Source organism: Pezoporus occidentalis, unplaced genomic scaffold, assembly GCF_034315485.1.
Source record: "Pezoporus occidentalis ecotype Australia unplaced genomic scaffold, CSIRO_AGI_Poc_V1 ctg10, whole genome shotgun sequence".
NCBI lineage: Eukaryota > Metazoa > Chordata > Aves > Psittaciformes > Psittacidae > Pezoporus > Pezoporus occidentalis.
The window spans coordinates 5,368,808-5,809,979 of record NW_026912779.1 but is presented as its reverse complement, the minus strand read 5'-3'; the positions used below and the strand labels follow the sequence as shown (position 1 = coordinate 5,809,979).

The 441,172-nt window shown below is 42.4% G+C and overlaps 1 protein-coding gene across 4 annotated transcripts; it reads right to left on the bottom strand.

Annotated features, from left to right (window-relative positions):
- Nucleotides 1–11,430: 11,430 nt before the first annotated feature.
- On the bottom strand, nt 11,431–414,055 carry PLCB1 (phospholipase C beta 1). Of its 4 annotated transcripts, XM_062610314.1 has the most exons (33): nt 413,600–414,054; nt 403,265–403,342; nt 304,311–304,379; nt 170,032–170,172; nt 162,634–162,713; nt 159,220–159,273; nt 157,798–157,873; nt 151,630–151,730; nt 150,078–150,244; nt 129,995–130,141; nt 121,836–121,993; nt 117,598–117,680; nt 110,509–110,593; nt 109,833–110,010; nt 103,399–103,469; nt 102,690–102,786; nt 99,004–99,088; nt 97,803–97,927; nt 96,683–96,837; nt 95,016–95,180; nt 93,064–93,163; nt 90,267–90,371; nt 89,437–89,546; nt 84,385–84,517; nt 83,334–83,387; nt 81,612–81,831; nt 77,740–77,920; nt 75,253–75,329; nt 75,076–75,165; nt 72,789–72,846; nt 71,877–71,963; nt 34,336–34,400; nt 14,573–14,713 (listed from the first exon to the last, which is right to left on the bottom strand). In XM_062610314.1, the coding sequence occupies exons 1-32, from the start codon at nt 413,696–413,698 to the stop codon at nt 34,362–34,364; spliced, it is 3,468 nt and encodes a 1,155-aa protein (XP_062466298.1). In that variant the 5' UTR covers nt 413,699–414,054; the 3' UTR covers nt 14,573–14,713; nt 34,336–34,361. The 4 variants fall into 4 exon arrangements, with proteins under 4 accessions (XP_062466286.1, XP_062466304.1, XP_062466298.1 ...); XM_062610302.1 differs by lacking the exon at nt 34,336–34,400 and having other exon boundaries at nt 11,431–14,713; XM_062610308.1 differs by lacking the exons at nt 14,573–14,713; nt 34,336–34,400 and adding an exon at nt 49,305–49,956 and having other exon boundaries at nt 413,600–414,055.
- Nucleotides 414,056–441,172: the final 27,117 nt, after the last annotated feature.

The following is a 441,172-nucleotide window of genomic DNA, read 5'->3' as shown; positions in this document are numbered from 1 at the left end:
GCTCCTTCTGGTGCTTTGACACCCAGGTATTCCCATTCACACTTGTCCTAGTGCTTCTACTGCCACTTCTGCAGGTGTGCACCAGGCCTGCAGCACCACCAGCAATTTCATCCCATGGAGGGCTATGCTTTGGCGTGGATCTGCTGCTTCTTTAGGTTATCCTGTGCTATTGCATGTTAGTCAGATGCTCAAATGTAGCATGTTGATGAGGTGGGTGTATGTCTCTTAGGCAGAAGTTATGATTTTGCTGCTAAAGCAGGCCTAATAAAGAATGAGGCTCTGTGCCCACTTTTGACTATCGAACCCACATTGCACAGCTGGAGAAGCCATACAGATAGCTTCTGCTATGCTTAAGCACTACATCTGTAGTGACATTATCATTTCACTTCTAACAACACACTTCCAAGTGCTGATGCCACCTCAGCTGATGGCACTGTCACCACGTTGAAGTGCCTTCAGTGTTTTAGAGTGCCATAAAGTGGCACTTGTGGTCTCAAAGTTTCATTTTTCATGTGTACCTGCTGGTAAACCCTGATTCCTTCCTTCCCAAACTTGCTTTCCTTGGAGCCCTACAGGAAGCTACAGTTTTGCTAAGGAGCACTATCAGCCTCTGTACTCCTCACAGGACAGCTCAGGTCTGTGGGCTCCTGTGGGCTCCTGTTAGGGTAGGTCTGACTATGCCTCATGGGGAGTAGTGGCCTGTCCTAGGGATTGGTTTTTTGAGTACCTGTGAGGAAAGTACTTGTATCCAAGCCCCACAGAGGATTGCAAACACACTTTCTGTCCGTCAGGAAGGTGATATAATCTTGCTTGTAGAGGATGGTACCACTAACTACTTTGCTAAACTGAGGCAGTTATCCTTGCACATTGGTCTGGACTATACGAAGAGAAACTGCTTGTGTTGAAGTGCAGCAGTTCTGCTCAGCCCAGACGTGCATTGGGAATCACAGCAACTCAAGGACATTTTTAGCTCTCTGCTCTGTCTGCACCACCTTGGTGCAGTTTGCCAAGGATGGAGAGAAAGGCTCGGAGTCCCACAGGAACAGAGCTCTTTCCTCTTCCTTGCCTTGTTTGTCCACATATTTTTAAGGCAGCACTTAGTCCTCTGGGGCCACAGGCTTAGTCAGGGCTTTGTGGGAGGCTTGTTGTACAATATGAATATAGTAAAAGCTACAAATAAGGCTGTTTGCTTTCTCCCTTCCCCCTTTCCTGTGTCCTGTGTCCTCTGCATGGGTATGGAAGCATTGTTTTGAATGTTTTTACAGCACCTCTTGCATCTGGGAATGGTTAGAGGGAAAATCAAGGTGGGACAGGTGTTTTATCAGTGAAACACCACAGAGAGTTGCGTTTGTCATGAGCTGGAGTAATTAAAAGTACTTTGTGCATGTTTTGGATGAGGGATGCTGACTTCAGTCAGGGCATGAGCTGTGCAAAGTGCTTATTTTTATAGTTTTGACGTAAATCCTGGAATGTTTTCATTCTTAATTTGGAACACTTGCCCCAAAATGTTCCAAGTCTCTGTAGATAAGTCCAGGGTTTTCTTCTTCCCGATGTACATCCATACACGTTAAAGTCCCAGACTTGATTGCCCAAGTCATTTAGGCAGACTGAACACAGGACCAAGGCATCTTTTAAAAGCAGTAACTTCCAGGTGCTTTGACAGACCACTGATCCCAGGTGAGATGCACAGTTTGGCTATCTAAAATCTATCTCCTTCTATGCTGAAGTGACATGGGTCATGTGCTTAACAAAACAAACCCAACCTCCTGCCAACCCAGCACATACACAAAAATAATTTCCTTGGTTATATTTTCCCCTAGGGAGGTTTAAACTGTCAGCTTTGCTGAGCTACATTCACCCCTCTCATTCTTTCTCATGGGGGATGTCCTGCCACGAGGGACTCATTGCAAACTCATGTTTTGAAATTTTCCAGAGGATTTAATATTAATTCACATACAAGAGACTTGCAAGATCTTTCTTTTGAATTGGTCATACGCTACCAATAGCTCCCAGAGCTGGTTTTGTTCAGCTTTGACAACTAGAGCAAAATATAGTCAATGCAAACACTCCTGATCTCAGGATAACATGGACTTTCATTTTTCAGGTCAATTGCTGTCTCAGGATATGAGAACGTGATTGTAGGCTCACCAGCAATGAGACCCATTTCAAATCAAACCACCTTATTCGTATCACTTAGTGTTGAATGAGTTGATCTCTGCATTTCCAGTTGTATCCTCTCTTGTTCATGGAAAGTCCATTTTGGCAACCCACAATAAATTCTTGACAACAGCAGCACACATCTCAAAACTCTAGAAGTGAACACAGGAAAAGTAGAAGCTTTTTGTTCTAATCTAAGACATTGGCTAGCATCAGTTATTGTAATGGATAGCAACATAGATCTGTGAACCCACAGGGCCTGTCTCATGATACACAATTAAGAAAAGGGTTTCTCACTTGTGCAGTCTCAGCTGTCAATCTGTCAATCTCTGCAGCCACCCACAGTCAGAAATAACGGTGTGAGATCACTGCCAACACCCTCATGTTGAAACTTGGGGTTAGTAGTTGATATCCATGACAATCCGTCTGTTAAAATCCACTGGAATCCAACTCTCAAAACACTGTAAATGATTAATAATTAAAAGCTGTCTATATAGGAACCTAATGTGCCAAAACATCGGGTAGAACAAGCAACTTCACACAACAATTTGCATTATAGCCTTTTCATCAGTTACAGTAAAGAGGATGGTGCAATCACAATTTCATTCTTACATTAATATGCTTTTGGGTCTTTTCACTAACACGTGGCAGAAGTATCTCTGTGGCAATAGAAGGGGTCTTGGCATACCTGTGCCTAAATGGTGTGTCAATGCCTGCTCTTCTTGCCTTACAAGTCTCCCGTAGGGAAAGCAGAGATTTAGCCTGGATCCAGCTGCTGTAATGGTGAGCGCCTGGCTGTCAGCATGCCTGAATAGGCTCCATCTGCAGTCAAAGCCTCAGTGTGCTTCCCATGGAAAGCTGCCTGGTAAATTGATGTGATTTATTGTAAGGCAAGTCCCGCTCCTGCTGTAACTGGTGGCAGATCCCAATTTTGCCGGGGAAAGCAGGATGAGACACTGTTGGCTAATGCCTGTATCTCTGATGTGCTAGCCAAACAAATAGTCCAGGATAGACAGTTGTATAGTAATATCCTCCGTCCCTTTCCCCCCCATTTATATAAATAACTCATGTTTTTAATCGATCATCTGTCTTCTACAGCTCCCTGTGTTAGTGGTTTTGTGGCCTTCACTGATCCAGAGTTGCTAACTTTGATTTTACTACAGGGGTTACAATGTTTACTGGGTTTTTTTTGGAAGCATCATCTCCTAGAGCCGTGTGAAAACAGTTTCCTCTCACAGCTCAGGAAAGGTCCCACCTCTGCTGCTTGCCAAGGGAGGTGCAAGGAATGTCCCAGTTGGGTTTTGAGTGGGGGTTAGTACTGAGGAATAAACCGGCTCCTGCCCTACTTCACACCACTGGTCCGTCACCCCACAGCGTACATACTACACTGATTTACACCATGCTGACAGGCTTACATCCTTACAAACCTGGCCCCAGTTCTCAGGACTGTTACAAGAAATCAGTTTGAGTGGCTGATACTGACTGCTGATGCTCCAGCACTTGCATTTCTCCAGGCATTCATACCATCTGCATCCACAATGCTGCTGGGTTGCTGAAAGACAGCATGGTTTGGACGACATCCTCCTCTTGGCTCAGGGCAAGCACAGTCTTATTTTCATTCCCCTATGTGAAGAAAGCAGATCTGGTGGCAATTTAAGGATCATACATTATCATAGGCTACAGAAAGAATAATTTATGCCCTTGAGCCCTTCTCAGATCTTTCAGCACAATCAGGCATCTAAAGGAAAATCTAAGTTCTTTGGAGAGCCTCAGGGATGAGTAATGTACCCGAGAGAACTTGGGGTCCAGACATGAAGGGATTAGCATGATCCACCAGCATGGTTTTGTCATCTGAGACAGACTCAGGCACATACTTCATGTCTCCTTGTTTCATAATAGCCATCTGGACATGAAAATGGGGGAATATGGGAGCAAGTTTCATGGCTGTGGTTTGTCTTCTCATGGGCAATACATCACCTTTGGCTTTTGCAGAGGACTGAGGGATGCGTTTTTTGCTGTAAGCTTACACCACTCCTGTTTCTTTCCAATACCCATTACCTGTAGCTCTGGAAGAGGGGGAATACTCCAGTAACACTTAACCCAATATGATCACAATCATCCAAAATGCAAAATGCTTTTATGCAGGGTGGAGCTTGCTGCTCTGTTGGGTACCGAGTACCGAGTACTCCCCCGGGATTTTGTTGTATTCATACAAGGAGTCACTAAGGCAGCTTTGCCTCTGTTGGCATTTGCCTTCTGCCTAATGTTGATATCCCTCCACCCTTAAAAAAGGCACCCCAAAAGCAGTCTGTTAATTGCTCCAACTGGAACAGTTCTCTACAGTTCCTGAACGTGTGGCAGTGGGCAATCACTGTGAAACAGTTGACTTAATGCAAATCTAAGAGGATCCAGGGATTAAAAACCTAAATAAATACCCTCTTCCCCTCCCACAAGAACAATACCACCCTGAATCCATGTGAATGCAGAGTTTCCAGCCCAGCTCCCTCCCTGAACATCTGACAGTTCATTTTAAAAGAAAAAGGAAAAAGCAGAGCAGAGGGTTCCCTGGTGAGCTGTAAGACCTCCAAAGGACTTTTGGCAGCATCTGGAGATATTATTAAGTTTTCAGACTAGGTATGCGTAGCACAATAATTAGTTTCCCTGAAGAGACCCCAGTAATTGATGGAATTTTCGGATGTCTATTAGGAAAGTACAGAATGGCTCTTCATAAAAACCAGCATTGGATTTTTCATTCTGTATTCCAGGTAGGCTAAAAATAGATATTAATACCTGGCTAATAAATTCCTATGCTTAAGGAAGTTTGTAGCATAAAGAGCTCGCAACACTGCACACTGATTGCTGTGGAGTGAAAGAGGGGAGTGCACAGTGCAGAGGTGATGCTGTGGTGACGCTCCTTAGGTACTGCTACCAATTGCCAATGCACCAGCACAGAAGCCAAGGTTTCCTCATTCCTCACACCAACCCACTATAAATAAGGCAGAGCCACAGGAGCCTCTCTGCCTGACCAGAGGGGAGTCTGTGGGTGACTAAGGTTCTGCTGAGGGGGAAGCATCAGGCATGACGCACAGAAGCAAAACCCAACAGGGAAGAAGGGTGGGTGTTTCGTGCGCTTTGAAATGGTCTGAATGCCCCTCGATCTGTAAGTTGGATTAGGCAGGCTGATCAAGAAATACCTTCTAGATATCTTTAAGAAATATTGAAGGAATTGCCTTCTAGAATGAAAAGTTGCAAACACCATTTTGTAGAGCTGGTTCTTTACTTCTGGTGGTGCTCCAGAAGTGAAGATGGAGCGAATGGGGAAGAGCTAGGATGCGCACTGCGCACTGGGATTGCAGATAGGTTAGATCAAACACTCTATGGTTTTCATGCATTTTTGGATTGGGGCTGCAAACTAGTGAGTTGGGCAGAGTGCAAATGTGATTTGAGGTCAGTGTCTGTCTGGTCCTGCCTGAAGGCTGTCCTGTGCCAAGGACTTAAAGGTTTCCCCTCAATTCCTCCAGCCTGGGTTTCTGCTGAGGCTGCTGCAGTGTCAGCTCGTGCCACACATGGGAGAGGTTTGAAAATGCAGCCCAGAAGGGCAGGAACCTGCCAGAAAAAAACAGCTCCTCCTTTCACATGTAGGTCCTGTGCTGGTTTTCATACAATTACTTTAAAGGTAGAGCTATATAGCTTAACTATATAGTTAAACAGTACTTTGCTGCAGCTATCTCAGTGCTTGTGATTGGAATACCTATAAGAAAAATACTTAGCTGTATTAACTCCTTGAGCAAGTTAATCATGTCAAACCCTCACCCTTAGTGAAGCGGGTCCAAAAACCCCAACATTTTCACCACTGTGTGTAACATCAGCAAATGCCTGTCCCTGTGCCCCATCCAGCACCACTGGCACCCCGAGTCCGAAGCCATCACATGGCATGCCACAGTATTGGTTTGCAGGCAGGGACCTGCAGCATCCCTCAAGGAGTTGAGAACAGCAGCAGTTCCATAGAGAGCCTGGTAATTTCCTTCTCATTAGTTACTTTGACACAAGAAAGTTATCACAGCTCCCCAGTCTGTCACTGGGCTGAAGGAATGGGGATTTGTAAAGCCAGATACAGGTTTTAAATTATGGCAATAGAAAATAGTTGCTTTTTATGTAAAGCTGCAGTGCAGACCCAAAGCTGAATTTCCTCAGGGAAAGCAGAGCAATTATTTTGTTGCTGTCAAGGCAATACCAAGGTGTTTTATTCCTATTCTTAGTACCTTAGTATAATAAAAGGAGCTAAATGCTTTAAAGCACTGGTCTAAACTGGGTCCCGTGCAAGAGGCAGCGCAGGGTTTCTCAGCAGAGAGTGGAGACTCTGTGCTGCTTCGGGTCCCCACACTGCCCAGGTCCTGTGGCACTTCATCCCATCACTCCATGTGTAGGATAAGCCCAGGTGACACAGGACAGCATGTGTCATTCACACCAGCTCTGCAGCACCCCCAGCCCTGCCGAGGGGGGTACCAGCCCCATTGCCCACTCAGCACCTCCTGAAGAGTGGGGAAGGACATTTCCCCCTTCCTTCCCTCTCCAGCTGATCGTGGCAGCTGCCTGCAGTTCCTGAGCAAGGCACAGAAGGCAGCAGTGGCATGAAGAAGCCTCTGTGGGCTCCGCCAGCCCATAAATCATGGCAGCTAATAGCCTTCCTGACGATCGGCCTGCCATCTTGGGCTTAACGATCAGAGGGAGCATCTTGCAGCAGCAAAGTGAAAGCAGGGCATAACACTTATTTACTGAAGGGAAACTGGCTGTTTCCTACTTCTGGAATTCCTTAGGGGAGAGGCTTCTCCCTTAAATAGAGAGGGAAGCTGAGCTTTCCACTGAGCTCATTGCACCCTTGGATGCCACTGCCTCCTTCTCCTCCTCACTGGGGCTCGTCTCCAGTCGTATCCCTGGGGCTGACAGGCAGTACTCCATGAGTCACGGATGTGTCTTACCGCAGACTTTACAGTTTGGGGTAGCTTCCAGCCAGGGAGTTCATCTGCTCCACTCAGCTGGTGGCGAGCTGCTTGGGTTGGGTTTATTTATTGCCGAGGGCTCCTGGGATGCTACACTTCCACTGATTTACACTCTTCGAGAGAGGCGGCTCATTTTCTGGGAGACAGCCCGTGGGGTTGAACTGCAGACAACACGCTCGGGGCTACTTTACTGGCCCTGGCAATTAAGAGGACATTACAAAGCCTTTCCAGAGGGAATCACAACCTTTTGAATGAAAAAAGTGCCCTCCTGAGGGGGGGGAAAAACTGCTCCAAGAGAAGAACATTGTGATAAGATTCACAGACCTTAAGGCCAGGAGACACTGTGAGATCCTGTAGTCTGGCTTGTCCATCACATTCCTCCCTGCTGCATCCACAGACTGCACGAAATGAGTAACATGATGTGGCACCATCCTGTGCAGTGCAGCATCCACTTGTTTCCTGTTGTTACTTACAGTTAATCATCTCTGGTGGGCTTGCACAAAAAGGAAGAAAATAAAGAAGGCTGTGCTGCGTCTCTAACTCGCTTGCCTCCAGCTTCCATCTGTCAGCTGGAGTTATGCCTTTCCACGAGCTCCTGGTGTGTTTCCTGTGAAGCCAAACTCTCAGCCACGGGTCTATAGCTTATGGGGTGTACAGAGCTGGCTTTTCTCTGCACCTTCCTGAAAATGCTGGTATGAAACCTGAACAGAGCATTTCACACCTGTAACCTCTTTCCCAGCGGAAGCAAGTCACTTGCCTTGCTTGCAGCTCCTGCCATCAGTAGATTAGCTCAGTGCAACAACATTTACCAGTTAAGCTTCACCTTACCCAAGAGCAGAACAAGGTTCAATTTGCACCCTCTCCCCCCGCCTTTTTTCTTTCTAAGTTATTTGGGCCCCATTACACAGCCTGTAATCACATTGAGCAGGCCAATTATCCCACCACAGCTCTGTAACACTAATTGCATTGCAGTTCTCAGCTGTGGCAGTCACCAAGCTCTCCTGCTCATTAGCCAGGCTTCCTCCATTGATACAGCAGCAGGTTTTACATCGCTTCTCTTCACATTCATCAAGTTGGCTTTGATTTGTTACTAATTAGAACTTGGCTCCTCCAGTGCTGCTTAAAGCCCTTTTACCTGCTCCAGTACGCATGCAGCCAAAGTGATTAGCACCCCTCACCATGGCCTTCTCACCAGGTTCTGAAGCCAAACATTCCAGCCATTTAAAATCATATACAGTAGTTAATGTGTTACTTCCAGCATCTTCTTCTTTATTGTCTGTAAGCTGGACACTTGGATTTTTCATTTCTTCAGGTTTTTTTCCCCTTAGATTCTCCTTTCTGTCATGCTACCCTCATGGTAATGATTCTGGCCTAAACCCACCTGCTTAGAAAAAGTCAAAGGAAACTATGGAAAGGAGAGTGGGAAAGCCCCTAGCCTTTCCTCCTGCCAACTGTCCTACCAGCGCCTCTCTTTAAAGGACCCATTTTAATCCCACAATGTGTTTCTGCAGTCGGCTTCCTTAACTTCACCAGTGACTATCAGCTGCTGCTTTTTGCATGTGGTTTCATTTCCTGTATTGGCCCTTTTGCTAAGTAGCTCTTTCTTCATTGTAACAGACCCTCCTTCTCTTTCTGAGCCCTTAAAGAAGAATAAGGGAAGGACCATCACTTAGAGGATAAGGAACTAGGTTTGATGATGGCCAAGCAACTCCTGCTGTGCTTATTTAGGGAAGCTCCGTGTCTGGGCAGTTGGGAAGGGAGGTCAGCATTAACTGTTCCCACTCTGTGAGAAATGGCCTTTATTCCCTGTTTTCACTTGGCATTCAGTTGTCTTCAGTGTATGATTAGCCTAAATCCAGGGGAAGATTTAGCTGTTTTCATATTAGGTAACACTACCATAGCCAGAAAGCATATGGCTCCTTGATGCTTGACATCAGAAGTGAAATTCAGATTCAGAGTCAGGTTCTTGTACTCCCTGAATAGGTACATGAGCTTTACATGTCTTTAAACAAGGACTCAAACAAGCCACATGTAGTTGTTGAAGCCAGTGTGTCCATAAGAAATGCTGACCTGAATTTTGCAGCTGAAACTTGATGGCTTCAGGACCTTGGGTGCTTCAGCCAGGGCTGGCAGGTTTGACTTCCAGCTCCTGCACTCACAGCTCTCCCAGAATCCAAGGCTTTATGGGTTTAACCCCCCATTCATGTCTTACAAGGTACAGCTGCTACCTCGAAATTATTTCTTAGGGTTCGAGTGCATGCCCAGGTTTTAGGAGGCCTTGTTGTACAGCCCTTCAGCCTGCTCACCCACTCCAAACTCTTCTTGCCATACTTGGCAATGTTCCCCAGTGCCCACCCCAACATCTCAGTTGGATCTGGATGCCCTCTAGCCCTCTCCTGGAAGCTGCATCACCATGGAGGAAATGGTCACCTTCCCCAGCTGGTAGTAGCAGACTTGTGCTGCTGTGGTGGGATGGGTTTTCTCGTGGCCATCACCAGGAGCATTTGCAGAATCCACATGAAGCTTCAGCAGCCCAACGGACTTGCTTCACATAGCAGCTCTGGTCCCACTGCCTGGCCTCTGTGACAACATCTTCCCCTTGGATCAGCCTCCAAACAGCGCTTCCACACATCCCAGCCTGTCGTACTCTCCCATGTCATCCCAGTCAGTCTCCCATGGCCCGAGTGCAACAAGCACTGAGGTCTTCTGCTTGGCTGGCTGTGAGAATCCTGCCTTGCTGAGCCCCATAGGAGCTGAAGTTGTGCCCAGTCCTTCCCATTGCCTCCTGGCTTTTCCCTCTGTGCTGTCTGTCACCATCTCCCTCTTGCCCTCCCAAAATTCTCCCCACCACACTGCCTCCCCCCCATCTGCTTCCCCTTGTCCATGTTGCTGCATGACAGGCAGCTCCCTAATGGGGCCTCAGCAAACCCCACTCTTAATTTCACCCTGCACTGCTCTTCCTTTGGGCAGGAAACACCTATTTTTCTTTTCTTTCACCTCATTTCTGTCCCGCTCTTACTCCCCTCTGTCAAATTCACAGGCTCAACTTTCAGCTGTTCCTCCTTTCCTTGCCTGCTTTTACCTTCTGCCGTGTCCATCCCCCTCATCAGAACCCATCTCCCCACACCTCTTCTAGTGAGCAATTTGACTGTAACTGCCTTGGAGACTATTTATTTTAATAGGTATATCCCTTAATACACTGGATTAATATACCTGCTTATCTCTTCTCCCAGAGATCATTTTTCACATTGTAAATTAAATAGGAAAATGCAAGTCAAAAGCCAAAGGAATAGATTTATTTTCCAGTGCTCTCAGTGGAAGGCCCCTGCAAAGGTACATTTCATAGCACATATATAATTGCATATATGATTAGTGAAACAGTTGGGGCATTGGAAGGGAAGTGAGGCCGAGGCAGTGTATCAGTCTGGCTGAAACCCCCTCAACAGCCGTTCAACAAAGCCTGGCCTGTAAGTCACTAAGTTTTCTTACCAGTTCATGGGCTGCAGGACACTGGTTGTTCAGAGCACCAGCAGATGCAGGTTTTGCTTTTGCTGGGAGGGGCAGGGATGGATGCTGTGAATGCTCCATCCCTGGCAGTGTTCAAGGCCAGGTTGGACGAGGCCTTGGGTGATATGATTTAGCATAAGGTGTCCCTGCCCACTGCAGGGGGGCTGGAACTGGATGATCTTAAGGTCCTTTCCAACCCGAACGATTCTATGATTCTATGATTCTATGCCTAGGCACATGCATGAAGAAGAGAAGCTGCGTGGAGACCTCATAGCAGCCTTCCGGTATCTGAAGAGGGACTATAGGGATGCTGGGGAGGGACTCTTCATTAGAGACTATAGTGACAGGACAAGGGGTAATGGGTTAAAACTTAAACAGGGGAAGTTTAGATTGGATATAAGAAGGAAGTTCTTTACTGTAAGGGTGGTGAGGCACTGGAATGGGTTGCCCAGGGAGGCTGTGAATGCTCCATCCCTGGCAGTGTTCAAGGCCAGGTTGGACAGAACTTTGGATGACATGGTCTAGTGTGAGGTGTCCCTGCCCATGGCAGGGGGTTGAAACTGGATGATCTTAAGGTCCTTTCCAACCCTAACTATTCTATGATTCTATGAACTCCTTGTTCTCCTCATTGTGAACACAAAAGCCTGCAGGGAAACATCATTGGCTGCTGGTGGCTTTGCCCTTCCTGGGAACAAAGGTCTTGGAGGTCAGGAAGGTCTCCTGAGTCAACTGAGGCTCTTGAGTCAATGAACAGAGAAAACAACTGTCTTGTGTTAAGAAATTTTATTTGTCCTTTGGATCTGTAATGTAAGCACATAAAATTACAAGTGGAAGAAACATCATGCCACAAAATTGCATAGAATTTTTACAAAAATGTGAATTATGCCTCTGAAACAATCCATAGATTGAGGAACCGAAAAAATATGTACATGTTAACTGAAATACTTCATCCTACTTGGAAAGCAAATCATCAAGGCCTAATCAATCACAGACACTAGTAATACAATGTACAAGAGCAACACTGATTTCAAAGAAAGGCAAGCAGTGATGTCCCTTTAGTTATCTTTCAGTGACTGTTTAGCTAATACATGAGCATTAATGAACGTAATTATGAACATGTTAAATCTAAAACGTCTGGCCTTCAGTAGGACTTTTAAAATTCAGTTGATACTGCCAAAACCAAGCTATTTTCAGTAGTGTAAAGATATCTGAAGTACACAACCTAGTTTAATATAGACAGCTCTATTCTATACAGCAGAAAGTCCACGATACAGCATTTCCACACATTCAACACGGAACAAGGCAAAATACATAAAAGGCACAAGACTTGCACATCATAAAGACCCCTTTTTTTTTGTTTTCATTATCTTACTCTAGTTCAAGTAATATCAATATTAAATGATATCAGTTTCACTGAAATAGATTGAACAATGCAAGATGTACAGCGTTACACACTACCTTACACCCGCAGAAAGTGGCACTGTACAGATATAAAAAAACGTGAGTACAGGAAATGGTCAGATACAAACGTACTGTAAAATGACTACAGCTGAGAGTATAATTCATCCAACAGGTATATTTATGTACTCTGAAATATAAATAAAAGGTAAGTGGGATTTGCCCGAGTTTGAAGACTGTGGTGAAGTCCTGGCTCCGCTGCAATTCAAAGGAGCTAAGATTTGACCGGGAAGCCTGCGCTGTACAACGGTTTCTGTAATGCAATAGTCCTCAGTTGTATTGTGAACACTGCTATCAGTTCATTCTTCTAATAGCTGAGACAATATGTCCTTTTGACTTTATAAAATGCAGCATTACATCTCGACTCTCTACCTTTTCAATGAGTGATTGAGTTCAAAGTGCAAAACAAGGAGTTAACAGAGGATTCACCTTTCCTAGCATTAAGATGAAAGTCAGATTGTTGAATTTCATGTTCACTAATCTCCTCATCGTAAACCAGAATAGTTTCATCCGAAATACAACCTCCAAACAATGTGCAATTTTTCTTTCTTTCTACTCTTTAAGTTTAAAAAAGAAACATCAAAATACTGTTTGTTTTCCAAGATTTGAACTTATATATATACACACACCATTATTTAACTGGAAACTTAAGCTTGATTTGTATTTTATTGCTTAAATTTAAATAAAATAAGTTACTTTAAAGCACTAAAATCCTGAGGGAATGGAAGTAAAGTAACTTAACTGTTACGATGTATTAAAATGCCTCCCTATGTCACAGACTGCTTTATCCAAGGGCTTTCCTGATCTTGCAAACATTAATGTGACTGTCACTCCCCACATGAGCTGTGCTGAGCCCAGTTTGCAGGATCAAGCCCCTCAGTGCAGATCTGCATCTTTGGACCTAGTTTCTCCTTTGCCCTAAAACGCCTCTTTGCACAGCTGAGGGAAAGAAAGGCCTTTACCATCATGCATTGGCTTGGGTACAGATAAGAATCTGTCCCTAATGTTTCCCAATTCCTATTTCTGTTAGTCTGGGAATGCAGAGAATTTCGTCACCTTTTCAAATCTCTTGACTCGCACAAAGTGCCTCTGTCGTCTGATAGAAATGTCTCAAAATGTGCTGTTACTTCTCTCATGCATATCATACAGTACACTAACTTTGATTGTTCTTACTTTAAGTAGTCAGTTAAATGGATTAATATACATTTTTAAATAACAGTGATCAGGTTTTTTATAGTTTGCTTTTAAATTTCAGACCTTCGTAAAACTGAACCTCAGTCTTAAAAATAATGGAAGATTCTGTTAAATTTCAAATACTGTAGTCCTAAACATTTTATAATCCTATCAAATTCAGTAAGCTTAAAATATGATACTTAAAATCAATACTTCTGAGTCTGCAAAATATATATCAAATTTATATTCTAAAACTACTTTGATTTACAACACTAACACCACAAAAAAAAAAAGAATTTCATGATTCAGTGACTATTTTCTAGCAGTATATCCCAGATGTTAGCTTTCAGAAAGATTCTCTCTACCCACGTATCCCTGAAGCATTTCCTTTGGCCAAGAGACCACGCTTACTTCAAAATAGAAACATGCTGCGTGTGTACTGACTGATATGTGTGCACATATAGCTATATATATATATATATATACACAAACATATATGCACTCACACAGTCTAAGGAACACAGATGTACACAGACACCAGCAATCCCCAGGCAGAGTTCTTCTCCTTGTTTTCCTCTCGTCCCCACAGTTCCAAGAATTTTCAGCAGCAAATAGATTTCTTTCCATGTGATAAACATCATCCCAAGACAGCAAGCCACCAGTGCTTGCAAAGCTAAAAAGGATTAAATGTTTCAGTGCAAATGTAAAATGATGGTACAGCTGTCAAGGTGCAGTTAGAAAGAAGGAAACAAATATGATTAAGTACTGTAACAATATTCTCTAGGATCTGTATTAGTTTGGAGCACTTTGCATTGGCACTTCCAAAAGAAATCTGCACACATTTGTCTCTGTACAATACACTGGTCTTCATTAAACATTCTTAGCAGTGAACATGGCCACAAAATTACCCATTGTAAATTGACCAAAAAAAAAAGGAGAAAAAAGAAGAGAGGATGGTTAACATATTAATTTTCCCATTACAACTGCACTAAGCTTTAGAATAATAATAAGGTGAAGAATGAGAATGAAGACCTTTGCACAATACTTGATATAAAATACTCCTTGTGGGAAATGTGCGCTTGAATGCAGATTTCTCCTGCCCCCCCAGATGCTGCAGCGGGAGCTCACATCAGGGTCACAGAGCTGGGCAGCGGCACGCCTCGGTGCACTGATTGTTTCCTGGGCAGTTAAAAAGTAGTATCAAACGCCTTTTCTGGGTTATCTTCTTCCAATTCCTCTTCACTTTGCAGAGGTTTATGATTTGATTTTCCACTGTCGGATGCCAGGGAAGAGGGGGCAGAACTGTGGTCTCCATCTTCACTGATTTTCCCTTTCATGGCTTCCTGTACAAACTCCAGAATTTCCAAAGGCAGTCTTTTGAATTTGTCTTGGTATTCCTGATCAAGTTCCACCTGCAACTACAACAAAAAAGACAAGCTGTCTTCAGGTGTATCCAATGCCACCAGTGCTACAGTATGGGACAGGTACCACACAAGGCAGGGGAGGTTAGTAATACATTTTTGCAGGATTAAACAATATATTCCTTTTTTTTTCACATTAGTGCCACACATCCAATACACCTGTGGATTTCCATGCAGTCATAGCAAAGCTGAAGGAACGTGCGGTCATTTGTTGATAAGGCTGGTTTTGGGTACCATCCGTGGGTACCCAAATCCATGGATTTAACTGTATTGGTGTCCATACTCCCACTGGTGTTCACAAGACCCGATTCAAGTGCAGTATGGACCACGGACAAGCCTTTCAAAGAGCAAGGCCTTTATTAAGCATCAAGTAGCTAATCACACATTAATCACAGCACAAACATTGCTCTGGGAACAATATCATAACTTTTGCCAGATTTCAAGGGTTGGAGAAACCATTAGGAAAAAGTCAGTTGTCAAAAGGGAGGCAAAGAGGGAGGGAAAAGAAGTTAAATCACATTTCTTAGGGCCAGATCATGGAAAGTTACATTATCTGATTAATGCAGTATGAGTCTTGGACATTATTGGGGAAAAAGTGTCATATCATCAACAGGATGCAAAAGGCATGCAGAAAGAAATCTGGCTATCAGTCTTCAGGAAGCTGTGGGTCCTTTCCCAGTATTTATTTGTAGAGCTTTTGTTTTTAGTGCCCATATTAGGATCTGTACGATCTGTTCTTTAAAACACATCAATGTGTATGAAGGTTTCAGCTGAAGACAAAGCCAATTTTTTCATCGTGACCAACATGAGCACGGCAGGAAGCAGAAGGGGTAAGTTCCAAAGCCAAACCCGCTCCATCCATCCAACCAACCATCCATACATCCACCCACCTTCTTAAAAAGAGGGAGTCAGGTTCTGCTAACTGTAGCTGCAGCAGTTTTGCAATAGTTTCTTGGGCAACTGTATTTTGAGCTGTATTTTTTTCCAGGATGCATGAAGGTGCTATGAATTCTGATCCTTCAGCTCTATGCTTGAGTCTGTCCTATCTGGTTTCAAGTCTCCTTCACCCCATTGCAATGGCTCTCAGCAGGTAATACAGATTTTCACTTGAACATTAGGACCTCTGCTAGTCTTACCATCCTTGACCTGTCCACAGCACATGAATTTACTGCTATCCCTCCCTCTGAGCCCCTCCCATCCCATTCCCCATGCTTCTGTCCTGGTTTTCATCCTCCATCTCTGACTTTATTTTTGTGAGGCCTCTTCTCCTTTCTCCACATATGCAAGTCAACGTCCTTAGCTCACCTGGTCTAGTTCTACATTCCTTAATTAGACAAATTTTGCAGCTTTTCTTCCTCAAGACCTAGGATCTAGCTTTTTCCTTTTGGCTCCCTGCCTTCTTTCTGGCAATTTGCCTGCTGTCCTGGCCTCAGTTTCCCAACTCAGTGTCATAGCACTGATAAACACTGAGTCTGAGGCACAAATAGTTCCATTAAATGCACCCTGACACATCAATGTCTGTATGAACAATCACTACCATAACATCCTTCTTCTATCTGGAACCTTTCTTTTTTTTTTCCCTGAACTTCGTTTTCTGGCTTTTTCTTTAGAGACAAATTTTTGAGGGATCCTCCTTTTGTCTCCATTTTGATAACACTTCCTGTATTGTCAGGGGAACAGATGCTGATCCTCTCTCACTGCCCAGCTCACCAGTGGAACCCTGCAGCCCCAAGACTACCCTGCTGCTGCCCAGGGAACTTCTAAGCCACTGAGTGGCCACATCCGCTGTGGTCCCTGCTTTAGAGTGATGGCAGCATGGCACTCACAAGGTCATTATCGCAAACCCAAAGATTATGTTGTAGGCTAAAGGTCTACCATCATAGTGCCATCATGCTTTTGGTTACAGTTCACTGCTAAGCACCCTCACTGCTTCAAAAAACAGGAGGGAGGGAAGGGAAGGTGAGTCCTGTTTATTTATGACAATTCCCCAAAGATGCTGTCACAGTCAGAGGGGGATTTGTACCAAACATGGGACAAAATATTCCTTAGGTTAATCAGAAAGAGCAGCAATGGCAGAGGTAGTGTTGGGTTCATGGTTGGACTCTGTGATCTTAAAGGTCTTTTCCAACCTATACAGTCTCATGATACTACACGTGCCAAGTGCCACAGTCTTTCCTTGTTCAGGAGTGCCTGCAGCTGGGCTCTGGGTTGCTGATGCAGGTACGCGGCAGTGTCTGAGCACCCCACAAAGCCAGATACAGTTCCTGCAGGGAGAGGCAGCTCTGCATACAGTATGTTTTATACATCTAGGAATTGTGGGAAAGGATCTGGAACACTGGAAATCAAAGCTTTATAAAAGGGCATGAGTTTATACAGAAGTGTCTGAGCCAGAGATGAGCTGCTGCATTTTCCCACCTCATTGTCATACATGGAATTACTGAACTTGTAAATGTTGGGCACCTCAGGCATCAGAGGAAAAACGTAAAATCAAAAGTCAGAGAAGATCTCTCAGCTCTCAACTTGCTTCAGAACCTTGATTTGCTTAATTAGGTTTAAGAGCAATGGAAATACTTGAAATCCCTCAGAAATTGAACATTATCTGAACCCAGTGCAACCATAAGCGTGTTGTTAGATAGCAACTGTGTCTAATATTCACATCCTAAAGCGCCTCCAGTGGATAATCCCTCCCTAAGTAAAGCGTTTAATAGAAATGACATGGATTTGGAGCTACCTCTCTCTCTTCGGTGTCTCCAGAGACAGTCTATATAGATATCTAATCATGAGAAGGTTGAAGTTAGTTGAGAAGGAGCAGACAGCAGACAAGGAGGGTTGATTAAAACTGCATCAGTGTGTAAAAATGAGTTTGCTTTTTGATTTCAAAGGCACTGTCAGTCCTTCCCTTTGCTTGGCCCCAGACAAGCACCTCGGAGCCCATTCCCTGACTCCCAAGCTATTACACGACACTCTGGCTGCAATAAAGAGCACAACGGGTGAGCCTGGGCACAACTGCCCAGTCCCACTGCCAGACCTGACCTTCCTCAGCAAGCCTGGGGCTTGCAAACCCATGGCAGTCTCACAGTGCATCAGTTATGATCTTCCTTAAACCACCAGCCCTAGCACAACACTGGCAACCAGCTGTGGGTCAAGGTTAAAGAAACAAGTTGCCCTGCTTAAACCAGCTGGCTCAAAAACCCCAGCTGTTTTTATTTTAAAAGCCTGAGTTTTTTATATTAGACAACATTAACCACATTCTGAGGCTTTACAGGGACATACAGCTCATCCGCTAATGGAAAGCTGCCCTCCTAGCAGTTCATCATGTGTATCTTTTACTTGGCTTGCTGACTGCATGACAAAGTACCATGTCAGTGAGTGTGTAAGTAAAATCCTCTTTGCACAACTAGCATCCCACCAGACTCCAGCCCAGCATGGCCTTATGGTTCTGTCTGCTGTCCCCCTTGGTTGCCTCCCATCACAAGTCCACCTACCCCCATTTCTCTGTTCTCTAGCTACTGAACAAAGTGACCTACACTTGCTTGTAGGATTTTGAAGCCAGACAAGAGGGGGAAATGAGATTGGTGAGTAGACGGGCAGATTGTTATCTAGATCACTGTTCCCATTAGCACGAAAACCTTTTTCCTTCTGTTATCTCACTGTCTGCCCTCTTATAGATCCTATGTCCTCTTTAACCCCCAACAAAAATGATTTATTAATACCACCTCCATGCAGCTTTAGTGTACCCCCCAAGGGGTTGGACGCTTGATTTCTTGTTCAGGTAAATCATGCTCTCATGTACTTTACTTTCAGGCAGTAAGTTAAAGACTAAATATTTGGAGCCATCATTAGGTGTTTTCAATGCGGTCACTGGGGATGTAAAATGAATGTGATGGCTGTGGCCAGAAGCTCTAAGTCTTGAATATATGCTTCTAGCTACCTGCCTTTTAGTCTATTTAACCAACAGGGCTAGTTAAAAACATCAGCAGATATTCACATCAGCTTTACAAAATGGGTAAGTATCAGTATGACCATCCCCGAGTTACGGAAGGAGAGAAACGGAAGGAGAGAAATTAAGTTTAGGTAGGGATCAGCTTGGGAGGTGCCATCCTAGTTGGGAAGAGTTCTCCTCCACCTTATTTATGTGATCACTTATCAAACCAGACATACACCAACACAGGCTTGTAACAGGCTGTGCACTACTGGGCTACTGAGTTGTCCCACTCAAAATAACAGCAGATATGGTGAGGCTTTGATTGCAACTGTCCTGCCTTTTCACTATACCCCACAAGGGTCTATTTCCATAGGGAAGCTGTGTCTGAGAGGCCCTTTGTCTGCAGGCAGCCATTAGGCAGTGTGGGTGACCAAGGGCTCACGCGCCTTTGTGTCCTGGATGAACACCACAGTGTCCTTTGAACCTACAGCCCCTTGCCATAGGGACAGAAATCGAGCAGGGCTTTACATTACTAAGCCCGTGCCTCAGAGCTCCTGGTGGCCAGCCAGCTGCCCAGCTGATCTGTTGACATTCCCTCTCAATTCCAAGGGTCATCATTCAGAGAAAGGCCTCAGCAACCCTTTCCTTGGAATGTGGGAGGGGAAAATTAATATGGTCATTCAGCTTAAAGCAAGGAAAATGCATTCAGAAAAGGAAGTGGGAAGTATTATTAAAACTATTTAAAGCGTTCATACCTAGCTGTTACTATTAACTACCAAAATAATATAGCATTAAAATAGCCACCACAGTAACTGTGATCAATGAAGAATTACAGAAGCAGAAGTGCTGGTTTGAGACCTTCCTGACCAAGTCCCTGTAGACTTTTGCATATTTTCAAGTGATCTAATGAACTTCCGTTTCTTTCAAGAACAAATTAAAACCATCACATGAGTGACACAGTGTTGCCAACACCAGTTACCAGGAGGACTTGAAAACAATGGGTGGATGCACAGCACTGCTTCCCTGTGACCTCCTCCCCCTTGCTTTGCCAGCCCAAGGGAAAGGGGGGCCGTGGAGGAAACATGTTTAACCCATCTCCCTTCCTGCCACAGCAACACCTTTGAAGCTGTTAACATGAGCCTTGCTGATCCTTCCCCTTGTACCTTAGAAGTAGCATTTCGGAAGTTAGTAATGAAAGTGTTTTCCAAACACTTTTCCACTCTCTTCCTTCCACACAGGGCTTGAGGAACCTCATGCTCGGTCTGCACAGCAGTGAGACCTCAGAGAATCATTGTCCTGATGTCACATCCCATGCTAGTGGCAGTTATCTGATGCAAACCCAACCCACTTCCACATGGACTGGGATTTGTTCCAGCTCACATGGTTTGTAGAATATACTTTCAACTCAGAAATAACAGAAGGGTCACTATTTCAAAAGCATCTGAAGAATTAATCTCTGAGCAAAGATGTTTGAAGAAAATCATGTCTGAAACACAACTTGTTACACATTTTGGTGAAAAACTCCAACCAAAATGCAATTTGATTGAATCAAAACCATTAATTGTGGCCATGCTTGTTTTGATGAAGTTCTTCCACTGCAAAAATTTGATATGACTCCAAGTAAACTATTTTAAGCCTCAGCTTTTCCATTCCGGTCACAATTTTAAGGCCAGTTTCTTGAGCTTTGTGTTTCTTTCATCTCTCTTCTGAAATCTTTCTTATTTTGCATTATTCATAAATACTTTGTTTCCCTGATCACACTGTTTCTTTCCATGAATGATGCAATGAATTATGAATGAAAAACAATCCAAACACCCTGGCTCAACAATCCAGGTAAATACACACTCTGAAGGCGAAACAGTTTGGTATCTCCACTGATCTCTGGCATTTCCAACAGCAAACTCTTTATGCTTAGGTTTTTAAAAGCTTTTCACACTTTTTGAGTTCTGATTGCAGTTTTACGTTGCATTTTTTCCCCTTGAGGCAGAGGGCAGCAAAATATCAAAACAAGGACTTTTTGGGGTGCATTTGGTTACTATATTCACTCACCAGTTGAAATACCATACTGATTTGCATCCATATTTTGCATCCATTCATGTGGCACTACCCACATGCAGTATAATATTTAATTCCACATACACAGTACCTGTTCTTTTTGCTTTTCTGATGAGAACCTCAGCTGCATTCATTTCATCTGTGCAATCTCAGCAGAATGTATTCTGACAAGAGGCAAGTGCTGGTCCCTGCACAGCTGCTAACAAAAGGGGGACTTCAACCTCTCCAAGCTATTTCTGTTGAGCAAAGCTCCCATTTTCCTTTTCAGATGTCATTGTGAATGTTTATTTTGTTAACACCACCAACACTCTTTTCCCTGGCCAGGGAACGCATATTGCGACAGCAATACTGGTCTGAGATTGTGGCCCCTTTCTCACTCCTCCCCTGTTGCTCTAAATCTGCTAAGGCTCCAAATACTTATTTTTCTTCCTGCAAATGTTTGACCCAAGTGCCTAAAGATAATTCTGAATAGAGGATTTGGGGCTTTTAATACTGCATCAGACAACAAATATGCATAATGTCAGCGACCTCAATTTAGCTTCCAAAATAGCACATGGAGGACTCCCAGATTAAGGGTACAGAGAACAAGCAAGCTGCTGTTCTGATGCTTTTAATTTTTAGAGCTTACTTAATTAGAAAGCCATTCTGGAGGGATACGGCATTAAAAGACATATGAGTAGCCGGAATTGTTAAAAGCAGATGGAGGCTCAGTAACAGGGAGAGTGAAATTGAGGAACAGAGCTCAGGGATCAAGTGATTTATAGGCAGCAATTTTTGTTTAATTGGAAACAGTAGGACTTCTTATTAAGGACCATGTTATTCTTTCCACTAAACAGATCTCTGCTGGTAAGGCAAAGGAGAAACCATGGCTTAGTTGTCCTCACACCTCATGGCTCCACCCTTTGAAGCACTCAGGGTGACTTCAGGTGAGGACAGTGGGTTTGAGCAGACCCAGGACTCCCCTGCAGGACCTTTCCATAACAGACATATCCGCCTCCTCCAGCGAGAAGAATGGCCCAAAGAAGGCAGCTGGGAAATGCAGTTTCTTGGGAAGATGTTTATCCAGGCCTGGGAAAGGGGTTAACAACTCCACATGTGCAGAGGACACTTAAATGCTATCTTTTTCTCCCAGTGACTGCAAGCAAGTGCATAAAGAGACATGCTACCATGCTGACATCTTAACATAGCTGCTCAAGGACAATATAGCTAAACAGGAAACAAAACCTTTCAGGTAGCTGAGGTTTTATCTCAAAAGGTGCTGAAGTATGGAATCATTAAAGAAAACTGAAGGGCACTCAGTATCACAGATGACACAAGGAACAGCACTGCACTAGGTGAATGACAGCTGGCCTGGGAATGTCTTTACACTGACAGGAAAGCTCCCATTAATGATTCCTGTCCCCAGACAAGGACATCTCAGTCTCATTACTTTTCAGACCATGAGAAACACAAGGGACACCAATTCCAGGACTTTCTCTCTGGCAGCCCCACACTCTTTTATCTCCCAAATGAAGCTCTCCTAGTCCTTTACACAAGGTCTAACACACCAACCCAATCTTCCCACCCTGCAAGGCCTCCATTCCAGAGACTGGTAATAGCTTGCTTGGGAATAGCTTGCTGAGGAGTAACTGTATTTTTCACTGATACACTAGTGCCACATTTGCCTTCCCATGTCAAGAGGTTGCTCAGTCCAGATACTGTCCTTCAGAACCTGTCCCAAGATGGGTGTGAAAAAACTCACTTTAACACCCGAAGCATGTCACAAACCAAGGTGTCTCGAAACTGTATGCTGTTTTATCTTCACGTATTCATATACTACCCCTTCAACTTCCCCTGTTATCTTCCATGTTTCATCTGGTGATTTGATGTGCCTCCCTAATGTACAAGTCCCCATGTAAATGAATTCTTTAATATCTGCTGTCTCAAGGCATCAGACTGTAACCTGAGGGCCTTCATCAGTCTGTGTTTCCACCTTTATTAACTGCAACCTCAATTAAACCAATGGGACCTGGGCTCCTAGGGGTTAACACTCTCATTAAGAAACTCGTATCTTCTTTCTGTATAGCAAACCAACATCTATTCCAAGAGCTAATTAAAACAACATCTGAGTGATGAGATGCCCATCAGTGTTGCCCAGGTTACACATGTATTATATATGCATATGCCTGTACTGTACCTCTGCTGAGAAGTTTCGAGTTAGAGAAGCTCCTTACAGCAAAAGCATCAACTGGTGATCATTCCTTACTGACAGTTGTATTACCAGTAGTAATTTCAGATCTCTTGCATCTTCTTTAAGGAGAGAGCTCTTACTGAATGCTGTGGGAGGATTTTCTTCACAATCACTTTTGTTTCCCACTTCTTCATCAGTACAGCAGTTTATTCTCATGCAAAACCCTGCACTGTGCCTTGTAAGCTGTATACTTGGAATCGCTCTTCTTTTCTGATGACTATTTTGTGTAATTGTTTCCTTTTGTGGATAAAATGCTTTCTTAGGCTGTCAAGTGTTTTTTTGTAGGCTCCATAAATACATGACCTATGCATCTCAGGATGCATATGAATAAAGATAATCTGAGCTAGTTTGAATGGGGAAGAAAAACCCTTTTTTATGAGCATGTATCACATTTTAAGGCTAATTCTGCTCTTTTTCATTATCACTGCACTAAGTTAGCTTCACTGCAAGTAAAAGAGAATCTGCTCAGTTCCAGTGCAATAAATCCACAGAAACTCCACTGAAGCCTCATCTATCATCAGAATCTTGGGGTGGATCCATGTTAAATGACTCTAGTGACACAGCTCAAATAGAGCTTCTTAACTGATCCTTTTATGAAGTACTGCCCATATTTTGGATACTGTCTTCAAAACAAACAACATAAAATACCACAAAGCATCCACTGCCTTCTAACAAGTTATTTTTTTTCCGCTTCCATGGAAAGGCCCCCTGTGAACAGGCAGCTGAGTGTCCAACAGCACAGACCTTGGAAGAGTAGCAGTGTTGTAATTCTCAGCTCAAGAGGTCATAACAGTCCCTTGGAAACTCCTTTTAAATGACATCTTGAGGTTATACAGCAACAGTATATTCCAGAAATGCTTCAAATCCCCTGTGGACCGGAGGACATGGGACTCTGAGAGCGGCACAGCACCACAGCAGTGAGCAGGATGTCTCCAGGGGGCCCTGGAATCTGTGGGGCCACTTTATGTATGATGTGCTTTGTCTAAAAGTGGTGCTGTCCCACAGAGTGAGAGATTCTGGCTATATTGTAAAGAGGGGAGAGACAGGAAAAGAAATCTTCAGGTGCTGAAGGCCTCCTGTGTGAGGGCTCAGGAGCTGATGAAGTACACGTAGAATCATAGAGTCATAGAACAGTTAGGGTTGGAAAGGACCTTAAGATCATCCAGTTCCAACCCCCCTGCCATGGGCAGGGACACCTCACACTAAACCATCTCACCCAAGGTTCTGTCCAACCTGGACTTGAACACTGCCAGGGATGGAGCATTCACAACTTCCCTGGGCAACCCATTCCAGTGCCTCACCACCCTTACAGTAAAGAATTTCTTCTTTATATCCAATCTAAACTTCCCGTTTAAGTTTTAACCCGTTACCCCCTGTCCTATCACTACAGTCCCTAATGAAGAGTCCCTCCCCAGCATCCCTATAGGCCCCCTTCAGATACTGGAAGGCTGCTATGAGGTCTCCACGCAGCTTCTCTTCTCCAGGCTGAACAGCCCCAACTTCCTCAGCCTATCTTCACATCTGAAAAACATGTGGTGAAACCACACCACAGCTTTTGGACCCTTGCCTAAGCTGAACTCTGAATACAGCTCAACAAAGTGCTTGTCAGTCTCTCACATCCACCTTGCTAATAGATAATTACAGCGTTACCTGTGCCTGACTCTCGGCAGGACACCTGTAACAGGTACCATCAGAAAATTCCTTCCAAGCACAGAGATTTTTCCTCAAACATGACAATGAAAAGGAAATAAATAATCTATTTCTCTTTCTTTAGTGGCATCACTGTGCTGCTCAGTGGAAAAGGAACACAGTCATCCTATGATTAAGTCTGGCACCTCCTTTACTGCGACACCCTGCTCTGCCTTTCTTACTCAGCCCAGCCTCTCAAGCCTGTTTTGAGTATTAAGAGCTCCTAACACACATTGAGGTCTGTGTATCTTGAGAGGGCTTGTTTCTTAAGGTGCATGCTCACTATAATTGCCATGTCATCGATAATTGTCAGAGAACTGCACGGAGGTTTAGAAGCCGTCATCAGTTCAAACAGCAATCACACTGATAAAGCCTTAATGCTGCACTTTGAAGTTTACCTTGCACTGACTATAGCTCTTCACATCAGAAAGCCTCTGTGGGACGGCTCCTTGCTGAAAAGTCTGCTTGGAAAATTACTGAGCAGTCAGCCCTTGTGTTAATATCCTGTTAAAAATGAATGTTTCTAGACTAGAAAGCAAGCACGCTCTGAATAAAGATCAAAGCCCTGGAAGTTTCTTTGAAAATCTTTTCAAGTAGTTGCAGTCCTGTAATCCCTTGTAACAACGAAGGCTATTCCAAAATATTTCCCAACTCATTAACAACAGGAGCCTGGCTTCCTCTTTACTATTAGCAGAGATGGGCACTGACTTTCCTCAAACACGAGCCAATGTAGTGACTGACCCATTATTTTCTAACATAACAAGCTAATGACAAAAATCAGAGCCTGGCAGAAGTTTAGCAGCAGAGATGGAGCTTCTGTCCCTCATTTTCCATCTTCCAGAAATGATTTTCCATTTCCCAGTGGCTTAGCCTGTGTACTTTCAAGTGTCAGAAAGTTTTGAGGCTGAGTTTAATACTGGCAAAAAGTTGGGACTCGATTCAAATTTATATATTGATGTATATTATGTAATGAAGACCAAATGGAGATGGATCATAGCTAACTAAGGATACACAGCTTAAAACTGTTTATGGCTGCTCTGTGTTTATATATTACTATTATATTCCCATCTCTCTATTTCCACTATGATTTCATCCATATATCCACCACTTCTCATTCCTTTATGTTTCACAACACTCTGGGGTTTTTTGGACTCGAGAAGCAAAATCAGTGTGGAATTCTAGCTACAACTCCTAAAAACTTTATAGTTCAATGTAAGAGCAGCACTGCCTAGAGGTTCAACCTCCTTAAAAACAGCCTCAGGGTTTTTACTTCCCAGTACTACAATGAACTTAAAAGGCAAAAATGCTCCTCTTCTTGCCTGTACAGCTATTACTGGATTAAGCAGTACTATGCAATGGGAGGTTAATGGAGCCATCCTCATGATTAAGTTCAAGGGATTAATATGTCAGTTCAGTTGGGTTTTATTTAAACATTTTTCCTAAGGTCATATTTAACACTGACTACTGCAAACTCGAGCAACTCTCTAATTGCCCATGAAGTGAAGAGAAAACTCCATTGCAGTCATGTTCAGCAAGCATCCTGCAATGCAAAAATTGACATATAAGGTAACTTCATAAAGCTGGATAAACAAGACAAAGCCCTTCCCACTGCTGTGCTTGAACTCATGCCCGTTAAAGGGCACACATGAAGTTCACTTAAGTCCACAAGAAGACGCTGATTGACTTTGATGGGTTTTGGATCTACTGGCAACCATGTAAGTGTAGGCACAGAACACTCAGGTCAAATGAAGGAGTCACTGGCACAAAACGGCATGAGGTGCATACTCCTTGCCCAACAGAGATGTGAAGGAAATCTGACTCACAAAGGAGAGGTGCAAAAGCTGCGTTTTAGAGGTCCCAACTGTCTTGTCTTAGCAATTTAAGGAAACTGCAAAGCATGAAAGTCTAGGAAGCAGGACCAGGCTGCTGCTTAAAATCCCAGCCTGCTTCAACAGACAGGTTGAGATTACAAATTCCGAGATGCCATTCTTGCATCCAGACCTGCCCACCTTTCTCTGTGTACAACCTGACCTCAGTTTCTTCTGAGCACCTGAGCTCCACGAAGAAGGGAAACCACTGAAGGTGTTTTGCCCTCTTACTGCTTATTGTAGGTGAAGGACTACCACCCTGATCATGCTGTAGCCTGACCAGCCAGCACAGGTTTGAGGTCAGCTCTTCTCAAGTCTAGTGGGATACATTCAGTGAGCTACAGTGACAGGAAATGTGTGTGTCATACTGCTTGCAACTATGGTATGCTTTTCATCTTGCTGTGTATTTGAACATCTTAAAATCCTATTTTAATGATATTGCTAAGAATACAGTCGAATTTTGTGGCCAGACTTTCCTGTTGCCAGGAAAAGGGATATACAAATTCCCTAGAAGCCAGCGAAGACAGGAACATAAGAGATACTACCACTTAAAACTACATAGAAAATCAGTTCCTTTGGTACCTCCCTTCTTCACTGATCTCAGTGGGGCCTCATCCAGTTCTCAAGCCTACCACAGGAAGACTGAACTTTTCTGTTGACATCAGTGTGTGCTGGATGTGGTCCTTGGCTTCTCTCCTTCTGAAGTCAATACAGTTCACCAAAGTCTAGTTCACCAGAGGGTCAAGCCTGAACAGAGATGAATCTCATGGAACTTCCCTAAATCCTTTGCTTTTCTTTCCACTGAGAGGCATGCCATCAGAATGTATAACATGATCTCCTTAGAGCTTCAGTTTGTTTTTAATCTGATTTCATTTCTGTGTATCACTATTGGTAGCCTCTATCTTGCAAAAGTTTTGTACCGTGCAAAACCTTATTTAAGGGGGGAAAACAATTGGCAGCAGAACAGAACCTCTTCTCCATGATAAGAACTTATCTTTTTAATGCTCTATCAGGGTTTATTATTACTTTGGTACTTGACATCTTCCAAAAGCATTAAAGAATTCTTGAGAGGTCTTACAACTTTACAGTGTGTTCTCTGATGCCAATTCTGATAAAAATCTAACTAAGATAAGTTTAATGAACACTAGAAAAATAAAGGCCTTTCATAAGTGATCAAGTTATTTGAGGAAGCAGAAGAATACTTACAAACATTGGTTGCTTGGTTTAAAGCTCTGTTTAAAGCACATGCTTGTTGAGGATAACAGAAATGTATCTTGAATTTTGGGACTATTCCAACTGATGGCAGACATGTATCAGAAGTGAATATAATTATTAATAAGATTATATGACTAGTAAGCTTATTGTGACTATAAAATGTCATCTGTTCCCCATCTTATGGAAATATATTTAGGACTATAGGAATACAAACAGGCATTACATTTCATGGTGGTAAGTCACCTTCTACTCTATATAACAGTAAAAGGATTATTCTGAGTTAGTTACAGAAGTTATTCCTAAGAATTTCTTACCACTCATGTTATTTAAACTCTCTTACACATCAATTAGTTTGAAATAATAAGTCTTTAGGCTATCCATTAATTGCAGCACTGTAGGCAGGATCTGTATTTAAAATTATGCAATGAAAATTAAGCCGAAGCACCAAGCTGCCTTGGCTAACAAGAAAGGTTTCCTCAGCCCTTCGGATAAAGGATGAGAGATAATGGGGGCACTGAATTCACAGGAGAACTCTTTCTCAGTTTACTATTCTGTCTTGTCACACGTTAACACAGACTACCAAAGCCACAAACCATTACCCACGTGTTTCATCTCCACTTTCAGTGCCTTCATTTTCTGATCAAACAGCATGAACAAAACTCCAGTGATTAATGCAAAGGGAAGGAGAGCAACATAGCTAACCTGAAGAACAGATCAAGAGACTCTGCAACAGCATCATTTACAAATACAATGTAAATGTGGATGGGAAACTGAAATAGTTTAGTTACTGTTTTAGAAGTTACAGGAGGCTGGTTGCAGAGGAACATCTGGTCTATACATCAGAAGAGCCCATTTTTAGTTTCTCCCTTCTGTTATAGCTCAAGGCTCTCAAAGAAGTCTTTAACCCACTCTTTTGAGTCTCACTGGGCAGAACAGACCTTAGGACAACTGAATTTCTCGTCTGATCATCTCTTGCGTCACTGAGACACTGCAACTACGATTTGGCATTTGTACCATTAGAGCTGGTTGATGGTGGCACCTTGTCAGAGGTGCGTGGCACAGGCTGTCACATCAGTCAGAGCTGCTGCTGCAGCCACTGTCCTCAGTGCAGCCATTAGTTCATAGGGTTTTTTCCCCAAACTCTCTATGCCTGCAGCACGAATAAGAAGTCAAAGATAACATTCAGCTGATTCAAACAGATCTCGGGAATGCTGCCCTTCTGCCACAGGAAATAGGAAAGAAAGCAACTGAAATATTGTGTGTTGAAATGGGTGCCTGACGGGGGTAATCATACCTGAGAGTGATGCTGCTTTAAAGTAGCTCTGTCAGTGTTCTCTGCGTGCTACACCAGCAGTTACAGAGCTGTTCCATCTTTGTGTCCTGTATCCTGTATCCTGTGCTTACTCATACTTTTAAATAAGAAAAGGCAGTCAGCTTTCTGTGTGATGCAGCTCGTTTTATCCTCAGACACTTGCAGTTTACACTTCTGTGCACAAAGATATCCCCTTGAACATTCAGCCTAGCCTATGAGATTTCCTAATGTCAGCATCCTGCTCTTATAAAAAAACACATTATTATATGCATGTTTATTTAAAAAGTGCTCTTCCTAGTATTAATGAATGGTTGTAAGAGGGAAGCGAGGCTAAATCCTGAGTAATCCTCTTGTGACAGGCCTGTGCCCTCATGGATGCAAACACAAAAAGGGGGAAAGGGGAAGGCACCTGGTTTTTAAGGAGATCAAAATAATGACTTCAATGGCATAAACAGAGATTTTGTATAAAAACTCATGTTCCCGTAATATTCATACAAAAGAGTTTGTTCAGGGAGGACAGGTACAAAGAAGGTCTCTGGTGAGATATTTATCAAAGATCTTCATTTTTTTTCTGATCTCCAGCATACTGCAGGAGAGAGGCCTGCTGAAAGCCTCTGGGCAATGACAGAATTGGATATGACAATGGATGTTGTCACGGTGGGCACCTACAACAGATGCTCACACCAGCAAGATGGGTTGGTGAAGTTACTTGAACAGAAAACTTTTAGATAGAGCAGAGCACTGGAGCTTTGTAGCAGGCAACGCTCCTATTTACAATATGTACTCTCTGCTTTACTGGTGATTGGATGGGAAAAGACACCCCTACTGCATATAAAAGGTCTGGACCTGTGGGCAGGCTTATTGCTTTTTCACACTATACTGCAGCAACCAACAGAGAGGATGTAAAATCCTCAAACATGGTTTATATCCCTCAACTAAATCTGCTTGCAAGGGAGTCACAACCATTAAAGTGCAGCTGATATTACAAGAAATAAACCCCAGTCTTAAAAAATCACTTAAAAAATAAAATAGCTGAGTAATAACTTAAAAATGGGATTAATTTCCAACCAATTGGCATTTTCAAGTGGGACCTGCAGTGGTGTCTGAATACAAATGGGGATGAAGGGTACTCTGGGCCAAGAGGAGTTGCTAACACTGACATGGAACTGGGGAGAAACTACTGCAGAATTTGTTCCATTATGTGCCATGCAGAGCATGAGCTCCTGCTCGGAATTACAACAATACCCTGAGGAAAAGGCTGACAGTGACTTATCGTTCCAAGGAGCTTCTACAATTTCCATGCTACTTAGCATTACAGGCTCATATAATCTATCACACCTTAACTTGAGCAGCACCCAAGCTATGTGGTAGAAGGTCTATTACTAAAAGAACAGGGAAGGATTTAATTGCCACCAAGGCCATCAATCCTACCACGAATCTCTGCTTTGAAAACTGAACCTGCAGAATTTTCAGCAGATGGGAGCATTTTAAGTGTGGAAATTCTACTCTGAGATCTCACTGACCTATATAACACCCCACAATAAAACTGATCCAGACAGACACTTCTAAATATACTAATATAAATAATCTCAAGACCACAGATAAGCTAATGCATACACTCATAGTTTCTAGACATACTAACCTTTAGCATCAGCAGGTTGTGAATTAATTTGCCCTGAGAGCTCCACCTTTTATGTTTTATTCAGGCATTAACACCTACTTTGTGAAAATAAAGCTGTCAGAATGTGAGCTACCACATGCAATATCATTCCCACAGGCCACTCAGTAATTAAACAAGGAGGCTGACATCGCACTGTGCAGAATTCTGGTTGTGGAGAACAGCTATCAAGAGTTACAACATTCCAGGCTTAGGTAAAACGCCAGCTTGATTCACACAGCACCTGTATATGGCTGAAGCCTCACTGAACAACTCCACCATGCACTTACGTGTTCCTTTGAGACACTGCTTCAAGGATAAGGAAAGTGCAGCAGCAGCTTTTAGGTCCTACTTTTTAGAGCTCTTATGAGCCACCCCTACCTAGCCAAAATGTCCTAGTGGGAAAGCCATTCTGCATGGAATAAAACTAGCTCCATGTTCAGAGCAGGCTTGTAAGTCTACATTCTCTTTTTTTGTCTCAAGAATTTTATGGCAGCTTTCTGCTGTTGACAAACAGAACAGTTAACTAAATGGAAGATTTAGATGATGACTAACAATCAGTCACCAGTGGATTCAGGCAGTTTCTGAATGAAGATTTAGGTAGTTTCTCTAGCTTTTTGCACAGCTCTTATCATGGCTTAGAAGGATTATATGCCTCTCCTGCACAGAAATGTTCTCTAAGGTCATTAGCTTTGTTCAGCCTAAAGCCAGGGTTTCTTACACAGGAGGGTGAGTTGAGATACTCCTTTTACACAGCCTGCTCTCCTCATATCTAGGTACTTCAGAGCACTCAAAGTGTCTTGTCCTGTGGATGCAGCAGTGAGAGCTTAGGGCAGAAAGGGAAGAAAAAGAAGTTGTCTCTCATCATTCTCCTGTTTTGGAGTGAGGTAAACCTCAGGGCAGTGGATTCCTTCACCCCAGTTTCGAGCTCCCTGCATACTCAGTGCTAATCCATTTTGTTTCCCAGGGAGGGCACACTGAATGGCCACCACCCATAGCTTCTCCTAATACCATTCACTTTACACAGCCTATTAGGGCAAAGTCCTGAGAGCAGGAGAAAGCAAGGGAAAGACTAACTCCAGTGGTGTCGTAAGTGGTTACATGATACCTGCCATGGGAGGCTCTTCTCTGAAGTCTGATTTCCTTCTATCAGTGCAGGAGCAATTGGATTTGCCCAGGTTTGCACCATTCTCCCAAGAAATCTTAATTTGCCCCAGGCAGGTGATATGACATTGGCTGCATACTGTTTGAAATGTAAGTGATGTATGATGAGAACAGCGTTAGAACAAGTACTTCTGATCTTTCAGATGTTCCCTGAGTTGTTTCAAGGCAGCTCAGCTCTAATCCTGCTTTTCAGGGAAGGAAGACAGAACATCTCTCAGGAAGAGAAATCAATATTCTCGTGGCACTTAAACAACAAAGAAATCCCAGTTCCCTAGCAAGCAATTGCCAGTTCAATTTTGCCATCTTCAGCAAGTCACTCTTTTGAATCCTGTCAAGGTGCCAACATATTTATCCTTTCTTTTGTCACACCTACTTTGCTCAGGAAATGTACACTTTTAGTTGCCTTGCCTGTGTTCAAGAGGAAAACAGCATTTATAAAATCAAGGCCTCCCCTAGCAGTTTTAATCTCTAACCTTACCACAATGAGAGAACTAAATAATATTAAGAACTGTGTTATTTTAACAAGTGTTTGAGTAAATGATCACTTAGTTTGGAACAATAAAAACATTTAAATAAACCATAAGCATGCAATGATATGTATAGATACATGAAGAATATGTTGGTGTCCATGTGGGCGGAAGACAGGTGATTCACAGTGAAAAAGCCTGACAAATCAAGTTATAGTCACACTTCATAGATCAAACTTACTTAGCATTTGCCTTTCAGTATAGAAGTCAATCTGTGTTGTGCAAGGCACAGGTAAACATACAGAGTTGGTTCCTTCTTTCTTGCCAGTATGTCCGTAGAAGTACACAAGAAGTATTGAACAACCAAACAGAAAACCTGATACAGGCTGATAAAACAACCCTGGGGAAAGCCCAAGGAACCAACCATGGTGATGCTGGCCAGAAAGCAGAACCGCACTCACAGCTAGCATGTGCCTTCACCACTGCTGAAGGTGCATTGCTGCTGACTGGAAGGGGAGTAGTCCTCAAAACTGAGCCTTGGCTGTCATTAGAATCATGGAATAGTTTGGGTTGGAAGGGACCTTCAAAGGCCATCTAGTCCAACCCCCACTGCAATAAGTAGGGACATATTCAAATCAGTTTTAGGAAGGCCTGTGTATTACAGAACAACTACTAAGACCTCGTGTGGAGTGGTGAAAAGCCACAGAAGGAAGTTCTGTAGCAAGGAGGAACTGCAGCTCTCTTGGGAAGGCTCCTTCTACTCCTGCACATGTGTGTGAGTTGAACCCGAGGACACTGAAAAGCAAACTCTGCCTGCCTGGCAGTTAATGAAAATCCTCTGCATCCAGGTAACTGCAGAAAGGCAGGATTTGTTACCAGATACCATCCTCACTGAGAAGCCATGGCGGTTCTCTCCTCAGAGACAAGCAAAGCATATCAAAGCATTCCGGAAGAAAGCAGAAGGTGAAATATTAAATTAAAACACAAAGCAAGCAGGATTCACTGATTCAGTGAGAAAGGTGTGTGGCTTATTGCTACCTCCTTGACAGTGAAAGCTCAAGACCTCCTGGCATGACTATATTTACAGGAGGTTCCAGGATGTTTGCTTATACATAATCACATCTCCTGATAGCAGAGATAACCTGTGAAATAATACTTCATTCTATCGGCATGTTCTAATCATCAGCCCTTCCATAAAGCAACAAAACCCCCTCTTTTATTTCAGTCTGCTTTCATCTTTCTTCCAGGCTTTGTCTGCCTTTCCCCAGTTCTTGTCTATTCCCTTCCTCCCTATAAACTTCACTCTCATACCTTTTCCCCTTTAGCCTTCACTAACCCTGTTTTACTGGGTTCACATTCATAAATTCTTTCTCTTTGTCCCCCAGTTTTTCCTCCCACTCTGGTGCCCTGGTTAAGCCTTTCTTTATCCCATACTCTGGTGTTCCAAATGACAAATCCTTATTTTATCTGCTTGCTCATCTTAATCTTCAGAGGTACCTGGAATTCCTACCTTCCCCACCTTTCCGCCTCTCATACCTCTACATTGAGATGCTCTCAACTCCTACCCCTGTATCCTCCCCCTGCATCAATCTTCTTTACCTCTTCAGAGAGACATTTCATAGTGCCTGGTTGTCTGATCTGGGAGTACTGCAGCTACTGTGAGCAGAGAACAGAGGATATTCTGATGACCCCAAGGGCTGTGGAAAGAAAGCTTTGTATAATCATGCTGTTACACACAGCCCCTGACCGCTGCACTGAGGTGGGGCAAAAGCAGCAATAAATAAAACAGGCAGGGAGACAATGGGGTGGGGTATGGTTTGAAGAAGCCACAAATTGCTTTTACGGTTATAAAAGGGATGTAATGGTCAGTGGCAGCATATGTTATGCAGCTAGCAGATAATAATCAGGGCTAGAATTGCTCCAAGATTTCAGAAGAACCACCAGGCAGTAAATTGTGGATGCTCCTGACTTAGTTTTGACATGTAAAATGAAAACAACATTAGCATTACTAGATAAAAAGGGGAACGTTTCACTCACTTTCACTATAGTCTCATATTCCATTTCTAGTTCTGTTTTTCCTCTACTTCTTGTTCTTCTATGCTCTTTAAAACAAAACCAAGGATCATTTCAATTTGATGTGATTAACAATTACTCTAAGCTGAAATGACATAATTCTGTGCATTACAGTAAAATAACATCTCTTTAATCTATGCACTCAATGAAAAACAAAAGATTACTTCATGCTTCTGTGTGCTGGCTCATTAATATTTGACTTGGTACACGTTAGGCAGAGAAACCAGGCTATTTATCACAACCTCTCACTCCATACTTAAAGAGGACAGTATTTGAGCTGTGGTACGTGGGAGATCCGGTTTAGTTGAAGTTGCAGCTTACACACGTCACAAGAAGTGTCAGTTTTTTCTGAGAGGGGGAAAGCAGCATGTCTCTGAAGGCAAAAATGAGCATCAGCCATGCCACCTGAAGTACATGCTTGAAGAAATACCTCTGGCCGTTGCAGCAGGAAGGTCTTAGACTGCAGTCATGCCTAGTCCCATGAACTCAGTGCAGTCTGGATGGAAAACCTTCAAGGACATCACCAGGTGCTTACAGGAGTGGTGCTGCTCCTTCACCATTCAGCCTATTCCCTTTGAGTCAGTGTTGCATGAGTGCCTGAGCAGGACAAGGCGTGGGACACGCTGCTCTTGGAGATGTCACTACTGTTCACTCGCCTTCATCCTCACATGGTGCTTATCTCTGGAGCTGAAACTTCCATTTGATGGTTCAAAAGAGCAGCAGGATGGTCACACTGTCCCATCTACCAAGCAGACCCTGGTGTGCTACAGGCAGCTACGTGCTTCTCGGGGCTGATTCCTGGGGTAGCTGTGCTTTGTCATGAACCACTCAGAGCACCCTCAAGTTAAACTCTCTTGACGAGGTCTAAGATCTGGATTGGAGAAGTCCTGAAGGTAATCCAGCAGCAACCAAAAGGGCCCAATTGTTTTAGTTTGTGCAGTTACTAGAAGATGGCAATGAAATTATAGCTGGGAGTTGAAATTAAATGGGTGACTTTTTGGTTCATGCCAAGTGAAGCCTTTAAATAACGTTGCCATGCCATTTTCAAGTGGCTGCAGCATGTTTCATTCTCTGTTGTGCTAAGTTATTGTGGTTACTCTTAAATAAGTGTTATTTCAGTATTAAGTGATTTACTGCTTCACATGCATAATTTATGCATGTGAAGTATGTGCTTTACTGCTTCACGTATTGATTGCATGAGTTTACAGCTGAACTTGGTTCTGTATGTACAAGTCAAATCACAGCTCTTTCATGGTCCAGTTGGTGCCACTAAAATCTTGACATTTCCCACATCATATACTTTATACTCTACCACGGATTCAAGACATTTGTATTTACACTGTCCAGGAGCCAGAGCTGTAATGGCATTCAAAGTAATATGGTGATACTAGGTGGGAGTCATGGAATAATTGCATGCAAGTTCACTGAGGTCAATTGGTTTTTATCTTAGTTGTCAGGTTTGTTACAAATGAAATTGAAAACTGAAACCTTTAAAAAGAAATAGAAACAGACAATAGCACAAAATAAAGTTTCTCATTTAATATTTAAAGATTAAAATAGCTTCAGAACTGAAGTAGTACTTTTACAATTTGTTACAAAACATTTCCTCTCAAAGCATACTCTTAAAGTGAATATAATGATTGAGTCACTTCCTTGGTAGTCGTTGAAGAGGCAGAACAATATGTTTGAGCACTGTGTCCTCATTTTACTTTCATGCAGATTCATAACTGCCTTCTAATTGAGTCACAATGGCAGGGACAAAGTACAATTAGCTAACAGCGTGGCTGGATTTGACTGAAATCCTGTGTAAGGGAACTCGTGCCACCTTCTTACATTGTGTTACAACAAATGAATGAAACCTTTTCCTTCATTTTCTCCTTGAACTCTTTCTCACTTTGGTAGCAGTGGGCTGTAAAGCTACTGCATTAACACTGACACACATGGTGTTGTAAGATACACATTGGGTGTACGATGGTCAGGAAATGGGTGCCAGTGATTGTGGTAGCTTGCACCATTTTGACATGCAAAATAAAGCTAAAATATTAGCTGAGGAAGCAGAAGGTGACAGTTTGTAGCAGAAAAAATGTAGCAGCAAGAAGGTGAAATGTAAAGTGAGTTAAGAAAGCTACTTTGTTTTGCATAGTGCCTTATGACTTCTGATGCACTTCATTTTTACATCCCTTTGATCTATAGACTCCACTGGTTTTGTGCTCCCACTGACAGACAAATCAGGTAAAGCATCTTCCTTAAAAACTGGTGATTTTAACAAAATTACATATATGTTTGCTGCACACAGTTTGTTACTGTGCATGTTGGCCTAGTTGCTTCAATGAGCCATGTAACTACTGAAGGCAAGTTAAGATTTGATTAGAAATTCCCTTAAAACCAGTCTTGCAAAATACTACAAAGCATCCTCTTGCTAAATTCCTTAATTTATGCAACGTTATTACTTTTCCTTACTTTTGGCACTGGTTTTAGCCAGCCTCCCAGTTAAAGACACATCTGGGTTTGTGCAAATGTGTGTCTACTTTGCATGCAGGTGACTGCAGGTATGTGTTGGCTTGTGCTCACACGCCAGGATTTGGGTGTGCAGAATAGGCACCCATTTGCCAGTAGGCAGATTTTACCTACCTGGAGGATGAACATCAGGCTCAAAACAAGTAAACATTAAAAGAGAAAGCAGCACCCAAAAATGGTAACAAAAAAATAAATAATCTACTTAATCCAAGTGAGGATTTTCCCTTTGGTTATTTATCAAAACACAGTCCACTGAAAGTAACAGAGATATCTGGATAGCATGAATTCCACAGTGATAGGAAATAATAAGGTTAGGAGACACAACTACTCAGCTGTAAGTAGGGCAACACCACTCAAACCCTGTATTGTTTATAAAGCTTTTAACAATATAGTCTGTGCACTTGCATCATTAGGATACTCTGATCCAAATGACACAAGTGTAGCAGACATATATTGTATGTTAAGCACACATATTTACCACAGGGGTGCTCACTAGTTTGGGAGCTCCAGGCACTGTCTTGCAGCATGAGAGAGAGAAACACAGGGATTAAAACAAACACCAAATTTCAAGCTCTTTTCTATCCTGTCACAATTACCTGGTCTTCAAAATCAGCTTCAAGCAACTTCTTGATTTAATGTGAGAAGTATCTTGTTGTATGTACAAACACTGCATTAAGCTCTTTGTGAAATCTCTAATGCATAGATAACACAACACAGAAAACATGTATAATTTCCCAAATCATAACTAAGCAGCCAAATACTGATTGCTTTTATTAGTGCTGAGACAACATGTTAGAGAAGACACACATGGGAACTAGACTGCAGAAGAACACTAATGACAGGGGGAAGTGTTAAAACACTATCTGCTGTTCAAAGTCACTGTCTACCTTGTGCTGGTTTCCCAGCGGTTTTCTGGACAGCCCAGAAATCAATCCAGTGCAAGTTTAAGCTTTTAAAATATTGAAGTTGAATATATTCTGGTTTATCTGAGGATCCTGAATGTGCCCTCACTTGTGCAAAGGGCAAACAAGGCTTCACTTTCTGTGTCTGGTTTCTAAGCTGTCATGAAAAACTCTGTTGTGTTCTCATTTATTGTGATGTTACTATGAAGAACGACTGCTGCAAACAGTCCAGATTTATATTCTTGCTAGTGCATAGATATGGGGCACAGAATCTTGTCATTCACTACAGTAAATTGTGTTGACCTCACACTTCTTATCAAATGTTCTTAATATAACTATTCTTTACAATTATCCTTTAGGAACCCTTAAAAATAGAATGAAGGAAAGTGTATTGTACTGGGGGAAAGAAAAAGGGAATACTGCTTATCCACAAGAGCTGCCTGCAGCACATCATTTAGTTCTTTTAATAATTCACATCTCTCCCAGTTATTTAGCAACTTACATGTGTTGCTGTTGGCTCTGCCTTTGGCACACACCGCACAAAATGACCATGTTAAAGAAAGAAGAAAAGATTTGAAAGAGCAGTTTGAGGAGAACTGGAAAAGTGTTAAGCAATGGTGCAACCTAAGTGACTTAAGATTTGTAGACATGAAACACTCATGCCTACCTCCTTCTCCTCTTTCTGTTCTATACTGCTCTTACCAAGGCTTCAGCTAGCTAAAGGATTCCTCTTCACTGGTGGAAACTGAGAGGACATATTTCTGCTGAAGTTTTGGCCAGCTAAAAGCAAGCAGTGCTCTCTGGCCACTAAACTGAGGCAAAACCCCAAGCCATCTAGAAAACAACATATACTGTCCATTATTTAATCAATAGAACAAGGAGAAGATTCTTGGCCTTTATGGAAGATGCTCTGGCCTAAATCACTAAGCCATAGCTCCTTTTTGGAATGTTTCCAGCTGTGTTGTGTGTTGTAGAGTTCACCTTCAAAATAACGTGCCGGATGAGTCTCACATAAGAGTGTTCTTTAAGGAGGTATCTACAAACAGAATTGTAAAACCAAGCACAAAAAGGAAAAGAAAGGATAGAGGCCATGCTTTCCCATGCGTGTCATCTACAGCAAGGTTGCACAGACAGACACTCAGGACAAAATCTAGCTCATGGCAACACAGAAACAGTACAGTAAACATTTAAGGTAGCACCCTGTTTTGAAATACTTTGAAAGGCGTGAAATGTTGTTATATTAACACCTTCCTTGGATCAGAAAAGATCCTCCACATCCCTGTCACAAAGACAATGCACATGTAGGCTTCCCTGTTGATTGAGCTCAGACTGTGAAGTGGACAGATGGAGGAAGAAATGCAGGAGGAAGAGAATGGTCCTGGCTTTGATCTCACTCAGCAAAACTGTAAAACCAATTCAGATTAATTGTGCTGCACACCAGAGAACATCAGTGCTTAACACCAACCCATTGCTATGCAATTCCACCTTTACACATACACAATCCAACTGCAGCAAGAATAGCCTTCCTATGCACTCCTATTTCTCATCCTAGGCAAGAACAGAGGAACTACTAACTTCTTTCTTACATGATCATGAAGCCTGTTTAGCCTTCCTGCAATGGTTCTGTTACTGCAAAGCTGGATTCTTGTCTGAGTACCAAGGCTCCTATACAGAAAACAGGCAAGTGTTCACTAAACCTGTTGTATCACAGGAGAGTCTAAAGCTGTCAAAGACTTTATGCAAGAACCTACATTGCTGAGGACACTTTTCCTCTCATAAAGTCTGTCTAGGTCACACGTGGAAATATTCTTTTGGTACAGATTAAGTACCTCAATATTTCATGTTAAGCAGTGCTGAATTCTCACTCATCCTGTAAAATCCAAGTTACAAAAATGTATATATACGTACACATGTAAGAACGTACAAGGACTGAGAAGGAACTCTGTTCTCTGAGGTGAACCATAAAATTAGAGAAAGCAGCTTAGCTCCATCTTAAAACCAGCTTTCTGTCCACACAATGCACAGTATTACAATAAGGTATATAGTACCCCAGTCTGGAACTACTTGTCTAATGCAAGTTAAGCATCAGCTAACCCAGTTATCTCTGTGAAAACACAGCCTGAAGCAGTATTCAGCAATGGCTCAGTCTTCCGTCTGTCCTTATAAACAGGTCAAAGTGAAGCCCAAAAGCTTTTCAGTGAAACAAAATTGTTGCTACAATTTAGCAAGTGTACTGCATTATTTGGTTGTTTTAAAGTGTAAAGTGTTAACACATGGATTTTGTAAGTAAATTATCTTCAGGGGATGTAAAGGACCAAATCCTCTGATCTTGATGGTGAGCCAGAAATTGCTTTTCCATAACTGATACTCAAATTTGCAAGATGATGGCAAATTAAAGAAAATCCTTCTCCTATCCCAAAATGTCATTCTAAATCACAGCAGTTCATGTTCAAAGTGATACCAGTAACATCTCTGAAATTATTACCAGCAAATGCCAGTGGAATTAAGATAAGCATCAGGCAAATGGATGTCTCATTGATTCAATGCCTCATACAAATAAAACACGTTAGTCATCTTATCTGACAAGACTGACTTCCTTTGCAACTTTCTGTAAGTCAGTTCATTGCTAAAGGTCTCAACTCTCCCATCTGCAAAATTGTGTGAAATCTGTTATTAGTTCAAATGTTAATACTATTAGAATTTGGAAGCAATAGCATAGCCTTGTCCTACAGAGCTAGCATAATAGCTTCGGCAATTTTAGGTCCTTCTCTGTTCAATATAGCAGATGGCACAGCTTTCCCTGCAGTATGAGAAGATTTATTTCCTAAGAATGTTTGAAAATCCAAATCCTTTTTCTAATCAAGTATCGGATAAAAGCATCTTTTACACAAACAGCACATCAAGAGAATGTCATTTCCCAAAATGTCATTAAACACTAAGTGACTGTGAAATAAACAAACAAAAATGTGCTTTTATTACAAATTGCTATTAGTTGCATTTATTTTGTACGATGCAGTCCATAAGCCAATTAGTTCTTCAAATGACTACATGGGGGAAGCCCCTTCAGCCCCAGTGCTCCATACTCTACGATAAGCTCATTTGTGTCTAAGAACAGATTTTTCAGCTTCATTCTTTTCTGAAGCCAAAGTTAGCCTCAGACGATAACGCAGCTACTGCTAATAAACTCAAGATGCCTTAATATCAATTTGCTCAATGGAAAATCCTGCTTATTTTGAGCTAATTTACTACAGCAGTACCTGCTTAAGATCAATTCACAGCAGACTATTTCCTATTTAATGCTAATTAAAATCATGGATTTCCTGTTCCGAACAGCATATAACCCTGAAAAATTAGCTATGAGCCCATGTGTTATTGACTCAGACAGTGGACTATGTCTAGACTTACCACCTAATTGTGAGGTTCATAGAAACAGCTACTGTAAGCAATGACAAAACGACCAACACGAGGTCAGGTGATGAGGGAAAAACAGGAGACACTGAGATTTGCCTTCTCAACATTACCAAGTGCAGAGTGGCTTCGCTGTGGGTTCCTCCAGCCTGAGGAACCAAAAGCACAGAAGGCTGGAACACTTTCTTGGCACACTGAATTTGAGGACCACCCAGCCTCTCTGTCTCAATTCCAGCACTTTCCGGCCTTGAAGAGAATAATACTCAAGTTGGGTGCCAAGGGGATATCTGCAGGTGGCATCTGGGTTTGCCCTTACCCACCCATAGTTCTTGTCAGGTCTATACAAAAATATTTTCAACTGACTGTGCTGGGTAGATACAGGGCAATTCTTCCATTCTGGAACACAGTGAAGTCAGGAAAGCACACAAGCATGGGAACGACTAAATAAAATGGATACTGGAGTGGCCCTGAATTAAGGAAGATTCCACCCAATGCTTTCAGTCCATTGCTTCTGAGAATTCGTGTTTGTGGGATCTGAGCCTCTAACTGGACTGAAGATACCAGGAAAGCAGTACCCACTGGGCTCCATCATCATACCAGGCTTCCAGAGATTAAGGAGAAGAACAGCACAATCCCTATCTCTTTTGGCATCATAAACTGAAAGAAGACACACTTACAGGAAGAGTATGCGCTACTTCTGCTTATTAGTGAATCAACTTTGTTTTCTTCTATAAAATCTTTGCCTCATTCCCACTGCAAAAGGCTAAAACCTGCTTAGGCACATCTCAGAGCAATCAAATCAATCACAGCAGCCTGGACTGCATTTCCAGCAAGAAACTGAACTGAGGATATGATATCAAAGGTGACGTACAAAGGTAAAAACCCTTGAGGAAGCAGGCCTGCAGACTGCAGAACAAGCCTGTTTTCAGAGCTTTGGCAACTCAGGTGCCAGCAAATGCATCTTTATTTGCACCAAATCCAGCACAACCCTGGGGAGATAGATGGATCTCCTTTAAAGCCTCCTCTACAGCTTTTATTTACGTGCCCAGATAAGCAGTTGCCTGAGCATCGTATATGGGGATAATTGTAAGGTTTAAATTCCAACCAGTAAACATTATGAAACAAGTATCACTTGGGAGGATTCTTAATTCTCAAAGCCACAGTGATGCTAACCTAGCACAGTAACAGCCAGAAACCAGTGTAAGAAAATCCAGACCCAAACTGTCCCAAATGTGCAGGTAAAACTCCCAAACCAGAAATAAGTGGAAGAACTCTTTAGTCATCAGGCTAAATAGACTGGGATGACTGATGCAAGGCAACCACTGTGTTTTAGAATGTTGCATTGAGTCTTGCAAGACTTAAAGGGCAAACAAAAAGAATCTCAATGCTTTATAAAGCCAGGCCTCAAAATCTGTAACTTCAGAAGAAAGTGGATTTGAAAAGTCTCCAACTTCGTTACTAGCATTTTCTTTGACACCCCCAAAATACTTACTTAAACAGCTACCCAAGTCTGTGTCTTCTTCATTTCTTGGATTATTTTTCTTTTAACAGTGCTTGGAGATATTAATCACATGCAAAAATATAATAGCTGTATAATTAATGTAATAATCATGTGGAATGTATATTCACTAGTTTTAATAAGAACGAAGTACTTCAAGTTGTCTTTCAGAATACAAGGATTTAATGCTTGCTCGAATATTTATACAGTTCATCTGTTCAGGAAGCAGCTGGGGCAGGGACTGTCTTTGTGTGAGAGGGCTGTGCAGAACTGACCATTTTAGGGTCTCTGTTCCTATACTGAACTACTGCAAATTCATGAACACTCAAGGAGATGGAGTCCTACTCTATGTGCAAAAATATAGAGAGGCTAAAGCACTCTCGTATTTCAAGTTTACTCAGGCTCTAGCTTCAGTTCAAATTTATGGATAACTTAAATTGGTGTAGCTTGAAGCACACAGTATCACTAGCAATTCTTCTTTTCTCTCCTAGAGATTATGCCATCCACGCAGGCATGGCTGGGCAAATTGTGTATCTGCTTGCTGCTGTAGCTCAAATTAATGAAGTGCAATAACGTAATCTGCTGCCAATTGGAATTAACAGAGAGGACCACAAATAAAGAAGAGAGTTGGGGGTTACTTATGTCACTCAGCCAAATGTGGGAAGGGTCGGGCAGAAAGCTGGGGCCTGTGTTGGATACAGCTGACTCAGCACACAGATGAAGTGATCAAAGAATGAGAGCCTATACGTTGCCTGTGAAGTCTGACCAAACAGCAACGTTTTGGTACCCTTCAGCATAGCTGAACATGCCCAGCAATCCAAAAAAGTGCTGATACTCTTATAAATACACAGTGGGTAATATCTGAGCTCTGCCAGGAGAAAGGCTGTCAGTGTTCCCAGAGCTCTGAGGAGCTGCCTCAGCTGAGGTCAGTTTTGAGGCTGCCCAACAGCACAAACCACTGATGAAATGCCCAAGTAATTAGGAACTGTAACAGCACTTATTTTATCTGCATTTCTTATTAAAAGAATGCAATCGAATTAATAATGATAATATGAATATAAATATGAATGCATGTGTTGATATGTCAGTGATGAAATGCGCTTTGTTGCTTAGAGGACTCAACAGTTCCTGTTCTTTGACAGCTCTGAACAGTCCTTCGTTTATCCTCATCTTGTTTTCTGACATAACTTATTTATTTACAGAATGTCAGGGGAGAAACCTCATTTTCAAGGACAGTTTCTAGTTAACTTTCTCAATTAAAAGAAAAAGTTAAGCTCAATTGGTTTGTAAATAGCATTATCTAAACCCACAGAATTCATAGATTCTGGGGACCGGTTGAGAATACACCCACACAAGTGGGATCAGAAATGTTCCCCATCTTCTGTCTCCAGGTGTTACAGATGTTGTCTGACATCCTGAACATCTGCTCATTTTTGCCTGGTTTGGAAACAATTTCATTTGCTCCAAAAGCCTCTAACATTATTAGGGAATTATTGTTCCCTTCGGTTTCTGTTAACAGTGCTATAAAGAAGTGCTTCTGTGGAAGTATGCACCTAAAACTATTGGCTTTGATGAGTTTTAAGTTCTGCTCTGAATATGAATCTGTAACAACAGCCTCTGCAGAGATCCAACTTCATGAATTAGTACTAGAATCCTGTAATACCGCTGCAGTGATTCAAACATCTGCCATTCAGCTGAGATCTGTAAGAATCAGAGCAGGACTTCATAGCTTCAGGAGGGACCATGCTTTCATCATGGGTGTTGTGGTTTCAGCCCAGCTGGTAACTCAGAACCACGCTCGCTCACTCCCACCCCCCTTTCTCCCCCCACTCCCAGAGGGATGGGGAGGAGAATCAAAAGAATGTAACTCCCTGGGCTGAGATAAGAAGAGTCCAGTAACTAAGGTATAACACAAATCACTACTGCTGCCACCAATAATAATAATGATAAGGGAAATCACAAGGGAAGAGAATACAACCGCCAACCGATACCCAGCCTGACCAAGCAGTGATCTCGCCCTTCAGGTAACTGCCCCGAGTTTTACCTCCTGGGCATGACGTGCTGTGGTATGGAATACCTCCTTGGCTAGTTTGGGTCAGGTGTCCTGTCTCTGCTTTTTACCAGATTCCCCTCCTCCCTGGCAGAGCATGAGATTCAGAAAGTCCTTGGTCAGACTAAACATTACTGAGCACCAAGTAAAAACATCGGTGTTATCAGCGTTGTTCTCAGGCTGAGAGTCAAAAACACAGCACTGCACCAGGTACTAAGAAAGAGAAAAATGACTGCTACTGCTGAACCCAGGACAGTGGGTCCAGTGAAATCCTGAATGAAGTTAGTGTAAGTCTTTCAAATTACATCTTTGAAATGAAATCAGACTCACGACTAGGAATCTGGAGGTCGCGTTGCTGTGTCTGACTTGGTGATCGATTAGAAACAGACTCATTCAACTGCATAGTTCTCAAGAACTGGAAAAAGTTTTAAGTCCAATAAATTAAAAAAAGATGATTGTGAACCACTGAAAAGCACTAAAATGACTTCTTTCCCTAGCGCATTTGTACCAAGTGAAAAACCACACTCTTTGTGGATGCAGGGATATTTCACATCTAAAAATAACTGCTGCTGTACACTGATCACAAAGCTGGATATACCCAAGGCAGCCTGAACTTGTAGGTCAATTTATAATACTTATGAAAATAAAAAAGAAAATCAGCTTAAAGCAGAATTAGATGTTTTACTTTTCACATATCCATTGTGGACACTTTCTCTGAGCCACTGTAATTTGATGAGTACGTTGCTAAACAGTTTCAGCACTAAACCAGACTTTTCCCTTATACTGAAAAAGTGATCTTCAATGAACAATAATAGTAATAAACCTAGATACTGAGATAATAACCTTAGATACTGAGAACATGTATTGTAATGCCAGTTGACTTTCAGCGAGACAAATTCTCATCCTCCAGCGCATGCAGGTGTGTCAACTGAAAGTAACAGCTTCTTACACCCTCATCTGATGTTGGCCTGAGACACTCTTTATTGTGGGCAGATATAAACAGAGGGGTAAGTCCTGCTCACAGCCTGACTATCCTCCAAAAGCTTCACCCAGCTTTTAAGCAGCAGTTTCCTTGCTTTAGTACTAGAGAAACAGAAAAAAGTGTGGTTTGATACGTGGACTGTGCAAGAACAGTTCCTGTGTTTCCATAAAACACTTGCAGAAATAATAATAATAAATTACTATTTGCATTATTATAATCATTATTATAGTATTCATTAGCATCTGGAAACTCCAAGAGAGCCTAGCCATAACTGGAGAAATCAAATAGCTCCAAAGTTTGAGGACCATTAGCTCACAGTCTGTGAACACACACTTTAAATTAGCGTGTTTGTGTGCAGACAACAGCATTGTATTCTCATTTTGTGGTGGTGATTTTAAGCCCATGAGTCATAATGTGGGGAAAGGCAGGCTGAGGAAACCTGAGGGTTTCCACACTTCACAGTGTTCCCTTTGTTTAAGAAGAAAAATGCTTCTTCTGTTCAGGACAATGTAAGAGTAAACTTCTCTGCTGAAGGTTTGGCATATGTTAAATCCATTCTGTAGATAGCACAGAACCTGGAAATCCATAAATCTGCCTTTCCTCCTTTTTTGTTTTCCATACAAGGGAAACTGACTTCATTGTGAATACAGTCAACCAGGAAATCTTGAGTAGACCACAAAACTCCTTTGTGGGATTAGTGGTTTCAAAGCAGAACTGGGAACCATCAGAACTGGATTCTAATTCTGTCATGCAGACTTGTCTCTCTGAGAGATGCTTAAGCCAAAGATTTCAAACATTGACACCTAAAGTAAGGCAGCAGAATGCAGAGTTAACTATGTGGTCCAGCAAAGCCTTTAACACATGAAAAATGTTGTAGTGTTTCGAGTTGGAAACAACACAGGGACATTTTATTACGCTCTCTTTCCCTTTTGGAATTTTCTACTCATTTCAGACTCACAGATTTAAAACACTCGTCCAAATCTGTCTTGACAGTGTCACTCCAACTGAGCTACAAGTATTTTCTATTTGCTGGGTCAAGCTCCAGACCTCTAAAAAACAGGTTCTTCAAAAGCTAAGTTTCCTCAAAAACACATCCTTGAATAATATCTGGAATCTCTTTTTAGCAACAATACACCATAATGAACTATTTTTGCTTTATTTGGGGGTTTCTGCCTCGTTTATACCTACTGTGAATTTCAGTGAATTCTCATTCACGAAAATGCAAGTTTACATGTACTGATTAAATTACCCCCTGATTTGAAATGAAATGTAGCTACCACTGACAGACAACAGCCTGCAAACTGGTAACACTTCCTAGACTCAGGAAGCCTTACTTTGGGATTTTCCCTTTAATAATCCTGTGATTGCAGGTAACTCTCCTGTAGTCTCTGCTCAGTGGACCAATCCTGTTACCAAGGTCACCTTTGCACAGTTCTATTTGCATCCAGCTGACGTTGATTCATGTTGCCAGATGGGCTAAGGACAAAGCCCAGTCGCTCAACACAACGTGCAACCTACTTCCCCGCCTAACAATCTGCTGTTTAGGACTTTGGAAATGCAGGGAGACTTTGAATACAAGTTTAATTTTGTTTCATAGCTAGCCCACATGTGGCATGTACGTTCTGCATACCAGATACATCTGTTCCAACAGGGCACTAGCACGATGCCTCTGACTCCTTTTTCAAACAGGGCATATGAATACGTAAGTGTCATTTCCTTCTTTCCTAAAGGCATTCTCAGAAGTAACTACAAGTTACTGGTTTACATATGGACAACTAATGAAGAGCCAAACACTCTCATGCTGGCGCCACATAAACAAGGAATGACGACAGTAATGTGTCAGCTCTAGAGAAGAATGAAGACATGATACACACAAAATTCATGTAGGGTTTCTAATCAAATATATGGAAAGTCATGGGGAAACCCTTTGTCTGTGCTCAGACTCTCATATATGTATTTACAGGGTAAGTGGGACAATATAATTTCTGCCTTAACTATAACATGGAAATATACAGGAACACTAGAAGTAACATTTGGTCATTGTAGGCCAGATTCCACAGATCATTCAGGGCTTTGGGAACATAATAATTGCCAGGCTGAATCAGACCCAAGGCTAAGACTTGACCTCTCCCCTTGGCTAGTACCAGATGCTGTACAAAGGTAAAAGAGCTCTAGAACAGATGTGGATAAAATGATTCCAGCCTTCAAGGAAGCTTTCCTGTCTTGATCTCTAGTAGTTAAAGAGTGAGCTGAGTCTTGGAGTTCAAGTTTTAGTAAAGATTTAGTTCCTTTCAAAGTACTGGTCAACAAGAATGTCAACTCTGAAAATATTTCTGAAGCAGTTTCCAATCCCATTTGGAATCTGCTGAACTTTGAAAGAATTTCAAGGGCTTAGTACCTATAAGTGAAGTTGAACTGTTTAAAGTCTCGAGCATTCAGCAGCTCCTCTTGTCAAAGTTCATGGCCAGGAACTCAGGAGAGCTTAGTGCGGTGTATGAAGCCAGGCACACAGAACTCAGTAACTCTCTTGAGTTAAAACAGAATGCTTTTTAAAATCCAAATCCTCCAGACTATGAGAAGGGAAAGCAGAAACCAAAAAGCCTGCAGAAAAGTGAGTCTAATGTGTTAGGTGACAGATGCTAGTTGGAAATCATCCCATCAGATATTAATATTATTTATTCGGGGGAAATGAGAAGGAAAAGCTAAACGTGGGGAGAAGCAGTTGTATCATCATCATGCAGGCGGTGCTAATGAGGTGATTATATGTAACAGAGTAAATGGAAATAATAGTTGGGACATTGACTAAAATAAAACTCTATCATTGAACCGAATATTCTATTATTGAATAAAGATGTGAAGAGTTACACTCAGGAGGTATCATCCCATTATTTGGCATTCTCAAGCTCTCCAGGTGAATACTGTCTAAAAGTAGACACTAAATCAGGCTGAAGTGTGCTAAATGCAGAAGGGACCACATTCCCTGACCAGTTTCTTTCCAACTTCCAGGTCCTGTGAGCTCAATTTTATCTGAAAACACAAGTTCTTCCCATCTCCCCCCAGCTCTGCAAGGTTGTCTCACTAGCAGAATCAAAGGAGGGTGCATGTAGGAACACTGTGACCCTGCTTTGCACCCTGTGTTTCCTTCACAGCCAGATGTGGTGTTATTTTTACCAAGAGGCTCCCTGCTTCTCTAAGACCTGAAGGCTGCCTAGAAAGGACATTCCAGTTGTAGGTGAGAGACAACAGAAATAGTTTACAAAGCAGAACAAGAAAAAGAGATGGTCCTGAGTTTGTATCTATTGTATTGTTTGTATCGATGAGTTTGTTTTCTCTACATTTAGGCTTTATAGAAAAGATTTAACCAGGAAAGCGTCGTGTCTTTAAGTTCTGCTTTGCAAGAAGGTAGGTTTTGAGAGAGAAAATAATCCAAAAGAAGTGGCAAAAAATTAGCATCTATGTAATTACTGAGGAAAGCACAATAGTTCTGGAAAAACTACCAAGCAGCCCTTTTAAAACTGAAAAATCAGAGAAATCCCTTCTTCCTTTTAAACCAAAGCCTGAATTTTAAGCCAAATCTTCATGTGTAATCTGGAACTTTAATTATACACAGAACAATACCTTGTTTAACAATAATTATTTGTGGGAAGTATAATATAATGATTACGATTACTTTATCATAAACCCCACAAGTATCTCTGTCCTGAGCAGTGCATCAGCCTCAGACTCTGGTAAAAGCTGATCCTCACGGCACAGATCTAGATCCTGTCAGGATGATGTCCATCTGCTGGACCTGATTCCACAGCTTCTGTTCTGCATGAACCTTTTACACAGGACATCTTCAATTACAGGCACCGCAGGCACAGCAGAAAGCCTGGTTTAGCCAGCGACCCTGTTACAAATGGAAGGTTACATACTGCCCTCAACCCACAGCAAAGCTCCCACAGCTTTGCCGAGTCACAGATCCGCCCAAAGAACCAGATGACCTGACCTTCACACAACACAGTGCTACTTACAGCCACATGTTATGATTTTTCTAGTTGCCAGACACCAAAGATGATAATACAGTGTGGGTAACTTCCAATGTGTTGTGTCCATTAGGGCTGTGAAGTGGAAACATAAGCACATCCTAGCCCTGACAGTCCTCGCATCAAAACAGGTCTCTCCCTGGGCTGCTTAGCAGAGAGCATCCTCCTCCTGTGCTGGTCTGATTATTTTGTGACTTAAAAGTCTGTGGAGAGGTCAAAGTGTCTGTTTAATTTGCTGTTGTGGGAAAGAGGCAAAGGTGCCTGTGACACTGCGCTGTGCTTGGAAATTGTTTGCTCTTGGCACAGCCTGCATCTTTTAAAGCAAGATGCCACAACCCCAAATATAATTGAAGGAAGGCTCCCTAAATGAGAACAAAGTAAACAGAGCTGCTTCGTTAGAAGTTACATCTCTAATCCTGCTTTTGCTGTCAAGTCGACTCATTTCTGTTCTCTTTGGCTCAACTTAAAATTAATTAGCTCTCATAGAAACCCCAAGTTGTTGTGCTTGGGTTAACAACACTTTGAAGGGTTCCTTTTGGCAAGTCTGTCTCCAAGAAAATAGATAAATTTAGTACAAATCATAATTGCTTGCTCTTTGGATCCCTCAAACAGTAGCATGCAACTGATTCTTGTGCAGTGTAGCTTAATGCTTATATATGGGCTATGCTGACACATGTACAGGGAACAGCAGTGGTTCTCTAACCAAGGACAGTAGAACAGCTCTTGAGGGGTCCTGCCGCCCGTTGACAAGATGTGGCAGTGAGGTGACTCAGGGCATGGGGGGAGATGTTGCAGGTGCCCAACACAATGAAAGAGAAAGCCTGTCATATATGAAGAACTGATGAGTAAAGCTCTTATCTTCCCTCACTCCAATTATCACTAGTGCACAAAACATCTGCCAGTGTGGTGCCTTGGCTGACAGAACGCAGAGGAGAAAGATAGCTCTGTCTATCACGTTTCCCCAGCAGATACACACACCTTATGTTCTTTCCAGTTGTGGCGTTATGGAATATTTAAATTCTGATCATGGAGAAGCCAAGAAAAGGAGGTTAAATACAAAATGACTGAAATTCCAGGAGCAGAATTCTTATTTTAAGAAATGTTTCAATTTTGTCCCAGCAATCTGTAGGAAATAATGGCAAAACCAAAGCAGAAAACCTGACTGATCTTTAACACAGCTGTGGGAGGCTGTTGCCTGTAGACAAGATGTGGACAAACCCTTTTATTCTTACAACCCCGCCTGCATTTAGGATTCACAGTTAGAGACCTGATGGTCTGTCTAAGCCATGTTCTGCTATGTTTGAGTTTAGAATAAAGATAGCAATGCTAACTTGAGGTTATTTGATGGGCATTAGACATTATACTTTAATCACACTCTCAGAGGCGCAGAGCACGTTAGAAAATATCATTAGTTTTAGCACTCAGCTGTGGTTTGAGACAGTCATTAAGCAATCACAAAACGAAGAAATGTCTTCAATAGCATGGAACTGGAGTAAACTAGGAACAGTAATACAGCTGAATGGGTTTGTTTGGGTTAGTGCTCTGGTTTGGGTTTTGGGGAGAGCAGGATGGCGCTTTATTTAAGGAACAGAGCAGACACCATAAAGTAGAAAGTATAAATATTTAGTTTTGTTAACAGTGTGTACAACCAATCTCTTATAGCTAAACTCCTTTTTCTAGGCAACAGATACAGAAGATGGTCTTGAAAGTGATCACTTAATACTGGGCAAAGGCCAAGAGAAACTGTTTCCATAATGGTGCACTAGAGAATTCTTCATTTTAAAGTGCTACAAGGAATGTCTAAATTAAGTCATAGGAGCACAAAAATTTATGGTATCCAAAACCTCTGCTTGGCCATGTGCTCCATGACATCACTGTTAACTGTGCTGGAGCTAAGCAGAGCTGTTCACCAGTGATTAACTCAAAGCATCAACTGCATCAAAGCTGTCAAGCCTGATGCCAGCTCTTTTCACAACTGCACTCCTGGCCGCAAGTTCAGTTGCGCTTTTAGGGTTATAATGAAGAGTAAGCTATAAGGAAAGTAAAAGTGCCCAGAGTCCCACAGCCAAGTAGCAGGAATTTCCAACAGCTCCCAGTTCGGAAATGGCTGAGAGTAGAACAAGAACACAGTAAAAACCGGACTCTGGAAGCATGTGCTTGCAGAAGAGTATAGTCCAGTGAGCCTACAAATACCCTTCAAAAACTAAAGGAGAGTAAAGGATGAAGGCCTAGTCCCTGACCATGGCAGGGGGGTGGAACTAGATGACCTTTAAGGTCCCTTCCAACCCAAACCATTCCATGCTTCTATGAAGGCAAGGGGGGAAGAGATCCGCACAGACTGGAAAGCACAGGTTTTCCCTCTCGAAGTGGTTACAGAGTGAATTCAGAATTAAAAACATGGTCTGTCTACCATGTATTTTCACCTAAGATTTTTAAGTCATAAGCACTACTTTCAGGTTCTTCTCATTTAGTCTCTCCCCTGTCTCTGAAGCTGTTCCTGGGGACTTGAAAGCACTGTGCCTGTGGCCCTAGAAGAGCGAGTGCCAGGCAGATTTCACCTTTATCACCCAGCAATAAAACACTTCCCTCCCCTCTCATACCTTGTCATTTACCATCAGCTGTGAGCTGGGGTGATGTGAAACTGTGAAGCTCTATTCAGGGAAGCAGTTAACATTTGTCTTCATAAGCAAAAGAGAATGACCTTCACTTGTGCGCTTGCATGGCCAGTGAGCAGAGTACAAGAGGCCCCTGCTCTGGGTCCCAGCACTACCCAATGTATTGTCAAGTCTGTGTGGCTCCTCGATGAGCATCTCTCTGCAGCTTTTCCCAGGCATGGCCCTATTCTGCTTGGAAACTGAATCTCCATTCTATACTTCTATACCCCAGCCTCTCCCTTTGCTCTGTCAGTAAAGCCATGCTGCCTAATTTTACATGGATGAGTAGCAATGGCAGTTGAAATTTCTGAGTTTCTGTTTTCTCAGTAAAAGCTTTTCCAAACAGTTTTGGAGGCTAAGCCAACACTGAGCAACAGGAATTCAACTTTTATTCTTACTGCCTTAAAAAGCAACCCAGGAAAGCACAACATGGATGGATACCTAGTTTTAAGTTGTTCTCACAAGCAAAAAGACAGATGAAATACATGTTTGGGGGTTGGAACTAGACGATCTTAAGGTCCTTTCCAACCCTAACTGTTCTATGATTCTATGGCTTCTAGACAAGAAAACCTACTCTTTCTTACTTAAACAGTCACTCTTCAAATTTCTTAGATTCAAAATGTTAGTTATGTTTGAAAGGTAAGGAGGTATTGGACTGATCAGAACACCTGGCTACTCCACACAAAAGGTATGCAACAGAAATGGCTTTCAGTAAAACTCAGACGTGAGCAGACAAAATGCACATCTGTAGCACAAGCCTCTGGCTGTCTGTCAGGACACACACACATCAATATATCGATGAGCCTTGTGTGCAAGTGGAATAATTCTTCCCTTAGTAGGTCTTAGAGAAGAAACTGATTTCAGCTGATGGCGTGCAATGTAAGATTCACTTCTAGTTTCTGTGATGAGTGGTTACTGGAACGCCAAATTCCAGTCCTTAGCAGGGTGACTTCAATTGAAGATCATGATTAAGGTCTCAATTCCTCTTTTAAAATTTTCCTTTTGCCAAACAACATTCCCAAATTAATGAACTGCAAATGTAAAACATTTCATCTGAACTTTTCTCATTCTCCCTTGTTTTTTGTTATTATGTTGTGTATAAATATGAATGAGGAATTCAAACACAGTGGTACTTCTTATTCCTTCTGATATGAAGGCATGCAATATAAGTATTAAATATTCTTTAACCTTGAATTTAAGATGCACCAGTATGTTTGGGGTAATTTAAGATGCTCTGGATTAGCCTAAAAGCCTCAGAGCGTATTGGCACTGCTTTGTATTGCCAGGCAACAAAGCAGCTAAATACACCTCCCAGATTTCATCTTCCTGCATCTCTAAGCATTCCTTTCCACAATACCACACCCTCATTGTCTGATACACTTCCTACTGTTTTCTTCCTTCTATTCTTGGGTTGAGAATATACAACCCTAATGATTCTATGATTCTTGATGTTTCATGTTCCCTGGAAGCTAAGGAATGCATTCTAATAGAACTCATCAATCTTTTTAAATGTTTGCCTGCCTTCATTTCTTATATATGATTAGAATCTCAGGCTGCCTGAGCAGAGATGCTGTTGTTTCATTTGCCTCTGCCCATCCATTTTGAAACAATGGAAATGACACACGTTGTGCCTCATTCACAGTCTGGGGTAGGTATAGGTGGCCACTGTGCAAGACTTCAGTGGGGTCTATGGAGAAGTTTGACACTACTGCAATCTAGTGTTAACTAAATTCATGTAGAGGTAAATGAATAGCTAAGATAATTCACTTTTTTGTTGTAAAGAACCATTTCAAAATGTCCTTAACAGATAATCTAAACCCCAAGAAATGTTCTAAAACAGACAAAAATCAGGTGCAGTATTTTGAGGACATCCCATATTTGCTTTCACGTGCAGTTTCACACCTGTCAGAGGAGTTAATCTCAACTCATCCTTTGCTTAAGCAATGTAATGCCTGTCCCCTTAATTAGAAAGGTTGGAGCTGGTTCTGCTGACACCATTTAAAACCCACACACTCGATATAATTCTTAATCAAAATATATGTCATAGGTCCCACTGGAACCTCTACAAGTTCTGTGTTCATCTTCTTGTACAGCAGGCATATAAAATGGGTTAGGTGAATTGCTTCCTAGCACCATTTGGTTCTCCCAAAGGACTTGAGGACTTGCACAGATACATAGTTTTCTTGTAGATATCTAAATTCAGGTGAATTTAGATATCTACAAGTTCTGCACCTATAGCTCTTGAAGTATCCTTCAGTTACATTAATCATGGACCCTTTAATTCATCAATATTTTTAACTTTAAGACATCATTAATTGATGATCTTAAAGGTCTTTTCCAACCTAGTTGAGTCTATGAGTCTGAAACAGTGCATGCAGGAATGTGCACTGATAAAAGTCTTGAAAACTGAGGAGATGCAATTAGAGCATCCCACATGGTCAGTTCTTGAATTGTTAGTCATTGCATCTGCACAAATCCCTGTAAAAAAAAGGAAAAGTAGGAAGGGATGAAATATTCCCAGCGTAACAGTGCTCTTCTGTACTGCTGGTTAGCAGCAGCATTAAACTTTATCATCTGCAGCACACACTACACTTCCATCTATGAGTAGAAACTGAGATGCCAAAAACCTTAAGGAGGTGAAATATTACCTTCATACTCAAAACTTAATCTAACAATATCATAATTTCCATTTTTAATAACATAATAAGTAACAGTGCAATTATGTTAAAGAAATGATGCTGAAAGAATCTCTGGTACAGAAAACCAAGCTAAGTAATACTAATTTTCTTCAAAGACACTGATGATGTCTACCAATGCCCTAGAAAAGAGCAAAGCCTGTGTGATTTCAGGCACTACATAAAACCTTTTGGAAATGCAGAATGGAATGATTACAGCCCATAGTTGTCTGCTGTTTATGGCACCAGCTGAATCTCAAACTATGAAAAGGGTGATGCTTCACTATCTGACAAGATATATGGGATAACTACATGTAGACATCTGCATGTCATTACAGGTAACATTTTCAAAAGGGCATAACTCACCAAAGTACTTCAGAGATGGCATTTGTGTGTGTAATTTTACCTTCCTCTATTTAGCAACTCTAAAGGTCTGTAGGCTATCATCAACCCATTAGGAAAATGAAGCACTACATGTAATCATATAACGCTCTATGTGGTGAGATGTACGCCATACTCTTAAGCATATCGTGTTAAGAAATCAAATCGTCAGTCTAAATAAGCCCAACTACCCAACTACTGTAAAACACCCAAACTCTTCATTATGTGTTGGATGCTTTTAAAACAGAGTAGCTCTTAAAACAGTAAATAGAAAAGTTCAATATATTAAAAAGACAGGATATCAGCTGGAAAGTTATTTTCTTAATCAGTTTTTTATGGTAAAGTAACAAAAGATTCCATCTCCAAAGAAATAACTGTAAAAAACAATCCACTATTCTATGTAAAATAGAAAACCCAGGCGAAAATGTTGCCTCTTAAGAGCTGCTTATCCAAGTCATCTCGTTCTAGCAGCTTTTCATTATTCACATACTTGTATACTCATATACTTGTCCTGGGGACACCTCATGTGTGTCTGAAATCCCTGTTATTTGAGAAACTGGGATTGCCTGTACAAATGTCTCCAGGTTGGCAAGAAGCACCATCTGCAACAGGCAAGAACACCCTGAAAACTATTTAATCTTTGCTGCTGCTAAATTGTGACAGAGGCAAAAGCAAACCCTTTAATAGGGCCTGTCTGCTGCACCAACAGAGAAGGACTATTCAACTGCACCTTGTGTTGCCAAGAGAGTTTGGCAACCGGGGAAGAACAAGTCAAAAGTGGAAACTGGGAAAGCCTGACTTCTGGCAGTGGAGAAGAGAAACTGCTTCATCTGATGGGCTAAGATCCAGGGAAAGCTCCAGCTGATTCAAGCCCTGCAAACAAGACTGAGGAATACAAAGAGCAACGCCGAGCTTCACTGCTGCTCTGTGACTGTCTGGTGCCCCTAACTCAATGTTCTGAGGGAGTGCTAGACATGGATGGAAAACTCTTGAGGAAAATGCATTGGGAAGAAACGTCTACAGAGCAGGTAATACAAAGACAAAGGGAACCACATTCTGTTCAGTGTATTCAGTTGGTAGTCCCCCCAGAAGGGTAACTTCCTAATCAGGCCCCATATTGATCCCAAATACTAACACGCAACATTTCTATGGATTAATGCCATAACTGAACAAACCTCTATAGAAATAATCCCAAATGTCACTTACAAGGAATTGAATCCTAGGCTTGTTATTGGTGTATAACAATAACAAAACCCAAAGCCCCAAACCACCACCGCCAACAGAAAGTAAGTGAGTTCAGAAGGATTAAGGAGTCACAGAGAGGACAAGGACAGCATTTTGGTGTATCTTCCACAAGAATTCTGCACTGAAGAAAGAGGGACGTGCAACACCACATGCAGAGAAAAAAAAAGAGGGGGGACACGACCAAATGGTGGGTTAGAAATCGGTTAACAGTGAAGACTGGCTAGAAATTTTCTTTACAAATTGACGTGTTCATGAGACAAAGAATGCCTCAAAAGCCTGTATGTAACTGGATATTTAACCCACCCATAACTAAAATGGTAACTGCCAAGTATTTAAAAGCTATTATGTGAAATGAGTAATACAGAAGATGGAACTGCTGCTGGATATTGCTTGCTTTCCTCCTCAGCTGTGATGAGGACCCTGACAAGAGCAATGTGCTGGGGTCTCAGGAGCCACACTCGTAGTAACTAATGATCCAGCACCGCAGCCTGAACATTCACTCTAAAATTATGTTAAGTTTTATGTATGAAGGACTCAAGTGTGAGTGACAGGCTGAAACAGGAAGAGCATTAAGAACTGCAAATAGGATTGAGAGGGCCAGCTAAAGAATATTGAGGACTCCTGCGTCTACTAATAGGAAACTCATAAGAGGAAAACCTGGAGTATTAAATAAGGGTAATTCATGCTTTATATGTCACAATAATAGCATATTGCACAGAATACAGCATAGTACAAATGATCCTACCAAGATACTTCCTCAGAGAAATGTAAAGCTAGTAAGGCAATAGATGAAGTGGGAGCAGTTAATGCTTTGAAGGCTGCTTTTCATATAAAAACTGAAGGCCAAGTTGTTATTATTCACATACCATGAATAATACACTTAGAGTCTTACACACTATATTATTAATATTGCATGTTGTCATAGGCTTATGCCTCAGACAATAACTCTGCACAGATATCTGAAGGAGAAACAGAAGCCTTGACCTGAAAAGCCATCATAAAACTTAACTAGAGAACATTGCTTTTAGTGGAAGCTGTGCAAAGCTATTTAGCACCAGGAAAACAGTCAGGAAGTCACCTCAGAAAGGACATTCGTAAGTGCCCTCAGCCTAGTGAGTAACTGCAGGGGAGGCAGACAATAAACTCAACAAACCAATACAAGATGATGGAGAAGTTGTTCACAATATGCTATCAGCTCTGAATGCAACCATTTTCTGTATTTCTGCCAGCTAGAAAGTAACATTATTTCTTACGACACAACAATTTACGAATGAATTTGATGGCAATGGGCTTGGGAAGTGGTTGACTAGAGGAGCCCTGACGAGAGCAGCACTGGCAGTCGAGGTGATCATCATGAAGCTTTTGTACTTTGTGTATAAAGAAGATCAAAATGTTCTGACACAGCCCTTCAGCAAACGACAAAAATCACATCAACATGCAGGAGTTCAAATCACTGAAGGGTCTCAATTAGCCTGTAAATGTACTTACACAGTTATGATGGGTACACAGTAAGTCCAGTATATCTTGTCTGCATGAGCAAACAATGACTATCAGAACGTAGCAGAGAAAAACTCAATGTTGAAACATGTTTAAGGACTGTAACTATCAGCATAATAATGTCAAGCCATGAAACTATCGTTAGTAACATGAACTTTGTTACAAGAACTCCGTGAAAGAGCTTTGCCTATCTCCCACACCAGATGTAGCAGGTAGGGAGGTCAAGGCATCCAGATAACCCCAGGAATCAGGAATGCCAGATCAGTAAACATGAAAGAAACTTAAAAATACTATTTCCAATTAGAGAAATGGGAAAGTCATTGGAAGAAAGAGAACACTTGTTTTCAAGCCATCAAACTAGGCCTTCACAATAAACAGGAGTGGAAAGATAAACAAGTGAGAAGCTTGTGTCAGGCAGTGTGGTTTATGTAGCTCTAGAGGTACAGATTCCATTAGAGGCGAGAGCCTGAGCATTAATTGGGAAGTCATGCACATAATAAATGCATGATGACATTTTGATGCTTTTGATATCTTCTCCCCTGCCAATCCATCTCTCCAGTTTGCATTCTGCCATTACTGACAATGTGTTAATCTTTGGGGTGAGGATATAAATACATTTCAGCTCTTTCCATATGAGAGCACTCAGAAATGGGTACTTGTTTAAGCACTGCAAAGACTCTCTCCTTGGAGTGAACAGTCACGGCAGTTCACACAGAGACTGCTGAAAAGAGCATTTATGTAGCAGCTAATTCTCAGTGAAACCCTCTTTTCATGACTTTCTCCTATATTTACACCCTAATTTGCATTTATATGCCCTTTGTTATCAAAACACCTCATAATCTCAAATGTGCTTAACCTAACAAATCCCTAATACAATTCAGGAGCATTAGGGAAGTTTTATAGAGATAAGCAGGGATGATGGTAATTTAGGTTGTCTAACTTGGGAACTGGAGCTAGGCAGTTAGTATTCTGTTTTCTACAGAGTGAAAGGAAGGAGATGGGTCCTCTGAATCCCTAATCAGCTACTTCCCTGGATGTGTTCAAGCACAAGCTGCTGCCTAAGCTGTGGAAAGCATGCACTGATGTTCCATGCTGTGTGTTGCCTTCTCCTGGGTGCTTCAGCCAGATCAGTGTGGTACACTTTTAACTCCCATCAACTCATTGCCCGAGGTCCTTTTCCTCATGCTGTTTTGCTGCATTTGCTGCCAAGGAAGGCTCCCACTGGGCGGAGAAAATTCCTTCCTCATTCGCTATCTTTCCAGAAGGGAACCAGAATATTAAAAAGGTGATTTTACAGGACAGGAAAAACCAACAGGGGTTGGATCAGGCTGTAATTAACAGAAAGGTGATCATGCCAGCTTTAAAGTCACTAACAGAATTTTATTATACTGAATTTTACACCCTGCAAGGCTGTGAATAACTGTGATTTAACAGATGCATCCAAAATGTATATCTCAAACTAATCTCCACCAACACAGCATATGCATGTTCTTAATTTATCCAGTGAGCATGCATGCATATGCATACATAATCCAATATTTACTATGAGATCTACACAAACACACACAGAAACATCAATATAAACAAATGGAGTATATGCACTCCACATAAAATGCCCTTTTAATTTCCCTTTGACTAAAATCTCTACCAGCCAGGCAGGGGTTAGTGAGGTTACAAGCAACAGCTTGACTCAGAAGCAAAGCTTCATTTATTAACCTTCAGAAGATGCAGGGTGCAGGCAATCTCGGCTTCCGTGTAGCAGACCATGGATCATTGTCTCAGATCACAAACCCATGGGCCCATTCGGTACCTCAGAACAGCGGGGCAGGCACACAGGCTGGCTCAACCAAAGCATCACTTGGGAAGGATTTACATAGGTTTAAATTATACATAGGCTACCAACAGTTATGGTAATGCCTCCTTGTTCCCAGGGCTTTGAAAATGTGAATCTCAGTGCATCTGGCTATTAAATGCATTGTAAAATATTACTGTTGTATTCTGCTATAGGGTATCTGTACATTACTACATGTGTTTTGCTTGTTCTATGATACGTGCCTGCAGAGCTTATTTTGCGAGAAAAGGAAGCATGTAATATCACTGCATCACAGAAATCAGCTTTCCTGGTTTTATCTCATCTTCACTGAGGGCTGTTTCTGTTGCCAAGCAAGGCTTAGTAGGTTGCCTTGATTTATAACTCAAGGGGGTTTGTTTCAGTAAAACCAGTGTATAATTGCTTCTCAGCAGTCACCTTTGCTTTAAGAAGGACTGAAAGGAACCAAAGGAAATGTAGGATATTATTGGAAACTCTGAAAAAATGAATAGGACTGTGTGAACAGCTGATCAGGTCCCAAAGAGGAAGAAAACCCCAAACATAAAGGGAAGGATTTTGATATAAAAATGTTCAGATTTATTCATGCTGAAAATATAAACTAAGAAGTTTTCATCTTGCATTCAAAGAAATTAGAATTATAGAATAGTTAGGGTTGGAAAGGACCTTAAGATCATCCAGTTCCAACCCCCAAATCCATCTTTAATCTCAAAACTTGGTGCCTGTTTGCCCTTTCAAACAAAAGCACAGCAACAGGGATGGTACGCAGGCTGTTCACAGGGAAATCCATGCTTAAGCCTTTAATCAATACTTCTGTGTTCAGGATATTTAGATCATGCTCTGCCTAACAAGATTCAATCCCCTTCTGTGCACTGGGAAAATAGCCCAACCACTCTGGCATGGCGCGATTTGGATTAGATAGCTCCGTGTCTCCGGATCTAGTACTGTTCCTATACAGTTGGAGTATTTAAGGACTCAAAGAGTGAGGGAAATGGTACAGGCATGGATGTAAGTTAATCACTTCCCTCTGGACCACATGATGCAATTTTGCAAATTCAACTTCTGGATGCATTCAACCTACATTCTGGAGGGAGGAACACAAGAGGGACGTGGATCTGCTTGAGTGAGTCCAGAGGAGGTCCATGAAGATGTTGGGAGGACTGGAGCAGCTCTGCTCTGGAGACGGGCTGAGACAGCTGGGCTGGTTCAGCCTCGAGAAGAGAAGGCTCCTGAAGGGGAGACCTTAGAGCAGCCCCAGTGCCTAAAGGAGCTACAAGAAACCTGGAGAAGGGCTTAGGACAAGGGCCTGTAGGGACAGGCCAAGGGGGAATGGCTTTAAACCAATTTAAATTTAGGGGATTTTTAGATTAGACATTAAGAAGTTCTTCCCTGTGAGGGTGCTGAGGCACTGGCACAGGGTGCCCAGAGAAGCTGTGGCTGCCCCATCCCTGGCAGTGTTCAAGGCCAGGTTGGATGGGGTTTGGAGCAACCTGCTCCAGTGGAAGGTGTCGCTGCCTTCATTACAACTATCTAATCTTTAAGGACCCTTCAAACCCAAGCCATTCTGTGATTCTGTAAATACTTTATTTACCAGAAAATCCATTTCTACACACTGCTGGACTGCACAGCCAAACAAAACACACCTGCACTTAGGCTCTCCTTCTAGGAAATACGTTTGTAGTTAACTGATAGTTTCCTCTGCATTTGCTCCAGCACTGGAAATGTCAAACAGTACGTGCACAACTTGACTGATTGGGTTGAACGCAACAGAGAATCCAGAACAATTGACAAATTACTGATCATTTCTCTTATTAGTTTGACATGCACAGCTCAGTGAGCTCGGTGCTGCCCAGCTCCCTGCCATCAATCCTGTGCTGCTCATGCCCCCTGCACGCTGCACTTCCAGCAGCCGTCTCCTCACACAAACCCGCCACTAATCTGCACGTCAGGGACAGCAATTATCACAATTGCTAAGCAACCCACATTTAATCCTCCATCAGTCCTTGGCCTCCAGCTCCAAACTAAGGCTATAATTGCCCGTTTCCTCATCATGTGATTGTAACTGTACCAGTGGAACATCATCAGTCTGATCTCAAGTAGGAGCACAATAAGGTGCAGCAGCGTATGGGTTGCATCAACGTACTGTTTGCACACTGTTGCATAAACTGGGCATCATTAAACTCCTTGGCAGAATAAAGCCCACTGGGTTTACAGCTCACAGATGTCCAAGCAGAGAATCAAGACTGACATCTGGATAGATCCTGTTCCATCATATTTTTTACTGTATTGGACTGTATATAAAATGACAATTGTAATAACTGAGAACGAGACAAGAATGTAGACTTCATTTCCCAGTAAAGATCCTTTCATCTGTATTTCTTGTTTTGTCCCTGAAGACTTCACTAGTTCTCAACCTTGAATTTAAACTCTTTAGGCTCACTGTCACATTGATTTTCTTCTAGCTCAGGTTGATTTGGTTTTGTCTTCCTTCACTTTAAATATGACTCTTCCTATTACACCTATTTTGGGGTGTTTATGAAAGATTATTTTTTCATTCATCTTTGGAACTTGCATGCATCTTACATCTAATGGAAGACTTTGGAACACATTCCACATACACAGTCAAGCTCACAGACATGCAGACCACGTCATGTCAGCTCCTGAACATCTCTTCCCTTCAGGCTTCCTCTTCAAACACATATTTTAATCTGAAGGAAACACTATTCCTGCAAGTACTTTGAGATACTCCTTGCAATTTAATAAGGAAGAGGGAGGAAAGAGTATAAGAAATACAAGTAAAGAAAGTCTATGGAAAGAGTATTAGAAAGAAATGACATACTATGAAAAGACTCTCAAAGGAAGACAGAAAAGGACAAGGAGAGCAGGTGAAATTGAGGAAGTGGGAAAGTGGAGAAATAGAAGGAAAAAGAGGCTGAGAAAACACCTCCTATCATTACTAGTACAGTACAGTATGGTATGGTATGCCTGATAACCATAGTCTCTTCAGTGCATTTCTTCATTTCTATAAACCAGAGGCCAACCTGGAGAGCTGCAAAGTGCACAGAATGAACCAAGACAGATTCCCTGAACCATACTTTACAGGTTTGAAAAGACAAACTTTCTGTCAGCTGAACATCACAACTCTGATTTTATTTTCATTTTATTAGGGGCAGAAAAATAATTAAAATTTGGGAACTGCCACCACCCTCATGATATTTGCCTACAAATGATCTCTGGACTCACTTGGAGAAGTCAGTGTTACAACACTTTAAAACTCTGCCTTGCCCATCCTTAAGCCGGGCTCCGCACCTAACCACGTCTGGATTAGGCTTCCCCTTCCTTGACACATCCACTTATTCCACACAAAGCTTACAAACCATTAGGACTCCACAGAAGAGCTCACTTACAGCTACACAGCTGTAGGTTATGTACTTAGTCACAGTCTTTTGGCAAGAACCTCCTTCCAAACAAGGTCTGAGTAACAGGAAGCTTCCTAGGTCACTGTAGTCAAACCTATATAGTACCTACATCCACTGCATTACACCACTACCACAAGAAAGTGCTGATTTGTTGGAAATGACTCACAGGAGAAATGTAATGAAAAGTAATCTTTCCAGGGAACGTCTCTCCCAGGTTTCTGTTGCTGACTAGGGAGGGCAGCCAGACCTTTGAAAGCTGCACCCACACAGCATGGGCAGTACGTGCTGACAAGCAGCTGGGATGCTGGTTTCCATGTCACCAGGGATGGGAGTGCAGCCTCTCTCCCTTCTGGTTGTGCAGGGTTCTCTTCCCTTAACGTGCTCAGTGCTCTTAAACTGCTGGGAAAGCTACTGCATCTAAACCCAACATTTTCTTGTTGCAGAAACATTTGTTGTTTCTAAAACCAATTCCTCCACACCAGAATTAGGGTTTTCTTCATGGCTATGAATATACTTTTTAATCCGGGGATAATTCTGAAAGTCACATTACTACTCCTGTTATTTGTTACCCTTTATACGAGTATGTTTATTGTCCTGAAGTATCTCACTGTAAATAAGATAACCTCTACCTCAGCATCCATTTGTCATACGTGCACTAGTGAAAGCAACCTGTATCTTTAGCATATGCTGCAGTGTGCACTGCTACCTCATTTACTGAAAAGCAGAATTACTTTCATTAGCAGCTATGCTTGGCAGCCTGATGCTGCACAAAGACTTAAGCACTGACTTAACAAATGACTTGCATAAGCAAAGCTCTTCAACTACAATCTTAGCAGGACCAGTGACATTAAGGAACGTATTTTTTCCTCATTTCATGCATTTAAAACCATCCCTCTAATGAGCTCACATACCAAGCATTAATATTTCTTTTAAATGTTTTTTTCCATTAGCTGTGTCAAACTGAATCTCTCGTCATTTGTCATGTGGCACTGAAGGTCTGATAATTAAGAGCTATGCTGCTGCTGTTGCTCAATGATGAATGCAGTTGCATAAGAGCATGTGGTTCTGCCTTTGCGGTGTTTCTGGTTCAATCTGACTCTGACTTAGAGGGATGAACGTGGGTACAAGATGCTACATATACATTATATTTGGAGCATCTGTACGCACCTACCATGCACTTCATGCATACTGTCTGTGCATAATTTAGCTTATGTTTTATAATGTGTTTTTATAGAGTACTACACTATCTCATGAAAAGAGGAAGGAGGGCAACAGCTCCTTGGTGCCCTGTTGCTCACTTACATTTAGCATGCGAAGCACTCATCTTTGCAGAATCACAGTTACTTTCCTAGCAGGGATTTCTCTCATCAGGTTTCAATACTGCATAGGCTAAGCTAAACATCCTGACACAAAACATTTGCAGTCACTGGCTTCTCAAACTGCTTCACACCACTTCTGGTTGGTTTTTGTCTGCACAGATATCAGTGTTAACACATCAGTTAGTCTGGTGCTCATTTGTCTCCTAGGCAGTCACTATCTGCAGCCTGCTGTCCAACTGTCCAAGCTTTGGGAGATCTTTGCTGCAGAAAGCAATAACTGCTGGACTCCAGTGACTCCAGGCTCCTGAGTGACAGCTGGCATTTGCTTTACCCTTAACAGATGTGCTCTACAGCTGAGCAGAGAATGGGATAGTGCAGATGAAAGTGCTTTGAGAGGCTATGGAGGACAAGGGGTCTTTTAATGTTACACTATTCACTCCAGGTGAATGAAGGTGCATCTTCTGCTACTTCTGAGCTCTGCTTTGGATTTTGTCTTTCTTCCATGTATCAGGAAGGTGATTTAAATAACTAACCACTACGGGCCATTAGCAATGTGCTTCTCTGAGAGGGGAACAAAAGGAACGGATTCTCTGGTGCAAATCAGAAAAACAGCAGGGAAGGTTCTGTTTTTTTTTCCACGAAGAATTCTCAAATTCATGCCTTTTGCTTTCCTTAATGAATTTTCTGCCAACCCTTTTGCCCACAGCTGGTAACTGGATTCTGAAACCACTTTTCTTTAACCCTGAACTCTCAAAGTTCTTATTTATTAGTGTGTTGTCCAGGAAAATTTCACTAACCTTCATAAATCCAACCTGTCTGCACCATGACCTCCATTACGGACCCTACTCCTGCCTTCACTAATACCAGTTTAATCACTTTGTTAACTTCATAATGTCCCGTTTGATTCACACTACTGCAAAGCTGAAAAATAGTCTGACCTTTCAAATAATTTACTCTCAATTATTTCACAGCTCAAACCCAAGATTTTCTGTGATTCCCAGTAAAATTTCAGTAAATGCGACAAAAACATCACCCTCTATCAATAAACTCCAATCTAAATTAAATTGATCTTATTTTCCCCGGTCCCATTCATTAAAATATTTCTTTGTGTTCACATTCTCCCTTTAAGGGGCTTGTGACACTCTTATTTAAAGGAAGTGATGTCAGAATTCATTATAATAAATTTATAAAGCATTTTGCATATTCACATGGGAAATCTGATGCTGCTGATTTGGAAGTCAGGGTTCCCAAGAACACTGGAAGACGTTTAAGTAACACAATAAATATCACCTCAAATTGTTCGATGTCTCTTTTGTGACCTGAGACCCATTTCTCTCTCACTGTTCTATTTATTCTGCTGGAAAAAAATAAACAATCATTAAAAATGTGGATTTGTAAAGAAAAAATATAAGCCAGGAAGCAAGGTCCTCATCAAAAATAATCCCCTGAGCATCCTGTTATTTGGACTGATGTGTTCTGATCTCAGGCCTAGTGATGAGCCAGTCAGTTCACAGAACTTAAGGGAGTTTTACTGGTATAAAATTGGCATAGGATAAAGGTCAGCCTGTTTCATTTGAATGAGAGAAGTGAGATTATTTACTGCTCAATTTACAGGCTGAAAGTGCATTCTGCACTGTTTATCCATTGGGAGAAATGGAAGAGACGAGACAAGCCTCGTCTCCCCCCAGAATACCTGGGAGCTGGAGACTGCTTAGCAATTGCACTCATAAAACACTTAAAGAAACATCAGGGCTTAATCTACTCAAAGTTCATTAGATAATTAGGCTGACTGTCACTGAGAGGTGCTGAGCAGAGTGCCAAGATCCTCAAATGAACAGTCCATGCAAACTGCATCCTTCAAATGCCAGCTCTGGTCCAGAAGTGGGAAGAAGCCAAATCAAAGTCACAGCGAGATCTGGAAATCTCAGTTTAGAATGATTGTGGTTCTTCAAATATTCCTGTTAAATATTTCTGTTCACGGAGGCTAAAAAAATTCCATTCATTTCTCCACGCTATTGCCCATTTAATGAGGTAAAGAAGCATTTTATTATTCCCCTCTGATGAATATACAAGCACCAACACCGAAAACTGAGCAGTGAAGCAAACAGTAAATTATTTCACCCCTCTTAACTCTCTGCTTTCTTGGCACATAGTGCCATAAGGAATCTCAGTTTAGCAGCCATAGATTCAGAAGAGGTTTCTCTTTCAACTTCACAAATGTTTGAATTAAATGACAAAAGAGTTAATTTTTACCTAAACAGGGAGAAAATAAAAGGAGAAATTTTCAAATATTACCCTATCAACTAATTTTTTTCATGCCTTTTTGTAATAAGGCTCAATATTACTGTAGGAAGGCAACTTTACCCCATTCAATCCCAATCCATTCAATGCAAAGTCCCATGAAAGTCAGTAAACTGAAATAACCTTTTCTTCCAAACTCTTTCCCCAGAATTCTTGAAGAGTTGCCTGTGGTTGAACTGGAATGCATTTGGAAGGGTTTGAATTAAGTGCAGCTAGCCCAAAAGGCAGCTTGGCTTCCAACAGAGGTGTAAAAGAGAAAAAAACCCAAGGATTGTGGTGGACAGTGCATTGTTACTGTGAATTATGCTGTGAGCTGAAAGGACACTGGAATAGTCATCAAAGTCCCAAGAGCTGCTCTCTCCAGATGAGCTAATAGAGTGGCTCTGAGCTCTGAGGTTAACTGAAATAAGATCTCAAAGGGCTGTGAAATACATTTGCTGTACTTGACCTCTTTGTGAAGTTAGGGCGGTGATACTGCTGACCTTGCTGTCAGTAGCAGCTCCACTTAACTCACTGACATCATCTCATGAAGATGACCACGCAGTTGCACATAAAGCACATATGACAAGTTGTAACCTTCGCAAAGATCAATGGGCTTCAGGTATTCTAACGAATCAGAAAGCATCGATCTGAAATCTATGAAATCATTCACTGGGTTTTCAAACATCCCCCTTTAAATAACACCCAGAAGGAAGGCATCGTTGTGCAGCGCTGTTCCATCAACAGGCTTACATGGTATGTGACTGTAAAAGCAGCCAGCCCTGAGAAGAAAGAACTTGGAGGCCCCTCCCCGCCCTGTGTAATAGAAAGATGACACTGGAGCTATAAGAGGCTTACTGCTATAAAGGATCAACACGTTGTTAATTTGTTCTATAACTTGACTATGTAGCATTTTATGTCCCCTTAAGTTTTTCAGGTACAGTGCTAATGTTAATTATTGATTGGATGTAGAAGTGTTGACTCCCACGGGGTGCAATTAATAACACGTCAAATTGGGAGATAATAAATGTACGTTCTTTGAAAGTGAGTTAGCATGCATCAGATGCTTGGATTTTCCATTATCAAGGACTGATTTATCATCTTTAAAAATGGTTTTCATTATATTTTCTGAAGAGAAAAAGGAATTTTATACCTTAGAACTGTATTCTCCTCATTTGTTTGAAAGAACACAGAGACGCAGCTCTTAGAAGAAAGTCTGCAAGGCTTATGGTGCCTCTGTGGATCTGCTGGGCATTTTCCCACAGGTAAAGCCTCACCCTGAACAGCACCATTTTCCACGTCTCTACAGGAGCCCACACCGTCTGTCAGAACTGGCTAAGCTGTGGCTGTGAACAGTAGAGTACGTGTGAGCAGAAACATGAACGTGGGCTACAACATGAGGAACCACATGAGTTACATCTTCCTTGACAGAATATGGTCCACTGAAGCCAAAAGAGTCAGGGTAACTGGGCTGGCAGCAGGAGCTGACGGCAGGAGCACAGGCGTCTCAGCTATTGTACTGAGATTTCAGTGTAACTCTGACCCATGAGTATGAATAACAAAAGTCTCATTGATTTCAATTAGAGGAGGCTTGGGTCTATTTACTGTAACTGAGTCGATTCTCAGAAAAATAATTAATTCTTTGTCATGTCTCATGTGTATTGATTTTTGTAATTACAATGAAATTGGAGGCAAGGGAGGGGAGGAGGAAATGCACTTGATTTATGTTTAATTCGATGCACAAGCTGTCAAGGACAGAGAAATTGAGATGCAATGACCAGGATCATCCTCGGTGCACTCCTCTGTGCTTAGAGAAGTGCCAGCCACCTGCTGTGGTGGAGAATCTGAAAACACACACTGTTCTAACATACAGAATTCAGCACGGTGGTGCAAAGATCTGTCTTTCTACAGCAGCCTCCCCAGCACGCAGAATAGATGCCCAAGGGAAGAAGATAAGGACTGGACAAGCTTAATGTGTATCAATGACTAAGAGGAGGAGACAAAGAATTAGAATGGGGGAGAAAGAAACATACAAGCTGTTGCTGGTAATAAAGCTGCCAGTAGATAATGTAAGGAAAAAAAAAGAGGAGAGAGAAGAAAATAGATATGGCCTGGCTTGGTAATGATGCTGTTGGGAAAGAGATAGCAGGAGAGCATCTGAGCTTTGTTTCCACTGTGCTTTCACTAAAATGGCAAGTTAGACATGTTTTGACCTAGAGTCAGTTGGTATTTGACTTGTTAGTTAGGTGATCATCGTGGGAGTGGCTGCCCTGTTTCCATACACACACACACAGAGTTGATGATACTGCTCAATTTCTCATTTCTACAGCATCAGAGATCAGCGTGTCATAAAGATATCCTCATTACTTACACGGATACAGTGTGACCTTTTGGGTTCATCAAAGCCAATGCCTACACTGACTTCAGCAGGACCACAAGAAGCTGAAGAAGTATTTCCATCCTTTTGCCTAAAAGTATCAATTCAGGAAGTCTCCAAGTGTTATATGAGAAAAAAAGTTTTTCCATATACAACAGCCCTGCAAATGAAAGATGCAAAAACCTCACATCCAAACACTAAGAAGACATTATAAACACGAGGGAGAAGCAGAGTTTAAGGTTTTAAATCAATCCTGAGTTAAATACTTTCATCTAAGCACATGACATTTTAAACAACAAGCAAGCCCTCTGCCTCCAGTGCAGGGAACTGATTTGCATCCAGTTTGTGCAGCTTCTAAAGCTGTCGTCTAAAATGTCAGCACTCTGAGGCAAGTTTTCTTCTGGTGACCCACACACACCACAACAGGGGAAGCTGCAAACTCAGACTTCAAAACCTAAGTAAGGCTCAGTGGTGTGGCAGCCTGTTGGCAGCACTTTGTGACACGATACTCTTCCTGGCTAGGACAGAGCTCTGTGCTCAAAGTCCTAACGCAACAAACTGTGAGTCACTAATACATAACTCAATGACAGTGATGGATGATGGCAAATCTGTCTCCAATGGAACTATTGGTAAAAACACTAAAAATTCTTTCCCTCTTAATATATTAAACGCTTTGTTTAGGGCTTGAGTTGCTACTGCCAGAAAACCCTTTTAACACAGCTAGCATCAATTTTAGTGCGCGTTTGAATACTGAAGCACGAGAGATCAGCCTAGAAATGCTGCAGTTTGCACAAAATCCATTGGTGGGTCTCAGCTGGGAAATCATTTGATCTATTTTATATCATATGCCCTGTCACTGAGGAAGCAAATAGGGATATGAAAAATGAACATGAGGCAAAACATAAAAAAAGACTTCATAAAATGAGTAATTAGGTTTTCCCTAAATCCTCTCATGCCAGCAAGAGGCAAATACCATCATAAATTCAGCAAAGTCTGCCCATTTCAGTTTGTGGGAAAGGAACATGGGGCAGCCAGGCTCTGTGAGGCACATTGCTGCAGAGGGTTTGCTCAGGAGAAATGGAGGGTGCTGACTGAGGAGCGCAGATTGCTGCAGCGCTTTAACTGATGGCCAGATGCAGGGGAAGACAAGGGATCTGGAGCAGCTCTGTTCCATGACCTAACGCTTGGCATGTGGACAGCTAATGGAGGAGTCTAAGCTACCAGTCCAGCATAATCTTTCAAATGCAAGCCAAATCCTTAGTGACAAATGTTCAGTGCTTTATGCTAATAAAATCAAGAAAAAATGAAGAAAGGACATGACACAAAGAAGTAACCAAGTGCCCAAGGATCTGTGAAAACCCACTGCTGGAAGTGCTAGCAGATTATTTGAACATTTAAATTCCAGTCTTTTTAGTTCACATGCCTGAGACACTCATGAACCTACAGCACCAAATATAAACCATAACATGATATATAGTCTTTACACCCATGACATTAACAGCTTCCAGCTTATTTATAAACAGGACTTACAAAGGATAAGTAGAAAATCAGAATCACTAACATTTCTTATTCTGCCAGAGCTATTAAAGCCTTACCCTAGTTTATTCTCTGGGTAGTTCACAGAAATGACATGACAACACCGATTAGCTCACACCCAATGCTAGAATTCAAGCTGTAATACAAGCATGGAAACATCTGGACTGCGGACACAGACAAGAAATGAAAAGTGAAGCCTAGAACACACATTGGAACAAGTGCAGAAAAAAAACCCAGACAGGACACAATGGACTGTGAAGAATCATACTTGGATATGAACTCTGCTGAAAAGAAGTCTCCCTCTGTGCAGAACTCTGATTATACAGTTACCAAGGTGTTCCTACAGGAAAATCAAGTACAAGTGGAGGACTCTGAACCTTCTGCACTGACTTCAATGGCAGATCAAAAACGGTACTTCAGAATACTGCATGCAGATGCAGTGCACAACATCAAACAGAGGAAATCCAGCAAGCAGTGTAGAATATTAAGCACTAGTATCATGAAAATGCTCATTGTTTTCCACAGAAGTACATCCTCATCAATTATCACAAATAGCTGCGGCAAGCATGCTAAAAAGATATCTCTTTTTCTTTTCAATGTAAACTGTGTTTTGGTTTTGTGCTGCTAAAGCACAATGAAGGGCACACTCTGCTGGTCAGAAGCACCATTTACACCGAAAGCTTTGTAAAGGTGAGTACTAAAAACCAAACCCCACTGTATGACATCTGGACTTGAAGTGGTGCTCCATACTAGGCTGCTACATGACTTTTTTCCATCCTGAATATTAGACAGTGGCTATGATGCTGTGAATGGACTTTCTCATGCGTAAACATCAGCCTACCTGCTGCGAGAACACTTTCTTTCCTGAAGGACATTTTTTAGCAGTACAACTTATGTGCAAAAACTCTTTACCTTAGGCTTTTCATCCAGTATTTGCTGACGGATCTCCTTGTGTTTTTCTACAAGTTTCTCCTGTCTTTTACTCTGAGCATCTTCTAGCTGTAAGAAAAGAGCAGGAAATCATTCAGAGACTGCACATCCTCACTTTCCCACCTCTTCCCCAACAAATATTTCATTCTATCCTCAAAACCAAATAATTCTTATATCACACACCATTGTCACAAGCAGCTGTGAGCACAACTGCGCTAATGGTTGCATGTGGACAATGTATCTCAGGTGTCACTCGTGGGATTCAGAATCAGAAAAGTCTCAAGGACTTACTGTAGACTTTCAATGCTACTAAAAGCAGAATGCATTTTAAACCTCCTAATATTTTGCTTCAGTTTTTATTGTAGAAGCTGGGTGAGATGGCCCCTCTTCCCAGAAGAAGAGGATTTGCATCCTAGAGTCCTCAATGAACATGCTGATAGATTTGGGGCCCCGTTTAACAAAGCGCTCAGACACATGTCTGCCTCCAGCAGGAATTAGGGATAGTTTATTTGCTAATTCTTTAGGCTGCTTCCTGAATCAAGGCCTCTGGTGAGCAAAAATGGGCCAGCTTTTGAACTGAACTCTCTCCGTACCGAAATAAAGACAAAATTCAATAGTGGCATATGTTTCATAGCGATTTCACACATCACAACACCGCAGGGCACACATTCAGCCAGGGTAAACCACCTACAGCTTCAGAAAAGCTAACACCTTTAATGAGGTTCTTTGACTTGTATTTACTCATAGAGCTCATAGAATGCTTTTTCCATTTCAGCAGCTGTATAAATTATTCTTTATGCTGAAGCTTAGAATCTGCAGTTTAAGATGACCTAAAATACAAAAGCTGGTATTTCAAATCCCAACATGAAAAGTAAGACATGTGGCCTCACGTACCCGTTTTATGTACTGCACCACCTCCTGGATATAGGATCGAATCATTTCAGTCTTCTCCCTGGGGAGAAGCAATCAAGTTATTGTCAAGAAGATCACACCAGTATATTTTAATCCCCCACAACTCCTCAGAAAATAAGTAAGGCTATGCTTTGTGCTTTGAATATAAGGATCTGCTTACTTAACTTTTACCCACTTTCTGAATGCGCCCTTTGTAACAGGCTGCATCCTTCTTGTATGAAGGGCTCAGATTCCCCATGACCACAACAAACCCCTGTTCTTTCACAAGAAGCTATTCCCATATGGTACTGCCACGTCTTCAAAGTGATGGTGGTGTTCCTTTTAAGGCCCAAACATCTCAGTGCGTGCCGTCATCAGCAGCTGCACACTGCCACACTGTGGTACATTATATAGTAGAGAAATAGTTATCAGTGAGCAGAGTCTGCTGGTGACATCTCAGAGACAATGCAAAGTTCCCCCAAAGAGCAGGGCAGACTTGAATTCAGTGCCCACCTTTGCTGTGTAAAGTATTTACTCCCAAGTTCAGCTTTATGTGGTTTAAGTATTTCTGTAAGATAGTTATTAGGTAACCACTGGTCAAAGGCTGAAGATGAGATCCCCCAAAGGGATAAAGGCACACATAAAATAAAAATCTGTGAATACCTGAGTTGATCAGATTGAGGACAGAACTCTCAAACCTCACTGCCTAACTCATGAACAGTGGATTGCTCTTCAGGTGGCATTAAAATCTGATGGGTTTAGGTAGCTACACAGTGAGAAAAATTAAGGAAGAACAATTACTGCAATGTCTTATTTCTTTCCTAGTATGTGCAAAAGCTCTAAACAACCAGCATCTGGGTGACTCAAATAGGATTCACCAGAAGGTCTTGCTACTCTCTCCTCTACTGCGAGAGTGAGGACAAACTATGTCACTGGGCAGAGGAAGGCGAGTTTCCCATGTAGTTCCCATCTCACCCAAGGGCTCTTGGAAAAGCCTGGCAAAGGAAAGCCCTTGGGAAAAATGAGAGCAAAATAAAAGGAAAACAAAGCGTTTCTACATGGCTGTTTCTGAGCCCTTCTCACCAGTGTCTCATGAACCTCTCGGCAAGTCATTTCCTACTGCAATTGATTTTTACTGCTATAACATTTTTGTAATGACTAACTACTTTTTTCCAATATGACTTCCATGCCTTCTGGCCAGCTCTAACCAGATTGTTTCTCCTTCTGTTTTCATAATCAGTTATTCGCCCTTTGTTATCTTTGTTCCTAGGATGCTTCTAAAAATTCTACAATATTGATTCTTAAACTATCTGATGCAGTTCGTTGTGTGCGCGTGAGCTTCTTTTAGTGTTACCACATACACAGATTCTATGTTGAGAGGGTCCAGAACCTGTATAAACCCTTTTACCTGCGGAAAACCAAACACAGTTGTGTCTTTGTTACTTACAAAACTCAGAAATTCCAGATTTTTCTGCTCTTCCTCCTGTATTTTAAACTGTCCTTAAATGGTATTAGAGTAAAGGCTGCTAACAAGAATATCCCAGTAAACAGTGCAAGATTAAAATGCTCCATTTTCTTTTTGAGTTGCTTGCCAAAGCAATGAAGGAGGGCAAACAAACCGAGATCCCGTGCCCTTGGGAAGAATACGATTAACTTGCACAACTACAGTTTGTATTTCCTGGTGGTGCATGAATGAAATGAATATTCCTGTCCCTGTTCACAGGAACAGCACCCTCAGAGCTCAGCTTTTCTCTCTCTCACACCCAAAGAGACTGCATACTGAGTAACACTGTCACTGGAGGAGAATCACAGCATCCAAGGGGAATTTATCACCAAAGAAGAGCAAACCTTCCAGTATGTTGCTGCTACTTCTTTTGGAGAGCAGCTTAACTGAGTTCAGAAGAAAATATAACCCACAAATAAAAACCTAAGTTAAAGTGAAATCAAACCCTGCAGGAACTGAAGCCACTAAGTCTATTTATACTCAGAGGTGCAGTTTCTGGATTAACAGCATCCAAGCGAATCACTCGGTCATGCCACTCGCAGGCATGTCCCCATAGCACTCACCAGCACCTTTGTGACCCCCCCAGACTCTCAGTGCTCACAGAACAGGAGATTACATTAGTCCCAGGAAATCAAATTAGTATCAGCACAAGTAAGGGCTCCACTGCTCTGGGGAGGTATTACACCTGCCTTGTATTTAGGATTGAGACCTTTCTTCGATTTTCCAGCTGTGAGAAACCTTGCCTCCTCCTAACATACAAGGGTATGGATCTAGGGATAGACTTACTCTTCCATCTGATTTTTGTCCTTGGACTTTGCTTCTGTGATCTTCTCCTGCCTCTTCTTGTCCATTTTTTTCTTCAATTCTTTCTTTTCTCTGAAGCGTAGAAAATAAGTAAGTTCAAAATGCATCCAAACAAAAAACAGGGAGTAGTAATCAATTGTAAGGGGAATAGCACCTTACTTTTCACATGTTTCTTTCAGTTTCTTTAGCTGGCTGTTCTGACACTCCTCTGCCACATCTGTCAACTTCTGAATAAGCTAAAAAATGAAAATCCCAAGAAATAAAAAGATGTATTTTCAGCTAAACATCAGGCATGCATCAAAGTTTCCTCAAAAGTCTGTAGCAGACATGAAAGTGTTACAGTGTTCCCTGAGTAATCAAATGCTCAAAAGCCAGTCTTACCAGTGTAAATGCTTTCTTAACTTATGGAGTTCAGCCTGACTTGTGTGTGTCCAGCTTACAAAGAAACTCCTATTTCTCTGGACACTGAGGTGATGCAGTTTCAGGATATTAGAAACATAGAATCACAGAATGGTTTGGGTTGGAAAGGACCTTAAGATCATCCAGTTCCAACCCCTTGCCATGAGCACGGACACCTCACACTAAACCATATCACCCAAGGGTCTGTCCAACCTGGCCTTGAACACCACCAGGGATGGAGCATTCACAGCTTCCCTGGGCAGCCTGTGCCAGTGCCTCACCACCCTTACAGTAAAGAACTTCTTCCTTATATCTAACCTGAACTTCCCCTGTTTTAAGTTTGAACCCATCGCCCCTTGTCCTAGCGCTACAGTCCCTGATGAAGAGTCCCTCTCCAGCACCCTTGTAGGCCTCCCTCAGATATTATAAGGCTAAAAACGAATACATTTTGCAGCTTTTACCTCTACTAGGAATTAAAATGTCTGTGTAATTCATACCCGGTCACAAACCGAATGTATGCAGTAGAAATTACAAACTGAATTCCTGTGTCACTGAGTATTCAAGGTTCTCTGCGAGTGCTGAAAACATTCCTCTTGCATTGAGCGTTATTACATGGAATAGCCTGGATATCAGGGTGGTCAGGTGGATATTGAAAACTCATGAGAGCTGAGAAAGTTAAGCATAGAGAAACATAGCCTATATTTTGATCACAGAATTGTGGATTCAATAGAATCCGAGTCACTGGTTTGAAATCTGCTGGGCCCAGTCCCATTCGTGCTGAAACCACTAATAAAAAGAGGGCTCTCATGGTGGTGATGCTGATGGAGAGGAGACATTGACAGGGTTTGTGCGCTAGTTCAATGAGTGGTAAATTAAAGTTGGAAATGGGACCAATTTGATTTGATCACCCCCTCTAATTTAAGTGTGATTCTGTCAAATAATCCTCTCAGGATGAGGATCCAGAGAACGTTACAATAACGCCTAGCAAGTCTGATCCAGCTTTTCAGTCCTTAGCTAAAAGAAGAAAGATACCAACAATAGGCTCTCCTCTAAAAGAAATACGTCACAAAGAATCTCTCAGCTGCAAGGCAGATTTTAATTGGAATATTAACTCCTGTACAGCTCAAAGGGAAAACTGTCTGAAAGTTCTGTGCCAAAAAATGCACTTATCCTGACACTACCTAACTGGATAACGCTGAAAATGTAACTTGGCTTTGACAAATACCATTTCCCATTCTGAAATGAGAAATGAGTTAGCTTTGAATGGAGGCTCAACTATGTGGGTCAAAAATGGGTCATTTTTATAATGACTAAAACCTCTGAGATGAAGACAAACTGTTACCTGAATGTGGACATACAACTGGTGATAGACAGGGCACCACTTGGGAACTGCAGCCCTGTGCTGTGATCCACAAGAGTGACTTTGTGAAGAGGCCTTGCTGGGAGAGATCCACTCGTATCACTCCTCTGACCTGCTCCGTTTGGATGGCAGGGCAGAGCAGACAAATCAATTCACCCAACACGTAATAAGGCAAAACATCATATAATAGGAAAAGAGCTGTGAGAGGATTGCCTGGACTTGAGGAACAGTTTGCACTCCTGTAACACCCTTTAAAAATGTTCTTTTCTGCCTGAGAGCATCCAGCAGCATCAGCTGCCATCTGCCCAAGCTCCTCCTTTTCAGCTCAGAGGGCCTCAGATCCTGCTGTAGTTGTCAGCCAAACTCCAGCTGTAAAAACAAGCTGGCTTGGACTGGTGAACACAAACTCTTTCTTTGCTATATACAGATTATATCCTGCATCCCCTTAAAGCCTTCGTCTGCAACAGGAACACTGCTTGGCACAACTCTATGCCCTGGGGGCATGTTTGAATCTATTTTCATGCTATTTCAACCTATTTTCCTGCCTCCTTGAGTGTTTTCTGTTTAAAAATGTGGCAGAACAAAACGGGAACGCCATCCAAAAGCTGCAGTAAACTGAGACTTGCGTAACTAGAGGTAAGGCCTCTGTGTTAGCAGTAGCAATAATCCTGTTGCCTTTCCCCCTTCTGTCCAAACCCTTCCAAGTTGTTCCAAGTGTTAGTGACAAAGTGACACAACAAGCCCTTGAACTTGCAGCAGACCACAGGGAAATCAAGCTCCGAGATGGACTCCCAGTAAGAGGAAGCCCCACTTAATTATATTGCCATGCTGCTTTCATTACTCGCCCTGAGACCGCTAAAGCAAAGCAGACAACATAACAAATGTACCAGCTTAATGTGCTCTCGTTTCTGGTACTTCTCACTGTAATATTGCTCCTGTCGGAGATTCAGCAGCTGCTGTTGTTGCTTCTCCTTCAGCTCAACTAGCTTCTGGGTCATTTCGGAGTCAAGTGCAGCTAATTCCTGTTCAATAGTTGAAGAACTGTGGTCTGGGCTGCCTGTTTCAGATCTGCAAAGACAAACAGATGCAGACAAGGTCTAAATCACCATATCCCATATCTTTGCGGCAGCTGGTTATATATAGTCCCATAAGTTTCTGAGCACCCCCTATAGGGCCAGAAGCTGATTTTAGCTCTAGTAAGTCCAATAATGTAACCTTTAAGGAAAAAACTGCTTTAAGAGTTTATTCATGGGATGGCTGTTGCTTTTAAACCTCATTTTACGAACCCATCATGGTGGTGTGAGCCAGAGTATAAATGAGCTATAAATGAAACTGCCAAGATTTCCCATAAACAGATGCCCATCAACTTGTTTATCCACTTCTAGACATGTAACTCCAACTTCAAAGCTGCACAGTCCTCAGCAGAGATGGTGACTGCTAAGTACTGTGAAAACAGAGTCATCCTTGCATGCACTTAGCAATAGATTTATGAGTGTAGCTTTATATATGCATTTATAAAACATCCCTTTCATCCCTTTCTTTAGTAAATTCTCCCCCCTTCAGGAAATGCCATGCATAGCACACAGAGAGGGAAGTGCTCTATGGGCTGCTGAGTTTAGGAGGGAATTTAACACCCCAGTGGGGAGTAAACCTCAGAAAGGAAGCACAGAGGAGCAAAGGAAAGATATAATGGGGTAGCCAAAACTGAGGGACAGTCTGGGTTGATTTTTGTTTTCTATTTATTCTGTCTTAAGAGAGAAGGAAGGAGAGAAGTGATTGGGAAAGGAGACATGATGACACTAAGCTGCTCAAGGGAAAAATAAGCAGCAGAAGCAGCCTCATTCTCAGGCCAGCACTGAGCCATACCCAAGACAAATATGGCCAAAAACCTCTTCACAGGCTGCGTCCCTGCTCCGCTGCTGTGTTTACTGCTGTGCTCAGGTGTTAAAGCAGTTGCCTGGGAAACCTCAGAACAGTGCCCGAGACAGCTAAAACAGCAAAACCTTGAACAATGAGGAAAATGAGGTTGCTCCTCAGATATATGCACAGCTCACAATGCAGAGAACTCGCCACACCGCTGCCTGTCTCCTGGGTTCAAGTTTGCTGCTGCTGTCAATTCCAGTTACTTCAACTGAAATAATGCGAGGCTGCTTTCGTCCATCTGAGGAAACAAACCCCAAGGTAGCCTCTTCTTATTTCTTCCATTTTGGTTGTATCTGAATATTCCACTAAGAGGTTAAGTGGTGTCAGTGGGATAGGTGAGGACAATTTAACTACAGGCAGCATTAATGAATATTAATGTCAGCATATATGCCATTACAATATACATTTCTCTTGTATCTTTGAGAAGAAGAAATAAGGCCTACTTCTAAATGCTGGCTAAAATAGCAAAACTGCCTTTTAAGGACACAATCATTAAAGAAACTGCAGAACATCACCAGCAAAACCCTTGTGCACGTGTATAAACAAAATACCTCAATGGCTTTACTGAATCTGGACCCAGTTTTAGGCAAGGGCATGAAACACGGATTGCATCTGACCACAGACTACCTTTTTGTGGCAATCTGATAGAGGGGCTCCTGATGAAGTAGTGTTTTACTCTTTGCAGTTAAAGCAAATAGTTCCAGAAATAACTGAAAATGATAAACATGGCAATTTTCCTTGGGATGCAGTATTCCATCAGAAGCCTGCTGATTGAGCCAGTATGTGCTTGCAAGTTTGAAAATCCCTACAAATATAGTCCTCGCCTTTTTAAAATTCAACCTCAGATTTTCCAACTTGCAGATTTCTCTGTATCTGCACATAAAACTTCACATCTCTGAAATCACTGTGACAGCTCCGTGGAATAGACTGCAGGTTTTTACAGCGTGATACTGATTTATTGTCAGATTTCTGTTACCCCCCCCCTCCCGCCCCAGCTTTTTCCTCAAAGATGAGTTGTTTTATTTATTCAGTTCGATTTTCTGCTCCCATTTGAATAGGAGAAAAGAAAGAAACATGACATTGCTTTGTCTGCCACTGTCACACACACTGATGATGGATAAAATATCACTGTGTGTGCAGTTGCCATCCAGCCATTAAGGGAGTTTGTTGAACTCAAGTGTAGAACCCAAAAGCCTGAAAACTGGCAACAGTTAAGGCCAGCTGAACATAGGTATATTATGAGTGTTAAGCTCTTATTAAACTCAATGACATTCTGTCATTAAGCAAGCATAAATGAATAAGCTCCTTCCTAGGGACAAGTTATGGCCTGAATCCCAGTCACTAACATTTAGAGGTATACAATTAACAAAGTTGGCAGCCAGAGCATGCTTGCAGCTTTTATCTCTGATGATCTCCTACCATAAAGTATCAGGTCATTTTAGTTAATGTTCATTCAATGTCCTCATATTTAAGAACTGCAGCCATATAAATTTTGTGTAAAGTTAAAGGAATTTTGTGCTTATCTAATTACTGTAAAAAATAAGTTATGTTAAAATGAGAATGCTGCACTAACGGGAGAAATAAAAGTTCAGTTCCAACAGTTTCAGACACTGCAATGTCTGACACACATGCATGTATACGTTTGCCATATACACAAGAATTGCTCTTTATTAAGATATAGAGCCTTGCCACATGAACAAGACAATAACTGTGGAAAGATTATCAAGTCATAACAGTCTTTGCATTTCAGACTGATAATGATAAATACAACTCTCCTTCCTTATTATTACCTCAACAAGTGATATAAAAATCATATCAGCATACACAGAGAGATAGGGAAATGCAAGACTTTGAGATAGACATAGCACAGAAGGAACGTGCATGCAGAGGCAAAGCCAAGCAATCATTAGGAGATCCCCAAGTGGTCTGATCAATCATAATTTAAACAGTAGGTAAATGTTAATAACTTTCAAGTGTTTCTTTCACCTAATTATGTATCTGATGCCTTCTAGTCTAGTGTGAGGTTTTTCAAGGGCTCTAACTTGGAGACAATGCTCTTCCATCTCCAAATTCAGAGTGTCTGTTTCACCCATAAATAGTATAAAAGAGGACTTAGTTTTGTTCCTAGTTTGACACTTGGGTCTCTTCCACCACCAGCAAACACACTGTGGTGGCCTAGAGTAAACAAATTGCTTAATATGGGCAGGATGACCATGTGTGATGGCTGCAAAACCTTCTCCTTGCTTGAAAAGGGAGCTATATTATAAAGGTATATTATTAAGTGTGGAGCAGAAGTTTCCGTGGAACCCCTCCTAAAGGAGGTCAGCATGGGAGTAGATGACGTGCTCTGATGAAACGTGCTGCAGTTGACCCAAGTAGGAAAGGAAAACCCTTTATCCAGATGGGTCTGAGTTCTTTTGTGCTGCAGTCTGGTTTCTCAACTGTTTGGTATGCAGTGAATGCCCCCTCTGATAGGCTGTGATTAAGCTCACTACCTAACCAGTGACTGCTGTTGGCAGCACAGCTGAGTTACCCACCCACACCAGTGGTCTAGGGCAAGTCCCAAATAAATATTGGATGCCCTCATTTACAGGGAAAGAGGTATGTAACATGGTGAACAACTTATGTGGCTTCCAGCAGGAGAGCAGCACGTCATGGAGACCGCTGTTCCTGAGGATTTCCATATCAAAGGCTCTGACTTCATTTTACTTGGGAATCTTGCTGCTTTTGATTTTTTCCTCTACTTTAATGTCACCTCCATATTAATTGTCTACTATAAAAGAAGACTTGAGTGAAGATCTGCTCTACCAAAACAGGAACGCTATGTCCAACATACTTTTTCTTACTGTCTCTTTTTGCTGTCTTTTCTAGAACGGATCTCCGTCGCAGGTAGTCATTTTGGATTTCATTGTACTTTGCAGTGTGCTCTTTGATAAGGTCGGTGGTTTTCTTGTGATGCCGCTTCACAAGGTCCTTCATTTCCTTGTAGTGTTTCTTCTGAAGCTTAACAAAAGACTTCTGTTGTTTTAGCTCCTCGATGGTCTGTGCTTCCACTTCTACAATGATAATAACAAAAGCCACTTCAATTTTCTAATAATGGATGATTTCAGTCAAAGAACCCAGGAACTGCCATTAGCAGGGACGAAACAAAGCATGCTGCTTTACTGCAGGTAAGTGAAATGTGCTAGCTTAAACTGAGTAGACTTACCTGGAAGTAAGCTAACCAGACTAATAATACTGTGACAATTCTAAGTGATAGAAGAGTAAGAAGTGAGATGAAAATTTAGAACACCAAGATGTGCAGCAAAATAAAACCCATGTATTTTCTTTCCTCAAGCCCTTTCAGATGCAAAAGATTCCCATCAGCTCAACATATAAAAACATGACCTTACACAGATCTGAGTACAGATCTTTTTTATACCCACTGTACCAACACTTCAAGTCTCCCTTTGCTCTGGATGGGCCACATTAACATGCCTAAACCCCCTTCATAAAGAGCACTTCAGCTGTCTGCTCTACTGCCTGGAGGCATCTGTCCTGGTATCATCCTGGCATCTTGGGAGAGACTTCACTTTTCTTCTTCTCGGAGATCCTGCATCAGAGGAGTCATGGCCATCTAACTACCAGTCCAGCGAAGGATTGGTAGCTAAGTTGGTAGCAGCCTAGTGCTGTCATCCAACCACAGCTATGAAGGATGTCCTGCTCTGTGAACCTAGATCACAGCTCGAGCTCAGTGTCTGCTCATCTGACCTGCACGGGCTCACCCTGAAACAGCAATTAAAAAAAAAACCCCAAAACCAAAGCCCAAAAAGATGACTTGCATGATCTGGGGTCACAGAAAAAACAGCCTGAAGAGTCCTTCCCAGAAAACAGACTGACTGTATGAGGCCAGCAGGTACTACCACAATCAAGGCCAGCCTCTTTGTACCGCACATGAAGGAGACTGAATAAGAGGTTCTCAACACACAGGATTTCACGGGTCTTATCTGTTTTCCACTCCTAAATATAGGCCTACATAAGATTTATTCTAACATAGGAGACTGGCTATAAAATAAATTGAGCTAGGAGGTTTGCAATCTAACATCAAGCTGGAGGACAGAACTCCCAGTTGAACAGCAGGGCACTATTTAACTGACAGCCCACTTTGCTTAATGTAATGTTCCTTTTCAGTTTTGTAGGAGCAATGGGAACACTGCAAGGGCAATGAAGATAAAATGGTTTCACTACTATTCACAATATTCAGAGCAAATTTAGCTTCTGTTCTCATAACGGTGCTGGTCTTTTGTCTGCATTAGATGGTAACGTTGTGCCTGTGAAACTACAATACTGGGATACTTAAAAAAAATTCCCTGTTGGCACCCAATACTGATCCTATGAGACATGCTCAAACATTTAATACCTTCAGAGCTGAGGAAGAAAACATGGTTTGCTCATTTTCTATGAGTTACTGCAGTCCCAACTGCTCATAGAAGTGTCTAAGCCAGATGGCCTATTTCATAAAAAGTGTATTTGACAAAGAAGTGCAGCATTCATGCAGTGTAAAGTGTATATTTATTACCTGTGAGGACACTCTGAATAAGATCTTCTGTCTTTGCAGGTGCTTTCACCGAACCTAGAGGTAAAACAGATGACTAATTCTAATTGTTTTAAGACAACAGCCATTATCGTGCTGCTTGGACTGCATATTAAAACATGGTAGGCGACACAGGATGCACACTGACGTGGGCATTTGTTAGTCATTTGAGAAAACCCAGAAGGGTAGCAACAGCAACACTGATCCTGTGAACCCAGGGAATCTGTGAATGCTCCATCCCTGGTGGTGTTCAAGGCCAGGTTTAACAGATCCTTGGGTGGCATGGTTTAGAGTGAGGTGTCCCTGCCCATGGCAAGGGGTTGGAACTGAATGATCTTAAGGTCCTTTCCAACCCAAACCATTCTATGGTTCTGTGAACCCACACAAAAAGGGAACCTTCCAACACCCACCTGAGCTTTGCTGTTTTCCTTCTGAGAAGGATGTTATTGAGCTCACTCATATGAGTCGTTTAAGTGGTATTAGGCTGTTGTTTAGTACAACTGCCCTATGTTATGCTGTCAGTGCAAAATTTCTGTGCACAAGACAAATCCAGCTGCTTGGAAGTCAGTTAGATCAAGCCTATGAAGACTGCAGTCATAAAACTGAAACAGTGGTTCAGCAAGCATTCGTTATAGAAGATGTTTCAATACCTATCAAAATATAGAAGTATCTAAGACTATTTTGTGTGTGGAATTAGAGGTAACTATAGGCATAAATCATGCAGATTTTCAAAATGATTTAAAGACATTCCTGCACTTGCAACAAACAGAAAAACAAACCCCAAGTTTTATTGCTTTTAATGAACTTCAGTTGCACCAGAAAAGCAACTCTTAAGTAGAAGATACTTGTGTATTTGAAGAAGAATGGCCCTAACAGCATACAATAATAGGAGGAAAATTTACACCTATTTTATGAAACCAAACCAACCAAATGCAATGCCCCAACTTTGTTCTTTAAATGCCAAGCACATGAAGAATTATTATCCAGCTTTATTTTGGAAAGATGGGACCTTTTTGGTTTTCCTTTCTTTTCTTACCTGGTGCTGGTTGGCTATGGACAACCTGAGTTGCTGGTTTCGGTGTAAGAGAGGCAGTGCAATTGACTCCATTTTCTGCTGGTGTTGGCCTAGGTTCACTGTTAGCTTCCGATGGTGCATCTCCATGGTCAATCTGGAAATACAGAATGATTTCCGTTATTCTTCCTAACTAACAGACCTCTATTATTTATCTGCAGGTCTAGTTTAGCCTCTTTTTTACATATGTAATGTTCTCTAAATGTTATATACAAATCATTCTAACAGCAAACAAACCAAAACGATATCCGTAAGAGCTCTGGTAATCCAGGTGGTTCATTTTGCAGGGTAAATTTCAAGAAGAAATAGAGTATGTATTGTTCTGAAAGAGTATTTTTCTTATAAGAGGCTATAACTCATGGGGGATGTCTCTCAGCACAGTCCATATTAGCTGCACCAGATGTGAAATCTGTCTTTTATTGAAAAGCATTGTTTTCTGCCATAAAACCTTTCTAGAAATAACACAGAAGCAGGCTTGAAAATGCTACTCAAATCCCTGCTGTGAACAAAACGCGTACACAAAATTACTTTCACATTCCATAGCTACACGCAGCACTGTTGTTATTCACCATTCTTACAGAACAGAGACATGCTTCTGATTCCCAAGATCTTACATTCTTGTAATTACACTGCAAGGATAATATGTAAACAGTACCTCCATCCTGCTGCATAAATACATCTGTGGTATCCAAATATTTAAGCATTTTCCACAAGCTGTTCTTTCACTCTGGTTTCCTAAAGGCTCAGGCTTACAGCGTGCGTTGTACTACGCATTAAACACCTTATTTCCCTTGGTTTTAAGCAAGCACCCAGCACTCAGCAAGAAGAAGGTCATTCAAAGCCATTCTTATTTTGAAATGGCCAAGCCCTGCTTCCTGCTATAATGGCCAAGCCTTGCTTCCTGCTGTCCCTGCAAGGGGCCAGTTGCCATGGTGTCTCAGGGTGGTTTTGGATTTGTTCCTTCAGCTGCTCCGTTGCATTCTTTGATGGCAATCACATTACACACAGAGGCAGGATACCGCAATTGTTGTTTTTTTCCCCTTGATTACTCCACACTTGCAAAGCATCAGCCTGCACTGCATCATCAGAGGCAAAATACATTTTGATCTAAGTGTTTTGTGCTGCTCCTGCTGCTGCTGCCTTCGTCTTGGCCCTGACAACATATTGCATATTGCAGAACTATTTCTGTCTCAGTAGCCTATTTCTACTAAAATTATAGGAGAGAGATACTGTAGTCAGAAACATGATGCAATTGAAAACCAATGCCAACAACATCATTTATCTCAAGCAGGAATGACTGCAGTAAAATAAGGAAAAACATGATCTAGCCAACATTCATGACAGAATGATGTAGCTGTGGCAAAACACATGGTCATCCCCTCAATTCTCCTTAAAACATACTCCTCACAAGATGCAACTCATTAGTTTAATAAAAACAATGTTTGCTATACAGATCATCAGCATTTAATACAAATGAAGCTAGAATTCCTAACTTCTGGCAAGTCTGTGCCCCAAAAGTCCCTGCATGTGAAAGTGGGTATTATCTTCATTTTGGGGGACTATGCTTCACTGCAGCTTGTTGAGGAACTATTAATACCCTGTCAGGGTTGGACACAAACCATCTGTTTTCAGAAGCTAAAGCAGAAATGTGAGACAGGATCAGGAAGTGAATAGAGAGTAATTTTCACTACATCAAGCAATCTAATCTCATTAAAAAGCACTTTCTCTTCTCGTAATTCATCACAGAGAATACCAAAGTAAACACGATTGTTCCTTGGTGGAGAATATTTTTGGCTGTTTTTAAAACATGATGTAATCCAGCCTTGTAATTTATAGTTTCAATATTCACTGAAATTGGTTTATATTCCACGTTACCATGTCTTTTGCAAGACAGTATACTTACTATGTAGAAAGATATGTACCCATACAGGTACGTATCTATATGGTCTATTTTTATATACACAGAGGAAAGGAGCTGTGATGTACTGGGGTTGGGAAATCTAACGCAAGTGTAAGCATGACCTCCCTAGAGAAAGCATCAAATGAACTGGATTTCCATTACTGCAACTTGGTGCGATCACTATGATTTGCAAAATTATGCCTGAATTTTCAGTTTAAAGAGTGGTATCGGCTATGCCGGATGCAGCTGCTCTCCTAGAGATGTTTCAGTTTACTTTCCCTATCAAAATCATCTGATTTAACAAAGGAGCCAACTGGCTTCATTTGAGTTATATCCAAGCACGCAAAACAATAGTTGCTACTTCAACACTGTTTTATGGGTAGGAACAACAGGTCAGACGCTCTGCTGCTTCCATGTCAGACACATTATTGAGCCAGCAAGGCCTCCTGACTCCCTGCCTCTGCAGTGGGTATTAACATACAGCCCCAGGGACATCACACCAGCAAAACAGCCAAAATGCATCCCACTCTGGCTAGTTTTGACCAAGCCCCTACACACTTCTGCTGCTGTGGCTGCTGGGGTGAAAATGTGCAAGGTAGTTACATCAACTTACTTCAGGCTGGGGTTAAGTCACACCAAGGAACATCCTGCAAATTGCTATGGCTTATTTCTCCTCTCTGTAAAGGGCACCAGCCAGGGGAAGAGAAGGGAACCCTCCTACCTGTATGCTCGTAAAGGTTTACTATGCATTCAGATACTTACAGTTAAAGATGGAAACCCCACGCTTAGAGGTATTACAATGCCTTCATTCTGAAAAAATACCTTTTCTAAGGCCAGGCTGACCAGGAAGCTAAGGGTAGGAATTCATATTATGGCAGGAACGTATGAAACACACAGAAAAGTTGCTGTAAATTTTGTCAGGTCTTCACCATTCTTTATTTATGTTATTACACTGATCATTAACAGGCAGTTTAACTTGAATCCTAAAGAAAGGCTAATTCATGTGTTCAAAACAATTCACTATCAGGGATCTGATTTGACTACTGGCTTGCAAGAAGCCTGTGGAGCTTCTGACAAAGATGCAGTTTGAACTTCTAAGTAGCAAAGAAAACCCCTCAGTTTTCCTGCGACGAGCTGCAAGAACCCAGCTCAGACAAGTAAATGTGTGTGAGGGGAGTGAAGGAGGTGTGGGGAGGCGGAATCTATGCTAGGACACAGCACAGCTTAGCCCACAGACATTTACAGAGTGTAAATGTGAAGCTGTACGTGGGAAAATCAAATCCAGGTGCACTTGTGTGTACATTCCTGGCAAACACACTTGGGTTTATTTAGCTGTGTTGCCAGTGAACTACTTGCAATTATTAACCGATGTGATTCTCCTGGGCCCATGTAAGTGATCAAAGCAGTCAGCCTGGCTGAGTGATGAAGAAAATGTTGTCATCTCCTAATATAATTCATTACCCAGGATGGACGTTTAGAAACAGAAGGCAACAACGGTGTTCAGATTGCACTTAAAGCAGCAGTTTTGTACCTGTCTCTTGCTATGGCACCTAACTGAACATTTATACATTTTTAACATCACTACAGTCATGGCAGTTTTCTCCTAAAAGGTATTTTTCTGCTACTCCAAAACAAGCTACTTTATCCTATGAGCATTCACAACAGATGGCAGCACTACCTGAGCGCTACAATTCATCTTTCCTTCTTCCCATTTGCTTTAGAACATACTCTGTGCCAGGGTTTTTCTAACTAACAAATAAGCCTGCACAGACCAGGAAAATCTGTACTATTTCAAAAGTAAAAATGACCTCCAAGGTATTTAAAGGATCATGGTAAAAAAAAAGACTTTGCTATTAAAATAGAATCTCATGTGTAGAGCGTCCTAGATAAATGTCTAAGATGCTATTGAGCATTTCACGGTGTCCTCATTCAGCCGAACTTGTGACACTGCACAAAGAGTAAATTGTTGGCCACTGAATTGTAATGACTTTCACTCATCTGGTCTGCTTTGGGAATGTATTCTTGGTTACAAAATCTAGTTCAATGATGTTCTGCGCATCTGAGAATTGAAGAAGACAGGTACCAGAGCTGAGGGCCATCCAAGATTATAAAGCATTTCTCCATCTTTACTAGAGACCTGTACCGAGCGCCTTTTGAGTCACAGGATGTGCCTAACATCTGACACAAGAGATCTGTGTAAGACAAGGTTGATATTTTCAAACACTGCTAAAAGGCGTCCCAGTGACAGTCTGCAACTGAGAGACTGAATGTTTGAATGCATGGAGTTTAACAGAAACCAAAGCTGAAGTGCCAGGACTCTCAGTTATGCTCAAAATAACATCTATGCTTTTGTATGCACCACACCAATTAGAAAGATAGGGCTTACAGGTTAGCCCACAGGTAATCCCATACACCCAAACCACACACCTAACTACTGCAAATGTGATGATCTCCTCTGTGATCTCCTCCCTCCTCATCTTTCTTCATAAGATCTATCAAGGGTTGGATCAGTTGACCTCCGGAGGCCCCTTCCCAACTAAATTACTGTGTGCTTATACTGGGTCTCTTTAGGACATGTTTGCTCATGTGGAATGTATAGAGACATTATAGTCTGAGATACATGAACATTTCTCAACAGAATAACATCTCCAGGAAAAGAGCCTGGAATTGTGGAAAATGTGATATTTTCAGGACAAGTTACTAACACAGAATTCTCTTTTTTATAAGGGGAACTTCAGCATCACACTGGGAAACAACAGACAATGACTTCTTAAGACTTCATATACTACATATACTACATAGCACATAACATGCTACATAACCAGCACATACATAACCTGGTTTTTCATTCAGCTTTTGGTATCTCTTTACCTCTGAACAGTAACTTGTTCCATATACAACATGCTGTTTGCGTGAAACCACACACACAGTGCAATGCTTCTCACTGTAAATACAGCTGAGTGTCATTCTGGGTGTATTTTATCTGAGATGTTTACAGGTGTTCAAGTAATCAACACATTCAATTCCCAAGGACTTTCAGTATTTGCCTTTCTAAGCAAAGTAGATGCTTTTAAATACTGTAACTTATTTTGCAGAGACTCTGAAACCTCCCTTACCTCTTTCTTTACTTCTTCTTCATCTTCCAGAGTCAGTGCAGCCAATTGCTTAGCTCTCTGCTCCATCAAGTTCACATATCTGATTGGATTGGATAAGGCCTCGATCACATCTAGAAATAATGCAAACACTTCAGTTTCAAAGCCCTTATGTCATGGTTCTTGTGCTTCTCAGGTTTTAAGAAAGCAACAGTGTTTTTCATACAGATCTGCTGCTGATAGCTACTCCTAGGTCCTAGAAACAGCGGAGGGGAGTGCACCATCATGCACAAATTCTCTAACAGGAACAGTCTTTGACTTTGAGCTTGGGTCTCAAGGATGTGCATTTTCTGCACAATGTTTTCTGATGGATTTTCAAAGCTTACAGCATCAGCCCGCCAGGATCCTGCTTCACATGATGCACTGAGGAACACTGGGTTTCTTAAAAATCAAACTAGCTATACAGAATACAGTGTGGTCTGTAAATCTACCCTTGTCTGGAGACAATTCCATAACGCAACGGTGGACATTAAGCATGGCACTTTGCGTAGGAAACAATTACATACTACTGCGTCATGTAAGCCAAGTTTCATTTGTGTTTCAATGGCAAATGTCTGGGGTATTTCCTCCTTTAGAGTCATATAAGGCCTGCTGAAAATAAGAGCTGGCCTAATCTTAAACCTCAGGCAGGTCGCTGTGAATCAGGCCCTCTTGTATGAGTGATGAGACATAATGATCCATCAGATGCAGAGGTTTGTACGTGGGTCTGTTATCTCATTGGGGCAAGTCATCTCCACCACATGCATTTTGCATTTCAATTAACCTTCCTCAGTACAAAAATGTCACAGATTTACCTGCATAAGTATCAGGTACGTAGTCCTTGACCTCTATGTACACAAAGAGAGCTGGCAGTGTCAAAGGTTGGTTCCTCTCATTCCTCAAACAGATGTAGTGATAGCCTGCAAAATAAGAAACAACCAGTTCAGAGCATAAACTCTTCCACAGGCATTTCTAATGTAACTGTGTTATCATTTGTTATTTATAGTGTGGCTCCAGCTGAGCAAGCAACCCCAGGGACTCCTGGTAGGAAAGATTTACCTGAAGGGTTCCAGGGGTAAGTATAAGACAAAGGACTGTTAGAAAGGCACAAGACACTGCAGCTTAAAATCATATATTTCCTTCATTTTTACATCTGTGAATAATGCTAAAAATTGTAATTTATACAATGATAATACTAAAAATGATAGTTTTGATGCATTCTACTTTATTACCTTTGACTGTTTTGGGGTTTTTTTTAGTTCTTCTTTAATTTTCAGAAGTGACCCTTGTAGTACTCAGGAATCTGAACAGCCAAGTAAAACAGAGATGTAATAACCCATCCACAACACAGCATCCCTTTTAAAAACCAGACAATGTGGCACTATATCTACAAAGTATGTGCGTATGAATCCTCTTATGTGACCAATCTTAGAAATATATCTAAAACCCAAAGTATTTTCAGGCTGTTTTGAAAGCTGGCTGTCTTGTAAGAGTGAGGGCATGCATTACAGAGCAGATTAGCTAAGTTCATGTCAAGGCACCACAGATGGAACAGTCTCAACCCCTTTCTCCCAGCCACCTACCATCATCCCCTGCTCTGTCTTGTTCCCTAACACTTTTCTGACTGTAGACAGGCAGCTGAGCAAGATAAAGTCTGGAAAAAGCAACCCTAAGAAATAGCAAAGAGTCTTCCATCAATTTAGCTCCTCAAAATGCCTCCCCATAAGGTCATAAGGCAGTGATGGAAGCACACAGGTTGGGATGGGAGGAAAGAATTTCCAGATCCAACAAACTCATACAGAATTGCAGTGCTGCAAAGCTCCATCCTCTGCCTTGCAAACTGGTGCCTCTCACGCCATGGCTGAAGCTGTTGTTCTAAGGCCTGGCCACAGACCCACATAAATGGGTAGCATCAGGATACAAGTCATGAGCAGGATGCACCTATCTGGAGGATCCTCACTTGGCTGATGTGAACAACTCCCTGTCCAAGTTAACAGCTCAATCCTTGCTTTGGGAATAATGGCAATTCTGTGTATTTGAATGACAGCATGATATACTTCTCAATAATGTCTCAAAAAAGAAACTATGTATTTCAAAGGTTTCTCTCAAGCTCCTTCAGCAGTTTGTGCACATTATCAGCATGAACACAAACTAAAATCAGCATGCTGTAGACTAATGATAACTGGAGTTGAAACAATAGAGATTAGGCCCATGGGTAAAAGCTATTGGAAGTCCTTGTCTGATTTAACACAGTGTCCTTTGTTCTCGAGAGCACAAGCTTAAAAGCAGCTGCATGATTCAGTGCTCTGCTGAATGGACTCCGTGCTGCGGGAAGGGCAAGCTCCATGAAAGGTGACCAGCCATGCTCACTTTCATGAGAAGAGGGAAATCCTTCACATCTCCCTTTGTCCTCTCCAATCACCTGTCTTCCTCTGCACTTTGAGGACAATTGCATCCATTAAGCCAGCAGAAAATGCAGCTGGAATAAAAAAGTTGAGAGTCTTCTGCTGCATTGATAAACCGAGCTGGCTCACGACAAAGCTGTGGACATTGGCAGAGCTGGCAGAGCCGAATGGGCAGGGATGTGTGGAGAAAAGCAGGGTAGAGAAAAGGGAAGGAAAAGGGAAAGAGGAGTGACAACTGGTGAGGAAACCCTGGAGCAGTGACATGACCAGCAGCCACCTCCCCTGGCCAGCCTGTCTGCGCTTCCAGTGAGGCCATGCGACCCACACCAGCTCAGGCAAAACCATTTGAGCTCTTAGAAGGGCCTACTTCAAGAGAAGGGATTGGTTTATACCTTACCTGAGACCAGGTCTTTAGGAATAATATGAACAACAGTTAGATATAGGGACACGTGAGTTTTGTGCTACTGCTGGGGCTGGAAGCATAAGGTAGAGGCTAGATACAGATATTCTTCCTTTTCCAGTGTGAGTGAAGCTGGGAGCATGTTTATGGCCCATATGCTTGCTCTAATTAATTTCCTCTCCTCACTGGAAGAGCTGGCACTGAAGTTGAATGCTTCTCTTGCTCAAAATTCCAGTGTCCCTGCATCTTTCTGAAATGTGACTTCTAACAAGTCTCTGGCCTGGAAAATAAGGGCTGTTTTAACACGTCAATTTTCATTTAAGTACCACTAATTATAATAGAAATAATCTGATTTAGAAGAGAGCAGCAATGATTTTTTTGGTTGGTTTGTTTTTGTTTCATCAATGAAGATGGAAGTAATTTTGGGTTGATTTAAAGCTATTACAAAGATACAACAGCTTGTATATAGGTCGGTCCTTACATGCATGTAAAAATTACATTAGAGGAGCATATCTTGCTTCCTTTCCCAGCCATCTCCCATTGTAACAAATATGATATCAAAATGGGCTGCTGCACTCTTTCCACTCAAAAGTGTGCACCTTTTAGCATAAATCTGTGAGCATGCAGTTTCATTTCAATTGAAATGACTGGTGAAACATGGTGTTTCCCTTTGCAAAGTTGAGATAGATTGTTTAAACCTCCAGTTGCTACAAATCTGCAGTTGCTGCTGATCTACAGCAGCTGAGATTCTGGTTTGCTGTTTCTTTTTCCTACACAACAACTGTCCAAACAGAGAACAAGGTTTACCTGGTCGAATTGCTGAGACTGGTAGTATCCGATGACCGATGAATTTCCCTCCTTCTTCATACACTGCTAGCCTCAAACATGCCAGGGAAGGCAAAACGACCTAGAAGGCAATATTGCTGTGTGATTAACTTTCTGCTCTGAATGAAACAGCTCCTTTCATAGGCAATATAGCAGAGAAAGTTCAGCCTAGCAGACAGTAACAACTACACATCCATAGGAAGGTCTTACCATAAAGGAGGTCAGGGTGGGTGCACCTGCATGTCAAGATAACCCTCACAGAAACATTTTTCAGTCATGAAACACTCATAGTATGTTGAACCCTGCAGTTTGACCCTCTGTTTTCAATGTGACACAAGGGATCACATCAGCTCAACTTCAAGCCCCCGTGAACACCGATTTCTGATCATTACTCACAGTCCTACATGGTTTTTTCCTTTGTGCCAATGGGATTACTTACTGACTAAGAAAAGCCACCGACAGGCAGATTAGTGTTTGAAAACTCAACAAGGAACTCAACCTGCTTTGCAGAGTATGAATGTATGAATGACATGAACCATGTCAACCCCAGTAGAATGTGCTGCAGCATACTCACTGGCTAGGCTAAAAGGATTTAATTGGGCAGGATGTTCACAAGCATTGGATGCTTCCATGGCACCACATAAGAAAGAAGTCCAAACAGTGAAAAAACACCCAAGAAACTGGAAAAGATGATTAAATTACTTTACTAATATAGGAATCTTTAATATTACTTTAAAAGACGTGTAGTATAATTAATCTAATTTTCTTACTTACTGCAGATATACATACAAATTGTATTTCTAACCTGGGCACAGATATGCGTTATTTCAGCACATATGCCAAAATTTATCTAGACCATGAAAGGAAAAAGGAAAAAGAAACAAGAAACAAAAAAGCACCAATCCAAACCTAAGAGCTTCTCTATTCAACATCACTAAAAATAGCACTCTATGCTGCTCTGAGCACAGAGGCAGTCAGGCATGATCGTTAACTAAATAGAGAAATGAAGTACACTAATTAGAAGTTCATTACAGAAGAAAAATGCCAGCGATGTTTCCAAACTTAAGCTTGGGCAGGCTGCCAAAGGAAAGTCATTCAGAAGGCCAAATATTCAGGGAAAAGGGCTGCACTCCCTGGAAAGCAGGGCTGGCAGTACTGATTGTGTAAACACCTCTGTGAGCTATCTTTGCTGAAGGAAATATAACATACATTGGTTTACAAACACCTGGAGTCAGGATCCACTCAACCACAGGGCCCAATAAGCAAAAGCCAGAGACCCTATTAAAAAACTGGCTGGGAGTGTATTGAGAAGCACAGCAAGAAATTCACACTGCACGACCCTCAAACATGCTCAGTATTTTCTTCTCCCTCAAAGAACTGAGTCTGGGTAATATTGTTCAAATTGCACGAGTAACTCAGGAGCCTACGTCTCACTTCAAGTGGATGGGATTTATGTTGTCTCATCTCATCTATAGCACAATGGAGCACTAAGGAGAGATAACAGATTGCTTTTGATGTGCTAGCTCGGACAGCCAGGCTGTTATTCACATCCTCCTGCTCACAGGATACCAGGAGGGCTGTTCAGGCAAGGCAAAACACCACGGTAATTCAGCTGAACTGCTGCTGGGAGCTGTGCTTGCTCATCGAGTGGCACTGCACTGTGCCATGCAGATGAGCCTATCGATGTCGCACTGATTCCAGCTGTGTCAGTGAAACAATCAAGATGACTTTAAACTCATTAACATCATTAGGAGCTGGCACAACTACATTAGCAAAATTACACCCTCCGTGGTTAACAATAAACAGTTTAAGAAATATCTACTCAAAATCTCTTCTTTCTAGCAAATGCAAAGTTTCAGCAAACCAGAACATTATGCTACCAGACAGTGATAAATCAAGCATGAGGCACTTTTGGGAGCAAGTGTTACACTGACCTTCTTAAACACTATGGTTTCTTCTTCCCAGACAGGATTAACTGCATTGCCTTGAGAGGTCTTGGTCTTCAATGCTTTTCTTCTTGTATCAACAGGTAGGCCAAACATATCCACTTCTACATAGGTACCCACTTTTTTATCAGAAAGAAACTGACCTGAAATGATCTAAAACCAAAACAAAGGAGGATCACTAGAGACCACTTGGAGGATTAGGAAATGAGTAGCTGAAATACAGGTGGAGAACTCTCATTAGTGATCAGATAGTATGCATTTAAGATAAAACCAAGACAAAGCCAAAACCACATGAAACAAACCCCACTACTGTTTAATATTGTAGACACAGAAAAACAAGTTATGAAGCCTGGTTTCCTGTGACCCTGTGGTCCTGAATTCCCCTATGAATGATAATGTGGCTGAGATCATGCTGCTGCCCTTCCCTCAGCAGGAATACTCATTTGGATCTCCTCCTCAATCCAGCTGCCCATTTCCACAACACAGTAGCTTCGAGAGCTCTGATTTCTATTCCAGTTTCAACAACAGGTTCAAAACCTGATGGAAGAAAAAAGGTACAAGCATGCTTTTGACAGCAAGGGAAAAAATAAGCTAAAAAGTTGGTATTCTAATCAGGTTTGCCTAAAGCAACCCTTAATCTGTTCTCAGCTGTACCTCGTGTGGGCACTGACATTGTAACCAACAGACTCAGCAAGTAGGTGACTTCTGAGAGCTGCTTCGTGACTCCTGGATGCTCCTTCCTGTTAAAAACGCTGTGCATCTCCCTAATAGCTCTTGAATGACTTCCACCTCCATTTACTAAAATTGCAGGAGAAAGTGCCTCTAAACCCCAGCAGGAACTGAAAGCTTCCATGATTACAGGTCACCGTTAAAGGTCATTCCCACACAGGCATCTTTTTTTAGCCACTCATTGGTAAAATCAGAGTATTACCTTATTTATATCCCTCCCAGCACTGCTCTGCTACACTTGTGTCTGCAGCCTGAGAGGAAATACTTGTTTTCTCTCAGTGAAAACAGGAGGATATTTTGCAGGTGGATTCTATAATACAGGTGCTGTTCTAAGGGAGAAGTCCATTAAAGGAACAACAGGATTTCGGAAAGTTTATGTTTTTAATACTAGAGCTATACCAAGTATAAATGAATGGTCCTGTCATAGCCAACGCAACCTCTCCCTCTAAACATTCAGACAAAGAGTTCTCGATCTGAGAGGTCCTTAAAAAGGAGCAAAGAAAAGCAGCTTGGCAATGAATTGCAGCTGGCATTTATGGTTCCACAGTTCTGCTGGAGAACTTAATAGGGAACCAGAAAGTGTATTTGTACTAAACAAGGTAGTGTTCTATTCCAGTCCAACCTACCGCTTTGTAACAGCAGGTTTTAAATTCAGCCCTTTGTTACTAAAACTACAGCCAAACTACTCTTAAATCCATTGACTTCCCAATTATGTCTATGGAGAAGAAGATATGCAATAAAAATACATTTATTTATCCTTCAATATGTAATGTGAGGCAGAGTTTAAAAAGGAAACGTCACTCCATGAAATGAAATGCATCTTATTCTCTTGACTTAGTACAGTTATGTGCTAGGGCATTGCACAACAGGAATATATGTATGCTCTGACGCTATAATGAGAGCATGTTCACCAGCTGCATACATACCTTGACAGACAAGGTGTTAGCTACTATTCCATCCACTATACTTTCAGTAAATGGATCAAAGTGTTTGTCTGGTCTTCTCATGAATTCTGGCTTTAACCTGTAGCCACTTTTCCCATTGTACTCATACATTCCCATGTTTATTTGCATAGACAAATCTAGGTGTTAAAAACATTGATAACAATTATGTTCTGAATAGATAATTTTAAAAAACAATGAGATAATAACAATTACTGTAATTTCAAACTGACTGGAATGTAAAGAGCTATATGTCTGTTGCTCTTCCATCCTCTTCCATTCTTTAGACACAAAAAAGGCATCTTTAAGATACCTTTTAGAGCCTACTCAATAGAAAACACTTTCACAATTTAAAAGAAGCCTTAACACTGAGGTGTTGAGTCCCTCAGTGTTGTACTGATTGCGCTGTTGTACCCAACCCGGCAGAGTAGTTATGCTTCAAACCCCTTCTAACATCAGACACCGGGTGCCTGATACTTGACTGAAACTGGCCCAAAAGGGTTTTTATCACTCTGCAGACTCCCAGCCTGTGTGGGGTTTTGCTTTCAAAGTTGTACATGGGCACAACTGGACAGGAAAAAGTGAATGATACCACGGTACCATGTGCAGCACATGGTGAGGATATGTCCTGGAATGCAGCAGGTGGAAATATTTTTATGTTTCAGAACAGACATAGCCTTGGACGACACCACATTCCATTTAGAAAAGGACTTGTGCACCTAGGGGACAAATGTCTCTGTTTCTTAAAAACTCACTCTTAAAGTGGAATTTTCTATTTAAGGCCCTTATGTCTTGAAGTAATGAGATTTTCAAGGGTCAGGAAAAAAATCCCGGCCAGATCTGAGATGCTGCTCAATGGTAACCACTTACAAATGATGACAACGTGGAGGGCATTATATATGCATATTATACTAATTACAACGTGGTAGTTATGAATATACCTAGTTAAAAAGAAAAAAATGGTGGTAAAGATGTGAATTAACAGCTCTGCACTATCCTTCAATAACCAAACATCTTTTGATGCATAAAGCCTTTCCTACCTACAAATCAGAAACTGTATCAGAGAAGTGGAAACGTACAAAATGCAGAGACCAGCATAACTTACCTACAGTTTGGAAGTTAAGAGCAACCATTTGGCAGCCAGCGTTCCAGAAGACTTGTGGCATGTAGTTGGAAGAATCTACACGTGTTCCCTTTGGGTAAATTCGGCTTAGCTGCATTTTGTTATATCTAAACGGTGAGTAGTTAAGATATAGTACATGTGACAGAAATCACTTTGCAGAGAGATGCAACTGCAATATTTAAATGCAGGTGTTCTGTACAGAATGGGGGGTCCTTATTGGATTTCAGAAACCATAATGCTTCCAGGGGTCCACAATTTGGCAGGAGGTATGATAAATATGGGGTAATTAAAGGTGCTGTTTGTTTCTGTATAGAGTACTCAAAATAAGCAAGGAAATAGCACAGGTATATCCATAAAAAAATCACATTCATGAAAGTCCGTTTATCATTATGGTTATTAATTTGGGATTTTCCTAAGCTTGCATTTATAGAGGCCAATGAGCTGTAAACAGTGCATCTTGCTCTGGACTGCTGAGAGATGCTCAGTTAACAAGTGCTCTTCTGGAATAAGCATTAGAATTGACCCCTACATACAGACAGAAACGATGAGTGTGCACTTCTTATAGCTGAGTCTATAAATCTCAGAGATGAGAACATGCTGCAGGTTATCTGTGGAAGTAGCTTTCCATTAATCTTCACTGAGGCACTATTTTATCTTGACCATTCATTCTTAACTGCAGCCATGATGAGAGATACTGAGAAACATGAGAAGGTCTGCGCAGGATGGTCTTTAGCTTTTCTTTAAGTTATTTAACCCCTCTCCCATTCCGAATCATGTAAAAAGGGAATTGTGTGGCAATAAAACAGCTCAGTGCTGTTAGAACTAGAGGCACGATGAGAAAGCAAGCTTTCTGATGTGACTTTGCAAGAAACCAAGTCAGCCACACTTGGACAATTTGCTCAGCATAAGTCATACTACCTCATATAGGATGATAAATTTAAATACGAGGTATCAGATCTCCAATATGCAGTTTATTCCCTCTAGTCCCAGCCCACAGCACGAGGACTCATGCCAGCTTTTAAATTAGCTCACCAGACCTCAGGCCAATTAATTCACCTTGGAACACAGTCACATGTACACATTTCATTTGGGTTCCCTATTTCCCCAGCTCCTGTCTCCAAATTTCAATAAAGCCCTGTAACAGATGTCAGATATAGGAAGCAGCTAAGAAAGTCAAGGATACTCCACAAATTCCACAGGAGACTTCGTCAGTTGCTCGAGCCCTTTCGTTTCCACAAAGGAAGACATTTCAAAGCTTTTGTTGCGTTCTGGAAGTTCACAGGGGAAACAAAACCAGTGACACATTAGAGCATGAAATCATCTGTCATCCACGAGCTGCAAACAGCTGGTTTAGCCTCGGTCCCTGTATCCCATCTACCGCTCACTAGCTCAGTTCACCTTGATCCCAAAGAATTTACATGCAGATTTGTTTGCTGGCAGCAGTAAGCTTACTCTGCACATACTCGGGAGCCCTATCTGAACTTGGATTAGCATTGCCCAAATTAAGGCCATTGGTACTGCCTGAGATTGCTGCTGTGCTAGCTGCAGGCAACCAAGTATCAGTGCACAGGCAGGGATCTCTCATATTTGCTTGCAAAATACCACGCTGATATAGTTGAGAGATAGACCCCAAAGCTCACACCTGCGATGCAGAGGTATTGTAGCAGCTTTTGTGGGGAACAGAGAGAGCCCTGCTGGATCTCTAGATTGTCTTTGCAAGCAGATGCAAGGGCTCTGAGCCAATTTGGAGCAATAATAACTAATGACTGTGTCAGATTAAACTAAGCAGTGCTCTATCTTACAGCCTACAGCAGTTCTCGTTATGTTCAGTATGTCAGGATAAGGTCACATCTGTCTCAAACAGTCATGGAATCACTGCTATCTAATGAAGCCTGAAGGTACACTCCTGTGTCCCAGCTGGTCTTCAGGCCCAGCCACAAATGAATATCTAACTTCTATGACCTTTTTAATTTGGTCAAACTTTCTGGCCTGACAGTGGTGAACTCTCCTCCTAAGTGTACAGCTCAGCAGGGCTAAACATTAATTTGTGTATCCTTTGTTCCACACAACTGATACACATGATGTCTGCACAGCCTGTCACTGCGCCCGTGCAATGTGCTATAGCAGACAGCCTGAGTCAAAACCCTCCTAGCTTCAGTATGTTTTCCTTTACACTTTCACACAGGAGGTAAGGATTCCTGTAAAATAATAGCTTAATCAGCTCTGTAGATTGCCTTCAATGAGCCAAAGCACCGGGAGGTCATATCCATTAGATAGCAGCACTGCTCTCTTTAAAAATAAGGGAAACAGCGCCTGCATTGAAACATGAACTCTCCAGCCTCACCACTTCATTGAAAGCAAACAATAAGGAAGAGAAAGGCTTGCCCTTATCCGGTTTTAAAAGTAATTGTGCTGCAGTATTCCCGTCCCAGCCAGGAGGACAGCCTGGCCAGCTCCCTGAAGTCAAACTGCGAAGCTGCAGGAGAGGGGTAAAAGTGAACAAAAGCACTTGTCTTGCAGAGAGAAACAGGACAGAAACAGGTGGGCACTGTCCTTACAGGAAGCCAAAAAGGAAGCAGTGGATCCAAAGAAATAAGGAGCAAGATTGCTTGGGCCAATGTGAGAGGAAAATGTGCTGGCAGCCTGTGAGCTACAAACTATTCTCAGTGTATGTTGAAGAGTCAGGGGATGACTCTGGTGTTCCAAAAGTGACTATCTCCCTCTAGGAGAGGTGGGACTCTGACTTTATTACAGTCCCTATTTCTAAACAGCAACCATTATGCTACTGCCATTATTCATAGCTGTTACCTCCTAATGGCAAAAGATTCCTGCCATTCCCTAGAGGCTGCACTCCTACCACTCCTCTTCCTTTCCAACACGCAATATCCTCTTTTTCTCCAGACTCGGTTCCAGGCAGCTCACCTCCATCTCTGCCCTTTATAAAGGCATTGAGATTGTTCTTATTCCATCCTTCCCCCTTACTAATGGAACAGCACTAGCAACACACATACAAAGTGGTTTTTTATATGGTGATGCTTGAATTTGTTGTAGTAATATCCTGTATCTCTCAGCCTTATCTTAAAGTAGAGCATCTGTAGGAAAACAGAGCTGGGAGCTGTTAAATGATTCAGTTACTAAATGTCCAGGGCTTAACCAAAGTCCTAATTAAAACAGGAACAATTATTTCCTTGTAGTACATGGAGAGGATTAAGAAACCTGCCCTTTGAAGAACAGACTGTGCAGGAGAGGCATTTCTCTCTCCTGATACATTACACTGTGCTGCCTTATCAGGAGGAAGTCACTATGGAGCGCATGAACATCTCATTGAAGAACTGTCTGAAATACTTGGAAAAATACAGTTACAGATATTTGTTGTGAGAGATAGAATGTATCTGGTGAGGGCAACCAGGGGACTGGTACAGACCCACTGCTATTCAATATTTTGGTCAACAAGTTGGATGCAAGGCCAGAAAATGCACCTTAATAATGTGTGAATGACAGAAGCAGTGAGGTTCCATTATCACAGTGGAGGCCAGGATCACCAAGAAAACCAAATTCTGAATTAGACAATAAAAATGCTGTAATATTGAACCCATGAAACACCCTTCTTTATTCAGCTCATCTTTGCTGAATTTAATGAAGATCCAGCAGTGAGGCCAGGCCAGGACTATGACCAGGAACCACCAGTCATGTTATCAACTGCACTGCCAGCAACATTTACCCATAGGACCCAAAGAACCAGCCATTTTTATCACATAATGATTTTTTGACATAAAATCCAGAAATATGAATTCCTGAACATTATGGGTTCACTGAAACAGTGAGCAAAGGTCACAGCAAGACTTAGGATAAAAACTGTGGACATCAGTTCTTTCATACAGACAAAACTCAGAAAGGCATGTGAGCAGAAGAAAGCTACACAAGACAATTTCCTAACAGCTGCATCAACTTGTCCTGCTAGGATTCACATGGCTTGCTTCCCAGAAGGAATATCTCCTTCCCACTGCATTCATGTAGCTCTCATTAGAACTAGAGGAGATTATAAACATCCAAAGGGACACTACTATAGGCATCGTCTCTGCATCGTCTCTGCATGACTTTGTGAATGCTTGTGTGTATGCCTGTATAAATACCCACATACAAATGAACATGTAGATAGCTTCTTATATGTTTTATTATTCATCAAGACCAAATGTGAAATCCTGTATACAGATAGGGACTGAGCACCAAATACCTGTCCTCTGCCAAGGCCTCCACAAATCCATATTAAAATGCTATACACTTCTTTAACTAAAAAGCACTAAGAGCATATTGAAACCTGTCAAAACAAAGTGAAAAAGGGCATGCAAACAGCAGGGGGTTCTGCACCAAGAAAAGAAAAGATGCTGCAGTGTTTACTGAGGATGCCACTGAGTGCATTCCTAGCAAGGCATCTTCGGTAAAAGCCAGCAGGGGGTGAAATGATGGCAGAGAGGCAGGAAAGAGTAAATCTGCACACGCGGAAGGGCAGACTCTGCTTATCCTTAATCCTCTGTAAGCAGAGGCAAAATAAGCAGCGGTTGCTTGATCTGCAGGAATATGTATGATCACTTTCTCTAACTGCTTAAGTCATGGACAACAATATAAGAGCACAGTTTAAAAGATGTCTTCGAAATGGCGGCATGTTTATACTGCTGAAGGTTGATATTTAGACTAATACAGGTTTCAAAATGAATATGGGTTTATTTGGCTGAATACCAGGGAAAATTTTGTGTCTGTGTGTCTGTATCTAACTCACAGGGAGCCAAGCAGCATTCCTTCAGAACCTTCTTCCGAAGACTTCCTAGGTAATTTTCAGTATAAGATGCTGCTCATGCTTAGCTTACTTACTTTTTGATACTTCAAATGACTCAAACTTCACAGGCTGAATGTAGTTCACCAGGTTAGACATCTCTTCAGTGGCCATAGCCTCGCTTCCAGCAGTACCCTAGGGCAGAGAAGGGAAAATGTTGCAGTTTTGATCACTTCACGGTGGCCAGAGACCACAAATACCAATGCCCAGTTTTCTATCAACCATGATACTCCTCATTCATCTCTGCTTAGTGAAGTCAATGCCTCACACAGGCAGCTTCACACAGTAAAGAAGAAAATTTGCTATAAAATAGAAATGTTTAATTAAACTGCTGTTATTTACATTCTTTTTATGTGGCTCCTAAGGAAGGGACTGAACTACCTTTACATTTGTGTAGAGCTGAGCACATCTATCAGTACTGTTGGATAAATAACAAACACAGCTCTAAGGTTTTGATGTCAAGATTTCCTTACAACAAATGCTAGGTACACCACGAGCAGGTGTCCAAAACAGCTCCGCTGTGGTGCTATTAATTCTTATTCATGATGAATAAGATGAACTATAAATAACCAAAGCAAAGATGTGCTTCCAAATCGATTAACAACCAACTTGAGAAAAGTTCGTGGTGTGTTTCCCTGTGCTCTGCCTCCCTTTCTCCACTAGATGGTAGTCCCACTCCTGGTAGCACAAGCCAACCCACGACTACTGGAACCGAGCCATCACTGTAATCCGTATCTACACCCTTACTTCATCCATCGACGACTTTTTACAATCATCATCATAGTCATCATCATCATCGCTCTCAATATCTGCTTCACCTGAAAAGTTTTAAGAGAAGAAAATTACTGGAAGCAATGGTTATAATTACCAAAAATAAACTGAAGAAAGATGTGCAAGTAGAACTGCTTAAAGGAGGGGACATTAAACATATGGTTTTTGACACACCACAGATTGAACACACTGTCTCAAGGGATCCATCCATCTTCAGCACTTATAAGTTCTTACTGCCCCACCAAAACTCTTCCTCTGCAGCTGCTGGATGCTCAGTGTTTGGAAATCATGGGGTAGGTATCAGCACTGAGAAGAGAGCATTGTGGGGCGTGCAGTGTATGGGTATGGTATCAGAAACTACTCTGAAGAGATGTTTCCGTGCTTGGAACACAGCCCTGGGGTTTGGGAGGTGCGACTTCAAACTCCCTCCCTGCTGCAGGATCCCTGCAGGACCTCCACAAATACCTCACCCGCTCCGGGAAGCCCACACAGCATGAATGGGGTGAAGAAATCACGCCTGGAAACTGATGAGATTCTCATGTGCTGTGGTGTCAAGGGCTGTGCAGCGGAACCCATCTGTTCTGAACACATCGCAAGCCATGGGCTGAGGTAGTGCAGCTGGGAGGATCTGGCACAGGAGCCCAACTGCAATAGCTCGACTTCAATTACCTCCACAGGCTGCCTCGGTGTGCCTTACGTTCAGGACCCCGATGGCATAGCTCAAATACACCGGCTGAGGGCAGTGCAAATCAAGTAATGTGAGGAAGATGCATGAGGTTCATCCTTTCCTTGAAAACGTACTGGTAGAGTAAACGGGACCAAATGAAACACCTTTTATACCTTGCTCCCCACTGCGGTGTTCTCATCCAATTATTACGGGCAAGACACAGATTCTTTATTGTTAATTAACAAATGCCTCCCGTGACCTCCAAAGTGTTTTCATTTGGTTCCACCAGCAATTAAACCATGAAGGAATACAGCAAGCTCATCCTTCGCTTTCATGACTCCTCCTGTGGGTCTGGCTGTCATAAAGTCTACACTGTGCATCCTAGGAAGAGTCTGGAAAAGAAGGTTTAACTTCCACTGCAGTCCCTTATCCACACCTGTAAGGTTGACAACTCTCCCTAAGGATCTTCCTCCACAAACCTTCCGGCTTTCTTCAGCAGTGCCACTTTTCTTTTGGCAGCACTAATCCCTGTGCAGCATTCCCAAACTCTCCAGAGACTGGTAATTCAGTCTCAGCTCCTCCTGTCAATTTAGAGTTTAATCCAAAGCCCACTGAGTCAATAAAGAAACTCCTCTTTGTTCCAGAAGGCCTTTGAATCATGCCCAGTAGGCCCCCTCTGAACACAGAGAGCACATATGAGTGTGCCTTTCACAACCAGATGATGACTACCCAGGCTCTGTTTCCTTCCAGATGCAGATGTTGAAATGTCAGCCTTTTATTCATGAACACATTTCTTCCTGAACATTTCATTGAAGAAAATAACATGATTGCTCAACAGGCTCAAGGGATGGCTCAGGGAATCTCAACACATTGCAAAAAGCCAGCTGAGCTCTCACAGGGTTTGCAGTGACAATCTTTGGATGGGAAGCTCTCAATTGATTTGACCAGGCTGGCAAAACAACGCTTTGCACAGTCCATGGAATGAGGGATGTGGGCAGATTTCAGCCAACTTGCACTGCTGAGGTACCAGGTAGATGATAGCTTGCTCTTGCAAGAAGCGCCCAGGGAGGGAAGTACATCACAGGAAAACTCCCAAGGAGATCAGATCTCATTTTCAAGTTCTGCATCAGACAGCAAAACCAGCACAAATAATACACAGGATTGCAAACAGAACAAGAACTAGTATGTGTTTTAGAAAGCATGACTACATCTGTGTTGCCTTTCCCCCAGCAGCATGGTCCTACCCTCGAACTGAACCGTCTTTTCCTGTTACACTGCTGGGACACAAAGTCAGAGCAAGTCTTGGCCAGACTGAGATACCTTGTACTGTGGATGCCTTCGTGCTCACCCCCCTACAGAGGTGGTGGGATCAGGCCCATGTCATCACTCCTGTCCCTTCCCAGGAGGGCACAGACACTGTGGATCATAAATGCACGTGCGCTGGCACATGCAGCTGTGCTGCAGGTCAGTTCCAGTATGATGTGTGAGCTTGTCCAAGGGGCAATTAGCTGTAATGGCATAATTACTATTTGCATGTAGATGGGACTACAAACCCAGGCCAGGCCAGGGCTTCTCCATGCTATGTGGCATACAAATACACTGAAAACAGACAGCCCTGCTCCAAGGGCTTGCCCTCCAAGTATGAGAAAAGAGCTTGCCCATAGACAAAGGCAGACAGAATAGTATCAAGATACAAAAAGATGTTGCTCCCTAGCCCAGTAGGTAAGTTAGATTCTGTCAACTGCTTATAGGCAGAAGAGCCCAGGAAACTTCTCAGTAGAGTAATAGGGCAGTTTCGAGGATGTTTTCAAGGCACTGCCCCTACTGAGTGGGGCAGCCTGGGGAAGGCAGAAAACTGCTCGTTGCGTAATGTAACAAGTGTACAAAGGAGGCTGAATCCCAACTGACAGGTAAAGAGATCCAAAACTGTAATACTGAATGGAAGATGATTAGCAGAGAGCTGGGAATGACAAGCCAAATCCCTATCACCAAGGGTTGAGGAAGCAGAGTGCTAAATATTATCCATTCTCACCATGCCTCAGCAGCGTGACACATATTGAGAGCCTAATAAAACGAAAGGTTACCCATTGCTTGAAATGCAGAGGAATCTCGTAATCTGCTTTCTCAGACCCCTTTAAAGCAACAGCCAGAATGGATTATAAATGTGGTACTTGCTGGTGCAGCTTGTTAGCTCGATAATGCTTAAGCAGCCACCAGCACCTTCTGGGGTTTTTCCTCACAGGCTATGCAGGAAAAATGAACTTTATTCAGTTTCCTTTTGCTTTGTACCAGTGGACCACAGCCTCTGCTGGCAGGCAGCAGCAATGTACCAATGCATTTGCATACATGGAGGCTCAAACCTTTAACCCAGTTTTCTGTTTAGTCATTGTGAAATGATGGAGCCAATTCTACCCCGTCTCTCTCATTGTCTCCCCATGACTCTTTCCTCGCAGCACCCACTGCTCTGAGGAAAACATCATTCTATGAGTGAGAAATGAACAATTTGCTCAAAAACTTAAATACTGTTCAGTTGATGAATTTTGGCTACTTGCTGTTTAGGCCTACAAATGTTAAATGCAGAACTGCCACCGTTCCTTTTGTACTGTGATGTGACTGTTTTGAAAACCTTGCTTATTGACTTCCATTCATTGTGCTAAAGCAGCCAGGTCCAAGATGCTTGTTTACCAAGGCTGCAGTCTGTCTCACAAATGTTATCTCAGAATGTCTTTTGCTGCTTTGCAAGCCTTGCTGTACCTTTAGGGAAAGCTTTTTCCACTGACAGGCATAATAGCCTCGTGAAGTTACTTCTTACATCGGTTTCATAGACATCCCTCAAGCCATTCTGCAAAGCTCATTTCAGAACTGGGTTTTTAATTATTGCTACTATATCTCCATCACCTAGCTTTCATATGGCATGTTTTATAAACATAACAAAAGACTGGGTTATTTGGCTTTACATCTAGCCTCGAGCAGTGTAAGACACATTGAAGCTTGCTATCAACTGAAGTAGAGATCTCCCTGTTTTTTGTACTGCTGTGATAAAACTCATTTGAAATCTCAAGAAGGCTTAATCAGCCCAACTTTCTCCTGGAGATCAGCAGTAACGCTGACAGGAGCTAGACAATAAAATACAGGTTTTTAAATTACATGTTCATCTTTCCAAAGGTAAAGATTATATTAAGGTTGGAGTATCGAAACATTTCATGTAAAGAAATGTGGAGAATTAGGTTTCCTCTAGTGAATCTTTAATTGCATTACTCCTGCCATGCTGCAGAAATAAAGTGGTACTGAGTATAATGCTTGCACTGCTCCAACAAGAAACTGGTACTGGGTATAAAGGAGCATAATCTTGCCCTGCTCCAGCATTACTGTTGCTGGTGTTGAGAAGCACATAAAGAATGAGGCAGTGAAATGAAGGGTGTCATGGTGACTGTTGAGCACTGCCAATGGAACCGCGCTCTTCACTAGGTCTTGCCACAGTGGTCTTATCAAATGGTGAACAATTCTATATATGCATTTTTAAATGCTCACAGACAGAAATGTGGAACCTGATTCGCAGACAAGCTGCGTGCTCAGAGCTGTAAAGCTGTAGCTGAAGTCTCTGGGTTGTGCTCTGAATACTTAAAGTACTCTTGAAAGCTCAGATCCTGGATGCTCCTTGTTGGTCACCCCTAAACTGTTCTTAAGCTCCCTCAGACTCTGCTGTCCTTAAATTAAATTGGTTGAATATTACTTCACTCCCCACAGTTATTGTTGAGATAAATTCACTGCTATTACTCAAGGTTCATATGCAGCCTGGATATCCCCATGGAAATTCACTGCAAGATGAGGATGCTGCATTTATCTAGGATCAAGCATTGAATGACAGAGAAAGAAAACATATTGACTAACTGCATTCTCCAAAAGAGGCATAGGTCCTGACGGAGAAACAATGGCCAAAGGAAGGATTACCAGTAATGCATTTTGGCAGTCACACACAAACCGAGGGACCACATCAATTTTGCAATCTCAGTTCTAGCCTTTTCTAATTTGTAAGTGTTCATCATAATCTACAGTTGACAGAGGTTGTTCTATAGATAATAGGGACATAATATTCACAGTTAATTTGCCACATTACAAATCCTACTATGGGACTGACCCCCCACCTTGCATTTCATCATCTAGATTCATAGACCAGGTCTTTTCCTAGGCATGCTCATAGAGATCCTGAAGAACAAAGCTGTCCGCTTCTCTGCAGAGCAGGCACTCAGAAAGCAAAGACATACACTTTGCCACTGGGTTCTCACTGTGTGCTGGTAACAGAAATGTAGAGTTAGGAACCCAGGGTTGATTTCAAGTGTTGGAAAGGAGTCAGTTGGCATCACACACATCTTTTTCTGTTGCTTGGGATTTGACTAAAGCAAATCAAAGAAACAGCATTAAATCACTGTTGACACCAGGATGAATCTTCCTTTGAAATGCAAGGCCTGCTCCAAAGCATGCCCTTTTCAAAGTTTCTTAACACAATAGCTGAAAACTCTCTCTTTGCTTCTAATAGGATAAACAATGTTATCCACAAATACAGCAGGATTTTTTTAGCTGTGATTCAGCTGGAGGCAAAGTGCCAGCACAAAACTTCCAGCTTAATTAATCAGAAAAAATTACAAACAATGGAAAAAAGGACTTTTTTTAATGGCAAATGGTAATGAACTTATATTCTAGTAGAGCTTCCAATTTGCTTTAGAAATATTCTCCGCTACTGGGGCATAAATGTGTATGCTTCCAGCAATCCAACGTTTTAGTCTTAATAGCAAGAAGAAATTCTAGGGCAGGGAACAGACCCTGGGCTATGCATCAGGATATACAGATTTTGCTGTCTGTCCAGCTGCTCATCTGCTCCTGTGGTTCAGAGCAAACCCTTTATCTTTTTTCTCTGCACTTCTCTTTGTCTCTTCTAGTTAGGTTTTAAGCTCTTCAGGACAAAGAGCATCTCTGACTAATTTTGGCATACCAACACTCACAATAGTTCCCTGCCGATCCCATAGGTGTTACCAGAACATATGCATTAAATTTCACTAACTTTTTTGTTTCATTTCTGATTTTAAAGATTTTGCTAATAATCTTAATGTAATAGCCTGCCTTCCACTGGCTCCATTCCCTACAATTCCTGATGGTAATAGTATTTATTTGCAGTATTATTTTTGCCTGTTTCCATCTCTGGAACAGAAGAACATCTTACTGCACTTTGCACAGAGATCTGTAACATCTTCCCAACTAATGCACGACAACAGCAGGTTGAGCCTTGCCTGCCTGAGGAACAGATATCTCATTCAGCTACCCTAAAGCTTAAGACACTGCAGAGCCACTACAGATCTCCTGAGCAAGGGGTTTAATCTGAAAGGGCACCAAATGGTAGGCATATCTCAGAGGTAACAGGAAAAAGAAAACATGCCTGTTTGGTATTGGGCTTGGGCATACAGAAAAGGCACCCAAGGGTGAAGGAGCTGGCAGCTTGCTCTACTTTCTAAGCAGCACAGACAAATGTTAGTACACATCACTGAGCTTCAGGCCACTCTGTAAGTTATTCCTCAGCCAAAAACCCTCACAGACTCCAGGGTCAATGACACTCAGCATTGTTTCCTACTGAGTGTGGCCCATGGTGGTGTACCTTTACCTTGCTAGAGCAATGTAAGTGGATGGAATTATATCTGTAATTGAGCGTTTGTGTTCTAGGGAGAAATACATGTGTGGGTCAAATTCATACCTGCTCCAGGGGAGGAAGGTTCAAACATACTGGATGTATCACTGCATGTGTTCGAAGCTTGCTCCGAGAGCTTCTTTTTTGCACTTCCATCTGCAGACTTGTGTGACTTCTTTTTATTCTTCACCAGAATTTTGTACATTAAATCCATTGGACTTGGAAGAGGAACCCCAGATTCAAGCTTGCAGAAGAAGGAAGAGAAATTGGTTACTACAACAACAACAACAAAAGAAAAGGGCTCATGGCAGTTTCTTAGGGCCCACATGGTACAAGATAATTTTGTGATCGCTATAAGCTCTGTTCAAACGAAATGTGTTTTGCACAAGAGGTAACCTCAACATTAAACGAAACAGGCTAACTGAGGGCACTCAAGAAGAGAAGACAAATGCTTTATGAAATGTCTGCGGTAATAACCGAAATAAGTATTAGTTCAAATCTGAAAGCCTACATTATAAACCAGCAGCTATGAGAATCAATTGCATTTAGAAGATTATAATTCACTGTATCAGAACAATCTCCGCATCAGAAATAATACTCTTTAAATCACCAACAGCTCATATTGTTTAACCCCCTCCTTTAGACTCTGGTTTGAAAGGCTGTCTATGAAGAACGATACAGGACTGAAACAAATAAAATTCAAGCAGGTATTTGTGAGCTGATAAATACCAAACCACATTACCGGGTATTTTTCCAATGGATCCATAAGCAATGCATCTCCAAATATTAATCTGCAGTACTCTGCCATTTTGGCCTGTTGTTTAGGGCTGAAGGAAGAAAAGAAATAGAGAAATGAGTCCTATTAGTGCTACAGAGTGAAAGCAGCAGTAATGGAATCACAGAATCACAGAATCCCAAGGGTTGGAAGGGACCTCAAAAGATCATCTAGTCATATCTCTAAACTAGATATAATTTACTGATCCAGTTGCTGTGAATTTTGTGGAGACCTACATATATCATGTAATAATTCTGATTTCTCTGATAGACCTTAGCAAAAGGATCATACATGAAGTAAAGGCACTAATCAATTGAGTCATAGTGAAACTGAACTTTTAACATTGAGGTCTATTTTCCCATGCAATTAGTAGAAAACTAAAAAAGAGGCTGAGCTGTTACCTTTAGGGAAATAACCATCAGATGAATTTGCTTCTTTCAGGCAATATTTTGATTTAAAGGAGAAACTTTTTTCTCCTTACTTTACTTTATACACATGGCTGGCATTCTTCACACACACACATGCAACCCCATTTGGGTTTTATTCTCTTTTTGTCATACCTGGCCTAAGGCATAATATCCAAAATGGTTACATAGAGAGCAGTCTCTGTTAAATTTGCCAAGCCAAGTGTATAGGCATCACCCTGTCTATAAGGCACAGCCATACAGAAGAAGGGGCAGAAGGCATTACTTGGGTCTCACAACCTGCAAAGCTGCATCAGTTACAGGCACTGGTACAGAAGCAGCCAGTTTCACTGCACATTTCTAAAGTGCAGTCAGTTTTCCTGCAGATTTTCTGCCAAAACACAGCATGTTTTCCCATGCTCTCTGTAAGCCTGTGCGAGGTGGGTGCTGAGCCTGTGCAGTGTGACAGCCCATCCAGCCACAGCCCTACCTGGAGCTGTGCCTCTGCACTGCGCTCCGTGACGAAGCACCCACTGCCCTCACCAGCTCGCTCACCCCGACATACCCTCACTGCAGAAGTCATAGCTGAGATGTAACTGTGCCTCTGCTAAGGTGTGTTATGTCATTTTGGACACAACTACATATTGTACGCATGTAATTACATACTGCACTCGTGCATGGAACTGGGAGGAACACGTCAGGACAGCCTTCTCAGTGGGGATCTAGATGCAAGAACAAGCTGCTCACTGACCATTTTAGCTGGTCTGGGGATGCGGTCAGATTCCTTCTTTAAAAACTTAAAATCTTTATTTCAAATCAGAGAGAGCATCAAATCTTACCACAGTAATTTACTGCACTGGTTTCTGTCACATCCTGTCAAAGTAAACTGAACCTCAGAAAACTCTATTTATAATCAGTTTTCCCCAAATGCAACCTAAGAATTAAATCATTCCTGCATATCAGTGATGGGAGTTTTAGGACTGAAGATAGGTTATACTGCTCAGAAATACTACTCAAATCATTTTAAAATGCAGCTTAGTGCTACAGTCACTTTCTCTACACATAAGCACAGCAAGGCCATGACACAAAGAAGGAAACTCAAATGCTGGTGTGAACTTTATCTGCAGTCACGGACTCTAATGGCACATTTGCTATGAGGGTGCTGAGGCGCTGGCACAGGGTGCTCAGAGAAGCTGTGGCTGCCCCATCCCAGGCAGTGTTCAAGGCCAGGTTGGACACAGGGGCTTGGAGCAACCTGCTCTAGCGGAAGGTGTCCCAGCCCGTGGCATGGGATTGGAACTAGATAAGCTTTAAGTTCCCTTCCAACCCAAATCATCCCTTGATTCCATGATTCTATGTGTAGTTTTGTTATATGTGCCCCTTTAAATTCTGCAATATCTGAGCTTAGCTGTCTTTAAAAGTTTCCCTTTTTGATACTCTTCTGAGGAGTCCCAATCAAAGGACAGGTTTCTATCGCTTAATATAACTTCCTCAACTGCTGTTAATGATGATCTGCATATCACTGAAGCTACACAAATGGTATAGGCAGTTTTGTTACCATGGAGCTCTTTTTCATGACAAACTAGAGTTGGGTGTATAGGAAAAAAGGAGTGCTCATTTCTCTTGCAAACTAGGAGTACAACAACTGCTGTGTCTAGTTTGTTGTTAGCTACCAAGTGAGCACCTGTACTGCAGCTCTTGCTGGGGTCAGCAAGGCTAAACCAGAGCTGACATAAAGGCTGGGTGGCATTTGAATCAGAAAATGTAATTTCCCCAAGATCAGCATTCTGGATGTCCCCTGAAGCAGGTCCGGGGTGAGCCAGTCGTTAGCTCAGTCACTGACAAAATGTATTGCAGGGAGGCTTTAAATTACTCCACAAAGCCTTGCAAGTGCTGCATGCAGTTTAAATCAGTGCAGCATTTCGTGAAGGCTTGCATTTGCATGCAGCCCATTCACCAAAAAAGCTAAAAGCCACTTTCAGTTGAGGATGGAAAATTAAGATGAAGACAAGCAAAGGAGTGGAACTAAGAACCCACAAGGGAGACGGCAATGGGAAGAATAAATCAGGTGTTAGCTATTTCTAACCACTAGCTACCAAGGAAAATAAAGGTACTTCACTCTAGCAAGCAACCAGACTGGGTATTTGTGATAGCTCAAGGGGTCATTATGGGGAATTTCAGTTCAGTTTTCTCCACCACTGTGTATTTGGAATAGGCCCATGCTCCTAGAACCCGGAAAGTTCAAAGGACATCTCTGAATCAAGAAAGCTCTACTACTGAAGTCGTAGTTATTAGATGTGACATCAGCATCTTTAAATGGGCACATTGACTCCAAAAGGAACTCTTGATAGGGATCTGAAGAAAATATGCAAGAGTTAAATCCAGTCATTTTCAAACTATCTCCGCAGCTAGAACAAATTCTTCTGCTCTCCTAGGTGTAATTACCTGCTTGCCTCCAGGAACACGGTGAGAACTTTCAGGTTTCCAAAAGAGAAAAATGTAATGCGACAGTATTTGGGGTTAGCACATAAATTCCCGTGTCACCGCATCCCGGGGGCGAAGGAGGAAATGGAAAATGATGTGAAAAACTAATGGGTTTTGATACAATAAAATGACTCTTACAGTAGTAGACAAGGCAAATGTAGGAAAGTCTTGACATTACAAAATTACTTATTGCTATGAGCTGGACTATATGCACAGGTATTTTTGACAGCTCCTAAGAGGGAATAAAACATATTTAGGTGTACCAGCATTTAACTGAGTGGTAGGTTTTTGTGTTCTTTCTCTCTTCCTAATATATGTATGTATTGTTATACAGCAGCCTTCCAGTATCTGAAGGGAGCCTATAGGGATGCTGAGCAGGGACTCTTCATTAGGGACTATAGTGACAGGACAAGGGGTAATGGGTTAAAACTTAAACAGGGCAAGTTTAGATTGGATATAAGGAGGAAATTCTTTACTGTAAGGGTGGTGAGGCACTGGAATGGGTTGCCCAGCGAGGTTGTGAATGCTCCATCCCTGGCGGTGTTCAAGGCCAGGTTGGACAGAGCCTTGGGTGACATGGTTTAGTGTGAGGTGTCCCTGCCCGTGGCAGGGGGGTTGGGACTGGATGATCTTAAGGTCCTTTCCAACCCTAACCATTCTATGATTCTATTCTATATATATGTCTTGTTTCAAGAGAAAGATCTTTAGTAATAGTATACATAAAGTATTACTATTATAGTATTAAAAAAATTGGAATATGTTTCCATTTATTTTCTTTCAAAATTATGACCCAGGGCAACAGATTGAAATAGCATCTTTTGTACACCAACATATTTCCCCATTTGTGTTATGAAACAAAAACCAGGTATTTCCTGGTCCACATCTACTATTATTGGAAATTCTCTCAGCATTCATGTATTGTAATGAAAACTGACTGCCTGAAAAGAGCTGACATTATCTGCTTTATGCTTTTTACTGTGCAGACACGGATGGGGAGCACACAGACTAATTATACGTGTCCCCCCAAATGTGCCAGGGTAAAGGAGACACTTGGAGGTCTGGAAATATAAGGAGTATTAAGAAATGTTTTCATTGCCATTAATGTATTGCTTGTACTTTGTTTTACTGTGTTTGCATTATGCCTACTATGAAGGTCAATCAGAGATGCTCTTTGGCACTACTGCTCCTAACACTATGTTACTGGCACTTCCACAGAGATACTTCTTCTGCCTAAGACAAAAACACAGATGCTTCCCAGAAGAGTCTAAAATAATTTTGAGTGGAGGAAGAAAGTGATAAAAACCCTGTTAATGTTTGAAATAACAATTCCAGCAAGAAACCAGCAATATGAATAACTGTAATTAAATTTAATCTTGGAAGCAATCTTAAATGGATACTGCTCAAGGATCTCTTAACCTTTTCGCTATATCATCAGTGCATCTGTAATTACAGAGTGTCTGCTTTCAGATTTGCAGATTGCTTATCTTCCTGCAAGCCCAATTTCAACGTCAAGGTCTTCTTGAGGTCTTTGTAAGATTTTCAGGGAACCTTCCTACTCTTTTTTATAGAGCCACAGCTTTTCTAAGTTCTTGCTTTTTGCAGTGTTCACGTTTTGATGTCAATATAAATGATGGCACACGTAAAGTTGGATCTAGTCTCAAAGTTACATGCTTTCCCCTTTTTCTAAACTTTTTAATGTATAAAACCAAGCAAGAATGAATATACTACATGGTGCAGTTACAGTAAAACAGAATTCTTCATACGCTACAAAGGTATTATAGAGGAGTCCTTCAAGGAAAAGCATTGAAAGAAAGAAAATAAGTTGATTAACACTGTGTGCTCATCAGTGATTTGCTGCCTATGTGGACAAAAAGAACCAGAAAGAAGAAAAACTGCATTTTAAGTCCAGTGGTGATTAACGCTGTCATATCTATGGTGGTGATCTAAAACTGACTTACCTCTGATAAACACAGCCTGTTTAAAAGCCATGAATACAGAACACAGGCTAAAACTGTCTTTTGTTTGGTTTAAACCAAAGCCAAAAGGACCAACATCTCACACATGAATACTGACTCGAGTAACTGGAAAACTGGAAGGAAAAATCGGTCACTCCAAAGCAGGAACTGCTACCATAAGATCTGTTAGACAGCGATTCTATAAAAGCAGTTGTGTTAATGCTTTGGGGAAAGTCCATCTTTAAGATCTAGGAGAAAAATAACATTCCAAGTAAATGAAAAGACAAAAGGAACATTCCATGAAATTAAGTGAAGGTTTCTGTGAGTGGCATGACTAATTGCAGATTTCTCTAGCAACCAGTGAAGAAATGAAGGGATAATTGTAGCAGTTGGTAAAATAACTAGAAATTATTCTCAGCCAAAGCACAATTAGAAATCACACACATTACATCTGATGATTTACTGCAGCAGCAAATAATAAATAGCAATAAAGCCTCAGAAAGAGAAAATACTTGATACTGGTTTTGCAAACTTGCTTTGCTAAAAAACTGTAATAGCCATGCATGGAAAAGGACATCAAATAATACACTTTGGGATAATTCAGCTGAAGGTGTCTTAATGACTTTGAAGGGGAAAAAAAGGTAACCATTATGGCTAAAATAAATTGCATGCTGCTTTTTCTCTGCCTTACCGTAACACAGTGAATGTATGTTTTAACAAATATGGAAGAATAAATACAAAATACAATGCACTGAAGAATGATGGTTAAGATCTTTAGTTCTAAAGACCAGAGGATGCATTTGGAAACTCTAAGAGCATTGTGTGTTAAACCCTACAGCAGTACATGATAATAAGCAAGTCCAAAGTGATAGAACTTACACCAAAAAGAAAGGAGTGGACTGATTAAAGAAAGAAATTCAATACATACAGTATCTGTATGGTCTTTCGGAGGAAGAAAGGACTAACTAAGCAGGATTTAACAGGCAGCTGTTTGAATCATAACCATATGGCCTTTGAATGCGTGCAGGGCAATCACAGATTTGCCCACAAAAGGTAAACATCTACTGTAAGGTATAGAATCACTTGGGTTGGAAAAGACCCTTAAGATCATCAAGTCCAACAATAAACCTAATACTGCCGAGTCCACCACTACATCACGTCCCTAAGCACCACATCTGTATATACAGGTAGTGTAGGCCAGCTCTCAGATTTGAACCTTTTCTACCAATATAATTTTTGATCAGTTTTGGCACATCTGTTCTTAGAAACGTTCCTTCATGGCTGCTTCTCCCAGTTCCTTCCCTTATGAGTACGTTCTTCCTAAACCAATGGAAAAGCGGTTAGCACTCGCCCTTTTCCTCTTCAAGAAACAGAACTGCCACCATCTTTTCTGATCTGTGCTAAATCAGAGCTGCCCCAAAGATTACTTTTTATTCCACATTAAAGTTTCTCAGTCCATACTGGCCCCAGAGTTGCTGATAATGTTTTCACAGCAGAAAACAAAAGGGGAAAAGGCAATTGAAATGAATCAGTGTCACCCCATTTTGAGCTACGTGGTCTCTGGAGTCAAAACCAAAGTTAATGTCAAACTTCTCAGAGAAATAAGAGCTAAAATAACAACAGTAACAAATAGATCAATGGGATAAATTTAGAAGTATTCTCACTTATTTTTTCTTTTCTTACAAAGAAAAATTGTCCTTTTTTCTTGTAAGAAGAAAAGGAAAACAGCTTAAGCAAAGGGGTATTTTCTGGCAGCAACAGGATGGTTCCTGGCTATCCACAGCACCTATTTTGGATTCCTAGTTGATCTATGGTTTTGGCCTCTACATCTAGCACCCAAGAAACAGATGAAATTGCGTTCACAGAATTTGCTTATAGCATAGAATAGGGTCATAAGGAGGTGAAATAGAGTTTCTTTTTCTCTGATGAAGTACTGGTAGAGCAGAACATACTGACGCTGTGAAGTTTACACAGTTTGTCTCACAATTATTCAAACTCTCTCTTTCCTATAAAAGGTTCTAATTCAGGAAGGTTTTTAACAGCATGCCCAATTCATTCTGATCATCTTGGTTACAAAGGCTGATAGAAGGTTTTCTGCACTAAGAGCTGTTGGTCATGTTATTCAATAAAACTGCCACAAGTGCATACGTTATTCTCTGTTCAGACCTTACAATGAATATAGCACCATAGAGGAAAACATGGTAATTACTTACGAATCCACGTGATTTTCAAAGGAAAGGAGGATTGGAAAGGGCGATGTCTTAAATGCACATTCAGCAATAGCTTCTATTACTTCCTAAAGAATCAAAATACATACAGTTACAAGTTCATGTCTTTAAAGAAACAGGATGTTGGTCCTTGAAGACAGAAAAGACCCCAAAAGGTCTGAAATCATACCCAGACTGCCCTAAATCAGCTCTTCTGTTCTAAACATCCCAGAAAGCCCTGGAATGTGCTTTGGCAGCAACCAAATTCTTCAACCTGAACTGTAATCAAATCTCCAAATTGTCTGATGAGCCTCAAGCACCGCATTTCTCAAGGAATGACTTATGTCTCCCTAAATCAATAGTTTAAACATGAAACAATCTTTGTGTGGAACCGTTCCACGCCTGAAGCTATGACTTTCATGAACTATTTTGCATAATAATAAGCATGCTCTGACAAATACATCTCTTCTAAACATCATCAGCATGAGCACGTATCCATAAACCCCTTTGTTAATCTCATAAGCTTTAGTTCCCTCTTTTTTGATGAGAGAAATCCCTTAAAGGCAAAAGACAGAAACAACATTACTTGGTTGAAAGAGTTGGCTGCACAGTAATTATCAAACAGAGGGCTCAGAAACTGAAACTTCTACATGAGTTTCCTTTCAGCGCTGATGGAACCCGACAACTGTAAACCTAGGAAAGAAATCCTCTGATAACACTAATTTTAGTGGGGTGCACAATACAGTAATGCACTTCCCAATACAAATGATTCAGTGTTTCCCTATTGAAACACCAATCTTTTCTCAGAAGAATTTAAGGAACACTGAAGACTTCCCATAGCCATTGCTGTCAAACGCTGGAGTTTGTAAGAACCCAGAAGCCTGTTCCCTCCCAAGTCATAAGCAGGGCCAAAACCTAAAAGATTAATTTCAAACAAGCCTCCTCTGGGGATTCCTTTTGGTCATTTTCTATACTTGTAAAGGTTTATGTGTAACAGCAGGAAATCCACTTCCTAACATGAAAGCTGAGCTTCTGGTACAGTCTTCTGATGCTGGGTTGCAGAATCCAAGGCTGGAAGGACAGCAAAAGCCATCTCAAGGTTTGCTGCTATGAGCTAGGATACAAACAAAAGTTAAAGTCTTCATGCAATTAAAACAAAACACAGCTCATGCACAACTTGTTGTAGTCTCTCTTGTAAGATGAGAAAGTAGCTCAGCACACACAGGTGGTGAATGACTACATTTAATAACTGAAATTATCAGATATTTAAATGCTTCACCTATAACTAATCATGCACTTCACCTAAGAGCACTCCTAGTCTTCAAAGAAAGGCAAAACAGTTATTGGAAGAATAGTAAATGATGCAGAAGGCTGGATGAAGGCAGGTAGGAAGCTGCAGCTTCACAGATGCAGTTCTATGGGAGAATGCACGATGGAATGATTCCTGCTGCACACTTTCTTTACAGCTCCAGTAAATCACCAAGAGCTTGTACCACTCTAACGCTGTCCAGAAGCAGTGGGATTGTCAAAAGCATCTCAGGCAATTTTGGCATTACAAGGGAACAGCAGGGCTGAGAATTGGGTTGCAAATATTGAGTCTTCCCATCCTGATGCTCTCCACCCAGATCATTAGTGCTGGCAGCCACCCCTTGGTTCTGGAGAATCATGCAGACTTAAGAACACATGAGGCTGGATATAATAAGTACTGCTGAAAAGCAGTCCTGATGCCTCTCTTGCTCCTACACACTGCTCAAGCTGTGGAGTAAAACCATACATTTATTTTCAACTGCCATCTCAACTCCAAAAAGAGATGGAATCCAGCATGCCTGGGGAAAATAACCTGGAAGAGTAAAATCAGGATTACACAGATGAAATCTAAGGATGAGAAGCTCACTCATTGGTTCAGTGGAGAAACAGGGGTGCTGGTGATTGAGCCTTGCACTGCATTCAAATGTAAATGCAAATGCTCTATGGTCAGAGAGGAACAACCTGGTAAGTTGCTCATTCTACTCCAGCTGCAGAACAACTCACCTGAACCATATCTCTCAGGTATTTATAAAGTGCACACACACACATTCCTGGTTATGGCATGGAAAATACTGTTGGTTCCCCATAATATCTCACCCTGGCAGCAGCTCAGCATCTGCAGCTGAGAAGAACCTTACTGCTTTCTGTATGCCATGAGGCAGGATAAAAACCAATCAAAAAAAAAGCCCACAACCCCCCCATCGACCTAAGGAAGGGGAGTATATATTGCTTCTGTCTCCATGCTTCGGAAAGCCTATCTGAGGCAGTGAAAACTGACAGACCAAACAGGAGCACTGTGTGCCGTGGTCACGCCGAAAGCGTGAGCTGATAAATGAATCAGCATTCAAGACCCAGTGATCACTCTGTATTGATTCACAAGCTTCTGACATTATTTCACTCTCATTCTGCTCCTCCTCAGCCAAGCAGCACACTTGGAGTGCTGAAAAGAAAGCAGCAGTCAATACGTTTTTCTGTGTGGAGGAAAAACCGCTTGCCCTGAAGTGACAGATGAAATATTCCTGTGTAGGTTCAAAATCCCTCCCAGTATCAATCCTGCAGACACAGCATCTAGGGTCACACATCCAAGTAACCAGGGATAATCCTCCTTCCTGCTCCTGATCCTTTTAAGAATCAGATTAACTTTGATTTAAATTCCTGCTCATGACCAAAGGAGTTGAGAGCTATCTTCCTGAATTAAGGGGCTTTCAGCAGCCAAATTCTGTGCCTACAAACACCACTAGCTTCACATAAACAGAACTGGAAAGTAAATAACAAATGTGCAAGAACGGTGGTTGATGCTTTCCTGTGATTAACTCCATCAGTGAAGAGTCAGAGAAAAACTGAAATAGAGAAAAAGAGTGTTCTGGTGTGAGTAAAACGTGGTGTTCTGTCTGTAGTGGCAGTGTTGTTTGCTTTTTTCCCTAAAGGAAGACAAAAGAAACCCCCCAACAACTCATGCTTCAAGTGTGGGAGACATGCTTCAAAGCTGTAGCTAGCAGAGAAGCCACTCTTAACACCTGTAACATTACCAAATTCAGCCATTATCATTTTTTTCCACATCATCTTGCACATAGGCAAGTCTAGAAATATAATTCCACAGTGAGTTAGTGTCTCAGACGAAGAACAATTTCTTCACACTTGAAAAATGACATCCTGATTATCATTATAAGCTGTGCTGAGTACCAATCTTACTATTATAGGAGAACACCTCCATCGTGCCCCTCTAACACTGGATCAAAAGCATCTTTAAGAATAACAGGAAGATAACAATTTAAAGTTATTGCTAAGGGTATAGTACCTACCTTTCATTACAGAGAAAGGAAATGGAAGATGGAATTCAGTAATACAGATGATATATTTAAGGTTTGAATGACACAAATATTCCCTTGCAATCTCCAAAGATACTAATTTTTTCCTTTTCATCCTTCAGTGCTTCACATCTGATCCCACCTATCAGGGATAAGGGTAACACTGCACACACTGCTACTCGTTTCTTAAATTGGGACTATAATGCTGAGTGTCTGGACCCTGTGGGTGGGACCTGCCCATCTGGTAGCCTCTTCTCTGCTCACAGGAACTTAAAGGCTTGCAAACTGAAGAGTTTTTCATGATAGCTGCCATTTCCTGCCTCAGTTCAGCACTTCTGTCCCCCATACCCACCTACCAGGCAGAGAAGAGAGAAAGAGTACACTGATGTATTGCTTACTGCTGCTCAAATGCTTGTGGCCTTCGTCCCAGCTCTCCTCCCTGCTGCATGCTATAGAGCTGTAACACCAACCAGTCCTTCCTCCTCATCCTCCAGATGCATCCACAGACCCATTTCACACTGTGTAAAACCAGTTGCGGTGGCAATACCTGCTCTTTCAGCCCTGGCTGTGCTCTACCCTGTTTATCTCCCTGTGAGATTGACTGAAGGGATGTGCACAGCAGTATGGACCTGGGCACTGAGCCCAGCCCCAGATGGCGCAGACTATCACACCATATAATCCTTTTTCCTCTGACTGCCAGAATGACCAAGAACCTCTTCCTGTGCAAGGTACAAATCCTGCAACTCTTCTCCTCCTGTGATTCTGCACATGCTCTGAAACCTCCTCTTAAAAGATCACATTTCTATTCCCTTCCACCTATGCAGTTATGGCCTTGCGATGTATTTATGATGCATTTCCCATGGAAGAAACCTCCCCAGCTGCACAGATCAGTGAGCTGCACAGCCGTACCTTGAAGGATATCTCAGTTGTCATAGTGAATCCGTGTGTAATGACCGGCTCTTCCTCAGCTGTTCGTCCTTTCCAGCAGTCCAGCTCCACACAGCGGCAGCCTGACAAAAGCACTTGCCGATACATCTCCACCGACGAGTTCCCGGCCAGCTGTCCAGCTACAACAGCACAAGGACATGGAAACAGGGAAGTAATTTGGGAATAAATACAAATGATCTAATAACAATCAGAGTTAACAGGATCTTTTACCTTCGGCTCAGGGGAATAACGCTCAAAGGCACACAGAAAGCGTAAAGACTGCAGTGGAAATAAGGCAGAGTCAATGTCATGGTTTGGATCCTGCCCTCAGTTAAAACGCTGTGAGTGAGGAGAAGTAACTGACTGAAACCAATTCAACAACTTCTGATGGACATCACTGAGTACAGAAAAGGAAAAGAAAGGGAAAGGGAAGAACTTTGTTCTAAAAGACTTTGTTACCCTTTGGCAAGCAATGTGAAATTCAGAGGTGACCCATGACAGCAAGATCACATTTTCTCATAACACGCAATGCATTCAGTAGAGATGGCACCATGAGGAGGTCTCAAATCTATATTTAATGCACTCGTCACCACACTGAGTTGGCCAGTTGAATTTCCTGAGGTGACACTGCATTATTAAGGGTTCAAAACCCATGTAGATGAGGCCCTCAGTGATACGATTGGCAGACCTGAGATTGGCTGGACTTGATGATCCTAAAGGTCTTTTCCAACCTACCCGATTCTATGATTCTATTACGTAGGGAGAAATTAACTGAACTACCAGTTTCCAACAATGACACAATAAAAGTCTAAACATAAACAAGGAAAATTCCGCTTTTCCCAAACTCAGGAAGTACAAAATAACCCCAAACCCCACAAATAAACCAACAAAGAAGTCCAGTTGTATTCAGGGAAGAATATCCAGTCAGGATGTCTTCATCTGCTGCGACAGGCTTGATTCCAGTCATATGGATACAAATGTCTGGCAGCAGGGAGGTAAAGGTAATGGAAAGGAAGGCTTTACATGTGAGGAAAATGGATGCCATTTCCTGCTTCCTAGCAGACTTCCTGAGAAGACATTCCTGCATTTCTAGAAGGGAATTGACTTGGCATTTTAAGGAGGCAGTGAGCTCATCTAAGCTAAAGATTCTTTGCTGAAGGGGGATATATAAATCATTTATTCAAATTAGTATATAATATAATGCAGAGGAGTCCTCATTTTACCTCCTCTGTGGTTAGGTTTTACATTGGGAATTACACATTTTGGGTTTTGCTTCACTAACTCGCATTGTCTGCTTTCTCTGCTCTTACCTTTCACTAACAACTGTAACAGAAAACCCTTTCTGTCTGAAAATCCCTGTTCACTGATTGGGTCTGACACAAGAGCCTGAGCAACCATAAATACTCCACAAGGCATTAACATTACTCCTATTGAAATCCAGAAAGATTCCTCAGACCCTAGTGGAAGCAATGGGAAATATATAACTGAATCATTTGGTCAGTTCTGGAAAGTTCTGAAAAACCAAATGCAGTCAGCAAAGTGACAACCTGCCTTCTCATTTCTACTTATCTTTTCCTGGTTTCCCCTTTGCTTATGACAGACGATCTCTACCCACACAAAAGCCACGTTGGTGCAGTTTCGCTATGCAGTGGCTCTTTGCAGGATACAAACAAGCATGAGCATGGATCAGGGTACGACAGCACAAGTTTCTGTGTATTCATCCCTAAGCATCTGCTCGTGAACACTTTGCTCTCATTATACGGATCTGCTAAACTCCGCTGCCTAAAAACTACATTCACTTTAAAACCTGTTTTCAGGTTGTTGTTCTTTTCCCTCACAGCATATTGAATTTGGATTAACAAACTGGTTTATGATTAACAAACTCTACTGCATTCCCTGAGAGACTGCTGGCCGTTATTATGGCTAAGCGTTTCAGACTACAAGATCCTTAACCTTCAAAAGTGCTTAAGTAAGTCATGGCACGCCTCACTTGCCATATGACACTTCTTCACACTACCTTATTAATAAGGCTCAGACGTTTTGGAAGGATTCCTGCTATGGGTAAGAGGATATTCAACCTCCAAACCGTTCAATCTTCAGAAAGGCTCCCAGTCACAGTGCAAAATGCTAACAAATGTTTTAATAGCCTCAAGAGTTTATTTGTTCTGAAATACAGACTATCAGGAATGTTCCCTCAAATGGTTTTCTGCATATATCATTTATCAGTTTCTGGTTTGAGTCTCTATTTCTATCTTTTCCAAACCAGCCCTTAAATAGATGCATTCTGAAATGGGCTAACACAGGCACCAAAGGGAATCCTTCCAGTATGGTAGTTTTCATATCCTGATTACAGATCAATTTTATAATACTAGAAATTGAAAGCATCCTGGCTTCCCTTCTGTAATACACACAGCATCTACTGTAATGCCATAGCTGTATCCCATCACCCCACACCGGAAAACCAGATCTTGGCAAAAACTTGCTTCAAATCATGTGATGAGGCACTGGAATGGGTTGCCCAGGGAGGTTGTGAATGCTCCATCCCTGGCGGTGTTCAAGGCCAGGTTGGACAGAGCCTTGGGTGACATGGTTTAGTGTGAGGTGTCCCTGCCCATGGCAGGGGGGCTGGAACTGGGTGACCTTAAGGTCCTTTCCAACCCAAACTATTCTGTGATTCTGTTCTATGATTCTACGCCTAAGCAAAATGAGCCTGTGCTGACTGAGAGAAGCTGAGGACATGACCCATGTTTCTCCATACGGATCAGTTTCACATCTCTATAACTTCAAGCTGTTCATTTCTCAGCAATTGCATCCTTGGGGGGGGTTTGTTCACCACTGTTTTTCCAAGTGAAAGTTACTTGCAATACATAGAATTGAAATTTAGTTACCATTTTAAGATAAACATCGTCCCAAATTTGGGGGATATTTGGACCAATATATGTGGGGTCACCTCACTCTTCACTACTCTAGAACACAGGCTGCTTCTGCTCCCTGGCCCACCCATGGCACCACCTTCACCCAGCAGGAAGGGCCAGCATGCTCCCTTTGCCATGCGTAAACACAAGGTGCTAAACCTCCTTTCTTCAGGAAAGTCCTGGAAATCCAATCAGTGCTCCGGATCATAGGCTGTAGTTTGCAATGTGCAAACTCAGAGCCCCGGGCTGCTGGGAGTCTGGCGCTTGACTCCAGCAGCACCAGAAGGTGCTGGCGGCTGAATTGGTTTTAGACACAGTACATTTATCTGAATTCCTTTTGCTTCCGAGCCACTTTGCCATGCACGGAACAAGAGAATTAGACCCCACACTGCGACACGTTCTGCTACTGCTTGTACCTATGTTGCACCCTATGCCTGCTATTTTTAACACTTCACACTGGACCAAAGCAGGACGTGCAGTCAGGCTCGCTCCAGCCAGCAGCAGGAACACACTTGCTGTCAGTATTGATTCGGGCCCACCCAAGCAGAAGATGCAACACCTGCGTATGCCAGGAGGGCAGGCACTGGCCAGCCTCTGGGTTTGCAATCCTGCTCAACACATAACAGAACTGCAGCAGCTCCAACGCTGCAGCTGGGCTGTGGGATGGACATTATCTGGCAAGGGGTGCATGGGGTAACCCTTGCCCCAGCTGTGAGACCCACTTGAGAAAGACACTGCATCACCAGCCCAATCTCTACCACTGCAGCGAGGGGCTGCAACCTGCAGGGACCTATTTACAGAGCCTGTCCCCTGCTGCTGGCTCTCTGCATCTTTGTCTTACGACTGCAGCCATTTGAACATCTTCAAATGCTACTATTGGAGTCAGAGGGGTTTCCTGATCCTCAACACAGTTCTACCCTCCTTTAAGAAGGAGGTTTAGAAAATAATGTATTCCTCATTTCAAGATGCTTCAAATAACATATCCCTCATCTCAATGTCCTTCAAGTTGTTGGCCTAAAGAGAAGGAACAGGGGATCTTGAAACCTCACTAAGCAGTAGAGAGTGACTGAAACGTGACTTAAAGGAAACAAACACTTTCATGATCTTGACTTTTCTTCTCCTTCTTGAAAGTCCAGTTATCTCCCATCACACCAAACAATGCATTTTAAAACTCTTTATGTTCACCTCTGCTGCTGCTGGATGCAAGCTGCCTCTAGAAATTTTGGTGTCAGTTGCTGATGTGTATTTGAGTAATAAATGTTGCCTTAAGGATGCAATATATACATTTGGGCTTTTTTCTTTCTCTCTTTTATGAGGTTTCCAGTCACTTTTAGAAGTGAAAATTCCCTCACCTATAATAGGGCTTAAGAAAGACAGAACTGGCATTGGTGAGGCTGGTAACGGAGGGCAGGTATCCCTTAGGACAACAAAAAGATAAACTGGGGTTTAACAGTATTAGTATGAACACTCAGATTTCAAAACTTTAGCAGTCATGTGAAAACATGAAAAGATCTACATGACCCAGCCGTGTGCACTTGCAGCCCGGAAAGCCAGTTGTATTCCTGGAGAAGAGAGGCTCCGGGGAGACCTTACAGCAGCCTTCCAATATGTAAAGGGGCTGAAGAGGGACTCTTTACAAGGGCCCGTAGTGACAGGACAAGGGGGAATGGCTTTAAACTGACAGAGGAGAGATTTAGATTAGATATTAGGAAGTTCTTCCCTGTGAGGGTGCTGAGGCGCTGGCACAGGATGCCCAGAGAAGCTGTGGCTGCCCCATCCCTGGAAGTGTTCAAGGCCAGGTTGGATGGGGCTTGGAGCAACTTTGAAGGTGTTGCTGCCCATGGGAGGGGGTTGGAAATGGATGAGCTTTAAGGTCCCTGCCAATTCAAACCACTCTGTAATTCTGTGAAGCTGTGAATAAACTGTTTTGGAGGCTTTGAAGGTGAAGAAGATTTCAAGGAAGCGCTGAGAGCAGCAATGGTTATAACTGAGGAATTGCTGAGACCAGAGAAGCTGGACGACAGTAAAGGAGAGGCCACAGCAGCAATAAAGAAGAGAACATGCCCCTCTAGAAACAACCGAAAGTACTGGACTGCTAGGAGGGAAGCAGATGCTGAAGGTGAATGGGACAGCCCCACATTGGCTATGCGCACTACACTGATAGCTCTGTAACCTACTGCTGCTATAGTTTATCCTTTTGGCCAACGACAAAACATATGTGAAAGGCTTGTGATTTTCGTATTTTGCATTTCACGTACACCACCACGTTCACAGACGTTCATAGCCACCAAAGTGTGCAGCTCTGATAACGATACATTATCATTTGTCTTTGACTTTGGGTGCTGCTGAGAGAAAAGCTGCAAAGTCACTCTCCGCTGTGACAAAAGCAGTAATCTGAGGTGAGACTGGGGAGAAACCAGAAAAAATGCAGGGTTGCACATTACGTGTTCAAAGCAGTAAATCAATGAATGTGACAGCAGTGAGAACAAAGATGAGAGACAGTAAAACGAAGTTTCCAAAAGATGACATTTCGCTCTAAATCACTTCCTCCTTCATGGAGTTTTACCTTCGCTCTTAAAAATCACATTTCCCTAAGAAAAAGAAAGCAGTAACACTTCTAAATAAATAATCAGGACTTGATGTACTGCCAAGGGTTTCTACCAAAGGCTAGGAAAATGATCAGCATAATTAAAAATACATTCAGTGTGCACATGTTTCGTTTTATGTTGTAATGCTTCTTGGTGCATGCTTTTTCGGGGTTTGAAAACTAACAAAGGCAGAGATAATTGGTAGGGCATTAAGCACAGTAATCATAAAGTATTGCTAGACTGAATGGATTTCTTATTGTCCTCATAATTATGACACGACTACATGCTATTTCACATGTGCAGAGAGGGCAGAGGTGCTACCGAAGCTTCCCTTCCAAAGCCATGAGCACTTGAGCTGCCCTACTGAAACCTTGGGAAAAAGAACAGTCTGCCACTATTCATTTTATTCATTTTGCTAAGTCCTTGCTGGAAGAAAGCAAACAGCAACGTGACTGCTGTATCTGGTCTAGCCTCAAAGCAAAAGCTAAGGGTGTCAGCTTTAGTAATACGCAGATCAAAATCAAATCATTAATCCCATTGTCGGCCAGCTGCCATGCAGTTACTGAACACTGCCACTAAAAGAGAAGGACATGTTTTGTGCCTGTAAATGTGAAAATATACACTCTGAAATGGAATTTGGAAGAGACTCCAACTTATTTTGCACTATTCCCCGAGTTTACTCTGGTTTACCCTCTCCAGCTTACTAACCCAGGAATGTTATGTTAAATCGAGACTGAAGATCATACTTCTACATGTAGCTTCTGAAATGAGTTACAAATGCAGGCAAAGAAAATTGCAGATGCAATCTGAGATGATTTGCAGACTTTCACATACAATTGAAAGTGAATTTGGATAGTTTCAAGGTAAGCTTGCTTTCTTCTGCAGTAATTCAATATGTCACTTGTGGTGCAGTTAAAAGACTTAGATTAGGTTGGATTAATTGTGAAGTCCCATCCTTAATTCATTGGGTTTTTTGGCTTCTGTGCTTCTAGACCTTTAGAACATGACTGTCCTGATCAACCCTGATCAAAAATCGGTGGTATGGTACTAGCTATAAATTCATGCTGATAGAGGGGAGAGCAGTTTTATCTCTTCAGACCAACTCTAAACTGCATCGTCTGTCCTCCCTGTGGGCCTATGCTTCCCACATTCAACAGCTTTACTGTTTTCTTCCAGAAAAGCTGCAGCGTTTGCCTTAAGTGGGCCCTAATCCTCCCTGACAGAACAAAGTCCATCCTGGAGGTAAGAGGCCTGCAAAATATCATTATTAAGCATTGTTTTTCCTTTGGACACGTCTGCACTCTTCCAACAAGTATAAATTTCTGCACATTGGAATCATAATTTCAAAGTGGCCACACTGATTTTCACTCCTTTTAATTTAGAGAAACAAAATAGCTGTCAAGCCAAATCCTTATATGACAAGTTTTTAGCACAAAACATATTTCACAGCCAAGATATAAACCTCTGAAAAATGGTGTCTAATGGAAACAATGACAGCCCATTCACTTATGAAAGCACTAGAAGGTGCTGTAGAACGTGCTATAACAAACACAGACCAGATGAAAGTAACTACCAAGTGGTCTGTTTAAGTTGGGCATCACCACTGCATGGTTTTGTTTAGGTTTTGCCATACTGGCATTCTAAAGACCTTGGGTCAGTTAAGGCAAGTTAATAACATTAAAAGCTCATGTTATCCATAAGCCACGGTTTTAGCACACGCTGTAGCCTTACTTCTTCTTTTTTATCATAATGCTAAATCATTAGCAAACATGGCAAGACAAGGCAAACACCAAATCAGATAGGGAAGAACTCCCTGTGCACGTCTGCTTCTCAAAAATGTTTGTTCCTACATAAACTAAACTAAAATAGTGAATTTACAATTATTTTCTCGCAAGGTGACAGCATCTTAGACTGAAAAATGAGTGCCTAAAGTTGCATTCCTCAACTGTCTTAGGTTTTTGGAATCTTAAGGCATTGCTGACTTTGCTGTGCAAACAATGCAGCTTAGACTCATTCATTCAAATTAATGGGAGCTTCTGGGTTCTCAGCCTTTTTAAACACATGACAGCACCTACAAATTTCAGCTCAGCCATTAGATAGTCAGAGACCAGATTTCCATTCCCTGCAGATACAAATGGACTGTCAGACAGCTATGTGCCATGTTGGGACCTCTCTTAATCTCTGAATCAAAGAGATTTCATGGAGCTCAACAAACTGTCAGATTTAATGTTTAGGGGCAAATTTATTAGCTACAGAGATGTTTCCCATATTCTGCTTCGCATAGTTGTTTGGCTTTCCTTAGTTGTCATAAAAAGTGCATTGTTCCCTCTCCTCCCAGAAAAGGACCATAATCTAGAACCCTATCTAAGTTGAGGGAAACTTCCCATGGACTTCACTGGGTTTCAGACCAGACCTTTACTTAACACAACTGCTACCCACCTATATAAAAAGTGTAATAAAAGTGCATTTAATGTATGTGTGTAGCAGCTAGAACAACAATCATGTGCTACCCTTGCTTCCCTGAAAACTAAGCTCCATCATTGTTCAATGCTGATGCTTTTAGTTCATTTTATGGTATCATTGCAAATATGCTATGAACTTTTCTAAGATAAGAATTCCGATCTCTCTAATACTGTACCTGTGAGGTAGGTGTTGTGTGAGGAATTGATGAAATAGTGTGACAGTGGTTGAGACATATCTTCATTTAAATCCAGTTTCTCAGGTGGAACAACGCCGTTTTCTTCTCCACTCAGGTATCGCATAAATCCATCCACTGATATCTGTCCTGAGAAAAACACAGATCCAGGGAAAGCACCAATTAACTTCAAGTAGGGATTTTGTAACTCACAGATATTATGTTCAACTCAGACAAGGGTGTGTGTGAAAGATCCTACCATCATCAGACTGGCCTTTATCCAGTTATTCCTATATTCTTTTATTACTCTTACCTCATTTTCAGCCTTATTTGTTGCACATCCCTTTACCTATACCAAAGATAATTAATTTCATAATCAGTGTCTACAGATAATCAAGGGCAGTGGGAAATAAGGCTTAGAGAGGGCTACAAGAACAGAGAAAATAAACCAAAGCCTATCAAGGAAAGGAGTCTTCCAGGGAAAAGAAAACCTGCTTTCCAGAGGAAACCCAGAAACTAGCAAACAGAGCACCGAGCAAAGGAACAGGTAACTTTGACCTCCTCTGAATGTGAGTCAATGGGTATATGAATGCAAGCAAAGCAAAGCTTTGAACCACCTTTGGAGTGGGAGCTAAGCTTTGACTGTAATTTTTATGTTTGTCTTTCAATTCATATCTCACTGGAGCGCCAATGTAAATGATCATTTCATATGCTGCTGGCAAATCATAAAGCTGAGTCCTATCCTCAGCTTAAATATCTCCGTTCATCTCAGTGGAGCTGTGCTTATTACTCAGGATGAATTTCCCTGTCAAGCCTCCTGCATAAAGTTGATTTTAGGGTGTCAACTGGTACATTTAGACTAAGAAAAGAAATAATCCAGTAGTCTGTGTTTGAGGAGTAATGCTTAACTGAAAGAATCTGAGGCATTTTCCTTCGCCTGGTATTTTTGTCTAGATTTCATCTGTAGATATTCTCAACCACACAGGTTTAGTTAACTCAGTTACTGCCTGCAGTAAAACAGATCTTCCAAATCTCTGAAGAATCTCGAAGCATCTGACTCTCAACAATGACAATTTCTTACCTCTCGTCCCCAGCCCAAACTATTCAGCATAGTATCTCTATAAAATGTCAACTGACTTTGGCATTGAATAATGGAAGAAATCAGATCTACTCCTAACTCTGCTCCTATCTCCTTTTAGGGTCAATCCATTTTAATCCTAAAATCACATAAACTTGCAGGTATTTTTCTAGTTTATGAAAAAGTAGCAGCATTTTTGTAAAGCTTGTAACCACAGGATGCAAATACAACATTTACTTAAATTCTGCGCTCGGACCCTAGGATTCAGCTCTTAATCAGAAAGGAAAAGATGTAACAGTCTTAAGTTCAGATCTCTCATTTTCATAACAACCCAAGATGGTGCCACTAAATGAACCTATTCATACCACAAGGAATGCAGTGACAATACAGAGCAATGCAATTATCATTCATTCTTATGACAACAATGGTACAATGGCTGGAAGGAAAACCATCAAGTCCATCCACTATTTTAAGACTGTAATCTGAGTGTAATCTTGTCAGGCTCCACAGCTGCTTTCTTATAGAGTAATAACTCAGCCACAGACAGAGGCCGACACACTTCCCTTTGCACAAGAAAAGATGTATGATGGAGGAAATCAAGAAGAAGCTCAACACTGAGGTTCTCCATGAAAGTAAAACTTTCTGAACAACCTACGTGCTGTGTGAACCTACGAGAGAGACATTATGTGTGCGAACAATATCAGGTACTATCAAAGAGTTACCTTGAGCTAAAATCCATTTAAGAGAAAGACTCTGCACCGAGTTCACTGGGCTATAGATACGGTCTGTGGTGTACATTCAAACCACACTAGCAACATCATACAGGAAAAAACGGGCAAGATCCAAATGGGATAGCTGCTACACAGGGAAGCAGCAAAGCTATGTCACGTTACAGTGATTTACAGCTTTTGATGTTTGAGACAGCTCATCCAGAGTCACCTTCGGATGAGAGTCGTATCTCTGTGTGGTCTTAAATGTGCCCCTTTCAGCCAGACTAGAAGTTTTAAAGTTGCATTGTCATTGCTGCTCCAGGCTGAAATGAAACAGCGGTTTTCAGAAACACAATTCCTCAAAAAAATGTGGCATCATAATCACGGTGTTTGGAAAGAAAGGCTTCCATTTTGTTATACACATACTGAGGTTGATCCATGTAGCATAGCATTCAAACACCTCAAAGCAATCTCTGGGTTTAACCATCAGAGTACACCTGAAAAACAAGGTCCTTGCAGTCCCTGTTTTTCAAATGAAGACCTGAAGCTAAGGATAAACTGACTGGGCAATACCCCATGGAAAACCTGTGGGATGAGCTGGGAGTTGAACTGTACAACCTCTTGAATCTTGTTTGGGTGAACTTCTTCACTATAAGGATGGTGAAGCACTGGCACAGGGTGCCCAGAGAAGCTGTGGCTGCCTCATCCCTGACAGTGTTCAAGGCCAAGTTGGACGGGGCATGGAATGACCTGCTATAGTGGAAGGTGTCCCTGCCCATGGCAGGGAGTGGGAACTGAATGAGCTTTGAGGTCCCTTCCAACCCAAACCATTCCACAATTCTACCCTGAACACCTTTTGGACAAAAAGAAGCAAGGCCTTGGCCAGCACTTCCTCCCTTCTATTTTGTGGTCTATTCTGCTTCTGCTCCTTTCCACATTGAAGTAAGACCACGTCTGCAGAGTGGTCCTTCTGCATATTGCACTGGTATTAACATACATTACAGCAAGTATTATTCACATGTATAATTCCATAGCTTCTGAGTGACAAAGTTACTGAGCTTGCGGCTGTAGAATGCTATTTTCCCCATCATAATTAAGCAGTCAGCATTTCAGAATGCAAAGCAATTTGCAAGTTCAATTACAGCTGATATTGCACCAGTGAGAGTTTGACTGTGGAATGGAGATGGCAGATGTCAAAGGGACTTTGTACCCTGGATATTAAAGAGTATATTGTTTGTGACCAACGTCAATGATATTCTGAGGCCAACTGCAGCGAGGCTGATCCTCGGTGGACAGTCACCCAAAATGAAGTAGCCTCGATTTATTGGTAAGAATGGTCTCTGTTTCCTTAAGCATATTACAGATTTACCACAGACATTGCCACGAAAAAAAGTAATTTGTGATCAGTTCTTTCCATTACAGCTGTCACCTTTTATCTTCGCACATATATTAAGAAGATTTAATGATATACCAAGCCAAGCTGTGTGGTTCTGTTGATACCCTGGAGGGAAGGAATGCCATCCAGAGGGATCTTGACATGCTTGTGAGGTGGGTTGATGCCAACCTCATGAAGTTTAACCATGACAAGTGCAAGGTCCTGCACCTGGGTCGGAGCAATCCCAGGCACAGCTACAGGTTGGGCAGAGAAGAGATTCAGAGCAGCCCAAGGAGAAGGACTTGGGGGTGTTGGTTGATGAGAAAATGAGCATGAGCCAGCTTCAGTGTGCGCTTGCAGCCCAGAAAGCAACCGCATCCTGGGCTGCATCAAAAGGAGCGTGACCAGCAGGTCGAAGGAGGTGATCCTGCCCCTCTGCTCTGCTCTTGTGAGACCTCACCTGGAGTATTGTGTGCAGTTCTGGTGTCCTCAACATAAAAAGGACATGGAACTGTTGGAACAAGTCCAGAGGAGGCCACGAGGATGATCAGGGGACTGGAGCACCTCCTGTATGAAGACAGGCTGAGGAAGTTGGGGCTGTTCAGCCTGGAGAAGAGAAGGCTGCGTGGAGACCTCATAGCAGCCTTCCAGTATCTGAAGGGGGCCCTATAGGGATGTTGGGGAGGGACTCTTCATTAGGGACTGTAGTGATAGGACAAGGGGTAACGGGTTCAAACTTAAACAGGGGAAGTTTAGATTGGATATAAGGAAGAAGTTCTTTACTGTAAGGGTGCTGTGGCACTGGAATGGGTTGCCCAAGGAAGCTGTGAATGCTCAATCCTTGGCAGTGTTCAAGGTCAGGTTGGATGAAGCCTTGGGTGAGATGGTTTAGTGTGAGGTGTCCCTGCCCATGGCAGAGGGGTTGGAACTAGATGATCTTAAGGTCCTTTCCAACCCTAATTATTCTATTTTATGATCTTTTCTATGATCTACTATCTACATGATTAGATATAAAAAGTTAGAGAGAAAAGAAACAGGCCAGGCAAAGACAAAGGGACAAGACAGATTCCCATTGTCTTGTACACAGTGCTTTAAAATCATCTGAACACCACGTGTGTGACAAAACTTGCCAAATAACCAGTGTGCTTCACAGCCTTAAAATTTGAGAATTAGCTTGTCCTTGTTACTCATCACTGCCACGCTAAACCAATCTGATGTCACTTACAGGGACAGAGGTAGACCCGAACGACGCTCACTAGTGTTTGTTGAAATGCTACCATCAACTTCAATAATGCCTGGTTCAAGACCTTACTAAGTAATTCGAAGCACAATGCAAAGAAAGACGAGACTCCAGATGACTCTCTTTTAGCTATGTTGGCAAAGCCAGACCGAGAAGAGCAAACACAGATGTAACCATAACAGAAGCTGTGTCAACAGCTACAGCACTCAGTGAAGATTCTTTCCTCTCTGGGGTCTGAAGTTTACAAGTGCAAGAACACATTTCCCTTACCCTCCAATACCTCACCTCTAATTTATTTGATTAATTAGAATTTCCCTATGAGGTCACTTTGTAGTGCTTTAGCAAAACACTTCAACAGCACAAACATTAAAATGCCTCCTTCTTCCTGTGGTGTCTGGTCTATTTAAATGTCCAACACTTAACTCCCACAGCAGTGGCACTCAAATGTGTTCTGGTAACAGGGCAATGGCTGGCCCCAGCCTATAGCCCCTTGGGGCTCACAAGGCCACTTCTCTTCCCCCTCCTCTCCTCTTTTCCCCTTTGGGCTCACAGGGCCACTCCTCACACTTGCTCCCTCACTCCTTGCTGCCAGCATCATTTTGCCCTTCTTTAAACCCACATCCCCTGAGGTGCTGCCACGGTGGCCGAGGGGCTGGGATGTGCCCTGTGGTCGGGTGGCAGCACCAGCCATGGCCTCTCCCCCCAGTGCCCGGGCGCTCACAGCCCAGAAAACAAGAGAGGTACAGCCTGAAAGGGAACATTACAGGGCTGTTCTAATCCATTGTTCCGTTTCCAACTGAATGCAAATCCACGCTGCTCCCAGGACGAGCCCTGTCCCAGTGCATCGCCGCAAAGAAGCAAACGTGCTGCAGCTGGATGACTTGCAAAGTCTGTCAAACCCACCCCGCTCCTACACTGAATGGAAGATGCTCGGATGTTGTTTCTGGTGATCAATGTGGGTATGTTTTCTCCTCTGGCCTCACTAAAGAAACCTGTGATGAACGTCAGCTGTGGGATATTTGATTGTCAGAGCACGCAGAAGCGGCTGAGTGAATTTTTGTGCGAGGCAAATAAATAACAGATCGATTTTAATGTTTTCATGGTGCAGTGGAGGTCTGTAAAATGTAAGAGCAAGTATTGAGGAAAAATACAAAAGCATCTCATGTATTCTTAATCACATGCATTCCCAGCAGTGTAGCTGAACACTTGTGTATAAATTATATAAACCTTTATGTGATCTAAAACCGAATCTGAATTAAAAACTTATAAAAGCTAGAGGCACTGGAGAGTCTGGAGATGCCATTATGTGCCTTCCTCCATATTTATATATCAACATACCTCCAAAATTCATTCTCCAAAGACATAGAATCATAGAATGGTTTGGGTTGGAAGGGACCTTATAGCTCATCCAGTTCCAACTCCCTACCACTGGCAGGGACACCTTCCACTAGAGCAGGTTGCTCCAAGCCCCTGTGTCCAACCTGGCCTTGAAATGGGAAAGAAGGTTCTGAAAGAAAGGGACCTCGACTTTTTCTTATCTTTTGAACAATTTACCCCTTACCTTCTAGGTATGAAGAAAGCATCCTCGTAGTCAGAAACCCCTGCTTGCCCATGCAAACTGTTGTTAACACGATGAAGTTCCCGTGGCATCGTTCCACAACACAAATCTAATCCAAACTCATACAGACCTACCCAAATCGAGTTCTAGCTTTACCCCTGCACTACTTTTCTGCAGTATGGATTCAAGCTCTGCTTGCACTCCACTTGCACATGCCAACGGTCCTTTTGTAGTGTGCACCCAATCCCCTTTCTCCCTCATACTTAATTTGGAAGCTCAACTTCATCTGCCAGTTGTCTGGCAGAGTTTGTCAGCGATTCTCCCACCTGCTGCCTCCAAACATCATCCTTTATTACAGAAAGATGAGGAAGCTCATCTAGGAGACTCCACAAATGGCCCCAGCATTCAGCCTTTCACCTGCAGCAAAGCTTGAAGCAGCTTCTTAGCAAGTGGTTCCCCAGGACATCTTGAATGGTTGTTCCATATGACCTGCAAGGTGGTGAAATTCATGCAGTCATCAAAGAACCACCACCAGATTGCCCATCAAGTGAAGTCAACCAAATCTGTTCTTTTTTTCACTAAAATTTGGTAGGAAGGAGAAGTGATTTCCTACTAGAAGGGTAATATATGTAAGAGGGATGCTGAGAGATTCTGTTGAATTTCCCAGGCTGTGATCAGCCTCATTTCATGAAACATTGGAAGTGTTTGTGCAGCAACTTGACCATTTTCTGCATCCCTGGCTCCACCTGATTGCTTAAAAGTAGTTACAAGCTCCTTATTAGCTACAGCTACAACATCCCATACCTTTCAAGATCTATTACACTGGATGAAAGGAATAAATGTTCCTGGATGGCAGTTTAAAGAAAAGCACATAGAAACGTAACTGCCACTTTGCCTTTAAGGAAGAGGTCTCCTTTGCAGTCAACATTTGCCAGCTCTAAAAGAAAACAGAAGTCATTCCCATCATCCCAAATCCTTTCTTGGAAGGTGTCTTCAGGCAGGTGGCATACTGCTGGCAAAGGACCTATTGAAAGATCACAACATCCATAGGAGGAAGGAAGTGAACCCTCTCTTCTGTGGTTCTTAGATATTGTCAATACTCATTAATCCAAACGTTTTCTTCTGCAGTTTGGTAGCTGGGATCTCCCCCTTCCTGGGAGATGGCGGTCATTAATTTGCCACACAACAGGAATACCAGGCAGTCAGTTGAACTGCTTGATAGGAAAGACTGTACTTTGTGAATATACTTCTCAGAGACTCCACTATTTGAAGACTTACTGGTTATCACAGGGCTCTTTCTAATCCTCTTTAACTAGATCCAGAGAACCTAAGCATATTTTTCCCATCAGGGTCTGTGACAGAACTTGTGCAGGACCAGGGCACTATGCACTTCCCTGTGCAAGCACCAACACAGATAATAGCCTCGTGTAAAACTGTTCTCGTGCAGTCCTTCCAGAGCTGCCAAAAGCATAGGCTGCTTTTGACACAACAATCCTTCTCCTGCTGCTTAATGAGACATAGGTAACTCGATAAGCTCCTGCTTTCCCAACCCTCCCAGTGTACCAGCATATTGTTCTGGATGTGGAAATGCTCCTGGGTCCCCGGGAGCTTGCCAGCTCATCAACTTGAGGATGTAAACAACCCCCTGCTCACTCAACACCCGCAGCACTGCGCCAAGCCCAAGATAAGAGACGTCAGGGTTCAAAGCAGGGCTGAGCTTCTAAAAGAAGCTTCTCCACCAGTTCAGTGCCCTCCGCAGAGGCCCAGGGTAAAGGTCAGAAGCCCTGCAGTGCAGTAGGCTGGAGGAAATATGAAAGAACAGCTTATCCTGCAAACTTCTCAACCCAATCCCTTGATCTGAACTTCATCGCTCCTGTTTCAGCAGATAAGCTATATGCATGTATTGATTGCTACTTCGTTTTCCCTGGCATCTGCCTAGCCTGTGCCCAGGAACCTTACAGTCCTCTGGGCAATGTGCTGGGACAGAGCAGGACAGAAAACATGAGAGGCAACAACTGACAGCAGAACAGACCACTTCATGTTTCAATTTGCACTTTAGTCTTGCAACTTGAACATCAGCTTATCTCTTAAACTACGTGGATGCTTTGTGTGACAATTACAATGCGTATTTGCTTGTAAGCAGTCAACAGGTTTGGCTGCAAAGATCTTAAACATTTCTTTCCATATATTTGCAAACTTCACAGAGCCTTCCATTTGTTAACACCCGTGCTGTTATCCATTCACTTGTAATGTAACTAGAAGGCACAATTGTGCCAAGAGACGTTATTAACGTGAAAAAGAAAACAAACACACACACACGCAAAGGGAAAGAGACAATTAATTGGCTCCTCGTATCTCCCACTTAGCGATGCAGAATTACATTAGTGTTTTGCCTGACAGTGAAATCAGGCCCATTCCAACGCAATCTGTAACATTAATCACATTCACTGTAATCCCATGCAACTGAGCAGTCCTTTCTACTCAAAGATTAAAATCTGCCAAGTAAAGCAGATACTTCATAATCCTGTGAGAGCTGTCCAATATGCCCCACTGGGACTTCTATTTCACAAACCAGCACTGCAATGTACAGCTCATTAGGTATTGAAATCTTCATGCACAGCCTAGAGTGGGATGCATGTACCCCCAGTGTGTCTCTAGACATTAGGCACACATTAGCTACTCTCTGCTTTCCAGCTTTGTGAGCCAGCAGAGAAGTTCACAAGGATGAATTTACATAAAATTCACACTGTGTGGGACATGATGTGCCAGAGCCACTCGCATGACACTTGCAGCATTTGCATCCAAGTGATCTTGGAAGCGATGCTGAAACCCATTTGGCTTTCCAGACACGTGTGCTATTAGTATATTGCTATGGTTCAGCTGGAATTTCTGCGTGCATTGAGTTTTGTGAATGGAGGCAGGACAGGCCTGTGCAGTCCAGGCAACATCCTCTTAATACACATCAGCGCTGCTCTATTAAAAAAACCAAAACACCGTGGACAGAAACAGCTTCTAGGCCTCGGGTCAGGATGTGCAGCTACTTCAAAATACCTACATACCAACCTTCATTTACACCCACGAGCAGGACTCATCAGTAACTCCTCCATTTTAGTAATCTCTCAATGAGCAGCAAGGGGAAAAATGAATAGCAGTCAGACAGTTTTACCAAGTTAATAGGTAAGTAGAGGAAGGGCAACACTGACCTGAATATTAGTGAAGCACTGAACAGAGCTTCTAAATCCAAAGTTTTCCTTAGTGGAAAAACGAATCTGCAGAAAGCACAGCTAGAAATAAACTGGGGTCAAGACTGCAAGATCAGAGTTTCTTTGAATTTGAAAGCTGAACTGCATGGAAGAAGTCCGGAGGCTGCCACACTGGTTTCATACAGTCTTTAATAATCTACACTAGAATCTACAACACGGGGTATAAAGAACAGACGGCTCTCTAGGAACTGTTATGAACCAGGTAAATGGGACGGAAATCAAATGAGAACACACAAATAATAATTCAAGGTAGGCAGCTAATCATTCAAGCAAAGAAACACCCCAAACACAGAGCTGAGTTGGAAAGAAGATGCCTAGAAATCCATCATCCCGAAAAGCAGACAAGATGCAGAGAACAACGATGCGTTTGTACGTAGCTGCATCACAAAAGATGGTTGGCAAAATGTAATTGCTTGGCAGGACATTTTACTATCAAGTCACTGATGAAAGAGGTAAATATGCCTGGCATCGAATATAGCAACACAATCTGTAACTAAACCAAGGCACACAGGCAGTCCTACAGGTTTAATGGACACAAGTTATGCTTAACTTACTTAGGTACTGACAACATCAAGGATCTTAACAGCATCAGTGACACTGCTCCCAGTCTCACAACTCGAGTTTTTGACTATGTATCATCAGAAATGTGTCTGTATATGGAAGATCACTTAGAAAAGTGTTATGAGTAATAACATGTCACAATACATGCTAAAACAAGGAAGATCAAACATGTGAAGCCTAAGTGGCAGTAATTATTGAAGTGTAAATACTAAGGATGAGGCAGAACAGTTACAGTGGCTAAAGGCAGGTAACAGAAAACAGTCCAACAGAAAACTTGGGGTGAGTGCCTGAAAAAGCTTGGCAGTGCTACAATTAACTGCACTAGGGAACAGTCCTGAAATGGATTTTATTGGTCATCGCATTGCTTAAATCCTTTAAATCAAACCTGCTGTGTTCCAGTCTCATTCAGATTTCTAAACTGAAAGGAAAACATAATGGATCCAATTCTGCCCTCGGTTATACTTGCTCAGCTACTTTCTGTAATTAGACAGTTACCTGGCCACAAACCAAACCACGCTTTCTTTGGCAACATGTTCTTGAAAAAGAAACAGAGAACTCAATGAGAAAGGAATAGAGCGAGATTCACTGCTCTACCCCTGGGTGGGTATGTTGTAATAGGACACAGGGAAATCTGAATATAACTCCTATGCAGTATCAGAAATAAATGCTTACTGAATGACAAGCAGTCAGAGAGGAAAACCCGGGAAGGTAAACATGCTGTGCTTAAGTAGCATACAGAAAGGAGCTCGCTCAGTATCAGTTAATCCATGCGGAAATACCACATACCTGAGGACACTGAGATCCAGAATATCTTGCAAAGGAAGGATCATCAACCAAATAAAGCAGAACTGAGTTCACTTGAATCAGAAATGCTTGTCATTCTAATGAAGCTATCATATCCATTTTATCATCTGTACAAGTGCACAGAGAAAACCAACATTGCCTTCGGTTTCTTCTCTTTGTTTCTCCCCAAGAAAATGTCTGCAAATGGAAAACCATTTTTCTGACTGGTTTTCAGAAGAGGTACTGCAGCTTGAGATGGTTCAGGAAGGAAATATTTCCTATAGGCTTCTAGGCAAGCCACGGTGAACAGCAAACCTCATGCTTTGATGACAAAGAGCATTTTCAATCAGAATGAAAAAGCTGGGAGCAATCCAAGGACGCTGCCATCTCAAAAGAGAAAAGAAGATGGAGTGTCACCAGAGAAGAGACAATAGTTGCCAAATCTCACTTGTGTCTGTTGGCATGAGCCATCCATTTCAACATGATCTTAAAGTCACTGGGCAATGTTGAGCATCCTATTTATTTCATCAGCAGTCACGGGGGTTTTTGGCCCTTTTCAAACACCCAAGAAGAAAGGGCTCTAACCCACAGGGGCTACAGCCTATGAAATCCATGTAATTTTCTCTAGTAGTGCTAGAAAACAGTAAAACATACACATAGGGAAGATTTTCAACACTCAACATTTTCTTTTCCTCAAAATTTGAATGTTCAGAACACATTTCTTTTAATGAATATTGATCACCTATATCTCAACAGCAGCCTTAAAAACATCTACTGTAACAGCATGGCCACAGATCAGAGGTTCTGGTAAGCTGAGGTGGTGTGTTAAGGAACATAAATCTTGGAATCTGTTACACTGAAAAACAGTGTCTTACACTAGTAAGTGTTGTGTATATGTGTATATATATATACATGTATAGCATATGCCTATGATGGCTTACAAACACAAGTGTCCAGCATCTTGAACCAAGCACATCTGTGTTACAGTTCACATTTAAACAGATCCCTATATGGAGTATCAAGCAGTTTCTTACTGGTTATCATCCTCTTCAGCCACAGATAGCTCTTTCTTTAAATTGAAAGTGTTTCTAAAACATTAAGCACATATATATATATGTGTGTACATATACCTATATATACACTGACACACATATACAAATCTGAATGCTTAGTGATTTTAAGCAGGGAGGGAAGCCCACTCTGGTGTAGGTAAGCAAGGAATCTTTCCTAAATCTCAAGACTGAAGCAGGGTGATCAGCATCATCTCCAAGTTGGACTGTGAAGTAATGCTACATCTAAAGTTAGCTAGAGAACCACATGGGACTGCAGCTTATTCCTTGGCAGGCATTTACTTGTCTGCTTTTTTCTTTTTAGTTCCCTATCCAAATTCAATTTTGCTCAAAAGTGCTGGCTTGCTTGGTGCAGTCTTTATAGTAGCAACTCTCAGCTACTGTTTTCCAGGTTCTTGTCCAAGAGTGGGGCCTTGACTGCTAGAACCCCCAATGAACCCCTGCATCTTCATGACATCAGCTGACACTGCAAGAGCAATTTCAGCTGAGGTCTGCAGCATGATCCTGGATAAGGAGGTCCTAGGGCAGGTCTCATTTACTCCATCAGGACCAATGAAGCAAAGGCAAAGACAGCCAACTAAACCTGAGTCTCCCAACAGTCATCTTAAGCTTGGTATTTCTGAATACTTTGAACCCAAACTGCACATACCCACAAAAACTACTGCGGACAGAAGTCTGTGGCATCGCAGGGTTTTACAGACATAAGCAGGATTTCTGGCTGCTCTTGACTTTGCTGCACAGATGTAGGAAGAAGTTGTTTCTGACAGGATAACCCTTACAGGAAACGAGATAACAGAGAGTTTAGATCCAATTAAATCTATAAAAACACTACAAAATCACCGCTCACACTAGCTCCTAGCTACCAGTGGAATGAGCACTTTACAACATGGCAGATTTCTAAGACAGGCAGACAGCTAGATAAGGGGAAAGATTTTAAATCAAACAGCTAAAATACCATTAGTCCCAATAATATTATAGTTATTTCTGACAGACCTGAAAGCGGGCCACTACTGGAATATGTCCCTGTCTTCTCAAACCGCTGAAAAACATGCTCTGTAGAATGCCTTGGAGTGATCTTGGGAGATACAATGATATTAAATGCTGGCTTACTTCCAATTGCCAAGTTTCATTAAAAGACATCTAAAAATACCTCCTCTTTTCCTCTTAAGTGATACTTCTCTTCGTAAGCTATTAATGCACTTGCCAAAAAGACTGTTCTGCAGTATAATGGGAAAGGATGAGCATGCTATGGCTGAAAAAAATCCTAGGAAAAGCCTTCACCATGACTAATATTTTCCTTTCACAAACTCCTCCAGTTGAAGAAGAGATTAATGTTGAAGAGAAGTGGAAAAGAATGAAGGCATGGCTCCGCAAAGACAGTTCCAGTAAACTAAAGAGAAGGGACCTGAGTCCCTTTTAAGGGACATTCTTGTCTGTTCTTTAAACTAGATTCTGCAGCAGCAGGCACTACATTCAATCCCTTTCATAAACAAATCGAGCTCTATTTTAATAATTGCTTTTTTCACCCTCTTTACAACCCCTTCATTTCTACCTTAAACTAATTCAAGGCCGCCTGACACCTCTGTGTTCTTCTGCCAACATTGCCCTTTAGCTTACCACTGCTTTCTGCCTCCCCAGTGTTTAACCCTGATGTATTTATAGGCAAGTCATAGTCCTAAAGGATATTGTTAGAGTAGATGATTACATATGACATTACAAGGGAAACTTCCTCATATGGTCGTTGTAGTAGCGCACGTACTCCATCTATGTTCACAGCCCTGTTGTGACAGATGCTATACATACCAAAGACTCACAGATCATTGCTAGCTTCTCAAGACAGAGTCCAACTGCCTATTTGGTCGATTTGCTCAAAGGATGAAGCAAACCCCAAAATGGCACATAATGTCAGTGACCTCATCTATGGCAGAGCCAGGAAAACCCTGCTCTTCTGCCACCAGCTCTAGATGTCACCCACTGGATCACAGCAGTCTTTGTCCTCATGGGCCCTTTTGCAGTGCAAAGCACTACCTTCATAGCAGTCATCATGAAGAGGCAAACCCCACAATGTTTATTCATAGTTTATATACATTTCTTTCCTTCAGCACTTGAGCCCATGCTGCTTTATGTTTTCAGAAGTAAACTTTATCTGATATTTATCTTCAAACAATAAATCCTGCTGCTAAAATTGAATACCTCCCTGTGTTCTGTAAAAGAGGCAGTAAAACAGCAACAACCCCAAAGAAACTGTTTTACTTTTAGAGGAAGTTTTCTATTTATGGGCTCTGATAGTTTGAGTCACACACAGTATAGGCAGGCAGCGGCAGCAAGATGTGTCTACATAACCGCTGAAGTGCAGGACTGATGCAAGATTGTCTTTACTAATCTTTGAGCAATAGCTCCAGCTGAAGGGAATGATGCAGCCCATACTCCAAAACCTCTACTCATGTTTGCTTTGTGGTCCTGTCACCCCAGGCTCTTTCATCCATTTCCAGTGTTAGGATACAGGGTTTGAGTCTGCCTGTAGGGTAGGAGGCTGGGGTCCAACCTATCTATCAGGTTTCTGGAATGGAAGAGTAGCAGCTCTGAAGATACAACTTCCACAATAGAATTATAGAATCATAGAATAGTTAGGGTCAGAAAGGACCTTAAGATCATCAAGTTCCAACCCCCTGCCATGTCCATTTTACATTCAGCACAGTTCCACTGCTATCAGTGGAGCTATTCCTGGTGCCAGATACCTGTCCCAAAACGCGTTACTGCAATGCTCATGCTTCTGTCAAAGTATCTGTATTATACACAAAGGATTAGGAAATGTGCCCTCCCTGGAATCCTAAACATATTTTTGATATTACATTAATTCCAGTGCCAACAGCATAAACGAACTCTGTGTAAAACCACATGGGTCTCAGATCCGAGCCAGCTCCTACGCTTTCAAAATGCAACCAAAAGATAAAAGGTAAAAACTTGTGCTTTTTCACTACTGTGTCTTTGTTCACGGTTGCAAAATCCATTAATACTGGTCCACATCACTCTTTCATTTTGTTATCAAGTTCGTACAGCTCAGTTAGAAAGATGAAGCACTTTACCTGCAAAGCAGATGAAAAAAAATCCTCAGATCTGAGGATTTTCCATCTAAAAGAATTTTACATTTAATCTTTAAGATGTAGCTTCCAAGCAACTGCAAGATCTGAAATGAATTTTACAGCTGAAACAGTAACAAAACCCCAAGCAACTAGAAAGAAAATACAGTGCATTACAGAAACGTATTTTCTAACTTCATTTTGACAAGCAGAGCTTTCATTAACTCATTATTCACTTACTGTGTCCCTGCCCTTGGCAGAGGGGTTGGAACTAGATGACCTTTAAGGTTCCTTCCAACCTAAACCATTCAATGAGCCTATGATTCCATGATTCCATGATTTATGGTACATCATTCACACTAATATTTGCTGCATATATGTATTTAGGCTTTCTGGCAAGATACCGAACTCTGCACTTGTTGCTGACCACATGGAATATGTGTGTGGCTTATAGATTTTAAAGAGTAATAAACTCAGAGTGGATCTGTTGTTCTGTTGTCACTTGATAAGGAGAAACAATGCTGAGAGCTTTTCTCTTGTACAACTGGAATGCTGGAAAGCACTGCAATCCCAAAGTTAATGGGCTTTTTGCTAAGTATTCTTGAATTCCAAAGCTGCAGTTAGGAGGCTTGAAAGATTTCAACTATTTTGTAGTACTACCTACAAATGTTTCAGTGCCAGAAAATGCCATCACTTGCCTGGTTTATGCATTAGAATTTATGCTTTAAATATATGAAGTATGGCTTAAAAGCATAGCCACAGTTCATGGTGCTTGGTTTTGCCACCAGAACCTGTTGCCTAGGAAGTCACTCGCTTCTGATATCCAGAAAGACTTCAGTGTGTAATTATTCTTAAGCAGTTACTGAAAGGTGAATTTAATGTGGTGGGATTAAAATGTTTAAAGTACATTGATGTTTAAGGGAGGAAAACCACATTTGTCCTGAAGTGAATACTGCTGAGTATTAAAGCTGCCATGGGAAAACCACATGTAATAAATGCTGTATAAAATTAAATATACCTTAACCTAATGTTAATTGCTTAATTTATTTTATTACCTAGGAAAAACCCAGCACAAGAACTACTTATAAATGCACACTAGCAAAGTAGAATTAATACTGGAATTCAAAGAGAGTCGTGGAACCAGCTCCCCTACAATCCTTCTAAATACAAGTGTAACTAAAACTGACGCATAGTATTCCCAAAAAGGTACAGTGGAGAAAATGTGGACAAAGAAATGCTGTAAAATGTAAGAGGAAAGCTTTTTTCTTCTTTGCAGCCCTAAAAATCTGGCCCTTTAACATTAAATAGGCAGAGATAGTGTTTAAATGAACACACACTTAAGAGAAAAAGAAGATTAAACTCTTTATGCCATTACTTATCTCAAAGATCCCTCCTAGGAAGTACAATCTGATGTCCAGATCCATTGGCCAAGAAAATCTCCAAAGCACTTCCAGACTCCGTTTCTTAAAGCTTATGCTACAGTCAAGACCGTGTCTGGCAATAAAAACCAATTTAAAGGTAATGGCTAGTAATAACCTACCCCTTGTCTTGCTCCTACCAATGCATATGGTGGGGAGCACATATTTTATTGCTATAGCATGAATCCAGCTTTTTCACGTCTCCTTTCCCCAGCAGGCATGGATTTGTGTTAATTGTTAGTCTGGTACATGGGTATAGCTCTTCTTGCTTAGAGTATTTAAAAGACACAGGATGCCCCTAGAGCCAGACTGTTACTCAGTGGTATTCAAAACACTGTTTTCAGAAGGAAAGGCTTACATAGAGACAATGGGATTTGAGCTCTCAAAGCTCCAGGGTCCTTTTGAACCTAGGAACTTTTAGAAATGCACTGCATCATTCAGTCAGGAAGAAGCAGCACATTTCTGCAGGATTTTCACCTGATTTATATGGTAGATTTCACAGCATTCTCAAAACCAGGACTGTCGCTGCCAGGAGCAAGAAGACACCCCTGAAACTCAGCATGAGTGTCCCTTCTCCCACCCCTAATCTAACAAGAACCTGAACAACCCACTTTCATACAAGCTTTCTTAAAAAATAAAAGCAAATAAGGCAATTCCCACTCAACCCCTTGGCAACTGATTTATGATATGCATCCCATTATCAACATGGCAACTTGAAAGGGAATGCATTCAGCAGTTGTGCCAGCCACCCAATGGCTTTACAACCTGAAAATACCAAACTACAAGGTGCTGCTTAACGAGGCCCAACAGCCCCCCAGTATGCTTTTGCTGACAGCAAGAGGCTGCTGAGCAGTACCAGGAACTTGTTCTGCTTCCACCTGATAAGGAACACGCTATACACAGCACATTCATCTCCTTCACTGTATGACACAAAACATTAATCACAACAACTTGCTTTAACCACTATAAAAATACTACTCCAGATGCTTAACCTATGCAGATGTCAAGCCCATGTACCTGCTGATGTTGCAAAAACTTCTTCACATCCCAGCAATACAATAGCTAAGGATACATTAATGACGAGCAGGAACACACGCAGCTCTTTACTCAAAAGGTTGCAACCTAAGGCCCTTAACCAGTAAGAACAGAGCCATGTTGTTAAAATTTATAATGTTATAGACTCTTTTTGCTTACTGTGTTCAAAATACTGCAGTTGAGCTGCAATGGGTACAAAAAAAGGGCTATAATGGTGAACAGAGAAATGGAGAATTATGAGCTGTCAAAAGCTGTGTGCTGTGAAAGTTGAGAGCCAGTAAAAGCAATCTTTAGAAACCCATTTAATTAGCTGTGAGAGAATAATTAAAAGAGAATATTATCATGCAGATAATGAATACAGTCAGATTAGATGGGAAATTAAATGAGTGAAGCTCTAGAACTGTCCTAACTGGGTAGTGGGAGTGAGGAGACAGGCTGCTGTACAAAGGCAGATAGCTCCTCTTTTCTGAATTTGGATTTTAAGTTTTTAAGGAAAAAATCCATAATTTTATTCAAAAGAACATTTCAATACATAAAATCTTACTTGCTAAGAAGCACATGCACTGAACTACCAGAAGTTACCCAGGCACCAGTGCTCTGGCCAGAACTGCCCAGGCATTTCATTTCAACAACCTTGGGTATTGTCCTTTCTGACAGCAGAAAGCCTGAGCGACAATCCCTTTTACAAGCCACCAAATTAAAAGGTTAAATCACTATCCTGAATGTGCGCTGTTATATTTTGGTGACATTTTAGACATGCAGCATATTCTTGCAATCATTCCACGAGTGCAGGATTGGGCACACACCTACACTTCTTTTAGTATACAGTGAATTGCATTCCCAGCTCAAAGCGGATGTACAGAAAATACTGTGTCCCCGTGTCATTCCTGATTAGTCTGTTCCTGTAATTTTAAGGTGGTAAGCTTGGGATTTGCACTGGAACGGGGAGCTCAGCTGCCAGACAGGATGCTAGACAAGAGGTGGTGTCTGCAGCACGGACGTGGGCCGCAGGTTGTGCCAACTCTGTCAAGAGTTTGCTGTACCTCAGTGCACAAGCTTAAAAAGAAGAAAATACAAACAAACCCAGGAAAGGAATTAACTCTCTATGACCTGCATTTCCCTTGTTAAAGTCAGCATTGTCTGTGAGGGCTCATTCTGCAAGAGCAATGGAAGTCCTACCCGGGAAAAGAGCACTGATGGAAAAGCAAGTGTTGCAGCAAATGTGTGCACCGACATAAACTAGGGTAAGCTGGAGGTGTCCCACAAATCCTACTTGGAAGGTAACAACAAATACCATTATAACACCTTTTTTTCTGTAGTTTGTTTCATGCTTCCTCCTGACTGCTAGTCAGAACGTGATTCCATTTTGACTGTGGTGTTCTGCTAGCACACCAGCATACCTCCTTCTAATAAATCCTTTATTTGGTTTATATGAAGTGCCAATATTTGGGTAATAAGAATGCTCTTTTATATCAGATTTTCCTGTCTCTGATGTAAAAGAAGGTAAGCAGAGAGAAGGATTCTAATATTTGCACGGATGAGAGGAGGTCACAATGTGTTTCCATCTACTCACGCTAGTATTCTCACTGACGTCAAAAGGCAGTTTGCGTAAGCATGACAAAGGAGCAGGATTTAACCCCTCCATCAAAACCTCTGGGCACGCTAAATTTGATTGGACTAGAAGAGACAGAGATTACAGGTGTTTTGCCTTAAGACAACGCTGATTGCAGCATTGAGAGCAACAGGTTTCCTTTGGGAAGACATCTAGGTCAGAAGGCTTTCAGGGAGAGGGGCAGGAGTGACTTCTGTTAACCTCTATGACTTTTGGATGAGGTCTCTTTGTGTTTCCTCTGGATGCAAAAATCTCTGGACCAAACCAGTTTTTTCATATTAGATGTTTTTCAGGATACTCCTATGCCCCTGAAACTTCTAAGGTATGAGCGCATTAAAAGCTGGGGTAATCATTAGGATACGTGGATTGGAATAAACCAGGATGCAGACACAAATTCAAAGCTATTTTAAGACTTGTGGTGGCAGCAAGAGTCTGCAGAGATCTGAGCACGAGATCTCTCGCTGGCTCTGGCGAAATGCCCAGTTAAGCCCTGACAACTCTTGAGATTTCAAAAGGGATTTTTCTGTGATTATAGCACCAAATACACTCGGCTGCTCTCACATCTTGCTTTGTACCACTTTATCAGAAAGTGGAGACTGCACTTATTCCTGCTATTAAATATCAGAATTATCTTCTTCTTAGCTTCACTGTCACTGATTTTTAATTTACATTTGAATGCTGGAGAGGGCCTCTTCATCAGGGACTGCTGTGGTAGGACAAGGGGTGATGGGTTCAAACTTGAACAGGGGAAGTTCAGGTTAGATATAAGGAAGAAGTTCTTTACTGTGAGGGTGGTGAGGCACTGGAACAGGCTGCCCAAAGAAGTGGTGAATGCTCCATCCCTGGCAGTGTTCAAGGCCAGGTTGGACAGAGCCTTGGGCAACATGGTCTAGTGTGAGGTGTCCCTGGCCATGGCAGGGGTTTGGAACTGGATGATTGATCTTAAGGCTCTTTCCAACACAGACCACTCTATGATTCTATGATTTCAGATGCAGGTAAATAGTCACTGTCATAGTAAGGTTTCTGCTGAAGTTTGCACACCAGAGCAACTGTCCTAAGCTATCAATTACACTTACCAAAATGCAAATACTGAAACCAGCCCCATCCTTCCTAAACTGATCCCAACCAAACACATTTAAAAACGCACAACACGATGTCTCACAGGCTTGTACAATCCAAAAGCAGATAGCTGGAAATGCAATTTGATTCTGAACCAAATTGTGCTTTAGCATGTGCTGCAGGATAATTGAGTCATTGTTTCAAATCAGAAACTGAGTACAGGGAGAATATAAAAACCACTGACCTTTCTTTGCCAGATTACTGTTGGGTTCGTACTTCTCAATCAGCTGTTGAACTTGTTCTTGTTTTAATGGTGGATAGAGGATTTCATTTAATCGTGGATCACGTTGCTTAAGATTGATAAACTCCATCATTTGATCAACAGTAAGGTATGGTTTGCTCTTGGCACCACTAGAGAAAAATTAAAGCAACAGCAAAGCCATTTAAATACATTCCCTTGAAATCTTGTTCAATGTAACTTCCCAGGGAAACAGCTAAGATTCAAACTACCCTTACAACAAAAACACTGTCCTGCTGTGCCTCTGGACTAATTTACTCTGCCAGCATGTAACAACAAACATCCTTCAACAAACATCCAGGAGTAAGACTTTTAAAAGCATTCAGCATTACCGACATCAATGGGAAGAGTCAGAGCAATGCTAAAAGCTTTTCATTCTTCTGAAGTCCTAGAACTATGTGATTTAAAAGAGTAAAAGAGAAAACGACATGGAATCCAATCCTCAGCTTGCCACAAACACTCTGCTGGCATTCCTGGCCCAACTATTTGGATTTGCTGCTGAATAACGACAGCCCTGATTTCAGTATTCTAATATTTGCTTGGAGTTTTTTCCCCTCTTTTTATCAACCTGTTAAAAAATGCCAGGCACTCTGTAAAGCAAACACAAAAGATGCCTCTTTAGAGAGTTAGTTAAAAGAGCAGTGTTTGGCTATAATTGGTACCCAGATGGAGATCCAGGAAGCCTCCAAGCCAGGTGACGTGCTTAGCGTTGTCTACAGCACTTGGGACTGGCCTATTTCTGCTCTATTGCGAGACAGCAATGCGAAGTCTACCTCCAGGTTCAGTGAGAGCAAACTAGGCCAAGGCTGTGTCCTTGTGAAACCTCAACCTTAGAGAAAATGAGTGCAAAAGGAGTACACGAGCACACTCGTGTTGCACAGGTAAGTTCACCAATTGCTTTGGTGGCCTTGGGATGCACTTTGGATATTACTTTGCCTTTATATTGCTTTCCATTCTGACTTCATTGACCAGGCTCTGCTGTAACTGGGACGTACGATGACTTGCTGCAAGGGGCAAAAAGATCACGAGTTACACAGCTTGTAAGCGAATGTATGAAATCAGTTGTAGCTGCCAACTTAATGTCACGGTGTGAATTCATGATGCATAAATCCTAAAAGTTACTGCAATTTTTGCAGCTCCTAATTGAGCTTTTGGGGGGTGATTATACATGTTCTCATGCCTCTTGCATGTTGCTATCGCTTATTACTCTTTTTACTGCCATGGAAGCCTACATAATCCTAATCCATACAGAAAAACAAGACCCTGCAGTTCTGCTCCTCTAGGAACACACTAGTTTAAAACTCCAGCCATTTGGAATGGAAACAAAAGCTTGGGAGAGAAAGAACCCTTGATCCAAGGTTAAATAACAGCCCTGCTTGACACTGAAATCGGTTCTTGGCAATCACTGCATGCTGCTGTAGTCTTCAGAACCCACTTTGCCATCCCCAGCCCAGAAAATCAGTGAAGGGGTAAATAAATAATGAGCATCTTTTCTTACAACTCCGAAAAGATGTGGTCGATCTCAGGCCGAGGGCAGAGGTTGTTCAAGAACACCCTGTACACGTCTGGTGTGAAGTCGTCTTGAGGGATCGAATCATTCTGTGAAACGGGGAAAAAAGTAGTGAAAGAATGACACAAACAGCTACTTGTTCTTTGTAAACAGGTCACTTGCTGCTGTGCTGCTTCTCATTTCCTTCCTGCAGCCTAGATGAGCCCAGATTTTGCAGAATAATAAATTCCCCTGGATAACAGAGAAGCTTAAAGAGCAGTCTTTACAACACATACAAATACATCTATCCTCTCAGTTTCCATAAGGCAAAGTTACCTCTTTCTCTGAGCACCTGTGAGGAAGAAAGAAAGGACATCTCCACATCTAACCCCCTTATCTACAGCATAAACAGGTATTTCAATCCGGATGAAGGCTCTGAGCTCCCTCCCACCAAGGTAGTTTGGCCAGCAAAGCTTGTGTGCTTCAGAGAGCAAAATCACTATGAAGCTGTGGCTGCCCCATCCCTGACAGTGTTCAAGGCCAGGCTGGACAGGGCTTGGAGCAACCTGCTCTAGTGGGAGGTGTCCCGGCCCATGGCAGGGGGTTGGAACTGGATGAGCTTTAAGGTTTCTTCCAACCCAAACCATTCTAGGATTCTCTGAAAGCAAAATGACACAGAAGCTTGTATCGTGTACAGAGAAACTTTATAAAGGAACAAGAAAAAGGAAACCCCAAAACCCATGAAATGCAAATACTGAAAATCTAGTTTCTGAGTTTCCTCCACACAAGCTACCTTTATCAAAAGCTATGACATGTAGTCTCTAGCAGCATCATGGGCCCATGTGGCACCCCTTTACAGCTCCAAAATAATACCCATATCTGATGACCTGGAGGAGGAAAGATCGTAACTTGGACACAAAGCCATGTGCTTTCAAACACCGCTGAACCTGGTCATCTCAAAAGCAAACTGCTGATAGGGAAATCGTTGCTTTCACTTATTCTGCCTGTTTAATGCTGTTGCTAAGGGAACCAGAAGCATTGAGTCAAGCTTCTGTTAGATGGAAAGAAACTTTTCTACGTTTTTCCTGCTTTAGGTTAAATTAAACTATGAACAAATGCCACAGGGATCACTTATCTCTTTGCTCATCTATGAAACCTTCAGAGGCCCAAGAAGATTTTGTACCTTGACCATTGCTTTGCAGGCACAAACCAAACCCGACTCCACTCATGCTCAGACTGATCTGGGCTACTTGCTGCCCACCTGGGTACATCTCCAGGCTCCAGCCATCTAAAGTCACCAACCATTAGCCCCTTGTGCCTTCCACCCATTTGGCAGATGATGTGAGTGGCTGCAGGGCGAGCTGGTTCTAAACTTACCCAGCCAAAACAACCCTGTGCACTTTACTGTGGGATCAGGTAACTTGCCAATAGCACAACTGCTAAATCCAGTGCAAGAGCAATGGAGAAGTTTGAAACCCAGAGCTGGAGGATGGAAATAGCTCCTTTCATCGAGAGCTGCCAGTGACACTGACCTGTGTGTGAAACTGCATCCACTACACTGCCATTAATTTGGTAACTGCTGCTTTTGGTTGAGAGTAGCACTGCTGGTACTTGTTTTCCTAAAGGCATTTGTGAAGCCTAAAGAATTCATACAGCTTGTGAGTATTCTTGTTAAAGTTGGCACCCCACTCTGTTGTCTCTACCTCTAATCCCAATTCAGCGGGGTACTGCTCAGCCAGTGCTTCTCCTAAGGACGTTTTAAACATTGATAGTGTCATTAGCACAGAATTATTCCTTTGCAGGGATTTGAAGGTGCTGAACAAACCAAAATACAGGTCTTTTCCAATCACCTGAGATCCAGGCTTTTAATTGCCACTCAGCATTAAGAAAATACACCTCAGTTCCCAAACACCCATCACCAAACACCTACCCACAAAGAGGATAACCAACACAAGCCTTGAAGCCTAACTACAGAACCTTTTAATTATTTCCACAGGTTCAAGCTAGACAATTGTTAAGGTTCCTTCTAACCCAATCCACTCTACGATTCTACTGTTCCCGACCAGTAATGCGATCAGTGGACTAAAAAACAGAGAGGAGAATGGGAGATGAAAGCCTGCCAAAAGGGATTAAAATACACTGCCCCATTCCTCAGCCTGGTCTGAGCCATCCACATTTCAGTGGAGCCACCTACAAACCTTAGGTTCTCATCTCTTTTGTGAGACCAATGAACAAATCATACAATCACAGAATCATAGAATAGTTAGGGTTGGAAAGGACCTTAAGATCATCCAGTTCCAACCCCCCTGCCATGGGCAGGGACACCTCACACTAAACCATATCACCCAAGGCTCTGTCCAACCTGGTCTTGAACACCACCAGGGATGGAGCATTCACAACCTCCCTGGGCAACCCATTCCAGTGCCTCACCACCCTCACAGGAAAGAATTTCTTCCTTATATCCAATCTAAACTTCCCCTGTTTAAGTTTTAACCCATTACCCCTTGTCCTGTCACTACAGTCCCTAATGAAGAGTCCCTCCCCAGCATCCCTATAGGCCCCCTTCAGATACTGGAAGGCTGCTATGAGGTCTCCACGCAGCCTTCTCTTCTCCAGGCTGAACAGCCCCAACTTCCTCAGCCTGTCTTCATACAGGAGGTGCTCCAGTCCCCTGATCATCCTTGTGGCCTCCTCTGGACTTGTTCCAACAGTTCCATGTCCTTTTTATGTTGAGGACACCAGAACTGCACACAATACTCCAGGTGAGGTCTCACAAGAGCAGAGTAGAGGGGCAGGATCACCTCCTTCTACCTGCTGGTCACGCTCCTTTTGATGCAGCCCAGGATACGGTTGGCTTTCTGGGGAGCAAGCGCACACTGAAGCCGGCTCATGTTCATTTTCTCATCAACCAACACCCCCAAGTCCTTCTCCACAGGGCTGCTCTGAATCTCTTCTCTGCCCAACCTGTAGCTGTGCCTGGGATTGCTGCGACCCAGATGTAGGACCTTGCACTTGGCATGGTTAAATCATAAACCTTCAGTACCACGCGAGAGCAAGCCTCATTTCCAGCTTTGCTGAACACTGGCATTCGAGTTTATTCCGTGGTTGAGGTTACTAATTTCAAGCATTGCTGATTTATGATCTGTCTGGTAACCTGCCTGCTTTTGTAACATCTGCATCCAGTCTCCTACATATATTTGGCAGCACAACAGCTAATTCAGGTTATCTGCAGACACGGGACTTGATAGCTGGTTGTTTTATTTATGTTAACAGTCAAACTCACTGGTGCTTCACTGTGAACCTGTATTAACTGGAAGGCAGAAAACAGTCTTGACAGCCAAACAGGGAGCTAAAATAAAGCTCTTCAAATTCTGTTTAAGGCACCTTTGACTAAAACCAAACCAAACAAAAAGCACCTCCCCTTCCCCCAGAGTAGCCGAGATTTATAGGAAGTCCCAGGGGAATCAGATGCCAGACTCCAAAACTCATTGGCAGATTTTAAAACTCAATTTAAACATTTACTTAAACATTTATTTAAACATTCCTCTGCTTTCAGATCTGCTGGATGACAAAGGCTGCTGAAAATCAGATCCAGCAGGGACTGGACTCTACCCTCGCCAGGTCCAACCCAGAAATACATAAGTAAATAAATCCATGCTTTGAAAACGTGCTTGATGTCCATGGGTCATCATCCCACTGCAGTCCTCCTCAGCTGAATCAGGGCCGGAGCACTCAGTGCTGCAGTGAATATATCCTTTAAGGGCCCTAAATATGAAATAAAGAATTCATTTTTGGCATTTTTGGGGAGCCTCTCTGATGCTCCTATTCTACAGCAGGATGAAGTCAATGAGACCTTTTCCTTCTCTCACACTAAATGAAGCTCCTACATGTTGTCCTATGAGGTTTCCTGATGAGCATACACACAAGGAACATGCTGAAGTGCAGGACAGAGGATGCAGTGACTACATATCCTGGCAGCATAGCTTAGGCTGCCCCATCCTCAGATCACTGCATAAGATAGATGAGGGACTGTCCCAGCCTTGAAGCTATGAGTCAGGAAGAGAGTGATAAATGCTGCCTTGGGATCCACTTATGACCACAAATTTCATTTTGTGTTTTAGGGTCATTCCCAGGTTCTGAGAGGTGCAGGAAAACACCATGGCAAATTCACGGCCCACGAGTGCTGTCTTCCTAAAGCAATGAGAGGTATGGAAACGTGGGGAGAAAATCCTTAGAGGGATCTTCGTAGTATCATAGAATAGTTAGGGTTGGAAAGGGCCTTAAGATCATCCAGTTCCAACCCCCCTGCCATGGGCAGGGACACCTCACACTAAACCATGTCACCCAAGGCTCTGTCCAACCTGGCCTTGAACACTGCCAGGGATGGAGCATTCACAACCTCCCTGGGCAACCCATTCCAGTGCCTCACCACCCTTACAGTAAAGAACTTCTTCCTTACATCCAATCTAAACTCATGAGGCATGAATACAAGAAACCAAGAAGCTTAAGCTGTTAATGTCCATGACTGACTTTCATGAAGTCTTGAAGTAACTTGGTGATTTTGCTGAGGACGATCCCCTGATACATATTCAGGTCTTGCACAGTGCTGGAATCCAGTGCTCGTCCAAGGCTTTACAGGAACACCATTTGTCCTGCAGTACAACGATGCAGAAAAGCTGGAAGTTGAAGCTAAGAATTTTACTTGTTCAAATAAACAGCAACACAATGGAAAAGAGCTGCAGCTGAAGTACTGGTTTTCTTCTGTTTTATAACCTCTGTGAGATTTAGAGTTTAATGCTTCTTAAGTACTTGGCTTCTGAAACATTTTTTTCTCAAAGCTGCTCAAAACAGCTTTTTGCTTGTTGCAAGAAGTGTGTTTCTTTTCTGTCCCAAGCACAGAAAGGATCTGCTTTATACTATGAATAATTTTGAAGATGGTATCCCAGCAACAAGTATCCAGCAGTATGTATGTAAAACTGGCTCTACTTAAATAAACAGCAGAAAAAGGTGCAGTTTCTTTCAAGGACTCCAGTGAAGTTTAGATTATGCTTTTTCCCAGAGACGGGTGGTAAACAGAAGTGAGAAATCAACTGATTTCAAAAGCAGCACTTCAGGGGTGTTTTGCACATCGTCTTGTTTGCTAACAATGAAAATTCATCCCTAAAATTATTCTTTCCAAGTTTCTAACCTCAAGATCTTGCTTTAGATAAGGTTATTATAATATTTTATACCTACTTTACAGATATTCCTTGGAATTTTATGGAATTAAGCTCCCAAACCTATGAAAGAAGGTCTCATTGGTAAGTGGTATCTGAGGTTTGGCTTGTGAAGATTTCTTTTCACTGCTCTTCTGGAGCTGTAGGAATTGGCTCTGTTAAACCACTGGGGAAGCAAACGCTGAACACACATCACAGAACAGTTTTCTACAAGAGCAAAAGATCAGGAGATGCAGGCTCTCCTCTGTCACACACCAGCTCTGCCCCACTTCTTGGCCCTCCAAATACAGGAATAATCCCATAAGAAGCTTCTTGGAGGAGAACCTCTACCTAGGAGGAAAGCTTAAGGACATCTCTCCAGTGTTAATCAGAATCACCTTCTTGAGCTCATTCCTCTTGAAAAAAAGCCTTCCTGAGGATGATGTACCATCCTGCCAATGCTCAGGGTTGAGGAGATACCCTGGATTAGCAGCATGCAATGGTTCCAAACTCACAGCAGTAACAGCTTTGATGCCAGAGCATTTCAACATTTACTCCATACACCTTTTAGATAAGCTACGGTGAGTTTAAATTGTCCCTTAAGCTATAGATTTTTTAGTGAGAAGGAAACAGATTGCCCCATTAGCTACACCTCGAGCTAACACTGAAAACATGCCTTGAAAATGTGCAACTGTCTCAGGTTCTTAAATATTCCCACAGGACTCTCCACACAACCCCCTGCCCCTGCATTTGATCTAGTCCCACTTCTTCCAAGCACTTCTGGTCCTCACACGGTTTCAAATCAAAGGTACTCACATTTGCAGACAGGTTATCAGGAACTTCTGCATGGGAAAGAAACCAGCTACCAAGGCCAGCACAGCACAACTGGCCTCAGACAAACTGTCCTCAACTCAATAGAGAGTAAACACCACTGAATATAAGCAACATGTTGTAAGGTCCAGGAATAAATTCAGATGCTTACCCTGGAAGACGGAAGATTACAAGCTTCTAATGCGGTCTCGACCCGTTTTCTGTCAGCGGAAAACAAGCGGTATATGCTGCAAAATGAAGGCAAAACAAAGGGAATTAGCTTCAAGACATGCCTTGATGGCCCATGGGGCTCAGTGACTGAATATTAGTTCCCAGTCTATCAGGTCTTTAGCTGTTTATTTCCATTTGCTGGCTGCTCAGTAACACAAGCGAGTTTAATGGTGCCCACAACGAGTTTAAGTCTACCCAACACAAGCTGCTATTAGAGCAGCTAGCTATTTGAGAAAGTCACCACTGATTTCTTCATATTCCCCCACCAATATGCATTTTGAATACATTTATCCTCACAGCATGTCTCTAAAGTAAAGAAAGTTTAACCATGCCAAGTGCAATGTCCTGCACCTGGGTCGCAGCAATCCCAGGCACTGCTACTGGTTGGGCAGAGAAGAGATTCAGAGCAGCCCTGAGGAGAAGGACTTGGGGGTGTTGGTTGATGAGAAAATGAACATGAGCCGGCTTCAGTGTGCGCTTGCAGCCCAGAAAGCAACCGTATCCTGGGCTGCATCAAAAGGAGCGTGACCAGCAGGTCGAAGGAGGTGATCCTGCCCCTCTACTCTGCTCTCATGAGACCTCACCTGGAGCATTGTGTGCAGTTCTGGTGTCCTCAACAATAAAAGGACATGGAACTGTTGGAACAAGTCCAGAGAAGGGCCACAAGGATGATCAGGGGACTGGAGCACCTCCTGTATGAAGACAGGCTGAGAAAGTTGGGGCTGTTCAGCCTGGAGAAGAGAAGGCTGCGTGGAGACCTCATAGCAGCCTTCCAGTATCTGAAGGGGGCCTATAGGGATGCTGAGGAGGGACTCTTCATTAGGAACTGTAGTTAAAGGACAAGGGGTAACGGGTTCAAACTTAAACAGGGGAAGTTTAGATTGGATATAAGGAGGAAATTCTTTCCTGTTAGGGTGGTGAGGCACTGGAATGGGTTGCCCAAGGAAGTTTGTGAATGCTCCATCCCTGGCAGTGTTCAAGACCAGGCTGGACGAGGCCTTGGGTAATATGGCTTAGTGTGAGGTGTCCCTGCCCATGGCAGGGGGGTTGGAACTGGATGATCTTAAGGTCCTTTCCAACCCTAATTATTCTATGATTCTCTGAAATTGTGTTTTTTTTTTCTTATACCCAAGTGGAACAAAGAAAGGCGGAGAAGCTAAGTCTTGCTCTAGATCACAAGGGCAATCTAGCCCGGAGGGTATTTGAACAGACATACCCTGATAGTCACAAGATACTCTCCTACAGTATCCGTTATAAACACATGATACAATTATTATTCTGGACACAAGGGTTATATATTAATCCCAAACAAATATTCACACTCAGAAGAGACTACATGGTAAGGAGGGGGAACAGAACTTACTTCTTCAGAGGTATGCGCCCTTCTGGAGTCACCTGCAGCTTAAGTTTTGTGTAACTGTGGAGAGAAAAGCATTCTGGTTTATTTGACAGCATTTTCAAGTACTTCTCTACCACCTTTATAGCTCAGTGCTAGTGCTCTGACCACATGGCAAGTCTGACTCAGTTTTTTTGCCAACAAGAAAACCTGTTGGAATATCATAAATTCCTTTTTCTTCAACAGTAATGCATGCGTAGTATCAAATACTGTCTGTCTTGCAACAAAACATGGCAAATGCAATTAATGCACAAATATATCCTCCTTCCAGGCTCCTTCTCCCCCAGGCTGCCTAGCAGTCTATCAGCAAACTAGACTGTGGCACACAGGTTATACAAGTTGACTGGAAATGCGGCTGTACTCCTCTTCCAGAGTCTGAAATTGTCCCTTGGTGTTGCACACCAACATCCTTCTCTCCCTAAGTCTTCCTCCAAACATAACTGTGAAGGCTTCTCCATTTGACCCTAAGTTTTATCACTCCTCAGCTGGAAGGCAGCCAAATTGCTGGCAACTGAAATATCTCTGCACTAGCAAGAGTGTCAGTAAATTTAGCAGCCCTGGGCAAGTCCAAGACATTTCCAGTATGAAGCAGTATAAAAATTACATGCTGAAACCATCTACAGGCAGGCAATTACTCAGCTTTTGAACTGAGTATTTAGAGATCTCAATATCTCAGGACCTGTGACTTCTTTCACATCCTCATTAAGGCAGCAGGATGAGGATGTCTCTATCCAAACCTTTCAAAATACTGATTCAAAGCCTACTGAAACAGGAGTCATCCAGTAAGTTTAATGAGAAGCAGTTGGGGGTACAGCTGTGATGTGATATCCCCCCCAGTACGTGAGGACTACTGGTTAACAGCCCAATGTCTACCAGCAGTAGCCTGGAAAAAGCACCACGTTCAGTGCTTCCTATCTTCCCCTTGAATATAACTAAAACATTTCCCCTTGAAATGAGTTCTGCAGAAATATAATCTGGTTAAAAATGTGGCAACACTTAAGTATTTAAGAGGATTTTACAAGCTTTTTCACTCTACTGACTGGCCAACCAAAAGCAAAAGGAACTGCATGGTTCTAATAAACTTTCCTTTTCTTCCCAACCAAAAATGCCATTAGCAACTGCTTCAAAAACACTGTATGTGCTAAGATCTCTGACTAGGAGAGGAACATTGCCACAGATCCTGGTCTTCTCAAATGCATCTTCTGGGAACTGAAATCTCTTGTGCTGCTGTGTCCCCAGACAAAATCATTCCCACCCCTGCCCCATCTCCCAGCACTGATCAAGAATAAAAAGGAAAAATCACAGCGGTTAGCAACAAAGGTTTGATTTATTTTCCCTTCTAGTTTTTTTAAGCTTTTGGGCACATTCTGGTCACATTTAGTGTTTTCCCCTACAGCCAAGAATGCCAGAAATAAAGGAAAATTATGGGAGGGGTTGGAAGGAGGAAGAATTTTGATCTTCAGTTAAAGCAAAGTCAAAATGTATCTGAAAAACAGTCAACCCCCACCAGTACTTGCTACCTTTTTTTCCTCCCAAATTCTTTGGGACACTATTTCTCCCCCTTGAAGCTTTATCCACCCATCTATGAAAACCAAGCAGTTATCCCTGTTAAAAAGCTTGCTAGGAGATACTCCCATCGGTAGCAGCTCAATGGACTCATTTCAGTGCTGACTCAAAGAGTGACAAATGCTGACCCCAGTCACCCTTTGCTCATTACTGCACCGGTCAGTATTGCAGTACTAATGTACTCTAGCATCCACTTTTGCACCCCAACACAACCCTACACTGCATGGCTACAAAAGAGGAACGAGCCCATTACAACAAAAATAGCAGTTTTTATTACCAGCCTTTCCTCCAAATTAACCCTATTTTTCTCATCTGACCAAACCACAGGAAAGCTGCTCAAGCTGTTTATTACTGCACTTCCAACACTGTGACTGTGTAATGCCACAAAGAAAAAGGCCTTCATCCTGCTCCGATGTAATTTGCTTTTCTATTTCAACAAAAGGGTTCTGATAGGACTGCACCCAACCCTTTGCTTAGTACAATAATTATAGTGGGGAAATACTTTTAATCTTCTAAATCAAAGATTCCTTAAGTGACTCTGATTTGGCACCTGTGCAGTGGCCCCTGGAAACCCTACAGTTCCCAAGGGATTCATTAATTAGTGGAAGAAGGGAAAAGCGACACAGGAATGCCACACTCGCCTCCTACTGAATCTGTGTGATGTGTCCAGTGACTACATCTTGAACTATTATTACTTGAACAACCACCAGAAAATGGCTCCAAATAAAAGTGGATTTACTACACTGTGTGATAACATGTTCCTCCTTTGAACCTGGTATGAAAACACCATTAGGTATAGCCATAATCCTCCCCATTACAGATCTGCAGCATAGTCTGATGGCTAGCCAGGTGTTTAAGGACATGGAAATAGTAGTAACAGGAAGTTGTCTCTGCTCTTCCTCTGACACCTGGTTAACACAGTGCTTTCTCCACTGTCAACATGGGGAGCCAATAGGAACTGTTAAATCTTCCCATCCATTTGGGAGTTGGTTTGCCTAATACATCACTGCTGTCCCAACACACCGTACCAGATTCAAAGCTGTAGTTCCTGCAATGTCCAGCCTTCAAAGATTCTACAAGAAATTCTGTTGACTTCAGCTGTACCTCAGACACTGAGGAATAAACACACTCCCTCACCTCCTTCCTCCCAGTAAGGCAAGCAAGTACCCCAGCTGATCGCCATCACTATCTTCTAGGCTTTGCCATATCATTCTCAGTGCTATCACTTATGTAAAACTCCATCAGCATGTGCTTATCATACACTTGAGAATTGCTAATCTCAGGTTTAGTTCTCTTTCCTTTCAGAGGTGGGTTTTTATACCCCAAACATTCTCATAAACAGCTTTTCTACTCGGAATCTGTGCCCTGGGCAAAGGCATCCAGATGAATGGCTTTAGATTCTCTCTGAATCACGTGAAATACAGAGAGGAAAATGGACTTGTACTTCTCATTTTTTGATCAATAACAGAACAGAAGGGAAAATAAACCTGAAGCAAGTCAGTCCAGACTATTCTTTTATTTTAAATGGAGAGCTTCAGATTACAAGTTATTCCTTTGGTATAGATGGGGAACGTGGCATTTACTCCTGTTTCCGTTTGCTATGACTTAGTAGCTTGCAAGAAGAACCCAAACAGGGGTTTTGTTTAAGTGATGTTTCAATAACAGCCTTCTTAAAACCGTAAGACAGGACGAGCCTGTGTTTACCAAAGTGACACCCCATCAAAGCAGAAACAATAGATGACAATGTGACTGAGAAGCAAAGAGGAAAATGACGCAAAGAGCAACACCCACAGCATTCAATCCATTGCGACTTACGCTTTTTCCAGAAACGCATCCCTTGACATGTTCTGTGCCAACAGATTTGTTGCCAAACTGAACACTTCATCAGACCATTCCTACAAAGAGAAAACGCCATTAAATAAGGCTTAGTTTCGATGTTTACTTACACAAGGCAAAACAGCTCTGACCATGATATTGTTAGTAAAAAGGGCCTAATTAAAGCCCGAACTTGATCTTTTCCAATCACAGCTTCCCTCCTCATCTGTGAGTCCTGATCTGCTCGTGCTGCGAGGAAATAAAGACTGATAGAAATTGTATTTTTAAAGGTATCTTATTCCGCTGAACTGAAAAAGAAATAAATCATATGGATAAATGCCCCATGCAAAACTCATTCCAGCTCCTGGAGGATGTGAAATAAATGTCCCAGAAAAATACATGTTCTTGTGTGTTGGACACTGCTCTGGCTGACAGGCTGAGGGTTAAAAAAAGAGCCTCTTTACCACCATTCTTATAAAAAGAAGCTGAAATGGGCTTAAATCCCTCCAAAGACAAACAGAACTGACAGGGTGGGATACAGACCATACCATAGCAGGTCTCTTGTGTCAGTATCCCCTCCTGTAGGAGTGCATTGTAAGAGCCTCTACACCACACTCTCTACAGGTCATGAAGTGATTCAGACAACAAATGTCACACCTGATATTTATGGTGGATACCAAATTAAGAACTGTAAGTACTGGCTTTACCTTAGCTCTTACAGCCAACATAAGTAACATGCTTAACCCCCCCCAACACAGCAGAAATATATAGGAATAAATCTAAATTACTCTGATATGCAAGGAAGAAGATGCAACTTCAAATAGAAAAGCTGTTTTGCTCCCTACTGCACACCCTTACATGTGGTCCTATCCCTCTCTAAATTGTTTCCCTCTTGCTACACTGACATAGGGAAGAAATGTCCTCCAGCTGCTGATGGAGGCTTCCTTGGCTCTCCCTTACTTTTCCTCTCTTATTTTTCTCACTTCTATTCACGCTGCTGAAGTCTTTCCCTTAAGTCTCAGACCTTCCTGGGTTCCCAGCAAGGCTGATCCAAGTTTAGACTCTCACTGCCTGCCCTGTCGCTCTCCTCCCTTGCAGGTCGCTCCTGCAGCTTTTCATTCACAACTTCAGGGCACTTTTCTCCTTGCTGGCTTTGTGCTTATTTATAGTCTTTAATTGCAATCCTTTCAAATCACAACTGCAGTTTAGCACTGGCTTTCTTTCACTCCTTCAAGAGAATGGCATGAAAATAAACATTGCCTTTTGCATTTGCAAAGAATGTGAGGTTTACTTTTTATAACCTGATGAAGTTTTCTAGGTGCCCTTTGAAACCAAAATTGAGTTTCCTTTCTTTCCAATCCAGATCCACAATCCCAATTGCCACACAGGCTCTCTTTGGGAGTAATTCATTCTCCCTAGCTCTTCCTTTCGAGATACAAAAACCGGATTATTTCATTCTGACAGGAACTGATCATGATGGAAAGCATCACTGACTTCTAATGAAACACATGTTGCTACATCACTTTGGAGCTTATGAGCTTGTTTTCCCTAAAAAGCCCCAGGATTCTACCTGAGTAGGTGATTGCTTTGAGACAGGTTCACAAGTTACAATGTTTTCTATTTTTTAACATGCTAAGGTTTTCTCCTTAAGGTTACCAGATCTTGATCCTGAAACTGGTGTCATGCAGCCACTCCCAACAAGGAGGAGATAAGCCCACCTATGCACCTCCTGTTACATGGGTCTCTGATAGCCTCCAGCTATCAGATCCTCAAGTCCACACCATTTACAACCTCACCCCTGAGCAGCTGTGATAACACATCTCCTCCTGACTGCTATTTCTGGCAGAGAAACCTTCCTCCCTCAGCCCCAGCCTCATTGTTCTGGAGGCAAACCACTGTGCTGAGCTGGCCCTTCCCTCCACCTCTCGTGACCACTTCCATTTTGCGGCTTAAATTGTTTTTCCTTCTCAGGTCTAATGTGAAAAGCCAGGGGTGTGAGAAAGAAGAGGAGTCGGGTTCATTAGTAACACAACTGCTTTGCTGTGACTCCTGGAACAGAAAGTGTATTAAGGGCAGCATCTGTTTTTCTTCTTGGCAACTCATTTTTCCAGGCTCGGAATAGGCTCATCTTGTAAACACTGCTTTGTTTCAGCACTAATAATAGCGGTTAAAACTTCTCCCTGTGACACTAACGGCTGCAGAGATTATTGGCAATATAAATGATGATTGAGACATTGAAAATATGTTGGCTTTTAACTGATCTTGATACGATTTGGTTTGATCTTACTGCTTCTGCTGGGTTTAAACTGAAGTATTTTGTAGAACATGGAATTGGGGCACCTCAGGAGTATCCCACACCCTGGCTCTTCCTTCTCTTTGTCCGAGTGCTTGTTGACAGGAATGCAAGAGGAACTCGATTATTATGTGCCTGTCACAAGCACTATTTGTATAAACAGTCTTGCCATGTTCCTTTGCTAGCTTTTCCTGGCTCTTCAAAGCCATCAAACGCTCTTGCCAAATATTCTAAGGGCTACCTACAGGCTGAGCCATTTCTGACAATGCAGGCGCCAAGTCAGCAATACTTGCTTGCTGCCTCTCCCATTTTAGGGCCTTAATTCCAGCCACCCCAGAGCCGCAGCCAAAAAATCAAGGTCAGAAAATAAGCCAAGGATCATATCATCTTTCCAGTCAGTGGTCTGAACCCACAGCAGGAGGGGGAACAACAGCCCTGAGCACAGACCTGAAGAAATAAAGGAGATGCGCTGGACTGACTTTGATGGGCTTGCATCAAGCTGTGAGCCAAGATGCGTCTTGCTGCTTCAGCTACCAAATGGCTCCGTTTCCTTGGGTTTGCTGCATGATACAGAGCAAAGCCCACACTCTAACCCCAAGCACAACGTACCCTGCAGCCATCTTTACCAGCAGCAGCAATTCCAGAAGGCAGCTCTCAGTGAGAGCGCTCCGCAGGGTAGAAAACTGTTATGTGCAGAAAGAAAACAGCCTGCTGTGGAAAGGTTCTAACAGCCTTCGAATCACTATAGTGATTCAGAGGCTGCAGACTCCTGTACAGACTCCTGTACAGACTCCTGTACAGGAGCAACACAATAGGAAAACGTAAATCTGGGTATTTTGAAATATGACCGTACTAGTGCCAACAAACTGCAGACTGGAAGGCTCTGATCCGGTTTGGTAGCAGAATTCAACTCCAACCAAGTCCCATCCATCATGATAAGAACTCTCTGAACTCAATCTCCTCTCGGCTACGTCCTGTTACACTAATTCATATCATTCCTGTGAACTTTACTAACAGATTATTTAACTGTTCTGTGCTTTGGCAGGTAGCGTATAAGCAGCAGTTCATTTGGAAATCTGCTGCTCAGTGAAGTAATTCCTCTATTACATGCATCAGGATATCTATGATAAGACATAACAGAAGAAATGAGACCTTTTTCATGAGAAAAGACAGCACACATTCTTGAAAACACTTCCTTCAAATCACACTACGTGTGAAGGCAGTGCTTCTTGCACATGTGTTTTTGGTGGGAGGTTAACAAAGCAAGCTGCTCAAATTCCACACTTCTGGCATCCTCATGAATTTTAGTTAAAAATGCATCAAATAGATGTGAATTTATACAGTTTGCTGTATCATTTTATTACACTGATCAAGCTCTTACCAGGGAAGTTGGACAAATAAAGAGGTATGCTGGAAAGCAAAGCATAGCCCAAGTTTTGAATCACCTTTGATGATATCATTTAATTTATAGAGGAATTTGTCAGCTCTTACTGATGGATCTTATCCAAAGCTCATCAAACCAAGGAGAAACAGATTTCCTTGGCCTCTAGATAAGGGCCAGTGTGGCCAGGATGGACTAGGGCGATGAGAGCAGAACTGGCATGAGAGGCACAAAACAGAGTGAGAGAAAAGAGAAGGGAAAGATGAAACATTCGCTTTTGAAGTTCATGGATTCGGGAAGGCAATAAAATCCTGTAGAGCACACACAGATGTTCACAGGTTGGATGACTTCATGTTGATAACAAAGGCAGAAAAAGAGCATCTGCTCAGAATAGGGTTTGACAATAAACTTCTTCCTTTATCCTGGTTGCTGCAGCACTATGTGTATGGACAGGCACAGGCACACCTGTCTGAAAATAAGCAAGCACTGTATCAGTGCTACTTCTCTCCATCATCAAGACATAGAATCATAGAATAGGTAGGGTTGGAAAGGACCTTTAGGTCATCCAGTTCCAACCCCCCTGCCATGGGCAGGGGCACCTCACACTAAACCATCTCACCCAAGGCTTCGTCCAACCTGGCCTTGAACACTACCAGGGATGGAGCATTCACAACTTCCCTGGGCAACCCATTCCAGTGCCTCACCACCCTAACAGGAAAGAATTTCCTCCTTATATCCAATCTAAACTTCCCCTGTTTAAGTTTGAACCCATTACCCCTTGTCCTGTCACTACAGTCCCTAATGAAGAGTCCCTCCCCAGCATCCCTATAGGCCCCCTTCAGATCTTCAGATACTGGAAGGCTGCTATGAGGTCTCCACACAGCAATCCACTTTTAGACCATTACCTAATGAATTTCAAGCTGCATTCTTTGAGCAAACCAGCTGCACAGTGCCCTTCAGCTCATCACTAATGCACTTTAGCTACTTTCTCCTGGAGGAATGCACATAGAACAATACAAGGTGCCTGTGTTGTCAGTTCTAGCTCTGTATTTGGTTTATTTAAAGCAAGTTGAACAGCCCACGTTTGTATTTTCATACTTTCCCCACAACTTGGCCAGTGGATGTCATGAACAGAGTTTGTAGCAGCATAGGAAGCCTCTTGCAAAGGAGGAAAACCCCATAATTGAGTAATTTTAGCTGCCTCACTAGGACCACTGGAGTTTTCTTTGCCTTTCTGCTCCAAGAAAGGATGGATTGATATTTGTTACACAACTTCAAAGATAAGGTATCGGAAATGAAGGGTTAATCCAAATAATATTCATGCACTGAAAAAGGAAAGGTGGGGGAGTTTTTCCCTGGAACGTCAGCGACAGGAAGGGTCAAAATTTGCATGTGTGATGTTGAAAACATTATGTATTTACAGGTCTTCTCCGAGCTCCCTGAAGAGATGATTTGTGCCTCATGTGCTTATTTATTACAACTGCTCTGACTCATTACATGGGTCCTGGAGATGAGGACAAGATTCTGTGGTCTGGCTCAAATAAAGCTGGAAAACGTTAAAAAAGGAAGACTTTTTTGATGCATTCAATAGTGATCAAAACTGAGTTTTCACTGAAACAATCAGGATACTTAATGTGATCTCAAAGCAAGCACAGCTAATCTGCAGTGCTTTGAAAATCCCATCCTCAGGCCACAGTGCTTGGCTGACAAAATAGTAATTTCTTTGGTCTACCGCATATACAAATAACAAGGAAGATTTAGGTTCTTAGTTACTCAGATTGTAGGAGTTACTCAGGATTTAAAGCAGCCAAGCTTTTCTAAAACATGATTTTATCTACTGTATTTTAAGGTTCCATTATCAAACACAAAATAGCCCTAAAATACCAATTTCTGCACTCTTTTGGCTAAATGATTATAGCTCACTGACTGTGGGCTAGACAGGAAAGCACAAAAGGACATAGGCTTCTGATTTGGGTGATTTGCCCATAGTAAGGGTAACCAGTTGTTGCTGGTGAAGCTTTAGCATAACTTTGCATTTTCCATCATAGGCTTAGATAGCTGGGTTTTTTCCTCCCTGAAGTGTCGGTTCGATTGCTTTTGCAGTGTTAAGATTTCTTAACCACCCTGTGGAGTATAGCTGTGTGTTTTCAAGTCTGAAGACAGCACTTCCCGCTCAGCAGTCCACAAACCACCACAAACGCAGTTTGTTTCTGTTCTTTCATACCAGTGAGATGGTGGAATTTGTGTTTTTGCCAAGCTGACCAGTTGGCTAATGAAGATTAGCGAAGACAGAAACCTGGCAAGCAAAAATATCTCTTCCTTGCTCTAGACTTTCATCCTATGACCATTTTTCACCTGGTCTGACCAACCTTGTTGCCTGTGAGGTGACAAAATAACTTAGTACTACTGTTAAATAACTGCAGCCTACAGAGAAACTATCATTTTAGTGCAATCTAGTGCACTTGAGGATGCAAACCATGTTGAAGTGTGTTCTGTGGGTGGTTATCTGGAGGCTGTCACCAGAGTCTACCTGTATGAACGGAAATGGAAAGAGGGGTAGCGTTTGAATGTCAATTGGAAGAGATAAAGCAAAGAGCTCCCACTTCAATAACCACAACTGAGTTGCATAGAAATTGGAAGAAGAAGGAAAAAAAACCCAAACAAATCAAAACCAAAAGATGTACTAACATCAAATGGAACTTGCTTGGCACAAACAACTATGTGGTATGCTGGACAGAAAGGAAGGGACTGTACACCTGCATGGAAAAACTACTTTGCTAAGGTAATGACATTGACTGTGCAATTCTTATCAAGGGCTATCAGTAGGCAAAATTCAATGCTCAAAACTGACCTTTGAATATGAACAGGAATATTTATGTGTGTGTTAAGGTGTGTGATTGCTGACTACTTGAGTGTACAATGTAGACTGTAGATTCCCACTGCTTTGATATAGGCCAACCTTAAAAAGTCAGCTGGTTCCAAACTTGGCTCTCACAGCTGATCTATAATTCACACACACTAAGAACAAGCGTAAAAGGGTGGTAACTACTGAAAAATCCTAAGATGTGTTTGGAAAGTCACAGCATACATCTCACAGCTGAGTAAAAATTCATGTGTACCATTATTTTCCCAGTGTGTGTCTGGGATTTACAGCAAAGTTCTGAAGATGAGCACAAATACGAGGAGCACAAACTTTGCTAAATAAACTCCTTGAAAAAGAATGACTGCATGTTTCCTCTTGGGTGCTGAGCAGCACAGCTCTGTAACAGAAGTGAGGTTCATTTCATAGCAATCTCCTGTTATCTCATTTATCCATATTTCAAACTAACACAGAATCATAGAATAGTTAGGGTTGGAAAGGACCTTAAGATCATCCAGTTCCAACCCCCTGCAATGGGCAGGGACACCTCACACTAAACCATGTCACCCAAGGTTCTGTCCAACCTGGCCTTGAACACCACCAGGGATGGAGCGTTCACAACCTCCCTGGGCAATCCATTCCAGTGCCTCACCACCCTAACAGGAAAGAATTTCTTCCTTATATCCAATCTAAACTTCCCCTGTTTAAGTTTTAACCCATTACCCCTTGTCCTGTCACTACAGTCCCTAATGAAGAGTCCAACCCCAGCATCCCTATAGCCCCCCTTCAGACACTGGAAGGCAGCTATGAGGTCTCCCCTTCATAAACATTAATTTTATATGACACAGATGAATGTCATATTACCTTTGCTATATCCTCCTGGAATGCCACCAAGTTCAAGTACGAGATATTGACCAGGTCTGGGCCATAGACAACAGTTATCATTCGATTCTCCAGGCGACCTCCTGCATTCCCAGCATCCAACAGCTCGCGCAGTTTGGGATCCTGCAAGTAAACACAATGCAAAAGAGTTAACAATCTTTTGCAAGTACTTATACTGAAAGAGGTGATTATTTTTGCAAGTAATATGCATTCAACTATTTAAAGTTATTAACACAGAATAAAGAGAAAAATCAGTACTGTAAATCCTTCAAAGCCTTTGAGCTCTGTATTGCAACAGTACAGGCTAAAAGCTGTCCAGTTGATGGCTGCACATTCCTATTTGCAGTTATTTTTGCCTCAGAATTTAAGCACACATAAACTGTTTTGCTTGTCAAAATAACACAATCTGTCCGAAGGCTACTGGCCTTGGCAGAGAGATTCTCTATGGTTTTAATGGATTTTAGATAAACCTTAACATGAGAACTCAGGTTTTCCTGAGGAATTAAGAAGACTGGTTGGAATTAACACTATGAAATGAATAACGGAATTTTGGTGATGCCCTCCCCTTTCATCTTCATGTTCAAACAGTCATGTATTATTTAAATACAGATATTCCATTTATATTTAATCTTTAGCTTTTTTTTTTTCAGGTCTATATTCAATATAGAATGACAGAATCGTTCAGGTTGGAAAAGACTTCTAAGATCATTGAGTCCAACCACTCCCCCAGCACTGCCAAGTCCACCACCAAACCATGTCACCAAGTGCCACGTCTACACGTCTTTTAAATACCTCCAGGGATGGTGACTCAACCACTTCCCTGGGCAGCCTGTTCCGATCCTTAATATAGCAATGACTACACAGCATTTCTGTGAAGGAAAGATATGTTCAATGATTTTTATCAGCTAATAATAGCCTGAACCTCAGCTTCATTGGTAGCATGCGAGGCAAATTTCAGGTTATTTTGTGACTCTACTGGTTGCTATTAGGCTGCAGCACTTCCAAGAAATGCACTCAGTGTTTCTCAGATCAAGAAGACTGCTTGGTGCTTGGCCTCAACATGAAGCTTATAAAGGCAAAAGACAGATGAAAAGGAGCCCTGCATGACTGACTTCAATCCTTTAGTTTGAAAGCTCAGGTTTCCTGAAAGGCAAGATTTGTCATTCTGCTACAAATACTGAGAAATGGCCAGCAAATAGCACCACTGTGGGATGATGAATTCTGTGTAGAGATCAAATGGTTTCCAAACTGACACAAACATATCCTGCAGTTCACATTTCACTCTCACTTCAACCTCCTTCCCCACTGTCTGCATATGTTTAGTGTTTATGATACTTCTTAATATTTAATAACTTTTCAATAACAATCTAAATCTCCACTGACTGCTTCAAATTCAGTTTGTTATAATGATAAGCATAAGATGATAAAAAGAGCTCTTTTTTCATAGATCCTGCAGGAAATCCTGTATGAAGAAGACATCAGTCTAAAGGGCATCTCCTGATTGGTATCATATCTGCTTGTAGGCAACGGCATTATCAATATGTTCAACAAATACATGACAAGGTTTAGGAAAGCATTTTGAAATATGATGTATTAACTGGAAAGAAAGTACAAGGCTGTCTATTGCATGATGCTGAGCCTCATTAAATACTGGGTGGGATGGCAAGCACTGCAGGAAAACAGAATAATCCTATTTGGGAGCTCTGTAAAGAACGAATATGATTGTGTGCTGAGACAAAGACAATTTCACTGGTAAACAAGTTAATGACAGGCTTTCACATAAGAGAAAACCAGAGGAGAGATGTAAAAATAGTAGCTGTGCTCCCGAGATGAGGATTTGAATGAGAAAGACAAAGTATAACTTACACCTAGGAGAAAAGCTAGAGAAATGCCCTGAAGACGCTAAGTTAGTGATGTGTATTACTAGATGGGTTACTTTCTCTTCTATTTATAGGCTGAATGTTACAAAGCTTTGTTTCATTTCTCTGGGAGATGATAACTCATCTGATTTTTACTGTCTACCGTTTCAAACCCAAAAATCAGACTGATAAATGCTTCTGCTCAAGGGCCTGTCTGGGAAGAGCATCATTCTTTCTGAACTCAAACGGAACAGGATTGTCTATCTGGTTTCATTCTTCCATATAATTGTCATTCCTTTCTTCCTTTCCCTAGCTGAACCTCTTGCTCACTCAGTGATGAACTGCATTCAATATCAACAAAAGAAGAAAGAAGAGAAACCTTCTGCTTTTGTATTTATAGTCAGCTACAGAATGTCTCTATGACGGATCGCACTTTAGTTAGTCTAAGATACGCATTAGCCATGCATCACAGAACAGAAAAGAAACATATCTGAAATGGGATGCCTCTTCCAAAGGGAATTCATCAAAAGAAAAGTTACCTGGGACTGGCTCAGGAAGGCTGTTAGAAGTACAGAGTAAGTGGCCAATCAGGCAATGTGAGTATGAATTTGCTTTTCCAAATCACAGGATTTGTCTCCGTGTTTTAAAAGCAAGGAATTAGATCATCCTCTTTGGGTAGCTGGGTTTGGATGAGTAAAATACTGAATTCTTCTCTTCTCTAAGACTTACCTAACAAAGTTTGAAGCACACAGTCCCTTACAGCAATGCATTCTCTGGCTGTGACCCAGCACTCATTAATAAAAGACATAAACATATCCTGAGCTACCTCAATGTAATCTGCCATGTGCTCCACAGACTTAAAATAGATACTTTTATTACAAGCTCAGTGAAAGAGAGTAATTTTGATGTTAACAGGATTCACATCCTTTTTGACCCCTGCCATGGGTGTTTCTGCCCTTTAAGGGTGACGGATGCATTTCCATTTGTCAGTGACAACTTAGCCCTTAGCTGATGATCTAGGTCATATTACTTGGTCCTCAGATCTGAAGTACTCAAATTTAGATACCAAAGCACACTGTCAGCTCTTCACATTCCTCATGAACAGCTCTGCTCCCTTATTACCACACTTAGCTGCAAACACTATTAAGAGGATGAGCAAAATATCCTTTATCAAAACCTTGAAGACTATTAAAGCTCTATGAATTAAAGCCCTTTTTAAAATGTCAGCAAGTTTTCCTGTGGAGATGATAGGAAAAGGACATGGAAAAAACCCAAGCAACAAGACTATATTTAGCTTCTTCTATGTAAATCGGATTATTTTGATTTTGATAATTCCATTTTGAGCAACGAGACTGAAAGTCTGCTGCTGTTTGGAGCTGCATTCGATATGCTGGCTCACAAGTGGACAGATAGGTTTTTGGCATAAGCTCTTTGCTAGACTGGGGCCGTATTATGAACAAATTGAGCTTCTTGAGAGACATTCAGAAGAATTAGATCTATTTACTATTGATTATAGTCCTTTTTTGAACACCTGAGCTATTGAAGCTCTATCATGTTAAGGAACACGCCCATGGGATCATCAGTGCCCATGTAGCTCATCAAAGTTCTCTCTGTAGCACAATGATTTAAGTCTGCTTTTATGTTTTCTGACAAAGGAGCATCCTTTCACCTCCTTTACTCACAATGTCTAGATGTCAGCTTGCTTTCTCCCTTCCAATAAAGTCTAGCAGGAGCTTCTGCTCAAAGACCTGAGATGCCTGAAGACCTGCCTTGAAACCAGGCCAGGAAAGCCAGTTTTCCTGATGGAACACTTCTGCTGTTAGAGGGCTGACACATTCCTGAAGGAGATGTAAACTGTGAGCAGAGAAATACAGAGAAGGTGGCAAGGATGCTGTTGGCAGCACAAACAGCTTTAGAATTCAGTATAAACCAGATTAACTATGTCAAATTGAGGCAAGAGTTGGCCAGGGGACTATCTGCTCACTTGGTTAAAAACCTTCCCTATTTGGCCCTGCTGTCTCGACAAATCTATTACAGAAAAAACACATCTTAAATCAATTCAAAACAAAACCAGAAAAGAGAAGAAAATTATCCATAAACATGAGAAATGTAACAAAAGGTTATGGCAGTCCTACACCTTTCATGAACAAATAAGGATGTTTTGTTAGAAACCAGGATCCTGGAGACAGATGGATAAAACCAGATTTCAATCAGCCTTCCAAAACTTTCTCCTGCTGCGTTTTCCTTTCACTGGAAATCATAAAAATAACATAAACTTCAAGAGGCTGCTCAGCCACATTAATGACAAGCTCCACAAAGACTGCTTTCAGCTGTGGCTGGTGTTATTAAAATGCACCTCTTACCACTGAAATCCTATTGCATTACAGTAAATGCTGCAACATCTTTTAATAAGTATCTCCAGCTCTTTAAACTTGTTTGCGAAACCTTGCAGCACTCCATCTGTCTGCAGAAAATTCCTGGTGTTTTAATACTTTGCCATATAGATATCTGTATATATGCATCTAAAAGGCTTCCATGCCTCCCGTATGAAGACAGGCTGAGGAAGTTGGGGCTGTTCAGCCTGGAGAAGAGAAGGCTGCGTGGAGACCTCAGAGCAGCCTTCCAGTATCTGAAGGGGGCCTATAGGGATGCTGGGGAAGGACTCTTCATTAGGGACTGTAGTGATAGGACAAGGGATAATGGGTTCAAACTTAAACAGGGGAAGTTTAGATTGGATATAAGGAGGAAATTCTTTCCTGTTAGGGTGGTGAGGCACTGGAATGGGTTGCCCAGGGAGGTTGTGAATGCTCCATCCCTGGCAGTGTTCAAGGCCAGGTTGGACAGAACCTTGGGTGACATGGTTTAGTGTGAGGTGTCCCTGCCCATGGCAGGGGGGTTGGAACTGGATGATCTTAAGGTCCTTTCCAACCCTAACTATTCTATGATTCTATGCAGTAGAACTCAAACTGCAATTTAAACACTCCATGGGGTCACCCAAGGTTTCACCTCAGGTGGAATGCGTCATCTTTTGTTACTCAAAGTTGCAGCACCATCTTGGAGAGCAGCTCTGTCTGATCCCACATTAAACAGTAGAAGAATCTGTCCAATGATAAAGATTTTCCTTGGGGCTTAATAGTTACAGGCAATGTGATGGCCAAACTGGGTGATAAGCAAAAGATTCAGCCAGAACTTCTGGGTTCCTAACACAGTCGTGCAATTAAAGTATAGGAATTTCTGGTGTTTGAAGACATTAATTTACTATACAAAAAATCTAAAGGAGTCATTATAGGCTACACTACACATATAGTCTACACATCATGAGTACTATATGTTACTTATACAACATTCACCCCTGTGGATGCAAAACATCAAACACTCCCTGCCTCTAACAGCTATCAGCTAAAACTACTTTCTCAGCCATCCTGAGCAGTAAAACATTGTCTTTATGATGCCAGTTAATACTCAAGTCCTACTGAAGCAATAGGCGTGAAAGGGCTCTCAAAGCCTCCAAAAAGTAGATGCCTGAAGAAAACCCCCAAACCAAACCACTACAAACCAAACTACCACCAAACCCTATGCATAAATTTAGCATTTATCAGCTATTTTCACTACTTCTGTCAATCTGATCTGCACATTCCAAATGGTTTCTCTTTCTAGTACTAAATAAATGCCACACTCCTTACTTTAAAATGTCCTGAAGGCAATGTTTCTTTCATTAAAGCAGGGTTGCACAGAGTTATGCATTTTTTAAACTATATTACATAGCTATCGGGGTACTTCAGAATTCCCTAGACTCTACCATAATCCCAAATGGTTATATTTGTGTCCTGATATTTCAGAAGCAATTTGAAACAAAAATGGCAACAGACTTTCATCTTAGTTTCATGCTCATCAGAATGAGATTTCCAAGCATTTAAAACTGCATTTATCTTTTTCTACCTCTTTATGTATCCCAGAAGTGAGATGGGGAGGAAAGAAGCATAATTAGATAGCTACATATGCAAAGAGTTTTCCAGGAAACACTCAGATTTGTGCTTAAATTAAACAAAGAACCTTGCTAAAATAGGAGCTTTCATTGTGACTCTGTCGAAGGCAAAACTCCCACAGATTTTCTTCGAATAGAACAACGTCTTATCTTCAGGAATGCTTTATCACAGATTGTTTATCCACAATAATGTATATACATACATATATATAGCATGGGTGTTTAATATACTTGACCCAGATTTCCATCAGATCTTAACCCTTTAAGCACCAGGTAAATTGGTATTACAGGGCAGTATAAATAAGAAGCATGAAGTTTCTGTTAAAACCAGAGCACCTACCCCTATGGCTCCCTAAGAACTCCAGCAGACTTCCCAAGCCCAGCTCCACTGAAGTGATCCAACCAAACTCCACAGTGCAAGCACGGATGGTCATGTATGAGTAGGAATTGCCTTCTAATAGTCCATTGAAATGATTTTACACTGCATGTGATAGGCAAAACACACAGCTATGGCCTGCAAGACTTCTTACATCCATGATGACACTTAAGAGTTGCTTCCTATCTTTGTCTTTAGAGGTTAAGTGTCTCACCTTGTCCAATCCTTCCATCTGCACCTACAGCCAAACAGTAAGTGAAGCACCTCTCTGGGTAGTTATTTCCTCACCTGTGTCAGAGAGGAGTAAATTACCCACCTGATGGTCTGTGTTCTGCCTAGTGAGGATACAAGGTGCAGGTGCAAGCCATTTACAGATGTCTAACTTCTGGAGGTGAGACAACCCCACCCCATACTTCTCCTTGCCAAGGGACCATCACTCTGCATGGCCTCTTGAGCAGCTCTGAACTGCTGCTGTGCCCCAGCCTGACCCTCAGAAACAAAATGCTCTCACTAATGGGCTTAAATTTACTGTTAGCAGTCCTGATATGGATTTCAAAGACCCCTCCTGGCACACATCACCTAGCAACAGTACAGTACAGGACTAAGAACTTCTCATCAAGTGGATTGACAGCTCATCCTTCACAGAAACGCACCTTTCTTCTCTCTCTCCTTCCTTTGTTGAGACCAAAGTCAAAACTATCGAGTTTATCTTTCAGCAATCCCTTTCACTGATTAAAGAGAATGTCCATACATGGGAATCACACCTACAAACTCAATGAGAGGATTTTGTCTGTCTTCCTTAATGACAGTCATGTGAAATGAATATACTCCAATTACTACATCAAAGATACTCAAAACAGTGTTCTCCAAACTCCCTCTTCTATTATTACACAGGATTCACAGGAAGTTTGATATTTAAATATGTTCATTTATATCAAGTCATTTTTACCAAATTCATTATCATTAAGCCAGAAACACCTTTAGTCCAACAATGATAAAAACTGCACTATGGTTTTGATACAAATATATCTTCATATATTTCACAACAGTGCAGCAGGATCTATGTATGACCAAAATATTTGCATATACTTCTTCTTTGAATTTTTTCTCATTTCTAGGGGTTCAGAATGGGTTCCAATTTCGCATGATATCACCATAGCTACCTATGCACAGAAATTGAGCCAGGATCTTGTTTAAACACCCAAGTCATCAAGACACCCCTTTGGTGCAGCTATGTGAGTGTGTACAAAACAAAAGGATGGTCCTTCAAAAATGACTCTCAGTAATCTAAATTGGTTTTAAACTGACCATCTGCTCAGGTAACACAGTGGAATTCCTACAGTAAAACACAGTATTGGGTGAACAACAATTCCTTTTTCCAAAGTAGCTTAACCCATTTCCGTGCTTGAAGTAAGAACTTCAATACATCAAGTTTACCAGGAATGGGTTATGAAGAACTGTAAAACTACTTCTTTTTCTATGATGTAAAACTTTTGAGGAAGAGAGAATATGTGCCTGCATAAAACATACTTTTCTTTCATAGAGAAACAGGAGGTAAGCAGGTCTATACCTGTACAAATGACATTTAACTATTTAACTTCGGAGTGGAGATGACTGTGTCAATACCCCTATCCAAATAGATCTCTAACTTTGAGGTCTGAAAATGCACCACCACGATGCAAGACGGGGGATATTTAAAAACATTAGATGCTATTAATCAGGGGTTTTATTACAATTTTCCACACCACCACAATTTCTGAACCAGCAGTGACACCGCTGTTACCAGAATTTGCTGGAGACAACGCTATAAACCAACTACTCAACACCAGCTTTGCTGAAGATGCTATTTCTCCTTAAAGTACAAAGCCAGACTGACTTCTGGGGGAAAGGGGGGGATATACCCAAATGATGTCACCTTCAACGCCGTATTTGGTGAAAACAGGATTTTATATAAAATACAAAGAGAATGAATGGTACGTGCTAAGGAAAAGCCCGGGGACAAAACCAGGGCCACCTCATTCCTCTTCTTCTGACCTCTCTCACAGTTCAAGTGATCTAAATCCAGCTTCCCTGCATCTCTCATGCTCTTACAACAGAACATTAAGCAAATATTCAGCCTGCATATTTATTTAGTTCTCCTCCATGCCTATGTTTCTCAGATTATTTTTTTAGGCTCATGGTATTTCTGTTTTAAATTGGTTGCAAGACTGCGTGTTCCAACCAAAACCAAGTGACAGCGTACACCATCCGAGTCAAATCAGACCAAATGTGGTATTTTTCAGTCCTCTTGGTTGTGATTAACACAAAAGTACTTCAGAGCTCAGAGTGTAAATCTTCATTTATATGGCAATTATAAAAAAGGGAAAAGACCTCGAAGCTACAACCATGCACCATCTTTCTCTAGATGTTTTCTAACTCAGGGACATTTTTATCAGGTTTTATTAGCTGCAGATGGTTCATTATTTAACAATGACCTTTAAGCACACACATTCCCTTTCACTACTTTTCCTTTCTCCAAATACACTGAGTTTTTCTTCAATATCATTTTAAAGGAAGAAATGAAGAGACAGAGAAGCAAAGAAACTTCTCTCGTTTCATGTTACTTCTATTAACTCATTTTCTTTGGTCTGTATGAAACTATTGATAAAAGTATTAAAGGTCTTAGAATGAAATGATTTCTACAGCAGGTTGCCCAGCATGTTAGGGCAGGAATAGCTGGAATAGCAGCTGAATTTTCACTTATCTCTAAATCTCATACGCATTGTTCTTCCTATTCTGAACGGCTGCGTAGAGTTATTTTAATAGGGTTCCTTCAGAGGTTGAGGTACAATCAGCTATTAATTTATACATCATTAGTAAAAATCTAGGATGACTGGAAGGAGCTGAATGACAGGGATTGCATCAATGCCCGCTATGCTTTCTGGAGTGCTCCATAAGGGCTGGCGGTTGATCACTTGCATTTTAATGCATTTTTTTTAGCTGGTGGAAGCATGTACATCCAGACGGTCCCTAATGCTGAAAGCTCCAACTACCCACCCCAAGTAAGCATAACAGATGAAACACAGAAAGCTGTAACTGAAAACATCTGACTAACGGGCTGTTTATTATTGCAACATTTCAGACATACTCATCAGGAGAAAAAAGGAGAGAAAAGATATCCTCTTTGGCCACACCAACATTGTTTTGTTCTATCTTACCTGCTTGTGAGCCGCATTTTGCTATCAAGTTTTCTCCCAATTACAAAGTCACGCGTGGGATGCTTACAGCTAAAGGTTTCAATTTACCTGATTTTAATTATTGCAAACACTCACTATTCCCATTACCTCTAAGTATTTAATTCTAGGAAACTCATTTGCACTGCAGCAAAGAAAAATAAACCATTTCAGTGATAATGCTGCAACAGTCATGATTTTTTCCTTCCTGGACTGTACCAGATACTCAGCTCCAGAATATCAGACCACGAGTTTATAACCTCTTAACAGCACATCTATTTAACTACTGATTGCCAGTGACAAGCTCTCGGGTACTGTCACTTGCCACAAACCTTCAATTCATCTTGTTATGTACCAGTAACAGCAATTCAGTAGCACAAATACATTTAGGCTCTTGACATTTGTAAATGGGTGCAAATTTAGCCAGCACAGATGATCTTATTTTCTGCAGATCTCAACAGTCGTCCCAGCTCATGGTAACTGCCCAGCTCAATGGAAACTGGACCCAGGGTACCACAAAAGCATAGAAGCATTCATCAGCTGAAAGATGCCTTGACTCTGAAAACAGAACTACAACCATAAACTCAGCTAAAAAGCCACATGGCAAAATCATGTAGCAGATGCCACTGCTTTGGATGGTGAAGTTAAGAGAGAGGAAGTAGTGCATAATCAAAATAAATTATTTCAGATTGCTTTCTAAAAGTTGGTCATCTTCAATTTACTCCATAGGGGATGATATTCTGCAAGCACATTTTAATCTTTATAGAAATATCTAGCAGTAAAAGACTAGAAACATATTTCTGTTTTAGAAGACAACTTGATTACTGGGAAAAAAGAAGTAAAATCTACAGAGAGTATGAGTAAGAACTACAAATATGTTTCTTTGGCTGAGGAGAGAAAACAGTGAATAAATGCAGAAACTGGATCTGAGTGGCTATATGACAGCCTAACTTTACTACCTGTGAAAGTACAGGAAACATGTTTGGTCATTGCTAGGAAAAGAACATCCAAACAATAGTGTCTTTGGCAAGCAGTTGCAGAGAGAAGGAATTCTTCGAGGGATGTCATGGACATTATTTTAGGCAGTTGCTTTTGTACTCCATGGTTTTGAGGAATAATCAATGAAGAGGACACAAAAAGGGTGGCTGGATGGATTTGGGAGCAGACTCGAAGAATCTAGCACATCAACTTGGAGAGACCTGATGGAACTGAGTACTACATACTTGTGAGCAGCCAAACAATGTGAGAATATCAAGATATGGATGGTGGAAAATCAGTGGAAGAAAAAAAAGTGAGGGAAATGATCCTGAAAGAAAATTGACTGTATGGCATGAGGTCCACATGGAGAAAAATCCAGATGCAGACACTGGTGCAGTGAGTGACTTAGTGCATCTGAATTATTGACGTGTTATAGAACCCAAATTCACTCATGAATACACATCGCTGCCTGTACATCTGCAGATACAGAGAAGACAGCTACACTTAGAAGCAGCATCAGCAGTAACACTCGACTTTGTTCTTCAAGCTTCTCCATTCCTATTAGTTTTTCCTTACGGTTCCTAGGAGAACCAAAAGGGACAATAATTGTTGCTCTTTAAAAAGCAGACAATACCCAGTGAACACCTCTTCAGTTAAAAACACAACTGCATCCTTGATAGCCATCAATGGCTCTTGCCCACAGCGGAAACAATTCAACCTCACATGACTTAGTGACCATTGAAACCCCTTGTCTAAGCACCAATACCAGCCAATGCACTGAAATGAAGACATAACTGGAATTCTGCATTAACTCACATCCTTAACAGCTCTCCTCAAAGAGGTTAACCTGGATTTACAGTAGTTGAGAAAGGGTAAAAATTGGCAGAGAAGGTTTAACAGTTATTATTTTAAAATGTGCCTTGTCCAAACTGTGGCAGCTCGCAAAGAATTCAATTTCTCACGTTTACAAGGTGGATCATCACTTCTCTTCTTAATATCACTTGCTAAATGCCAAAGAGACTTCTAGTTATCCAAGAATTTAATGAACTACATCCAACAATTTAAGGCTGTTTCACTTAGATAAGAGGCTTTCCAACTTGAAGGATGATAAAACAGCCTTCAAGGCAGTGGAAAATAAACCACATTTTGATGCATATAAACTACCCGAGCAGTTAGTTAATTCTAAAAATCACATTTTAGTTGGGGGAAGTCAAGTAAATCAGCTTGGCACACTGACTGCAGACCAGAACAGCGCATGGGAGGCCGCAAAGTCCATTGAAAACTCCAGGCCACACTTTGTGCTTCCCCATTTCCCTTATTTCCCAAGGATCCCCAGTGGAGTATTTGACTGAGCAAAACTATGCACTCCAGGGTTTGACCAGAATACTTCTGAAAGGTTATGTAGTGCAGTGCTTTTAGAAAAGGGAATTAAAAATATTCTGTGCACATAAGATTATGGCAGTGAGGGTACACTTTATCCAGTTGGATCCCTTCCCACACACCCTTGGAAGAACAAATAGTTACAATGCATGCAGTTTGGGAAGGAATATTCTGCAAGTATGAGAGTATCCTATATGGCACTCCCCCAATACAACATTTTGACTCTATGGGTTTTAAAGTACAGTTTGCATAAAGATGTATCTTAAGTGGATACAAACTACAAGACAGAATTTAATAGCTTCTCTAAAACATTTCTGGGTTTGGAGCTAGGTTTTCAGCTATTTTAAAAGACTAACCTGGTGCTTATGCAGTGATTTTAATGTGATTTTTTTTTCATTCAGACTTATCAAATGAACTAAATTGTGTAAAGTATTTGCCCACAGAAAAACATTAGTGAAACGCAAATGGTCCTTTCAACGTGACGAACCAGTGAGGTGCTGTATCAGACCACTCTCACGACTTGAATGCCAGTCTGCACATGATTTAATAGGATATTTAAATACACCAAATCTGTACAATTACCGAATGGTTTGGACTGGAAAGGACCCTAAGAGCATTCAGTTCCAATCCCCTGCCACAGGCAGGGACACCTTCCATTAGACCAGGTTGCTCAAGGTCCTGTCCAACCTGTCCTTGCTCTGGAAGACCTCTGCATTTCCAAAACACTGTTTTGTCTCTCCATTTTGTCTCTTTAAGGTGGAGAGCTGTTGTAGTCACAGTGCAAAGCCAATTTCAACAATGATCAACTACCAGCAAGAAGCAGGAGGTGGGAGGATCGGCTGAAAACGCAGCGGTTGTAGGAAGACTGATGAAGCCAGGGTTTAGTTGGAAGCTGTAAGGATTTAAGGGGGTTGGATCAGACCACAGGGAATGAGATGCACGGTTAAATCCCCGATGTTGCAACTTGCTAAAATCGGTTATGAAAAACCACACGATGTGCAACAGAATCAGGCGACAACAACTTGGCCCTGACCTCCAACAGCAATCGTGATTCAGCTCTACCACGTGGTTCTTACGTTTTACAGCATGTATTATAATGCACTAATATCTTCCATTTCTTGAGGGTTTTGTTTTGCTCCTTTTTCCCCTCTCCTTTAACAGGAAGTAAGGAAACAGACACAAACCCTGCACATCTCTTGAGATAACAGAGGTCAAAAATACTGAATTTCAGTGTCTTCATTTCCTCCCTCTGTTGTCGTGGTTTAAACCCAGTCAGGTAATTCGTAATACTAATATATGCTACTGCTGAACCCAGGACACTCTGTAAACTGAGTTTTTCTCTTTTTGCTTCTCTTGAAGCCTACTGAATTTCAGTTTTCTTATATTCCCATCAACAGCTCTTGCCTCACTGGAAGTATAAACACAGAAGAAGTCTTTTTTTCTTGAAATCATTTTTAGAAACGCTTCATACTTACACATTGAAGTAGGCTCTGAAGTGGTGAAGCATGTAACCTCACTGCATGAATACGAATAAAGACTTTCCCTTCCTTGCATGGTTCTGTAGCTGAGAACGCTACACTGAAAAGCCAGGAGAACCCATCCCCATATTAAGGTATATCTTGCACTAGAAAATGGCACAATGCCCTTTATGTATTTATACCTCCTGGATCTTAGTTTAGTTTAGTGTGAGGTGTCCCTGCCCATGGCAGGGGGGTTGGAACTAGATGATATGAAGGTCCCTTCCAACCCTAACTATTCTATGATTCTATCTTAAAAGCATCAGGATACATCTGGCTAATAATTCTGTCAGCATGGTGGTGCTTCCCACTGAGCACATCTGAGGCCCTCTTGTGAGGCCCTGCAGTTTGGGAAGGGATGCTGCAGTTTAGCCATCCCTCACCGAGAAGTTATGGCATATCTTATATGCGTGTATGTGTAGATATAACTAGATAATTCTTCAGTCCCTCCTCCTCCAACGCAGCCTTTCTGTATTATTTTTCTTCCTATATTTCAATGTATAATGCCTCCAAAGATGACAGAGTGGTGACATCTGTAGCCTTCTGCTATGACAAGGCCTAACATGTCTTAGGGCTGCTAAACATTTAAGTACCCTTTGAAGATTTATGAAGGTGACAATTTCAGTTCTGTGGAGACGAATGCAACTGCTGAACACGGTGTGTATAGAAAACCATGGGGGAAGTCCTCCACTGGTGTTGACTAACGGCATCTGTTTGCCCAGATCAGGGCTTCACATCACTTCAGTACTAAATTGCACACTTGGACAGCTCCGGTTTAGCCTTATTATTGTACATAAATAGATCTAAGAGCTAACACGGTGCACTGCATTTCTATTCTTTGCAATGTGTATGCAACACACAATAATCCTGTTATTTTACAGCGAATAAGTGAAACCTTAGTGGTTTGTTATATTTTTATGTATAACTACAGTCAGTCTATGGAAGCTTTCTGTAATTCTCTGCTACGTGAAACTTTTCAAAGGAGACTTATTATAGGAAACTGAATCCCAAATAGTGCCTTGAAAATGTCTTCTAAGCCTATGAAACCAGACCTTTAGAGCAGCCTGGCTAACAAGTCTACCTGGAACAACAGTGACCCAACCCCCAGGCAAACCAGGTGACTTTCTTCCCAAACCAAACCAACCCCTACAGATAAAAATCTTGGGTGTAATGGATTGATATTTTAAATAGAGAGATCAATAGTGCCTGGAGTCAGCCTGAATGCTTAAACTAGTGACTCCCCAAAATAGCGGTAACACAAGGCCACGTGGCACATGCTGGCACCTACCTGAGACTATAGAGCGTGAGAAACACAGGGTCAAAGTCATCCAGGGACCTATTTTTCCCTTTTCCATACCATTTAGATACCAAAACAGGTTAGTGTTTGTTTTAGTTGTTTGGTTGCCTTTTCGAAAAAAGAACCTAAATTCACATCTTTGGCAACCTGGAATCCTTTGAGAAAATTGTATATTATTTATATTTATATAAGAAAATACACACACATATACATTTATACAACAATATACTCTTCTATAATTCATATTTGCACCATGATCTGTTTTTAATCTCTATACACTGTAGCGGTGCTTATGGCGTCTGCCCCTTTCTGTGACTGTTTGAAAGCGGCTACTCACTGTGCAAGCACAAGTAACAACAGGGAGTAAATTCTCAGTAAGTTCCTAAATGCCTATTTTGAGTTTGGTTTTAATCTTGTCTCCTAACTAAGCTACTACAGAAAGGGAACAACAATATGCTGAGGAAGAGGACTAAACATAATGCCAGGAAACTTACTATTTGGGCAGGAAAAGAAGTACAGCTTTACACCTTCCCTTGGAAAAATACTGTGCCTGATAAAAGGAACGGTGAATGGAATCATGCCGGAGTGAAGTTCTGGGCAGAATTCCCAGAAGAAATTTATTTCTGGCTTATCAAGTTTCTAATCTGTTTTTTAAACCAGGCTACTGAATAGGTATAAATCTCCTGAATGGTATGAAACTCACAATAGAGACAGAAGCTTTTACACTGCAGTGGTGTCATCTACCCAGATATGTGACCTACTGAGTCCTTTCACTGCAATTCAAATGAGATGATACAGTAGCTTGTTCAAAATCAGAATAGTACTAACGTTTCAGATGGATTTTTAAGCTTAAAACCACCCACAACCAACCAACCAAAAAAAGAAAAACCCAACCACCACTGGTATTTTTAGTATTACTACAAAAGAGCAGAGGAATTTAAATGACAATGGAGAAAATTTAGGTTATAGAAAGTTAGGATGATTGACACAAATAAACTTACTACTGCCAACAAGCCAGTTTGCTATAGCCTACTATTCTGCTGGACCCTTTAGCAAACACATCTTAATGTCACAGATTTAGTTTCTATCATTTAGCACCATCGGGCAGGTTACAGCCTAATCTCATACAGTTTTTCCCTGCCAGCCCTAAATAAAATGGGACTTTCATGTTCTTCATTTTATCTGTGCTCAGCTTTCAAACTCTGACAACCTGATCTTTTTTGATACCAAGCCTGGCTTGTCGCTCTCTGAAAGCAAATGCAGTACAGAGAGGCTTTGCATGCAATGCCAGCATCACTCATCACAGCAACTGCAGGATCAACCCTCCCCACAACCCATAAAGCTGCCCTACTGCCTCATTGGTTTGACAGAATGAAGAGTGAAACACAGATTAAAAGCAATAGATCAGAATTAACAGTATTTTGGAATAGGTAAGAAAAAAAAATGGTTTGAATTTCAATGCATATATTTCCTTTTTTAAAAAAGACACTTGCAAATGGCAAGTCCACAGCAGTCCAAGATGACGTTTTTGAGAAGAGTATAGGGTCAGGTTATCCCTCAGTGCATGACTTTTCTGCTGCCCCTTTGCAAGCCATTTGAATGTTTGTTTGTGTCTTCTATCTGTAAAGCACATCTAATGATACCCATGGCTTCTGTTACGGATCTTGTGACCTACAAAACTGGAAGATGTTGTCTAAGCTCTTGATTCGTTTGGTATCTTCCACTGAAAAGCTCCACTCTTCTTGATAGATGTAAAGTGCGTAAGACCTAATAATATCCTCCTCCACCTTCCTGACATGCCTTTTCTCAAACCCACTGTTCATTTCTTTAGGTTTCGCTCTTGGATCTTACTCAGCCTTTATGAAGTTTGGTCTAACAAATCAATCTACATCATTCAAGAAGTTGAGGAAAAACACAGCCCATTTCTTAGCTGTTGTCCTACGCTTGCTCTAAGACTGTCAGGGGAATATTCATACAACCCATAATGGGTATGCAATCCCGGAAAGGTTACAGAGATGGTTTTCCCACATCAGTTGTTTAGTGTTATGTGTTATACCTGAATGCCCTCAATTCCCTGGACATCCCACTGGAGCCAGGAGGTTTGGCTTAGATCAGACCCTTTTGGTGCCCCACATGGAGACTGCACCTTCTTTAGAAACCTATAAATGTAACAGCAATTTTGTGCTCCAGTGAAAGGAATGAAATAAATGGATAAGGAAAGCACAGAGCACGGCAAACTTACTTGCTTTTTACTGCAGTCAGTACAACCTCCAAAGCACACAAACAAGCTGCTCCAGAAGGATGCCTGCTGACTTAATGAACTAGGAAGAGAAGCTATGGAACTGAACAGATCTCAACTAAATTTCTGATGAGAAAACTGACATCTTGCACCTTAAATAATAAGAAATGAAAAAGGCTTTCTTAGACACATTAACATGAGTTTTCTGTTGGTTCTCTTCAGACCTCCTCAGATATCATAGAATCACAGAATGGTTTGGGTTGGAAAGGATCATCTAGTTCCAACCTTTCAAGACAATTTCCTTTCCTGTTTCAAAGGAAAACAAATGTCTATTGAAAAACAAGTGCCTAAGTTCAGAGTAGCTCAACATGCTTTTTCCCCTCACATCAAGTGTCAGAAGCAGTTGAGCAAATACCTGACCATAGAGTATTTCAGTAGACCAACTGTCAGGCAAATTCTCTGTAGCCTTTAAAAACACCATGGCCACACACAAACAAGAGCAACTAAAGCAAATTAGGAAGGACTTTTCTGGGTGATTTCTATGAAGATTGCTTAAGAAAGCTTCCTGAATACAAATTAATGCCATTAACGGAAGAACAGTGCAAATGGTCTTAAAAGATGCTGAATGTAACATAGAAAAATAGCCTAGGGACTGCCTGTATGTTAGCAGTCCATGCTGTGAACCATATCCGTTTCCCTTCTGGTTCATCTCGCTGTGTCTGGACCAAAGTGGTATAACACTTTTACAAGGTAATAAAGCAAAAATCCAGAATAAAACGTGAATTTACAGCTTTGCTCAAAAAGTAGACATGGGATGCTGTCCTGGAAAGCAGACTGGCTTTAGGACATCAGTTCTAGCGACATCCAGGTGTTGTACATAGAGATGTGGTGCCAGAGAATGGGAAGGGCTGTGTTCAGGATTTCAGTGTAGCACTGATGGACTTTGAGAATAAAAGAGCGTTTGGGATGAACTCTGCTGGTACTCTTTCAGAAAGGAATCTGTACCCTGGGGAACAACCTGTATTAACACTTGCTTTTGTGAATAATCCCATTGATTTTAACATAAAAGCCTGAATGAGTAAGACCCACATTCACATGACAACAAAGAAAGGCAGATGCCCTCAGGATATAGGAAGAGGTAGGTGTGGTCTGCTTTAATGTGATGTGCTTAGAATATAATAGTCAAGGGGTGAAGTCTTCCCACCAATGCAATTAGGCAATAACGAACCAAACCAGGAAGAACTAAAATGCCTGCCCCTTCCTCCTCCTGCTTTAATGGTGCTGATTTCTCTCATAACCTTTACTGGGAGCTTTGCAGAGGATAAAGATGAGTGAAGCACAAGCGGAGAGAGAAGTATTACGAGTTGCAGCTCATCCTTAAATTTCTGGTCGAGCTCCTGGTGGGAGCTGTGCACTCACGCAGGCTGTAACAGGGATGCTCAGTGCAGCAGAACACTGCAGCAGATGCTTGAGTGCAGCACCTGAGCAGTCCTGTTAAATCAGTGTCCTGCAGGTTCACAAGATGCCCAGATTTACTTTGGGCTTGTTTTGGTTTTCCAAAGGACTTATACCTACATTTACTGTAAGAACTCTTTACATTTCCAGTGAGTGGGCTTTCACACAAAGAAAACAATTTCTTTCCCTCTTGTTTTAATGTACCCGTTTCTGATATATTTCTTTTTCCAAGGTGTGACATTTTAACATGGGCTGATGAAAAGAAGAAATGAAATTTAGAGAAGGGTACACATTTTTGTAAGTGCTCTGATTTGAAACGAGCTCCAAATAAGCCCTTAAAATCTCTGAAGAACTCTATTGCTCAGGAACTAAATGCAGAGAAAACTGATTATTTTTCAGTGAGTGGTTTTGATTTTCTAAGACAATGCCACTTGCTTTTCCCTTCACAAGCCTTTTCTTTTTAATACTGAAAGTAGCAAGAAGCCTCTTCATGTTCTCAGACCCAAAGAGTGAAGCATTTCATAAGAGAAACAGAAAGGTTTTCTGTTAACCCACATGCTGTCTGTGAAGAAAGCAGTGGAAAAGGGGATATAGGGATGATGGTTCACATGCCTGAGAGAGTTTTTTTCCCAATTAAGACATTTTTCAAGCATCTTTTTTTAATAGACTTTTAATCTGACTCAGATAAGCCCAAGACCCAGAGCTGCTCCCACCCAGGGTTTGTTCTTGGAATTAATACAGGCCATTTTCTAGATGAGAGAAACACTGCTTAAAAAAGCTTAATTCTTAGAGAAGAATTGATTTCTGCACTAAGATTTAAGCATCTGGCCAGCACACTTTCTGAATAGGGAAGAAATGCTATACAATAAGACTACTGCTAAAATAAGTGAGTATAAGGAATGCTCTCAGAAATATAAGGGTTGTAGGTCTGAACTCATGCCCCTAATTCACTCCATTATATATATCTATATACTCCACACATACATATACACAGATCTATGGATCACTCCACTCCATATATGTAGATATGTATGTCTCATTTAGGCTTTTGTATCGCTGATTTCATGCTTGTCTTTTTTAACCAATACTCTCCATATATACATTATTCCTGTAATAGGAAGATCCAGGCAAGCTGGCTCATATCAAATACCTGTGCATTTGAAAATGAAGAATTGCTATGCAATTGAGTGGAGACTTTTGCCACTAGCTCTGGCACTAGTTTATTTCCCAGTACAATCAGCATTTATATGCCCATGTACATGACTAGATATGCAATGACATATTTGCAATTTGAAAAGCCAACTTTGGCCAAAAGGTATCAATTTTGAAGTTCATTTTATGAGAGAAAACAATGGCATCTTAGATAACACCATCATCTATGATACCACAGACACAAACATCAGAAAGTCAGAACTTTCAGGGTGGTGTTTCTTTTTTGCCAAGAATTTCCTGCTCAATGCTGTATTAAAGTTGTTTTCCTTTTAAGGGCCATGACATACATTATACTGATTTGCCTGGATCATTGTTTCAGCCCATGTGGCTCTCAATGTATTCACTCTTCTGGGAATTTCAGCAGCTGACATCCTTGACTTTCTCTGGTTGAAAGGAAGATTAAATATACCCCATTTAATCAGCCTACATATGCTACAGTTTTCCTTCATGCTGTTAGGGTATAATAGCTTGACCTTTATTGGCTGTTAAGAGGTTTGTAATTGTTTTTGATGATAGAATAATACAGTGTTCATTCAGCTCTGCAGAACAAAATCACATAAAAATACAAGCTAAAGGAGTTGTAGAGCTATTAAGTAGCATCAAGAAGGGCTCAGCAGCTGAGTGCTTCTAGTCACCATCAGGTTCAATTAGTGTATTTACTGAAGTTCTAAAAGGAAACTATGAATTTTAAAGTACTTCATCAAAGTGAATGTTGTTAGAATGTCATTTACTATTATTTATCCCCTTGTTACCGCACCTCAGCCTTTGTTTAACACAACTGTAGCTCCATATTCACAACACTGTCAACCTCAAGTATTCAAAAGCCGTGACTCACCTCCCTTTCAAAGAAAGCAGCTACTTAAAATCCAAAAGATACATTATTATTGTTATTGCTGTTACTGAAAGAGCCGGGATGATTACCTTGGGCTCAATATTTAGCTGGTAGGTAGCTAAAATGATGGGAAATGAACTTAATTTCATGAAACCATATGGATAGCAACTGAGGTTCTCAAATGTTAATGACCTCAGGAACAGGAACTTTAAGACACAAAATAACTCTTGGCTCAGTAGGACTGCTTTGCAGATCAGAAATACGCACTTACTGAAAAGGCTGAATGGGAAAAAGGTAATAAATACTGGGAGGAAAACACAGTAATCATTTTTTTTGCAGCAATTTTACTGCTATTACTTGCTGTTTCTGGTTCTGTAGAGAGATGTTTGGGGCTCCATCCCAAAATTCTGCCCTTTTTGTGGTTACTTTTAACGTCTTACAGAAATGATACTTTTTGGATATGTGCAAAAGCAAACACATATTAAATAATAGAAGTGAGTAATTTAGTCTCTCAAAGGGAATTCAGAGGTCCCTCCAGCGTAAGAAACAGCACTAAAACTAAGCAGTGGAATTCCTCATTAGACAACCCGTTAGATAAGCACAAGAATAGAAAACTTTTCATTCAGTAAACCGTATGTCCCTAAAATATCTGCCCTTCCACCAAATTATACAAGGTGCAGTTCTGTTTTGTTCCACAGCACACCAATTATACCTCCATTGTGCTCTAATCTCGTATTTTTAGCAATGAATGCATCCATACAAAAAGCTGATTAACTTCTCATCAGCACCTGGCACAGCATAGGCTATTCTTCTACAGGTAGGCAAAAGCTGAGTTTGAGGGGTTTTGCCAGCAAAAATGATCCAGTGAGCAATACAGGAATATTTAGTCCGGATACAAGATTGTTCTCATGCTAGCATGCTGCCGTATCTTGAGGATCAAACTGTAAGAATACATTTAAACTACTGAATGGTGAAAAGGCTTTCTGCAGAGCCTGCCCGCTGCCTCCCTTCCCTTTGGCAGGATGCCTCTGCATTTGATTGCTGGGTTTTAAATACTAAAAAGTCTGTCCTGCTATTGCTAAACAAACATCTCAGTATTAAACTGAACATTTAAAATCTCCTTTCTGTTGGAAAATGGAAAGATGTTATGGCCTGAAAGCCTATGGAAACCTAATTGGGTTATTTTCTTCTGTTGTCATTGGGGTTTTTTAGCCCCCTCTGAAAATCTTAGCAACGATGATCCTCCTGAGCACCAAGGAATTCACAGCTCTCAAGTGTTTCCCACACAAAGCCCGTAGAACATCTCACCAATTCAAAAACTGTGGCCTTTGCCTCACCAAATCAGAAGGATGCAAATGCTTTTCCTAGCATCTAAAGGGTAACAGTGCTCTCTTTAAAAGGTTTCTGTACTAGTCATGGTAATTCCAACACATGGGTGCAGCTCCTCAAGCTGCTGCTCTATTTGCTTCTGCTCCCCTTCTGGGATTTCTGCAGATGCAGAACAGTACCCCAGCATGGTAAGTAACACTAAAATGCATACTGCTGCCTCTGCACTGGTAGCTCAGTGGTCTCCCTCTAATTCCCATTCAACTATTTCCATTTCTCTGTAGCACACTGCAACTTCACAATAAGAACTTCAACATTTTTCCATCTTTTTGGTTGATAACTCCTTGGCTTCCCTGTTATAGTGTTTAAACCTGCATTATTTCTATGTCCCTGATCTCTTTAGGCTCTCACGGCATTGAGCGTGAGCTCTCTGGCAGGTCTGACAGCACAGGTAAAACTGCTGCAGCTCACAGAGTCCCACCGGATGGAGCAGAATGCCGAGGTGAGGGTATGGGTCGTTACATCTGGCTCCTTCTCCCATCACTTCCCATCCCACAGGCTCAGCTTGTCAAAGGAAGGTTTGGGCGAAAGGGTTGCCTTTGTCAGTGCTGCTCTCTTAGCGATGTCTGGACATTCAACACACATTTCTAAACCGCTACAAGCTCAAGTAAAGAAATGATTTACATCTCCCCAAACAGAACTGCAGGAGAAGCAGCTAGTGTAAAGAAATAAAGCACAGCAGAGCCGCAGCCAGGGCGAAACCCAGAAAGATCAAGGAAATTCCATTAACTAAGGAAATTAAGACAGACTTTGCCACGTCTCTGGAATGTACTGTCCAACGCAGGCAGAAGCAGCTTTGGACAACGGAGTCCTTTTAAGTACCTGACAGTATTTACAATATAACTTGCTGAAGTAGTTCAGTTGATTACTTCATTTCCATGCCTATTGCTATTACTATTATTATTACTATTATTATTATAGTATTAGTGAATGTTGTAGATAGCCTTTGGGATATTTTGCCTTTATTTTCCAGGCAGTTCCACCTGCACTGTAAAAGATCATCCCACTGCTTAGGTTGTCTGGAGAGCTTTCAAATACCATCTTGTGACAGAGTTTTACTGGACAGTTTTCATACGCTGCCATGCTTTAAGAGCACAAAAAATAGTGCAAGGTCCTAAGCAAGGCTTCCTGTTGGATTCAGGCTGTAACAGGTACTTCTGCTTCCAAAAGGCTTCTCCTGGCTTTATGTTGACAGCAAGTTGTCTACTAAGCAGGCTATGCCCAACAACACCCAAAAAATCTCCATCGAAACTACCACCTTTTTGATCCATGGAGTCACAAATGCCCCAAATAGGTTTTTCCTCAACCTCCAGCTTACAAAACCCTTGCTATCAGAAGAAGCTGTCTTGCTGCCAGAAACAAATCCAAAAGAAACTCAATTTCCTGACAGAAATCACATTTTTTTTATGTTTCAGTAGTTCATGTGTTGGGAGATCACTTTCCCTGGCTTATTGCGGTCCCTCATACACACATAGAGCTAAAGGATGGTGACATTTCTGCCTCCAAAGATGTAATAAATATTTAGAAGTTATCATGCTGGTTTGGGCTGGGATAGAGTTAATTTTCTCCACAGTAGCTGGTACATGGCTGTGTTTGGGATTTGTGCTGGAAGCAGTGTTGGTAACACAGGGATGTTTTAGTTACTGCTGAGCAGCGCTTACACAGAGCCAAGGCCTTTTCTGCCTCTCACCCACCCCACCAGTGAGCAGGCTCAGGGTGCACAAGGAGCTGAGGGGGACCACAGCTGGGACTGCTGATACCAACTGATCCAAGGGGTATCCCAGACCATTCAGCATCATGATCAGCACATAGAGCTGGGGAAGGAGAAGGAAGAGGGAGGACATTGGTAGTGATGGTGTTTGTCTTCCCAAGTCACCGTTACTTGTGATGGAGCCCTGCTGTCCTGGGGATGGGTGAACACCTGCCTGCCCATTGGAAGTGGTGAATGAATTCCTTGCTTTGCTTTGCTGGTGTGTGCAGCTTTTCTTTACCTCTTAAACGGTCTTGATCTCAACCCATGAGTTTTCTCACTTTCCTCTTCTGATTCTCTCCCCCATCTCACTCAGGATAAGTGAGCTGGGTAGTGCTTAGCTGCTGCTGGGATTAAACCACAACAATTAGGAGCAGTGCAAATGCCACATAATGAAAAACATAACCCCTCAGGAGCAATGCTGAGATTACTAGCGTGGAAAACCAATGCCTGATGATCAAATCTGTGCGCTGTTTATATACAACTTGCCGTCCCTAATGTGCCCCTTTTGCCTGGAGTCAGTAAGCCATCCTTCCTGCCAAACACCCTAGTTCTGGCAATCCTGTTGCTCCCTGTGAGATAACCCAGAACTGAAGGCTGGTTGGCACCTTTCTGGAGACATGAAAAAACCCTAAACTTCTCTCTCTCCCCCCCCAATAAAGCATCTAAAAGCTTTTTATCTGAGTGGAAATTTGCAATATCCATTTTGGAAGGGTTTATTGTGAAAGTCTTTAGTGGTTTTGTTTATTGTAGAAAGTCATATGATAATGTATGATCACATCTTAATCCATGATTATATTAAGCACATTTAAAGTGGCAAGGATACCTATGATCAAAGAATCTCATCTTTTACATTCAGAATATCTCCTGAAACAACTTAACACCGATCTATACCAGACAGGGGTTTGGTGTTTGAACCAGAACAGATTCACTATTAGCCCAGAGCAACTCTCCTTCACTGTTAGTAATTTCAGTCCTTACCTATTAAATCACATGAATACATGAGGTAAATTCTCAGCAAGTGGCATCTATGAAGTATTCTGGTCTAACCCATATTCAATCTATCCAGGAATCCCAGAGATAAACTGCAACTCCCAACATACCACCTCTTGCACTGGATGATCATTTCACTATCCCACGATAGGTGAAATAACGCTTCTGCTCCTCCTAATAACCGATTCCTGAAAGTGATTTTAAGATCCATCTGGCATTCATGGCCATGCAGATCAGTGACAATCCTGACATCACTTGTGCTTCTGAGAGGAGTTTCTTTCATCCCTGCTTTTTCCAAGTTCACAAATCCACTTCCATTTCAACTTCGTGACTTAATTCACATTTGGGTAATCTCATGCTCATTTCACTTAAATGGCACACGCTGTAAAATGCAATAGAACGTATTGGCATTTCAACTGAGTGCAGAAATTGCCTCATGAGGGTTTTTATATCGCAGGCTTTGTCCCTGGATTTAGCAGTAGCATGATGTTCCCATGATACATGAAGCTCAGTGCTCCACGCATACTGCGCTTCACCAGATTTCCAAGCTGTTTTATGTTCTGCTGGGTTTAGCGATTGTGAGCCTGGGCAGCTCAGCCCAGGATATACAATCCAAGCTAATTAAAACTACCAAGGAAAAGGGGTGGTGGGATAATTTCTCAGTGTCTTGATCCTCAAGTGTGGCAAGCAGCAGTACAAGGGCTGCTCCGGGTGCAATTACAGTAGCTGATTGCACTAAAGTAATCCATTTAAATCCCAACTATGGTCTAACGAGGTGCATTATAAACAGCAAAGAGTCACAGAGAATGACCCCTACTTAAGAGGCTTTCCAGAAGATAAAAAAGTTCCTTAATAATCATGATGCTTCAGCATAAGAATCACAGAGGTTAAAGGCCAGATGCAAAAGATCTCCCCCACTGTGCCATCAACATTTTGTTCTTATATTCTACAGCAAATTCCTTCCAACACGCAGCATTAAGCAACTGTCCAGAGAAAATGACACATGGATTAAATGCAAACACATTTGCATATGAAGATAACACAGCCAGCAAACAGGTATTTGCACTGCAACTTGCACCCAATGCTGTTGCATCACTGCAAGTGTGTGAGGAGAGAGCTTAGAAACCATAGAGGCTTAAACGGTCTTTAAGAAACTTGTCAGATTCAGCTATTACAGTAACCAATACTAAGCATGAGTCAAGTTTCTCTACCTGTCATACAGAAAAGATGAACTTTACTGTAAAGACTTGGGCCTTCTGGGTAGGTCGTAGAAGGGAAGGTCTAGCTGAAGTAGGAACTCTGCAAAGGTAATGAGGGGAGAGTGGAGGATGGAGGAACAAAGGTGCCCAGCTTAATAGAAGGATTCAAGTATGCCTTTCCAGTGAGTCTGAGTAAGTGAAATGACAAGTAATGCAGAGGAACAACGACTGGACTTGATTCATGCAATACGTGACTGATCACTGGTCTTGAATCGCATCAAAACTCGCCTTTTCCCATTAGCTTGTCAGTTACTAGCAGAGATGCTCCAGCCTGATGCAGACCCACCGTGGAGCACCGAAAGCAGCCGGAACTACCAAGAAAAAGCTCTTTGTGCCTTCAGTGACTCCACAATTAAGTTGAGGTGAGAAAGGCAAAACAAGCCAACAACCCTCTGGGCGATATCACATTTACTTAAGAGCTCCCTAGAGTCCAAGTGCCTTTAATACCCAGGTCTGAGCTGATTTTTTCCTGCCATGGCTCTTACCAGTGGCTCCAGTCCCTGAGCACCCCTGTGCCCTGCAGTGTGGGATGGACCTGCCCACAGCCATGAAACCTTAAAGGCCAAGAGATAAGAATCGTGTGGGTTCTTTTTAGCGGGACAACATCCAAGGGAGGTTCTTCCCCCAAACCAACAGTATCCATTAAATAATAAAACCATTCTGCCTCAGAAACAAAGCTCACAGAAGGCAATAAAACTGTCCACTGGTCACAGATCAGGCACTTTAAAGCAATATAAACAGCAACAGAAGTGTCAGAATGGTATTTCGGAGAAGTCTGCAGCTAAACCAGGGTGACAGTTGTGCCTGAGCACACAGAGCAAGCACGGATTATATATATATATATATAAAGACTATTTTAAGCAGAAAACTATGATAGGATGAGGCAGGCAGTCCAAATGTGGTGTAACAGACCCCCAAGGTGTAACAGGAGTTGCAATGTGCCCTGTGAGGTAAGGAATATGCAGGAGCCAGCCCCCTGTCTAACCCAACACCCAAGCTCTACCCAGAGGGTCCAGCACCCACCACCCTGCTCCCCAGGATTACAGCTCACACAGCACAGGGACCTGTTCTCTAGAGCACAGATCTCCTGCACGTCTCAGAGCAGTCACAGGGATAACAGCACTCAGCACCGGGATCAGAAGCTGATACACATGATATAACAGCACACAAAAACACTGCAGAACAATCCCAAACCAAACATTTCCCTGCATATAAGAGAAGGCTGAGTGGAGACATCATAGCAGCCTTCCAGCATCTGAAGGGTGTCTACAAGAGGGACTCTTCATTAGGGACTGTAGTGATATCACAAGAGGTGATGGGTTCAAACTTAAAAAGGGGAGATTTAGGTTACATACAAAGAAGTTCTTCCCTGTGAGGGTGCTGAGGCGCCAGCACAGGGTGCCCAGAGAAGCTGTGGCTGCCCCATCCCTGGCAGTGTTCAAGGCCAGGTTGGATGGGGCTTGGAGCAACCTGCTCTAGTGGAAGGTGTCCCTGCCCACAGCAGGGAGTTGGAACTGGATGATCTTCAGGTCCTAAGGACAGTCTCGGCACTGGGCTGCAGAGATTAGGGCTCCACATCAGTGAGCTGAATGCAAGCAAACAGTTTCTAACCACGGTGGTTGCAAACAGTTTCTAATCACGGTGGTTCAAGGAAACCCTCCAAAGCAAGAGAGCATTTGTTCCTATAAATAAAGACTTTAATTTGCAAAGCACAAATGTCAGCAGGGACCAGACTTTTCCACGCAGCGGGGCTGATCCCACTGTCAAAACTCTGTCCAGGTTGTTGATGCTCCAAGCATTCAGCAGGCTCTCAAAGGCACTGCTGTGGGACTCGGCTTTCAGCAGAGCCAGCTAGGCAGCGAGCATGGCCATCTGGAAGACTCACTCAATAAGGACATTTTTCACAGGGACTTCTTTCCCACACAGAGAATAAGGTTTATTTGTCTTTGCAGTGGGTTAATGTTCTGTTCTGCTTTCCTTCCTTCCCAGTGAATAAATCCCGATTCAGATGCAGTTGTGCCCATGGTTACAAAACAGACTGTCAGCTCCCCAAGGAATGGCTGTTGAGTGCAAGGGCAGAATAGTTAAAAAAATAAAAAGGAAAATGTATAGAAATAAATCCAAGCAAGCAATATTCTCTCACATACTCGACTGGTACTGAAATTTAACAGCATTTTTGCATTGTTCTGGCATGTCAGAATTCACAGATACCAAAGAAATTGTGGAAAAGCTCTGCACGCAGGACTACTGAATGGATTCTTGACAGAGAAAATAGTGTCTAGTTAAAAGCATTAGTGCTTTGGAATCTTTTCACAGAGAGACAGCCTAACTTCTAACTATTAAAAGGGGCACTTGGCTTTGAAAATTTGCAGATCTTTAACCCTCTGAATTGTCTCTACAACATGTATTCTATTGTTATTTGGGAAAAAAGATCTGAAAATCAAGCCTATAACTGGGAACAGAAAATTCTTTAGATTAGAAGAGGAATCAAACAGACCTTAAGGAGAGATTGTCAAGATTAAACTGAGGCAGTAACAACCACAGGTATCAATGTCGGATGTCAGCAGAAGCAATGCAAAGCACAGCCACAGAGACCGGCTTTAGCAGCTCCTACAACCCGTGTGCTACAACCTTGTGTCACCAAAGTGAACTGCTCCTAGGGAAGGTTAGCAAAAAGTAGTAATGGCATTCAAAACTATTACAAAACAAACACACTTGTTTAGCAAGTGTCAAGAGCTTCGAAAGTCAGAAATGCAGAAGAGCTGCAGCGTGAAGAAAATAAATCATGGTCACATAGGATTGTTAGGGTTGGAAAGGACCTTAAGATCATCCAGTTCCAAACCCCTGCCACGGGCAGGGACATCTCACACTAGGACCATGTTGCCCAAGGCTCTGTCCAACCTGGCCTTCAACACTGCCAGGGATGGAGCATTTACCACGTCCCTGGGCAACCCATTCCAGTGTCTCACCACCCTTACAGTAAAGAACTTCTTCCCTGTATCCAACCTGAACTTCCCCTGTTTAAGTTTTAACCCATCACCCCTTGTCCTATCACTACAGTCCCTACTGAAGAGTCCCTCTCCAGCATCCTTGCAGGCCCCCTTCAGATATTGAAGAATGTCATTTATTTGTTTTCAGGGAAAAAAACGAGAAATCCAAGATTGTGGCACAGCAGAGAAGTACAAACAGGACTCAACAAACATCCCTAATGAGGCTGTCCTTGAGCCCTTAGAAATAAACACCTTACACCCAGGAAACAGTAGGAAGAATCTTACAAGTATCTGTTAGAGAAATTTAAACCCGTCCAGAACCAACTACTTAAACACTGCATGTCAGAAAGGTGAATTATGTGAACCTTCCAGATCAACCTCACTTTCAGATCTCACTGCTGTTACCTTCTTAATTACAGAGAAAGCTTAATAAAACCTAGCAGAAATATATCTCTTACAATGCGAGGACACGACCTCACTAACTTTATTCCAGTTCCATCCTGCATGAGTGCCTGAGACAGAAACAATAGCCTGTAACTTAAGAATCTTCTTTATTTTAATAATAGAAAGAAACAACCCCAGAAAGATACTGCACAAAGGGACTACAGATCTATGCTGCCATGATTAAAGTCAACAACAGCAACACAGCCTTCTAAAATCCTGTTCAGGCAAAACCCTCTAAGTAATAAAAGCAAACCAACTTCTCCTCCTGTGGGGCAGCACTGGGCTGGATTGCTGCAAATAACACCAGCAAACCCTGGGTTGCTGCACATGAGTCCTTGGATTTCCATTCTTTTCTTCCTTCTTATGTGCTCTGATTTCTTTTGCTTCAGCAATTCCCGAAGATAAATGCTTCGGAAGCAGTTGAATTCCAGACTGGACTTGGGCTAGCGCAAGTTCCATGCTCCAGCTTAAAATTCGGTGGTGTTTTTAGTCTTGGGCAATTTCCTTCTTTCATAGAGGTATAATGGATAATTAGATGGGATCGGCAGCAAAAAGCAAGCCTACCATCCTCTGTGAAGAGTCCTCAGGACTCAGTTTTTCACTGACATAGTTTCACAAGCGATCAATGCATAGCTGCAGCCATTTGGAATAACCTCCCATCTAAACCAACAGTGGCTCAAAAATATCTGGGGGGCTTAGAAGTGTCAGCCAAGTGGCAACGAGATGCAGCAACCATGATCTGGTTATGTTTCTCTCTGCAGCCTCAGGTTCATCTAATTGCTCCCCAAGATAATGTCAAAAGACCAAGCTAAATAAACTAGTATCCACGTGCTGAGAACAAGTGCTGTCCTCCAGAGCCAGCTAACCCTGGTCTCAGCTTTTGGCTTCAATCACCATTGAAAGTATGTCTTATCATTATGAGCCCCCAGGATATGCTGCATGAGTTGAAAAACCCATAAGATTGAGCAAAAGCATGCTCAGTCACAGTGTGTCAGGGATAAGATGAGAAAGAGAATTTATCACTGTATAACACCATTCAGAGGGCTGTGGTTGAAGCATGTTGTGAAGAAAATGCCACTGGATGAAGAGAGACATCATTTTGGTGGGGAGCAGAAGGACACATACACCATTTGGCCTCAAGCTGTACCAGAGGAGGTTTAGATGGCTATTAGGAACAATTCCTTCCCCAAAGGGTGCTCAGGCATTGGAACAGGCTGCCCAGGGCAGTGCTGGAGTCACCGTCCATGCAAGTGTTCACACACCGCGCAGATGAGGCCCTCAGTGCCATGGGTTAGTGGTGGCCTTGGCAGTGCTGGGGTAAAGGCTGGACTTGATGATCATGAAGGTCTTTTCTGACCTGGCTGATTCTGTGATTCTATGAAATGCCAGGGCTTGGGAAAAAACACCACAAGCTGCTGGCAACTCCAAGGAAAATAATTTGAACATAGTCATGTTTTCAGGTCTAAATTAATCCAGACTTTGGTGGAGTCCTGGGGAAACCAAAAGGTAGGTTTGGGATCAGTATCTTGTCACTCATCTGCTCAGAGTATCTCTAGCTATTAACAACATACCCAAACCACATGGATGTATTCATTTGCTGCTGCACATCAGACCCCCGTGCAGCAGCCAGCTGCACAAGATAAGCACAATAGTGACATTACAGCATCAAAAGAATCCAAAGGAAATTCAATAAACTCCAATTTAATAAATTCAATATCCTGAGCACCTACTTCCCAAGCCTGACAAAGCCTTAATATATGCAGTTGATCATAAATGCCTACAAAGTACACAACAGAAAAATGAGCTTTATTCAGTGATGTTTAAATTATGACCTTACTCACATTCTCCCTCCTTAAAAGAAGCAAACGTGCAGCTTTTCATATCCCAGCCCCAGTCCATCAGAACTGCGTCAGTGGCACATCTGCATGCACTCAACAGCGGTTCTCTAGCTGCTTCTTTTTCTCCCTGATGCTGACAACAACCATTCCGCTTCTAAACACCTGACACCAGGGAACCCATCAGTGCAGGGTGGTTTGATTTCCTCTGCATAAACACCACTGGACTCTTTTAAAATGGGTTAAAATATAACAGAGGAAGGCAATATACTATGCACTTATATAAACACAGGAAGAAAAATGATGGAGAGAGAGAAAGGAATAAGGAAAACGTAAGTTAAGAAGCTTGTGCGCAACAGCAGTTCTGCTACTGCAATATCCTGCTCCAAGGCTTCCCAAACCACCTCCTAGGATGAAGGCGTAAGCCACCTCCAGCAGTTATGAAATGATTTACTGGAAAGCATGCTCCTAACCTCCACAAATACATATTTATAGCCCACTTGATGCCTTCCTTGTTTTTGTAATCCTACACACCTACAGCCTGCAGGTCAGTGCTTTGAACCTCACATGCTTTTTAGACTCCTGTTTAGCTCACAATCTCTTTTAGTACCTCATTTTATTACTTTCAGCTTCATGTAAAGCGTGTACTGACCCGCAGCTGTCAGATCAGGTTTTTATTCACAGTAGCTTCACCCACAATAGTCTAATCCACCTCAGTAATCCAGCGAGGGTAAGTGATACCCTTTCTTACTGAAAGCCCAAGGGAAAGCTGGGGAAATCCAGTCATTGATCTGACAAGTAAATTGTTGCTTCACTTGACAAAGATTAATTAATATTGGAAGAGAAATGGGAGCAGGAATGATAAGCAGCAGAGATCCTCGGGGGAACTGATAAACCAGAGAGATGTGTTTCACAACTAACAGGCACATCAACAAGCCACTCAATTTCCAAGTCTCTAAACTCAGGCCTGTGCTTATGAAAGCAGCTCCAGCCCTGCAGTGGCAGATGCTGATGAGCTCCTCTGGAGGGATGCTGATTTCAAGGAAACCATCCTGAAGGCTGCAGGCACCCAGCTCTGGCACCCATGGACCTTTCTTCACACCTTGGGTGCCTAGGCAGCTGTGTGGCCAGGGGAGCAGGATACCAAGGATGGGACTGCAGTCAGGACTTCCCAGCATCACAGAGCAATGGGTGGCTCCCTCCCTGCACACACCCCTTGTTTTATTGTCAGCAAAAACCAGGATGTGAAGATGGAGCATCTCTGGAGAGCAGTGGTGTCCTCTTGACTCCCACAAGTTAGATGTGACTACATAAAGGGTTTTGCTTCTTGAGTCCACCCAGGAGTAAGGTTCAAAGAGCATCCAAGACACCCAATCTGTCAAATCTTTCCACTTCTTTCTCAAAACTTAAGTCTTACTTGGAATATAATTACATATAGAACTATTTAAAAGCATAATAATGTGCCTGTCATTATGAACAGCTACCACTCCATGCTGGCAGGTAGACTGGGGAGGGTGCTGTAAATCTACCAACTGGCATCCTGAAGAAAACACTTTTCTTTCATCCCTTAGAACAGCGTTCACAGGCACACCCAGAGCTTCTCACAGAAATCAGGATTCCAGCCTGACTACAAACAGGGGATGGTGCTGGACACGTCCATTCCTGGAAACAGCACCCTCCCCACCTTTTCTAGGAAAGGGAAGAGACAGCAGAAGGAGGCTGGCATCCAAGCTGCAACCTGGAGCAAGCATCTGAGCGAATGTGTTACTTAATTACAGGAATGAGTTTTCATACAATGAGATTAGAATTATTTACCTGGCTTCATCCCTGTAAATCAGTGACATCCCTGTAAATCAGCTCTGAAGCAGGCCAATGTAAATATCTGATGAAGTTCACAAGTATGCATAAACAACAATACAATAATGACTTGGAATTGTTTTGTAATATTTAAAATGAGCTTTTACTCTTAATGAACCTGCTGCATCCTTAAATTATTTTAAATGATTTGTTCTACCTACAATAGCTCTGGGATATGAGATTATATTAACAAGGAGTAATTCTGATGCATAGCAACATGCACTGATGTGTAAAATATCAGCTCAATATTTAGTCGTATTAAAAGCATAAATATTGAGCAAGCCTGAAGTCTGCAGTCAAGTAAAATCACACTGCAAATTGGAAATCAAACTCATGAAGAACCACTCCGAGGTTAGCAGCAACGCTTGAAGGTATCAATGGGAGGAAAATTCAGTCCCATTCAGTCTGTGCATCACTCCTCAGACACCACGAGATGTACAGAGCGATTAGCATGCTTTAAACAAGCTGAGGGAGAGTCAAGACCTTCCCTGCTAGTAGCAGCACTAAAATGTAAGCCTAAATTACATCAGGCGCTAAACTGAACTGCTGCCAGGGTTTGAGAGGCAGGAGATCCCGGAGCACCGACTGCAAGCTGTGCAACTTCAGTGCTCCCAAAGCTGAGAGAAGGGATCAAGACCTGAAAGTCTGGCTTCACTTAATAGTCAGGATTGGACATTCAGGGAACAGGAGGAGGTAGCTACTGTCTCCAGAAGAACAGAGTGGGAATTGCCCCATGGCAGGAAAAACACCATTTCATAGAATCATGGAATGGTTTGGGTTGGAAGGGACCTTGAAGATCATCTGGTTCCATCCAACCCCCTGCCACAGGTGGAGAAATCTTCCACTAGACCAGCATCAATGAGGCAGCCACAATAACATTTGACAGGATTTGTACTTTTCTGAAGGAAGTTGTGCCTGAAGCCGAAAGCAGATGCATAAGTAAGTGCAACACAAAAGCACTGTGAGGTTTTTCTCTTTTCCAAGATGATCTGTCTTCATGAGTTTGCTCTGGTACATCTCCAAACAGCAGTCACGTCCACCTCTGCTTTGGAAACATCTAGCCTCTCGGATGCTTTACTGTTGTGTTTCTCATTTGGGATACGGCGCTTCAGCTTAATCCTACCCAGCAACCATTTCCTGCACTGTGTACTTGATTTAAGAACACTAGTCAGTGTCATTAATTGGCTGCCTCAGTAATTAATTAATCTTGTTGGGAAAACATCTTCATTCTGTGTTAACATGCATTTGCATTTCCATGAGTTAATGAAAGTGGGATATCAATTAAGAGACAGAAAAAGAGCAACCTGAGGAAAATCAAACCAAAGCCCAAAGTAAAACCAACCAGAAGAACAAATCCCAGCTTTGTTTTCCCATCTTTTTATTAACCACTTTTATTTACTTCTTTTTGCTATTATTTTCTTCAATTATAGAATCATAGAATCATAGAATAGTTAGGGTTGGAAAGGACCTTAAGATCATCCAGTTCCAACCCCCCCTGCCATGGGCAGGGACACCTCACACTAAACCATCTCACCCAAGGCTCTGTCCACCCTGGCCTTGAACACCACCAGGGATGGAGCATTCACAGCTTCCCTGGGCAACCCATTCCAGTGCCTCACCACCCTAACAGGAAAGAACTTCTTCCTTATATCTAACCTGAACTTCCCCTGTTTCAGTTTCAACCCGTTGCCCCTTGTCCTATCACTACAGTCTCTAATGAAGGGTCCCTCCCCAGCATCCGTATAGCCCCCCTTCAGATACTGGAAGCTGCTCTGAGGTCTCCACGCAGCCTTCTCTTCTCCAGGCTGAACAGCCCCAACTTTCTCAGCCTGTCTTCATACAGGAGGTGCTTCAGCCCCTGATCATCCTTGTGGCCTCCTCTGGACTTGTTCCAACAGTTCCATGTCCTTTTTATGTTGAGGACACCAGAACTGCACACAATACTCCAGGTGAGGAATTCAGGCAGGTGCATGCACTAAAATTCAGATGATCAACCAGGTACAGGCTTCATATACACGTTTATTTCTAATTTATAGAATAAATAATAAACATTTTCTAAAGTGGCTTTTGGTCACTTTAAACAGATACATATCTGCCCACATGTGCCCACTGGGACTCTTGAAACTGTCTTCTCCCTTTACCACCTAAATACCTCTAGAGATCTGCTCTTCAACCTCTACACTGGGCAGAAGCTGGAAGGCAGTTTTCAGGCTCACATCTCCTCCATACATTCAGTGTGGTCCCTTTTACGTGGTTGCATTTAATTTTGGCACTGGGGCTTCTGACATTTTGGAAATCTGGAAGGCTCAGCTCATCTGCTTCAGATGCAACCCCAGACTGGCAGACACCTACGTCTGGGGGTGGCTGGATTCTCAACTCTGCTTCAACCTCCTCTCCCATTTTAGCATTGCATAACGCATCTATTTCAGTCTGCGCCATCAAACATTAACATTAAGAAAAGCCATGCTTCATAACTGAATATAAAGTAACTCCTTGATGCTCGTGTTCACAGCAATTCTTACCCGGGGACAGTTAACCATATCCACTCACCTACCACAGGAATATGTGCAAATGAGTGTAGCGAACCTGCCTTCACACACTTGCGCTTATTTGTATTGATTTCTACCCATAATCAATCAATCAGGATGCATCCAGACACCAAAGATGCCAGACACATTCACTGACTTGATCCTGGAACCTACACGCAGTGGACATGAACTTCACCTGCACCAGTCCTGCTAGCATCTCTTCCCACTCCTCCCAGCTTCAACTGGTGATTTTGACAGCAGTTTCTACCAGCAAAATAAAACCTACCACTATGTTCCAATGACAAGGTGGGAGCCAGTTAACAGCTTCAGTTCCCACCTTTCTTGTAATTACAGTTTCGAGAACAAGTACCTCATTTTTTTCCTATGCAAGGACAAGCATTTTTTTAAGTACAAACTGCAGATACACATTAATATTTAAATGTACAAACTCCAGAGAGTGTAAGATACGCCATTACTAAGACTTGCCTTATATGCCCATAGTACTTCTTAAACCTCAGGTTTTATATCTATTCTTTTACTCCCAAATGGCAATCTGGGAGTTTTCTGATCATAAAATACAATAAAAAAGCTTAACACTAAAATTTAAATGCTTAATAAAATAGCAACTGGAAACTCCATTAGAAAAGCAGTCCTTTCATATTTTATTCACAAGTTGGCTTTGAGCAGGGAAAGCTTGCCAATTACTTTTCTGGGTAACCTATTGTAATGGTGCTGATTTTGGAAGAAAAGGCATAATTTTACAGCACAGTTGCAAGCAGGGAAAAGCAGACAATCCCCACCAGCAAAGAGAAAATAAAGTGTTCTCTCCTCTGGCTCTTAACAGAGGTGAATGCTATTTGTTTTCATGAAGAATGGCTCATAGAAATGCTCTTTGGATCCGGTTGTTTGGAAAGACTTTTGTCACATAAAGTTTTAAAGTATTCTCAAATGTTTTACTATGCAGCCTACCCAATCCGTTGTCTAATATGGAATGAAAATGTCCAGATTCATCTGTAGAGTACAAAATACTTCTACAGTTAATGGTGTTTGATAAATGACACCTTCTTCTCCAGCTATCCTCAACTTGGTGTGGTGATCACACATCTGTCTCCCTTCCCAGTGTAATAGTCATTTCTGCTACCTCCAAGCCCTGAAAGCTCTCACCTGGCAGCTGATATTAAGCAGCAGCCTGAGAGCAGAGGAAACAAAATACAATGAATTGAAGAGTAACTGGAAATGTTCTTAGAGAAGGAAAGAATAGCATAAGAACGACTGCTGGTCATTAACGCTGTCCAAAACAGCAGCGTCGGTCCATTTTATTTCACCTCTGTCCACACTAGGAAAAAGTGCTCTGCTTGCAGAGCTCTGTTTTTATACTTAGTGAGGAAAGGGATTCAATGGGTTTCATGCTGCTTTAACACACGGTACCCTGGAGAATTTCATTATATAGTAAAGTGGTTCCAGCAAAAGAAAACTGGTGCTACACGCTGCCTGGAAAACCAGGCTGGACTTTTCCTAACGTCAAGCAGCAATGGCTGACACTGAATGCAGCTGGGAAAAGAGTCACCCATAGCACTGCAGTGAAAATACAGAACAATATCCAAACCTACACCCACGTGCAACTAGTTTGCAGGAGAGTAAGGCTGTTTGGTGAGATAAGATGCGCTCTCAGATCCTGTGTCCTTGTTGTCAGTACAAACATTTCTATCTACTTGCACAAATCAACTCCCAGAATCAAGTTGCAAAGAGCTCCAAGAGCTTGGGACATTCAGCCCGATTTATTCCTTTGGCAGGAAAACGATGCTGGGAATTGTGAATCCAAGAGACATTTTATCAACGAATTCAGACCAGGAACGCTAGCTTTATGGATCTCCTGAGTTCTCAGCTTTCCTCTGGGGTTTGCCATAAATTGTGGCTATGAGAATGATGCTGCATTCAGCTCCTAGGAGGGAATGGGTTGGGGCTCAGCTTCTTCAGATGTAGCCTCCTGGGGATCTGCTCATTCCCACATACAGCTATGCATGCAGCCCTGTCTGGAAAGATACAAGCTGCAGCTCCTCATCTGAGGCTGTGGAGCAGAGAGTGCTGTAGCACCCTACTCCTGTGGTGTGAGAGCCTGAGCATCATTCCCTTACATCTGCACTTACTCCTGATTTCATGTTTCCTCTGTTGTGAGTTACAGCTACAGCACACCTTCATTCAGTTGAACTAGAAACATTCAGTCTATGAAACCAGGCACACCTTCTTCTTGTGCCCTTGCAGATTCACCCCAAAAGATCTCCCGTTCTCCACGGTGCAACTTTCAGTACAGGGGCAATCTTGACCGCTGACTTCATCATAGCATTAGACCACCTGTGAGTGTTCAGAAAACTCCCATCACAAACTGGATGTGGAGAAGACACCAGATGCCTTCCTCTTATAAAGCAAAGAAGCCCAGGATCTTTCTAGGGAGCAGAGAACCCCTCAGTTTCTGTACTATAGCTGGTGCTCCGAGCATTTGCTCTGCACCAGCAGCTGTTGAACAATGCTGTTTCCTGAGCCCTAGCACTCCAAGGGAATGGTGCTGGCGGACATGTGTTCTGGTGTGATAAGGAGGCATAAAAGTTACTTGGTATCCCAATCAAATGAACCACTTCACTAGCACCATTCAAAACACAGGAAAAAGGCAATGGGTGGAGAATGAAACACAAAAGAGGAGAGGAAAGAACCTGTCTGAGACTTCAGTAATGTGCAAGGAACAACGTGGAGGCTCAGAAACCATTTCATAGGCAAGAACACAACGCGTGAGGCAGGCAGTGCCTCCCCTGCAGCTGGGTTGCTCTAAAGCCGGCCCAGACATCCCTCCTCGATGCAGGAAGGTGCAAAGGTCCCTCTGAGCAGCAGAGCACATGCACACACCACATGCCGGGATCACTGCAGCCCAGATGCTTTCCCAGCAGTACAGCACATCATGCAGGTTGGCAGCAAATTCTTCACATCAACACAGGGATTTTATCGCTGCCCTCTTTGTTTGACAAACTTTTGTTACAAATTTGCCTAATTGTCATAAAACATATGTAAGCATCTAAAAACACATCAGTCAAACAGCCAGTCAGCACACTCGGAAATACATATTCAGCAGGAGACGGGAAACTCAGCCTTCTGAAAAAGCCCAAGACAACCTTCCCCGTGGAAGGAAATTTAATGTTTTCTGAACATTTGCTATTAATTAAGTACTCAGTTAAGCATAAAAGCAGTAAATATCAAAACGATCGCTTAGACGAAGCGAAGCGTACATGGAATGTCAAGTAATTTTCCCCAAAGCTTAAGACATGTAAAACCCATTGGAAGAAATGCTACCGTGATGGGAGGACTCAGTAACCAAGGAAGCCGCAGAATGAGATTAAACTCCAAATCCTTTATGAATACCCTTTCCTGGTCAAAGTGAACTAATAATCTGCCCCATCCCTTCAAAGGGATTACTGAAGTGCGAAGTTATGCATGTACCTGAAAATATTTATGGGAATGGAAGTCTTTATGCAAATGGAAAATAAATTAATCAGTTCAGTGTTTCACATGGGCCTCTGGTGAAGGCAGAATACATGAGACTGTCCGAATAAAATATGAGGTCATTCCATAATCTCCATGAAAGTAATTCTTGATGAGGTTATGAATAATATCAGTTCTCATTATATCTCATTCTTGTTTGAAGTCATTCTACATCTCAATATGTGCAAGTCGAATATCGCTCCATCTGGAAATACATTCCTTAAAGGGAGCAATTTTGTTCATGTAGAAAGCCTAATCCTTATAAAGTCCCCAGGAAAAGATTCTGCTCACTTCAAAGCAGACCGTCCTTCATGCAAAATATGGTAACAGTTATCCAGCCCTTCTGCACATTAGAAATATCCATCTCATCAAGGTCATGCAATGAGATACACTTGAATGATTCTAACTGCTTGCTCATTTTAAAACCTGATTTCAATACATTGCTCCCCGAATCTGGGTTTAGTGTGAACACGAAGAGCACACAGTAGAACTCCCAGGTTGTTAGGTATGAAAACTGCACTTGAACCCATTAGACTTGCCTGGTTTTTAACATTAAACCACACTTTTCCCCCAGCAGCTAAAGTTAATTTGAAGCTCATGCATATAGGGAAATCCATTATCAATGATGCCAGAGAAAAAAATGAAATACAAAAATAATCAAGCATGTTTCTTAATTGCTATCTTATCTAGGGTCAAAGACATCAGTGTGTCTTCATCACACCTATAAAGCTAATGCTTCACATCCTGAGGCAGCACATTCAGAACTGCAATCCTGTATAACACTTTGGGCTTTAATAATTCTAAACTGTATCCTCAACAATGTCTGAACCTCGGTATGGGTTCTGGCCTGGGAGGTGGGTAATAAAACCAAGTTGTAAGTGGAAGACTTGGTGGAGCATTAGAGGACCTCTCATCCCACGCTAGGCAAGGAGGTCCCATTCCTCAGCGCTAAGGGTCACCAACCAGAGGTCTATACTGCACTGGGGAAGGCGAGAACACAGATGAGGCTGTACATATGCAACATCAGCAACTGCATGCATCCTATTTGAAAGAGATGCCAATTTCTTCATAATTTTATATGTCTGAGCCTTACTTTTCCAGTACATGGCATCTTCAAAGGCTTATTCGGTAGCGGAAATAAGCAGCTTACATATAGTGAAGTTAATGCCATTGCTACCATATAACTGCAAAAACAGTCAAATCACAATTGTGCTTGCTACATAACAATGGTCCTACGGGGGTTAAGAAGGTTCCTAGCAAGGTTTTTGTAGCTTTTCTAGCATGAAACCCTAAAAGATGAGATGCCCCTGACTAAATAGAAAGATAAGTGGATGCAATCAACATGCTCTTTAATTGTCTTTCCCATGGCTCCCTGCAGGAAAAAGCCCACACCTTTCTTCTGCAGATACTAATTTCAGAGCATTATTTTTAGGGAGGAAAAAAAAAAGTAAAGAAAAAAAAGCCATTTGACTGACACGTATTAATTAAAGCCTGCTGTGATGTTTATTAGTTTGGGAATAATTATTTAATCAAGAAATAGCTGCCAAGCTTTTGATTCAATGCTGATGAACAGATATGTTCAGAAAGATACCTGAAGCTCACTGAAGTAGGGAAAAATCCAGAATTTGGAAGCAGTGGATCACCATAAGCACACTGACCCAACATTTATTCAAGTTCTGAGACCTGTAGCTTCTTTCCTGACTAAACACCATTTTGATCTGCAAATATTTGTTGGCATAACTGAGCCAAACGTAGAAAAACCTACCTGAAGGAAACAGGATAAACAACTCGGCAGCTCCCTGACAACTTGTGATCCGTGTATCCATTCCTTCCACTGGTCCTACATAAACTTCTAGTAAGGAAAAAAACTTATGTCAAGTGCATGTCCACTTGCTTTTCCTTTAAAGCTGTGGATAAGCTTTGACTTCTTGACCAGCGTTAAAGCCAAGGGTGAAAAGTATTTCACAGCTCTCTGCTGTTGTTTTGGAAGAAAAGTCAGGTTTTCATTGCATAAATGGTATATTGGAGTCTCCTGCCCTGGCTGTATTCACTGTGCAAACTCAAGCAACAATCTGGTGGAGAAACTGTCAGCAAGAAGAGCTCTGAAATACCTTGTATATTAAAAGTAACTGACTGAAATAAAAATGCACATAATTCATTCAATTTTAGGTCTGCAATCAACATCACAATGCAATATCATGTATTACTGCTAATTACAGATAAAGCTACAGGTATGGTGACCCTTCTTGCGCAGCAAAGTATGCACGGCAAAGTATGCCCAAACCTAGAAAGTCTGCAATCTACTATCAGCATTCCTTCAAGAAATGGCTTCAGAAAGAGCTCTGCATAGTCAGATGCAAAATTAGAATTAAACATTCCAAATGAGAATTAAAACCTCATGTAATGAAAGAACAGGGAAATTCACAAAGGTCAGAAGGAGGAAGAACAGCCCTAGTATGAAGCTTAAATGATTTCTCTACAGTCAAGTGACTGTTATGGTGGATTAAATAAGTTAAAACTCACACACACACACATATACTTATGTGTGTGCATATATATACATAAGGCTCCGTGGAGACCTCAGAGCAGCCTTCCAGTATCTGAAGGGGGCCTATAGGGATGCTGGGGAGGGACTCTTCATTAGGGACTGTAGTGATAGGACAAGGGGTAACAGGTTCAAACTTAAACAGGGGAAGTTTAGATTGGATATAAGGAGGAAATTCTTTACTGTGAGGGTGCTGAGGCACTGGAATGGGTTGCCCAGGGAGGTTGTGAATGCTCCATCCCTGGCAGTGTTCAAGGCCAGCTTGGGCAGAGCCTTGGGTGAGATGGTTTAGTGTGAGGTGTCCCTGCCCATGGCAGGGGTGTTGGAACTGGATGATCTTAAGGTCCTTTCCAACCCTAACTATTCGATGATTCTATACATATGTATAATAAACCAAATACATGGCTTAGAAAACAAGACATCTGCTTGGGCAGACACGTTTCTAAGGGATTAGAATCAGGGAATTGGATGGAAATGAAAGATTTTCCTTTCTGCGCAAGTTTTTATCTGTCTTTCTGAAAGCAGAATAATAAACTGCAGACAGGGTTGTCAACTCAGCAATTCATTTGTGCTTCTCTAAAGATGCTAAAGCCTTCAGAGGATCGATCTTATGCCAGTAATGTGTGCTAAACCATCACTGATTTCCTCTGGAGTGGCAGGATGTACAGAAGGAACTGCACCTGAGCATGAAACCAGGGGCTTCACAGGGATCTTGCTGCTGACAGGGGCTGTTGGTGGTTTAACAACAGACTTTGTCTTTCCCCTATTGAGGTAAAAGTCTTTTAAATTTAGAAAGAGTGGGAGATTTTGTGAGCCTGAACTTCAACAGAGGTTTCTTCTGTCAGAACAAGGAGATGTAATGGGAACTAAGGTAGTAAAAAAGTGCTCCAAATCTCCTGAGAAGAATGATTTTCTCCTTTCCAAGAAAACCTGAACTCAAATTTACCAAATCAGGGACGCTCTTGAGAATATACCATTGGTGCCATCATTTCAAACTCACTCCATTTGTCAACCAGCACCTGGCATTTTAGTCTTGGTTTACGCTGTTGGGGCTCACCTTCATTTCATGAACATTCTTCCAGTGAAGGCAGAGCCTTTAGAGACATCAGTCTGCTCCTACTAACACGGGGTGAATAAATTCAGCAGTACTTTTTCTCAAGACTCCCTTTCCTTTAGCAAGTGAAAAAGCATCACACCAGCAGGGCAAGGGGCAGAGAACACATCAGATCATACATAGCCCATCTACTCCCTCTTCTTGTATGTGCCTGAGTATCACAGGTAACCTTAGTTCTTTCTTTAGCCTTTTCTACACTATTGACAAAGTAATTTTTGGATATTAAGAGTTTTCTTCCAAGACTCTTTCCTGTGTTTAACTTACCTAAGTGAAGTACTGAACTGAGTACCTCATTTACTCATTCCTAGAGTTAACCATGAACAACAGCAACCTGGAAGAAGTATTTTGTACTAAGAGTAGCACTCTTTACACACCTAACTCCTACATGGTAATTGATTTAGGATCAAAGTCTCATGAACATGAGGTTTCTGTTTTCACATTTCATCTCTTCCACGGTATAGGTCAGACAAGCTGTTTATTTTGTAATGGCAAATCCAATGGCTCTACAAACAGCCTGGTCTCCACTGAGATTTTACTTCATGCTGGTGATTTTACTTCATCATTTTTATGTGTCTAGACTAATCTTCACCCAAGTGTCATCTGTTTGGAAATACAGAAATAGGTTTGCAGTGTGTAAAAGTAACCCAGTGTGGGTAGGAGATACAAAGCCCAGATAACTTCACGCAAGAGTTTTAGGAAACTGATACAATAAAAGATCTGCAAAGCCTCAGAGGGGAACCAGAAAATTCACATTCACGACGAGTAATACCCTGTTCCATACAGTTAACATTTTTTAAAGGGCAACCCTCTCAGCAAGGGTTGTATGCACAAAGGCTCAGATCCTCTTTACTGCAACATCCTTTTTTACACAGGCATGCAAGTGTTTTACCCTTCCATGCACAAAAAGGCCTTGAGGCTAAACTGGGTTAGTGTGTTACTGTGATGGTAGTTTTTATGCTGAAGATGGGCACACATCATACACAGAAAAGAGACCAGGAGCACAACAGTAAAATTACATCTGGCTTTTCTCAGGCATAAGCTTGGAAGAAAGACAAGCAGAGGAAGATGCTTGGCTATTGCCTTTTGCATTATTCTGTGTTGCAGGTTCAACTGCTTTGTGTTATCGCTAATGGTTCCAGCTCAGAGCACATCATTACCCCCTTACTGAGAAGGAGGCTACAGGCCAACAGATCAAGACCGAGTTCCTATCCATCCCCTTACATCCTCTCTCCTCTGCCTCCCCCTTTCCCATTCCTCTCAAACTCTTTTCCCCCTGCAGGTCAGGACCATGACACATCTGATAGACACACAATTGTGAAGGCCAACCAGATTTATGGCTCTGGCTAGATTTTGCATTTCAATCTCTCGGATTCTCCATTTGCAATTTGAATGGCTATGGATTCAAGGGTGCATCTGAAGCAGGGTATGTCACAGGCATATACAGTGCTTGGTCCCGATCAACAGTAATCCTTCTGGCCAGAAAAATAATAAAGATTAACACATTTTTAAGGTGTAATGTTGCAATTGGATCAATTGCCTGACTGCAGAGACAGGACAGCACACATAGAAGAGCATTAAAAAGTCGAAAGGAGTACAAGAAAATAGATCTTTGGACCCTCTTAATGGCTTAGCAACTAAGGGGAAGGAAGCAGGAAGCATACTGTGACACAGCAGCATTCTGGTGTAAAATACAATGCACGGTTTATTAATTTTGATGAAGCTTCTTGCAGCAAGTTTTACATCTGTCCAATTTCAGAGAATAAAACCTATCTAATCCCAATCAGTCTTGCTGGGTTTGCAAGCTGAGCTCTCCACCATTTAGCTGAGCCATGCTTTTGTGTACAATGCATTCCTAAGGAAATGGCTGTGCCTTACTGGACTGAAAACTGCAAGCAGCTGTAGAACACACAGAGCAAAACCTGTCTTCTGAAGAAAGCTGAGCCCTCGGTCTTCTGCTGGTTCTGCTCTAGATGCATTACTGTTTCCTATTGCCAAATGAAGTCACATTAAACCCAGGTTATTCTTCAAAGCCTGCATCACCTCTCGTATTATATGTACCACTTCAAAAAATGTATCTCAGCACTGCTTTGATTCCTACCTAAGCTACACTTCAGGAACCCTCAGAAAACGTGTAACAACAACCAGACCAAACAAGCAGCATACGAGATCTACAGAATCCTGTTATCAGCAACAGGATTGTGGAAACAATCTGTGGGCAAGAGAACCAAAATAATCAAGGCGAAGAGATAGAACCATGCAAACTAATCAGGTCTGAACATTATCTCTGATAAGCCTTGAGATCTGTTAGTCTGCCTACAACTGGCTCAGTGAAAGCACTGGGCATGTCGAAGATTATTTTCCATTACCACTGGAAGAGCACCTACCTACCCCATAACATGGAGCTGTAGGCTTTCTCTTTCCGCATTTGCAGACCGATACAAAAGCCTCATGAGTGTTTTGTACAACAGAAGGGTTTACATTCATGATTTGAGATTGATCTGATGCTGAACCACACTTATCAGAGGATGTCACCTGGCTGGAGATGGGATTTCTTAAAACCAAATAATTATCCCTGCTTCCCAGCATCAGGCCATTCTGTGGCTCATCTGTGGCACTCGGAAACAAGGGAAAGTGCACTGTGCATTCAACATGAATATAAAACATATGATGTGACATCCTAGTGGCTAGCTCAGCAGGCACACGTAAAGACATGTAGATAAAACCTTATTAAAGATTTCCCTCTCACCGGCTGTGAGAAAAGAGTTTGATTCTGATGTTAGAAACTTGATGCTCTTAAGCAGAGTGGACAAAAGCAGTTCTGGGATCTACTACCTGCAGGACGGGCTCAGAATAGAAACAGGAGTCTGAAATTCATCTTGGCTCTACCTTACACATGAAAAGAGCTCTTGCAATGAATTAAAACTGAGCGTTATTTTATGGCAATAAATGGTGCTTCCTCTTCTGCTTCCTCTTCCTCTCCACATCCAAACTGTCTTAAACGTAAAATTTCATTTTCCCTAATACTTTATGAGTAGTTGGTACAGCTATAAGTTTCAGAAAGAGCTGAGTCTTGGGAAACAGGAGAAATTAAATTCTAATGTTGTATGAATATACTGCAGCTTCATCAGGAGTAACCAGCAATGATGAATCTTCACCTACCAAGAGCTGCTGTCTGTTGCTATGGTCTTATATCACTTGCTCCTATCATTATTATTCTCAACCCAAGACTCTCTCCAGTTTAAATAAGGAAGAGTGATGTGAGATGGAAAGCGTCCTGCATTACTAAGGTAGTAATATCATAGGAAACTGGGATTAAGAATCACAGAATCATAGAATCGTTAGGGTTGGAAAGGACCTTAAGATCATCCAGTTCCAACCCCCCTGCCATGGGCAGGGACACCTCACGCTAAACCATGTCACCCAAGGCTCTGCCCAAGCTGGCCTTGAGCACTGCCAGCGATGGAGCATTCACAACCTCCCTGGGCAACCCATTCCAGTGCCTCACCACCCTCACAGGAAAGAACTTCTTCCTTATATACAATCTAAACTTCCCCTGTTTCAGTTTTAACCCATTACCCTTTGTCCTGTCACTGCAGTCTCTAATGAAGAGTCCTTCCCCAGCATCCCTATAGGCCCCCTTCAGATACTGGAAGGCTGCTATGAGGTCTCCACGCAGCTTCTCTTCTCCAGGCTGAACAGCCCTAACTTTCTCAGCCTGTCTTCATATGGGAGGTGCTCCAGTCCCCTGATCATCCTCGTGGCCTCTTCTGGACTTGTTCCAACAGATTAGGGTTTGGATGCACCTCTACCAAAACAACATGTGTGCTCCGTTGTAACACAGATTTCTTGCAAATTCTGCTTTGATGATAACATTGTATTACTTGAGCAAACCCAATTTGCTACTGAATTCCCAAAGGGAAACCAAGACAGCCTCTATTACAGGGAATTAGGTAAAAAAAGGAAGAAAAACCCAGCCTTGTCCCCTTCCAGAATATGCAAGTTTTTTCCTTACGCTGCACCATGTCTCTGGAAGGCTATGGTCAGGACCAGCTAAGGACAAAGCAGCACCATCTCCCTGCGGCACAATTCTCTCCCAGCGCCCACTTGTCCTTGTTGTTAACATCATAAACCCAAGTGGCCTCTCCTAGAATTACCTTAAATCCAGTGAAGGTGGATGATGACCCAAGGCATATGGTCAGCATAGTAGCTGCTGGGATGTGTCAGAACATGCCCATAAGCCTCCATAACGAAGCAGACAATTCACTTTAGCAGGGGTTATCTCAGGCCTCGCCCTTCCCAGTTAAGTATTTTTATGCATGAGCAGGAGTTGAGCGAGGGCCAAAGCACAAAATCCTAACGTGAGTTAATCCCTGCAGCTCCAGCCTTGTGAAACACAGAGGAACCAGCCAAATATCCTCCTAGTAAAAGGAAACTCGCCTGATTTCAGCTTCATGTTTCTATTGCTGAGGGACTTGGCTCCGGTTTCCTGATTGGCATGCAGACCCATGAAAACCTTTATCTCTCTTTCCAAAACTGTTGTTTTAACCTTAGGAAGAATGGGATTCGTACATGAGGAAAGGCACAGACTGAGATACCTTGACGTTTCTAGACATGTTCCAGGCTTTTAAGGGGAATGGCAGGCAAAACCTTTGAATATCTATTGTGATGGTGGCCTTTCTCCAGCTCCAGGAAGGGAAAGCCCCAGGCAGTCTCTGGTGCACGGTCCACAGCCGTGACCATCCCCACGGGTGGCTGCAGAGATATGTAAGCAGCACATGCTTTGGAGCAGGACCTGGAGCCTACTGGCTAAACCCAGACTTTCCAAGTATTCACAGCCTCAAACCATTTTCTGATGGTAACACTGGGTGGAGAACTCAAGGCTTTACTTCTGCTTAGAACTGAACAAAACATACTCCTCAAGAGGGGACAGGGACGCAAGGGTATGTTAAAATCAGCGTCCCAGATAAAAGTGATTCAAGTTATCAAAGTTGCAGCATTTTAAAATAAGGCTGCTTCTTCTTCTTCCTTAATTCCTAATTATTTACTCTGTATTTCTCACAGATTTTGGCTTAGCTGATAAAGTATACTCAGCTGACATATACATATATATGGACATATAAAGTGCACATCTGACACTGCCTGGCCAACTAAAATGGAGGTAAATGGTTTCTTGAGGCAAAATCTCAGTCCTGCTTATGCCAACAAAATGCTGCTGTTGCCATCAGTGAGGCCCAGATCTCGCTTTCGATTCCCCACATACACAATTTCTCCTTATGAACAAGTGAAATGTAACAGAGGCAGGGTCATACCTTAGAATGTAAGAGTAATAAGAGTGAAAATAAGGGAAAAATAAGATCCCAAGAGAAAATAAGGAATATGATTATTGTAGTATATAACCCATTCTGAACAGCAGATTTCTCTTCTAAAGCAGTGAGTTACATCCTTTAATATCTACAGAGCACATATTATAACTTCATCAAAGTTTAGCAAACATAGTAATAGAGAGATGGAGAATGAGCACAAGCATTCAATGATGAATGCAAGCAACTGAGCTAGTTTAAACCAGCCTAACTCCGTATCTATCAGGGAAACCATCAAAATGCAGCCAGAAAGTCAAGCCTCTCTTTCTATGCTGTACCCAGACCAGAGACACAGAAGAAAACATGAATTCAGTTTAAGAAAGCATAAATCCAGTTTTAATGTGTGCTCATATTTCACTATAGTTGCTCCAGTTTAATCTCTCTGATGTGGACCAGAGTGAGGAAAGGGCAGGTTTTGTTACAACATTACATGCAGTGATGCATAAGAATTAGTTGCCTGCAGTATTTATAACTCAGGACACTGGTGAGTATTGCCAGAGTACATCACACTGACAGATGTATCCCCACTGCATAAGCAGCATGGCTTTTTATCCTTGAATTAGAATCTTGCCACCGCAAACTCTAGAGAGTAAATATGTGGTTTTAGTTAAAATTATATGAGTAGGATTTTAGCAAAACAATTTACTCAGACTGTTCCTGCTAGAGTAATAGCAATTGATTTTTCATCCCAATTTTATTGGTGCTGTTGGGGGAAATTAAACCAACTTTTCATGATCATTCCAAACAGGAAAGCTCAGTCCCTTAATTTTCTTCTCCCTTGGTAAAATATTCTCTCCTTTATAGAAGAACAATAAGATAGCCTTGGTTTTAGCATCACACTGTACACAAACAAGTTTCTCTCATCACCCATTATATCCTGGAAATACCACCTCATCAGTTCACTCAAAGGGCAGCCCATAAAGCCCAGAGGGATCCAGAGTTTCATTTTATAAGTCACACATACAAGCTGATGGAACAGCTTTGAAAGCTTTGGACAGTGTCAGAGCAGCATGTTTGTATTTTGTCCTCCTTTTTGCCTTTTCTTCAGCCTCTAGAAGATAAATTGACAGGTATGGACAGTGGGTTTATAGTTCTCAATAGCTCCTATTTCAGAGTAAGCAGGGTTTCCTTAGATGTAACTCAGGCAACATCCTTTCCCTCCACTAAAAGAAAAGCCACAAGGAAGCAATGCAACTACAACCATGACGTTCTTCCCCAAATTAGTGACCAGAAGAAGTCAGGCTGCTTCTTGCACAGCTCCCATTCCTATTATTCAAACACCAGCATTCCACTCACACAGGATGCCTGCACTCTCTGTTCTAGCAGAAACACATTCCCAAATTGAGAACTCCTCTAAGTGAGCCTCCTGTTAGGAATGTTGGCTAAACAACTTCAAGGAACTTCTAATTTAACTCTTGCTTCTTTTAAGTAAAGGGAAAGGTGTCTTTGGAAACCCAGACTTCTTTCCTCTCTGCTACCACTGTTCTCCCTTTAATATCTGCAGAACACATTTGCATCAGTCACGAACAAGTAGAGATAAAGGCTCTACAGTATCTTCTTTAAAAGTTAAATGATGTGAAAATAAAAATTACAGAGCTAAAAACAAGATCACATTTCATTTGATTGGTTTTAGGACCCTTTCTGTCAGCAGCACCGATCCAGCTGTAGTACTTCTGCACACGATTTCTCTGGTTCCAAGGAGAAAATGTAAATCCCCTCTACTTAGCGGGGAAACAGCATCTTGATTAAATTTATGGAGAGAGGAAAAAAGCATTTTCCTTACAGAAGAATATGGAAAACAGTTAAGGGAAAATTAGAACTCGTGGGGGCAAAATCATTCGCAAGCTGTGCAGGGGTTAGTTACATATAAAAGCACACTTGGAAACCAGCACTCGGCCAAGCAGGCTCCTAGCAACTAAATGCTCCACACGATGTGTTTTCAAATAGGAGAGAAACTGCAGTTGTGTTGTTGGTAAGTGGAACAAGAATTCCTGCCTCAAACATCATTTGGTGCCTGGTCTATGAAATGCCAGAGGGCTAAAAGGATGCTCCCATGACATCAAACTGAATAGCTAAACTCTCAGTTTCCTGCCCGTTTTGATAGGGGCTGTCCCTTCTCCGGAGCCAGAGAGATGTTTTCCTTTTCTTATGGGTTTTTGTCCATAAAGCACAAAAACACTTCAAGGAACTGACGTTACCAATCTGTGATGCTCAAGCGGCTGCAACGCTCCAAACCTCACACACATCACACACAGAGGAAGATGTCATTCAACATACACAGTGTTTCAGTGCTGTGTGGGAAAAATCCCTTCAAGTGTAAGCCAAGAACGTCTCCATAGTTAAACATTACCATGGTTATTCCATGCCACTGGAATAACTTCACAGCAGTGCCCACAACTTGGGGGAGCACAGCAGACACTTAGCAGGGCCTTTTCTTATTTTATAAAACATGATGTCCAGAAGAAGGATTCATGATTGAACCTGCAGTTAATCACTGGAGTTATGGACACTTCCTAGTTCTGTATATTGAATAGGCATAAAATGATATGCACAGTGAAAAACTAATGTAGAGCTTCATATATGGGTAACAGCTGGAATTAAGAGTTTACACCTACATTAAGAGATGTATAGCCATTGAACAGAATGCTATGATTCTACGATATAACCATTAAAATCCATACAAAAATGGAAATAAAATTAAAAAAATAAAGGAAATATTCTGTGGGAAAGGCTATTATGCATCTTTAATGTCAATTTGCATACAGTTGTTCCCATTCACATAGAGTTGTTCTAAAACAAAAGAGGACAAACTTACCAAATGTAAAAGACTGCCAGGAAATCCCAACAGAAACAAAGAGTTATATAAGAAATTCTTCTGATGTAGAAGATGGAGTTTAGCTCTCAGGGTAAATAAACTGTGGCAATTTAATAAATATAAAATGAAAATAAGTGTTTGAAATTGCCTAAAAATACAGCAGTGTCAGTCACGCTGAAAATGGAAAATATAACTGGGAAGGAAAGAAAATGCACCAACCCACCAAGTAAGATACCGGTCCAAAACAACATCTTGCAACTTAAGCTATCCAACAGCAGTGTATAAATACCACCTGTGAAGCCCTTCTTTCCCACTTTCATGTTATAAAAGCATATTTTATCAATTTCTCATATGATTTGATGAATATTTTGCCTAGCGTAACTGTTAAGGCTGTTGGGTTTGTTTGCAGATGGATTGATCCGATGCCGTCCATCCCAGGATCAGTGGGAGAGATCTGGAGAAGCCACTTAGCAAGTGGAGTGGTTTTAGCTCCAGCCTGCGCAGCTCTCCTGTAAAAACTGTATTTGAGTAGAAATGGAAGAGTAATCTTCATGCAGGTCACAGCACTGAAGCACATCCTCTGAACCCCATTCTGAAACCCCTGGTTTTGTGGCTGACTACTTAGAAAAGCCGAACATACCTTAGGCCACTTCACAGGAATATGCAGCAGCCTATGGAGGAAGCACATCAAGAATGGTTTTAAAAGCAGCCCAGGTCCTCTTTGAAAGTGCAAAGAAATCACTGAGTTTACAGGGAACCACTGCGAAAATCTGGCTATAAAGATGAAAATCAGAGTGGTCATTTTCTAAAAGAATGAGTTCTGGTTACACCAGCTTGACACTCACGAGGGCTGGTTTTTAGTGCTCAAATTTATTCATTTAAATGAGTGAAAAAATGTGCTTCTTCCGCATCAAAAGAAAAAAATATCCAAAAATGTAACTGCTACAGCACTTCTAACTCCATTTATCCCCTCTATGATTGAGGTTTCAAGCCATAATGACTATTACACCAATTAATTTTGTGTGTTCATGAGCACTGAGGATGCTTAACCTACCATTATCACACAGACAGATACACAGACGTTCACACTTAATGCTTGCTCACACCAATGACATTCTGTCTATGGAATATAACATTCCTCCTGGATAATGTTATTACATATTTTATTGACGTCAATAACCTTGTTTTTCGAGGACAGCAATATCTGTTGGCTATTTTTACCTACTAGCAGGAATTTGCAACTATTAATTGAGGTCTATGGTTCTTTAGTGTAATAGTTACCACATTATGCAGAAAGGAATATCACAATTTCTCCTCTAAATAATGTCAGGCAAAGAACAAACCTGAATTTAAGTTACTATTTCAGTTGCTTTTACCATGGTTTTTTACTCCATGAATTAGCAAAAGAAGAAGCTAGAATAAAACCATTCTTCTTCACCTTTTTTCATGTGATCAACCTTCTATGAGCTGGAAGAGCAGAAGTGTTTTGGAAAGTTCAGGAAAGCAAAAATGATTGACTGGTATCTTCTCATCTTTAAAACGCCGTGTTTGAAGGTAGCAAATTGGGTGAGCAAAGTGAACTTTCTTATTCTCTCCTCTCTGACCACCAGAGCTCAACTCAGCTCAACTCTGCTTTCATATCCTGACACTGACAGAGGGATGCAAAAAGCATAAACCCCTGTACTGTACTACCCACTGTACCAAGAGACAGGGTGTGCACTGCTCTTATGAAGCTGTTTTCCTGTTTCCATTATTCCATGTCCCCCAAAACTAAATGTATTTATTTGCATTTATTTCACTGTAGCCCTTCTAAAACATCTCAGACTGCTCTAAAACACCTTGTTTCACTCTTACTTCCCTCTACCACTTCATTCATCTTTTCCTATTGCTTCTGGACCATGACTACATGTTCTACTGATTCCCTTTTACAAGATTATCTCCCTCCCTCCCTCCCTCCCTCCCTCCCTCCCTCCCTCCCTCCCACCTCCTACAAGCCCCCACAATAGATTCTTCTCTCCTGTTCGTGGACACCTCCCAGTGAACTTCCTTTTCTCCTTGGTTTCTTTTCCTTCTTGCCATTCTCCTGACAGCGAAACCCATCGGAAGCTACAGAAACCTATTGCAGCAAAGGAAGCTACTGCCTAAGTTACATCAGACACAGCACCTCTTGGGGCTGGAGAAGCTGCTGAGGAACTGAGTCATTCATTCAGGTCCTACAAAATCAATGAAGGCCATTGAGTGGGAACAAAGCATAACCTATCTCCTCCTCCATCCCTAATGCCTTGCTTAAACTACTAGGTTATTTTCCCTCAGGGCTCCATTAAACTGCAGTGTTCTGCCACCAGCCTAACCACCTATATAAATGATGCACTTATAACATCTGAAACATAAGAGTGACCAATAGCTTTTTAATGAGCACACAAACAAGAACAGCAAAACCCCACCATATCACAGACGAAGAGCTCTTTTGTGCAGTGATAATCTGAGTTTTACTTGTCAACACATTTGTTCAGTTTGAAGTTCACCCAATGAGCTTAATGCATTTATAACTGAATCTTTGACTGCTTAGCTATGAATAAAGGATTAGATCTGATGCAAAAGGTCACAGTGACCTTGAGAGCTATCAAGTTACAAGACATTTTAGCAATGGAATAAAGTTTAAATATGCCTTGGGAAGTAAAAAAGGTCCCAAAGATGGAGCCAATCAGACAATCAAAGGATAATTTGTTCTACTAATAGAAAGTTTATCTTGTCTCTTACAGCTCTGTTAACATGGTGATTTCCATGCACTCTCCGACAACTCAGCAACTCAGCTACAGCTATTTCTTCCCAGCAATTTCTATCATGTAGAGTTGGCAAACTCAAAAATATGAATGCTCAGCAATGTACACAAAGAATACTCACCTCATTATTAAATGCCATCCCCTACAACAACCTTTGTGCGAATACCTTTTACTTCTGGGTCTTCTGTAAATTAAAAGGAAAATAAAAAGTCTGGAGTTTCATGGATATTTTTTTTTTGAGGGGAAAATAAGCCTCAAAGATATATCTCTAAGCTGATCCCAGTCAGAGAAGTGGGCCCTATACTTACCTATAGATTGTTTCATGATACGTTTCTGAATGGGGAAAGAATCCCAGCAGCAATGAGAAGGTCAGCTTCTGGGAAATTCTGTGAATGCTGCAAGTTACAAACCACCACAGCTCCACTCCTACTTAAAATCATGATTCCTTTTTTCCTTCATACTACTTTCTGGCAGCTGATCACAAAACCTGACTTTTTAATGGCCTGCATAAGCTCTGCTGACATTCACAATGGATATAACATCTGTGTAACACCTACCACTGATAAATGACAGTACCTTCCGAGTTATGATCACTGCTCCAATAATCCTGCATGCTCTGCACAACACCATCAAAATACATTTATTCATGAGTCTCAAATGCAGATTAACACTTATCCCAGTGAAGCTGAAAGATGGATGACGTCCTCTTCTTTATCATTATCAAGATAAACCAAAACAACAGATCACAACACCAAGTGCTGATCACAGCAACGCTCTTGCAGTAGGCTCCGTCCAACTTCAATGGATACTTAGGAAGTTCAACCTCAGAAGCCACATGGAATTACAACCTCACAAATCACAAGCAACTGACAGCCAAAATAAAAATACTGACCTGAAACCATTCTAGCCTGTCTAATCAAATGACTGGAAATGTTAACAGGGATGCCATCTGATAAAGACATTTAAGGAAGCTCTGCCAAAGTGTCCTGGGGCTCTGTTTGGCAAACGGCTCCTCTGTATCTGGCCCCGGGTGACTTGAGAAGCTTTGGATATGTCTACACAGCTACTGCAGGCTATTCTGATGGATTAAGAGCCAATCTTGGCATGGGCAGTAATGTCTCTTGGAATCAGGGCAGATTTATCGACCTCTCAATTTATTGAAGGAAAAGAGTATAATGGATCTCTTAAAAGAGAGAAACTAGGGAAAACTGTAATAGAACAACAGAACTGAGACCGGTGCTGTTGGTAGGTCTATAGTCTTTCAATTCCTGCCAGGGACTTTCTCAAAGGCACCCTATTTTTATTTTTTCACAAAGAAGAAAAGGAGACAGACATGTGAAACGATTTCACACATCCCTGGTGTGCTAATGGACATGGCAAAGGAGGAGGAGGGAACCGCTGCAAGCGGCATGTGTTTATCTGGAGGGCAAGGCAGCAAACAGTCAATATGAGGAAAATCTCATATTTAAACCAAAAGCAACAACTTTTACAAGGCATGAGATAGCAAAACGGAGTACATAAGCAGCTTGCACACAGTCACAGCGGCTGCCTTAGACTGGTAGCAATGGTTTTGCTCGAGCATCATTGGTAGCAGTGGGATTTATAAAGCCCTGAAACTGCAGATGTGCACACTTAGCTGTCTCGTGGTAGCTCTGATTTCTAAAATCTGGGAAAGAAACACATATCTGAACTTGTTTTCTACTTCCTTTACTTAATCTAACAAGAATACTGACATATACTTTAGGCCACATGACAAAGTTGGCCAAGCTGGTCATTTCTAAGAGTACTGAAGACCTGGTATCAAGCCCTGTTCTATTTACCTGCCTGAGTAATTCCATGCACCTCCACAGAACTAGTCTGCCATAAAAATCTAAATCCTACTGCTTCATGCTGTATATGATCAGGAAATTTGTTATCATTTTCTTCAATACTAGTACACTTAGCTGGAACCTGAATTATAAAAGCAATTTTCAATAATGTACTGGGTGCATGAACAAGCTTTTTCCATAATAACACCACTTATTTAAGAGGGGTGATACTTCACAGAACACAATCACATTTGAAGAGTTCTTATTACAGTAACTCCTCTATAAGTGGAGCATTAAAGAAGTTCTACTGTGTTATTAAAAAGTCTCAAAAACGCTCTTTGAAGTTACTTAAAGTTACATTATGGCTCTGTCACTTCTTTTAGAAGAAACGATACAGGGAATCAGGGAGACGAACACTGTGACAGATTCACTGCAGGCAACTGTGCCACTGCAAGCAAACACCACAAGCCCTGCATGTCTAACGCCCTTTCCCATGAAGTCACAGCAAACCTGGCTTGTCTCCTTCCTATGCAAACCTCTTTTGACCACGCAATACAAGACCCTTTGTGCACATTGATGCACTGCTTTCTGCTGCATCTTCTGCCTGTGAAGCGAAGGAGGGAGGCCAGGAGAAGAGGTTCCTGCCTAAAACTGGCTGATCTTTTCTTACTAACTACATTATTCATAGTGTGTTTGATATTGCTGAGGAGAGACTGATGACATTTTTGTCTTAAATCTTACTATCTGCTGAAATGTCATTCTGTGCATCACAGTTCAGACAAGCTGAAGACTGACCCAAACCTCTCCATTAAACATGTATCAGTCACAGAAACTTGACTTCTGCCCTTCAAACTGAAGTTCTTCAGAAAATCAGTCACATTAAGTATCATTCATAAAAGTACCTATGAGGAAGTGGCTAAACTGACTAAAGAAACTCTCTGTATTCTGCATCCCACCTTCTGCAAGCATTTACTTCACATGGAGTTAAAAGATAAAACAACAAAAAACCCACCCAAACTGAGGTAGAACACTACTATAGGTGACTCAAGGTTTAACAAAAATGCAGTTGGTGATATGTGCAGCACTGTTACGAAGACAGGCTCAAAAACAAAAGAAGCAGGAAGGTTATTTTCCACTGAAGAGCAATGAGAGGTGGCCAGATTACAGCACGCTAAGGGAGTTTTTTGGACTGCACACAGTACTTGCAATTTGTGTTCCTACTGACTGTGCAACTCCCCCATATGCTCTACACGGAGAACCTCTTAACGAATTGGCATAATTTTAAACCCTCAGGAGTGAAAGCCTGGTTTTAACAGTTGCGTAATTCTTCCCAATGGAACTTTCCAGCTTTGGTCTCTCTATACATCACCTAAAGACCATGAATCTGTGGTTTGAAACCCTGTGGCCCCATTAAGAAATCTCAGGCTTTGTTCAGAAAGTTGTGAACATGAAAATATGGGCGTGTAGAACCTTGGAAATTTAGACAATAGATATTTTATGTCCAGTTTTCATCTGGAGTGGGAAGTAGGACTTCTGCTTCACTGGCTAATGCTGGTAAGTTGTAGTCTCTGCTCTCAGTGCATAAATGAATCAATAACTTTATTTCAAACCTGCAAGCATGCCCTGGTTAAGTTTTTAAATCAAATTCTTTATGTCTGCCCTCCTAACAGTGGCAATGCACAACATGCCCCTCTATATGAGCAGACAGTGAAAATTCAAGAGCAGTTTTTGTCCCAGGATAGAGCAGACAAGGCACGAACTGCGATATTGAACTCTCTTGGTAAAGCTTCATGATTTCAGTGTTCGCAGATTTCATTCTGTGTAAGCTCACACCTCACTGCTTTGCAAGGTAACCGGTGTCAATTTTCCACTAAACACGATGATTAATTAACACAAAGAGCAACATTTACATCCTTTACATCCTAAATCCAGCCGATGATGGTCAGCCGGACTGACACACTTTGCAATTACAGCTGAAAAGCTCTAATACGTTAAATGTATCTTTACTCAAAACCGTAGCTAGCCAATTCCATAATACCTGCACATGAGATGCAAACGTACCTCATTTTAGTGTGTTTTTGATGTATAAGAGCGTTCAGTTTGATTTCCACATGGTCCAGGAACAATTTAACATATTTACTGGCTGCTTAGAAGCAGAGAAATTTAAAGTATAGATCAGAAGTGAAAGCATCACTACATAACCTGTCAAACTACGCTGTATATCCTGTTATTAAACAAAGGAAAGTTTTGCCAAGATCATTAGAATTATTACTAATGGAAAGCATCCCAACTGCCTTGACAGTTCTTATACTGTCAAATCAGCTAAATAAATAATCTACTTAGAGGAATGCATGAGATACACAAGGCCCTGTGCAAGTGGGAAAGTCAATGGGGGGACATAGTGCCAAAGGAGATGAGTATTTCTCTTGCCTCAATTTGCAGGCAGCGGGTTGCACCAGCAGTTAAGTGCAAGCGTGCTCTTGCTCCCCAGCTGCAGTTATCAGTATACAAACTAGTCATTAACTCTTCCATAATACATATCATGCCATAAAAATGAAAGCAATGTGTGCATGGGTTCACAGGAAACAAAGCAGATGGTGGTACCTTCTTGGGCGGAGGCAACTCTTTAAATAAGAGCTAATGTGGCAACAGCATATTGTGAATTCAGCTGGAAAATGGGCAATCACTCCTCCATACTGAGGTTTTATGCAGCACTAACCTTCCCAAGCTTAGCACTGCCAAAATAATTACTTTTCACTAGCCTTTTAGCATTTTAACAGCTCTGTTGTTGACAGTGTCAAGATAAATGGTGTGATGGACAAAGAAACAACCAGATGTTAATTTGAGTTACAAAGCTGTGTTCAAGGATAGCTGCTCACCTTCTCTCTCTCTCTCATCAATTTTATTTTGAAGTCTGAATCAGAGAAACAAAAACAGGGAAAAGGGAGTTCTGGAGCCAGCTTTTCCTGATCGTAAACACCCAGAGTCAAATAAATCTGCATTTCATCAACCATCTCAGCATCTCAACCAGAGGCCTGACTCTCAGACTACTTATCTCAAATGGTACCCATTTCACTCAGTGGGCTTTGTAAGAAGCCCCAAACACATAAATCCATCTGTATGGAAAACAGGGTTAGATCAGTGGGTTATTTTTTGCCTCAACAGCAGAAGCAACTCAGAATGAATCATTTTATGATGTTATCTGAGAGCACGCTGGTAACCTCTACCATCACTGAAACGATGGCTCCAGAAACACTGTTTTTTCCTAAGATATAATTTCATAACAAATTCAGTCAGAACAGTGTGATTCCTTTTAGCAGACCAAAATTCCACGTTCAGATCAGTCAACGGTGAAATAATCCACCTCATAAACTGAGACTGCCAAGACAAAGTAGTTCAACTTTCTAGATGGAAATTTAATATATATATATATTCTTACATGGAGAGATGGAAAAAGAATCAGATTTGCCTAACTCCACACAGAATAGCAATTCTGATCTTTGACTACCTTTTAAAACCCTAATCCAGTTTCCTCACAGTTCATTTGCCACAGGTACACCTACAGCAAACTGCTGTAAATAAAGAGATTTATTTCCTCAAAACATCACCCTAAACCAACACAGTTAATGACAGAGCTGCAGTGATCTCTTCTGAACAGGCTGCGTCACCTATTTGCTTTTACATTCTCAGATGTCCTCTTTCTTCAGAGGGATGCTTTGCAACTGCTGAACCACCATCTCCTAATGATGGGGATGGTGGAATACAGAGTATGTTTAGTTGATTTGCAGGTGCCATGAAGCCCGAAGGGATGGTGAGTGCCCTGAGGCATGCAGCAGACTCAAACCCTTCCTTAATCACTGGGAATATGGTCTAGAGTGATAGGTTGCTACTCATGGGGCACTGGAAATACATAAAGCTGTCACTGGCTGAAATGCTTCATCCAAAAGGTATTTAAATCAAAAATATCTTTTTATCCTTTTGGCATTTGTTTAGGGTTTTTTCCCCCCTCTCATACATAGTTTTTATTGAATTTTCTGTATTTAAACCCTCATTACAATCAACAGGCAAAACAAAGCATGTCTGGTTAAATGTTCATTTTCAAAACAGGGAAAATGTTTTGTAAGTATTTCCTAAGAAGCCAAATGTTTGTTTCACATTTCTTTTTGATCCTGATAAATCAAAGAAACTTGATAAATGCCCCAACTAAATATATCCATAAGCATTAGCGTGTTGGAGAGTGGGAGGCTGCACAGCCTGTAAGTAGCAGAAGAGATTGCTCCAAACCCTTGTGAGGGAAGGATCCCGTGCTGGAAGCTGGAGGAAGGATGGGATGCTGCCGTTGGCAGTGCAGGGGACTTGGCGCTGACAGCTGTGGCTGTGTGGGAGTTGAGATGCACACAGCATGACAAGTTCTATGGGCTGGGAGTGGGAAGAAGACACGGAGAGGAGGCAGCTCATGGGTGAACGTGTGGGAAGAAATGGAGAGACAAGAGGAGGCTCTTCTACAGGTGACTGCTGAGAGCCTCCGTCCTGCCTTTGAGTTGCAGAGGAGGTGAAAGCTTTCCTGGCTCTGAGTGTGCGGGCATGTATGCCCCAAATCCTTGTCTGGACACTTCTGAATGTAATAACAATGGCAGCAATATAATAATTTACACAAGACATAAAAATCATATCTATAAAAATCACACTGGTTTACATGAATGAAGAGAAAAAGTGAGGCAGCAAATAAAGACCACGGAGAAGGTGGAGGCTGTCGATGACAACCATAAGGAGTCCTCAGCCCTCTCAACTGCACTGAGCCCAAAACCCTCACACAAACTACAGCCCGATTGTGCCATGCCCTGGAAATAACACAGCTTTGAGATCAGCTACCTCAGATAGAACAATAGCTTTTGTGACTCACGACACAAGCCTTAATGCTAAAATCCCCTGCAGAACTATTGAGCGTGTCTTTGTGAACTAACTGCTTATTACCAGGGACTTGTCGTCCCAAGATCAACCATAACCTTGACATCTGCTTATTTTCTTTTAGGAAACTACCTTGCTTAGTTATTATATATTGAAAGCACTATGGTTGCCAGCAGTTAGAAAGGGTGCGAGCTACCAAGGAAGTGCCACAAAGTGGTAATATTGAACCTGCAGGATGCAATGATGCTGAAACAAAATAAATACTGTTAGTACAGAGACCTTTAGGGACTAGAAATTCGTCATCTGCCAAAGAAAAACATAAAGCAAGCCTTGCACAACTTCATTTCAACTAAATACATCCCTTTGCTTTTCATGTTGTCACTAGAGGAGGCTGGAAAGGGTATGGATGTCTGCCTGCTGCCAGAAGAAAGCGAGTGGCACAGTCTGGCTGGGTAAGGGTGACTTCTTTCCTCCTCATCAGCAAGCTCTGAAGGCTGCTAACAACCAGAAGAGCCTTGCTATGCAGACCCTCCATGAAATACCCTGCAGAGCTGCAGGCTGCCCAAGGTATTTCTAAAGCTTATGCTAATGATACCCATGTGGGTTCTTCCAAAAGTCTCTTTGTGCCGTATGTGCCACCGAACTGATCCCCAGGAACACAGCCATCAGCGTGTCTCTTCCCTGCAGCTAATGACCTCCTGCTGGAAGGTCATTAAAAACGTTTAGGGCAGAAGGAAGGAGCCTGCTGCAGATGTGTCAGCACAGCACGAGCATTTCCTCTCCCCATCCTTAACTGCACAGTGCGAAACTCCTACCAGGGAAGCAGTGGAGAAAATGAGGGCACACAAGCAAGAGTTCAGGCATGCTCCTGGTCCGGTTTGCTCAGCCTGGTGACTCTCTCCTTGGGTCTGCACATCTCAGTGGTGCATCTGGGATTCTTATGTACTTACGGGATGATTGTCATGGAAGGGCTTCAGCCTCTCCCAGGGACTAGTTTATAAATACATACATCTCAGCAGCTCTCTCTCTTCTCCTTCTCCCGGCCTGCATACCTGCAGGGGCTATGTAACACATCTCCAGGCTTTTTCTTCCTACAGTGAGGTGCTAGAATAGGTGCAGAAGTGGCGAAAGAAGTGGTGGCTGCTCCGTAATACCTTACGGTCATCAAGGAAAAAGTAGTTTAGTCAGCGACTTATGGCCAAATTCCCTAAGGAGAGGAGTACACTGGCTCTTTGTGTCCCAAAGGACACCGGAATTCCAGGCTCTGTGCAGCCTGGAAACCTGCTGGCATATTGGTGGGGAACAGAAAATACAGCACATGCTTCTCTGTGGATTTAGTAAGACCATATATGCCAAGCTGTGGAAACCTGAAGGTCACTGGACAATACTAAAGATGCTGATACTTTATAATACATAACAATAATGCATAATGCAATTACATGTTTGAACTGAGGGCCTTAGATGCTTTGCAGGATATACCTTATCAACTGTGAGATTACTTGTGGCATTCCATTCTGCTTTTTCTTTTAAAAGCACATTTTAGGGCTCATTCCAGGAGGATATGATATAGGACGATGTGCACAGTTTTCCAGATTTAAATGAATTCAGACATTTTAAAACACATGTAAATAAAGCAGTACTGGGAACATTCCTGACAATTACACTGGAGTCAGACACAAAATGTAGGAAGGCATAAAACCATTGAGGTTAGTATGAAAATCCAGGCTTTCTACATGCATCATTTCTATACATGGTATGCTCTGAGAGAATATTGCTATAGGCAAAAAGATGGTAAAGGCTCAGCTCTGAGATAGGAGAGACTCGCTGCAGTGGAAAGAGCAATGATTACAGACGGCAAAGGGAGAAAACACAGAGTTCAAGCTCCCTGCCTGTGCCTGTGCCATCTCACTGTGGGTATCTTTCTGGCAACAAACACTGAAAGGTGAAATCAGTTTTCCTTCCTCACGCTGTTACAAAAGCCTAGTTCCCATCCTTTTGGTTTCAGACGCTGTTTCTCTCCTGCAGCACATAGCAGGAGTTCCAGCAGTCCTATCCCCAGCCCCAGGGCTTCATCAGCGGAGTCTTTCTTGTAGTTACCCTTGCAGCCAGACTCAATGTCTTTTGCCTCTTCTCCGACATCCTTTCCAAAATCCCATCTGATCAACTGGCAAAAACAAGCTCTGGCCTGACTGCTAAACACCCCTGTGAGCTTTTCTCTTGCCTCGTCCTTCCCTTACTTAAAATGCTCTCAGCAAAACCATCTTAGTTGCCCCTATGCCATGGCAACCTGGTAATACTTTTGCTCCAAGGCCCTGAACTACTGCCCTAGCTCACAACTGCAGTCTTGTCTATTCCTGTAATCTCTTCTATATTCATTTCTTTCCTCTCTCCCTCCTCTCCGCCTGCAACTCTGATTTCCTGCTTTCTCTATGTGCCACTTCAAGTGCAGAACAGATCTGTCGTTCGCACGTTGAGGAATAGTGCTGCTGCAGAAAATGTGATTTATAAGGACTGGAAGGCTTTGTTGTGATTAGCATTTCTGGGGAGGTTTTGGTGTTGCTGGTTTTCCTTCTAACTAGATCTTTGAAAACTAACTTTAAAAGGCTGCAGAAGCCAAGCAGTTAACAAAAATTACTTAAAAAACCCCAAACTCTTTGGCAATACTTTTCATATATACTTGTGTGGCAAGGTCTGTTAGCCCTCCAAATGCAACTAACTAATGAGCAGTGCATGCATCCTTTAAGTGCTGTGTTGGGGTGGGATAATTCATCCTGCCTTGGCTTTAGGTACACAACTCAGGCTGCCTCCAGCTTATGTGCACTCTTGGAGAACCTACCCTTCCAGCATTACATATTCTGAATCACACCTTTGAGGATACATTATGTATTAAGTACAGTGTGTGACTGGAGTGTCTATTGAAATATAGAGCTCCCAAAGCATCCTCCACTGGCAGTGCTGAAAACAAGAGTGCTTGAGCCTCAAGCCCCAGTCTCCTTTCATGATAGCTGTTTTGAGCCTGCCTTCACTGTTTCAACAGTAAAAACATCTACATGGATAAGTTCCAGTCTTCTTTTTCAAGGTAGATACACAGAAAGCTGATGTTGCCAAAGATACCATCATTACAAGGTACTGTGCTGATGTTGCTGCCAACTGGCTGCACACTGCTATGGGCTGGATGGCAACTGCGGGAAATGCTTTGGCAGGGACCAAGGGGTGTTAGTTTTGTGTCCTGGAAGAGGGACTGTTCCCAGAGAAGAGTTTCTAAGACAACAGTCAGAGCAACACCGGGGCTCTCTTCTTTATTCGGGATTATCAAGCCAGTTATACATAGTGAGCAGGTCAGGTATCTGGCCCATGCATTAGTAGCAGAGGCTGACTTTGCTCTGATACCTGATCCTACATAATGTATAAAGCTTCTGTCTACTTTCCTTTGCCAACACAGTGCCTAGTAAGAAACTTGTGTCCTGTTTACACAACTGCAACAATAGAAATTCAAGTAAAACCAGGTTTTGCTGACAGATAATAAATAGAGAGCTTATTCGATTCAAATGTCTAGCAACTCGAAAACAGGCAGCAGCTACATTTGAATACCCACAAAGCATTAATAAGAATTTGGCATGTAGCCTCAAAACCACAGGGAAAGACCCGTCTCTGCTACAAACAGTAGTGTGTGAAAGGCTTTTCACCAGCCAGAAGGATGATCAGCTTCCCAGCCTACAGATCTGCCTTAGCATTGCTCCTCCATTGCCAGCACAGTGAAGAGTGGGCAACACTTCACCCTTCCCCTTGATTACCTAAATGGAAAGGGAATGCAGTGAAAAGAGGATAATGTTATGACAGTGTTGGGATATGACACTTTAATTAGAGGGACATGAATCCCTCAAAGCAGTGGGTCCTCCCCAAAATGTACCTTGTGTCAAACCCTGTCCCATCGATGGGGGGGTCATTCATTGTTTGTAGCAGCTTTTAAGGAGACTGGAAATAAAATGCACTTTTCTCTACCAGTTGTAAACCCTTTTTTACCTGGCAAAAATGCATTTATTTTCCTACCAATTTTACTTGTAAAAGTACTCTTCTGTTCAAATGTACAGGCTATACCCATTGTGTTTTTACTGGGGGGACTGTGGGAAGTCCAGAGCTCTCACCAACATTGTCATAACTTAAACTGAACCCTGAGAGGTCGGTGAGCTTGCAGGTAAATGCCTTCTCAGGATATTATTGCTACTGTTAAAACCAAAAGAAAACATTATTTGTTGTGTTTCTGAAGAAACAACAACAACGAGAATTTATGGAGCTGTAACATGGCATTGCATTAATAGTACGTGTACTGGGTATATTAGAAGCTCTTTAAAGAATTACCAAGCAAAGTAATTCTTTGGTTTGTTTCCATTTGAGTTTTTTTCTTGTATCATTTAATATGAAGATCATTTTTTGCATGGCTGGCAAGCATTTTGAAAGGAAAAGAACTGTCTCCCAAATTAATTAGGTGACTAATCACAAGAACAAACTTTATATTAATATACACACTGATTGTTGTGTTCTTCATTCCTGAGCATCAAAGCACTGCCTTACAAAAAGTGCTTTTATAAACCAAGATATTACCACTAATCAGATGGAATAAACAGCTTCATAAGAGAACGCTGCTTCATGCTCAAAACTCTGACTGCACTGGAATAAGAACATAAATGGGAAATCAAGAGTTTGATGAATAAAGTCAGTGAAATTCTTCTACTTGCCTCATACCAATTGACTATAATGGACTTCAAAGTCCATGTCGATAAAGCTCTGAAGAGCATGGTCAGCCATGAAGTCAGTAAGAAGTAGGACCTATTTCAACAGGAGCTGACCGCACTGAAACGGAATCAGTTTCAAGTCTCTCCTCCATGTGCAGTATGGGTCTGCATATCAAGCAAATCCCAGAAATAAAGGAGAAATAGGGAAAATTTTCAGTGCATGCAAAATTTCAAGAAATTTAAAAGACCCATCTACTATTTCAGAAATAATATTTCAAAACCAGACTTGGAGTATCAAAATAGTAAAAATCACAGCAATATTTTAACTTTTTAGGTAACTTTTTATATCATTTTAGGTAACTTCTGTGTTTTCTATGATTCATTGATAAGACAAAATAATACAACTATTTTATTTAGATGAGAAAAGAAAGTTGTGTGTGAAAGCAAAAGGCACTGCACTCTATTTCCCTTCTCTGGAAATGTGAATGGCAAAAGAAAGAGCTGTTCTCTAAAAGACTTATTTTCTTTCTTACTGGTGTGTGTGTGACTCAGAGCTAAAGGGAGCCTTCAAAACGCCTGCAACTGATGACCGAAAAGCAGCACATTCCAGATCCTAATTTAGGATTGAGCAGTTTCCAAAGTGGGATGCTACTCCTCTGAAAAATGTTCAGGGATCCATAAATGAAGGAAGCTGGAAATCAGTGTCAAACCAAAAAGCCACCCATTCACATGCTATCAAATGCACATTTTGGTTATTAAAGTAGTTAAGTTTCACAAAGTCCCCCCCATCCCTTTGCCTACTGGGGAGAGGCTTTTTGAAGCATTTAACTAAAGTGAGCAGCATGTTTTATTCATTCCTTTGAAAGCTCTCCATAGTTTTCGCTCCATGCTCTGAAAAACAATCAACACTTTTATGCCATGGGGCCAGGACTGAGCTAAAGCATAATAGTGCAGCAAACAATATTGATGGTGCTACACACACAGGAACAGCAGTCAATGATACAGTTTAGACAGGAGGAAAATAGCACGGAAGAATTGAAAATGCAGGTAGAATTTTAAGCAAGTTGAACGTAATTTCTGAAACCATTTTAATGTTTTTTCTATTAACGCAGCTCTTTAAAATAGTCTTTACGTTGCTTCGGTTTCAGGTGTACACAGTTACATTTAAACTCAATGTGTGTATGAAGCTGCTTTTGAAATACGTTACAGTCCTTTTACTACCATCCTTCTCAAAAGCTTGCGAAATAAACCAAGCTGAAGGTCTGCATGAAGAAGAAATATTTATGATAGATGATTTTCAAATACTACAATGTGAGCTTAGAACATTTGGCTAATTTACTGGGAGAAGAGATGAGATAAAGATGGCTTGGCAAAAAAAACCCAAAACCTTATTTTTGCACTTCATCCAAATATAGCGTCTCCAGCAACACTGCCCACAGCCCCATGATGACACGAGACTCATCTCTAAAGGTGAATCATGTAAGACAATCTCTGTTTTCTATTTGTATAGTTCAGGATTCAGCCTATGATGTGGGGCACACAAATCCATGATGGCTTCTAGAGCCTCTTTATATTTGCGGGGGGGGGGGGTGTGTGTGAGATCTTAGGGAACCAGCGAAATGGTTTATTTATATTGTCTGAAAGTTTAATATAATTATAGGTATGATGGATATGAGGGATGCAAGGTCTGCAGGGACAGTAAAATCTCTTATTAGAATAATTGAGATGGTTGGAAAAGATACAAATTTCTAATGCAGCACATTCTGCACTGTGCCATCTATATATCCCTTTAAAATGTGTCAAGATGATTACAGCTTTCCAACAAGAGGGAAATTGCTTCATTATCGGCAACATATTCGAAGTGATGATATACAGCATTGTCAAACGTGCGAAACTAAGAGGGGGTGAAGGAAAAAGAGCAGATTACAGATTGCAGCTAACAGATCTTGAGTTCAAACTTCTTTGGTTGAGTACTACAGATATAAACTTGCACTTCTTCAAAGCAATCACAAATGGCTATAAGAAAAAATAGACAAGACCATGGCTAAGCTGTATGTACATCAGGGGGCAAAACCACAGAATCATAGAATGGTTTAGATTAGAAGGGATCTTAAAGCTCATCCAATTCCAACCCCCTGCCACAGGCAGGGACACCTTCCACTAGAGCAGCTTGCTCCAAGCCCCTGTGTCCAACCTGGCCTTGAACACTGTCAGTGATGGGGCAGCCACAGCTTCTCTGGGCACCCTGTGCCAGCGCCTCAGCACTCTCACAGGGAAGAGCTTCTGCTGAATACCTCACCTCAGTCTCCCCTCTGGCAGGTTAAAGCCATTCCCCTTGGCCTGTCCCTGCAGGCCCTTGTAAAAAGTCCCTCTCCAGAGTTCTCCATAAATCCTACTGGAAGACATCTGAACTGGCAGACTTGCTGTTACACAGAGCAGCCCACAGTTACTGGGGCACTTCTGTGCAAGCACACAGAGATGCTCCTGCTGAAGTTCCTCGTGGTAGAACAGCAATCTGCTCTAGGAGAAACCACTTCTGCTGGTAGTGGGAGCCAGGAAAAAAACCTCCTTGCTGTTTTCTTCCTTCTCCCGCAACCCTGAGTATCATGATCCATGTAATTCATAAGAAACACAGTATAACAATGGCTCCGAGCAACAGCCTTCTTCCCTCCAGAAGAGTAAAGTATGAAGAAGACCTAAATCCAGCTCAACATCTTTGGTTGTTTGGCTCTAAAATAGAGAATAATTCACATATGTTCATTTTAATAATGCATAAATGCTACTTCCTACTTCCCATGAGTTATTTCTTCTTTCGAACAATTTCTCAAATTCCTAAGAAATGAGCTTAATTTCTTTCTGTACTAAAAGTGCAAAGATTCCCTCCTAACTACCTCTTATCTGTCAGAAGTGTTTTGAACCACCCAAGATTACTTGAAGCTCTCCAACTATGCAGCCACCAGAACTTCATTCACGATTACACACACAACTGAACCTTTGAGCCGTTTCAATCACGTAGCTTTTCACTGTTGTTTAGCAGCCCTGTAATGACTACAGATATTTTCCTGCATCCACACATCCCAGTTTTGCTGAAGTATTCACCGGTTCCCAATAGATTCAAAACCACGAGGGCCTGACCTTCAGCCAGAGTAACTCAACACAGCTCTATTGATGCCATGGCTGCTCATTTATCTGGCAAACTAAAACAGCAAGAGCATGCTGAATAACTCTTAATTCTGACTTCTCAGGAACACTGGGTCATAGAATCATAGAATAGTTAGGGTTGGAAAGGACCTTAAGATCATCCAGTTCCAGTCCCCCTGCCATGGGCAGGGACACCTCACACTAAACCATGTCACCCAAGGCTCTGCCCAACTTGACCTTGAACACTGCCAGGGATGGAGCATTCACAGCTTCCCTGGGCAGCCCATTCCAGTGCCTCACCAACCTTACATAAAGAACTTCTTCCTTATATCTAACCTGAACTTCCCCTGTTTAAGTTTTAACCCATTACCCTTTGTCCTGTCACTACAGTCCCTAATGAAGAGTCCCTCCCCAGCATCCCTATAGGCCCCCTTCAGATACTGAGTCATTCAATTTTCTATAAGCTTCAGAGTTTCAAATATTTCAGTACAAAGGGATTAAAAAAGCAGTTATTTTCACCTAACTTACTCGATCACACTGACAACTCACACCAAGTACAACTATATAACCTCTACCCACTCCTGAAGGTGAAAAATATAAGAGAATAAATGAAAAACTATTCTGTTTAGATATCTGCAATATTTTCAGTAGCAAAAAATGCTTGGAAATTTGATAGCAGTTTTAGTAACAAAGCATATATACGACATATAAGTAATGCTTTCTCGTATCTTCTGATATTAGTGGCTTCACTGGTATCACTGTTTAGGTTTAGGTTTCAAAACCAAAAATACACATCTTGCCCAGCTCCTTCTCAGCCTTTTGCATTGGTTTTAAGACTAAAAGTAAATAGCTCCAAGTGGAAGAAGAAAGCTCAAAGTACAGCATTATTGAGCTCTATGGGTAGTAATAAAGGTGAAAATTCAGATGGTAAATTTTAAAGGCAGCAAAAGCACCACCAACAGATGCTTCATCCAATCTTGTTGCTTACACAAACACAGAAGATGTTCTACAAGAGATGGCTCTATTTTTTGTAATCTTCAAATTAGAAACCTTGGTGCAAGAAGTGACTTCCAAACCAAATTCAAACCATCACATTTCATAGCATGCTTTTTCAAATGCTGCATCCTGTATATGGATTTAAACTATGGGGGGGGGGGTGGGGGTGGGGAAGGAAACAGATTGTTTGAGAGGTGCCTAAAATGGCAAGCTTGTACCTACTCAGAATTCAGACATCTGAAGTTTTGGATCAATGAATACAGGGACAGGAGAACCCTGCAGTAACGATCAGCAGATTTGGCATCCTACCCCACACAAGCATTAACAGACCCAGGAAAACCTCTTTTTTTGCCATGTAATTTGCCTGGAGGGTCTTGACTAGTTCATAGTTTGGTACTTACCTTTGCAAGGCCTACTTCTGGACTGCTCATAGAAGTGCTATCTGATTCCATAGGAGCATCAGTTTGCCAAAAACACAACCTTCAAAATTACACTTCACTGGGCTGAGAGAGCCCTGAGATTTATTTCCTTCACGTAGGAAATGAGGAGACATTTTCAAACTTTGGGGAGAACTTTAGGTTTTAAGCTTCAGTACTTCAGGCTAAGTCTTCTCCCCTTTATTGCAAGCAAGCCATTCTCCTTCCATTGCAGAACTGCCAACCGAGATTCATTTAATTCTTTCAGGGTTGCAGTTTCCATCATAATGGTTATGGAAACAGCCTGAAGGAGACATTTTGAAGAGACAAACGAGTTTTAAAAAGGGTAATTCCTATATTATTTGAACTATAGTAAATAGACAGGTAGACCAGGCAATTTTTAGTAGGAAGCATAAGGCATCATGAAGAACATAAACCAACTTCCCATGAGGGGGAAGTTACATCTTTATCTTCCTATACTGCACGTCCAAGATGAGCACTACTGCTGCCTATCAAGGCTGTCAGCTGTAAATTGATATACTTACAATGGCTCTATGTGGAAGGACCATTCTGAACAACAGATATATGTTACGTTCCAGAGACAGCTGAATCAGCAACCATATGGTGAAGGAAATGAAAAAAATACCCATTACCAATAAAACCTTGGAGGATCTACACCATATTTTGTGTCATTTTGTACCTTTAAAGAGAGTGCCTCGTATTTGCCCTTCTGCTATAGCACTGTATTCTGCCAAACTGTGAAATACATCTGTTGGCCACTACTACTATTTTGATATCCAAGAGGAGCCAGAACTGCAAAGTTAGTATTTAAAACACGTAACAAATGAAGAACAAACCTTTGCAATTACATGACTTCTCCCTGATTACTACATTGTCTCATTCTCTTCTCCAAATCTGCTTTGTTTTTTATCACTGCAAAACAAGAGTCCCAGCCCTAGCTTAAATCTTTAATTGTTCTTGGTAAAGAAACTTGTGTCAGAAGAAAATAAAGGCAGCAGGCAAAATGGCAATCAATGCAGCAAGTGTGAACTCTTGAACCTTTTCTACCAGATGTATTTGTTCATGTTAGCCTATGTTAAGAATGGCACTTCCCTATTAAGATAAACTCTCTCCACGGCAGTACTGGCTTTGTAATTATTCTGCCCTGAAGGACTGTTGCCTTTCTGTTGATGGATTTTAGGTTTTTAATCTCTAATATGATCTTTCTAAAGCTGACCAAAGACTTTCCCCTAAAAATGACAGCTTAAGCAAAACGGTGCATTAGAGTTCATCTATGTAAATACCTGCCCACACTGAGAAGGAACTAGCTATATGTAGGACCCATATCTAACCTCCTGGTCACACATCACAGGGAAGATGAAAACTTGCAGAGCTCCCACGGGGCCACAGGCACCACGTTTCACCTCTCATATTTTGTCCATTTTAAAGCTGTTATGATTACCTTTACAGAGTATGCTTTCCTTCAAATGTACATAAACCAATTTGAATAACCCTTGCAGCTAAGACAAAGCAAACCAAATTGAGAACATTTAAATAATTCTTTCCCTAATAGAAACATTATGTAGCCAAAAAATGCTAAGATAGTAATATGAGCTTACGCTCGTTGCGGTTTAAAGACAACCCTGTGGCTGACTGCCTATTTTATTGAAAAGTGCTTTTCTCCACTGAAGCATGAATTTGTTTGCTAGAGAAATACATGTTAATGTCATCAACTGCAGAACACCACAGAAATGCTTGAAGTCAGAAGATTTATGGTGGATGGAAGCAGTTGTAGGGCAATTTAAGTACCAAGAACATACGCTACTGTATCTTGACTTGGACAAAATATACCTACAACAAGCTACCTACAGTCTTTTCAATATGCACTGATTTCACTTAATGAATCATAGAATAGTGTTGGAAAGGACCTTAAGATCATCCAGTTCCAACCCCCATGCCATGGGCAGGGACACCTCACACTAAACCATCTCACCCAAGGCTCTGTCCAACCTGGACTTGAACACTGCCAGGGATGGAGCATTCACAAATTCTCTGGGCAACCCATTCCAGTGCCTCACCACCCTCACAGTAAAGAATTTCCTCCTTAGATCCAATCTAAACTTCCCCTGTTTAAGTTTGAACCCGTTACCCCTTGTCCTGTTCACTACAGTCCCTAAAGAAGAGTCCCTCCCCAGCATCCCTATAGGCCCCCTTCAGATGCTGGAAGGCTGCTATGAGGTTTCCACGCAGCCTTCTCTTCTCCAGGCTGAACAGCCCCAACTTCCTCAGCCTGTCTTCATACAGGAGGTGCTCCAGTCCCTGATCATCCTCATGGCCTCCTCTGGACTTGTTCCAACAGTTTCAAGTCCCTTTTATGTTGAGGACACCAGAACTGCACACACTACTCCGAGTGAGGTCTCACGAGAGCAGAGTAGAGGGGCAGGATCACCTCCTTTGACCTGCTGGTCAAAATCCACGTGTCTGCAAGAAAATCCCATGGAGGAAAAAAATAGCATTCTATTTGCTAGCTGAAAACCTTCCAGGTATTTCATTTGCTTCCGAATAACACATTCACGATGCTACAGTTGGGCGTTTTAGACACTGCTTAAGACAAGTGGATCCAGATCTCACACTCCTACACGTAACAATATAATGGTACTACAGCTACTGGTAGATGACTTGTCTCTGAGCTAAGCGCTTCCCTGCTGGCCGTGTACAGGAACAGACATCTCAGCACCGGCAGTTCCTAAGGGACACCAGATACGTCTCTCAATCAACAGACAGGATTCATTTAAAAGTACTCTATAACTAAAAAAGCTTAGCCTCTAGGTACCTTCTGTTCTGTTCACTAATTCATTGTACACTGGAGAGCACAAAAGCAGAGCTTCCAACAGAGGAGAGGAATGAGAAACCTAAAATGATAGTTACTACGGTAAATCCCTAAAGAAGGTAAGACTGATTTTTCTCTCTGAAACAGAAAAGGGAAAAATACATCTGTCTCTCATAAAAAGCACCCAAAGAAGATTTATGCCGAGAAAGTAGTTTTAAAAGAAAATTCAGTGTTTTATAATTTAAAGGAGAATTACTCTGAGAGGTTTGAGATACACAAGCACCCAGCTCCTCAAAGGATAAGAGCACTGTTCTAGTCAAGCCAGCTACCTCTACTCCCGGTTTTAGTGTCACCCCACTCCGTTTCCCTTTCTGCCATGCTCTCTGGTGTATGGCCTGGTTAAGAATATACCAGGCCAAAGATAAGGGAAATGACAATGTTTTCTAACTACAAACTGCAGGCTGGAATCCCTCAGATGGTATAAATGATAACATAAACCCTGAAGTGAAGGGGGATTCATTAACTTCATCAGAACCTGACTTTGCTTCTTCGCATTTAACTGATTTTACTTTTTTAATGCAAATTTTCAGAGCAACCTAAAACTTTCATGACATTAAATAGTAACAATTTTTCTTGGATTTAGCTGCTGCAATAACCAGCTCTTGCAGAATTACAGATACAACCAAACCACGAGGGACCGCATCAAATTCTCTCCAATCTGAGGAGGAACTTTGTGAATTAGAGGAATCTACTGCAGGTACTGATGATATCCATCAGTTGCAAAAATAGAGAGTAAAAAAACGGGATATATAATGCAATTTCTCATAGAAAGCAAGGAAATGTTCCTTAAGCTACATATATGTTTTACACTTTTTCTATGGAATTTCCGTGAGATTCAGTTAAATGATGAAGTGCTGAAAATAATCCCGCTTTTACTTTCTGGGAACATGTTAGCATCGTGGCTAAATGAGCAACATGAACCTAACAATTCCTAGTTTCCAAGTGTGTTTTGTGACCTACATAACATCTTAACTTTTCTGTTTGGTAACAAAATACAGAGATGATAAAGAATTAGGGATCAATGACTTGGGCAGTCAGCTTCCATTATAATTGCAGTGGAACTCAGCATATGAAATCCTCAGTTCTTCTGACAATCTTAGGCATTACTCTTTAAATCGGTTATCTCCATACGCAAAACCTGACAGTCCACAGAGGTGCCCTCTGCAGGTTAGCTATCAAAATATGGAACAGGAGAAACCCGGCTCTACGCTTTGGAGTAACAGCTGAAATCCAACCCACTCACAGCAGCTGCTTTCACACCTGCAGCTGCACTTGCTTCTGTCAGACTGGGAATGATTCCTGTAATCAAGACGTCCATGGATACATGGATCTAATTTGTTGTTTTAAATGAGTTCAGTTATTTGAAGGCCAGCTTTAACAATGCAATCTTGTTCAATTTCTATAAATCATTCAGAAAAGACGCTACCTGGGAAGGTTGGGGATCATTGTAAGGGATCTGGAGGGACTTAAATAACTGCAATGAAAGATGCTGTGAAATGATGGGGTAAAAGATAAGAATAAAATACTACAAATCTTCCATTTTTCAAAAGTACAAACATCACAAGCAGGCAAGAACAATGTAATTATTATTACACAGCTTAAATTTATTCAGTATTAGCTCTCTTTGTGTCACCTAAAAAGTCAGCAAGATTCTGTGGACTTGCAGAAATATAATTACCAAGATGAATTCAATGTGCCATGCCATTAACACGTTATTACAAAGAGGCCACAGTACGAAAGCATCTGGCAGACAGGACTGTATTTTGCAATTCATAGTGCAATTAGATCTAAGTCTGATTCAATGAATCCAGTCCTAAGTGGAATGCAAATTCTGGATGTCTTTGTCCTCAGGTATAAAGGGCAGTTGTGTAAGTCAAAATTAACTTCACTGGGCAATTAACAGGAGGAAGTGTTGTCAAGCACTGGAACAGGCTGCCCAGGGACATGGTGGAGTCACCATCCCTAGAGGTACTTAAGACAGGTAGACAAGGCCCTTAGTGACATGCTTTAGTGGTGGACTTGGCAGTGCTGAAGAATGGTTGGATTCAACGATGTTAAAGGTCTTTTCCAACCCAAACGATTCTACAATTCTATGAACGTGTGAAGACTTTTCTAGCAAGCAAAGCTGACACTAATAGCAACTATTGTTGAAATAAAACCCAACCCAACCCAAAAGACAAACCCTAATCCACTGATACTTACTAGGTTTACTAAAAATATTCCTTGACATTATCTCCCCCCTCTCTCTTTTTTTGCTTGCTTTTCTTTGCATGGTGACTCAGATTTATGCCAACAATGCAAAGATATAAAGCTGCATCAAAATTGTCTGCATCAGGGCTTAAGACTAAGAATCCTGAATTCCTGTGTTATATATTGTAACACTCAGAGATACATACCTGAATAATAAATAGGCATATTAAGGAATTAGGAAAAAGATAAAGTATCAGATAAAGTAAAAGATAAAGTACAGCCTTTAATTACTGCAGAAGTACTTATTATCCTAATTTTGACTGTATTTCAGCAACATATTTGACCATTTTCTTTATAGACAGTCCTAATGCACAGCAGCAGCACCAAATGTCACACACACAGCATTTATTGGAAGTGGTACCCATGTTCAGCCGTGTTTCATCCTCAAGTTCAACAGTTCTGGTTGCATTAAGAGGCCCACATGTGCTGCTCAACACTTTGTAGAGCCTCAATAATTAGTAGTTAATCAACAGTCAGTCCTCAAGCACTAATGAGAGAATGTCCCCAGTTCAGATCAGATAATGACGGGGCTTGGAGCAACCCGGTCCAGTGGAAGGTGTCCCTGCCCAGGGCAGGGGAATAGAACTGGATGAGCTTTAAGGTCCTTTCCAACCCAAACCATTCTGTGATTCTATGATATCTGTATCTGATGACCCTTAGCCACGTACACATTGAATGTATGAATGAAACTGAATTGTCTTGCTTTTTTTACCTTGTGAATGTCCCCTGCTAGATGGCACAGAGTGAGCTGGTCTACTGGTTTGTTCCCAAAACACCCACGGAATATTTGTAAGTACAGATCTACTATTACCAATCATCACCAGCCCAGATTTTATAGCACAATAAAACTACTGAAAAACACTGATTGCTTCATGATGCTCATTTTTTTGTCTTGTTTTTTACGGCAAAACACAAACCCACTGTATTAAATGAATCAAACCCTGAGTAAGAACTTCTGAGACAATGAAATGAAGCATTTGGATGTTTCCTTTGGATTCATATGAAATTCATTCAGTGATACTAGGATGAGGTATAATATACATTGCCACTTCTCTATCTTAGATGCAAGTAAAACACTGTCTCTAGTACATTTTCTCCTCAAAAGACCGTGTGCACTAAGCGTTCTCTGGTTAAACACAGCCTTTTGCTCCCATTCTGCACAAGCATCTGAAGCTAGAATATAACCTGACCCAAAAAATGAACTTCCATCTGAGTTCCATCTTCTAGCTGAAAACCCTTTTACCGGCGACACAAGATGTCTCTTCAATTCAGTGAGAAAAAAAGAAGACTGAAAATGGACACTGAATTTTATCTGACCTGAACAATTTTCAGCTTTTATCAGGTAAGAACGCTGTTTTCTGCAAATATTATAATGATGTTCTTAAGCAGCATTGGTGACTCGGTGGTAAGTCTCTGTATCGCCCTGTGGGAAGTTTGAATTTGAATCCTTCTTCCCCCTGGGTTGCCACTTTCAGATTCTTGTGCCAAAACAGAGCCCCGGGTTTTGCAGGGGAGGAATGTGTTGTGTAGCCCCAGGGTATCACGCTTGCTGGGGGAGGCTGCGCTGGCCCGGGGCTTGCCTGGAGGGGAGTTGTGCTGAACGCCACCCTGGCAGGATGGGGAGTACCATAGGGACCTTCAGGAGTAGCTTGGTGCAAGGAGTTTTTTGGCAGAGTTTCATTTCAGATTTAGCTCTTTTTCCTATTTATTTCTGTAATACGATGTGTTTACCAATTGCCAGCTACAAATGGGGGCATTGAGTCCAACCTGCCCACCCTCTTAAGCTGATGATATTCTATTCTCCAATAATTGCTTCTACTGAGCCTCCTGCCAAAGCAAAGGTATTCAACAGCTCCAGAGGTACAAGAGCTCGAGGATTAGCACCTGAAACAGCTTCACTGCCCACACTTGGCTTCCTCCTGCGTATTGCAGTCCTGCTCCTGCACCTTTCCTTTCCCAGAAACCTCATCATGGTGGGGGCTCGGTATTTTATTGTTCATAAATGTGTCATGAACTTGCAAAGATGACAGAAAACGTACCTGAACACGTACGCAGGACCACGGCCTCCACAAAGGAGGGGTTAACTCCTGACCTTTCTTGAGCACCAAGTAAATGAATCAAATCATTCAGTTGATACTATAAGCTCAGACATTACAAAATGGCAAGTACTGCAGTGTTACATGAGGCTTTGAGGACACAGACATCAAGACCCCACAGAAAACAGCTCCTGAGTCTGGTCTCAATGTGGTACCCCATGTAGGTGTGAAATGACTGACTGCCTGTGAGCCCAATGCACTGGGAGGGACAGACTAGACAGGGAGCACTACAAACCTCAATGTCCAGGCAAGGACAGTACCCATCCACAGCCACTAAGCTCCAGGCAGCACAGAAACTTTAAGTGATACCTCCAGAACCATAAGACATCCCAAGAAAATAAAGCAGGTCCTGTAAAATACATGCACATAAAGGCAGTTGTGAGAGCTCCAGCTCTTACCCACTTGATCCTGGGACTGCTATGCACATAACTGATAGAAATATTTAAGGAAATGAAATGCTAATCAAGCCTCACTGCTTAACTTTAACCTCAACATCACATTAGATGTCCCCACATCCAGTGAGGAGGTACATTTTCCCTTTGGGCAGGAGAAAGGGAGCAGTGCAAGAGGTAAATAACTAAATCATTTCAGCTCCACAGCTCAATGTTCAGGCCGTAAGTAGCTCAAAACCCCACCTCCATAGAAGCTTATATGCGAGTGTGCAAACAGCCTCATTCTTCTGGAGCCCATGCACATGCTATAAAACAAAGCCTGCCCATAAGTGGATAAAACCAGATTTGCTCGGTAGCTTGTAGGATTGAGCCATTAAAGCATAATCCACAAATAACAGTCTAGAAAGTAAGGCTAATTCAGTCTTACATATAATATGCACTACCATTTCTAAACCAGCATCCTTTTAAACATCTTTAATTTACAGTTTATGCCTATGCACTTCATTTTTACCTGTGTCCTTCTAAGCTGCACACAAAGACAATGCTGCTCTTAACTCACAGTCTTCTAGTCATCTTCCTGCCTTTAGCAAGGTAGTATGTAAGGGGCAGATCTATACAGGAATCTTCTCCAGAGAACAGTGAGAAGGGATGATCCTGTAGATGAGCAAGTTGGGCTGAACAGGTTCCATTTCTTGCTTGCCATTAGCCTAGCCTATGGATGGTACAGCAGAAGTGTTGTATCTATTTTAAAGTGGGCAGATTTTCCTTTTTGCTTTGCAGTCAAAAAAAGACCTCCAGGAATGACTTCTTTTCAGAGTGCTACAGCAGAAGTGGGCACTGTGGGAGGGGAAGAAGTGTTAAAGTGCTTCTCAATATATTTCGCTCAGGAGGTCAGGGGAAAAAATTGTTTGAAACAAAACAGATGAAAACCAGCTGAAGGAAGGCTTAGTTCATCATAGATGTTTCTGTGCAATACTTGTCGTTTCATACCCAATAGTCAGTGACAAAGACAGGCTCATTACCCTGCACTGAAATACAGCGACTGCATGTTTACGGGCTCTCTCCCTGATTAGGCTGAGGTTACAGCACTGAAAGCTGGACCTCCCACTGACTGCAAAGACTTCTGACCAGTAACTCAGCATCTGGAATAAAACCATTGATGAGAGCCTTTTCTCCTATAACCACCTCAAGAACAAAGGAAAATGAAGAGGCTCGAACAATAGAACAGAATGGAAAGCAGACTACATATTCTGTATTATGGGAAGCAAACTAGGTGAACCATTTGGTTCAATTAAGACAAGCCAATATGGGAGCAACTTCATTATCCAATCTGGATCCCAAACCACAGTTTTATTTGCTGATATTCTCATGCTCTTAGCTCCTGGGAACACTGAATTAATCTCTCAGGCCCATATTCAATAAAATGTCTATCCTGCTCTGCCAAGACTTTTTATTTCATTTATTTGATGAGCTTTTTGGTAGAGCTGAAGTGAAGCTGGGTATTTAACCGAATACCTCAGTATTCTTTCCCTGTGGACCACAGCCCCATTTGTGCTCAGCCTGGGGACATTGATCCCTGCCCCAGTGATGCTGTGGATGCCGATCTCCAGCCCAGTCAGGAGCTGACAACCCAGCCTGACCCTGGCCAAACCCCATGAAGGTACCCAGTGCCCCCAGGGTCCCAGCTTCTCCCCATCCCTCGCTGCACCCTGACCCTGCAAATTGTAATTTCTGAAGCATGCAGAGCTAGGAAGATCACAGCCAAACCCATCTGGTTTCCCCTCCATATCACATTCAAAACACAAATTTCACCGTTTCACTACTACAAAAAGAAAACATGAAATGTAACTCCAGATTTATGGAACTCCAGATTTATGGAAGAACAGTGACAGGTAAAGAAATATAAAGTACAGGGAAAACTCCAAAAAGCATAGAGCCTAATTCATTTTTGTACCCCAAAACTGTTCGCTGCGTGTGAATTAAAGATTTGCTTCTATGGAGCAGGGGAGACCGGAGCCAGACAAGGATTTTCCTGTCAAATTTTGCTTCTTGCTAAGTTTTCTTCTTTTCTTTACTTGTTTTGTTTTGTTTCAAAGTGAACAGAGAGAGAATGGCAGAGAGGAGTTAAAACTAAAACAATAGCTTGGTCACAAAAAGCTTGTGTCCACTATGACACACTACAAACCATTTACTCCCATAGGTGAAAACATGGCATGACAACAACCAGTTTAATTGAAACAAAAGAGAGGTGATAAGAAAAGGGGAGAAGAAGACGCCTGTTTATTTATTTTAAATCAGAAGCTGTGTTTCATCTGTACCAGCTGAGATTACAACAAAGCTTTAGTAATGCCTTCAGTATCATCACCGACCTGTGAGAATCATAACAAAGAAAGTAGGATTTTAGTTATGAAATGGAGTATTAACTGTCACAGATTACAACTAGGCAGCCAACAAGCCATTTGAAAGAGCCATTTAGAAGAATGCTGGTGAGGGACTCTTCATTAGGTACTGCAGTGACAGGACAAGGGGCGATGGGTTAAAACTTAAACAGGGGAAGTTTAGATTGGATATAAAGAAGAAGTTCTTTACTGTAAGGGTGGTGAGGCACTGGAATGGGTTGCCCAGGGAGGTTGTGAATGCTCCATCCCTGGCAGTGTTCAAGGTCAGGTTGGACTGAGCCTTGGGTGACATGGTTTAGTGTGAGGTGTCCCTGCCCATGGCAGGGGCATTGGAATTAGATGATCTTAAGGTCCTTTCCAGCACAAACCATTCTGTGATTTTAAGAAACCCTGAGGGCTTCTTAACGGTCAACACAAAAATATTGGCCCTATATGATGACAAAACAACCATCAGCTGCATGTGTCAAGATCAGCCAAGACAGCTGAGAACTGAAGGCCATCTACAAGAAGAACTGAGCGAAGCTGACTGACCACCTGGACAGAGATTTATTTACATGAAATACAAAATCAAGCTATTAAAAAAGCAAGTCCTGCATGCCCTGACTACTGAATCTGCAATAACCCTCTCTATAAATACCTACCCCTTGTCTCTGGAGCTCAGCTGGCACCCCGTTGTTCACACCTTCACTCCCCAGAGAGCCCACCAATGCTTAAGGTGACAGTGGGGCAGAGGGGACACAGTGGAGGACAAGCAGCTTATGAAAGACAGAGATACGGCACAGAGGGTATGAAGGGGCATGTTCTCCTGCTCCCCCTAGATCTCATCACCTCCTGTCAGGGCCTCTGATGAAATCTGCTTCTAAAAACCAAACCAAAGGTATATGAAATGCTTGTACACCTTTACAGTGAGCGCTGTATAATACACACAGAGAAGAACCCGGTCTATTTGTAGCCATTTCTTGCTGGGCCATGCCTAATTTGAGGCATCCTTGCCTTGGCTCACAGTCCAATCCCCATGTATGTCTGTGAAGCACTTTGACTATTTACGGCTCTTTGTAATTAGGTAATGGAAATGAAAGAGATCTTTTAGAGGAGCAGGCTGCTGTGACTGAGCAGTTTTTAAACACAGAGAAATACATGCAAAGAATTTGCTTGCAGCTATTCAACACTGTATTCAAACACAGCAAGTTTGGGAAATGCTGTTTAAATAGTGGAAGTGAATCACTTTTAGCCAGCTGCTGATGAATCAATAAAACATTAACTTTATATTAATACTATTAAAAAATAATGACCACTAGAGTGAGGAGCCATGAACAGACGATTACTGATGACTGCAAGAATGCTTCAGTGATGAACAGTAGATTAATAGAGGAAAAAGGTTAATAAGCACAAAGAAGGATAAAACTGCTGAGGAACAATAGCTCCCTTTCCAATAGAAAATATGATGTTGTGAGAAATATAGGCCACTTTGGCTAAATATTACACATATACATGATAATTGGGCTCTAGTCTCAAAGAGATACCCAGTCCTGACTGCTGTATCCTTTGCTTATACAGCCACTATGAACAGCTCCCAAGGTCAGCCCCTGTCTAAACCACGCTCTTCCTATGTAGGAAGGAAGAAGAGCAATTTTCTTCTGTCACCTTGGAGACTTCTCCATCCCTCTCTTAACCTGCAACAGCTCAGTTGTGTTTTCCTCCGCACTATGCCCAAGTGGGGCAAATAGAACAGAACCACCATGACATCTCTGCAGCTTTTTTGGTGTTCCTCCTGCCATGTTCAGCTGCTGTAAACCCCCACGTGAGCCTGCTAACATAATCTCCACATAGCTAAGAACCCAGCTTTCCTCATCACCTTCAGACAGCCTGCCCAAGGTGCCCGATGATCTTCCAGTGTGCCAACCACCATCATGACGGTACCATCAAATGGGAGTGCTATGCCCTTGGAAATTGAGGGCATTACCCCCCTCTGAAGACCTAGGTTCTTGGCTTCAGATGCTGACAATTGCAAAGAGACTGCAAATAAACAACTAAGCCTGGGGGGAAAAGTACCTAAGGATTTTGTTGCCAGTTTTACTAGAGGGAGTTGATTATAAAGGCATTAACTCAGAACAAAACAATTGCTGGGGAGAAAGTGGGAGGATAAACGTGAGACTCCAGCAACGCAAATGATAAACAAGGTAACTGGGCAGGCTTTAAAGACTTCAACTATGAAACTGAAGAGAGTAGCTTACCCAAGTAGAAAAAGGATGGAAGTAAAGCAGTGGAATAGTGGGAACAGGAGGCTTGGTGAGATGATCAAGGTAAGGCAACTATGGCTGCAGAATAGGTGGTACCTCAGTCAAGGAGGGAGCTAGGTTTTGTATGGCTGAAGGGCCAGAACTTCACATCCAAAGCTGATCCTGTCAAGTAAGCACTGATTTTCTGCACTTCTTTCTTACAGCTATATGTGCCCTTTGCCTGTGTCATTATTAATGCAAAATCAGAAAAATAAAACTGTGAAATCAGAAAGATTGACATGTATGAAACATTTACACACACACACATACACTGTTATTTGTCTTAGAATGCCAGCTTGATTTGGGCTGGAAGGGACCTTAAAGCTCATCCAGTTCCAACCCCTTCCACGGGCAGGAACACCTTCCACTAGAGCAGGTTGCTCCAAGCCCCTGTGTCCAACCTGGCCTTGAACACTGCCAGGGATGGGGCAGCCACAGCTTCTCTGGGCACCCTGTGTCAGTGCCTCAGCACCCTCACAAGGAAGAACTTCCTAATGTCTAACCTAAATCTCCCCTCTGTCAGTTTAAAGCCATCACCCCTTGTCCTGTCACTGCCTGCCCTTGTAAAAGGACCCTCTCCAGATTTCTTGTTAGAAAACATCTCAGAAATTCAAATCCAAATCTTCAGAAAGCATTTTATAATTCACAAAATGTAGACTCCCTTCCTCACATGAAATGCCTCAGGGCAGAAAATAACATGGGGAAAACAGCTTGAGGCTAATATTTTCAAAGCATGAAGCATGCTAAAACTGGGGAAATGTCTTAATCTCCAGTGGTGGGAATATCAAAGTGTTTCACTTGCTGTATTAACACAACCAATATGTTAATTAGGACATAGGACAATGTTTTTTAGGACAAAAAGAGTTCCCCACTAGTATATTAACACAAAATTATGCACTTTGAAATGGGAAGTGATTAAAAACATACAGAATAAAACCAAAGCATAGGAAAGCTTTTTTTTTTTGATGGTAAAATCAAATTAGGAGTAATTTTTATTGCACTTGCAGGGAAAACTGTATTAACATCCCTTAAAATCTATAGTAACCTGATTAGCAACGATTGCTGTAGTTTAAATATGCACTTCGAAGACTTCTGAAAAGTACATGTTAAAAATTAATCCAAACCACCCTCACAGAGCCTGGGCACTATGCCTTAGCAATGGGTGGATAGAGAGTTTCACACCTGCAGCCCGCTGGCATGGTTGCTGCTGCATAGAGGCTATGGTGGAGGAGGAAGTCACCCATCCATATGGATCCAGATTGCCTTATGTGACCTGGCTGTGATGCAGTACAGCGGAAATCCATGTATGTGTGTCGTGCCCTTTCACTGCAATAACTGAGCTCTTGTAGAATCCCTTAAATAAAAGGAAAAATGTGTGTCTGGCACAAGCCCCTTGCAGGCTGCAGCACTTTTTGTTACAGAAGGCGAGGGAGATTGTGGCACTGCTCTGGGTCAGCCCAGGAGCACGAGGCACAATATCCTAAGGCAGCCCAACTTCACTCAACCTGAGAGCACTGCAACCCAACCCCATCATGTTACGGAGGTAGCAAAGATATAGAATCATCGAATCACAGAACCAACCAGATCATCAAGTCCAACCTGCCAAGGATACTACTAAACCATGTCACTGAAGGCCTCATCCGCATGGATTTTGAACACTTCCAGGGATGGTAGAGTCTGGACTGGGCATCCTTGGGCAGCCTGTTCCAATGCTTGACCACCCTTTGGAGAAGAAATTTTTCCTAACATCCAGTCTAAACCTTCCCTGGCACAGCTGGAGGCTGCTTCCTCTTGTCCTGTCACTTGTTACATGTGGATATAAACTATACCATTGTGATACTGCATTTTTTACGGCTTCCTAATGTTTTATCATCATCCTAAACTGACCTAATAGTGGGTGTCTCCTTTAGTACATGACTTCCCCTGTGGCATGCTCAGCATCAGAGAGAACTGTGGAGATTTATGAATAAAGTCCAAACCTGGTTAATATTCTTTACTGATTAAACTAGCTAAGGAGAGAAATGGCTTAAACAAAGCAGGCACCTTGGGGTGCACAGGACTGCTAAGGCAGTCTATATATTGCTTATTATAAGCCTTGCACTGACCCACACTCTTTATCAAAATAACATCCTTCTGTTAAGGCAATCAGAGCTTTGCCCACAAGAAGTCCACTAAGATGGATCCTTCCCTATGGAAATTCTCATTTGTGTGAAGAACTAACACAGAACAATTTCCCAAGGTGCACTTAAGGGCAAAATTATACTCTTCCACGCAGCTGTAGGTGAACTTCACATGGAATGCCGCCTGTATACCTTCATCACATTGAAGCAGTTGCATCACACTGTTTAAATGCAGGTTATGGATCAATGCAGCTAAACAATATAAGACAGAAATTCTCTATGTCACAATTAATATTTAATCAATTTGTGGTGCCTTGTTCTCCAGCAGCCACTTAAAATGCAGGCAACAGGTACAGGCTTAAACTGCTGAAAGAATAATCACCCCTCTGACTGTGTCCTGAACGTAATGCCACTCCATGGTATTTCTGTGACAAACACATAGAGATTCAGTGACATTTTCTTTTATTAAAGACTCTGTGTGGGCAAGAAAAGAAATAATTTATGATACCATTTAATATCAATACTAAACCACAAATGGAGGCGTTTTAAGAGAAAGTTGCAATGTTTCTTCCAGTAAGTTCCCCTTTTGTGTTATCCGTAGGTCGTATTTTTCATATTCAAAGGCAAATGAAAGGAAAGGGGGAACTCAAAGCACTGCCAACGAAAGGTTCAGAAACAAAGATGCTGCATATTAAGAGATTAAATCATTAAAGACTAAAATTAAAAGACTCCCCACTACAATGAGAGGGAAAAGTCTGAGATAGGACACATGGAAGAGATGGCAGGTAAGTAAAGATCTGAAGACATGTACATGCTTTATCATATGCCAAAGAATACAAGAGACCAGCTAACAGTTTATCTACGCAACAAAAAATTCCCTATGTTATGGTAGCAGTCCATGAAGCAGCTATGCCTTGGTACTGCTGAACTTCCAGCCATTTTGTAAAGGTGTGACAAGGAAAGGTAAAAGGAAGGGGAGCAGGGACAATGGTCAAAAATAAGCTTTTCTGACTGGTGAGGTGGTCGCAGGCTGGGATTCTCCACATTGGAAGTGAAATGGCTGTTAGTGGTCAATAAAATCACCCAACAGCACAGAGAAGACAAGTAGGTGACAGTTATTCCCACAACAAAAGGTAGAGAGAAAACAACTCAAATGATCCTATATAGTGCAGCACATGCTTTGTAAGTCATGCTGTTGCAGTGAGCTGGGCTGGATCAACTTAGCACGTTGAGGTTTGCAACTGTATTCTGCACGAACCTGACTACCGACTGTGCTGCATGCAAATTCCTCCTTGTAGATCCTTTTACGACTCCTCGTCACTGCGATGGGAGATGGGGCATCGGTGGGAAATTGTAGGCTGAGTCCTTAAATCACAACAGCAGAGCTACATTTTGAGAGCATTTCCCCACTGCAGCAGACAAGACATAGACAGTATAGACAGTGTTTAAACGGCATGTTCTCTCCATACAGGCATATTTAGACACAACACCAAGACAAGGCGCAGATGCCTGGTTATACAATCTCACCTGCAGCTAGTTCTGTCTATGCAACCTTTCACAAGATGCAAAAATGTCATTTTAGATGCTGTAGAGACTCTTAGTTTTACATCAGGTAACACAGCTTTAAACTGACTTGGCACTAGAGCCCTAAGAGCAAGCATAGTATCGATACTGGATGCTCCCATATGAATTTGCTTTAGATTCTTGGGCTCCACACACTGTGGAAACTGTTAGGTAGTTATTTATTACTGTTTGCAATTGGTGTTGACCTGGGGACGAGTATTAATGTAAGAAGCAAAGGGTTCAGATATGTAGATACCAACCAAGGGATGAGAAGAACGGCATTAATTGCATTTTTTTATACTTGTATTTCAGTAAGTGCTAATCTTTAGAGAATCCATTTTCAATCACGTGCCACCAACTTGTCCTGGGCAGCTTTGAAGCTAAGAATATGATCATTTATACTGTTCATTAGATAAAAAAAACAGGGAGGAAAATTGTCTGGGTCACACGTATTGGGCAACTGACCTGTATACACATACACAGTATACACATACTGCAAAACTACCCATTTCTCTTTTGTACATACTGAATCCATGAATTAATAAGCCTACCTAGCCGATTTCTGAATGCATATACCTGAAAGGAAAGAAGAGACATGCTAGTAGATTGATGGGTATACTAATGCCTAAAGGTTTATTTGTTCAGCATCGATTGGAGAAAACCATATGCATTCTCTGGAAGAGAAAAAAAAAAAGCTCCGTTTTTGTTCCAGTACTTGGAATTTACCCTGTTCTCAGAACTATGTTGCCAAAGAACTGACTTTAACAGGATGCTGTAACACAAACAGCAGAGGAGCAGAAGAGATACGGGATGTGAAAGATGCAGTGCACTTTGCAAACGTCTTCTCCAGGGAATATGACATCATGTCTTGACTGCTCTCTTAGACATTCCCAAACGCTGGACAACTCAGACAAAGTGGATTGTATGTTGTCATTTGCCACTCAGAAGCTGCTGCTACTTTGCTGAATGACTGCTTGCTACCCATTAATGCTCTCCATCTGCCTCAAAGTTCTCCGCTTGCATCCTAATGGTGCCTATCAAAATAATACCAAGATGGGATTAACAGCTACAACTTAGACTTGCACTGATTCCATAATGACCCCAGTTCTAACCCACTTGCCTGACCACAAAGCTAATATTCGGGCTGTTGATGTAAGCTAGCATTGCATTTGAGGACAGGATCCAGACTTTATGGACTATTCTCTCCATTTCCTTTGCAGTCCAACCACAGTCAGATCATCAGCCCAGAAGACTTCTAAGCTTCAAAACAGCAAAGCCTTTAAGTAGCCTTTTTCCACCAGCAAATAAAATTGCTGAACACTGGAAATGGATTAAATAACCTCTTGCAGAAGACCGAGTCAGACACAAATCCTGGCCAGGGGAAGAAGGAAGGAAAAAGAGAGGACAAACACACAGTCTTTCCTACAGATTCTCTCCTCTCCTCACCTCAGAGTGGAGAGAGAGTTGTACAGTGTTTGTACAACTGCTTATACCTTGCCCTTAGCTTGTACAAAAGTGTGAACATTTAGAGTCATTCTATTTTGGTAAGTTCACCTTTTCCTTTACCTCTGTAATTAGTCTGGAGCTCATGTAGTCCTTTGGGCTACATACCTGCTACGGTGTATGCCTGATGGGCACATGTCAGAGCCAGAAAGGAAGGCTGTTTATGCCACATTTCTTTGGAACAGGGCTCTTCTGTTTCAAATTTCTTATAGTTTCTAGTAAGTCATAGGCTCTGTGGTTCACTGCGGGAATGACTTGTATGAACTACACTTTGAAACACATGTATAAAGTGAAGAAATCAACCCGGGGAGCTTCTAAAACAAAGAAACGTATTCCCACCTGCATCCTAAAGCTGAAGATGAACTGCATTAATACAAGAGGGCTCTGAGATAAGGTTTGCACAGTTCACCAGCTACTGCATGCTCTGACAGCCCAGGTGGTTATCTGCTAGGATGAAATACAGTTATTAAGTATGTCTGAATGAGTTGGAACAAACCGTAACAGAAAGCAACGCAATGCTCAGTTGTCACTGATCACCCTCAGAAGCAACAACAACTTCCTCTCTTATCTCAGCAGCGTGATTCCTAGTATTACTTCTACAGAGCTAATGAAGAGGAAGCACCAGCTTCTATGTATCATCCATATGGGAAGTGCAGCAATGAGATGCTTCCATTTGCTCTTGCTTTTTATTCTTTTGATGGAGGGATGGCATTCACTGCTGTGGTGGAAAGAACCCCTCAACTAAACAGAAACCCCACCAAACCCCAGCGAAACAACCCCAAAATTCAACTGTAATGAAACCAATGCATCTTTGCCCACCTGTAGAAACTCTTCAGTCTTCATGGGGCAATTGAAATACAATTTAGATGCCTCACAAAGAAGCAGTGAGCCTGTCAGCTCTAATGCATTATGCAAGAAGCCAGACTTCACCTAATGCAATAACAGCATCCTGCACGGTCCCAAATCTCCCTGTCTCCATCTCCCTCCTATCTCACTCTTCAGCTTTCCTACTTAAAATAGGCCTCTGTATTTTCCTTCTTTTTAAAGATGTTTGATACAACCATGCAATCCAGGTACTAAAGAAACACACGATTGTTTCATATTTCTATGGATTACAAATTAATACAGAGCTGGGGCATTTCTGGGAACCCCATTGCATAGTCTGTAGAGTATAAAACTTTAAGTATTTTCAGATCTAAAAAGCTAAATAAAGGTCAATCTCAGGAGTCTCTATTACTTTGAACATTAAAACTGAACTGCTCCCACTCCTTAAAGCTTCCTTGAACAAAGTTTAAGATAGGAAAGCAGCAGCACTAAACAAATGTTTCATCCTTCAAAGAATGAAAATAGGTGTTCCTTTTCCCTGTACAAAAAATAAGCATTACAGTTTGGTGTATGTGGTATGGAGTAGATTTGAACACATAAAGTTCTGCTGGTTTAGGGACAAGGAGCCATAGCACATACATATTAGTGTTAGCATGACAGGAGAGCAACCATGTAGGTACTAAGGACTTAAAACCCCAAGAAAATCAGAGATTAGACTGGACAAAAATCTGTGGCCAACAGCTTCCAGGTTGTATGACCAACCTCAGATTCATCGAAGACTTAAAATCCTGGATAAGACAGACTTGTTTGGCTCTTTTGGTCCACACAACCTCCTTACATCAAACCCAGTGGTGGCTTGCCCTTCTCACAGGACAGGCTTCTAAAGACAGGGATGCAAGTCGTACTTTCATACATTAATTTCTATGCTAAAATGATGAAAGATTAGGGGTACACTACAAAATTATCCCACCCAACAACATTTTGAAATGGAGAACATGTTTGCAGTCAGCTAAGTAAGCTGGTTCCAGGATGGATCTTGGAAAAAGGCTGGAGAAAACTACACTTACCCTGCCAAAACATGGAAGGGATGCTTCCCAACCAGAAAGATTTGGCAGGTATGAAGCATTTACATATCTCATAGCAAAATGCAGAACTATTTCCTAAAATATTTTAAGAAAGATAATGCATGTTTCAAAGACAATTTTACGAATGCGTGGTGCAGTTCAGGTTACACAACACTGCTTCTATTAAAAACAAAGCCTGGTCTCAAAGAAACCCCACACCCAACCACGTTCCTGGTGTTTTCAGATGACAAATAGATGCCCAGGAGCTTTTTCTTCATTAAGCAACAAACTGCTTCTCAGGGATGCGTATTTTAAGATAGAGCAGAAGTGGCCGATCCTCAGCTGGTGTAAATTAGCACTGTTGCAGGGAGCTCTATTTTTAACAGCTGAAGATTTGCCCCTAAGCATCTGTCAGTGAAGCGAGCCAAGGAACCATAGACATGTACATGGAAAGGCATTCATCCTAAAAAATGACAAGAGACTTTGGACAATTACAGGGACAGGGGGATATGCAACAGATGAGGAAAGTGACAGTAAGTAAAGAATCACAGAATAGTTGGGGTTGGAAGGGACCTTCAAAGCTCATTTGGTCCAACCCTCCTCCAATAAGCAGGGATATCTCCAACTAGATCAGGTTGTCCAGAACCACATCCAGCCTGGCCATGAATGTCTCCAGGGATGGGGCCTCCACCACCTCTGTGGGCAACCTGTGCCATTGTTTTACCACCCTCATTGGAAAGAATTTCATCCTCACACCCAGCCTGAATCTCCCCTCTTTTAGTTTAAAACCATCACTGCTCATCCTATAGCAACAGGGCCTGCTGAAAAGCCTTCCTCCATCTTTCTTATAGGCCCCTCTTAAGTACTGAAAGGCTGCAATGAGGTCTCCCCAGAGACTTCTCTTCTCCAGGCTGAACAACAGCAGGAAAGCAGAACAGCAATAATGATAACACTCTAGGTACAGCGATACAGCACTGAGCTCTGTGTTACAACCCTCCCTTCCAAACCCCAGACTGCAGATCCCCTATGTTAACTGTGCCCAGCATCTGGGCTGAGTCAGCCCCGTTGGTTCCTCCCTATAGCAGTCAGTGACAGCTGGTGAATGCACTGCTGAAATCAAAACAATGGTTATTCTCAACAGTGGGATAAAACATTTACAGGCACAGGTTTTAAGATAGTAATTTTCATTGCATCTTGGCTGCACACATCTAGCCAGCCTATCTGAAACTGTCTCCATGACGTCTGCAGAGCACATCCCCCTGCTCCATACGCTGTGCTTGACTGGCTGCTGCCTGCCTGGCACTGGGCGCTGTGCAATCTGGATAAGGGCTGGGAATCAGCCCATCCCTCTTAATAACAGGGCACTCTCCTGTAGATCTGGACTGGCTATCCTGAGCCATTGTCTGGTTTCTGCTTGTTTTTCCCATAACCTTTGTTGGTGTAACCCAATACAGCTGTGCGCTCGACAAGCCACGAAGCCCACATTTGATATGGTGTCAATCGACCGTAACAGAGCAGCTTCAAAGTCATCATACACGTAGGAAAGGGTACTTGAGAGATCAGCCAGCTCCAGTTTTAAACAAATACTTTTCCCAGTATCACATGTAGTGTTTCAGTAAATTCAGAAGATGAAGAGAGACAAGAAACAATGTTTCCTAATATCACCCACATAAGAAATGTCTTTTTGCATCCTGAAAGCTTACCTTTTCCAACACTGTCAAAAGATAAACCCTCCTGCTTGCTTCATGTACAGGAAAACAAGAGACTGGAGCTGTGGCACACTATTTACAGACAAGAACCACACCAAGCTAGCTCTGCAACACTGCCTTTTAAGACTATAAACTTTCATTGCTTGGGATATGCCTCTTGTTAGATACAAAAGCCATTAAAATCAGTAGCCCAACTACCGGTAAAGAATAACTTCTGGACATGACATAATCAGTAATTAGCATTTATCCAGAGACAAAGCCATGATTCACAGGTGATAATGACATGAGACTGAATGTACAGGAGCAGTTACTCACATCCCTGAGACACAAAGGATGTGCCAGCACTAAGTGACTTCACATTATGTCTGGGTACGCCTTTCTAAATGGTCACTCAAAAAGCAGTGACAGACAAAAAGCTGTGGAGGGAGGTAATTTGGACTTAAATTCTGCCAAGGGAACATTATGAAAATGATGGAAACTAGCAGAAAGAGATTATTAAATTTATACTGTGCTGGAATCACTGCCACCTCTCTTAACAACAGGCTTTATCCTTCATGTAACCAAATTTATGCTAATCTCTTGAAGACTTCCAGAAACCAAACCCAGAGAAACTCAGGATCTTCAGCATTTCAAAACTTACCTCACAATACCCTGCCTTAATATCTTCTTCTTTATTTTCATTTCTATTTTAACTTGAAAGCCCATTTTAGCCTACTCTAGTAAATACTGTAGGGTATTTACTCTGGATGTCAAAGCACTGGCGGTACTTCCATCTCATTGGAAAAGGCCAAGATAACAAATACAGATTTATTATTCAATGTCCCACCTTTCACACTATGCAAATTCACCCAGCCTGCAGCCTACTTTTGGCAGTCCTCTTTCCCAAGGGCCCTTTAGGAAGAGGCTATCAGCCAGATTAATTATTTTAACAATAGCAGCCTTTTCCTACTGCCATTTTTTCTGTCACCATTCTATGACATAAAGCAAGGGGGATGCAGAATGAATTTATCCAGCTTGTAATATATCTCAGTCTATAGCTTCCCAGAAGCACTAGATTCAGTGTGCAAGTACAAAGCCATCAGCCTCATGTGACTCATTACAGGGGACAAGAGAGAGCATCGCGTGTCCCTGCTTCTGGAAGGGGCCGTGTGGTCCATCTGGTTGGCAAGGTTGACCACCACAAGAGGACAGATAGGGACAGCTGTTAAAACCCCGGAATTAAAACAACCTTCTCCTGCCTGCCATCATTCCTTACAATACGTTAGCTTTCAAATGGAAAATGTGGCAACTCATAAATCCTTTGATGTCCAGTAACTTACGTACGGCTCATTTACCGGTCCTGCTCTCTTGACAGGTACTAGACAGGATCATAATTGCAGCAGCACATGATCTCTGCGTAGCACCAACCAAGGGACATGCACTGACCTTCCCATGTGTGGGAGCCCTGACCCACAGGAGCGAGGAATGTGCTGTGCAGCACTGCCTGCTATGGGTGTTCTGGGGGTGCCCACGCAGCCTGGGCACAGTGAGTCCACCCAGTAACTGGCCCAGTGCTTGTGGAGCTCGCTGTGTCACTGCCATTGTGTCTCAGGGCATGAAAAAGAATCCTATGGGATCCCTATCTACAGACATGCATGTAAACTGGATGTGTTTACTGGGAGAAAAAAAAAAGACAAGGGGGCATGGCTTTAAGCTGACAGAGGGAAGATTTAGTTCAGATATAGAATAGATAGGAAAAAATTCTTTCCTGTGAGGGTGCTGAGGTGCTGGCACAGGGTGCCCAGAGAAGCTGTGGCTGCCCCATCCCTGGCAGTGCTCAAGGCCAGGTTGGATGAGGCTTGAAGCAGCCTGCTCTAGTGGAAGGTGTCCCTGCCCATGGCAGCGGGTTGGAACTGGATGAGCTTGAAGGTTCCTTCCAACCCAAATCATTTCATAACTCTGTAAGTATGGGCAGTATTTATAAAGATGGAAAAATTAGGGATTTTCTTACTCTCAAACACCACCTGAAGTTAGCAGCCTGCACTGGGTAAGGCAAAACCAAGGCTTCCCTGACTCCTCTTTTTACATTTATTTTACAACTCAGAGTTCCAGATCTGCATGGAAAGAGAATGAATCATTCCTCTGCCAACCTGAGTCACTCCATGTGTCAGGACCTGTCATTCCCTTGGTTGACCACAGCTTCATGGCTCCTTAATCCAAATTCGGTCTTTTTGCAGATGCTGGTCCCAAAGATGCAAAACCAATGATGTGTGCCGGAGATCAGTTCCTGTGAAGGGGCTGTACTGTGTGTTTTATTTAACAGAAACCATACAGCAGTTGGCACTCTGCAGCCTACTCTGTAATGTTTGCAAATTGATAACAAGCCTAAGGAGACGCCAACAGGAACCTAGCACGAGTTAAAGAAATCACCTTCAAAGTGGCACTGACACAACGGTGTCAAAACACATTTCCTTTCCCACTGGAACAATCCTACTATTTCATACTGTCAAACAGAGGGGAGAAAAGTAGTTTTAATCCCACGGGAAAACAGCAAATCTACAGGGAGGCACGAGCAGCTGGTGAGCTCATAGAACTATTTGGGGTGAAGACGGCCTTCTTCAGGGAAGATCCAAAGGCAAGGGGTGTTCGACAGAGAAAAGACCACAGGATTATCCCAGAGAGTCTCACGCATGTTAAGTGCAAAAGAAGATATTTTCCCACTATTCCCAGACTGGCCAGTGTAGGCTTACATGGGTATCAATGCTTAGATGAGAAAGCCTGAAATGGCATCAGGCACTGAAGCGAGGAGGAACCCGAGTTAGTGCGCAATATTCTCTTCTTACAGAAAATCCAGTGAGGTTTTGCCCATCCTTTGCCAAATGTTGGGAATTTTTTGTGCTTTTATGATGACTATCAGCCACGTGCTTTGCAGCACTCAGTCTCTCCAAACTGAGGTATGATGCTTGTGTTACTTAAGAGTGCCACAGGAGAGAGGGCATCTATCAAACACGCAATAACAGATGTGGCTCCCCCTCAAGCTGGAAGAGAGAGGGTATTTAGAAGTAAGAGTGACCTCTGCCCAACCTGTAGCTGTGAATCACTTATTAAAGAAGCCCAGCACAGGATGTCTTAACTTAAAGCAGAAGGAAAAAAGCTTAAGATATTCCTGGCTATCTGTTCATTTAGAAGCAGTGAGAGTCCCAGGAGCAGATATGTTGCTCAGAGACCCCAATGGTGCTGAAAATCTGATGTGTGATTCTTCTGTATCTCACAGGCTAGGAGGAGATCTCCTTAGCACTGTAGATGAACACCCACTAACGGTGGGACCACATTAGGTATGCATCTGGAGGACATATGATTTATTTTCATCCCATTTGTTTATGCCAAGCCTGCTTTACAGCATGAAACAGGGGAGCTTTGCTTCAAAGCACACTGCTAAAGCACCAGTGTGCACAAATCTGTTGATATGAAAGGAGCTAGTGAAGCGTACCTGTGCTGGAAAGGCTGCCAGCTGCAGAAACAATGCAGGTGGACACGCAATGGGAGCACTCTGGAGAACAAGGGAGTGAGCAGTGAACCACGGTGTTGATAGAGAGATGAGCAGCATTCAACACTGAGAAGGTGCCTTAGCCAAGAATCAGCGACGCCTCACACCTGGAGTTACAAGTTCCTTTACCAGACATGAAAGAAATGTGTGCCAGGTACAAAACTAAAAGCCTCCTGCAAGTGCTCATGTCCAAGGGTGGTGTGGTAGCAGGAACTGATGTGAGCATATAGGCATAGCCACGTTGGTTTACATACATGAACAAATGCATGAATGCACAGGCAAAGTAGAAGACCCCCGTGAACAAGTGACAGTGATAGCTATGCATTCAGCTACATTTTAGTTGCACTCCACTAAAAGAGCTGAATAGAGAGAGAACAGCAAACAGAAACCGTAATCTGGCAGCTCATGCAGGTCACATTATTTTAGAGTGCTTAAAAACCTTTAAAAACCAGGACCTTATCTAAGGCAACTGCTAGTGGGGATAGTGAGGATGTGGAAGGGGAGGATGGGGTCAATAGCACCATCAACTCTTCATATTCCTAAGTGAAACATAAGTCTGGGAGCTGGAAACCCCAACATGGACACTTCTGGCATCCCAGCCAAAGCCTGGCTGACATGGGGATGCTGCGCACAGTAGGCTCTGGCATGGCTATTGGCTGCTAATAATGATCCTGTCCTTAATACACAATATTGATTTTCTCCTTCTGTTTGCTAGAACTTCTTACTCTTGTCTATCTCTGGTTTTATTGAGGGTTCCTAAGAGTTCCTGGAGCTGAACTGGCTGGTTGCCTAAGAAAGCCTTACATGGACTCGGACACCTTACTAGTCTCTAGAGGCTTTTCAGCTCAGCAATGAGGCTGCCACCTTGCACCCCTGGTTCCAAACAATGCATCTGCAGGCTTGCTCCGAGGCATTTAACCACACCCAAAGGGATTGCTTCCTCCCCAAAGCAAGATTTGTGATTTTCCTTGGAAATAAAAGAAGAGGTCTAATTAGCAACCATTAGTAGCACATCCTCCCCCCCACAAAAGGTTGAACATTAATGTTTCTAAAAAGGGTTTTCTGAGCCTTTTTTGCTTGGTAAAAATATCTGACAAGGTTAGGAAAAAAAGCCTTCAAAACATAAGCAGCATGAAGTCCATTTGCTGCATAATACGTTTCTTATTTTGGTAATAATGGAAGGAAAGTTGGGCGCTTTCTAAAGCAGTTTGTTCCAGATTGCTAGCTCTCACTGTACAAAAATAATGACCCCTTCCCCACCCCATCCAAACAGTAGCACGCAATCCCGGCGGCACAATATCCCATTGTGGAGCTCTGAATGCCGAACTGGCAGAGAAACTGGTGCGAAGGAGGGAGCACAATGGCCCCTTTGCCCTTCTCCTGCTGCCGGTGCCAGCGCAGGGTAACATGACTCACAGCCGCTGCCAATATGTTCATCTGGGGGAACGAAGGAAGAGGCCACACTAAGAGAGATGCATGGATGAATGCCAAGCTCCAGCCTCGCTCCTGTTAGCTACCTGGGAGAGGAAGTCTCTTCTGATGGATATGAACCACAGGCACACGCTGGGCAGGACAGTCCCCTTCAGCAGCACTGCCTCTGTTTAGAGGCACACCAGGGCTTGGCTGCTTTAGAGAACAAATCTCCTTATGAATCTGGAGTCTAAAACAGAATCTTACTTTTCACACATAGAAAAGCTCATGATTTTTAACCTTTACTTCAGCTCTCCCTTCTTTTTCTTTCTGCCTTCTATCATACCTTCCTTTCCTCTGCCCTCCTGCATTTATCAGATGAGTAGGTGGATGGGTTTAAGAGTCCCCCACAATCCACACTGATGCCATCCTAAAGAGGTTGAAGCCACCTTGTGAAAACAAAGCACACAGTACAGGAATGGAGGGACAGAGCAATCCAAAGCAAAATACATGCACCCAATCCCTCTGTTCCAGGAATAACACATCCTACCACACAGGATGTAATTAAAAAAAGCAACCTCTGTGCTCAGGTAAAGCAAATGAACCACCAAATAGCATTTGTACTTCTACATTCCTCAGCCACTTCCAAGGCTTCCCCCTAGGACAACATACCCACCAAGCCCATGATGTGGAATGCAGAATCCCATCGCAAGGAGAGTCTCACAGCATAACTTGTTGGGTGAAGGCAAGAGAAAACACACTTGGAGGTGGCCCACCATGCTCCCACATGGACTGCAGCCCCACAACTATCACAGCTGATCTTCCCCCAACTCCTACTTGCTGTCCTTGCATGCAAAGCCCAAACTGGTATTTCACCATCCTTCTTGTCTTTGCCATGACTCTCCTGATAGCACTTGCTTTTCCCACAAGCCAGCAATGGCGATGCTCTAAACCCATTGCTTCCTGCAGGACTCGGTTGACAGCTCTGTTTTGTTTATGGCTCCTTTCAGTTTGGCCACACAATTATGTCCATTTGCAGTGCAGAAACGAATTCCAAGAATCAAGTGACTCACATTCATTAAGGCTGTTTGTACAGAATTTGACAATGTTGTACTCCATCCAGAAAGGACTCTGTGTCCGTGTTTGCAGCAAGGCTGGAGGGACTAATGACAATGATGAGCTCAGTGTGCAAACTGAGACCTCCGCCTCCACCACACAACCAGGAGCACACGGAGGGCTAGTAAAGAGACACCACTGCCTTCCTCAGGTAACACAGGGAAACCTTTCATAGCCTGACACAGAATTAGAACCATAGCTAAAAAAGGGGTGGTGGGGCTTTTTATTTGTTTGTGGGTTCATTTATAAATTATGAGGATGTCCTGTTTTGCAGGACTCCCACAGATTGTATTGCCACATTCAGCAGGTTTTGTATGTGTCAAAAACCACGTTCCATTTTTTTCCTGGAATTATTTTTACAAATTATTGGAGCTTTTCACTCCCAAGAGCTATGACAATTTATTCCTATAGTCACAGGAACAGCACAATCTCAATTATTTAAGCTGGAGCTAGGACGACACAGTAGGTAGTTCTAAAGTTATCAATACGTACACCTCAACCATGCTTGTGGATCGGCAAAGCAGTGGTTACACATAACCACAGCAAGACCATGACACAAAGAAGGAAGCTCAAACGCTGGTGTGAACTTTATCTGCAGTCACAGACTCCAATTTGCTATGAGGATGCTGAGGCGCTGGCACAGGGTGCCCAGAGAAGCTGCGGCTGCCCCATCCCTGGCAGTGTTCAAGGCCAGGCTGGACACAGGGGCTTGGAGCAACCTGCTCTAGTGGGAAGTGTCTGTGGCAGGGGGTGGAACTGGATGAGCTTTAAGGTCCCTTCCAACCCAAACCAGTCTGTGACTCTATGATTCCCCTGAACCACAGGCTTCTGCTGGAACACCAATTAAAGAGCAAGTTTAGGGATGTGGAAGCCTCCAACTCATGCAGAGTGTGAAAGCCTTTCCATTTTTAAGTTAATAAGCTTATAACTTACCATCTCTTTATATTTCTTTCTGAATTCTTGCCCATTAAAAGCTACAGAGCTGGCCCTGAGGTACCTCATGGAGAAATTAATATTGTCCTTCACAACTTAGGTCAGAACCTGCTATTTTGATCTCTGTGCACTTCTGCTGAGCAGTATGAGCAAAAGTCAGTATAACCTGCGGCTTTCATGATAGGGTCAGCACCTCTTTACTTTAAAATATTCCAGCTGACCGCCAGAGGCTTCAAGCTGTTAGTGGATATCCCTTCTCTCATACAAACCCTCCCACTGACAGTAGTGCATATTTCCATCAGCAAAACCAACCATTCCTCAGTTTAAAATGATGTCCTTCTCACTGACAATCAGCAAGTGTCATCTCTGAGATGTATCTCATCCTCTGGCAAACACAGCAACTGTTTCTGTATTGAAGTCTCAAGTAAAAGCTGTATCTGGTGCTGGCTTCAGTGAGAAAAGTGTTTTGCTTCTTAAAAACATGAATTTGGTTTTCAAAATCACCCAAGTTAACACCAAAGCTGTGTCCTGCTGACTGTCAATAGCAACTAAATCTTTAGGAGATGACAGAACACTGAAACTGTTGAAGGAGCAGAAAGGAACAGCAAGATTTCACAGATTGAATGCGGCTATTTGCAATTTTCCATAACACATGGAAAAAGCAACAGTGGCTGCACAGAACTGTGCACAGAGCGTGTTCCAGAGAATCAAAACCTCAAGGGAACAGGCACATTGCTTTAGCTGCGTGAAATGAAAACCAGTTGCGCTGACCCAAGGTCTGGACCTGGTTCTATTTCAACTAATAGGTACTGCTAAAGGAGAGCTGACAGCTTTCCCTTCCCAAAACTGTTGGGACCACCAAGCTCATATATTCAGGTTAAATGGCTCTCACAAGGCCACACTGAAAATGTGGTTTTCCCTGTTCATTTTTCCATCTGCCAGAGAGCAGGAGATAGACAGCAAACTGGATTGCACCATCGATAACCACCTCACTTTCTCCGTTCCTCCCCCAAAAGACTAATAGTGTTTGGGCTTCCAAACTCGTGATTTATTACTTCCAGAAATCCAGATGGGAATTCATCGGGAGAAAATGCAAGAGCTGTCCAAACAGGAGCCTGACAAAAGAGCTACTGCTTGAAAAGCAAAGCTAGACTGAGAGCTGGAAAAGGTCACATCTCTCTATTTCTGCAGGCAATTAACCATCAGAGTGACTTACTCAGGGATTCGATCCATTCCTCAAGTAGAACGACCAAATAACTTTCTCAGTTGAATATTGATAGGTAATTTTGCCATTGAGTTAATGCAGCTTAAAACTAATTTTCAAATACTTACCCAGCTCAGCTGTGGATTTGGCTCAGGAATCACAGGGTGAACTTCCACCACTCCTCCTGGGCAGCACAGCACTGCTCAGGTTCCTCACCTGCATGTACACATGGCCAAGGTGCTCACAAGAGCTGAGCACCCCATCATGCCACAAAATCAGGGCTGACCTGGTGAACCAGAACCCATGTGCTCAACAGCCCTCTGCAGGTATAGTGCTCTCGTGGGGCAGTAAAGCAGGTATCAGGTCTGAACAGTATGGACCTCTGAGGTTATAAAGCTCAGTGGAGGGTAGAAATGCCAATAGCTTTTCTCTTCGCTCTATGCTTCTGTTTACAAAACTATTGGGAAATAATTAATGCATTTTTATGTCCTCTTCTCACTAAACCTATGGTGTATGACAGAGTGATACTACTAAACCCTTAGAAGAACCATATGAAGTAATACAGAGTCCTGAACAGCAGTGAGTCACAGAGCACTAGGATTTCTCAAATATCCCTTCCAGCAACATGATCATAAAAAATTAAAAACAAAAATAAATCAGTGTTTTCAACACCACTGACAGCAGCCACCAGTCTGAATTAAGTGTATTAAATTCAGTGTTGCTCCTATTAGATTGGAGGCAGCTATCAGAAAAGGCAGAGAGATGAGAGGAGAAAAGGGGCACACAGCTAAATGAGGCACATGCTTAGTGCTTGTGACAGTGACATTCCCAGCTCCAACCACTTCATGCAGTCAGATGACTTTGTGCTGTATAATTCTTCCCTGTGAGGGTGCTGAGGCGCTGGCACAGGGTGCCCAGAGAAGCTGTGGCTGCCCCATCCCTGGCAGTGTTCAAGGCCAGGTTGGACACAGGGGCTTGGAGCAACCTGCTCTAGTGGAAGGTGTCCCTGCCCGTGGCAGGGCGTTGGAACTGTATGAACTTTAAGGTCTTTTCCAACCGAAACCATTCCAGGATTCCATTAAATTGCACAAAGATAACTTAATGCTTGGAAATATGACAACTAAAAACTGATACCATGAACAAAGACAATTAAAATATACATTTATTCTAAAAGGAAAAGAAAGCCTCAATTGTTGTGTTTTCAGAAAACATCTTACTGAAATAGTACCATCAGCTTCACAAAAATGATGTGAAGCTAAACAGTTCTTTCGCATGCCATCAGGGAAACAGAGAAAAGATGGCTGGGGAGGGGGAATCATTTAGCAAGTGTTCAGCTCCACCAGAAAGCATTTCTGCTTTTAAGTTTTGAAAGAAAGCCAGCCAGTTCACTTAGTATTTTCTAGTAATAGGCATTTACCCACATCAGCTATGCTAGCCTTTTGTTTAGTACAGAATTATTGCCTGTATGTCTTGAAAATTGAGCCTGTCACACAGATATTTTCTTTTAAACAAAAGCCCATGCCCATTTAATAAATGTGAGCATCTCAGAGACAATCATAACCTCGCACGGAGCAATCAGACACGGGAACGTGGTCATTTTACAAAGCACTGAATCAAATGTGCACACATCCAGCTTCCTCCCTTCCTTCCCTCGACCAGCAGCACCCTGACATCGCTGAAACACACCCGGAGCAAAACGCAATCAGCTCAAATATGGGTATCAACATTTCACTCAGACACCAACAATTTCATACAGCATGGCAGTTTGAGAGTAGGGCTAAAGAACGTACGCAGCACACCCTCAGCCAGCTTAGAGCCATGAGGGGCATCCAAAGCTGCAGGGTAGTTTGACATCTGATCTTGAAACAGGAAAGATTACTTGAGCACAAAGGTCTAAAGACACTTGCTGTGATGTAGATGGATGATGACTTGAATACAGCCAGTCACATTAGGCATGTGGTGATACCTTTAAACACACACATGTATTCGCATGTTCTTTCTTGTGCATATGGAGATAAAGTTTTGGCTGGTGTACGAAGAGAACATAGAGATGGGCCTGCGACTGAGTTCACTTATTAATATTTTGGAGATCATTATCAAAGTACAAGCAAATACTTCTTGCTCTGAGAGGCCGATAAAAATCAGTGGAGAGCACTGACGGCACCTCTCAGTTATGCAGCCATTACCAGGCATGTTTTACTTATTATTAACTTCCCCTTCACAGGAGCTTTGGTACAGCACATTTTTTATGAAATGCTAAAAATAATCTTTTGCACCAAAATAACAAAAGGAACAATAATCAAAAAGAAACCCAGCACCAGCTAATGAGTTGTTCTCTGTGCTCTATATACCTAGAGTTTTCTGCCTGCTTCTTTGCGCAGATACATTATTCCTTAGGTTTATTAAGCATAGGGAAGAAAACATTTTCTTCTGCTGCTATTTTGTATTTAATCATTTATTTTCAAGCATTTCTTGAAGTTCTCAAGTGTCTCAAGCTAACAGAGTTCAGGCCCAGTAACATCTTAACTACGTGATGCTAAACGTTTTTGACAAGCTCTATTATAATTAAATTAAAATGTTTTGTTCTAATGCTTGTGTTTGCTCAAGTCTTTGATGGGAGATTAAATTACACTCACCCTGAAATCTTATAATAAATAAAAGAAAACAGAAATGTAGTGTCAATTTATGTCCAAATCTGCTTACAAAGAGAATTAGCTTAGGTCTTTGCGTAGCCAAGCGCTTAATCACAGGCATAATTTTTGTTATGCCAGTATTCCCACTGATGTCAATGAACAACTGAAGCTAGGATCATCAGGTGCATAGAAACATGGAATGGTTTGGGCTGGAAGAGACCTTAAAGCTCATCCAGCTCCAACCCCCTGCCATGGGCAGGGACACCTTCCACTAGAGAAGGTTGCTCCAAGCCCCTGTGTCCAACCTGGCCTTGAACACTGCCAGGGATGGGGCAGCCACAGCTTCTCTGGGCACCCTGTGCCAGCTTGAGCACTTCCCTGCATCAGGGCTTAAGAGAATTCAGGGGACATTGCAGGGACAGGACAGACAGTCCAGGGAAAGTCTCTCAGGACAGATGTCAGGAGAAAGCTCAGCACGCAGACTGACATAAGAAGCCCTGCATAATAAGACAGATGACAAACTTGAAATATATCTGCAAGATAAAAAACAGTGTTATGTTGGCCTGAGTCAATGAAGCACCATCCAAAATTCAGGCAATTAATTGATGATTAGATTAGTGCCAGTTAATTAAATAAAACCATGACAGATACAAAAACTGTGCTCTTTATTGCATGTCTGCATAACCAAATGTTACTTTACCATGTTTTCTAGTCCAGGGAAACACACTGATAACTCTAATTCCCAAAGTAACTTGTGCCTTTCTAGCACAGCCTCACTGCTTGGAGAAGAACTCGGATGAGCAGCACACGAAGGTGTCTGGGGCATCTCAAGTCAAGAGGCTAATTTGTGGAAAGGACTTTCAGGTCATTGGGCACTTGCCTGCACAAAAAAAATGTGGCTCCTGTCAAGTCCCTTGAAGTCTTCATGAGCTAATGAGAAACAGCTGTGTAAAATCCACCAGTGAGACTGCATCCTGAATGTGGAGCCAAGGGGACTGCCTGACCAATGTGGTGGCCTTCTGTGATGGGGCTACAGAACTGATGGACAGGGGTAGAGCAGTTGATGTCATCTACCTGGACTTGTGTAAAGCATTTGACGCTGTCCGACACGACATCCCTGTCTCTAAATTGGAGAGACATCAATTTGATGGATGGACCACTCGGTGGATAAAGAACTGGCTGGATGGCCACACGCAAAGAGTTGTGGTCAGTGGCTCAATGTCCGGCTGGAGACCAGTAACGAGTGGTGTCCCTCAGGGATCGGTGTTGGGACCGGTCTTCTTCAACATCTTGGTCGCTGCTATGGACAGTGGGATTGAGTGCGCCCTCAGCAAGTTTGCCGATGTCACCGAGCTGTGTGGTTTGGCTGATACGCTGGAGGGAAGGAATGCCATCCAGAGGGACCTCGACACGCTTGTGAGGTGGGCTGATGCCAACCTCATGAAGTTTAACCATGACAAGTGCAAGGTCCTACACCTGGGTCGCAGCAATCCCAGGCACAGCTACAGGTTGGGCAGAGGAGAGATTCAGAACAGCCCTGTGGAGAAGGACTTGGGGGTGTTGGTTGATGAGAAAATGAACATGAGCCGGCTTCAGTGTGCGCTTGCAGCCCAGAAAGCAACCGTATCCTGGGCTGCATCAAAAGGAGCGTGACCAGCAGGTCGAAGGAGGTGATCCTGCCCCTCTACTCTGCTCTTGTGAGACCTCACCTGGAGTATTGTGTGCAGTTCTGGTGTCCTCAACATAAAAAGGACATGGAACTGTTGGAACAAGTCCAGAGAAGGGCCACGAGGATGATCAGGGGACTGGAGCACCTCCCGTATGAAGACAGGCTGAGGAAGTTGGGTCTGTTCAGCCTGGAGAAGAGAAGCTGCGTGGAGACCTCATAGCAGCTTCCAGTATCTGAAGGGGGCCTATAGGGATGCTGGGGAGGGACTCTTCATTAGGGACTGTAGTGACAGGACAAGGGCTAATGGGTTCAAACTTAAACAGGGCAAGTTTAGATTGGATATAAGGAAGAAATTCTTTCCTGTTAGGGTGGTGAGTCACTGGAATGGGTTGCCCAGGGAGGTTGTGAATGCTCCATCCCTGGCAGTGCTCAAGACCAGGTTGGACAAGGCCTTGGGTGATATGATTTAGTGTAAGGTGTCCCTGCCCACGGCAGGGGGTTGGAACTAGATGATCTTAAGGTCCTTTCCAACCCTAACGATTCTATGATTCTATGACTTGGGGGACTTCTTTCATTAATGCTTTCAAGAAGAGCTTTCACCCTCACAGAGTTCTGGGTTTATGTAGCAGAGACTGAGAGCTCCTGCAAAGGAAAGACGTTTTTATTTGTGTTATGGAGTTGAAAGCAGCCAGAGAAGGGGATTTAATTATCGCTTCGCCAGCCATATTCTGTCCACAGCAAGTGCTGCCTACTTTGATGACTGTGGCTGCTGCCACTTCTCCCCAGCAAACAGGAGGGGAAGATAAAGTGTGTTTGGGTTCTTTTTGCTGGAGAGGATATTGTTTTTCTTCTGCTTGGTTTATAAACTCCAGCTCCTTACATCTCTCGGCTATTATTCAGCTAAGTGAAAAACAAGTATTTCCTGCTTTCTGTATACGCCAGCGCTTGCAGTGTTGTAATAATTTGTATTGTTCTTCACCAAATTGGCTTTCATTTGCAGTATGTAGTGTGTGTGTGTGTACATACACACGGTATATGTATTTATACGTTATATATGCCATATACATACACATATAATTTGCAATACTGTAGCCTCTAGGTTTTTCTCAGAACTGCAGCTCTCTGACATCCTTTTTAAACAACACATTTTAACAGTAAGTCATTATTACTAGCACACAGAAAATATTTAAGTTGTAATTCCAGAGACGTACTTAAACTCATCCTGGTACCACTAATTTCTTACACTGGCCAGTACCTAAACTTATACCTACATGAGAAATTGGTGGGTTTTCTCCAGGTTGAAGGATCTTGTCCTATGTTTAGCTGCTGCAGAACAAACACTGAAAGATTTGTGTAGCTATTTGCAAATGCCAATCCTTGCTTTGAAGATCAAGCATGAAAAATCTTCCGTTTGGTCCCCAACTTCATCCGTCTTGTACCATTATTCTCAGCTTGATGACAACAGCAGCTTCAAACCTTCGGGACATCAGCAGGATGATAACAAAGCCTTCCCAAACTTCATGCTTAATAAAATAAACCCCAAGCATCACAATACACAGCACAGTCCCTGCCGAACAAATGCTTTAGTCATTTCATGACAGCGATTGCTTCACCAAGCAATTGCAATGTGTATAGACACATTTCAGGAGATCCTTTTTTATTACTTTTCGGCTTGGTTTTCAGCTTTTTTTCCATTTCTTCATACACTTCATTAATAACAGTTAAGAAATATTCAGTATTTCCTGGTGAGGTTGAGCAATAAGGAGAATTAAATTTTTTCACAGGAGCCTGGTTTTGCACACATTACCCCCCCCCCCCGGTGAAAACTGGTGCATTTTTGATTCCATGGCTGCTTGAGCCCTCTTTCTGAACAGGCTGCTTACCTTTGAGCTTCAACTTTAATTCCTTTTAAATGATTAATCACCAGCTAGCCACACATCAAGCATCTCTATTAAAGTCCCAACCTTGTTTACAAAGCCCCATGAAGTAAAGATCTCGGTGCAGTCTGTCCAATGTTATTCCCCAGAGGACAACGGAACAGCTCTTCTGCTGAGGTTTAATCCTCCATCGGCTAATGACAAAAATAAGGCTTACAGAGATCAGAGGGTTTGAAGTTAGTCCGTAATAGTAACTCTTTCTCACTCTTCCATTAGCACCAGAGTGCAGAATGTAAACTTGTATGTCAAAGCAAAGCTGTTTGTATTAATTTTTACGTGGAACTTGCATAGCTGTTGACATTTTTCCTGATTAAGAAAGTCACATTTTGAGCTGTTACACAAAGATGGGATTCTTAAATTAACTTCATGAGGCCAATAGAGATCTGTAGCTAAATGGCTAAATATGCAAAATGCTGGAGAAACAGTAGTTCTCACTGATATCTTGTTCTGAACTCATAACATTAATCCTAGAATGATAGAACTGAGATTTAAAATGCCCATAATCTTTACATCCTGCTCAGTTCCAAAACTGTGAATTCCAGACAAGTAACTCTGATGCTTTCTAACCTCTCTCTTAAGTTCCTGAAATGGCATCTTCTAATTTGAAGCATCTAAATTTAAAAACTGAGACCATAACTGCATAATTCACACATATATTTAAGGACACAACATTTCATAGCGCTAAAAGAAAACAGTTTATGATTATCTGCTGTAGACCAGATGCCCCACACATTTGCCCTTTGCACCAAAGAGCCAGAAAAAGACTTCAAGGAGGTTTAAAGATGGTACATAAACACTTTCATAGTGAGCCTACAGAAGACATGCCTCCCAACTTACAAAATGCATGACCTTAAACCTTTCAGCTATGGGAGGAAAACTAATTATTTACGTGTTTAAATGTCAACTTCTTAACGTGTATACCAGTGTTGCCATTAGTGCTGCCTGGGACATCTGAAGACTAATAGGTCCTACCATGCTTTTAATGATTTTGGGGTGGTTTTAATGCCAAAGAGCCTGTATTAGATTACTGGAAACCAAAAAGAGAAATGATTCATCCTCCACTGTGCCTTCAAAGTAATAGCAAATAAGGAATCCAATGTGTTCTTCTCTTCATTTCATCAGAAAGTTGAAAGTTAAACATTCTCTAAGCCACAGAATAGCAATATTGGCCAGGGAGGTTGTGAATGCTCCGTCCCTGGCAGTGTTCAAAGGCAGGCTGGATGAAGCCCTGGGTGACATGGTTTAATGTGAGGTGTCCCTGCCCATGGCAGGGGGGTTGGAACTGGATGATCTTAAGGTCCTTTCCAACCCTAACTACTCCATGATTCTATGAACATAGAAAACACAAAATAAAATATAGGACAAGGTAAATCTCAAGTGTCCACGTATTGCCTAAACCTGATCAGAGGCTGATGTAACTGAAATTATATAGAACATAGCAATTTAAAAGCAAGTAAAAGCTTATTATTACTAACCACTTGTGCTGCTGCAAATGTCTTCATATTTGCAGGAAGCTTATGTAGTTGCATTTAAACGTTAGGCCAGATGAACATGAATTTGGCATTTTGGAACCATCTCAGTGGGATTTCTGGCACAAGACAATTGCTCAGTCAGCAAAGGAAGAGGAAGTACATGTCTGCTTTGCCAGTGCCATGATGCTCTATGTGGTAAAACCCATTCATTGCAAGATAGTACTTTCTATTGCTTGAATTCAAGGTTAAAGGACATTTCAAAGGGCACTCTGAAGAGACCACAGTACTGGAATAAGATTCTCTGCTCCATGGTACTGAACAAACTGAGCACTTGCTAACATCTTACGGACCTTGGCCAAAACTGTCAGAAACGAACTGAGTTACTCCCACTTTTCACATTCTACCATCTCAAATGTGCAAAACTACGAAAGGTAAAAGCCCTGTCTACAAATTTGATTTTGAAGAGTCCTACAAGGAAGGAACATCCAACCACCATTAAAAACAAAGGCCCAGAAAAAGCACAAAGTTCCTCCACAGAGCTCACTTTTGAGCATACAACCTCAAAAGAGAAGAGTAAAACATATACCAAACTGGCTTTCAAGGAGTTTTTACGTTTTCCAATGCATATCCAACTTCCAGCCTCCTTTGCTGGTTAACGAGGCTGGTGAAGAGGGCACTTCTTCAAACCAAGCCATGCGAGTTGCTTCTTGTGCAGTTTACAACTTACAGCATCACCCTTTGCTGGTGCCAGAAGTCGGGAGCAAACCAAACATGACCCAGAAGCTACAAAACATATAAAATACATAAAATACACTCATCCCTTCTCATTACTACACCAAGGTTTCCACTTGTTGTCTCTTCTCTCCAGACTCTGACACATTACTTAGGAAATGACAGGATGCTACAAATACTTTGTTTCCAGTTCTTGAATTGTCTTGCCCTCAGGCTAATTATATTAATAGACTTCCCTGGGTTTAATTAGTATTTTGTCTAACCCCAGCTGATTGTTAAAATTTCATTTAATCTGATCACTAAAGTACATATTTTAAGTCCAGTCCAGATGAAGGAATTGCAAGTGTACAATTACCACTGAGTGGATGAGCTACTAAATTTAACTAAGGCCAGGGCATTTTTCACTCCTAAATTGAATCTCAGTATCTCAACTCCATTAGTGTGGATTGCAGAGTCTTTCTCCTCATTTAACTGACAGCAACAATAAATCACAAGCTCTGATTTTGTGTATCGGAGACCCTAATTCTCAATTCCTGTCACTCGGTGGGTGCAGGTGGCTCTTCCCTACACAAGACTTAAATCTCAGCCTATCTTTGGGCCTCACTGGTAGGTGACAGACATCTGGGTGAGGACATAGTAATAAGTTATTTTGCCAATAAAACCATTTCACTGAAGTCAATAAACTTCCGCCAGTAAAAGAACTGCTTTGCTTCTATGGCTGTGTTTGCAGTAGGGCTTTTCCTACCAAAGTTTCTCTAGCAAAACCTCTAGAAGTGCATCAGTCCTAAAGGAGCTGAGCCTCCCACAGAGTTTCTGACAAGCCATGCTTTCAGGTGAGTTATTGGCCTGACAGCAACAGAGGCCCGAGGGGGAATTTTACAAGCCCAGAGCTCTCAGCAAACATAACTCCACAGCTCCTTTACCGTGGCCACAGGGACGTATTAACTCCTTTTTGGAGAAGTGTTATATGAAGACATGAGCACATACACCTCCTCGTTTATATGAAGTGCAGCTGCTTGTGGAGACTCACTGCAGAGTCATACATCCTGCAATTCCCAGCAGGTGGGAATAACAGTATGGCAAGAAGCAATATTACAGTTAAAACGAAGTCCTAAAAACGTGGCAAACGCTGATTAAACCAATTCTTTTGCAGGAAATGACAGCACAAGCACATACACACGTTCAGCCAAAACAGCAGCAAAAGCAAAGGCTAAAGTTTCTGTTTCTATCGAAACCAAAATCAAGCAACAAAACCAAGTGCATTGGCATTGTTTTATAACACAATCCTACACTTTGCACAGACCCTGATAAAGCCCTTGAAATGGGCTCACTACACAGAACTGAGAATAGTTCTGAAATTCAACTGCACAATTTCCACAGAGTTGTGGACAGACCTATATATAATGTACATTCATGTAAGAGCTTTTCTCCTTCCAGGAGCTCATACATACAAGGCTAGAAAGGAGCTAAGTATCAGAGATGCTTTGGGTTGACCATTTCCACTGGATGAATTTGGTTAAAAGAATCAGAATGGTTTGGATTGGAAAGGACCTTAAAACTCATTCAGTTCCAACCCCCTGCCACAGGTAGGGACACCTTACACTAGAGCAGCTTGCTCCAAGCCTCTGTGTCCAACCTGGCCTTGAGCGCTGCCAGGGATGGGGCAGCCACAGCTTCTCTGGGCAGCCTATTCCAGTGTTATAATGACAAAATCCAGCCACAGCTAATCCTGTCATGGGTTACACGCAGAGAACTGCATTAGGCTGAAGCACATCGCCTTCTTCAGACAAGCAGCTCCATTAGACTAAACCTTCATTTCAACAGGAATCCTTCAAAGTTAACAGCATTGTGGCTGCTCACAGCAACTGGTGTTGTATGCTGCCAGTACACATATGATTACCTTCCAGGTGTAAATGTGCACCTTTTACCTCCTGAAGGCAGGTAATTAAACCCATCATATTTCACTAAAGCCACTTCTAACAAGCTCTGGAGTGGAGGTCATAACAGGAGCTCCCTCTATCAAATATCTCTACCAAAAGCCAAGTTTGGCTCTTTAGCTACAAACACTGGTGATGCCTCTCCTCCAAGTACAGTACAATAACCTCTAGCTTTAACACTAAAGCGCCTGTTTCCCAATTTACCTATGTGCTGATTTAGCAGCAGCTCCTGTAGGACAAACTTCAAACCCTTAGACCTCTACTCCAATATGGAACCCAATAAATAACCTTGGTGACTGCTGTGTACAAGGCATTTACTGGAAAACTTCAAGTGTTCATGTTTGTTCCTTTGCATAAGACACTAAAAAACCAACCAAACAAAACTCCTTTCATATAACTGGCAGCTCTGTCTGATTTATAATGTTCTGTCTTGGTATGTTTAAGCCAGTTATTTTTCTGGTTGTGCCTATAGAGTACCTATAGTATTTTATTACGAAGCTCTTCCTTGAAAACCAGGCTTTTCCTTGGTTTCTTAATGAATTCTCATTCTGCCTAATGCGATTAGCCTGTAAGGACTCAGCTCCATGTGACTTGCCATCCCTGATAGAAAATTAAGGCAGTACAATTTTCCAGTGGAAATTTTTCTAACCTCCAAGTGAAAATGCTTCTTAGAGTTTAATGAAGGTTCTTCATTGCAGACACTGCTTCCAGCATTTTCTATTTAACTTCTGTTGTCAGGATTGTTCAGTAATTATTCTTGTGCGGTAGTGGTTGTCTATTTCTATGCTATTATCTGTTATCTCCACTTCAAAAGAAATCACAGTGCTGGATACAAAGTCTGACACTGGGTAACTTTCAGAACCATTACTTCTCTCCTTGCAACTGGCTTCCTTATAATGCACGAAATACAGCTGACATCTCTGTGATAAAAGGAATTTACCCGCAGAGTCCCTGCTGCTTGTGACTCTTAAGGGGCTGATTTTGCATGATGCTGAGTGCTCGTGTCTAGGTGCAGAATGAGTTCGACTCCCACTTCTGGATTTAGTTTGGATGCAGACCGATTTCAACTCCCAATTCCAGATTTAGTTTGGGTGGAAACTTTCTTCTGATGCTAGGTTAAATCCTGAATAAATCAGTGCAAGGTACTAAATCCTGTGTAACTCAGATGGTTACAAGGCCTGGTTCACATATATTTATGCTAGCAGTCTTTAGCTTAAATGGAGAACTTCCAACATCCAAATAATTGTTTGTATTTCCAGGAGCTTGATTTAATTGCACAATATGTTAATAATCAGCTTAAAGCCTGCCTGGTTTTGTTTATCTGGAAGAAAGCAGCTTGCAGGAGTAAGATAATTCAATTCAAAAAGAATACATTCCCTGTAGATGTCTCCAATATGTAGAATATTTTGGCCATTGATGGTCTCCAAAAAGACTGCTTCTTTCTACACTGAAGCCATAACACTATTCCATAGGGGAAAAGGTATTTGATGTATGAACAGCTTTGGATTTTATTCTTTTAAATATTTTCACTGCAGATCTGAATTCCTCTGGCCTTTTTTGTTTGCACAGATCTTTCCCACCAAGTCTTAGCCATCCTCTGATTTCTGTTAAATATTTCTGAGGAGCATAATGTTCATAGCTGGCATAGGAGCTGAGAAACAAAACGAAGCTGATCTGTAAGCATTCATGTTATCTGAAGTCTGTAGCTCAGCTGCTTATCTAAACTTCCATTATAAACTTACTTTGGCTTGCTTGCACATTTTAGGGAAGATCTTTTTCCTAAACCACCATTAAAATAAAACTTCAGTAAGGAAAAAACAGTGTTTTGAAATTATGTTTAGAGAAAAATAAGTTCTTATTAAACTTATAAGTACTTTAAGAACTAGATTTCTAGACACAGTTAAAGGCAATTAAACTCCAAGGCTCCAGAACTGCACTCCAATGCCAACAGACTATGCCTTAAGCAAATTCAGAGATGAAATCAGAGCCGATGTTTTACATGCTTTTTGCTTTTAGAACAGACAAATGCTAACTGCACTGCAAGAAATGATGCTGCTTGTGATTCAACAGCCTGTATGTGAGAGGGGACTCAAGCAGCTGCACCTTCCGTATTCTATATAATGGCTAATCAAAAGCAGAGAGCTGGTGTAGTCTCCAGAAGAAACCACTCTCTCTAGTAAATCAAATCTTCACGTGGAGTCCTTCAGACCCCTCCCACTTCTCAACAACTTAATCAGGTTTTCAGATGTGAGTAGCAGGCAGTTTTTACTCTTGCCAGGGAATACAACATTGCGACATGCCCTCTACGCAGCCTGCGCCACTGCCGTTATTTCCTGCCTCATTAGCATTTGGTTGTGCATCCTTTGATGAGTAGAGAGCCCCTGTTTAATTAATAGCATCCTCAGTCACAGATTACCCAGTCATACAAAAGGGAAATGCCTCCATGGACATTTGAAGAGAGAGAAGCACTTGCAGAACAATCTCTCTCTGTTTAAAACCACACCTGTATTTCTATACCCAGGGCAGGGTATATTTAGCCACTGTTTCACTCAAGAGTTTTTAAAACATCTCTTTGCCATTTACTTTCAGGTACAGCCTCATCATCTTGTTTTAGATATTACGGCTCCACTCAAATAGCTTATTAAAAAAGACATTATGATCTTCTGTGAAAAAGGAATACTGTCTTGACTGACAAGGCAGGGGACAAACACTTGAGTCGAGCTGCTCGAAGAAGCAACTTGCTCTATAACTGTACAGAGGCCTTCTTTGCAAAAACCTCCGCAAACGAAAAGAGGTTCAAGACAGCGGATCAAATAAGCTGAAGGTGGAGAGGAAAATGAATACAGCAGTGCCACATGCAGCACCTTTACAGGGTGAGGATGTCAAGAGGTTTTTGTTCTGCTGATAACTGATCTCCAGTCTGTGTCTCTCACTGAACTTTCTTTCTAAAATACACCTGTGAGCTCTGCCGCTTTTTATCCTTCTCTTTTTAAGCAGAAAACCCAGCATCTCACTGTTCATACCATTTCCCAAGAAGGAGTAAGTAACAGACACAGCACAATTAAGAAAGACAAGCTATCAGGGTATTTTAAGTTCTTGATAAAGTGACATATAAACTTTGCACGAAGTTCACTTCATCAGTGCTGTAACGTGAACTGCGGCATCATTTACTGATCCCCAGCTGCTGCAAACGCTCAGAGCCAGAGGATGGAACTAGAACAGTGTTAACTCCAGTGTCCCTGTGTCAGGCGTTGTCTTCGGAAGCTGCCTTTCTGCAGGTGCACTTTCCAAGGCGTCTTTATTTAATGTTAAACGATCAGGAACAGAAAGCCAAGGAATCATGCAAACAGCAGTAATTCAGTGGCAGCAGGTAGGACTCTATCTTCAATTACCAGGCACGCACACAGCAAAGAAGATTATTCAGAGTTGCAGCTATGCCTTCTGCATAGCTTTAGAAACCATCAGCTTCCCTGGTTTGTATCTCCTGGGCTTTGACAGCTAACAATCTCTCTTTCTCCAACAAAAAATATCTGATGATTCAGAGATGCACAATTAGGTTGAAATATTCCAGGTTAGGGAATTAAAACAAAATAGCGTGCGCATCAGATGTGATGAGATCGTCAGGATTTTCCTCCCAGATTTATGGAAACACGAGACGTTACATAAATTCCTCACTGGTAATTGAGGTTAAGCATTACTGTGGGTCATCAATTTAGATCATTTTACTAGTCCAACCTAAAAGATTTACTCATAGCTACAAGTACTTTCTTCTACAATTTAAGGCTGCTGGAGAAAAGAATAAATTAAAGCTTATTTGTGAAACTAAGAGTCATAAAATTGAAGAAATGTAAATGCGAAAAGGACTTGAAAGGTCATCAATGAAGTGTAATGGAGAAGAAATACTTCAGTAAAACAAACACGTATGCTGCTGCAAATGCTGCGCCTACCTCTCGATGCTTCACTCTCATTTTACAACAGCCACACCATCCCTACTTCACTGCAAACAAGCAAATATGGAGCGCACTGTCCCATTTAGTTACTACTGGAAAATTGCATTAGGCACAGATCCCAAAATAAGAACTATTCTGATCCTTGGCTTTTAAACAAAACACACACATTTGCGAACACTCTCTATGCCATGCCTGCTAGCCTGCAGGTTAGGATGAAGCACAGCAAAAGGACTACATTGATAGCACTGCAGATGACTTAAAGTGAAAGATCAAGATACGTTACCCCCCTCATTCCTGAAATAAACTCAATAGTTACACAGCTACAGAAGTAGAGACGGTTCAGCCTTTATCAATACCAAGAAAAACACGGAAATATTTCAAATTAGATTGTAATACTTTGTAGGGGAAAATGTGACTAGTAGGAGGTTGTGTGATTTATTTATAACCATCTTCCAGTGTAGCTGAGGCTCTAACTTGGGTAAGATGGGCTGAAGGAGGTTAATGGCTCATGAGTGGTCATTCCTGCTGTGAAAACTGGATACCAGGATGACACAAGGTTTTACATTAATAGAAACATGGGGGCCAGGTTTCTAGGATTAGACAAAGTAGGTTTCAGCTCTCAACCATGAAGTGCACCATCAAACAGAATTTCTTCTTTCAAGAAACGTGTCATAGGTAAGAGAAAGGAACTGTAAATAGATTATAAACTGTACTTAAACTGACTGTAGGTTGATGCATGAGCCTAACCAAAGACATGTAGTGGTGCTCATTCAGCTGAGCTCCTGTTTCAGAGTGATTTCACACGTGATTTTCAAGAGGCAAGACTAACTATAAAGAAACTTTCTAGAAGAAAGAGAGGAATGCATTGAAAGTACAACCACACTAAGCAGAAATACGTTGCTGGGTTTGGTGCACGGAAATAAACTGACATTGACACAAATCCATGATCAAAGATGCTTCCCGCAGCATTTCAAACCACTTCAAAGTAGTAACTGCTTTGTTTCTAGCTAGAAGTAAGCAAGTATAGGTGTAGAAAGAGTAAAGAAACAAAACCTGACACAATAAACTTGTACCAGCATTATTAATTGCTCCTTAGTGGACTTTTTCCTGGTTTAGCTGTTTCCCAGTAAAAACTGAGGAACTGCTAAGACTGCACTAGGTGTGCTTTGCCTCCACATCTTCCTCAGGCTTTGAGAGATGCTATTTGGAGAAGCCACTTCCCAAGCCCTGATCCCTATGGGCTTCACGGCGCTCCATGCCAACACACACACTCGCATGGCACTGACCCATTTGCAGTGACCCTAAGGGGGAAAAGTAGGCCTGGTTTTTAGCCCTGTGAGCTCCCTAATGCAGGGTATCCTTCGGTGTAGAAACACTTCTGATGCTGCAATTGAGTCCTGCATGGGGCTGAGAGTATGTGGCCAGAACAAGTGGGCTGAGGTGCTGCTTTCAGTGCTGGGGGGCTGGTGCCAACTTACAGCGTCTGGAAAGTGAGTTTAGCTCTCTGCCCCTCTTCTTGGAGTCTCCATAGCTACCTGGTGCTTGCAGAAGACTGTAGAATCATGGAATAGTTTGGATTGGAAGGGACCTTCAAAGCTCATCTGGTCCAAACGCCCTGCAATGAACAGGGATATCTCCAACTAGATCAGATTGCCTGAACCACATCCAGCCTGGCCATGAATGTCTCCAGGGATGGGGCATCCACCACCTCTCTGTGCCAGTGTTTTACCACTCTCATTGCAACAAATTTCTTCCTCACATCCATTCTGAATCTCCCCTCTTTAGTTTAAAACCATCAACCTCCCTGGAGTCTTCTCCTCTTCAGTCTAAACAACCCCAGCTCTCTCAGCCTTTCCTCACAGAAGAGGTGCTCCATCCTTCTGATCATTTTTGTGGCCCTCCTCTGGACCCTCACCAACAGGTCCATGTCTTTCCTGTACTGAGGACTCCAGAGCTGGATGCAGTACCCAAGTGGGGTCTCACCAGAGCATTTCAAGAGAGAAAAAGTACTATTTACTGAAAGGTTCATCCCAACAGTACAACGTGCCTTTCTATTTTAAAGGAATAGGGGGCTCCACCTTCCCCAGCATTTAGAGTTCACTCTTGGGGCTCCTTGACATGCAGTGCTCTGTGTCAGGCCCTGCTACCGCTGTCTGCACATGCTCCACATCCCCTGCCTCTAGTCATTAAAATGTAATGTCCTCTCATTGATCTTTGGCTGCCTCTCCACAGTAATTGCAGTCAGATGCTGACGCTTCATCCCCACCAGACAAGGCATGTGATGGCCACCCATCTCCTGTTCAGGAGGAAAAGTCACTTATAACAGAAGATAGGCACATTAAAAGAGTAAAATAAAAGCACATTTCCCATGCTTTTAAATGAGTATCTTTTAGACAGTACAGCTCATGCTTTGTAACAGCATTCCTACCCTTAGTACATATAAAAGCAAAGAATAGAAGCAGATTTTTTGAACTTTAAAATTCCATTTTCTTTTAATATAAAACTATCTCTAGTCTAGCAAAAAGCAATGATTTCCACTGATATCAACTACTTCAAAGGAGAAAATAAAGAGGAATATTTGCAACAGATTTAAATAAATGAGTTTAAACAGCTACTGCTTCTAAAGCCCAGATTTCTTCCTCCAAGTCTCCTCTGTAATGCTGTTTGCTAAAAAAACTCACCAGGGCTTTTTCCTTCACTTCATTCACTCCAGTCTCATGCTTTAGAAATTAAATTCATCTTATATTTGTTAAAATGCAACTTTTAATTAAGCTCCTGGTGTATATATGCAAAGAAATCCAAACAGAAGCAGTGAATTACGCTGAAAGCCAAATAAAGCCAGTTGAATGAACAAGACAAGCTGGGCACAGAGAGCCCAGGCAACGCTCTTCCTTCCCAGTCCAGGGTCTGAAAGAGAACTTAAACCCTCAGCTGCTACCCACATCACTTATCTCTGCATTACAAGCAAGCTTTTCAAGCACAGTAAGCCATCATATTTCATTCCCAGCCCCTGTTTCAAATATTAGCACTTTTGTTCTCAGTTTGTACACTGTTTTCTCTTAGATACCTCCAATGTGACAAATCAGGCCATTTCTTGTGCAATGGGATGTTTCTTTTTGTTGTAGCTGCTCATCAGTGACAGGAGCAACTTGGGAAAGGGCAGCCCTGGACATGCAGAGCCCACTGCAGTGAGCCTCTCTAGCTAGGGATTTATTATCTGAAGCAAAATTAAAAGGAAGCCAATCAGCTCCCTCTGGGTGATGGGAATTTTAAAGAACCCTGCCTCACATCGCAAGAATAAATAACACAGAAACCCTGCTTCTCCCCTTGCCCCCCCATTCTTCCCTTTGGTGAATTGCCTGTTGATTGCCTGTTCATTTCCTGGCGACATTTCTAAGCCCTTTACTTCCTAAACCCAAACAAAATCAATTCCCCCCCCCCCCCCCAAACTGCAATCATACACTGATGTGAGAGCAAAGAACTGAAGGCAGCTCACAGCCCCAGCAAGAAAAGCATTCCTTTCTTTATTTCATTTGCGGTGGTCGCATTCTGCCATCAAGGAAACTGGAAAACACGTGACATACTGATAAGCAGCCTATAAATAGATTTTGGCTTTACTCAAGAACTCTGATTTGCAGCAATTGATATAAATAAGCTCCAGCCTGAAAGCCTCTGACAAACAATGCTCTAAACCTACTTGGCTGTATTAACAACTGTCTCTGTGGTGCAAGGGAGAGCAAAATCGGCTCCTCCAAAACCAGGCACGTGGATGTCAGTGAGAGCTTTGGCCATGTGCCCTTTGCTGCTGCTGAAACCACAGAACCTATCTGAGCATACATACAGTGGCCCTTCACCCGCTGTGTTGCTATACTCAAGCATGATCCCATACAGAAAGGAACACAAAACCATGGATTTCTTAGTTTTCCTATTCCCAGCCCTCTTATTTTCAGCAGATAAAACACTCATCCGGCCAGACTGGACTATGTATTCATGCAATCAGATTCTGTCCTCCCAGGACCAATCAGCAACATGCACCCAAGGGGAGAAAGAAAAATACCCATCTGCATCTACAGCAGGGTCCACTGGTTTCATACAAATCAAAGGCTTTTCACCTTATCTTTTCCCCTGGTTTAAAAGCAGGTTGGAATGCTAAGTCTCTCGTATCTAACTGCAATTGGAATAACTTTATATCGAACAGTTTTATGTCGTGTTTGACATTATCTCTGAGAATGAAGGAAAATGCTATTTTTTTTTTCTTATACTCTAAATAATCCTGCAGATAGTTTTGAATTTATCACCAGGATAAACTGCATGACTAACAGGCGCAGCTACTGATCAGGGCAAAGCTTATGACATTCTCATCACTCATCTGAATTCTGGGCTACTTAATATAGAAGCCTCTTTAAACGGTGCTGTGTCTCCCAGTTCTCCAGCTCTGGGATCTCACCTTTCCTGGATGTGTAAAGCAAAGACTTGGGCATTACAGGTTTTCTTCCAACAAGACTTCTGAAGCATATGCTATGTGCTGGGATGAATCAGGCTGCGGAAGCAGATTGGATGGCAATACATTCCTTTGAATGGGATGCGCATGGCTCAGCCATGTAAACCCAGCTCAGACAATTCTGTATCTGGGCTTGTCGGCGCTCATCACAAAGTGAGTTCACAGTGGATACTGTTTGTAAGAGGAATCTTAAATAAGGGTAAAATGGATATAGGAGTGCTGGAAGTGCTCACTAAAGCCAGTGTTGAGGCGTCCCCAGGGCCAGCAGCAGGAAGCTGATCAGGGAACAGAGAAGCGGGATGCTCACAACCCCACCACCTACAACCACAACATCTCTTTTTGGTCCATGCGGAGAGACTGAGGCCTCTGGAGAACAACATCCTGGTTCCTCCATGAGGGTAGCAGAGCCCACGATGTGAGCTCCACCACCTCCACTGCACCTCCTCTTCTCTGGCAGCACTGCCAGCTGTAGGAGGCTTCTTATAAATGGCTATTTTCCATATTGCCAAGAATAGCATCGTTGTAAAGAGCATAAAACTGTTGGAGAGTAATTGGGTTGTGCCAGATGGCAGGGAGCTAATAGACAGTGTATAACATTTGTTTACAGCCTGATAAGTTTTACCTTGGCATTTGTAATTTGCCCAAAGAACTTTTCAATTAAAGCAGAAAACACGGTACCTCCTTTGCAAATACATGGGCATTTAAATGCTCGCAATCAAGCCAGTATCTGATACCTAAAAATAGTAAAGGGTTTCTTTTAATTACAGGATTTGCAAGTGTCAAGCAAAAAATTAACAATAACAAGTGATTCCAGAGAACAAATCACTTTAAATATAAACCAAAAGGGAAAGCCAAGCATCATCAAAATATGAGCAGACCTGCGGACAGCTTTCAAAGTCTCTCTTCTTCTTATGTAAGTAGCAGTTAAATAATCCCACTTCTCCTCCCACCATTTGCAACTCTCCTGACTCTAGAAGGATGGGAAAAAAAAGTTTCCCCAGTTGAAATGCTGCCACAAAGGTATCGGTGTCTTAAAAATGAGCTAGATCGTATTCAGTGTTGCTTAAAACGATTAGCAGCAGTAATAGTTCCTTTGAAACATGCAGAAGAACCACTTTGACTACAGTGGCAAACACAATACAACAATTAATGTGTCTGTTATGACAACTTTCAACCAAGGACAAATCGCACCCCTTTAACAAAATGAATGGTCACCATCTGCAAGGGCTTGATGTTCCCATAGGATCCAGGAGGAGTGAAAAACTTACTTTAAGTTATATTACGCTGGTGCAGACCAGCATAACTCTAACACCGGCATTTCTACAGCAAAAGCGTTTGGTTCATACTGCTGAAAAGCAAAATCTGTGCCTAGACGATGAGAAAAGCTGACCTGTAGCACTGACCAAAGCAGGAGAGAATTTCTACACCATGATCGGCCTCCACTCCCAAAGCAGTGCCCACCTTCACCCCAGCAGACCCCTCTGAAGGACAATATGAAAGCAGCTCCAAAATAAACTCTCTTCTTTCAGCTAAAACCCAACCTCTGCAGCAGTTCTGAAAATGTTGTTCATGCACTGACTTATAAAACACTCACCCCAAGACATAAACCAACTTCCTTCCATCCTTTCATCCTGCCACTCATCCACTGACAACTTGCACGCATTTACCCTGGTGGCAACAGTCCATGGCTGTGAAGAAAGCTTTTACCACTGTTAAAAATAAAGAGACAAGCCAACTCTCTCCTATGGAGCCAGGCTGAGAGAGCTGGGCTTCTTTAGCCTGGAGAAGACAAGGCTCCAGGAAGACATTAGAGCAGCTTCCAGTGCCTAAAGGGGCCGACAAGAAACCTGGAGAAGAGTTTTTGACAAGGGCCTGTAGTGACAGGACAAGGGGGAATGGCTTTAACCTGTCACATGGGAGACTGAGATGAGCTCTTAGGCAGAAGCTCTTCCCTGTGAGGGTGCTGAGGTGCTGGCACAGGGTGTCCAGAGAAGCTGTGGCTGCCCCATCCCTGGCAGTGTTCAAGGCCAGGTTGGACACAGGGGCTTGGAGCAAGCTGCTCTAGTGGAAGGTGTCCCTGCCCATGGCAGGGGGTTGGAACTGGGTGAGCTTTAAGGTTCCCTCCGACACAAACCATTGCATGATCCTATGATAAATATTTCTGGAGAAAAGGGTGACATTCTCTCCTACAAAAACAGAGTTGTCTGAGGTGCCTGTAAACACACAGAAAGGGATAAAGACTGCCAAGGCTGCAGCTTGGGACATACTCCTGGGTAAAACCATGAAGCCAGTTTTAGGGGGAAAGGCAGAAAGGGATCTTTGTCCTTATCGAGGCAAAACACAGCAGAACTGGACTAACCAGGTTACCTCTCCGCCTCCAGCTGCCAAATAACCATTTTTTATTTGGATTTTACCAAAAATACACTTCAGAAAACAAGTCTGTGTTGGGTTTGTTCTTCCCCATGATGAAGGGAGGCTGGCTCTTGGCAAAACAGCCCTGGGAGGGCTGGGATTTGATGCCATGGCTCCATCAGCTATCCCGACACATATGAGTTTACCCTATTTGTCTCACCACTCAGGTAACCATTCAAGGAGTCTGCTTTGCTTTACCTGAATTCAGTTTTGTGCTTTTCTTTCAACAACATGCAGATTGGTACCACTATTTCCAGGATGAATGCGATCACATCTTCCCTTTATGTTGTGACCCCACCTGGCATGACCATTCTGCTTCTGCCACTTCATTAGCAACCATCATTTTGAAGCCATTTACACTGAACATTCACCACTGCAGCGCACAGTTTCTCATATAGATCTTGTTAACTGCATTTCATTAATCTTGGAGGAAGGAGGTTAACTCAGAGTGGCAACAGCAACAAAAAGGATATTTGTGTCATTTCAGTTATGGCATTATCAATATTGGATGTGTTTCAGAACAGGAAAAACGTGCGTGAGATTCATTGCAAGTGAGACCCACAGTCAGTGATGTTCCCCTGAACTACTAGAACCTTCCATCACAAAACTGATACTAAAAATCACTGAGTTGGTAATGCTTTTCCTCTGTGTTTGGACACATCAGAAAGGTCACATTTCCTCTGACCTGTTCTTAGAACATATCCAACTATTTACCAGTTGTGACAAACTTCAATGTTCAATGCTGCGCTGGGAGCAGGCCTGGATATCATTCTTGCCAGAAAAGAACAGAATTCAGAATCCAAGCCCCTAGATGTGGCCCACTCTTGCCAGACTCTCAGCTTGCTGCAGACGACTGACCCCAGAGGCTCCCTTTTCTGTCTACACATCACATCTGCTCTTCAGCACACACACCAGCCACTGCAGTTACAGCAGGATTCAAACCACCTAGATTAGGATGTTAGTATTTGCAAGTTATACTCACACTTGTTTAAGGATTCCTCCTGGAAAGAATGAAGAAAAGACGTGTTCTTTTAATGGATGTTATGGTGATTAACCACCATTGGCAGTTTAGTATCTGGAAACCAGTCAGCTTGGATGGGAATGAGCGCAGAGGCAGAACACAACAGGGTGGAAAAGTATCAGCTGCCATCTAGGTCTGTTTCTAAATTACATGTTTGCAAGTTCAATCTAATTCCAAAAACCAACAAAAAAACTGGATACTGCAAAATAGCACAGCCTGGAACTCCCTAAGAACTCCTAGCCAAGGGCATTTCTTCAAGGTAATGTAGTTGGGTTTTTATCCAGATTGAACAATGTCACTCCGAAGCTCACAAACCCAAAGCACACGGAATCTGTCTGTAAAAGAGCAAACCTGTATTTTAACAGATTGCTGTAACTGACAGTTAAACACTCAGGTTTGTCCTGCATCGTCTGGCAACACAATCAGGCTTGTTCTGCTAACTAAAAATGGAGCTACACCGAACCTTAGTGTAAGATGAGTGTTGAATCTGCCCTTCTTACACACTCTCTTTCTAGGACATGCCACAGTCCCAGTGCACTGGTACAATGTATTTCAGCAAGACTGGAGCACCTCCTGTATGAAGACAGGCTGAGGAAGTTGGGGCTGTTCAGCCTGGAGAAGAGAAGCTGCTTGGAGACCTCACAGCAGCTTCCAGTACCTGAAGGGGGCCTATATGGATGCTGGGGAGGGACTCTTCATTAGGGACTGTAGTGATAGGACAAGGGGTAACGGGTTCAAACTTAAACAGGGGAAGTTTAGGTTGGATCTAAGGAGGAAATTCTTTCCTGTTAGGGTGGTGAGGCACTGGAATGGGTTGCCCACGGAGGTTGTGAATGCTCCATCCCTGGCAGTGTTCAAGACCAGGTTGGACGAGGCCTTGGGTGATACGGCTTGGTGTGAGGTGTCCCTGCCCACAGCAGGGGGGTTTGAACTTGATGATCTTGGGGTCCTTTCCAACCCTAACGATTCTATGATTCTATGAGGCTGGTGAATAATTCAGTCTACACTTCATGGGTATGAACTCAAAGTGGGTAAATGTTGGAAACATGTAGTTCACCTACTTTGTTACACACCCCCTAAAGTGATTTCTGTTCAACAGGAATGACACACAGGGCCCTGCATGGGATTTCTCAGCAGAGAGGAACGAGGACCTGATTTTTGTCATCCAAAGACAAAATATGAAGAATATTGGACACTTACAGTGCTAATAACCATATAAAAGAAGAGCTATATGAAGAAAACCCTTAATTCTGTCTATATGTCAGATCAGCCACATCGAGGAAGGGCTATAGCACTTCTGCTCATTCAACTGTGTAGTCGTAGAAATGCTTTTCCTTGGAAAGGATGCACCCAGGAAAACTTGCTAAATCAGGTATGGCTGTGTATCAATCTAAACACCCAGCGGTGTCACCAGGAATACACTGCACTTCATTCCAGTGAATCACCAAGAGTTGGAAAATGATGAAGCAAAGTTCTGGCCCTCAGAAAATGTTCTTTTCACACTGACAGGCAGATAACCACTTTGCTCCCGCGTGCACGTGCTTGGGTAGCAGCGTTGCCGTTCATCCTGCAGGAACATCTCTGCGGATGGCTCATTAACAGCCCAGGAGTGGAACAGAGTGTCTGAACTCCCCAGGGGCAACTACTGATCAGTTTGTTTATTAAACTAGGAGTAGGCTGGGAGGGGATGGAGCTGAGCAAACCAGAGACAGGCAGCTCATCCTCAATACCACTGTAAGGCTTTTGTTATTACCACACAAATACCAGGATATATTTAAAAGTGTTCATATGCCTTACTCAGTAGCAGAATCCTATTTATAATTCAATAGGAAGGGGGTGGGTTGCTTTCAGAAATACCCTACGTATTAAGTAAAACAACTATGAGCTATTTGGATGCACTTGCCTCTACCTTTCATATATTCACAGCAGACTAGAGTGAAAGAGAAGAGTCTCGTATCTACTTTGGTAACATGGATTCAACATGAATATATGAATACTGGAAATAGCCAAAGTTTCTTGCTGCTTTATAGGTCACACAGACCTTTGGCTATTTCCATTCACCACCTTATGTGTAGCTGACTCTTCTGAGTCCTACTTTCCCATTCCTAATAAGATATTTCCCTGCCATACTGGTAGAGGTCTCTGCAGGTCACCTGTGTCACCACAAGCAGCAGGGATCATGTCACTGGGGTGTCTAACCAGCACAGACATGCCTTGGGACACAAACAACAGACTGAAAAGCCAGAGAGATGAAAAAAGGATTATTTATGGCAGGGGCTGTCATTATTTTCCAACCAAAGTTCCAGCTCGAAAAGCCAAGTTTCTTCCCATTGTTTTTTCTTGGACATCTCTATTGGACAGCAGACAAGGAGGGATTAACAAACGTTAGGCAAATATGCAGGTGTGCATCCAAAAGTGCCTAGCTGTGACACAGGGAAAGTGCCAATGCAGTAGGGAAGATGAAGAACTCTGACACTGGAAGCTGTTCTAATGGAGTTTAAGCAAGCTTAAATGACTTCACTTTTAAAGAAAACTTTCTTTGTGACTCATCTAAATCTCAAAACCAAATCTCTTTGAGTTACAAGCTCTGACCAAAGACAGTTTATACTGAAACTCAATCACAAATTGCTCATCCCCTGCTAATTTGCCTGAGGGTTTCCAGGCAGGGTTTGACATTCACCACAGCACACAGGCAGCCACATCCAACACGGACAATGAATTCCCAATATGGATCACCCTCTGTTCCTCCTTGGCTATTCAGCACCCTGCCATCCCGTTGTCAGGAAAACCCTTTTCCCCGCAGATCAGCATAGGGCAGCACTTCCACCCTGAGAAGAAGAAACAGGCATCTCCATCAGCTACGGTTACTTGGGATCTACACCTAATCCTTTTGCTTCACAGTGGTCTTCTCCAAGCCTAAATGGCTTTGCTCAATTATATGGTGAGATAGTGAATGAGCCGTTTCTATGCAGATGATAATAAATATATCAAACCTTTGCAACTAATTAAAACCCAGCGGTTTTCTCCAACCAGTTATTTACAGGGTAAGGGATGCTGTGGAAAATCACCAAGCTGGACACGAATAAATGGGGGAGATTTAAATCATTTGTTCTAAGCAACTGCAGAATAATGTTTCTTCTTTGACATTTTTACTTGAGCATTTGAAGCTTGAGGGTACTGCACTACCAGAGAGCTCTCTCTGGATGCACAGCTCCAAACTACTGCTGAAATATATACTTTAAATATTTATGAAATATGTCTAGATGGAGATTACTGCTCAGAAGGAAAGCCTCGTGTGACTCGGTTATTAGGTACCTTTACATTTTCCAGTGAGAAACTCCAAAATTCATTCTAGACTGATTGCTCATCACAGAGGCTGAATGCAGCATTCCTTATCTTTATGGAAAGCAATATATTATTTATGTTGGGCATTGTATTAGTATTGCACTTAGGAGCCCTACTCATGAACCAGAACTTTGCTCAGATAGGTACTGAACCAACACTGGAAAAAAGGGCTTCACTTTGCCAAGTCTCAAGGATCTTAGGGCAAGTCAAAAGGTAATGGGTGGATATGAGGACACAGGGGGTGTGAAGTAACAAACAGATAACACTGGACATTGAAAGCCAGTATTAACATATTAGCATTGCTAAAACTGCTTCCAAAATAAGCTTACAATGTCCCCAAAATTATTACATGTTATGCCAGCCACTGTAAAAGTGCCATTTGTCAGACTGAAGTGAGCTTTATCACAACTGACAGCGTGTGTGGGGTTGTGACAACAGCAGCTGGACATGCTGCCCCAGCGGCATTCCCATCTCATCAGCGTTAGGAGTTGTGAAGGCAGGAATAAAACATCCATGTCCTGTGTTACTGACCAGCAACACAAATGTTGCCACATGGTTGCTGACAATGGATACGGCTTTGTCACAGAGCCAAGTGGGTGACAGCACACCACCATCGCACCACAAGGTTCACCAGAAGGGGTACCTACCAGCAGAGAGATGCCACTTTGCAACCCACCTCTCCTCCTGCAAGCCCTATCCAATGGCAGGGAAAAGCAAGAAGAGGAATTCAAACCCTCAACAGCCACAGAGGTATGACAACCAACACAGGAAATACCACCACAGCACTGAACTTCCTATCTGCAGGAAGAACATGCTCTGTTAAGTGGTAAATCCATACCCTCCGGTGCGCTACATAAACCCCCCACCGCTGTAAGCCTGAAAGCTCACAGGAGTGGCTTATGTATGGATTTAAAACAGTTCAGGAGTATTGTGTGAGGCTGGGAGCACACAAAGCTGTCTCTGTCAATCTCTCTTCAAAATGACACAAAAAGTCATACTAAAGGAGAAAAAGGGAAAAACAAAAACCAAGATGTATGCAGGGTTATCCAAAACCATCTCCAGCAGCAATATTTAAAGCACAGCTTTACTGATACTCTCTGGTGTTCTCAGCAACTGAAATACCACATAATTAATTGAGCAGTGTCTACCTTTTCAAATTTAAATGTCAAGTTTTAGAATCACATTTATAAAATGCCTTTCTGCTTCTTAAATACAGAATTTCTTCTTACATCCTTCGCACTGTGTATTCTGGCATGCAAGTCTGCAAACAGAGAGATGATGTATGTTTTAGAACTGTAACAAAGAAAAACAGAAAACCAAGAGCAAGAAAAAGAATGAATTCTTTCTGGCAATGATTCCTAGTGAAAGCCTTGGATGAAACCCCGTGCTTTCTGCATATCCTGAATGTTTGCAAGTAGGGAATGCAACGAACCTCCTAGATGGAGGTAAGTTATGCAGCATATGACAAGCTTCTGAAAAAGTCCCAGTTCCCCAAGGATTAGAGGGCTGTAAATACAATCACCTTCACCAGTTTGGGCCGTTCTGGTGGCACACATGGATGCAGATCATCTCAGAGGCAGCATCAGCCTATGGCATGAGCAGCCAAGTGAACTGCATCCCACGGCGGGTGAGGATCTCTGCAGGCTTCAGAGTGCAGGTGCGGAACGCTGGTGCACATCCACTCCACTAAGCAAGCTACCGTGACTGAGATGTGACTTGGAACCAGATGAAGCAGAACAAAAATGGCTGCTGTGCTGTTCTGAATGCCCCGGGCTTGGTTCACGCTTCCAGCAAGTTTTGCTTTGCTTCCAGAATAGCATGAATAATGTTTCTAGTGGTGACAGGTCTCCAGGTGATGGAGAACTGAAGATCTGCTCTCCGTGCTCCCTGGATAGCAGCACTGACAGCTTTATCTTTGGAGATGAGACTCTTCCCCAGAGAAGTTAACTTTCAACAGCTCTAAACCAAACAAAACCAAAACCATCCCAGCCATACAGAAACTTGCCCTAATTCCTGAATAAGCAGAGGGCTTTACGGTGGGCAGCGGAGAGACCTTTTCTGGTGGGGAAAATTTGGAAGTGCGAAAGACACCAGGTGCCATGAGGAGCCTGCTCAGCCCAGTGCAGAGAGGTGATGCCAAGCTGCAGGGAAGCACATTCCCCCACAAAGGAAGGCCCCAAGGCAAAATTCCCTCTCTCTCACAGTGACCACAGCTCCACATTCTTCGTGACATTTTAACTACTTGCTTTTCCCATCTTTACAACTGCGACCACATGAACACTGATCACAGAATAGTTCAGGTTGAAAGGGACCTTAAAGCTCACCCAGTTCCAACGCCCTGCCATGGGCAGGGACACCTTCCACTAGAGCAGCTTGCTCCAAGCGCCTGTGTCCAACCTGGCCTTGAACACTGCCAGGGATGGGGCAGCCACAGCTTCTCTGGGTACCCTGTGCCAGCGCCTCAGCACCCTCACAGGGAAGAACTTCCTCCTAATATCTAATCTGTAGCAGATTAAAGCCATTCCCCCTTGTTCTGTCACTACATGCTCTTATAAATAGCCCATCTCCAGCTTCCCATCAGCCCCTTTAGGCACTGGAAGCTGCTCTATGGTCTCCCTGAAGCCTCTCCAGGCTGAACAACCCCATCCTACAGCATCCAAATATTACCCAAAGAAACTAATCTGAACCTTCCTTAATACAGTAAACCTCAATCTAGAAACTTTCATGTAATTTAATCATTAAATAGAAGAACAAGCAAATCGAGGGGGAAGTTTGGGGATGTCACTGTTATCCCTAAGGTGAGTGGGAAGCAGGTGAGCTGCATGCACATTCCATTTTTATTCCTTTTTGGCAGAAATAGAACATTGCTCAGGCATAATTTACATTAGAGTTACTAATTTAGCATCAAGGTTGCTGAAGGGAAAGCAACATGCATTTATCAGCAGATAAAAATAACAGCAATAGCAGCATTTGAGACAGGCAGAGCGACAGGAGTCGGTGCAAAGGGCAGGCTTGTTGCTCTCCTGTGCGATCCATGTAGGCAGCTGCCTTTTCCAGGGAATTCACTGAGTGGACCAAAGAGGAAAAAGAAATAGAAATCTCTATGCCATTTCCCACGGGCTGTCTGATCAGGGTGGTTATTAAACACAGTATCATTGTCCCAGCACAGACATTATCATAAAGAAATGAATTAACCGCTTGTCTTTCAGATACTTCCGAAGTGACAGAGGCCTCTTTTGTTCTCCTGATAAAGAAAAGCAAACTATCTGACCATAAAACCCACTGGCTGCCAGGAAAAATCTAAGTTCAGACACCATAAGGAAATCAAGTGATTCAATTAGGTTTATTTTGACAGGCTCCTGTCATTGGACTCATAAATTAAAGGGTAACAGCCTTATTCGGAGGCAAATTAACCAAGTGTTACCTTTGATTTATTTATTAGTGTACGTGTGCTTTGAGTACGTTCCCAAAAATTTCTTCAACTTTTGTGAAGTCAGGCAACAAATGAAGAAAGAAGAAGGAAATGATAAACGATTTAACATCCTTTCTGCTTCTTTGCATGAATTTTACCAAACGTCAGTAAAACCCTCCTGACTGTAAGTCAGAAGGAGACACAGGAGACTTGATAGCTCTGACAATCCAAATAGACTTGCACATCCTCAGTGTTCAGCCTGGAGAAGAGAAGGCTGCGTAGAGACCTCATAGCCTCCAGTATCTGAAGGGGGCCTATAGGGATGCTGGGGAGGGACTCTTCATTAGGGACTGTAGTGATAGGGCAAGGGGTAACGGGTTCAAACTTAAACAGGGGAAGTTTAGATTGGATATAAGGAAGAAGTTCTTTACTGTGAGGGTGGCGAGGCACTGGAATGGGTTGCCCAAGGAAGTTGTGAATGCTCCATCCCTGGCAGTGTTCAAGGCCAGGTTGGACAGAGCCTTGGGTGACATGGTTTAGTGTGAGGTGTCCCTGCCCATGGCAGGGGGGTTGGAACTGGATGATCTTAAGGTCCTTTCCAACCCAAACCATTCTGTGATTCTATGATTTCCCTGAAACTCTCAGAGTTTCCGTTAAATAATTATTTAGACTTTCCTTGATAGTTTTCCTTTTTGGTTTTGAGTGTATGAAATCTTGTTTTTTCTCTACAGATGTGTTAGAACCCTTTGTGGTGAGGGAGAAGTGCATAGTTTTTAAATTACAGCTGAGATACTCCTCAAATCATCTCACTCTACTTGAGCGTTTCAAGTAAACCCACTGAATGCAGAGAGGCTGGTGATGATACTAATAGTAGTTGAGGTCTTGGCAGATTTCTACATTATTTTCTCTCTAGAGCTTCCTCGTTACAGTGAGAAAAATTGGGGCAGGGGAGCTGCGACTGTTTTTAAGATTGGGGACGATGCTCTATAAACATTTTGGCATTCGAGTGATTCCATCATTCATAATTTCATCTCCTACAGGTTCCATAGCATATGTCATTGAAAGAAATTCATTTCCTGCTGCACGCTGTATGGTATCTTTGAGGGAAAACAGACTGATCAAACGCATCAAGAGTTTTCAATATGAACATTCGCCAACATTTGCCGCGGGGTTATTTCCGTATCCCTGCCAACTCATCCTGATATTTCTTCTTGCCGCTAAAAACACTTCTACAGTTGCATTAAGATTTGAGTTTCCATAGAAACTGTTATTGGCTAAAGTAAATACAAGCTGGTAAGAAGTGTGACTTCCCTCGTCCTGTGAAGCTGCCCAATTTGCACCACCAAACCTTTCACTAGGGTTTACTGCTGTGTGACATTCTTAGCGAAGTCTCCCTTTAAAGAACACACTCTTGAGTGGCACTTCCACGCTTCACAGAAGGTGGGTGAACATTCAGAGCTATTTCTATGTCTCAGTGTACATCACTGTGTGTTTCTCTCCATTGCTCATTGTGTTATTCTATTTTGCAGACCTCTTCACTACACTTTACAAGGGAAGGGACGTCTCTTCCTTAGTCTGCCCATAAACAAAGCTTGTGAGAGTGCTACCAGGTAATGTGTGAGTAAAAGGAAATGAATAATTGCTCCATCACAACTAATGATTTTCACATCCCTTCAGCATCCCAAAATACAAACAAGGTGAGCTCTGAGCATCCAAGGCTGCACCCGTGCTGACACCAGCAGCAGCTCTGAGTACCTGTATGCTGTAAGGAAAGGCACAGCACGCTTTCAATGGGCTCCACTGAATTCATGGGCAGTCACGTCTGCTGAAGGGAGAAAAATGAACTGCATATTAATCTCCTGTTCCCAAAACTTCTCTTGCTCCCTTCCTAAATGATTCTAATGCTTACTAAAAAGGCGAAATGCTGATAATCATCTTATAATTCCCTCACTTGTGTATGAATTTCATTGTATTTTGAATTCAGGCACTTTTTCCTAACATACACAATTAATAAGTCTTTTCTTACTCTCTTCAGAACACTACTTTCATTTTTCTTCTCATTTAGAGAGCTGCTGCAGCACTCTGTGCTGCCTGAGATTTGCCCTTATTCCAAAGAATAAGCCTTTGCATGTGTGTTGCATTGAGATGGAAAATTCTGTTATCATTTCTGGAAATAGCAGCTGAAGACCTAAAGATTCATTCCTGACAATGTGGAAAAAGGTGATGCTGAAGATTCTCTGTAAAACAGGGGACGTCTGAGTATCCTGCTTACTGATTTGGGGTGGGAAGATGGTCTTCTCATCCCCCAAGCATCAAGTGTTTTAGTACCCAATAAAGATCTCCCTTTTACCTCACTAGAAATCTAAGATCTATGAGAGGCATAAAGGCTTATTTTCAGATCCCTAAACACCCTGACTGATTTAACCTTTAATCTTTGTGCCCTACTTGCTCTGCTCTAAAACCATTCTGACTCTCTGCTCAAGACTCAGAGTCTCCCTAACCCCCTGAATCTACAAAACTCCCTTTGGGTGCCTGAAGTAGGACAGAGACTTGCACGCACCTCCTGAATTTGTCTCTTCTTCCCAGCCTTAAGCACCATTTGGAATAATTGGTGGCCATTCCCATGGATGAAAGCAAGTTTTGAGTTTCCTAGAAGGATAAACACAGATAAACACCCAGGGGAGCTGAGGTAAGGCTTTAAGCTTCACACCACTCACATGGTAACCCCACTTCTCAGGGGCAGCCATAAGCTCATTTCAGTACCCTGAAGTGTGAGAATACAGATAATAATTACCATTAGATGATTAGACTATGGCTCTAGGATGGTACTCTAGTGCTGGGCTACTCTACACAGTTTCAGCCAGGTCTACTGAGAACTGCTCAGGAAAGTTTCTTTGCAGGCACCCTTCTGAGCTACTCCCATGCACTGCTGTTGTGGCCAGGAATAGCTCTGGTGCTTTGCTTTTCAGTCTGCAGGGAATGGGAAGAACAGGAAAGAGGTTTCAAGAGGCTCTCAACAATCATCTCAAACCAGAAGCTGGAGAAGAAGTGGTTTTGCAAGTGGCAAGCAGAGCTGACCATCTGCACAGCTTCAACCTGGTGCTGAATACTAACTTTGAGGAGATCTCAGTTCATTCCTTTAGCTACCTTAAAGTGAGGACTGGAGGATGGGAGCTGCACTTCTGTGCCTTCAAGGGAACTTTCGAGGCTAAACATAACAAAGACTGGAGAAAGGAACAGACCTCCTGGGTGAGAAACCCAGAAAGGAAAAGCTCTGAGCTTATGGCCCTGCCCATGGCAGGGGGTTTGGAACTAGATGATCTTAAGGTCCTTTCCAACTCTAACTATTCTATGATTCTATGAGAGGCATACAGCAGTGTAAGTGCATTTAGGTATCCCCTTTTACATGAGCATGCCTAATACTACCTTTCTCCTGAGGACAGACTATGCCCACTTAGCAAAAGCATTACAGAAAACAGTCAATAGCTTGGACTTAATTACTGGAGCAAATTTTTACATATTTTCAACAAATTTATGGACAATGTGGAATGGGATAACACAAAAAGAGTACGATGCCTTCTAAATAAAACCAGAGCATCTGGCTGTTTATCAATGACAACTTCTCCAGCATTAAAAAGCTTTATTTTTCCCCCTTCTTGTGATGACTAAAAGATGCATCAAACACACAAGAACAATCACAAAACAGGTATGTCTGCATTTATGGAATAATCTTGTAAAAATTGAATGTCAACCCGTAATGCTGAAAAGAGAAACTGTGTTTGTCTGTTTCAGGAACTGAGACTACTGATGGCTGTGCAGAAGGTACACTGAATGCAGCACGAGAACAGACTCTGTTTCTAGCCATCAAAAAGACCAAGAGCTTGGCAGATTAATTAAGCTCCCAAAGAAATGTCCCTGCTGGTGGATATGGCAGCATATGGGGAAGAAGTGTGTGCTCCAGATGGTGATGGGGAAGAAAGAGGGGTTTGGGAACTGATTGCTTACTGGCCCCTAAAATCACTACCTGCTGATGGTCTTCTGTAGCAGCACACTGAATAAGTTCTGGTAGCTTACTGTGAGTGTTGCTAATGACACTGGAATTGAGTTTGCTATAAAAATAAAAATCACATTTCTTTTATTTAATAGAAAATTCAGGACTGATTAAAGTGACACTTCTATCAAAAGGCAGCAGCAGACTTGAGATTTAAAGATTCCCATTAACTTCTGAAGTTTTTAATGACAACCCACTCTTAGAATTCTGAAAATAGATTGTAAAATGTGCAGAAACTGGCAGAAGTCCCTTAATACAGTATAAAAATTGGCCAAGACTATGGGCTTGGGGAGGGCTAACAGGGGAATGGATAGAAAATCACTTCAATCTCTTGTTTTACGCTCAAAGATGCATCAATGCGCAACAGCATTTTGTTCTTTCTGTCTGGCAAGGCTACTACAAGAAGGAAATTCCCAAATCAATGCTAATCCCACCAGATTACGAGAGATTAACTTCTGGGATGGCTGATAAACCTGTGTTAAGTGGTACTATGGCAGCAAGATGCATTTATTGCTGAGGCAGCTAAACTCCATTCCATTTCTGCAGCTCATACTGTAGGCTGTATTACACAGGGGGTAAGAAGCTCTGCAGGTACCAGTAAACCACACCAGATCCATTCTGCACAATATAATCACCATGTGCATCATGCTTTTACCATGCAACAAGCCATCTCTGCACCTACATAAGGGAAGCTTGCTTTCCCCTAACCACTGTGCATTATTTATGCTCATCTGAGAGCAAAGGTTGCTCCCACCTCGAAGAACTGTGCAAGAGCCTCTGAAAAGCTGGGAACTTTGGCAAGTACCATGCATGCATGGTGCTGCTCTCTTAAGCCAGCGTACCAGGGTTTTCACATGCAATCACAAGCTGCTACTGCTTGATTTAGAGCCAAGCTTTCCTGCTGCTGTATGAGCTTTAGATCTTCTGTGGATGTGACACAACCAGGGATGCTGTAAGGCTTGTTCACCTGCAGTCAACACTGCTCCGCTCAGCCCCACAACGCAGATCAAAGCAAAGCCAACAGGACTGGCCTAGAAAGGAGCGTTTTGTTTCACACTGTTTGCAAGATCCCATCAGCAGCCAACCCAGGTGCTGTTTCCATTCTGCCCACACACAGATCGATGACAAAAAGCAACTCATTCACACAGGTGGTGCATTTCACCACCCTAAAAGGCAGGATTTTCTCATACCCTTCATTTAATGCCACTGCTGTCAAATCCATAACATGTTGTTAACAAAAACAGCCTTTATGTACCCTAATAAATAAAAGTCACCCAGGCAATACCTATGCATAAATTTTAGCTAGAAACGTTTTGTTCAAAGAACATGAATGTCCTCTGTAAAGCGGGGAGCATTTTAAAGTAATGTTCTACACATTGTTAATACTTTATTGCTATTCATCACTGAACCATTAATCATGGTGAACTCACTTGGTATTAACGTGGATGTCATGAAGTACTTCTGTTGCATTTCAATTATAATTCAGCCTTTAAAATGCTGCCAGCACTACATGGAAAGCTTTGAAAACTGAATGCGAATAGTCCGTTCAGAGATAACTACAATCACACTCTGGCACAGAGAAACAACCTTTTCCATTCCTGATGCCTGCGCTTGAAGGGATGAGGAGCCCATGGGGTCAGGCTCCGACCCAGGGCTGGGTGCAGGTAAGAGGGGATCCCAGTGGAAAGCCATGGCCATTAAGACCCAGCATTTTCCTCATGCAGGATGAGGGTAGGAGAAGCATTACTTCGGGTTTTGATCCCACCAGGTCAACTGCAGCTAACCATTTCAGACCCATGAGGAGATACCCGATCTCCTATCACTCCTGTAATTCCCCAAGGCTATCTCGCTTCCAGAGCTGAGTGCTTTGGTATCTTCTCTGATATGTAGAGTATGTCCAAACAAAACCACCAGAGAACATGTATCTATAACCCCTGTCTTTAGAGACGGTGCAGGAGCATGCAGTACAGCAGAACAGACCGAAGGGAGCTGTATTCTGACCTCTCTGATAGACAGTTTAAAAGAAAACAAACCAAAGAAACCTCTTTGTGGCCTCAAGAGGCACTGAAAGAGGGAAATCAGCAGCCCAAAACACAACATGGACCTCAACTGACAGCTCCTTGCCATCAGGGGAGCCAAGAACTTGTGTAAGAAGTTTACCTTGACAAGCTAGGAGTTTTGTTCGCTCACCACCAGCAGCATTTTACACACAGAATCAAACGACAACAGCACAGCAATCCCAACACTTCTCATCAGAAACCACTATTAAATGGAGAAAAGACAATACTTCTTAGCTAAGGGAACTTCTTGCATACAACTCCCATTCTATTTTATCTAGGTCATCAACGTAACACATAAGCACACAGCAAGAATTCCTACCTTGGGAGCTCTGGCGTGTTTTCCGCATCTGGCATCTTTGACAAGGCTGATATCGAGCAGCTCGGTCTCCTAGAAGGAAAGATTGCAACACAGATGATGATTACGCCAGTCAGAAAGCCTCATTGTGCTAACAGTGCCCCACTTCCCACATCTGCCAGGGCTTTGCCTGTTTGTCATGATGCCTGTCCAAACTAAGAAGAGTTTCGAGGAGTGCCCTACTGCACTTCAACTATTGCAATAGCAATACTAAGACCTTAGACAAATTGGCTTCCTTAAAAATGTGCAGGTCTGTTATGATATATAGAATATACAGAAGCCATGCTTACTTACTGGATCACCAAATACCAGTGTTGTTGGGTTCTTTCCCTTTTTAATACAATTTTAGCATTTTGATGCTAGTCACAGTGTGAAAAAGGCAACGTTTCCAACAGAAAACCCTGCCTCTGCATTAGAAAAGCTATTTTATCATCACTGGAACATTGTGAAAAGTGCACATAAAAGCCAAGAAGTGCTGTATCTACAATCATAACGGGCTCCAACAGTTTTAGTGACTACCTCTCAGTCAGAACCATGTTCTTTTGACACACATTTCCTAGTCCAAGCGCTACTCGACTTGTTCCATACTTGCAACAAAACTGGCACATGATGGCAGCTTCTGTTAGGCAAATTCCTGTCCTCGCCTCCACATGTGTAACACAACTGATCTCCTTCCCCTGATAACCTCTTGGGTCTTTACCCTCCCTGCTGGTATCTGGCAGGACAAGGGCTGAGCTGAGCTCACAGTGCTCGGGATGCATGAGCCAGTGTCAGCCCAGGGGGTGTATCCAGCCCTCTGGAATCAGTATGGGACATTTACCTCTCCAAACACACAGCACAGCCTTCAGTTAACATCATTTCCCCTAATCTCATCCTGCGCCATGGCATTTTTGGACCTTGCCATGTTAGGTCTTTCTTGAATTCCTTAACCTTCATGGGAGCATTTGGAAGTAGGAAGGATGCAGGAGACCTGAGCCATGAGATTCCCAGCTGCTGGATCCCTTGCAAACACCCACACGGCATTACGAGTGCTTTGCCAGGAGCAACACCAACTGAACCACGAGACACAGTGAGAACATTTGATCTGATTTAGCATTGCTTGACAATCTTAAAGCACATCTCAATACTGTCCGCTTCATTTACACCAGCATTTGGACTAATAGCCCATGTTAGCACGACTCAATTACATACTAAATATAGTCTAGAAGTACTCAGCAGGAGTGGGACCATGCTGCAATTATAGCTACACCAGTTGAGTGCATTTCAGCCTTCCAGTAGTAATTGCAAATGATGTGCAGAGAATCTGAAATCTGTGTTGGACTAAGACACTACTCTAATTCAAAGGACAAAAGGGTTCTTTTTTTCTCATGGACATTATTTTGCCATTGCATCCTTATTTCATTTCCATTTTAATGGACCCACTCCTGCACAGCTCTCGTAGACATTTGCTGTCTACTAAGACATAAGCTCTACCACCAGATTTTCACATCACCATACATTCATCACATTACCAATTCCAATTCTAGCCTGCTCTAGTGCCTGCTGAACTTGCATGAGCATTTTTCCCCTCTTCACCTAACTTGAAAAGGGAAACCTGCCCTTTTGAGATCATTATTTTTTGTTCATACTGTCTAAAAGAGGACAAGGGTATCAAAACTTACAGGGATAAGAAGTACAGGCAGGGTCATAAAAGGTGGTATTTTGTAAACCTCCCCAGGAAATAACCCAACCTACACCAGTACAGGAGGCAAATGGATCTTTCCAACAGTGCTGCAGACCCTCACATGGACAGCTGATCCTAAGATCATCCAGTTCCAACCCCCCTGCCATGGGCAGGGACACCTCACACTAGACCACATCACTCAAGGCTCTGTCCAGCCTGGCCTTGAACACTGCCAGGGATGGAGCATTTACCACTTCTTTGGGCAGCCTGCTTGGGCAGTGCCTCATCACCTTTACAGTAAAGAATTTCCTCCTTATATCTAACCTGAACTTCCCCTGTTTCAGTTTGAACCCATTACCCCTTGTCCTATCACTACAGTCCCTAATGAAGAGTCCTGCTCCAGCACCCTTGTAGGACCCCTTCAGACACTGGAAGGCTGCTATGAGGTCTCCACGCAGCCTTCTCTTCTCCAGGCTGAACAGCCCCAACTTTCTCAGCCTATCTTACTGGAGGTGCTGCAGCCCCTGTTCATCCTCGTGACCTCCTCTGGACTTGTTCCAACAGTTCCATGTCTTTATGTTGAGGACACCAGAACTGCACACAGTAATGACTGCAGTGATGAAAAGGCAATGCTGATTTTTACCAGCACACATCTGTCCCTAGGGTTTATGGTAACTTTTCCACATTCATGTTTCCTCTCTCTTGAGTCCCAGTGATGTTGGAGTAGTGAAAACACATCTCTACGCATTTTACTTCTAACATCTAGTCCATGCCACATTTGCATCTCAAAATGCAGCATGATACTGCTACTCCTTGTGCAGCTGCTACAAATTATTTGTCCCTGAAACCAGACTTTGTTTCCCTTCCCTTTCCTACTAAAGAAATGGTGGGGAAGGGAAGGTCACTATTACTCTCTCAAGTTGCTCCTGTGAAACATGACAATGCCAATCACATCATGTAACCACCTGGGATATACCAGAAGTGGAAGGAAATCTTGCTGCTCAGCACAGGGAAAAAATATATATATATAATCAGAGTGAAAGGAGCACTCAGTATGTGCCCAGGTTTGCTGCTAACAGACAAGAACATGGCCTTTGGGGTGAGAGGCCAGAGGTCAGATTTACCTCAATAAATAATGCTCTCACCCCGAAGCAGTCTCTGGCCCCCTGTGAAATGCTCTACAGGAGCTACAGGCACATGCAGAGCATGTTGTAAAAATAAGATTCTGCTGACTGAAAGGGCTGACAAGCACTAAAAATATAGGCTTTAACAGCAAACACATGAGAGAAATCAAAAATGCTCAAGAAAAATGGGTCTTGAAGATGCTGAGCCACACACAGAGGGAATTTCAGAAGGTTTTTTATTAGACTGGTCTGGCATTTTAGCTTTCAAAACCAAAGAACAAACAGAATTAATCATTTATTCACTTACAGAAGTACAACTAGACCTCCCTTAACACACACATTAAAAGGCCCTTTTAAATGGATTAACACACATTAAATAGAGACACAGAGAAGGAAAAGGCTATGACCAGCACCCCCAAGGACAGTAGAAGGAACACGAACAATGCTGCTTAGGTCTGCATCCTCCTGGATGGAGGAAGACAAGGAGGTATAGGGTTGTTTTGCTGTTATGACTATTGCTTTCAAGCCACGTGCATGCCTCCAAGACACTTGCAGAAAATGTGACAGCCTGAGGACCCAAGACCGAGCAAGGACAGTCTCAGGAGAACAGGGGAAGAACAGAGCTTTGTGGGGCTACTTTAACAAAACCAGCTGGTACAACCATAGGAAAGGTTGACCCTCTGAACACTCATCTTACAGCCTTGCTGCAGGTATCTCTCTTATGCAGAAAGCAGGCTTTATATTCCTAACCCTATAATCCTTTATATCTCTGTTTGACAAGACTATTTAATGTGGGGGGACTCTCCCTTAGGCAATAATTACGGAAGCCACAGGAAAATAAAGCCCAAAGTCTCATCCACCATCAGGTAGCAGAAAGGAACAGTCCAACTGCCGTAAGTACATCTGATGTGTGTGTCCAGGTCTGCAGAAGCAATAGCCTGATAGCTGCTGTAGCCTATGCTCTACATTAAGCACAGGATATGGATCCATGTAAGTGCCTCTGTAGGCAGGATTCAGTGGGGCCCCGATAAATTAGAATTCATAATGTGCCATTTCTTAGAAGTTCTTTGGTTCAGAAATACCAAACCCCCTGGAATTCCCGGACCCCAGGGCACTTCCTTTCATCTTTCAAACAACTAATTAAGAGGACAGAGAGCAACTTCCTCCCAAATGGGGGAAAAGACAATTTCCTATTTCCCTATTGCCAAATGTGGGCAGGCTTTTGTAAAGGAAAAATACACTTAAGTACTGGACAGAAAAATGCCCCGTTTCCTGTGCAGCAAAACAGCCCAGGCCCTCCCCTCCTCTGCTTAAGTCTGAAGTTTTGATAGTAACTTCCTCCATGCAGGCTTGGAAGCTGCACTCTGTGCTGCACCAGGCACCAAAGCCATGGCAACTGGAAAAAGAAATAACAATAATAATAATAATAATATAATAATAATAATAATAATAAAAAACAACCTTCTGCAAGTCCAACTTTCCTCTGTTTGAAGACCCCCCAGTCATTGTTATTGGGACTTACTGATCTTGCAATAGAGTATCATCTCTTAATACAAGGGGTAGATGCATACAGTAATTTATAACACCAAAAATCTGGAGAAGGGAACTATTAATCCTACCACGTTTGTTTTCAATTAGCAGCTGAGAGAGGCATTCACAGAGGGATAGGTTGCGCAATCTCACTTTTATGGGTGAGCACACACCCATAAAAGCAATAGATTGCGCAACCCTCAGTGACTACTTGAGCGCTTACAATTAGGCCCCTCTGAATCTAATATAGTAACAGCAATTTATACCAGCTGAGGATCTGGCTTGCTCCTATTCTAAACTGCCCAAAACGATGCCAAGTGAATCACAGTGTCTTGGGAACTCACTCATGACATAACCCCAGCTACAAAGCAGATTCCTTATCGATCCCACTGGAGAGCCGATGCCAAATGGCCATGGGCTACACAGAGGGCTGAAAGCAGGCCCAAGTGTCCTACAGAACTTCACAGAAACTATGTCAAGGAGACATAGACAGGAAATAGCATTATAACACGTGCACCAGTTGGTCGGTCCACAGATGCAATTACTTTACTTATATCCCTAACAAAACTAATTCCGCTCTCCTCGGAGTACTACTCACTGTGGCCGAGTAGTTGGGTATTGCTCTGACCTACATTTGCTCAACCTCCATTTCCACGTCCCTTCTGATCAGATGTTTTCCATCCCCGTTCTATGAACTGTTGCTGCATGCTGCATGTGGAGCCCAGTTCTCATGGTCATGCTGCTGTAGCCACTGCCCTTTAGGGATATGGTTGAACCGATGCACAACTAATTAAACCCTGAAAACTCTTTTTCCACTTAGCTTTGAAATGCGTGGCTTCTAGTTTCGAAGCTGAAGAAAGAAACTGTGTGCCTGAAAGCTTATCTAAGTATGACCAGTCCATCTTACAGAAGTAAGGCCACTCTGCCTTCAAGGTCTGCAATAGTGCCAGCAAAATAAACTTTGACAAAGCAAGCCAGTTTTGTAAACAAGCACCATTTAGTGCTACTGGAAGGCAACATCTGGAGAAAGTTTTCCAAGGGAAAAGGCCATTTTACTGAAACAAACTTCAAACAGAGACTGAAGCAACATCTACTGGGAATAGGTAATCGTAAGGAAATGTTTTTTTAACACAGAAAGATGCCAATTTATTATCTTCTGAACCCAAAAGCATTGGATATTTCTTGAAGCAAAAACTATATGTAGTTATATGGGCTACTCTTATTTTCATTCTGCATTTAGAAAAAATATTTAAAACAAACCCATGAGTAACTAATTTCCTTACAACACATTAGAAAGAAAGCATTAAGATCGGTATTAAGATACTCCATCCCTGGCTGGAAGGGGCTTGGAGCAAGCTGCTCTAGTGGAAGGTGCCCCTGCCCATGGGAGGGGGTTGGAACTGGATGAGGCTTTGATCAGGAGCAATTACAGAAGATGCTAAAGTAGTGTCTGGCCCTACAGATTCTGAGTAACTATGTATTCAAAGTCAGCAATCTACAGCCAGCTATAGAATACATCTCATTCTGGTTCCAGAGATTTTGGCAATGTACTGATCCATCAGCCTCACTCAGATTAACTCCAGGCCTGAGACTGTCCACAGTGAGAGTGAACATTTAACGCTAATTTAGGAAGGCTGCTTTCAGAGCTAGGGGATGTCATACACAATCCCCTGTTAAAAATACATCTATTTTTCCACCTTAACATTATGAATAAATTGAATAAATCACAGTGATTTGTCTCCTTATCCCAAAGGAAAATTGTGGCGGGCTGGTGAGGTTGACTTAAGAGAAACCTGCATCAACCACTACAAGAAGGAACAGCAAAGCAGTCGCTGACAGTAATTGGAGCTGAGCTAAGGTAGTGCTGCATTTCCCTGAAAAGTCCCATTATCCAACTCATAAGCTGCATCCCAGGTAGCAAGCCAGTCCCTGAAGAAACTGCCTCCATGCTTCCTCCTGGCAGCGCACAATTCAATTATCAGGCATCAAAATCATGGGCTGTGTCAATAAGCTAGCAGCACTGCAGCACGTACACCCTGAAGTCAACAGTAAGACTCTCTTCCCGACAAAAGCAAAGTCTATTCCTGCACACAGCTGTTCTTTACAATGCAAATATTTTAATACATTTCCACTGAACTCAACAAGGCTTTGAAAATTATTACCTTCATGCTAAACTCAACAACCTGCCTGAAGCTGCCAGAGCTCTTCTATCTTCTTGCAGGTGATGCTCTCTTCACTTATGTATGAAGAAGCATTGCAAGGCATTCAAATAACAGAACAAATCATAGAATCATAGAATGGTTTGGGTTGGAAAGGACCTTAAGATCATCCAGTTTCAGCCCCTTGACATGGGCAGGGATGCCTTCCACTAGACCAGGTTGCTCAAGGTACTATCCAACCTGGCTCAGGTTATACTGCGTATTTCTAGATTAGTTATTAGCTTCCCAATGGGTTATTAAATTTGTGTGCGTGTTTAAACTTGGTTAAAGTGGCTCCTGAATTCTCTGCCTTCTAAACATCTATTACAAAACCCAAAGGCCTCAAAAACCCCATCACCCTGTCCACCAAGATGAAAAAAAACAGGTGAGAGGCATAGCTGACCCTGACTCAACATGAATTATCTGCAAGTTTGAACCTGAGCTAAGCTTTCTTGGGTGGTCATCAACTCAAACTCACTAAGGACCTCAGCACCTGCAAGAGCTAGCATTTATGATTTGACTGAAATGCTCTGGAAATGAGCTCCAAATACCCTGCAAGGTTTCTTTGCTTGCACATTCTCCTTGAAGTGCCAAGTGACATGACATCCTTACTTGAAAGGCCCTTAGAACAAGCACTCCTATAGAAGAATAAGCCACAAACTGAAAAGTTTTTGCTATCTTAATAACACTCAGTCTCTCAATGAATCCCTGGAGACATAAGAACAGCTACATTTTCTACTACAGGGAAAACTGTCTGTGGTTTATATGAAGCACTGGGCTATTAGGAAAAAAAATGAGAAGGAATTTTCATGCTAAGTACCCTTTTAATAATGAAAGTGAAACGATTCTTCTATATCTATGCATACAGTGCTTCGCTGTTTCATTAAGGAAAATCTCATTTACTTGGATTTACAGATGCTGTGGCTAAGCAGTCTAGAAACTGGTGTAGAGATTTTGCAGCACAAGTCATGGGGCAAAGAAATAGTCGGGAAGCAGAAGAACACACAGAAGTAAAGATGGGCTACCCTCCTTCACCACGGCAAACACATGAAGGACACACCAAGGAGTCAGTGTGTTATGATCAGCAGATACCTCAGATTATAAAAGTAATGCACTGGAAAAGAGAAAATTTCCATAATGACAGATAAGACTTCTGTCTGCTCCCTCTACAGTCACATCTGAAGTAACCCTTGTAGTCCAAGTCACCAGTGCTTGATCAGGTTTAATCTCAGCTCACTACCTCCCCTACTAGACTATCAGTATATACTCCACAAAACCAAACAACAATCCTAATCTGACCACCTAAATACACAAGACAAGCAGTGGATGAAACAAGAAACGGGTATGTGAATTAATCACCTAGCAGGACAGAGGGAAACAGTAACAAAGCTGGAGAAGTATTTCCATGTCAGCCCCACACCATCAGCGTGCAGTCTCCTTCCCACGCTCCTGCCTTTGCATCAGACCCTACCTACTGAGGACTACTCTACCTACCTGCCTTTCCAGGAAAGGCAGCGTGCCCAAGAGCGATGGAGTTGGATACAAGCTTGTTACACAAGAGTCGGGACCTTCACAGCAATAGGAACCTCATGTTCTCTAGAGAAATCTCTGCACAAACAAGTCTAGTTATAAGTGATGTGCCAGAAACCAAGTGAGAAATCCCTGACAGAGCTAGAAACAGGTCCTTGGTCATTTAGTTCCTCTTAGGGCATGCTGCCTCCTGTGGTCAGTCAGCTGTGGCTGAGCTGGAGGGCTCCTTTCTTGTTTTAAGCATTTCAAGGAGCTCACCCAAGACTCATTCAGAAGCTGCATCCCACTGCGCTACACTGTGATGCAATGGGAGCTCCCGCACTAATGGGAGCTTGTCTCTCAAGTTCAGAGCAACACAAGCATGCTACAGCTCAAAACTAGAAGTTTCTCATCCAAACAACTTTGCTTTCTTGCAGCCAGCAGTGGGAATTGCACGGACACCAGCAGTTCAAATGCATCACTTGGAATTGGTTTGGTTCTGCTAAAAGCACTCTCGCGCTGCTGCTTGTCCCACTCACACAACTGGCTAACACCAGGAGGAAAAGGAGAACTGATGAAGTGGGGCCATATTCAAAAAGAAAAGAGGTGAGGGAGGACCTGCTTCAAAGGGAAATATAAAGCATACTGTAGGCAGCCTTCAAAATGGCACTTGACTTATTTTTATTCACATGCCTGGTAATAACCTGGCAATTTTTAGCTTTAGAGTCGCAAGGAAAAGTACAGTGAATTCAAGTTTGAAGCAGCAGATTAAAAAGAAGGCAATATTTCTATTAAGAAGCTTCTCCTTTCAAATCAAAAGTCATAATTATGTGTGATTATGACGATTAAATGCCTTCGCAGAAAGGGCCCCATCGTATTTTGGGGCTGATGTTCCTGTGCGATTATTTTACATTGACAAGAAATCACAGACTACATGGACCATTATTATGGGTTTTCTTTTCAAGCAAGTGTATTATTTTCCTCAGAGTGCTCCAAATCGAGAACTGCTGGAGCACAGACTTTCATCTCAGGTGGAAGAGGCACTGTACAACTCCTGCCTACTGCCCACACCACTCTGCTACTACACCTGATGTTGCAGCTCCTCCTTGGGCGAATCTGTCCATCACCAGATTTTTCCAGGATTGAACAAGATCAAGTCTTTTGAACTTCAGTAGAAGTCCTTTTGCATTCCTGAGGCTTAAGCCTGATGCATCTGAAAGGATATCCACTTATTTATGGCTATGAATATATGGGTTTAGAAAAGACTTCAGCAGGTAAGGGTGGTTTTGGCAGTTCTGTTCCAGAATGGGTTCTCTGACTAGCTGTTTTTTGGAGAGGGCTGTGCAGACAGCATGTTTAACTCATTTCAGCAACCCAGAGCTTTTGGCTTCTTTATATTAAAACAATGAATGCTTTTTATCTATCTAAATTTAACAAAACTGAGAGATTAGGATCTTGGAGCTGCTCCCTACGTAACACAAGCAATACATGTCCTACTCAACATACCTTTGACCTCCATGGATAAATAAGTATCATCAGCTGAAAACTGTACAGAAGCAGAATGTATATTCCTGCCAATTTCTCAAGCTAAGGCCCTGGCAAGTGTTACTTAACTGGAAAATCCACAGTCCAGGCACACTTCCAACCGGAGACTCCAGCTATAACATGATCTTAAGCACCAACGACAATAGTTGAAAACTCACAAGTTGGACTTTGTAAATAAAGACACTTTCGCCTTTGGGGTCCAAGGTCTGGTTTCTGGGATGTATTTCGAGCTGAAACTGCTCTAAAAGGCATGGTGTCAAGATTTCTTTCCAAGACAAAGAAAATCCTTTGGGATCAGTTATTTCGCTAAATAAATCCTCCTGGCCTCTACATCTAACCCGCACCAGCCCTGGAGACTGAAGAAAACCTAAAACATCTATGTTTTTGTAAATGGAAAGGAGGGGAAACGACCCCAGCAGCTCCAGGTACATTAGTCTGATAGGAAAAGCTTTAGATCAGATGATCAAAGAACTATAATAATGTGAAGGTAAAACAACAACAAAAGAACAGGAGATGGCACAAGCTTGCCAGCCAGATCGTATCTGATCTGATAAATCTTCTTCTTGGCACAGGAAGCTTTGAAGATCTTCTCTGCCTGAATTCTGACTAATTATATGAGCCAGCATTGACACCACATCATCCAAAACTCTGGTCACCAGTACTCAGAGGTGAATTTAAATTGAAGGAGATATAGGGAGGGTTTCAAAAGCAACTGCAGAACTGGGAGTATGCTCTTATTAGAGAAGACTAAAACAGCTTGGCTTCCATAGAAGACCAAAAGGAAGGGTAAAAGGGCTATGATTATTGTGTATAAATATATGCTTTGTATAATCAGCTGAGAGGAAGAGGAGCTATTCAGTCTAAAAAGAAATAAGAACTGAGCTATATAGATTCTAATAAGTATGGGCAAAAATTAGGACTGGTTTTCTTTAGATACTGAAAGCAAAAATCACTTTTAAACTGGAGTTTGACATGTTTCTGAATATGAAAATAATACATGCACTAAATAATATCCAAAGACATAGAGCTAACACAGAAAATCTTTTTCTATAGTATAGTCCTAAAGGAATTGTACTGATTTATGGCTAAATCCTTGACTTCTCACCATTCCAACCACTTCATCTATGAAGATAACATGGGACAGGTAAGAGACTAATTCACTGAACACTAATTCCCAAGTCACCTGTTTTATAGCTCTTGATACTCCAACAATTTCAGTGTAGGTTTATCCCAGGTAAGATTTTTACTTCTGGGCTCTTCATGTGAACATCAGAAAAAAGCATCAGAGGTTGCATACACAGAAAGAAAAGCTTTTCCTGGCCAGGCCATAGAATCACAGAATGGTTTGGGTTGGAAAGGACCTTGAGATCATCCAATTCCAACCCCCCTGCCATGGGCAGGGACACCTCACACTAGACTGTGTCACCCAAGGGCTCTGTCCAACCTGGCCTTGAACACCGCCAGGGATGGAGCATTTACCACTTCTGTGGGCAACCCGTTTCAGTGCCTCACCACCCTCATAGTAAAGAAGTTCCTCTCTAGATCCTCGACAGTTTGCTCCTTTCCAGGAGAATGAAGCACACAACCAGTATTAACTGAAGATGTCCACGATTCTCCTTGCTGGAGAACGCTCACTCCCTCCTCCTGCAGCCCGTTTCCCTTCACCTGCTATTGGCATATTTTAATTTCCCTCAGTACCTCCACTTACTACTTACTTGTAAATATAAGTGAGTTTAGGACATAGTTATTTGTCCGGTATTTATTAGGGAATCAATCAGAGGGGAGGAAGAATTTTGTGCTCATTTCTTTTGTACAAGCTGGAATCATTATTAGTTTGCATGCTCCCAGGCTTTAGGGATAAATGCGTTTTAAAACTCAGAGCAAAAAAAAAGAGACTCCCCTGATCTGAACCACTGGGTGAACCTCTGAAGATTTCATTTACATTCACCTCCTATTACTCTGAATGCATAAGCCTTCATTATGATTTTATAAATACTTAGATAGAACCGGGAAATCATTTTTATTAGGTATTTGCATGCACATGCCTTGAATTCTCGTGGTCTTGGCAGCTCTACTTAAATTGGCGTTTACACTGACTGAGGAAATATGGGTCATTCTGCAAAGACAACAGAGATGAAGGCAACGGCAACTTGGTGGAAGACCCTGAACTCCTGCCAAGCCACGCTTCCCAAAATATTTTGCCCTATGCTACACTCAAGCCTCAATTATCAACTTCTCTTCCCTGCAAGAGCCAGCTGCTCCAAGCAGGAAAGGCACACACAGAGAACGTAAGCAAGGCCTCATTCAGCAGAAAACTTGGTGACACTTAGACAGATGTATCATGAGGTCGTCAATCAAAGTGAAGAACATACTCTTCTTAACAGGGACTCACTGCAGCCTACACCTCAAGTGCCAGCAGTTGGTTGTGTTCAGCATTACACCCAGTCATAGAGTCATAGAAGAGTTAGGGTTGGAAAGGACCTTAAGATCATTCAGGGACACCTCAGACTAAACCATGCCACCCAAGGCTCTGCCCAACCTGGCCTTGAACACTGCCAGGGATGGAGCATTCACAACCTCCCTGGGCAACCCATTCCAGTGCCTCACCACCCTAACAGCAAAGAATTTCTTCTTTATATCCAATCTAAACTTTCTCTGTTTAAGTTTGAACCCGTTACCCCTTGGCCTGTCACTACAGCCTCTGTAACACACTTGTAATCTTGCTTCATAGTCATAAATTTGTTTCAGAACCTCAATCTAACAGTTTGGGCGCTGTTATAAGGTGGGGTTTTTTCTGTCTGGGTCTTGCCTCTACTTGTTCACAGCACAGACACACAAAAAGACATTTTTCTCTATCAGGGTACTCTTTGCTCTTTCCTGTTTATATTTTGTCCAGGATGTGGAGTTAAACACAAAGCAGCAAACCCAAGGTTAGCCCTGCTGCCTAATGATGTTTCCTTATTTAGCAGTTAGTTTTACTGCAATCTTCTGGTCTCTCCCCCACAGATGTTCTCAGCTCTGCTCTCTGGAGCATAATTACTCTAAGTACCTTTCCCCCAGCAGCAGCATGCTAATACTTCTTGGCTTTTCAAAAGGTCTGTCTTCTTGAAGGTGACAGAAACACATCTGGAAGAAAGTATCAAAGGAACCAAGCCTCTAAGATGTGCAATAACCACAATCTCTGCATTTTTTCATGGAATAATAGATTGGTGTGGGTTCAAAGGGACCTTAAATCTCATCCAGTTCCAACCCCCTGCCATGGATAGGGGCACCTTCCACTAGAGCAGGTTGCTCCAGGCCCCATCCAACCTGGCCTTGAACACTGCCAGGGATGGGGCAGCCACAGCTTCTCTGGGAACCCTCTACCTCAGCACCCTCACAGGGAAGAACTTCCTTATATCCAACCTGAAGCTCCCCTCTGCTGGTTTGAAGCCATTCCCCCTTGTCCTGTCACTCCATGCAGTTTCCACAGGCACAACCAACCTGCAGCCCTGAACTGGGCTCACCCAGGCACACCAGTTTGAACCCATCTGGCTTCCATATTACCAGAAAACCTGTATCACTGCGTGCGCTTGTCCAGCACTCTCCATTATATGACCTGGATGTCAGCTTCACACTTCCTTTGCCAAACTTTAACCATTCAGCATGAAATTATCCTGCTCGATGATTGCCTGGGCTGGGTTGGTTGTTTTTAGCCTTGAAGTAGCACCCAGGGTGTTTTTACCCATTTCCTCAAACGTAGCTGCAATATATGAAAGAAGGCACATCTCTCCAAAGGAGATGAATGGGAGCCAAAATGGCTTGGAAAATATGTTTTATTCATGCTCTAAAATACCAACTTCCCACTTCTTATATGTGGGAAGATCTAATGCCTTCCTGCTTGGAGACATACCTCTGGAGTTTTAACAGTTTAATAAGTTGCCTCTTCCTAGCAGACCTGTGAAAATACAGCCAGGTTTGGACAAATGAGAAGACCAGAAATCCTCAATTTGAACATAAGGATTATAAAAAAAATAGTGGAGAATTGCAAACATAGAATCACAGCATGGTTTGTGTTGCAAAGGACCTTAAGATCATTCAGTTCCAACCCCTGCCATGGGCAGGGACACCTCACACTAAACAGTGTTGCACAAGGCTCTGCCCAACCTGCCCTTGAACACTGCCAAGGAGGGAGTGTTTGCAACTTCCCTGGGCAACCTATTCCAGTGCCTCACCACCCTCACAGGAAAGAACTTCCTCCTTACATCTAACCTAAATCTCCCCTGTTTCAGTTTGAACCCATCACCCCTTGTCCTATCACTAAGTTCCTGATGAAGAGCCCCTCTCCAGCATCCTTGCAGACCCCCTTCAGATACTGGAAGCTGTTCTGAGGTCTCCATACAGCTTCTCTTCTCCAGGCTGAACAGCCCCAACTTTCTCAGCCTGTCATGCATAAGGAAACTGAAATAAAAGCTATTCCACCATTTTGTAACTCCTAAGTAGTTGTGTTTGCAGCCTAAGTAATGTCTTAACAAGTGTCTCATTTCTTCCTCAATAAGATTCCACACACAATATTAAGAACCCAGTACAAGAATTAGCATGTCTTTCAAAGTAGGTGAGGCTGCCTCCAGAATAACACCAAAAAGCAGTAATGGGTAATGGGTAAAAGCATGGAGTTAGGAGAGAAAAAGCTTCACAGACTTATAAAACAGATGCTTTTTCAGGAATTATGTGGACTGAGAAACAGCTATTTTTGTCAACATCTTCAAAGAAACTTTTAAAGGTATGCAAAGTCAACAGAAGAAAATGAGCAAGCACAAGGGTGGGGGTTTTCTCCAGAAAAATGGTAAGTTGAAAACCAACAATCTGTTTGGGAGAAGCGAGAGAACACCATTTGGGTAGGGTCAGTGAAATCACCTATGGTGATTCTAAACTATGCACGCATCAGATCAGGTCTTCCACTGATGAAGTTTTCGTTGGAGCATAGTCACCCTTGAAAATCACAGAATCATAGAATGGCTTGGGTTGGAAAGGACCTTAAGATCATCCAGTTCCAAACCCCTGCCACAGGCAGGGACATCTCACACTAGGACCATGTTGCCCAAGGCTCTGTCCAACCTGGCCTTGAACACTGCCAGGGATGGAGCATTTAGTCCTTCTTTGGGCAACCCATTTCAGTGCCTCACCACGCTCACAGTAAAGAACTTCTTCCTCATACCTAACCTGAACTTCCCTGTTTTGGTTTGAACCCATCACCCCTTGTCCTACCGCTACAGTCCCTGATGAACAGTCCCTCTCCAGCATCCTTGTAGACAGACCACCTTCAGACACTAGAAGGCTGCTGTGAGGCTGCTATGAAGGCTGCCTCCCATAACACGGAGCTGTAAATCAGGACAGTGGGATGATGACACAAGAGACTCAAAATCAGAAACACTCTGACAGCTCAGCCCATTACAAGATGCACAGTGGGGGAGAGAGCAAGTAAACAGGAACTCGCTAAAAGGTCATATTTGTATGTTCTGTGGTCAACTCTTGCAGCCTTATGATGACAATTGTACTATTTAGGGTTCTACTTGTTAATTTTTATTATTGCTGGTTGTAAATCCAAGTCTCCTGTAGAAGAACTGCAGGATTAAACATGTAATGTGATGTGTAGAGGGATATGCAAGACTTTAGGCACGTATTTCCTGACCTTTATGTATATCCAACGCAAAATATCCAATTAAACCAGACTCTCAGATTCTCATGTTGTTTCCCAGGTACTGATGAGCCAACTCTAGCAAGGACAGGCTACATTTCACCACGTTCCCTTATTTGTTGCAGGGTGTTTTAAATGAAACCACTGGTGACAAATCCACAAAGCTTCTCACAGAAGGGTCAAGGGTGACTTAATAACAGGCGAACACTAAATGTACAGAAACTGGGGCGTGATCACTGGGTACGTGAAACAACTGCTTTCCAGTAACCCTGGTTTTGGCCTCACTGCTCCAGACATGGAAGTATTAGCCAATACAACTAAGGGAATCCAAGTCCATGCTGCCATGGAGGAGTTTTTCCCATTATGTATGAAGTGTTAGGTAATCTTTTTCACTGACTCAAGCCAAGGACTAATATTACAGGAGTTTGCACAACTCTTAAATCTCACTGCAGAGCTTTTGCAGAGCAATTGGCTAGCACAAAGCCAAACTTCAATCACACATTTTGGCTGTGACTCTTTGATGGCACCAACTGATATGCCTTAAGCCCAGCTTAAAAAACTTCCTAACATAAACACAGCTCTTGCTGCCTTTTGATATTGCTTCCATGTAAGAAGTGTTTTAAGAGCTTTGCTACAAATGCAGCAATTCTCTTAAACAAATAAAAACCACAGGGACTTGTAACCCCCTTTCTTCCACATCTTCTCCATTTATTCCTGTTAGGAAGCTTGCCTCTTCTATAACAAAGAAAATCCCCTATGCAGATACATGATGTTGTAAACCCTTATACTTCTTTTTTAGCTGGATTATAATCTTCCAGACCTAATTTTAAACACTAACCTGCACATCAACAGCTCCTGGACTGGGGGTATATGAACATGTCACAGCACGCCAGTTTCCTACAGCAAATACCATTTTCCATTCACTAAAATTTGCATAAACAGCTTGAATTTCTCTGAAAATCTGGCTTTATGTGGCAGTCCAGATCAGAATTTACCTTTTCCAAGGCAGAAAGGAGACTTAAATCTTAACGGTGTTCATATGTTCTTTACAATAAGGTTTTACTCAGGCTGATAGATTCTTAATCTCTCTCAGAAATCTCTGCCGTTCTAAGGGATTATTTACCACATTAGCTAAAGGTGAGCAGAAAAACGGGGCCAGTTCAGAAGATGAAGGAGTTGGGATTTTCTGTTCAACTTGAAGCAACCCTCAAACTACAACTGCAACTGTCCTTCTGGATAAACAAACCTTAGCCAATTACTGCTGCAGCAAGGCAAATACAGTATCAAACCAGATTAAACATGAGATTAATTTACTGAACACGATCAGAGAACTCTTCAGCAGTCTGTTTTACACAATCCACCACATCCCTGCCTAACAGCACTGAATCAGGGAATCCTACAATGGTTTGGGTTGGAAAGGACCTTAAGATCATCCAGTTCCAACCCCCCTGCCATGGGCAGGGACACCTCACACTAAACCATGTCACCCAAGGCTCTGTCCAACCTGACCTTGAACACTGGCAGGGATGGGGCATTTACCACTTCTTTGGGCAGCCTGTTGCAGTGCCTCACCACCCTCACTGTAAGAGGAATACAGATCATCAGGAGTTGTGAAAGCTCAAGTGTTTAAAACCACAGAGCAGTTTTAGCACCAATAGGAACAGTAGTTTAATATTTATTTTATTATTTTGTAGAGTTTTTTCTTATGAATTTAACAAACCAACTTGTGCTTCAGAAGGATCCCATCAATATTTGAGCAGCAAATCTAACTCTCACCAAATAAATCAACCATTCCAAATTTTTATTGCCCCGGATATAGTATCTACATCTGATTTCATAAATCAGTGCTCACCTCTGGTTCTCAGAAGATTTCGAATGAGCCATTATCAAGCAAAAGCCTAAGTAATGCAATTGTTATTCCATTGATGGTATACAGTCTCCCCTTCTCTGAGTTTCAGAGTAAAATAAAACTGCAGACTGAGCATATTGACTCCATTCACTGGAGAAATTCCTTTGTTTTTTCCATACTTGCCAAACAGGGGCAGGAATCTTTTCACACAGTCTTTTCTCCCAGCAATAAATCCCAAGGAAACACAAAAGCATTGTAGAGAGTATTTCTCAATATCCACTACTGCCGGGTCGATTTTGTTTCTGAACGATTTTCTTGCTCTGTCAGAATCCGAGGGAAACTGAATGCCAGGCAGTAGGAAGGTACAGGAAAACACTCGCTTCCTGAATGGATTTAGAAGGGAAACTTTGGCAATAGCCAGAGAATTATCATTTATTTTGGCTAAGCAAATCCTGCTAGAGTGTACCTGGAATACAGGAATCCTCCCCAGGACTGCCTGAGCAGGTTTCTGCACTTGGCAGCTGCTGCAAACAGGCTTTCAGCTCAGGACCAGATGCAGTGATTCCTCCTGGGGTATCCCACATTAAACATCAATGTGTGCCCTGTACATGAGATGCTGATGGATGGAGTGCACCTTGAAAGCTAGGACTGTTCTCAGTTCATCACTGCTGGGACTTCCCTCAGAGCCCCAAACCTTCGGGCAGCCTCAGAGGCTGTTAAAAGAATCATAGAATCATAGAATCGTTAGGGTTGGAAAGGACCTTAAGATCATCCAGTTCCAACCCCCCTGCCATGGGCAGAGACACCTCACACTAAACCACCTCACCCAAAGCCTTGTCCAACCTGGCCTTGAACACCACCAGGGATGGAGCATTCACATCTTCCATGGGCAACCCATTCCAGTGCCTCATCACCCTCACAGGAAAGAACTTCTTCCTTATATCCAATCTAAACTTCCCCTGTTTAAGTTTTAACCTGTTACCCCTTGTCCTGTCACTACAGTCCCTAATGAAGAGTCCCTCCCCAGCATCCCTATAGGCCCCCTTCAGATACTGGAAGGCTGCTATGAGGTCTCCACGCAGCTTTCTCTTCTCCTTCCTCTGCTTATGGGTCAAGGATCCAGTCATGCACTTGGTAGTAAAGTGTGTCCTATGGGCCTGCAGAGTCATCACTTCTCTTTTATACTTGCATGGAGCAACTCCTTGTTTCTCTTCTCTTCTAACCTCAGAATTAGATTGCTTCCAAAATGATAATGTTTATATAAATGGGAAAAATAAAGAAACCTTATTTCCTATACCTGGCAGGAAAATGGATTTATTTCTAAGAATTAGGGTGGTAACTGCCACTCAGCATAGGCACTCATACATCTGCATGTTCAGCTCCCTGAGCACAAGAAGATGGGGGGAAAAACCCGATTTGAATTTATTATGTCATTTCTATGGCTTTTATGGGAGACAATTTAACAACTGCCTACTGTGCATGCACATTAACATATGTCTCATGTATTAAGGAGTCAATATCCAACCCAATGTAAATCTCAAAGTTCAACATGCCCCAAATTAAATTCTGTAATGACTTCTAAAGACAACAGTACAATCTGTAATGTCAATACTGTGCTGTATTCCACGGTTATAATTCATTAGGTCAATAATTCACCACAGTCTCCTAAACCCAGTGCTAGCTTCCTCAAAAGCACGAAAATAAATGTTTAAAAGGTCCCCAATAGCATATTCAGACTTCTCTATAATTAGCTCTGCAGCATCACAGAAGTACATCACAGAAGTTACATATATAAACCAGACAATGATCTTCATTTTGCACTTACTCTTTGAGGACCTGCATAAACAATTGCAAAACCTCCTCTAGATCATGACAGCTTTAATCCATGGCGCAGTCTGCACTGCCAGGGAGGCTCCTTGATGTTTGCTCTCCTTTGGCTACATCAAAAATTTAAGCAGAGCTGAAAGCTGATTCCTATGTAAGCAATAACAGGATAGTTTCTCATTAGAAAACTTCCTGACTCCATCTTGCAATTCAGCCCCTGCAAGCAGCTGAGAGCAGCCAGGTCTTTGGGCTGCAGTTATCATGGAAAAGGACTGGCCATGGGACCATGTTGCATTAAAGGGATGCAAAGGGGAAAGCATCAGGGATTCAAGAGGTCCATCATGAAGACATGGTCTGTGGCAGGGGGTTGGAACTGGATGATCTTAAGGTCCTTTGCAACCCAAACCATTCTGTGATTCTATGGAGAGGTCCACTCCTTCCTGCAGCTGCTTGCTCTATCCAGATGTAGCCTTCTGGGCAGCACACAACCCTATTTAACAGCAGTCAGCAAAACTAAAGCACTGATAATCAGGAGAAGCATGAACAGCAAGTGTGAGCATGGTTGCCTGTGTTACCTCACACCATATTGTTAAAAATTAGTTCTTTATAAATACTAAATAACTTAACAAAATTAAATACAGGCATGCAGAAGTGCTGGCAGTGGTCTGCAGTGGTCGAATGCTTCCAAAAGCTTGTCTCTACCTCTGGGATAGATATGAGCTCCATGAAAATGAAAAAGAACAAAAGCCAGGCTGGTAAATGTTGATGTACGGCAGCTTAAGTTATCCTGCATGCTACTGGACTTCTCTTTTTCATCTATATGCCAGGAACAACTGACCTAAGGCAAGACTTCTATTGCACCTTTTGGCAGATCCAGTCACCATCCATTTTTTACAATTATACTTTCGTACTTGTGTGTGTTTCTGCTGCAGCATCTCTGTCTGATTGCCAACTCCAGGTAGGACTTCACAATGTAATTATTCAAAGTCCATTTAGTGAGTGATGAAGATGCAAGATACAGGGGAAAAATAATACCAAGCATTATAAAATTACATTCCTAGCAGCACTCTGCAACTCATCTCTCTAAACAGAAAGTACATGGCAAGCTAGCAATAAAAACCCTCCATGTGGGCTCCCAGACCCTTTTTCCATGTTTCCCTCCGTAATTCAACATCCCTTTTATTGTCCTATCTATCTCTGTTTTCTCTCTACAGCTGCCTGACAGGATGATGGAGCCAAGAAGGGGTTGGTCTCTGCTCCCAAGGAACAAGTGATGGCACAAGAGGAATCAGCCTCAAGCTGCGCCAGGGGAAGTTTAGATGGAGCTCAGGAACAATCCCTTCCCCAGAGGGTGCTCAGGCACTGGAACAGGCTGCCCAGGGCAGTGCTGGAGTCACCGTCCCTGCAAGTGTTCACACACCATGGAGACGAGGCCCTGGTGCCAGGGGTTAGTGGTGGCCTTGGCAGCGCTGGGGAACTGTTGCACTTGATGATCTTAAAGGTCTTTTCCAACCTGGTTGATTCTATGATCTACAGTAGCCTATCTACAGAACCAACATCACAAATCTTGCTTAAGGAAAAAACCCACATCATTGGTGTCCCCTACGCCCATGTTTTAAGCAGAGTGACTGCAAACAGCACATAAGACCTCATAAACAGGGATGGAGAAGCACATGGGAACCTTCCTCTTCCTTCTTGGTATATTTTCTCTGAGCAACTCACTGGCATGTTAGTGACAGGATGGTGCTGTGACAATATCACACAGAACTGCAGGAATGGTTTTGCCTCCAAAGGCAAAGCCACTGCTGGACTGGGAACCATCCTGGACTGGGGGACAAGCGAGGACCAGGAGGAAACAAAAGAGCTCAAAGAAGAGACAGGGGCAGAAGTGGTTGACAGTGCACACATTATTTTGTTACTTTCAGAATGTCTGGAGTCCAAAACAAATATCAGCAGGGAAAAAAACCTTAATTAACATTAATAATTTTTAAGGTATTATTTGCTTAAAAAAAATAAATTAAAAAAAATAAAATCAAAGGCTTTGGATGAAAGTAACAAAAAAAAAAAAAAATATTTACAAAAATGTTTTCCTTTTAAATTAAACCCACACATATACCTCCAGCCAACCCCCTCGTTCCTTCCCAGACCAAGAAGATGAAGCCTAGGAGCCTGCTGCCCAAGAGCAATATAATAATGACAAGGCAATGCAGAGGTACCTCAGCATCTGCTAGATTAAAAAGCCCCAGAAGGAAGAGCCTGTGCTATGCTCCTGGGTGACAGGGACAGTGGGGCTGGGGGCAGCAGCAGATGCCATCAGTGTAAGCATGGACTTGATGCCTCCAAAAGGCAGAGTTCAGAAGTCAAGCTCAGCTTCATTCAATTCAACTGAGCAGGAGGTTACGGAGCTGCAGCTGACAAGTGTTTGATATGACACCTCAGCACTTAAATAAGCTGATAGAGTTTGTCGTATGCCAAATCCATGTAATGACCACAGGTCCTGGCCTTTCCCTGTGGTTAGCTGAGGGCAGATCAGGCAGATAACAGTTTACTACCCAGCTACATCGATTCTTCTTTCTCCTGCTCCTAGGACAGCCAAAACTTTTGTTATGGAAAGGTGAAAAGGAGTGATGGGGAGAGCTAAAGTAGTTTTGATATCAAAGGCACAACATGAAATGCACTCCATCTGTAGTTGCTTTCAGGGCTCCTTGCAAGTAACAGCGTCCTTTCACTCAGATGTGCTCCTTTTTGCAAGCATCTTCTAGCTCATGGTAAGAGGGAGCTTCAGGCTGGAATCTGCAAATGCACTGAGTGTGGGAGTTGCTCAGCTCCCCATGGAATAAATAGTACAAGCACTAGCAGTGCTAATGGGAAGAAGGCGGCCAAGAATAATTCCTCTGAGACATGAGCTTGTATGAATTACCTATCCTGCTAGGACTCTTGGAGGACAGAGGAGCTTTGGCAAAGCTGCACTTTGAAGATCTCTTTCCAAGCCAACACAGCAATAAAATTAGCGTAAATGAATAATGGCAGACTAAAAAAAGCTTCAGTAATGTAATTTTGCTGTGTGCTAAATATAGCACAAATGCGTGCCTTCTGCTCTGAAATGTACCTCTAACAAAAAGCGAAAGGATAAGATTTAAACCCTTTAACACTTCTCTTTGCACATCCCTTCTAAAGGATCAGCTATTGCCCAGTTTTTGCAATCCTTGAGCAAACCATTGCAGGGTGACACTACATAATCAAGAGTGGCAGCAGAGTTCAGCACCTCAATACACATGAATACATGAAGGGATTACAGGAACCAAAACTGGAAGTAAAAGGTGCTCTTGGCAAGCATTGGGATGGACGGGTGCTGTGCTACAGCATCTTCAGCAAGCTCTGTGATAGTTCTGCTTCTGCTTAAACATGTGATGGAAGGCAATGCACTGGTGCTTCATTCACATGCGAGCAGCTCCTGAAACCGTGGCAGAACCAGGCTGATGCTGTTGCTAACACAGGCTGCAAGACACGCACTCCAGACAAGCAGGACAGCTCACGGGTTCTGCAGGGAAGAAGCCGCTGCACACCCACAGGCTGCCACTTACGCTCCAAAGCTCGGCTGCCAGCACCCACCAGCCCTTGTCCCTGCTCCCACAGGAGACAGAACCTGAGGATCTCAGCCCCACTCCAACAGGAGGAATAGAAGTTCACACAATCTGGAGAGGCAAAGCCTTTCAGCAGGCTCTTGTTGGCATGCTGAGCTGATAGAGCACATCGTTTCCCTACCTTTAGTTGTTTCTGTCTGTAGTTAAGAAGCCTCTGAATTTGATTTAAACGAAGGAAAAGGTAAAATGTTCCTAGCTTGCTGCAGATAAGCTGAAAGCTGAGGAAGTGCTATGGGTCAAAAAGGCTAAATTCCCTGTCCAGCTCCGGAAGCCGTGTCAGACCTGCCTCCAGGCCAACAGAATCCTGACCTAAGATGCTGCCTCTACTTCTGCAGGCAGGAACTGCTTGTCTCTCACTGCAACTCCTACTTGATTTACCCCCCTTCATCCCTCTCCTCTCATCCCTCCAGAAGACTTCTTTCTTGGCATCCCCTCCTCAGGCTTGCCATTTCCTAACCCTGCCAAGCCACTGCTTGTCTATTCCAAGTTTTTCCTGCGTTTACAAAAGTGACAGCGTGACCTCTCGTAAAAGTCACTTTTACAACACACCAAGCAGACAGCTAGAAGAGAAACATGCACTTCTCCTCCATACATGCTGCGTGCAGCAACAGCCTGACTCGCTGGCATGGGAAGCCAAAGGAGCTGGGCCTCTTCTTCCCTGAACTCACTGGTGTCCTGTCCCCATGCAGCACTAATTGGTGGATCCAGCTGCTGTCTGTCAGGGTTAAGAGAAGGTTGTGTGTAACTTACTGATGGCTTCTTTAAGCCAGAGGCCTGGAAGCTCAGCCACTTGAGTGCAGGTACAGACATCATTCAGGAGCCAACCTCACCAGTGCAAAGTGAAAAGCATCACTCACATGCAGTGACCAAGCAGCAGGTTTTTCAGTGTGGAAGAACAGCAATGGGAAGAGCACTAAGTCCCAGTACACTCCCTTGGGTTTGCATTTCCTAAGCTATTCAATCAACACATTCAACCACATGCTCAAACAGCAAGCTAGAAGTTATCACCATACCTAACTGCTGCAGCTAGCAGATGCCTTCCCCTCAGCACTCTGCTAACACAGCACAGGGCTCTCAGTGCACACAGGTAGGCAAGAAGGGAAGGGAATTTTAAGACACGATTTGTATTTCTGCTACTTCAGGTGTTTGCTAAAAAAGGCTCCGAAATCAGCAACAGAATAAGTGTTAATTTTAGAGCCATTCCCTTCTCAACACAAGAAATGTTCTAAGTCAGCACTAAACAAGAGCTTAACACTAAGCATGTATCTCCATAATTTAACGCTGGATGCTATGCCAACATTTGGGTCAGGTCTAAAAAACTTCCAAAGGTTACATGGGAATTTCAGGAACAGACATTTGACGCATGTAAGAGCCTGGTGCTCTGCAGAGTGCAATAGCTATGCTGAGGATGTGTGGGAGCGCACAACGTTACAGCCTGCAATCTGGAGTCCCTGCTTCCATCTATCTGCACCTTCCTTTCTGTGGTTTCCTCTCCCTCGTAGTATTCCCAGTTCTGGACTATGGAGTGCAATAGGTCAGGCTAGCAGCAGTTCTGCTCAGAGGGATAGAAACACTCCTGTCCCATAGGAGCAAAAAGGTCCCATTAAGGCTGAGCTGCAAGCCACAGCACATCTGTTCCATGCCATCAGCAGCTGCAGCCCACCTTCACTCCCATCCTCACCAGGTTACTTGGGCACTGTCCCTATTCCAGGAGCAATCCCTGAATGGGGCAGGAGACCTCTCTCATTCCCAGTGAACAGACCTTTCAACATCTGCTCTGCCTCTGCTGGCTCCGGGAAGCTTCGTAGCAGTAGCACTGTTGCGGTGAGGTGGTTTTGCTTTGTTGGGTTGCTTGCCTTTCAAAAGGAGACCCTTAAGCAGCTGTAGAGCCTCCATTTAGGTAGTGATGCTCCAAGCTTCAGTTTCACTTGAAAGTAGCTACAGCAGCCAAACAGATTTGCTGGCAACCACTTGTGTCACTCAATACACTGCAATAATGTTCTCTGCCAGCAGTTTCGGCTCCGCAGAGCCCATGCTGGATCCATGTGAGCAAGGTAGGATTTCACAAATGACCCTTCATGCAAATGAAATCTCTCTCCCTCCACAAAGCCAAAGGTACTGTTAGCTCAGGCTCAGGATGTTCACTCTGGCCATAGTGAAGTGCCTGAGGTTTATTTAGCATCTCATCACACACTAAGGTGTAGCAAGCCGAGCTTTAGGCTGACCACCACACGTGAGCAAGGGATGGGAAGACAAGGCTGATGAAAGCCAATGTCCTGTACCTGCCCTCCCCTGCAATTTCTACACACGTTGGGAAGGTCTGCAGCAAGAAGAAAATTCATTCCTTTACAACATTCACTTCGAAAAGAGGTCCAGCAAGGAAAAGCAGATTTCACTTTTCAATAAAGTCTTAAGGAGATATTCGCTTTTAATGCTGACTGGATGCCTTCTATGAGAAAAGAATTAACGCTGTTTTCTCCTTTCTCATTTCCTCCCAGTTGCTATGTTGCAGAACTGGTATGCATTCCCTCACAAATCTCTTGCCATCAGCATCTTAACTTGTCTTTAGTAACATACAGCAAATGACAGCATGTGGTTATACTTGAATTATGAATAAAAAGAAGCCACATTTGTCCTCCCATGACCAGAGAAGCCAAACTAATGCAGGGGTTAAATCTAAATTGCACAACATGTGTTTAAAAACATGCAGGAAAAAAAGACTTTGGGTTTGTTTGAACCACTCCTGCATGTCATGGACCATCGGCTTCAACTCCTCCCAGCCTTTGATAGCTTGATGTTTAGCCACAAGGGAGAAGAGGAAGTCATTCCTTTTCGTGGTGAAGAAGGCAAATAAACAGTCCCTTTCCACTCCTCCCAACCCGCTCCTACACACACACACACACACACACACACACACACACACACAGACCAGAAGACCCAAAACCAAACAAACAAAAGCCCCAGAGGAAATCAACATGAAAAAGGCCAAGCAAGCATGAAATTCCTTAAAATATAGCACCTTTGAAGGGAACATTTGGCAACCACTTCAAAATAATAAATGGGGACATGCAACCCGTATCGTAATCGCCTCCCTTTCCAGAAATAACTCAAGAAATCCTGTGACACTTAAGAGATCCACCAGGAAAAACCCAGCAGGGCTTATTTGAGCAGGCTCTTGCATGTGCGTGTGCTTGCAGAGACTGAGATCAGCAGATCTGTGCTGGTGGCCGATCGATCCTGCCACCTGCAAAGGCATTTACTCTTGTTTGAATCCTACTCAGTATTTACAGTTGGCAAGTGTTCTAGAACATCCGTCCAGTTAGCTGGGAAAAGTAACAGTGATTTGGGTATTCGCCATCACCATCAAAAAAGACATATGCAAGGCTCCACCTACACAACACTTTCTATCTTCTACAGGTGTCCAGCGATCCAGTAGAATCTTTACACAAGCTTGTGTATTACACAATTTGTAAACTGATGCATTTCAGCTTCTCTGTGATTTGCTCATGATTTTTCCTTACACTGTTTTAAAACTTTCTTTTTGCCTACAATGGCAAGAAAATTCTCAAAACAAGCAGAAATCTCTTAAAATTCTTATGGGCCTGCAAACATTAGGATTTTAAACAAAACACCATATAGGATGAGGCTTAGGGTATACTATATCTTCACAGTATCTATCAGCATCGAATCCTGTGTTCGGTTCTGGGCCGCCTACTACAAGAGAGACATTTTGGTGCTGGAGCAGGGCCAGGGAAGGGCAATGGAGCTGGTGCAGGGCCTGGAGCCCAAGTGTGATGGGGAACGGCTGAGGGACCTGGGGGGTTCAGTCTGGAGAAGAGAAGGCTCAGGGGGCACCTGATCGCTCCCTACAACTGCCTGACAGGAGGATGGAGCCAGGAGGGGGCTGGGCTCTGCTCCCAAGGAACAAGGGATGGGACAAGAGGAAGCGGCCTCAAGCTGCACCAGGGGAGATGTCCTGGGTTCAGCAGTAGCAGTCATTTTTTCTCCTTCTTAGTAGCTGGTGCAGTGCTGTGGTTTTGACTTTCGGCCTGACAGCAGCGCTGATAACACCGATGTTTTTAGTTACCACTCAAATGTTTTAGCCTGGCCAAGGACTTTCTGAGCCTCATGCTCTGCCAGGGAGGAGAGGAAGCCAGGAGGAAGCAGAGACAGGACACCTGACCCAAACTAGCCAAAGAGGTATTCCCTACCACAGCACGTCATGCCCAGGATGTAACTGAGAGCTACCCAGAAGGGCTAGTGCACTGTGGGGTTGGACGAGGTATCAGTCGGTGCTTGGTTGGGAGGGGGGGGCGAGTTATTTGTCGGCTGGTGGTGAGGTGATGTATTCTCTTCCCTTGTTATTTACTTTATCATTATTATTATTGGTGGTAGCAGTAGTGATTTGTGCTATACCTTAGTTACTAAACTGTTCTTATCTCACCCATGGGAGTTGCATTCTTTTTGATGCTCCTCTCCATCCCTCCGGGAGTACGGGGAGGGCAAGAAGGGGAGGAGAGAGTGAACGAGCTGTCTGGCTGAGTTTAAACTACAGCAGGAGGTTTGGACTGGATATTGGGAACAATTCCTTCCTCAAAGGGTGCTCAGGCATTGGAACAGGCTGCCCAGGGCAGTGCTGGAGTCACCATCCCTGGAACTGTTCACACACAGTGCAGACGAGGCCCTCAGTGCCATGAGTTAGTGATGGCCTTGGCAGTGCTGGAGAATAGAAGGACTTGATGATCTTAAAGCTCTTTTCCAGTGTACTTAATTCTGTGATTCTATTCTATGATTCTATCAGAAGGAACAGGTAAAACCCAAAGTAAAAACAACAGCACCTCTGCCATCAGTGGGAATTACACCACTGATTTCTATGGCACTAGGCATTGCCTGCCCAAACGTCAGTTCTCTTGTGTCAGTCGATTACGCCTTGGCATATTGCCCTCCCTGTTGGGAGCCACAGTTTGTAAATGAGTTTTCAAGGTTAAAAGAGAAGTGTAAGGAAATGAGATTTCCTACCACTGACCACAACATCACAGAGAACTACTGCAGGAGCTTTCCCAGAAGTGAGCATTGGTCACACTTCTGGAAAGGAACTGTTAAAACCCATCAGGTGACTCACGTGCCTTTTACCACAGCCCCCAGCAGCACAGCCCTCTGCCAGGGAGGTGCTCCAACCCACCAAACGATGGCTGCATTAGCATCTCACCATCTGCATTTGCACATGGGTGCTCCAGAGCAGCCACCCAGAAGATGTTTTCGCTGCATGAAATTAGCCTAAGCAGAATGCAGGTGTAAGGGGGAAAAAAATCAGGCAGCAAATAATCTTCCTCTAAACACGAGGTACATTTGTCTGCTCTACAGGATAATCATCATCATCATCATCATAGTATGTCTTGGAAGGAATCTGGAGTCATATCTTGCTGTCTGTTTTGCAAACAGAGTTAATGAGAATCATGCGGATAATGTTTTTCATTAAATTGAGGATATGAGCTTGATTCAACTGCACTGAAATCAATGGGAGTCTTTCCATTCATCTTAATGAGGCTCAATCAACTTTTGTAACACTCGAATGCAAAACCCTTCACTTATTCTGCCTCACAGAAGGTATCTGATATTTTAGGAAGACTCTAAAGACAATTTTACCACCCCAAAAAGAAGTCAAATCAGGTCAGGAGGAAAGAGCATACATCCATGAGGGCATTTCCATATGGAATTGCCTTATGTCAGAAGGAAATATCTACATATTATCCTTGCTCTACTTTTTTTGTCCAGGGTTATCTTCGAACTAAATAAATCACATAGTCTTAAACATGATCTGAGAAACCCCAGAAGATACCAACACACAAGTCTTGGAAGTATGTGGGATACGAGCAGAGAACTGATAAGTAGCACGGTCTTGTATTTTTATATAAAGCAGTGTTCTTGTTATGAATGTAAAGAAAATAAAATACAGTGTAAATATGTATATATATAGATATATAAAGCCAAAGAAACACCCTCATTTTCTCCAAACAGTAACAACCTGATTAGCATCAAGCACTCCTTTACATGAAGAAAGCAAGCAATGCTCTCCTCTACCTAAGTTCTGCAAATGATATACTTTAACAAGTACATAAACTAGTTTCAGGGAAGGTAAAACTGGAGTACAGACTCCAGCAAAGGGTTCCAGTGTTCTCTTGTTACCCTGGTTTAAGGGCAGCAAACACAGCTTCTCCATAGATAAATGTTTCCAAGTTTCTTTTATGGCTTTTTTTGTTTTTATACTAAACAGCAAGGTGATGGGCAGGAAGGGAGGGCTGCATCAGACCAAAAGTATGTCAGGAAAAGCTGCAGGGATGGACAGGATTGTTATTGTTTGTACCACAGCAGTGCCTGGAAACCCATGCCACGCTCAGTGCTGCCTTTGGCTGCGTCCAACACAAACATGCTGCAAGACAGACCCTACCTGCAAGAACTCAAATTACAGTGATGCTGATTTAATAGCTGCCAATTGGGTACAGATTTGGAATGAAAATAGTTTTTACTTAGCTGTTGACTTTTAGCTACTTCAATGGCAGCTCCACCATTGCTGCAAAAACATCTTGTCACCAACTTTGAGCAACTTCCTCCCTCCCTAGTTTTCCTCTTTGTTAGCAATATCTATATAGAATCATAGAATGGTTTAGGTTGGAAAGGACCTTAAGATCATCCAGTTCCAAACCCCTGCCAAGGGCAGGGACACCTCACACTAGACCACATCACCCAAGGCTCTGTCCAGCCTGGCCTTGAACACTGCCAGGGATGGAGCATTTACCACTTCTTTGGGCAACCTGTTTCAGTGCCTCACCACCCTCACAGGGAAGAACTTCTTCTTTAGATATAACCTGATCTTCCCCTAAATAGTTGTATATATTTTTGTGTATACATATGTATATATATTTTTACTCCTTCTTGTTCTCCTTGTAAACCACATGCATTACACTACAACCCCTCCCAGCCCTTTGGAAGCTCCACACTTCAAAAGGACAGAAACTCTTCCTGCGGCATATCTGCAACTCCTCTTACGTAGAAGATGCTTACCTTGCAGAAGCCCATTCAGGGAGGCTGCTCTAGCTCCTTACCCGTTTCCTGTATCACTTGGGGATGCAAGTCATCTTGGTCTAGTGCTTTATCAAATTTTCACAGTTCTAATTACCTCATTATTTGCTTCGCTGCTCCAGTCAAGCCTCTGTTTTCTACATCAACTTTCAGGGTCTTCTTGCTCATCCTAGGGAATCTTTTTTTCACCTTTTCTTCCAATGTGCAAAAAGCGGTGCAGAGAAACCAAGTGAACTTGCTCAGTGAGCTCCCCAGCTCCTGCCCTGCTGCACGCCTGAAGGCACATGCTAATTAAGCACATGTCAGATCCATCACATCTGATGCCTCCTGCATTGCTCTCTCCAGCTGATTGCCTTTTATCAGCACCTTCAATCACCCTCAGCTTCCTTTCTTTTTCAGGTCTTCATGTGCCTGTCACTTCCCAAGGAATTATTTTAATAAGGAGTATCTGGAGGGAGACAGGATGGAAACAGATCTAACAAAGTAGGAAACCGAATACAGAAAGAACTGCTGAGATGGTGACATCAGTCTCCCAATACTGTGTTTCCATAGTTAAGAGTAACTTACACATGCTACCATGAGTATGAAGAGGCTCTCTAGAAGGCAGAACATTAAGCATCCACCAAAAAGACAATCAGCTTCTGTTTGCAGTTTACTCCATTAAAGAGAATTACTTCCAGTGCATCTACGGAGTTATGTCTAACAAGGTGTTCAGATGTTCTCTACTTTGGGTTGAAATGAAATGGAGATGATTCTGCACCTTGTGAAAGTGGATTCTGGCCACCGGCTCTGGCAGTGAGCCCTCCTGCTTCTCTCAACCCTCATTTCTAACCCAGAAAACTGCTTTCTCATTTCTTCCCCCACTCCTTTTCTCCTGCACCTTTCCATCTCTCATTCAAACATGGTATTGTCAGTAAGATGGCAGGGTTCAGCTTTGTTCCTCCACAAGCTTTTCCTCCTGTGATGCTGATACTCTGGAGGCATTCAGTACACCACCAGGTGATTTACTCAGCTTTTGATTTATAAAGTATATGCAAAAAAGAGACACCTTGGCAAGCAAACAGAGCAACAGCTATTCCACCAAAGGCTATTAAACTCACAAGTGCAAGCCAACAATTTTCTATCCCTGAAGAAAAGAAGAAAGGGATTGAATCCAGGAAGACTAAAGCCAGCATTTAATCCACACACCTTTCAGGGAAGAAGAACAACCTGCTTTGATGGCCATGTACCATACTGAGCATACGTTGCTAGCTGTCAGCACAAGCATCTTTTTATTTCTGTTGACCAGGAAGCACCAAACCGAGAACAAAATATGTCAAAGAAAGAAAGAACAATATGAACAAAGAATGTCAAAATATTTCCAAGAAGCTTCACACAAAATCCTGGTACATAAACACACACTGCTCAGAATATCAAGCATATAAAGAACACTGGTTTCCATAAACATTACCTTATATTACATTATATCTTCTCTGTGACAAGATGCCCGTGAACCTACAACCTGCTCAGACCAGTCTTCAAGCGCATAAATTTAGCAAGATCCTGACCAGGTGCTTTTAGGTCCCATTTCAAGGTCCAAAAGCTCCCTCCCAGCAGGCTGAGGTCTTCTGAAAATGTTGATTTTGGTGCTGGTGTGACCCACTAACAGGCACAGCTTGTAAATCCCACCTTCTCTTGCCTTATCTAACATGAAGAGGAGCCTGGTGCTGTTGTAGATGGGGGCACCTCTTGGCCTGAAGTTGTTTCATGTCCAGTCACTGCTGGTGGGCCAGCCAAGGAAGTTACAATGCAGGGGAAACCGATACTGAAAATCCAGCCCTATTTTGGGGAATCAAAATCACAGAATCCCAGACTGGTTTGGGTTGGAAGGGACCTTAAAGCTCATTCAGTTCCAATCCCCTGCCATGGGCAGGGACACCTTCCACCAGAGAAGGTTGCTCCAAGCCCCTGTGTCCAACCTGGCCTTGAACACTGCCAGCGATGGGGCAGACACAGCTTCTCCGGGCACCCTGTGCCAACACCTCAGCACCCTCATAGGGAAGAACTTCCTAAAATCCTGAAAGGCACTTGACAAACTGGAAGGTAGATCAAGCAGGAAGGAAGTTACTTTTTCCTCCATTTTCCTCCCATTCTGTGTTTGCTTCCAGCAAGCACCTCTAGCCTCCTGCTACCATGCTTTGTTATTACTTCATGTTATTTGTACCTATTCTTTCTTTCTTCTCTTTACCTTCCCATCTGCTTTCTTTGCCATTATTTTAGTCATTCAAATAGCTAATTTCCTTGCTTTAATCAAAAGGTGCCCCTTCTCTCTTACCCATACAGTCCCAAAACATATAGCTCTGGAAAGCAGTAAGGTTTGGGGATCAGATTTGTCCTTGCTTTCTCTGGTTTAGTTGGGTTTTGTCTCCCATCAGCTCTCTCCTGCTCTAGGAAAATGATGTTGCTGGGGTAGGGTGTCTCTGTTTATCAGAGTACTTTTCCTGCTGGATTCCTCAAGGCAAAACACAAACAAATAGGGGAAAGGCCAGGCAAAAATAGGTTCTGATCTTCAGATTGACTGAACAGCATCAGTCCTCTAGGATGGGTACCAAACAACAGCCCAACAAAGCCCTTAAAAGAAGTTACAAAGGAAGATGACCACTAAACAAAGGGAGCCGTACCAGCACGATGGGAGGGAATAAAGCAAGCCAGCTATGCCCCAAAGGATGGTTGCTACTACAGAAAGAATTCAGCCTTGGAACAAATCACAGGCTTTTGATCCCACCCATGGCCAGCACTTCGAAAGCGTTCAGATTTTCAAAGAAGGCTCAGTTACTTCTCATTTTGGGAAAACAAAGCACCGAATTTGTCAAAGAACTCAACATCTGGCAGCAAGCTGCTCTGACATCTAAGAAACTGGTGTTAATATACGTTTCTCTCATTACTCTGCATCTCTCCTGCGTTTGCTGCTTTGACCTCATCTTTCAGGTATGTTAAACATCCACTTGGTTAAATGCAACTCTTCTGCTAGCTCCTTCACGGCTGCTTTGTTTCTAGCCCCACATCCTCAGTCTTTATTCTCCAAACCACTAGGATTGCTCCCTCCTTTGCCAGTTCTTGTGTGTTTTGACTCTGGAAGCGATCCAAAGCGAGCTGCACACACATACCTCCCTCTATTCCCTTTTTAATGGAACACAATCTCTGGTGCCCAGGTAGTGAAATCCTTCCATTAACTCACTGACCTTTCTGCATATTTTAAGAGATTATTTTGTGGCTTGTGCAAATAACACAGCAGAGTTCATAGAGATCTGTGTTGTCTTCTCCACATCCTCACATCTCCCATAATATGGCCCCTCAGTGGTCATCTCATAATCAATGAATGCAATAGGTGTAACCCGTCCTATTCCTCACAAACACTGAAGAAAGAGTGAAAAGAGTAGACTGATGTGATGCATAAAGAATAACTGCGATACACTGGAGCAGACTGTGAATGACTTGCTGCTACAAGAGACCTAGGCCACAGCAGAAGAGATGGAGAAACTCCTGTACTGGGGAATAACAGATGAGAGAGCATTAAAATAGAGGGCTGCCTGTACATAGTGCCAAGCGTCTTTCCTATGCTCCTAGGGAGCCCGAGGCATGATGGGTTCTGGTACAGCCAAAGAGAGGAAGGCAAGTGCTGCCCACCACAGGAGGACTGCTGCAGATGGAAGTGCCACTGGAAGGCTTAGCAAAGAGGCTGTATGGCTTGCAAGCTGTGCCTCATCCTCACGCATGAGACACCCGCAGGAGAACCCAAAGATGAATGCTGATGGCCTCTCCTTCTGCAGCTGGGACTGCTGAAGGGTAACTGCCTGACTGCAGTGCCAGGAGATGAAGTCTTGTGGAGCACTCACATCCTAAGTTCCTGCTGACCTTCTGTGAGGTTTGTACTCACAGCACTAAACTAAGATTCAGGGGACTTTACCTGGAGTATTGTGTGCAGTTCTGGTGTCCTCAACATAAAGAGGACATGGAACTGTTGGAACAAGTCCAGAGAAGGGCCACAAGGATGATCAGGGGACTGGAGCACCTCCCGTATGAAGACAGGCTGAGGAAGTTGGGGCTGTTCAGCCTGGAGAAGAGAAGGCTGCGTGGAGACCTCATAGCAGCCTTCCAGTATCTGAAGGGGGCCTATAGGGATGCTGGGGAGGGACTCTTCATTAGGGACTGTAGTGATAGGACAAGGGGTAACGGGTTCAAACTTAAACAGGGGAAGTTTAGATTGGATATAAGGAGGAAATTCTTTCCTGTGAGGGTGGTGAGGCACTGGAATGGGTTGCCCAGGGAAGTTGTGAATGCTCCATCCCTGGCAGTGTTCAAGGCCAGGTTGGACGAGGCCTTGGGTGGTATGGTTCAGTGTGAGGTGAACTGCCCAAGGCAGGGGGGTCGGAACTAGATGATCTTAAGGTCCTTTCCAACCCTAACTATTCTGATTCTATGATTCTATGACTTAGCGTTCATTTTCTGTCTCTGCTAAGCCCATGGCAGGACTGCCACCAGACCACTCATTTGTACTGTGTTTCAGACTCACTTTCACAGGATGAACAGATTTTCTTCCATTCCAGACTTTGCTTTGTCATTTAAGAGTCTGCCTGTTTGTTTTCCCAGAGTAAGAGCTAAATTCTATGCTTGTGTCCTGGTTTGAGCTGCGATAGAGTTATTTTTCTTCCTAGTAGCTGTTACAGTGCTGTGTTTTGGCTTTAGCCTGGGAATAATGCTGATAACACACCCATGGGCTTTTACCTTCTTTCCTGATTCTCCTCCCCATCCCAGCAGGGAAAGGAGGGGAGTGAGCGGCTGTGTGCTGCTTAGCTGCCAGCTGGGGTTAAACCACAGCAGCTTGTTTGGAGCTTTCTATCTAGAAACCAAGTAAAAACACTCAGACATATTAAAAATTTCTCAAGAGAAAGCTGCAGAACTTCCCAAGAACATTCTAAATGACAGAGATTTCATTTTTGTGCCAGTATGGAAATGCACCCAGCTCAGGAACATACCTTGATGCTGTGAATAGGTGCCAGTAACATCTCAGTCATCCTATGCAAGTTTTTAGTTGTGCAATATTAAATAAGGCTCTTATTAAAGATTTATCCCAACCTGTCCCTTTGTATCTGGTGGCTGTGTACTGCAACACTATGGAAGCACAGCAAAAATAAGTAGCTGCTGTAATGCCAGCCAGGCTTCCTTCGAGTTCAAAAATACCTTCTGACACCATGTAACAAAATACAGAGCTATTTCTATTTAAAACTCCTAATGAGCCATTAAATTTGTGTGTGGAATGAGGAGGGAAAGGGGTGGGAAGGGTGGTTTGTTTCAGCTTATTGTTTGTGGGGGTTTCTAAACATCAATATGACTTACAGTGTGATTAAAAGAAGAGTTTTGCCAAACCTTACATCAAATTCCAAGCGACATTTTGGTGAATTTAGATTCAATGCATAAAGACTGTTCTGGAGTAAAAGATGAACATTTTCTCTGCTCTAAACCCACACCATTGAAGACCAAGGAGAAAATAAAACCAGGCTCCGAGTTAAAATAAACTTTCATCAAAGGACCACACAGAGCTGCAGCCCCTGACTACTAAATAGCAGGAGCTGTCTCAAGACAGGAGAGTTGGTACCTCCTTGCACTGCAGTCCTTTTGCACCGGGATCTAACCTTGTGTCAAAAGAGAATTGGGAATAAATTATTCACCTTCCAATCTGAAGCAATGGGGAAATTTCTCCCTATAATTCCAAAGATTCTTCCCATACTGCCACGGAACGAATGCAAACTGACTACTCTCAAAGCTGGCATGGTTGCTAGGAAAACAACTGTGAAAACCTAGAAGTCTGCAAACACAATGTTAGAGCACTCAGGGCCATGAAAACACTCAGGCCTGATTCTTAGAAGACTAAGAAGAAGAAAGGCAGCTCTGGGTAGCTGTGTTAGGTGCATGTGGAGACTTGTACGTATGTTATGTGAGCGATGGACTCATTGCTTCAGGGCTGCCACGAAGTTCTCCACACCGCAAAGCTTTCGATTTGATGCCATAGAATTTCTATCGCATATTGAACAGTAGCTTTCTGTTAGACAAAACACACCTCTTGTTCTTAATCTTTACAGAGAGAGCTGATTAAGCTTCTCTCCCAAATTCAATTTAGTACTGATAACTCACAAAGTGTGCCCCAGTTGTATTTTGTTATAAATCAATAGGGATTATAGGCCACACAAGCACATCAAAACTGGAGAGCACAACTTGCACAGCAGGATCCTGATGTAATAAACTTCCCCATTAAGGGCTAAGTTGTGCCATGGGAAAAGGAGGTGAGATTCTGGTCAGCTTGTATCTGTAAAGGGGGACAAAGGTGGACAACAACTGCTGTTTGTATTCAGGACAAGGAGGCAGCAGTAGAATATATGGACAGCAAGTATTCCAGCAGTCCCTACCAGCACTACATACCACTGGCTTTCTGCATTATCCTAAGATTCTTAAATCAGTAACCGCAGCAACAGCATCTCTATCACTCTATTTTACAGCTGTGCTGTATCAAATATCACTAAAAAATGCATGCATGTGCACACACACACCCCCCCCAAAAAAAAAATAAATCCCAGCATACATACAAATTCCTGGAGTATTTAAGGCTCTTTGGGAAGTCTTGTGTGAGCAGCAAACCTAATGACAGCAGTGAGCATCTAGTGCGGATTCCCCTAAGCATCCATCCAGGACCATTCACCCAGTGATGAAAGATGAAAAATTCCAAATGAGATCTGATACTCACCAGAGAAAGTCCTGTAGTAAATGAAAAGAAAGGACAAAGATAACACTATTGTTGAGATTCACATCTACTGCTTCCCATTTTGTTTTCCTTTTCCCTGTGTTTAAACATGGCATTCCCACACCTACTTAGCACCTGCTTAAACACCCTTTAATCACTTGTTACAGGCTGAATGCATTCTTGTTAAGTGGGATTTATGGCACTGACCTGATTAGGCAACAACCATTGGCATTGATAATCATTAGGCTAAGATGGTTCCCTGGGAGATGTCCCAGTAAAAGTGGCTGTCTCAATTAGGCACGTTGCAATTAAGTGGACCATATCTATAGGGTGATCTGACAAGGAGAACAAAGCATTTCAATTATTACTTTTAATATATTTCAATGCAAACTTAGTGCTTTTGATTGGAGAAGGCAACACTACTGACAGTTTTCTCAATGCTAAAGATTTCCTCTCCAGTCCCTATAAATCCAATAGTATCACATCTCTGTGTCTCTGCTTCTCTTGGCCTCAGGGACACAGGTTGTACTGGCGGCTGTGCCAACGAGAGCTGTCCCAAGACCAACCTCTTTTCCCCGGGGATGAACAACAGGGAGAACAATCACAGCATGTGCAGTGACAGGCTGCAGCCTGCTGATCTCTGCTTTGCTGAAAGAAAACAGGGAAACAAGGCTGGGAAAAGCAGGAAGATAAGCAAAAGACTGATGGTCAAAATCAGTTCAGTTTTGCTGTCAGCAGCCCTCTTTTCTCCAGAGGTTCTTGGAGATAGCAGGCCAATCTCCCAGGGCAGGCCTGTGTAAGCAAGCTATTTCAGTCCAGGATGCAGAGGTTGATCCCAGGCCCTTCTGTCTACACACACAACTCTTGCGTGACCTTGGTGGCACGATGGGCACATGCCAGGAATCCATTTCTATTCTGGCTCATACCCAGTTCTCCCCATAGCACACACATGCATTAGCCCTTCCAAGTGCTGCTGATCTCCAATGCTATCCCAGGCTCCCTGGTGTTTAGGAAAGGCAAACGTTTATCCCATCATTAATGGGAAATAATCACATGGAACTTAGCTTACCACAGCATGGAGAACCTCAGGGGGGCACAGTCATTAAGACAAGGGTTTTCAGCACATCTGAGCCCCACAGACTGAGTGCCAAATGCCCCAGAAACTCTGCAGTAAGGCGTATTTTTAACCCTGCATTAAAGGCTGTATGATGCATTTTTAAGGGAAAAGGGAGAGGATGCACAGTGGGAACCTGCAAAACTGATTTGCTGTAGGGCCATTATCCAACCAAAACCAATAGGAGCTGTGCCAGGAGCATATAAAATGCTGCCTCATTTGAAAAAAAAAAACATAAAATAATCCTACCTACATGCCTCAAAGTCCAGGGACACATTCTACCTCCTTACTCTGTGCCCTACTTTCTTAATATGCAATTGAGGTGAAAACATTTACTGCGTGACAGTGGTACAGCAAATGCAAGAGGGACGTGGACCTGCTTGAGCAAGTCCAGAGGAGGCCATGAAGATGCTGCAAGGGCTGAAGCAGCTCTGCTCTGGAGCCAGACCTGAGAGAGCTGGGCTGGCTCAGCCTCAAGAAGAGAAGGCTCCCTAAGGGGAGACCTTAGGGCAGCTCCAGTGCCTAAAGGGGCTACAAGAAACCTGAGGAGGGGCTTTGGACAAGGGCCTGTAGGGACAGGACAAGGGGGAATGGCTTTAACCTGCCAGAGGGGAGACTGAGATGAGACATTAGGAAGAAGTTCTCCCCTGTGAGGGTGGTGAGGCCCGGGGCACAGGCTGCCCAGATAATCACTGTCCCCTCAATGAATATCATCTACTTCCTGCTTCGAGCAAGGTAGAACCCATAGAAGATAATGCAGAAACACACAACTAAATACTGCAACACAATTCACACACATAAAAAGCCTATGGGTAGCTTCTCACTTAAACCAACTTAAACTTCTGGCATTGTTAAGCTTTTAACTTACTGACTGAACAATCTTGTATCACTTCAAATGTGTGTTTTTTCTGGTTTTGGGGTGGTTTTTAATCAAAGAGTGTAAGTGAAAGAGTTTGTGTATGCTCAGAACTAGGCAAGCATTCATCCTTCTTTATAGGAAAGATTTGGGGTAGCCTTACAAGCCACAAAGCATCGCTGGCCAATACTTCTCTCCATTTAGGAAGTTCTAATCCCCTTCTGTCTGCTGCATGTGCCCACCACCACCACAGCTCTTCTCATCCAAGCACGAGAGCTGAGTCTCATGGCATGGTGCTGTGCCATCAAATGGATTGCTGAAATTGAAACTTTAAATCACTGGGGGGGGGAGGAATCACTTTTAAAATAGGAATTTAATCTTCTAAATAATCAAGATTTGTAAAAATATTTCCCTACAGCTACAGCTTAATCACCAAACTGTAGGAAAGAGCAAACAGGAGCTTGTAGTAAGACAAAACTACTTTTATATGTTTTAGAGATCCCACAGCATGTCTCCAGTCCCTGCCATCACAGGTAGCTGAAGTTAGTGATTTGTACCTCATTTCTGGCAAACTTCATTTTATCACTTGATCTGATGTTTCTTTCCTAGATGGGAACAACAGAGTGAAACCACGCTAGGCACACACTCCAGTGCTGCTTCCATATGCAGAGCAGTGCCATGGAAACAGAGAAATGCCAGTGTGGTGGTACGAGGGCAATCGGCAGCCACCAGATGAGCAGTGAATCAAGGGCTGAGGAAAACAGCTGTCAGCAGCATTACTTGAACAGATTGCATTTCACAGGGCAGCTCACAGGAACACTGCAGTATGGTATTTAGAAATCCAGACGCAAATTTGTTGCTTCATCATTAGCAACCGTGTTATCACTTGCCTGGCCAGATAACAAAAGGGCAGTAGCATGACCTTGCGGTCTGGGGAAAGAAAGGACTCAGCTTGAGCTTTATCTCTTTATTTCAATAGCCTCTTTTACGTGCTTCCCACAGCTTGTAAGTTTACACTTCATCCATGCAATACAACCTGTATTTTGTATATTGTTTTCTTCCCCTTTTGGTTCCCAGAGAAAGAAAACAGAGCAGCCCCTGTGTATTGTCTTCCTGCACTTTACAACTTAACAGCAACAAACCGCTTGTTTCAAAGCACAAGCTGGTAGGAACCTCAGCATCCTCTGAAGCAAATCTGCAAACGACCCTGCCTCCCCAGTGAGCTGAGCAGTGAGAAGGGACAGCCTCCCCCTTTGGCTCCATGCAGATGTAAACATCTGTGTCCCTCTCCCACAGGGCCCATGACAACTAATGAAACACTTCAGGGAAAGCTGCTCCTCCACTGCTTGGCATCACTTCTGTTATTGCAAAGCAAGTGTTGAACACCATGAGCTCAGAATGGGAGAGGGGTACCTGTAGTACAGAGGAAGTGAGAAGAAAAAGAGACAACACATACTAACACAGACTGAAGAAGCAAAGGCTCTGCCAGATGTCCTCCAGTGAAACATGCTGTGGATGTATCAGATTTAGCTGGATCTGATCCATGGATGTCTGCCCTGTTGGAAGGTAACGGGGCACTCCAGGGCACTAGTAGAGGAGTGGGGTGCCACACATGACACACAGCCCAGGGCCTTAAGCTGGACATGAAGATCCATTTTAGCTATCATATAGGCTTACCTGCAGCAGCCTTTCTGCCTATTCTGCCATCAGTAAGGTCTTAAACCACCAAGGTTTACTGCAGGACATCTCTCAGAGCCCAGCTGTACAGTGCAACCCGTGCTATGGAAGACACGACAAATTCCCTCCGAACCCAATGGGCTGTGACAGCAGCTGCATCAAACTTGTCTCATCTTATTTATTTACTGGGTAATGTTTGATAATCTTGTAATCAGTCAACTGCTAATGAACATACTTGCCAAAAAATAGCAGAGAAATTAGCCATGCAACACCTCTCACAACTATTTCACTACTATTCTACCAGCGCTATTGCAAGGTGGTGAGAATTGCTAAAGGTCTCAGCTTTTTCTGGTTTTGAGAACCCTACCTTCAAATTAGATGCTACATATGCATATATTTGAAGTCCCACTGCAGACATTTACTGTCTTCACGTTCCAAAGGGTGTTTGCAATATTTTGGTAATCCAAAGCCAAAGAAAACACAGGATTCTTTCTTTCCCCCTTAAAAGCAAACCAAAATTAACTTCCCCCCAAACAAGCTCTTCCCGTGGCATTTCATATTGAATACCCTGAGCACCCAGGCTCCCACCAGCAGCAAGAAAAACTGCCTGAGCTTATGAGGCTGTACTTTCAAAGCCAAATGCAAACCTTGTGCAACCTGCAGTGACACCAGACATCAGCTCTCTGCCACATTCAGGCCCTACAGAGGGAAGTAAACACTGTGCTCCAGCACACTGGACGTGCTTGTCTGTGGGCAAACACCTAGAAACCCTCCAGGTACAGTACCTGTCACAGAGGTTATCTGGAGCAAGTGTTCAAGGTCTTCTCCAACCTAGCTGATTCTATGATAAAACAGAGAGGGTGGGAGGCAGGAAAAACTCCAAGAGTACATGAGGGTTTGAAGACCCAAGACTTAAAAACCAGAGAACTCGGGGATTTTCATAACCTGGTCCCAAATGAGTATTTGTTCATTTGAAACCTTCCCTTTCTGTGAAGGAGGTGTGTGTTTCCCCCCCTTTTCTCTTTAAATCACAACCCTTCAAGTAGCACAATGAGGGGGGAGTGGGGACCCCTTCACCAAAAAAATAAACCAGAAGGTTGATGTGATGCTGCAACTTCAGCTACATTGATCCTGCTTTCTCCTCCTAATAACATGTTTATTTGAACACTGCAGCTGAAGCCTTTTTAACCATTTCTATTTATGCACTACATAGAATTCCAGTGAAATGACCAGGGGCAGAATTTTAATAGTTACTCAACAGATCTGGCTTTTTGTATCAGTGACTTCCTGTTTTGCTCTCACCATAGGACTGATTTAGATCTCCCCTGAAGCCAACGGAAAGCAAATTCAGCATTTATCAGCCCAAGGTTCCCATAGTCTCTAATTCACAGATCTGAGAGCCAGAACCAGCACTTATTTGCCCATGAGCTACGCAGCTGAGAGGCTTGTGAATAAACTTAGTTGCCTGGTGAGAAGCCCAGCACACTCTTTACTTCCCATTCCACTGGTGGACATGAGTTCTAACTGGGATGATCTTGGTCATCTTCAAGAAGAACATGAAAATGATATAAAGTATCAGCAATATATTATTCCCATTCCTGAAAGCATCATTTCTTTAAAATCTCTTTAATGATAAGAAAACCACATTCTTTAGCAGATGTTCAGTTTAATGAAAAATACTAAGGTATTTTCCCACTAATAAAGCTGCATGGCTAAGAATTACAAACTTTCTATGACTTTAGGTTTCCTATCTCCACTTGCAAAATAAGCAAAAACAAAGTCTAGATTTTTTTTTTTAATAAGAATGAATACAAAACACATCAGTCTCACCTGGAATTATAGAATCATAGAATGGTTTGGGTTGGAAAGGACCTTAAGATCATCCAGTTCCAACCCCCTGCCACAGGCAAGGACACCTCACACTAAACAGTGTTGCACAAGGCTCTGTCCAACCTGGCCTTGAACACAGGGTGCCAGGGGTCGGGCTGGAGCTCTTCCCTTGTTATTTCCTTTATCATTATTATCATTGGTGGTAGCAGTAGTGATTTGTGTTATACCTTAGTTACTAAACTGTTCTTATCTAACCAGTTGCATTCTTTTCGCTCCTCTCCGTTCCAGAGCAGCCTCACCACCCTTACAGGGTTTAAAGAACACCTCACACTAAACAGTGTTGCACAAGGCTCTGTCCAACCTGGCCTTGAACACTGCCAGGGGTGGAGCATTTAGCACCTCTTTGGGGAACCCATTCCAATGCCTCACCACGCTCACAGTAAAGAACTTCTTCCTTATACCTAACCTGAACTTCCCTCTTTTGGTTTGAACCCATCACCCCTTGTCCTACCGCTGCAGTCCCTGATGAACAGTCCCTCTCCAGCATCCTTGTAGCCCCCTTTAGATACCTGAAGCTGCTATGAGATCTCCATGCAGCTTTCCTTGAGTGCCACAAATACTGGGCCCAGGTCACAACCAGTTGTGATCAGGCCCATGAAAGAGCTTTTATCTGGTTTTAATGCACATTTTTGTTCTAAGGATTTGAAAACAGCTCTGCATGTTTAAGACTTGGAGTTCAACTCAATAAAAAGTTTCAAGTTGTTCTGCCAGTAAAAATGCTGCCATTGTATTTATAGAAACCTTGCTCACTTCCTACAGCCCAACAGATAAACCTGAAATTGTGTCGTTTCATAATGGGCAATTAAGTTGTACAAACAAATCCAATGTCATGCAAGCAACTCAGTGGAGCTGAACACGCGCTGGAGCAGCAGGTTCTCCTGAAACAATCCCACAGTGCCACAAATCAAAGGTTTTGACAAACACTGGTCCTCCCTGGTGCATGCTTTTCCTCCCTGGTCAGTCAGCAATCCCACATTAGTAGTTTTACTGAGGTTCTTTTCGCCGCAGTCCTGCAGCGAGGGGAGCTGGTGGTGGGTGTTTCACATGGGTATGCCTGTGTTCACTTCTAGGCACACTGGTGATAAACGTCACATTTCTCAGCTTCACTCCATGCTGCTACTGTTTGTCATACCCACATCCTTATGTCTCCGTCTACAAACTATCCCACAAGGTTGCAACAACTATAATGTGTTACTTTGAGATATCTATGCCTAGAGGCTGCTTTTGGGATTGCCCTCTTTTAGTCTAGATTTTAGAAGAACACAGAAATGGTTAGTGCAACATTTTCTTTCTTCCCCACCCCCTATTGTTTGGCTTTGATAGAGTATTGTTTTCAGTTTATTTCTTCTGTTATAAAGGCACATCAAATCTAACCTTCAAGCACAACTAACCAGATAAGGAGGAAAAAAATGAAGGTGATATTCATGAGAACTTTGGCAATTACCTTTGTCATGTCACCTTTTCCCTTCACACCCCAACTCCTCCTTCATTTGTTGTCTGTTGTCTTCAGTGATTAACGTTGCACTTCCCTCCCTCTGCACCAGTGGAAGGGCAGAAGGAGCAGCTCAGCAACACTGCTCCAAGCCCACCACTCAAGAGCTTCTTCCACTTTGTGTATGCCAGCGCTTGCTACGGCTGCAAGCTGGGGACTCCAGCCCACAGCTGGGCCAGCATTAGGTTACCTGCAGCTGTACAAACCAACCAGGAGCACACACAGCCTTCGGGCTGGCTTCTGCCCCTTGACATTGTCCTCAAACAGCTCCAGTGTGAGCCTGAAGCAGCCTCTGCTGCTTCCACCCTTCCCAACCACAGCTGCTTTGCTGAAGAACCCACCCTGTTGCTGAGGTCCCACTGACTGTCCTGACATGAGGGCCCCAGCTTGGGCTGGACTTTGCTCCCAAGTGAAAGGAGCCAAACCCCAAGCAGAAGGGAGCTCGCTGCTCTCTCCTGACTGAAACCTTGGAAGGGTTTCCCTTCCGCCCTCTGGCTCTCACTGACATGAAGGACCATAATGATGTTGTGCTGCTCTGCACCTACAGGACTCAGCCCTTTCTAAGGAAAGAAATGCTAAAGAAAAAAGAGCTTTGGCTAAAATCTGGGCTTCTGGGTCTGGCCACGATACCTTGTGCATCTCTTACAGCTGCAACTGAATTTCATTCTCACGTTCAGGCTGTAGAAACACAGGAGACCTGCAAGTCCTTGCTCCTGAGGGCAAGCATAAGTCAAATGACAACCACAAACCCTGAGTGAGGGAGAGGTTACTGTCCATCCCTAGCAGGCCTCAGGAAAGAGATTTGCTTCCATTTACCAATGACTTTCTTCCACCTCCTAGCTTTTAAACTACAGAAGGGGAAATACGCCACACTTCCCCTACAGCTTTCAGAGGCAGTAATTCTGTTTCTGAAGTCTTTATTTTATCTTTTCAAGAGACAATAAATCTCAAGGTATAAATTGGGAGCAGATGGAGAGGGATGTTAGACTGTCAGCTCCCATTAACAACACCGGGGGCTCGCCACACACCACAGCCAAGCTGGAGCCTTTCATCTCACCCCAGTGCAACTGGTGGAGGAGCTACTTGTCTGTGTTAGGGCTATTGACAGAAGAACACGAGCTGAAACCAGATGTGTCTGTGCTGACAGGCAGCCAATTCTTGTTATAGCCTGGCTTTACCCATAAATCACTACATCGTGGTGCTATCTAACTCATTTTTAAAGTTGTCAGGAGGTTGTAGCAGGGCCACAGAGCAGAACAACTGTGAAAAGCTGTTTGGGAAAGCAGAGGTGGATCTCCAGCTTCCTGACCCTCCTTCTCTTTGAAGACTGCAAGCTGCACAGTCAAAACAGGGCATCTGGGGACCGAGCAAACTGTGATGCTACTCTGTGTTGTCCCTTACAGCTGTAAAACATGCAAATACTGATGAGCAGCCGTTGTAGCACTTTTCAGTCCAGAGGAAGGGACTACAGGCATCTGCAAGCTGGGAAATGCAGCAGGAGCAAGCAAAGATCCCCAGGAGAGGGGAGCTCCCTCCAGCTTCTGGGAAAGAGCAGTTCTGAGAAAAAACAGCACAAACCTCCTCTCTGGGAAAACCACAGAGTACATCAAGTGTGATGTGCAATAAGCAGCAAACAAAGCAAGCCTGGGGGCTCCTGTGTTAACACCACATTTGCTTTTCCCAGACTTTCAGGAGTATGAGGACTGCACAAGGGAGCCAAGCACAAGATGTTGGCTGTCGGTGCCTTCTCTGCTCTCCATCCGGGCATCCCTCCACGATTTCTAGAGGTGACCAGGCTCCCTGAGCTTATTTCATAACAACCTGTAACTCTGTGCTTCTGCCACCAGTGCCAAAGGCAGTCAGGCAGTTACCAACTTTACCAGCCAGTTCTCATCACCGTCTGCATCCTGCTGCACACCTGTGAAGTCTGGAGTCACAAGCACCCCACTGCTGCAAGTTGAACCCCATGATGATGAATGAGAAACTGCCACCCCAAAGAGTGCTGCATATCCTTCAAGACAGTAGATCCATAGCTTGATTCTCTAGGAGAGTTAAATAATCTGGAGCATGAGAGGGCACTCACTGAAACAGATTCACGCTCTTTCTCCTCATTTATTTCTAAACCACAAATTGCTGGGCAATGGAGAAGCTGTTGGATTGACTCAGTACCATTACACATCGAGCAAACTCCTCATCACAGTCACACCATCAGACCGATGCATCACTTCAACAGATGCAAAGCCTAGATTATTTTGGAAAGCAAAACTCTGGAAATATAAAATGCTCATTTGGCACCACAAGCTTTCTTCAGGCCTCTTTCCCTCCCAGCTATTTCCTGTTTAATCACCAATACATACGTTATGCAAGTTTTGCAAACTGAAGAACAAGCTGCTTTTATGAACAGCAGGAACGTAGCCGTGTTGACAAGGAAAACTGAAGAGAGAAGGAAAATAACTTTCAGCAAATTCAGTGACTGAAGCAAACCTACCCTGAAGCAAACCACAAGATCCATTCGGCCATGAAAAGAGCCTCATTTTGCAAATACATCACCAAGTATCATCTCTCAAGGTTGTGTACACTCTATAAAATTAGTAAGAAATGCTCTGGCACAAAATCAGGTGGCACATGAAGGCAGAATTAACTTGAGGCATTTAAAGTAAGGTGGGAGGCAAAAGATATTATGTTTCAATTCCTAAACCACTAAGATACCTCTCTCATGGTGCTAGAGGTCTGGAGAAGGACTTGATCTCAGCCAGGAGATAACAGTAAGGGCAACCTGGCAGGATGCATGTTATCAAATCCCTATTCCTTGACAATCAGTACAGCAGGCTTTTCAGCATCTTCACTCCCAACTTCATCACTGCAGCATACTGATTGCTTGTGACAGGTTACAGGGGACACAAGAGGACAAGCAACACTGGGGGCAGACAGCTTCTCCTCAATCTTGCTGATCACAGTGTAAAGTATTCCTGAAGTGTTATGCCAGCACTTTGACAGAGTCCAATGAAGGAGCTAAGTGTGCAGAGTGAGGGTCACATGGATTGCCTTGCATGATGGATGTCCTGGGTAATTGGGGTTGTTTGCATTCTGTGAGAAACTTGAGTATTTCTCATAGCAGCTCTTTGTCCTTCAATCAGCTACCCCAGGCTTTGGCTTCCTGGTGAGATGCGGTGTTTCTTAGTCACACATAACCGCTCTCCTGAGGTGGGCTCACTTACGACACTACTGAACACACCTGGTAACAGTGACCATAAAGTGCCATCCCAGATGAAAAGGAAGCAGGAGTATTTCATGGTGACTTCAGGATGGACTAGTTTGTAGATCAGACAGACAAGAACACAGGTGGATTCTGGTTAATACTTGGGGTTTCGCCACCCTTACCACTGGTTTGAGCTTAAATAAGTCTTATTTCACCTCCGACTCAGAACAGGAAGGGAAAATAAACACTGGGCAGATTTCTCTAAGTTTCGGCAGAAGGACTTAAGAAAACACACACTGTAAAGACAGAAATAATGCTTTGAGTAGCATCCATGAAAGAATTTAAAGTAAAACCTTTGAATTCATCTCTTTTTTCTCTCTCCAGTAAACTGAAGAATATTCTAGAAACTCAGGGCTATTGGTGTGTCTGCAGAGTTAAGATAAAGCTTTAAGAGGAAGGAAAGATCCTGAGGTAATTATGAACACTTCATTTGAGCCCGACTGCAAGGAACACTCTGAGGCTATCAGGAGGCTCAGGAGATGAACAGTGAGTCACTGAGTTTTTTGCTTGCAGGCAGTTATTGCTAACCCAGCCTAGGTAGTTGACAGCTAAGGCTGCTGTTACCTGATGGTAGTTTGTACTGTGTGGTTACTCACCAGTCTCCTCCGGAGCCTCCACACTGCTGCTAGAACGGCTGCGGGCAGGACCATGGGAGGGAGAAGTAGTTTCCTCTCCCCATGCACTACTTTAAAGCAGGCAGGACTGCTCACTTACACGTTGTGACTCTTGACAAAGTGACAGCAGTTCCTGGCAGAGCTTGTCTAACATTAACTCCACACACCTTACTCTGAAGGCAGGAAAGCTCCACATGGACAGAAGTGCATCATGATGAAGCCTTTAAACCACAGCATCACAATTCAAAGCCAGGCTAGAAGGTCACAACCAGCAATGAGTTAGTTTACCACAATAAAAGCCGTCTGGGCCACTTGCATCATCACACAGACTCCAACCATGCTCAAATGCATCAAAAAGCATCATGTTGATGTCCAAGTTTAACACCAACGTGAATTCTGCATGCTGCAGAGGCGATGGGTGCAGGCTTGGCACCATGGTGCCCCCCCCGCCCCAGGATGCCAAAACACACCGTTTCTCTGCTCTGCATCTTCCCAGGTGTGTTGCTTTGTGATTTGCCAAGGACTTTTCAGCAGTAGCAATTGAAGCCTTTTGTGCTTTTCCTATCATAGCTGTCAACAACCCATTAAAGCCCAATATCAGCCTAGCATTAGTCATGTTACATCCTCAAAACCTTCTGGAGCCTTTTTCATTTTGCAGATCAAAAGCACTTGCTCCAAATCCCTTTTTAGCTGGACATGGTTTCACAGCTGAAATTCACTTGTCTTTATTTATCCAATTTTAAAGAACCACTTTCTGTGTTTTATCAGTGATGAAGCAATTAAGGTTATATTACTTGGAGGCTTTACAATTAACCACAACGTATTTCAATCACATGGCTCCCTGGTTGCTGTTGCATTAAACTAAGGAAGGCCCAGTGTTTGATGAACTTTAATCAGTGAAGGACAAGGAATCTGCAGAGGGGCTTTTGATAAGGGCATGTAATGACAGGAAAAGGGGGATGGCTTTAAACTGACAGAGGGGACATTTAGATTAGGTAGAAGGCAGAAGTTCTTCCCTGTGAGGGTGCTGAGGCACTGGCACAGGGTGCCCAGAGAATCTGTGGCTGCCCAATCCCTGGCAGTGTTCAAGGCCAGCTTGGATGGGGCTTGGAGCAACCTGCTCTAGTGGAAGGTGTCCCTGTCTGTGGCAGGGGTTGGAACTGGATGAGCTTTAATGTCCCTTCCAACACGTGTGTATGATGTGCCAGCCCTGTCACAGGGCCCTATAAGCCACAGTTTGTGGATTGTTTTGCTGCTGCTCTAACTTTTCACCTCTCAGCAACAACTGAATTATTTCCTATGACTATTGAATAATAAAAAAAAAAAACACATATTTTCAACTGCATCACCAAAACCAGCCAAAGCAATGAAGCATCTGCGAGCAAACCCCATTTGCTAAATTGCAGTGACCATAATTTCTAACAGACACACTCAACTGTGCAAGAAGCACTCAGCAAACAAACCAAACCCAAGGATGAACACGTCAGCAACCCAAACCAGCACTCATGCCAAGTGGCCACCACCTGATTAAGTGGAAAACACAAATAAAAAGCCACAAAGTAAAAACAACCTGGAAGATACTTCCTGGCACATTCCGATGAGGAGTTTTAGTTTGGCACATGATACTCCCACGTCTTAAGAAAAGCTGAAAAGTTGTCTTTTTACTGGCAGTCAAATAAGTATAAACTTTTAAACAGAATCTGCTCTCCAAGAAAGTCAGCAGCTTCCCTGCTTTCTGGACATAACTTATTTCTGCTAAAAGTTATGACTACAGGGTCTCCATAAGACCCAGGTCACATCAACTTAAGTGCTAGCCCAAATCAGTATCAACAGAGACAAGACATTAAGGAAGAGAGACAGGAAGTACTGTTAATCCCTACAATGAAGATCAAGGCCTAGAGCAAAGCAAGGCTAAGTGAACCTTTCTTGTTTACCCAGGAAGTCTGATTCTAGTCTGGAAAACAAGTCCAAGTCTCCTAATTTCCAGCTCCAGTCTTTCAGCCACAAAGCAGGTTTCCTTCCAACTAATAACAGCTTACAAGAATTTTGCTTCAACTTCTGCACACAGGCAGATCAGTAAATCTCTCAGAGCAGGAGACAGAGTGCAGATGTACACAGAAAAAAAGAGCAGATAAAAATGCTATTTTAGATCTTTTTAAAGGTTTTTTTTTTCCTGGCCCTTCTTCAACCCACCCTCTCCTGCCACCACACGGGCAAATAAATGATCATCTATCCACATAACACACACGCAGCCGGTTGCACTTGCTGTGCTGTTGTAACTCTACTGAATTTATCTTTATCTTTGCTCATGGAGACAAATGGAGTGATGCAAACCCCACCAAATGAATGGCTTAAAGTTAAAGGAAAGACAATTAGATGATTGCAGTAATGTGAATTAGTTTAAAGAGCTTACAGGGGGCTGCCAAAGTGCAGCCAACTTCTCAGGAGCAGTAGCTCTGCAGATTGGAAGCTGCAAGTTTCTCCTTAATGACTCTAAGAGTTATTGTGCATTATACATTGGCTGTATCCCCATCCTGAAAGCATGACCTTCTGGAGTTCTATCACAGGTTTGAGCTTCACAAGGAAGCCTCAAGGCCAGGTTGGAATTAAATCAACAGCAATTAGTCTAAGCTGAGAAGTCACTGTTACTTGACAGGAGAAGCTGTTTCACCCTGAGAGGACAGAAATGCATAAACCCTTATTCCTTTGGTTTGAGTCCCCCTGTCAGAGAAGCAACTCACTGGTGTCATTGCATTATAGCCCTAGTTTGACAGAAAGACTTGCATGCAGCTTATTTCCAGACAATATACAGATTTTAACTCTTTATTGACCTGGCATCATGGCTTGCAGCAAGGCTTTCAAAGCCCCCCAGGAGTCAGATTGGGCATAGAGGGTGCGCAGTGACAAGTGACATCTGGCAATGCTAAAATCTACAACCCATGTGCTGCATTTCTCTAATTACTGCTGATACAATGCATTTACAGTCCTGTAAACATATTGAGAACATTACCCTACAGGGTGATGTTTGTTTATATATGCAGAATACACTGTCAAGCTAAAAATAGGGTTTGTGTGTGTGAAAATACCTACACTTGGATTATAAAAGCACATTCTACACTCTGAGTGGGGAATGTGTCTCTTAGGGCAACAGCTCGGGATCTGCTGCATACCTGAAAGTGGCCAGTGAGTCCTGCCAAGTCTGTGTGTATCCAAAAGAGCTTCTGTCCTACCAGCATGTTTGTTTCTTGGGTTAGATGGAAACCCTAGATCTAATCAGAAACATTCCTGGATGCAGCCCAACTGCCCTGAACATCGTTTGCAGACTTTGAGGCATCACCACTTGTAAAGTTCAAGCCAGAGTCTATGGTATGCAAGTGCCATTTTAAAACAAGCAATTTTAAAACACTTCTGAATATTTCAATGGAACAACTGGTAAATCTCCTTCAGAATTCTATTCCTACACAACAAAGCAAATTTTACACATCAGAAAATACACTTTAAATGGTCCTTTGCACAATGTGTTCACTAGTACATTTATAGATTAATGTTACCACATATTTCTTTCAAAAGAAATAAAGGCAGAAGGTATTTAATGGACACTCAAAGTTGTGAATGCTCCACTCCTGGCAGTGTTCAAGGCCAGGCTGGACAGGGCTTAAAGCAACCTATTCTAGTGCAATATGTCCCTGCTGTGGCAGGGCGTTGGAACCAGATGACCTTTAAAGATCTGTTCCAATCCAAACCAGTCTGTGATTCTATGATGAGTTTGGAAAGGGACTGATTTCACATCACAGTGCAGCAGGTTCGTAGGAGATAACGAAGGGCTTTTATGCAACTTCAGAATATACATTTACAAACTGGAAAATTATAAACCGTGCCGCATTCAGTACCACTGGTGGTTTCAGTGAAGGCAGAGGGCATCAGCACTGCTATAAACTTGACATGGAATCGCAACAGGCTTTGATGCATTTTAGCATCAGGCTCGTCAAAGAGCAAGCAGAGGCTCATCCAGTCTAACCTCCACCCAAGCACTATCTTTCTCTTGGCCTGGTATTCCTGAAGTCTTGCATAGCAAGAAGCCTAGATTGGACATGGAAGACTTTAGATGAGGTTCAGGACAGACAAGGCTTTGTAACTGCACAGCAGAATAAAACTGGGATGGGAGGCAGAGCAAACTAAGGCAAGTGAAGAAACCCACGTTACCATGGGCAGCATCTATTCATGAGTTGCTAGGTATCAGTGATATGAAGGCATTTAAATGCAGCTCTTCTAATGTAAATATAAGACTACAGCAAGTAGAAAAGCTAACACACTGCCATATTAACTTTGGAGACATACGGAATTAAACAGCTGAAATGCAGTAAGATCAGGACAATTATTACATGAAAATAAACAAAATTATCTTTGTCAAAGAGAGATTCTCTCTTTTATATATCGGTCATAAAGGAAAAACGTTTCATTTCTGCATCTTTCAAATGAACTAGAATAAAATCACCTAACCTGCACAAATTACATGCAAGGCTTCATATTCAGGATGAACCAAAATCACAACAAAGCAGGAAAAAAACGTTCTTCAGGAGAGTGGATTCAAAGCTGTACAGGTTTGTGCGGTTTTAGGTTAAAAAAACTAAAACTTCTTAGTGCTAAAGTACATGAATGGAATGCCTTTGCATGGAATACATAGAGTGGAAGGACGAAAACAATCCTTAAGGTCAGGAGCTCTGGGTTGCACTGTGCCATCCACAACCCACTTGACACCTACAGTGGTTCCTGCTGAGCTGAGATCTGCAAAGCAGACGGGTTATAGTGCCAAATAAGAACTTGATGTTATCACATTTGGCCTTCTCGACCACGTCCATGCAGACTGCTGGGCTCACTCCAAGATGCCAGAAGTGCCTTGGAACACCTACACAACGGTCTCCAACCCACGGTGCTGCTGAGTGTGCAGCACCAAGGTCATGACCCAAGAGCACTGGTACTTACAGAGGGGCCGTGGGTGCAGTCAGCAGGTACAGTGCATGAGCATCTATTTCCACATCGCATAACAACTATGGAAAAGCAAATGCTTGCAGCACGTAGCAATTTCTCGACCTTGTAAACCCCTGCTCCTTCAGTCCAGATACTCAAGAGTTCAGAGCACAGACCAGCCCAAGCTGCAACCTCAGTTCAAGGAGAGAGCAAAAGCAAATGTACGTTCTGCAGCACTACAGCAAAGTCTCATCTTTCTCAAGGGCTGTTGCTATAAAAGACCTTCAATATACTTGATCTCATTTACTTTAAAAAGACTGTCAAGAAAGACTTGTCAGCAACTTTGGGAAAGACAGCAGAGGGAGGGGAAGCAGATTGTTAGCATTAGAATATCACCTACCATCTGGATGTGTTTAACACAGGATCAGATATAAGGTTTGGAGGTAAATTTGCAGTCCTTGGTTCCATGCCCAGTCAAAAGTTGAACTCAAGAACTTCAAGACACATTCTCGTCTGTGGGATGGAGCATGTTAATAAAAACTGCAAACATCAAGGCAATTTCACTGCTTATACTTCCTTGCACTTCTTTAAGAAAAAGCACATTTAAAAGAAAGAAATAAACCTGTAAGATGCCAGTAAGCACCTACAAGCTCTGCTGTATGCTGGAAAGTAAGAAAGGGAACAGACAGAAGAACTGTAATCTCTGAAAGTCTGCAGTTTCAAATAGTCAGCTAATAAATAGTCTTACTGACAGGCACCAGCTGAAAGGAAGTTCATAACTGCTGCTTATTTAACCACCTGTGAGGGTGCTGAGGCGCTGGCACAGGGTGCCCAGAGAAGCTGTGGCTGCCCCATCCCTGGCAGTGTTCAAGGCCAGGTTGGACGGGGCTTGGAGCAACCTGCTCTAGTGTGAGGTATCCCTGCCCGTGGCAGGGGGTTGGAACTGGATGAGCTTTAAGGTCCCTTCCAACCCAAACCAGTCTGTGATTCTATAATTCTAAAACCAACCACAAATGAGCAGCACAATCAAGTGAGTTTACAGTAAAACATACTGGGCAGAATAAAGAAGAACAATATTCTTGCTGCTAGCAAACAAATCAGAAAAATCAATCTACAGCCCCACAGATCTGAGCCTATTCCTTAGACTTACTTCCTCCCTCCCTCCTGAAAGCAGGAAAGACTCGGAGGGGGCTGAGCAAGAGCCTTTGCCCTCCGACATCCATCAAAGACACCCCACTGTTTTGTCAATACCTAGAGTTACAGGCAGCACATAAAAGAATGACTATGGTGAGCTCTGAGTGCTTTTAATAGCTCTCATACCCAGAACACACCAATGCAAAATGCAGCTCTCATACCAAAAGCAGGTGGTTATCTTGTCAGCAACACAAATTCACACTCCTTCAGGAAAATCAGCACCAGCCTTTCCCTCCCAACTCTGCCCATCTTTCAGCAGCCTGAACCAGCATGCCCCGAGTAATGCGCCTGCTACAAAAGACCATTCAATGTCAAATAAAAGAGTATAAAACTTGAATGCATTTTTAAAAATACATTATTTTTACATTTTAAATGCTTACTGTCAACACCCCCCAGCAACAATACCCTGTCAGAACCCTGTTGAAAAACATCTACATGTTGCACCTTCCATCGTAGTTCCCCTGATTTATTTTCTTAAATAAGTAAACAGGGCAAGAACAAGCCAGATTTTTCTCGATGCAAAAATGTTATTTGGTGGTGAGTTACCTTCTTCCCCTCTTGTTCATTTTGAAAAGAGAGAAAGGAAAAAGAACATTTCAGATCAAAAAGCACTAAATATTAAAACAAGAACTTAAAAAAACCCACAACAACCTGAACACATCCTAAACTGAGACACAACTATTGCTGTAGGGTTTAATTGTACACATTCCTTATGCAGCCAAATGTTGTTGCCAATGTATCCCCACAAGCCCATGCAAACACTACGTCACATCCCAAGTCATATACTGCCTGCAGTGCTGGCAGCTCTACACCTACACAGAATGTGCTGTGGAAGGCACCTCTGTGCCACAGGTAGGTAGCATTCAGTCACTACCCTTTAAAAACACAGCAAAGACACATTGTTAAGTTAAAACAGGCAAGGCCAACTGAAGGCAGTTTGTAAAGTACTGCCCCTGACCATTTATGTTACAGTAAAAATGATGTAAACTCACCAGTGCTGAGGTTAGGATGCAGGAGAGAATATGGCTTTTAGTTAAGTTATCCGAGCCAGTGGGTCCAGACAGTACAAACCCAAGGAAGGGACCACACACCCAGAAGCCTGTCCTTGTCAACTATCACCTTGCCAAAGCACAAAGCTGTTTGCCAAAGGAGGACATAACCAACTGTTCAGCCGTGGCGTGCTTACACATCTGATGGGGCTGCATGGAACAGGAGGAGCTGCCACACAAGGAGCCCTGTCCCTGGCTGAGGGGAGCAGTTGATAAGCAAGTGAGACATCTTCTCACAAGAAATTCTGATGGAAAACAACACATTGTCAGATTTTCTTATATATAAAAAAAAATATTTTCTTGCTGAAAAAAGGAAACATTTTCACTTTGGTGGCCCAAAAAAGGAACAGCTCCATATTTTCCAGTGTAACCATACATATTTCTTATGAAAACAGAACTGTTGTATAAAAGCTGTCTAGCTGATGAACTAAGCAATCTCTGTTAAAAATATTCACATCTATCTTAAACATTTGGAGAGAACATGCTCTAGTAGCTGTATTGAGAGAGGAGTAACCTCACAGCAAGGCTCTTCAAACACACATCACATTCAGAAACACTGTATTGTGCAAAGAATTAAGTCAGGAGAGATTGCAGCCAATATAGGCAGGTCTTGCTGAAGCCACAGATATGGTATAAGCTAAAAAACCAGTATTAACTCCATTGCTCTCTGAGTACGTGTATATTTGTGTGTCTGTATACACAAGCATATATATATATATATACACACATATACACACATATGTGCATGTATATATACACACACACACACACGTATGTCTGTATTTCATGGTATGTCCAGGCCATTATAGCTGGTTCAAAAAGCAAAATCATCTTAAGCAAATGATCTGGAGCAAAACATATAAAGCATCATTTCTTTTCCAGCTGCTGTGACACAGAGCTTAGCTGGGCTGTATCTGAACAGCAGCCTCATTGACCCCTTGGAGCTGCACTGACTAGCAAGGCTGTATTAAGCTAAGTTAGATGCAGACTGGTTTTCTTTCTCTCTTATTTCTTATTATTTCATTTCCTAAAAAGACACAGCAGAAATTACAACAGATTTGTCAGTAAGAGTCCCCAGCCCTCAGTGCAGTAACACAAGTAACCAGGTCTGTAATACTTGCATGATTATTCACACAGTGCAAGCAAAGTGTATGGCAAACTGATGTTTCATAGCAGGAGCTTTTCCTGACAAAAGTTGGCATGTGCCAGTAGAACATAACACATTAGTGCAGCATAAGGTTGATTTGAAGATCCTGAGAAGAAAAGTAGTCTCTGTGTAGAGTCTATTACTATGACAAAGCATATGGCTAAAATACACTTAAACAACAATATTCTGCAACTGATCTACAGCACTGATTTCATCTCGTCAACCAGCACAGAGAGCTCTGTGTGCTAGGGAGCACAGATGTATGTGTCATTTCCACTGGGTTTTTAAACTGGAAAGCTCTATTTGGCCACAAATTATTTCAAATACTGGCACTCTGGTCCCAGCCCAAAGTTTTGTTATAACAAGGTACACATAAAACACTGTGAACAAAAAGCCCACACCACCAAAGCACATGGGAACTTTGGTATCCGCTTTAATACAGCACGAGTTTTTCCCTATTGCATCCACATTATCCAGATCCCTTTAATTATCATTCAGGTTCTTCTCCAACACAAAGCATTAATCTTGCAGTGAAGGTATGCTAAAAGTATTCACAGATGAACAGCACATTTATTGCATGTTCAGGCACTTCTCAGCACTTACAAGGGCTCAGGCTGTATCAGACTTTCGAGCTATAAAGCAGCACTTGATCATCTCATTTCTCTGAAAGCTCCTTCAAAATAGACAGATTGAAACGGTTTACAAAGCAACTGTCACGTTACTGTTACCACTCAAGAATGTGATGTGAAATTAGCTTGTTCTTTCTAAACTGTAATTTAGCCATGAGCAAAACGGGTTAGATGCATTTGTAGGTATGACGTGCAGTCATCATACTACCCAGACCTGGGTAATCAAATCACCTTTCACTCATTCTGAGCTACACCCAGGGAAACATACATGAACACAGTAGCATCCATTCCTAACTAGGAACAGGTTAAGCACATAGATAACTTCTATTCTAATACTACATTTCCTGACATCAGAAAGCATTTCTGAATTAGGACACCGCAGTCACTAAACAACATGAGAACCATACTTAAGCAAATCTCAACCCTTATTCAAAGATCCTGCCCTGATTAAAATGGGTTTATTTTCATTAAAAGCAGCAAAATCCTTAGCTGCTCTATGCTATTTGCTATAATTTACAAAGCAGAAAGCACTGCTTAAAAGGCAGACCATTTTCTTTAAAGCACCTGCGATTTAAAGGATTCATCCAAGTCACAAAGCAGCATCAATTCCCAACCAAAAAACCATAATGACTTTTAGGAGTACATGAGATTCTACATCATTTAGTTGCTTTAATCCATCTGCTTTGACAGACAAACTTGTGCCATAAACGAAGCCTTTGTAAAGTGTGATTGTTTTCCATCCTTCATAATTAGTCCTTGCATTCCCCGATTTGTCAGCTTGGTATTAAAGAATAACAGTAATTTTCTATTATAACGTAGTGCTCGAAGAGCATTTCACAGCTCTTCTTTGCTACAGAATAAGAGGCTGCACTAATTAATTGCATTCCCTCTGTTTTATACTTCATAAAAACTTTCGCAGAGGTTTCAAAGGCACAAAAGGACATTTAAACAGCCTACACTCCCCAGAAAACACCATGTATGCCTCTAAAAACTCCTTCCTAAAATACATGGCCACAATGAGTGAAGTTAGAAAGATTTCTGGTTTAGAACGACTTACAAAATCATGGGTGGTTACAGCTGACACTTGAATACTGAAGATGCTCACACTGCCTCCAGATTAGTGGAATTAAACACACTGAAGTTGGTAACATTCTCTGTCGCTCACAAGTTTTCCCATCAGTAGAGAGACCTGGTATAGCTCAAAATTAGTATACAAACTTAAACAGAAACCACCTCCTTATTTTCTGGTTTATCCAGAAATATAGGATGAAGGATTTTTTGGCTATCAGAACTACAGACTGTAAAATGAAGAAAATTAGAAGAAATATTTGTAATTTCAAAGCTATCTCAGAGTTGTAAAATTAAGATGTATTAAGAGACAAATTCCTTATGAATAAATATTTCCTCTAACACCCTAGTAATGTCTTATTGGGGGGGGAATGCAGTGCAGTCTGTAAGATACCTGAGAAATGCTGTGTATGATGGCAACAGACTCCATTTAACAAAATAAGCCATGTACTGGTACCAACCAAGATGTAATTTAGTGCATCATAAAAATAGTTTTTGTTCATTTCATAACATGTTAATGCAAGGAGGTAAAATAAGGGATAGATAATGTATCTGTGCTTCTTATCCTACAAGTATATATGATCTCTTGTCAGCACCGACACTTTTCTTTCTTTATATAATTAGGACGTAGGATGTCTATTACTGGGACACCTACGTAAATATTAAATTAGGACATTTGTTCTTCTCAGTTATTACAGTGAATTCACTGGAAAAAAATCCTTTTACTTCTACATATCTACCATTAATCAAAGTCCCAGTAAAGTAAAGCTACTGCATAAACGTATTGCACTCACAGAGATACTGTTTAAAGTTTAAGGCCAAATACATGTTTCTCAAAGACTCTGAAATATTCTAACACCCATTTTGGGATTCCCATTCAAGAAGTCAACACCACGGCTGTAAAAACGCAGCATCTATATTGTATAGTGACCGCAGAGTTAGCACACTTATTGTCAGGCTGTCAGGATTTCCCATCAGTGTGGTTACCACACCAAAAACCTTGTGTCTAAGTCAGGGGAATTATTTACCCCCTTGAAACTATAAATTAAAAGTAAATTGTAAAGTAAATTTAAAGAGAAAGGCAGTTTGTGCTTATTTAAGTTAGACAAACTGGGTTAAAATAGACAGCATTGCTACAGATAAATGTTCAGCAACATGAGAAAATGCATGATTTGGAGGTAGACATCCAAGAGGCAGCTCAAGGCATTTCTTTCAAGTCACCAGGTCAGGGATTGGATTCCTTGGAAGGAGGTTAACCCCAGCCCCTCTGAAAGCCAGGAGGCTTCAGGAGACTGACAAACAGCCCCAGGCATTCTGTACTCCAGCACTTTCAATCAATTGGCAGGTACTCCAGGCACTACCTTCATTCTAAGGGATGCTTTGTCATGTAGCAAAGGCTTCATCCTCAGTCTCCTCAGCTCATTTTTAATGAATAAACAGCACTAAAAAAAAAAAAGGAAGTTCGATCTCATCAGGTCTTTACCTGCAAAGAAAATACTCCCTATGAAAGGATGGCTGTGCCTATTTGTTGAACTAACTGTGCAGCACACAGAGGGACTCCAAGGTGTCAGTGAGGCCCAGTTTTAGAAACCAGAGCACGGGATCACTCCGGTGAGCTAAATGCAGTAGATAAGCACAGCAGAAAATTCAGAACTAAAACCAAAGGCTTTTGTAAAGTGAGGAAGGAGCATGTTATCTAATAAAAATGTTATCTAATAAAAATACCAGCATCCCTGCCTCAGTGTACCCTTACAAACTTCTGCTGGAGAATTCAAACACTGTTAAGTAGGTCCAGTGCTAAAAGAAGTCACAAGAAAAATGCTGCTTCTATCTCTGGCTTGGACCCAAAGAATAAAAGCAAAACCAAATCATTCAAAACACCTCAAAACACCTGCATCACCCACACAAACAAGGAGCGGCTCCAAGGAAACCCCTGGAATTGCACCACCTTCACTCTGCTATATGGGAGAGCAAAATATGGCATGTTCCCCTCCCACAGGTATTGATGAATAAAATGTATAAAACGTGTAAAGGCTTAACCTGAACTATGAGACTGTTTGCCTCTAACCAGAGCGCTGTGTTACATTACGCTGACCAACTGGCTGCATTTGTACTTGCTACTGGTACAGCATACTCTGCCTACAAGCTCCATACAGTCTGCCAATGCCTAAAGGGGCCTACAGGAAATCTGGAGAGGGGTTTTTACAAGGGCAGGCAGTTACAGGACAAGGGGGAATGGCTTTCAACTGACAGAAGGGAGATTTAGATTAGACATTAGTAAGAAATTCTTCCATGTGAGGGTGCTGAGGCGCTGGCACAGGGTGCCCAGAGAAGCTGTGGCTGCCCCATCCCTGGCCACGTCCAAGGCCAGCTTGGACACAGGGGCTTGGAGCAAGCTGCTCTAGTGGAAGGTGTCCCTGCCTGTGCCAGGGGCTTGGAACTGGATGAGCTTTAAGGTCCCTTCCAACCCAAACCCGTCTGTGAGTCTATGACACTTGCAGAGGTTGCTCTGTCTCGGACTCACCCCCAAAGTGCAGAGGAACAAGGTTTATAGTAACAGCCTCCACGTCAGGTCTGCACAGTAACTTTTGGACTACAGCTATGAAACGCTACCTGGGGAACAAACTGAAGCAGCATAGGCTGGCCTGACCTTGATCACAGTAGCTCCCAGCAGCTGCCCCTGATGCACAATCTGGTTGGGGTCTGCAGGATCCACAGTCAGTGTCCTAACTGAACTGACAAAACACTTTTCCTTTTCGAACCTCACTACTTCCATTCGAGCACTAAGTAACTATTTTGAGCTGTAACCAGCTGGGCCCAGCCTAGCTGTGATAAAACTCCTGTCTGCACCAAACCAAAGGTCACCAAGTGGCACTGCAGTGTGACAGAGAGGGGAGAGTGCACTACCAGAATGGGGCTCATGGGGGGAACCCACTAACTCTGCATTTCGCACCACAGGATGCCTCCTGCTTGTGTCAATTTGGGCAACAGACTGCAAAGCACATCTACCTTAAGATGTTGCTCATGGAGAAGAGAAGAGGGTTGGGTAAACACCTCAGCTGGAGCAAAGTACTGCATTATTTGTCACTCAGCATGGCTGTACAATTTTTCAGGCAAGATCAGCTTGGGGATTTTCTCAGTTATGATGATAAGGCTTTGCCCATGACACAGCCTGCTTTCAGCTTTGTGTACACGGGGATGAAGTCTATATTTAATAAGCTTCAACGCAGCACCTCATCAAGAAATATGCTTATTATAGACAAACGTATCAGAACTACTTATGGTTCTATTATTATCTATTATATATATACTGTGCAATCAAGTGGTAGAAGGACCCCTCCTGTACATCCTCCATGGCTGTTGCACAGGTACTTCAAAAGCACCCACTTTCAGGCGTGATGCCTGGCCAATAGGCCAGGCAATACAACTGAACTGATGCCTCACTGATTAGAGCTTATCCTCTCCACAGCTGACAAGGCATGACCAAATGACCTACGTGATGGACACCACCATTCCCTCGACCCTTCTTGGAGCCTCTCAGACCTTGTGATACCTTTATTACTTTTTGTGGGCTCAGCAAAACATCCAAACCACTCAGAAAGCTGGTCATCAACTCCCCATAAAACAGCCACTTGACCACAGTGGGGTGCTGCTGTTAGAGCAACAAGGTGGTTCCAGTGCCCTGGAAACACATCTGCATTTCTCTTTGTCAGATACCGCCAACCAAAGAAAGAAAAAACACTTAAAAAAAGCCTGATTTTTTATGTTCTAAAACCTACAGGTCAATTACAGAACTGAGTTACAGCTCCTTTCCTGCAACCACCCCCTAATGCTTACATTCAAACCAGGAATAGGTGCCAACAGGTACTCTGCCTCACCTGTAATAAAAGCAAAGCATACTTTAAATACTTTGGGTGTTTTTTTATTTCAAAAGGCTCCAACAGTCAACACACATAATGATGAAACAAATTATTATGACATACTACTTGAAAAACATTTCCTTAGAGCTTCATTAACTCGGTATTAAACCAAATTAGGATATAGCAAGCGTATCTACAGGGTAGAAATTAATTACGTATTTGCATTTTTGTCACACTATGACATTATACAGTTGGGCCTCACTGCTACCTTCATCTGGAATACAACTGTCACTGGAGTCGAAAGAAGCTCTCAGACAAGGTCTGCAGCTCTCGGAGCATGACTCCACAGAGATGCTCAGGGAAGTCAACTAGCATTAGTTTAACACATGACCTAAAGAAGATTAGTTAAACTGTATGTGGATGCTTTCCTTCAGAATTAAAGTGACTTTAATATGATTTTATGACTCAAGTTTGGAAGTGAAGTAAACTAAATTGAATTAGGCCACCTTAATGGTGAAGAAAAGCATCCACATGGAGTTTTGATGCAGTGCAACAAGCTACTTTAAAAATTAAAGTAATGTTAGTTTTCCCGTGTGTCCATTCATTCACAACCCCTTTAGGAAGGCTATAGTTTTAAAACTATTAATCTGACTAAATGAAACTTCAATTTATCAAATTACACAATTCCACTTGCTAGCGTGAAGAAATCACTAAATATTAAAGTGAGCTGCCGGGGAAAGTCATCCACCTTCAGAGGAAGCAGGGTATTTTTGCTGTGGTACTTCAGTGAGTTACATTAAAGGACTCCAAAAACACTCACCCAACTTTAGAATTTGATGAGTGACATCCAGTGCAGTATTTCAAGGGGTGGGAAGAGGGGTTTGAAGTACCTTTTGGTTCTGCTTTAAGGCAGAGTAACTTCATTAGACCATGCTCCATATCTAACAAAAAGCACATTTCCAGCTATAAGAAGACCTCTAGCAATCTTACATAGCCTTCCATGCAGACTAACTCAGGGAAGGCAACTAAAAATGGTTAAATCATTATCAAACAGCTCAGAGGAAAAGACAATGTAGTTAAGTAAGGCTGAAAGGATGAGTTGACATGTACTGTCTCAAGAGTACTGGCTCAGTGATACAGTATTTCTAAGTCCTTTTGACAGAGGAAGGACAAGGGAAGATGAATACAGAATTGGCAATCTCTAACTCCAAATGTACCACTTGTTTTTTTCCTAGAGCATTCTAATCTAAACCTCAGTCAGATAATTTCCCTTCTGCCATGCTCACACAGAAAGTCTGCAGACACCATTACACTAAAAGTGGAGAGGTCTCTCAGTAGAGCTATAAAAGAAAATCACTTCGCAGAACACATTTTAAACATGCAAGGTGTATATCTGCATTTTGATAGTACCTTATTGCAATGCACACATCTGTCAGTCTCCAACTGCACCAGCACATGTCATGTGGTTTAGAGACATTCAGGTTTCATACTGGAGATGAGCTAGTCATAATAAAGACAGAATCATAGAATAGTTAGGGTTGAAAAGGACCTTAAGATCATCTAGTTACAACCCCCCTGCCATGGGCAGGGATACCTCACACTAAACCATATCACCCAAGTCTTCATCCAATCTGGCCTTGAACACTGCCAGGGATGGAGCATTCACAACCTCCCTGGGCAACCCATTACAGTGCCTCACCACCCTAACAGGAAAGAATTTCTTCCTTATATCCAATCTAAACTTCCCCTGTTTCAGTTTTAACCCGTTACCCCTTGTCTATCACTACAGTCCCTAATGAAGAGTCTTATAAGCCTATAGGCCCCCTTCAGATACTGGAAGGCTGCTATGAGGTCTCCACGCAGCCTTCTCTTCTCCAGGCTGAACAGCCCCAACTTTCTCAGCCTATCTTCATATGGGAGGTGCTCCAGCCCCTGATCATCCTCGTGGCCCTTCTCTGGAAGATCTCTCAGGCAGCCCTTGCACACTTGAACAAGCTGGACACAGCTTGTTTCAGGACATCCAGCTCTCAGCAGTACATGACCAGACCCACCACTGCTGTGGGGAATAAGTCCTGTAGGTACAGAAAGAGGCACAGCAGCACGTAATTAGCTACACCACACAAGCCTGCATTTTCTTCAGATATTTCTGTAACAGCCACATTCAAAACTAAGCTACCAGAGGGATGGATCTGTGAGCTATTTTAAGGACTTTGACAACTGCCCTCAGGAGCCTGCTAGAAGTTAGCAGCACTTACAACAAGCAAACTAAAACTAGTGGGCTTAAAAATAGCGTTAACACCCAAAATACCAATAAAAACAAGAACAGTGGTTTGCAAGCTTCTTTTCTTTAGAGCTTCCAGGCTCATTGAATTAAGAACAGGGGACAATTTCAGCTCTACAGCAGTTTGTCAAACTGAATGTTTCAAATGTGGTGGCCACATGCTTAATTACAACATGTTTGAAGTAGGTATCAAGATCAAAAGGGAAGTAATGTTACATTAAAAAGGAGAGAGTTAATCTAAAACCGCAATTAAAAACATGAACTCAAGGGAAAGAGCTGTTTGAGTTGGTAGCAGAAACATTATACATAGAATTAAGATCAGTATTACAGTATTAGAAATGAAGCAAACAAGCCAGAGAAGCAGCAGCACATAATGATTGAGTATTTACACAGCTGTAAAACATCTACCAGGAGAATTGTGAGTAGATGTGTTTGGAACTGTGCAGGCGAAATCTCCTCCACCTGATCCTGTACAACAATTTGCTTTATTGCCTGGCAGCTCTTGGCTCCTACAAGACTACCAGGAAAGATTCATTGATTAAAGCCACGTGTATCTTGAGTGAACTAACAATGCAAACTGCCAGTTTATCCAAAGGAGGAAAAACCCTACCAACAAGACTTAAAGCTCTTGTGAGACCCCACTGGCAGCACTGTGTGCAGTTCTGGTGTCCTCAACATAAAAAGGACATGGAGCTGTTGGAACAAGTCCAGAAGAGACCACAAGGATGATCAGGGGACTGGAGCACCTCCTGTATGAAGACAGGCTGAGGAAGTTGGGGCTGTTCAGCCTGGAGAAGAGAAGCTGCGTGGAGAGCTCCTAGCAGCCTTCCAGTATCTGAAGGGGGCCTATAGGGATGCTGAGGAGGGACTCTTCATTAGGGACTGTAGTGACAGGACAAGGGGTAATGGGTTCAAACTGAAACAGGGGAAGTTTAGATTGGATATAAGGAAAAAGTTCTTTCCTGTAAGGGTGTTGAAGCACTGGAATGGGTTGCCCAGGGAGGTTGTGAATGCTCCATCCCCGGCAGTGTTCAACGCCAGGCTGGACAGAGCCTTGGGTGACATGGTTTAGTGTGAGGTGTCTCTGCCCATGGCAGGGGGTTGGAACTGGATGATCTTAAGGTCCTTTCCTACCCAAACCATTCTGTGATTCTATGAAAATATTTAATTGAAACCTAAAATGGAGAAACCTTTTCCTTAAAAGCCCTGAAATTGAATTATTCTCAGCTGGGTGTTCTTTTAGCCTGGGAATAACAACTCCACTACGTGCCTTGTGACTGCCCAGCACATGTGAAGACAGATGCTGTTAGGGAACTTGTTTCACAAAAAACCTCCTCCAAGTAAAGCAAGTGTTCAGTGTACTTCTACTGATATGCTGCCCAGGTTTTTAATGAATTAACTGGCCCTGGCTTATGAGCAGGCACACTTGCATTTGTCTCACCTTCAGATCTTTACAGTAAGAATAACTTATTGATTTAGTATGGTTGTTTATTAAACACAGAAAGCATGTTAAACTTTCTCAGATCTGTAATAACCTTAGAGATTACTTAATCTTCATTGCTACATTTAGTACAGTCCTTTAATACAAAGTATTTTATAGAAGCTGGTGATGCTATTTAACACTAAGATGAAAATGGAACAGGTATCACAGGAGATAGAAGGACGTGCACACACCTACTATATCCTGTGCCTTCTACTCGTGGCACCTTCCACTTACACTGGAAATAAACATTACTAGGCATTAGTACAACACTCAGCCACAGGGATCAGAATGGTCATGTTATACTTACTCATTTCTGCCCTACCAGCCTTGCAAAAGCCATCTGTGAAAAGCCATGGACATCAGCTACTTCAGTCTTAGCCACTTACAAACAAGTGGTAAAAGTTTTTAGCAAACACTGAACATCCTGTGCTTTAGAGCACCCCCAGGAGACAATCACCCTTAGCTCCCTTTCATGGGAAGACCAGGATGCTTCAGGATAGGTTTGTCTGCACTAGAGCTGGTACAAACTTCCTGACACAGTCACAGCGAAAATTAGAGGGAGTTTTTGAGATCAGCAATCATCGTTTCCTTCTCTTTGCCACTTGATCGCATTATCTGCCACAACAAGAACACGTTCTCTGTTGCGTCCTAGCCCCCTTCCACCTCCCTGTTGGCACAATAGAAGGAGAATGAAGCCCTGCTGCCCTGCACGTTCCATATGCAACTCCAAGATGCTCCAAGGGCAACTCTGAAATTCCTTTCCCTACATCCATGCTCTCTTCACAGTCCCAAACCCAAGAGCAGGAAACACATGTTGTGGCAGAGAGCAAATGCTGAGATATATCCCTGCAATCTCAAGGAAGCAGGTGGTTCCTCACAGATCATTGCCAGTTCCCACATCTCAGCGCGGTCCATGCCCTGGGTGGGACAGAGGTTTAATCAGTCCTTAAACATCCTTTTCTTCCTCATGCTGTTCAGCCCACACTCAGCAGAGCCCCCGTTTCATTATGTCTGCTGACACCACGGTAGCAAAGAGATTCAAGACGCACAAGTTTCCTGTTTTCATTGCCTAAGCACACTTTGGCAGCGATATGCTCAAAAACAACTGATTCAGGTCATTAATCAAATCAACAGAGAGCTGGCTAACAATCTGTTTTAGCTCCGTTGGCAACTGATAGCTGTCTGCATCTCTGCATTCATGTAGCCCTGCTTAGTTTTAATCAGCTGCACGGCCATTAAATTGTTCTCTTGTTCTCCAAGTGAAGGAGACAGTTCCCTGGGAATTGAACTCCTGATGTGAGCAGTTGTACTCCTGTGCTCAGGGAATGCCTGCTGAGAACACTCCATGTCTGTCACTCCAAACTGGCCGCTTCCTTCAGCGTTGTTGCCAGTAAGCTGTCGAAAGATGAAAGCAAAAGAACAAGCGCAGGACATCCAGATATGGTAAAATCTTGAGACCTTGAGCACAGGCCAAAAATTAGACCTTTGCCAACTTGAAAACACATCACAAGTTTAGGCCAGAAAACTGAGAGCTCTGTCTTTATGTGATTTAGAAGTAGTATGTGTCTGTCAGTCTAAAGAGAAACACACTCACCTTAAGGGAAACCAAATAATAAACTGTTATAAACTATGACTAGCCACAAAGACTAAAATAAAACTTAAAAAAATAAATCAAAATACTAAGTTATTGCACCTTACCAAGCATGTGCTACTGCAGGGCTGTGACCAAATAGCTTCTCTATTGCCAAATACATGAGACATGCAAACTATAAATAAACAAGTTCAAGACGTGCATCGGTATCACAGACACCACCCGCTCACTCCACTTCCCTTCAGTCACTACAGCCCATTTCTAATGTTGTCTTTATTTTCTTCCCTTTTCCAGGCTTAAAGAGACTGAAGGAAAATTAAGCACCTCATCAAACACCATTAGGTGTATTGGCACTTGTTCATCATTCACTTCACATCACTTCTCACCCTGGATTTCTTGCATTCAGGTACTGCCTCCTTGCCAGTGTCAGCTCACACATCACTCCATAGGATGAAAACTGCGTAGATCTTGTGTTAAGATACTTGTTGTTGCTCAAGGAATAATACTGTTATTATTATTATTAATATTATTATTATAAGCACAGGAAAGAAGCAGCTCAAACTAGATGATCTTAAAGACCCTTCCAACCCTAACTGTTTTACAATTCTATAAGTAGTCCACATCCATGATCCCAAAGCTTCACCTTTCCAGACCATATGTACATATTAATTGCTCTTACTGTATCCTAACCAGAAAAAAGAAATGTCCTGCTTTGTAGAGTCATTTTCATGTGTAAAAATCCAGGAACTCTACATGAGTAATACCACTGTTACTGTGACCACCAAGTATATGACAGGCTTCCACACCATAAAAATTACTAGGTCAGCCTATGTATCTATGACCTGGTTTTCAGTCTAAGTGCTTGAAGTTAAGATAGGAATAGATGCAAAATAAAGACAGAAGCTTTGAAAACAAGCATCAACCAGCTGGTCACAGTGTAAGTCATGACAGCAAAGTCTCTCCAAGTGTGAAGAAAGCCATTGCTTTTGTTGGAAATTAACTACAATTTTTGAGGAGCTTCAAAGAAAACTATGCAAATAATCCCAACCAATCACCACGTAGATATGTAACATGGTCCTCCTCAAAAGCCAGAAAACAGCTCTGCTCTGATGTTCCAGCATCACAAGAATCAGTCTCCAAGTATACAAAATGACACTAATGGAACTGCAAATACTTCCTAAGAATGTTAGCTAGAAAGAAAGAAATGTTTAAAAAAACCCCAAACTTCTCTGTAATTGAGCCACGACCAGATGAAGCCTCTTTCAAGTCCTACCCATCCTTATGGAATGCCATCAACCAAAGAAAATTTCTTAGGTGAGTCAATTTAAGTGTTCCAGAATAGAACATTAATTTACACTAAAGAGTTCTGTGATGCTTTAGGAGCAAAGAACACAAAGGTGTCTTCCAGCCCAGGCAAGTACATGGCCTCTCTCAGAGATGCTCAGGCTCAGCACAAAGGAATTGCAGCCTAAGTGTTAGGTCTTCCAATACCAAATCACCGAAGACTGAATAGTGTGAATTTCAGTGATTATGACAACAGCAATTTCACAGAAATAGTTTGAAATTGAGATGACAATTTCCTTCTAACTCATTTCAGGTGCTCATCTGCACAGATGACAGGAATACATTCATTCCGTCTCGTCTCAAGCTCAGAGGGCCAGGCTTGACTCACCTTCATTGCCTTTTCCATAGGAGAACAATTTATATAGCTTGAAGTTAATGGAAGTTCTGAATTCAAGGGATATTACCAAAGATCCTTGGAAATGCGATCTGAACTTGCACGTGCTGGGCTTTGAACTGAAACCCCAGCTGGATCAGAAGTTACACTCATCTACAGCAAGATCAACTACATACCAGAGGCCCTACACATCCATCGCTGATCTACCTGAAGGTGAGATGCTAAGTACACTTTGTCCATTAACAGCTATTGAAGAAATTATCCATCCAATAATTTTTCAAAATGTACACACTTGATTCTACCTAATGGCTGATGGTAGGTTCTTAAAAAGGGAAAGAAGTGGTAAATGCTCCATCCCTGGCAGTGTTCAAGGCCAGGGTGGATAGAGCCTTGGGTGACATGAAAAATCTTGTTCTCCAGAAGGCTGGTACAAAAGACCCCACCAGACCTGTTACAGAACCTAGCAGCAGTAAACCAGGCTTCTAAGGGCAATGAACAGGTAAATGAAATCCAAAAGGGTTTTAGGCCATGTCTGAAGTAACCAGGCAAACCTCAACCCATGCCCACCTGTTGTTGAAGCCACTGTCAGTATTTCCAATAGAGTCTGAAGCCTTTCTAGCTGCGCAAACAGCATACTTAAAAACTTGATAGGGGAGTTGGAATTGGATAGCCTTATAAATCTGCTGGCTTCATAGCTTACTAAATAAGTTCTGCTACTGAGGAAGTTAAGTGTCTCCAAATATAGTAACATTTTATCTTAAAATGTTAAACTGCAGCCTTATAGCCATATAACCCCAGGGTGCCTATTTTGTTTTGTTTCTTAAGTGCATCCTTCTGTGTGCTCACAGCATATGTGAAAAATGATAACACAAAGGGTTAATGCATCAACAGTTTTGGTGTTAAAGGAGAAACCTCAAAATAAGAATCCTATCTATTTCTGAATGCTGAAGTATTTGTAATATGGTGCATTAACACTAAGGTGGAATGGCTTTTTTTTGCAATTTATTATCCATTCACTTCCACATCTTCACAGCTCCTTTAACAGATCTCAGTACAAATCCCCAGAAGACAAGTGTTCCTTTAGAAACAGATCTATCCCTTTTTCATTACCAATGCCACAGCAAATACCACTTTGACATGGACCAAGAGCTATTTAACATTGCCCATGGCAGTGGGGGACAATGAACGATAAATTAATTTGATCCCTTCACACCTTTTCTTTTAGCCTCCTCTGCAGTGAAGCTAATACCCAGAGCCATATGTAAACTACATTTGGCAACTGAATGGCTGAAGCTACTGAGTTTCAGAATTAGCTTTTTACCATCTTGACAATGGGAAAGGAACACTATCAATGGGGTTTGTCTGTTTCTGGCTATCCCATTGAAAACCCCGAATTTGGTTGTACAGGAGCAGAAGATCTACTCAGGTGGGGTTTATGTTATCAGAAAAAATATTCACTTGCTACAGGTTAAGTTTAGATTTCTATTACAGCACATGAATGACAACTGTCCTATGCTTTAACCAATCTCAACAGCCACAGGTCTGGACAGGGCAGAAATACTCTGTTCCTGGAGCTGTGAACACACTCATCAAGGTGTCTTCTCCATTTGCATGGGGAATACACTGCAGGTGGATCCCACTTGTTTTGTGTAATCAACTTAAACTTCAAGGAATTAGCTTACAAAAATAAGCAGGTTGGACAAAGTTTGCCCTAAGCTTATAACTTCACACACCACCTACTTTTTACAGCATTCACACCTGTTCCAGCCCTGCACTGCAACTGAGTCAAAAGTTACACTTGTTAAATTCTCTTTGATCCAGCTTTTGGGAGAAAGACATCAGCACAAGACCCAAGATCCCTGGTAACCCTACCTGGCCAGTGCTCACAACCTGCTTTGCAGAGTAATCTCTGCCTGCAAGTGAGCCCCAGCAGTGAACATCTCCAGGGATGGAGCAGCCACAACCTCTCTGGGCAACTGGCAGTGACCTTTCTAAAGGGCATTACCTGTGAGCTACAGGACTTTCACAGCTGTAGGCTAAATCCATTTGAGAGCATGGAAAATCCTGTGTTCCGTTACCCCATGAGGCAGCATGGCTTCTAGAATTAGCACTGTGTTAACTCATTCTTCAAAGCAACTAACAAAAATAAAAGAAACATCACAAGAATGTGTTACAGGCATTATTTTTCCTTCTCTACTAAAGTGCTGTAAGTACTGAGGAATATTTTTCCCCAAATATTTACTTATCACGCCTTTTTCCTCATTTCAGGTTCTGTTTATTTTCATTTAAATCTTTTCATTTAAAAATGATGAAATATTTAACTTCCCCGTGTAAACAACGTATCAGGTACTTCAAATGCTAGACTAAGTGGGCCAAAATAAATGGGAGATAGCTTACATTCTCTGTGTTGCTGTTATTATGATCTCCAAATGATAGCACGATCTCTCATTGCAAAATGCAGTGGAGAGTTTTCCCAGCTAGCTAGGAGGGATAAAAGCAAACCTGAGTCTTCTCATTACAGCAACCAGACAATTGGATTTAATCCTGATTAGACCAATCATTCTCAAGGGCTCCATTACAGTATCACATACATCTTTATAATCTGTCTTCTACCTGTATGGCAGCAAGGCTGTTCATTCCAATAAATGCAGCTTTAATTGTGTCTATTGGATATAAAACGCAGTTTTCACAGAAATATACAATTACACAGGTCAGCTTCTCACAACCAACTCTGGTCTTATCTTTTCTTGCTCTTGAAGAAACTCTGTACCCAAGACTTACTCTTACAAGGCCCCTAAAATTAATCTGAAAACAGAATGTCTTTAATCGAACAGAACATTTTAATAATCATGTCGTTGCCAAATTCATTTTGGTGTGACAGATGCCTTCCATGGTGAGTATATAAGAAAGCCTCATGTGTGCAAGCTACAGAGTTTAAAGAACATAATGTGGTCCAAAAAAGTGCTTTTATACTGTCCTCACAGCTATAGTGAGATAGAAAAAACAAACAGGAAAACTTGTTCTCCTGCCACATCAGGACACTATCACGTGTATTTAATGCACATAAAAGAGGTATCCAACATTGTCCTCATAGATGGCAATTAACATCTCAACCACAATTTTGGATTAATGGCTAATACAATACTTAGCTCTTGAGCTAGGTGAAATGTGACTGTTACTATGTACCTAAGAGAGTAACATGTATCAGCAGAAAGTGGAAAGACCCTGAAACGTGGTTATCGCACTAATTCTCTAGATGTTACCGATTCAACAGCACTAACTAGAACATGGATATTGGTTTAAAAGACTTGTGTTTGTAAATACACCAGAACAGGTCAATATTTCTAATTAAGCAGAGATCAGAAGTGCCACAAACCAACAGAAACGTCTTTGGCAGTACCTTATTCAATCACATTTTAGAAATAGTCTTGACACTCATCTCTGATGATCACTTACTGCAAGTACCTTCCGAGACCCATGGCACACTCAACCTTACAGACAACAGCAGCAAATTTTACGCTGATGTTACATTTGAAATTGAAGCTTCTGGCTAAGCAGTTCAGCTTTTGTCAACTGTACCATATTCAGTAGTTGGCCAAGCTGGCTGACCGTTGCCTGTCAATTTAACCAACAGGAAACAGATAGAAAGAAAGGTAGTTCAGTTGTAGAGCAGGCTGCCAGCATAAATAATTCTTCCAGCCTTTTTAGAAGTTCCCCCTAAGACCTTCATGAGCAGCATTTTAGCAAGAGAACCCGTGTCTGCTGTGGATGGAGAACAGGGATAAATGATTTAGATAATGTCATTAAATGATCTTTTAAGCTGTCACATCAAGGACCAGAACAGGATGAACAACATTCAGTGCATAAAACCATTCGCATCACGTATGTCATGTAAGCGATGTGAAAGTCAAATATTAGCTTTAAGGTCTGTGGATGCAAACTCCTTTTTCCAGTGATGTCAAACCTTGTGAGAACTGCAGACATTCTGGAAGTAACATTACATTTAGTTCAAGGACAGAGCTGAGTGTGGCTCAGAAGACTGTCACTTCTCCAAATGATGCAAACAGAATGAATATCAGCACAGACTATTAGGAAGGACACTTCACAGAATCATAGGATCACAGAATAGTTTGAGTTGGAAGGGACCTTCGAACCTCATCTTAGTCCAACTCCCCTGCAATGAGCAGGGATGTCTTCAACTAGATCAGGTTGGTCAGAACCACATCCAACCTGGCGCTGAATGACTCCAGGGATGGTGCATCCACCACCTCTGTGGGCAATCCGGTCCAGTGTTTTACCACATTCATCGTAAATAATGAGACCTGTTATTACCAGAATCTGGAAGTATTTGAGCAAAATACTACTGATACAACACATGAAGCCAGAGAGATGACTGGGCATGGCCAGTAGCTTGCTTCCCACATGAGTATGCTCAGGATTTCCATTAGCTTGGTTATTCCTCACAACCGAAGGTTAAAATGGTAGTCTTGAAGTAACTTCTACAAAACCTTGACATATGACTTCGCCATTTCAAATCATTATTTTCTCTTATGTAAAATTGGTATCTTCATAAAGGTATAAAACTTGTATTGCAAGTATTAGTATTTCTTTGAAAGCACACAGGAGGAGAAATGAGATTCTAGTTGCTGGCAAAGGAAATTGCTTACTTAAGCTTTTATGGAGCCACAGGTCATTTATTGCCTTAACATTCCTTCTAGCTTGAAGTAACTACTGTATCTTTAAGTAGAACTGGCATTTTCAAACACTTGGCCTTAGCAATGGCATTTAAACTAATGTGGGGATAATTACTGACATTTAGAGCACTGTAGGGAGAGCATGCAGAAAGGACCAAGCAAGCATTTGAGCTACACTGATGCCTGGTACTTCAACAATATTATTAGTGTCAGTACAAGGCTGTATTAAGTCTGCTACTCCACATCCATTCCAAGTTTGTAGACACTCAGGGAGCACTTATCTTCTGGTAAATAAGAACTCAACCACTGTTCAAAGTACTTGAGGATGCATATTATAAACTTGATTCTGGCACTGCTGAGGATTACAGATACAAATGAGAGCGCGGACTGCTCAAAGAAGTAAGAGAGCTTTGCAAGCCCTGGTATTTCCAGTCAGAACTATCTAATGACTGAAAATATTCCTGACCAGGCTGTCAATGGAGTATTTTATGTTAAAAATAAAGAATTATTTCTACCATTTCCACTTTGCAATTTCCCTGGAAATCCCCAGGTAAAACCTGGGCCATCAGTTGTTGTGGCTGTTTGAAAAATACCTGCTGAAATGATCATAAGGAGCTGAAATCCACCTAAGCTACCCAACAGACAGCAATTTCTGCTGGGCACAAACGTGGAAGTTCTTGCAAACACCAGGACTGTGTCACTGCATTTCCCACCCTCGCCACCTGGGAAAACTACACCAGCAGTGGTAGCCATTTCCAGCTCCTCCCAGGCTCTGCTCCTCTCTATTTATGCGCATTCTGCTTTTCTTTACATTGCTTTTTATTTATGCCATTCTACCCATTAAAAAAACACCTTCTTCCCATTCCTCTCCCCCCCACACCCCCCAAGAAAATCTGTCTGCAGCCTACTGAACTCTCTGAAAACATTTCAGAAGGAATTCCCTATTCTTAGTACCCAGGAGATCCTGTTCAAGTTATCCCACATATCGCAAGGCAACGAGCATCTCAGAGATAGAGACCGTATCCTTTTTTCCTTCCCCCATCTCAACATACACCAAGTTTGCTACTTGTGGGTGTTCTGGTGCATGAAGCCAAATCCTTTTACTGCCTGAGAACTGATAACAAGTCTTCCAGGTCTCCAAAAAAAGCCCCAGAAAGGCAGTACTCTTCATTCTCCCTGCTACTCAAACCAGCCAGCCTGCTACATGCTTTTCACCTTCATTTGGCAGTGACATCTCCAGCAAACACTTCCAAGGACTGTTTATCTACAATGGCATTTTAAAATGTTAAGTATCTGAGGCGTTGCTCTCTGAACACAGACATATATTTCAGACTTGCTATCAGGAATATAATCATTTTCAAGGTCCAATTATCTCCAAGCTTATTCTTTTGGAGGAAGAAAAAACGTGAAGGATGTCAGTGAGGACAAAACTTTGCCGAAGCTTATCGAAAGCCCCATAAAAGATGCTTCCTTTTCTCACTCAGAACCAGAAGAAGCAACAAGCACTGTGCTTTGGACAGGGTGCACTGCTCCTCCAGCGCTTTTACACATACAAGACATATAAGGGTGGGACTACAAGAAGGTTCTTGGGAAAGGCTCTATAAATAAGAAAGTAGCAGCAGGATGGTGGGAAGAAGGAGGGCTCCACAGCACACTGACTTTTATGGTAATTTCTTACAGGGTTCTCAGCAAAAGGCAGTTTTCAAGACAAACTGCCTTTCTGCAAATCCCTTTCTCACCACTGTGAAAAGCAAACAAGCAAACAGTCGCTGTGCCCACCACCACCCACAAACACGATCCCTACAAACCAGAAGAACACCTTCTCTGTTCTTGCAGGGATTTGGCAGCCCTCACAACACACAAAGAGCCAATGAGGTACATTCTTCTGCTGTTGGTCACATGTCCAGCCTTTGGAGCATACAGATCCTGCCCTCTCTGATCCCACACTATCTGGGGCTGAGAACTTCAATGGGAATCTCTGCTTGCATGGGCCTCTTCACCACACAGAATCACGGAATGCTTTGGGTTGGAAAGGACCTTAAGATCATCTAGTTCCAACCCCCTGCCACGGGCATTCCGGTGAAGAGACAGAGATTCACCCATGCTGGAGGATCTCCCTACAAGCATGCTTGGAAGGGTGACTGGGTGGTAACCCCACTCTGCCTAATAGCCATCCTCCCCAGCAAATACTACCAGCACAACGTGCCCAGTACACCACTGGACATGCTCTGATGGCTGAAGGGGCTGGCTGGAGACAAGAGGCTGGTGGAACAGCCACGTGCAGGACACATACAGGAAATACTTGGCCTGGCTCAGCCAAACTCAGGAACTGCTCATCAGAGAGGAGACAAAACATACTCTTTAAATTAGCATCTCATGTTAAGGTTTGCTTACTGGCTTAAGGACAATACACAAGTTGGAGAACTGAACGTTTGGGACACTACTAAATCCACTTAAATTCACTGTTTTCCCTTGTTTATCTTGCAAGAAGTACTTGCAAATTGCCCATTTCATAATAAATATCTGATGAATTGGAAAATAAATCTCTGTGTTTAGCTTCTCTTGGTTGTTTACATGGCTACTGCTCTTTTTAGCAAGTGCAACAAAAACTTCAACAAAAACACTAACCATACACAGACGTTTCCTTTGGAACTTTCCGCCAACCTTGGCCAGGCCAAGTCTTGCTTTATTTATTGCCTAACTTTTCTAGGAGGTAAATACGTATTATCCAGGAAATAACACAGAGTTGTTTTCTCCTGACTTCATCCACATGGATAAAACTCTTGGGGAAGACTTAATCTCTGGGAAAAAAAAAATGAGTCTTCTGATGTCCCAACACAATAAACTGCCTCGAGGAAGAGGAAGGTGCGTGAACATGCCACATGGATGTGTTCAACTCCCACAGCTTCCAAGCGCCTGCTCTTCCTGAGCTCTAAAACCATTTGACAGTATGTTTACATACCCAAAACAATCTTTTCCCATGGAATTTCACCAATTTTATATGCCCTGGGAAATGAAGAGCTGGAACACATTCAATACAAGCAAATACACGCAGTAAAACAAGCTGAGGGCTCAAATGGCTGAGATTTCTAGAGAGGATACATAACAGAAGGCAATAGTAATCTGTTTACTATTGTTCTATATGCAAAATGCAAGAGTATGCTTTATAACCAGAAATATGTATTGAAACTAAGGGAAAAGCTGATATAAAGGAAAAGAGGAAAAAGCAAAACTGTTGCATTAACTGGAAGAATGTTTAGCTCTTGGGAGGATATTGTTTGATTACATATGATTTATGGAAATGTTGGGTGAGTTCCAAGGTTTCTCTCCAACAGCATACACCACTACACCTTCCAATTGATTATTTACTGAATTGCTTTCAGGTAGGCATTTAAAAAAGGAATCTCATCCTAAGCTTCCACTGGTTTCCAAACGTCTAAGTGAGCAGTAGTGTAATAGCTGAAACAAAAGCATTTCGCTGGCAGCTATTAAAGGAGCTTTTTACATTTGGCTTGAGGCTTTAAATATTAAACAGACACTAAAGACGGCTAAAATATGGATTATTTGCATTGCAGTGGCACAGGATGCCCAGTCACAGGTCAGGATCCCAGTCTCCCAAGCATACCATTAGTTTAGGGCTGAGACTGGAAGGGAGCAGAACAGCACTATTGTATTATTTGTTGTGCAGCCTTGAACATTACAACCTGACAGAGGGGGATCCTGGCCCATCCGCCAAGGTTATAACCTGCCCTTTCTGAAGGAACTAGCTCTTCACAGCAAAGGGGACCTTGGTTTAGTATTTCAGCTGAAGGACAGAACCCCTGTTAGGGACAGGCTCAGTCTTATTTCTGTTGTGTAAAGGTTAGCTATGAATTTCCAACCACTGCATTTAAACACCTGGAATTTTACAGTGCATGACACCACGTCAGAGCATTAGCATTGAGAATAAACACAAGTACCAAAGTGGATCTTATAAAACAAGATTTCTCTGTGGCTTTTATTAAAAATACTCTAAAGGGTCAATGTTAAACTCTTCAGTGTTGCACAATAGAACAACTTCTCACTGCTTCACTGCATATTTCCACAAACAAAGCAAACAGCACAGCTCAGCACGTGCCAAACGTCAGGTAGCAGCTAACACAAAATAATGGGGTACCTCCATCGACTCATGCTGAATTTAAAGGCAGGTCTGCAAAGTGTTTTCTATCTATTGAAGCACCTAGTAATATCATACTAATATTCAACTCAAAAAGCAAAGGATTTGAATTATTTTTGCTCTAGCTCTTATAGATTCATCTATAAAACCCTTAATGTTTTGCAAGGACACAGTAATATCTGCCACAATAGTTGTATTTTGTAAACATCTTGAAGAACTTCAGTTTCATTCATTCAACTGCAGCCATGAATGTCCTCACTTCCACTTGTCCAAGTGAAGAAGTCCTTTTAAATGGACATTTTGCCTTTAAAATATAAAGACCTTACAATATTAAGGCAAGTAGAAAGCACGTAGAGACATTTCAGATAACCATTCTTTGATGTGTTAATTACAAATGCTGTAAGTTTCATGCGAATACAGGGTTTCTTTCCCAGAACTTTCAATCAGCCTCCTGCAAAGTAATGCCAATGAACTTGACATTTCTGTCAGCTTTAATGATAGAAATTAATTTTCATTAATTACTCCAATCAATCACAAAGGAGAAAGTCAACTTTTTTACCTGATATTTCCACTGTTCTTCGTTGAGCGCAGGGATTGCAGCAATGGCCTGTATGTGCTGAGAAGCTTTCAAAGTGAACCGCCTGCCTCCAGCAACACAAAAGCTCACACAAAATACAGATCTCGCAGTGAGATCTATGACCTACACATCAGGACATGGGACAGAATCAGGATTTGATTATCGGAATGATTCTGTCCCAAACTGACGGGAAAAGGTAGCAATGCAGCAAGATGTACCTCAGTCACACAACTCCTCTCCCAGGCCACAGTTCAATTCCTGGCTTTCCCTTTCATCCGTTTTAATCTCCCTACCCATGCTAACTACCAGGTCATTCATCCTAAAGCTATGCAAGTACACTCATTGCGTTGTTCCAGGCTTTTCCATCAGTGGATGCAGTGGCTGCATCCTGAGCTCTGGAAGTTGTATCAGCTCACGCATCAAACAAGACTGTTTCGGTAACCACACGATGAAGTCATTTTCCCTCCACGCTAACACAGGATGAATCACCACCAAGATTTAAACCTAAGAGTGCTCTCCCCATTTTCAAGAAAGTTTAAACAATTCTATGTGCCAACACAACCAGAAAGACCACAAGGTCATTCGTATCTCCAATACTTTCTCTATTTCTCCAAAGACAATATCAGCAAAGCTCCAATTACTGCATTTTCCACTATAGCTCTACTTGGATTTTAAAACTGTTGAGATCTAGCTTGGTTTTATTTAAAGCTCTAGCATTACTTCACTGGACAAAGCATCCGTATCTATGCTACCTTGAGGACTCAAAGGGCATAACTTCAGCACATGATTTACTGTCAAATGAAGCTCTATGTGCATGTTGAAGTGGTTGCAGTGCCACCTCTACAACCCTTTAACTTTGCTGCAAACAACACTTCTGCAACAGCAGTTTGTGTCTTTTGCAGTTATCCCAACTCTGCTTTTTACGAGAGAGCAAAGAGCAGATGAAATCACCTGCTTGCAGCACTGCGTGCAGTTCTGGTGTCCTCAACATAAAAAGGACATGGAGCTGTTGGAGCAAGTCCAGAGGCTGGGTATGAGGATGATCAGGGGCTGGAGCACCTCCAGTATGAAGACAGGCTGAAAAAGCTGGGGCTTCTCAGCCTGGAGAACAGAAGCTGAGTGGAGACCTCAGAGCAGCCTTCCAGAATCGGAATGGGGCCTATAGGGATGCTGGGGAGGGACTCTTCATTAGGGACTGTAGTGACAGGACAAGGGGTAACGGGTTCAAACTTAAACAGGGGAAGTTTAGATTGGATATAAGGAAGAAATTCCTTTACTGTAAGTGTGATGAGGCACTGGAATGGGTTGCCCAGGGAGGTTGTGAATACTCCATCCCTGGCAGTGTTCAAGACCAGGTTGGACGAGGCCTTGGGTGATATGGTCTAGTGTGAGGTGTCCCTGCCCACGGCAGGTGGATTGGAACTTGATGATCTTAAGGTCCTTTCCAACCCAAACCACTCTATGATTCTATGATCTGAACTGCAGAGGAAGTGGTAGCAGCACTGATTAACAAAGAAAGCACCAAATTAAGTCATTCTCTGGATTACCAGTTTTCTTGTTTCACTTTTACACTTCCAGAGAAGTTCAGCATCATTAAGTACAAAACTTTTCAACAAGTCTCAAAGGTTACACAAAATCAGCCATAAAACCACTCTAAAAGGAGTGAACATGCCTGGAAGTTTTGTTAGCACCTCATATCCCCTGTGTTGATAATGATTTCCAGTTGCTTTAAAAGGCCAAGTTAATGATTACACTCACAGTAACAGGTGTGGATTCTATACAGCTGGCAGAAAGCCCTTCCTCAGCTAAATTATGCCTCATTGCTATTCACCTGCAGCTACAGGAAGCTGAAAGCCCTCAGGAGAAGATTCAGACACAGAGCTAATGATTATCCACATAGGTGTGATGCAGCCAGAACACACAGCCTGCCAAACAAGACACACCCTTATGAAGGTACTGGTGTTTCAGAGGGTTTCAGACTAGTGTTGCCCAAGCACATGCTTTATTTCCACTTTCTAAGAGTGCCTTTATATGCACCTGTGCTCACACCAGTCTAGTTAACATGCTCTGCTCCTGCAGCAGTGGTACAGATACAGTGCTATTTGTGGTGACACTGAAGAGTTAATTTGTGTAGAGATCCTGGACAGGAAAACCTGATCTCACTGTCTCAGGAGCCTGTAATGCACTCTGCACAGTCAGGAGATGGTAAGACAAAGCCTTCATGCTGCAGAAATGCTCTGGTAGGCAAACAAGCAATGAATCCATGAAGATGCCACCAGGAAAAGTCCAGAGGAGGCCACGAGGATGATCAGGGCCTGGAACACCTCCTGTGTGAAGACAGACTGAGAAAGTTGGAGCTGTTAAGGCTGGAGAAGCTGCATGGAGACCTCATAGCAGCCTTCCAATATCTGAAGGGGGCCTACAAGGATGCTGAAGTGGGACTCTTCATTAGGGACTGCAGCGATAGAATAAGGGGTGATGGGTTCAAACTGAAACAGGGGAGATTTAGGTTAGATATAAGGAAGAAGTTCTTTACCTGTGAGGGTGCTGAGGCGCTGGCACAGGGTGCCCAGAGAAGCTGTGGCTGCCCCATCCCTAGTAGTGTTCAAGGCCAGGTTGGATGAGGCTCGGAACAACCTGCTCTAGCAGAAGGTGTCCCTGCCTGTGGCAGGGGCTTGGAACTGGATGATCTTACAGTCCTTTCCAACCCAAACCATTCTGTGATTCTGTGAAACAACTACATTTAGCTTCTGGCTGAGAATTTCAGGATTCTGCTAGGCTGTTGGTGGCCCATCTCACCTTTCTACTAAAGGACAAATGACAAAGCCAAGTTTCATTTAACTACAGAAAACTCACATAAGCCTAGCAAAAACATAGGCAGAGTTGAAATAAACTACCAATATTTAATATGTTCTGTATTGCTTCACTTGATCTTCTCTTCCCTATATCTGCTGTAGCATTACAAGGAAGAAAAGAAGTTTAATCCACTGCTTTGAGAGTTTTGCAAGGAAGGGTCAAATTATTTGGGCCAGCACTTGATCTGTCACTCAGGATTAAACAGCTACAGGTGATGATGAAATCTGCATCAATATCTGCATTGTTTTAATTGACTTTTAGATTGTCAAGGAATGAAATGCTGCTGCCAGAAGGAGAGATCCCAGAGAAGCCCCTGGCTCATAGCAGCCAGCTGGAAGAGGCAGAAATTAAGCCAACAACTAGAGTATCAGTCAACAAGAAGCAGTCTTAGTATCACAGCCTTCAGCCAAAAAAGAGCTGATTTTTGTATCAGGCAGGACAGAAACTCAGACCTGTACAGTGATACCTTATTTTTTTCTGGCCAGTTTGCCAGGCCGAGGAAATTGACTGTCCCGATTACCATTGAGAGTGCAGTGACAGAATCATAGAATCACAGAATAGTTCAGGTTGGAAAGGACCTTAACATCATCCAGTTCCAACCCCCTCCCATGGGCAGGGACACCTCACACTAAACCATATCACCCAAGGCTCTGTTCAACCTGGCCTTGAACACTGCCAGTGATGGAGCATTCACAGCTTCCTTGGGCAACCCATTCCAGTGCCTCACCACCATAACAGTAAAGAACTTCTTCCTCATATCCAATCTAAACTTTCCCTGTTTCAGTTTTAACCCGTTACCCCTTGTCCTGTCACTACAGTCCCTAATGAAGAGTCCCTCCCCAGCATCCTTATAAGCCCCATTCCGATACTGGAAGGCTGCTATGAGATCTCCACGCAGCCTTCTCTTCTCCAGGCTGAACAGCCCCAACTTTCTCAGCCTGTCTTCTCTCACACACAGGGTTCTTGCTCACACAGAGGGTAAGCAGGCTGCAGAGAGAATGCCAGGAGAAGTGGGATTTATTCAGGGTGCTGCCACTGTCATTTTGCAACCGAAATGATCCTATCAGCACATTTCATCCTTGCTCCCAGTTGCCACCTTCTTTGGAGCCAGCATCACCTATCGGGCTATTCTCCCCCTGGCATGCCCAGTGCCCCAAGTGAGCCTGTGGGGAGTAGTTTGGGTCTCTATGACCTGTACCTTCAAGCCAAGCCTGCTAGACAGGAGTGTACTATGGCCATGGGAATGTAGTACAACTGAAGGGTTTGCAGTTCATCAGCAATACCTCACAGTAGTTAATACTTGAAAAGGGTTCAGAAGCTAGGCAGCCCATGTACACGTTACAAAAGCAGCCACCGTAAACCAAGAGCACTCCTGGTACACCAAGACACCAAATTAAGCACTGTAAATTCAGCAAAAACCCAATGCGCCTGAGCTGGCTGGACAATGTTCAAAGGCCTGAGGTGACAAACTTCTATCCCAGTGTGTGCTGGTGACAGGCACACTTGTGAATTATCACTGAAATTATCTATTAATAAGGCCCCTGCAAGCAGGAAAATCTCTGGGCACAAATGTAAGACAACACAAAGAAAGCTCATCTCTGTAAACCCAATGTAGCTTCAAAGACCAAGCTGTACAAGCGGCTTTCTATCTAGGCAGCATGCACAGCATGAACCCACTTAAAAACACTGCATGACTTGAATTTTCAGAGGCACAGAAACGTGTATTTCTTGCTTAAAAAAGTACACCCAATAAACATGTTTTTCTGCTTCAGTGAAGGATCCTTCCAGTGCCCAGTTGGGCACTTGTAAAACCATACATCTTCACCTTTACTATGAAGTTTAGAAATGACGCTGGTTAGCTTGGCTACTTAGAAAATGGCCTAATTGAAGAAGATTCTGGAGTTCTAATTAAATGTTCTAAGCTATTTCCCTGTGGTTTGCAAAGGGAAGTTTTGGTGGGTTTGGTTTTAGAAGGGTTTTTTGCACTTTAATGTCATATTTGCCTCCCAATCTATGGTTTCAATTCCAAAAGCCATTTATCACAAGTGTAACATTATGAAGAGGATACAAACCAGACATCTGCTCATAGTTCTGAGACCACCAGGTAACAACCAGTACACTTCTCCATCTCCAATCCCCCTTCTCACCCCTGCACATCAGCGCTTTGACTTAGACCAGCAGTTAACGCTGCACACCACATGTCGCTCCACAGCTTCAACATGTTTCTGACATACTGAAGCCTGTCTCATACAGCATTGCTGAGCCACTTGCTCTGTAAGTAAGACAGAAAGAAGACTAGAGGATGCAGAAGACATTGAAGAGGAGGATGGGTCAAAAGAACACTTCATGTAATACAAAGAGGCTCTTCTACATTCTGCAAGCAAATAAAATAATTCAGGGGCTGAGGGACAGAAAAGCACACACACAAAGGTCTGTGTTTGCGGCGTATCTAAAACTTCAGAATATCCTTTAGACAATCTCTGAGAATAAAAACAGGCACAACCAGACACAGGAGATACGATTAATCTCCAAAGTCAACAGAATGCAGCTTTTTTAATCCACATGATGATATGGCCTCTATCTTCACACAAATGCAGGTTAGAGGACTGCATCTTCACCCCAACTAGGAAGTGCAGGGAAAAGTACAGATGTGGGTAGAAATAATATCATAATAGTTGTCTGTAACAAAATCTAAGCAAGTTTGGATTTAAACCAGAATTGTTCATTCTGCCTTACTTGACAGTAAGCAGATAATAATGTCTATTCCTACTTCCCGTGACTATAACTGAAGTCAAACATGACATTCAAGATTTCCAACAGTATTCCATTCGGTGCAAGGAGGCTTCCTTACACTGAAATAGTGCTTCTGATTCTGCAAGTTAGTCAATTTTATATACACCTACGGAATCAAGTACAAAAAAATAATCTTGAGAAAACAACTATCAAAATGAGGGAGTACATCTGCTTTGCACATAGTCCTGACACAAGACCCACTCTCAAAGAAGGAAGAGCTCCCCCACACTCCTAACACACAGGGCAGGTGGAGGCTGAGCTGTAAGAAGTGGTCCCATTTCCTCTGGTGCCCATAAAACTTGTTGGGGTACATATTACAGTAACCCCCAGGCCTCCTTGATAAAAGGAAAGGTAACTACAATCTTCCTATCTCAACTATGAGGGCAACTCCAAGTCCTGGTCAGAAAAGGCCACGTCCATTCCTCAGCCATGCCTAGCCTGGATGTTCGAATATCACCAGAGGGGACAGGTCAGGCAGTTTTCCATCCATATTAAACACCAAAGCCACAACTGCAGCAAATTGTACCCTTAAGCAGCAATGAGCTCTCGGCGTTAGCAGATGCATTCATAAACTGACTGGCAATATTGCTTCCAAGAGCTCTTTGCAATCTAGTGCATCTGATGGCAGGGGGCGTGACAAATGACTACAAACCATCATCTGTCACTGCCCATGAGAGCTGCACTTGCAATAACACAAAGTTACTGCTGATGCAATCCTTGCAAGCCAGCAGAAGGGGGGAAAAGAAAACAAGATGCTGAAGTAAACAGTATCAACCAGCTGGTAATAACCTCCTTGACCCCTAAGTGGATTCTTGTTGATGCTCACACATAATTCTATTCAGTCCAATCTCCATTCTGCTGAAACACTGAGGTTAAATTGAGTTTTGTCCTTTCCCAGATGATACTGAACTTCAAAGCCTGGTGCCTTCTTCTGTAGAAGGAGCTTTCATTCAGCAAGCCACAGGGCAAATCTTCCGTTGAACCAGTACAAAGTTTGTGTCTTATATTTACTAGACCTGCAGTGGGGACAAACCTTTTCAGGTCAAGTCTTTGACTTGAAACAATGCTATTTTGTTTGGCACATGACTCTACAGCTCGTAACACACTCGCTCCCATGTTCTCAGGCTAATTCTGTAAATCATTAACAGCAGAATTAATGATATCAATATAACAACCTTCAGACCACCCAACAATCCATATTCCAAACATAAAGCCAAGGAATTAAACAGCATACCTAATGATGCTAGGATATTATACTAATGGAGCAGAAGTTGCCATTTCTGAAACAGTCTATTAAGATTATGCATAGTGTTTTAATTCTCCTAGATCTTCCTCTTTTGGTCATACCCTTATAATTAGCATCTTTTTAGGATCTGGGGAATTTACTGTCAACTTTTAATGCCTTCATGATTCAGAGATTATCCTGATGTTGGTGTCACCATCAGGTAGATTAAATTCAAATGCACAAAATGAATACACAGCTGGAACAGCTCTGTTTCCTCAGTCTCAGATATAGATGTTAAAGCTTCATGCTTCAAATCCCTCTTTTGAAGCAGGCAGAGAGAGATTGGGGCATATGTCTCTCAAGCCCCTGAGGGATCTCCTATTGGTCAGTCACTCACTTATTTTACACAACAGGGAAACTGAAACATGCTGTTTCTCTCTAAGAAAAGATTCACAGAAGAAAGTCTAATTGGAGCCACCAGCTGTGTGTTTCCTTTCCACCTCTCCCTTTATTCTGTTCACCTCCCATCCCACTCCAGAAGCAGGAGGTGTGACCTACCAGCCACCCCCCACGCTCTGCACTGTGTAGTTAAAGCCAAGTGCCACACTCAAGCTGGAGAATCCTGGGAAGCAAATGCCAATGCCAGGGGTTGGTCATCTGTGCTTCGGAGGCTACAGACTGAGGCCACACAAAATAGCAGTGGTGATGTGAGCCAAATATGTCTTAAGTCTTATGACACGGGACTGTTTTAGCAAGGCTGGACTCGTATTTCGAGTCCTTGAAATCCTCAGAGGCCAACAGTGTCTGAAAGTCATCTACAGAGCACCCTTTTGTGTTACTATTGACACCAAAGAATTATTCCTTCAGCTCTGAGTGGAGGCTGTTGCAGACTGGCACTTTCAACTTAATTCATTAAAATTACCACTTCTGGTTCTCATTGCTCTGATAATATATATGCTGTTACACAGCAACAAATGAGAAGCTCCAAATTCTACTCATGACTCTGAAAGGAAGTGGTAGTTCCTGTATATACAAACTTTGATCTACTGCAGGATGGTCAGCAGCATCTGTTACTCTAATACCGCACATTATTATGGCCATTTAGCTAAACAGATCACAAGAAGACCGTTCCATCTTCCTGGCATAAATCCAGGGAAGTTGCTGAGCAGCCATGACCACGTACCAGCAGAAATCCAAAGGATTTGGCTGGATAGCTATGGCTCAATGCCTGCATTCTCTAGTGGCAGGAGCCTTACAGTATTATTTCCAGGCTGACATTTTTAGCTGCAATATTACACATGCGTTTGGGCATGCTAAAGAAGGTGACACAAATGACATGCCACATACAATTACGTTTGTAATCACCAGTCCAACCACCATGCAAGTCTTCTACATTTTAAACCTGCTCTGAAGGCCATCTGTGAAGGGCTGTTTCAACATAACATGGATGTACCAGAGCTGCACATGGGCACTGTACAGCCCATCCAGAAACTGAAAAGAAATGGCAAAAGTCATCCTTCTGCATAGGCAAAATTTCTGCATGAGAAAACAGGCCATGCTCAGGAAACTCAGATATAAATCAAGACAGAGCTGTGTACACAGATCCTATCGCTTCTACGTGAAGCGGAATTTGAGGCACTAGGAGCAGTGAGAGGAAGGACACACAATTTGAGCCCGAGTCCCAGTAAATGTTAAGGAAATGCCAGAGGGAGGGAGGATGAGGGGAAGAAAAAGGCTTCCGTCTGCATTACAAAATGCCTTATGTTGCTTCTTAACCAGGAGAAAGGGCATTTCCAAGGAATTAAGAGACCCTGTTTCAAGAATCAGCTTTGCCACAGGACATCTGAAGAGGATAAGCTACTTCCCTCCAGCACTGTAACTACAAAAGAGTAGATAATTCTTCCCTCACACAAAGGCTGTGAAGCCAGAATGATTTTCATCAGCAAAATGTAGGAATGCTGTGGAGATGAGTACAAGTACCTCAGTCTGCAAGTCAGAATGACTCACTTGACCTTCAGCTTTAACTTACCCATACCCCTATCCTGCATGTCCTTCTCAGTTTCAGTAAAAATACTGATTAAAAGTTTAACATATGTGAAAGGGGCATCTAAATCTAGATAGGCAACACACTCATAGGCAAAAGCTACTGGTATGAGCTGTCAGTGACAAGACACATCTGCAGTGAGTACACTGAAAACCTATTTCTGGCAGCAGCAAAGCAGAGCCACATTTCAAACTGATTTTCCACATTTTAAAATGTACCATGTGCCAATCTAATGAGAGAAGCTTTTTCACCTCATCCATTGAGTATGCGTGACTTCATTTACTCAAAAGAGTACCACCACAGCATCTCTGACAGGCCCTTCCCAACAACTTTCACCAGCCAAAATGTCTATGGGTTTCCGTCTTCTGGTTGTGCCTGCAGAGGGTACAATGCAAAGCCAGAGATTTGGCTGAGATAATTTTAGACTCTGACACTCGCTGATCACATCCTATGTGAACAAGCCGGCTCGCTCTGCATACACATAGTCTGCAACCAACTCAAACCCACACACTGCAGAGGATTTACTTTGCACCTACAGAAGGCACACTGTCTACCACATGGCTCTGAATACAGTATTTACAGGGCACTGGCAGACGTATCGTATTATTTAAAATGAAATAGCCGCAGCATTTTTCTTTGCTGTCAAGTACCAGTTACTTGTTAGCCACCTCACTGAATTATGGACCACTGTATTACTGTAACCCATCACAGTGGTTTTAAGGCAATGCTACTAAAAAGCCATTGTGGATCTGTACCTAATGGCCAATTTAACTTCAGGGGAAAAGCCCTGAGCTACACGACTGAAAGGCAAAGTTTCAGCTACCTTCAAATGCCCAAAGGATCATAACAACCAGGTATTCTCCTTGAGCAGGAGAAGCTTATATAATATTAAATGGTTCAGTCTAGTCCTGTGTGACTGCTAGGAAGGGGATGACAAAAGGCTCACACTGTCCTTGGGACAGCTCTGCTGCTGCTCACACACATGATGGCAGCTTCCCTTTGGGAACTTGTAATTACAGCATGGGCTAGTGATGGAGTGAAGATCAGGTTATGGAGAACTGGCTGGCAGAAGCACCTGGTAGATGACTTGAAGATGTGCCACCACAACATGGACTTCAGGTGGAGGGAAGAAGAGCTCAGGAAGTCCTAAGTCTGACCTTCATTTAGAAGGATGTTCTTCACCAACAACATAGTCCTGCGCTTATTTTACTATTTAGCAAGAAAATCAGAATTAAAAGCAAAAACCCACCTCAATTTTCTCTATTTTAAGGAAAAATACACAATAAAATCACCTTTTGTAAGATACTGTATTGTTCTTAAAGAAAGTTCACTTAAATACAGAGTATTCTGTATTTTTCCCAGTCTCAAAGTTGAAATTGCCTGAGATAAATTACATACATTTCTCTAATGACACTCCCTGAATATTTTTTGGCCGTATTCCTAATTTTCAGGCATTAGTATTCCCCTTCATCTTTATTAAATAAGGCGTTATGTCCAACTGCCCTGAGTAAACCCAGAGCACCTAGAATACAAGACAAAAAGCTGCCTTCAGAATTTCACTCCTGTTTTAACATGGGCTTCATCGAGCATCACTTGGTATGAGAGCTGTATCCTGCTAATCAATACCTTTAGTGTTACTCCTGTTAAACAGCACTTACTACTGCTTATCAACCAGAAATAATCAGCTCCCTGAGTAGTTGAATAGAATGCAAGGCAGCATTCACTAGGTCAGCTAGAGTTAGCTATCAATAAGCAGCACCCAAAATAGCTGGCAGCACATCTGTCTGATACCATCTAACAGCCCATGGACTTCTCCAGTTCTGAGACACTCTGCCATTTGGAGCAGCCAGGGATGTACCACTGCCCAGTCAGCAGCACACCAGCCCTCTAATTGGATCTGCACAGCCATGGCGAGGTAAAAGCCTCAGTAAAGCTCTGCAAGGGCACATTGTGACCATCCCTGAAATCAGGGATAGGTTCTGGTAATCCCCAGCCAGTACAAGAGCTCCTTGGGATGTGGTGCAGGGGTAGAATTTCACTTTGGATGTCTCACTGCAGCCTTGAAATAGCAACGTTATATATACCCCACAGACAAAATTGTATGGGGCTAACTGGACAGCCAAGTGTGAAAGGCCAGGATGGATGGGGCTTGGAGCAACCTGGGCTAGTGGAAGATGCCCCTGCCCGTGGCAGAGGGTTGGAAATGGATGATTTTAAGGCTCTTTCCAACCCAAACCATTCTGTGATTCTATGATAACGTGCCCTAGAGATTCAGGATTTAAATTCTGGTCCTTCACTAACAGTTTTCTTGTACAATAGGACATCTTGTTCCTCTCACAATGCCAAGCACATTTGGGATAAAGGCATGAATCAGGCTTAAAAAGCAGGCTCAATCTCCACACTAGAAATTCAGATACTGGAAATTACCTTTCCTGGGATACGAATGAAGACAGAAATCTAAATCCTCTACATCACAGCCCCTACTCCTTCCCCCCCCCCCCCCCCCCCCCCCAACACAAGGGCATGAGGTACAACTTGACATCATTGAGCTACAATGCTGTAAGTAGGTCTCAGAGATGAGAACACACCTGTTATTGTTTTTTGTTAGTAAGTGAAGGCTGGACAATGACGTCAAGAAGTCACAGTGCACTGGGAAATGTGCCTACGTGGCAAGATTAATTAGAACAAGTAATGAAGATGAATACTCATTTCCTGCCTGGTAAAGAGCCCTAACTCTGAAAAGGTGAAAAAGGAGCTCTGCGTATTGACACATACACGAAGCCCAAGCAGGGGAAGGCACAGCCTCTGCAGACACACAGCCTCCCTTTTTGGGGGTCTGACGTGCTCCAGAGCTAGGGCAGATTCTTAGGACCAAAACTGCTGCCTGTGGAGGGGATGCAGCAACAAAAACATCAGGAGAATGGAAAGCCAGGCTGCAGACAAGAGAGTATACACACCCCTGGCAGAGGCTGTCTGCGGATTTCACAACCCTCCCAATCCAGCAGACTATTTGGAGGAGACTGGTGATGTAAACAGTATCTGTGCAGTTAGAAATGCTCAAAAATAACAGCCAGAGACACACACAGTGAACCTAAACCTCATGATTTGTAATGTGAGGCTGTTTGTGTCTTCCCAGTACTGGGATATATAAGAAAAGGTGTCATTAAATTAAAGACAATTCTCTAAGAAAGGATCCTACAGAGCATCTTCTGTCCTTACACAAGGACCCCAAACCATGTTGTACAATGGAGTATGTTGTTATCACTGCACATAAAGGCCAAGGGCTTTATTATTTCTGCTCTGTGTGATGCCAGCTGCACGTGTGCAGAGCTACTGTAAAATACCAAGGATAGGCATAAAAGCAAAGGAGAGGGAAGCAGGATCAAGTCCACATTTTTAATGGTACAAAGCCTTACAGCAAATATGGCAAGTACTGACATTCGTTACCAGCCAGTTGGATTTGAAGAATTTTCTTCCAACTTCCTAAGTAAGAAGGGGAAAAAAAGCAAGGAACCAAAACTTATAAAACACATTTATCACATAACACTGATTACTGGTGCAGTGCACGTGCTCGCACAGGAAGATCACATGGATGGAGACTGCATTAAAGATCATTATTTTCAGTACACTATCTCTTAAAGGTTAAAACACAAACCTGGAAGCACAGCGGGGAAGAGAAACAGCCAGGATATGAAGCATTAAACAGAAGTATCTGAACTGGCAGAGCTTCAGCAGAGGTGGCAGTGACAGGCACACCGAGATCAGTTATCCTCCCAACGATCAGGAAAGCTCATGTCCTAAAAGCCAGTTCCTGAACTGTGCTAATAATAGGTCAGTCAGCAACGCAGATGCTGCATCATCAGCCAGATCTATGTACAAGCTGGAGGCATGAACACAAGAGACTTGTTTAATTAAGGAGGATAAAAGAAACTGAAGCTTCTAATGCACCACTGACCACAAGCCCTTCTCAGCTAGAAGACGGGAACATCTCCAACACCAAAGGCACAGGTGCTGCAGGAGGCTGGAATCAGGCTGTACCGGGTGTTTGCCAGGCAGTAATGGGCTGTCCCTGCTGCAGCCCTACTCACAGAGAGCTTCTCAATTAGACAAAGTCGGGCTAGAAGGGGAAACAGGCACCAGGGGGGTAGCAGCCCATTGCTGAGGTCCAGCAAATGATGACCAAGAGGCAAGTACCCAGGTCTCCCAAATCCAGCTGTTTCCACTGCTGTTAGTTAAGGCCAAGTATCTACTGCTGCATTAAATGACAGTATGACCTGATGAGCAAACTGCAAGAAAAGTCATTTGGAGCATTTGAAGGCTTGACACACACCCACTAAAGAAGTCACTGTAGTGACAAGGGGTGACTTGGCTACAAGTTTTCTTCACCAAGGCATTTAAGCTGAAAATTGCAACAACAAAATGATTTCCAGCAGCCAGAGCATAAAATTCCCTTGTACAAAACATCAAGTTTCCATGGTTTTGTAACATATGCCATAAATAGCTACCTACAGCCAAAGTTTACCAAGTCTCAGCCCAGCTAAACAAAAGACAACCTAAAACCTCCTCTTTAGAGGAAAGTCACAACCCATGTCCAATTAGACAGCAAGGATAATATTCCTGCACACCACAAACTATGTTAGGCCTGTTCTCAGTACCTGAGAATTCAACTGCCTAAATCTGGCTGACTCAGAATCATCCTCCCTGTTTGAAGTTGTTTGCCTTCCTCATTGCAGAAACAGGACCTGCACTGTGAATTGAACTCAAACCTCATTTTCTATTCCTGCCTCCCTCACAACAATAGGGGAGATATTTAGTAGTGGGAAATGCTTATTAGAGATCTTCTGTGTTTGATGTAGTACCACTTCCCTAATGGGCCTTGAACAATTTCCATGTTTTGAAAGCAGAGAGATTTCCTTTTAAAAATTAAATCAGCAGTCTGATGGGAAGTTGACCTCCATGAAATATTTCCTCCCATTTTTACTATCTCTGGCAATGCCCTACTACTTTCCCTGTCTTCTTGTATTCCGCTCACATCCCAGTTTTTAAGTGGTTGTGAAAAAACATGAGATGCAACTTTCAGGTGACCATTAACTGTTGCCAGGCTGACTCCCCTACCACACTGACTGTTGAGCTAGAAAATTAAGCTCAAAGAGGGGAGATCTGAGACGAGACATTAGGAAGAAGCTCTTCCTTGTGAAGGTGCTGAGGTGCTGGCACAGGGTGCCCAAAGAACCTGTGGCTGCCCCATCCCTAGCAGTGTTCAAGGCCAGGTTGGACGGGGCTTGGAGCAACCTGCTGTAGTGGAAGGTGTCCCCTCCCGTGGCAGGGGGTTGGACCTGGAAGAGGTTTAAGGTCCCTTCCAACCCAAACCAGTCTGATTCTGATTTCTCACTTCAAAACATAGCAAACTTTATGGTAAAAGCCAGCAAGGAGATGTTGGTTTTCAATGAAAAAGTCACTGGCAGTTTCCAGAATGAACCCATCACCTCTGCAGCACCTTCTCCACTTTCAACAGCCTGAAACTCCTCACCCCATAAATATCCAAATGGGATATAGCAAGGGCCCCTACCCTCAAAACTGGAGGCAATTACCTGCAGCTTCGCAGTCAGTTCACACATGCAGTAAATGGATAAAGGAATAGTGCCACATAAAGGAGCAGGTCTTGAGCAACGCCATTCCTAGAATGAATTGAATTTTCACTTCAGTAGGAAAGGATTATAATCCGATACCAAAAGGGTCCTTCTGACAAGAAACTCTCCTAGCTTTAGTATTATTTCTGTTCATGCCTGGTTGACATTAGAGAATGTGCATAGGTAAAGTACACATCATTTCTTTACAGAAGTCCCTGAAGAAGCACCACAAGCATTAGAGCACTGAGGACACAAGTCATCTAAAACAGTATTTGTTACTAATGAACAAAAGAGGCCCCCACTACATAAAGACCTAAATATAAGTCTTGTTTAGTGCCTGGTAGAACACCAGTGTGGTATATGGACCTAAGTCATTCTGACTCCTGTGCTTTGCAGCTAAAGCAAAGGCAAATCCATTAGTATGACAAACCCCATGAGATAGAAGCCCACGTATCAAATATTCATTATTAAATAGAATTCACAATGAGTGATGCTGATTGTTGAAATGTTGGAGATGCTGGGAGGATGAGGAAAAGTGGATTCAGCATTGTATATGTTAAAATAATCCCTTGTATGGGGAGACAGGCACCATCTTCTCTCATTCAGTTAATGATATTTATGATCGCAGTTTTTCAAAGGGTCTAGTTATTTACCTCAGTGGGGTTTTTTTCCCTTTTACATGCCAAAAAGAAGTGTAAATGCAAGCTTAATGATGCATTTCTTGGATGTTTTCAGCAGTGAGATGCATCACTGTGTAACCCTGCTCTTGAATGAATTAAGCCAAATAGATGGGGTTTGGAGCAGGTCTTAAACTCAGTGCTATTAAACGTTCCATTCTCCTCATGAAATGATGAGGTGTATTTTCAATACTGATATATTAACTTTGGCCTTTACTGTGTGCTTGTCAAACGTACTGCAAAACCCATACAGATGTATTGAAAAGATCTCTGACCCACAGGGCAGTACAAATATTGACCCAATATTTTTAAAGCCCTGATTCAAAACAGACACAAAAGAACTCTCCGAAATAACACAGCCAAAATCCCCAGCAGCTGGAAAAATGCCACATCATCTTTCATTTGGATGAGGGCAATGGGATTGCCACAGAACTTACAAACATGCTGAAGCTAAGCCTAATCCTACAGAAATATCTACAGCCCTTGGGCTTCACTTCATGCAGTACCTCTGTGGTCTGTGTTGGGTTTTCAGGCCCAAAGAAACTCATGATCACCTCAGGACACAAGAGGGGAAAAGACCTTCCAGGTCAGACAAATCCACTCCTCTGTTATCATAAGGAACTACCTTATGCAGTCTTCTGAAATGGGAAAGCTCCAGCTCAAGGTACAGTATTAACTGCTGCAGGCTCTTGTAGCAAGCTCAAGTTCTGTGACTGGGCTACAGTGTATTTGTACCAGTTCTGTCAGTGATATTCACACATAAAAACAGGCCTAGCCCCATGAGAAGATAAACTACCCCCATTACCAAAAAGATCTTCAGATCCAGTCTCTGCCTTTAGATATCGTCAGCCTGTCAGTCTGAGGAAGCCAGAGCTGGGGGAAATAGCTGTCCATAGATACTTCAGTGCTGCTGTGGTCTCATCACCCCACCTTCTCTCAAATACACTTAAAAGCTTGAGATATGACTTGTGCAAGCTGGCCTCTGAAGCAGGGACTGCTTCTGGCTGAACTATTCATTTGGGCTGTGCTACTGCTCTAATTGCAAATGGCAAATGGCTTCAGCCACACAGCCCATCCTATGGAGTAAGTATCACCTCAACACTTGCAGTAGTTTCTCAAGAAAAACTTCCTTTGGATCATCATCTGTTTACAACAACATTTCTGCACAAGGCATTAGAAATCCCAGTTGACTCCCTAGGACAGAACACTTACAGTTAGTTTCAACACACCGACTGTTAGGTGATCTCTTTTCATGGTGCTGGGGATGAGACTGGGTCTGCATCCCGTGTTCTCAGCATGCTGCCATGTCAAGCTTTAAAAATAAAAAGGAATGTATCAGTAGGTGCTACTGAGATGCAAAGGACAGCATATTGTACCGCCCTCAGACTTCCAAAAACCTAAATGGCTCCACCATCGAAACAATTAGTTGTTTTCCTTCTTTTACTGTCTCTTCATCAGTGTCAGAACAGCACTGAGTCAAGGGCTGTCTTCTAACATCCATTTGATTGTGTAACATAACTTCCAGCTAAAGGATGCAAGAATAATAATGTGCAAACTGTCTGACAACACACATTTCCTCTCCTACTCTGCCTATGCATCCGTTGATGTATTTATTCATAGACAGAACTCACAGTCTGTCCCTGGCTTGGTTTTGCTAGCTAGGCTAAATACACCAAATGCTTCCAGCCTCTTCTCATCTCCCAAGAAATGCTTTTGATTATCTCTTCTTTTTGTTCGAGTTGACTTTCTCTTCACCTGGTCGTATTTTGATTTCTCTTTCTCCAATGCTCATGACCAGAATAAGAACAAGGGGAAGAAATGACATTGCATTTGAAAAGAGGTAGTAGCAAGGAATTGAGATCTGTTGTAGTCAGGTCATAAAACCATGACAGTGAATATTGTCTGGTTTTGCTATAGTTGAGAAACATTACAGAAACAATAAGAAATGTAACGCACACCAGCTCATCACATTAATTATTTTTTCCTTTTTAGAACCCACATTGAGAATCATTCAAGTAATATTATGAAATCAGCCACACTCTGCATACAGACAAAGCAGATATTCCAGAACCTTCAGCAACAAAAGGATTTCATCCTGAAAAGTACAATGAAAATCAGATGCTGTCCTGCCATCTGTTTAAAACAAGTTTTCCGTATCCTTTTGGTTACCAAAAAAGAGCAAAATGCTTTATTTTGGAGGATTATCTTTACTGGTGAGAGAAAAAGATACTCAAATAAGCAAAATACATAGTAAGCATGTTGAAACGTGGGATACCACATTATTCTTAGCACGTTGTAAGACTGGAGTTTAAATGAACTTGCTCAGCAGACCTTCACTGCAGCTATGACCAGTATAGCTGTGAAGGTCAGGCTGTGAAGTGAACACAACCAAAGAGAAAGACTTGGTCAGAAGAACCTGTGTGTATTCTCATCCTAGGCTGCTGTTTGCTCTGCTGATAATGTCATTCAAACAGGAGTCTGATCAACCACTCTGTAATACAGCTCTTGCTGATGCCCAAAGCAGCTGTGCTGGGCTGTAGGACACTGCAGGACACACCTGAGCCATCTGAAACATAAGCAATTGGTCAAACGACACATGGTCATGAAGAAATGAGCACAGCATAGGGGTACTTATTTTGCATTGGAGAAGTCTAAAGCAGTTAGTTTGCCTTCCCTGCAAGTAGTCAGATGGCAACTGTAGTCAGATGGTTCTTCCCCTCTTCAGCTTGCCTCCTTTCCGAGTTCTGTTCCTGCTCATAGAAGTGATGAGAAGATAGCCCCACTAAGCCTGGCTGCCACTGGGTGGTGAAGCACTGGCACAGGGTGCCCAGAGAAGCTGTGGCTGACCCATTCCTGGCAGTGTTCAAGGCCAGGTTGGACACGGGCTTGGAGCAACCTGCTCTAGTGAAAGGTGTCCCTGCCTGTGGCAGGAGGTTGAAATTGGAGGAGCTGTGAGGTCCCTGTCAACCCAAACCATTCTATGATAACTATGATCATTAGTCTTTCATGTGTGGTGTAAGTGGCATGGATCTTCATGGGGCTGAAACTACAAACATCAGATGATTTAATAGGAGCATATGGCTCCTGCAAGCAACCTATGCAAGCTGCTATTATTTAACAGAAAGCTACAGGGGACAGCAAGTCAAGAGCCCACACTGGTCACATATATAAAACACCTTGGTAAAAATAACTTGATTGGTGTCCCTGCCCATGGCAGGGGGGTTGGAACTAGATGATCTTAAGGTCCTTTCCAACCCTAACTATTCTATGATTCGCAGCCTCGTTGACCCATCAACTCCAGCATTCGACGTGTTCAGCTTCAGCATCATCCAAACCCACCAACTGGGATGCAAACCCTGCAAGGATTGCTGGTTCCTGGAGAACTACAAGATGGGGTCAGTGACACTGATGGAGGGCTGCACTGAACATGCTGCTTTACCAGGAACTTGGAGCTCAGACTACACAAAGAGCAACCCAAACGACTGGCCAGATAACACTGCTAGGAGACATTATATATTACTTCCTTTTCTCTGCAAGAGAGAAGAAACAGAAGAGAATAAAAGAACACTGCAAGAAGCAGCTCAACCAGCCAACAAGTTAAAGAAAGCTGCAGAGCCACAACCACCAGTTCCCTAAGATAATTAAAATATAGCACAGGGAAGGGGGGGGGGGGGGGGAGTATTTTCCCCTCAGTGATTCATGTAATTTTTGTATAATTTTACTGCTAAAGCAACAGCAACCAACAGAGCCAGATTCCTAATGTAAAAGCCATACCATAACCCAGGCACTAATTTACTGCTTTGCAGTGTCTGGCAAACAGGACAGTCCAATGGCTGGAAAGATGCTACTCATGCCTCATCCTCACACCTGCTACAAGTCAGCTCCCAGGAAACGTGACTGACCGGGATGCTTCTTAGTTCATCAGTTTGCTTAGCAAGTTCTGCCTTTCCAGTTGCTGCAAATAACAGGCCCTGGTTATGACAAAAGCGACTGCTTAAAAGCAATGACTAGGAGAAAAAAAGAGAAAGTGGTTGTATCATCCTGAATTATTTCTTCAAGCAGTTCCACTGTCATCACAGGAGCACTTTACACAAACAGAAGGAAATGAAGAGAATTTCATACATAACCTCCTTTAAATATATTTGTTGTTTCACAATAAACATGAACCCAACCATTGTCTGCGAAAGCAGAAAGTGGCATTTTCTTCCCAGTCCTTGCAGTATCAGCACCCTAATAGGAATCTATTTACTTTCTTTAAATAGACACTGCTCGCATGAGGGTTAGAAACAAGCTTCACCTGCTTGTCTTGAATTATTAACCAGAAAAAAAACTCTTTTGTTGCCCTTTCCAGAGGCTTGATTTGCAAGTTGAAAAATCAAACTGACACTTATGTCTCTTGTACAAATATCCAACCTTTAAAAAAATGCTCTGAGCATCAGAAATCCATTTTTTTTCCTGAATATGAGAACAATTCTATAAATAGCTATCCTTCACAGAACTGCTTCAAGACATTGTTTTTACAGACAACAGTAGGAAACTGAAGGAGGTCTTAGTGCCAAACATATTACAAGTGAAATAAACTCTCCAATCAACTGTGGGTTTCCATTTATTATTACAAGGTTTGCTGGTATTTTTCGGCTTATACAATTAGTTTATGGAAGGGAAGGAACAAAGGAGATGACTGCACCGTGTTCTGGCGTTGCTACTCCAGTCACAGCCTTCCAGCTTCCTCACTTAGCTTCCCATTTAACAGCCCTGGACTGTCAATGGATGAACCCACTATCATGCACCACAACCTTGCACAAGCACAAGCAAAGCAAGATTATTATTGTGATCCATGATAGGATTTCCAGATACACTGACTCAAAACTTGCTCCATCTCCTCAAAAAAGCAAACACAGGAAAATAAATATGAGCTAATGTAAAAGCAAATTGCCTGTTCAGCCTGCACATTTAAGGGTTGCTAACTCCTCAAGCCATTTTTGCACTGATACCTAGACATAAAATCAACTCCTGCAAAACAGCTACACAACTCATAAACCAGATTTCCACAGCCAGCATGCTAAAAGTACCTATTCAGTCATTTCAGCATATACTCCATCACAAGGCCAAAGCTCAAGTGCCACCAAGTTCTAACACTGTTTTCAACAGGGAACCAGTACAAGCACTTCTGAAATACTTGAAAATCCACCTGCAAAAAAACAGGAGGAATTCATTCAGTTCCTAGTTTTGATACAGTGATTTGCTTTAACAATTACAAATGATTTTATATTACATGTCTGATATGGTCTATGCAACAAACTGCACCCAGTTGCTCAGGGTACTGATACTCTTTCACCCCAGTGCAGCTTCACAGTCACAACATGGAGTGGAGACCATGACAGTGCTGATTTCAAGGGGTGACATGGATATGAAACTGGAGTAACACAGCGATGAATCAGGCCATGAGCTTTCCTAACAGCTCCCCAGTCATAACACTGATCTAAGCATACTGGAATGTTTTTAGAAGGGAGTAAGTGTCCAGTAAGGATTGGTAAAAACCCAGTGACATGTCCCACCAGGCATGGCCAGGGAGCATGCAGCAGCTCAGGAAGAGGAATTCAAAGGGAGCTCTGACCTCTGGCATTCTGGGTCTGCCATGCCCTCAGCCAAAATCCTCAGTACACAAAGGCAACACAGAGAAACCACAAGCCAACTACGAACCACAACAGCATCCCAAATGGATCACTGCCTGTAAACTAGGACAATTATAAACTCACTGGCCATTGGATCATTAACATGGCTGGAAATTACCAAGTCTTCCATCCATCTCTCCATGTTTTGTGTGCCAGGGATGAGCCACAGGCCTGTTGCATTTGCTCCCCAGAAGAGCAGAGGAATGTATACTGATGTAATGCTTGTCTGCTGTGCCAGGACTGGCATGCCAAGCCTCCTGGTTCCTGCCCATCACACCACAGAAAACAAAGAACCATTTTGGAGCAGAAAGCTTTTCTCTTACCTTATTTTGATCTGTCCAGTAAAAGAAAAATCCCTGCGGATCTGTTCTGAGGATAATTGGAGTCACAACAGTGGAGTCCTGGAAGAAAAGGACAAACAAAACATCCATGTAAGCACAGAGAACACATAATTACGCATTAGCTGCTTTGCCACCCATATTAATGAACTGCAACATCCAGAAATTACCCTGAAGGTATCATCAGCAAGATGTCACTAAAAGAATTTAATATCACCTGCTTAATCTCCATTTTTCTGACATAAAGTATTTCCATTACTGAGCAGACAGCACTAAATAACTGCAGACTTGTCAACAAAGGGAGTTACTCCAGAAAAGCTGGAAGAAGATGAAGTAAAACAGACATAACACACGGTCAAACTACAGCTCACATAGTAAAGTACTATACTTATCAGAAGTCCATTTGATCCCCACCTTGATCCAAATTAACCTTCAGATATAGGCAAGAGCTAAATGCCTCTAAGCTTTACTTTAACCTACAAAGACTGAATTTTACTAGAAAACCTGGAATAGCATCCACTGCATTAAGACTTTAGTCTTTTAGTAATGGGAGTATATATATGCCATCCCATTTCCAAATCAGTTGGAAGCCTGTCTACTCTGGTAGCATCTATAGCTCAGGTCATCTAAAACCAGGCTCATTTATAAGTACTGTAAGTAAGGCAGCCTGGTTACCTACATATTCATGTCTTCTGACTGACAGCAGGTACCTGACTAGGGAGATACAAGCTCTACCCAAAGCCTTTTCTGTAGAGTGTGTACATTACATGTCTCACCCTTTAGGATCCCCTAGTGCCTAACAGTCACTGACATCAGTGCAGCCCAGTCCTAATAGGATTTATCCTCTCTCTACTATTTTTCATTACATTTGTAAAAACACAATTATCTTGAGAGCTCTACCTGTTGCCAAACTCAATTTAAAAGTTATGGAGGGAGCACACAAAGAAGACAGGGAGGCAGAAACATTGACTAAGCCTTATCTCCACAGGCTAAACGCACAATTCCCCTTCAAAAGTGATGTCTAATTGTATAATCCTGTTGAAGTTTTAGAAGTATTTCAGAGATTTAGCATTCACCTATTTCCAAGAAAGCAATATGAGGTCAGTCTATACTACTTCAAGGAAAAAAGGAGTTCAACAGGTTCAACTCTAAAGCAAACATACTTAAGTGTGGGGGCTTTTAAAGTGCAAATAAAGTTGATGGAAGTGACATTATCATGAATACATAAAAACTATCTCATGCAAGTGCCATGTCTGAGGCAAGAAGGAAACACTATATAATACCACCAGTACAGTCCTTCATGTAAACAGGCATTCATGAAACAGGGAAGTTGAATCACAGTTTAGAATCACAGAATCCTAATGGTTTGGGTTAGAAGGGACCTCAAAGCTCATCCAGCTCCAACCTCCTGCTACGGGCAGGAACACCTTCCACTAGAGCAGGTTGCTCCAAGCCCCTGTGTCCAACCTGGCCTTGAACACTGCCAGCGATGGGGCAGCCACAGCTTCTCTGGGCACCCTGTGTTGACCTCAGCACCCTCACAGGGAAGAGCTTCTGCCTCAGAGCTCATCAGTCTCCACTCTGTCAGGTTAAAGCCATTCCCCTTGTCCTGTGCCTACAGGCCCTTGTCCAAAGCCCCTCTCCAGGTTTCTTGTAGCCCCTTTAGGCACTGGAGCTGCTCTAAGTTCTCCCCGGAGCCTTCTCCAGGCTGAACCAGCCCAGCTCTCTCAGCCTGGCTCCAGAGCAGAGCTGCTCCAGCCCTCACAGCATCCTTGCGGCCTCCTCTGGACCCACTCAAGCAGGTTCACTTCTCTGTTGTGTTGGGGGTCCCAGAGCTGAACACAGTACCAAGGTGCAGTCTCTATGAGACCACCAGAAGCCAAGTGACAGGCCCAGCACCCACCACAGGGGAACAAGGATAAAATGGAGTCAAGAATGAAGCATATTTTTATCTCGGCACAAGAGAAACATAAAGAAGAAAAGCAAGCTCTACACTAAGCAGAAATACAAGATTGAACCTTTAAATGAGTATAAAAGTTCTCTTTATAGCTGGAAGATTGGGGCTATGGATTAACTGTGCCACAGGTTCACTGACACCCAAACGGGTGCCACGTGAGCTTTCAGAGCCTGGGAACAAGCACGGCTGAACCAGTGCAATGGGAATGTCCCAGCTGGGACTGGAGCTCGTTCACAAAATACCACTGACCCTTCTTTTCCTCATGACAAGAAAATGGTGTTGCAGCACTTCCCCTAAGAGAGCACACACACAGAATTTGTACCATCTATTTTTCCTCTGTTTCCCCATAGTTTCTAGCATCTGGTACACCTGAGAGCACTGTTTGAGTGCAACAGGCAAATTTAGTTTTAAAGTAGGGCAGGCCCTGAACAGATGTTGACTGGCCGCCTATATCCACAAGCTCCTACAGAAGTGTTCTTACACCTCTGCCGTTCAAAAAGAGGAAAGAAAAGCTGCTCTGCTGAGCTAACTCTCCTTTTTGAGCTTGTATCATCATGTCCCATGCAGCCTGTGTGTAAGTATGTAAAATGAGGAAAAGACGACTGCCTTTGGATGAGATATACACAACTTCAGGGGGAAAAAAGGGACAGAAGTGATGGCAAACAGAGGCATGAAGTGATTATGTCGGGGATTTATCAATTTTGTAGGTTAATCATTTCAAATGCATTGCTTCAACCCAACAGCAGTTTGGATTTACCTGTGCTGATGACATATAGCTATCAAAATACTTCTGTAGATGTGGGTTGTAAAATGGTGACTATAATCAGCCTCAAAAAAGTGGAGGATGATGGGAAAGAGCCTTCAACATCTAAGGCAGCGTCCCAGTCAGTGGTGCAAATGACTGTGGGTTATCAGGCTTTAAATGCCACCCACGGGTGCTGTGCCAAGCAGTGGCTTGGTTTCCCACACACTGCGACTGCAGCATGTCACACCAGTCTGTACATCAGTGAATCACTTTCTAAAGGGCTTTTAATTTCACCTTTAAAATCCCCCACCTTTTTATTTGTTGACTTAGGACCAATGTTCTACTTCCCTCCAATTTCACAGCCTCAAATGAGTAATGTGGTTGTTCTATACTTATCCCATTAAGTTGCCTCCCAATTGGCTCTGCAACCTCAGACCCCGCATTAGCAACATTCTTTTCACTTTTAAACAAAGAAGCTTCAAATTTATGCCCACAAAGTGCCACAGAGAACTTTGGGATCCTTACCAACCAGGCTCAGAAGACCAATGGGCAAATCCATATTTAAGTGCTTGTTGGGTAACCATTTCAAGGTCTGATTTTAAGCGTGGGTCCCCCCTAGACTGCATGTAACATCAGCCAGCAAAAAGGGCCACCTCCATTTGAATACTACTGACCAATACAGAATATCATACAAAACCAGACCATGAAGAGGGTGGAAACTTTGGCTTAGTTCCTTCCTGATTCTTTGCCCATGCTTCCTGATCCTCAGAGCACCTCCATGACCAGGCTGTGCATCCAGAAGCCTTCACTGAGTGGGGGGATAAAAACCTACATGTACCTGCCAAAGAGGGCTTAAGCTCTGGTTGAGCAAAGGTGTAAGGCTGTGGGCAAAGGTGTGGGGAGAGTCCCTACAAAGAGTTTTCTTGCCACCCCACAAGCCAGAGGAATGATAAGCTTGGAGGAGTGGAGAAGTAGCAAAGGAGAAGAGATAACCACAGTTTACATGTGATCAGCAGATATATCAGCTGTTAAATTCCATAATACATGGGGTTTACTCAGACTGGAACTAAGCAGGATTAGCCAGACAATTAGCACTATGAATTTCTTTAGGCTGACAGCTGAACTGTGGGCGACACAGAAACAGTACCTGTCCCCTGGGTTTGCAATGGACCCCTGAAATGATCCAGAAGGATAAAGATGTCCCCTTTACCAAGGGTAGAAGAGCCAAATCTGCCATGTAAAGACTGCAAGAGGGAAATGTTGGAGAAGGTGAAATGAGTGCTGGAGGTTGGACGCAGGACAAATCCAACAAAACTGGAATTGAGTTTACAGGACCCATAAAATGAAAAATCACTTGTTCAACAGGAACATGCATGAAAATACTCTTCACTATTAGAGTGGTTAAACCCTGGAGAAACCCTGGTGATGGCACCACAGGACACGAGTCATCATTCTTCTAATTGAAGACCAACTTCCTGCAAGTTGAAGAGCCACCTTGAGCAGACTTGCTTCTTAGAAACAGACTACATGGTCTGATTTCTCAGGATGTCCATATTTTGGGGATCGCTGTAGCCTTATCACATGAACACCTGATTTGTCTGCATGAATCCTTATCTGTTGCAAAGTATGCAGTCAAGAAAGAAGGAATAAAGGGGGAATATTAGAGCAAAAGTACCCAAATGCCAACCAGGAAGATTTTAGCTCTGCCAGAGAATTCTTGCATGATGCTGAGCAAATGATTTGAACCAGTCTGTTCATGGGCACAAAGTCTGTATTCTAATTTTGAGGGAATACTGCAATTGTATTTCCACATTTCATTTTCTCATTTTCAGAGATGCTGAGCCCAAATTCATCTGAAGTCACTGGGGAGGCATCCTGAACATCTGACTGTATGGGGCTAAGCAGCCTGAAAATTAGGTCCAAGGTATCTAATCACAGATTAAAAATGAGGAGCTTTTTATGTTGGTCTCTTTTTTTGGACCTAAACAGCACAACCGGGAACACGTTCTGTCTGATGGGTCCTTGTGAAAACAAGTTTAAAAGTGCTTATGAATCATTTAGTTTATAATAGATAAAAGACTTCATAATGATTAGTTAACTGCCTTTCACGACAGCCTTTGTTATGAGGTCTTGAGCATTCCCATATTAAAGTGAAGCAAGCATACAGTGCACAAGTTAAATGTGCTGTTAGCTTCCCTTTTATGAAGAATTCCTCACTTACAGAGCTGTTTTCTGGTTTCAGTTTCCCCACTATCTCCCAGTGCTCCAAAGGCTCAGAGTACAGTAACACAGATGTTATCTGTGACTTCAACACGTGAAGTCTTCATCAGACCTTGAGGCAGGCAGCTCATCATTCTGCAGGGGATATAAACCTGTCGTCGTCCCGTTCGTCCCCCCCAGCTAAAGTTAGCAAGAGCTTTCCAATGGAGTTAATCAAGTTCAGGCCTTCCCCTTCACTAAATGTTAACTGCTGAGACATTTTAAACTCAATCTGATTACCCTCTTATGCTGGAAAAGACCAAAACCACCACTTAGATAAAACACTGACATTTGTTTACTACATAAAGATTAGCAATAAAGAAACAGCAACAAAACCTCCAGAGTCTTGGATTAACTTCTTCCCTCCAGACTGAAAGCATTCAGAAAAAAATAAACTCTCTTCAGTTTATTTAGTTTCATGCACACAGAACAATGGGCTTTCATTTGTCATGGCCTCAGTAATGTGCTCCAGTGACAGGCTTGGGCAGGGTTTAAACACAAACAAAAAAAAGGCAGGAAAAAAAAAACACATTACTTGAGCATCAACATCTTCAAATCAATTCAGAAGATTTCCAGGTTTTTTTTCTTTCTTTGATCTCAGCTGATCCATAATAATGATGCTCTGATGTTATATTACTTGTAAGGTTAAAGGGGATGTAGCTCATACTCTCGATAATCTTCTTTAAAAGATCCTAAACAAATAAAGCCCCAAAACTTTACATTGCACTCACCAGCTCAGCTTAGCTATAAAGACTAAGGCGTGCTCGAAGAGAAAGGCATTAAAATAGAACTTAAAGGACCAAGGTTCGTGTTTGCTGCTTGCTGCAATACCTGGTGAGGTGCTGTAGCCACTAAATAATGCTTATCAGGAAGGCTGTTTCACTAACTAAATATTTAGAGAAGGAAATATAGCTATAAAATCGGAATAATGTCCCTCAATATAGGTAGAGTTTTATTACCTCACTGATATAGCTAACTTTTGCAAGTATAAAGTAAACAGTTTAAGGCACAGAGAGACCAGTTAAATTCTTTATGCAAAGTACACATTATCACTAGGGAAGATAAGAAAGCCTTTAAGCACGAACTGAAAACAAATCTATTTTTGAATATACACCATCACATTAACTTGCTGCAGTGTGCCAACTGCTGCTCTTAGAAAACATGAGTTCAGCTGTGCTCTGGCTGTTGAGCTATTTGCTCACTCAGTTATGTCTATCTTGTTCCCACTGCAGGCCAGAGAAAAATAAAGGGAAAAAGGCAGCCAAGGTTGCAGCCCCTTCAGACGTCAGCTCAGTCCTCAGAGAAGTCACCCTTTATGCTCAGGTTTCATTAACCTTCTCAGCTAGCAACACATTCTGCTCCATTAAGTTTAGCCCCCTACAAGAGAGCTTCACCCGTGGACCTAATAGCATCCTTTTTATTTATTTATTAAACTGTTTTCAAACTCTCATCAGGAAGAGCTCTTAGAGTCTGTGTTTCACTGCAGCACAGTGGATCAAGTCAGTTCTTTAAGCCCTCCCTCTCTCTCACAGCTACAGCTTCTCTCGAGGAATAAATGCATCTGTTCAAAGACCAGACCGGTACTTAAGAGACTCAGCATCTCCTCCCAGTAGTAAGGTAGAAGTGGTTATAAAGGCTCAGCTGAAGACAGCATGAAGAAATATGACTTGAAGCAGCAAGTGCTCAGCCAACTAGCATCTTAAACCAGACACAAACATGCGTACAAAAACCCCACCTAAGCAACCAGTCACTTCTAGCTTTTACCTATACAAACATCAGCTATTTTTGTCCAGTGTCTTGTGAATCCAACCCATGTATCAAGAGCAAGAGTTAATTCTAAAATTTGTTTTCTGACCTGTAATACTGTTATAGAATAAATCAAAACTGGTGCAAGGAAAAGCAGAGTGATAGGACAGCAATCAGCTGTTTGATTTGGTGCTTTATAACCTGACCCAAAACCCAATTCATGAATAGCCTGTAGTAGGCATTGGCTGGTGCAAGTGGTATTACGTCCAACCCCATGCACAGAAGTGCAAAGCTGGATATTTTTAATTAATCCTAATGCTTTTACAATTTAGAAATGGAAGATGGTCTGCAGAGGAAACAGAATGTCAAGCCTCCTGAGCTGCTTGCCTTCCACCTGCCTCTATGTGAACCTGAGCAGTTGATATAAGCTCTTCCTCTCCTCTTAGCAAAGCTCAGGCAAAGTGTTTCTCATCCAGATCAGATCATCATCACTGGATGAAGTTCACATGTAACACGTAGCAGACTTCACTGCTGCTCCTCAGAGAGAAGGTCCATCTAACAGCATCAGTACCACACCTAATAAAGCAGCCTTACGGTTACTAACAAGGCACAGAGCTTCTAGAAGGCTCACAATGGGAAGTCCACGGGTAGATTGGATTTGAAGCCTGTATCGCTTACAGCCTTTGTCAGATTGTTCTGCGCACCATGCTGCAGCATCCTTCTAGAAGCTGGCAAATAGTCTTTAAAAACTGCTGCTCAATACACCATGAAATTCCTTACACGCCTCTGATGCTCCGGTTTAAATCCTTCCAGCATTCCCATTAAAAAACCTCCAACACTACTTTTCAGTGGTTTATAACTCAGCTGAAAGAATTTTGCTTTGGGCTGAAACTTGTACAAGTCATAGGAATTCACAACACTCTTTGGCTTTCTGAAATGCAAAGCAAAGTCAATGGAGCCATCTTTAAACGGCAAAACAAAGCAGCAGGGCAGTGTACCATGGGGTATGTATGCCTCGGACAGGAATCAATGCTGCCCTAGTGCAGCAGCAATGCAGAACCGAACTTCCATCCTCACTTGGAAACAGTAAATAGGAAATGGTGTGTAACAAACATCAGTATGAGCCTCGCTTTCCTGAACAGCCCTGTTAGCACAGCCCAACCAAAGTACTCATTATGGTCAATTCTATTTTACTGTTACATTTGGTAATTTACTATTACTCATTACAGCCTATTGTTTCACTACAGAGTTTGTGCATGCCTGTTTACATGAGAGACCACAGAGGTTCACATTAATAATCATCATTGTTTTAAAACCCCTTCAAGCAGATGCATTTGATAGAAAACAAAGACTCTGAAGCAGTCATTGGCTACTCAATGGCAAACACTTTACAAAGTCACCAAATATGAACCTGTCTGAAGACCTTCTTACAGCCAGGGTGCCAAGGGAGATTTGTTTTTCATGAAACCTTTGATTTCATGGGGCTCCCACTGCTGAGAAGTGACAAGATAGGGCTGGGGGTGGAAAACACACACATATACACACAGTGCATGGTGAACAGTGAGTTAATGCTGGTATTCTTCATCACACAGTGTGGCTAAACTAAACACACATCAGCTTTCACAAGGTTGCTGCTGAAAGCACTCACTAAACACAACAGGTCTCTTCCTCATCTCAGTCACACATTCCAGGTGATACCTGTGTATCGCCCAGTAACACCAACCTGAAAGGCTCTTTTTTTTTCTGCCAGAATTTATTCTGTATATACTAGATATTCCATCTTTTATTACTGCAGCCTTTAGGTTTACAACTGAAAAGCTTTTTTCCAATTAGCCTATAGCAGAGAGGTTAGGTACTGAACATCCACCATGCATGGAGAACACCTCCCTCAAATCCTATGTATACGATATGCTGCTGGAGAAATAGCACTTAAACTATTAACTTAAACCATTGCCTATTGCTTAGACTTGCAGTCTGGGGACTTAAATCACTCTTAACTTGACCTCTGTATATACCTGTTGAAATTTCTTGGTAACTTACCAAAAATCAAACAATAACTGGAATGCCAAGGCTGATATTATCCTGCCTTTTCCTATACTAAGGAAAATACCAACTGAAGGAAAACATTTTCACAGGCAAGTCATTCAAGCTTAGCTTCTAAACATGAAGCCAATGTTTACTACTGCAGACAAGGTCAGGGTGTTGAGCATATTAAAACTATATTAGTTTATTACTGTAACTATAATTTTACACCACAAGCTGTTGGGTTTTCTAGTGCTCTTTCTCTCCTTGAGAGTGTTTACCACAGGTTTATAGAGGTCAGGCTCACACATTTGGCTGCTGGACAGGCTGAAAGCAATGGCAAAGCAGCGATACATAACAAGACAAGAGCAGTTGTTAAGACACACAAACTGCTCCTTCTCCCTCTCACCGCTGTCCCTCCAGTTGCTGCTGGGGATGTCTTTCACAGAGCCAAATTTGCAGCAAAACTTGAGCTGTGTTAAGGCTCTCAAAACAAGTTATCCTCAACAATCCTCCTGGCATTCAAACTGCCTTCTTTCCCAAGCACTCCTCTAACACAGCTCGAGCCTCTCTGTGCCCCTCTGTCTCCACTCACTGTTCGCAGACAGACTTTTCGGGGCACAACTGAGCAACAAACACCCAATGTTGAGTTATAAGAGTAAGGCTAGCAGAGACCTCGTCCTGTTTTCCTTGTCAGCAGCACAGCAGGCTTATTTCTAGGCTCTGAGGAAAGGAAAGCTAGACAGAGAAAAGCTACCTTTCTCTGAAACAGTCCCGGGCAGAGCTTGGAAGTGAAGAAACCAATCCCAGCTGCTGAACAGCTGTGCTACCAAAGGTGAAGTGAAAACCACATTTCTCTCCTATGTGAGGCAATGCAAGCATAAAGGGTTAGGAAGCAGCAAGTGGTAAAAGGACAGCAGATGTGATTTTGAGGCAAGTCTCATGACCTAACAAGCCGAGAGAAGAACACCTCCTCTAGAGGAAAGAAAATGAGCGAGGGTACCCAAATAGCAAGCCCTGTGCGAATACATACAGGGCTTGACAATCCCACCACAGTGACAGAAAAGGTGAGAAGGGCAGGAGCCAAAAGGGAGAGAGGCTGGGAGGAGAAAACGGGAGATAGAACAAGACAGATAGGGAACAGGTTGAAACAACTACGCTACGACGACAGAGATGGCAACGTGCACAATAAAGCAAGGGAGGCAGGAGAGTAAGACACTCGCGAAAGGAGCCAGCTCAATACAGCTCGCACCGGCCAAACGAAGTGAGCCCAGGGAACCTTCGGAGAAAGTTTGCCCGGCGGACGGCCGCCGGCTTAACAACAGCCCGGACTCCAGCCCGGGCGGGGACATCGACCGCCACCGGCCGGCCGCCAACTCCGGCGCCGCTCAACTCCCAGCAACCCGCACCTGCCCTCATCACCGGGCGCCCTGCGGGCTGGACACCGCAGCTCCCCACCGCCGCTCAGGGCATGACCGGGCCGGCCGCGGGAACCCTCCTGCCCGATCGATGCGCCGTGCGCGTTGCATAACCCCTCTGTGTCCCTGCCCCGTGTGGGGCACTGCGAGGCGAAGCGGGAGGAGCTACTCACATCGTCCCACTTGACGAATTTGATGCCCTTCTTGAGGGTGTCGGACACGCAGACGGGCTTGAGCTGGAGAGCGTGCACCCCTGGCTGTGCCCCGGCCATTTGCACCGCATTGACGCGCTCCCCCCCCGGAGCGGAGAAGCCGCGGGAGGCGGCCGCCTCAGGAGGGACGCCGGGGCGCCGGAAACCGCACCGGGAAGCGAGGCCGGCAGCCGCGCTCGGCGCGTCTGGAACGGGCAGCGAGGCGCTGCCCGTGCGAGAGGCTTCAGTGGCGCCCGCGGAAGGACCTGGCGCGGCAGCAGCCGGAGCGAACCGTGCAGCGGCACATCCTCTATATACGGCCGGCTCGCCACGCACGCACACGCCCGCTCCCTCTCTCACACACACACTCACTCACGCACGCACGGGCACGGAACGACCGGCGCTGCCCGCTCCGCTGCGCTCCCGCCCCTCCTTCCTCCCCGCCCGCCAGGCTCGGCCCCCGAGGTTCCCCCGCGCCGAGGTCAGCGCGCCGCGCCGGCGGCACTGCAGCGCCACCTGCCGGCTGCGGCCAGAGCGGCACCCGCCGCGGGGCCTCGGGCTCCTCTCGCAGTGAGGGGCTGCTGTGAACCCCCTCAGGGGTCTCGGTTCCCCCGGGGCCACCAGCTCCCCGCAGTTTGTCTTCCTCGCAGTACGGTCACGGCAAGCCCTCTCAGTGGTCCCGAAGCGAGGAGGACAACAAGGAGGTGCTTGGAAATGCACCGAGAGGCACGCATGGACCTGCATTAATGCCTGAGAAGGGAGCAGCCGTGAGTGTCTGTGTGGCTTGTCCTGTACCGCGGTACTTCTCACCAGCGTTAGGCCTCAGGGGTGAGTGCATGGGATGCCAAGTGCAATTTCAGGGAATAGTTACAGCAAAAGTGGAGCAGAAGGGCAGTGCCAAGCCTGCAGAATGATGGATGGGATGCCAAACGAAGAAAGGCTGTTTACGTTAAGACAGCGGCACGTACAAATCCTATCAAGGCTTCACACTTTAAATACTCAGAAATTGCTTTACCAAAGGTTTTTACTCTCATAAGATGGACTTCGTCAGAATAAAGACACATGACCTTAATTCACAAAGTATAAAGATGACAAAATGACCTCTCATCCAGCAAAATCCTAAATCCAAGAGTTTTATGGAAAGGTTTTTGAAGAACAAAGTTACATGTGCTCCACAAATGACCTCCTCTCTGCTACAGCCCCTGTGCGATCACAGCAGAGATAAAGCATCAGATGATGCAGCACATGAGATTTCTGATTTCTCTGTGGAGGTTTCCAACTAACCCTTATGATTTAAGGGCAGAGGGGCACACTTCTACTATCAGCAAAGCAGATGGGGTAGCAAGCAGATCTTTGAAGACAAATTGATTTTGTTTCAGAGGAACGGTATTTCACAAAATATAGGCAAACTGAGTGGGGAGAAGTTTGGGGTTTTTTAATTAAAAAGCTACAAAACTGGCATATTGGGCTCCCAATTCGCTCTTACTGTTAGTTACAGACTTGTTAAAGCTCTTCTCTGAGCCTCTTCCAACTTCTTCTCCTTCAGCAAGAAACTTTTCATTGCCTTTACTGGGGGCTGAATCTGCTCCTTTCTGACAGTTCATGCAGGCAGCATGTACTTTTGAAGGCCAGTTAATCCATTTAATCTATTCTTTATGCTTATCAACCTTCCATGCAAACGTGGGTGTCACATCAGCCAGGGGAAAGTCTGCGCTCTCACTGCTGTGCTTTCATTTCCATGGCTTAAACAATAATGAAGTCTGGGTTTGACTGCACTGACCTAAGTACAGGATTGCTCTATGATGGGGTAAGGGAGATTTTCAGTATCATTTGCGCAGCTGCCTTTGCATCCCAGCATATAGTATTCAAAAGAATAAAACTTCAATAAAAATAGTAAAATCCCCCAGAAAATAAGAGCAAAGAGCACTGACACTACATTATATTCAATCCCTTAAGCACATGTATTCACTGCAGGGTACTGAAAGCAGCTGTTCAGAAGATGTAAAATGACCATGGATGGTGGCACCTCTGTGGCATTTCTCAACAGGGCCCTAACACATTTTCATCTGCCCAAGTCTTCTTTACAAACGTTGTTAGGGAAATCAATTGCAATTTGTGATGATACCTCATATACTCCTGGCAATTTATTAGTCTGAAGGTGGAAGAGGTGATCCTATAGATCAGTGTAGGCTCTGATACTGGTCTCTGCTATTTCAGATACAAAGTACTGTTTGGAGCAATTTTGTGGCTTTTCATACTTAAGTATCTTAATCTGATGGTATTTGGCTGCAGAGAAACATGCCTTTTCTGTGGCAGATCTCTAATGGATTTTACATGAAAAGGAAGGAGCAGCACAACAGGAAATGGCATTTTGACTGTGCCTTTTAAACAACAGCTCTGGAAAGTGCTTCTGATTCAGCCTTTGCTGAAATCCTGGGCTCAGTGAAGTTAGTGGGAATTTCAGTTTCAATGTGGAAAACTAACTCATGTGTTACTGCTATTGCTTAATTAGCATCTGCTCCAGCTAAGAATACATTTCTTGGTACATAGTACATGTTGCAAACGCATTCACTGCATGGCTGAATTCAAGCGTTCTCTTCCACATAGCATGAGTTCAGTGACATGGGAACCAGCTGCACTCAGCAGGATCACTACACCCAGAAGGAATACAAGTTCCTTATCATTAGGTGATTGGACCACATCTGGCAAAAGAAAAACCAGGCACCTTTCTCCAACTGTGCAGTAAGCCACACTAAATACATGAAGTATTATGCATATCTTCTATTTCTTCTTGACTTAGCCCCTTTTAGTTCTAAGAAATTCAAGGGCAGATGTGCTATTAGAACTAAACTCGGCAGTGAGCTAATTCAGATAGTTATGCAGAGTTGTACATTTTAGGTGTGAAACACACTGGTCTTATATTGCTGCAGGAATTGGTTTCTGGATGCTTTTGTGTAGGTTCAAGAATCTCAGCTTAGGCAGTAAAATAATTGCCTTATGTAAACAATACAAGTTACTTGAAGGCAATATCCCTATAAAGCATTATTCCTTATATAACATGCCTAGGTACCAATATTTCATTCCCAGGGGAATCAGCTGAATACACAATCTGTTTTAGATACACAAATGGAAATGTATGTCGACAAATAGGAGAAAGGAGCAGTAAGTGATTTAAATAAGAGATGGTGTTGACCAAAGTCAGGTCAAATAAAGACACAGCAAGAGCTATGCTGGAAGTGTATTATGAGGTGATGTGAGAAATGCATTAAAATAAAATTTACTCTTTGAAATCTGATTGCAGAGAAATATATAGGAAACATATCTCAATGTCATTTGCTATCCTCAGTTTATTGGTATAAGTCTGCATTTTGAAAAGAAGCAGTGGCCTCAGCCTTGAAAATGCTTCAGTGCAATGATGCACCATACTAAGAGTTAAATGTAAGTGGCAGCATTGGCAGGATTTGGGATTAAAGATAAACTCAGCTCCACCAGAAGCATATCGTCCTAACTGCATTTTAAATTGGGCCAAATTACACTTTAATTATCAGTGGGAGCAGGATCATTAAGCTCTACGAAACCACTCTCTGGAAAAGAAATATAGAACATATGACCCTATCTTTCTGCTAAAAGCTCAGTCCTTCTGAGAACAGCAGAACTCAAACCTTCCCAACAGGACAATTGCCACAAGGCGCAGTGGAACTGCCTTGTGTGGCTGTTCTCCTAAGAAATGAAACCTGCAAAATGCAGTAGCCCCAAAAGAGATCATAATTTGTTATAAATCACTCATTTACTGACTCAACTGTTAAAGGAATAATTCCATAAATTCACAGCCAGTGGCCACTGGGTTATGTTTATATTTCATTTGATGCATGTACTAGATGTCACACACACACAACAACAGCACTCAGATATACCCTTTATGAGCGAGGCTGATAACTTATGTGGCACAGCCACTCAATCAGGTGACTCCTCAAGAGTGAATATAAAATTCTGGCACACAAAACACCACCATAGCAACAAAGACAGCCTGGCAACAGCAGCTGCTGCACGGGAAAGCATTGGAAGGGGAGGGGGAATCTTGTACAAAAGTCCATTTCCTGGCAAAATTGTTTTTTTCCCTTCGTATCATCATCACAAATGTGTGTAAAATCCTGGGAGAATAAAGATGAATGCACAATGTTTGAAATTACAGCACAAGTAGCGTCTTTGTGTATATGAAATGACCCAGTCACTGCTACACTCATGTTTTACCCTGGATAGATTGACCTGACACACAGCTGACACCTATGAATGATCTCTGTGCCCCAGGAAACAGTCCATGTTTCTCTGTATGGCACCCTATATGAGGAAGAATGAACCCCTGATGGCTTGGACAAAAGATACTGTCAAACAGAATTCCTCACCCACTGGCACCTGAGACCTTCACCACGACTCTTTTCATGTCATAGTGGGATTAATTGTTGCATCAGCTTTGTGTGTGTGCTCTTCACGGGTGCATTTCATATGTAGAATCTGAAGCTGAAACTGATCTGGATGGAAATACTTATCATTTACTCAGAAACTTTCCTTCCCCTCACCCTGTCACAGCCCTGAGGGCACTAATAAGCTACATAGCTGTTCCTGATCAGTTCCTCCCTGGGAGTGCCCTCACCCATGGCCCAGGACCCCATTTAGTCTCAGTCTGGTGTTGTCAGTCCCTGCCCCAGTTGATGCTGCAGGATGTCAGTCTCCAGCCTGGCCATGTGTCCACTGCCCCAGGCCCACCTCATGGCCTGACATCCCAGCCTGGCCTCAGCCAGGTTGATATAACGTCCCTATTCCCATGGCCCCACCATCCTGGTGCTGTGTCTGACACTACTTCCCTTCACTGGTCTTGATCCAGACCTCTGCCCACAGGCTGACATCCTGTGCCAGCACCATGGAGGTGGCCTGATATCCTGGGCTGGGGCTAACCACTAGGCCTGCCTTGCTTTTCACTGGGGGTGGAGGAATGGGCCCTGGCTGGCAAGGTCCTTCCCTGCTGCCTCTTCATTCCATGGGACTCCTCGATAACCACTGGCCCTTGTGGTGCCCAACACTTCCTGCTTAACTAACCTCTATGTTAATAAAACTATTACCAAAGAAAACTAAATTAATGCAATACTCGCACATTTAAAATCATAGGACAAAAAGTGCATTCCCTGGAAAGTGTGAATTCATCTTTTTCATGTAGTATAACCTGCTCTTGCTTCCCTGTTCAGTTTATGGCATAATACTTTTTTGCAGGTTGTTACAATCAGTCCATAAAACTTTTAACACAGTGAACAATGTTGAAGTTAATTGTGAAAGATTTGTTCAGTCACAGCTGGTATAGACTGCCAAAGGTCCACTGACTTCAAAGCTGTGCCTTTGTTTATACCAGTGTAGTCATAGAACAGTTTGGGTTGAAAAGGACCTCCAGAGCATCTGCGCATTTGGGGAAGGAATTGTTCCTAATCTCCAGCCTAAACCTCCCCTGGTGCAGCTTGAGGCTGGCTTTTCTTTCCTGTCACTTGTTACTTGGGAGAAGAAACTGACCCCCACCTCACTACAACCACCTTTCCTGGTATCTTTTGGACTCATAATGAGACACAGCATAGGCTTTCTCTGGATTCCCTTCAATAATAATTGCCACAAAGCTGTTATGTGTATCGCAATGACACAGCAGTATTGGCTTCTAGGAAAGAGGAAAATAGCCCTCAGCTGTATTTCCTATTAGCAAAGTAGAGTCGTGTCCCATGGAAGGTAATGAATTTAGGCCTAGGCTGTAAGTTTAATACAGTTGTTTTACAAAAGAATACACTAAAGCTGGAGCCAGGATGGATTGGATGGCAAGAGAGGAGATTCTGAGTCTGTTTTCAGATCTGCTGCAATCTTCTTTCCTTAGACTCAAATAAATTACTTAATCTTTCAGGTCTCTCTAGATGACTCTGTTGCCCATTTACTTCCTAAAGCTCAGCATATACAAGCCCTTAATTTCTAGAGACAAGGCCTAAAAATGAAGGGTCTCTACACCAGCAGATATATTTAATTTCCACTCAACATTTATAGAAAGGTGTATAATTCTCCCAATTATAAGAAATGTAAGGAGGTATTTTGTGTTGAGTTTGGTGCATTGGCAATTTGACAGATTCTCAGTTTTATGCTGTTACTTTTATAGATTTCCCCAGTGCTGTTTTGTCTTTTGACAATCCTCACAAAGCAAGCCAAAATGACTTTGATGGTCCCTTATCTTAAAGTAAAGCAGCTTATCTTAAATTTTATGTCTGATATAATCCACTAACATTCTTCTCTATTTTTAGAGGTATTCCTACAATACACAATCCTGAATCATCACAGACTCTCATTCCCATTCTGGCTATTTTACAGAACTTGCAATTGTAAAGGGTAGAATTCCACAACTGACAAAACATTAGTCACAAAGCAACAGAACACCATTTACGTATTTGAAATCAGTTGCTCTAAACTATACTTCTAAGACTTGGAGCAATTGTGCTGTGACGTAAATCTTGAGCCACAATATCTCTTAGTATGAACTGTAACTTGATGGGAAAAAAAAGCCAACCAAACAACTCCCAGTTGTGTTTCATAGAATCACAGAATGGTTTGGGTTGGAAAGGACCTTAAGATCATCCAGTTCTAACTCCCTGCCATAAGCAGGGGTGCCTCACAGCAGATTGTGTCACCCAAGGCTCTGTCCAGCCTGGCCTTGAACACTGTCAGGGATGGAGCATTCACAGCTTCCTTGGGCAGCCTGTTCCAGTACCTCACCATCCTCCCAGTAAAGAACTTCCTTACACCTAACCTGAACTTCCCCTGTTTAAGCTTAAACCCATCACACCTTGTCCTATCACTACAGTCCCTAATGAAGAGTCCCTCCCCAGCATCCCTATAGGCCCCCTTCAGATACTGGAAGGCTGCTATGAGGTCTCCATGCAGCCTTCTCTTCTCCAGGCTGAACAGCCCCAACTTTCTCAGCCGGCCTTCATACAGGAGGTTCTCCAGTCCCCTGATCATCCTCGTGGCCCTTCTCTGGACTTGTTCCAACAGTTCCATGTCCTTTTTATGTTGAGGACACCAGAACTGCACACAATACTCCAGGTGAGGTCTCACAAGAGCAGAGTAGAGGGGCAGGATCACCTCCTTCAACCTGCTGGTCACGCTCCTTTTGATGCAGCCCAGGATACGGTTGCTTTCTGGGCTCCAAGCGCACACTGAAGCCGGCCCATGTTCATTTTCTCATCAACCAACACCCCCAAGTCCTTCTCCACAGGGCTGCTCTGAATCTCTCCTCTGCCCAACCTGTAGCTGTGCCTGGGATTGCTCCGACCCAGGTGTAGGACCTTGCACTTGGCATGGTTAAACTTCATGAGGTTGGCATCAGCCCACCTCGCAAGTGTGTCAAGGTCCCTCTGGATGGCATTCCTAATAATGCTCTCCACAACAATAAAGCTCAAGATAAAAGCTATTATGTCCTATCCAAACTCTTACATTGCTTAATCATTCCTAATTTTAATAAGGGTTTTTCAAGATTTACTGCATTCTCTTGAAAAAATAGAACATCATTCGCCAGGTACTTGAAGTAACTGCTGCAGTAGTGTGGGATTTAGGTTAAAATAATGAAGCTGGAAATACAGGTTCAGTGAATGGTTTGGTTGATGGTACTGTCACTCTGTGGCAGGAAAAAGCACTAACAGGTAAAGCACTTGGCTGTCTGGGAGGCAAACTGCTCTAACAGGATGCCTGCTGAGCAATCACAAACAACATTTACCAACCTCCCAACCAGCAGACATTGTTAGGAAGCATAAAGACATTGTCAGAGAAAGGCAGGAGGTTAAACGGAGGAGGAAAAATGCCTCTCTTAAAGAAGACCACAGGCTACAAGTCAGTATTCATGAGCAGAACATAGCTAGCAGTAGGAGAGGAAGAAACAGCCAATGTCTATTCCATAGCAGCACAAGATCACCAAACAGTGCTGATCACCTTACTCCCATTTTCTCTTCACACTTTGCATCAGACACTAAGCTCCAGAACACCAAAAGTCCTCTTGTTCCAGGAAAAGAGAGACAAAAGAGAACAGGTCAAACTGAAAGGGTCTGATCACATCTTGGTTGAAATCATTATATCAGCTTTGATTAGAGTTCAAACAGGCCCTTTGAAAGCAAATAACATAAATTATCTTGCAATTATATTTTCTATGAAATTATGCAACAGTTTTGATGAACCAGCTGATGATTAATTTAGGATTCAACATTCATTCTCCCTGTAGGCTTGTAAATATATAAAAGGTCATGACATACTATTTTGAATAAGGAAGAGCAATTATTATAAAGAAATCTAATGTTTCAGAGCAGGCAGCAGAGGCAGAACTGTGATCAAAACAAAGCTACAGGTGAACATCACAGCCTGTAATAAAGAATACCTCTAGACTTCTCTGAATGCAGTGAGATTTGCAGTAGTCACAGGGAATATCTGGCACATGCATTGACTTGGATTAACATTTCCACCACCAGTGTTGTCCGTATTTCACAGCTATCTGCAAGCAGACTGCTTATAAAATTATTCTGAATGTAAATGCCAATTAAAGTATATGTTTTATTTACTCAGCAGAATCACCAAGAACAATAGACATTATTTGCTTCTCCAGGGCCAAGAATATGTTCACTTCTTTAGAATCTTGTAATACACCAAGAATTCAACCATGACTATAGCCTCATTTTGCACATACACATTGTTGGCTGTTTGGACAAGGACTGTTTATTACTGTCTAAGTCAGCAAGAAAGAGAGGAAGTGTGCTCAGGGTGAGTATTATCACTCCCCTAAGAGACCAGGATCTTACAAGAAGTCTTAGAAAAGCCGAAAACTGAGTTCAGATTTCCGAGAAGCCTAATCAAATACTGTTTTCTCTGCTCTCCTACATGCCTCAGCACTGATAAAAACCCACAGATGTTTTAGATATGATGCAATAGAAAGAATTAACAGAGCAGTATAGGGTGGGGGAAAGGATCTTGTGCTTAACGTTATATAAATGTCAACTGATTAGCATTTGATATTATTTGGTACCAAGTTTGTCAGTAAAATTCTAACTATTGATACTATCTCAAAACTGACATAATAGGAATCTTGATGAAGTATTTGAATTAATGCTGCCTTGCAGACTGGCTAAGTAAAAGTGCATAAAGGAAAGCAGAGGAGAAACACAGGAATGTGACTTCAGCTTGGCATCTCAAAGTCACCAAAAATGCAGTAATGTGAGCTCCTCACTGCAAAGCCAGAGCAGCATCAGTCCTGCTTCAAGAGAGCTTCAAATTCATGTGCCTGATCATACACAGCACTGATCTTTCTTGGCATTTCATTGATTTCCATTGAGCTATAAGTACCGATTTCTTCTTGGTATCAGTTCATAAAAGGTGATATTCACAGACAGAAATGGGACATGGGAGCTCAAGAGGCCCTTAGCATGGAGGCTGCATCTATTTAGTATCCAGAATTTTACATGAAAATTAATGGTGGTCATTATTTTTGATAGGAGATGTAAAATGCTAACATATGACTCTATAGATGATTTTTAAGGTCCCTTCTAACCCTAACCATTCTATGATTTGCACAAAGGTAGGCTCTACAGTGAGGGAAGCAAGCATTTCAGAGTCAGAGCTCCTTAATGCCTTCCTTTCTCTAGCACTCTTCAGCATTAAAAACCTCCTCCTATGTCAAATAACTGATCTAAAATATGGACAAGGGTATTACCCGATAAGCATTTTGCAAGCTGTTTGCGTATGTCAGATATTAGCCTGACAGAGGCATGTATGGCTGAAGTACATGGCAAATCTGTGAGGGACAGAAGATGCATCTTCTGCAGGATTCTGGATGCTGCTGCCAAAATGCGAGTTTGGCCCCAAAATAGGAGTGAGGTTTGGTGACAGGAGAAACGAATTGGCCTTGTCTTTTAATACTTCAAGCTGAGAGACAGAAGACATCATCTGGAGGTGGTGTTTTAATCATACCAATGTACAACTGCTACATTTTCAAAGGTTTTGCTGTATTCCCAAATAAAGGTTTTCTTGTTTCAGAAATCAAGTTAAAGCTTGAGTAAGAGGGTGCCTGTTAAGATAACTGGGGAATGTATTTGGTGATGCTTGACATTTTGGCAAAAGGAGAAGATTTATCCTTGGGTAGCACATACTACATATAATAACTATTTCAATTTGGCTTGTGCTGCTTCCAACAGTTCAGCTTCAAGAGGCTTTTCTGCATAACTTTTAAATCTCAAAGCTTAGGAAGCAGATAGAAGTTAGATTTTCATTTTAATATATAAAGTTGTGTACTCTAATGAAGAGTCTTGACCTCTGTGGAAGCCTTCTTTCTAAGAGATGCAGACAGCCACAGCCCACCTCTAATGGCAGCATTTCCATGGCCTGAGAAAAGGCTATTAGGAATATGCTGCCTTACAGTGCTATAAAAATGAGTTAAAAGCCATTTTGCTGCTGGGTATTTTGTATCTACAGCTACTCAGAAAGAAACCTGTGGTCTCATAAATTTGAGAGAGGGAAATGGGTACAACACATCTTTATAGGTATAAAATGAAAAAAGAAAGGTTGTTTTATGTATAATATATAAGATCACCAACAGATTTCAGTATATGAAAATACTATTAAATATTTAAAGGGTTATTATGTGTCCCTTAATACTAAATGGTTGAAGATCAGCTGTGCATGAAAAACAGTGACATTACCAAAGTGAACTGTATCTATTGAAGATACTGTGTAACTGTAACAGAGTTGCTGCAGTTGTGTCTTTGGGGATGTTTTTGTTCTAACTTCCCGATCCTGGGTGTTTAGTTGCCTGCAATAAACACCCCGTGGGATGACATTTCTCTGCCTTCCTGAAGCTACACTTTCGGAAATGGGCATGCCATATGCAAAGGGACTGTTTTGCTGTCTGGTGGATTTGTTACACTGCATTAGTTAATCTGTGAAGACTCTCCAGGGCTAACTAGGTTTGACACGGTGGCAAACAGGGGTGCTTTGTCTGTGCCATAGCATACAAATGAGTTTCCCGAGATACACTAAGAAATTACTACACTGCATTCATGATCATTTCCCATGGCATTACTATTCATTGATTAGCTCCGCTTCCTTTACCTGTATCACACATTTGAGTCGTATTTCAGGTAAGTAACTTCGGGGGTAGGTAAGTATTAGTGAGGTGTCTGAAAAACATACTCACATTCCCCCTCTGTTTGTAATTTAAAAGCCAACCATTCTGGTACAGTTATAGCCCGCATGGAATAAGAGCCAATATCAAGCAAAGTGCTGCCAGAACCTTTGAAGGAAATTTCATAGCATCCCTACACCTCCTTCTGCCCGTCCCCACATCAGTAAGCAAGAGAAAACTTTATGTTCTTCTGTAGCAACCAGTGCAATCCACCACAGTACATAGAAACTGTTTAGATACTCACAGATTAAGGGGAGGTTGCATTTTGAAGTCCTTACCCTCTAAAAAGCTAAGCTTGAGCTGCCCCAAAGGCCCTCTAAGCCATCCTGGCTGAGTGTGCTGAAACAGCTCTGGAGCACTCCTCAAATACATCCAGCTGACACTGCTGCATCAAAACCTGAAGAGCTAGGTCTTAAAGATGTGCCTGATTTTGGCAACAGAGTCAAACATGCTTGGAAGCATGGGAGTAGTCACCCAATTAAGACAATCCCTGGGCTTCCTAGTAAACTGGTATATAGACCAGTGATTAAGGAACATAGTGATCATCCTTGTGCAATTAAACACACTAGTATTTGTCTAAATTCAGGAATCTGCTTGTTATAAATGTAATTGCTGTGGTCTGTGACCCATTAGTGAACTATTTCATATAAAACACCATAATAGCCTTGTGATTTAGACTCACTATTAAACACTCTTTCCAACAGCAGTAATTTGGCAGTGATTTGCTTGTTGTAAGCGTTCAGTGGAGAACAATTTCCTTGCAGTCAGTAATTGCCACATTTCAAATAATTCTAGCTTTTTAGTATCAATTTTAAGGGAACTTTATGAAGAATTACATATGAATATTCAAGAAGGATTGTATTAAAAATACAACTGGTAGAGTACAATATATCAGATTAAAAGAGAAAGATCCCTACTCATTACAGCATACTTCTAAAATATAGCAATAATAATTACTTTCATATTTCAGAAATAAGGCACCTAGCACTGACACTTTTATTTGCATCAAACTTATTCTCAAGTTATCAAAGTCTTTGTAGTATGATTCTGATATATATTATTTTTAGGTTGCACTTTGTTTGCTTCACTCCAGGTTTAGCCTTGATGCTTTTTCACAAATCAATTCCAGCTAAAAGCTTCCTCAATGACAATAAAAATCACAAGCTAATACATATTTGCTGCAGATAACTTGAAAGTCAACAGGCACCTACAGCAGGTAAGTTTTACACAGGAGAACTCTGAAACAGGAAAGAAAAGATGGAGAGCCAGAGCTTGCTTCCATTAACAGCATAGGTTTTCCGACTGTTTAATCAAGATGTACCCCAAGTTTTGTGGCTTCATATGACTGAAACTCCTGAGAAATGTGTTATTGTGAAAAGCATGGGAATAGTACAAAAATGGTGCAACTTCAAGAGGAACAGCAGCTTCAGAACAGCAGCTTCCATAGTTTGCAAGATTATGAGAGGATGGCATGAAAAAGCCCAAAGGGATACTGAAAGAACTGACTATAAAACTGTACAGTAAAAGCATGTATAGTAAAAGCCTGCTGACATACATAAAAAGCATATACAGCCTTCAAAATTTCACAGAGTGGAAAACAAGAGGTGAGAGTATGAGCATTTACCACAAGTCTTCTCCCAGTAATATTTTCATCTTCCTCCATTAAAAATAATTGGCCACTTAGAAGTAAACCAATGTCCTCAAGTGATAAGAACCTCTACAAAGCAGTAATAAAGGAGATTCTCCATTCTTTATTGGATGCAGTGAGAAACGTAGTGAAAAAAAGATGAGGAAAAGGCTGAGGTACTTAATGTCTTCTTTGCTCCCTGAGCTGGGAGACAGGGGGAAGAATGAAGCCCCCATAATCCAAGGAGAATTGGTCAGCAATCTGCTACACCACTTAGACACAAACATGTCCATGGGGCTGGAGAAAGTCCATGGTACTGAGGTACTGAAAATCCAATGGTACTGAGGGAGTTGGCAGAAATGCTCACTGAGACGCTTTCCATCATGTATCAGCAGTGTTGTTCACCAGGGAGGTCCCAGTTGACTGCAGGTTTGCAAACGTGATGCCCATCTACAAGAAGGGCCAGGAGGAGGACCCAAGGGGCTACATGCCTGTCAGCCTGACCTTGGTGCTAGGGAAGGTTATAGAACACCTTATCTTGCTTGACATCATGCAGTATGTACAGGACAAACAGGTAACCAGGCCCAGTCAAGATCAATTTATAAATTCAGGTCCTGCTTGACCAACCTGATCTCCTTCTACAACAAGATCACTTGCTTAGTGGATGAGGGAAAAGATGTGGATGTTTCTACCTAGACTTTAGTGAACTCATTGACAGTGTTTCCCTCAGCATTCTCCTGGGGAAACTGGCTGCTCATAGCTTGAACAGATGTACTGTCTGCTGAGTAAAAAAATGGCTGGATGGCTGAGCCCAAAGAGTGGTGGTGAGTGGAGTTAAATCCAGTTGGCAGCCCATTACAAGTGGAAGCTGGTGAAGGTTCTGGAGCACCAGTGTGATAAGGAATGGCTGAGGGACCTGGGGGTGTTTAGTCTGGAGAAAAGGAGACTCAGGGGAGACCTTACCGCTCTCTACAGCTATCTGAAAGGAGACTGTAACAAGGTGAGGGTCAGCCTTATTCCAGGTAACAAGTGACAGGACAACAGGAAATGGCCTCAAGTTGTGCCATGGGAGGTTTAGGCTGGATGTTAGGAAAGTTACTTCACCAGAAGGGTTGTCAAGCATTGGAACAGGCTGCCCAGGGAAATGGTTGAGTCACCACCCCTTGAGGTATTCAAGAGACATGTAGATGTGGCACTTAGGGAGATGGTTTAATGGAGGACTTGGCAGTACTGGGTTAACAGTTAGACCTGATGTTCAAGGACTTTTCAAACCTTACCAATTCTATGGTTCTGTGATTTTGATTCATAACCCTCAGAGATTCAGAAAAAAATCCAGCTCATTTAGTTAATAAAATATCATATTCTTACAACCAGACTGTCACAGTCCCAGTGATTACACAAAAACAACTTCTGAGACAAAACATGACAAATAAAAAAAGGCAGAACCTGAGACCTAACATTTATGGCAATAATTTGGAAAAATGACTAAGCAATCGTGATCAACATAGAAATCATCAATAGAAACACCATCTGTTACTGGGATAACGACAGGAAAAGGATAACACCACCATTATAACAAGTCTTAGCCCATCTTTTACTCCTTTATTACATTTGGAAGACCACCCCACACTGAAGGGTATATCATTATCTGAGGGGTAATTTCTGATTTGTACAGTACCCCGAAGCTTTGAACTTCTATATGAACAGAAAGGCAGATACTGATATTGATAAACAATCTGATTTGGAACAGCATTTGGTAACTGGTAGAGATGTCAGAAATGAAAAACTGAAACAACACAGGCTCTGCCTCCCAAGAATCCAGACTTGCACAGAATATCAAGACAGTAGCTAATCCTATCAAATACTGTTTCTGTTTAATGCTATTTATCAAACCAGTATGACCAACTGGCAAAGGAACGTAAGCATGATTATAGATATTCCTGTTCTGCTGTCAGCTAGTAAGGATGCTGATTTTGTTCCCTACTTTCCATATTTATGTTGACATGAATAAACAACACGTTCTAATATACCAGTGATTTAACCTTTCTCCTTCGTAAGCAAGGAATTTTAAGGTATAATTATAAATAAAGATTTAAAATTTGCTTAGAGTACAGAGTTTAGATGTATAAATACACAACTAAAATGTTTACTGCTGCTTTAGATTAGATACTTCTAATCCGTTTCAATGTTATTTAAGGAGACAGAAAATATTCCTCTAAATTTTTTTCAAGGGCAGTATTTAAAGCAGCACAAAACCTGCTGCAATTACTGCAAGGCAGCTAAAACTCATCTGCTTGTGTGTAGCTAAGTGGGATTAGGGAAACACTAGACCAGATCTGCACATGCTCTGTGCCTGAATTGGATCAAGACTTTCACAAGACCTCTGATACCCAAGTTAAGGATTCCCAGGTGGTCCATATCTTCATGGGCACTCAGTGCCATGGCCAGGTATTTAACAAGTTAGACTATATGAAGAAATTTGGCTCTGATTTGGATGCTGAGCTATTCTATGAAATGGAACTCAATAAACTATTCAATATCTCTGATTTAACATCCTACCTGCCTCAAGGATGGGAGCAAGTAGCTACAATTCAATTTACATTTGCTTTAAAGCTTTCTGGGTTCCAGGATACTTTTCCTGACTTTCGCATTCCAGTGGCTATGTTTTCATTAGTAATACAACAGAAAGCCACAGTGTAGTACTCACACACGTGCCAGCATGCACACACACCACCAACGGGGGAGTCCCCTACTCGCTACACTCTACTGACAGTGCCCTACCTTGATGCAGGCTACTCCTGGTGTCCACCACAGGATGCTTGGCCAAGCCCAGGTGGGGAGGTATTGGTGCTACAGGAAAACTTCTGGCAGTGCCAAACCCAGTTCTGGCAGCTGCTGGTTCTGCTTCAACATTTCTTCCTCATTGTTGCAAGTTCTTAGGATCTTTTGAACACTACTTTTCCATCTGATGCCTTCTTTAGCTCTGAAATCTCTTGGTAATCCTGACTGATGGCTGTCTTCCACATTCAACTGAGTGGTTTTGGACAAGTGTGCTCACAGTCTTTTTGTGAAGCCCAGCCACACACCCCATTTAGGCTGCTGCTCCTACCTTGGCAGGTAGTGTTACCCAGGCTGTTTGCCATGGGGAGGCTGAGCCAGCACACTGCGTTCTTCTAATGCTTGTGGATTCAGACATTTACAAACAAGCCTGGATGAGCTGATATGGTTTATACTACAGGCAAGAATAGGGGAAATTGTTATTGCTTAGTTTAAATTTCTGATAAAAAGCTACAGATGGTCTTTCTCAATGACTTTTCTGCGTAGCTCAGCCTGTTTGGAGCTGCTAAGTACCACCACACTTAATATCAAGTTTATTATACCACAAAGTTATGACTCCTCCTGCATCCACGTGGTGTTTCAATATCCAAGCATTTATACTGTTTCTGAGAGCAAAACTGGAGCTTTCTTCTTTCCTATAGAATATCTAAGGACCATTTTGAGGTGGGACAGTCCTTACCACAGGTATCCAAAGCTAAGAATCCAGGAAACTGCCTTCCCTTGAAGCCATGCTTGAGTTCTTTCCCCTTCTCCCACCTTTAGTTCATCTACTCAAACGAACATACGCCTTGTTCTCACACAGAACACTTGCTCCTCACACAGAAGTGCCTGAGAAATGATAGGAATGCTAAGTGGCATGTGAGATCATCTTTGAATAAGATCGAGCCTGAAAGCTCTTCAGAACTTCAGACTTCCTCTTCCATGTCAGCCCCAGCTACTGTGACCACTCATTTATGCTAATGGACTTTGATGGGAACTTCTCTCATCAACAACTTTTAATGCCTCTTCAAAGTGTTTCAGATTCATAATAGGCCCTAATAGTGTTGGGAACCAAAAGACATCAGGATGAATTATGCTTTCACAGTAACATTATACTGTCATTCTCTCATTGTTAGAACTTTAAAACAGTAGCTAGGGTTAGAGTGACTCCAAATGCACATCAGATCCTGAGCCATTCTGAGATCCTTTTAGCTTTTATTATGACTTGGTTTACTCTGCAAACACAACTTACTCTAAAATCTAACTGTAAGGAAACAGGAATTGGACCTTAATGTGAATCTGAAAAGCCACAGCAATGTTGACTAAATAGCATTATGAAGAAAGGGAATTCATTCTTATGATCCCATCCCATGATTATACTACTTATAATAATATTACAATAATGTCAGGAGAATCCATGCAAGCCAAGATTTAGCCAGAGGTTCTTGAAATTGAAAATCAAACCAAACTAAACTACTGAGGGAAAATGAACTTTCTGCTTTCTTTAGGCAGAAGAAACCCCAATCAGGCAGTTACGGCAAGCTCAGCCAGAGAGGCAGCTGTAACAGTACACAATAACAGGCAAGAGATTACCTCTATTCCTGCAAGCTTGGACATGGCGAAGAATAGATGGATCAGAGATAGGTGCACATCTGCACATTCCAAAATGCACAAATCACAGAACAGCTTGGGTTGTAAAGGACCTTAAGATCATCCAGTTCCAACCCCCTGCCATGAGACCTGGTTGCTCAAAGCCCCAAGACAGCAACCCAGAACAGTTTATGGTACACAGCAGCGGGACCTTACCAGGGTGGCATTTAGCAGCTACTTCATTTGAACATGGAAAGAACCACTACATGCTGATACACAAGTATTAGGGAGGTTTGAATTAAGAAGGAGCCCCTTTTAATATGCAGAGTTGTAACCCATGAAAAACAACAGTGTGCTCATCTATCATATACAGACTGACATATTGAAATCCTTCCTAAGAAGGATGCAAAACTTAGCATTAAATGGTGATACAGCTTGATTAACAGAAGCCACAAGGTAACTAGGGTTGTATTTATAATGCAAAGAATATAACTAAGGGCTAGAAGCCACTTACTGTGCCTCGTGTTTCTTACTGGTTGGCTCTAGCACTTCACAGAAGCTTGGGAAACATTGGGATTTAGAATGGGTTAGATCAAACAAATCTGCTCCATCAGCTCTAATAGCATTCATTCAGTTCTGCCCTACACTGAAAATACACCCCGCAACACTGAAAGAGCAAATGAGAATACCAGTTGCAAGTGCAGACAGCCAGTGGAATGACACAGAAAGAGGAGGTATGTTAAAGGTTTTTATACTCGTGCCAGTTTAGAGCCTACAACATGGCAATTTTGAGGCTTTAGAGGCTTTTCAAAAAGGACATTACCCACTTGCTGAAAAAGTCAGGTCTGCTGGTGGCAAACACAAAAGAAATAGAGCCATCTAAAGTTGTTCTTCCTCACTTCTGTAGCACAGGGCAACAAGTTTGTTCAGTAAAACCACAACTGTTTTTCCCCCAAGAAGAAGACAAACTGCCTTTAGAAGAGGTGCATTCCTACAGCCCTAGGTAATTAGCAAACAGAAAACTGTCAGAAACTGTTGGCAAGCCTAGGCAATGGTGACTCACAACAACAATTTCACAGCCAAGAAACTTTTTCTATACCTCTTCAGTCCCTCCTTTCTGTTATGTTCCATGTGTCTTTCAACTTTTCATTTGGGCATGTGCAATTGCATGTCTTGTGTGTGTTTTGGGAGTACAGAAGTGAACTGAGTGAGGTAAACTTATAAAGAATAAATAAAATCCCATTCCCCTGGCAGCTGTGAGTACTTGCTAAGCACCAGCATGACCTTCTCAGCGTAAAACATCTCAGGATGATTTTATTTGATACTTATTTGCTCATCTCTGTTAACCTGTAACATCATAGAATGATGGAACGGTTTGGGTTGGAAAGGACCTTAAGATCATTTAGTTCCAACCCCCTGCCATGGGCCAGGGACACCTCACATTTGACCATGTCACCCAAGGCTTTAACATTCAGGAAGTTGAGCCCTCAAATAAGCAGAACACTCCTGGATTCTACTACCCCAGCCCATGTTTTAGCAACTCTTCATTGGAGATAAAGGAAGGCCTATTAAATTGATCACCAGACAGATAGTAAACAATTTGCAGTTTAATTCTGCCTTTGATATTAATTTTGAATTTCATATCTGTGATGAGAATTGTGCTTTGTGGATGTGCAAGGGTTAAATGGTTATAATTCCCCTTCAAAAATGTGAAGTGCTACATAAGTGCTAAATACCATAAATTTTTCCAATAATGAATTGGCATAATTCCTAGACCTGATTACAACTCGTCCAAAAACCCCATGCATAATGCATCTGTACACAAAAAGGTACATCATCCATTATAGATGACCTTGAGCAGCCCAGAGAAAGGATTATTAGCCGAAGTAATCCACTAAGTATTTTGCTCTCTCTAAAACGGTCCTGAATTAATAGGTTGTAAAATATGTGTCTTTATTCTCCCCTATCTTGCAGTTAGTATGGTAAAAAAGTTGTTTCTTTAATGTAGTAGGAATTAGGAAAGGTTCACATGCAACAATACTAAATCAGTATTCATTCAGTTTGGACAAAATGCAGAATCAAGGTGCAATAGCAAAATGCAGATATTAAGGAGTAATAACACTGTTCTGATCATATAATATAGAAATATAGATACTACATAGCAATGCATCTTAAAAGCCTTATAGGAGATGAAAGATTACAACATCCTTATAAAAGGGTATCATCCCCATGTTCACAAAGAGCAAAAGAAAAGGATGAAGTGAATTAAACGGATTGCCCGAGATGAAATAAGGGCCAGACTGAGCTAGAAAACTTGGTCAGTCTCCTAAGTTGTTGGTTAGCAACTGCTAACTGTCTTATCAAGGGATTTCCTTTATGATATAGCTATTGTTTTATTTGTCAAGAATGAAAATCTCCAGAATGGACACATGGAGATACTTAACTCTGAAGGAAGTAGCTATTTGTACTTAAAAAAGCAGACTATATAGTGGGAGAGAGGTAAAAGACACAAAACACCATTTGCAGCAGAAACATAAATGCTTGTGGGAAGAAGTCCCTAATAGTAAGCTCCCTGGTTTGTCAAGACCAAAGGGAAAAAATCAGTGCTGGAAGAAAGCAAGCATAGTCTTAGGAGCCCTGATTTTATTTCACTTGCATAACAGCATAAGAAAATCTGGTGCCCCAATCATGCACAGTAACTTTTTGGTTTTAACTGCAGACAATATGGAGCTCTCAGTTTCTAAAACAAGACCCTAGACAGCTGTGGTGCCTAACAGCACATACATCTTTTCAGCCAACTGAAGTTTCTCTCCTTGGGCAGCTAGCGCTGCTAGTAAATTTTGAGGGAGATTTTCAGACTCAGCTTCAACTCTGGGCTTGCTTCAGTGATTGATAGTCCTTTAGGACTCTCATCCACACAAGCTAGAATGAAGAGCACAAGATGACAGACAGCTCTTGTCATCTTTGCCATTGCAACCCCAAATCTCATGAATTTCAGGGAGCAAGTCACTTGAGTCCCTGAAAAGGAAGAACAGGACGCAGGAATCCTCATCACAACCTTACTTTACACTCCCATACCCTCACCACGCACACTACTTGAACTTGGAAACATAAGGAGAACAGCAAAAGGCTGGTTTCTGTTTGCAGCCCTGTTAGCAGAAATGAGTTGGGAAAAATGCATGACTTCTTCATTTCTCTGCTCACTAGAACCCACCTCTGAGTTTGTTACTGGAATTAACAGCTGCCTCATGTTTACATTGAGGCTGTTCAACCTTAAAAGCAGGAAGTAATTGATTTAGGTGTATCTGTCCCAGGCCCTTTCTAAATTACATCTAGAATGGTGCAGCTTGCAACCTGTCCTCGGTCTGAAGCCCTTAAGCCTTTATCGGAGCTATCAAAATGCATTTGGCAACCTAAGTGTCACTCCAACATGACTCCTATGCCCAAAAAGGAGCAATCATCCTGTCAGTGTCACACCAACTTCCCAGAATACCTTTTGCAGACAGAAACACCCCTTTTCCCACCTTCTTCTGGCAATGAATTGCATCCTGACCTGGACACTGCAGCTGCCATGAAGGCACATAGTCCTTCATGATTATTTGTTCCTTAGCCTCTGAAGATTTCCCAAAATGTCAAGTGATGCCAACTACACAGCTTTTCTGAGACATGCCACTTGCCACCTAGGAGAACAGCCTTGATTCTCACTATTTTCAGGACAGATTATAAGATAACACTTTAATTTACTTACAGGTTGCATTTAGTTCAAAGCAGAGCTAAGAGAAGGCACTGGAGAGTTCTGCTTTGCTGTTGGCTGCTCTGAGTCATTTGGGTTATTCTGAACCCAGCATCAGAACTGTTTATAAACCCAGCTTTATGAACAGGCACCTGGGGAGAACTTGGCAGACAACTTTGTCCAGTGGCAAAACCAAAAAGAGTATCTATTTAATCCTTAGAATGTTCACAGTCTCCAGACAGCTGACCAAAGGAATACTGAGCTGCTTTTCCTGAATATGCATCTGTTGGTAGGTTCCAAAGGGTTAAGGGCTAGAAATAATTGCTAATAAAGTTGAATCCAATATTCCCAAAGGCATTAATGGGAATTGTTTCAGACTCCAAATCAGTTAAAGCAGGTTTTAATTAAACTATTTAATAAATAACATCTAAAACAACTGAGCTGCTATCTTAAGCCTTAATAAGGAAAGGCTGATTCTTAAATGATTCTTTTGCAGACTCTCTGGCTGCAACAGAGGAGGCTGGACTGAGCTTTTACAGTAGAATAACGCATTTCTATCAGTGAGATAAACCTTGCTGTGATAGCTTTGATTTCAACTGAGTTAAGCCAGGTTTGCAGCAGGTAAGAGTATTTGAACAGTTTATAGCACTCTGAGCTGATGGCAATGCAATAACGTGAGAGGCTCTTCCCTACATACAGGCTTTCATATTAGTACATTTTCAAATCAAGCATGTTGAGACACTTAAACTCTTGGAGCTGGGGCTGTCTTTGTTCTGTTTGTGCAGTGCCTAGCAGAGTACAGTTCCAATACACAAACAGGGCTGATGGGTATTCCAGTAATACAAACTATAAGTGATTTACTTGCCTTTCACATACCTTCATGTCACAAAACAGATGCTTCTTCTGTCATGTGCAGAGGGTTGTATGTAATACAATTCTGAATAAGCAAGTGTGAAAGGCGTCAAAGACCTACCTGACAACCCATATGGCAGATTAATTTATAAAGGAGTGTACTTTCAGCTGCACTGCCTGAGAACATGCTTGTCAAACAATTGAGTAGTCTACAGATGCACAAGAGTCTTAATATGGTGGGAAGCATTGCCAAAATGCATGCAAGCTCCAGTCCCCTGGGTGGCTTCAAGTACCTTCCTCCACCACAGTCCCACTGAAATGCACAACCAAGAACTACCCCCAGCCAGTCTTCATGTGCACCAATTCCAATACAACAACATAAACCATCTAATCTGATCATCTCTATTTGTATCAGCCATGAGACACTGCCATTCTCAGCTCCCTCCAGCTTCCCTAATTATGACAATTTTCTGAAAGGAATAGGATTGTTATCTTGGAGGCCAATGCGCTGCCCAGGCCATGTGAGCTGCTGCTATTGCCTGGGACCTGCTCAGAGGTCCCAGCAGTGATGTATAGTTCTAGTGACAATACTGCAGTTAAAATTTGTCAGCTAAAGGCTATGTCTTTCTGAAACTGTCATGTGCATGGTCTTAAAGGGGTATTAGCAACCACAAAAAGAAATCAGGAAGAGAAGATTTGTACTCACACCACAGAAACAGGGTGACTTCTTTCCTCCCATAACATTTTCTCTTCTACTAAATCATTTTAGTATTGTAAGACAGAAAACTCAATTAAAATGCTCTCTTCAACCCTGCTAAGTTTTCATTAGTGCAACTAAACCAAGGATTTGTATACATTAATAATAGCAAAGCAAAATTCCACAGACCTAGTGCATATACTCCTGGATTGACAACTGCACAATGTCCAAGGAGCAAAAGTGCATCAAGTAAGCAGCAGAGTATGTCAGCTTTTAGGTACTAGAAAATACAGCTTCTTAAATCTCTCTCAAAAAAAAAGAATAAGCAGAAAGCAAGAAAACTAAAAAGCACCCAATGCCGACACAGTTTACTAAGGTATATCTTCTTTAATTCATATTTTAAACTTCAAGAATAAATTAGTAACCCAATTACAACTCTAACGATCTAATATTTTCATCAGAAGAATTCAAACCTATTTCCTATCATCAACAGAAGTATGTAGGCTGGGATTTTTTCCAGTTGAAACCTATTGTGATTTGCAGTCAAAACATAACATCCATTCCAACAACCATCCTGACTGCAGGCATAGAAGCAGTTCCATTCTGGAGGAAATAATCTTTATATCAGCTTTAGTTGTGAATTGCCAAGACACTCTAAAATAGCATGCTCTTTCTGGTGCACCAGGATCACAGAAGAGTTTTCACAATGGATAAGACATTAATGGGGCCATTTCTGTTTTCTTTCCTGACAGTAAAACAGTTACTCAAAGCATGTTCTGCACAAGGTTAAAAAAAGCAGTTCTTCACCTCATGGCAATACTACTTTTTCTCTTGCTCACAGATTTAGGCACTTAGCTTGCAGCCTTCCCAAATGATTTCTGCAACTGGAAAGAATAGTGGACAATCAGATCCCTCCTATCACAGACTAGCTGAGAAAGCACAATGAAAAGGAAGGGTCAAGAGTGGAGAGTATCACAGAAGCTGCAGGCTTTGTAAATAGTGTCTGACTAAGGGACTGCCTATCACTGCTGGAACACACTTTCATTCACTTTGGAAGCTGAAGTACTTATTCCACATCTAAAATAGTCAATAACCTCACGTAGCCCTTCAGAGAACACCAGCTAAATTCCCATTCATGCATTTTTTCTTTTCACAGTGGAGGGCTATTTGACAACCACCTCGTAACAGGCAGTGTAACAGCTTGCTCAAAAGAGACCTACTTTTAAAATTCTTTACTTCCTAATAACGTTTACCCAACTGATAATGATTTACCTCATACCACAGAGAGCAGACAAGCTGTACTGAAATTGTTTGCCGTTGCCCCTGTGCAGGCAGTGTTGGAGTCAGTATCTCGGTGCCTCATATAGGCACTTGTCATTCACGAGTCTTTGCCTTGTACAGACACTCACCCCGTGGCTCTGCTTAGCACCTACCTGGCAGCAGGGGCTGAGCATTGGCACCCACACACATCAAAATGAAACACCCGCCAGTGTCTGAATGGTGATGGCTGCTATCTGAAGGGACTTGCTACTCCATTTAGAGGGGTAACAATGGCCAGCTGCTGCAGCAGTTGCTGAATGGTATATTGGACATTTTATCAAGTGGCAATCCTGTGGAACTCAGCTTGGCAAGCCCTTTTTTTTGTAGCACTGATCTTTAAATCACAGAGGGCATACTGGTAAATCATATCCAGGCACCTGAATAGGTAGCCTGCATTTCAGTGAAAGGATGATAAAGTTTGATTCTAATATAACATCTACTGAAGCTCATGGGAAGGTCTCCATGTGTTTCCGTAAGTACTAAATCTACTTTTGTCACCTCCACACTCAGTATGTTAGAGACAGAGCTGAACAAATACAAGTGTGAGAGCTGTGCTGTGAAAGTCACCATGGATGCCAGAAGAGGAATGCAAATGCCTTCACTACACCGTGTGTATAAGCCTGGGGACACCTGAGGTGCAATGCCTAAGTGCTGCACAAGGGCAACCAGCGCTGCTAACATCCAAGACCCCAGGATATCAATGTCAATGCTGAAATACATCAGGCAGCAATCTTGGGCTGATTGTGCAAGTACTGAAAAGTTTCTGACTCCGTGTGTAGAAGAGATCACAGCAATTCAATAGTGACATGACAGAGCAATGAAAAAGTGGGGCCTCACCACAAGCATAGACAACAATATTTTTCAAGACACCATTTGCACTAAAGGCTTATTAAAAAGGGAGGAAAAAACATTTGTCAGACTAATGGTACTCTGGGGGCACTTTCAAATTGGATAGCTTTGAGTAAAAAATCATTAAAGATATTTGAGACATTTCCTCAGAGCATGAACCAGGAACTGCAGGGGTAACTTCACTGCAGAATTTTTATTAGTTGCTAAACATGCTACAATTTGGGAATTCTTTTGATACCAAACTGGTGATGTGGAAATAAAATTTAGCCAGCCATTAATTCAGATACTACTGAATTAATTCAGATTCATACTCTATGTTTGTATCTAACTTTTCCTGAATGTAGCCAATGGATAATCTTATGTTAGGATGGCTACATACATGTTTTTCACAGAACATACCTCAAGTTGTTCTAGAAGCAGCTTTCTCCCCCCTCCCTAAAAGACATACAGAACACTATCTATTTTACAGAAAGTCTCTGAAGAGCAATCTTTTTTCTTGTGAAAGAATTGGAGATCTTCAATCAGATGAAAATTAATCGCATGCAAATGCATGACGCAACTCCAAGATTCAGCTCAGTCCCCTTGTATATAGCTGCAACTGATTTTTGTCCCCTTCTAGACAGTCAGGAAATGAGTTTGAAGCCTGCTGCTAATACTCCAGTTGGGATTTTAGGATTTGAGGTTAGCAAGTGAATATGCCTTTGATGCTTGATGTATCAGGCAATGGGCTTGAATCACTGAAGTGATTAACTTCGTCCATCAAAACAGCCTTAAGCCTTCACGCTGAGCTTTCAAACTTGTGGAATGGAGAATCAAAATAGGATGAAATACTTAACACATAGAAATAATTGGTAATACACTGACAGCACAAAGCTCTGAGTCAACATACCTCTCTGTCATTCACAATAGAGGACTCTAGCTTTAGTAACTGGGTAACTAAAGTCACATCCTGAGAGCGAGGACTTGCAGAAGCCAAGCTAGGAACAGGTATGCCAGAGAAGCTAGGCAAAGTCTCAGTGGTGTTGGTTTAGGTAACTAGACTGCACATTAGCAACTGCACTGTTGTTCAGTTCTGAGCTTCTAAGGGGAGAGGGAAGCAAAGAGGATAAGAAGGATTAATTTAAAATGCACACTTTATCTTTTTACTCAGAAAACCAATGTTCAAACAACAACATTTATTGCTTAAAAGATAAAGGTGAAGCAGCAAGGGAGAGCCAAAATCCATTAGCACAATGAGTACTTCCAATTTTAGTAGCAGCAAGCAGAGCCTGTTCACACAGAGGTTAACTAAACAGTCATTTTAAGGACTCACTGTCCTTAGTGGAAAATTAATACAGCAAGTGTCAAAAGCCTTTCATGATTTTAAAAATTAGAACAGTCTGTCTCCACTGGGTATCTGTCCTGCATAGAGAGCTTTCACCTACTGAAATGTAGAGTGTGAAGTTTATCCAGCACCTAGAACTTAGCACAGCTGTCCTGAAATTATAATATCTCTGCGTATCAATCACATATGGCATTTGATGAGTGTACTGGCTACCTAGAGCAACATAATTCCTCTGCTCAAGTCATTTACATCATTCACAGCAGTGGAAAACTTAAAATACAGACACTTAGAGTCACAGCACACTTCAAAAGCCTCCCTTTCTGGAGAGAACAGGGGCCATAAGCGGTTATTAAAGCTGCAGAAATAAATAGTGGAGGAATGAGAGGGAACAAACCATGAACATTTGCTAGATGTGAACTTACAAGCAAAAACCTAAACCTGAAGTTCCACATTGTCAGGAGCTGAAAGTTTTGTTAATCTTCTGGGGGGAATGACACAGGTGTATTTGAAGGTGGAACTAGGTTTAGAACATCCATGGCTCAGAGGAGCACTTGATGTTTGCTTCTACAAGCCTCATTCGACTTTTGCAAGCAGCTGAACATGCTTGTCAACCAATCCCCTGACCTGTAATGGCAGTTTTCACTTGCTGCTCAGCACAGCAAACATATACTTATTTATAGCATCAATTCCCACTTGGCTGTGGGTGGTTTGCCCAAGTTATAAACTAACAGTGCCGCCTATTGCACATAGGTTCTGATGCAGACATAAGATTTGTCTCTGGGTAGGGCTAGTTCAGGTTCAGCATGATCGTTTGGTACAGGTGCATTGCTGTGCAAGCCAAGTGCTTCACTTCCAAAACCAGCAGTGGCTTTGAAGCAGAGCACCAGCCATGGCCGCATCTTGGATCTGGTAGGGTTTGTTTACTCTAGTTTTAACCAGTTCCACTGGTCTTGCATGGGTTCTGGAAGAAGCCACACAGTCCCTTTATAATGCTCTCCCTGGCATATCCTCTGGTGACAGGATCAGTCAGTTACAGCATTCCCCCCTTACATCAGGCAAGAGAAACACTGCACACTCTTACAGAGTTTCTGACAAATACCTTGATTTCCAGATTCCTGTTAGAGATGTGTATTTAAAGACACGACAGGTAAAGGAATGTTGAGCCCCTCCAGCATCTTCTGCCACAGGGCAAGCTCAAATGGCTTTGTCAATTACTGTAATGACAGAAATGAAGGAAAAGGTCCTTTCTTAACCTGTGGCAGACTAAGAAACTCCTACTACCTCCAGAACTGGCCTCTCATGGCTGCTACCCCTGGGTCTGTCACACTGGCTGCTCTATCCCACTAGGTTCTGTCCACATCCCAGGGACCATAATCACCCCAAGCCTAACACTTTTCACAACAGCCAAGCAGCAGACACAAGGAAGTCCTGCTGTTGGAAAGCCAAGTTAAAGCAAAAAAATCCAAGTTCTGTCCCTTATGTACACAGCCAACCACTTTCTTTTATACTTTCT

Coding starts and splice junctions, on each gene's coding strand:
- PLCB1 (XM_062610302.1), bottom strand. CDS start 413,698: ATGGCCGGGGCACAGCCAGGGGTGCACGCTCTCCAGCTCAAGCCCGTC. Junction 99,089..102,689: donor GTCATTTGAAGTATCAAAAA/GTAAGTAAGCTA, acceptor GTGAACTTCCAG/AACGCAACAAAAGCTTTGAA. Junction 89,547..90,266: donor CGTACCTGATACTTATGCAG/GTAAATCTGTGA, acceptor CATTATTTCTAG/ATGTGATCGAGGCCTTATCC.